Raw genomic sequence first — 519,129 nt, 5'->3', positions numbered from 1 at the left:
TTAAGAATATATGGGGCCATCTCTACCATTTTACTGGCTGTATTTTCTGTCTTTTCGGGCAAGGACTGGACTGTTTGTGTCTAGAGTTCCTCATCTGTAAGATGGGGATAAAAATAATATTTTCTCCTTGGGCTACTGTGAAAGTTAGATGATTAACACCATTTTTAAAAGGCCTGAGAGCAGTACTCAGCACCGACTCAAAACTTGTTGGCTGTTATTATTATGGGTAATTAAGGCCCAGGTTACACTATCCTTCTTTATTCAATATGTAGGTTTCTTTAAAAATGCTGTATGCTTTTATAAAATGAATCTTATTTGGATTTCACAAACGAATAAAGTATTTTTCAAAAAGCTGGGGAACCAACTTAGGGTTGGCAACTTTATTTTGGCAAGTTTAAGAGCATTAAAAAGGAATAATTAACTGGAAGTAGAGACTAGTTTCATTATCTTGTTGTTGTTGTTGTTGTTAAGTATTTTAACCACAGAAATGGAGGAAGGTCAATTTGTGAACAGAGGACAGTTCTTTAGAACAATACACTGAGCTGATTTTTCTCCTTTCAGCGTGAACCTGAGAAAACACCATGGGCCAGAATTTAGGAATACCCTGCATTAAGTCATATTCCCATGTAATTGTGAAGCATATAATCACCTTTTAATTAATTTGTTTTGTGAACCCAGATTTTCATATTTTGGTTTTGCTTAAGCAAAATTTAGCTGCATTTAAAAGAATCACTTTCAACGGTCTTCCTTTAGGCTTTTAACCACAAAGACCCAGAAAAATTCTTCAAAATGAATTTGTCTGCCACTGCCATAAAAAAAAATATCTACTGCTCATTTACTTTTTCATTTATTTAAGAAACATTTATTTAATGGTTGCTATATGTCATCTGTCTTATTCACCTTATTCACAGATTGCAGATGAGACCTGCAATCACAGAATATGTAGTTCTTCCTCCCCACCGCCCCCCCACAAAAAAAATTTGTAAACCACAGACCCAGGTTGAATTTGGCAATAACTTTTTATATACTGCAGTACAGAACTCAGAGCTTTTCCTTTCTAGGAAATCAGCATCCTCAAAATGTCTATGAAATACTCTCTAAAGCAGCAGTAGACCATTCTTCTAGTCCAGTAGTATTCCCTGACTTGCAAATAGCAAATGAACTTTCAGGATATTTCTTTTTCTGCCACCTGTCACCTGCCACCTGATCTAGCAGAGAAAGCAGCTCTGGACTAGGAACTCACTAGATGTTACATGCCTGCCAGTTGGTATTCCTACTTACGCTGACCTTGTCCTGACACAGGAGAACAGTGGCCCCATTTCCATTTATTCGCATGGTGCACGTGCAGTCAGAGAAGTCAGGAGGCTGAGTGGACCAGCCTCTTTTCTACATCCCAGTTTAGAAATGGGCAGTACAGACTGTGAGAAGCCAGTGAAAGGCAATAGCTTCTTCTTGGCCATGAATTTCTAGGTATCCAGGATACCAAGCCACATTAATTACTGTATCGTACCTGGTGATTTGATTGTGCAGATATTGGTTATTAAAACTGCTGACAGCCTCCCAATTCATTTAGAAAGATCTGGTCAATGGCTTTGAACAACAAAGACTGTTAGGGAAAGATGCATGTTTTTGAAATTGGAAGAGGAAGATTTATAGATATTATCACTTCCTTGAAAAGAAGGGTTAGATCTACTTTCTTCCTTGTCTCCACCAGGCAACTAGCAAGTATTGTAGGCCATTAAATTTGTACATATTTAGAGCAGTAGCATTCATATTTGCTTTATAAGATGACATATTATAGGAGTATTTGATTGAGAACATAACCACAGACAATTACATATATAAAAACTGTAGATCTTTTCTACTTTGTTCTTACTATTTTTTTAAATGTACGTCATCAAGACAAGAAGTTTATAAGACCTATGAGCATATGCGACAAGTTACACCTTGAATTAAAGAAAATCTTAAACGCCCATTGTATCATAAAAACCCATCTCAATTTTTTATCACATTGTCATGCTAAACAAAAGCATCTCACTGGCAGCTCTGGAAACCTTCTAGTTGGCCTGGACAGTGTTCTGTTTACTCCACATTTATCCAATAAATTAATATTTTGGAAATAAAAATATCTATATATACAACCAACAAACCTAATTTACCAGAATACATAGTCTCAATTAAAAATTATAGGCATTACATTCATGTAATTTTATTTTGTAGAAAAATAATTTCCCCTTACTGGTAACAGTAACTATATGAAGAAACCTCTGGGGGACAATTATGAATATGTATTGCTTTCATTCGTGACAAGTAAAGCATATGTTGAAATTTATAACTCATCAGCTCTGTCTTTGTGAAGTAAGTTAATTTTGGAGATGAGATAAAGCATGGTTCCAGAGAGCTATAAAAGTAAATAGTCTAAATTTTATGCTAGATTTAGTAATTGTGTGAATTATAAATACAACAGTCAACAAATATAATAAAATAGTATTATCTTTAAACTTCTTCAATAAGCTGTTTGTCTTTAGTTCACAGTAAACCTGTATTCTTTATTCTTACATCTTCAACTAGTAAAAATCAACATCTGAATAAAGCAAAGGGGTGATGGTAGAGATGAAGAATAACCTTTAAGAGACTAACAGATTAAAAAAAAAATGTTGGGGCCAGTTTCTAGCCCCAAGTTGATATAATCAATTAATTCCTAGCAATAAGTTGGTTTCAAGTTATTGGTATCTGAATATTCTAGTTCTTGAGTGTCTGGTTATTGGGCAGAAGACCCATTGAATGGGTGGTTCTAAGAAAGGGACAACATGGCATCTTGTTAAGATGAAACCAGCATCTTTATACCTAACCCAGTTTAAAACCTTATAAAGACTTTTCATTTATAAGACCTTTAGATATGGTACTTCTCTGCTACTGGAATCCTTGTTGAGAAGTGCCTGTCTTTGCATGAACCTTCGTCTTTTGGGAAAAGTTACTTCAGATGCTTGGATTGGATTGTTAAGGCAGACTCACATTATTTTATTAATTTTTACAGCTATGTTTGTCCTTGTTTGGGGAGTGGTGCTTCCTATTAGCATCCTGATTTCTTGTTTTAAAGAATTCACCCATTGGGTGTGGTCTTGGTGTGTAGTGGTGTCCATTCCTATCACAATAGCCAGAGGGACCTGATTCCCCCCATCTCCACTCCCCAGCTCAGCCTGGGGATGTATGATGTAGACTCAGGCAAGCGGACCTTCTCGACACTCTTGAGCAGGTGGCTGAAGGACACAGGGACAGTTGGTGGGCATGGGGACAGTGGCAGTGGGTGGCTCTCCTCCCACTGAATAACTTTAGCTGTCATTCCTGCTCTTCAGCTTTCCAGAGGTCCCTGGGCTCCTGCTTGTTCTCCAACCCTGGTCCTCCCATCTTCCTTCATTTCTGTGCTTCCTAAAATGCCTTCCCTAAATTCCATTTTTGCTTAAAATGGTCAAAGTTTGTTTCCGCTGTGTATCAGAGAGGGTCCTGGCAGGAAACAGTTGGCTCACTCAAACAGGGAAATTGAGGGGACTTTAATTCAGGGACTATTTACAGAAGTGTGAGTAGAGTTAGGGAGTGACCAAGGGATGATGAAGCACCTCAAGACTAGCAACAGCAGGAAGCCTTATACCACTTCTAGGCTAGAAGGGCTATGAGGTGAAGTGCCACCGGAACCTGGAGAGAGAATTCTCTCTGTAGCTGTGGAACAGGGCTGCCTGACAACCTGAGACCTTAGGAGAGGACCCAAGCTCCTGGCTCAATAGGGAGGCAGCCAGGGGACAAAATACCCCAGCCTCACTCTTCTCCTTCCCTCGGACTTCTGGCTCGTGCCTCCCATTGGATGAAACTACCTGGAAGCCAGAAGGCAAGGAAGCCCATTGGTGGAGCCCATAAGGGTCAGCCTTTCAGAACACAGAGCAGAATGGAGAAGGGTAGAGAATAGATCTGGAGAGGGAACAGGGAATATCTGTGTAGAGTGCTTGCGAATGAGACTTGACTGATAAAACTAAAATATACATATACATTCTTTTTTTAAAGCCCCCTCGTATAGTTGTAAAGTCTGTGCACTGTAAGGAGGTGCCTTGCTGAGAAGGTCAATAGAGGCTGATATCCAAGGCAGGTACCCTTGCAAGGGCTGTACTTACCTGAAGGATGGAGCACGTGGTTCCTTGATCAGAGATGCCAACTGCCCTCTAAACTGTGCAGCTAGGGGGCTGGACTTCACTGGGTGGTGGGCAGGGCCCTTTGGTCTTTTCTAATTTGCATTAAAACTATCATATAGACCAGCAGTGGCTGTACGTCATCCATGCACTAATATTTTAAACTATGAAATAATATAGCATCTGGTTAAGCATGCCAGCTCTGGAATCAGACTACCTGGATTCTCATCTGAGTTCTGCAGTGTATCGAAAAATGTGCCATTTACTCTCATCAGTGAAATTAGGTTAACAATAATGACGACTTCACAAGGCTAGTGTGAGGATTAGATGAAACAGTAGAGATAAAGCATTTAGCACAACACCTGGCATGCAGTTTGAACTCCAAGAACATGAACAATTGTTTTATGGTCAATTTCCAATACCGTTTTTTGACTTCCATTCCTGCAGCCACCACAACATCCTGTGTGCTTAATCTCTTCCCCAATGCCCAGTCCCACCACCCCTTACACAGTGGCCTCCCTGTCATCAGTATCTGATACCTATACTTCCATCATCCTCTCGATCACATCACTTTCCAGTCAGCATTCATTTTCCCTGCAACATTCGCTTCTCTAGGCTTACATCCTAGCCATCTGTTATCTGTGGAGGATGCTCCCAAGTTATCTATCCTTCCAGGGAGACTCAGGAGCAGCAAGCCTCCTAAAAAAGACTGAAAAAGAAGAAACAGTGATGGGAACTCTGCTTTGATATTCAAGTCGCATCAAAATCTTCAACAGTCTTTAAATTGTCAGGATATCCTCTCTGTAGTTTAAGATTGGGTTGTACCACAATTCTAGGATTAAAACTTTAAATCTATGATGCTTGCTTTAAGGTTCCACAATGGACTTTAGAAAATAAGAATGCAAAGCAATGTAACCCGAATGTCCCTTCTCATGATCTGTCTTAGGCTGTGTTCTTTCTTTCCAAAACATACAAAGTATAAACTTTGGATATGTAAATTACATGTGGTGCAATTCATTATCATTTGCACTTCTGCTTTCCTCTCCCCACTGCCATGTCACCTTTGTCATGCACAAGAAGGCAGCAAGGCTGGACCTTACATCATTACAACAACTGAAAAATTAGGAGTCTCATGTCAGTGTTAAGTACATGGCAAATTAAATTCATCCTTAAGATTTTGATTGAAAGCATGACGCTATATCATCTAAAGTATTTTTTGTATCTATTGATTAAGGAGGCAGGTCTTTCCATAATTGTGTCCAGACTTTTAGGAGTAAAAGAAATGGTCCACGTGGCTCTAGTTTGATCAACTCATTCACCATCAGTTTTTGGTGAATTTACACATCTACCATCTAATGTTATACTAACCAGTGTGGTAACAAGTGACCATGGGTAGGGATGGAGAAGGATTACAAATGAACTGATTATAAGCAATATCACTTTTAAAAACAAGCCAGCAGACTCTCCTTTACATAAATACCTGGCATATGGTCTGAACTCAAAGAATATTAGCAGTTATCAAATGGTTATATCAAAGCAATAGAACAATTAAGGTTGTCCATAAAAATAGTATTTTTTATGAATCAGCTAAATTAAGTTTTGTTGCAAGTAACAGAAAACCCAACTCAAACTGGCATATGCAACAATCAAATCTATTATCTTACCTAATAAGAAGTCCAAAGTTAGTGTGGTTTCCAGACATGGTACATCAAGGCTCCAGCCCAGCTTTGTGACAGTCTTCCTGGCCCTGGCCTTGGGCTGATGGCAGGGTGGCTGCAGATACTATAGGTATCACTTGCAGACACAACAAAGTCCAGACTAAAGGAAGGAGAGAGACTGCCTCTTTCTTATGGCTCTGTGTAATGAGCTAGGAAGCTGTTCCCAGAAGCAGGAGACTCTTGTGGCTTATTGGCCAAGACTAGGCTATGTGTCTATTTTAACCCACTCAGTAGTAAGGAGAGTGACCATAGGTTATGCTATCATTGGGGTAGAATAGATTTGGGGAGTCAATAGTTAGTACAGAGCACATTTATTTATCTCTGAAGAGATTTTACGTGGAGATTAAGTTTGAGGGAAAGGGAAGTGTGTGTGTGTGTGTGTGTGTGTGTGTGTATGTGTGTGAAAAATAGGTTTTTTGGCTAATGAAGGGGCATGATCTCAGGCCCCAAGCTACAATGAAAGGATAGCTCTCAAACACAGGTAAGGAGATCAAAGAGAAGTGCATCACAGCCAGGGACCCACAGAAAGGTGCAGCTTGTTTCAAAAAGATACTGTGGGGCTTCCCTGGTGGCGCAGTGGTTGAGAGCCTGCCTGCCAATGCAGGGGACACGGGTTCGTGTCCCGGTCCGGGAAGATCCCACATGCCGCGGAGAGGCTGGGCCCGTGAGCCATGGCTGCTGAGCCTGCGCGTCAGGAGCCTGTGCTCCACAATGGGAGAGGCCACAACAGTGAGAGGCCCACGTACCGCAAAAAAAAAAAGATACTGTGGGCATGCATAGACAGCTGCACACTTCTCTCAGGGGTCACAGTCTTCTGTCTCAGAGGTGCTGGAGAAATCTTATTCTCTGCTCCCTGCTTTTGTGGGCTCTATAGACCAGGACCTCCACAGGCAAATGAGGACACGGTGGGTGCCCACACAGAGCAACTTGACAGGTGATGAAGAGGCCTCTTTACCCTCCAAAATGCTCCCCTTTAAAAACAAAACAAAGCAAACCGAATGCACAAAAACACAGAGAGACCTAGCTAGCCATCTGCTTAGGTAGACAAGATAGTTACCTATGGGATACAGGGTGGAAGGTTCTGTGCTGTCTCTCCAAACCCCATAGCACCCCACTCTGAGCTCCAAGTCATCAAGTTCCACTATTGGATAAAGCATGTCTAACGTTTTTTCAAAAGTAAGTGCTTATGGGAAGAAGGCTACATTAAGCCACCAACAGCTTAGCGTTAATTGCTACATCATAGAAACTAAGTGTACCTGGAAACAAGCGAATTCCCAAGATGGGCAGGATCTTTAAAAAGGGAGAAGCAACTTCTTTATCCATTTGCTTAGATTTCCAATAGACAAACATATCTGTGTAAAACACATAGGAAAATAATGTGATAATGAGATTCAAACATGTGCCCTACTTGAGCCAATGTATGAGGAAGAAACTGGGGACTAAGAGTCTCAGGAGAGGGGCCTGTGGCCCTCTGGGAGCTCCCCTTTTCCTGCCTTGGCTCCTGAGGGGAATCCTGGAATTGTGTTCTTCACTCCACTTCCTGTTTGTTGTTGAGCGATTGGCTCCTTTCCACATTACAATGGAAATTAATCAAGACATCTCCCAAGAATGAAGTATGACCTTGGGTTCATTTTAAACCTTTCTAAGGGAGTGAGTAGGTATGTGAAAATTTTGTATTGGGATGTTTAGTTCAGAAATATTTATACTTGATTGATGCCAAAACGTTTTTAATCGTTCTGGAACCCTTCGGCTTTTGATCCTGTCTTTGCTGTTTGGTAGCAAAGGTGTCTCCCAAAGATGTAAAGAACTGGTATAACAAAGAAATTTTCCTTTGGGAATAGAAGTTAGTATCTTTTTTATCTACATCAGATCGATTCTTAATTTATTGTTGTTTTGTTTGTTTTACATTCACTAACTTCCTAAAAATAAGAAAATATCTAACCTTTAAAAATTATGAATCACTGTATTGTACAACTGTAACATATAATATTGTATGTCAATTATACTTCAATAAAAAATAAAGGGACTTCCTTGTTGGTCCAGTGGGTAAGACTCCTCAGTCCCAATGCAGGGGGCCCAGGTTCCATCCCGGGTCAGGGAACTAGATCCTACATGCATGCCACAACTAAGAGTCCATATGACGCAACTAAGGAGTCCACATGCTTCAGCTAAAGATCCCACATGCTGCCATGAAGGTCCCATGTGCTGCAGCTAAGACCCAGAGCAGTCAAAATAAATATATAAAATAAATAATAAATAAAACCTCAACAAATAACATTTCTTTAAAATAAATAAATAAATAAATGCATAAATAAATAAAAAAAGGAAATATCTGAAGTGTAGGTTCTGGGTGTTCTTAGTTAGGTACACTATTGCTAAGGAGAGGAGGTTAGCATTGATTGAACATCTACTACATGTCTTTCATGCCTCAACTTTGCTCACTTCTCTTGAAACCAATCCTGTGCAGTTCAGTATCACTAGCATCATGATGAAGAGCTCTGGGTTCAAGTTCAGGCACTGTACTCATGAGCTGAACGACCTGGGTGCTCCCATATAAGAAGGAGATAATAACAGTACCTACCTCATGAGATTGTTATGAGATTAAATGAGTTAAGGAATCTTCAGTGCTCTTAGTCCAGCACCTTACAAATAATAAGCACTTAATAAATATCTGCTCTTTTATTATTTTTCTTAATTTATAGATCAGAAAATTGTATATCAAAGAGATTAAGTAACTTGTCATATCTGAGAGAGCTTATTTGCCTAAGGTCACTACATTAATAAATCATGAGAGAGGGATTTAAAGGCTTTTATCTAGTTTCAGGTCTATCCAATTCTACAGACTGCCTGTTTAACAAGTATGTCATATTTCTGCTGAATGTCTATTTCAAATACTCTATTCCACACAGAATAATAGGACAAAGTTCCCCAAAAGTTGGAGATCAAAAATAATTTTTTGGTATCCTCCTGAGAGCTCTGCACTTAAAGGGCACTAAGTGGATGTTGCTGAATGACCAATAGACGGATAGTCTATGCCTAAGACCCTGACAAACTACAGTTGGTCCTGTGTATCCATGAGTTCTGCATCTGGGGATTCAACCAACTGAGGGTTGAAAATATTTGGCTAAAAAAATTCCAGGGCTTCCCTGGTGGCGCAGTGGCTGAGAATCTGCCTGCTAATGCAGGGGACACGGGTTCGAGCCCTGGTCTGGGAAGATCCCGCATGCCACGGAGCAACTAGGCCCGTGAGCCACAACTACTGAGCCTGCGCGTCTGGAACCTGTGCTCCGCAACAAGAGAGACTGCGATAGGGAGAGACCCGCGAACCACGATGAAGATTGGCCCCCGCTTGCCACAACTAGAGAAAGCCCTCGCACAGAAATGAAGACCCAACACAGCAAAAATAAATAAATTAATTAAAAAAAATTTTTTTCCAGAAAGTTCCAAAAAGCAAAACTTGAATTTGCCACACATTGCAAATATTTTTACATTGTATTAGGTATCATAAATAATCTAGAGATAATTTGAAGTATGCAGGAGGATGTGCATAGGTTATATGCAAATACTTCACCATTTTACATAAGGGACTTGAGCACCTACGGAGTTTGGTATCCATGGGGGTCCTGGAGCCAATACCCTTTGGATACTGAGGGATGACTGTATTTTGTTGCCATTTTGAGTGATGGCCTGACAATGTGATAATATTCTATCCATGTTACTGTGATCTTTACTCATGAAGACCATCTCTATATACTTTAAGACATAAATTAGCTAGGAAAAAATGAGTTTTGCTGAGTTTGTTCTTCTCACACAGTAGAGAAAGGAACTAAAGTTTCCACAGAGGTTTTGGAGCTAAATGAATTTCTTTAGTTCACCAGAACATGCAGATATATCTGAGGGTCCCAGCTATGATTAATTGTTGCTTTTTTTTCAGTAACTGCAGTGGAATTTATTTTTCTGTCCAGGGTTTACTTTGTACATCAGATACATTATGAGAAGTGGGAAGGGAGTAGGTGTGAATTATAAAACAAGATGAACAGGTATACTTTAGGGGATAATTTTGTTGAAATCCTTTTTCTTGGAGTATCTCCAATAATACTAAAATTGCCAAAGCCCTTCCTAAGGTAGGGGATCTCTTCAGGCATCTTCCCCTTAGGGTTACATGTGGGAACTATTGAGTTTAAGTGCTTCAACATGGTAGAATCAAACAAAAGCTGGAAAACCAGAATGTGAATTAGAATGTCATTCTAATTTTATTGACTTGCAGTATTCATTTTCTTTTTATTTTTTGAAGTCTTATTACATACTTATAGATTTATTTACTTTTCCTCTTTTTTAAAAATTGAGATATAATTGACATATAACATTCTATTTGTTTCTGGTGTCTGACATGATGATTCAATATATGTATATATTATGAAATGATCACCACAATAAGTCTAGTTAACACCCATTACCACACATAGTTACAAATTTTTTTTCTGCCGTGGAACATCTTTTTATATAGTTTACAAATGGATATCCAAATGGATTTGGATATATGACACCAAGGTCAAATTGAATGTGCCCAAATAAAACAACCACCAAAGAGAAACTTGATATGGTTTAGCTGACCTATAAGGTAAGATTGCTCTTTGACACCAGGATTTTAAAGGCATTTCAATGCATTACGTTACAGGTTATAGCAAACATAATTGGTGATTTAATTTTGAGTATTTAAGTCACTACAAAAGAATCAATTTGAAATATTTAAATCACCCCAGAATATAAAAATAAATGCATGGTTTTCTTGTATGTAAAGTTTTACCTCAAATGGGAAAAAAAAGGCTTCCAAACAAATTCTGGCTTCTATTTAACAATAAGCAGGCTGATATGTTTAGGAAAGGTGTGCTGACATTTTCCATTAAATTTGAAATACATCAAGAAAGAAGGCTTGGGCTTCCCTGGTGGCGCAGTCGTTGAGAGTCTGCCTGCTGATGCAGGGGACACAGGTTCGTGCCCCGGTCTGGGAAGATCCCACATGCCCCGGAGCAGCTGGGCCTGTGAGCCATGACCGCTGAGTCTGCGCGTCTGGAGCCTGTGCTCCGCAATGGGAATGGCCACAGCAGTGAGAGGCCCGCGTACCGCAAAAAAAAAAAAAAAAAAAAAGAAAGAAGGCTTGCTGAATGGATATCGGAGTGAGTAGACAGACATATGTTAACACAAATCTAGGGAAATGTTAATTGTAGGATCTAGGTGGTAGGTAGATGGGTATTCATTGAATAGTTCTTTCAACTTTATACCAGGTTTGAAATTTTTCAATAAAATGTTAGAAAAAAAGCATGAATGTATGGATTAAATTACTTACAGTCATATTTAATTGAAGAGTCCAGAATGTGCATGTATTATAGGAAGTCTCACAGTAAGTGAACTTGATACATGAAAATGTAGAATTAATGATATGGACTGCAACTTATTTAGTACTTAGTATGTGCCAGTCTTTGTACAAACTGCTTAATAAGTGTTATCTAATTTAATGTAATACTCACAAGTATTGTTTGAAGTATATATTATTATCCTTACTTCACAAGTTAGGAAAAGTTATGAAAAGCTTACATAACTTGCAGGAAAGTGTGTATCCAGTAAGCGGCACAGCTGAGAGTCAAACCACGTCAGTCACTACACTCCAGGAAAGGGAAATTTAAATTAGAGGCATTTAGAGATTATCGAGTTTCCCCCTCCTTTGGTACAAATGACACAAAGGAGCAGTAGCACTGGAATCCCAGAATTTTTACTCTTTGGTCAAGGCTTTTGCCACTAGTCATAATATCTCTCTAACTACAGTTGTTTTCTACAAAATGGATTCACTATAGGATTCCTCTAAGTAACATTTCCATAATGTACTTCAACCATAATGTGATATAGCAGACTTTGATCTATATACTTTTTTCAGGTATCGTATATCATAAACAATGGCACCCTGATGCTATAAACAGTATGTCCAAAAGTGTAACATTAGCTTGAGTTTTTGAATGCACTGAAATTGTGCATATTTCCCTGGTGGGAAAAACACACGAAATTCTGAAATAAATATGTATTGCATCCATTTGAGTGAAAATGCTGTAATTCTGCTTATTGTGGAGTTTTTTTCACAGCTCAGTTCCAAACCCATGACTTTCTGGGATTTTTTTTTTAAGCAGTGACTGATTTACACAGTGCAAACCACCTAAAACAAAAATGAACATAGAAGTTGAACATCAAAAAACAAAGAGGGCATATTTATGCCCTTTCCCCCTTTTGCACCCTCCAGCTTATGTCTTCAGTTCTGCTCCCAAAATTCTGACCTGGGAGTGTGGCAGCATCGAAGAAATGAAGAAACCCACTAAAGCTTTTAGGTTTTAAGTTCTGAGCAGTTGTCCATCTTCTCTAGTGCTATTGGTCAAATGTTTGGTGGCTTTGGGCTAAGAAGTCCTGGATTTAACTTTTGGGTCCACCACTCACTAGATGAGTATAGTGAAGCTCCTTATCTTCTGAGTCATTTTTCCATCAGCCATAAAATACTTGCCTGACAGGATTACTGTGGGCATCAAAGGAAAATGTGTTTATGCTTTGAAAACAAAACAACAAAAACATAAAAACTAAGAACAACACAATAAACAATGATTAAATTTTGCCATTTGTTCGTTTTTGCCATTTTCTGTAAGGCATAATTATGTTTCCGCAGTGTGATGAAACTATGAACATATTTCTTGATTTCAGAACATAGAAGACAATTCTCCATGGGTGTCTTGCATAGCTGCACACCTTTCAGGTGAGGCACTGATTGCCTTTATTATGGACTATCTTTTCAAAAATTTTGGTATAGCTAACAGCCTTGAAAGACAGAGATAGTGTCTCTCTCTGGAGCAAAGAGCAGGCATGTTTATTGTCCTGTATGAAAGTTTTGGGTTCCCTAACCTCAGGGTTTCTTTCCCATAACACAATCCACTGCATGTGTAGTTATTCATCTGGGCTTGTCTGTGTCATCCTAGAAATGGGCCTTGGGCAGCTGGTACAAATGCAGGTTCTTTAGCTACTGCTACTGCTGTGTGTAAGAGAGTCTCTCGTCTCTGACCCAGGAGTCTCATGTCTTCTACCAGCCTTCAAATCAAGCTAATTTCTTTGTTGGCAAGAAGAGTAAAATCTCAGACCCTTCACAGTTCTTGACAAGAAGGTGGGATGTAAAATAGAGACAAAAATTCTTCCTCCTATCATCTCTTGAGACCATTTTTACAAAATATATGTCCTCTTTTGGGGAGAATGGACAGCATATTGTAGGAATTAAATACTTAGACTCTGTGGCCAGACTGTCTGGGTTCTAATCATGTCTAGGTCTCTTTCTGGTTTGGGTTTCTCGAGAAACAAACTCTAAGATAAGGATATGAGAGAAAACAGTTTATTTTGGGAGGTAATCTCAGAAATCATTGGTAAAGACTAAGGAAATAAGAAAGGCAAGGGAAGGCAACCAATAAATGACGAATTCTTAAGTAAGTTATAACTGTGAGTAACAAAAGTTTAATCCCAATTGGGAACTCTTAGTAGGCAATATAGAACATGTGCCTCTAAGCTACCCTACCTGAGGGGTGAGGGACCTGAGATATTTTATACCAAAGCCCATCTGTCATTGATTGAGGGCTCCTGGGAGGAGGTTGGGGCAGATTCTAACTCTGGCTTTTCTGGTCTGTCTTGCATACAGCAAAACATACACAAAGTGGCCTGCAGCAGGCCCTGGCAGTTAGAAGTAAGGCCTGGGTGTGCACTACATTGATAAGGCCAAGGGAATATAGTTGGCACACCCACAGCCTTTGCTACAGACATCCTCTATCAGTATATTCCTAGGAAGTCACTCATCTTGTTTAAGATCTAGTTTCCTCCTCTATAAGATGGAAATAATAATAGCTTCAACCACATAGGGCTGAGAGAAGGAGTAAAGATTCAATCCATGTAAAATACTTAAAGTAGGCCATAACATTTCATAAGCACTTAGTAAATGTTGGCTATTGTTATAGAAAAAGATGAATTTATTGATTGATTAATATTTCATCTATATCATTCTCTGGTATTCTGGAGGTCGGCTTCTAATTCCTGAACATCAAGAAGTCTTATTTTAGTAAATGCCTGTGATGGACTTTTATAGATTCAAGGTATTTTTATATTTGCCATTTGTCAAGGGCCAACACTGGTTGCTTCATGGGAAGCATCAAGAAAGATGTGTTTAAAATTTATTATTCCTATTTAAATTTCCTTAGAGAATTTATGGGGCTAAGCACTCCTGAACTCTTTAATTTAAAGATTTACTGCTTTGTCAGAGAAACTAATTAAATCTTATTTGAAGTGTCAGTAACACAGCAGCTTTAAACTTAGTTTTCTCTTCTTCTATTATGGGAATGAGAATATAAAAGAGAAGTGTATTTTAAACTCAATTTTCTAGCATTATGTATCATTTATGTTAGACTCCTGTGAATCAGTGTCACAGTAACTATGGAATTCATGAAAACAAAACACTCAAGCATTTTAGTAAGCCTACTTAACTTATGATTAAGGTAAAATTCTGCTATTAAGCTAAACACACGAGTAGAAATTACAGTTTACCAAGGAAGTGACATATTTATGGAAACCAGCTCTTCAAAGGTCTATAGATTTGCCTATTTCCTACTCTAATAAAATCTCCGACCTCCATTCCCTTTTAGTCTTCCCAGGCAGTCCTCTTGGCTTGCTCTGATTTGACTTTTAATCTCTTACTTAGAGAACTCACTCACCTTTATATGTGTATTTATACATCTTTATATTAAGACATATGTTTTTATATTAAATCTCTATATTAAGGAAATTGTCTCAAGAGTTTTCCCCAAAATCCTTTTTTCATTTTTGCAGTTGCTAATTTAGGTATTATTTTCTTTGTGTAAATCTGAGGATATCTTAATGCAACATATATGTGCATATATGTGAATATGAAAAAGGTTAAAATTATAATCTTTCTATAAATATCTTATTAGTGTTTAGACTGAAAGAAAATTAACCATAATTTTTCACACTAAAATTTTGACAGTTTTAATAAGACATGTTTTATTTTTAGGTACTGTTTTTCTCCACATTTAAATGTCTTACATTTGAATTCTATTGAATGGTGCTTATTTTCATTATAGACCAGGAAAAGTTAGAAAAACCTGTAAACTTTCTTTTCTTCCATTAGTAAACTTTTCTTTTTTTAAACTTTTTGATGTCTTACTGCCCTATAAAACTTTTCTAAATAGGAGGTAAGATAAAGTTTCCTATAAATTTAATTCATACATACTACGACATTATTTTTGTTTCTTGACATTTTCTAGCCATTTTCTTCCTCACTAAGCATCATTTTAATAAAATATATTGTTATAGGTAATATGAATCAAATGTTTTTATCTTAAAAACAGACCATTAAGGAGGAAAAATGAGCAAAATTAATGATTTAAGCTATGGTCTTATAAAGAAAGCATAAAATAGGTCAGGTTAAAAAATCAGTTCAAATTGTATTACAGATTTATGGATGTTTAGAAGTTATTTTGAATGATTTAAATAGTCCTAGTGCATATACATAATTATAAAAATAATGTATCTTAGTAATAACTGATTGAAATATCTCTTTGCTATTACATTTATTTAAATTTTCAAAATTATTCTGAATTCTTCTGAAATGTAAACATCAATTCAAATCCTCTGAAAGTGAATTTCAATTCTTACTTTCTCTTTGAATTCCTCCTAGGACTTTAAACTCCATTTAAAAAAGTCAACATTCATTTGTTCCTTTACTTATTTTTTTTCTTTCTTTTTTCCCTTAAATTGAAGTATAGTTGATTTATAATGTCATGTTAGTGTCAGGTGTATAACAGAATATAAATATTCTTTTTCATATTCTTTTCCCTTATAGGTTATTACAAAATATTGAGTATAGATCCCTGTGCTATACAGTAGGTCCTTGTTCCTTTACTTATTAATGCTATGGTATTTACTGAATGCTTACTGTGTGCTAAGCTCCAGGAATACCATGGTAAAACAGCATGCTTCCTGGTTAAGGAGAAAATATAGTAATCAAATAAAGCCACCAAAACAGCCAATAACAGACAAGTATGATAAGTACATGTACAGAAGTTACCAGGCACTATGAGAGCATTTCTAGGGAGACCAGACCCAGCCTGGGGAATACAGAGAGGACTTTCTTGAGGAAGAGAAATGAATCTCAATTCATCCCTTTGAATTGAGATCTGAGGGATGTGTAAGAGTCAGACATAAAATAACGATTTTAACCTAAGAGTCAATATACAGAATTCTGTGTCCAGATTTCAAAGTTAAAATAAACCACGTGTTATAATTATTGACCCCAACTCTTCTAGTTTTTTTGGAGCTACACACTACAACTATCTGGATCTTAATTACTCTTTTATTAATAAAACAGATTATACTGTCAGTTCTATTTCTGAGAAGATTGCTCTAAGAATAAAATGAAACAGAATATGTGAAAGTGGGGTTTTTTTCCACGTGATAGAGTTTGGGGCAGATACTATTTATTATCTCTCTGTGGCCTCCATTATTTTTTATTTTCACATAGGAAGTGGAAAAAAGAAGTCCATGCTTTAAAGAAAAGGATTACTTGTTCTCTATGGATAAAATTTTTTAAATGTTCTTGTCCAGTTGTTTATTAGCAAATAATTTTTAGTAGGTGGTTTCCTGATAAAGCTGTCTCCAAGACACAGAATAAACTAAAACATCTTTTTCTTCCCTAAAAGAATGACTATAACAAAGATGCACAATCAACAAATAACATAACACCAAGAGTATAAGTAAATTCATTGTTGATTCATTCATTCCTTCATTAAATCAGTGTTTAGCTCTAAGGACACTAGGAAAAACAAGACAATAAAGACAGAAGTGGTCCCTGCCTTCATAGAACTAATAATCTAACTCTAGTAGTCAAATGTTATGAACATTCTTAAGATGTGTGTTTAATTTCAGGAACATGTACTAGAAAGAACACGAGCTAAGAACTATTATCCATTATATAAATTACAAGACCAGTGATTCCATCAAGATTTATGGGTAGCCCTCAAAGCCATCCACAAGTTGTGGAAGATACCTAAGCTCTTTGCATTACTACTTCCCACTTCCTGGAAAATTACCCCTCTAGAATCTGTCTAGTTTCCAAGCTGAGAGAGGAGTACAGCTGGCAACTGTACCCCATCTCCTCTTAGTGAAAGGGTAAGAGAATCCCCCTTAGGAATATGCTAGGCTTCTTGGGAGGTAGGTCATTATGTCAGTGGGAAACGGTAGATTCAGCTCAGTACACTGGTAGAGTAGAAGCCATCTCCTGGCAGACCTACACCCCCAATGGACTCTGAATAAGCTTTGCAGGAGAGAAAAAGGCAAAGCATGTATCCTCAACAGCTCAGCTTACAGCCAGTCCCACTCAGAATCCTAAAAATGCCACAGGAAATGTCAGCTCATTTCTGGAAGTTCATCTACTAACTAAGACAAGTCCAAAAGAACCTCAGAGGATTAGGAGATTCCTACCAACTTTGAAGGTCATAGCCTCAAAACAGGGCTGTGAAATTGCACCTGCAAAAGGACTACCATTGTCAAAGCTCTAGTTTCATCAGGAAAATAAAGAAGGTAAAATGTGTGCTTGGTGACATTTGTGTCCCCTCTTTCATCACCATCCCCTACCTCCTTTTCCCTCCCTGATGGCTAAGATCCTAGTGCACATACTGGCCATCCAACTTCTGTAGGACCCCTGGACATATTTTGAAGCTAACCAAATCCCGTTTTAACAAAAGTTAATTCCATTCCTTGTGGGCCCCCTTTTTTCTAGGTGGAAGATAATAATCTGAAAAACCCATTTCTGATAAATTGTTAGTGGATTTAGGATGGTCTCTGACATATAAATTCTTCCTGAGAATATAAACACATCTGGTAATCTCTCTAGGTCATATATACATATTCTAACAGGGGCTGGTGATATTTCTTAAACTCCAGAGAATGGCATTAAAATATAAAGGTTCCAGCCCTACAGGAGAGTTTTATTTGGGGGTATATCACCCATATATTAACTTTGTACTCTCACATAATTTCTGCATATGGTTTAATGAGCCTGGTCCTATGGGCTAAATTGACATTCTATGAATATATATTGGGCCCAATGTACACTGCTGGAAATTCAAGCCTTGTCAATGAGGTTGACTATTTCTGGGCACTGGTACAACCCCAAGAAATAAAGATTAGTTACATGTTTTCATTAGTGATGACATGAGTTAAATAGTATACTCTCAGATTAAATTTAATCATCTATTCAACACAGAGTTCTTACAAAAGGCCTCAGAGTAAATATAGTCTTTTAAGTGTAAAAACTGGGGAATGTTGACAGCTGCCAAGTCCATGTAGCCTTTACATATTTGCATACTGAGCAAACACATCAGTCAATTTGTCTGACCTACTTGTGCCCTTTCCCTGAGAACCTGTTTCCATTGCTTCTAGTGAATGGGCGGCAAGCCATTTGACCCCAGCCTCCTGACCCCAGCTGATTGCAACATGAATGAAAGAGACAGAGGGAGAAAGAGAAAGACAGAGAGAGAAGAGTCAAGTCAGTAGGTATAGACAGAGAGACCAGTGACCATGTGGCTCCAGTGAGAGGAAAAGAAAGAAAGAGAGAGAGCACACACCTTGATTCCAGAGAGCTTTCCAATTCCTCTTCTTCTGATTCTGTGAATGGCCCAGATATACTCCCTATCTCAATCCTATGAGATAATCTGTGTAACAGAGAAGGGTAGTTTCCATTGCAAGGCTATCCAATAGAAATAGAACGCAAGTATGCAAGTCACATACGTACTTTAAAATTTTCTAGTAGCCTTGGTAAAAAAGTAAAAAGAAACAAGTGAAATTAATTTTAATAATATATTTTATTTAACCCAGTTATCCACAATCTTGCCATTTCAACCTGTAATCACTCTAAAAATTACCAATCAGATATCTACATCCTTATTTTCATGCTAAGTCATCAAAGTCTGGTGTGCTCTTTATGCTTACGGCACATCTCAATTTGTATGAACCACATCCCCAGTGCCCAATAGCCACGTGTGGCTGCTGGCCACCATATTGGATTGCAAAGATAGAGCAATCACTGGAAAGTAGCTATGCTCTCAGGGACTTCATCTCCTAGTTACCTTGCATCTAGGAAGGGCCAAGTAACTAGGTATTGCCAAAAGCTTGGGAATAGAAGTTATGTATGTCACTTCTAAACCAAGGTGGTTAAGAAGCAGACGTGGTTTCTTCACTCTCTGTCCACTTTCACCACCTTGATGCAAATGGACATGCAGCCTGTCAAAGATGGCACAAGAAGGAAGAAGGAAGGAGCACGGGTCTTTGAATGATGACTTTGAGGAAAGACTGCCATCAATCAAAAATATTTGCTTTGGATGTTACATAAACAAAAAATAAACTTTTTGTTTGAACAGTTATAAATTTTTGGCTTATTTGTTTAGCCATTAGCCTACCCTATCTAATATGCCCGTATTTTCCTGTACTAGTGTTAAATGTTTTTGTTATTTCTTGCAGCAAGTGATACCCTAACACACATGTGCAAGTACTTGAGTACACTCGTGCACACAAATGCAGGCACAATAGCTAATTACCTTTGGGTTCTGTAGATGAGTAACACATCTGTGTATATTTTACCCAGGGCATATTTAGGCTGCAGATTTTATCTGGAAAAGTAAAGCTGAAAATGCAAATCAAAACTACAATGAGGTATCACCTCACACTGGTCAGAATGGCCATTATCAAAAAATCTAGAAACAATAAATACTGGAAAGGGTGTGTTGAAAAGGGAACCCTCCTGCACTGTTGGTGGGAATGTAAATTGATACAACCACTATGGAAAACAGTATGGAGTTTCCTTAAAAAACTAAAAATAGGACTACCCTATGACTCAGCAATCCCATTACTGGACATATACCCTGAGAAAACCATAATTCAGAAAGAGATGTGTACTACAATGTTCATTGTAGCACTATTTACAATAGCGAAGACATGGAACCAACCTAAATGTCCACCGACAGATGAATGGATAAAGAAGATGTGGCACTTATATACGATGGAATATTACTCAGCCATAAAAAGAAACAAAATTGAGTTATCTGTAGTAAGGTGGATGGACCTAGAGTCTGTCATACAGAGTGAAGTAAGTCAGAAAGGGAAAAAAAACACCGTATGCTAATGCATATATATGGAATCTAAAAAAAAAAAAATGGTACTGATGAACCTAGTTGCAGGGCAGGAATAAAGATGTAGACATAGAGAATGGACTTGAGGACACGGGGTGGGAGGGGGAAGCTGGGGCAAAGTGAGAGTAGCATCAACATAGATACATTACCGAATGTAAAATAATTAGCTAGTGAGAAGCAGCAGCATAGAACAGGGAGATCGGCTTGGTGTTTTGTGATGACCCAGAGGGGTGGGATAGGGAGGATGGGAGGGAGGCTAAAGAGGGAGGGGATATGGGGACATATGTGTGCATATGGGAGATTCACTTTGGTGTACAACAGAAACTAACACAGTATTGTGAAGCAATTATACTCCAATAAAGATCTATTAAAAAAAAAGAAATGCTCATCTACACTTATAATAAAATATGTACAAAATAAAAAAATAATAAATCAAGAGGAAAATATGAACAAACTACAAAATTCTTGGAAGAAAACATGGGACAAATCTTCATGACATTAGAGTTGGCAATGATTTCTTTCCTTAATTAATTAATTTATTTAATTTTTGGCTGCATTGGGTCTCCGTTGCTGCATGCAGGGTTTCTCTAGTTGCAGTGAGCAGGGGCTACTCTTGGTTGCAATGCGCAGGCTTCTCATTGCAGTGGCTTCTCTTTTTGCAGAGCACAGGCTCTAGATATGTGGGCTTCAGTAGCTGTGGCACACAGGCTTAGTTGCTCCGTGGCATGTGGGATCTTCCTGGGCCAGGGCTCGAACCCATGTCCCCCGCAATGGCAGGCAGATTCTTAACCACTGCGCCACCAGGGAAGTCCAGCAATGATTCCTTGAGTATGACACTAAAGGTGCAGGCAATAAAAGAAGAAAATAGGCAAATTGGACTTTATGAAAATAAAACTTTTGTGCATCAAAAGATGTTATTAACAGATTAAAAGGCAATCCACAGAAAGGGAGAAAATATTTGCAAATTATATGTATGATAAGCGATTAATATACAGATTATATAGAGAATTCCTAAAACACAAAAAGAAAAATACTAAACAATTCAACTCAAAAGTAGACAAAGGGGGACTTCCATGGTGGTCCAGTGGTTAAGACTTCACTTCGCAAAGCAGTGGGTTCAGGTTCGATCCCTGGTCAGGGAGCTAAGATCCCACATGATTTGCATCCAAAAAACAAAAACATAAAACTGAAGCAGTATTGTAACAAATTCAATGAAGACTTTAAAAATGGTCCACATCAAAAAAACTCTTAAAAAAGAAAAGTAGACAAAGGGACTTAAATAGACATTTTCCCAAGGAAGATATACAAATAACCAGTCAGTTCACAGAAAGATGCTCAACATCACTAATAGTTATGTAAATGCAAATTAAAGCTACATGAGACACCACCTCATACCCATTAAGATGGCTACTATGAAAAAAAAAAGAAAAAATAACAAGTGTTGGTGAGAATATGGAAAAATTGGAATACTTGTGCACTGTTGGTGGGAATGTAATATGGTATACAACTGTGGAAAACAATATGGCAGTACCTTATAAAATTAAAAATAGAATTACCAGGGGGCGTCTTCAAGATGGCAGAGGAGTAAGACATGGAGATTACCTTCCTCCCCACAAATACATCATAACTACATCTACATGTGGAACAACTCCTATAGAACACCTACTGAACGCTGGCAGAAGACCTCAGACTTCCCAAAAGGCAAGAAACTCCCCATGTACCTGGGTAGGGCAAAAGAAAAAGGGAAAAACATAGACAAAAGAATAGGGATGGGACCTGTACCAGTGGAAGGGAGCTGTGAAGGAGGAAATGTTTCCACACACTAGGAAGTCCCTTTGCCAGAGGAGATGGAGGGTGGGCCGGTGGGAAGCTTCAGAGCCACGGAGAACAATGCAGCAACAGGGGTGCAGAGGGCAAAGTGGAGAGATTCCTGCAAAGAGGATTGGAACTGACCAGCACTAACCAGCCCGAGAGGTTTGTCTGCTCACCCGCCGGGGCGGGTGGGCGCTGGGAGCTGAGGCTCCGGCTTTGGAAGTCAGACCCCAGGGAGAGGACTTGGGTTGGCTGCATGAACACAGCCTGAAGGGGGTTAGTGTGCCACAGCTAGCTAAGAGGGAGTCCAGGAAAGAGAATGGACCTACCTAAGAGGCAAGAGAACATTGTTTTGGGGTGCGTGAGGAGAGGGGATTCAGAGCACTGCCTAAACCAGCTCCAGAGATGGGCACAAGCTGTGGCTATCAGTGGGGACACCAGAGACGGGCATGAAATGCTAAGGCTGCTACTGCAACCACCAAGAAACCTGTGTGCAAGCACAGGTCACTATGCACACCTCTCCTCCTGGGAGCCTGTGCAGCCCACCACTGCCAGGGTCCTGTGATCCAGGGACAACTTCCCTGGGGGGAACACATTGTGCGCCTCAGGGTGGTGCAACATCATGCTGGCCTCTGCCTCCTCAGGCTCACCCTGCATTCTGTACCCCTCCCTCCCCCTGGCCTGAGTGAGCCAGAGCCCCTGAATCAGCTGCTACTTTAACCCCGTCCTCTCTGGGCAGGGAACAGACACCCTCAGGCGACCTACACGCAGAGGCGGGTCCAAATCCAAAGCTGAACCTCAGGAGCTGTGCAAACAAAAAAGAGAAAGGGAAATCTCCCCCAGAAGCCTCAAGAGCAGCAGATTAAATCTCCACAGTCAACTTGATGTACCGTGCAACTGTGGAATACCGGAATAGACAACAAATCATCCCAAAATTGAGGTGGTAGACTTTGGGAGCAACTGTAGACATAGGGTTTGCTTTCTGCATCTAATTTGTTTCTGGTTTTATGTTTATCTTAGTTTAGTATTTAGAGCTTATTATCATTGGTAGATTTGTTTATTGATTTGGTTGCTCTCTTCCTTTTTTTCACATATATTTTTCCTTTTTTGCTTTTTGTGAGTGTGTATGTTGATGCTTCTTTGTGTGATTTTGTCTGTGTAGCTTTGCTTTTGCTATTTGTCCTAGGGTTCTGACTGTCCATTTTTGTTTTTTGGGGTTTTTTATAGTTTAGTTTTTAGTGCTTGTTATCATTGGTGGATTTGATTTTTGGTTTGGCTGCTCTCTTCTTTTATATTCCTTTTTAATTTTTAATAATTTTTTTCTATTTTAATAATTTTTATTTATTTATTTATTTATTTCATTTTTTTCTTTCTTCTTTTCTCCCTTTTCTTCTCAGCCAAGTGGCTGGCAGAGTCTTGGTGCTCTGGCCAGGTGTCAGGGCTGAGCCTCTGAGGAGGCAGAGCCAAGTTCAGGACATTGGTCCACTAGAGACTTCCCGGCCCCATGTAATATCAAGTGGCAAAAGCTCTCCCAGACATCTCCATCTCAATGCTACGACCCAGCTCCACTCAACAACCAGCAAGCTACAATGCTGGACACCCTATGGCAAACAACTAGCACGACAGGAACACAACTCCACCCATTAGCAGAGAGGCTGCCTAAAATCATAATAAGGCCACAGACACCCCAAAACACACCACCAGATGTGGACCTGCCCACCAGAAAGACAAGATCCAGCCTTATCCAACAGAACACAGGCACTAGTCCCCTCCACCAGGAAGCCTACACAACCCACTGAACCAACCTTACCCACTGGGGACAGACACCAAAAACAACGGGAACTATGAACCTGCAGCCTGTGAAAAGGAGACTCCAAACACAGTTAGTTAAGCAAAATGAAAAGACAGAAAAACACACAGCAGATGAAGGAGCAAGGTAAAAACCCACCAGACCTAACAAATGAAGAGGAAATAGGCAGTCTACCTGAAAAAGAATTCAGAGTAATGATAGTAAAGATGATCCAAAATCCTGGAAATGGAATGGAGAAAATACATAAACATTTAACAAGGACCAAGAACTAAAGAGCAAACAAACAATGATGAACAACACAATACGTGAAGTTAAAAATTCTCTAGAAGGAACTAATAGCAGAATCACTAGTCAGAAGAAAGAGTAAGTGACGTGGACGATAAAATAGTGGAAGTAACTACCAAGAGCAGAAAAAGGAAAAAGAGTTGGGGACAATCACAGAGACCTCTGGGACAACATTAAATGCACCAACATTCAAATTACAGGGGTCCCAGAAGAGGAAGAGAAAAAAAAGGGACTGAGAAAATATTTGAAGAGATTATACTTGAAAACTTCCCTAATATGGGAGAGGAAATAGGTAATCAAGTCCAGGAAGTGCAGAGAGTTGCATACAGGATAAATCCAAGGAGAAACAAGACAAAGACACATATTAATCAAACTATCAAAAATTAAATACAAAGAAAAAATATTAAAAGCAGCAAGGGAAAAGCAACAGTTAACATACAAGGGAATCCCCATAGGGTTAACAGCTGATCTTTCAGCAGAGCACTGAAAGCCAGAAGGGAGTGGCAGGACATATTTAAAGTGATGAAAGGGAAAAAACTACAACCAAGATTACTCTACCCAGCAAGGATCTCATTCAGAGTAAATGGAGAAATTAAAACCTTTACAGACAGCAAAACCTAAGAGAATTCAGCACCACCAAACCAGCTTTACAACAAATGCTAAAGGAATTTCTCTAGGCAGGAAACACAAGAGAAGGAAAAGACTTGCAGTAACAAACCCAGAACTATTAAGAAAATGGTAATAGGAACATATATATCAATGACTACCTTAAATGTAAATGGATTAAATGCTCCCACCAAAAGACATAGACTGGCTGAATGGATACAAAAACAGGACCCATATATATGCTGTCTACACGAGACCTACTTAAGATGTAGGGACACAAACAGACTGAAAGTGAGGGGATAAAAAAAGATATTCCATGCAAATGGAAATCAAAAGAAAGCTGGAGTAGCAATTCTTATATCAGACAAAATAGACTTTAAAATAAAGACTATTACAAGAGACAAAGAAGGACACTACATAATGATCAAGGGATCAATCTAAGAACAAGATACAACAATTGTAAATATTTATGCACCCAACATAGGAGCACCTCAATGCTGTTAGCAAATGCTAACAGCCATAAAAGGGGAAATCGACAGTAACACAATAATAGTAGGGGACTTTAACACCCCACTTTCACCAATGGACAGATCATCCAAAATGAAAATAAACAAGGAAACACAAGCTTTAAATGATACATTAAACAAGATGGACTTAACTGATGTTTATAGGACATTCCATCCAAAAACAGCAGATTACACTTTCTTCTCAAGTGCTCATGGAACATTCTCCAGGATAGACCATATCTTGGGTCAAAAATCAAGCCTTGGTAAATTTAAGATAATTGAAATTGTAGCAATTTTCTTTTCCTACCACAACACTAAGAGACTAGATACCAATTACAGGAAAAAAAATGGTAAAAAATACAAACACATGGAGGCTAACAATACACTACTAAATAACCAAGAGATCACTGCAGAAACCAAAGAGGAAATCAAAAAATACCTAGAAACAAAAGACAGTGAAAACACGATCACCCAAAACCTATGGGATGCAGCAAAACAGTTATAAGAGGGAAGTTTATAGCAATACAATCGTACCTCAAGAAACAAGAAACATCTCAAATAAAAAACCTAAATTTACATGAAAGCAATTAGGGAAAGAAGAACAAAAAAATACAAAAATTAGCAGAAGGAAAGAAATCATGAAGATCAGGTCAGAAATAAATGAAAAAGAAATGAAGGAAATGATAGTAAAGATCAATAAAGCCAAAAGCTGGTTCTTTGAGAAGATAAACAAAATTGATAAACCACTAGCCAGACTCATCAAGAAAAAAAGGGAGAACACTCAAATCAATAGAATTTGAAATGGAAAAGGAGAAGTAACAACTGATACTGCATAAATAAAAAGGATGAGGAGAGATTACTACTAGCAACTATATGCCAACAAAGTGGACAAACTGGAAGAAATGGAAAAATTCTTAGAAAAGCACAACCTTCCGAGACTGAAGCAGGAAGAAATAGAAAATATAAACAGACCAATCACAAGCACTGAAATTGAAACTGTGATTAAAAATTTTCCAACAAACAAAAGCCCAGGACCAGTTGGCTTCACAGGCGAATTCTATCAAACATTTAGAGAAGAGCTGACACCTATCCTTCTCATACTCTTCCAAAAAATTGCGGAGGAAGGAACACTCCCAAACTCAATCTATGAGGCCACCATCACCCTGATACCAAAACCAGACAAAGATGCCACAAAGAAAGAAATCTACAGGCCTATATCACTGATGAACATAGATGCAAAATTACTCAACAGAACACTAGCAAACAGAATCCAACAGCACATTAAAAGGATCATACATCATGATAAGGTGGGGTTTATCCCAGGGATGCAAGAATTCTTCAATATATGCAAATCAATCAATGTGATAAAGCATATTAACAGATTGAAGGAGAAAAACCATATGATCACCTCAATAGATGCAGAAAAAGCTTTCAAAAAAATTCAGCACCCATTTATGATAAAAAACCTCCAGAGAGTAGGCATGGAGGGAACTTACCTCAAAGCATAATAAAGGCCATATATGACAAACCCACAGCCAAAGTCGTTCTCAATGGTGAAAAACTGAAACCATTTCCACTAAGATCAGGAGCAAGACAAGGTTGTCCACTCTCACCACTATTATTCAACATAGTTTTGGAAGTATTAGCCACAGCAATCAGAGAAGAAAAAGAAATAAAAGGATTCCAAATCAGAAAAGAAGAAGTAAAATTGTCACTGTTTGCAGATGACATGACATATACACAGAGAATCCTAAAGATGCTACCAGAAAACTACTAGAGCTATTCAATGAATTTGGTAAAGTAGCAGGATACAAAACTAATGCACAGAAATCTCTTGCATTCCTATACACTAATGATGAAAAATCTGAAAGAGAAATTAAGGAAACACTCCCATTTACCATTGCAACAAAAAGTGTAAAATACCTAGGAATAAACTTACCTAAGGAGACAAAAGACCTGTACTCAGAAAACTTTGAGACACTGATGAAGGAAATTAAAGATGGTAACAACAGATGGAGAGATATACCATGTTCTTGGATTGGAAGAATCAACATTGTGAAAATGACTATACTACTCAAAGCAATCTACAGATTCAATGCAATCCCTATCAAAGCACCAATGGCATTTTTCACAGAACTAGAACAAAAAAATTTCACAATTTGTATGGAAACACAAAAGACCTCGAATAGCCCAAGCAATCTTGAGAACAAAAAACGGAGCTGGAAGAATCAGGCTCCCAGACTTCAGACTATACTACAAAGCCACAGTAATCAAGACACTATGGTATTGGCACAGAAACAGAAATATAGATCAATGGTACAGGACAGAATGCCCAGAGATAAACCCACGCACCTATGGGCACCTAATTTACAACAAAGGAGGCAAGAACATACAATGGAGAAAAGACAGCCTCTTCAATAAGTGGTGCTGGGAAAACAGGACAGCTACATGTAAAAGAATGAAATTAGAACACTCCTTAACACCATATACAAAAATAAACTCAAAATTGATTAAAGACCTAAATGTAAGGCCAGACACTATAAAACTGTTAGAGGAAAACATAGGCAGAACACTCTATGACACAAATCATAGCAAGATCCTTTCTGACCCACCTCCTAGAGAAATGGAAATAAAAACAAAAATAAACAAATGGGACCTAATGAAACTTAAAAACTTCTGCACAGCAAAGGAAACCATAATCAAGACCAAAAGACAACCCTCAGAATAGGAGAAAATATTTGAAAAATGAAGCAACTGCCAAACGATTAATCTCCAAAATATATAAGCAGCTCATGCAGCTCAATATCAAAACAACAAACAACCCAATCCAAAAATGGGCAGAAGACATAAATAGACATTTCTCCAAAGAAGATATACAGATTGCCCACAAACACATGAAAGGATGCTCAACATCACTAATCATTAGAGAAATGCAAATCAAATCTACAGTGAGGTATCACCTCACACCAGTCAGAAAGGCCATCATCAAAAAATCTACAAACAATAAATGCTGTAGAGGGTGTGGAGAAAAGGGAACCCTCTTGCACTGTTGGCGGGAATGTAAATTGATACAACCACTATGGAGAACAGTATGGAGGTTCCTTAAAAAACTAAAAATAGAACTACCATAGGACCCAGCAATCCCACTACCGGGCATATACCCTGAGAAAACCATAATTCAAAAAGAGTCATGGGATTCCTGGGGGAAGATGGCGGAAGAGTAAGACGCGGAGATCACCTTCCTCCCCACAGATACATCAGAAATTCATCTACACGTGGAACAACTCCTACAGAACACCTACTGAACGCTGACAGAAGACCTCAGACCCCCCAAAAGGCAAGAAACTCCCTACATACCTGGGTAGGGCAAAAGAAAAAAGAATAAACAGAGACAAAAGGATAGGGACAGGACCTGCACCAGTGGGAGGGAGCCGTGAAGGAGGAATGGTTTCCACACACTAAGAGCCCCTTCGCGGGCGGAGACTGCGGGTGGCGGAGGGGGGAAGCTTCGGAGTAGCGGAGGAGAGCGCAGCAACAGGGGTGCGGAGGGCAAAGCGGAGAGATTCCCGCACAGAGGATCGGTGTCCTCAGGCACTCACCAGCCTGAGAGGCTTGTCTGCTCTGCCGCCGGGGCGGGTGGGGCTGGGAGCTAAGGCTCGGGTATCGGGTTTCAGTCGGAGCGCAGGGAAAGGACTGAGGCTGGCGGTGGGAACACAGCCTGCAGGGGGTTAGTGCACCACGGCTAGCCCGGAGGGAGTCCGGGAAAAAGTCTGGAGCTGCCAAAGAGGCAAGAGACTTTTTCTTCCCTCTTTGTTTCCTGGTGCGCGAGGAGAGGGGATTAAGAGTGCTGCTTAAAGGAGCTCCAGAGACGGGCGCGAACCGCGGCTAAAGGCGCGGACCCCGGAGACGGGCGTGGGACGCTGGGGCTGCTGCTGCTGCCGCCACGAGGCCTCTGTGCGAGCGCAAGTCACTGTCTACGCCCCCCTTCCGGGGAGCCTGTGCAGCCCGCCACTGCCGGAGTCCCGGGATCCAGGGACAGCTTCCCCGGGAAAGCGCACGGAACGCCTCGGGCTGGTGCAACGTCACGCTGGCCTCTGCCGCCGCAGGCTCGCCCCGCATTCCGTGCCCCTCCCCACCCCCCCCGGCCTGAGTGAGCCAGAGCCCCCGAGTCAGCAGCTCCTTTATACCCGTCCTGTCTGAGCGAAGAACAGACGCCCTCCAGCGACCTACACGCAGAGGCGGGGCCAAATCCAAAGCTGAGACGCAGGAACTGTGAGAACAAGGAAGAGACAGGGAAACCTCTCTGTGCAGCCTCAGAAGCAGCGGATTAAAGCTCCACAATCAACGTGATGTACCCTGCATCTGTGGAATACATGAATAGACAACGAATCATCCCAAACTGAGGAGGTGGACTTTGAGGACAAGATTTAAGATTTTTTCCCCTTTTCCCCTTTTTACAATGAATTATCCCAAATTGAGGAGGTGGACTTTGAGAGCAAGATTTACGATTTTTCCCCCCTGTTCTCTTTTTGTGAATGTGTATGTGTATGCTTCTGTGTGAGATTTTCTCTGTATACCTTTGCTTCCACCATTTGTCCCAGGGTTCTATCCGTCTGTTTTTTTTTTTTTTAATAATTACTTTTTTATTTTAATAACGCTACTATATTTTATCATACTTTATTCTATTTTACTTTATCTTCTCTATTTCTCTTTTTCCTACCTTTCCTTCCTCCCTCCCTCCTGTCTTTCTTTCTTCCTTCCTTTCTTTCTTTCTTTCTTTCTCTCTTTCTTTCTTCTACTAATTCTTTCTTTCTACTTTTTCTCCCTTTTATTCTGAGCTGGGTAGATGAAAGGCTCTTGGTGCTGCAGCCAGGAGTCAGTGCTGTGCCTCTGAAGTGGGAGAGCCAACTTCAGGACACGGGTCCACAAGAGACCTCCCAACTCCACATAATATCAAACGGTGAAAATCTCCCAGAGATCTCCATTTCAAAACCAGCCCCCAGCTTCAGTCAACGACCAGCAAGCTACAGTGCTGGTCACCCTATGCCAAGCAACTAGCAAGACAGGAACACAACCCCACCCATTAGCAGAGAGGCTGCCTAAAAACATAATAAGGCCACAGGCACCCCAAAACACACCACCAGATGTGGACCTGTCCACCAGAAAGACAAGATCGAGCCTCAACCACCAGAACACAGGCACTAGTCCCCCCACCAGGAAGCTTACACAACCTACTGAAACAAACTTAGCCACTGGGGACAGACACCAAAAACAACGGGAACTACGAATCTGCAGCCTGCAAAAAGGAGACCCCAAACACAGTAAGATAAGCAAAATGAGAAGACAGAAAAACACACAGCAGGTGAAGGAGCAAGATAAAAATCTACCAGACCTAACAAATGAAGAGGTAATAGGCAGTCTACCTGAAAAAGAATTCAGAATAATGATAGTAAAGATGATCCAAGATTCTACTTCCAAGATCCAAAATCTTGGAAATAGAATAGACAAAATGCAAGAAACAGTTAACAAAGACCTAGAAGAACTAAAGATGAATCAAGCATCGATTAAAAACACAATAAATGAAATAAAAAATACTCTAGATGGGATCAATAGCTGAATAACTGAGGCAGAAGAACGGATAAGTGAGGTGGAAGATAAAATAGTGGAAATAACTGCTTCAGAGCAGAATAAAGAAAAAACAATGAAAAGAACAGAGGACAGTCTCAGAGACCTCTGGAACAACATTAAACACACCAACATTCGAATTATAGGGGTTCCAGGAGAAGAAGACAAAAAGAAAGGGACTGAGAAAATATTTGAAGAGATTATAGTTGAAAACATCACTAATATGGGAAAGGAAATAGTAAATCAAGTCCAGGAGGCACAGAGAGTCCCATACAGAATAAATCCAAGGAGAAATACACCAAGACACATATTAATCAAACTGTCAAAAATTAAACACAAAGAAATCATATTAAAAGCAGCAAGGCAAAAACAACAAATAACACACAAGGGAATCCCCATCAGATTAACAGCTGATCTCTCAGCAGAAACTCTACAAGCCAGAAGGGAGTGGCAGGACATAATTAAAGTGATGAAGGACAGAAACCTGCAACCAAGATTACTCTAGCCAGCAAGGATCTCATTCAGATTTGATGGAGAAATTAAAACCTTTACAGACAAGCAAAAGCTGAGAGAGTTCAGCACCACCAAACCAGCTTTACAACAAATGCTAAAGGAACTTCTCTAGGCAAGAAACACAACAGAAGGAAAATACCTACAATAACGAACCCAAAACAATTAAGGAAATGGGAATAGGAACATACATATCAATAATTACCTTAAATGTAAATGGACTAAATGCTCCCACCAAAAGACACAGATTGGCTGAATGGATACAAAAACAAGACCCATATATATGCTGTCTACAAGAGGCCCATTTCTGACCTAGAGACACATACAGATTGAAAGTAAGGGGATGGAAAAAGATATTCCATGCAAATGGAAATCAAAAGAAAGCTGGAGTAGCAATTCTTATATCAGACAAAATAGACTTTAAAATAAAGACTATTACAAGAGACAAAGAAGGACACTACATAATGATCAAGGGATCGATCCAAGAAGAAGATATAACAATTGTAAATATTTATGCACCCAACATAGGAGCACCTCAATACATAAGGCAAATACTAACAGCCATAAAAGGGGAAATCGACAGTAACACACTCATAGTAGGGGACTTTAACACCCCACTTTCACCAATGGACAGATCATCCAAAATGAAAATAAATAAGGAAACACAAGCTTTAAATTATACATTAAACAAGATGGACTTCATTGATATTTATAGGACATTCCATCCAAAAACAACAGAATACACATTTTTCTCAACTGCTCATGGAACATTCTCCAGGATAGATCACATGTTGGGTCACAAATCAAGCCTTGGTAAATTTAAAAAAATTGAAATTGTATCAAGTATCTTTTCCGACCACAATGCTATGAGACTAGACATCAATTACAGGAAAAGATCTGTAAAAAATACAAACACATGGAGGCTAAACAATACACTACTTAATAACGAAGTGATCACTGAAGAAATCAAAGAGGAAATTAAAAAATACCTAGAAACAAATGACAATGGAGACACGACGACCCAAAACCTATGGGACGCAGCAAAAGCAGTTCTAAGGGGGAAGTTTATAGCAATACAATCCCACCTTAAGAAACAGGAAACATCTCGAGTAAACAACCTGACCCTGCACCTAAAGCAATTAGAGAAAGAAGAACAAAAAAACCCCAAAGTTAGCAGAAGGAAAGAAATCATAAAGATCAGATCAGAAATAAATGAAAAAGAAATGAAGGAAACGATAGCAAAGATCAATAAAACTAAAAGCTGGTTCTTTGAGAAGATAAACAAAATTGATAAAACATTAGCCAGACTCATAAAGAAAAAAAGGAAGAAGACTCAAATCAATAGAATTAGAAATGAAAAAGGAGAAGTAACAACTGACACTGCAGAAATGCAAAAGATCATGAGAGATTACTATAAGCAACTCTATGCCAATAAAATGGACAACCTGGAAGAAATGGACAAATTCTTAGAAATGCACAAACAGCCAAGACTGAATCAGGAAGAAATAGAAAATATGAATAGACCAATCACAAGCACTGAAATTGAAACTGTGATTAAAAATCTTCCAACAAACAAAAGCCCAGGACCAGATGGCTTCACAGGCGAATTCTAACAAACATTTAGAGAAGAGCTAACACCTATCTTTCTCAAACTCTTCCAAAATATAGCAGAGGGAGGAGCACTCCCAAACTCATTCTACGAGGCCACCATCACCTTGATACCAAAACCAGACAAGGATGTCACAAAGAAAGAAAACTACAGGCCAATATCACTGATGAGCATAGATGCAAAAATCCTCAACAAAATACTAGCAAACGGAGTCCAACAGCACATTAAAACGATCATACATCATGATAAGGTGTGGTTTATCCCAGGGATGCAAGGATTCTTCAATATATGCAAATCAATCAATGTGATACACCATATTAACAAATTGAAGGAAAAAAACCATATGATCATCTCAATAGATGCAGAGAAAGCTTTCGACAAAATTCAACACCCATTTATGATAAAAACCCTGCAGAAAGTAGGCATAGAGGGAACTTTCCTCAACATAATAAAGGCCATATATGACAAACCCACAGCCAACATCGTCCTCAATGGTGAAAAACTGAAACCATTTCCACTAAGATCAGGAACAAGACAAGGTTGCCCACTCTCACCACTCTTATTCCACTTAGTTTTGGAAGTTTTAGCCACAGCAATCAGAGAAGAAAAGAAAATAAAAGGAATCCAAATTGGAAAAGAAGAAGTAAAGCTGTCACTATTTGCAGATGACGTGATACTATACATAGAGAATCCTAAAGATGCTACCAGAAAACTACTAGAGCTAATCAATGAATTTGGTAAAGTAGCAGGATACCAAATTAATGCACAGAAATCTCTGGCATTCCTGTACACTAATGATGAAAAATCTGAAAGTGAAATCAAGAAAACACTCCCATTTACCATTGCAACAAAAACAATAAAATATCTAGGAATAAACCTACCTAAGGAGACAAAAGACCTGTATGCAGAAAATTATAAGACACTGATGAAAGAAATTAAAGATGATACAAATAGATGGAGAGATGTACCATGTTGTTGGATTGGAAGAATCAATATTGTGAAAATGACTGTACTACCCAAAGCAATCTACAGATTCAATGCAATCCCTATCAAACTACCACTGGCATTTTTCACAGAACTAGAACAAAAAATTTCAAAATTTGTATGGAAAAACAAAAGACCCCGAATAGCCAAAGCATTCTTGAGAACGAAAAACGGAGCTGGAGGAATCAGGCTCCCTGACTTCAGACTATACTACAAAGCTACAGTAATCAAGACAGTGTGGTACTGGCACAAAAACAGAAAGATAGATCAATGGAACAGGATAGAAAGCCCAGAGATAAACCCACGCACATATGGTCAACTTATCTTTGATAAAGGAGGCAGGAATGTACAGTGGAGAAAGGACAGCCTCTTCAATAAGTGGTGCTGGGAAAACTGGACAGGGACATGTAAAAGTATGAGATTAGATCATTCCCTAACACCATACACAAAAATAAGCTCAAAATGGATTAAAGATCTAAATGTAAGGCCAGAAATTATCAAACTCTTAGAGGAAAACATAGGCAGAACACTCTATGACATAAATCACAGCAAGATCCTTTTGGACCCACCTCCTAGAGAAATGGAAATAAAAACAAGGATAAACAAATGGGACCTAATGAAACTTCAAAGCTTTTGCACAGCAAAGGAGACCATAAAGAAGACGAAAAGACAACCCTCAGAATGGGAGAAAATATTTGCAAATGAAGCAACTGACAAAGGATTAATCTCCAAAATTTATAAGCAGCTCATGCAGCTCAATAGCAAAAAAACAAACAACCCAATCGAAAAATGGGCAGAAGACTTAAATAGGCATTTCTCCAAAGAAGATATACAGACTGCCAACAAACACATGAAAGAATGCTCAACATCACTAATCATTAGAGAAATGCAAATCAAAATTACCATGAGATATCATCTCACACCAGTCAGAATGGCCATCATCAAGAAATCTAGAAACAATAAATGCTGGAGAGGGTGTGGAGAAAAGGGAACACTCTTGCACTGCTGGTGGGAATGTGAATTGGTACAGCCACTATGGAGAACAGTATGGAGGTTCCTTAAAAATCTACAAATAGAACTACCATATGACCCAGCAATCCCACTACTAGGCATATACCCTGAGAAAACCATAATTCAAAAAGAGACATGTACCAAAATGTTCATAGCAGCCCTATTCACAATAGCCCGGAGATGGAAACAACCTAAGTGTCCATCATCGGATGAATGGATAAAGGAGATGTGGCACATATATACAATGGAATATTACTCAGCCATAAAAAGAAACAAAATTGAGCTATTTGTAATGAGGTGGATAGACCTAGAGTTTGTCATACAGAGTGAAGTAAGTCAGAAAGAGAAAGACAAATACTGTATGCTAACACATATATATGGAATTTAAGAAAAAAAAATGTCATGAAGAACCTAGGGGTAAAACAGGAATAAAGACACAGACCTACTTGAGAATGGACTTGAGGATATGGGGAGGGGGAAGGGTAAGCTGTGACAAAGCGGGAGAGAGGCATGGACATATATACAGTACCAAACGTAAGGTAGATAGATAGTGGGAAGCAGCCCCATAGCACAGGGAGATGAGCTCGGTGCTTTTTGACCGCCTGGAGGGATTGGGATAGGGAGGGTGGGAGGGAGGGAGACGCAAGAGGGAAAGGATATGGGAACAGATGTATATGTATGACTCATTCACTTTGTTATAAAGCAGAAACTAATAAAAAAAAAGTGTCATGTACCATAATGTTCATTGTAGCTCTATTTACAATAGCCAGGACATGGAAGCAACCTAAGTGTCCATCAGCAGATGAATGGATAAAGAAGATGTGGCACATATATACAAAGGAATATTACTCAGCCATAAAAAGACTAAAGTGAGTTATTTGTAGTGAGTTGGATGGACTTAGAGAGTGTCATACGGAGTGAAGTTAGTCAGAAAGAGAAAAACAAATACCGTATGCTAACACATATACATGGAATCTAAAAAAAAAAAAAGGTTCTGAAGAACCTAGGGGCAGGACAGATATAAAGACGCAGATGTAGAGAATGGACTTGAGGACACGGGAGGGGGAAGGGTAAGCTGGGACGAAGTGAGAGAGTGGCATGGACATATATACACTACCAAATGTAAAATAGAAAGCTAGTGTGAAGCAGCTGCTAGTATAGGTAGATCAGCTTGGTGCTTTGTGTCCACCTAGAGGGGTGGGATAGGGAGGGTGGGAGGGAGATGGAAGAAGGAGGAGATATGGTGATATATGTATATGTATAGGTGATACACTTTGTTATAAAGCAGAAACTAACACACCATTGTAAAGAAATTATACTCCAATAAAGATGTTAAAATAAATAAATAAATAAATAAATAAAAATAGCATTACCAATGATCCAGCAATTCTGCTTCTGGGTATGTACCCAAAAGAGCCGAAAGAAGGGTGTTGAAGATATATTTGTACAACCATATTCATAGAAGCATTATTCACAATAAGCTAAAATGTGGAAGCAACCCAAGTGTCCACTGACGGATGAATTGGATAAGAAAAATAGGTATACATAAATAGAATATTTTTCAGCCTTAAAAAAGAATGTATTTCTAAAAAAAAAAAAAAGGAATGTATTTCTAACACATGCTACAACATGGCTGAACCTTGAGAGTATTATGCTAAGTGCAATAAACCAGTCACCAGAAGACAAATGCTGTATGATCCCACTTATATGAGTGCCTATAGTAGTCTAATATAGAGAGACAGAAAGAATAGTGATTGCCAGGGGTTTTTGGGAAGAGGAGATGAGGAGTTTCTGTTTAATGGGTACAGAGTTTCAGTTTTGCTAAATGAAGAGAGTTCTGAAGATGTACCATGGTGGTGATGGTGGCACAAAAATATGAATGCACTTAATACTGCAAAACTGTACAGTTAAAAAATGGTTAAATTTAAATTTTATCTTTTGTGTATTTTACCACTATAAAAAAGTTTCATTAAAAAATCTTATTAAAAAAATCGAGACAAATATGATCAAGCCTTTAGAGGCCTGAGAGGTTTTCCGAGTAAACACGGAATTCATCACTGCCAAGAATTTTTCCAAACCCAAAGTATAGACAGAATAAAGAAGGAATAGTTAGATAATGGCATAATTATTTAACAAGATTTTTTTGTATTGTACAAACATAATTATAAGAAACTACTAAAGGCTTCAAAGGCACTGTGTTCGGTACTGTGATAATCCTACAAGAAATATATCTGTATTTTTATGAAGGGAAATTCTGAAGCATACAGTTGTTAAATAACTGGCTCAAGGTCATTTGCCCAGTACTCCAAAGTAGAGCTTCTCAACTTCAGCATTATTCACATTTTAGGCTGGGTGATTCTTTGCTGTGGAGGGCTGTCCGGTGCATTGTAGGATGTTTATCAGCATCTCTGGTATCTACCCTCTAGATGGAAGCAGCTCCTCTTCCCTATCAGGTTGTGATAAGAGATATTGCCATATGCCAAAGTCACTCCCCCTTCTTGAGAACCACTGCCAGTACCAAGAAGTTACTAAGATTAGGGGGGTCTGGCAGAGCCCCTGCCTTAGACCTGGACTTCCAGAAAACAACTGGTAAGGGCAAGGTAGGATCAATTTAGGAAGCTCTCACATACCAAATTATCAAACCAAGGACAAAGATAGGAGTTTGGTCATAGAAACCAGCTGAACTCTGACTGCACTAACTCCCATCAGAGTAGTGCTGGGAGATTGAACTAGGGCTTCTCCTGTTTCCCCAGATAATTAAACATGATCTATCCTAGGGCTTAGAATGGGAGTGAAGCCTTGAGGGGTGTGTGTGAAGTGACTAGAAGACAGTGAGAATAGAGAAGCAGGCCGCTCGTGACAAGGTAGCGTAGCAAGGCAAGAATCATTTCAGTTGGGACAGTTCAAAAAAGTACCATAGAAGAGTTGTCATCTGAGCAGAGGTTTTTTTTTTTTTTTTTTTTTTTTTTTTTTTTCAGTACGCGGGCCTCTCCCCTTGCGGAGCACAGGCTCCGGACGTGCAGAGCTCAGCGGCCATGGCTCACGGGCCCAGCCGCTCCGCGGCATGTGGGATCTTCCCGGACCGGGGCACGAACCCATGTCCCCTTCATCGGCAGGTGGACTCTCAACTACTGTGGCACCAGGGAAGCCCTAAGCAGAGGTATTTTTTAAAGGCAAAACTCAATGGTTGTAAGGGATGGAAGCGCACTCAGATTAATTCCCATTCAGAGGAAGGTTTATTTTTAGGAAAAGGAGGTCTCACATAAATGAGATACAGCTGGGAATGGAGCTGCACCCTGGGGAGCTGCCAAGGACCATAGTTGCTTTTACTTTCAGTGGCTGCATAATTCTTCTCCTGTACATAATTTTGCAAGCATGATCTCTTCTGTTTGGCCAACCAACTTTCTTTGCTTACGCTTGGTCTCTGATCCTCCATAACTTTGTCTTGCGCATGACTTTGGGTTGACATGGGATTGACTCAAGAATAGACCCTAGATGAGTTTTGCATAGCTTTTTATGATGAACTGACTCTGTGTTAATGCTAGATTCCCAGGAGAAGAATCTGACTGGTCCAGTTTGGGTCAGCTATGCACCCAGCATGATTCACTCAGCTGAGAGTCAAGTAGCAGGTTAATTTAGTTTTACAGTGTGTCGAGAGGGAAATCAAGCCATGAAATGACAACCTAGACATGTGGCAACTGGAATCCAAGTCTGCTTTGTAAGCCCTTGAGAAAGATAGACTATTTCATACCTCACCTCTTGTAAAATAAAGTTAGTAGATCACTAGAAACAATTAAAAAATCAGCCAAGAAACCAAGAGTCATTCTACTGCAACTACAAACAACAACTAACATTTTTCAAGCTTCATCTATGGGTCCCACTTTGTGTTAACTGTTTGTATAAATGGAGCAGGGTAAGTGGATGAGGGTTTTATTTACCATCCAGTAAACTTACATAACCTTTCTCTCTCAGGGCCTAGAAACACTGAATTTTGAGGCCTTTGGCATCCATGCCTGGGGCATTCTCCTCTAGCACTTACCTGGTGTCCTCCAACCATTATCAGACTCTCCCTTGTAACTGGCTAACCAGCTAGATCCTAACTGGGTCAGAACCTAACTGAGCCCAGATTAAAAGACTCCGAGTCTGAGGACCAAACAGGCAGTTCCATGCACAAAAGTGAGGTTGGCTTGGATCCTATATTTTTGAAGTCAGAGTCCACATTAGAATATCAACAGTGTTTTGTAAACTACATGTCTCTTTAGGGAATAAAAATCTACTCTAGGATTTAATAAGTCTGCTTCTTGCTTCACATTTAATGCTAATGGTAAACTGAAAAAGATTTCGAGTGACAGATAATTAGTGATAATGGTGATTACCGGCCTTTATACGGTCTTTTACCCAAACAGATGGTAAAGAGCATGAAAAAATGAATGCTCTAAGGCATAATTTCTTCCCCTTCTTAAATACAAGTGCCTCTAGGGTCAACAATAGGTTGTATTTAACACGCTGTATTATGCTACCCATACTAAATAACAATTTTTAGGCAATTCAGTTAGTCTGTTAATTTGCTTAGCAATTAGCTTTGAAAGGATTTCTACCCTGAGTACATTACCGATGTAGGAATGCATGTATGCCTTATTTATTTTCTTATTCATTTATTTAACTTTTATAAAAAGCCTCTGTGATTACCATCACGTGGATGGACTTCCAGGTGACAGGAGGCTTGGGTCATTTAACAGGCCTCTTTGGGTGGCCCACACAGCCCAGCCTCCCTGAAAGAAGCCAGCCTCTTGTGATGCACAGGAACAGAGCCAGGTTTGAGATGTGTAGGTGTTTCTGGATACCTAGGACCCAATATCAGGCTGCATTTTCTCAGTGTCTTTTCCCCCCTTTTGTGTAGAGTTTTAAAGACATCATGTTAAAAAGGCATCAATGTTTAATCAAAATTCATCATATATTAAACTGTTAAAGGAACACTGAGACTCTTCCCTACTTCTTTCTTCCCTTCCCCCATCTCCTCTCTTGGGAAAGGTGATGTGGTCCTTGTATTATTCACTGTCTTGTTCACATGGATGCTTCATGATGTGATGGGAAGAAAAGTGAGGGCGATTTCTTTCTAGATCTAAAAAGATTAGGATATTAATTTGCATAAATAAAGTCAAAGTTATGCTAATGGAGAGAATATGAATTTCTACTCTAGATCCCCCCAGACCAAGTTTCAGAAGGAAATGAGTCTTTGTCTTGGTGGATACGTCTGGTTTTGCTTCCCCACAGAGGAGTGTCGGAGAGGGTAGGTGTGGGATTGAGGACCAGAAGAAAGACTCCCACCTACCCTCTCTTCTGCTCACCCCCCTCCCTTGCCTTCCCTTCTCTGGGGCAGACTTTCACAGCATGAGTCAAAGCCCAGCTCTCTCCTCTTTAGAGCAGAAGGTACTGGATGGCTGGGTGAGGAAGCAGAAGAGGTATTGTGGTGGAGAGCTCAGTACAGGCAATTTAGATTGGAATCCCATAACCTGTGGCACCGAGAATGTCATTCTGTGCCTGGAGCCTCAGCGTCTTCATAGGTAAAATATGGTTAATAATAATAATAATAATAATGTATAGCATTATACACAATACACATAGTATAAATTCTATTCATGTTAACTATCATTATTGTCATTGACACTCAGTGCCTGAGGATATGGGATTTACCTGGTTATTTCTTTAGGGAGGGGTGAAAAGTACCCTGAAAAGACAGGGAAATGGGATGTTAGAGGGGAAGACAGGGTTGAAGGGAGAGACTGAAGATGGGGAACAGGGGAGATCCAGGTGGGGCACCCTCTGAAAGCTTTAGATGCTTCCTCATGGCGTGAATGCCCTCACCGAGGAAAGTGAGACATGAATACTTAGCCATAGTGAAGTTTCAAAGAACTGGGCATCTAGGCAAGGGCTACAGTATTTCATCCCCTCTCTCTTCCTACCTTCCCTATTCATTGTAGCTTTGGAATAAACCTGGAGGGAAAGACCTGCTTCAGGGGCCTTCAGGGGCCACAGAGGTATCACAGAAGTCAGAGGCAGCCAAGTGCAAGATAGCTGGGGGCTATGGTGAGTTGGTGTCTCACCTAAAGGCTTTTAGATTCAAATTAAAAAAAAAAATTGGCCTTCTGCACCAAATGGTTCTGGGGTTTTTGGTTTTGTTTGCAAGCTTTGGCTTAACTCTTCAAGGAGTCAGCTTCAAGGTCGCTTCAGCCAAAGGCACTTTAGGCAGAGTCCATGATTGGGAGGGGCATGGCTCTCTTTCCTGTCTCTAGTTACTCCCTCATCACACAGAGCCCTCATCATGGGCTTCTCAGGTCCAGAAGAATCATCCTGCAGGTAGCGAATGCCTCCCAGAGAAAGAAAAAAAGTCTACCCCATGGGTTACATAATAATGCGCTTTCACTGGGAAGTACAGAGTTAGTGCTGTCTTGGAACTACAGAGAAAATAATGAACGCAGTGAAATAAATAGCCAGCAAAAGCAGAACATTAATGAGAGATGGATGAAGGGTGGTGTGTTGCCCTGATTTGGAGTCTAGGATTCTAAAATAACCAAATCCTCCAAGCCATACGTTTCTTATTTGTAAAACAGGATCATTACTATTCTGTCATGGAGATGTAAGTGTCAAAGAAAGCCATGTATAGAGGAAAGTATCGCTATGTTAAAATCCCCACTGTCCATTTATTTGCATATGTACTCACTGTCTGCATGTTTTCATTAGACTCTATTACCAAATTGTTCCTTTACTGAAAGTGTAAGTTCAGCTCTTAATCTCCCTCTCCAAAAATTGCCTATTTCCCAGATATTTTCATATGTCTTTGGCTTCCCTCATGAGTGATAAGATAAACTCCTTTTGATAATATCCTTATGTTCCTCTAGTCCAATACCAAGAGTGTCTCTACATTCAGAGATTTTATTAAAAACCTTCTTTTGTCAATTGCAACTGAATTGAGCAAAGACAATTCCCAGTCCTGGCACATCTATCCCAAAGGCTGCTTGCCTGGTATTTTTATCTTCAACTCACCTGCAAAAAGGCATGTATCGTTTTTTGTGGTTGCAGTTATATGTCACGGCTGGAAGGATATGTGTTATAAATCAGCCTCTTCCCATGGTCTAGCAAATTGGTTTACTATCGGCAAAGCTTTATGCACAATTCATACTATGCGCATATATACCAGATGGAAGGAAAGAGTAAACTCTGGCTGCTATGTTATATGACAAAATTCAGCTTCATTTAAGAATATGTAAAACAAATAAGAAAAAAAAAAGGGCCAGCACAAACAGATTTCTCAGTACTGTTTCTAGTGAAAGTGTTAGAGTGCGTGTCTAAACCACTTTTTTTGGCCCTGCTACACTAGTCTTTATCAGGTAGATTTCTTTCTTTCTTTCTTTCTTTTAAATGAAAGTTATTTTATTTCTATATCATCTTAATGAATAATTGTCTATGGCTAGGCAAAGTTGAATTCTTTATTTTTTAAAATTTTTATTGGAGTATAGTTGATTCACAATGTTGTGTTAGTTTCAGGTGTACAGCAAAGTGAATCAGTTATACATATCCATATATCCACTCTTTTTTTAAAAAATTTATTTATTTTATTTATTCATTTTTTAAAAATTTTGGCTGCATTGGGTCTTTGTTGCTGCGCACGGGCTTTCTCTAGTTGCAGCAAGCGGGCGCTACTCTTTGTTGCGGTGCGTGGGCTTCTTCCTGCAGTGGCCGCTCTTGTTGCAGAGCACGGGCTCCAGGCGCGCAGGCTTCAGTAGTTGTAGCACATGGGCTCAATAGTTGTGGCTCGTGGGCTCTAGAGCACAGGCTCAGTAGTTGTGGCCCACGGGCTTAGTTTCTCCACGGCATGTGGGATCTTCCCGGACCAGGGCTCAAACCCGTGTCCCCAGCATTGGCAGGTGGATTCTTAACCACTGTGCCACCAGGGAAGCCCTTCACTCTTTTTAGATTCTTTTCCTCTATAGGCCATTACAGAGTATTGAGTAGCGTTCCCTGTGCCATGCAGCAGATTCTTATATCTATTTTATATATAGCAGTGTGTATACATCAATCCCAATCTCCCAATCTATCCCATATCAGGTAGATTTCTCATGTCCTCTTCATTTAGTCCTTTTTCTGAGGTTTTTGTCTTGTTCCTTCATTAGGGACATATTCTGTCATCTCATTTTGCCCAGTTGTCTGTGTTTATATCTGTGTGTTAGGTAAGTTTGTTACATTTCCCTATCTTGGAGAACTGGCCTTAGGTAGGAGTCATCCTATGGGGTCCAGCACACTCCCTTCTGGTCACCCGAGCTCTATGCTCTAGGGGTGCCCTCTATGTAGGCTGGATGTACTCTTCTGTTGTGCTAGGGCTGACTACTGTGGGCGGCTGGTGGGCGGGGCTAGACCCCTGGGCCTAGGCGGTTGTCAGGCCGTGTACCTCTTCTGCAAGGTGGGATAGGCCTCCTGAGCAGTTGGCTGTGAGGGCTTGGGGGCTTGGGCCTACTGCTAGCCTGCTGGTGGGTGGGCCCAGGCCTCTGGGTGCCCATCTGTGTGAGCTGGGGGTCTGATGCCAGCTGGCTGGAGGCCAGGGCTGGGTCCCCAGTGCTAATAAGCTACAGAGAGTGCTCCAAAATGGGGTTTGCCCGTGCTGGTATAGTTGTGCTAGAACAAGCTCCCCAAACAGCTGCCTCAAGGGTCTCCTTCTCCAGGGAGATCCCAGTTGCCTTCTGTCTCTCCAGGAGGCTCTCCAAGCTCAGCAAGTGGGTCTGACTCAGGCTCCTCTCAAATTACTACCTCTGTGTTTCGACTGTGAGGTTTTGTGTGCTCATTTAAGAGTAGAGTCCCTGATTCCTGTAGCCCTCAGCTCTCCCATACACAAGCCCTGCTGGTTTTCAAAGCCAGACATCTGGGGACTCATCTTCCCAGTATAGGACCTACGGGCTGCGGAGCCCGATGTGGAGCTTGGACCCCCCGTGCCTTGGGGAGGACTCCTACAATTGTGATATTCCTCCTGCTCGTAAGTCATTGGCCCGGGGGTGTGGGTCCTGACTATATCATGTCTGCTTCTCCTACCTATCTTGTTGTGATTCCTTCTTTCTGTCTTTAGTTGTGGAAATTCTTTTCTGCTAGTCTTCGGGGTTTTCTCAAACATAGTTGCTCTGTAAATAGTGGTAATGTTGGTGTGTCTTTGGGAGGAGGTGAGTTCAGGGTCTTTCTACTCTGCCATTTTGGCCACATCCTCTTTATGACATGTTTATTACAGAAAAGCCAGATGAGCACAAAGAGGTTAAAACCACCCAGCATCCACCTACTCAGAGACAGCTACCATTACAGCTCTTCACTTCCTCTTCTCTTCATGTTTATACACTAAAAACAATGAAACTGACAGCCTTTTTTGTATGTCGCTTTTTAGCTTGTTTTCACTTCTGCATCCCTACTTACAGTCTTAAAGAAAGTATTTTTAAAGATTCTCTTTGCATTTATTGCTCCATGCTATCCCTCTGGGTGGTAAAAAGTAATTAGTATAACAACAAATTAATTCTCTATGAAATTCATGTTGTGAATTTACTGAATACATTTTTTGGTGGGATGTAAATTCCCTAGTTGTTCATAAGAAAAATGACCAAATTAAATCAAATTATACTCCCTTTGCTTTGAAAATAGTTTATGAGTAGGAGATTAATATTATGCCACATTTGGATAATGATTTTTTAATATTATATTTTTGATCATACATCTCCTACTGACAGATTTTTTAAAAAAACTGGTTATTCAGAATTTCTAGAAATTAAGAAAAAAGTCTTCAAACATATGGTAAATTGTAAGAATTTGGTAAATTTTAGTGGCTGAAAGACAAGAGCCCTGGTCAAATTGTGTTGTACCCTCACATGTTTTCCTTACACACACAGACATACCCATTTTTACCCAAGTGAAATTATTGGCTCAAAATAAGCACTAAGTGCAACTTTGAGTAAAAAGTGATGTCACAACACATCTAGGCTCTGGGGGTACTTCACACATGTGGTCATGCTTATGAACTCCAACCCTTTCCCCCAGTCCTGCTTTCTTTTAAATATCAAGTACTTTCTCTATTATTTTCCAGGAGCCTGGGAAGGCAGCTCTAAGTACTTGAGAGAGAGATTTTGAGGGGGGACAAATGGAACTATAGCATATTCTCAGGGAAGGACCCTTAATGGAAATAGACTCTTAAATAATGACATTAATAATTAAATATTTATATATTGTATGTGCACTATGTAATTTCTAAAATTGAGATATAATGCATTTTCCATAAATTCACCCTTTTAAGGTGTACAATTCAGTGGTTTCTAGTCTATTCATAGAGTTGGGCAGCCATCACCACCACTTAATGTCAAAACATTCTCCTTCCCCCCCACCCCCATTCCCATTTGCAGTGACTCCCTAGTCCTCTTTCTCCCCAACCCTGCAACCACTAATCTACATTCTGTCTTTGTGGATTTGCCTACTTTAGAAATTTCATATAAATGGAATCATATAAATATGGCGTTTTGTATCTGGCTTCTGTCACTTAGTATAATATTTTCAAGGTCCATCCATGTTGTAACATGTATCTGTACAGGTGGTCCCTGACTTATGATGGTTCCACTGATGATTTTTTTCAACTTTTTGGTGGTGCAAAAGTGATACACTTTCAGTAGAAACCATATTTTGATTTTTGAATTTTGATCTTTTCCTGGTCTAGTGATACGTTGACATACTCTTCTTTTGCTGGGTTGTGGCAGTGACCACAGCCCCTAGTCAGCCACACAATTGTGAGGGTAAACAACTGGTACACTTACGGCCGTTCTGTTTTTCACTTTCAGTATGGTGTTCAATAAATTACACGAGATATTCAACAGTTTATTTATAAAATAGGCTTTGTGTTAAGTGACTTTGCCCAACTGTAGGTTAATGTAAATTTTCCGAGCATGTTTAAAGTGGGCTAGGCTAAGCTATAATGTTCGGTAGATTAAGTGTATTAAATGCATATTTTCAATTCACGGTGGGTTTATCGGGACGTAACCTCATCAGAAGTCGAGGAAAATCTGTACTTCATTCCTTTTTATAGCTGAATAATATTCCATTGTATGGCTATGCTACATTTTGTTTATCCATTCATCAATGTTGGACATTTGAGCTGTTTCCACTTTTTGACTATTACGTATAATGCTGCTATGAACATTCATATATGTTTTTGTTTGTATATGATGTTTTAGCATTTATGATATACTTTCAGATCTGATTTGGGCCTTACAAACACTATGTGAGATACGGTAAGTTTTGCTATTTCCATTTTCCAGGTAGGGAAACAGAGGCTCTCAGAGATAACTGCCTAGTATGTGCTGATGTTAGCCCTCAAATCCAGTTCTATTTTTAAGAATAGCTTAAGGAATGTCACAAGAAGCACACTGTTTTCAAAGAAAGATGAAATTTATTGTTTATTTTTAGTTTTGTGAAGCTGTGAATGTATTTACCCATACTTATTGGAAAAGCAATGACTTAATTTACAGATTCCAGAAGAAAATGTTTCCACAGCAAGTGGTCAACATTTCTTAAAATGGAATTAAAGAAGAATTATACTCAGACTGTTGTACAGGTACATGCAGTTTTGTTCTTTGCTGTTTCTCGATTTTACTTTCAAGGAAAATGCAAAGACAGATTGTAGCTGTTTACAGTTCTGATGGTTCACAGAAAGAAACAGCTCCAGATTATTCTTTTCTCCTAATTATCATGCATCTTATCTTGGAGACATGTTTATAACTAGATTTAAATCTTAACACAGTCAATGTTTCAGTTTTGGCATCAGACACATAAAATACTATTATTCATGCAAACCTTGCCAAAAGCATTCTATGAGTCAAAACTTGAATAAATTAATATAGCCCTTTTTTGATCATTTGAGTCATTATATACAAAGGTTTTACAAGGGACTTTATAAGGAAACAGTTTAATTCAAACTCCTTACCTAATGCATGTGTTCTCTTCCATGAATTGAATCCACCTTCCACATCTGGCCTGTTATGGCCAAAAGCAGCATCCCTAATAATAAAAAACAGAAGCTTTACAACAAACAAAAAAGTTCTGTTCAATTTTTCCTTGCTTGGAATTTTTTTCCCACACTGTATTTCTGATAAATTCTGACATGCCTTTGCCTCTCCCTGGTTTTCCAGGGTTAATTCCTCTCACCTTGTACCAATGCTCATATTTCATTTATCACATTGATTTGAAATTATTTGTTTAAATGACTGTGTTCTCTATCAGGCGATGTGTATCTTGAGAGTTATGTATTTTGATCTTTTCAGCATCCAGTAGAAATCCTAGTATAGTCATGCAGTGAAGATTTGTTGAATTGGATTGATTTTTAATAGGATCTCGAAAACTCCATGTATTACTTTGCAGATTGTGAAATTACTATTTGCTTTACCATCAAGTAATGCTTACTGGGATTTCATAGCTAGAAGGACTAAACTGGACCTAGAAGGTTTATAAAGTATCTTGCACATGGTTCCTGCACTTAGGCAGTTAATGAAGTCTATATAAGGTAGATGTCAAGCCAGACAAAATTAGATTAAAAAATAATATTTAGAAGGACCACCCATACATATGCATGTAATTAGTAGAATGTTAATGTGTGGGATATGTAAAAGGATTAGATATATTTGGATTAGGTCATGGTATTCTATTGGGATTGGGTCATATTATTAGCCAATTTCACAGGATAAATCAATCCTTCTTTCAACATGAAATTATCAAGCAATTATTTTGAACGTGGAGCACAAAAGACTTCCTGACTGATCGGATGTTGGTGTAAGAGATAAAAGAGTCAAGGATGCCCTCGATATTTTTGACCTGGAAAGATGGAGTTGCCATTAACTGAGATGGGGGTGTGTATGTCCTTTGTGAAGCAGGTTTGTGGGAGATGATCAGGAGTCAGTCCTATGCTCTAAGTAGGCACTTGGGACACCTCAGTGAACAAAACAAGCAAAGGTTCTAACTCTCGCCATTGCATTCTCATGGGGCCGGTGGGAGAGGGGCGGATAGAAATGTGATACGTAAGAAAATTACATAGATATTGGAAGGGATGAGAGCTAGAAGAAAGCACAGGGCAGGGTATGGGGATTAGGAATGCTGGGGTGGGGATGGGGCATATCTGGAGAAAGAGTGTTTCAAGCAGAGGAAACAAGGTCCTAAGAGAGCCAGTACGTGTTAGTTCCTCCTGGGAGCATTGGGGAGTGAAGAATGTGTAGAACAGAGTAATTTAGGGAAAGTAGAAGAGATCTGATGGTCCAAGGGGCCAGATCCTGTAAGGCCTAGTAGGCCACTGTAAGGCCTTTGGTTTGTACTACTCCAGTTTAAACAGGGAACCTTTGGTAGGTTTACAGCCGAGTGGTGGCATGATCTGACATGTATTTAAGGGATTGCTCTGTCTGCTGGCTTGAGAATAGACTCTAGGAATGTGGAATAGTCTCAGGTGGAAGCAGGGAGACTTTCAAAGATGCTATTTTAGTAATCTAGGTGAGGGATGGTAATGCATCACCAGGGGTAGGGAGAAGAGTTTGGATTCTGGATGTAGTATTTTGAAAGTAGAGCCAACAGATTTTCCTACACTTTGAATGTGGAGTGTGACAGAAAAGGGAATCAAGGATGTCTCCAAGGCTTTTGACCAGAATAACTGGAAGGGTGGAGATGCCATCAATCCAATAGAGAAGTCTGTAGTGGAGTTTTGTGGAGGAAGATCAGGAGTTGTTTTGTGCATCTTAGCCTTGAAATGCCTATTCGACTTCCAGGTAATACAAGGACTGTGGGAGAAAAGAGGTCCATCAGCTGAGAGGCTGCTGGGGAAATGGTATCCTCAAGGGAGAGACAGGTTATAGTTGGAGCAAGAAAAAGAAGGGAACATTTAGAGACAGTTTGTTGTTATAGGTATTACAAAGGATGGAATGGGATTTGAAGAGGGCAGTGTGGGAAGGGTTCCACGAGTTCTGGGGGGTTGAAGCGGGGACTCAACAAGGGCCATACAGATCTTTGTGGGGGTTAGAGTGAGGAAGATTCCAGACGACCTGAGAATTGGCCTTATTAGGGTGATTGACGTGTATATATGGGGCATAATGAGATTTATCCTGGGGCATTCAAGGCAGGGGTGGTTAGGCTTTGAATGTTAGGGACTGGGCAAAGTAGAATATCTGAGGCTCTCTTTTGACCCTGTTAGAGGTGAGGCAGTCAGAGAAAGATGCTTCCCTTTGACCTCTGTTGATGTTGAAGAACCTCTGGGGTTGATGGAATTTGCTCCAAGCTACTGCCCTCTATTGACTGCTGAGTTACTTCCAACCCTATTACACTAGGCTAAGGAATGCAGGGCAGGGAGAAGTCATGTGGGTGTTGCCCTTAAACTATTTTTGATTATTGTGTTAAAATTGAAATAATAGTTTCATCATAGTCTAAAATAATGATAACCTAAGTTATCAATAACAGAGTGTCACTTTGATATTTCTCAGGGGAATCCCTCGTAGAAGGCCCTTTGTCATTGATGTTCTTTAGGATGGCCAGTGTTTTTACAAGGACATTATTTTTATTTATTTATTTATTTTATTTATTTATTTTTAGAATATGTTGGGGGTAGGAGTTTTTATTAATTAATTAATTTATTTTTGCTGTGTTGCGTCTTCGTTTCTGTGCGAGGGCTTTCTCTAGTTGTGGCAAGTGGGGGCCACTCTTCATCACGGTGTGCGGGCCTCTCACTATCGCGGCCTCTCTTGTTGCGGAGCACAGGCTCCAGACGTGCAGGCTCAGTGGTTGTGCTCACGGGCCTTGTTGCTCCGCGGCATGTGGGATGCTCCCAGACCAGGGCTCGAACCTGTGTCCCCTGCATTAGCAGGCAGATTCTCAACCACTGTGCCACCAGGGAAGCCCCAAGAACATTATTTTTAAAGGCACTAAACTGGCAGTCAGAAAACTTGAGTTCAAATTCCACTTTTTAATTTACTATTTGTGAGTTTTTGTGCTCTTTGTATATTCACTTTTCATATATTTTAATTGGGATAATGAAACCTACCTCACAGACAAGTGAAAAATGAAATGTGATAAGGCATGCTAACAAGTATTAAAAACAAACAAAAATTATCATAGAAAAACAAAGTGGCATGATTTTCATGAGAAATGTTGAATATTTTTCTGTATGTTTCACCTGTAAACCCTATGGGAGCCTCAAAAGCACACTTTGAAATACTCAGTAAACCATCTAGCAGTAGCTAGAGGAAACAGCCATGGTACTTTGAAAATGACAATCTCTTCTTGGATTTAGAAATAAATAGAGAAAAAGAAAAAAAATAATATTCTAATTAGAATTGTCATCATTTGCTTTATTTAGCAACATAGAGTACAAAAAATGAGTAAAATTTTAATATTTTTACCTGCATTGAAGTTGATATTGAAGTATTTTCATCTCAGATGAAAATCTTAAACATTACAGGACTTTATCCTTAATGCATTTTAATTAAACACTTCAGAAAAATTTTTTAAAGTTTTAAAAACGTTGACATTTTGTTGCTCCCTTTTATACACTGGTTCAACTCTCCTAATGTTACATGATAGAATTTGGTCATTAAATAAAAGATCAATTGCAGTCACTATTCCAAAAGGTTGGTAGGTGTGGTATTGAGAATCCCAGGGCTTCTATGTTTTTCTTCAGTATAGGAACTTATTTGGCTGCAAGGCAAAGCAAGGTTAGAGATGGTGGGTAGGAAGGAATCATACACTATTATCCCCATTAAATCCCTGTGTGGGCCAGGAATCAAACATAATCTTTCTAAAGTTAGTTCCAGAGTATTCTCCCTGTTACATCCCCATCGCCCAAATTTTGAATTTATGAGGTCTATGCACAGAATGACATCCTTTATAGTTGAGATATAAATACTGATGGGTAAAAAGCCAAAGCCACAGCTAGTTCAAGTCTAGCACATACTCAGAGTTAGATTTAGCCATATAGGTGATGGATTCCCATCCCTCAATGGAGCTACCCTAAATGCCCATTTTTTTTCACCTTCAGACCTTTTCTACTGAGGATAGCAATGAGTAGAGTTCAGCTAACCTTTCTGCTATCTTTGCTACACATAGAGCCATGATTCACAGGCTCCCAGGGCTGGAACAACTCTTGAGAGACTGTCTACTCTGTCGGCATCTCTGGCCTTATTTCAACCAAATGATCCTTAAGACATGTCAGGTGAATGCAACTGAGCTCCGATTTTAAATATATTTTCACTGAAAATTATTTTTATAACAAAAAATATACCTACAAAAGCAATTGTAGTTTGAGAAACTTTTCTCTGCCTACTTTGCATTTCTCATGTTGTAGTTTAGGTTAAATTAGCTTGGAATAAGTGAAGGAACACTGTAATTACAAGGGCAAAGAGACAGGAGAAAGTGTCCAGTAACCTCAAGTGTCTTAACTGAGAAGTAGAAGCACAGTTAGAAGAAGCACATGCCACGGTACTTCATAACATTACATGTCGCTATCATTGTTGAGAAAAAAATGGTGTAAACTGTGAGTCTCCTCATGGGAAGAGATCTTGGTAAAAACATATCAAACAATTTTGTTTGCAAGTATAAGGAAACCCAACTCAAACTGGCTTAAATGACAAAGAAATTCATTGGCTCCCATAAGTGGAAGCCCAGACATAGGACACGTTTTAAATTATCTTAATCTATCTACTGGCTTCCATTTCCCTGAGTGACTGTCTCAGCTCGGTACCTCTCCATGGATCAGCTCCATCCTCAGGCTGTTACTGAATTGGGTGCAGCAGTTCCAGACACATAACTGATGAACAATAACATCAGAGGAAGACAAAAAAAAAGCTTCCAAAATTTCCTTCTGAAGAGCATGGGGGAAGCCCCCAGCACACGTCTTCCGGTAACTCATTGGTAAGAGTTTTCACCTGCCTAATCACTGACGAGAGAAATGGATTTACCCTTCAACCAGGGTTCTATTTGGAAGGTCTAAGAGGGGAAAGCATGCTAGATAGATAATTATCAATGTCCACCTACTCTATTTCTTTCTGCAAGATTTTGCTGAGGATAAGTATCATATTTTACTCATTCTTTTATTTCTGGCATCTATCATGGTGGCTAGTACATTGTAACTGCTCAATAAACACCACTGAATAAATAAATTAATAAAGGAGTACCCAGAAAGGTGGCAAATCTGATCTGTATTTGTTCAGTAGTTAAAAAAGTCCAAATAATCCCTGATCTCCTGAAATTAAAAAGGAAGGCATTTGTAAGAGCATCCTATCCAAAGGGGAGAGAGGAAGATACAATAACATAATCAGGACTCAAATTACATAGGATTTTATTACAGACCAGATGTCAACAATTTGAATAACATTTAGCAGTAAACAGACATCAGTGCTACATTTATTTTTTTTCATGAACAATTTGGATCCTGAATCAAATGAGCTTCTGAATTTCACACAATGGCAGCTTCCAGATTTCCAGCCTGCACCTATGGATTTAGAATGATTTTGCTTGAAGGTGGGGGAATGGGCTTGTGGGATGGGTATTTGCAGGTATGTCTAACAGATTTTGGGATTATTGGGACTTAGAACTACAGTGCTCTTCAGAAACTCGACAGAAAGCAATTGGCACCAGTTTTTAGGAACTACTCCCTGTTGATTCAAGTTTTTTTTCTACTTTCCTCACCATTTATCCAGAACAATATAAATGTTACAAATAACTGGCTTTGGATTACTATGAGTGGGAGGGAACAGAATATTCATGAATGCTTTGTAGCAGCCTTTTGCACTCTGATGTGCCCAACCTACTACTGCTGGTTTTTAGAGTTGTAGCCTAATTCATTGCATCAGTGATAGCTTGACTGATCTCTTTATAAAGTAAACAATTTCAACAGGTGGGTGTCTTTGGGAGGCACCCTCAGTATTTCGTGGCAACAAATTCAGCACTTCCTCATTATGGCTGCCTCCTCATCCTGATTCAAAAGGAAACAAACAAGCCTGGCCTCCATTGCAGTGACTACACCTGGAGGATTGATTATTGAGGGCAGCGGTAACTGTTGCTCTGGGCCCTGATGGTCTAACCAGAGGTTGCAAATTTGTTGGGCTGGCACAATGGGTGTGGTTTTTCTTTCTTTTTATAATATTTGGATTTGAATGACTTGAGGTGAGGCATGCTCTTTTGTTCACTGTAAGTCTCACTATGTCTTATGTGACTCATACATTTATATTACCTGCTGGGCCCCTTGCCATGGCAGACAAAACCACAGAAGCAAATAGACATTGAGGCTGAACTTATTTCATTTAAGTAGGGAAAATACAGAGGAAAACACCATCCTAGAACAAGTGTATTTTCAATCATTGGTTGCAGAACTGTTGAAACCAGTACTGAAGGTATTGGAAGAAGTTGAGAGCATGTGACCACTGCTTGAACTGCAAGTTGGACCCGGGCAAGTAGAGGTTCTTCACCTCCTCCCTTGTCCTTGGAATGTACACTTTGCCCACTGTTCCTGCAGAAGGAGCCATTTTCAAGGTCACAGCCTTGAGAGAATAAGGTGCTGGGACCATCTGGACTGAATACATGACTGAGCCCAGGTAAGGTATCTATATAAACTCAAGATCCTGGTGGGCAGGTGAGGAGATCTACTCATCTTGCAGCCACCCAAGACAAGTCTTGTATACAATTTCCTTGCTTATTTCACTGCCACCTACCAGCCTGAAGTACTGGGCCTCTTTCTTTTGTTTCTCCTTGCTCTCCTTTTCTGGGGTCCAGTTTCAGATTTCACCAGGGAAGCTCCTGAGGTTTCAAACTAAGAGAAGAATCCTCAAAACTTGGTTATCTTTACATCTATCTATACAAAACTGTGATTTGGATTGACTCGGAACTCAAAAGAATTTCTTGGGACTATCCTAAGAACATTGTTTATCTCATTCGTTTCTATTAGAATGTCTGATTTTGGAGAGACGTGTTTTCTGTATGTGCACAAAGCACTATGGCATCAAGTGAGAAATACCCTCTAGGAAACAGACATGAGTACAATGTGTGTGCATAGTTCCATGTGATTTGGTTGAAGACATGTAGATTTGTGTAACCGCCACCTCAATCCAGATACAGAACTATTCCAACACCCCAGAGATTTTCCTCTTGCTACCTGACCCTCCCCTACCAAAAACCAAACCCTTGCAACCCTGATCTGTTTTCCATTTCTATAATTTTGTAATTTTTGAGGTGGTTATATAAGTGGAGTCTTATAGTCTGTGACCTTTTGAGATTGGCTTTCTGCGTTCAACATAATACCCTTGAGATCCATCCAAGTTGTGTGTATCAGCAGTTCATTCCTTTATATTACTAAGCACTATTCCCTGGCATGAATGTACCACAGTCTGCTGGCTATTTCCATTACAGTTGCTACGAACAATTGTGTACTGGTTTGTGTGCACATATATTTTCACTTCTCTGGGATAAATGCAATTGCTGAGTCATACATGAAGTATATATTTCATTTTTTAAAGAAAGTGTGCAACTGTTTTCCAGGGTGGCTGTACCATTTTCCATTCCCAGCATACTATTTTTATTAAAAAAGAGTTGAGCATAAAATCCTTAGGAAACTGATATTAATAAAGGTTCTTCAAAGGGGAAAAGTCAGTTTATGAATAGGTTTATAATCATTCTGTCTGACCACATTACGTTCCTTTTGCAAGGTAAGACATCATAATTGATGGGGAAAACTCGGATCCTAGTATATCCTTACTAGAGACCACAGACACAGAGGCTAAGCTGGGTGGATAGGAGCAGAAATGGATACATCAGACTTGCGATTGTTGCCCTCACTTTATCAATGTGGACCCAATTTGTTCTGGCATTACAGATAATTAAGAGGCCCTTTGCCATCAAAGGGTGCTGCACTTCTTCCAAGATGTTGAAACAATTTTTGAGTATTATCTTCTTGCCTTGGCCATATTCAGGATTTAGGATTTAGGAGGCAAGTTCTTTTCAGCCCATTTTTTAAAGGAGAAAGTGTAAGGACGTAAGGTCATAACAGTAAGTCTCAGAGACAGCGGTCAAAGTCATAGAGTGGTGGGAGGGAAATGATCTCTGGCACTTTCCAGCTGTTTTGACTCGCCCGTGTTACTTAACACCTCTCAGCCTCAGCTTCCTTTTCTGTAAAATGGGGACACTAATGTCTGCCTCATAGGATCCATGAAAGCCTGAAGCTCAATTGAGTGTGTAAAGCAATATTGGATCAACAAACACAGCTACCATTTGTTGGGGACTCAGTACATTTGAGGCACTGTGCTCAGCCCCTTGTAGGCATTTGAAAACATGACTATGTTCCCTTTCCTTTTTCTAATTTCTCTTTGTCTTCTTACTCTCTTTTTATTTCTCCAAAGCTAGAAATATGAAGGTGAGTTTATAACTTTGTTCTTTCATTCAACAAATATTTACTGAGCGACTCCTGTGTGCCAGGCATGGTTCTTTGTTCTGAAGACACAGCCCCAAACAAGATAAACCAGATCTATGGGCTCAGAGATTATATTTTAGTGAAAAGAGACTGAAAAGAAACAGGGAAACAAATACATATATTAGATAATTTCGGATAGTGTTAAGTACTAAACAACAACAACAACATCAACAGCAAAGCTAGGTACCATGGGGAGACAGAGACAGCTGGGATGGGTGGGGAGACAATGAATGAAGGCTACTTTGGAAATGGTGGTCAAGAAAGCAATCTCTAAGGGTGAGACATCAGAAGATAAACTTGAAGGAAATGAGGCAATGGCAACGGGAAAATGGAGGCAAAGTGAGCTGTGGCAAAGTGTACCCAAGTGAAATGAACTCGATGTGTTTGAGGAGCAAAGAAGGTCAGGATTCCCCGTGGTGAGCAAATGAGAGGATGTAGGAGGTGACGTTGGAGAGACTGGGTTTTCTAGGACGCAGGAAGCTTGACTTTATTCTAAACATGACGGAGGGTTTTGCACGTTGGAATGATGTGATCTGATTTATGTTTTATAGGGAGTAACTATTCTGTTTGGAAGATGGAGGGTGAAAATGACAAGGGAGCCTGAAAAGGAAAGAGTGAGGAAGCCTAGGCAGTAACCCAGGTGAGAGGTGACTGGGGTTTGGCCAAGGGTTTTAACAGTGGAGATGGAGAGAAGATGGGTTTGGGATAAGTTTCGGAGAAGAGCTGATTGGACCTACATGGATAGAACATGGGAAGTGAAAGAAAGGGAGGGATCAAGGATGATTCCTAGGCTTTGGTTGAGTACTTGTTTGCTGGGAAATCTAGGACTGTCTCCACTGCTCCACTGTGTCTTTTGAAAGGGAACAATTTCTTGTGTTGTGTGAGATGAGCTCATTTAAGTCTGTATGTGCGATATTCAACAAGAACTGAGACTGGGGTAAAGAAGACATGTTGTTACTTCCTGAATCCTTTAAGTTTCGCTCTTTCTGTACAGTGGTGGTGGATTACTTTGTAACTTTTACTTCAATTTTCCTCCAACTGTCCCAGTCTCCACCCCTACTCTTCGCTCCCACTTCTGCAGCTTCCTTTTCATCTCAACGGAACAGGAACCGCTCTGCAGGGCACGGCAAGTTCAACAGACTTGGTGTGGACCCTGGTGGATGAGTCCTGCCCTTTATTAGGTGGTGTGGGCTCCCGGCTTGGCAAATCTGCACCAGTTTCCTGTGCCTGTGCTGATCCCACGCAGGGCTTGGGGGCTGGAGCAGAGCAGACCCCTACTCACACCTCCTTTGGTTAGGGTCTGAGGGGGAAGGGCCTGCAGCCTGGGTGCTTCACAGTACTGAGACCCCAGCAATGCTGCATGGGGCTGACTCTGGAAGCTGGTGTAGACAGTAGACAGTCTCTTCTCTGAAGTGCTTTGACAATGCTTTTCAGGAGAGTTCTTTAGCTTCTCTGAACTGCAATTCCATCCTCTGTAAAGCCTGGATAGTAATAACCATTGCTTCTGAGTTATTGTGAGAATTGACAATTTGAGAGGCAGTAAATTGTCAAGGCAAACTTGACTTGGAGTCTAGAGTCAGACCATCCAGGTCGTTCCCATGTGGATCCTGTTGGAACACCTTTTATTTTTCAACTTTTTATTTTATATTGGAGAATAGTTGATTAACAACGTTGTAATAGTTTCAGGTGTACAGCAAAGTGATCCAGTTACATGTATACATGTATCTATTCTTTTTCAAATTTTTTTCCCAATTATTTCGTTACATAATATTGAGCTGAATTCCCTATGCAATATAGTAGATCCTTGTTGGTTATCTATTTTATTTTATTTTTTATAAATCTATTTTTGTCTGTGTTGGATCTTCATTGCTGTGTGTGGGCTTTCTCTAGGTGTGGCGAGCGGGGGCTACTCTTCGTTGCAGTGTGCGGGCTTCTTATTGTGGTGGCTTCTCTTGTTGTGGAGCATGGGGTCTAGGTGCGCGGGCTTCAGTAGTTGTGGCCCACAGGCTTAGTTGCTCCACGGCATGTGGGATCTTCCCAGGCCAGGGCTCAAACCCATGTCCCTGCATTGGCAGGTGGATTCTTAACCACTGTGCCACCAGGGAAGTCCCTGGTTATCTATTTTAAATATAGCAGTGTGTACATGTCAATACCAAACTCCCTAACTATCCCTCTCCCCAACCCTTCCCCTCTGGTAACTGTAAGTTAGTTTTCTAACTTTGTGAGTCTGCTTCTGTTTTGTAAGTTCATTTGTATCATTTCTTTTTAGATTCCACTTATAAGTGATAACATACAATATTTCTCTTTCTCTGTCTGACTTACTTCACTCAGCATGACAATATCTAGGTTCATCCATGTTGCTGCAAATGGCATTATTTCATTCTTTTTAATGACTGAGTAATATCCCATTGTATATATGTCCCACATCTTCTTTATCCATTCATTTTAGATTCCATATATATGTGTTAGCATATGGTATTTGTTTTTCTCTTTCTGACTTACTTCATTCTGTATGACAGACTCTAGGTCCATCCACCTCACTACAAATAACTCAATTTTGTTTCTTTTTATGGCTGAGTAATATTCCATTGTATATATGTGCCACATCTTCTTTATCCATTCATCTGTAGATGGACACTTAGGTTGCTTCTATGTCTTGGCTATTGTAAATAGAGCTGCAATGAACATTGTGGTACATGACTCTTTTTGAATTATGGTTTTCTCAGGGTATATGCCCAGTAGTGCGATTGCTGGGTCATATGGTAGTTCTATTTTTAGTTTTTTAAGGAACCTCCATACTGTTCTCCATAGTGGCTGTATCAATTTACATTCCCACTAACAGTGTAGGAGGGTTCCCTTCTCTCCACACCCTCTTCAACATTTACTGTTTGTGGATTTTTTTGATGATAGCCATTCTGACTGGTGTGAAGTGACATCTCGTAGTTTTGATCTGCATTTCTCTAATACTTAGTGATGTTGAACATCTTTTCATGTGCCTCTTGGCCATACGTATGTCTTCTTTGGAGAAATGTCTATTTTAGGTCTTCTGCCTGCAACACATTTCTTAACTAATCCGTGCCTCAGTTTCCTTATCTCCCCTAAGAGGATGATAATGGTATCTCCTTCAATGGCTGTTATGAGAATTAGATGAACTATTTCTTGTAAAGTGCTTCAAACTGTGACTGGCATTTGACTACAGCACCTAAAAAATAGTGCTTGATAAGAGGCACATGATGCTTGTCTGTTAGGAAAAAATGATGTCCAGGAAAAGTGCATGAAGAGCATTGAAGTTATTGTTTTAAATTTTATTACATCTTCCATTCATCTTGCTGATTCTGTTTTCCAGAAATAATTACAATTTCAGCATGTGAATCTCTGGGATTCAAATGAGAGAATGACATACTCAGATGCTGTTGGGGGTAAGGCAGGTAACAAATAAATAAGCGGAGCAGGCTCGGGGTGGACCAGGGAGCACATGATCTGACCTGTCTAAGCAGGTTGTATGGCTCAGCTACAGCTGACTGTTTCAGTGCCAGTGGTATCACATGCAAGTCCTTTAAGAGAAGCTGGAAATCTGGAATTTTGAGGGAAAATTTCTGGGTTTATAAATGTTGGGAGTTAGATCAAAGAACTGAAAAGAAAAAAAAGAAAAAGAAAAGGAAAACACCTCGCTGACTAAAGAGATACATGTTCCATGTGGTTGACCTGGCTCATGGGCCATCAGTTTAGTACCTTGGATCTATATAACTGCAGATCAGTTTGGGAGGTCAGCTGCAAGTGGGATCAAGGAAAGTACTTTTAAATGAGAGGATGTTTTCGTACAGGAAGTTCAGGTGGGGGCTGCCACAGAAGCTCCTCTGGGTTAGGAGACAGGTTGGACTTGTGATGAGGGAGGATGCTGGAAGATGAAACATGTGACTCAGGTGACCTGGGCATACCTCAGATCCTGATGTAGGGCTGGCCCCAATGCAACAGATGTCTAGGCTTTGAATATACAGGTGGATTTTACCTCCTTGGCAGTCCAGTGATACAGAGGCAGTATTGTTCAATTCACTGCTTCCTGGGACCCGGATTGCACCTGCTGTGCACAGTTATGGTATCATTCATAGTTAGGCAACTGCTTGCCTTTGTCTTGAGGCTCCTGTGGGCCCTACCTGATGCAGGTATTTTGGAGGGAGCACACACAGGAGGACTGCTGGGATTGGATCATATAAGCCAGTACACTAAACTGAACTGTAGAGCAGGTGCCTAGACATGCTAGAGTTTACTTTCACTTTCAATGGCCTGGAATGTCACATAGCTATTTGGTTATGGTTTTCATAACTCAACAATGCCCACTGAAGGCTTTATGATATTTATATAATGCTCTTGCATCCACTGGGAGAGAAAAGTTCAAAACTGAGGTAAAAATAAAGCCTTAATAATTACTATTAATATTCAAAATGAAATTCAAACACCTAACGCTATTTAAAAGTTATAGGATAATACTAGTTGATCAATGGTTCTTAATGGGGACAATTTTGCCCCCAGGGGATGTTTAGAAATGTCTGGAGGCATTTCTGGTTGTCAGAACTGAAAGAGAAGTTTGCTGCTGGCATCTAGCAAGTAGAGGCCAGGGATACTTCAAAACATCCTGCAGTAGGATTCTTCAATATATGCAAATCAATCATTGGGATACACCATATTAACAAACTGAAGGAGAAAAACCATATGATCATCTCAATAGATGCAAAGAAAGCTTTTGACAAAATTCAACACTCATTTATGATAAAAACCCTCCGGAAGGTAGGCATAGAGGGAACTTTCCTCAACATAATAAAGGCCATATATGACAAACCCAAAGCCAACATCGTCTTCAATGGTGAAAAACTGAAACCATTTCCACTAAGATCAGGAACAAGACAAGGTTGCCCACTCTCACTACTATTATTCAACATAGTTTTGGAAGTATTAGCCACAGTCATCAGGGAATAAAAAGAAATAAAAGGAATCCAAATTGGAAAAGAAGAAGTAAAGCTGTCACTGTTTGCAGATGACATGATACTATACATAGAGAATCCTAAAGATGCTACCAGAAAACTACTAGAACTAATCAATGAATTTGGTAAAGTAGCAGGATACAAAATTAATGCACAGAAATCTCTTGCATTCCTATACACTAATGATGAAAAATCTGAAAGAGAAATTAAGGAAACACTCCAATTTACCATTGCAAGGAAAAGAATAAAATATATAGGAATAAACCTACCTCAGGAGAAAAAAGACCTGTATGCAGAAAATTATAAGACACTGATGAAAGAAATTAAAGTTGATACAAATAGATGGAGAGATATACCATGTTCTTGGACTGGAAGAACTAACACTGTGAAAATGACTATACTACCCAAAGCAATCTACAGATTCAATGCAATCCCTATCAAACTACCACTGGCATTTTTCACAGAACTATAACAAAAAATTTCACAATTTGTATGGAAACACAAAAGACCCTGAATAGCCAAATAAATCTTGAGAAAGAAAAACAGAGCTGGAGGAATCAGGCTCCCTGACTTCATACTATACTACAAAGCTACAGTAATCAAGACAGTATGGTACTGGCACAAAACCAGAAATATAAATCAATGGAACAGGATAGAAAGCCCAGACATAAACCCATGCATATATGGTCACCTTATCTTTGATAAAGGAGGCAAGAATATACAGTGGAGAAGAGACAGCCTCTTCAATAAGTGGTGCTGGGAAAACTGGACAGCTACATGTAAAAGTATTAAATTAGAACACTCCCTAACACCATACATAAAAATAAACTCAAAATGGATTAAAGACCTAAATATAAGGCCAGACACTATAAAACTCTTAGAGGAAAACATAGGCAGAATACTCTATCACATAAATTACAGCAAGATCCTTTTTGACCCACCTCCTAGAGAAATGGAAATAAAAACAAAAATAAACAAATGGGACCTAATGAAACTTAAAAGCTTCTGTACAGCAAAGGAAACCATAAACAAGACCAAAAGACAACCCTCAGAATGGGAGAAGATATTTGCAAATGAAGCAACTGACAAAGGATTAATCTCCAAAATTTATAAGCAGCTCATGTAGCTCAATATCAAAAAAACAAACAACCCAATCCAAAAATGGGCAGAAGACCTAAATAGACATTTCTCCAAAGAAGATATACAGATTGCCAACAAACACATGAAAGAATGCTCAACATCATTAATCATTAGAGAAATGCAAATCAAAACTACAATGAGATATCATCTCACACCGGTCAGAATGGCCACCACCAAAAAATCTACAAACAATAAATGCTGGAGAGGGTGTGGAGAAAAGGGAGCCCTCTTGCACTGTTGGTGGGAATGTAAATTGATACAGCCACTATGGAGAACAGTATGGAGGTTCCTTAAAAAACTAAAAATAGAACTACCATACGACCCAGCAATCCCACTACTGGGCATATACCCTGAGAAAACCATAATTCAAAAAGAGTTACGTACCAAAATGTTCATTGCAGCTCTATTTACAATAGCCAGGATATGGAAGCAACCTAAGTGTCCATCAACAGATGAATGGATAAAGAAGATATGGCACATATATACAATGGAATATTACTCAGCCATAAAAAGAAATGAAATTGAGTTATTTATAGTGAGGTGGGTGCACCTAGAGTCTGTCATACAGAATGAAGTAAGTCAGAAAGAGAAAAACAAATACTGTATGCTAACACACATATATGGAATCTAAGAAAAAAAAAAGGGTCATGAAGAACCTAGGGGCAAGATGGGAATAAAGATGCAGACCTACTAGAGAATGGACTTGAGGATACGGGGAGGGGAAAGGGTAAGCTGTGACAAAGTGAGAGAGTGGCATGGACATATATACACTATCAAACATAAAATAGATAGCTAGTGGGAAGCAGCTGCATAGCACAGGGAGATCAGGTCAGTGCTTTGTGACCACCTAGACGGGTGGGATAGGGAGGGAGATGCAAGAGGGAAGAGATATGGGAACATATGTATATGTATAACTGATTCACTTTGTTATACAGCAGAAACTAACACACCATTGTAAAGCAGTTATACTCCAATAAAGATGTTAAAAAAGAATAAAAAATAAAAACATCCTGCAGCGCTCAGGATAGTTCCCCACAACAAAGAATTATTGGCACCAACATGTCAATAGTGACAAGGCTGAGAAACCTGTAATAAGTTGAAAAAAATTCGTTTGAGTATTAATGCAAGAAGTAACTTTAGAAATAAAATTAGGGGCATAAATTAAAGGCTGCCATGCACTGGGTTAAAGGTGTGTAGATGTGTGATTATAGCAAATTGGTCTCTTCATGGACTCATAGATGGATTGATCAAACCAATTATATATAAAGCAACCTACCTCCTCCTATCATAAGAAACTATTTTCACTATAAAGGAGATTAAAGTTGCACATAGAAGCCCCCACCCAAAAGAGGAATGTGCTGATATCCAGAGCAATAATCATACAAGCAGGTAGAACCCATAGAGCAAAACCTAGGGTCCTTGATTCTTCCAAGTGGACCAACCAATTGTGTCTTCGCCACCAAGGGCTTGCGGTAGATGGTAGAGTTTATCACCTTTGACATCTTGCTTTGCTGACAGATGCTTTCAATATAAAGGAAATTCAAAGACAAGTAAATAGAGGCTGAGGATTTCATGCAATAGATGTGCTGTGGATTCATCACCCAAGTCCAGTACAATATTTACTAAGGGGTACCCCTGAACTGAAGATGCAGGTCATTATTTCCAAATGACAGGCTCTCCCCTGAAGTTCAGACTGAGTTGTTGACAGAGGGCAACATAAAGTGGCTGTCAGGGTTGGGAAACTGAGATGGAATACTGAATTTTGTGAAACATTTAATAGAAGGGAAGTGAGATTTGTGTAGTCAATTTCTTACTTTTTATGCACAGACAGCTTTGGCATCTGAAGCATTCTTAAAGAAATAAGGCATTTCAATTTTGCTGCAAAGGGACAGGGGTGGGGTTTGGCATTTAGTGTGAAATATGCACACAATCTCTTAAACTTGGTAGACATTTTTCCTTGTCTAGAAAAACCTCCTTATGCACCCAAGGAAGCCATATCACCCAAACGAACCAAACAAAAACCAAAACCAAAGCCAAACTGGCATATTTACATGGGACTTTAAAAATATCTACTGTTAGGGGGGACTTTTAAAAAATCTATTGTTAGGCTTAAATGATGTACCTATCCTTTTACTTATTTTTTACAGGTTGGTGAGCCTCTCTCATAGTTCCCACTGTTAAATCTTTCTCTCCTTTGACCTCAAACAAAAATAATTAGAATTGGCACTTACTGACTATTGACTAGATATAGTTGTGAGCCCGTCACGTAGAGCTATTTATTTTTAAGCCTCACTTGTGCAGTATATATTATTATCCAGTTTCCAAATGAGGAAACTGAGGCCCAGGGAGGTTAAATCATTTGTTAAAAGTAATTCAGCTAGTAGGTGAAGAGTTGAAATTTCAATCCAATCTGTCTGGCTAGATTAAATGCAAACACTACCCAGTATCATACGAAATCAGGATTTAGAATTTTTCTAAGCCATATGAGTCAGTTTTTCCAGGGGGAATATTGAGGAAATTGATTCCTTGTTTTTCCGAGACTTCTTTGAGTTCTCTTTACTGTCCTTGAAAGAAAGGAGCCCTTAAAAGTTTACGGATTTGGGGGCTTCCCTGGTGGCGCAGTGGTTAAGAATCTGCCTGCCAATGCAGGGGACATGGGTTCGATCCCTGATCCGGGAAAGTACCACATGCCGTGGAGCAACTAAGCCCGTGCGCCACAACTACTGAGCCCGCGTGCTGCAACTACTGAAGCCCGTGCACCTAGAGCCCGCGTTCCGCAACAAGAGAAGCCACCACACCGCAAGGAAGAGTAGCCCCCTCTCACCATAACTAAAGAAAGCCCGTGCAGCAACGAAGACCAAACATAGCCAAAAAAAAAAGGATTTATAAAAAAAGTTTACAGATTTGGAGATAGTCTTCCCAGCTTGAAAAGTTAGCAGGAGATGAGAAAATAGACCCTGTGGTAGACAGCAGTGTTTTGAATTCTAGTGAAACCTACTAAGTGAGTGATATTGGGAAAGTTACTTATTGTCTCTGAGCTTTGGGTTTCTCATTTGTAAAGTGGGTAATAACACATCATTGAGTTGTTCTAAGGATTAAATGATAAAATTCAGGTAAAGTGATTAATGCAGTGCCTGGCATTTAGAAAGTACTCAATAAAAATCTTAGTTCTTGTTTTTGCAGGGAGCCTAGTGGTGGAATGACAGAATGCAGGTGGATTAGCAAGCGAATCTCAGGTAAACATTTTAAAACTGTGAGAATAAATTCTGGCTCTGCCACTGAGAATTAAGATGACCCTTGGATAATTATTTGACTTTTTGGAAACTTTACTTTAAGGACAAGTATTATGTGTTGTGTGAATCCACAATCTAAGGCTGTCTTTATCACTTACTAGGTGTCATGCTTCTGTTCTTAAAAACAGTACCAACCAAAAGAAATAAAGCCCAGGAAGAGGAAACAAGAGATAGGATACCTAATGTGTCAATATTTTGACCTACAGAAAACAGTTTTTTATTATTTAAGTGCAAAGAAACAAAACTATACAATAAAGATTTATATAGGTGAAAGGGGTTTAGGGGATTACATATTTTTTTCTTTACACCAAGATAGTTACAGTGGTTCAGCATTTCATGGATGAGGGAATGAAAAAAGAAGGCATCATGTGAAAAATGGAGACTCGGGTGGTTGGTGTGTCACAGGGAACGTGAACGCAGTGAGTTTTCTTCCATCACAGTCTTGTTTTTTTAATTAATTTTTATTGGAGTATAGTTGATTTACAATGTTGTGTTAGTTTCTGCTGTACAGCAAAGTGAATCGGTTATACATATAAATATATCCACTCTTTTTTAGATTCTACTCCCATATAGGTCATTACAGAGTACTGAGTAGAGTTCCCTGTGCTCTACAGTAGGTCCTTATTAGTTATCTACTTTATATATAGTAGTGTGTATATGTCATTCCTGATCTCCCAATTTATCCCACCTCTCCCCCTTTTCCCCCTTGGTAACTATACGTTTTTTTCTACATCTGTGACTCTATTTCTGTTTTATAAATAGGTTCATTTGGACCATGTTTTTAGATTCCACATATAAGTGATATCGTATGGTATATGTCTTTCTCCGTCTGATTTACTTCACTCAGTATTCCCATCATAGTCTTTACAAGAGATTTCTTTCCAGTTCCGGATTTGGTTAGCATCTCAGCTCTTTCCCCGTGGAATCAGGTGCTTTTAAAATTAGGAAGGATCGCCCTCTAGAGGTCAAGCTGGAGAGAGAATAACTGCAAAATGGACTGGTTTCCTGCAGATGAGATTCCCTTTCACCAGGATTGGGAGTGGGAAGAAACTCCTATTTGAGAGGAGGTAACTTTCAGTTTTGCCAAGGGGAAGGAACTTTACCACGTGGGGCTAATTAGTATAATTCAAGTAATTGGGCAATTCAGGTTAAGTCCCTTCTGAGGCTTCCCCATTACACTAATTAAATAAAGCAACAGATTATAATGACAAATCACTTTCAAAAGCAGGAAGTTCAAAACAGTAAATAAAAGACAGGACGGTTAGTAAGAAACTGATGGCCCATTTCTATTTACTTGCTGCCATCATTGCCGCAAGAGTGATTGCTTTAACTTTTTATTCATAATTTGGTTAATTTGTCGAGACTGGACAGAATGTATTAAAATGCCAGGTCCACGACATTTAACTTGTGATCCTCTTACATTGTCTGTTTATGAATGTGCTGAACTCAGTTGAGGAAGTGCATGGACTTACGGGTGAGAAAGGCATGGTCCCAGTGGTGGGTGCCTGGATGGAGTGTAGGAGAAATCCTTTTGAAAGTACAATCATGGTGGTAATTAATAAAACATATTTATGAAAGCTTGAACAGAGTTAGAGCTGGCATCTGAATTTAAGCAGAGTACTTTTTTTTTTTAATTTAAAATTTACTTCACTATGAAAATGGCAATCACTGAAGATATTTGTATTGGTCCACTTTGATCACTGAAGATTCAGTGTATTTGTTTCAATATTAATTACTTTTCAGCACTGGGGAGTCATTTTCAGAACAATATAATTTATGTCTAATAGCAAGTTGGTAATCAAATGTCAAAGTCATTTAATCTTTTAATGTATGTGGACCCTTAATAAATTGGTAATAGAAAAATAATGGGGCTTTGTAGTCAATGTCACTTTGTTCTATGTGATTTGCCATCAGCATGTTTAGAAAATTACATTCAAGGAAAGGAAAAAAATTACCTTTCTTTTACGGTGTTATATTTCTGAATGGTTTTTTGGTTCCTCATAGAAAGTGAGCCGAAAGCTGATTGGATCTTAAGTGGCCGCTCTTTCAAGACCATAAATTCCAGGAGTCAGACATAAAATCAGTAAACAAGAGTTACAGTGTCAGTGAAATACAACTCTGAGAGCCTAAAGGCAGGATGTGAAAATGGCTTGAAAGATACAGCACGTAAAACTCAAGATACAGAGGTAGATAACCAGGAAGAAAAGAAAGTCTAAGCTAAGCACAGAAATATTGGACCACTGACTTATATTTAACAAGACACACAAAGAAGTACTTTTTTTTTTCTTTGCGGTACACGGGCCTCTCACTGTTGTGGCCTCTCCTGTTGTGGAGCACAGGCTCTGGACGTGCAGGCTCAGCGGCCATGGCTCACGGGCCCAGCCGCTCTGCGGCATGTGGGATCTTCCCAGACCGGGGCACGAACCCGTGTCCCCTGCATCGGCAGGCGGACTCCCAACCACTGCACCACCAGGGAAGCCCAAAGAAGTACTTTTTGTATCAAGGATCTGACTTGCTTAGTTTTAGGGGACTAAATATTATTCCAACTTAAATAGCATATTAACAAATATTTTTCCCCATTACATTCCTTATAAGACCATGGAAATAAAGGAAAGTATTACTCAAGAAGAACCTGCAATTATCTCTATTGATCTTAAAGAATGTTGGATGGAATGATTATTAACCTGAAATTTGTATTCACTGACTTTTGGTGATGAAATCACTTAGCATTTGTTAAGCATTTGAAATTACAAGAAGTATAATGGGTTGAGTTTTGATGTGGTTGCTTTTAGAAAAGAACAGATAATAGTTATAGATTTAGTATTTAGTACTTGTAAAAGGACTGGGACACGTGATAAATTGAGCCCAAGAAGCAAATAAACACACACACACACACACACACACACACACGTGATACCTTTCATGTAACATACTGGACATTATTTTTTCTCTAAAACTAACTCAACTAACCTAGGTAGCATATGTGATATTCATTGGCCAATCAAACAATGATTTAAGGTAAAAATGCAGGTGGTCATAAATGTGCATCCTCCAAATTTTAAAATTCCTTTAATTTTATCATATATGCTTTACTCTTGGAAGAATCGTTAAGGTTCTGAGCTCAATAACAGCAATTAAGTATATTCTTATGAGTAAAGTACTACTCTATTACAATGGAGAGCAGCATCTGCATCAATTCAGACAATGTACGTCACAAAGACATTTATCTCATAGGACAGACTAGGGTCTGACCCTGAAGTCTGATAGAGCTTGAGTTCCCTGCTTCTGGCCTTAAACCCAGGAGTCAACTAAATGTGTTTTTTCCTGAGGCTTTCATTCTGTCCCAGTTTGCTTGGCAAATTTTTCCTCGTGGATGTGGCTTTAGAGGATGCTCACAGAGCAATCTGACAGTTTGGGGCTGAGGAGCAGGTTGTAATGCCCCTCGAATCTGAGGGATGAACGCCGACCCCTCCGTGATGGGTTAATCATTTCAGCACCGTGCTCAGAACAGCTCCCCAGATCCTACCCTGCAATCGCGAACCGCCAGTCACCGTGTGGGTCGCACCAATAAAGCATATGTAAATCCAGTGACATCTGTCTCTGGTCGGCAAGCAGGGAGATATATGGCTGTATAAGTATATATACTTTTATTTTATTTTATTTATTTTTGGAAAAAACAGAGAAAAGATCAAAATATTTAAAATTTCTCCTGAGTGCTTAAGAGCCTGTTGGTGGGGCTTCCCTGGTGGCGCGGTGGTTGAGAGTCCGCTTGCCGATGCAGGGGACACGGGTTCGTGCCCCGGTCCGGGAAGATCCCACGTGCCACCGAGCGGCTGGGTCCGTGAGCCATGGCTGCTGAGCCTGCGCGTCTGGAGCCTGTGCCCCGCAACGGGAGAGGCCACAACAGTGAGAGGCCCGCATACAGCAAAAAAAAAAAAAAAAGAGCCTGTTGGTGTTTGCGCCATGGTACTGGGCTGGGGTAGGGGGCTAAGAAGGAGCAGTTAGTGAGGATTAAAGGAACCAAGAAGTCTGGGAAACTGTGACTTTTGCGTGGAAGTGAGGAGAACTGGCATGAATGTTTCCTGGAGTACCAACTTTTTTTATTAAAACTTTTTTTTTGGTCTCAGTAAAGGAGGAATGCCCACTGATTAATCTGAAGATGAAGTGTTGTGACAGCAGATTTGTATTTTAATAATACCATGACACTGACTTAAAGAATGGTGAGCGTGTATGTAAGAGGGAAATTAAGGAAGAGAAAAATGGTGTTAGTATTTGGGGAATAACAGGATTTTCTTTTTTCTGGAAGGGGATCCCCTCAAAAATCCTGTGTAAGTTTTGCAACAGATGGCGAGCTGACTATGAGTTGTTTTCGAATAAAGAGTTTATTCCTTTTGCAACGTGAGGCTCCTCAGACCTTAACTTCAGTATTCCATGAGTACCAATGCTTAACCACTCAGCAAAAGAATAATAAATGATAAATGAGACTAATTTGAAACCTACTCCCCACCCCTGCAAATGTTTTTCTTTCTCCACTTTCAGGAATCAGAGATCAACAATGTCTACTTGCCCCCTTTCATTCAAGCAAGATTTACCAAGAGAAAAGCTTTTCAAAAGAAGACTTATGAATTTCTCTCTTTTCTCTCTCCTTATTCCAACCCCCATGGTTGTACCCAGCTCTTTCTGCAGTAGAGTATAATGATCGAAACCTGACTCAACTAAAGTGCAAAGAATGTGTTCTTGGGCAAAAGAGAAGAAAACAGTCACTTATATGGTCAGAGACGCTCTGAGGAATCTTAGCATTTTCATCAGCTCCCTCATATTTTTAGAGTTTTATAACTTGGTAGTAAAATGATTCATAGATTCTGTAACATATTTAAAGAAGGTGGAAAATCTCAGGCATTCAGTGGCTGGAATATATGTTGATATTAGAACAATTTTGGTAAATCAAGATACAGCCAATCTTTAACATTTTATGCTTTGAGAGAGCAGAGAAAAAAGTGAGAAAAATAACAGAGTAAATAAAAACTTATTGAATGTGGATTTTTTAAAGCACTGATAAATAGACATTATGGGCAATACATACAGACAGATGTAACATGGTAATTACATGACTTTAGTTTTTATCTGATGTTCCTAGAAAATGAGTTTGTGTGTGTATAAATATACATACATATATATTTTATGTATTCTACCTGTATTATCAGGCATGGACTATAGATTTAAAATATGCTCATTGTTTTTGAAACATGATGACTGCACAATGTACTATGATCTAAAATAGGTGCTTTTTCAAATCTACAAAAGGATTGAAGGCTGAGGGAGAATAGAGGGTAAAAGGATTCTTTGTTCATAAATTAGGTGTGAATCTTCTAAGGCCACCAGAGCATTTGTGAATTGAACACAAGGAATCTGAAGGACTTCAAACTTTTCAAATTTCCCGACTTAAATAGCCAGAGGAGCTAGGAATGGAAGAATCTGCCTTTACGCTGTAATAATTCTACTGAAGTTTGAAGCCCGACCAAGAGTTGTAATTTTAGTAAGTTTGGAATATAGTCTTTTTAGTAGTGATGAAGATTAGATTTTAAACCGATTGCAGAAAAGTAAGAACAGTGATTGAAAGCCTGGGTAATATTCTTTCTCTATAGTCTTTCAAGAATGAATTTATTAAAAAACCTGCCTAAAAAAAAAGAAAAAAAAAGAGTCTATTGAAAAAACCTGCCTGAGGTCACTAGCAGTGGAAAAGTGGGTTGAATGTAGTAGATTATACTGGGGCTCTGCCCAGACATTTCTGTATCCTTTTTACCAGTCTTGAATCTGCTCCTCTGTCATTGTGCTTTTTTCTCAACCGTCCATGGCTCTTTCAGAGCTCTGCCCTTGGATTATTGGATGCCTTTGCCTGTGCGTAGAATTTATACTACTTGAGGGCTGTACCAGCAAATGACAGGTGCAGGAGTAGGAAAGCCCCAATTGCTTGCCTCAAATGGGGACCACTCTGAGCTGTGACTCACCCTTTAGAGCTCTCCAGCAGGATCAGGCTGATGCCACCCTCTCTGGACTCTGACGGATTGCTCCTGGCTGGGCTTCCTCCTCTTCCCTGTCTGGTTCCTCCTTTCTCTTACCAGGTTGCCCACATCCTAAATCAACCCTTTGCACATGAATCCTCATCTCTACGTGAGCTTCTGGAAACCAGACCTGAGACTGTGAAGGAACAAAGGGAAAGACATGAACTGATTTACAAGGTCACACGATGTCTTTGAGCATATTTGTTTTGCACTTTCACCTACATTAAATCATCATGTGCCCACAAGAGTGGAGATCATTTCAAAAGGAAATCACAATTCAGTGGCTCTGCTTCCTATCCATGGATGTCCCCAGGAATGTTACATCTCGTTGTTAATCAAAATAGTGGAGACTTTGGACTATTTTAGTAACAAAACCCAGAAATATTGCTTAAAAACAGAATACTTACATATATCTGCCCACGTATCTGAAAACTCAAGCAGTAGTGTTTCAGGCACAGTGAAATCCAGGTACAAAACATCATTAATAAAGTCTTCCTCAATTCCTGGTTCTGTTTTTCTTCATGTTGGCTTAATTCTTAGGAAGGTTCTCCCTTATAGTGACAAGGATGGCATCATGCAAGCTTATCACCTTCTGAAAAAACAGCTCATCTTTGCCAACAGTTCTAACAAAGGGACCAGAGCCAATTCTCTTTGAAACTTATGTCACTGGTCCATTCCTGAGTCAGTAATTGTGACCTGGAAAATGGAATGCTCCAATTGGTTAATGTGAATCAAATGCTCATTTCTAGAGCCTGGAGGTTGGTAGGGAATGAGGTCAGCTCATCCAATCACATGGCAGAGGAGCTGGGAAAGGGATAGTTCCCTGAAAGAAGGCCAGGGGCTGACTTACAGGGGGGCGCTGGATGTTGGCCTGGCTAAAACAAATAGATGTCTCCTACAAGACTGCAGGATATGATGGGCTTTAGAGTCTGTTTTTAAAAGAGACGTCAATGAAATGTGCCTTACCTTACATCACAGGATCAAATTCAATCCCTTGAACGCACTTTAAAAACTATAAATGATCTTACAAAGGTGAGGTAAGATTATAAGTTATTATCAGGTCTATGACTGAGGGACTATGTAAGGAGACATTATAAAGAGCAAATCATACCCAATTTTCTTTATTTTACTAGATATTGACTCCAATATACTTTTTTTTTTTTTTTTCCTGTTACGCGGGCCTCTCACTGTTGTGGCCTCTCCCGTTGCGGAGCACAGGCTCCGGATGCGCAGGCTCAGCGGCCATGGCTCACGGGCCCAGCCGCTCCGCGGCATGTGGGATCCTCCCGGACCGGGGCACGAACCTGTGTCCCCTGCATCGGCAGGTGGACTCTCAACCACTGCACCACCAGGGAAGCCCCCAATATACTTTTGAAGGAGTTTGGTGAATATTTCTTTGAGGCTTGCAAAAGGTTGGACTTTGACCATATGCTGATCACCTTAGCTGGGAATTTTTATAACTTCATGGAAACTTGGGTGTATTACATAGTTACCTGTCCCTGCCATCCCAGCCAAGAAATGACATATTTTGAGGACTTTCAGACTTTCACAAAAAGTCACTAAAGGGTTAATGGCAGAGCCAGTACCTTAACTCTCACCTACTCTCTTTGATAAGAGTTTAACTTTTCAGCAGATTATCTACAAAGTGAATAATTTCCTGGGAGATAATGAGAGTAGACACAGTTACTCTGAGAATTGCTCTTACCCAAGTCTACTCACACTTTAATGGTGGATCTTCTCTTTGTAAGGAGCACCACATTACCAGAGAACATGGGGGATTTAATTATCAGGTTAAACAATAAACTCTTTAGATTACTTTAATTTCCAAGGGATTTAACAATTCTATTAGTCGAGGTATAAGTAAGAAAATAAAACCTCTAAATGACTGGAAAACCCTTATAGAAAAGGAAGAAGATTAGAAAAGACTCAGTATCCTGGGGCCTAAGTAATATAATTAAAAGCAGCATTAAAAAAATAAGTTTTTCTTTTAAGCAGAAGAAAGCACCAAGGCAGTTTCCCCATTTCCCAGAAGCTTTCAGATCCTGAGTGCATTAATAGGGTTTGCATAATTGTTATACTTTTTTATATTTTCTAGAATCTAGAAAAAGTACAAGATCATTTATTCTTCTAGTATATAAAAAGCACTTTGAAAGGGCCAATGCTCTTGTTTACATTATATTTATATGTCAATCTGTAGTAAAGGTAGAAAGGATACACACTCTCAGTGTTGTGGAAGACAGTGGAGTATAATAATAGTTAACAGCTCTCATTTATTGAGGCTTATAAATGCTAGACACTGTGCTAAATGTGCTATGCACATTTATCTCAGTGCAACTTTGAGAGGTGGATACTTTATGGGTTGAATCATGTCACTCAAAAATTCAAATGTTGAAGTCCTAACCTGTAGGACCTCAGAATGTGACCTTATTTGGAAATAGGGTCTTTGCAGATATAATTAGTTAATATGAGGTCACACTGGATTAGGGAAGGCCCTTAATCCAATATGACTGGTATCCTTATGAAAGGGGGAATTTGGGCACAGACATGCACATAGGGAGAGCACCATGTGAAGATGAAGGCAGAGATCTATAAGCCAAGGAATGCCAAAGATTATCAGCAAACCAGCAGAAACTAGGAGAGAGGCCTGGAACTGATTCTCCCTCACAACCCGCAGAAGGAACCAACCCTGCCAACACCTGGATTTCAAATTTGTAGCCTGAATTGTGAGACAATAAATTTCTGTTGTTAAGCCATCTAGTTTGTGGTATGTTGTTATAGTAGTCCTAGCAAACTAATACAGTACTATTATGGTCCCCATTTTATAGATGATGATTCTGAGATAAGTTATCAGAGAGAAAAACTTGTCCAACGTCAAATAGCCAGTGATGGGGGAGGGCTGGAGCTGGATACATGTCACTCCAACACTGCGTTTTCAAACTCCTGCAGTGTTTTCCAAAAACTGACCACTTGCATAAGAATCACTTGGGATACTTGCTAAAAGTGCAGATTCAGGTCTTACCTCAGACCCACTGAATATGAAACTGGGGAAATGGGACAAGAGACTGAGCTATAAATGACTTAATACTCATTTTCCTTCTGAAATCAGAGGCCCTCAACCTCACTATGATCTATAGGACTTGGAGTGATTCAAGTACTAAATAACTAAAGGATATTCATTTGTTTATCAAATAGATGTTGGGAAAATTTTAATCTGGACTTAAGATTCAACTTTTTTTTTTTTTTAAATAAGGACTATACGATGTTTCCTGTCTTACTTACCAGGTTCAAGTAAATCCCTTGAAAATGAAAGTTAAAAAATTATAAAGGGTTGTAGAAAGGCAAGGTAGTATTATAAGGTATTCAGGGCTTTTGATTGAGAGACTAGGGAGAAAGATATTACTTCAAGGTAAATCCTACCCATTTCCCTTGAAAAAGTAAATGCTATGTTATGAGTGGTTATACTCTGGAAAGATTTGCTTCTTTTCTACCACAACCAGTGTTTTGCCTCACAGTGCGGTGGGGAATTCCCCTTCTCTGTTGCGCACGATCAGGTACTGTGCTTCTAAGCAAGCTTTGCTCATACCTTCTAAGCTTAAGGTGAAACTGGAAAAGCAGAGGGTCTTTTTCTTTACTATGTTTTTGTTTTTTACTCCCTCAGACACAGAATAATTAATAATGACTTTTTATTTTTTTGGAGATAAGTGCACCTTCTCTTTGGGCAGAGAAGAATGAGTATGACTAATGCATTGCATCACTACTCCTTGATGTGGACTCTGCCTTTAAAAGTTTTTTTTTTTAATTTTTATACAAGTTTTAAAGGTTACTTGCCATTTACAGTTATTACAAAATGTTGGCTGTATTCCCCCTGTTGTATAATGTGTCCATGAGCCTACCTTACACCCAGTAGTTTGTACCTCCCACTCCCCACCCCCATGTTGCTCCTCCCCGCTTCCCACTGGCAACAACTAGTCTGTTCTCTGTATCTGAGGGAGTCTGCCTTATCACTGCAGGCATTGCCGACTGTCAGGTGCAGTTACATTATTATTTTTGTTCTAGTTATAGAGTCTCGGGATCTTTTCTTACCCAGATTCACTGAAATATGCGGGATAGCTGTACCAGTCACTTACAGCTTAACAAAATATCCCAAAATTTAGTGACTTAAAGCAATGATTTGTTATTTCTCACGTTTCTAAGGGTTGACTGGGCAGGTCCTCCACTGGTCTGATGTGGGCTCATTCATGCAAGAGCATTCAGCTGGAGGTCTATGGGGCTCAAAGTCCAGGATGGCCTCTTTTACACAGCCGGCAGCTGCTGGCTGTTGACTGGGGTACCTCGGTTCTCCTCCATGGGCTCTCATTCTCCACTAGGCTTGCTTCCTCATTTGGCAATTTCAAGACAGTTTTCCAAAAAGGCAAATGCAGAAACTTCAAGGCTTTTTGAGTTTTAGGGGTTTGTGCAATGTCTTTCAGCACATTCTATTGGTTAAAGCAAGTCACGAGGCCAGTTCAAGTTCAGGAGGTTGAAAAAAGAGTGCAATTTTGGATGGGAGAATCAGCAAAGTCACACTGCAGAGGATGCAATGTAAGATGGGAGGAATTTCTGACCTTTAAACAATCTACCTCAATGGCAATCTGATACATTGTCATTATTCTTTAGGTATTTTGGGTTTTTTTAACACCAAAGGCCATTCTAGGACTGTGTGAAAAGTTTACTTGTAACAACAACAACAAAAATAACAAAATCCAAATCTCAAAAGAATCTACTTTTATCAATAACTAGTGAAGTTCCTTCATAGCAAGTAAAAAGGATTCACAGGTTATTGTATTGGAGGGATATGTTGCATAGTGCTTGAGTAGCATCTTTGAGCAAAGGTGAAAAATAAGTGTACTGTCTTTTGTGACTCTTTTCACACCTGGTGTAGATTAGGACAGTCTTATTCAAGGTGTGGTCCATGGACCAGAGCATCAGCATCATCTGAAAGCTTGTTAGAAATGCAAATCTTCAGGCTCCACCGAGACCTACTGAATTAGAATCTCTAGGGTGGTGCCTGGGAATCTGTGTTTTAACAAGGTTCCCAGGTTATTCTTATGCAGGCTAAAATTTGAGAAATACTGATTTAAAATAAGACTCCTCTTAGATAAAAGCCCTAGCTTAGAGATACTTTTCTCAAATCTCCCTGCTTCTATGTATATTTAGGGTTAATTCCATGATCTATAAGGTTGGAGTCATTCAACAAAGTCATCTAGTTGGTTTCTCAAGAGGTTTGAATCAAGTAACTTATTGGGAATTATTAGTATTTTCCTGTTTTTACTATATTTAAGAAATCAATAATCAGAGATGTTATATTGTCTGTTCTGATTTGGGATTAGAGGCATCGCACAGGATTGTTCCAAGAGGGCACCATATAAACAACTGGGTGTACTGAATTTTGTGAGCATGTGTAGAGCTTATCTTGCTCAAAGGCAAAACAAATATAACCTGGCAAAACCCCACGAAACAGCATTATGCTTTTGAAGGGAACTTCACAGCAGACAGCTGTGTGTATCCATTTTCTAAAGAGAGGGATTTAGGCTTACTCATAAAAATAAACATGGTATTATTATCCAGAGTCTGTGTTTTTTTCTCTTAAGTAATGAAGAATTCGCTTATTAAAGTAAGAGAGACTCATCACAGCCAATAATGTAAAAAGAGATAATTATAAAAAGCATTAATGGTAATAACTAATTTTATCAGAAAGTTCTTGAAAGGATTTTTGTTCATCAGTGATGAGTGTTCCCATTTTAGACAAAGCAATTTTCTAAGATTTATACTTAGTTTCCCAGAAATCATTGCAAGTTCCTGTGATGTTCATTATAAATTTCAGCCCCAACCCTACCATGAGCTCATTATTTTTCACTGATCATCCAACCATTGCAGGCTGCCTCTACTCAAACTTGGAATCATTGAGAATTCCATCAGGTAGCTCTCATTCAGCAACCTAGTAGAGTGTAAAGATAATTTCTGATTGTGACAAAGCAGAGGGCTGAAATGATAGATTCTGTGGTAAACTGAAAAATCTTGCCTCAAGATTCTGCAGCTTCTTTCATCAAGAGGTGAAGTGGATTTCCCCTCCCCTTTATCCTGGGCTGGCTTTGTGACTTGCTTTGACCAATAGAACATGACAGAGGTGACACTGTGAGAGTTCTGAGGCCTAAATCTCAAGGGATCTTGCAGCTGCCTCCTTGTTCCCTCAGAATATGGCCCTGAGACCACCAGATAGGGAAGCAGTTCTATCTGGTTAGAGGATGAGGGACCACAGGGAGGAGAAGTAACACACCCTAGCGGACAGCCACACTAACTGCCAGACATCTGAATGAGTCATCTTGAACCTTCTAACACAGCCAGCCTTTAAGCTGAGTACAGATCATGAAAGAGGCAAAACATCAGAAGAACCTTCAGCATGAAATTACTGTGAGACGCACTGTGAAAAACAATACATTATTACTATTTTAAGCCATACAGTTTTGGGATGGTTTGTTATGCAGGAGTAGGTGACTGAGACATAATCTTTGCTGCTCCTATCACCTTTCTACCCAAACATATCTAGGAGCAGGCAAAAATATTTGCTTTTTCTTCTCTGTTAGATACCTTGGAAACTGACATTTCTTCACCTTTCACAGAGTTCTGATTTTCTTTTCATTTCTCACCCACTTTTCCCAGGAGCATTGCCCCAGTCTTTCCTGAATGGTTTATCCCGGAGACTCTTCTCAAGTCCCACTGCCACTGTATGTCTTACCATTAGATTCTCTTTGGATTTCAGTTTCAACAGGAACCTGGACAAGAATTGCAATGGCCCTGGTTGAACTGATTTATGGTGAATTGTTCTCTCTATGGACAACGATTTCCCCCTCATCCAGTTCTGTTGAGTTTTTCCCTTATCACTCTATGCTGATGCTGGTGAGATCTAGCCCCCTTCCTGGAAGCTAATGGAGGAAAGACTGACTGTAAAATTTTCAAATACCTTTGTCCCTGAATGATTTCATTTCAAATGACCAAATGGTAAAGAAGACTCATGCTATTAAGAAAATGTATGTTATACAGCCCAGGGGACAGACACTGACCCAGTGTAGACATCAATGCATTTTTCAAACCTGCTTGTAAAAATTTGTTTTAAATGTGGAAAATTTCACTTTTTTACTCACATTCTTCTCTCTCGCCAGGCATTAGAACACTGATCTTGTGTTTACGTTTTCAACACTAAAATTTCTGTGGAAATTACAAACAGGCAAAAAAGAAGAAAGAACAGGACAAAAGGAACATGTTTTATTTATTGAGGCCCTAAAGCTCGTCTCGTCTTTCAAAAGAAAAACAGAAATACCATCGATATCACAGTAGCTCATTGGAGGTAATTTGGGTTATTTCATCTCATCACTCCACTTTCCCATGATGAAACCAACATATTCTTTATGTTTCACTTAAGTTTTAAACATATGAAATGTTAGAAAGTTGGAATTAAGAGAGAGGCTAGAGATCACCTCTCTTGGAAGCCAATTTTTGTGGATCAGAAAGCAGGAACCCTGAGCGGTTAGCTAGCTTGCTTGGGCAGTAGGATTTCTGCCACCAGAGTTTGGGATTCTGGTTCACCTCTGTGGTCTGACTGCAACTAAATTCAACTGGGATCTTGGCTGGGGCTTCAACGTCCAAGATGGCCTCTTCTTCTCCAGGATCCCCACCAATGTGGCATCTCTGATTCAGTAGTCTAGTCCAAGGTTCTTTGCACCATAGTGGCTGGCTTCCAAGAAAAAAACATTCTAAGAGGTCAACCCCCAATATGAAAGCATTTATTGAATCTCTCCTTGCATCATCCTTGCTAATTTCCCATTGACCAAAGCAAGTCATATGGCTAAAGCTTGAGGTGATATGGAAACGACTTACTACACAAGCACATGAATACCAGTGGGTAAAGATCCTTGGGGGCCACCAGTGTAACAGTCTACTGCACATACTCTGTTTCTTCTTTTTCCATAGAACCTATCACCATTGAATGTGCTCCATACTTTACTCCTTTATTTTGTCTGATGTCCATTGTCTGACCTTCTTTATTAGAATGTAAGTTTCATGAGTACATGGAACTTTGTTTTGTTGAGTGTTTTGAATGAAGGCATGTTTGAAAAGGTAAGATTGATGTAAAATAAGGAAGAAAAAATTTTACTCACAATGTAATAGAACTTTTTCTATATTTAATACCTGAAAAAATATTAAAAAAGCAGTGGGCTAAGTACTGGGATAATCCTCCCTCTTGTTAGATGATAATTATCATCTAGTGTGGAAATCATATACCCTTCATCCATCTAGTGTTTCTCTGTCCCAGAAACCAGAGAAACGGTGGAAAATAAGATGGACACAGTGCCTGCCCTCAAGGGGCTTTTTGTACTAAGGACAAAGGCAGAGGAAAACAAGTGAATGGACCAAGTTAGTATGCATTAACATAAATGTTACAAAGTAAACAAAGAAAAGGCTGAGAATAATGCAGGGAGGTGCCTACTTTACATAACGTGGTCAGGGCAAACTTGTCTGACAGAATGACACTTAAACTGAGATCTAAAGAGTAGGAATAAATCCGATACACAAAGAGTGGAGGAGAAGAGTTCTCAGCAGAGGGAAAAGCCTGAGTGAAGGCCATGGGGCAGGAAAAAACGTGGGATTGTTAGCGTGGTGATCAAGTGTGCTGGCTTTAGAGTCAGAGCTCATATCCTGCCTCTGTCACTCACTAGCAGTGTAACCCTGGTGGTGAATTTCTTAACCTCTTTGTGCCTGGGCTTGCTTATCTGTAAAATAGGGTACTCCATGAAGTTGAGAACAGGAAGAGGTTATATCCCACATGGGACTTTGTAGGCAACAGGACGTGATGTGGGGAATCTCCCCATCCCCAAAGCATAATGGGAAGCCATGCAAGGGCTTTTAGAAGGAGAATAATATCATTTGCTTTCTATTTTAGAAGATTATTTTTTTTGTGGCTGCATACAAAGGAATAGGGGGAGGCAAGTATGGAGCAGGCAGACCAGGTGGGAAGGAGTCCAGGTAAGGGAAGCTGACATACGACTGACAGCATTTGGCCAATAGCTGAATGGGTAAAAGTGGGAAAGAAATGCATCCAAAATAACCCTTAGGTTTTGGGCTTTAACTACTGGATGAGTTACGGTGACATTTACTGAGGTGACATTGACCTGGCTTGAGGATCATGGGACCAGGTAGGCTGGGTCTGGGCCCTCCAGGATATCTCAGGCTTAGACCCTACACCTAAGGTTTCACTCTTAAAGTCTAGTAAAGCCTCCAGCCATCTTTTGTAGACATGAGAAATGGTATTTAAATACTGCCCTTAATGGCACTGTCATTGTTTAAGGGTTCTATAGATGATAACTCTTCCAAAGGTCAGAACAGTCCTCTGAGGTAGGTACTACAATCATTACCATTTTACAGACAAGGAAAGAATGTAGCAATAAAATAGGGGAACACAAATTAAAAGCCAGCGAGTCTAGCTCCAAGTCTGTTCCCCATAACTGATAAGTTACCAATGTAGGTTTTGATACTATGTAAAGTATGGGGAGAAGTTTTGGCTTTTTTATTAGTGAACTTTAAATATAACATATATACAAGAAAGTATAAAAATCATAAGTGTGTAGCTGGGTGAGTTATCAAAGTGGACATGCCCATGAACACCACTCCGGTCAAGCAGGGGAATAGTATTGGCCCCCAGAAGCCCATCTCATGCTCCTTCCCAATCACTACCCTCCTCCCCAAAGGAATCACTCTCCTGACTTCTAACACTATAGCTAAATTATGCCTGTTTTTGAGTTAATATAAATGGAATTATAAGATTTGCCTTTTTAAGGACAAAAATATGTCATTTTGGAACACTATGGTCATCCACTGGGAATTGGAACACCTTAGTGGAAATTGCCTCCAAATGCCAAGGAGAAAGCCCTCTGTCTGTGCAGTGTACTGTAGGGCCTGGTTTGGGATAAACTTCCCTGGAGTCTACCAGTGACAGGTGGTGCAGTCTGTCTGGAGAGAAAGGAAAATTATGTAAAAAGGAAATTCAAAGGAGACACCTCATGCATGTGTGAATAAAATTGGAGAAGAAAATGCAAAATGGAATTAATAATGTGGGAAAATGGGAGGTCAACTCACTGTTAAGGGCAAATCATAATGGGCAAATGCAAGGTAGGACATTTATGGAAAAATCATTTGTTGAGTTGGGATGTTTGGGGCGAGGGACCATTTGAAGTGGTCCCCATTTTATTCATTTTGTAAAACCACAAAGGTAAGCTCTTAAAAGCCAATAATCTGGACTAGAAACTATATCATATAGTATGGTTTATGTGATGCAGTAAAAAAAGATTAAGGGCTGGTACAAGCTTGCAACTGTCAGTTAATCACAAGTTGCATGAGTGATGAAAGGGACTTTATATCCAATGCCTGCAGTTTATAGAAGCCCAGACTAGTTACAGGGATGGAGGCACAGTTAACTGGCCCACACCCTGGAAGGGGCAAGCTAGGGCCAGAGCCTGGGTTTTGTGGACGTTCAGGTCTTCACACTGTATTGGACTGCTCTCTTCATGAGGTCAAGGTGTGTAAGGGAAGGTTGTGGTCTGAGGTCTTAAAAAGCAGAGCTAGAATCATATTCAAGGGCCATTTTGCAAACTACTTATTCTCCCTTCATGAAAGACCAAGGGGTACTCATAGTGGAACATGTTTTCTGTGGGTTTGGGGGTGGGGTGCACCAGGAACATAAATTATTCTTTCCTCTCCCTGGATGCTCTTCCCCCATTGCTTCGAAAGCTGGCTTCATCTCATCCTTCAGCCTCAGTTCCTAAGAGCTGTATCTAATTAGTTTCTATTTAGCACTCAAAGGATTTTCATCTCAGCACTTACTACTACAATAATTAATTAAATATTTAATTAAAATTTTATTTTTTAAATTAAATTAAATTTTAAATTTTATATGGGAGTATAGTTGATTTACAATGTTGTGTTAGTTTCAGGTGTACAGCAAAGTGATTCAGTTATACATATAAAAATTTTTTTTACCTTTTGAGCTCCACCCACTTCTCCTATTTATTTATTTATTTAACTGGTTGCTTTGTTGATAAATCTCTTTGTCTACTTCTCCAACTGTAATATAAACTCCAGCTCATCAGGAGCTGGTCTGTCTAGTTCACAGCAGTAATCCCAGCACTGGCACAGTGCTTCATCCATAGTGGGTGCTAAATTAATATTCCCTGAATAAATGAAGGGCTGAGTGATAACAACATGTCCCTGAATGGCAGGTTCCCGTAGAGCCAATCACTGGTGATATAAGTTATCCCATATCTTTGGGCTTTTGGAAGCCATGTTTTTGTGGGCAGGCTTGAGTATTCTTGGATGTTTAACTCTCTGCCCATGGCCCCTAAGCTTGGAAAATGAGAGAAGCTGCAGGATGTGAATCTTCTCGACTTGAAGTCTGTCTAGTACAAGAGGTGTTGGTTCTACCCATGTGCTTAACATCTTGGGTGGGCTCACACTGGGGAAATTAGGCGTGTTTTTAGTAGGATTTTGTTTCTATTTCCTGAATTATCCCAGTGGATCTGGGATACTTCTGGAGCTGCCACACTTACCTAAGTGTGTCCTGGAAATTCTGGGGATGTATGCAACTCTTTGGGACCCTTCAAGCTGGAGTCAGTCTGTGACTGGACCCTCTATGGCATATCAGGATATCATCAAGCCCAGGGAACACTGTGTTTCTCCCCACCTCCAGCCTAATGCGTGGAGAGTGGACGCAGACTCATATTAAGGTAGCTACACACATGACCATGATGACCGTGATTTCTGAGACTTGGGAGGCCACAGAATCATGTGACAAATGATACAAACAGCAATTAATCCCACGGGAGTCAGACCGCCTGGGTCAAACTCTATCTCACTTAGTGGCAGTGTGACTCTGGAAGAGTGACTTGTCCTATCCGAGTAATTGCCTACTAATGTTGGTGCCTGAATTTTTACCTTGGGGGCTAAATTTCATGCCCATAAAAGTCCCTTTCTCCTCGAAATTCTGAGACCAAGAGGATTTCCCCTGACCAGACACCAGGGGAATTGTATACATGGATAGTCTCCTTACCTGGAAAATCCCATGTTCAGGTTCAGTATTGTTTATAACCAGTGGGGAAGCAATACTGCTTCCTAGTGGAAGATATCTGGCGTAAGAGCCACTCTTAGGGGACATGCTTAAATCAAGATGACCCAGATCTCTAGCAGGGCAGAAGGTGCACAGGAAAGCAGGATTAAGCTGGCATAGGGCCAAAGATATGGCTTTTCATTTTTTGTTATTTTCTTAGCTTAATCCACTGAGTTCTTTTTCCTCAAGTGAATATGACAATACATATTGCCAGAATAGTGCAAATGTAACTGAGACCATACGGTGGAGTATTTATTTTCTTATTAGGCAAATACTTTAAATTTAAGTAGCAAGTATCTGTCATGAATATATTTGAATGTGAAAAAGCAGTAACTAAAATACCTTTAAAGTAAGGATGATGCCACTCTTTTACATCTATTTTCATTATTTTACTTCCATCTAATATTTGTGCCTTTAAAAAACATTTGTTTCACAAGCTTTTCAATCAACTGTATAGTTAAGGAGGAAGTTCAAAATTAAAACCTTTAAAATTGGGATCATGATTTATCTCTTGGCTTGTTTATCCAGTTAAAAGTCAAAGTTAACTGCAAATTGAATGATCCATATCATCAAATACCAGTTAATTGTCTCTTGGGTGACGTAGCATAAGGGGCATGAGATAGACACAGATGAATTTGTTCTTAGGCTGCCTAACGTTTTTGCATACTTCATTATACCTTATGTGGATTTTGCACATGTCCTTCAGCTAAGTCTAAACATAAGCTTGGTATTTGATTTATTCCTACATTGGACGGATTATTTATGTTAGACTACCTAGCGAGCTATGAATCAACTTTTAGTAGTTTGGATGCTGTTGGCTTCTGTTGTAAATCTTGATGAAGTGCTTCATAAGCCTGACATTCTCAGTTTTTTTTTTTAATTTATTTATTTTATTTTATTTTATTTTATTTTTGGCTGCATTGGGTCTTCGTTGCTGCATGTGGGATTTTCTCTGGTTGCAGCGAGCAGGGGTTACTCTTCGTTGTGGTGTGCAGGCTTCTCATTGCGGTGGCTTCTCTTGTTGGGAGCATGGGCTCTAGGTGCACGGGCTTCAGTAGTTGTGGCACACAGGCTCAGTAGTTGTGGCTCGTGGGCTCTAGAGTGCAGGCTCAGTAGTTGTGGCACGCGGGCCCAGTTGCTCCGCGGCATGTGGGATCTTCCCGGACCAGGGCTCGAACCTGTGTCTCCTGCTTTGGCAGGTGGATTCTTAACCACTGCACCACCAGGGAAGCCCCCCATTCTCAGGTTTTTATCAAGATTTCTGCCCAACGTTTTTTTTTTCCTGGAAAAACTATTTTTAAATTGAGGTATAATTTATACACAACTATATGCACACATCTTAAGTACTATAGTAGGCAGAATAATGGACTGCCAGAGATGTCCACATTGTCATCCCTGAAAACTGAATATGTTACCATACATGACAAAAGGGACCTTGCCGAGGTCCTTAAATTCAGGTCCTTGAGATGGAAAGATTACTCTGGATTATCCATGTGAGCACAGTGAAATCACACGAATTCTTAAAAGTGGGAGGGGGGACAGAGTTGGAGGTCAGAGTCATGAGATGCAAGGAAGATTCCACCCACTTCCATTGCTGGCCTTGAAGATGGAGGGAGGGAGGGGACCATGAACCTAGGGATAAGGGTGGCACCTAGAAGCAGGAATAGGCAAAAAACATGGTTAGCCCCAAAGCCTTAGGAAAGGAACACAACCCTGCCAATACTTTGATTTTGGCCTAGTGAGACCTTTGTTGGACTACCGGGCTATAAAACTGTAAGCGGTAAAGTTGTGTTGTGTTAAGCCACTGTGTTTGTGATAATTTGTTATGGCAACAATAGGAAACTAGTACCACAGTTAAATGAATTTTTATGTATGTATAAATCTGTGTAACCACTACCTAGAACAAGATATAGAACATTTTTACCATGCTACAAATTTCCCTTTCCCAGTCAAAATCAGCCATTATTCTTGACTTCCAACTTCATAGGTTAGATTTGCCTGTTTCTGAGCTTCTTATTAATGGAACCGCCATATGCTCTTTTATGTCTGGCTTCTTTCTTTTAACATAGTATTTGTGAGGTTCCACTATGAATATCATTTGTTTTTATTGTTATGTAGTATTCCATTGTATGGATATGTCACCATTTATTCTTTACTCTTTTTCTTTGTTTCAAGTTTTTATCTATTAATAATAATGCTCTCTGAACATTCTTGTGCAAGGCTTTTAATGGATATATATACTTATTTCTCTTGGAGATATATTTGGAGCAGAACTGCCGGGCCTTAGATAGGTGTATATTGAACTCTAATCAAAACTGCCAACAGTTCTTCCAAGTGGTTGGCCTATTGCAGAATAATTTGGCAAAGATCTGAACCAGCTGTGTAACCTGTCTCGGGAGGGACATGAAAAACATTCTGTACTGGGCTGCCTTTTCTTGTGGTTATTGATGAAAAAGGTGTGTTTTGTGGCCCTGTGCTGCACAGGGCTTGTTACCAGGTTGCTTGGAGAAGAACAAAGAGCTGGGTGAGACCGTGGCTGGAACTCTGTGCTTTCGACTTTCACCTGCCATTTCAAATACTTAACTCTGTTCAGGGTGCTTGTCAGAATTCAAAGTTGATGTTATGAAACCTAATGTAGCACTAATAATGTGTTAATCATTATTTGGAAAAAGATTGGACTGCAGATGTTAAAAAGACCAAAGGAAGAGGAGAAAAAAGATGGAAAACATTGGGGGTGGGAGATGCCACGCTGTTACACGACATAGAATAAAATGGTCTGGTGACGCCCAAGTTACGAGATGCAGGGGTCCTAACAGAAATTATAAGCACCAGATTCTGGAGACACTGAGGAGACGTGTATCTGATGGTCATTATGCATCGACTTTCAAAAATCTTAAAGATGGGGCTTCCCTTGTGGCGCAGTGGTTGAGAGTCTGCCTGCCGATGCAGGGGACACGGGTTCTTGCCCCGGTCCGGGAAGATCCCACATGCCGCGGAGCGGCTGGGCCCGTGAGCCAAGACCACTGAGCCTGCGCGTCTGGAGCCTGTGCTCCACACGGGGAGAGGCCGCAGCGGTGGGAGGCCCACGTACCGCAAAGAAAAAAAAAATCTTAAAGTTCATAAATGCTCTTCCCCGAGACTTCCATAATCCTCATCTTTTGTTTTAATTGGTGATGAGATGACAAATACAGTCGATCCTGATTATTCACAGATTCTGTGTTTGTGAGTTCACCTCTCGCTACAGTTTATCTATGACCCCAGATCAATACTCACTGCGCTTTCATGCACGTTTGCGGATATGTGCAGAGCAACAAAAAAATTTGAGTCCGTGGAGATGCAAGCTACCAGCTGACATTGAACCAGCTGATGCCTTACCTTCTGCTCTTGGGCTGTAAACAAGTGTTCTTTCTACAGTCTCTTAGGGCCATGATTTTCACATTTTTGTGCTTTTTGTAGGTGATTTTGATGTTTAAAATGGTCCCCAAGCAAGTAGTGCTGAAGTGCTATCTAGTGCTACACAGTGCAAGAAAACTGCCATCGATGTGTCTTAAACCAAGTGTTAGATAAGCTTCCTTTGGCTATGAGTCATGGTGTTGTTGGCTGTGAGTTTGTTATTGAATCCCAATATATATTAAATAAGGTGTCAAACAGAAATACACATAAAACAAGCTTATGTATGAATTGTTTGCTGAAAATTTTGTGATCATAGGCTCACAGGAAGCTAACCCTGTATTTCCTCTGGGGGCAATTGTTTAGTATTTGCTAATTCAGTATTCATGGTGACTTTATAGTGAATAATGAGAATCCGCTGTGTATAGAACACAGACCCTCAATTCCATGGATATGCCCTAGAAATACCCAATGATGAAACATACCAAACAAACTTAGAAACAAAAGGAAACCTAGGGCTTCCCTGGTGGCGCAGTGGTTGAGAATCTGCCTGCCAATGCAGGGGACACAGTTTCGAGCACTGGTCTGGAAAGACCCCACATACTGCGGAGCAGCTAGGCCCGTGAGCCACAACTACTGAGCCTGCACATCTGGAGCCTGTGCTCCGCAACAAGAGAGGACGCGATAGTGAGAGGCCTCCACGATGAAGCGTGGCCCCTGCTTGCTGCAACTAGAGAAAGCCCTCGCACAGAAACGAAGAGCCAACACAGCCAAAAATAATAAATAAATAAATAAATAAATAAATATATAAATAAATAAAGAGGAAACCTAGAGTTCTCATTGACCTACTGAAGGGATTTCTTTAAGTTTGTAGCCAAATTTCATACAAGCTCATTCTGATCTCTTTTAGTTTCTGGGCATATGGCTTTATATTTGCTCATATCTGTTTTCCTACTTAAAATAAGCTTGTGGCAATGGCCATAAGTTATAGAACGTCAGTGGTGTCAAGACCCTCAAATCTATCAATACAACTTCCTCTTTTACAGATGAGGAATTTGAGGCCCAGTTAGGTGAAGAGATTGCCAAGACCCGGAATTCCATTTACTTAGCTGCCTTCTATTTAATAAATATGAATCAAGCTGAGGAGAGATGATCATAATAGCAATATATGAAATTCATGTTAAAAATATCAGTATAGTAAGAATAAATTCTGTATTATCAGCATCATGTAGACTTGGGTGATAAAGTGTTTCTCAGATAATTTAGCACTCTATCTTTGGAAGTCCTGGTTTTAAATGATTGATAGCAACATACTACAGAGAAATTTTTTGACTAGAAGATTGCCAGATCACTTTGTCTCACTGTGAAGGAATGCTCTGAATTTTTGAGGCATTATTTGATACAGCTTAGCTAAAGTAACATTTGGGGGAAGCTCAGTTTACCAATTTCATGAACATGGAAATGAATTCTTTTTTCACCTGTTCAGAGTGAAGCAGACTGGTATGAGCATCTAAAAAGTTGTTTCTATTCCTGAAACTAACACTGCATTGTGAATCAACTATACTTCAACTTAAAAAAAGAAAAGGTTGTTCCTGATCTTCAGAAGACAGATATTTGATTTGAGCAAAACTTTAGATTGTACAGTGTGAAGTAATTTTCAATATCTCAGTTATTCAGATGTTTATAAATAGCCAATATTTTAATTTTTATCATATGTGTGTATATGTATATATGATGTTACAGTCTGGAGAGAAGCAACCATGCCAGAAATGTGAGGTTCTGGAATGTTTGAACTCTGCCATTATTCATGCATGAAGGTGAAGTTACCAGCTCACCCTGGCAGCATGACATAAACTCTGAGTTATTTTTCTGTGTAATCAATAACAATTCCCCCGATAATAAAACTTCACGATAAAAAATTGGGAAAATAAAAGGGTGAAGAAGAAAATAATTTACTCATAATTCTACCCCTCAGAGATGAGCACTTTGGGGTTTGGACATGTTTTACCCTCTGTGCGTATGTACTCACGCATTCGTTGTGCTTTTTGTAACAAGGTGATATTGTATGCTTTATTTTTGTACCATTTAAACTTAATATATCATGTGCATATTCCCATGTCATAAAATGTTCTCCCAAAACTTTAAACTCCATCGTGACCCAAATTTACTAAAGCAATACCCAATTTTTGGAAATGGAAGCTATTTTTTGCTCTTGTAAAATAACATCGCAATGAATATCTTTGAATATTTTTTGTAAAGCTCTGATTGCTTCCTTGTGATAAATTCCCAGACCTGTAATTAGTGGGTTAAGGAGTATGGGGAGTTTTTCTAGTCCTGGCATAGAATTCTCTGGACCCCTTCTAGTGGTAGGGCCTTTTGATGCAGGATGGCTAGAGGGGAAGGAGGCTGCCTTCCTTGAGGTGGTAGCTACCCAATAATCTCCAAATCTACCCCTGGGGTAGAGCCTAACACCCTGTTCTGATAGACTAGCTTTTCCTTCTAATCGTTTTCATGGAGCGGGGTATTTGTGGTTAAAAGTCTTGCTTTTTAAATTGAATCTGAAAATCATGAGTTTTTCTGACTAAAGCAGCTATGTTAATGAAAAAAATGATAACACTGTATACAAAAACTGTTTGAATATTTGAAAGGAGAAAACACATTTTGAGGCTGTTCCCCTTTTGACATTTTCTCGAAGCCAGAAAATCCAAGCTCACAGAGGAACTGATAGTTTCCTTTTGGGATAATCTTAACAGCACTTACAAGGAGACCAGGCACACTGGCCTTAGAAGATCTTTATGAGCCCTAACTCCTTTCATCTTTAACCCGGAATATAAATAAATATTATGTAGAGAAGAGATCTGGATTTTCTTTCTTTGTGTGTGTATGTTCCAAATAAAACGCTCACACATTTCTGACAATGGTCTTGGGCTTTAAAAACACACAAATTGCCTAAAGAATAACATTGACTAACAGTTGTGGGAATTTGGCTTTAATCTGGGTTGCACTCTAGGTTCTTTATATATCGATTTTATTCATCAAGACATTCTCCCCCCTCCCTCAGTGTTTATTTGACAGATGAGAAGACTGATCCTCAGAGAAAAGACTTTCCTAAAATCTGAGATTATGTGAAGAGCTAGATCTGTCCAGTTCCAAGTCTATATTCACTATTGTATGCTACCTTCTCAGGGTTCTGATATGGTTTCCTGTTCCAAACCAAGTGATTTCTCTGCTTCCCTGCCACCGTTTCAATTCTTAATTCACTCATTTATTTAGTGCATAACTGAGCAAATGCCCTAAGTTAAGATGCTAGGAATAGAAAAATGACCAGAAAGCCCTTATCTTTGAGAGGAAGACCTGGAAATGAGCAATGTCCCGATTGGGATGGGTATTAGAAAGGGTTGTGAAATGTTATAGAGTATCTGTACTTGACCCTGGGGCCAATGGCCTTGCAGCCTACTCCTGTTGATTTTTAGTCATTTTTCTAACGTTCTCTTATAGTCCAGTTCACTCTCACACCTGTACACACTCTTGTATATCCTCAAACACGCCCTCATGCAACTCACTCAGGTTTGAATGTTCTCAAAAAGGTGAGTTGCAATCTAAATATAGCCAAATGGTTTTTGTTTATGCTAGAAGCAAAACTATACCTGTTGTCTTATTATAAATATTGTCAGTCAGTAAGTCACTTGAAGGACTCACAGATTGTAAAATATCCTTAGATTACATAATGTGAACTCACCAATCAGGAACATTCTACTGAACATCAGATATGTGAAAACACTGTTCTAGTTGGGGTAGAAGCTTCAAGGTGATAATAATTATGTAAGAATGATTTCTGCCACCAGGCAGTACACAAGTTCCAAACAGACAGCATGTGCTGAAGGAGACTGGAGGAGATGGAGATGTCTTCCAGAAACGGTGATCAAGGGGCAGGTGTGGGTGTGCTGCTTGTTCCTCCCTCTCCTGTGACTGTGGATAAGTGAGTATGGGCATCATGGACTGAGCAGGGTATGGTTGCCAGGGCCACAGACCCATCAGGATTGAGCAGCTGAGTCACACCATCAGGTAAGCCACCAAGACTGGCACAGGTAATATCTGAGAGCAAGGGATTTAGAATGGAGAATGGAGGAAGGAGAAGGTGACTGGGACTGCAGTTCATCTCACTAAGCTCCCTCTTCTGTCTCCCCCAGCAAGAGAGGCTCACATGGAGGAGCTGCTCCCTGAACCTGAGTCTCCAGAGAACCGCATCCCTGCGGCACAAGCAGTGGACCGCGGCAGACAGGGAGCCAATGAGCCAGGGTGATGCACGACTGGGCGCTTTGCATCCCTGCACCACTGGACTCTGTAAGGTTAGAGGAACTGATTTCCAAAGTGGGTGCTCTCTTTCCAGGAGACTTAGCGAGGGTTCCACTGGGCTACAAGCCATTGATCTTGCCCGGCAGTTGGAGCTCCTTGTGCCCAGGGATCAGCAGCTGAGAAGAGCCCCCGTCTTAGCAGGGTAACTGACTTTGATCTGCAGGGACAGCAGGACTGCTGTTACAAACTGGGGACACAGAGGAACACCTGTGGGACTCAGGTCATCACTTGGGTACCGCCAGGTACTCCCTTGTTTTCAGCATCCTCTCAGGAATATATTTTCTAAAAGCTTTTCCCATGATTCTGTGACCAGATAGGGTTGAAAATTTCTCAGTGAATCTCTTTTCTCATTCTATTTACTTTCTAAGATAACTCTCATTGTATACGTAGGAGAGAGATAATAAGTGTGGTCATTCATAGACAGGAGAGATTGAAGATACACCTTAGACAATAAAATCTCCAATCCTTTATTTAACCTGGAGAATAACAGAGAACACATAAAAAACATGGTAAGTAAAAGTACAGGGAAGGTCATGTAATCTTTCATCTTCTTATACCCTCAGGCTTGTATTTTTTCCATTTTTCTTCTCATACTTACTTTTAACAAAGTAGCCATTGTTTTCTTTGTTATGATAAACTTGCCTCAACATTTTTCTTTTGAAAATTATTTATGTTCCAAATTTTTAGGCATCAACTGTCTTCTAGGATTACAAAAATGTAGCCCTATTGAAATTTTTTTCTCTTGAGAGATTTCTGTGTATTATGTGAATGGTCATTCTCACGAAGGTTTGATATTTTGCTTTCCTCTGTTAAAGAAGGCTAGAATCATCCATATATTCCTCTCTTCTTCCTTTCACTGTACCCACACATTGGGTCTTTGGCTTGTGGAATAAGATCTGCCTAGAGAGGAGAAATTCAAGTAGAACCCTGTGAAAATACCTCTCAATCCCTGGACAAGATAGATAGAACATAAAAAATGATATCACATCAAAGAGGCATGGAGAGATTAGTGCCACCTTTAAAAATATAAGGGATGCAGGGTTGGTGATCTCCATCATATTTCCATTTAATCCACTAATATAGGCCCCAAAGAAAGTTGATGGATCCTGGAGGATGGCTGTAGATAACAGCAAGCAAGATAAGGAATCTATGATAGAACAGATTGAAATTGAGCAGGACCCTGTGGGGCCCTCCCAGGGAACAGACTTCCTGCATCCCCTGCCTCTTGTTTGTAGAAAAGCTTTAGCCTCCTAGACCTTTCCTGAGTTCCAAAGCAAATTTAATCAGATAAGTGAGAAAATGCAGAAACAAAAGAAAACAGTCAAGTAAGACAAAATAGTAATAGTTTAGCCATAAAACAAAGTCAAGGACCTTTAATTCCTCCTCAAGGGCTATAGATAATATCCTGAGCCATATCCTTGAGTTGTTCTGCAGATGCTAAAACCCCACCAGGTGGAAAAAAATTAACTGCATGATGACCACAAGGGTGTAGACTCCAGACCAGTTGGAGCCAGAACATTTATACCTGAGATTCTTGAAATACCACCTGGTTACCTCACCCCCAACCAATCAGGATGTACATGAGCTGGTCACGCACCCTGCAACCGTCTGCCTCACCTTGCCTTAGAATATGTGGTACATATATACAATGAAATATTACTTAGTCATAGAAAAGAACAAAATAATGCATTTGCAGCAACATGGATGGACCTAGAGATTGTCATACTGAGTGAAGTGTCAGACAGAGAAAGACAAACATCATATGATATCACTTATATGTGGAATCTAAAAAAACATGGTACAAATGAACTTATTTACAAAACAGAAATAGAGTCACAGATGTAGAAAACAAATTTATGATTAACGGGGGGAAAATGGGGAGAGAGATAAATTGGGAGATTGGGATTGACATGTAAAATAGATAACCAACAAGGACCTACTGTATAGCACAGGGAACTCTACTCAGTACTCTGTAATGACCTATATGGGAAAAGAATCTTAAAAAGGGTGTATATATGCATATGTATAACTGATTCACTTTGCTGTACACCTGAAACTAACACAACACTGTAAATCAACTATACCCCAATAAAAAAAAATTGTTAAGTAAATGTATAAAAACTCTTCCTTGAAAGCCATTGGGGAATTTGGGCCTTTTGAGCATGAGCTGCTCATTCTTCTTGCTTGGCCTTGCAATAAACTTTGTACTTTCCTTCATCACAACCCAGTGTCAGTAGATTGACTTTGATGCATGTTGGGTGAGCAGATCCAAGTTTGCTTTGGTAACAAGATTAATAAGACCTCAGCATTGGCAAACACATTGTTTTAAAGCCCAGTTGGAAAAGATCAGAAACAATTTTCATCCAAATGGAAGAGACAAGAACACATCGTTATAGTTTAGTCCCAAGGCAATGTCAACCTTCTTGCTCTCTGTCATAATATAGTCAGAAGAAATATTCCCTACTTTGAGGTCTGTGGTTGGCTGAATAATGTCCCTCTTCCCCCAGATATCCATGTCCTAATCCTCGAACCTGTGAATATATTACATTACGTAGCAAAAGGGACTTTGTAGGTGTGATTAAGTTAAAGATTTGAGATGGGAAGATTAGACCGGATTATCTGAAGAGGTCCTATGAAATCACCAGGGTCTTGGAAGGAGGGAGGCAGGAAAGTCAGAGTCAGAGAAGGCAGTGTAATGATGGGAGGAGAGAAAGAGAGGAGGGAAAGATTGGCAGATGCTGCTCCACTCGCCATCAAGAGAGTTAAGGCCCATGAGCTAAGGAATGCAGCAGAAGCTGAAAAAGGCAAGGGAATGGATTCTTTCCTAGAGCCTCCAGAAACAACATAGTTCTGCTGGCTCTTGATTTTTGGCCATATGACCTCCAGAACTGTAGGATAATGAATATGTGTAGTTTTAAGTTTATGGTAATTTGCTATGGCATCAATAGGAAACAACAATTTCCCAGAGAACATCAGAGTGATGGTAGGAGGTAAGGTGGTTTCAAGAACTGGTGAATTCAACAGCTTAATGACATACTCATGGTCCTAAATTATTTATAAATTTTCTCTTTGACACCCTCAGTGTGCTTTTTGCTTTTGTTTTCAGGCCAGTCTTTTTTTTTACAGTGACAAGATTGCTGCTTTGGTTCCAAGCATCACATCTCACACCTCACTATTCAGTCAGGAAAGGAGAATGATCTTTGTTTTTATTTTTCAGGTATAAAGCACACTTTCTCATAATAGCAGAATACTTTTTGACCTGTATATGCACCACTTTTTGTACTCACTTTCAAGTCAAGACCGCTAAAGGAAACATTGCAAAGAGTTGTGTGGAGGTCAAGATTTGATGCTGAATAGGTAAGTGACATTTGATTTTCTGGATGTTCTTGCCATGTTTGATAAGGATGAGAACTGGCATTCAGAGCAGTCTGCCTTAACTGGAGAGTTTGTTGAGAAGATGTGCATTTACTGAATACACAGTTAATAAAGCATTTTGCATATAGCATCATAGGATTCCAACCAAAAGTTAATTCAGGCCAAATACTTATGAGTGAGTAACTGTGGAATTGCGCATTACCTTAAAGGCTTGTAATCTTCTTTTGAAAGCTCTGAATGCAGACTTCCTTCTAAAATGATGGAAATGGACTTGTTTGCTTGTAACAATACCCTTTTGAAGTCATTTTTGCTCCCCAAATAGATTTCATTGACCTGTTCCATTTATTAACTTATTCAGTTAATTATACCCAGTTTGTTTGGAGGCTGAGCAGGAGAATGATATCAGGTTCATCAGCATAATGTAGTCTGTGTAGAGACTGGCTTGGAAGTCTTCACGAGGGTGGTTACCACTTCACCAAGGTTTCCACAGGAGCTCAGAGGCTCTGGAATTGACAGTCCCTATGGGAATGAGGTCCTTTGTGGTGGGAAGGCAGCTGATGAGAAATGGCTCCGAGTTCATTGAAACCTTTTGAAGTTACTCTAGTCTTCAAACAAGAAATGAACTCTTGAAGTGTATTTTCAAGAAGTAGATTTAAAACATAATATTTCTTATGGGAAAGAGCTTTGGGGCCATGTCCAGTCTTATTTACTGCATAAATCCTCTGCAGCCACCAAACTCAGTGACAGGAGGGCTGAGGTCATCAGGGCAGAAGTGTTGTGCCATGGAAAGTCTACTGGACCACGAATCAGGAGACAAGGTTTCTCGGCGTGGCCTGCCACTAACTCCCTGGGCAGGGCTGGGAGGGGGCAAACCTCTGCTTACCTTTTCCTTGAAGGCAAAGACTATGTCCTGTACATACTACTCCTGCCACCACTACCACTACTACTATTATTTCTTGAGTGCTTACTGGGTGCTAGGTATTGGAGTAAGTGTTTTACATATTTTAGCTCATTAAATCTCCACATGCCAGAGAATGTCAGCGTATCTCCATTTTACAGATGAGGGAACTGAGGCTTTAAGAGGCTCAGTGATGTTGCTTAAGATCACATGGGTGTGGGCTTCCCTGGTGGCGCAGTGGTTGAGAGTCCGCCTGCCGATGCAGGGGACGCGGGTTCGTGCCCCGGTCTGGGAGGATCCCACATGCCGCGGAGCGGCTGGGCCCGTGAGCCGTGGCCGCTGAGCCTGTGCTCCGGAGCCTGTGCTCCGCAAGGGGAGAGGCCACAACAGTGAGAGGCCCGCCTACCGCAAAAAAAAAAAAAAAAAAAAAGATCACATGGGTGTGAGAGAGTGAGAGCCCAGGGCTGTCCTTGTCTGTGCTGTCAAGGCACATCCTTCTTCAGGATCTGTGACAATCAGGGCTGGTATTGGCAGCCCCTCGACTTTAAAACAGTGATTCTCAGCATTGCTTGCACATTGGAATTACGGGGGGAGCGCTAAGGAATACTGATGGCAAGGTCCATCCCCAGGGCTGCTGACATAACTCATCTAGGGTGGAGCCTGGGAAATGGGATTTTTAATGCTCTCTGGTTTATCTGATGCTGCAGTCAGGATTGAGAACTGCCACTATACGCTTAGTTTCAGGGACTGGGGAGAGAAGGCCGGGAGGGCTGAAGCACTTTCCGATTTTGGAGTTCCAGTTTTCTGAGAGCTGGCTTTTCTTGGAATGGCTTCTTGAGGAGATCGTTTAAATGCTAGATTTCTGGGACCGGGAATGAGCTTCAGTGCAGCTCTACAAATGTAGAGCGCTTGAAGAGAGGAAAAAGTAAATATTTGGGAGGAACACTTGAATGAGTTGGTTTAGAAAAGATTTGACGACAAAGGGAGTTTCTGTTTTAAGAGAGGAAGCATCTGTGTGTGATGATGTGATGTAAGTTTTCCACAGTCAGTCTGGATAGAACCAAAGCCAATGCCCGGGATGAAAAAGGCCACATCTTTGACGGGCAATATAAAATCAGCCTCATATTTGATGAAATAATACAGTTAGGAAGGAAGTAATTGGCTCACTTCTTGGATGCCCATTTAACTGTTACACGTGACCAGAGGCCATTTAGCAAGTTATTTTTTTTCTAGTGCACTAAATGGTGTAGCAATTGGGCCAAAGGGTTATTTGCTTCTGAGCTATCCATTCAGTTACCTGCTCTTCAATGCTGAAAGCTTTTCTTATATTAAACAATGGGGTTTGTTGGACAAAATGTTATTTCAAAGACCAAGAACCTTCTAGGTGTTTCATAGAGTGAATTTTTTCCTACGTAGATAGCCTTGCTTGTTCCCCTTATCTTTCCAACAGAAATGAGTTTCTGGTCTGAGGTAACTGTGTGAATTAAAAATCCTCAAGACTAAGGAGGAAAGAAAGGAGGAAGGGTGTGTATTTGGGAATTAATGGAAGGAATTAGGGACAATTTTCATGAATGAGTAAAATTAAGACTGATAACTGTGTTCCCTAAAGAAGAGGGGTGCTGTATCTTTTGGAACACTCTTAACGAAAATGTATACGGTCTTCATAAAATGGTATTGAGCAGATGGCAGAATGAATTTGTTATCATTATTAAGAATAGACTTTTAATTGGTCCTCACATTCAGACATCTCAAGCGTAAGAATTTTGAGTTGACCTGCAGGAGGAGAAATTCTAATTAAAGGAAAAGGTAAAATGAGGAGATATTTCCTGAATGTAAGCCTGAATGCCACAGATAATTATCTTTTAGCAAGACCTGGACAGGAACAAGTTTAATCTCTCTCTGAGTTCATGGAGAATTGTGTTTAAAGATCAACTTTCAAAGTAGTTTTAATAATGTCAAAGTACTAAGTATGTATGAGACTGGATAAATTCAGTCTTCCTTTTCTCACGTTTCAGAAAACTAATTGTGAGTAGATTATTGTAGTCATGAGATATTTTGACTGTCTTACAGCACTAATGATAACAGCAGGAATCAAAGAAGAATTAAAGCTACAACAGGTCTTTTATTCATTCCTGTATGAGAAAGAGTATTTTTCAACTATGTGATTTTTCAAACACAGCTTGAATAAATGAACATTTCTCTGCATTAATATTTAAAAATTAAGTACTACTGCAGGTGGTAGAACTGTCTCTTAAAATAGGACTATAGTTGAACATTATATGTGGCTTACAATAACCACATAGTTCTCTCTTAGACTGCTTTATCATATTTTTTAAGTTCTATGGGTGGTGTTTTCCATAACCAGAAGGTACTACTGTACTTTCCTTTTATTTTGGTGGTAAAAACATCAGGCTCAATGATTTTGCCTGCCTGGATACTTAGAGGTTCCTAAGATCTGTTTTCTAGAGGGTAAACTGAATTTGGACTTAGGAATAAAATGAACTCCATAATGTTTCCCATTGTCCCTGTACACAGCTATTTTCTGGTTAAGTTTATTCTAGACTCACAGCTTAGGGAGTAGAAATAGCTCAAGGAAATCAGAGCAGACAGAATTGGGGTGCTGGAAAAGTTGCCAGGGCCAACCATTTGATTTTGAACACATTGTTTATGTTTTCTTTTGTTTCAATATCTTTATTTGTTAAAGGACATTTGCAGGAGACCAATTTATGAAAGCAAAGAGCTCTGGCAGATGTTGGTGTACTTTGATAATAGATTGATGTATTTGTTAACTTTTGGCTTTCATCACCCACAGAGTTATGAATTCCTGCCACTATTGGCAGTGATGGTGACCATTAAGAATTCATTATGGGGAGGTTTCTCTTCCTTCTTCCTCTTTCTCTTTTTCCTCTTCTTTCCAGGTAACATACACAGCTCTGAATGCTAGGGAAGTGTCTTGCTGTTCATGTTTTAGCTGATGACTCATCAACTTAACCAAGAGAAAATCAAAAGCTAGAAAACACAAAAGGTAGAAATCTCACATATAAGTTTTTACCTGGTATCTTAAATCTGGTCTTTAGACAAGTTGTATTTGGTTTTCACAATGTTTTAAAAATTGAAAATAAGGCCAGTATTTATGAATCAGGAGATTTTGCATAAAAATCCAGATTTTAACATCCATTGGACGATAGACCATGTGACAATGGAGTGTCCTCTTCCCCACACAGCCTCACAAGCATGAGTAGTTCAGCCCCATGTGGATGGGGTGTGCATATGCCTGTTCTCCAGAGCACGCCCCTCGTTTCTATCACTTGTCTGTCCCTGCTGGACATTTCAGTTCCCCTCTTTCCTATCTCTCCCCTCTGGTTGTAACCTTGCCCTATTGTACACCTGTTATAATGTTGAGAACATTGTTAATCTTAAATGAATATCATAAATAAAGGAGGCATCTGACCCATTATGTGACTTTTACCTCAGGGTATTCGTTGATTCATCCATTTCCCTTCCAGGAGTCTGTCTTGTGATTATTAAAAACCTCTCTTAGAAATAGACTGGACCATTCATACCCTTTCCTTGCTCCCTGCTGCTTCAGCTTGGCCTCAGATCTGGGGCACCCCATGATTCTTAGTATTTACAATAGAGGATAGTAATCACAGCTGTTTAAGACATCACCTGGGAAGGCTTGTTTAAAATGTGAATTTCTTGTCTTGTTCCTGTCTGGAACCCCCAGATCTGCATTTTAACACTCTGGAGATTTTAACATAAGATATTTGTTTAAAAGGCATACTGGTATTAGAACATGATTGCTGTAAACTTGGAGGAGGAGATGGTCTCTTGACTAGAAGTTCAGGATTTGAGGGAGTTCTGAGGTTTTCAACCCCTAAGTAATAATCATTTGAACCTTCTTCTCTCTCCTTCCAACCAGGATGAGTGTCTTTGCTGTTAGCCAGCCCACAGTTACTCTGAGCCCACAATATACGCTGTGGGAGTTTGCTGTGTTTGTGTCTACATGCCAGTAACACGGGATATTAAAAGACCAAGTGAGCTTGTGTCAGTGAAATATCAACACACAAATTAACTATAAGGATAATCACTGTGGCTTCTATGTTATAATCAGAAATAGAACTTTTTTTTTCTAGATTTATTATAGTTTCAACTGGAGAATGACACATAATGGGAACAGCAGCATTTCCTGATAGCATAGCACAGATACGAAACATTTAGCATGCAATTTAATTTAATTACGTTTAATTGCTCATGCTGCATAGAGAGACCTCCACAGCCACTGTGCACCCATCAACAACAACATAAAGTAATGGCTTCCATTTCTTGGCCAAGTTCACTGACAACACTATTGACCCAACACCAAATATTTGTATATCTTACTGAGCACCTTGCCAGAGGTCTTTGCAGGGGAGGACATTGACCCAGCCAGGCCTCGGTGTTCCCACATGTTGGAAATCAACTGTTTCTTAAATTTCACCACCTTATGTATACTATTCTGTAATGGTACTTAGCTGGTTTGTGGTCTTATTTGGAGAGTATTTCAAAGAACTTGAGTTTTTGGAATATGAAGACATGTTCATGGGTAACAGGAAACTGACTGTCTTTATCTTGTCCCTAAAGAACGCAGAATAGGGAAAGAGAAGTAAAACATTTTAGTGAGCCTTTATGCAAAAACACTTACTATTTCTACAAAACATTTACTATTTTTGCAAGTCACCAAATATTGCTTAAAGTGTTAAAGGTTCACCTTAAGTATATCATACTTTTTTTAGTTTAGTTGTTCAATAATAATGCATGAAAAAATATTGGAATTGGCCTTTTGATTAAACCCAGTGAATAGCGCTGATAAAACAAAAATTTAAAAATTTTGAGGCAAGGTCTGTACGTCTGAGGATTATTAGCTTGGAGTTTAAAGTTGGAGGATATCATGTTCTCTCAGGCAAACGGTCCTGCACATCAAAACTCTTCAGTTGAAATGAAGCAGAAATTTGAGGGAATTATTTTATATTCCCAATCAATCTGCAGTATGGAGTTTGAATTAATGGAATATCCATTACACCTGAACAATAAGGGGAGAGAGAAGTGACAGCAGTGACCCAGTGTTATCTGAGAGATTAAATCTTTTCATTTTGCCCACTTCTCCTTTCCCCTTGAACAGTGTTATATATAATTTTGACATCAACCAGGATAAAGTTCTCCCAGGAATAAGTCTAAAGAACAGTGTTTAAAATTATTGCCTTTTCTCTAGTTTTGATCTCTCTCTCTCTTTAATTAGATAAGATCATAATTTCACTGAATGGCATTTAGTGGCCTGTATCTAGGGGAACACATCTGCTCCCTCCCTTGGGAGGAAGGCCAGTAGCTCTATATGGGATCAATAAAATAATAACTGCTCTGCCAACTTAGCAAGGATTCACTTGACTATCCCATTTATTCTTCACAAAAACTATGAGGTAACTGTTATTATGATTATCTTTTTACAAAAGAATTAACTACAGCACAGCTCAGACTAATAACTTCTCCAAGACCATGCTGTGTGCAAATGATGGAGTTGGGACTTTAGCTATCTTATTCCGGAGGCTGTCTTCTTAACCACTTTGCTTAGGAAAAGAAGACAATGTATTTATTTTAATGTGTCTGCTTTACCCTATCAGTAAAATATCATTTCTAAGTTTAGTTGTCCATATGGACCCTTTTCCCTAATCTTTTCAACAGCCTGAGGTTATTTTTTCTTTTTTTCTTGAAGGCAGGAGGAAAAGATTGGGTTTCTATGTCAAAATTAGGGAAAAAATTAAAATCCAGTCTCTAGTTTCTGGAGATCATTGGTTCTTAGAAATATTGACATTGGCATTATTCCGTAAAATACTTTCTTGGTACAATAATAGAAAAGTTCATGAGCAAATTAGGTACAATGCTTCACTGATTTGAAAGCTAGTTCAAACAAATTGGTTCTTGATAAATCTTTGTAAGAGTCTTTGAAAGCTATTAGAAAGGAAATGAATTTACCCCAAAATTAGAGGAATAATGTAATGAGTTGTTACTTTACTAGTTAATCCCTGAGAAAGTAAAAGACAAAATAAAAAAGTACTACAAAAAAAAGAGCTTAATTCCTATTCAATAATTCTCTGTATCTACTGGGTTTTATGCCAACCCAGAACCCAGCTGTTGATTTTAAGCCGTTACTGACTTTCTTGCTTTAACACAATTCTACAATTGGCTCAATCTTTCAAATTAAAGTAGATTCCAAATTAGAAATGGATTGTGTTCTAATAGTTTATTCATTGGCAGCTTGGAAGTTGGAAAACATTTTGCTTCAGAAAAATAATACATTATAAACATTGGCTAGGTCCCCAAACTACCATAGAAAATAATATAAATTGAAATGGGAAAATTAATACTGCTATATTTCCCAGTTTAGCACTGTAGGTCTGTAAGCCTGTAATGGTATAAGTACAAATACTAAAGCATTATAATACAGGCACTGTACAATTATAAACTATGTAAACACAAGCCTGGAAAGATATCCATTAAAATCTCAGTGGTGGTTTTTCAGGTAGTGGGATTATGGAAGATTTTCCTTTTTATACTTTTTACTTTGCATATCACATTAATATTTTATAATTAGCAATTTAAAAATAATGAACATTTAGTGCTTTTATATAACTGTATATTATATATACATAATTTTATTTAGACAAAGGGTATATCTCTGCCTTTCTTCCCTCCTCCCTCTCTGAAAACTCATGACCATTGGAACACAATGGTTGGATGTACACTTCCTGTTTCCATATCCCACATCTGCTCTGTTAACAAATCTTGTTGGCTCCATCTTCAAATGTTTAGAAACCACATCCAGCTATTGCCGTTGGCCAGGAAATAATCATTTCTTGTCTAAATTATTTTTTTAGCCTTAAACATGGTCCCCTTGCTTTCTATATTGTTTTTCTATAGTCTTTTCAAAACAGAGCTCGCTCTCTCTCTCTCTCTCTCTCTCTCTCTCTCTCTCTCTATATATATATATATATATATATATATATAAATGAAAAGAGTATATTATGCATCCTAATTCACTTAGAGAAAATCCAGAATCATTGGAAAGGAGTGAAAGACCACCCTTAGCTCTCTGCCTTCTCTCTCTGTCTCGTTTCTTTCCTTCACTGCACTCAGTACCAGCCACCTTGCCCTTCTTCAAACACCAGTCATGGGCCCACCCAGGCCTCTGGCATTTGCTGTTCTCAATGCCTGGAGAGTGCCCCTGCCTACCCACTCCAATCCCCTGCTCATATCCCCAGAACTCTCTCTCTCCCTTCTTTATTCAAATAGTGAGGTATCTTCTGGCTACGATATAAAAAATTTCAACAATGCTTGCTCTTCCAGCCCTTCATTTTTCCTTTGATTGGTTTACTTTTCTCACCATCTAACATAATATACACTTCCTGTATTTTCATGTTTATTGATCATTATGTTACAAAGGAAAAAGCTGCACATTGGCAGAGATTTTTGACAATTTTTTTCCTGCTGTATCTTCAGTGCCTAGAATCCAGCACATAGTACACCCTTAAGATGTATTTGCTGAATGAATGAATGTGGGTAATGAAAGCATAAAAAACAGACTGAAAAGATAGAAAAAAAACTCCTGGTTAACACTTGCCCCTCAGGAGTACAGGGGAAGAGAGATATAGGGCTTTTCTCTTTATTAGTAACGTTTTTTCTTTTATATATAAAAATATCTGGATAAAATATGATAAAACTCTTGCAGATGAATACACTGATATTTGTAATATTAGTTTCTGAATGTTTATGTATTTTGAAAATTTTCATAAAGACATATTTTACTAGTTTTCCAATAATTAATGGTAAGGCACATATTCCCAGCATTCCATGGAAGGGCTTTTATGATGGATCCTGCTAACTTCTCCATCCTCACTGATTTCCTTACTTTTAGTTTTCTCTGTAGTCATGATTTCTTCTATCTTCTTGTCTTTTTTGCTCTACTGGGATGACCTTTCCATTTTTCTTTGCCTGTCCTTCCTGACCCAGGTTCCTCTCTCTGCTCCTATAATAGAATTGTCTACAAATGAAGCACAGTGTTCATCCTGCCTTGTAAAATTCAAATAAAACTGGCTCAACCTTTGTATCCCACATCCAGTGGGAAGTCCAGTGCTCTTTCCAATATTTATGAGAATTCTTGCAGGCCTATTAATTATGGTTACCCTTTGATTTGATTTCCTGCCACTGATGAATTAGATAACTCATTCTCTCAACAACTATATTTGTTCCATTTTCTCTTCCCCAGATAAATTAATCATGAAACCAGGTCCCTATTTCTTGATTTTCCTCCTTCTCCTCAGAGGAGACAAATGTGTATACACTTTTTTTTTTTAACATCTTTATGGAGTATAAGTGCTTTACAATAGTGTGTTAGTTTCCACTGTATAACAAAGTGAATCAGCTATACATATACATATATCTCCATATCTCCTCCCTCTTGCGTCTCCCTCCCACCCTCCCTATCCCACACCTCTAGGTGGACACAAAGCACTGAACTGATCTCCCTGTGCTATGCAGCTGCTTCCCACTAGCTATATTTCTTTTTTTTTAAACTTTATATTGGAGTATAGCCAATTAACAATGTTGTGATAGTTTCAGGTGCACAACAAAGCAACTCTAGCTATCTATTTTACATTTGATAGTGTATATATGTCCATTCCACTGTTTCACTTCGTCCCAGCTTATCCTTCCCCTCCTCAGTGTCCTCAAGTCTATTTGCTACATCTGAGTCATTACTCCATTCTTGCCCCTAAGTTCTTCAGAACTTTTTTTTTTTTTTTTAGATTCCATATATATGTGTTAGCATACGGTATTTGTTTTTCTCTTTCTGACTTACTTTATTCTGTATGACAGTCTCTAGGTCCATCCACCTTACTACAATTAACTCAATTTCATTTCTTTTTATGGTGGAATAATATTCCATTGTATATATGTGCCACATCTTCTTTATCCATTCATCTGTTGATGGACACTTAGGTTGCTTCCATGTCCTGGCTATTGTAAATAAAGCTGCAATAAACATTGTGGTACATGATTCTTTTTGAATTATGGTTTTCTCAGGGTATATGCCCAGTAGTGAGATTGCTGGGTCATATGATAGTTCTATTTTTAGTTTTATAAGGAAACTCCATACTGTTCTCCGTAGCGGCTGTATCAGTTTACATTCCCACCAACAGTGCAAGAGAGTTCCCTTTTCTCCACACCCTCTCCAGCATTTATTGTTTGTAGATTTTTTGGTGGTGGCCATTCTGAATGGTGTGAGGTGATACCTCATTGTAGTTTTGATTTGCATTTCTCTAATAATTAGTGATGTTGAGCATCCTTTCATGTGTTTGTTGGCAATCTGTATATCTTCTTTGGAGAAATGTCTATTTAGGTCTTCTGCCCATTTTTGGATTAGGTTGTTTGTTTTTTTTTTGATATTGAGCTGCAAGAGCCGCTTGTAAATTTTGGAGATTAATCCTTTGTCAGTTGCTTCGTTTGCAAATATTTTCTCCCATTCTGAGAGTTGTCTTTTCATCTTGTTTATGGTTTCCTTTGCTGTGCAGAAGCTTTTCAGTTTCATTAGGTCCCATTTGTTTATTTTTGTTTTTATTTCTATTTCTCTAGGAAGTGGGTCAAAAAGGATATTGCTGTGATTTATATCATGGAGTGTTCTGCCTATGTTTCCCTCTAAAGTTTTATAGTTTCTGGCCTTACATTTAGGTCTTTAATCTATTTTGAATTTATTTTTGTGTATGGTATTAGGGAGTGTTCTAATTTCATTCTTTTACATGTAACTGTCCAGTTTTCTCAGTACCACTTATTGAAGAGGCTGTCTTTTCTCCATTGAATGTTCTTGCCTCCTTTATCAAAAATAAGGTGACCATATGTGTGTGGGTTTATCTCTGGGTTTTCTATCCTGTTCCATTGATCTATATTTCTATTTTTGTGCCAGTACCATACTGTCTTGATTACTGTAGTTTTGTAGTATAGTCTGAAGTCCAGGGGCCTGATTCCTCCAGCTCCGTTTTTCTTTCTCAAGATTGCTTTGGCTATTTGGGGTCTTTTGTGTTTCCATACAAATTGTGAAACTTTTTGTTCTACTTCTGTGAAAAATGCCATTGGCAGTTTGATAAGAATTGCATTGAATATGTAGATTGCTTTGTGTAATATAGTCATTTTAACAATGTTGATTCTTCCAATCCAAGAACATGGTATATCTCTCCATCTGTTTGTATCATCTTTAATTTCTTTCATCAGTGTCTTATAGTTTTCTAGTACAGGTCTTTTGTCTCCTTAGGTAGGTTTATTCCTAGATATTTTATTCTTTTTGTTGCAATGGTAAATGGGAGTGTTTCCTTAATTTCTCTTTCAGATTTTTCACCATTAGTGTATAGGAATGCAAGAGATTTCTGTGCATTAATTTTGTATCCTCATACTTTACCAAATTCATTGATTAGCTCTAGTAGTTTTCTGGTAGCATCTTTAGGATTATCTATGTACAGTATCTTGTCATCTGCAAACAGTGACAGCTTTACTTCTTCTTTTCCGATTTGGATTCCTTTTATTTCTTTTTCTTCTCTGATGGTTGTGGCTAAAACTTTCCAAACTATGTTGAATAGTAGTGGTGAGAGTGGGCAACCTTGTCTTGATTCTGATCTTAGTGGAAATGGTTTCAGTTTTTCAGCATTGAGAATGATGTTGGCTGTGGTTTGTCATATATGGTCTTTATTATGTTGAGGAAAGTTCCCTCTATGCCTACTTTCTGGAGGGTTTTTATCATAAATGGGTGTTGAATTTTTTTGAAAGCTTTCTCTGCATCTATTGAGATGATCATATGGTTTTTCTCCTTCAATTTGTTAATATGGTGTTATCACATTGATTGATTTGCATATATTGAAGAATCCTTGCATTCCTGGGATAAACTCTGGTTGATCATGGTGTATGAGCCTTTTGATTTGCTGTTTCATTCTGTTTGCTAGTATTTTGTTGAGGATTTTTGCATCTATGTTCATCAGTGATATTGGCCTCTATTTTTCTTTCTTTGTGGCATCTTTGTCTGGTTTTGGTATCAGGGTGTTCGTGGCCTCATAAAATGAGTTTGGGAGTGTTCCTCCCTCTGCTATATTTTTGAAGAGTTTGAGAAGGATAGGTGTTAGCTCTTCTCTAAATGTATGATAGAATTCGCCTGTGAAGCCATCTGGTCCTGGGCTTTTGTTTGTTGGAAAATTTTTAATCACAGTTTCAATTTCAGTGCTTGTGATTGGTCTGTTTATATTTTCTATTTCTTCCTGGAAGGTTGTGCATTTCTAAGAATTTGTCCATTTCTTCCAGGTTGTCCATTTTATTGGCATAGAGGTGCTTGTAGTAATCTCTCATGATCCTTTGTATTTCTGCAGTGTCAGTTGTGACTTCTCCTTTTTCATTTCTAATTCTATTGATTTGAGTGATCTCCCTAGTTTTCTTGATGAGTCTGGCTAATGGTTTATCAAATTTGTTTATCTTCTCAAAGAATCAGCTTTTAGGTTTATTGATCTTTGTTATTGTTTCCTTCATTTGTTTTTCATTTATTTCTGCTCTGATCTTTATGATTTCTTTCCTTCTGCTAATTTTGTGTGTTTTTTTGTTCTTCTTTCTCTAATTGCTGTAGCTGTAAAGTTAGGTTGTTTATTTGAGATGTTTCTTGTTTCTTGAGGTAGGATTGTATTGCTATAAACTTCCATCTTAGAACTGGTTTTTTTTTTTTTTTTTTTTTTTTTTTTTACTGTACGTGGGCCTCCCAGTGTTGTGGCCTCTCCCGTTGTGGAGCACAGGCTCCAGATGCACAGGCTCAGTGGCCATGGCTCACGGACCCAGTCGCTCCATGGCACGTGGGATCTTCCTGGACTGGGGCATGAACCCGTGTCCCCTGCATCAGCAGGTGGACTGTCAACCACTGTGCCACCAGGGAAGCCCTTAGAACTGCTTTTGCTGCATCCCATAGGTTTTGGGTCGTCATGTTTTCATTGTCATTTGTTTCTAGGTATTTTTTATTTCCTCTTTGATTTCTTCAGTGATCTCTTGGTTATTAAGTAGTGTATTGTTTAGCCTCCATGTGTTTGTAATTTTTACATATTTTTTCCTGTAATTGATACCTAGTCTCATAGCATTGTGGTCAGTAAAGATATGTGATCTGATTTCAATTTTGTTAAATTTAACAAGGCTTGATTTTTGACCCAAGATATGATCTATTCTGTAGAATGTTTCATGAGCACTTTAAAAGAAAGTGTTCTGTTGTTTTTGGATGGAATGTCCTATAAATATCAATTAAGTCCATCTTGTTTAATGTATCATTTAAAGGTTGTGTTTCCTTGTGGATTTTCATTTTTGATGATCTGTCCATTGGTGAAAGTGGGGCGTTAAAATCCTCTACTATGATTGTGTTACTGTCAATTTTCCCTTTTATGTCTGTTCGCATTTGCCTTATATATAGATTTGCTCCTATGTTGGGTGCATAACGTAAAAGCTTTTCCACAGCAAAGGAAAACATAAACAAGATGTGTATATACTTTTGATAGTCAGGGCGTAACTGGTTATTGGGAGGTAGAAATGCAGATTGTGGGGGAGGGGAAGTGATGCTCTAACACAGTAGTGCTTGACAGTGACAATCTTGTTCTGAAAGAGCCCTTGGCTTTACCCACTACAAGGGCCACTAGCCAACTATCCTCTTAAAGATTCCCAGCCTACTTCTCAAAGATTTTCACAGTCCCTCCCATTTGTAGCCTGCTCATAACTCCTTAAATACCAATTCATATTTTGCAGGACAGATCAGTTTCCTCTTTGTCTCTTGGCCTGTTTGGCTTATGCCTAAAGAGTCCTGTCTTATACTCACATAAGCCCATGAAGGCACCTTCCTCCACAAGAACAGTTCTTTCTCAGAGAGGAATTCTCTGTTTAGCTCCTAATGTAACTGTGCCTTCTCCCTGAGACGCTCTTTATTGCAGTGTTCAGTTTACTTGTGTGTCTTTGTCACTAAATGAAAGTTTTGAACATAATGTTTTGCTTTTGCAGGATCTTGGATCCCCAGCGACCAGCTCAGGGTATGATAATTAATGCTTGATTAGTAAGTGAAGCCTGATGGTTCTCCACTTATTACAGGCATCTATTAGTGGGTACCATTTGATCTCACATAAATTTGTTTCTTTTGGTTCTCAAAACAGACATAAGTATGATGGAAGTTATCTTGGCCTAATAGCCTACTTGGTTTTATTACTTCCAATAGATAAGACCTGGCTTATCCAGGAGAATGTCTCAGTAACCATCACAGCATTCAACTATAAACTATCTTGAGGCAGATTGTACATTACCTGCAACCAAAACCATGCTTGGGAAAGGCTCTTTGGCTGGAACCATTGCTGGTAAAAGAATCTGGGGCAAACATCTTTTCTTCGTTGTCTTGCTTCTTAATTGAAGAACATGCCAGTGATTTGACTGTTCCTTGAGCTTCTAGAATTCCACTATTTGGATGTTTTTCCCCAGCTTTCCAAGGATCTTTTGCAGCTAACAAATGAGTTGGTGAGGAAATGGAATAGCGTCTAACAATCATAACATTGCCTGTACAGGAGACACAAAATTCAAGTTTAAAAATTCTACTTTTAATGACCTCCACAAATGGAAGATTGTGTTGGTAGTAGATACTTCATTGAAACTAACTAACCAAAGCTGTTGTTTTTAGATTAATTTTTTCTGCATAAAAGACATTCATTCATTGATTAATTTGGAAATTATTGAGTGCCAACCATGAGCCAGGTGTTTTTTTAAGAGATGGGGAGTAGGAGTGAACAACACAGAATTCTTGCCTGCATAAAATTCTCATGTGGCTGACAGATGATAAACAAACAATATATGATAAAATTCAGATAGTGGTAGGTTCTAGGAAGACAAATCAAGCTAATGAGGGCTAGGGGATAGAGGCAGATGAGGGAGGGGGTCTGGAGGCTATTTAAATAGTGTGGTCAGGGAAGACCTTCCTGAGAACATAGAATATGGACAGAGAGCTGGACATATAGAGATAATAAAACACGATTTTAAAATGCAAAGAACATGAATTTCTAGACATGCAGTTCTGGAAGTTCTCCTCATTCTAGAAGAACGTGCTCATCCACAGTTCCTCATCACTTGAATAGCCACAAATAATTGAACTGGCTGCTCCCAACTGTCCTGAAATGTGTGTGTTGGCTTTAGTAAGGACAGTTGTTATGAGGATGACTGTCGAATGAGAGATGAAAGCAAAGCAGACACATGGAAAGAAGTAAAGATGCCTTGGGACTTCCCTGGTAGTCCAGTGGTTAAGACTCCACCCTTCCACTGCAGGGGGCATGGGTTCCATTCCTAGTCGAGGAATTAAGATCCTTCATGCAGCAAGGCACAGCCAAAAAATTAAAAAAAAAAAAAAAGAAGAAGTAGTAAAGATGTCTTCTGTGGGAAACAGGAGTTCTCCTGAGAGAGATGGAGAGATTTATGGCTTTAGTTTCTGAGGGCTTCCAACCCAATTTCTGTCCATAAGTCTGCTAATAAACTCTTTTCTTGAGGTAAATCCTATCTCCATTCCTTGTAATGAAAGCACCTTGAATAAAAGAGCTTTATTTTAGGGAGTCTTGGTTTGTCTGCGTCTCTCTTCTAACACTGTGCTAACTGACCTGGGGCCTGTCATTCAACCTCTACTTAGACATCTAGCTATTACCCCTGGGGTTAATGACACTGACCTCAAGGGTTGGTTTCCATTTTCTGGAGCACTTAATGAATGTTTTTTGAATCTTTATTCTTTCTCATCATAGCTTTGTCACTAACAAGCATGAAAGTATAAGCAAGTGCAGCATCGTGTTTAGGTTTTCAGAGAGCTGGAAGCACAATTTTCTCTTTTTTAAATTTGTGGCCCATGTCTGCAGAACACAGACAGCAAATTATATAGCCATTACAGAAAGTGGAGGCTGCCCTGGCTTTTCATAGCTTGGAAGAGCAGGAGGTCATATTTTAAGCAAGAGTTTGTGGGAGAGTTTAAGTTCAAATCTATCTGAAGTAATTAACTGCAAATACTATTCATAAATTATCTTTGAACACTTCCTTTGGCCATGATATATCACTTTTATAATTATCTAAAAACAGGTTTATGACTATTGACAAACATAAAAGTTTCTGTTTAAGAGGATTATAAAACAATATCTTGGGGGCTTCCCTGGTGGCGCAGTGGTTGAGAGTCCGCCTGCCAGTGCGCGGGACACGGGTTTGTGCCCCGGTCCGGGAAGATCCCACATGCCGTGGAGCAGCTGGGCCCGTGAGCCATGGCCGCTGAGCCTGCACGTCCGGAGCCTGTGCTCCGCAACAGTGAGAGGCCCGTGTACTGAAAACAAAAAAACAAAAAAACAAAAAACAAAAAACAAAACCCCAAAACAAAAAAACAATATCTTTATACCAAATGGTAGGAAAGTACAAGAGAGGAAATTATATTTATAATAGCAAAGTTTATTGTTTGGGGCCTATACTCCAGCTTGACAGATCAGCATATAGGCTTTTGGTTTATGTCCCTGGATCACAAGTAATATGTATCCTTTAGTTTCTTATCAATAAAAGGGAAAGAATATTCCACAGAGCATCACAGGGTCATTAGCACCAATTCAAAGATTGCTTTCAAATGCACTTTATTTGCCAGCAAAAGGTATGAGCAGATTGAAGGGAATGCTGGAGTTTCCCTGTAAAGAATTGCTTCTTGCATTTTCTTTGTAGCAGATTATCTCTTCCCTAAAAGAGCCTAGGTGAGATTGCAAAGGGCAGGCGGGGTGAGGGCAACATCCCTGGAATGGACAGGTTGGATTTCATACCTACCAAATGCTGGCACACTCTTACATATGTTTCCAGGAGAATTTAGTCTCAAGTGATTGCTTCCAGACCCACCTTAATGGTTCCTTCTTAAAGTGAGACGCACTTCTGATTTCATATCGTTCCTTCTCAAAGAATAGGTTTATATTAGTTTGTTTTCAAGAGGATCAGACAAGCTGCTTAATCTCTCTGGGTCTTGTAGCCTCAACGGTAAAAAAAGGGGGATGAGCTCTAAATCTCCTCCCTAGCAGCACATTTCTATCATTCAGTTGCAAGTAAGAATTTTGATTGATATCAGCAATATCTTACTGACTGCTAATAAAAAACTTAAACTCAAGTCAAATAATATTTTTCCGACCTATCCAATGATATGACGACAACTGCTACCAAGTAACTCATGCTGAGTCTTACCTGTGCTACCTCATTTAATCATCTCAGCAGCCCTATGAAATAGATTCTATCACTTTCTCCATTTTATAGATGAGGAGAGTGATCATAAAACATGTCACATTCATAGAATCATAGAATTTTACATTTGGAATAGGCCTTGGAAGGCATCTAACCCATTCATTTTTACCTGATAAAGCTAAGATCAGGAATTTTATGTGAGCTACCAGCACTGACCATCTATTACAAAACTGGGACTACCACCCAGGTGTCTTCATGCTCAGGCCAATGTTCCTTCTACTTATATCACTTTCATAATAGAACATCACATGTAAGACACACATAAATATCACTTAAATTAACTCAACCGGGCTTCTAAGCACAAATTTAAATCGTATTTCCTTCTTTGCTTTATTGGTGCAACTGGCAAGACTTCCCCAAATGTCACCAAATGTTTTTCACTAGTCCTTTTCCAACTTAATGCTTATATTCTTATTGGAGGTCACCATTCAGTTGCTGAAAATGTATATTATCAGTTGTGTATTTAGCTCTTAATAATATTCAAACCTCCTTTAAATTTGAAGACATTCAGGCCCTGAATTCAGGGTTTAAAGGGTAATACTCTTTGTTCTTTAACCAGTTTAATGCTTGTTTTAGAATAGCACTAGGTATACTGAGGCCCAAATTACCTTTGCATTAGGAAAAGCGTCATGAAAAATAGATTTGAAGGAGTTGTTTACCTTTGGAGTAAGGCAGTTGTTTTCAGTTGGGAGAAATGTTGTCTTCCAGGTGACATTTGGAATGTCTGCAGACATTTTTGATGGTCATGACTGAAGGGGGAGAGGCAGGTACTACTAGTGTTTAGAAGCCAGGAAAAACTGCTAAACAACCTACAATGTCCAAGACAAACTGCTATAATACAGAGGTATTCAGTCCAAATGTCAAGAATTCAGAGGTGGAGGAAGCCTGGGGAAGGATATACTACACATGTCCATATCTTTTTTTTTTCACCAGGAGAAAGTCTAACTTCCTTATAGTTTACTCTTTCAGTTTTACTAAATAACCAACAGACAGAATAACTCAGATCCAGAGTTGTTCTTGACAACAAGGGAAAAGACCGTGATTGGAATCTGTTCCCAGCTTTGAAATACAGGAATCCATACTAGAAAGAGACCTCTTTAACAGAAAAAATCAGCTGGAAATAGAACATGTCCAATTGCCAAGCTGTTCAGCACCTCTAATTGGCATTGCCTGAATCTTTTGACAGAGGATATTAAGCGCTTTGAGTATTGAATTATGTATATCAATTTTATTTGAATATATTTTATGTAGGTAAGCACTCATTTAAATGTAGAATGTATTTTTTCACTCTCCTGATTTCTGACTTAATGTATAGTCCTCACAGTCAAAATTCTTTCCCATAAAGGGTGAGAGATTTGATTCTTTTAGAATATATCATTGTCTTTTATTCTTGAATTCTTCAACCTGTATAGTAATTTGAATTATGTGCAACATATGTTCATAAAGGACAGTAAAAATTTTGTAAAATACGGATAAGAAATAATACCTACCATTTGTTGTGTGTTTGCCAGGTGCTATACTAAGCACTTAGTTTATCATTAAAGTCAATCCTCATAACCATGTGAGGTAGGTACTATAACACTTCCAAATGAACAAAATGAGGGTTAAAGATTTCTCAGAGCCAGCTCTAAATCAAGTGGCTAACTGATGTCAGATCACTGACAACCGTTATTTGTCTGATTCTAATATCCATATACTTAACTCTTATGCACTACTGTTCTAGGTTAATAAGTGAGCACACCATTTGACACGTACCCATTTGGTGTTCCGTTATGTAGCATTTAAATGCTTGAAGTCAAGAAAGGAAAAAAAGCATTACTTTTAATATGACTGATTTCCACAAATCTGTCATCCTTATCTTTCCAGGACTATCTGGAGATAGTTTCAATGTTAAAATATGTTTCTTGAAGATGCTAAAGAAATTTTTTCCCTAGGGATTCAAAGCTAATCTACCAGGAGAAAAAAGATGGAACTCACCACTGTAATACCAAATTACACAGTTATGTGAGAGGCACAATAAACCTATTATTCAGGAGATATTTGCAAAGGTGGGCACAGCCCAGAAGAGCTATGGACGTACAGTACCTTGGTGTTCCCTCACAGCTGGGGCCGTACCAGTGGAAACACCACCATGAAGGGCTGCTGGAGATTGTCCAGGCACTTCTGCAAATTTACCGAGGTCTGAGACTTCCTCCTCCTTCTCATCTCCTGATTTTCCCCCTGAGCCTGGGGTTCTCTGACTAGTTGAAGTCAGTTTCATCCGGAGGGCTTGATTCTCTTTCTCCAGCTTATTGATCTCTGCCCGCATTTCCTGGATAACCCTTATGAGCTGGATATTTGCTTCCATTGCCTCTTTTCAGGTCCCTCTGGTTTGTTCCTTTAGGGAGACAGATCATTTGCTCATGAACCAAATGCACAATCTACTCAGTGGAACAAGTTGCTCCCGCCCATAAACCTTCCTGGACAATAGGTGTCATTCTCCTCTATGCCATCTTTCAGCATCTGGGGAGTTAGGCTGTCTACGGAGGTAAAGGATCTCCATGACTTATTCATTCTGGGTTTTGTTTTTCAGAACAGAGCTTTTCTTTGTATCTTTCATTTCATATCAATCCACAGTTCTAGAATATTGCTTTGTGTCTGCAGAGGACACTCCAGAAATTTCCAGTGAGGACCAGAGTTTTTTGCTTCTGTCATGAACTCACCATCCTACCAGCCACTCAAGTTTTTTCTCTGTTGCTATTTCTGGGATCAGACGTTTCATAGAATCACCAACTGGCATGAGCACATCAAAACTGGCACATAAGAATTATTGTCTTCTCTGTAAAATATATCATAGTTCTGTACTTTTTGGGTAAATTATTAATTTTGACACCTCTTGATTAAGGGTAACTAGCAGAGGAAGTCATATGAATTGCAGTGAGATTATTTAAATGAGATGTTGATAATTATACCTAAATCCCTTAAGGTAATTTCAAGGACCATATAACTACTTCTCAGTAGGTTTCTATCGTATAAGCATTTTTGCTGTTATTTGGTTTCAGAGTGTTTGCTTGGGCAAATACTGCCCAGAGCTCTTTTGGGAATGTAAGAAGATACAGGTTAAACATTAATCTTGCATGAGAAGAACATGCAACAGTTAACAGCTTTCATTACCTATTTCCTGAGGAGGTTTCTTTGTTGGGAATGAAAAGTACGAATCTTAGATAACATATTCTCTATAACCACTTGGAAATTCAATTAATGTTTAAACATGAATGGCTTTTTGCAATAGGGTAGAAATGATCAGATAATTTTTCATGGTGATAGTTTTCCCTGCACATTTGTTCCCTTATGTTTTTATGTATACTGATGTGGGTTTTTTTGCTTATCCTAATAAATAGAATAGGCAGGTTGATTGATCCAAGGCCGCAGGTGAGAGAGATTGGAGAAAGTATTACTCCTTTTTTATTCATACTGAATTATTATATGTATTTAAATTTTATGAAGTGTTTACTAAAAAGTCAGTCTAAAAAAACAATGTGGCTGTTTTGATATACTACTTCTATTTGTATTTAAATGAATTTCAGTAAACTTTTGTGTGCCGAACTGGCTAGAGGCTATGGAAGTGGCTGTGGAAATATGGAATATGGAGTAAGATGAATCTTAAAGGTCATGCAGTCCAACCACCTACCAGAAATTCAAATCTGTTCCACAACATCTCTGTAATGGATTATTGACCCTATATTTAAGTATTTCCCCTGTAGGAAAGTCCTCTTCCTACAAAGGTATACTACTTACTTTTTAATTAAAATTATTTACTTGACCAAAAGTTGGCCTCCATGTAGATTGTTCCTAGTTCTTCTCTTTAGAGAGGTTATGTGACAAGCCTAATCCTTGTTTTAATGAAAATTCTTATTCCATCATGTTCTAATGAGTCTATATTCACCAGAAGGAACATCCTAATTCTTTCAACTGTTTATCAGCTAATGTGGGTTCATGGACCTTGGCCACTCTCTTTTGAACATGTTTCCATTTGTAGAAAGGTCTCTTGAACTAGGATGTCCAGGTTTAAATGCATTCTCCTGAAGGCATCTGACTAGCCTGGAGTATACTGGCATAGCTTCTGTAAAGTCTTCTGTAGAAAATATTCCATAAAATTGGGCAGTAAAGACCATTCTTGAAATTGTATTCACTGCAACAAAGCAGGAATTGTATAATTGTTGAAACTGACAAAATAGTTATTATTTATAGACAATTTGATTGATATCTAGAAAGTCCAAGGAATTGAATAAAAAAATTTATTTTGTAATCTACTCCTATGTTACAAAATAAATATTTAAAAATCAGTAGTTTTCTAAAGTACTATTAATAACTATATAGAATAAAATAATTGAAAAGTATTCCACTAACAATAGGCTCCCCACCTATAAAATCACTCAGGAATTGTCTTTAAAAAGTTTGTAGAAGAAAATCTAGTACTTTACTGAGATAGAAAATGGAGAATATGCTCTTGGTGAGAGGACTGTATATTTTAAGGAAATCGTAATTGAATTTCTAATTTATAGGTTTAGTGGAAGCACAAATTCTTTTTTTAAAAAAGAAATTGATGAAATCATTCTAAAGATCGCCTGGAGACAATAGGCTTGAATTATGTGAAAATGAAGCGTATTTGTTGGGTCTTTGCCTTATTAAATTATTCAATAGAGTATGAAGCTATAAAGATGAAAACAGCAAATACTGGTGAATTTGCAGGTAGGACAAAGTTACAGATAATTCCTAGAAGAAATAGAAATGGCCAAAAAATGTGAAAGAATCTCAACATCACTAGTAATTTTGCAAATTAAAACAATGAAATACCTTTTTTGGAAGGACCTAACAAGCTAGCACAGATTTTGAAAAATGAATAAAATGAATGCAAATACTACTAATAAATGGCATGTCTTTTTGATAAGCAGTTTTACAATAAGTATCAAGGATATTTAAAAAAATTCTTCACTGTAGATCTTTAAATTCTACCTTCTAGACTCTACCTAAGAAAGTAATTATATTTAAAGATTTTTATAAAAGGATGCTCATTGTGCATTACTTTAATAGCAAAACATTGGAAATAACCTAAGTGTACAAAAGAGGAGAATAAATATATAAAATATGATAGAGCCTTAAAACATAATAGTATTCTGAAACTGAAAATGTTGAGTGAAAAAGTAGTATATATTATAGAGTAAAATCAAAACCATGTAAAAAGCATTAGAAAGAAATGCACTGAAAGGAAAACAATTCCTATCTCTTTGTGGTAAGATTTTGGATGATTTTTATTTACCCTTATATGCTATATGAATTTTTAAAAATCCTATAGTTACATGAAAGATATCCATAATGAAAAACTTAGGTAATAAAAAATGTGAAAGAAATTTATTTAAATGATCTGACATTACGTTTTCTTGGGACTTTGTTGATGTTTGATTAAGTCAAATGGCAATTAAGTCAAATGACTAGTGAGAACTGGAATTTTTTTCTTACCAAATTAGCTTTAGTCTTTAATAGTTGTCATAGCAGTTTTAAAATTGGATATATGAGTGAAAGTTGTTCAGAATTAGTAAATTTTTATATAAATGCTAGGATTGATGGTTTTATAATTACTCATGATTCATTTCTAAGGGTGTGGATGGATGTCTTGTGTAATGGGACAGGCTGGGCTCAGAGAGTTCTGCTTTAGGAACTCACTTGTATAGTGGGGTAGATGGGGTATTGGGTCCTGTAAGAAGGGCGGAGAAGTGGTGAGTGGGGTTGAAGGAAAATTCCAACAGCATGCTCTGGGAAGTCCAAATGGCAAGAGGAAAAAAGTGTCTGAAGACCACGGCAGTAACTGACAGGTAATAATCCAATCAAGAAACTTGCTTGGGGATCCAGGCTGAAGGATGGCATAGCAGGGCGTTGTTGGCATGTAGAAGAGCTACAGCCACTGCCACTGTGACTCCTTGATGGCACTTTAGGCCTTTTTCTTGAACTACCAAAATCAGGACTGTAAGCCCTTTTTCTAGAGCAGGGACCCTCAGACCCCTCAGCATCACCTGGGAGTGCTTGCTTAAAATGCAGGTCTATAGGCCCAACCCTAGACCCGTTGGGACTCTCTTGTGGTAGATTTGGTAAATCACATTGTAAGAAGCTCCCTAGATTATTCTTATGCATACTAAAGTTTTACGACAATTGTTCTAGAACAGTAGCAGAAATTTAAAAAACCAATAGAAATAAAATGGAAGCCGCATACACCATTACAAATTTTCTAGTAGCCACATTAAAAAAGTAAAGAAAACAAATTAATTTTCATGTTTTCTTTAACACAGTAGCCCCAGGATATTATCATTTCAACATGCAAATAAATATAAAAATTACAACTGAGATATTTTACATAGTTTTTCTCACACTGTCTTTAAAATTCAGTGTGCATTTTACACTGAGAGCCTGTCACAATTCAGACACTAATTTTTTATTGGAAATACCTGATCTGTATTCAGATTTCATCAAGCTGACAGTTGAAAAGGTCGATTTGCATGCCCAGGTGGTTCCAAACAAACATACTGAGACACACTTGGGTATCAGTCAGTCATCTGTAGAGCAGGCTCCAGTGATCCTCCAGCTCAATGGGAGTAGAAGGCAAGTCCCCACATGGGTCACCCATGAGGTCTGATGTGACCCTGTCTTTGGCTCCACTCTGATTTCATCTGCTACCACTCCCTTGCTCCACCACTCTGCCCTGCCCCAATCACACTGGCCTTTTTGGTTCCATAAACACTCCAGGCACATTCTTGCCTTACGACCCTGGTCCCAGCTGTCCCTGTGATTGAAAGGGCTTCCCCTTAGATATCCACACAGCTAATTCCCTCATCTTGTACACCAGCTAGTAAACCACATGCCTCCAGCCTCCAGCATGAGTTGACACTGTGGGAATGGAGTCAATCTTTGGCTTTTCCCACATTTGTGGGCAAAGGTTTAAAAAAGGAGATGAACTGCATTAGCACATCTGCTTTCCAGAGAACGGAGAGTTGGCACCAAGTGCCTTCCTTCCATCCTCCTCGAATAGATGATGACACATCATGTCCTTTTTCTGGACATAAAATTGTGCCTTGTTAGAATATGGTGTGTAGGGTTGACATGTGGCTTCTTTATCTGTCAGAAACTTCAGTTTAATTCAGTGACAGAGGATGGGCAAGGTCAGATTAGAACTCAGGGATTTTGACTGCATTATCATCACTCGACCATGTGTGGAGGTACCCAAATGCCTTACCCTCTAAGACATAGTAGAAAAATGTCACTTACATGAAATCTTATGTCTCGCCTTTCAAGCAGGCATAAACTCTGCTGTTATAAATTATTTAAGCAGCTGCTCAGAAATTCTACTTTTGCAGCATTTGCTGAGAATTCACTTTGACCTTGAACTTGATATGTAGCTATTGTCAGAGTGATTTCCCAGGTGACCGGAAGCATCTGGTGCTGCCATGAGCCCAGACTCAGGACTGGATTTGACAGTCTGCCTTCTCGTCATCTTTTTGACATCTGAGTACCACACAGTGGCAGAGCAGTCATGTGGAAAGGAAGGAGGAGATGAGAAGTTTTTGACGGGCACAGTGTCCGTGAAATACTGATAAGCTTATGAGAGGGATGTTTAAGAATGCCCTGGGTCAACTCAATGCCCTGGGAAGTGATGAGCCACCTCCCTGTTCAGCCAGATGTGAGATGAGCTTGGCTTAGCCAGCTTTGTGTGCATGAAGATATTTTCATGGAGACAGATATGAGAAAGAACATCCGTCATCTGACAGACTGCCACTGGCCTGTGGTGAGTTTCCAATGAGAATAAGAATTTCAAGGCTTCCCTGAAACTGGCATATGTGCAAGAAATTTGAACTGATATAATGGACAGGGTAGAGATCCTGGGTCCTAAGGACCTAACTCCTACTCTGCCACTATCTCATTATTAAATCTTATAAAATAAAGGCAGGTAAAATAAATGAATGATATGAGTTGAACAACTAGTCAGCTCCAGCCATCAATTGCCATGAAGAAATGCACCTCTACTCCTTCTAGTTCTTTAGAATTTCCAAAAGAAGTTGGAATCCAGATATCATGAGAGATCTTTACACTTTTAAAGATGGGCAGCTAATCCAACCTTTCAAATATATTGTACAGACCCAACAAAACATGTTCGAGGGAATGGATACATTCTCTTGGTTTCCAATGTGTGTGGCTTCCAGGAGACAGAGTCCTTCTTCCCGTGAGAAAATAAGGACCAGAAAAGTAATATAGCTTTCCAAGATCAACTTGCTCTAGTCAACATTACTGAGGGCCAAGTTTAAGCCTCCAGCAGGATATCCTGTAAGGATCTAGCTTTATGTACTTTCAGCTGCAAGAACAAGTTGTTCCTCTTTTCTGAGCCTATATCTTTATCTGTAAAGGGAACATAAGGTCAGTTATCTCCATGGGTCATTGTGAAGATTGAATGAATTTATAATGATAAATACTCAAGTGCTTTGAAGTTAGTAAGTTTTCAATACATGTTAGTTGAGTAACATCAGGTTTTAAAATTAAAGATTGCTGGTTGAATATTCTATCCGCTATCTAGCATTAGACAAGTAGGGAGGGGGCTTCATAGGGGAGGAGAGAGGGAGGATGGAGAGGCATATGACTGCAGGAGAATGAAACTATCTGCGGGGTTTGAGTCTAACCTTGCCCTGGGTACCTGTATATCTGCAGACAGTTCCTCTCTGCTGAGCCCCAGTATTTTTAGGTTCATTAAAATCCCTTTTGGAATTTATGGATCAATTGGGAACAGTTAGCATCTTTACTATATTGAGTCTTTATTATGCCATTTATTCTGATCTACTTCTAAGTACTTCAAGAATGTTTTGTAGTTATGTCCATGAAAGTCTTCCACTTATTTTATTACATTATTGTTTCACTATCATTTAGCTCTAAATATTTTGTAATTCCTATTGTTATCACCTCATTCATTTATTCAATGAATAGTTATTTACTTCTTACCACGTGCCAAGCCCCGTTCAAAGCACTGGACAATAGCTAGTGAATAAAAGAGATAGAAATCCTTACCTTTATGGAATGTATATTCTAGTTGGGAAGACAGCAAAGAAACACAATATGTAAGCGAAATGTAAAGCATGTGAGAAGAGATAAGGGCTTTGGAGAAAAATAAAGGGGCACAGAATGCCACGTGAGGGCAGTGAGAGTTCAGTTTAAATTCATTTAAAAACAGAGCAGGTAGGAAAGAAGTCACTGTAAAGGTGACCCGAGGAAAAGGAGGGAGAAAACCTTTGGGAAAAGTTTCAGTCATGTGAATGGAAAGAACAAAGGCGCTGATGGAACTGTATTCTTGTTATGTTTGAGGGCATCATGTGATTTGGATGGTATGCGAAATAGATGCAACATAAAGAGTCAGGAAGGTAGCGGGGAGCTAGATCATGAGGGCTCTGTAGGCTACTGGGTGGACTTTGGCTTATATTTCCAAATAATAAACTTTTAAGATCCATTCACATTGATTGTTATTGTTTATATATTTGGGTTTGTTTCTATTTTTATTCTCTATTTGCAATTCTTTTTTCTTAGCTGCTACTTTCCCCTCTACCACTGTCATCAGATTGTTTAATAAACTTGCCTTAAGGTAACACAGATGCTGAAGAGCACGGCCTCTGAAAGCACACTCCCTGGGTTTGAGTTCTGGCTCTACCACTCCCTAGCAATGTGACCTTGGGTCAGTTACCTAACTTCTCTGTGCCCTAGACTCAGATCTGTTGGAAATTCAGCTGTCAGCTGTTCTCTCATAGTGTGGTTGTGAGGATAGCTTCAAGCACTTCGAACAGTGGCAGCATATAGGAAATACTCAAAATGTGTTTGTTACTCTTTTTGCTAGTTTGGAATCAAGCTTTTGACTGTATTTCTATTCTTCTAACATTTAGCATTAATTTTTCAACATATTTTTTAACAACGTGAAAAGTTATGTAATATTTTTCTCCCCCTCTTGACCACTACAAAAACTGAAAGTCTTTAACTTTAACATTTCTTATTTGTTATAGTTATTTTGAATTTGGTTTGAAAAAACATTCTTTGTTTTTTGCAATCATAAGATTATTAAATTTAACAATATGCTTTAACTTTTTCTGTAATTAACCTGTCTTTTTATGGGGGGGTTAATCTTCTTTCTTACTTGCATTTTTTAAACCAATTCTTTTTTTTTTTTTTTTTTTTTTTGCAGTACGTGGGCCTCTCACTGCTGTGGCATCTCCCGTTGCGGAGCACAGGCTCCGGACACGCAGGCTCAGCGGCCATGGCTCACGGGCCCAGCCACTCCGCGGAATGTGGGATCCTCCCGGACTGGGGCACGAACCCGTGTCCCCTGCATCGGCAGGTGGACTCTCAACAACTGCGCCACCAGAGAAGCTGTAAACCAATTCTTTTAATGCAGGTCTATGAATATATAAACTATGTTTGTTTAAATGTCAATAGATATGCTTTTATTTTATCCTCACTTGTGAATGAGGGTTTAGCTGGGTACAAAATTCTATAATATGTATAAGTCTTCTTGAAAATTCCCAGCCATAATTGTATGTCACTGAATTTTTTTTTCAAAACACCACCTATCAACTACAAGATCATGGAACAGTTCTGAACGCTACAGCAGAGAGATGCAGGTGTAATGATTTCAACACCCTGGATATTTTCTTTCTTCTATTTGCTTCCATTTTCTCTCTATGTAGGTTGTTGTAAAGGGAACCAGACAGTGTAAACATCATGGCTTGAATAACAACCATCAGCTATGAAGAAGTGTGGCCAGTATTTGTTCTCTGTTTTGATTCAACTTTTATGTCTCCAGTAAAATTGTCCCTATGAAGCATTTGTATGGACTCTCTGAATAAAGAGAAATTCATTTGTTCAGCAAAAAGTTAGCATTTTGAATACTTAGTTTGGTTGCCTTTTGGCCTCTATTGCTAATAAGTATGCTGTAAATTTAATTCTCATTTCTCTACAAGTAATTTTTCTATTTCCTCTGGTAATTTTTAGATGGTCTTTATAATCTTTGATTTTTGTATATTTCATTAGGATATGGATTTATCACTATTTACCCTGCTCATTATTCATAGTGAAGCTATGATCTGTTCACAAACCTGTTGTGAAGATTGGATAAAATGGCCTGGGCCCTGATTACCACTTCACTTTCATCTTCATGTCACTTTTTCCTCACTCACCATGTTTTCCCCATACAGACTGTTCTCAGATGTATGAAGGTCCTTCTCATCTCAGGGTCTTTACACATCTTGCTGCTTTTGGCCTGAAAACTCCATCCACATCTTCATCTGCAAATTCCTACCTATCTTCCTGGTACCAGGTTAAGTACCGTTCCCCAGAGATGCCTCTTCCCATCCTCCTGCCCAGCTTAGGAGACCACAGCACGTTCCCTCATAAAACGCCGTACGTTTCCTTTGGAACGCTTATCAAAATGGTGATAAAAATTATTTCTTCTATCTGCCTCTCCCCTTCTATTTTAAGCTCCATGAAGGCAGGGGCTGGGCTTGTCTCATTCATCATTGCATTCCCAGTATTTGGCTGTGCCAGTCCTGACTTTTCAAGAAGTAAACGCCAAGGCAGGATGAGATGTATGACAGATTTATTAGGGGAAATTCTTGTGAAGAATAAAGGGGAGAGGGGTGCAGAAATCTGCAGGGGAATTCAAGGAGAGAGGAAAGGAAGTGTGGGCTAGGAAGAGCATTAGACTGAAGCACAATTTTGAGAAAATTTTGGTCAGGCCAATGGAAGTCCCAGGCAAAAGTTTCTCCTTAGAGAAATTCTGTGTTGAGCAGAAGAATCCAGCACAAATTACCCTGCCGGGCTCAGCACAGATTGGGGCTACCCAGGGAAGCAGGGCTTGGGCAGGTTTGCTGCAGCACCTCCAAGGGTGTGGAGGCTCAGCTGGGCAGCAGGATGACAATGCCTCCCACAATAGGTTCTCATACGGGAGGTCTGTGCGTATCCTTCCGTGGCCACCAGGCCAATGAGGTACTTGGAGTGAATTGAATGGTGGCCCCCAAAGCTACATCTGTATCTCAATTCCTGGACCCTGTAAATGTGTCGTTATTTGGAAAAAGGGTTCTTGCTCATATAATTAAATTAGGAATCTTGAGATGAGATTAGTAGATGCATGAGGCTAGTGGCTGCTGTACTGGACGGTGGACAGTGCAGATATAACTTATCCATCATCCTGGAAGGGTCTTTGAACAATGCTGTTCTAGAGTAGTTTATTTATGTTAGGCAATATGGTATGTGTGTACGTGTGTGTGTGTGTGTGTGTGTGTGTGTGTGTGTACGTACTCACAGACAGATCAATAAAACCATATGGAAAGACTGCTTGAAAAATGCAACATGATCTCTCTTAGCAACAGCCCTCAGTGCTGGTCAGGCTGGCCTCTACAGCAGGCAGTTCTTTTTTCCTGACCTGTACAACTTTCTTCCTCTCCTTCCCCCGTCCTTTCTCAGCTTAGGCTGTATGTGTGTGTTTGCATGCTTGTGTTTTTAAACTCCCTCTCCTCTCTAAAAATTATTGTCACAAAGAGCCACTGTGACTAATGGAGACCATCTCATTTGATCTCCTAGGTGGGTCGGGCTGGAAAAAACCTGAAAATAATCTGTGAGCATCGATAATCTTCCTTATGATCATGTGATGATGATCTCAGGATCATCCACCCTTATGTTCAGCTCTGTGAAGATTACAGAGTCAGCGGAATGCTATGTCTTTCCAGGAGGCCATTCCCATAAGTTCTATTCTTAAGATGAAAACCGTTCTAGAAATAGCAAAAAAGTGTGACCTGTTTAGCCACTCTTCTGCTTTATGAAGGTAATTTGCCAGAAATAAGTCTGTTTTTTTAATGTTTCTCCTATTTTGTAGATGAAGAGAAATCTGTGGTTTTGCTGAACTTTGTTTGCCATGAATTATTAACGAAATGGGACTTAAAAAATGTCCAGTTTCACTTAAAGTCTTTCGTAGCACGATGCCTGTACTTTGGCCTCATTAATTCTAATAGCATTAAACAGACTACAATGTCTGCATCAGGGCCCCTTACTTTGGAAAAGATGATTCTTCTTCCCCCAAGAGGTTCCATTCCATTGACTCATGTTGCACAGTATTACAAAGTTTTTCTCCAGGACCGGCTTCTGCCATTAGAAGCACTGGAAGGTAGTGTCACCTGGACAGTTTACTTCTGCTACCAGTTCCTGGAGGAGATTGCTTCCCTAGCCTTTGTGATGCCAATCTTTTGCTTATTAGCACTTTCTTTAATGAAGGATGGAAGCAGTATCAGTTATCTATAAATGTGCAGATGTGGGAAGGTTAAAACAAGGAGAATTGATTGAAACAGATTCCTAGAGGCACTCCTCACTTCACAGACCCAGCTGATTAACTCAGGTGCTAATATAAAACTGGAGAGTTATTATCTGGAGAGGATGAACCAAAGGGGCTCTGAACTGGGCACACCAAGTTGAGAGTATGAATGCCACCCTGAAAACAGAGGATTAAATGAGCATCTACTCACAGAATGGTGATGACACCAGAACTTTCTTTTTTTTTGAAAAACAGGTTTATAACCTTTAGCTAAATTTTCTCTGGTTTCTGGGACACTGACCAGCCCAACCAGAAAGATCTATAGATATTGTCAGTTGATGGTTCCTCTAAATAGAAAGGCAATTTCTCTCTCTTTTAGTCTCTGTCTCTGTCTCTCTCTCTCTCTCTCTCTCTCTCACACACACACACACACACACACACACTGAGTTTAATGCCAGCTTGTGTAGTACCCCACTTTGAATATGAATGGATAGTAAATAGTTAACAATCAAGAAAATTATCTACCTTGAAAGACAAAGGCCACAACAAGCAAATAGAATAAAAGTGCTCATAGGAAACAGAGGCAACACAGGGAGAAGAAGAAAATTTAGGTAAATAACTATAATTAATATTCCTGGAAAAGTATGTGAAGAATAGTATTCATGACACAAAAAGAGAATGTATATAAAAAGAGAACATTTAGAACAATAAAGAACCTTTGAGAGAAAGGAATTACAGACTTCCGGGTAAGATGGCGGAAGAGTAAGACGCGGAGATCACCTTCCTCCCCACGGATACACCAGAAATACAGCTACACGTGGAACAACTCCTACAGAACACCTACTGAATGCTGGCAGAAAACCCCAGACCTCCCAAAAGGCAAGAAACTCCCCACATACCTGGGTAGGGCAAAGCGGAGAGATTCCCGCACAGAGGATAGGTGCCGAGCGGCACTCACCAGCCCGAGAGGCTTGTCTGCTCGCCCGCCGGGGCGGGCGGTGCTGGAAGCTGAGGCTTGGGCTTCGGTCAGAGCGCAGGGAGAGGACTGGGGCTGGCGGCGAGAACTCAGCCTGAAGGGGGCTAATGTGCCACAGCTAGCCGGAAGGGAGTCCGGGGAAAACTCTGGAGCTGCCGAAGAGGCAAGAGACTTTTTCTTCCCTCTTGGTTTCCTGGTGCGCGAGGAGAGGGGATTAAGAGCGCTGCTTAAAGGGGCTCCACAGACGGGCGCGAGTCGCGACTGAAAGCGCGGAGCCCAGTGACGGGCTTGGGACGCTGGGGCTGCTGCTGCCGCCACCAAGAAGCCTGTGTGCGAGCGCAGGTCACTGTCCACACGGCCCTTCCGGGAGCCTGTGCAGCCCGCCACTGCCGGGGTCCCGGGATCCAGGGGCGGCTTCCCTGGGAGAACGCACGGCGCGCCTCGGGCTGGTGCAACGTCACTCCGACCTCTGCCGCTGCAGGCTTGCCCCGCACTCCGTGCCCCTCCCTCCCGCCCAGCCTGAGTGAGCCAGAGTCCCCGAACAGGCTGCTCCTTTAACCCTGTCCTGTCTGAGCGAAGAACAGACGCCCTCCGGCGACCTACACGCAGAGGCGGGGCCAAATCCAAAGCTGAGACCCAGGAGCTGTGAGAACAAAGAAGAGAAAGGGAAACTTCTCCCAGCAGCCTCAGAAGCAGCGGATTAAAGCTCCACAATCAACTTGATGTACCCTGCATCTGTGGAATACATGAATAGACAACAAATCATCCCAAATTGAGGAGCCAGGAGTCAGTGTTGTGCCTATAAGGTGGGAGAGCCAACTTCAGGACGCTGGTCCACAAGAGACCTCCCAGCTCCACATAATATCAAACGGCGAAAATCTTCCAGAGATCTCCATCTCAACACCAGCACCCAGCTTCACTCAACGACCAGCAAGCTACAGTGCTGGACACCCTATGCCAAACAACTAGCAAGACAGGAACACAATGCCACCCATTAGCAGAGAGGTGGCCTAAAATCATAAAAAGTCCGCAGACACCCCAAAACACACCACCAGACGTGGACCTGCCCACCAGAAAGACAAGATCCAGCCTCATCCACCAGAACAGAGGCACTAGTCCCCTCCACCAGGAAGCCTACACAACCCACTAAACCAACCTTAGCCACTGGGGACAGACACCAAAAACAATGGGAACTACAAACCTGCAGCCTGCAAAAAGGAGACCCCAAACACAGTAACATAAGCAAAATGAGAAGACAGAAAAACACACAGCAGGAGAAGGAGCAAGATAAAAACCTACCAGACCTAACAAATGAAGAGGTAATAGGCAGTCTACCTGAAAAAGAATTCAGAGTAATGATGGTAAAGATGGTCCAAGATTCTATTTCCAAGATTCAAAATCTTGGAAATAGAATAGACAAAATGCAAGAAACAGTTAACAAGGACCTAGAAGAACTAAAGATGAATCAAGCATCGATTAAAAACACAATAAATGAAATAAAAAATACTCTAGATGGGATCAATAGCTGAAGAACTGAGGCAGAAGAACGGATAAGTGAGGTGGAAGATAAAATAGTGGAAATAACTGCTGCAGAGCAAAATAAAGAAAAAAGAATGAAAAGAACAGAGGACAGTCTCAGAGACCTCTGGGACAACATTAAACGCACCAACATTCAAATTATAGGGGTTCCAGAAGAAGAAGAGAAAAAGAAAGGGACTGAGAAAATATTTGAAGAGATTATAGTTGAAAACTTCCCTAATATGGGAAAGGAAATAGTTAATCAAGTCCAGGAGGCACAGAGAGTCCCATACAGAATAAATCCAAGGAGAAATACACCAAGACACATATTAATCAAACTGTCAAAATTTAAACACAAAGAAATCATATTAAAAGCAGCAAGGCAAAAACAACAAATAACACACAAGGGAATCCCCATCAGGATAACAGCTGATCTCTCAGCAGAAACTCTACAAGCCAGAAGGGAGTGGCAGGACATAATTAAAGTGATGAAGGAGAAAAACCTGCAACCAAGATTACTCTACCCAGCAAGGATCTCATTCAGATTTGATGGAGAAATTAAAACATTTACAGACAAGCAAAAGCTGAGAGAGTTCAGCACCACCAAACCAGCTTTACAACAAATGCTAAAGGAACTTCTCTAGGCAAGAAACACAACAGAAGGAAAAGACCTACAATAACGAACCCAAAACAATTAAGAAAATGGGAATAAGAACATACATATCGATAATTACCTTAAATGTAAATGGACTAAATGCTCCCACCAAAAGACACAGATTGGCTAAATGGATACAAAAACAAGACCCATATATATGCTGTCTACAAGAGACCCACTTCAGACCTAGAGACACATACAGACTGAAAGTGAGGGGATGGAAAAAGATATTCCATGCAAATGGAAACCAAAAGAAAGCTGGAGTAGCAATTCTCATATCAGACAAAATAGACTTTAAAATAAAGACTACTAGAAGAGACAAAGAAGGACACTACATAAAGATCAACGGATCGATCCAAGAAGAAGATATAACAATTGTAAATATTTATGCACCAAACATAGGAGCACCTCAATACATAAGGCAAATACTAACAGCCATAAAAGGAGAAATCGACAGTAACACAATCATAGTAGGGGACTTTAACACCCCACTTTCACCAATGGACAGATCATCCAAAATGAAAATAAATAAGGAAACACAAGCTTTAAATTACACATTAAACAAGATGGACTTCATTGATATTTATAGGACATTCCATCCAAAAACAACAGAATACACATTTTTCTCAAGTGCTCATGGAACATTCTCCAGGATAGATCATATCTTGGGTCACAAATCAAGCCTTGGTAAATTTAAGAAAATTGAAATTGTATCAAGTATCTCTCCCGACCACAATGCTATGAGACTAGATATCAATTACAGGAAAAGAGTTGTAAAAAATACAAACACATGGAGGCTAAACAATACACTACTTAATAACGAAGTGATCACTGAAGAAATCAAAGAGGAAATTAAAAAATACCTAGAAGCAAATGACAATGGAGACACGATGACCCAAAACCTATGGGATTCAGCAAAAGCAGTTCTAAGAGGGAAGTTTATTGCAATACAATCCCACCTTAAGAAACAGGAAACATCTCGAATAAACAACCTAACCTTGCACCTAAAGCAATTAGGGAAAGAAGAACAAAAACATCCCAAAGTTAGCAGAAGGAAAGAAATCATAAAAATCAGATCAGAAATAAATGAAAAAGAAATGAAGGAAATGATAACAAAGATCAATAAAACTAAAAGCTGGTTCTTTGAGAAGATAAACAAAATTGATAAACCATTAGCCAGACTCATCAAGAAAAAAAGGGAGAAGACTCAAATCAATAGAATTAGAAATGAAAAAGGAGAAGTAACAACTGACACTGCAGAAATACAAAAGATCATGAGAGATTACTACAAGCACCTCTATGCCAATAAAATGGACAACCTTGAAGAAATGGACAAATTCTTAGAAATGCACAACCTGCCAAGACTGAATCAGGAAGAAATAGAAAATATGAACAGACCAATCACAAGCACTGAAATTGAAACTGTGATAAAATATCTTCCAACAAACAAAAGCCCAGGACCAGATGGCTTCACAGGCGAATTCTATCAAGCATTTAGAGAAGAGCTAACACCTATCCTTCTCAAACTCTTCCAAAATATAGCAGAGGGAGGAACACTCCCAAACTCATTGTACGAGGCCACCATCACCTTGATACCAAAACCAAACAAGGATGTCACAAAGAAAGAAAACTACAGGCCAATATCACTGATGAATATAGATGCAAAAATCCTCAACAAAATACTAGCGAACAGAATTCAACAGCACATTAAAAGGATCATACACCATGATCAAGTGGGGTTTATTCCAGGAATGCAAGGATTCTTCAATATACGCAAATCAATCAACGTGATACACCATATTAACAAATTGAAGGAGAAAAACCATATGATCATCTCAATAGATGCAGAGAAAGCTTTCGACAAAATTCAACACCCATTTATGATAAAAACCCTGCAGAAAGTAGGCATAGAGGGAACTTTCCTCAACATAATAAAGGCCATATATGACAAACCCACAGCCAGCATCGTCCTCAATGGTGAAAAACTGAAACCATTTCCACTAAGATCAGGAACAAGACAAGGTTGCCCACTCTCACCACTCTTATTCAACATAGTTTTGGAAGTTTTAGCCACAGCAGTCAGAGAAGAAAAGGAAATAAAAGGAATCCAAATCAGAAAAGAAGAAGTAAAGCTGTCACTGTTTGCGGATGACATGATACTATACATAGAGAATCCTAAAGATGCTACCAGAAAACTATTAGAGCTAATCAATGAATTTGGTAAAGTTGCAGGATACAAAATTAATGCACAGAAATCTCTGGCATTCCTATATACTAATGATGAAAAATCTGAAAGTGAAATCAAGGAAACACTCCCATTTACCATTGCAGAAAAAAGAATAAAATATCTAGGAATAAACCTACCTAAGGAGACAAAAGACCTGTATGCAGAAAATTATAAGACACTGATGAAAGAAATTAAAGATGATACAAATAGATGGAGAGATGTACCATGTTGTTGGATTGGAAGAATCAACATTGTGAAAATGACTCTACTACCCAAAGCAGTCTACAGATTCAATGCAATCCCTATCAAACTACTACTGGCATTTTTCACAGAAGTAGAACAAAATATTTCACAATTTGTATGGAAACACAAAAGACCCCGAATAGCCAAAGCAATCTTGAGAACGAAAAATGGAGCTGGAGGAATCAGGCTCCCTGACTTCAGACTATACTACAAAGCTACAGTAATCAAGACAGTATGGTAGTGGCACAAAAACAGAAAGATAGATCAATGGAACAGAATAGATAGCCCAGATATAAACCCATGGACATATGGTCACCTTATGTTTGCTAAAGGTGGCAGGAATGTACAGTGGAGAAAGGACAGTCTCTTCAATAAGTGGTGCTGGGAAAACTGGATAGGGACATGTAAAAGTATGAGATTAGATCACTCCCTAACACCATACACAAAAATAAGCTCAAAATGGATTAAAGACCTAAATGTAAGGCCAGACACTATCAAACTCTTAGAGGAAAACATAGGCAGAACACTCTATGACATAAATCACAGCAAGTTCCTTTTTGACCCACCTCCTAGAGAAATGGAAATAAAGACAAAAATAAACACATGGGACCTAATGAAACTTAAAAGCTTTTGCACAGCAAAGGAAACCATAAACAAGACCAAAAGACAACCCTCAGAATGGGAGAAAATATTTGCAAATGAAGCAACTGACAAAGGATTAACCTCCAAAATTTATAAGCAGCTCATGCAGCTCAATAACAGAAAAACAACCCAATCCAAAAATGGGCAGAAGACCTAAATAGACATTTCTCCACAGAAGATATACAGACTGCCAACAAACACATGAAAGGATGCTCAACATCTTTACTCATTAGAGAAATGCAAATCAAAACTACAATGAGATATCATCTCACACCAGTCAGAATGGCCATCATCAAAAAATCTAGAAACAATAAATGCTGGAGAAGGTGTTGAAAAAAGGGAACACTGTTGCACTGCTGGTGGGAATGTGAATTGGTACAGCCACTATGGAGAACGGTATGGAGGTTCCTTAAAAACTAAAAATAGAACTACCATATGACCCAGCAATCCCACTACTGGGCATGTACCCTGAGCAAACCATAATTCAAAAAGAGACATGTACCAAAATGTTCATAGCAGCCCTATTTACAATAGCCCGGAGATGGAAACAACCTAAGTGTCCATCATCGGATGAATGGGTAAAGAAGATGTGGCACATATATACAATGGAATATTACTCAGCCATAAAAAGAAATGAAATTGAGCTATTTGTAATGAGGTGGATGGACCTAGAGTCTGTCATACAGAGTGAAGTAAGTCAGAAAGAGAAAGACAAATACTGTATGCTGACACATATATATGGAATTTAAGAAAAAAAAAATGTCATGAAGAACATAGGGGTAAGACAGGCATAAAGACACAGACCTAGTAGAGAATGGACTTGAGGATATGGGGAGGGGGAAGGGTAAAAAAAAAAAAAAAGAACCTTTGAAAATTAAAAATAATATAGCAGAAACGTGTGGGTCATAGTCTCTGCAGATTAGTTAATAGTAACAAAAGGAAAGATTTCTAATCCTACCCTCAATAAATTGACCATATAGAATTAAAAGCTGTCGTCTTACAAAAGAAATGAAAATGAAATTAAAATTATTACAAATGAATGGTAAGTCTGTGGGATTGACTATAACAATCCTCAGAGGAAAACTTATATCTTAAATGCATAATGCATTTACCACATCTATTTGATTTTTCCCCCTCAGCTCACATATAAACTACATTTCCTAGCTTCCCCTGTAGTTAGGTGGGACCAAGTGACTGAGTTCTGGCCAATGGAATATGGGAAGAAGTAGATATGCTTCTTCCAAGCCTGGCCTCTGAAATGGCCTGTTCTCCAAACCCTCCACGCTCATTCTTTCAATCTCTTTTTCTTTTTTTTTCTCGTTGGCTGCCCAAATGGAGGGATTCAGTCAAGGTATATCACAGTGTCAGTAAATAAATATTAACTGTGCTTCTGCTACTGCTGACAGAGGGATGTCATTTATCCTTCATCATTTAGTGCTTTTAAATTCAGGCTGATGGGATACTGAGTAGTTTAGCAAAAAGTGAACAATGTATTTGAAATTCTTAACTTCGTGGTGCAAGCAAAGTTTTCTTTACTACAAGCTGAAACCCTCTGTGTGTTTCTTTTTGAGAGGCTGAATCAATTCATTCATGTATTCATTTTGCATTCATTTATATATTCAGCAAATTCTTTTTTTAATTATTTATTTATTTTTGGCTGCGTTGGGTCCTTGTTGCTGCGCGCAGGCTTTCTCTAGTTGCAGCAAGCGGTGGCTACTCTCTGAGGTGCGTGGGATTTTCATTGCAGTGGCTTCTCTTGTTGCGAAGCACGGGTTTTAGGCATGTGGGCTTCAGTAGTTGTGGCTTGAGAGTTCTAGAGCGAAGACTCAGTAGTTGTGGTGCGTGGGCTTAGATGCTCCGTGGCATGTGGGATCTTACTGGACCAGGGCTCGAACCCGCCTGTGTCCCCTGCATTGGCGGGTGGATTCTCAACCACTGCACCACCAGGGAAGTCCTCAGCAAGTTCTTATTAAGCATCTATCTATCTAATGTGCTATACTGGACTCAGGAGACAGGCAGGTTTTATGCCTTAAAAAGTGAGACAACCAAATAAATACATGAAATAATCAAAACATAAATTGTAAGTTGTATTATGATTAGTATTAGGAAGAAGTCACCCAGCAGAATTTTCTTTAAGGAAGATGGTCAGGGGAGGCTTCTTAGAGCATAAAGAATGAGAACACAGGAGCCCTGCAAAAAACTCAGCCAAATATTAAAATGCCTTACATACCACATGGAAGAGTTTGGCTTGCTTTTTTTTTTGACACCAGAAGAATGTGATTTTATTATTTTTAATTTTTAAAAAATTAAATGGAAGATTCTTTAAATTCTATAGTGCTTTACAATTTTTGAAAGTTTCACACACATGATTTCATATAATTCCATAATAATCCTCCCCCACCCCCTGCAACCCTTATATTTTGGCTTTTATTTTAAATCTTTAAATTTTAAAAAGATCTATTGGCTTTGGGTGAAGAATGGATTAGAGCAGTTATTAAGTAACTGGTATTAAATGTGAAAGAGAGGATGATTTATGAAAAAATACTTTTGTAATCTATTAATATGTAATGTCAAATAAGGAATTTCTCCTACCAGAGACATTTGAGTAGTTTTCAATCCCAAAGTTGACAGCAGTGATCTTGTTGTAACCTGCCTGAAGGGTCCTGCTTTCTGGGAGACTACTTTGCTCATGGTGGAAAAAATACTTTTATTTTCAAGAATATTATTTACTGTGTCTGATTATTTTAAGTGGAAAGACATCTTTGGATTTATCTGAGGATGAAATGTCTCACTGAAATTTGTGATTTGGGTGGTGATGGGAAAGTCTTACTCTATAGAGGGGAATAAATGGACTATTACATTTTGTTCTCTTATTAGTTTATACTAGAGACTGTTCAAAATAAACTGTGTTATTTTGACTAGTGTCACTGTATTAGAACAAAGAGTATTCTTTTTTCCTTATACTATTAGGGTGTGTTTGGTAAAAGAATGAATGAATAGTAATTTTCTCTGAATGTATTTTAAAAATAAATGGAAGGTAGTCTGCCAATAGGAATAGAACTATGAATGCCTGCTCATTTAGTTCTTCAAAAATTGGCTCGTTTCCTAAAAAGTGGGCCCTGTGTTTGGTTCTTCCACAGGCATGAATAATGCAAATGTTGAGACTATTTGACTCTGGATGAAATCTCTGTGAAGTCATTGGCATGTGGTTTTATGCAGTCTGGCCGGGTTGCAGGTCTTGAAATAGAGTTCCCACGAGCCCTTCCATTCCCCAACTCCACTGCCATTAAGGTAGACTGACGCAGACCTCCTATTCACAGCAACAGTTCACATGCCAGCCCAAGGAAACGGGTTCACAGGGCAGAAGAGTCATTTGACTATGGGGCTGTTACCTACAATGGTGTGAAGGGGCCCAGTGCTCTTTTTGAGTTTGCCAGGATTACAGCTCAATGAAAATGTTGTTCAATTTTGATTCACTTCTGGTCTAATTTTTATAAGAGATTTATATTAGATTTGGTTCAATGAATGTAGAAATGTATAGGTCAAAGTCAATAAGCAATCAAAATATAGTTATTGGTTGTATGTGTGATTTTGCTAAAAATTACTTTCCATCAAATATTTAACAGCTTACTCTTGTTTTTGTTCATTGCAAATTCTTGGTCTCTGGAGATGCTTATAGATGAAGTAAATAGCCATCTCTTTTTCTAGATAGCCATTCATCTGCTGAAGCAGCTTTGAGGTTTTGTCCAGCCCTAGGCTTTTGTGACTGAAGCAGGAAAACGGGTTACTCTTGTTCAGAGATGTGGCCCTCATCTGTGATTTTTTTCAGTGTTTTGCTATGTAGAGAATAGCAATGTATTGGAAGCTGGGCTTTCAAAAGTATCAGAAGAATTAAAGGATCCCAGTAATTTTTTTTTCCTCAAAGTCTCTGTGTTTATGTTACCATTACCATTTTTTTTCCTATTTATTTTGAACTAAATAGTCAATCAAATTATTTTTGTAGTTTTGTAGTTGACATTTTGGGTCCTCTGTTCTTCCTTTTTTAGTTATTTTTGGTCAGGAAAGTATTAGCCTGGGTTTTTAGTCTTGCCTCTTTTATGTAAGTCAGGTGAAATTAATTTAAAAGGCAATGGTTTGGAGATATTGGCTGGTGATGAAGTGACACAGAAATAGGAATCTTGCTGGGTTATTATTTATTTTTTCTTCAGGTTTTTTAAAAAAATAAATGCAGAGAGTAAGTACTGAAACACATTTAGCTATAATTGTAAATGCAAGTAGTTCATAGAGGGATTTTTTTTTTAAACATCTTTACTGGAGTATAACTGCTTCACAATGGTGTGTTACTTTCTGCTTTATAACTAAGTGAATCGGCTATACATATACATATATCCCCATATCTCCTCCCTCTTGCATCTCCCTCCCACCCTCCCTATCTTTTTTTTTGTTTGTTTTTTGGGTTCTTTTTTTAGTGTATTATTTTCTAACCATTGAGAATAGCTCTGCTATGCTTTGTTATTGGAAAGGCACTTTCATGTTTTTCTATCATTCCTTTACCTATATGTTTATAGGTTTTCCATGAAAGGATTAAGAAATTAAGGATAGTGCTCCCCCTCAAGAAAGAATGACCGATGACACTTTTGATACTATCTCAGATTTGTTTGAAATTTTGTCATTCACAAGGTTGTGCAACCATCCTTGTTATCTAATTCCAGAACATTTTCATCACTCTAAAAAGAAACCATTTACCCACTCCCCATGCCCGCCTCCCTCCCTGCCCTTGGCAATCATTAATCTACTTTTTGTTTCTATTTTTTTCATATTCTCGACATCTCATATAAATGGAATCATAAAACATGTGGCCTTTTGTGTCACTTAGCAGAGTATTTTCAAGATTCATTCATACTGTAGCATGTATGGTGAATTTTACGGCATGCAAATTCTATCTCAATAAAAAAAATGTACATAAAAGCCAATAGACAGTTAAATTTTAACTAAATTTTAAAAATCTTGCCATTCAGACAGGAGAGCAACAACTGCATGAAAACATTTACTTAAAATTAATTTATAAATTTACAGTGTTTGGTTTCTAGGTTACCTCTAACTTCATAATTTGCCTTTTCCCCTAAATATAACAACTGTATTTGAAGTAACTCTTTTTTAACCACATCAACCATGCAGTATCTTTTCTTCGATTACATGCTGTTTTTCTTTGCTCCAATGGAAAACTAGGTCATTAAAACCATCTGAGGCAGAATTAGTTGTAGACAAACATATCTATTCAGAGTTGAGTGCTGGGGTTTCTATCTTTCATACAAAGTGTGTGATGTTTACTTTCGTGGCTCAGTTTCTTCTTCTATAAAATGGGCACAAGAATAATTCCTACCAGAGGGGGGCTGTGAGGTGTAACTGAATGCTCAGAATAGTGCAGGGCATATGGTGAATTTTCAAATGAGGGAAATGATTATTACTCTTATTGGTCCTGATGTTTATATAATTCATAGTGTCCAGTTGTATGTGTTATTGTTTTTTGTTTTTTGTTTTTTTTTTTTGGCCACACTGCATGGCACGTGGGATCTTAGTTCCCCAACCAGTGATCGAACCCATGCCTCCTGCAGTGGAAGTACAGAGGACCCACTGGACCCCCCAGGGAATTCCCAGTTGTATGTGTTTCATACAAAATTCCCAGTTGTATGTGTTTATGGAACAAGAAGTATTGCACTAATGAGTGTAAATAGTCAACAAAAAGGGAAAGGTCTCTATTAATTCCTGGCCATATACATTAGAATTCTGTGTATATGGCTAATGAGGTTCATTTTGGGCTGTTTATTGTCAGTGAGCACTTTGACCATATGATCCATCAAGAGAGCAATGGAAACATGGACATTGAACAGGCTCAATGAAAAGAAACAAAATTTAATGCAGCTTTATTTTTCTCCTAAGTATTATTTGTGTTAAAGTGTCAGTAAAGAAGTTGGGAAGAATTTGACCTTCAGGTTAATGTCAATAAACAGAATTATTAAAATGCATAAAAGCAGGAGCAACTATAAAGAGAATTCTACATAGAGAAGCATAAAATTCTAAATTCTTCAGATTGGAAGATGGATTGCTTTTATATAATACTGAAATTATGAAAGCAATCACAAGAAAGTTTTAATTATTTGCAGATTTTTCCAGAATTTATTAACTGATAATTTAAACTACTGACTTTTAAAAGGAGTTTATTGCATGCAATAGTTGTGCAGTATTTCACTTATTTAATAAAGGTACTGAATGTTGAAGGACAAATTAATTAACTACTATTGACATCAAATATATTCTTTGTGAAAAAATAGTTAATATCTGTAGATGAAGTTATATATATTTTTATAGCAGTTTAATGGTAAAAAAATACCTGAACAGGGTGTTTTTCGTTTACAAAGTGATTTTATATGACACACATTGATCTCATCAAGATCATGAGTGCTGACATTAATTTACAAAAATTTTATTTAGGGCCTACTATGAATCAGATATTGTTTGAGGTTCTCAAGGTAGATTAAACAAAAGAGATGAATATTCCTGGCTGCTATGGTCTTAATGTTTATGTGCCCCCAAATTTTATATGTTGAAATCTTTAACCCCAAGATGATAATATTAGGAGGTGAGGCCATTGGAAGGTGATTAGCTCATTAGGGTGAAGCCCTCATGATTAGAGTTAGTGCCCTTGTAAAAAGACCCCAGAGTACCTTCCACAATGTAAGGACACAGCAAGAAGGCATTGTCTATGAGGAAGCAGGTTCTCACCAGACACCAAATCTGCTGGCGCCATGGTCTCTGACTTCCTGGACTCCGGAACTGGGAGAAAGAAATGTTTGTCATTTATAAGGCTTCAGTTTATTGTGTGTTTTTTGTAAATTTCTTTAAAAATAAATTTATTTATTTTATTTATTTTTGGCTGCTTTGGTTCTTCATTGCTGTGTGCTGCTTTCTCTAGTTGCGGCAAGCGGCGGCTACTCATTGTTGCGGTGTGCAGACTTCTCATTGCAGTGGCTTCTCTTGTTGCAGAGCACAGGCTCTAGGCATGCACGGGCTTCCGTAGCTGCAGCACACAGGCTCAGAAGTTGTGGCTCGCAGGCTCTAGAGCACAGGCTCGGTAGTTGTGGTGCAAGGCCTCAGTTGCTCCACGGCATGTGGGATCTTCCCAGACCAGGGCTTGAACCCGTGTCCCCTGCACTGGCAGGCGGATTCTTAACCACTGCCCCACCAGGCAAGCCCTATCGTGTTTCTGTTAGAGCAGCCTGAATGGACTAACAATACTGACCTTCATGGAGCATAACGCATAAACAAATTCACATATAAATAAATAAACTGGCAATAAATAACTGATGTATTGTGTAATTCCAGGTAGTGATAAATACTAGGGGAAACAAAAAGTAGGATAGGAAGTAGGGAATGATCAGAAGGAAGGGTAAAAATGCGGCTTTGGGTTTCAGCCATGGAGTTCGGAGAAGTCCCCTTTGGGGAAGTAATATGTGAACAGGGAACTGAATGAAGCAAGGGAGCAGGACATGCAACTGCCTAGGGGAAGACCTTTCCAGGCAAATGGAACAGTAAGTGCATAGCCTTGAGTTAGCAGTCAGTTTGCCATGTGTGAGGACCAGAAGGCTAGTGTGGCTACAGCAGAGTGAACCTGGGGGAAATGCCAGAAGGGGAGGACACAGGGTGAGTCAGGGGCCCCATCATGTTGGCCTTGCAGACAGTGTGATGGCAAGGCTTCCAGTTCTATTCTAAGGGTACATGCATCGATTGGAGGGTTGTGGCAGGAGTGGCAAGATCTAAGTACATTTCTAGGTACTAATGCTCTTTTTTTTTCTTTTTAACAAATAAGGGAATGAAACCCACAGGGGTACAATGGCCTGCTCATTCCAAGAGTGTAGGAGCCGAGGGAGGGCGAAATAGACTAGTGAAGTTCAGATGTGCTGTCTACAGTCTCTGGAGGGCTCTTTGCTGGCCTCATCTTCTCCTTACTGAAGCAGAATCTCCAGGGGAAACACCTGGGAATCAGTATTTTTAGTAACTGCGTCAGTTTTTCTCATCATAAAGCAAACTCAAGAAGTCCAAAACTACTAAGATGGGGTATCTAACTCTTCCTAGAATCTGAGTCACTATAAAATTAGATACATTATACTATAATTTGAAAAAAAAATCTAAGTTAAAAATTTTTTTAGAAAAATCACCAGTAAACATGACAAATGGATTTAATTCTTCTAGGTTACCCTGGTGTTATTAGGAAAATTCTTACCTGCAATTACTAGCATGAAAGAATTACTATTTACACAGAACATAATAATGATCATTGCATGTTCTCACTTTTTTTTAAATAGAAAGACAGAATGAAAAAATTAGTTAAGTTGCACGTTTCTACATTTTGGTGAATTTTAAAACTTTGAGAAGGATTGCATAAAATATGGACTAATATAAAAAGTAATGATCCCCAATGACTGAATTTCATTCTTTTTTTTCCCCACTACTCCCTGATAGGATGCAATTTTTGTAACAATTCTTTGCAAAGGTTTTTTTCTAGAAGCTTTTTGAAGCAAAGAAATACAAATTACGGGACTGAATATTTCTATAACATACCTCTCCCAGCATTCTCTCAGAAACAAATATAATTTTAATGGTTATCTATAGAGTTTTATAGAATAAAATTTAATTTAAAACCCATCATCCAGTTTTATTCTTAGTCTATCCTCTATTGTAAATGAGGTCCTGGTATAAGCTGTAAAGTTATTTTTATCTTCTTATTTTTGACCCAGCAATTCTATTCCTAGGTGCTTACATAAGGGAAATGAAAAGATCTGTACAGAAAGATTTAAAGCAGCTTTAATCATAACAGCCCCAAAATGTAAATAGCCCAGGTGATTACCAACAAAAAATGGATAAAAAAATTATGGTCGATTTACATAGTGGAATACTACTCAGCACTAAAAAGGAATGAAATACTCATTCATGCAAAAACTTAAATGACTCTCAAAAACATTATGCTGTAAAGAAGCCTTACCCAAAAGTTAGCTTATAATTCCATTTACCTGGTGTTCTACAATAAGCAAAAGTAATTTGTGGATAGAAAATTGGAACAGTGGCTGCCTCAAGGGAGTTAAAGGGGGGTGGGTATTGATAGGAAAAGGGCACCGAGGGAACTTTCTGGAGTGTTGGTAATGTTGTGTATCTTGAAAGAAGTGTTATATTACTCAGGAGCAAGCATTTGTCAAAACACATCCAAGAGTACACTTAAGATTTGTACATTTTATTTATGTAAATTTTACCCCTCCCAAATTATGAATAACTATTGAACTCTAATGCTATTCATGCTAAAGTTTTTAGGGGTGAGATATACTGATGTGAGCAACTTACCCTAAACAAGTATTTTAAAAATGAGATGGAATCATGGATGGTTATAGGAATGAATAATGGGTAGATGTGTGATAAAGCAAATATAGGAAATGTTTGTTGCAGAATTGAAGTGAGAACATACAAGTGGTCTGCTTTCTATTCTGCATACCATCTTTCTTTCAAGGTCCTCTTGGAATCCTATCAGGTTCATGAAACCCTTCTCAATACTCCATATCACCTTGGTCTTTTCCATTTCTGAATTCTTTTAATAAATGTAGCAGACATCACACATTTTTGACATGATGACATACTGTCATGCACTTTTCTGGAACCATGGACATAGCATTTATCTCCTTGACTAAGATCTAAACTTCTTGAGAGCAAAGACTAGTCTCACTGGGTTTTGTTTTTTCCCTCTCCCCAGTGTCATTTCTCTAACACTCACAGAATTTACAAGAGGACCATGATAATGTGTCAGTATTTGATAATGTTAGTTGGAGAGGATAAGTTTCAAGACACATATAACAGCTGTGACTCCATAATTTTCAGACAAAGCTGAAGTTTGTCTTTTAAAGGTGGTTTAGCCCTAGAGCACTAGAGTAATCTGTTTCCTGGATAAATTCCAGTTTCCATTTGAAATATCTCCAGTGAACCAAACTCAGTCTATTGAGATGCATTTGGAGCATTTGGCACAGTGGCTCTTTCCTTGGCAGTCTTTAGATACATTGAGACGGTGTGGAAAGCTGGTGAAACAAAATGATACTTACACTAGCAGTTTAAAGGTACCCAGATTCAGCAGATAAAAATAGACCAACAATTACAAAATTATCAGAGGGTGGTTTGCATTGGGACTGCCTTTTGGGACACTGACACTGATCTTACCTTTCTTCAGTGATTGATTGCCCTAGGGAGAGAGAACTATTACAATATGAGCAGCTAATACAGTCCTTGCTGTTAATTCCAGGAATAATGACCTCTAGGATTAGCAAATAGGAGTACATAATCTATACCGAGAGGAGTATTAAAAACCCAAAACAGATTATTAATTCCCAAGATAAAGATGAGTCAAATATCATAAAATATATTTTATACTCTCTTTATTTGAATTTTATTAGATTTAACAACCAAATTCCTCACTTTTTAACTCATTTTTAGAGTAAATCTGAAACATATTAAATGCAAAATTTTTTGTTGTAGTTTTCAGAATGAGATAAAATTGTCATCTAAAAATTTATCAGTTCCAGCTCTAGAGAGCATTTTTTTACTCATCGATTGAGAGGATCTTTTGAGAGCCTGACTTTGTCTTTGAACTTGCTTAACCATGCTGATGTGAATGGAAGTTCTCCTTCACAAGAGCCTCTGCAGGATAGGACACACATCGTCTTTCTAGTTCATCTTTGAATATCATCACTCTGGCCTTTGAAATAATTACACCAGATCCCCCCAAACCTAGCAGACTTGACTAAGAAATTTCTTTTTCAAAAAAATTATTTTTATTGTAGTAAAAAACCCATAACATGAAATTTACCATCCTAAACATTTTTTAACTGTTTACTTCAGTCGTGTTAAGTATATTCACATTGTTGGCCAGCCAAGCTCCAGAACTTTTCATCTTGAAAAACTGAAACTCTGGACCCGTTAAGCAAGCACTTCCCATTCCCCCCCTCCCCCAGTCCTTGGCACCCACCATTCTCCTTTTGGTTTCTATGATTTTGACTACTCTAAATACCTCATGGAGGTGGAATCATGTGATATTTGTCTTTTCCTGACTGGCTTATTTTACTTAGCCAAGTAACCTCAATGTTCAGCCATGTTGTAGCATGTGTCAGAATTTCCTTCTTTTTTGACTTTTTATTTTATATTACAGTACAGTTGATTAACAATGTTGTGTTAGTTTCAGGTGTACAGCAAAGTGATTTAGTTATACAAAAAAAATGATACAAATGAACTTATTCACAAAACAGAAAAAGACTCACAGACTTAGAGAAGTTCATTCCTTTTAAAGACTGAATAATATTCTATTGTACATATAGACAACATTAAAAAAAATATTTTCATCCGTGGATGAACACTTGGGTTGCTTCCACCTCTTGGGTATTTTGAATAGTGTTGCTATGAACACGGGTGTGCAAATATCTCACTGTAATTCCACTTTCAGTTCTTTCGGATACATCCCCAGAAGTGGAATGTCTGGACCATATGGTAATCCTACTTTTAATATTTTGAGGGACCTTCATACTGTTTTCTATGGTGGCAGCACCATTTTACCATCCTGCCAACAGCGTACAGGGATTTTTTTTTCCACATCTTTGCTAACACTTATTATTTTCTGTCTTTTTTTTTTTTTTAAATAATAGTCATCCAAATAAATGTGTTTAAAAATTGCTTTTTAACTGAAAAAAACCCCACTTTCTCACCAAAGGAGTTGAAAATATTGAGGGCACAAAGTCCACAAAATCTGAATAAGATTTATTTCACATTAAAAGTATTGTGGCTGATCATTTCTTGCACTGATCATGGATTTTTTTACTCTTTAGCTTTCTGAAATTAGCCATATACTGAAATGAGCCACCTGCCTCAGTATTAACTGGGCAGAATTTGAATGGTGAACTTTTGCAACCCCATTTTCCATGGTGAATAAGTGTCTGTAAGAGAAACTACTTTCTGAAATAGTGAAAAACTGACAGTGCAAACTTGTCTGCTGCTAAAGAGATAATGTGAATGAAAGTTGGTCATCACCATGAACTTCAGTGTTCTAGTTACTAAAACAAAGGAGTTTGTCTAGACTAGAGATGGCAAATCTACATGCCTACAGGACACAGGCAGGCCCTGAAAATGAGTGAGGCCGGCTGGTTGTAAAACAACAGAGTGGAATGTCTTTGTCAGACTGGGGAGTAGAGTATATGCTTCTTCAAAAGTAGGAAACCAGCCCTCAGCTCCAATGTACTGTGCCATGAGGAGACTAGACTTTTGTCCATATTATGTGTTGCTGGATCTTTAAACTTGCCAAGAAAAGTTGAAAAATTTTAAATATGGTGATAATTTTAATTAAAAGAAAAATGCTTTTGTGCAGGACTAATAAACACATTTCTGGGTGGAATGTGGCCTGTTGTCTGGGCTTGCAATATGTGGGCTGGATGATCTCTAAGGTTCTTTGAGTTCTAAAATTCTTTAATTTGCACATATCAGGAACAGATTAAAAATAGCAGCAATAACCAGGGTCTGTGATCCTATTTTGTATTTTGTATTGCTCAAAATTATAGGCTGTTGTCTTGGTTTCATGAGAATGGATGAAAATGACTCAGTTGTTTGACATATAGACATCTCCTTAAGCACTATATTTATCTTCAGTGAATTGTACTAAGAAAGATTTGTGTGACAACTCAGATCACATTTGGGATGATACATGGCTCTCTGTAGCAAAAACTGCTGTCTTTTATTTGATTCCTCAGATCTGTGTTGAATTTCAGCAAAATTGAGGAGAAGAAAAAATCAGTTCATGTCTCAATCAATTTCATGAACTAAAAGACAGATGAGATTTCTCTTTTGGCTCAGATTTGCCTGTGCCTGCAGAATTGTTGGAGAATATTGGTGGTTGTCTGATCTCTTCCATGAGAACTTTTTCCTTTTAATAAGAATGCAGCTGTGATTGACATTTGCTCTCCAGCCAGTAGCCTTCCTCTTTTGTTTCTTTCTTTTGTTAAGAGAATGTTGATTTCCCAATTAGCCACTCCTGTTGCAGTCTTAGTCTAGTGATTCTCAAAGAGTGCGCCTCAGACCAGCAGCATCAGCATCCAGAAACTTGTTAGAAATGCACATCTTCAGGTCTTGTCCCACGGGATTAAATAATTCTGGTGCTGCTGGCCCACCCCACAGCTCCAGGCTTGATGATTTATGCACTGTGTTGGTTTAAGAGTGAGCATATGCTCCAAGTCAGTGGTTTTCATACATTATGGTAGATCTGAATCACTTGGAGGGCTTGTTAAAACAAAAATTGTTGGTCCTTTCCCTCAGAGATTATGATTCTGTCGGTTTGGTTTGAGACCTAAGCATTTTTAACAAGTTTTCAGGTTGATGCTGGTGCTGCTCCTAAGTGATGCTGATGATGAGACTTTGAGAACCACTGCTCTGAGTTCGTGAGATTAAAGTCTGAGAATTTTGTTGAAACGCCACATGCATCAGTTAGCTGATGCTTCATAAAAGCTGTGTGAAAAGTACCCCAAATCTTAGTTGCATACAGCAATAAGTACTTATTTCTCTTTTATGCGTGTGATCACTGGCTGGTATTTGACTGTTTGAATCTGGGTTTGGCTGGATTTGGCTCCAAGCTTCAGGTTTAGCCAAGCTCTTCACGTGTCTTTTATCCTCCCTGGTTCAATGGCTCAAAGCCTCAACTCAAAGCCTGGTCCTCTAAGAATAAAAGTCGAACTGCAAGTGACCAGGTCCCACTGTGCAAGCTTATTATACATCTAACTCAGGTCAGTTACATCTACTAATATTCTATTGGCCAAAGCATATCACATGATCAATACCAACATCAAAATCTCTCACGAAAGTTGAAGGTGAGGTAATGAATGTTTACTGAATGATAATCTATTGTATCTGGGAAAAAGTGCTTTTTTTTCCCACAGTTTTTTTTTTTTCTCTACTATTTTATTTTATTTTATTTATTTATTTTTTAACACCTTTATTAGAGTATAATTGCTTTACAGTGGTGTGTCAGTTTCTGCTTTATAACAAAGTAAATCAGTTATACATATACATATGTCCCCATATCTCTTTCCTCTTGCATCTCCCTCCCTCCCACCCTCTCTATCCTACCCCTCTAGGTGGTCACAAAGCACTGAGCTGATCTCCCTGTGCTATGCGCCTGCTTCCCACTAGCTATCTATTTTACGTTTGGTAGTGTGTATATGTCCATGCCACTCTCTCACTTTGTCCCAGCTTACCTTTCCCCCTCCCCATATCCTCAAGTCCATTCTCTATTAGGTCTGTGTCTTTATTCCCATCTTACCCCTAGGTTCTTCATGACCTCTTTTTTTTTTTCTTAGATTCCATATATATGTGTTAGCATATGGTATTTGTTTTTCTCTTTCTGACTTACTTCACTATGTATGACAGTCTCTAGGTCCAGCCCCCTCACTACAAATAACTCAGTTTCATTCCTTTTTATGGCTGAGTAATATTCCATTGTATGTATGTTTCCACTGGTTTTTTAAGCTAGTAAGCTAGAGCCTTGGATCTGTTAGTGGCTAACTTTGCAGCCGTATAGGAAAAGATTACCTCAGAATAAAGTCAATAAAAGGAAAGTCAGAGCTGAAAGCTGAAGAGAGATAGAATCCTGAAGATTCAGCCATGTTAGAAACCACTTCTATCACTGAACTTTTTGTTAGGTAAACCAATACTTCTGTTTCTTCTTAAGCTGTTTCTTGTAACCTGACATCCTTAAGTCCACAGCCATGTATGGAATATTTAATGATTACCTTTCACTTTGTAAATCTTCATCAATCCTTGAGACAATGGACATTTCAATAAATATGATGCTTAAGTTGTGTATTGAAATGTTTGTTTGCCAAATTTCTCTTAGTACTGTGGTATTGTAGAAGTTTGATTCAAAGTTAAATTTAGTGTAGTAGAATTTGTCTTTAACCAAATACTTTCAATACCCTATAACATTTTATTTGGTCATACATCAAAGGATTAGATAAAAGTTAAGTAGTTAAGTGCCATAGGTGACCAAAAGAGGACTTTATATCTTCTGGGGAGTACATTTGTTAGAAATAACATGATGATGCTACTAAGAGCAATGTTGGGCTAATGAGATGAATTTTTAACTTTTCTCTCCAGAAATAGGTATTCTAAGACTGGCATGGCACTCCACCATCATCTTGGACCCAGTATCTTTCTATATTTCTTCTATGCCATTCTTAATGTGTGGCTACCAATCTTTCCCCAGGGTCCAAGATTGCTGCCAGAACTCAGGCTCACATACCAGGCACGAGGGAGGAAGTGAGGAAGAGAAAAAAGGGTCCACGCCAGCTACATGCTACCCTTTTAAGGTACTTTCTAGATGTGTCCCCCAACAAATTCTACTTGTACTTCATTGGCTAGACCTTAATCAGATAGACACAAGGTTGGCTGAGAAGTATAGTCTTTTTGGCTCAGTACTTTTATCTCCTGCATAAAATCATGGTTGTTTTATAGAGAAAGATGGGTAGAACTTAGTGAGCAGCTGGCCATCTCTGCTGCAAATATGAATTTCAGAAGTAAACAGTGAAGCATCTCTGATGGAAGTCAACATAAAATCAAAAACCGACAGGAGGCAAACTGAAATGACTATAGAAATTGAATACAAACATATCTCAAAAGAGAATTGGAAAATGAAGTGCAAGCACTAATGGGTTAGGGACGGAAATCAGAATGGTCACTAGAACTCCAGGCAAAGGGAAGATGGTGAAAAATACATTTTCTCAGGGTTTAATGGACACAGTTTTTGGAAGAGAAGTAAATGTGAATAGTTCAGTTTATAGAAAGGTGCACAATTGAGAGCGAAAGAACTTTTCAAATAAAACAAGTCAAAGTGTTTTTCAGCAGGCTTTATTAGACTCAGCTTGAATGAAGTATCTTTAAAAATATCCATTTCTGGTATACCTGATGCCACATTCCCTATGCAGCCTGCTGGTGATAAATCTGCCCTTCAGAACAAAATTCCTCGCCTAGCAAGGTTATGTAATAAAGGCAATGCTAACATTTGAGTTTACTCAGAAGATATTTCTTATTGTAAAAACCTGCAGCATTTCGGTTGAAAAACATCATTATGTGAATTCCCTAGAGTGAGAGAGGGTCAACAACAGCATCTCTCTAACCTCACAAGGTATCAAGGACTATCGTCCTCCAGGTGATTGGGAACATTCTCAGAAAGGACATCTGATGACATGGGGGCAATGGCTCGGTATGGCCAGTGTGGGCAGGATTTTGGTTTAGGTTCAAGCAAATTCAAACAAGTGGTAAGGTGGAAGAACAGCAGTGGACAGGCAGACAGATCTGACCACAATCTAGTTCTGCTTTTTATTATATTCCATCATGATATTGAACCAATTTCTTCATTTCCCTGGACTTGCATTTCTTCATCTCTGAAATGATGATAAGGATACCTATTCACAGTGGTGCTGAGAACATTAACAGGACCATGTAGGTAAAGTTGCTTAGCCTCGTGCTGATGGTGGACATTCAATTAATTTAAACCCCACTTCTATCCTTGGCCCTACCCTTCTCTCTTTCTCCTTTTTCTTTCTCTCTCTATTCTTCTTTTCCCACAGACTTCAAAATCTCCTAAAGCACCACAAGGAGGCACAGCATAAACATCAGCTTATGTAACAGTAGGTTCCATGTAGCTCGCTGAGTTACGCCAGGGTAGAGTAGAAAGCCTCCTGGCTGGAAGTTCTGCCATTATTCTGAGTAGACTGTGCATGTGCAGAACTATATGCCATCAATCTATTTACTCCAATTTGTAGAATATGAGCTGCTTTTTTTTTTTTTTAGTATTTTTTTTTTTTTTTTTAGATGTTGGGAGTAGGAGTTTATTAATTAATTAATTTATTTTTGCTGTGTTGGGTCTTCATTTCTGTGCGAGGGCTTCCCCTAGTTGTGGCAAGCGGGGACCACTCTTCATCGCGGTGCGCGGGCCTCTCACTATCGTGGCCTCTCTTGTTGCAGAGCACAGGCTCCAGACGCGCAGGCTCAGTAGTTGTGGCTCACGGGCCTAGTTGCTCCACGGCATGTGGGATCTTCCCAGACCAGGGCTCGAACCCGTGTCCCCTGCATTGGCAGGCAGATTCTCAACCACTGCGCCACCAGGGAAGCCCGAATATGAGTTGCTTTGCGAAGTTCATTTTTCTATTCATTTCTTTCTTATATTTTCCACTTGTGATTTGCATAAGTTCTTGCTCTCTAGTCAAAATAATTATAGTATTCCCTATGTGTTTGTGTGCACACATGTTAACTTTCAGAATAAACCAGAAAATGAATAGTTTACTTTAGGTCTTCCCTGTTCTCACTTCCCCATGTCTTCATGATTTCCACTTGAACTTTGTTTTACATTTTTCACAATAATATGTGTATACTTTATTTCACAGCATTGCTCTGAAAAGCTATCAGTTCCATTTATTGCCATAGTTAGAGCCAGTTTTTTGATGTAATTACAGTAAATTATTCCTGTGAACATTAATCAGTTCAATAGGTCTCCAATCTCAGGTTCTGAAACACACAGCAGGTCAGCGTTATACATGTCTAGTTTTTACATAGCTTCTAGGCATTTTTAATACTACCAAACCTCACATCTTCCTAATGTTTTTCTGTCACTAAGGATGACCAAGTTGATCCTCTAACAGAGGAGGAAAATTTGATGCTAAATTATTTTCGATATCACTAATTGAAAAAAAAACGTTCTTCAGCAAATAACTATTTCATCCAGCTGGACTTTAGAAAGCATGCCTTTTCTGTATTCATATCCTTTGTCAGTGATTATGCTAATTTCACTTTTGTCTTTTATGGGCAATTTCAGAGGGTTTATCCAAAGCAGAACCAATAGGTGGCATCTTTCCTTAAGGATACAAGCAGATAATAAGTAGTATTTGTGCACTTCGACAACACTTTCTGAGTACCTACAATACGGCGTGCACTATGCCAGCAGTCTCTGAAAAGAGATGTTTCCCTGTCCTCAGCCATCTCACATAAAGGGAAACCACCTGGGACTTCCAGCTGGTATTACGTGTTCATTAGTGACTATGTATGGAGACAACATGAATTACTCATTTTCTAATTTATGCATTCATTAATTATTCACTTATTTCAATCATTCTTTTAATAAATATTATTTTAAAATAATTTAAAGTCATAACCCCTAACTTCCCACTTGGGTTGCTTGTTTTGTGTGATATTAATAATTATAATTCACAGATATTGAGTGCTTATTGTTGCCAGGCTGTGTGCTAAGTATTTTCTGTTCTTTCATTTAATCCTCTTAATAACCTTGCAAAATCAGTGTATTTATTATTGCCATTTTACGGATGATGAAACTGAGATTTGGTGAGGATACTTACTCAACACCACTTAGGCAATTAGCAGTCGAGCTGGGGTTCTCATATTGCTCTGGAGCCCATGCTAAAAACCACTATGCCATTCGGATTTAATATGGTATTAGAGGGAAACTAAAGAGTCATTAGTCAGTGTGAAATTGCTCAGGGAAGTCTAACCTTAGAGCTTTTTTGATTCATTTGCTTATTCATTCACCCCTGTATCTAGCCGGTGTTGACTGAGACCCTTCCCTATGCTGGGCGCTTTGCTGAGCCTCTGGAATACAAAGGCACACAAGATTCAATCTTTGCCTTCAAGGAGTTACATCCTTGGATTCAACTATTTGTTTTCTGTCTCCCTCTAAGGATTTCTCTCTCTTTTTTTTTTTTTTTGTGGTACACGGGCCTCTCACTGTTGTGGCCTCTCCCGTTGCGGAGCACAGGCTCCGGACGCGCAGGCTCAGTGACCATGGCTCATGGGCCCAGCTGCTCCGCAGCATGTGGGATCCTCCCGGACCGGGGCCTGAACCCGTGTCCCCTGCATCGGCAGGTGGACTCTCAACCACTGTGCCACCAGGGAAGTCCTAAGGATTTCTCTTCTGATTACTCTTGAATCATGCAACATCTTAGCTCTATGAGTCCAGGAGGAGGTGTTTGCTGCTGACCCTTGGCAATGGACTGCTATAAGAGGTCTTTCTGCTCTGATTTTAATTACATATTCAAATGTCAAGATATCACAGCACAGAAAATATAAGTGGGGAATTCTGACAAGGAAAACATTATTTTCTAATTCTTAAAAAGAGACTGTGCTAACATTTAGACTTCAAAGGGCATATCACCTGATATGTTAAACAGACAACCCAAGAAGTTGCTAATTCCAAGAGGGACAAAATTGATTAGAAGATAAAGCATTATTTTTACCCAAGATGAACACTGCACTCAAGGCCATTTCTGAGGTGAAAGAATGGGGCAATTATCTGTAATTCCAGTCATGAGCTATTTCTATGGCTTCCAGAAGAGAGAACTGAATTGCAGCTACACAGCCCTCCAGGGGTCCTGCATTTTTGCCAGAGACATTCTTTCTCAGATTCTATTGAAAGGGGTAGAAAAGTGCATATTTGATGAGAGTGTAAACATCGATAGTGACCAGAAGATTAAAACCTATTATTCAAATTTAAGGCATCCTGTTATCAACAACTTGATAAAAAAAAATTCCAACTTTTAATGAAGTGCATATGACTAAAGCCAAATGGAAGCTATTTAGAGGTGTAAAACAACGTTGCCATGATATCTCCCAGAAACAAGCAGATGCCTCATGGTATGGGAGCAAATTGGAAACCTCAGACTCCCCAGGGCTGGTGATCTGTCTGAGAGTCAGGGAAGTGTTGGCTTACTCTGCTGGGCTAGATTCATTTCCATTTCATGCATTTTAAAAACTTCCCATTTCATTCTTGCCAAATGTATGATGTTAGGAAATCCACATTTCTGGGGTGTGGCACCTACCCACCACCTCTTGGGACTCTGACTCACTCTGCGCAGGACCAGCAGTAGATAGGAAAGCAAGATGGAAAAATACGTTTTGCTTCTTTGAAGAGAGTCTCTGACTCAGCACAGTTACACACTCAAGTTACACTACAGAAGACAGTGAATATCAGTTTATAAAAGGCTGTTATTGTTCATTCTCAACTTTTCCCAGTAGTGACTATAAAAATCCATAGTATCAGAACCAAGCTCTCTCAAAAAAAGAGTATAGATTGTGTTGAATCATCATTAGCATCTTGGGCTTAAAATCCTAATGGAAACAGTTTCTTTCTGGGAAGGACTCTTATTTTCAGCCCTTCTAAATGTTAAAGGCAAAGTAAGGGACAATGCATTTTGCAAATCCTTTAGCTTAAAAATAACCAATTCAATAAACCTCAGGCAGCAATGTCTTTTGCTCAGCTGTTCAAAAGGGAGAGGCTGAAAACTGGAAACCACTTGATAGACTGAGATGGGTCAATTTGATTTTCGGAATCCAAAGGGGTGTTTTTGAGCTGAGGTGGTGAAAGACCTCTGCCCTGGCTTGGGTCACTGGCTGGAAATATTTCTGTAGAACACTCCAGAGTCTTTTCAAGCTAGATTTCCATTGTACTTCACTTTTGTTAAAAAGCAAAAATTCTTTTTTGTTGCCGTCATTAAATTGATTTAACTTGATTTCTAGAACTTTACTTTTATTCTTTATTTCTTAAAAAGATAATTGCTCATCCAAAGGGAAAAATAACATTGCAGAAGATAAGTCCCATAGAAATCCAAAGGAACTCATTAATTTTCATGCAAGTATTATGAAATGGACTTTCTCACTCATGGGCCATTCTGTTCAATAAAATATCCTGCAGATGCCACTGTCTTATTTGTAACTTTAAAATGTCAACCTATCCTGGATTTAGTAGTTACAGTTGTGTGGCTTTTGATGAAATACAAGGAAAGTCATGAGCTTCAAAAGTAAATATTCTTTATAAATTAGGAATATATCCAAGAAACAATGGCTTTATAGTTGGGTATTAATATTAATGATATAAAAGAAAATTACAAGCAGATGCCTCTGGAGAATCCTTGACATTAGTGTTATTTAAAGCTATTCTTTGTAAATCTTTGCTCAATTACTCAGGCTCAATCACCATCACCTTCTCCAAATGACCTTCATGAACCCCGTTTGGGCATGTTTTGATTTATCTCTCACTCCTTATCCCTCTCAGATCAACTTTATGTGCTTGCTGTAGCGTCTCGCTTGAGACTCGTGGTTTATGATCTCTCCATCAAATTATTCTTCTCTTACCTCCCATGCCCAACCACACGCGTTCCCTACAGGAACATCAAGGGTCAAGGGGAAGGCAAAGGAGTTTAGAGCTTTTATGGGAATTTCTTTATTTTGCTGATGTCTCCCCATCTCCATTATTCACCTGGAGCACTTTAATCAGCCGTGTTCTGAACCCAAACATATTTATCTGCTTATCTGTCCTCTCTTCATAGCACTTCCTCTCATGTGCCCATAAGGACATTGACACTTATCCTGTTCCATCTCAGGCAAATGAACTTCTGGTCAGGATGGGACTCTGTTCTCTAAGTAGACCATGGATCTTCTTGTTAAATCTTGGGACATAACCAGGTGGAGCTGCAGAGGACATGCCAAGGGTGCTCTTAGATGCCAACTGTTAGCACTTGTTAAACTTATTTTCACCCTCTTAGAAAATTCAAGATCCCATATAAACTTTCTCATATTTTCAAACTTCTCCTGTTGACACTATACACATGTGGCTCTCTCAGTAGCCAGCAGAACTTGAATGTTGTCTGAGGATCATGAGAATCAGATGCTGATTGCTTTGGAATGATGTGGGAAAATAGAGTGACCTGCTAGGATGGCTAATTGAAAATTTTCAATGAACATATGCCGTCTATGTACACCATTCTACAAAGCACCCACACATCTGTTTTTTGCATTTAATTTTCAGAACCACTTGTTCGGTAGCACTCATGACCCTCCCTTAGAGAGTTAAAGTGATTGGCCCAAGGACATACTTGTTTGAGCCTTCAGACTGTAACCAGGTATGGTTCCTTGTAACTCATTTACTACTTCACTTAGATATGATTTAACCAAATGTGTTCAGAGATGACTTCAGGCCTAGATAGAGATGATGGTTTATTTAGTATGATGGTGGACAAGGATGTGGCTTGTGGAAGAACTTCAGTGGCAGACTATCTGAAGACCTAAAATTCCAACAATTAAAAATTCATTCCTTTAGATGTGGTACATACATACAATGGAATACTACTCAGCCATAAAAAAGAATGAAATAATGCCATTTGCAGCAGCGTGGATGAAACTAGAGATTATCCTACTAAGTGAAATAAGTCAGAAAGAGAAAGACAAATACCATATGACATCACTTATATATGCAATCTAAAATATGGCACAAATGAACCCATTTACAAAACAGAAACAGACTCATAGACATAGAGAACAGACTTGTGACTTGCAAGGGAGGGGATGGAGAGAGAGGGATGGACTGGGAGTTTGGGGTTGATAGATGCAAACTATTACATTTAGAATGGATAAGCAACAAGGTCCTACTGTCTAGCACAGGGAACTATATTCAATATCCTGTGATAAACCATAGTGGAAAAGAATTAAAAAAAAGAATGTCTATATGTGTAAAACTGAGTCACTTTGCTGTACAGCAGAGATTAGCAAAACATTGTAAATCAACTATACTTCAATTTAAAAAATCATTCTTTTGAGTTAAAGATTGTCCTTTGAAGATACTAATTTTCCCAGGAAACCATAGCACTCTTTCCTATAATCAGTCATTGGATCAAAAGTTTGAGGCAACTTGATGTTAGCCTTTCAGCAGGTTTCATGCAAGGATGGGAAATGCACAGGAACTGGGCAGCCACTCCTACCCTAACTCCAGTGCCCAGCACATCACCAGTTGCCCGTACTGCAGGAGCAGAGGTGGTCTCACATAATCCTTCTCAACCCAGTATCCCAGGCAACAGCTTCCTTTTTCTTAAAAAAAAATTTTTTTTGGCTGGTGGCTTGTGGGATCTTAGTTCCCTGGCCAGGGATCAAACCCACACCCTTGGCATTGAAAGTGCAGAGTCCCAACCACTGGATCGCCAGGGAATTCCCAACAGCTTCATATTGATTGGAGTTGGTATTTGAATTAGAATCCACTTGGAAGCAAGACAAACACAGATGGAGAGAGGTGGAGGGGATTCTGCTTGAGGAAGACAGGACTGGGTGGAGGGCTCGAGCAGGGACTGCAGCGAGGTGACATTAGGTCACTGAGTGGTGGGCAGGGCACCAGAATACAAAGGAGCTAGGAGCAGAGAGGAGTGGGGAAGCTTCCAAATGAAAAGATCGTGTTGTTAATAATTCTGCCCGAGTTTGCTCCTACAGATGTACATATCCAGTGCCAAGTACTTCAGTGGCAAACCCTGCTGAGGCTGAGAACTGAAAAGAAACCCAAAGCAGTCAACACTGATATTAAAAAAAAAAAATCCCCTTATAAAAGAGATTCAAGGACACTCATTCCTACAATGACTTCTGGCTCCAAATCCATCTTCCCACAATCTACTCTTTCTCCCTTTGCTCTCCGTTCCCTGCCCTAGCATTTTCTCTGGAACTTCTCCATTCCAACAGAACTTGAAGAAATGACTCCAGAACTCTGAAGTGCAGGTCAAGAGTTTGAACTGCCAACATCGCAAAGAAGATTAAGACACAATCTGCCTTCAAGCCAGCCATGGAACGATTGGAAAGAAAATGCAGACACGTGAAATGATAACTGACAACATAATTAAGGAGAGAAAAATGGGTGACACAGGCGTATGTGCCAATGAAGGGCAGAGAATGAGATATCCAGATGAGCTGGGGTCAAAAGCAAAGCTTCTGGAAAATCTATGGACGTGATCTATTCCCCCGAGAAATAGACTCTGATGTGGAGATTTACATGCAGGAAATGTACTGGGAATCCACGTCTCTTTGGAATCCTCTTCAAAGGCAGAAGGAGCTGAACTGTGATGTAGTTACAAGTTGCTCTCAGTCAGAGCTGGGGAGCCCTGATGGCCCTTCGGAGTCGTCTTGAACTGGGGCAATGAGGCCAGGCCTTTGTACATTCCATCATCAACGAGTCATTAAATGTGAGCTTCGTCTGGGCTCACACTGGACAAGAGGAACTCAGTTGAGAGCCATCAGCTACCAGGAGAGTGAGCAGCTGGGGGAATGGGGGTCTCAGTCCTGAAGGGTGGCTCTGGGTGTCCTATCACAGTGGTCACCACGGGTGTGAATTCAGCTGAGTCCTCATGTATATGGGTTGGGTTTATACGGTTGGAGAAAAGCAAACTTTCAGGTGGAGGCGCAAGGTTTTTTTTGGTTTTTTAAGTGAGCCGAACAATGTGGCCCCAGTGAAGGGTGTGCGTAGGCAAGCAGGCAAGACGTGAACCTGAGAGGAGGGGAAGGGGCTTCCAGCAGAGAATCTTGAATGCTACTCATGCCTGCGTTTCATCATTTTCAGAACAAAATATCACATTATCGGCATATAATATGATACATATTTGCATATATATATATGATTTTTCACTGATACAAACATGGGGGGAGGATATGGGGGCCACTTGTAATACGAGCAAATTTAAAATTTAAATTAGGGTCATTTTGTCACGTTCACTTTCAAATTGGTTTCATTTCCTAACTGCTCATAAGAGTACTGAAATTTTACATATATATATATATATATAAATATTTTTTCTTTCTTTCTGGAGTTTGACTAATCCTATAAGATGAAAAGCCATCAGTCTGCAAATATGGTAAATTTCTTCTGCAGAGCAATGTTCAGGTTATGAAATCTGATACTTCCCATACGTACTCTCCATCTCTTCAGAAGGAAACAAGTTTATTGGTCCATTTGTATTGTTTTCTAAACGGACGAGAGCACAGAATAGGGACATATTATGGGAGGTTTGGATATTGGGCACTTGTTTATAAGGTAGTTGTTGCCAAAAATGAAGGGATACATTAATTTTTTTTGCAGTCCGGGCATTGTGCACTTTGAAATGAGAATGGAGAGGTGGCTACTGAGTGGGTTGATGGTTGGGTGGCTGGACAGAGCCAAGACTGAAATCCCAAGTACTAGATCTACTTATTCTGCGTTGGATACCTTCCAGGGTAAATCACAGGAAAATAATGTCCCTTGTCTTCTTAGTTTCAGTCTTTCCATTTGAAGAACTGGGAGATTTGCTACCATTTTTTTTATAGAGCTTATTTTGATGAGTTACTAATTAAAGTAAAATGTTGTAGATTGTTTTGAGAAAAAGGTAATATAAAGATGCAAAAGAACATAAAAGAAGAATTCAGTCTTGGTAATTCGAACTCAGGTCACTGGTTTACAAGGCATTGTCCTCTGCAAAGTAAATATTTAGGGGTGGTTAATTAGCACAGGATGCAGTAGAATGCTTATACCCTTGTACGTCTAAGAATTATGTGGTGCTGGGTACCACTTCTTGGGGTTTCTATTTCAGAAGGCTTGATAGAGCTCAGAACTCTGCATTTTAACATGGGACATGCCTGATGCTGAAGCAGATGATTTGCTGTCCACATCTAGGAATCACTACACTTTGATAGACATAAAATGTTTGAACTGCAGTCTGCACATGCCTATGGGATCTAGGCAGGAAACATACATAAAAGTGGCTGACCTGGCGTAAGTCAGTCAGGGCCTGCTGCAGACTGTGGCAAAGAGGAGAGCACCTGTAAAGCGATCAGTGGGGTCTCAGTTTTAACTGATTGTTGTCAGGTGGGCATGTGAATCCAGAATTACCAGAGAGCTTCATTTTTTCACAGATGCTAGAAAGCTGGAATTTTATATAAGTCTCTGAATATTTAAGTGTTGGTGTGTGCCTGAAAAAAATTAAAGACACTCTGTGTGACAGATAAAATGCATCTGTTGAATTCAGTCTCTGAGCAGCCAATTTGATGCATCTGTTCTAAAGAAGGAGGAATAGAAGGCACTGGGATTTGCAGGGTGAGTTCAGTGTTGTTAAAGCACAGTGGTCTTAGCTGATTCTCTCTAGAGCAGCTGACCTTAAACTTCTTGTACTATGAACCATTTCAGGGGCAAAACACAGTGAAGCCATCTAACATATGGCTGTTTGTGATGCAAAAAATAGAATATTTGGCATTTAACATGAGTAAAAAGATCTATTATTTTCGAGTACTTCCTTAGAGGTTTTATTTTCAGATTTGGACAGGCAATCTAATGCTGACGGTGTCCTTAGGGCAGGGGGGATGGGTGGGTTGAGATGGGCATGGGGAAATGAGCCTAAAGGTGGGAACTGGGTGGGAGACAATAGCAGAGGCAGAGTCTTCCTGGGTTCCTGGGGCAGTAGTCCTCTCGAGGGCAGCTTAAAAATCCAAAAGGGGAAACGAGAGGGGAGAAGCCAAGATGCTGACCAGGCAGTCAGAAACCCTAAGCGGGAGCCAGAACGAAGCTGGGAGGGTGCTTTGAGCCAGAGGGCAGCTCACACCATGTTTTTTTTCCTTTCTCCTTCCTTCCTCCCTCCCTCTCTTTTTCTTTCTTTCTTTTTCTTTCTTTCTTTCTTTCTTTCTTTCTTTCTTTCTTTCTTTCTTTCTTTCTTTCTTTCTTTCTTTCTTCCTTCCTTCCTTTTTCTTTCTCTTCCTTCCTTCCTTCCCTCCTTCCTTTCTTCTTTCTTTCTTTCTCTCTCTCTCTTTTCTTCCTTCCTTCCTTCCTTCCTTTTTCTTTCTCTTCTTTCCCTCCTTCCTTTCTTTCTTCCTTCCTTCCTTCCTTTCTTTCTTTCTTTTTCTTTCTTTCTTTCTCTTTCCTTCCCTCCCTCCCTCTCTTCCTTCCTTCCTCTTTCTAATGAAACAGTGGACTTTATTTGAAAAAAGCACAGTTATATGAGTCTCAAGGGATCAGAGTTCTCATCTAAAATGTTCTTTTATCACTTCTGTGTATATAATATTTCCATGTGTCTTCCAAGCCCTATCTTCCCTTCTGGCCCTCATGTGCTAATACTGACCGATGAGCTTACAGGGCAGAAAGATGAGCTCAGGTAAAGTCTCCTAACTGGAGTCTGGGCCTTTAGAATGACTGGTGAGGGTCAATATAAAATGATATTCTGGAGCTTGCCTTCTGCATATGGAGACAGCTCAGCTGAACTGCTGCTGGTGTTGGCGGGGGAGGGAGTGGGATGTGTCAGTGGTTCCCACACATGGAGGAATATCAGTCACAGCTCTGATGAAAACACAGATCAGCCAAGATAAGCTCAGGATGCTGCAGTGACAAACAATCCTTGAATATCAGGACTCTTAATACAACAAAATGTTTTTCTCACTCAGACTCCATGTCCAACAATGTTGGGGGAGTGGTGTGAGTGTGTGTCTGCTCCTGTGGCTATTCGGGGACTCAGACTGATGGAGTCTCCATCTCCTGTCCTTCAATGATGTCTGCTGGGGCAGACATCTTACTGGCTTTTAAATATCTGTCTGAAAGTGACACATGTCACTTGGGCTCACAGTTCAATGGCTAAAGTATGGTCAAGTCTAACTTGAAAAGAGGCAGGAAAGTGCAATACCACTACAAATTTATAAAATATACAGATGGAATGTTTGTGAAAAGTCCTAATAATTACCACAACCCTCAAGATTCTGATTCATTAAATCTTCTCCAAATCAGTCAAGTTATCTCCTGGGATTTGAAATCCCTGGCCTGTCTAGTTGACCTTAGGAGGAACTGTCCAGATGAGGTTCAAGTCCTTTTCCTGACTTCTTGCTAAGGCATCATAGGTGGTGAGTAGTATGGTCTGAAAGGATACATGCACCCCAATATTCTGCAGCACTGTTTACAACATCCAAGACATGGAAGCAACCTAAATGTCCATCGACAAAAGAATGGATAAAGAAGATGTGGTACATATATACAATGGAATATTACTCAGCCATTAAAAAGAATGAAATAATGCCATTCACAGCAACATGGATGGACCTAGAGATTATCATACTGAGTGAAGTAAGTCAGAGAAAAAGAAATATCATATGATAGTGCTTATAGTGGAATCTAAAAAACATGATACAAATGAACTTATTTATAAAACAGAAATAGGCTTAGAGAACGAACTATGGTTACTGCAGGGAGAAGGTTGGGGAGGAGGGATAGTTAGGGAGTTTGGGCTTGACATGTACACACTGCTATATTTAAAATGGATAACCAACGAGGACCTACTGTATACCACAGGGAACTCTGTTTAATATTCTCTAATAACCTAATTGGGAAAAGAATTTGAAAAAGAATAAAACAAAAACAAAAACACCCCAAAATGAAATAAACAAAAAAAGTTGTGAGTAGGATTGCATTCAGCAGAGGCCCATCCCATGAACCACTTTTAGTAGCAACTTGCCCACTCTTCAAGAGGAAACCAAATGCAAAGTAACTGTATTTTTTATTTCTATTAACAACAAAAGGCTTCCATAATTTCACATCTCATTGCTTTTAAGAGCACATATATTACAAATAAAGAAACTCCACAAACTTTAAAGATTAGTATTTATCAACATTTTTGTACACATACACAAATATTTTAATATAATGGTATCTGAAATGTTATTCATATAATTTTAGCACTGTCATAAGTATTAACTAAAAAGTTTTTTAAATTTGGTAAAAACCATATATTTTACAATCTTCTATTTACATCTGAAATATGCTCAAATGTTAAAAAACATTCACTTTGACCTTTAAAATATGTGTACGAGGACTGGGTATTGAACATAATGTAACCGAAAGCAAACTTACAGTCGGCTTTTCAGCTACACATTCATTGGAATTTCATAGCAAATATTCAGCTTGGCTTGATCGACGCTGCTCAAAGAAAAAAGATATAAGAAATGTGCAAATCTGGAGGCTGGCAAAATTCTCAAGCTAGCGAGGTAAAAACAAAAAATATGAACACCATAAAAACTTCAAATAAATTAAATGTATCTTTCTCTTCCCCGAGATTAGCTGCAAATTCAGAGTTCTCTTGGAGGCGTGTCTGACGTTGCAGACTCTCCCTCAAACTTCTGCACTGGATGAGACAGAGAGGGTGGGCAGAGAAGGAGCCGCCTTGTTAATTACTCGAGTGCAAGTTTGCTCCACTCCTCGCTTTGATGGGTCGTCCTGGTACGTAATCTTGGGACAGGACAAAACATATGTGACAAAACAAAATGATGACAGAGAAGTCTGTGTTAATATCTCCAAACACAAAATTAAACCCAGAACAGTGATTTTTAAAAATTCCCTATAGGATCTGCAAATGTTGAAAAATACACTTATCAAAGCAGATCTGAAGAATTTTTTCCCCAACCCATGTCTCAGTCATGTTGACCAGATTTAAAGTAGCTTTCCGATACTCTTCAACTATCAGATATACATTTTTAAATGTCTGAATGAACCTTATGAATGTGTTTGAGTAATTCTGGAATTTTATTTTATTTACAAAGTTTGTAAACTGTATGGTCAAAATCTGCCTCCAAAGGGAAACAGCTGAAGCCTCATTTAAATGTTTGCATTAATGGAACTATAATACAGGGAAAAAATATACCTTGACCTGATTTTACTTTTGAAAATAATGTTAATACGCCTAAATCATACTTTTCCGTCAGATCTGTTCAAATAATGATATGTGAACACAATAACAATCACAGAAACCCCAGGCACCTCTAAAACCTCTGTGCAGAAGAGACTTTATGAATATTTAAAATTCTTGGTTATGACAATTTTCCCACTAACTTCCTGAATTACCATGCTTTAGCTCTACTACTCTTCTGGGATGGAATGGTCACTCTCTCCCTGCCAAGCACCTGGCATCCATGTATCCTATACTACCAATAAGTTCTCCTTTTGATCAATGTCTCAAGTTCTGCTTAAATAAATTGGCAATGTATCAAAGAAATTCTAAAATCAACATGCCTTTGGATCTCGCCTGCTTGGCACTGTAACAGAGTAGATGTGTTCCTTTCCCTGTATTTTATATTTGATATCCATTACCAGCGTTGACTTTACTATGCTGTCATCCTTCTAAATGTTGAAACAGACTCTGAATCAGCATCTTACGCTTCATCCAATAGTTACATGTATGACTTTGGCCTCCATCAAAGGAGGCTTTTATGGATTTTGGCTGTTTATAAAATAGTGTGGCATTCTGACTGCCTGTAAAGATAATTACAGCCTGCCTGTCACTCTAGCAGCTGAAGCTGTTCCATCGCCACATCTCCATTTTACACACTAGCATCCACTTAATCCGGCTCCATCTCTCTCCTTATACTGAAGGTTCTTTCACTAAGTAGTGGCTTCAGTCTTAGCCTTTTAGCTAAGACTTTTCTGGACACTCTTGGAGTGAATTGCATAATCAATTATATTCCTGTTTTTCTATTTCTATGTTTGTCTATCCATTCTAACTCTGTTTCTGTGTTTTAAAAGTTTCATGGTAAAATTTCTGTCTTCTACTGTTATTATATATGTACCTGTTTCCAGAATATGTGGATGAGTATCTAGGTATGTAAAGGTATTCATACATTAAAGATTATGGTTCATTCATGCATTACAGGGTTATGCTAAAATTTGAATACCCTTCCCTCTGCTAGAGTTCAAACCCAAACATTATGGTCAAATGCTTTATTAAAAAATTGAGAAAAGAAGCAAACAATTTTTTTGTTATAAATCTGAACTGAGATAAATACCCAGTTTTTAAAAATACTTTGGACTTTAAGGACCCCTATCCTTTGCTAGCTATTTCTGACATTACAACCAACTCAAAAAACTTATCAATGGTTGTCATGAAAATAGCTTATTTTATTGTAGATGACTTAGAGTTTTGCTACGGTTAATTTAAATTTATGATTGATAATCATCAATTAAGTAGTTAATTTAGAATATCCTCTACAGAGTTAGAAGTTAATATTTTGCCCTCATTTTAATCTAAGGTGGAAATGTGGAATGGCCACATAATAGAGTAAATCGTTTTTAAGGAAAACTTTTTTTTTTAGGATATCATGAATGTTGTAGTCATTGTCCCATACATAAAAACCTATGTGACAAATCCCCATAGAAGCTCAGGACCAGAAGAAAATTTGTCTTTCTTGCCAACAGATCTATTTCTTTTACTAAATAACAGGACCTGTGTAATGCATAAGTTTCTTTTCTTTGCATCAGTTTCTAGAAAGCACAGAGTCAAATTTTGCTTCTCTTAGGAAAGGTTTTCTGGAAAAGAAATTATTTTTCTCTCCTCTTAATCACCTGGTCCTTGTCTTTGTACTGTTGTTTTAGCACTTGGAGGTAAAATGAATCTTTGTTTTGGATACAAATGAGCTCAAATGTATTTCAGAAGTTGACAGAATATACATTTTCCTTTTAAAAGCTAAGTTGTTAACTTTAGCTTTTTCATTTTAGTAGGCTTTTTAATTTTCATATCGACCTACCTTGAAATAGAAATAAAGTTGTTCTAATTAAGTAAACATCTAGAGAACACTAGTCACTATGGAGGCATCTGGGAAAAATGCAGAGGTAGACCAGAAGGCCACAAAGGACAGAGTAGACATAAGGAAAGAAAAACATACCGCTTTTGCTTACAGTACTGAGGGAAATACTAGACACAGAGGAACAGAAGCTGTATAAACATGGACCACGACAGAGCTGCCAGGAAAAAAAGAGAAAAGCATTTTTGCCCAAAGTTTCAAGGTCAGATGCAATTTACAGTTGGAAACAAGCATTTCTTTGCCACCTATTCCACCTTTCAGATCCACTGTTTGTTCTTTTTGTTTCATTCTCCAATTTATGATTTCCCCATGCTGTTAAGGCGTTGTTCCTGAGTATTTAATTCCCATTACCCCTGAAAAATTCCATACCAATACTTCCACTAGGAATCCTACCCAGGGAGATTGTTTTCTTTGCAACATAAGTCAATTAACCATTTCTTTCTCTAACTGCTATGGAGAATTTAAAATGCGGGTAGGAGGAGATGGAAAAGAAGAAAAAGGAACATCTGGGAAATGCAATTAGAATATAAGATGCATATGACACATTTCATGTTTTGTTATAGTGCTAGGCCATTTAAGGAAAGGAAAGGGAACTGATATTTAGTGAATTGCTACTGTGCATGAAGCACAATTGGGAAGTTAACTCAAGTTCTCCCCCTCAATTGTTCTGGAAAGAACACATCTAACTCCTTGAGGGGACCATGGGTGATGAGATGTCCAGGTAGAGTGTGAGGGTTGATGGATGCTGGGAAGTGGGCCAAAAAAAAGCAGAACTTGTCTTTCGGTCGCTTGATTCTCAGTATCCCCCAAAGTACTGTGATTATTGAATGTCCACATTTTGTGCACAGTCTTACAGAACATACTGAATACATGTCAGAAATCATGGATGACTTGCTTGTGGGGTGGGGGGTTGACTTTTATCCCACTTCTGCCTATTTTCCAGAGGCAGTCTTGACCATTAAAAGCCCAGGACCCATCTGGAGGGGTGGGATAGGGAGGGTGGGAGGGAGGGAGATGCAAGAGGGAAGGGATATGGGGACAGATGTATATGTATAACTGATTCACTTTGTTATAAAGCAGAAACTTAAATAATAATAATAATAATAATCCCCCCCCCAAAAAATAAATAAATAAAAGCCCAGGACCCTGGTTTTCTTCTTGAGTATGATGCAGAGACCCCTAGTGGCAGAACTGTGGAACTCCACATCCCAGCCTGGGGATTGTGAGATCCTGAATCAGGGGTGTTGAGTATGGCAGCAAACTCTAGCTGGAATGCCACCAATGTTCTTGGTGTGTAACAGGCATCATCTGTTCTAGAAAACCAACACACATTGTTTGGATAAACATCTCTGAAAACTGTGGACAGCAACTGGGTTCTCATCTTCTTTTCCTACAGATTTTTCTCTAACCTGATCCCTCTCCTTTGAGACAGGGGATGTTGTGCATGGGGGAGAGAACAGCTCAGCAACATGGTGTTCATGAAAGTACAGGGATTTCAGCAGCAGGAAAACAAAGAGACTCTTTCCGGTCCTTCTGGCATTGGTGATAAAATGGGCACTTTCTATGAATGGACCGCTCGGGCTGCCCCAGGGAAAGCCTCACCTGCTCATTCATGATTGCTGAGAGTTCGTTGAGCATGTCCTTGTAATGGGATCTCAGTTCCTCCTGGTACTCCAGCTGGTCCTCCTTGATGAGGCGCTCATTCACATCCAGGGCTTGCCCACACGCATCTGCAAACTGCCTTTAGTGACAGCAATAAGCAAATTAACAGCCAGAGAAAGTGGCAACTCAAAGTCAGGCTGCTGATACACTCAGCCACCGAGAAGAGGATCGGTCAGATGGCTTCCTGGGGCATTCATTCATGACTCCCTGTCTGAAGGGATTCAAGGAAGAACAGCCCAACAAAGAAAATCTTACCTGAAGATTGCCTTCAAAAGCTTTACTTGGTTGTCAGGGTATTTCTTTGCCTTGGTTTCTTCAAGAAAAGCCCGTGCATAGGCCATTGGCCCAGCATTAACCTATTGGGGAGAAGAGAATTGGCTGAGGATGGTCCCACCTCCTCCATGGAGCCTTCTCCAAGCCTGGAAGGAGTAGCGCCCATCATGTGGCCCCTCTATTCTCTGACATTGCCTTGTAGTGTACTAATTTGTTATCTGTCTTATCTGCTGTCTCTCAGCTGGTTAATGACTTACTAAGAGGAGGCATCTGAATTCCACACTTCATTGCCATCCTTCCCCAACTTCAGTCATGTGTGCACCATGTCACATTTTGCCACATCCTCATTCTGTTAGCACTGTTATTTTCTTAATAACCTTGAAAACTAGACTCACCTTGATTTACTTAAATAAATTTCACATCTGTGAAATCAAATGTTTGCTGTGCTAGTTTTTCCCCTACAAACATTCAAGCAAACACATAGCTATTAATAAGAGACATTCCACAGTGGTCGTGATCTAGGCATCACCCTGGGAATCACTGCTTTATTGCATCTCCCTCAAAAGTCTGGCTGAGATTGTGGTCCAAAAGGGACTTTTTAGATTTGCTGAATGAAGGCACAGTGCCAAGTCCTATTCACACTCACAGGCATGCGTAGGCTCTCATTAGTGAAGGAGTCTATATTCTTCAGGGCTTAACAGTCTTTGCATGTGACTGTGGGGCTTGGAAGGAATAAGGTAAAAGAAGAAGGAAGCCAGTGCTGTACCTGAGGCATCTTCAGATGGCTTTGCCTACCAGGTATTGCCAGTGTGGCAGAGTGAGTACAGAATGCTTTCCTTTGTTTCTCCAGATGCAACTCCACCTTCCTCTGCTCAGCTGTGTGCTGGGGGAAGCTGTCCCGTTTGGAGTATAACAATGGTTCTTTTACCTTCTGGCTTTTCAAAATATATTATTATTATTTTGAGTCAGCCATGGGATACAGACAAGAGGTGGGCATGGAAGAGGAGAGCCAGGTCAGTACCAGGATCAACAGTACTGAGTTTTCTTTTTGCCTCAGGCTCCCGCATAGCTCTGGGTGGCACTGTTACTGGCTTGCCTTTATTTAATTTTTTTTTTTTTTTTTTTTGTTTTTTGCGGTACACGGGCCTCTCACTGTTGTGGCCTCTCCCATTGCAGAGCACAGGGTCCGGACGTGCAGGCTCAGCGGCCGTGGCTCACGGGCCCAGCCGCTCCGCGGCATGTGGGATCTTCCCGGACTGGGGCACGAACCCGTGTCCCCTACATCGGCAGGCGGACTCTCAACCACTGCGCCACCAGGGAAGCCCTATTTAAAATTTTAATACTTTGTTCAATATGGATTTTTGAAGTTATTTTTGATTTTTAAAAATATTGCATTAAAATATAATTTTATCTTGGTTACTGAGTGTTTTGATGCTCCCTTAATTTTGTGCCCACGGAAAATGCCTCACTCACCTCACCCTAGTCTCAGTCCTGTCAGGGTTTATTTAGGTCCAGGGCTTCTTCCTTGCAATCCCCCAGCACAGACCATGTCTATCTGTCTGTCTGTCTATCATCAGCTGGTTCTCCCCACTCTCTCTCTGCTTCCACTAACTCTTCTCTCCCCTGAGTCTTCAGGTCTGGGGAGGGTGACAGCCCCTCACTCTTACGCCCCGGTGTCTGCCCACTTTGGTTTTCCTAAATGCTTTTTTCAGAGAGTCATGTGTTACGTTTTCTTCAGTCACCCACTGTGAACAGGCCCTCTGCTTCCTCTCAAGACCCTGACAGTCAGATAAATACTGATGCACATTTTATGAACTAATAAACATTTTAAAAAGTTTTGTTTTTGAACAGTTTTATAAGGCTTTTCATGACAGAGACTTACAAGAGAGCCATGCTTACTCATTCACTAATTCTTTGTTAGAATTTAGAACACAGTTTATGCAGAGCAGATGGGAAAGGACGGTTGAGGAAGAAGAAATTTTATTTCAGCGAAACCTAAGAAAGGCTTCTCTTTAGTTGTTTGGCACCATGAACGTGCATTCACAAGGAAACAAAATTTTAAAGACTCAGATAAAGGTGTTGAATGGTACCACAAACAGAAAAATGTCTCTTATACCCTTTGTCAAAAAATGTCAAGGGGCATTTTGTACCAGGTTTCACTGGCCATGAGTATCTCAGCTCTGGGCGATGCTTACCTTCACGCTGACGCTTCCTTGGAGTTTGAGCTGCAGTCTTATCATGTCCACTTCTTCCATCATGCAAAGCTGATTAAGCTCGGAAACTTTCTTGGACATCTCATCAATCGCCACTTCAATGGGATTCAGTTCTGTGCTCGATTGGCTGATGACCTGTATCCTCTTCTTCACGTAGGGGAACAAGTGACTCGCTGCACAAAAGCAATACAAGAGCATTTCAAGGTTGAGGTTTAGTGAAGAGTCAAGGGTTCTCTTGAAAGGACGATCCTGTGTCTTTTCTTTGCACACAGACCATTCCATCCTGCATGTTTTCTGTGTATGTGAGTTTTTTTTTCTCCTATGTTCCACGCTCTCATATACCTCTTAGGAGCCCAACTACTTTCCCCTGGCACGTTCTTCCATGCTTCACTAGCCAACATGTCTTCATTGCCAAGGCTGGACTAGAGCTATAGAGTCTCTAAACACTGAAAAATGATAGCTTCCACCACAACTTAAAATTCAAATGAAAACTACACTAAATCACAATCAAGAATGCTTCAATAGATATTGAATAGCGTATATTATAATAGCTTTGTTCTAGTTTTTTTTTTAAATTATGAAATTTCTGGAAAAGTTTACTGAAGGTGAATGTTTTCCCATAGTTTGGATGTGGCTGCTACCCACGTATCTACTGTAGAATCTAGGACTGCTCACCACTGAAGATGGCTTGGGTTTCCTTCATTCAGATGCCTGTGCTCATTTTCCCCCTCAGCCTGCCCTAAGTCCCCCTCTGCTGGGTTCCCATTTCATTTCTCGTGCTGGGCTCACCTGAAATTCTTGCTTTCCTTGGCTCTTTCTCCTACCAGATGGTAAGCGCCTTGAAGGCAAGAATTGTGTTTTATTTATTTGATTTGTCAGAACAATGCCCGACACCTACAGGCACTTATCGAATGTTTGTGGAATGAGAGGAAGACCAACTCATAGGATAGATCTAGATAGTACTGGAAGGGATGCTGGAGGAAACCCCTCTGCATCCATTTCACAGATGAGGAACCTGAATTCCACGGTGGTTTAGAATCTTGCCCCAAAGCACATAATTCCGAGAGTGGCTAACTCTGCAGTAACTGGGGGGGTAGTTTCAGGGAGAGAGGAGAGGAAAGTTCAGAGTGCATTTCCCAAGACACCGGGACCTACAACACTGTACGGTCTAAAGGGAAGAGGTGGGTAAAGTGACCCTGTGATAGTTTCTGTTTTGGTTGACTTGTCAAGGGTCTCTGTCTTGAAAGAAAATAAAGAAATGTTCCTGGCAAACATTTCCAAGTCAGCACATTTTGGGTACTTGTCTGCGAGATCGAAATGTCTTGATTTACGCGAATCCGGCCTAAGCGAGGGCCCTGCGTGGAAGCACGTGCTTGGGGGCCAGCACCTACTTGTCAGGACCGTCCTCCGCTTGCACTGCTCCTCCACGCCACCGTGCTTCTTGCCTGACGGCGTGAATGGCGTCTCAAAGACAAAGCGGTTGATGTTGTGGTGCGTTTCGAAGTCTGTCTTCCGGTCCTCTATTTCCTTTTCCTCAAAGAACGGCGTGACATAGGTCACCTGGATGTAGGCGTATTTGGGGTCCAAATCCTTGGGGTTTACCTGTTTCAACACATTATGGGCAGAGAAAGAGGGGTGAGCCGTGAAGTGCTCCTGAAAGAAAGGTGGGGAACCCTGAATCCCCCCAGCTTGGCATCCGGAGCTGCCCCTCTCAGAGGAGAAAGGTCCATCACATCATGTGAGAGCTGGGTGAACGGAAAGCCCAGAAAGAGTAGCTGGCTGGACTGTGGTCAAGCAGCCAGATGGTGGCAGAGGCAGGAGGGAGCCAGCTTGCCAAGTAGCTGGAGCTCTTTGAAACATACGTACTTGGCTATGACGTACTATTTAACCTTTTATTTTATTTCTCTTCTGTACTGAATATCTTCACCTTTGTCTTGAATCAAGCTTGTTGAGAGTGGAAATATATCTCTCTGTTCCTCTATGATTCAGTTGTGTACCTAGACTGGGACCATCGGCTGCAGGCTTATAATGTGAAAGGAGGTTCCTGGTCTGTTTAGCAGATTAACTGATTACCTATCGCATGACTGCAAATATTTTTATTTTCGATTTCTCGAATTCCTTCTCTAATCTGCAATAAGTCATTCTATATAATTTTTAAAACTAACTCGGCTTTGGTGAATAGGCTTGACAAATAGCAAGGAAGACAGGATTGGGGTCCCCCCCCAAAAGCCAGGCAATGGCTCTTGCTTTCCTTCAGGGTGGAAGAGATGAGCCTCAGCCTCTTTCCTAATGATTCCTTGAAGAATTTTCAGACTTTTTCCAACTTTCTCCATCCATTCACCCATCCACTGTTTATCCAATTTCAGAGATTGGAGGAGGCTCATGAATTTATTTGTAATGCTGCAAGTAATGGCACTGTAAAATGGGTATATCTGTAACCATTTCACAGATTAAAAAATGGAGACTCAGAGTGACCACCCAACTTCTCCAAGATGGATCGCCAGCTGATAAGTGGTAGCATGGTGGAATGAAGACAACAGTTGTTCTGACACCAACATTGGCACTTCTCTCACTGCTGGGAACTGTTTCTACCTTCCATGTAGGAGGGCCACCATGACCGCGGGTCTAGCTCTGTCCCTCTTTATGGGGAAGGGGTTTGTACATTCCAAGCTAAGAATGATGAACACATTTTAACAATTTCTGTCCAGATCCAGCAAATCTAATCTCATGCCCAGACCCCTCCAAACACTAGCTTTGCAAAAGAGGAAAAGGAAAAAAAGACCTTTTTTTGGGCCTAATAGAGGTCAATACAGTTGGGTGCAAACCAGCTTTTCTAGCTCCACCTCTGACACACTCTTCTATACAATCTATGTTTCAAAGACCTGCCGTTCTCTAAACACACCTCTCCCTTGAATTCCTCCTGTCACTGCATGTGCTGGCTTTTAGAACGCTTCCAGCAAACACCTTCTCACCCTACAATCCCCAGCTCAAACATCACGCCCTCTGTGAAGCATCACCCAACCAAGAACGAGCTGTTCAGGGAGCCCCCAGCCCTAAGCTTTCCCTGTATGACTCGGAGGAAAGCTCCTTCAGGAAGACCTTCATGACTGAATAAATACTTTTTTTGCTCCTTCATCCCAGCCCACAACTGGGCCCAATTACTTTAACCCTTTGTTTGCTACACAAATGCGAACAACCTATGGGGGCGATGGAGGGTTTAGTAAGTTGTTTCTAAGATTACCTAAAAGTTACTCAAATAAACATGTACAAGGTTTTTGACACTCCCCTCCCTAATCACCAATCCATCAACCAATAAACAACTGAAACGCCCAAAATAGTTTAGGTAGTTTACTTTGCATAGTCAGGCAGAAATTTAAAACATTAATAAATGTAGTTAAGAGAGAAAAAAAATGAAGTTAGTTCTTTGCATTTGCCTGAATATTGATATTCCCCTACCTTATTGGAGTCCTGTATTATCTTCACATTGTCTGCTCCGAATTTATCTGCGTAAAGCTTGAGCAGTCTTTGGGAAATCTCGGAGAGACCTGTCAGCTTAGGCTCTTTATAAATATACTCTTTACCTTCTTCTTCTTCAAAAAAACCCTATGAAAGACATACAGTGAACCGCCAAGTTTATTAGAGAACTCCAACTGCAAATAAGGGGCAAAACAAAAAACATTTACTTAAATATTATAGCCAGTATTTTGGTTGTCATCCAAGCCATAGATTAGCACCCTATAAAATTCAAATTCAGAGAAAAATCAAGTGAAGGAAACAAAATATCATGTTAGAATCAGTCATTAATGTAAATAGTGCTTAGTCAGGCCAAAGAGCCTCATGAAGCAACTTACACATATTTTTCTCTATTAGAAGAAATCATTGGTAATACCTGCTTGCATATATTTTAGGGGAAGAATGCCCTCATGTGGTAGCCTGGTGTAGAACACAAAGCCTGGAGTACTTTTTGGTATTTTTCAACAGTATTTTTCAAAGAGCAGTAACATTTTTAAGAAAGTCTTGGAAATCAGGATAGGAAATATTAATGCTATAGAGCAGGTAAAAGTATCTAAATGGGTTGATATGCCTCCCACATCATCTTAGATGAAAAGCCATAACAGAAATTACATGTGCTATGCTCGCAAGTACTGTTATTTTTAATATTTCATCAGGGGTCTGATGCAACTTGGCTATATGCAATTTTGTCCTTCAATTTACTTTATTAATAGATCCCTTACGTTCTTGCAAAGCTAGACCTTATAAGAGTGAAAGTAGTAAAGTAACCATGTTATCATTTTTATGTCATAGGAGCAAGTAGGTTTTAACCTCTGTTAATTTATTTATCTGGTTTGAAACAGGGGGAAGGGAAGATTCCATTGCGGATAATTGAGGCAATCTTTATAATTCCTTCTCACTGAAGAGACACAGAGGCATTTTTCCTTTGGAATAAATGTGACCTCAGAATATTGGAGTAAGTCTGCAGTTTAAGGACCCAAATGTCTCTGGTATCTTCTGACTGCAGTTTACCTTAAGGAAATGACTTCTGAGGGCTGAGTGAAGATACTGAAGGTCATAAAAAAATCTTACCTATATATATTTTTAAAATCATTTTTGGCTATTTAAAAACTACTCATTATGTGTAAAAAAAATGGGTAAAATGTTCCAATGCTTTTTTTTTTTCATGGCTAATGTGAGGCAATCTAAGAATAATGATTACAGCTCACATCTGTATGGTTCTTTATACTTGTAAAGCACTTTCATCCATGTAAGTATGCCTATCATGAACAGTATACTTTGTATCATAATTGGGCTATAACTGAAGGCAAGGAAAAAGGCACATTCACCAGCACAGTTCTTGTTCAGCAGGTAATTTCTTGTTTCCTTGTGTTTCCCTAATTGACTTTGGGCTTTTTAAAGGCAGGAAAGTATCTTGTTCAGCACTGCATGTCCAGTGTTTAACATTGCCTGGTCTCTAGAGAGACATCACTGTACATTAGTTGAATGAATAAACAGATGAATAAGATAGCTCTCAGAGGGCTACATCTTAAAAGGATACATTTGTATCAAGTATAACTGGAAAAGATTCCATTGCTTTTAATACAGATGTTTTTATTGAACAAATTTCTTTGAGAAATGTTCAAGACCAACGCAGTTAATGACGAGTACCTTGACTCCAAACTGCTAAAACAGTGATGTCTGATGCTAAAAGCATGAAAAGTCTCTCCTTATCATTCTTCTAGACTTCGTAGGGGTGGTGAGGTCTGGCCCTATCCCCACATGACTTCCAGCCTGCTAGGTTTTTTCTGTTGCTGTCTTTATGGAGTTTTGTCTGATTCAAGGTGAGAGGTTAGTGGCTCAAATTGACAGATTGACACAAAAGAGAACTAAGACTTCTGAGGCCATCAACCAGAATCCCCACAGGGCAATAGCTGAAGCAACATTTACAACTTCCATTTCAACCAGAAAAATGTCTCCAAGTTCCAGGAAAAGATTTTCTCATCATGGTGTGAAAACTAGCACAAAGATACTTTAACTGTGAATTTTTTCCCCTAACAAATTTCTGAATCCAGAATTAGCAGAAAAGGAGGGGTGAGAGCAGTATTTTATTGTCGTTACTATGACCCTTGTGGCCTTGGTCATGCCCTGTGACTCCTTTCATCCTTACTCCTTGGTCTGGAGGATGGGAAGTAGTACAGACTTAGGAGACCCTAAGGACAGTGTCCGGGACACAAAAGGCCATTGGTAAGTGTTAGCTATAATGAGGAGAATGGTAGTGATGACAATAATAAAGGAAAAAACTGTCAGTAAAGCAATCTGAGTTCTGGCTAATATGCTGGGAAACAGCTTAACTGAGTTTTTTTTGTTTTGTTTTGTTTTTTTGCGGTACGCGGCCCTCTTACTGTTGTGCCCTCTCCTGTTGCGGAGCACAGGCTCTGGACGCGCAGGCTCAGCGGCCATGGCTCCACGGCATGTGGGATCTTCCCGGACCAGGGCACGAACCCATGTCCCCTGCATCAGCAGGCGGACTCTCAACCACTGCGCCACCAGGGAAGCCCATTAACTGAGTTTTGAGTGCTTAAAAATACATACCTTTGGGTTCTCTTACTTGGGCACTACACTTTTCCTTATTGTAAAAGGACTATTGATGATTATTTTCATATTTTGGTAAGTGATTGATCAGAAGGAATCGTGATTAGAATTAATCAATTTATTTACAGAACATGGAGCTATAAACCCATTGAGACTATTTTATAAAATGAATAGAAAGGAGCTGGTGTAGCAGAATATAGTACTTAATCCCTTACAGGGATCGTGTAAGAGTTTTTGGAACCAGAGAAATGGATGGAGGCTCTGAAAATGGCTGGGATGAGAGCTTATCTTTTACCCAGGGAAATCAAAGCAAAGCCCAGTGAGGCACAGGACACTATCTTAAGGAAGCTTAATGCTTTGTCCGTGAAATAATTAATTTATAAATAGGGACACAAGGTGATGAAAACCTAGGGGCAGTTTCCCTTTTGCTTTTGCCCCAAAGTGATGAGAAGACTGCATTTCAAGGCAACAGGAAATGTGACTTGTGCATTTTCCATAGTTCGATTTTTTAAAATGTCATTTTACAAGGCAACAAACGCCCTGATGTGCCATGGTTACGAAACAGCACGTATCCTAGTTAAGCAAGGACTTTGAGTCAGTAGTTAACATGCATGGATTATGAAACTTTTAGGCGACAGATATGATAAAAATGTACTTCAATAAACTGACAACGGAAATTATTGACTCTTTCTTAGATGTTTTTGCAGGTACTTCAGAATCTTGAAATAGCTCTGGATCATTATTGGGATGTCAAATATAATTGCCCCTGCTATTATATTCCACCAATTCAACGTTCACAAAGGAATGCATCCAAAGAGGAATCTAGTGTATAAAAGATGGGTCAGAAAATCACAATAAGCCAAATGTTAGGAAAAGGAAAACTTCACAGATGCAGAGAAATGGTTTCATACAAACATGAACCCAAATATGAACCCAATTATTAGTGTGTGTATATATATATATATATATATATATATATATATATATATATATATCTCAGTGACTTTCATATGGGGGGGAGCCAGAAGGGTGTATCACACCCCAATATGGAGATGATGGCTGTACACAATACACAGGCACCTTCCCTCCTACCCCCAATCCCTTTTCTATCAAGATTCTGAGGTGCATCTATACCCATGTAGGCATGATTGAGAATCATGGAGTTTACATCCTTTGATGAACAGAATAAAACCTCCCAAGCTTTTCACTCAATTCATTCCAGGGCCGTCTGATGTTTCAAGTTATTCAATGAGCATTCACTTGCTTGCTTTAATGCTAAATACCAGAGCCTAAGGATTTCATTGATTACAGTTGACGTTTGATCACTACTGGCGGTTCATTACTCTGGAAATGAATACTTCAGGGACACTTGAGGGGGTGTTTTATATAGGCTGCTCCGTGTAAAATTTCCATAGTCAATGATGCCAGGTGTTGCATTAGAAAATTCATGCTATGCAAGACTTGCGTTTTTATTAAAGCTCTCGCCACAAAAGAACAGTTTTCAACTTGTTTTCCAGGGTCTGGTTCATTGCAGACATAATATTAACTACTCTAGTCAGTACTACAAAGTGAAAGTACTAGTCCACGGGGGACACTAAAATATTTACACAAAGGCCTTTGTGGAGGCAAAGAGCTGACTGCATGTTATATTCCCATAATCTTTGGAATATGATTGTGAGACATCAATTTGGATTAAAAGGTGAATTTTACAAGTACATAAGATACCATCATGAAAAAAAATTTTCTGACCATGGAGATTATGCTAATGAAATAGTCAAGATTTTCTCAGATCTTTAGAACCTTCATTCTGCACACATCTGGGGGGATGTGCAAATCTATTTGCTATTTCTTTATCATCAAATATAAAGTGATGTGTGCTGTCTGCTCCCATTTGAATACAACAGTTCACCCTCTCCATTTGGTGTCTTGGGATAGGTAGTTGAATATCATTTGAACAATGAAGACAGGCTCTAAATGACTGTTTATCAGAATGACCTCCATTAGTTCTCCTTGTTCAAAGGCAGCTGGGATTTGAGTTTACAGAGTACCATGCTTAGGCATGTCCTCAGGTCTGCAGATTTAACAAGACACTTTGCCTTTTAAGCTCAGGTTGTACTTTTAAATAAAAGGCAATTGAGAATACTGGCAACATTAAAAACAAAAGTCAGGTGCACAGTCAGCACACTTTACTGAGGAATCTGCAAAAAGAACAAAGTTAGGTCATTTGAAAGTAGCTCTCCCCCATCCTTCCCCATTGCCCACCTCCCCCATTCTAGAGGGGTTTCCAAGTATTCTTTTAGTAGGTGAGTTAAGGACACAGGACCCCAAATTTACAGATGAAGGTAGAAAATCCTGATATAGTATGGATGGGGGAAAGGGATTTTAAAGAATTACAAAAAAGTATGTATTGGTCAGAGAAGCAGAGCTGACTGTGGACAATGTGGATATTGAAAGAATTTGCTTTTCCAGCTTACTCAGCAATAATTACATTGAACCACATGAAGTTGCCATCTTTGTAAGGAAAAAAAAGGTTGATTATGGGCAATTTCATATGGTTCAAAATAACACAGAGAAAATTCTGTGTCACAGAGCTCTAGGTCTTGGCATGTTATTGCCCCTCAGCTCATCCTCTAAAATTCTTACACAGCTTCTTTTTGCATCTCAGGAGACTTAACCTGATTCACAGGGTAAAGGTTTAATTCACTGTTCATCATTTATGTTGGGAATTAATACCATCACTTTCGAGAATGCTCAGAGCTCACAACTAAAGAGAGAGAGCCCTGTTTCTCCAGGATACTCATTTGGAAAAGGGCAGGGTCCTTTCAGGACCCCGGGAAGGTGCCCACCAAGGGCCACCAATATAACTTTTGAGATTCTGCCCACCATGCGCTTCTTAATCAGCTGCAACTCTGGTGGCCTGAACTGAGCAGGCAAATTCCAATACTGAGCCTGCTATCCATATATTTCAAATATGTGGTGCCCATATTTATCTGTGTGTGTGTGTCTGTGTGTTTGTGTGTGTGTATGCAGGTTTTCAGACTACACCGACCTTTGTGCAGAAAGATATTATATATGAAAAATAAAGGATACATTTTTGTAATTCGGATAAATGGAATAAACACAATTTAGTCCCAGAAATGCAGGATGACTCCAAAATGAATGGAAGCAGGATTATCTCACCTATCTCAAATGTTCATTTGCACAAAAAAGTTAAGGTTCAGTAAAACCATAGGGAGGGAAGTGTGAGGCTTATTAGAGCATGCAAGTGGAGAGAGAGAGAACTTACCACAGCCTGGAACAATCAAGACCAAAAGAAGAAAAGAGTAAACATCTGCATTAAAATCTCATTGGAAAGGAGCATGATCGTTTCGTTTCCACCTGCTTAGTAACCAGTATCTTAGATGTTGGTTGGAGAAACCATCAGGTAGGCAATCTGCTTTCCATGACCAGACTCTTAATGGCAATTCATCACTTTTTCATTAGAAAGATCGCCTGAAGCGTTGTAAACTCAAACCTAGGTTTGCTGAACGTACGTCCTGTGAGCTACATCCATGCTGCTCAGTTAGCCTGTGGCCATTCCCAGGAAACCTTTGCCTTTCCCTTACAATCCCTCAGCTCCCACATTCCCTTCCTGATGAGGTGTTCTGCCATTTTTCTTGCTAATGTTTCACTGAGGTCAAGGGTTATTTATTTTCTGTTTATCGCTGACTTGCAAGATACCATTTCCTTTTCTCTCTCCTCCTCTCCTGCAGATTCTCACATTTCTACCTCCCCAATATACACTATCACTTCAGATAGGTCAGATTCTTTTCCAGGGAACCCCCAAAAGTGTAAATGTAGCTTCTTTTTGTAGACTGTCTCCACAGTCCTGATGCTCCCCCAGTGCAGTGGGGGAAATCTCGGTTGAATTAATTTGTTTATGGTAAGTGGCTGCCCAGTGACATTTTCCTTTCCAGGGAGAGAGCAGCTGCCTTTATTAATTCAGACATTAGTTTTTAAGCTGCCTTTGGTGATTAGAGGACAATATATATTTTCCAAAAGACTTCAATATATATTTTCTAAAAGACTTCAGTGGGAAGTGATCTAGAATGACCATGCTGGATTTGACACGTTTGTTTGCAGCCTTAAAAGATTCTGAGGAGAACAAGAAGCCATGTGAAACTGTGCCTTACATGAGGGGAGAAAAAAAAGGAAATGAGAGGGCTGAGAGTCATTACCACTGCGAAAATAAAAGAATGGAATGATTCTCCATGAAAACAATAGTCTGAAATATGGCTGCTGAAATATACTAGTGTTATAAGCCTGCCTGGATGGTGACTGGGTATATCCTACTTAAAGCACTACTCAGAGACATTCCGAATTAATATATAAGTTCACTTTGCTTTTAAGACAATGCTATGGCTCGCTAATATTTTCAGTCTTGTTCATTGTTCGTGCAGTAAGCTGAGAAAGATCACTTTGAAATTATATTGACCTGCAATATAAGAAACAAAACAACCAGATTATGCTCTGCTTAGAAGCAGTGATGGTTTGAAAGTAGGAGAAAAGAAAATGCATGATTTTAAAGTTAAAAGTTCATGGCTTTGATATGGTAGAGCCCCTAGGAATTCTTTATTTCCTGGAATGTTATGGATTTCATTGCAAAAAATATATTCATTTAAATTTCATTTTCAAATATGATGCAAACCTATAATTAGACATTTTGGGAGACACTGGAGGAGGAGGGCGTTGAAGAAGTGCCCTATTTCTTCAAGAAGTTTGAAATCACTGTTTTACCTCAATGTGTATTAAGACCCATGGAGGTCTCCGCTCATTTTTTTCTTAATTTAGTATGTTCCTTTGGCCAAACATATAGACCCTCACACTCAGAGAAACACTCAAATATACCTAGACACATCCCCACCTCCACCTCCACCCCCTCAATCCTTTGGCACATGTAGTTAGATGTCTTGTAAAGAATGAAGAACAGCAATCAACCACTTAATAGAACTTAGAGGCCATGCTGGTTGTAGGAAACTTACCTGCCCATAAAATGCCACACGATAGTAGCGACCGAAGAGCCGCTTCTCTGAATTCACCACCTCTGCAACTTTCAGATACGACCGATGAATGTCATAGTAGAGATCTGATAATTTCTGAAACCAGAAGTGAAGGGTTTCGTGAAGATGATACTGATATCAAAAATAGGGAGTTTCTACTTTTGGAAATTGTAAGTAATTCTCCAATGTAATGAAGGATATTTGAACTAACTAAAGGATATTTAGAACACCTACTTTGAAGTCTCTCTGCTTCTCAAAGACCGCAATGATGGGTTTGTTGACATCAGCGATGAGCTCATATCTCTCAGACTTCCACAGGAACTCCACACACAGGTACAGCTGCTCCACCAGGATATTCTGCAATTCCGAAAACAGAAATGAGATTTTACACTGTGAAGATTGTGGCTCATCCCTGAAACTTGCTTTCAAAACTGTTGAACGGTCCATTTTTTTCATAGTGCGATTTCTGCATTCCCTATCTGTGCAATTGGCAGTTACATCCATCCTGGGAGGGATGGTGGTGTCTTCTTGCAGTCTTCTCTTTCCTTATTAGTGCCTCAAACTTGCTAATTTAAATCTATAACAAGTATTCAGATCTGTCTGTTTTTTTTTTCCATTCCTACAGTCACTGGCTTAGATCAAATCCCCGTTTCTTCATTCCCAGATCCCTGGAGTAGTCTTCAAGCTAATGTTTTCCCTCGCCAATTGGTCCTGTTGGTCCTATGTGTTACTCCCTGGTAATCTTTGTTTCTAAAACATAAACCTGACCATGAGCTTGCCACTACCCTAAACCTTTGGAGGCACTCCAGTGGCTATGAACTGCTGTCCAAACTCTCTAGCATGACATTGAAGGAGCTCCAGAATCAGGCACCAACCTCATTTTCAGTGCCACTCTCTTTCAACACTTTTGCACTGACTTTACACTTTGGCTATACCAGACTGTACCACACCATTCTCAGAATACTTTACAATTCTCACACTTTTGCCTGTGAAGTTGCTGTTGCTCCTATAAGAAGCTTATTTTCTTATTTGACACCTTCAGGTCCCATCAAATGTCAAGACAGTGCAAAAGTCTGCAGAGTTTTTATTTATGCCCCATTCATCTGCATTCCAATCACTTTCATGTAAAAAATTATTCCCCTTTTAATTGCTGCTATATATGATACCTAGATTTATAGTTACTGGGTCTTAGACTGGTTACGCCCCACCCTGAAGGAAGTTTGTCTTTCACAAGATTCTGAACTCTTTAAGAGCTGGGATTATGCCTTATTATCTTTGTCTTCCCAAATACATTTGCTTTACTTATCTTTGTCTCAATGCCTCTCATATACTAGTAGTTTAATAAATGTTCAACTGAATCAAATTATATACTCTCTAAAGCAAGTGGATAATATTGCTGGAATGTTTTCAGTGTCTTTTAAGAAAAGATTTTAAACATTATTTGAAATAGTTCATATAAATACATAATTGCATTTACTATTTATTTTCAATGTACATTAAATTAATGTACAGCCATATATAAAATTTCATTAAAATCTACCCCAGATTTTTTTCTGTATCCTTTTTTAAGTCTATGTAATATTATGAATAAAAAATTAGCTTATGAAATATTTTATTTACTTGAGGAGGGGAGCTCTATTTTCTTCACCTGAGTTATTGCTAAGTAATTCCAGGTAGAGAGCTTCTTTTGAAAAATAACCGTGGTTTGCATACCAGAAGGTTTTCTGCAGAAACTAGTGTTATTTTCTGCTCAAGTCTATTTGTTAATAAATTTTCTAATGCATTAAATAAAGTTGTGACCAGCTCAACAAATTTTCAGCATCCCTTACCACATTTACTGAAGGACTAAAGATTTTATATTTTGTAGAAGAGCTGATCGTATATATTTGGCTCCATCTTAGAGAAGTAAAATTTAGTTTAAATTTTCATTGAAAATTATGCTTTATCAATGGAATCTGATATCTATTAATCTTAGTTTAATTTTAGCCTGCATTTTATTTTGCCTAAGTCATGTTATAGGATAACTTTATTTGATTTCTGAGTAAGATTTTCTCCCCCCTATTTAGCTTAATGTTACAATTCAATGCATCTTTTTACTCAATTACTGTACACTCAATCATTTTGGTCTAACCTCATTGTATGGTGTGTCTTGCATTCCTGAATCTTCTTTCATTGCCCCTTCTTCTTTAATATTTGGTGTAATGCTCAGAAAAGCTGGCCAGCCCATAGAGAACATGCCTTGAGAGGACAAAGCAAAATGTATCATTATTTGAGACAAATCCTGCTTGGATTAGACAGTGCCTTTCTTCATGATGTGACATGTGGTGGTTATAAAGCTCACACACTCAATGAGATGGTTAGATTATGATTGTTGATAAATATTCTCTTCTAGGCAACCAATCTTCCCCTTTTTTATAATTATTTTTTATCATTTTCATGTGACCTGTTTTCTATAACGAGCTGGCATGGGATTATGGACAGAGCACAGGCTTGCAGATTGATGTAACTCCAATGTTCTGGTTTAATTAACCTCTTGGAGTCTATAACCCTCATTTGTTAAACCATAGACATTGATATCTATCTCAAAAGATGTTGAAAGGATTCAAAGTGTTAGTATTTGAGAAAACACCTGGTATCATCAGTGCATTGTAAAGACAATACTCAGTACTTACTAACTTTCACTCTTTTGCATTATCTAGAAAACATCTCAAATTTTCTTAGCCTCTTGGCCACCAAGCTTAAAAAAGATCTGGCTCTGCGGATGCATATGAAAACAGTTGATAATGGGTAATGTGCTAATCAAGGGATCAGATCAGAACGTCGGGGAGTATCAGAGGTTAAGAGCACAGTCTGAAGTGACAGACCAGCCCTTGAACTTCAGCCCCATCACAAGCTAACAAGGGAGTCTGCGGCAGGTTGCTTAACTTCTTTAGGTTTTCTCACCTGTAAACATGAGGTGATAACAGCACCTAACTCAGACTCCTTATTGGCAACTAATGGAGATATGGCCAGTACAGAGCTTAGTGCAGTGGCTGCCCTGGAGCAAGTGCTTTTTAAGTTATAGTTAATACTTGTATAGATATTTCCATTTTTAATAATCAGATCATTGGCTATATGACTAACATCACACCCAAACATGCTAGAAATGATGATAATAATGATTGCAATTGAATCCTTGCATTAAAAATTCTACTTTCCTACTTTTTATTAATATTTTTCTTTGGTAATTAAACACATTAACTATATGAGCATTGACTGGAGCAGGAAAAGTCATGACATACTTCTGTGGGATGATGATGATTGTTAGTACAACTGAGGAAGCCATGTTTTCTGGAGTCACCTCAATTCACCTATACAGTCATCCCTCAGTATTTGCAGGGGATTGATTCCAGGACCTCCACAGATATCAGATATCAAATTCTACAAATGCTCAAGTTCTTTATATAAAATGGCATAGTACAATTGGTCCTCCATATCCATGGGTTCTCACTGATGGAGTGGCTGGTTGAATCTGCAGATCTGGAACCCCCGGATATGGAGGTTTGACTGCATTCTTATCATGTGTGCATTGTAGTGAAGGGACAGTTTAATTCTTTGACTTAGAAACATCATAACCTACAACTTCTCAAACTGACACCTAGCTTTATCTGGTTTCTCCAATTTTGTTTCAGTTAGAATATAAAATAGCTTTTATAAAACTGTATGGTATCTGATTATGAAAATAATTAGATGGGGAGGAAGGGCATGTTAAATACAACAATGATGGTTTTGATGACTTGCCTATAAAAATAGGGCTAAGTAGGAAGTGTGAAACTGAGCAAGAAGATCCCTGACTTTTACTGTGGACATGAGTCATAAAGCCAGGTCTGGTCCCTTCTCCAAGGCCCTCAAACAAGTGAGCTCACCATCTCAGAATTCAGTCTGGTCATTTGGTTCAAATATCTTATTTGAAAAATCCACTGAAACTCTTTAGGAAATAAATACATATTTAAAAGAATAAGGGACCAATTATGTTTCCAAAATATTGTAACCAAAGTCCTTTTCCCTTTTGTTTAGGTATTTTAATCTTAACATCTAAAGATCTGTTTCTGTTGTTCATACAGTGAGTTTTCCACTGAATTTTGAAAGTTAAGATAGTGATGTGAAAGAGACCGCGGTTCATAAACTCTGGGTTTGAACAAACTTTTGCAAGGTTACATTGACAAATTTTTTTAAACAAAGAGTAATTCTTTAGTTATTGTTAGAAAATCTCTATCAAATGTTAAAGATGGAATATCTTTAACTGAAGGAAAACCATACTGTAAATTATTATATGTTATAAATTGTGAGAATCAGTGTATGCTTTACAAAAAGAAAATGGAGCCTGTTGATTATAAGTGTAGTCCTGTATATACACTATATTTATATGTCTCTCTTTCTGCACCCCTTATTTTGAATAAGCAGTTGTATTACATTTCAACAGTTGAATGGATTTCTCCTGCAATTTTAAACAATTCATCCATTTCAGAATAAAATCCCGAAGACAGACTACCATGATAATTGGTAGTAAAACATGGCCATAATATTGGATAAAATGCAGTTCTGTTTGCTGAGAGCTCTTTAGGTCTCTAAACTTCATAAAAGTTTGGATGGATGGAATTTCTGAATGGTAGAAACTCTAGGTTTTTACGGAGTAAGTTATGTAGGTCTGAGATAGTTTTTGCTTCTAGGAATACATTTAAGGTTTCGCTGAAAAATAATTGAAGCAGTGACTTGGTTTTCTCAGCACCATTCCCTGGGGATAAAGGAACCCAGTTAGATCACTCACTTCCTCCACTGGGAGTTGTTAGTAATAGGTTGCTATCACGGGGGTGGATATCCTCCGGGAGAAAGGATGGTGTGCAAATCTTTTCCATTTTCCAGTAACCTATGGTAGTGCAAGATGAGGTTAGGACATTGTCACATGTTTATGTTAATTCAAGCTTATGTTAACCAATGAAGCTTTCTCATTTGGAACTAAGAAGCGGACCAGTTAGCCTGGTTGTACATAAAATAAACATGATAATGGCATGGAAGAGAGAGTTAAAACTTAAAAGTACAGCATAATTAGAAATATCTGTGAAAATTAACATTGCTTAAAAAATCAAGATTAATAAAACTTAAAATTAATAAATACATTTTAAGTTAGGTTTCAACATGTTGATTTATGGACTTTCTCCCCTCACAAGGTTGTCTTACCCCTTCTTTTTAGGTATTCCGCGATGAGGGCAGCTATATGAATATAACACATAGCAGCCTGTAAGAAAAAAGAAAACAGTTTGAGAGGAAGATTTTACTACTTATCTAATACTGTAGATTTTACTATCTATCTTATTAGGACTAATCCAAGGTGAGTCAGTATTCCAAGTCAGAATATGTAGTGAAATCCTTTTCATGGTAGAACCGGAAATAAGAATCAATTAGATTTCCAAAAAGTTCACCATCAAGAATAAAATGTCTATTTGGGATTTTTTTTTGGTTTGTTTTTCTTGATGAAGTTTTCAGGTGGGTGAATGAGCTGGTCTGAAGAATTTTCCCATAGAATTATCTTCTTTCCATAATATCTATGTCTCCCCTCTCTCTCTAAATAGCACCTGGATATAAACTAGAAGTAAAAATAAGCCGTCTTCTTACTTTTTTCTACTTCCAGTAATGTCCCCCTTAGAATTTCTAATGCCTTTAAAATGGTAGCCGCACAAGGCGGCACTTGATAAAATAGTGTGAACTAATGTATCACGTGTGCTTTCCTCAACCAGATTATTTGAGTGACATTTTTTGGTTCTGTAAAATCTCCTGCAAAGCCCTCAAACACTGCTGAACACAGAGTAGACCCTGACCTGTTGAAGAGTTCAAATGACTTCAACTTTGCCTTTTGAAGTTTTATGGAGAAACTCCTCCATTTTCAGGGTGGTCCAAGGGAACTGGAGCTGCTATTTTTGTCCTCACCAAACTGCTACCAAGTGAGGCTTCTGGTCAGATCTACTTCCATCCCAGAGTCCTTCACATGTATTTAGAAGGACTTCAGTTTTCCTAAGCAAATTCATCTCTTCCCAAAAAGCGCACTATCCTGGGAATACAGTAAAGCAGAACTTCCCCACTTGGTGTCTGGAAGCCACTTGGGTGCTGTGAATTGCTGCACATAAATCCTCCCAGTGTTTAAACAGACATTAAAAAGTTACCTATTGTGATATACCATATTAACAAATTGAAGGAGAAAAACCATATTATCATCTCAATAGATGCAGAAAAAGCTTTTGACAAAAATCAACACTGATTTATGATAAAAACCCTCCAGAAAGTAGGCATAGAGGGAACTTACATCAACATAATAAAGGCCATATATGACAAACCCACAGCCAACATCGTACTCAATGGTGAAAAACTGAAACCATTTCCACTAAGATCAGAAACAAGACAAGGTTGCCCACTCTTACCACTATTATACAACATAGTTTTGGAAGTTTTAGCCACAGCTATCAGAGAAGAAAAAGAAATAAAATGAATCCAAATCAGAAAAGAAGAAGTAAAGCTTTCACTGTTTGCAGATGACATGATACTATACATAGAGAATCCTAAAGGTGCTACCAGAAAACTACTAGAGCTAATCAATGAATTTGGTAAAGTAGCAGGATACAAAATTAATGCACAGAAATCTCTGGCATTCCTATACACTAATGATGAAAAACCTGAAAGTGAAATTAAGAAAACACTCCCATTTACCATTGCAAACAAAATAATAAAATATCTCAGAATAAACCTACCTAAGGAGACAAAAGACCTGTATGCAGAAAATTATAAGACACTGATGAAAGAAATTAAAGAGGATACAAACAGATGGAGTGATATACCATGTTCTTGGTTTGGAAGAATCAACATTGTGAAAATGAGTACACTACCCAAAGCAATCTACAGACTCACTGCAATCCCTATCAAACTACCACTGTCATTTTTCACAGAACTAGACAAAAAATTTCACAGTTTGTATGGAAACACAAAAGACCCCGAATAGCCAAAGCAATCTTGAGAAAGAAAAACGGAGTTGGAAGAATCAGATTCCTGGACTTCAGACTATACTACAAAGCTACAGTCATCAAGACAATATGGTAATGGCACAAAAACAGAAAGATAGATCAATAGAACAAGATACAAAGCCCAGAGATAAACCCACACACATATGGTTACCTTATCTTTGATAAAGGAGGCAACAATATACAATGGAGAAAAGACAGCCTCTTCAATAAGTGGTGCTGGGAAAACTGGACAGGTACATGTAAAAGAATGAAATTAGAACACTCCCTAACACCATACACACAAAAAAACTCAAAATGGATTAAAGACCTAAATGTAAGGCCAGACACTATCAAACTCTTAGAGGAAAACATAGGCAAGATCCTTTTTGACCCACTTACTAGAGAAATGGAAATAAAAACAAAAATAAACAAATGGGACCTAAGGAAATTTAAAAGCTTTTGCACAGAAAAGGAAACCATGAACAAGATGAAAAGACAACCCTCAGAATGGGAGAAAATATTTGCAAATGAAGCAACTGACAGAGGATTAATCTCCAAAATTTATAAGAATCTCATGCAGCTCAATATCCAAAAAACAAACAACCCAATCCAGAATGGGTAGAAGATCTAAATAGACATTTCTCCAAAGAAGATATACAGACTGCCAACAAACACATGAAAGAATGCGCAACATCACTAATCATTAAAGAAATGCAAATCAAAACTACAATGAGGTATCACCTCACACCAGTCAGAATGGCCATCATCAAAATGTCTACAAACAGTAAATGCTGGAGAGGGTGTGGAGGAAAGGGAACCCTCTTGCACTGTTGGTGGGAATATAAATTGATACAGCCACTATGGAGAACAGTATGGAGGTTCCTTAAAAAACTAAATATAGAACTACCGTACGACCCAGCAATCCCACTACTGGGCATATACCCTGAGAAAACCGTAATTCAAAAAGAGACATGTACCACAATGTTCATTGCAGCTCTATTTACGATAGCCAGGACATGGAAGCAACCTAAGTGTCCATCAACAGATGAATGGATAAAGAAGAAGTGGCACATATATACAATGGAATATTACTCAGCCATAAAAAGAAATGAAATTGAGTTATTTGTAGTGGGGTGGAGGGACCTAGAGTCTGTCATACAGAGTGAAGTAAGTCAAAAAGAGAAAAACAAATACCATATGCTAACACATATATATGGAATCTAAAAAACAAACAAAAGAATGGTCATGAAGAACCTAGGGACAAGATGGGAATAAAGACGCAGACCTACTAGAGAATGGACTTGAGGATACGGGGAGGGGGAAGGATAAGATGGGACAATGTGAGAGAGCAGCAGTGACATACATACACTACCAAATGTAAAATAGATAGTAGGAAGCAGCCGCATAGCACAGGGAGATCAGCTCAGGGCTTTGTGACCACCTAGAGGGGTGGGATAAGGAGGGTGGAGGGAGGGAGATGCAAGAGGGAAGAGATATGGGAACATATGTATATGTATAACTGATTCACTTCGTTATAAAGCAGAAACTAACACAACATTATAAAGCAGTTATACTCCCATAAAGATGTTTAAAAAGATAAAAAGTTACCTATTGATTTATAACCATCACACAGTGGCCTCTTCTCATGTGGCTTTTAGGGGTGTTAACCTTTCCAATGCTAGTTCAGGCTAGCTGCACAGGAGGACAGATTAACCTAACCTAAGTTGACTCACTTCAACGGTGAGTTTCCCCATTCAACCCCAATTCCAGGGAAGAAGTTTTAACACACAGAACACCAACTTATATAACTCAATTTCCAGACACCCTTACAACCATCCTCCTTAGCCTCAGGCTTTTAGCATTTGGTCTCCATTACACATCCTACAACTGCAGCTGGCCCCCAAGACACTAGCTTTTATTTGATATTATTTACATGGAGTTAGGCAGCCTCGAATCCTACATGCAAATGTAATGCACATAACATATAATTAGGTCATATCAACTTTAGTGGGGAAATATGGTAACTTTCTATATTCCTGCTGTAAATGATAACCCAATTATCCTGATCAAGAGGGCACCTAATGAAGAATGACTGAGTCTTTGCTAATCACCTCAGATAAGTCTCCGTTTCTCGCATGAATTTTGGCCATGCTTTCCAGCCAGGTCCTCCGTAGCTCGGGGGTGCTTGCGTAGGAGTTTGCCAGGCTGTACTGGAGATCCACCAGCATCTCGGGATCCTTCTCATGCTCCTTCATCTGAGCCGTGGCCATTAAAACAGTCCTTATACGTTTAGTCAGATCTTTCACCTCTGCTGGGAAATTGCTGTTCTTTGGAAAACAGAGATGCTGGGTCATTATCTGTTTAGAACTCACAAATTAACTCACTTCAAGTTATGTTTTTAGCTATGGCTTGGCATCACAGTCTAGTGCATTCTAAATATTGTTCACAAATAATGTATATTCTTTATGGACAAATTCTGTGTATTGTGATTGCGGCTGTACCCATTTGAAGATGAATTGTAGTAGATTCCATTTCGTCTCTTAGCCTACCTTCTTCTAGTAATAGCATCCCAGCATCCTCTAGCATCCTCTCTGGCTCTAGTTCACATGATTTGAATGGGTCTACTTCATACCCAGGCACCAGGGGTGACACATGATATGGGCCTGGCCAATCAATCATATTCTTTTATACTCCAGGTCACTGTGATTGGCTTAGGGATGCGCATATGAAACAAGGTTGGATCAAAGAGACTCAGTCCTGGGACTTTAATTGGCGATATAGAACAAGGTGCTTTTCCCACCCATAGAATATACCATTGTCCTCAGAATTTCTGAGAGAGTAAGCTCATGGGGAGAGCCTACCTGTAAATGAAGTAAAGGAAGAAGAAAACTGAACTGAGAGGCAAAGAGAGAAGTAAAAATAGAGGCAGTAGGGGAAGGGGATCTGAAAACATTTTTAATCCCTGGGTTCAGCCATGCCTGACACCAGGCTCTATCCCTGAACTTTTCAATATTATAACTGAAGGACAAGTCTCCAGAAAGGTTTTTTTTTTTTTAATTAATTTGTTTTATTTATTTATTTTTGGCTGCGTTGTGTCTTTGTTGCTGTGTGTGGGCTTTCTCTGGTTGCAGTGAGCGGGGGCCGCTCTTTGTTGCGGTGCATGGGCTTCTCATTGCGGTGGCTTCTCTTGTTGAGGAGCATGGGCTCTAGGTGCATGGGTTTCAGTAGTTGTGCCTTGCAGGCTCTAGAGTGGATGCTCAGTAGTTGTGGCACACGGGCTTAGTTGCTCCGCGGCATGTGGGATCTTCCTGGACCAGGGCTCGAACCCGTGTCCCCTGCATTGGCAGGTGGATTCCCAACCACTGTGCCACCAGGGAAGCCTCTCCAGAAAGTTTTAAAAGAGATAAAATGAATTTGACCAAGAATGGGATTATGAGAGAAACACTGTGTTTCTTGGTATCTGATATTTGTGGTTAGTTTTCTTGTTAAGTATCATTCAACCCCATATCTTGGACATTCCACTTAACTGAGTATATGCTGAAAGTGTAAGAGCTGATTATCCATTCAAGCAAGCGGACTCACTATAAGTACTCAAAGGGTAAATAAACAAAATACAGAATTTGTATTTTTTATGATTTTGGTATCTCGCGAAAAGAATCCAGTTTAGTTTATTCCCAATTCTTTAAAAAAGTCCACAAAGCATTTCTTACTTTCATTTGCTTGTCTCCATTAGCAAAATTATTGGTAATTGCAAGGGAATGTTGAAACCGAGAGCCTCCAATTCCAGCATCAGCTATTAACTGGCTTACGGCCTTGATAAGCTGAAAGAGAAAAGGAAAACGAAACCTCAAAAGCAAGTAACTCCGAAATACTAGTTGTAAAGAAATCCATTGAGTTGGATGAATGTATCATTAATTTCTCTCTATAGGCCCAATGAATGTGCACAGAATCTGGTGGGATTTGGCATCCTAGAAACAATCATGGTCCCTGAGTTATGTATTCTATGATTCTATTCCCTGGCAGAAGAAAGGAAAAGTACAGGTGGAGTTATGGGTTTTGCTGATTTCTGCCCAGCTGCACTCTTTCTATGAATCAGAACACAGTGTGTTGGGCATCTTTAAGGAGGAATCTGATGGAAGAGTTGGGAACTGGTTGCCCTGGAAACAGTAGGCTTTTATCAACGCTGAAACAAATGAGTGGTTTTAACAAAAACATTAATGGAAATTGGCAGCACTTACTTGTAAGTGGGACCGGACAATTGACTTTTGCTTGTTAAATTCAAAATTCTTCCTCATAAAAAAGTATAGAAGTGCTGACGCTTCCGTCTGAGTTGACCGTGACCTGTGGTTGCAGCATTTTAGGACTTCATAGCAGAATGATCCACACAAGTCGGCAGGCCCTTGGAAGAACGCTGAAGGAAACTACAAAACAGAAGTGCTGGTGAAGTGAGCAAATTCCTTCATTTTGCTCTGTTTATTCTCAAATTTTAAAATCCCTTAGAATAAAATCTTTCTTTCTTTTTTCATAACCTAGACTTTTTCTCAACCTAGACTTTTTCTCCCATTTGCAGGTGGAAGAGGATATAATCTTATTTACTGAAGTCTATGTTAGTATTTCTTTTTTTTTTTCCTAGAAATAATCATTCTCTACGTTGTAAGTATCCCTTGCATCAGTAATGGATGACTACCCAAAGCAATGGAGTGAGAGCTCTGAAAGAGTTTCTATTCACCCAACACTGTAAAACCACCAGGGTCCTCAAAGGTGGACTCTCCTGTATCTAATGCAGAACCTTTGACTTGGCAGGAACGGACATCACAGTTGATGGTGTATATTTTACCTAACTCTCTGCCACAAACACTGAGAACCCAAAGAATTGATGGCGAGGTGCTAATTTTACTCCCTTGTGATATCCAGCAGCTAGGGTGCCAAGGCTGTGAACTTATTTTGAGACCATGAATCAAATAGTTTAATAAAACCAAATAAATGAAATAGAAGAATACAAACTTTCTTCCCTCAATACTGAGAAATGAAAGGATTAATATGTGTTTATTGTCAGCAATAAACACTTCACTGAGCTTTTCTTGGAACTTGGAGGACCCTTACCTTGCATACAAATAGCCTCAAAGAGGCAAATACGTGGTTCAGTGCTGTGGCTGATTGGTTGACTTGAAAAAAGAGCATGTAGGTATCAAAGACCCTTTTCATCATTGAATTTTGACATTCAGATTGTTGGAGTTGTCTCTGGAAATTTAACACAGCAGTTATTTAGGATGAGTGAAAGGACACCTGTATTCTCTCAAAAAATATTTACTCTGGTCCTACTATGTGATAGGCACAATTCTGGGTGTGGAAATAAAGTGCTGAATAAGCTCTATGTTCCCAATGAAACTTACATATAGCAGTGATTGAAAAAAGTTACTAAATAAGAAAATAGAGTAGAATAATATATGATGGAAAGTAATTGCTTTGGGGGATAAGATTACTTTATATAGGGTGGTTAAGACCTCTCTAATGGATGAATTGACATGTGAGCTGAAAAAGTCATGCATGGGCAGATCTGGGAGGATTGTCCAAGGAAGGAAGAACAGTTGGTACCAGGGACTTGAGATGGAATGGAGCTTATGAGTTCAAGCAGAGAAAAAAGAGAAAAAAGAAAAAAAAGAGAAAAAAGAGCAGTGTAGCCTAAGCATGGTTAGTGGGGCAGGGTCAGGAGAGAGGTAGCAGATGTGCTCACAGACAGGCAGGTCCTCAAAGGCACTGATAGAGCCTGTAAGATGTATGAGATTTGATTGACATTTCCATCAAGCAATAAAGAATTAAAATGTGGATTTTTTTTTCGACTGCCGTGCTGACATTTTACTTGAAAATAAAGACTTTATTGCTATAATCATTCTGTTTGGTGCAGACTATTCAACCGACCCAACTTTTTCTAATTTAACCCTTAACATTTGAAAGCTCATTAGGTTGAGCTAATATTTTTAATAACTTCATTGAGGTGTAATTGACATAATTTCTATAGTTCATATTTTATAAAATTTTATATTTTATATTCTATTGTATGGATATGTTTTAATACCACTATTTTAAAAAATCCAGTCACCTGTGATGTACTTTTGGGTTGTTTCCAGTGTTTAATTATTAAAAAACAAAGCTATGAATATTGATGTACAAAGCTTTGTGTGAACAAATGCTTTTATTTTTCCTGGGTAAATTCCTAGTATTGGAATGGCTGGTCACATGATAGATTATGTTGAACCTTCATTCCAGCATACTTTTTTTCAAGGTGTTTGTATCATTTTGTATTCCCACCATCAATGAATGAGAGTTCCAGTTTCTCCATATACTCGCCAAAACTTGGTATGGTCAGTCTTTTTAACTGCAGCCATTCTAATGGTAGGTAGTGGAATCACTTCACCAAAGATACAGAGATGGTAAGTAAGCACACAAAAAGATGCTCAACATTGTCACTCTGTTTTCTCTAGCTGTTGTATCTGTTTATCTGTTGTATCTAGCTGTCACTTGTCTCTCCTTTTTTTTTTTTTTTTGCGGTATGCGGGCCTCTCACTGTTGTGGCCTCTCCTGTTGCAGAGCACAGGCTCCGGATGCGCAGGCTCAGAGGCCATGGCTCACGGGCCCAGCCGCTCCACGGCATGTGGGATCTTCCCGGACCGGGGCACGAACGCATGTCCCCTGCATCGGCAGGCGGACTCTCAACCACTGCGCCACCAGGGAAGCCCTTGTCTCTCCCTTTGATACTGAAAAAGTAGAGTCACCTTCTCGCTCAGCCCAACTTGCCTGACAGTAAAGCAAGAGAAACAAGGAAGAAAGATTGTCTATTATTGGACAATAAGGAAATATGGCTCTGTGTATATCAACTGAGCATTCGCCAACTTTTGATAAATTCTGAATCTCTTCTTTAACGTGTTTTCCACTCACACTTAGGTTGATTTATGTAAGGTTAATACATTTCATTAAATGTCATAAAAACCTTAAAAACATATTCTTGACTTCACATGACTTTTCCACCTTTCATTTTATCATATTACAGAAGAAGTTACAGTCACACTCACCTGGTGGACCTGAGTGAAGAGGGCTAGTAGGTCTAGAATAGTCAGGCAAACCTCTGTAGCAATATTGGCCTCTGTGTCCACATGGTGCACGATGTCTATTTCATTGGAGTTGCCTACAAAATAAAGTAGAAAATGCATAAATATCTGAGACAAATTTTTGTACCCTATAAAGAACTTTTTTCTATTACAACATAGTCAATGTTTACTGGTGTTTTGATGAGTAATTTTATTAAATCAAAGTGCTTTCATTTGCTCAATTTCTTTATCGGCTGAAGCCAAAACAGAGACAGAGTTTTTAGTGGGTGCTATAGACTGAATGTTTGTGTCCCCGCAAATTCATATGTCAAAGCCCTAATCCACAATATGATGGTATTTGGAGGTGGAGACTTTGAGAGGTAATTAGGTTATGAGAATGGAGCCCTCATGAATGGGATTAGTGCCCTTATAAAAAGAGACACCAGAGAGATCATCTCTCTCTCTCTGTCATGTGAGGACACAGCAAGAAGTTGGCCATCTGCAAACGTGGTTCTTACCAGACATCAAATCTGCTGGCGTCTTGATCTTGGATCTCTCATCCTCTAAAACTATGAGAAATAAATGTTTGTTGTTTAAGCTACATTGTCTGTGGTATTGTGTTGTAGCAGCTCGAACTGATTAAGACAGTGTGTGTGCCCTTTTATTTTGTCAGCTATAGAGTTTCCAAAGGACCAGAGTAGTCTGTTCTCCATTATTTCTCACTACTTTTCCACTGATTCAGCCATTGGTAGAGTCATATTTCCTCCATAACCAGTCTGGGTCAAGTTTTATGGTCCCAGATTAATAGACCAAACGTAGAGTCTCAGTGGATGATCTGCATTAATGGCCTCGTCAGAAAGGGATTAAATGTGTTTATAGGTTAAGGCAAATACCTTCAAACAGCTAACTGTGGTCACGTGTCCATAATCAAGAACACTTACATGATACAAAAACACTGGATCCCATTTTCTCCTCATTCACACCTGGAGTGTGTGCAACACTGGATTTGAGATGGCACACTTGCTGCTTCTAGGACATGGACAACTTTCTCCCCTTCCCAAAGAGTGGACAATAATCCGGTTGAGAGAGGCCACCCTAACCCCTCACAATGCCAAGTCATTTGGTTCCAGAGGAGCTACAGTGAGCACACTATATTGAGAGTTTTACTTTTCCCCTTTCTCCTCATAAGGACACTACATTTTTTTAGATGCTTCCGGCTGATTCTCTCCTCCCAGAAATGTTTCTCAGGCTACAGCAAGCCTGAAAACCAGTGGTCTCAGGGGCACAGCAACATTCCTTACATTTCTGAAACATAATGCATTTTATGTCCTGCACACATCTAGAGAAAAATGATAACCATCTTGTTGCTATTATTTCTGGTATACTTACTCGTCATGGTATTGTCTAACATCTGTAGGAGTTTAGGGTTAGAAAGTGCATTTTTGCCTCGAATTATCGGTAAAGTTTGTGATCTGTGCTGCTTCTGTCCTTCATGACTGGAAGTGGTGTGCATCCTGAAAATGAAATGACAAAAATGCTTAAAGTCATAGGGATATGATAACCAAATTTTCATTCAAATTCTCCTGATTGAGTCAAATGTTAAAAAATTTTTGAATAGAGACTTTTTATTAAAAATATTAATTATAGCTGACATGATGAGAAGAACTTTTAAAAGTACTTTTGGACGAATTTTATTTAAGCCAAAGAAGGATTCAGAATGATAATGGATACTAAAGGGTAACAGACAAATAATAGATGCTGAATTAAATTCTGCACAAACATATTCATTATTATTTAATGAAATCATGGGATTCCATGCATGTTAAGGTGGTTATTGGTTGATCAGAAAGGCATAGTGGTAGACATTAAAAAAGTATAATATTATATAGTTCAATTGTATCAATTATTTTTAGGAGGTAAAATGTAAAAAAGTAAAATCTAGTCTAAAACAACCCTTTGTCTCCTACTTCTTTGCATTTGGAAATTCTTACAGGATTTGTCTTTGCATTTGTGTCATGCCCACAGCAGGGCTGACATATGATCCTTGTTGGGGAGAGAGCTGAGGGCGCTTCTGGGCTGCTGCTTTCCCAGAGCAGGGACAATGGCCAGGGCTCTTATTCAATGCCCCTTGGCACTTCTAACTGGGGGAATGAGGAAGTAGAAATATTTCCTGTTTCCGACTTTCATTTAAGCTATCATTTCATTTAAGCTTTCATTTAAGCTATCTGATGGCCAAGGTCATAGAAAATTTCTTTGAGGAAAGCAGGCAAAAGGAGATAGTGAAGAGTCAAGCCTGAAAAAGAAACAACGTTTTCTCTTTGTCTTACTTCTCAAGGCTTATTCGATTCTGGCTAAATCAAATGCTCTGGATGGATTGGGACCCTAGAGATCTAACTTTGGCTTTCAGTAGCCAGGAGAGTCTGGGTCATTTCTGTAGCTACAAGGAATAATGGGTTTGGGGCTGTATGGTTTGGGGCTGTATGGCTTGGACCTTTGGGACTGGATTATTTCCAGGTTTTGAGTCTCCTTCAATCTGTAACTCCTGGAGGAAGAGCCATGGCTTCTGGGAGGGGAGTCGTGGGAACGATCAGGACCTGTCCAGATGGCTTAGGGAGGAGCCTAAAGTCTAACCCACCAGACGTCTCCAAAACTGCAGTGACCTCAGGTGAGCTACGACTGTCATTAAAGTAATTGTTTATAGTCCTCTACTCAACTGCCATTTATTTTCTCATAAGGGGGCCATTTCAAGGGGTCCCCATGGATAAACAGGCAAAATTTATTTTATGGTTTATTAGCTATATACTACAGTCATATTTCTTTCTAAAGCTCTTTCTAAAATATAGCCATTTTCATATTATACATTATTATGATACTCCTGGGGAGAATAAATCAAACTGGAGAAAATTTTAGCAAAGAATTCTGATTTACTAGACCCAGAGGAGCTTTAAGGTAGGATTTTAGGGCAAATGTTTCCTGTAGAGTAGGTTAATGAAGGGTGACCCTAGGCTTTATATACTATTCTAATGACTAAAAAATCTAAAATGAACTTATGGGGCCAGCTATGCTTCTTATTGCTTTTGACCCTTTAAAAGCACATTAAGCTCTAAGAATACTGATAAATTATTACAATTACTAAGAGGAAAGGGGAGATATGACCTCACATTTTACTTTGTCACTAGATTAGCAAACATTACAATAGGCATTTATTGGAATTATGTCTTTTCAGGTTCAATTAAATTAAGATACTCATTGACCCTATACAAGGCATTGTACGCTAGGTGCACATAAATAAGGCATAATCCTTGCTTCTTAGGTTTTCACAAGCTAGTGGGGCAGATAGGGATGTACTGACAAAGTTTATTCAGAGAAACATACAGAGTTACTTGAGATCTGTTTTTGGTTTGGGGTATATATACACACACACACACACACACACACACACACATGTACACTCATAATATAATTTTAAATATCAAGCAAATGTGACAGTACCATTGTGGCAAGAGGCCAGAAGTCTGGCAGGATGGATTAGATCCTTTGAGAGTTCCATTGTTTTGGGTGGACTGCACGAATTTAAACGCAGCAGCAATTTTTCTGCAAGGAAAACTGAAGTTTTAATACTAGCTCAGTGTTTGTAATTGATATATGAATTAAAAAAAGGCAACTGACAAAGCGATTACTGAACAATGAAATATTCCACATGCTATGAAAAATAAAATCACATTTTCTTCTAGAAATGCGAAATTGCGGGTTTAGGGAAGATGCCAGGGGCATTGCTGTCTCTCATGAGAAAAGGATGACAGCACAGTTTTCCAGATTAATTGTTTTTTTTGTTTATTGGAAGTATTTTCTTAAATAGGTATCTTTCAAGTTATATTCATATAAAGATGGATAAATTAGTTGAGAAGTTACATGAAATGTGGTTTCCTTTCAGAAATGTGTTTTGTGCTTTTTCCCTGGACAGATTTAACTGTTCCTAGATCTACTATGGCTATAGGGTAATCATCAAACTTCTATGTCTAATGTGAGGTCAAACTTAAAATCCTTATTTGCATTTTAAGATTTCTAACATAAATCTCTAAGTCTAACCTGATCCATTAATAATATGTCATAATTTTTTTTCAAAATATCAGACTAACTTTTGGAATTTAAAATTATTACCTTATTATGTTACGTTTTCCTAGGTATCTGAAATTTTGAAGACAAACACTAGAAAGGAAAAAAAAGTCACATTCTAATTATTCATGCCTTTTTATTTATACAAAGTGTTCATCCAAGTATATTAAAAGAAAAATATTAAGTTTTCTTTAAATAGTTTACGCATTATTACTGATAGATCATTCACCATGTGGTACCTAGAATGAAAAATGGTATACTAAAGTATTTTGAAGATTCTAGAAAAAGTGTTATGTAATCAACTCTAAAACTTACTCCAAGATGCTGAAGAAGTCGGACACCTCTGGGCTGGGTGCTCTTTGCCAGTAGGCAATCAGAGTCTCTGAAAGGAAACATTGAATAGCATGAGACTCTTTGAAATTCAAAGTTTTTTTCTTTTTCTTTTAATTTAAATTTAAAGAACTCTCTTTACCCTCTGAAATTGTTTTCATAATGTGAAGAAAGCACATAAGAAGACTTCTGGTTTCTGCTTGATCTAACTTGTCAAATCGAAGAGTTGAGCCTATCAAAGACAAGGGTCTTGGGATCTAGGAATGAAGAACCAATCAGAATTGAGTAAGAATAGGAGATTGCTGACTGGTAATATGCTCGGTAAGTTTGGGAGGGAAGCCGTACCTTTTCACAGTTGTCAGTCTTCTCACTGCTCTTCTCATTGGTACTTGGGTTGGAGTCAAGACTTGCTAACGAAGCTCTGGAATCAGCATGGTTTACTGTAGAAATAGCTATTGATGAAAATGCTGTAAACATAAGCCACAGCACACAGACGGTAATGAGATGCATGGGCACACAACACAAAAAGCTAAAATGATGAACCAAAAAGATGTTGATCATTCAGGTGGTAGCAGTATTGTGAAAAGTTGACATAATAGAGTCTGGGATTGGCATGAAAGATACGCAACTTTTAAAATATTATTATAACAGCCATGCCAGAATTAAGGATTTAGGAAAATTTAGACCATTTTAACTGGAAATAAATCTTTTTCCTTTGATTTCTTAAAAAGCTTTTTAAGAATGTTTCTGTTTTAAAATGCATAATAAAAGCTCCTAATGATGCTTTGGAGGAAGAAGCTTTTAATTTTTGACAGTTTATAAGAAATTAAGATGACATTTCTAAAATAGTTCTTAAAAGTAATCTTTGAAGTTGAAGGGCTATTATACTTTAAAAGGCCATATGCAATGAAAACTTCAAGATTGTCTCCAGAATAAAACAATTTGATAACATCGGAGAAGACTGCTCCTCGATCCAAGTAAAAATGAACACTAAGTAGAAGAGGAAGTTGCTGGACGGCATGCAAAGAAATATGTAACAAGTCTCTTCAGCTATGTAAATGCAGTATACTTTGTCACATAGATTAGGTGTAATGAATTATGGAGTGGGTAAAAAGCACAGTGATATACAGGGTAAATACGGATGATAGTTAAACACAACTGTCTGGAAGGTTTGAAGTACCTGCTATGGAATTTAAAACATCTTTAGAAAATGATGTGTCCACAGAGTTTGCATATTTCATAGCTGACTGGGTGTGGAATCCTCCATTGGTGCTGAGGTCATCTCTAGACCCCTGTATTCAAAGCACAGAAGAAATTAGTGGGAATCATCATATTTCAGCATTGTAAACCCACATATGCCTTCTTTGTTACACTTCCAATTAGATGATACACAATTTGATCTTTTATATTTCAGCAAAATCTTCTGCCAAACTAGGCAATGAAAATTAATATAGTTAAACTAAACTCTTAGTCACAGTTTAATTTCTTACGTGATTTAAAAATTTTTTAACAATGTAGTAGAAACTATCTTTTAGATATAGACTAAATGAGTGGAATGTTTATTGGTAAATTCACTGATTTTAAAAAAATTTAATTGAGGTATAGTTGATGTAAAATATTATATAAGTTATAGGTGTACAATATAGGGATTCACAATTTGTAAAGGTTATACTCTATTTACAGTTATTATAAAATATTGGCTATATTCCCCATGTTGTATAATATATTCTTACAGCTTATTTTATACATAATAGTTTGTACCTCTTAATCCCGTGCCCCTATTGCCCCTCACCCCCCTTCCCTCTCCTCACTGGTAATCACTAGTTTGTTCTATATATCTGTGGGTCTGCTTCTTTTTTTTTGGTCATATTCACTAGTTTGTTGTATTTTTTAGATTCTACCTATAAGTGATATCATAAATTCATTGATTATATTGTAGATTATATATCATTATTATCATTGATTATTTTATGTATATTACTATTATTAAAAACTAGATTTTAGGTACTTATTATAGGCCAGTATCTATGATGAATGTTCTCTATTCCACAATTTAATCCTCCTAAGAACCTTGTGATACAGGTATTCTCTTCCATTTTATAAATGAGGAAACAGAGGCTTAAAGAAGTTGGATAACTTATCTAAGATCACATAGATAGTAACTGACACTATTGGGATTTGAACAAGGTCTAAAAAAAAATTCCAAAGACATAGCTCCTAACTTCTAGATGGTAATATCTTGTCTAGTACTGGAATCAGCAGTGCGTCAACTCATCTGGGAGTTGAACACAGTCAAAGGATCTCAAGAGGGTCGTTGTGAAGTCACTAGGCTGGCTCAGTGGAGGAGGGGTGACAAAACAGGCCACTCCCTGGGCTGTGACTACAAATAAGGCACGTAGCTCTACTGACACCAGATGGGCTTAAACCCGATGCAGAAAGCTGGTGGGGAAAGGTGTACACTGAGGATGGGGACATGAATGCAACCGAGGAACCTGTTACAAACTGGAGAGAATTGGAAGGTGATGCAGAGAACAGAGGACAATGAAAACAAAATGCTGAAAAGATGGACAAGTGGAAGGCGTCAGTGACCAATCTGGAACAAATGACACTATGTAAACGTCTCAAAACACCTAGCAAGAAGTGCTGCTTAATCCTTAGTTTGCTCACAGTTGGGGGAAAATTGTTATCTCTGGCAAAAATATAAAAAAGGCAAATTCTTTATTAAGATAGACACTTGGAATATTCTGCAGACTTACCTGGTTCGATGTATTGATGGTAAAAGGATACAGGTCCTTCAGGTAAATCCTTGGCATATTGTCCAGAAGCATGCCATAGAGGGGCATGTATAAACTTGCTATCTGGGCCTGCTTCTCCTAGGTGAAAAAGTAGTCAAAAGAAATGATTCACATAAAAATCAATAGACTTGTAGGTTTGATATGCATTTAATGCAGTGAACCATTAAATGGTGTTTAGGGAAGGGAGAGAGGAAGACCACTTACTGGTTCTCTGTATCGATCATCAAATGAATGCTTAGCCATTAGATTTTTTAGGACAGCTAAAGCCAAGTGCCTGATATCTTGGTCTTCTTGCAGAGCAAAGCCAACTTCTCGGAGCAGAATTCCGATTAAGAAGTGTTTGCGGCAAAACTCATTCGTGACTGAATATTCAGGCATATCTTTGCGACGAAGGTAAAGAGATCATGTTATTGAAAATCAACTGATCACTTGATAATTGAGAGAGATTTAGCAAACAACTATCAACCCCTCTCACTACTAGAAGTGATTCAGTAATACAGTCTTGCTACAGAGACGAAAAATGTGAAGAGAGGCATTCAGCAAGTATTCTGTTTATACTAATCCAAATAGTACTCAGTGTCAAATGTCAAATTCCATAAAAGTGGCACGTCTACAGTACTACTGGAGTTGAAAGGAGAAAAGCTTATTTTCTGCCTGGAGGAATCAGGAGATGTGACCGGAGGGAATATGTTGAGATGGACCTTTGAGGGTGCTCAAGGTTGAAGATGCAGAGTCCGGGGGCAGGGGTGCGGCAGTTGGAGGCAGTGGGTGGAGAAGAGGAGGTTGGGAGAAGGGATAGGGTTTCAGTGGCACAGACTTCTGAAAGCACAGTTATGTGGGGAGTACATGTATGGAGGAGACCAGTAAGCACAGCAGCCAAAAGAGGAGTGGGGAGAATTAAGACTTAAGAGATATACTGGGACTGGATGATGGACATAATCAAATACAAATTCCTAAGCTGGTGTCTAGGTCCCTGAACCATTTGCACGTAATTCTATAGGAAATGTTAAGTGACTGACAGCTTTGAGATCAGTGGCCCAATCGGACCTATGCTTTATTGATCCATTCATATGATAGGTTATAAATGGGAATTAGACTGTAGGGAGATGTGGGGTGAGGGCTACCATCCAGGAGGCTGGAGGAACAGGGAAGTGGGGATGGTGAGAAGGCATCTGGACCTGGGGTAGCAGGACCCAAGGAGTAGCAGTAAAATCACCAGAACAAGTGAGCTGCAGGACGTAAAAGAGCAAAGAGAGAGGAAAACCAAAGGGGGCTGCACCATTGTGAGTCTGAACTATAGAGAAAAGAATGGTAAAATCTCAAGTAATAGTGTATTTATTGAGAATGGTCCAATGTGCTTCTAAACATAACTGTTAATAGCAGGACTAGCGTCCAACCTATAGAACAGGTATTGTGTGCCAACACTCAGCTAAGCACTTCACAAGCGTTATCTCCATTACTCCTCATAACTACCCGTTAAGAAGAATGAACTATTAGAATACTCCAGGTCATAACTGACCAGGAGCAAAGTAAACACACTGATTTTTAAAAAATACTGCTGGGGGCAAAAGTACGGGGAATGTGGAAGTTCAGGAAACTAAGATCAAAGGGCTTAGGTTAAACAAATCTTTCCATGAAATACTGAGTAATAGTGAGGGGCCAGAAAGAGAACAAAGCTTTCCGATTCCCAATCTATGGCTAGAAAAAAAATTGCCAGGACTATTTGAAGTTATAAACTTGTCTGGGGTAAAAATAAACTTATATGATTCTAATAATCTCAAATCCTGAGAGAATGGTTTGAACTGGGGTGTGGTTTATTGATAGAAATATCATATAGTTTCACTGAGCAAGCATGTTATTACATATAATTGGGAATTTTATTTATGATGCGCTCTAAGGAAATTTCAGATGCTTTGGGAAATTAAAAAAATTCCAATTCTGGAGAATAAAGTATGAAATAATTCAAGTTGGGGAAGCATTTAATTATCTGTGACAAGAGAAAAGCTCAATCAACTTTTGGACTATTTTGATTAGATGATATTAAACATATGGCTATTTATTAGCATCTGGAATTTCCAGTTGGAAATCTGAAGTATCTATACTCATCAATATTATCAAATTATGATGTGGTTATTGATGCTGAGATAGTGTAATATAAAATATCATTATTTACCTGATGCATGTAACTCTTGTATTGATTCTGAAGGTGTCAAAGGATCTGGATTTAATATAAATAAACAAAAAGTTCAGATATATACATACTCAGATATGCACTATATTCATTAACTATGTGTAATTTATACTGAAAAATTAAAATACACTGTCCTAAAGTATGAGTCAGTCCCTTCAATAAAGCTTTGTTTTTCAAGACAAGTACCTTAGGTTGTTTACTTCTTTCCTTAAAAATGAATGCCATGAACAGAATTATTTTAATTCTTAGCCTTCTTCTTGGACACCTTTTTGTTCTATCAGAAATCTGCTTGCAACAAAACATATTTTTATGTTCACTGTTGATAATATCATATCTGCACAGAGACTGTCAGGCCTTTTTCTGAGCTACTGATAAGTAGTAAACAACCAGAATCCAAATGACAAAAACAGGTTTGATCCTCTTGAGTGTCGTAACCAGCCTGCCTAATGCAGTAATATCTTGGCACTAGTTCATAAACATAAAACAAAACAAAAAGCAAAAAATGTTACAGTCCAAAATAACTTTTCCACCTTTATTCTATGAAGGCATTTAGATAAATGTATTTCATAAATTGGAAAAAGAATGGAATAATGTATACAGCTTCTATTTAAGATTGACATGACAAAATTTTATGGGCTTGATAATGTACATTACTTTCTCTTTCCTTCCAAAATATTATTGTGAGCTGTAATACATATGAAGAGGCTCTTTACCATCTTAGTTTCTGCTTTCTATGAAAATCAAAACTGTGCCTTGTAATTTACTCATGCTTAGAAGTATTTAATTAATCAATTTACTTATTTTGTTGAGGTATAATTGACATATAACATTATATTAGTTTCAAGTGCACCACATGATTTGATATATGTACACCTTACAAAGTAGAGGTAAAGTATTTTAAGGTCATAAATCATTTAAGTATTTTCTATGTAGCTTGACGTTTGATTAGTTTCTGATGTCTAGATGGGTGATGCTTATTCTCTACCATGATCATGCTGATACTTGTGTGTATATACCTATTTTAACAGAGTAATAAATGAAAATATTGTCTATAGACCATTTATACTATAGTAAGTATAGTAAATAATATGTGAGGTCCCATTTTTACCTGTGTACCCATCTCTGCCTCTTTCTGACCCAGAGGTATTGAGTATTTACAATGTTGCCCATTTGCCTGCCTTCTTTTCTCCCTTTCAAGGTAACAGTTTTCTTTGTATAAAACTCATTTTGAGGAATTGCATTTTAATGTACACACATTGATAATCTTAAATGAATTTATACTCACAAAGTATAACTTTTCCTCCCTGTAATTTTATGTCTCTCAAAAATCAAAGGACAGTTGTCTTTTGGAGCCAGTATGGTGAAAGACAGTATGGGTCTAGGTTAAAATTCTTTGATTTACAAGCATCAATTTTATGGTTTTCTTGGCCTTCTCATTAATGAAAAAGGAAACATAGACAAAAATTGAGATATACAGAGCTATATTCTTTACCACATGTCACCAACTTCTGCATTTTAACCTGATTACCTGGGTCTAATCCCATGTGACAACTTCAGACAAAACCAACATTGAAGAAACAGGAAAACAACAACAAACAAACAAAGGCAAAATAAACAAAAAAATATATTTGTTTCCATTGTAGGAACAGACAAAATTCTGGGAATTATTACCTGGAATGTTTGCTGATCTTATGGGGAGACACAAAGGAATAAAGTGTTCATGCTGACATACTTCTTGAAGGAAATCAAATTTATACTGGCATAAGGTCTGAAAAAGAGGCAAAGAAATGACTATTATTCACACACTAAGAAAGTTAATGGAAAATCTACACTTGAATCTTATATCTAAAAAGGAGGTGGAGTTACTTTTGTGTGACCACTGGGTCACTGTTAAGTTTAAAGGATTTTGTCCTCTCTGAAGTGGTAAATGTAGTCAGGCCCCCTATTTTGGAGATTGGACAAGGCCTGTTCAGGAAATGATCCCGTCTGCAACCTACATTGAGCTTCTATGAGATACAGTCTTACTCAGATCTATTTTTGCTTCTTTTGGCATGTATGTAACATGTTTATTCTGGGAAAAATAGGTCCTCACCACATGTACAGAGGTCTTCAACTACACTCAGCTCAAAGAACGTATCACTCCAATCAACTCCTAAGATCCAGTGCTAAGGAAGACAATGGTGCAGATAATCTAAAATTAGAGTGAATCTCTCTCCACCTGTCATTTATTTTTGGAGTACATTATCTAATTCCACCTCTTCTCTGCCCTAGCAAACCGGTCTGTCATTTCAATAATGTTTTGAGTAGGACAGAGATAAACGAAGTGCAGACATGGTCTAAGACAACTTAACACAATCACATAAATAGGAACAATTAGCATGTTCATAACCATTCTATTTTCATTGTCATGTAAACTAAGTAATCAATTTTTAAGACTCAGATTGTGTTCACTGTATTCACTAACATCAGCTAACAAAATAAAATATATTCCATTTGCTCAGATATTTTAGAATCATACTTTGTGGCAACTTTAGTCAATAATTTAAAATACTGCCATCTCAAACAAGGGTAGTATCTTAATCCTTTGCACATCCAAGTGAAACAAAGCATAATTAAATTACATGGTAGTCATTCTTCACTGAGTATATTCTGTTTGGTTTTTGATAAAAGATATAGTTTAAGTTCACTGGAATTATACCTAAAATGATATTCTGCAAATGTCATGCATAATTGGAGCACTAATGAAGGATATTCTTCCAAAAAATGTTTACAGAGAGAATTGGATTCTCAAAATCAACTGACATATAACCATGTAACTCTCCTAGCCTAAAGTAAATCTCCACTGCCAAAAAATAATGTTCAGGCTCCTAAGCATAACATGAAAGGCTCCAAGAAGATCATTATTTATTTTTGGTTTTTCTATATTCATTACTCTTTCCCAATACCTAGATAATTTCCCACTGGGGACTTATCTTCCTCCCAATGGGTAAAGGTTAATGGGGAACTATTAATTCAGGTGCCCTGTCTTGCCTCCTTAAGAGGCAGGCATGTGACCCAAAGCAGGTTGGTCACATGCTTCCTCTCTGGAATGTAAATCTTAAGCCGAGTATTAAGAAGGAGAAAATGGTCCCATTTGATTATTTAGACAGCAGCAGACCCTGGCTACTGGTTCATCCTTTGTGATTACTCTTGTGCCTGGAAGTGCCTTGGTCACTGCTCTTTTCCAAACTTAGTTCTCCAGCTCTTTCATCAATGCTGTTTACCCCAATATCTTTCCAAAAATTTCCCTTTTGCTCAAACTGGAGTAAGCTTCTGTTGTTGCAAGACAAAGAACCTTAACTGATAAAACTTTTATGGTCTGGCCCACTTCCAGTCTTATTTCCCTCTAGCATATGCCATACTACGTAGCTCAGTGATTCTCAAACTTGAGAATGCATAGGAATTACCTGAAAGTCTTGTTGCAATCCAGATTTCTGGGCTCCACCCGTGGTAGCTCTGTTCCGAGATCACTGGTCTAGGAACCACACATTGAGAATCGTTGCTCTCTAGACAGTACTGTTCCCTATCTCCCAAAACATAACCCCTATTTAGGTAGGGTGATCAACTGTCCCATTTTGCCCAAGACTGAAGGTTTCCAGGGAAGTGGGACTTTCAGTGCTAAAACCAAGACAGTTCCGAGTAAACCTGAGGCAGAAGAATTGCAAGTGGAAAGAATCACTCCTTTCACCGCCCACAGGAAATAAAAGTGAAATGTAAACACTTTCATTCCACACTCCTTTTTTGTCCCCCGTGAAGGAAGGACTGGGTAGACTTACTGAGCACATGAACTGTTTTAAAAGGCTGCCTCTCATTGGTATAGAAATTATTTTTTGATATGGATAATGGATAGGTTATTGTTTTAGACAGATATACACAGAGACCAGTTTATTTATTTATAATGCAGCAGTTTAGAAAGCAAGCACTCCTGTACGTGGTTCTTACCTTGGGATCACCAGAGGAGAACATGCTGACGTAACTGTTAACCGTCTTAAACACAAAACCCCGGTCCATAAACGTAAAGCAGCGCTAAAAAAGTAAAATTCTAAATTCAGATGTTTTTACTTTAAGGATCATTAAAGATGATTAAATATATTGAAGTAAAATAACATTTAACTAAATGTGCTGTATAATAAATGTCTTAAAAACCTCTGCAATATGTTTAAGCATTCATCCACATATGGCAACTAATTAAAATACTAGATACAGTACACACACCAGAAAGTTACAAACCCATATTTATCAATTTTATAAAACATCTCTTGGAGCTTTGCAATGAGCCCTTTCCTTTTAATATAGAAAGTTTTAGCTTTTATTTGTCTATTTTTTAAAACTACTTAGTTACATATTATTATTATTTTCTTTTAGTAATTCGATTCCATAATTCCTCAGGTGAAGAACCTTGCTGTGCAACATTGGGTAGGAACAGGGCAGAGACATGTCAGGAAAACCTTTTAAAATCTCACTGGCCAAAAGATTAATTAAAAAAATAAAATAAAATCTCACTGGCCTCCTTCAACAGAATAGCTTTTTTTTTCAGCCAAGGCAGCTTGAATTTGAAGAGTGAAGGTAAGAGATCCTGGGACTTCTATCAGTGGGCTGCTCACTGCCTCTTTATTATGTTGTCAATCCCTCTTAACTGGAAAAACGAGAGCCTTAAACAGTAGGTAGGTTTGGAGGAGTCAGGCAAGCATTCCAACTTGGTACAGCACCTTCCATCTCTCCCAAAGGCCCATGGCCATGTCACCAGTAACCAAGCTACAGTGGCCAATTACTGCACTGGAAAAGTGTGAAGTGGGCATGGACCATATTTACTGATGCAGTATCTTGGGGAGGCACTATAGCAGATTGGCATATGGGGTCATCACTGCGTGTGTGGGGGTTGCATTCTACCCAGCCACATGTGTGTGAGCATGCGTACTACATGAGAAAAATTTCTCAGCTGCTACATCACTCAGCATAGAAGCCTTCTTTCTCATCCAAAGAGCCCTGTATGGTCCATTGTACTGGTTTTGCATCCCTTAATCCCTCCTCAATTTTACAAACAAATCTCTTTTCTCAGAAAGGACTGAACATAAAATCTTGTTATAGGTAGCCTACCAAGTGGAAAGTCTCCCACTGAAATACGGCTGTGTGTAAACATGAGCTTTTTTCTCTAATAACATTTTTCCAGTTGTTTGGTCATTTATATGTTTGTTTTGTTTCCTTTTCCATTTTTCTTGGTCTTCTTCTGAGTTTTTTTTTTCATTACCTATTCATTACTGTGTTAGCATACTGCTTCATTTATATTTTCATTTTCAATATGGATTTAAGTTCTTTCAATAACTCTCCCCTTAGAAAAAAGTAAATGGCTCCCATGTCCTCCCACCTCCCAAAAGAACAGTGAGGAAAGGTAGACAGCAGAGCATAATCATAAGTGCAGAACATGTAGAGCACCTATAAGGGGAGGATGGGAGGAAAAGAGGGCTTTCGTGTCTCCTGCACTATGCAGGCTCCCAGCTAGTGTGTCAAATCCTCCCAGGCTCTCCATCTGCAGAAGGAAGTCCTGACTGGTGACCCTTGGACTCTCCCCAATATGGAGCTCCCTCCCCAGAAGACCTCTGCTGCCTCTTTCCTGCTGGGAAGAAGCTTGTGTCTCACCTTGCAGAGAGAGGAAGACCATCCAGTATAACTGTGGGTTCTAGAAACTTCTCAAGAAACAGCAAGAGAAAAGAAGCCCTTTGGTGAAGACACAGGGCCCTTTGATTAGATAGAGAAGGGGTTGGTGAGTCCTGTCATTGAACAAGGGTAGTGGCAATTGCCACCTCCCAGGGACTACTGTAGCCAATCTGTGAGCTTCTGAAGGAGGCCTAACTCCATCAGCCATGAATGGGGAAAGTGAGAAGAAGGCTGCTTACCCTGGGGATCTAGGAAAACTCACTTAAGAGTTTCTTGAGATTTAAGAAGACTTTCTATGTGGTAAACTTGTCATTCGCTTTCTAAGGGACAGTGAGGGAAAAGGAGGGGTCATTCCTAAGATACAAAGTCAGCAGAATCAGCCTTCTTCCTGCAGAGAGCCCTCCTGCAGATCAAGCTTCATCAAATGTGTCTCTCCTGTCACCAGTCCCCTGTGTCTGGTCCATCCCAGCATCTTCTTAACCCCAGGTGAAGAGGCTCTTCTGCTCATTGCTGAGGGGTGGAGGGACCTCTCTGCTTTTATTTTAAAATAATTTATGTTAACCTTCTATATGAGTAGAAAATAATTTATAACAGGCTCTGGTAAACTATGGCCCATGAGCCAAAACTGGCACACTGTCTGTTTTTCTAAAGAAAGTTTTACTGACACAGCTACAACCATTTGTTTATATATTGTCTATGGTGAATGGTCTATGGTTGTTTCTGTGTTACAGTTGCAGAGTTGGGTAGTTGTCACAGAGACTATATGTCCTGCAGAACTAAAAAATATTTAATATTTGGCTCTTTATAGAAAACAATTTTGCAGATTCTTGATATAAAGGATAACATACTCTATCAGACTTTTTCTCAGTTTGGCTTAGTAAACTAAAAGCCAAATATTCTAAATTACATGCAAACATATATTTTTGTATATATGGCTGTTGTAATGAAAAAGTGTTTATTTTGTCTAATCAACTGTGAAAGTCACAGTTTTACTCTATAGATGGTTCAGTGATGAGTTATGAAATTCTAAATTGCAAAACACACTACCTGAGTGACTTTTCCTGTATATTTTACAAAACCTCTGGGCCCATCATTTCCTTTCCTTTGCCCCTGTGCTAGGTATTAGCTTATGTACCACCCACAGCAACTTTTGCATAGATGAAGTTTCTAGAAAACATTTATTTATTCCACAAATACAGAACATTTAAGTAAAATAGAGTAGATATGAAGACTTTCCCTTTTCACTGACTTGCTTATCCATCTTTTTTTTCATAATTGAACTATCATAGATGTTTCTTTAAACATAATTTGCTACCAAAGTCTGTTTTTTATATTAGATGATTTCCAAATGATTTCCAAGTGCTAATTGAAATAAGGTCGAGATTAGTCAGATGAGCATCGTACAATGCTTGTACGATGGACTTTTATAATGTACAATATATTAAACAAATGTTTTCATTTATAAACTTCACATATAAGTATTGCTTTCAGTTTGCAGTTCATGGATCCACATATCTTATAGACTATATTTGTTTTATCTATTGTCAATCCATGCTTTTTCCCACAGATTTCACAACCACTGGTATCACCATTAGCTTTATACTTTGTGTCTTTTTTCATCTTGGACATTCATGTTAGACATTAGTTTATGTACCATCAGAAGCAATTTTGCATAAATGAGCTCCAAGGAAAACATATATTTATTCTAATAAGTACAGAGCATTTAAGCCAAAAAGGGTGGATAAGAGGTCTTTTCCCTTTTTAAGAGACTTGCTTATGCAACATTTTTTTTTTTTGGAATTTTGGGAAGAATATTGAAGATATTTCTTGAATGTAATTTGCTTACAAATCGGACAATGTGCCATTTATTTTCCAAATTTTCTTTTCCATCAAGCACTTCAAATAAACTGCTAGCAGAGTAATAAATTTTATTCTCATAGGTCTTAAAAACATGTAGAAAACTAGAGTAATTTTTTCTCCTTTACTCTTTTCCTCCTCAACTCTGACCATCCCTTACTCTTTCTGAAGCAAGAAAAAAAGCAAAAATAAGAGGCAAAACAGTGAAGAAAAAGAAATACAAGATGAGAACAAATATAGTATGCAATTTGAAACTGCATTTAACACATTAAAAAAGAAATTAGACTGAATTAAAACTCACCAAAGACAACTTAAGCAAATTTTCCATCTACCTCAATAGCCTCTTAACTTTATGTTAGTAGTATTTATTTATAAATTCCCACACCTATCCAGTATGTTCTGGTGTCTACCACAAAGAAACAAGTGAAGTGGCTTCATCAATAGTCAATAGTTGGGCAAAAGAAGGAATAGAAGAAAAACATTATCTTTCTGGTTGAATGTATTATCTGTTAAATGATACACCATCATTCTACATTAGCTTTTCTTGGATTAAGCACATTTTTCCTCTCAATTAAATAGAAATGCTTGTAATTCAAAGAAATGATGCTAAATATATGTATGTATATATATATATGTATATATATATTCACTTTATGTTGCTCAATACTTTGATAATTTTCCTTTTATACGATTAATGCACAATATTTTCATCATGTAAAAAGAGCCTAGAGGTAATATAACAAAAATGCTAAATTCCCCCAAATTTTCCCAAAGTGGCTATTTGGCATCACTGTTAGAGCTGTATCCAATCCAAAACATCACTTCAAGGGCAGAAAAGCCCAAGAGAATAATATTGTCACAGTGCAGCTTCTTTAAAAATCTCATTTTTCTCTTTAAAAATATTTAGAAGTACTACATTTGGTAACACTCAAGTAGATACTTTTCTTTAACCTTAGTTTTTGTTCTGTATGACTCCAAATTAGAAAAAATATCAAAAAGTATTTCAAGCAAGAAAGATGTATAGATGAAAGTATTCATCTAATCCTGGTAGTCTTGACTTTTCATCATACATGAAACTGTGACTTAAATTGACATTTAGAGTATCTCACACCCACTATCACGGAGGCTTGAATAGAACGGTGATCTTGTATAATTGTACCTTAAGAAATCTGGCAACGCTGTGGTTTGCCCTTCTTGTTTCTTCAAGTGAATCTTTGTTTTTCCAAATCATGTGGTCGGCTAGGCTCATGACAAGATTGTCCAATTCATTTTGGTAAGATTCAGGAAATCTTTGAGGCCGAGAAAGCTAAGGAAAGAATGGATCATTTCTTTATAATGTGACTTGTGAAATACTAAGCCTGGGAAACATAAACTGTAAGCCTTACGACAAACAAAAAGTCTTTCTGAAAACTTGAAAGCAATAATAAAATAGAAGCCCTTTTAATTTCAAGGTCATGATTTTCATCATTTTCATTTAATGTTTCCTTCTATTTTGGCCAATAAATTTTTCACTTTTTCATTATAAATTATAACATATATGAATTGCAGACTATTCAGACAATGTAGAAATGTAACTTTTTTTATAACCTCTTAATTCCCCTCCTTTCCCTCTCCTGAAATAACTACTGTCAATGGTTTAATGACTATTATTCTAGATTTTCTTTGACTCACAGTTCTCTAATTTAAAAATCAATTTTTTTGATTTTTTTAAAACTAGGAATCCTCCAATAAACAGCTATAAGAAATCAGTGAATGAATAACTGAATGAGTACAGATATCGGTTTGTAATGTTCTCTAATAAGTAGTGAGTCCCAGCTAGTCTTTTAAAAACATTTATTTCAGCTTTATTGAGTTATAGTTGACATATAAAATTATAAGATATTTAAAGCATACACTGTGGTGCTTTCATACACATATACATTGTGAAAGAATTCCACCCTCCACCCCTCATCTAGTTAATTAAGCCATCCATCAGCTCACATACGTATTTTTGGGGAGAGAACATTTAAGTTCTACTCTCAGCAAATTTCAATTACACAATACAGTGTTATCAACTATAATCACCATGTTTTCCATTAGATGCTCAAACATCATTTATCTTATAGATGAAGGTTTGCACAAGCTAGTCTTAACTCAATGGTCCCAGCATATGCCACTGCAGGTGCCTGTGGGAATTCACAGTCAAGTAGCTTTTGCCACAAGATAAAAAGTGATTTGGCTGTGAGATTACATAACATACATTGAATAAGACTCTATAGGCCCTGAAAGACTGCCCTCAGTCCAGGAGTCCAACACCCCCCCCCCCCCATTTGAACTCCTGCACATAAAAGGAAAGTTTCAGGCAGCTGAGTTTTCCCATTTCAGTCTCTACTTGATGAATTTACACAGCTTCTTTGCATGAGATAGGTAAGATTCATTCATCTTTACAAGTTGGCTTTAAAATTAGACTCGCATTTTCACTATAGACAGAAACAGACAATTGAGAGGTAGACAGTGCCATATTCTCTCAAATTCTGAGCACCCAGCATTCCATGAGGCAAGAATAAAAACCATGGAAGCTAAAATTACAGGAACTGCATAGAACAAACAGTGATTAATTGTTGGACGCTGGAGCTGACTTGGACTGGCTTTTTTTTACGCCATTGTACTAGGACATGACTGTATAGGCATTTTGAGGATTTCATGGTTACCCCCCGTATATATTCAAAGCTTATTGTTGAAATCAAATTAAGTTAACAACAAATAAACCTAATGGATTTAATTGCAGACATCATTTTTCATCCTGCTCTGTGTACCTTGGGGAAATAAGGGTAAACAATTCATCTATGAAAGTAACAATCACTTTTTAGATAATCAAAGCACATTTGTAGTTTTCCTTTTTTCATTGTGTTAGTACTCTAAGATACATTAAACATATCAATGTCAGCATTTTCATCACAGGGACATACAGTAATATCTTGGACTTTGATAATCCCTCTGTTCCTCCGTCTTTTCTGCCTTCCTTTCAAACTCCCCTTGTAGCCTACTCCCACTCTTAACCCAAAGACATGCCAATCGGTAAACACATGAGTAATATTTTTAATTGTTCTCTGGAAGTCTATCCCAAGGGCTTGAGGCGGGAGAATTCCTGAGCTGGGGACAGTGGATTTTTTGTCTCAGGACAGGGGAGGAAGGGGGGTAAGATGACAGCATGGTTGAATCCCAAGTTGCAGAGCTGGAACGCGTTGGAGAACCTGGGCTATGGTATGCTGGAGGTCACAAGGATCAGGTGCAGAATGCAGGGGCTGAATTTCAGGCATTTGGGAATTTCGTTAAGAACAAGAGGCTGATGGGAAACAAAAGGTGTAGCCAGTACAAGAAAACTTTAGCTACCAGAGCTCAGTGTTGAGAAGATATTCAGCACTTCCTAGTAAATAGGAGTTCGCCTTGGACAAGAAAGCAGGAGTCACAGGGAGGTGTTATCTGTCCTTCAAAAGACCGGATTAGAGGATCTGACTTCCTCACATCTCCTTGATGATGGAAGCTTTTTTTAATAGCAAAGAAAGCTATTCACTTCACAATTAAAAAATAAGAAAAGAAAATGCAAATAGCTTGGGAGATGTTTATTGTGAATGCTTTCAAGTCAAATGATGGTATCTGGTCTTCTACTATCTGGTCTTCTACTGTGATAAATAGAGATGGTTAGAAAATTGGAAGGCCATGCACCTCTGGAAGAAAACCGGGTATGGTGATTGCTATGGAAGAGGGTAATGAAAAGGGAACTTGAATCAGTGAAGATAAACTCTTGTTTACGATGAGTTCCTTTATTCTTAGGCTGTTCATAAGGGTGTTTTGTGACCTATATATTTTAGCAGATACATACTGGTGGGAACTAAAGGATTTTAGTCCAATTTGTTCTTTTTACAGATGGGAGGACAGACTCTGAGATGTTTAGTGTCTCTTTTTTAAATCATCTAACATGTTAGTGACAGAGCAAGGATCACAGTGGTGAGGTTTCCTGATATAGCTTAAGAACAGAGAGATAGGAATCATTCTTAGCTTCATGTTAGATTTGCTCTTCCTCCCGGACAGGAGGCTCTTATCTTTGGAAGTAGAAGAGCAGACACAGCTGAAAAGCAAACATAGGACTTAATAACTAAGAGTTATAGAATAGCAGAGATGATTAGATGTGCAGCCAAGGCAGGTCTGTTATGTTTATGTCAAGGCCATGTTTGGAAAGGCCTGAGGTCTGGAGGCATGGATGGGGCATGTGGATGGATGACCCGAGGATGGTGGCTTGGCAGACTCCCCTGAATCCTCAGTGCCCCATCCCTCTCTATTAAGAGTCAGCACTTCTCCTGGTTGGGAATACACTGCAAAGGTATCTCCCTGCAAGAGGCCAGGCAAACCCCTCAGGAGCTGTCCTTCCTCCTCTCCTGGAGCTCAGATCATGAACTGGAATTAAACACCAGCTTAACTCAGCTGTGAACCTGCTGGGCCTAATAAGGTAAGGAAGAGCGTATACCCCAGGGAGTTATAAGAATTAGTTAGCATGTACCAGCCGAAGCCACAGTGGGAGTACCACTGAGATTGGATGTTGAGTGTGTTTGACCAAGATGGCCAGAACATAAGAATGGATAAATTCAAATTCATTGACATAAGGGCACTTTGTCAGGACATGGGCTTAAATAAGACCTCAGGGGATGGACCACTCACTGTTAGTTGGCTCTTAGAATCCTGGAGATGGCTCATTTTAAGCAGAATGGAAATGCCTAGGTTGCCTGGAAGATGAATGAGGAAGGAATAAAGAAGCAGACGAAGGTGGACATGTAGGAATGGAAATATGAGCCCAGAAGACCCACTATCCACCAAGGCCATCAGGAAGGTACTGGGGACCGACATCCCTAAGACCGTTCAGTGGTGTCTCCCATCTGCAGGTGAGAGAGGCAGTCACAGTGCTGGCTCACTAATAGTCATGAGGATGAAGGTCATCAATATAACAGAGGCCATGTGATTGCACCTAATCTCCAGGGGCCAGGGGGTTGCGATTACCAAAACAAATGGCAAATCTGGAGAGCAGTCAAGGGGGCTTGACTCTCAGGGAGCTACAGAGCTGATTAATGACATGTTGGAAGCCCTAGGGACGAGACAATCAGCAGCCAACAATGGCGATGCTTAATGTCCACCAAGAAGGCAAGGCTGGACAATCAGGAGATGAGGATGTTTGTTCCAGTAAATAGACATGAATCCTCTCTCTGTTCTTGGATCTCAGTCAATTTTCAGATCTGGTACATACTGACTGAAGAGGAGGCAGGGTCCCTAAAGAAAGCCCCCTACAGACCTTTGATAAGTACATACTGTAATGATTCTACCAGTCCTTCTCCAAAGGCTTTCCTCAGGTGACAATACTAGGTGGAAGGGAATATTCATATATTTCAAGAACTATTGGCCAGAAGATCTGAGTTGATACTGCCATCTGGAGACCAAAGCACCACCATGTCCACCCATTTAGAGTGGAAACTCACAGGATTAATAAAGTTTCACTGCCTAAAGTTCTGTTAGCAGAGAGTCCACTGGGTTCAAAAATCCACCAAACAGTCATTTACCTGGTCCAAATGTATAATTTGTATTGACATAATTAGCATCTAGAGTAACCACAAACTGGATGCTTGACCTGTGGAGCTATCCTGGTGGAGAAGGCCAAGTGTAAGCCTCTGACACTGCCCCTCCCCAGCCAAGAGTGTAAATGGAGACAATATTGCTATTCACCACCATTCCCACCCCATGCAATATTGTTCTGATTTAGTCTCCCAGTGAGGGAGGGGTAAGAGTCAGAGGTTTCCCCTCAGTCTTACCCACAGTGAGGACAAGAGAAATACGTGTGAAACTCAGGCAATCCACTTGGGTGCTTCTTGATACTCCCTACCCAATTGTAACTATAAATGGTCTGAGTAGAGTATGACTCCCAGAGGCTGAGACCACCTTGGACCACTCTGGAATGAGGGTCTGGGTCACAACACAGTAAGTCACCAAGATCTTCAGAGCTGCTGGCTGAGGGTGAGGGCAATCTAGAATGGATGGTAGAGGAGGGAGGTGATGAGAACTGCACGGGGTTCCGAGACCAACTATAGTAACAGGGGCTACAGTTAATCCCACTAGCCTCCCTCTTGTACGTTTCCTTTCAGGAAGGAGAGGCCCATGGGAACTGTGGAGGAGAAGATTCATAATCATATGTGAAAGGTAGTGTAAGCTGTGGACTGTGGACCACGGGTGGCAGTCAAGGATGTGCATAGCTCAGATACTCCCTTGAGAAAAAGTCTACTGGGATGAATGAAATAACTACGAAGCCTTTGGGACCCACTCAAGAGTTCATGCCAAGGCCACATTCTCTCCGGCTGCTCTGAGTAATTACTGAGCTTGCAGTGGTAATGGAGCCAGGCCATCTGCCTGATGCAGGACTTTTCTCATGAACATTCTTTGCTCTCAGACAGCCCATTGGCCCACCTACAACTTTCTCACTGCAAGCCTCTTTCTAGCCGATCCTCCTTCCTTTGGCATCTCCTTTCACAGGTGTCAGAACTTCCTAGTCCTTTTGCCTGTCCCTTTATCCTTTGTAGTCATTTTTGTACTTCTAATCTTGTCCTGGCATCTGCTTCTGAAGGACCTGTACTGATACGCACAATCATGTCTCACATTTGTTGGATGCTATTCCATTACCTATGAACGTACCTGAATTTTATTTGTGTCAATCAAGTGCTGTGCCATGGATTTTAAGATAATTGCAAAGAAGAACCAGGAATGCTGTTAGGAAAAGAAAAGACAACCAGAAATTTATCATCTTATAGCAAAATAATGATAATTCCATTCTTCACAACACGCAATTTTATAAAACCTTTATCTTAAAATGTATTCTTTGAAATTAAGTGCATCAGAACGATAGTATATTCTCCATTATGATCATCCTTAGCAAAGTTCTAATGGTAAAAGTAAATACCAGATATTTCTGTTCCTCAGTCATCTCAAAGACTGTTTAAACTAAAACAAGATACTGGTTTGCTAGACATGGCTGAGTAGACAGTAGTCTTATGAAATACGTATTCATTGGGCATTCTATCTGTTATACTTAGTTAAAAAAAACTAAGTAAAACTTTTTTACCTTAAAATATGGTGTAGCAGACCCACCCCTAACATTGCCAGGGATAGAGGCAAGAGTGAAAATGGAAGCCACGTGTGAAAATATCTAAAAGTTCAAAGTCAAGTTAACAGAGTCTTAAATAACATATATTGGATCCTCCTATCTTGACAAATATAACTTCATGACAACTTGGAATGCTGTCCCAGAACGTGGGGCCCAACCCCTCTTCTCACCTGAGGCTCTGCCCTACACTGAGGGGCCTGGGGCACTTGGGTGACTGTCCAGCCTGCAAATCCAGGTGTTGCCCACAAACTGGTCCCTCTCTCCCACCAAACACTGCTCCCCCCTTGGGTCTTGGGTTACACTCCAGATTTTCCCTCTGAAGAATGGACTTAGGAAAGAGATCTAAGCATGCCCAGGAATAAACCTATAAACCCTTTAGGTAGGGGCTCCTGGGGATTCTTATAGGTCCTGAAGAGGCAGTAGGGGCTCCCAGGAGCATTGCTCTTGGCTATTCTCATACTTTTTCTTATGAGAAGGGGTGCATTTGGAGAAGATCAAAGCATATTCAAGAGTGGAGGCCCCTCTTTCTTGGGTCTAAGGGTCTTGCTTAACCCAGATACAAAAAAATATATCACATACTGTGTACACTTACAAAGAATACACTTCCCTGAGCCTCTTCCCTTCCCAGCCTCTCCAGCACAGATAACAATTTTGAATTTTGTGCTCATCACTCCCTTGCTTTCCTTCATAATTTTGCTACCAATATCATACATCGAAGTAATATTCAGTTTTGCCTGCCACTGAACTTTAAATAAATGGAATCATCCTGTATGTATTCTCTTGTGATTGCCTTTTCATTCAACAAATTCTGTTCTGAGGTTTATTTATGTGGAGCTAGGTAGCTGGGGGTCCTCTATTGTCACCGCATCACATATATAATCCCAATTTACCTATCTGCTCTACTGTGGATGGGCATCTGAACTATATCCAATTTTAGGCTGATACCAACCACGCTGTTAAGAACTTTTGAGTTCCGGGTTCTAACGCTGGAAGATTGACTGAGATGAGGAAGAAAGGGCGTTTAAGCTCTAAAGGGGCAGCTCTGGCTTAAAAAGGGTGTCATTCCTTAGTAAACTTGATATTGGAAGTGAAATTCATGCTGTTGGGAATATTTAATTAACACAAGGCACCCCACCTTGTCCTAAATAATATTTTTAACCACCATGCCAAATGTTCTAACATTTGGCTCTTGAGTTAACTGACACCTGTCACTCTCTACCCCTCAGCACTCAGCCCCACCTACACTATTTACCTTGAATCCACCAGGACTAATCCCATTGAGCCTCTTGCCTCTGTTCACGTCTGATGACAGAAGAAGCCTCACTCGTCTCCTGCCTTCTGGTCTCTGGAGGTGTTGCACATCCCCTTGTGTATCTCACTGCTTCCCATCTCCTGAAACCCACCCACCATACCTTTGGTCTGGAACACATGGTCCATCACCAATAAAATCTCCTGAAGATGGAACTTCTCCTCCAAACATTCCCTTTGCCTTGTCTTTTAACTGAACACTGACTCTCCCCAGAGGACCCTGCTGGAGAGGGTGTGGAGAGAAGGGAACCCTCCTACACTGTTGGTGGGACTGTAAATTGGTACAGTCACTATGGAGAACAGTATGGAGGTTCCTTAAAAAACTACAAATAGAACTACCATCTGATCCAGCAATCCCACTCCTTGGCATATATCTGGAGAAGAACATGGTTCAAAAGGATACATACACCCCAATGTTCATTGCAGCACTGTCTACTATAGCCAAGACATGGAAGCAACCTAAATGCCCATTGACAGGCGAATGGATGAAGAAGATGTGGTACATGTATACAATGGGATATTATGCAGCCATTAAAAAGATGAAATAATGCCATTTGTGGCAACATGGATGCTAGGCAGGCAGCCTTCTTCAGCAGCCTCATCTCCTCTTTCACCCCACTACAGTCTATTGTCTAAGCAGCCATCAGAGCGATCCTTTTGAACCGAGAACAGCTCAAGTCACTCCTCCACTCAAAGTCTTCTGACCAGTTTCTCTCTGAGTGGAAACCAAAACCCTTGCAATGGCCCACACGCCTTACATTACCTGCCAAACCTCCCGCTGCCTCTCTGACTTCAACTTGCCTCTGCTTTTCTTTTTTTTTTTGCCTCCGCTTTTCTTTGCTCACGTGGCTTCAGCCACATTGGCCTCCCTGCCCTCTTTCAGACATATCCACTAGGTACGCTGCTGCCTTACAGGGTTATACAGGTCTTCCCCTCTACCTTTTTTTCCCGAAATATAGCTGACTTAACAATGTTATATTAGTTTCAGGTGCATAACATAATGGTGCAATATTTTTATAGATTGTACTCCATATAAGGTTATTATAAAAATATTGGCGATATACCCTGCGCTCTACATTACATCCTTGTAACTTATTTTATACCTAACAGTTTGTACCTGTTAATCCCCTTCACTTATTTTTCCCCTCCCCCAACTCCTCTCCCATCTCAGAACCACTAGTTCGTTCTCTGTATCGGTGAGTCTGTTTCTGTTTTGTTATATTCACTTGTTTGTTTTACCTTTTAGATTCCACATATAAGTGAATGAAATTTTGCTATTTGTGACATCATGGATGAACTCGGAGGGTATTATGCTTAGTGAAATAAGTCAGACAAAGATAAATACGGTATGTTTTCCCCTCTACCTTTAATGTTCTACCCTAAACATCTCCAGCTCCCTCACTTTCTTCACATTTTTTGCTGAGGTATTACCTTCTCCATGAGCTCTACCTTGACCATTCTATTTAAAACTGCAAACCTCACCCTGCATACTCAGGACTCCCCATTCCATTTACCTGCTCGACATTTTCTTTTCCTAGGCTACTTCTCACCTCCAAACGTACAATTCAATTAACTTTGCTATTACGTGTGTCATTTACTGTTTTTATCCCGCAGTAGAATGTAAGCTTCCCAAGGGCAGAGATCTTTATTATATTCTCTAAATGCATTCCAAATGCCTAGGATGGTGAGGATGGTGCTTGTCACAAGGAAGGCACTTGGAACATACTTGTTGGATAAACTGAATGAATATACTCATACGGCTAATTTAAATTTAAACAAACAAACTGCTTGGCCTAGGAAAATTTGATTTTAGTGAACTCCTGCTGATGCTTATTGATCCAGCCTTCAGCCTCCCCTTCTAGCTACTTACTAATCAATCATCTATCTGTCAAGTCATGATAGATAATTAATTTAGCAGCGGACTGAATTCACAGGTCTATAAGTTACATCTTTATCAGCTTCTCACCATCTCTTCTTATATTACTACAAATGCATGTGTTTCAACTTTTGGGGGTCAAAGAGTGGCTGTTTCTCTGCCTCTTCTCTGCTGTCAGTATATTCATTACTACATCATTAATCCTTTTGTTGGTAGTTTTCCTCTTACTGTGCCTGAAAACCCAATAAACTTTATTTTGGGTACACTTAGCATTTTTGAATGTTTTGGGTCATTCTTAATAGTCATTCATTCTGCCTTTAGGCCAAAGGACTGAACTTGAGTCCATTCTACTTGTTAAAATGATCTGTTCTCTTGACATGGATCTCTTTTTCTTAATAGGTTCATATGTTACCGTTTCAACATGAAGCTTATACCAGAAACTATTAGAGAAATGATCTATAAAAATCAATGAATCCAGGGCTTCCCTGGTGGCACAGTGGTTGAGAGTCCGCCTGCCGATGCAGGGGACACGGGTTCGTGCCCCGGTCTGGGAAGATACCACATGCCGCAGAGTGGCTAGGCCCGTGAGCCATGGCTGCTGAGCCTCCGCGTCCGGAGCCTGTGCTCCGCAGTGGGAGAGGCCACAACAGTGAGAGGCCCGTGTACCGCAAAAAAAAAAAAAAAAAAAAAAAAAAAAATCAATGAATCCTATCACCTTTAGGGTTGAGTGTAAGCCATCTCAATGAAAGGACCGTCTTTAAATTCTTTACCTTTAGGACATGCTTGACTGTTGTGGAGTCATTTGATTGCAAAAGACCAGTCACATTTTTGACCAGTTCCTCATGTATAGTTCTCTCCTTGCATGCTGTGGTCTTGAACACAAACTGAAGAAAATCCAAAAAGTGAAAAAAGTTAAATACTTAAAAACAAAGCATCAAAAATTACATTCCAAGAATAACTCATGTCTCAAAATTATCTGCTCATGCCAGATTTTGTCATGAAATAAATGAAGGCCCAATGATAAGTGTAATACACACCTGCTCCTATTGAGGGCTTTGCACTGGTAGAGCCTTGCTCACCTAAGTTCTCCTTGAAACGTTCTTTGTAGAAATCACAAAGAAGATCAGAGAGCAATTTAGAGGGTTCAAGGAAACATGGAGGGCTTTGACCCACCTACTTAGGATACATTTCCCCTTCTCCTTCCTTCCACTGGCAACAGGTGGGTGGCATGGTAGCATTTCTTCATCCTGAAAGGGTAGAGCACCCACTCAAATAGCCAAGTGGGGAAGCAGGCACCTTCCAGAGGCCAGCAGGTGAGCTGCCCACAAGCCCAGGGTCCACTACCATCTCATGCTGAGACATGGCAACCAACAGGTTCATAATAACTGGCCATCAGTAAGATAACTAATGCTTCTCGCTTTTTTTTCTTAAAAGATTGGTGTTGGCATTCACCACTGAGTGCATGTCATGGTTTAGTTTTCCATATTTCTTCATATATTTTAAGTATCAATTCATGCACGTATATTTAAAATACAAAATGCTTATTACTGAATTATAATATTTTACTTATGAGTTGGGTTTGCCTCAAGGAAGGTCATTTCTTCATAATATTTAAAATTTGGACTTCACTACAGTCAAGGATGAAGGCAGACAAGAAACAAAGCAGAGGCACTTTGCATTTGGGTCTATAATTATTTCTTTGAACTTCATAGGCCATTGACATCTAAATCATTCTGATGGGGCCTAACTTCTCCACGCTCATCCCAAAGGAGAAAAACAAGGCTAAGAAATGCATGAAACTAGCTAAAATCAAGAGTAGTATGATTTTCCCCCTCATGGATTATGACTCATATGAGGGAAATGTCATCAACTGTCTAATCCCATGCCCAGTAATTTAGCCCCAAGGGCATTTTGACTAGCTCTGAAATTTAAAAAATTTTGGCTAGACCATATCAGTCCTACGAATTGCTGTAAACCATGGCATTTAATTAGATTGACTTTAGGTATACATTTTTGAAAAAGACATGGTGTATGTGTGCATTTTGGATATCGTAGATGGAGTGAGTTAGCAGCATTTAGCACCACTGAACTTGAAATGGTGTTTAGATTACTTCTGAATAGGTTTGAATTATATCAGCTATCCCATCTTTCAAGGACATCAAAGCACGTATTGGTACCAGTTTTCATTATAGTCTTAGGTGTGGGGCTTAATGTACTACAAAATAATTTTTTCCACCACTGGTAAAAAAAAAAAAATCATACTCCTTGGTCAAGGTCAGGTTGTCAGCCATGTACTGCAGCAGGAGTCAAATCACAGAATCATAGCCCTAGATATTCATATGGTCTCCCCCATCTCACTTCACAGAGGAGAAAAATGAGGCTCAGAGAGGCTGATTGCTCCAAGTTAACTCTTTAACTTTAACTAGAATCTAGTTTTCCATTTGCTACTTTAATGCTCTTTCCAGGGTAAAATTCCAGTTGGTTATATTTATTCAGCTGTATTTGTTTTAGATATATGAAATTATGTTATATCTTTAGGAATTTTTATCAGCTTGAAATTCCACATAGGTGTATTTCTAGATTTGAACCACTTCAAAGCAAACTAAATACACAGCTTCTTACATTACAAAATCAAAAGGTCTCATCAGGATATTTCAAACATCCTGCTTAAAAATAAAGACCTTTCCAGGGTGCATTTCCAGGACAATGCTCCAAGAACATCACAGATAACATCTGAGAGCTGATTTAAGGCTCTCATCAGGAACTAGCCTTGGCTGTCACAAAAATAACCACAACATCAGTGGGTTCTCAATGCAATTTTCAGTGATTCCATTGGAACAAGGTAAATAATATGTGTGTGGAAAAGGAGATGACTTTGTGTAATAAGGATTGGGGAATTTTTTTTCTTCTCAGCCTCTTTGGCAATTGAAATGGAAAACTGGGGTAAGTGTCGAGAGAATGAAAATTCTATAGATTTCTGTTGAACAGTAAAGTCTTCAATATGCTATAAAAGTAAGCTATGACTCTGTCTTAGAGAGCAAACTAAAAAGGCATTTGTAGGTGGAACTGACCTTCTGCAGTTGAATTGTAGATCTTATTGGGTAAAATTTTACCGTAGGGAAATTATTATGAAGAAACTATTTTTGGCATATGGGCTATTTTAAGGAATGGCACACACTCATACTTAGATATTTGGGAAGGCATCTAACATTTCTGACAAGTAGAAAACATGTAAATATAAAACTGTAATGAGAAAAATTCCTCACTGATGGTATCTCAGAAGGGTTCACTCCAGAATAAAATTTCTAATTATTTCCTTTTACAGGAGCATTTCTGTCACAGAAGATGCCAAATTCTTTTCTAGTCATCTTTCTAGACACCTAAAACATATGGATAAATGTCTATCTATATATTAATGGATATATCTTTTAATAAAAAGGTCTATGTCTCTTAAAGATACAATCTGTGCATAAATATTGAAAGTTAGGTCCTCTATGCATCATAAAGGAATATAAGGTACTTTCATTTTTCTCTGGATGGATTTTTTCTCTTCACTCAAGATGACTTTTAGGTTGGAACTAGAATGTGCAAACATCATCACAAGTTCACTGGCATTAAGTCACAGGCCAACTGAAAATGAGAATATAAACATATCCAAGTGAACATCTGACGAAGGCCACTGGAGGAAGCAGTGCACACTGATGGGATGGGCTAGTGGTTCATGCCAGAGGATAAAGGACTTAACATACCAGAAGCAGGTACAAATATACAGTAACTGGCAAAATGAAATAATGCCTGAGAAAACAATAAAAAGAGCTAAGAAAACATTACAGAAGAAACATAGCACATTGAACAAACCAACAGGAAACATCTTCCTTAAATTTATAGAGGAATTTCATTTATTTGTAATGTTGACTTCAAAGGACAATACTTTAGTTTTCTCCTCTCTTTCTTTGCTCTCTCTCCCCATATAAATAATCATTTGCACATGTACACATTATTTATACATTTATACATTGAAACAATACATTGAGCCCATCAATGCAAAAAGAAGGGATTCTAAGTAGCTACGGGGAATGTCTGATACGACTGTGGTAGGCACCGTCTAGCTAAAGGGGGAAACTTCCCACTTGTTGCAGACAGGAAATGAGAAAAGCCACACAGCACAAGGGGATATGACCAATGCCCAGGTGGCAATTTTGTACCTTAATATAGGACTGGATGCAGTGGTCCAGCTGCTCCTCATGGCACTTGGTCACGATGTCAGTCAGAACCCTGGAAAAGCAATGCTGTTCAGTGGACTTTCTGGAGAAGGCAGGAAAATACCACTTGGTTTGTCACTGGAGTGTTTGGTAAACTGGGTGCTTAATCGTTGTTGAGTGAATGAATGAACCAATTTCAGACTCTCCCCGCCCCCCTTATCCCCCAATACTGGATGTTTAACATCTACAATACCCGTTAGCCGTTTCCAACCATGAAATCTCTAAACACTATGATATAAGTAATGTATTATGGCTGCAATACCATACTGGAGACATTTTTGCCCAAGTTGTATGTGCTATTATGTTCTATGTGTTTGCTGACATTGTTTTCTTGGAAAAGGGATCATTTTTAGTACCTTATTAAAACTTCTTTAACCTCCAACTGTCATGTTCCACTTTAAAAGGGCTTGTCTTCCAACCTAGAGGTGTTATATACATGCTTTTGGAAAAACTAATGAGTTTAAAATGCAGGTTTTTGGGTTTTCCCTCTTAGCTGGGTCAGGGTTTCCAGTAGCAGTTGTGGTATGGGTTGATTTCTTCACATTAATACTTCCAGTTACTCCACGGCTGTAGGGCTTAGGAACAGCCCAGAATTTCAACAGATCTATCTGCTGAAATACTTAGGAGTTTTGCCAACACAGATGCATATACTCATGTTGAAAAAGGCATAACTTGAAGGCACAGTTGGGGACTTCTAATCTGTGTACAGAACTGCCTGATTGTAGAACTGTTAGAGATACTTTATTCTAGAGCTTCAGAGCTTTACTTTAAAAATGACGCTAAAGGGGACTTCCCTGGTGGCGCAGTGGTTAAGAATCTGCTTGCCAGTGCAGGGGACACAGGTTCGAGCCTTGGTCCGGGAAGATCCTGCATGTCATTGAGCAGCTAAGCCTGTGCAGTACGACTACTGAGCCTGCACTCTAGAGCCCGCGAGCCACAACTACTGAGCCCACGTGCCCTACTGAAGCCGGCGCACCTAGAGCCCATGCTCTGCAAAAAGAGAAGCCATAGCAATGAGAAGCCTGTGCACTGCAACAAAGAGTAGACCCCATTCGCTGCAACTAGAGAAAGTCTGCATGCAGCAATGAAGACCCAACGCAGCCAAACAAACAAACAAAAAACTGACGCTAAAGACTCTCATTCTGAAAGAGGCTAATAATATGCCTGTGAGTTATGAATGTACTGGAAACATTTCAATGTGAAGAGTAATTTTTTTCCAGAATGCTGTGACTAATATTTAAAAAAAAGTGAACTTTAGGAATATTTGATTCAATAATTAAGAATTCTACCTCTAGAAAGAGGAAACTGTAACTGCCAAAGTCACAAGACAGATTAGTAATGTTGAAAGAATATAGTACAGGCAAATTTAAAGTGAGAACAGTTGAAGAAAAATTTAGCATAAAAAAATAAGATCTAGTGGGAGAGAAACGGTACAGCTATTCTGGAAAACAATTCAGCATGTTATTTTTAATTAAAATTAAAAAAAAATTTAACATCTTTATTGGAGTATAATTGCTTTACAATGGTGTGTCAGTTTCTACTTTATAACAAAGTGAATCAGCTATACATATACATATATCCCCATATCTCCTCCCTCTTGCATCTCCCTCCCACCCTCCCTATCCCAGCCTTCTAGGTGATCACAAAGCACTGAGCCGATCTCCCTCGGCTATGCAGCTGATTCCCACTAGCTATCTATTTTACATTTGGTATTGTATAAATGTCCATGCCACTCTCTCACTTCATCCTAGCTTACCCTTCCCCTCCCCGTGTCCTCAAGTCCATTCTCTACATCTGCATCATTATTCCTGTCCTGCCCTTAGGTTCTTCATAACCACTTTTTTTTTTTTAGATTCCATATATATGTGTTAGCATATGGTATTTGTTTTTCTCTTCCTGACTTACTTCACTCTGTATGACAGACTCTAGGTCCATCTACCTCACTACAAATAAATCAATTTCGTTTCTTTTAATGGCTGAGTAATATTCCATTGTATATATGTGCCACATCTTCTTTATCCATTCGTCTGTCAATGGACACTTAGGTTGCTTCCATGTCCTGGCTATTGTAAATAGAGCTACAATGAACATTGTGTTGCATGACTCTTTTTGAATTATGGTTTTCTCAGGGTATATGTCCAGTAGTGGGATTGCTGGGTCATATGGTAGTTCTATTTTTAGTCTTTTAAGGAACCTCCATACTGTTCTCCATAATGATTGTATCAATTTACATTCCCACCAACAATGCAGGAGGGTTCCCTTTTCTCCACACCCTCTCCAGCATTTATTGTTTGTAGATTTTTTGATGATGGCCAACCTGACTGGTGTGAGGTAATACCTCATTGTAGTTTTTATTTGCATTTCTCTAATGATTAGTGATGTTGAGCATTCTTTCATGTGTTTGTTGGCAATCTATTTAGGTCTTCTGCTCATGTTTGGATTGGTTTGTTTGTTTTTTTGATATTGAGTTGCATGAGCTGCTTATAAATTTTGGAGGTTAATCCTTTGTCAGTTTCTTCATTTGCAAATATTTTCTCCCATTCTGAGGGTTGTCTTCTTGTCTTGTTTATGGTTTCCTTTGCTGTGCAAAGGCTTTGAAGTTTCATTAGGTCTTATTTCTTTATTTTTCTTTTTATTTCTATTTCTCTAAGAGGTGGGTCAAAAAGGATCTTGTGATTTATTTCATAGAGTATTCTGCCTATGTTTTCCTCTGAGAGTTTGATAGTGTCTGGCCTTACATTTAGGTCTTTAATCCATTTTGAGTTTATTTTTGTGTGTGCTGTTAGGGAGTGTTCTAATTTCATTCTTTTACATGTAGCTGTCCAGTTTTCCCAGCACCACTTATTGAAGAGGCTGTATTTTCTCCAGTGTATATTCTTGCCTCCTTTATCAAAGATAAGGTGACCCTATGTGCATGCATTTGTCTCTGGGCTTTCTATCCTGTTGCATTCATCTATATTTCTGTTTTTGTGCCAGTACCATACTCTCTTGATGACTGTAGCTTTGTAGTACAGTCGGAAGTCTGGGAGCCTGATTCCTCCAGCTCCATTTTTCTTTCTCAAGATTGTTTTGGCTATTCCGGGTCTTTTGTGTTTCCATACAAATTGTGAAATTTTTTGTTCTAGTTCTGTGAAAAATGACAGTGGTAGTTTGATAGGGATTGCATTGAGTCTGTAGATTGCTTTGGGTAATATAGTCATTTTCACAATGTTGATTCTTCCAATCCAAGAACATGGTATATCTCTCCATCTGTTTGTATCCTCTTTAATTTCTTTCATCAGTGTCTTATAGTTTTCTGTATACAGGTCTTTTGTCTCCTTAGGTAGGTTTATTCCTAGGTATTTTATTCTTTTTGTTGCAATGGTAAATAGGAGTGTTTCCTTAATTCCTCTTTCAGATTTTTCATCATCAGTGTATAGGAATGCAAGAGATTCGTCATGTTCTTAAAATCAACACATACAACTACCATATGACCCAACAACCGCTCATTTCAAAGAAATGAAAACTTATGTTTACGCTATATGTACCCAAAACTGGAAACAACCCAGCTAGCCTTCAACAGGTGAATTTTTAAACATTTTTTGATGTGGAATACTACTCAGAAATAAAAAGGAGAGAACTATTGATTGATTGGTGCAACAACCAGGATGAATCTCCAGAGAATTATGCTGAGTGAAAAAAGCCAATCCCCAAAGGTTACATACTGTGACACTATATAATTCCATATCCATATATATATATATATATATATATATATATATATATATATAAATATATAATTTATATATGAATTTAAAATAGTATAATAAACTCATCAATTTATTATATAAATATGTGGTGCATAGAGTACATTTTAACATATTATATATAAAATTTTATATATTCATATTATATATAAAATTTCAATATAATATATATAAAATTCTTAAAGTAACAAAATTTTAGAGATGGAGAACTGATTAGTAGTTGCCCGGGGTAAGGAGTGGGGTTTGAGATGAGAAAGAAGTAGGTGTGTCATTAAAAGGGCAACATGAGGGATCCTTGTGGGGATGGGAATGTTCTGTCTCCTGATTCTATCAATGTTAATATTCTTGGAGTGATATTGTCCTATAGATTTGCACGATGCCACCATTGGGAACATCTAAAGAGAACATGGACTCTCTCTGCATTATTTCTTACAACTGCATGTGCCTCTATCTCAAAATAAAATATTTAATTAAAAACACAAAGTTAAAAAAGAGGTCTAAAACTTTACTTGAATGATAGTAATGGATGATTAGAAGGTAAGAACTCAAGAGTGAGACATACTTAACTTTGAGATACGTATTCAAACAAAATGCAAGCATACACAATCAGGTGGCCATTCGGTTATAATCAAAGTTGTGTGTAACCACAGCTTATAAAATCTCTTCCCCTAAGGCTGTGCTATGGATACCTGGTCACAGTTGTGCTTATTTCATCTTCTTCATTCTGCACCAGAACCCTGAAGAGCTGATTCAAGATTACAGGAAGAAAACTCATGATTGCATGAATCTTTTCCACATTCAGTAAGTTCTGTTAAATTGGCAGGACAAAAAAAAAAAAAAAGGCCATTGATTAAATTTAAAGCACATTATTTTACTGACATTCTTCAGAACTTGAATATGTCTACTGTACCTCACTTTTGTTTGACTTTATTTTTCATGGCATTTAGCATGACATACAGGCATGGGGGTAATGTTGCAAGGACCCTACATGTAATTAACTAATTTAGAGTCAATTGATTCTGATTTTCAATCATTTTTATTTTGGAGAAACTGATCTTTGCTTATTTTTTAATGAACACACAGACATCTTTTAGGAATTGTGAAATAAAATCATTTAGTCTCTGAATTGATAAGGTGTTTAAAAATCTTCGATAATAATTACCCCTTAGTTTGCTGCTCAATGCAAAATGTAAAGGTCTGTTTTGCCCATTTCTACCCTGGAGACTATTGCAGCTATTTGCATGTCATGTTACCTTACAAGAACGGACGAAATTCGAGGTAGGTGACTGAGACATATCTTTCTCCCTTTTTTGGCATTGTCGGAAAAATGCGTTCACATGTGGATCCTGAAACAGCAAAAGAAAGTCTTGATTTTTGATGACATGTAAGCTGTGGAACAATCATGGTGATGGGAGGTGAGCTCTTCTGTAGGACAAGATGCCTTTATGTGAGGTGCTTTGTCCAGGAGGCATAATGACAGACCTCTCATTTTCATAGGCATTCCAGCACACAGAGGGCTTGACCTGAACTACAAAGTACCCCCTCTCCTATTTCACTCTCAGAGATTTGTTTTCTTTCCGGGCCACATGATAATGGCTAGAGAATTACTTCCCTTGTCTCTGTTCTTTCCTTTCTTTCTTTTTAAATTGTCTTCTGTCATCTTCCTTCCACAGACTTCTACCAATTTTTCTTACATATTCTTTAACACACATGAGAATGGGTACAGTTTAATATGCATAGGGATAGTTTCAGACTTAAAATGTCAGAGTTAATAAAAAAATTATGAAGTCCACCTGACATCATGAGATAAAACTTGACTCCCCAGACCGATATGTTGAAGTCCTAATTCCCAGTACCTCTGGATGTAATGATATTTGAAGATAAGGTCTTTAAAGAGGTAATTAGTTAGGGTGGCCCTAGTCCAATATGACTGATGTCCTCATGAAAGAGTAAACTTGGATGTGCACAAACAGAGGAAAGCCAAGGAGAGAGGTCTTGGAAGAAGCCAACTCTGCTGACGCCTTGATCTCAGACTTCCAGCCTCTAGACCTGTGAGAAAATACATTTCTGTTGTTTAAGCCACCCAGTCTGGTATTGTGTTATGGCAGCCTAAGCAAACTAATCTGCCCTTTAATGCTCTTTCCTGAAAAGGGTGTCACCTTGGAAATGCCTAAGTTCTGTGTTGAGGGTCAGAGTTATGAAGTCAGGAAGTGGAATACAGACTTTTAGTGTAGGTGCACTCTCTGGGGGTTTCTCCGGTCTTTGTCAGTTCTAGAGGGCATCTGTGGTTGGGGTTCCCCTCAAGTCGGGGCATTTGTGTGTGTGTGTGTGTGTGTGCGTGTGTGCATGCACGTGTGCATGTGTGTGTAATATTTTCAGTTTCACTTCATTTATTTGACAGTTATTTATTGAAAGCTGACTATGTGTCAGGTCCTTGTCAGGCACAGAGGACAGAGCCAGGGGCAAGGAAAAGCCCCTCTGTGGTCCTTCCATTATGCCTGGGAATCAGGTACCATGCCATGATTTTCACACATACCTATTTGCTCATAATTAGACAAGTGCTTCAAAGGAAAGCAGGGTGCTGTATGGGTGTATGACAAGATGATACAGCATATCTGAGGGGTTATGGGACAGGGAAGGCTTCTTTGAGGAAGCGACATTTGAGCCAAGATCTGAAGGTTGGGTAGGAGCTGCCCAGACCAATCAGGGGAGGGTAGGCAGAGAGGGAGAGATCACCCTCCTGGCTGACGAAAGGCTGAGTGTCACAAAATCCCTGGATCTTGGAGGTATGAAGCAGACAGAGGGCACAGTGCAGGATAGGGCCTGGCGTGTTTGAAAATTGAGGTAAATACCGCTATGGAGGAAGGAAGAAGGTGTCCCCCAGGGTGACGAGTGTGTGGGCGGTGGAAGCTGATGTGCAGAAAGGAGAGTAGTGGTGAGGCACAGAGAGACCTGGGTAGTTTGGAGAAAAGCAGCTGGAGGTGTGGGAAAGAGAAACTTGGGGCATTCTGCGAGATATAAAAGCAGGATTTGGTGGAGAATGACCATTTTGTGGGACTTGACCAGGGCTGATGGAATCAGAGAAAAGATGGGTTTAAGGAATCATGGGCATAGGACTTGGGAAGAGGACTAAGTTTGGCTTGAGGCACCAGCGGTTACGGAAAGACATTTTGATCCAGTATATGGTGCTACCTGGATTATTTCATTTTTCTTAGTAACCAAGTATGTGCTAGGGATAAAGCAAAAAAATAAACAAAAAAGCACACATAAAAAAACCCCCAGGTACACATAGAATTTAAGAAAGAAGCAATACATAGTCTATGTATTTGTAATAGTTTGTTTGTAATTAGTACCACAAAAGTCCTCACAGTGTGGTAAAGTAAGCTGCCTTGCAATGGAAGGGGTGAGTTTGTGGTAATTTGACAGTGATAATAATTACATTTGTACAGCGTTTTGCAGTTCATGAGATATTTTCACATGCAGTTTCTCATTTTGAGCCTCACTACCACCTTAGGTTGAGATTTTTTATTGTTATCATTTTCCTGCTGAGGACACAGGACTGCAGGGGTGAGGTGACTTGTCCAGGGTCACTGGGCCAGAAATTGGCCGAGGTGACTCTCAAATACAGTTCTGCCAACCTCGTGGCCTTTCCATGAGAGGAGCCTTGGGTAGGGATTGTGAATTAGACTGAGTTTTAAGGTAAAGGTCCAAAGTCTTTATTTTAAACGTTTCATATTTTTAACACTTGGGGGTTGTAATGGGAAGCAAACCATCTTCCAAGGAAAGTGCCCTGAGCACTTTCATAGTGCCTGAGCTTTTATGGGTTAGGGCATTCGATCTCTTCTGGAAGAGGGATACAGTTTTGCCACAAACATTCTTCCTTTTTGATCACCTGCTCTTCTGACACCTTGTGGAATGGTGAGTCTCCTCCTATAAATCTAGGAGACACTTTATGATTCTAAGTGTTAGAGAAGATTTTGATATTTCAGGACAACATGCTCACCTGAGTATTCACTGTTGATACAACAAATGTCGATACTTTGAAAAGTGGTTTGCCACCATCGACCCATTTAATGTCACTCCCACCATGCTGCAAAAAAGAGTGTGTTACTATCACTGTGGCAATTTGAGAGAGAGGAAATAAACAGGTTATTTAGTTTACGTTAATTTGTCATCCTGATCCATTAACCTCACAGTCCTATAGAGATGGAAAATAAGAGATGCAAATACATTTAGTAATATTGGTAAATGATACCAATGTGATTCCAGGGGATCATTTTGAACAGATCATTTCTACTGGCCACAAACTAAACAAGATATTTGACATATCATAGGTACACCTGATTCCTTATTACAATGGATGCATACACCAAGGTTGGGTTAATTTAAACAACAGAAAGAAGATAACCTCATGCCATTTAGCCCATGTATTTTTTCTCTTAAGTTATACATCACTCAATACCTTTCCACTTGCAGAATCTTGAAAGCTTAAATAATTCGGAGGCAGGCTTGTTGCTACTGGGATATTGTACTCTTGAGAAGCTATCTGATCATCTCTCATGAGAGGAAGCCAAGCATATCCAACTGTGCAAAGGAACAACAAAGGGAAAACTTTTCAGTACAAACCTTCATGGCGAGGAGTAAAAATAAAGCTATTTATCATTTATGAATACAAAACTTCACTTTAAAAAACTCAATAAATCAGAGCTTTTCAAAGACTCTCCAATTTAAGTTCCAGTGATAACATGCACAGCTATCTCAGATTGCTTCCTGCCAATACCTGGTGTTTCCAGAGCCTCCTTCTTTTTGGCGTTAGCTTTTGCATTTATGTCACAAGTGACATGATAAAAAGAAAAAAAAATATGGTGTTTCTCATGAAGTTGTGTTGGTAGCTCAATTTTCACCTGCAATGAAAGAGATAATAGCTGGGCTAAGATTGAAATCATTTTCCCAGTGTCAGGACAAGACAAAGCATAGGCATGTTAGCATTTTTTAAAGTCTTTCACTGAAATCTAGGTCCACAATTTAATAGTCAGCACTAGAAGTACGATTTAACTCTCAATAAATATCCATCCCACTAGCAGTAATGTGTTAAGATGTTATTTTTACTTCTTTATTGTGGTGATAACTTAGAATAGCTAGAGTTTCTCATTAGATAATTTATACCACCATGAATTACACACACACACACACAGACATGACAGTAGAATGTAAATAAGGCACAGATTAAGGACCTATCATCAAGGGACATGAGTTGAGTGAATAGTAGGTCCTTGCCTCCCAGAGTGTGTGCATGGACCAGTTGCATAAGCATCACTTGGGAGCTGATTAGAGATGCAGACTCTCAGATACTACCCCAGACATATGGAATCAAAATCTGTATTTAGCAAGATCCCCAGATGATCCACAGGCACATTGTTGAGAAACATGGTAGTTGCAAATGATGTAACTGGAGTATGGAATCTATCCATTATAAAAACCACAAAAAGATATGTGGTATGGGGCTTCCCTGGTGGCGCAGTGGTTGAGAGTCCGCCTGCCGATGCAGGGGACACGGGTTCGTGCCCCGGTCTGGGAGGATCCCACATGCCGCGGAGCGGCTGGGCCCGTGAGCCATGGCCGCTGAGCCTGCGTGTCCGGAGCCTGTGCTCTGCAACGGGAGAGGCCACAACAGTGAGAGGCCCACGTACCACAAAAAAAAAAAAAAAAAAAAAGATATGTGGTATGTATTGTGTAAAAAATTACATTGTGGTAACTAAGTAATGAGCCATTTTGTAAAGAGGTCATGTTCTCTTCTGTAAATAACACCTACGAAAAAAACATAAAACATAAAACTGATATAGGTGAAGAATCTACTTAATGAGGAGCATCCTCCATGTTCCTGGAAAGAAAGGTTTTGGAACCCTCTACATGTGATAGTGCTTTTCAGTTTCCACACCTCTGTCACATAGGTTGTCATTTAATTCCCTCCACGGTCTTGCTAAGTAGGATGATACAGAGGTAACAACCAAGGTGAAAGATGTTAGGGGGCTTTGAGTCACTAGGAGGATGGACTAGTCAGTAATTAATAGGATCTTCCAGGACAAGAACACATGTCACACTGGAATCCCAGGATCCCATGCAGGTAAGTGACATTCAATTCAATATTAGCAACTAAGTAATTTCTTGAACAGTCAAATCAAGCAATAAGGTGATAAAGAGCCAAGCAAATTATCTACTAGTTTTTATGAGACTCTCTGTGCATCTATATATATATATAGTTACTTTATTTTCACATTGTTCAGGAGAGAATTTATTACACAGATTTTCAGTGTCATTCCTGGAACAGCGGTATCAGCATCTCTGAGAAAGTTGTTTAGAAATGCAATTTCTCAGGCCCCATCCCAGACATATGGAATCCAAAAATTTGGGGTGGGTTCCAGTCATCTGTGTTTTAACAAGCCTTCCAGGTGATTCTCTGCCTGGTAAGGTTTGAGAACTCCTGAATTAGAATGGTTTACAGCTTACATATATTCATTACATACCAGCATGCTAACCTGGTAACAAAAGCCAATATACAGTTCAAAACATACAATAACTAACAATACAGTAGAATGAAATTTTCTTTTTTTAGTTGGAATACATGGGACCAAAGCAAGTGTTCAAGAATTCCAGTAAACTACACATTAATGCTAACACTCCTTGGTAACAAATACTGCAAATACTCACATTATATTTTAGCAGTGCCTTAGAAGAATTTATATTCATGTTTATAATTAATGCAATCATCTTTTGCAATAAAAAAGAAGAAAATGGTTTTGAATCTGCACTGAAGAGTTCACCAGGCAGTTCATTATATACATGTTCTCTTGTGGAAAAGCTCATGGCTTTTACAAGGATTCCGGGAAGCACATGAGCGTGAGAGAGATTAAAAGCCAGACTTAACCGTAAGAACATTTTTTTTCATTAAATCTTATATGTCGACAGAGGTTGCACCTTTCAGATGGGCTTTGTCAAGCGGTCAACCAATGTAGTAAATATTCTGTAATGTAGTAATAGCCCTTTCCCTTATTATTATTATTTTTTTACCTCTGTCCTGAATTTATAGGGAAAAAATTTAAGAGCATTAAATGGATGTGGAGGAAGGAGATGAGGTTAGTGAGGTCTGTGGTTTCATTGGTGTTCTTTTAAGAAGTTTATAAATGGTTGACGTATAACAAGGTGTGATAGGAAGAATAATGGCCCTCCAGGATGTCCCCCAAGTCCTAATCCTCAGAATATATGAATATGTCTCCTTACACAGTAAAAGGGATTTTGCAGCTGTGATTAAATTAAGGGTCTTGAGATGGGGAGATTAAACTGGATTAGCCCAGTGGGTCCAATGTAATAGCAAAGGTCCTTATCAGAGGGAGGCAGGAGAGTCAGGGTCATAAGAAATGTGAGGAGAGAAACAGAGGTCAGAGTAATGACATTGCTGGAAGGGGTCACAAGCCAAGGAGTATGGGAAGTCTCCAGAAACTGGAAAAGGCAAGGCAAGGATTCGTCCCAGAACCTCCAGAAGGAATGGAGGCCTGCTGACACCTGATTTCAGCCCTGTGGGACCCATTTCAGAGTTCTGACCCACCGAACCATAAGGTAATCAATGTGGGTTATTTAATCCACGAAACTGTGATAATTTGTTAAAGTAGCAATAGGAAACTAATACAAAATATGTGATATTTTAAATCCCAGAAATCACATTGGCAGGTTGCATTAGTTCAGACCTTAGCTTCACGGTTAGAAATTAAATTTAATCACTGAAACTTGTTTGTCTAAAGCTGTTTATAATACAAGCTGACTTATGTATAGTCATTTACTACTAATCCAATAAGTTTTTTTTTTTATATGGGTTATAGCAGAGCAGTGAAGCTTCAGGCTCTGGAGTCACATGGGCTGGCTTAAATTTTGACTGTGACTTCATAGTTATGTGCCCTTGTCAAAGTTGCTTCTCTGATCGCTGGCTTCCTTATCCATAAATTAGGAAGGTGTGAGGGTTAATTTTATGTGTCAACTTGACTGGGCCACGGGATGCCTAGAGAGCTGGCTAAACATGATTTCTCAGTGTGTCTGTGAGGGCGTTTCTGGAAGAGACCAGTATTTGAATTGGTGGACTGAGCAAAGTAGATGGCCCTCCCCATGTGGGTGGGCACACCTCATCCACTGAGGTCCAGAATAGAACAAGAAGGCAGAGTAAGGTTGAATTTCCTCTCTGCCTGACTGCTTGACTTAGAACACCGATCTTCTCCAGTTCTTGGCACTATTAGTTCTCGGGCCTTCAGACCTCGACTGGACTCTACAATAGACACTCTGGTTCTCAGGCCTTTGAACTACACCAATGGCTTTCCTGGGTGAAGACGGTAGATTGTGGGACTTTTCAGCCTCCTTAATGATGTGAGCTGATACCTTATATTGAATTGTACCTATCTATCTGTCTATCTATCTACCTATCTATCTATCTATCTATCTACCTATGTATCTCTCTATCTATCATCTTCCTATTGGCTCTGTTTCTCTGGAGAAAGCCATGTGGATCAAGTGAGATAGTATATATTTAGAGTATAGCGTGCTTCCTGGCACATAATAAGAGAGTCTTGAGAGTTGGCAGGGCAGGTCTTGAGGTGAGGCAGTCCAAGTTCCTTCAAGTTCATGAGGGTTATAAGCAATAATGTTGGTTCATACTCTAGCCCTTTTTGTTTTTTCCCTTAGGATATGAAATGCCGCTATTGATTGGTAAAAACTATCTAACACGATGTTTGTTACCTTAATCAATGAAAAATAAAAGAAAAAAATTAGTCTAATTTGAAAGAAATGATATAACAAAAACATCACATTTTTAAAATCTTGTGCTGAAATACATGAATTTGCAGCATAGTCCTGGAGCAACTGTCAATTAACGTGGTTTTTAAAACTGGGTTATGTAAACACCTACTAAGGTATGTCCTTAGTCTGAGGAGTAGTCTAGAGAGAGTGTTTGTCATCATGTATTATCGTACCCACTCACCCATCTTTTAAGGAGCTGCTGGGGGCAGTGGGGGCTTGGCTTACCTCGTCGGAGAAATCTGGGTTCTGGGAATGATGCAGAACTGCAGTGTAGGCGGCTGAGGTGAAGAGGGGCCCTCCAGGTTTTCCGTAAATACACTGTTTAAAAAGTTATGAGTGTCTGAAATTAACCCTGAGCACAAAAAGGCCACAACTCTTCAGTTACCCCTTCTGGGACAAAGATGCATTTTGTGGTAACTTGCCAGACTTAGCTGACATCTAATTAACCTTGAACTTCTTTGATCTGTTGTCCTGTACTTATTATACAACAGGGCACTGTTGAAGAAAATTTGAAGGCTTTAATTCATTATGTAGATACTATATCAATACTGAATACCTGAATCAATTAACTACTACCTAACTTTTGATTACTAGAAGATAAGAGATACTTTGTTCAATTCTGATTCCTGTGGCCCACGGTACCCAGCTCTGGTCTAGAGTTTAAGGCGATCAGTCCTTAGTGATACAAGGCTTGGTTTGACCCCAGCTCCTGACATGCCAGTCCCCAACCAAGAATGAGAGCTGGAAGCGTAGGGCTGGTTCCAGGTTCCACTGTATTGTGTTATTCTTCCGTCCCAGCCCCTAATCAGGCCAGGGGATGGGATACGGCACTTGTCATAAAAGCCGCTTTAGCCCAAGGCTCAGAGTCCCTCTACTGAAGTCAGCTGTATCTCTTGAGTAATGCTTTAGAATGCAATGGAACCGAGGTCACATGTACCTGCGAGTACTCCTCTTTTTTAGATTTTTCCCCATAAGCGATTCTCTAGCAGGCCTGGTGTGTTTGCCGTCTGGTCATTGCCTTTGTTTGCTTGACAATTGCATTTCATTTTATTTTTTCTCTCCTGCTGCTAATGCTATTGTGGAACTTGGAACCTGGGGATGCTGAGAGTGCCTCAGGACAATTGTAAAGAACTCTTTCTCTCTATTGTGCACGATTCATTCAATCACTCAGATTGATTACTGTTATTCTAAATAATGCTACAACCCTTCTGAGCACAGAGAACACAATTGGTACCTGACAGAGTGCTTTAAGAGATGACCTCAGATAATTGTGGGGATTAGTTAGAAATTAGTTTTGTCCTTTACTATATCTCCTTCCTCTGATTCACCAAAACTGGGAAGATCTGGCCACAGGCCCACTGAAAAGAATTTTCCTCTCTATTCTAATAAGTTTCTTTACGTTGTTTGAAGTCCCTAAAATAAAAACAGTATATATCAAATACAAACTCTGAAAAATGCCATCCAGTTGCAGTTTTATAGGATCAAACAGCCACTTCCTACAAAACTCATAGTTTTATTGATCTTATTAAGTCGCGTGATCAACAGCAGGGACCAGCTTCCCAGAGCCATTTCCGAGGTCTTCGGGCAAGTGGCCACACGCACCTTCCATAAATGTGAGCGCCCCATTGGCCCCCTGCGTTAGCCATCAGGCCAGTAGGCAGCAGCCCTTCTGCAGAGGCCACATGAAGCCCAGCTGGGATGCTGCATTTGAAATCAAGCATGCTGAATTCATGAGATGCGGGCTAATCTTTGAAAATGGCAAAGTCTTCCAGAGGGGAATCGTTGCCTTGATTTCACACTAAAACGGCTTCCTTTTTTCCAAATCATGAAAAGCTAAGCAGAGCCATGAGACTGGCATTTCTAATAGATCTAGTTAATGGTAGCTGCTCAATCAGGTACATGTTAGGAAATCTAAATCAAATGGACTGAATTGCTCCTCTTTCCAGCACACTAAACTAAAAAGCCCCTCGGTGGTGGGGAGAACCGGGGTACCTGCCTGCCCCTATGTGCTGTATTCCCTCATGGGCTTGGCTCACCTTCATGGGCTTGGCATCTTCTTCATCGGAATTTTTGAATTCAATGCACACAGTTATATTTCGTGCCTGAAATTACAGAGAGGGAAAATGGACATTGTAATTTCCTGTTAGATAACATCAGAAAACAATCCAAGTGCCTAAAATAAGTAGCTTCTAATTAAATCTGAAAAATGTAGAATAGCCAAAATTCTCTTGTGACATTACTCATAGCACTCAGAAATAGCAGAAAGATTTGGAGAGATTATTTAAAGGGGCAGAAAAGACTCATATTGAAAGAGTGCAGGTAGGCTATTTTCAGAGTCTCTTAATAAACCAAAAATAAAGTTTGGAACAAAATTATTTAGGGCTGATTTCAGAAAGTTTTATTCATATGTTATAAAACGTGCATCCTCAAACACTTTTAAGGTGAAACTCATCACTGTCTCTCATTAAACATTTTCTTCAAATGGTTTTCTATTCTAAAGTGTTAGTCTATAGTAATTTGTATTTGAACTTTCAAGAAACTGTCTTAATATGGTCTAAATAGGGTGGAGAGAGAGGATGATATCTCAGAAACATATCATACCTTGTTGAAACATTTCTGGCTATCATACTTGAGGTGCTTGGGGTAAATGTAAATTTGATTTTTGTATACTCTGTAAGGACGGCAATACTTTGTTGAGTCGTAAACGAATTCTTCCACTTCCACTGTGGGCTCTAGTTGAGCTATCACATTGAAAGGCTTGACAGGGATAAAGGACGATGTTACACAGTCTTTAAAAATCAGAAAAGAAAAGTTTGTCACTTGATATGATTGTAAGTGAACAATACTTAACCTATTTTAAAATGAATCTACTCAAAATAGAAACTGTATGCTTATATACTAATTTATGTTAAATTATGCTGGCCTGAAAACTTTGTAGGAGGTAAGCATGATAGATACTCAGTGATATATTTAACATTAAAACTGATATCTCAAAAAACTGGTAAATCTTTTGGATTTATAACTATTTTCTTTTTGTATTAAGTTTCATATAAAATGTAAATTTTAGCTAGAGATCCTCTGAACATACTAACCAGGTATGCTAAGATAAAGACGAGCTCACTGACTTTAGCCATCATACTATAAATATTGATCTATGATGGAAGAAAACTCTGTCCAATGGGTTTATTACTGATAGTACCACTTGGCTTAACAGTAATTTCCCTTATGGAACGATTTTACAACATAGGCCCTAATCCCCCTCTGCATTAATAGTTACAATTTTATTTTTCTCTTCAGTTTTCACAATCTTTTAAAATCTAACCTTGTAAAAACAGCCTAAGGGGGGAAAAGACCATTAGAATTTATAAATCAAAACTTGACACTAAGCAGTTTGGAGGCTGAAGTTGTGGCACTGAAAGACAGCAAGGCCTTCTACCTTCCTTTACCCCATTTGGAATCTTCCTGTGTTCAAACAAGCAACATGGTTAGCTACATGCTTAGCTATACCTTTAGCTATATGCTTGGGAATCAGATTACAGGCTTTTTGTTTTTTTCTTCAAAAATCAATTAGAATATTTTTATTATATGTTCAAATTTCTCTGATATCCTATGATATCAGAGAATATCATAGGATATTCAAAGAGAATATTTTAGCTTTCTCTTTTGTTATTTTTCTTTTCCCTAGGTAATAAAAGTAACCTTCCACAAATCAGGTAGAGGAAATGGCTTACTTTGTCATCTGGTTTTTCACACCAATCAATACAAAAGTGATTTGGAGCCATGATTTAAGTTAGAATGCTCATTTTATTTCATATTAAAGTGATTTGTGGAAAAGTCATAAGAATGGAAAACTTAATAGTGCTAATGGTAATTCAAATATCTGTGGTAATAATCCTCTCCGTTTGTAGTTCTTTTTAGAATGCCTTTATTCATTCTTTGCATCACTGAGAAAGTCACTAAAAGGTGTAATTCGAAGAAAAATAAAACCAAATAAACTAATCTCACCACTTAATAAATAAATTCTGAAAAATCTTATTTATAAGTTAATAAAACTGCTTCTGAAATTTAAATTTTCACTAAAATAAATAGAACTTTTGACCATATTCTGGAAATGATATATGCTCTCTGTGTAATAACAGAGTCTAAAAACTTTCTGGCTATAATTACTGCATGGCCACTTGGGTGGCAATGCACAGTGTTCAGAGTAGCCCTTTGACAGCTCAGTGTGGCATTGTTCATTAGGGGTTATTGGTTTATCAATTTATCTGAACTGGACTTCCTCATTTGCAACCCTTCAGGGTTCTGAGGATTAAATGATACAATTTAACACCCTGCTCGGTGCATGGTGTATACCAGATGAATATTAGGTCACCCTGAATATAGTTCCTGTCCTACAACACTTACAGTCTGTCTTAATGGAGAAATAAGACATCCCAAATTTCTATAGGATAATGAATTACAGTTATCCTAAACCTTGAGAAAAAAATCCCCAAACAAACCTTTGTAACGAACCAACTATCCAACCAACCAACCAACCAACCAACCAAAAAGCCACTAAACATTCAAAACTCTACAAGCAAGCCATGACATCATCATCATACTTGGATGCTCCAAAGGAATGTTGTCAACAGCGATATCCAGGCTTCCAGGAATGGTCTGCGTTTTGCTTATTCTGTCAGCTCTGTGAAAGTATACCAGCATAGAAACACACACACACACACACACACACACAGTGAATTATTCTAGTTGTCAAGGAAAAAAACCAGACAATGGTAGTTCTGAGCTTTGATAAGGATAAACAGTGGGACCCTAAACAATCTTGTGAATAATTTCATTTAGTTAGATTTATTTTGAAAACTAAAATTTATGTGATTTTACAAATAAAAATTAAAAATCAGGGAGGGGTCAAGTTACAGATATTCTGAAGAATGTTTTAAATTTATTTGCACCACTTCAGATAACATTTATATGGCCAAACGAGTGCAATGTAAATCATTAGTTTTGGTAAATGGTAAATATTTAATTTTGTTAACAAAAAGTACTAGTATTTGAACCGATTTAAATAATTCACTTTCATGAGGAATTTTAAGAAGTTTTGAGAGCAAGGATGGTCTTTGCCACAACTGCTAAGTGGACAGTTTGCTTTTTCCCTTTTCACCAACAATCCAGGAGGACAAGGGCCCTTTCCCTGATCCCTCGTAAGTGTATGTAGACCCTTCTTCACCACCTATCCCTGTGCCCACAGTCACTCTAATTCATGAATCCTTGACTTTCTTTTCCTCCCTCTTTACTAAAACCTTCTCCCGTATCTTCTTTTATAGTAAGGTGAAAGTTGCTAAGAACAGTTTCAAGTGTCACCCCTCTCAGGAAATCTACTTCGAGAGGCAGCTCTTCCCAGCCTGTGACAGCTAATTGTTATATTTTCAGTTATTTTGCCTGCCATCTGTAAAACACAGTCATTATTAAAAAATGAAATTATATTAAACAAATTACATTAAATACCAAGGTAAAAATTACTGAAAATTCATCACTTAGTAATTGTTTTACTACATGGTGAGAGGATCCATGCTCTTGAGGTTATTTACATCTATCTGTGTGGTGGAAATGTTATATGATGGTGTGCACATTTCTTTCCAGCTCCATTATTGGCAAAACCCCACTGGTAGCTTGAAATCAGCAATGGTAGGATAATTTACACCAGAGAAATTTGCCATCAATACAAATCAGTGTTTTTCCTCCTAGAGGGTCAGCGGTAGACATTTATCAGCACACTACTGAGAATAAATGTCATTACGTGTGAGGCATCCATGAAATAATTTAATGTCTCACCAGTATGGTATTGGGTATTCTAGATGCCCTCTAAATGCCATAGTGATAACTTTCTTGGCTAAACACCAATAACATGGGTTTTGTGACAGTATGGTCTTCTCCTGTTTTGCCTATTCCCTTCTGCTCAGTGTTACAACTTTTCAGGCTTTAGTAAATTTGGAAAAAGTAAAGAGGAAAATCATTCTTAATTTCCACTTAGTGGATATAGGGGTTTTGACCATGATGTTTGATAAGGGGAAGGAAGGTCTCCCCATGTAAGGAGTGGTCCTGTAGAATCACAAAAAAATAATATTGGTTCAATTCCACTTTTATTTTGCTTCCTATGGTTTATTTTTTTCCAGAACAAAAAAAACACTGGGCAAACTTCCCTTCTAGTTAAATAGAAATATATCCTCTATTGAAGATACAGAAAATATTAATCATGCTTGTTTCATAGTAATAAATAATTTTTGTTTTGGATAAACAAACTTAATTGATAAGGAATTGTTGATTCTTAGATGGGAGAGGCAGAGAGTTAATATTTGGGAAAGGGACAAAGGGAACAAGAATCCTGACTGTGTCAGGGGACTAACTGTTTAAGATAAGCCACTTGTCATGAAAGATCTTACCATCATCAGATGCTGAATATATGGTGACTCATTTTAAAAATGTTGTGACTTTTATGTTTTTTCTTCTTTTAGCTCTAACTTCCATTGTCTCTTCCAAAAGCATTTGAATGACAGAACTATTATGAATTATTGTACTCACAGCAATTAATTGCTCTGTGGTGTTTCATACATATTCTAAAATCCGCTAACACTCCTCCCATTTAGAGGTGTCTATATACCCTTCATTTGAATCTGGGATCTGTGACAGTTTGACAGTATGTTATAGCAGAAATGGCACTGTGACAGTTTCCCATCTTAAGAAACTGGCAGTGAACATTTTCTGTCTGTCCCATGGGACACTTACTCTTAGAACCCAAGCCATAGCATCTCATGCAGAGAAGAACCAAGGTCTCCAACCCACAGCTCCAGTTGAGCTTCCAGCTAACAGCCAGCACCAACTTGCCAGTCATCAAATGCGCTATCCCAAAAATGGATCCTCTGACTCCACTGGACCTCTTCCAGCTGATGCCATGTATAGAAGAGACAAACTGTCTTCACTTAGCCATGCTCAAATTATGGACTCAAGAGAAAAATAAGTGATGTTGTTGTTTTAAGTCACTCATTTTTGGGGTGATTTGTTACATAGCTGTAGGTAACTGACATAGTTTAATGTCTCACACTCCTTCCACATCATTCTGGCAAATTTACTCTTAGGGTGTCATTTGGGCATATGAGAGGTCATCTGCAAAGCATCTGCTTTCTGGGGGAGTATGGATATTTGGGAATCTGGTTATGGAGTATTGTTTATGCAGAGATAACAAATCAACAGCAGCAATGTAGTTGATTCATGTTAATTTCAAGAGTATCCAAAACATCCTACCTTCTATAATCTGACACTAGTTTAAGTAGGTCCTCAGTTGAAATCTTGTTGCTTTCTTGTCTATACAATGGTGAAAATCTTGAGTCTCTGTCCACATTTCCCTGGTTGTCTTTAAATACTGATCTGAAAGAAAACAATATTTATTCAGTTTGGCATTTGGCATGGGAGGGAGGGGAGAATTCTACCACTGAACCACCAATGCTCCCCTCTTGGTATTTGGATATTACTTACGAAGATGTATTTTTAAGCTGACTAAAATGATTCAACTTCCCATTTATAATGGAAGAAAGTCCAGGAACTTACAAAATAAAAAGACATGAAAACTTCTTAGAAAAAATGTCATTTATACACTGTATTTATTATCTTCAATTTCTTATTTTCAACCTGGTATCTAAAGTGACAGCAGCCCATATTACAACTACATTTATTTATGATTTGGTAACATGTCAAAGCCATAGAGTATTAGGGGGTTGGAGAGGAATAGGAACACATGTTATCACTTTTTCATTATTTCCTGGGCAAGCCTGGGTCATGTCAGTTTGGGTGGTGCCGTTAGAATTTATGAATAGTGAAAGGGTATGAGGTTGTATATGTGGGTGTAGAGAGCCAGACTCTTGAAACATTTTCATGGAGATAAATGTGCCGTAGTCCTAAATTTTAGGGCAGAGACAAAGATAAAATGGAGAACACCTGAATGAGCATTTTGTATTAAATAAAGAGAACACTGTGAACCTGAACCATTTATTTTCTTCCTTGATTCATTTCAATGGGACTATATAGATTCAGTTAAAATGCATAAGTTGTTTTCATCCAAATAATATAGTAACGCCGGGCAACACTTCCTGAAAGGCAAGTATACCTAGCATGCTTAATGTCGTTTTTCTTCCCCATGATTCATCATACTCTGTGCCTATCAAAGGAAAATTAGACCCATGTGTAACTGATTTTTCTTCAGTGTTAGAGAAATGCTGAATCTTTATTTCTTCTAACTTAAGGACCTTAACGAGACTCTTTTACTACTCTTCACATTAGCCAAAGATTTCAGTACACAGGCTGAAAAGGCCATTTAAATGGCTATCTGATCATAGAGCTTTAGTGTCAAATAATTTAGAAAATGGGCCAGGAATTTACCAGAATGATATTTTTAGACTCCTTCAACCTTTCTCCTCAGTTTTTTTTTCTGTGAAGTAGTAACTGAGGGGAAAAAGGTCCCCTATCAAATAACACTGGGGGAGGAAGAATGAAAATATTTAACTTGAAGATAATTTTTATTTAAATATTATTTAGGGATGGTGTTTGAGTGTGTGACATTTTTCCCAACATGGGAAAAAGTTAAATTGAGTAGTATTTTAAAAAAATTTTGCCAGTCACTTCAAATATATCAGTAGACTTGAGTTGTATCACTGGCTTTTGCTCTTATCCGCAGCAGCTCTGTCCTGGAAACACCTCACTTACATGGGACACGCTGTGAAGAACACAGCAGCACAGAGAAGTGCTGGTCACAGCACTCACACTCTGTCCCTACTCCATAAATATGGTAACTGGCAGGAGAGCAGAGAACTGATTCATTTACACAGATGGTTTCAGGATGGCTGGGACACCATGACCTGTTCCAACTGCCAGAGTTGAGCAATGATCCATGTGCAATGAAGGTCTCAGAGCCATGACGTTTGGAGTGTGATTGAAAAAAAAATGTGGTGTTTAGCCTAAAGGAAAAGAAGCTTAGGTATCCCTGAGAGCTTCATTCATAAGCAGCATGAGGGACTTCCTTGGCGGTCCAGTGGTTAAGACTTTGCCTTCCGATGCGGGGGGTGCGGGTTTGATCCCTGGTCGGGGAGCTAAGATCCCACATGCCTCGCAGCCAAAATAACAAAACGTAGAACAGAAGCAATATTGTAACAAATTCAATAAAGACTTTACAAAAATATTAACAAAAATAAGCAACATGAATAGCTGTGATATATAGAAAGAATTGGGCCCATTTTTTGTGGCTTTGGAAGACAAAACATAAAAGTGTCAAGCAGTTAAAAAAATGTGTGTGTGTGTGTGTGTATATATATATATATGTATATATATATGTGTATATATATATATATATATATATATATATATATATATATATGAAGAATTATCTAATCATTGGAGCTATAAAAGACAGAAAGAATCACGGTGGGACGCACTTGAGTTTTCGTCACTGGAAGGATTTGAACAGAGGTTGGACAACCATTTGTTGAGTGTTGTTGTTGTGCTGTGTGCCTTCTATAAATGTATAGATATAAGAATGAAATTTTTATTTTAGTCTCGTTTAATTTTAAAGAAAATCCAGTTTTTTACTCGGTTCCATTTGGAATGTTGCATGGGACAGAGAAAAAGGAATCAAAAAGCATCCTGTCCTGGATTTAGGCACACATAATCCTGGGGGTGATACATGAGGAAAGAGTTTAACAACATGGCACACTTGTAAAGGTTGACTTTCTCCTGAATCAATGAGTGTACAATGCCCTCTGTAGCCATCTGAGTGCATTCTGTTTACCTACCCCAAATATAACCTCTTTTGCTATAAAATGGTGCTACAGCTGGTGCCCAAAATAAGAACATGCACCAAATTAGTGCATGTTCTAGATAAAATGTTCACAGTGATGAGTATCTGTGTGTTTTGCAGCTGGTGGGATGACTGGATCGGGTAAAAATATGATTGTAAGCTAATTGTCAATTCTATGCTTTTTAGTGGCAGTTGATTTTAAGGGCCAAAGGGTTTTAGAGTCCCCTCAAAGCTACGTCAAGAAATAAGCTGCAATCGAGAAAATATAATAGAAAGGAAAAGGAGCCAGAGAACCAGCAGTATCAATAGAGTATTGGAATATGTCAGCAGGCTAGCTTATGTCAAAACGACATGAGTAGCAAGAGCCCTTCTCTAATTTGGTCAACATTTATTTGAAGAAGTTTCCACACTGTGGAGGGAAAATTAAAATCGTCTTTGGTTGGATCTTGTACTTGTTTTTGTGGTTATACATTCCAAGGGGTCTAACAGGAAATCTTGAGAACTGTACTGCTAATTATTTTTCTCAGTTATTAGAGATGTTTATGTAAATGTAAATCATATATTTATGGGCACAAATTGGTGGTGTATACTGTTTCCTGGTCTATAACCAAACCAGTGATCAGGCATTCATGTAGCATGAACTTGTGGTTTTGTTGGCTTTCCTGCCTTAGACATAATTACTTCAATAGTTGGTAATATTATCAGCCTCCCTAGAAACTTCATCTATCTTTCCTCCAGCACATTTGACTAAGACAACTTCAAAGTAGGGATGTTACTGCTTTTCCTAACTGCTCAGGTTCTTTCAATAATGGTTAATTTTTTTACTTCTTTCTCCCACATTATTCTTCACTGCCCCAAATTTACCTGAAAAGGAGGCTTGTTTGGGTGGATATGATCTCCACAGGGACTTTTAATAATCATATTAGACTAATGGCTTCTAATAATGGCTATCTTTTATTGAATAAATATCAGTACTTGTTAATCCCTGAAATAGTAAATTAGGTATTAGAATTCCTCTTTATACATTCAAAAAAATTGAGACTATAAGTTCTTGCTAAATTCACTGGTAAACAGAGTTGAGATAGGGAACCCAGCTCTGGCTCTAAAATGTCTGCTTATAACAATACTCAGAATAATCCTCAATCCTTACAGAGAATATGTGTTCACTATTATAATTTTGCTATACTGGAATATTTCACTTTGCAAAAGGACATCCTGCCTCTACCCTCTACTGCCCCAACTGATTATCTTGTGGGAACTGAGAATACTTATCAACATGAAAAGTTTGACCTGCGAATTATAATTAGTTATCCTTTTTCTTGAAGCTTACAAGGAATAAAATGAATTAAGTTCATCATAAAGGGTTCAGTATTTCTAAATAATATCTTTTATTCATGCAGAATATCCTAGCATTAGTTATCCCTGTAAGGAGAGATATTAAAGGGAGATAAAATGATATTTATGATCTACTTTATGACAGATGCCTTTGCACTTGTGATTGCACTGCTGTTCATAAGGCGGTCTTGTTAGTTTCATTCTGCAAATGGAGACCCTGAGACTCTGAAAGGAAACTTGACCAAAGCTACAATCTATAAGTGGTATCTGACCTGGACCACGTTTTCAGATTCCTGGGCCTGGTCTCTTCCTCCTCAACTTAGAGGGCTGCCTTGGGGCAAATTAATCCCTAGAGACAGCATGAGTTTACCTTGGTTTACCACTGCCCCTAATTCCACATTCCTCCTCCCTGTACCTGTCTCCAACTTTCAAAAACTACATCAAAATTATGAAAAATATTGGTGAGTTTACTCTGGCTATGCACCACAACTGGATACCGTGAGACCTGAAAATGACATAACTAACTAGTTCTCCCTTCCTTCTGGATTTTCAAGTTATTTGCATTGGGGTATAATCAACATTCAACTGGATACCTAATAGGCTGCTTTTTTTGTGGCACTAATTTATCTTTTTTAGTTCATTCAGATTTTCCATTGCTGACCTTTTCCCACATGTCTATACCAGGCACTTCCTCCTTTAAGAAATTCATGTACTGATAAAGACACAAAGAGACTGACAAGGACAATAGTAATTGATGTTTAAACAGATCTGAAAGGCATTTTTTGTTTTTTATGTAGAGGTTATATGTTCGGGTGGATGGTTCCACCATCAGTGCCCATGCAACTCAGCATTTCTATCAGAGAGTCAACTGGTACTGAGAAATGTGGCTATTCTAGTCAGTACCAAAATCAAAGAGAGTTCAAGTGATCAATTTGATGGTTTCATTTGAACATCCATATATAGACCCATGTTTTCTGCACAGATGAAAACGTGCAGCTGCATAAGAAATCACAGTGCTTCCATCTGAATTTTATGCGCACCAAACCCTTGGGACTCATAAAACATCAAGAGTTTGTTAGACCAAATATACATAATAAAGAAGTTATGACTTGGCTTTGATCCTACCAAGAACCCATTGCATACCTGGTCATGCATACACTGTACACATGTCATGGTCCCAGTCTATTATGAGCTGGCTTGCTAAATTATCTTGTAAAACACATGTTTCTGGGGAGCTCAAGGTATTTTTGAAGATGAACACACTAGCATTCTTCTAGGTGTTGGTACGTTAAAAATAACAGGTAACACAGATGTGTTCAAAAATGAAGCTTTCAATGCAGACAATAAATGCACTTCTATTCTGTTGGTTGCAATTGTCAACCTACCTCACCGCCCAAGCAAATGGCATGCGGTATTTCCCCAACTTGCTGCAGAACTGCCTGTTGGATTTTAGTATCTTTTGTGCATACTAAGAAAAAAAATAAATATAAATGTTGTTTAGAACATCACTGTACAGTCCATGTAAAATATTAATAAATATTGTTCCATGTTATATTGAAACTCAGTAAAATTCTGCTTTACTGGCTTACAGATTCTACCTTGTAAAGAGACAAATGATGTCCTCTGTGTTCAAACTATTGTATAACGTTTTCTTTCTTTTTAGTTTAGAAATTTCAAATGTAGAAAACACCCTTATTTTGGAATACCAACTTTTTTTCTGACTTTAAAGACCTTAAAATATTGAATGGAAAGAGTTATGAAATTTACATTCACAGGCTGTCCTGTATTTCTTTTTATTTGTTATGATAGAGGTCAGCAAACTTGTTCTGTAAAGAGTCACACAGTAAATATTGGATTGGCCTAAAAGTTCTTTCGAACAAACTTTTTCGCCAATCCAATATATAGGGCTTTGTGGGCCATGTGGTCTCTGTCTCAGCTTCTCAACTCTGTTGCTATAGCAGGAAAGACAATCTTAAATGAATGAGTGTAACGTGTTTCAATAAAACTTTATTTACAAAAATAGGTGACAGGCTGGACTTGGCCTGCACTCCATAATTTGCTAAACCCTGAATTAAAGGATTCTCATAAATATGTTAAACACTGCCCTAAACTGTCACACACCCTCAAATTCAATTATTATGCATTATTTTCCCAATATACTTCTTTGTGTGGATAATATAAATTTTTTGTATTTATTTTCTATTAAAATAACATTCAATTATTATAGAAAATATGGTAATTGAAAAAAGAAAGCAGAAAAATTGTCCTGCAGTCCCACCATTTAAAGAACTTATGGTATTTTCTTCCCTCTTTCTTTCTTCATTTAGGTGTTATTATAATTTGGTAAACAATTATTTTACTTTTTTACTTAGTTCAGAATAAGCATTGCTGATGTCTTAGTAAACTGTATTCCCTTGTTTTCAGTCAGATTAATCCTAACTTTTCATTATTGTTAACACTTTAGTCTTTGGGGGTTAAAGTTTTATCCACATTTAAATTTATTTCTACCAATAGAGTCTCAGCAGAAATTGCAGGATCAAAAAACATAAGCCGAGAATATACACTTTAAACATTTCCTGTTTGATACTCATTTCACTAACAAGGGAATATTTCAAGACTTACATTTATCAAACTTGATAATTCATCAAGGCAGTGTGATTTTATTTCTTGAAAGTAATTGAAATTATTTATAAAAAGATCATGTATTACCTTGTTGGAGTCTGGATTTTTAATATAAGGTTCAGCACCACTTGCAATGTTTCCCATCAGTACCTTTTCGATTTTGGCCACCAAAACAATTTCAGAATGTGGATTGCTTACAGAAAATATAGCCTATGTACAAAGAAAACAGCTAATAAGCATCTAGGAAACCACACTGAAGACATTTACAAAATTCTACTTTTTTTTTGCCATACGCGGTCCTCTCACTGTTGTGGCCTCTCCCGTTGCAGAGCACAGGCTCCGGACGGGCAGGATCAGCGGCCATGGCTCACGGGCCCAGCCGTTCCACGGCATGTGGGATCTTCCCGGACCTGGGCACGAACCCGTGTCCCCTGCAACGGCAGGCGAACTCTCAACCACTGCGCCACCAAGGAAGCCCCCCAAATTCTACTTTTTTAGAGCACAGCTTTAAGGGGGATTTTTATTTGGAAAACTGCTCATCTTATGTAATCTATTGGTAAGAAAAATGGAACAAGCATTTTCCCTCCCATGATAGATAAACAAAAGTTCAACCTGCTTTGGAAATTTTAGCCATTCCTCTGGAAATCCCTTGACATGAGGTTCTTCTGATGGTCTTGGAGTGACAGTGTCTATGTTTCCATTTTCCAAAGCCACGGAAGCCCCTGAGAGCATCTGCCTGACAGCAGTGTGGTTTAGATCCACATGGAAATCAGCAGAAATCTTCCTGCTGTTTCTGAGGTCATAAAGTGCCACACTCACAAAAAAAGGCTCAATCTTTGGAGAAAAAGAAAGAATTGATGGTTTTGACATAAAATCATTACACAGGGGATAGCCTCCTTAAGTACATTATTTAATAAGGCAGTAGATAAAATACTACTATTTATATATAGTAGAATATTTCTATATATAATATGCTATATTATAGAGATATAATAGATATAATACTATATATTATATTGCATATATTATATATTTTACATATAACATATAAAATACAATATTTGTAGGAAAGTTCCCAGAATCCCTTCCACTATCAGATTCCTCAGATCCCAGAGCTGTATTTCATTGGTTTCTTCATTCTACTTTTCCTGCCAAATATTCTTTTTCATACGTTGTAATACATGTATGATTCAACCTTACAAAACCTTCTAGTTATTTCCTTTACTCTCTCAGAAATATCTGCAATGTCAGTATCCCTGATGATGACTCATGATCTGACTCAGGTCATGCTTTTGGGGGCAGTAATACCCCAGTGTGACATTTGATTTTCATAGTTCATTATATCAAGGGTACAAAAAGTCAACTTTCCCACCACTTTAGGTAATATTAACCTAAATATTCTGGTCTTGTTGGTATCTTCCAGTTTTCTCCATTATAATGTCACCATTTTCCCTTTGGTAAGTGATTAGCCTTTTTGGAAATATTTTCTGAGATTACAGCAATGTCCTGCTACTCATCAAACCCAATCCACCATTCATAACTCCCACTGGAACCAACTACCACTATGATGGCTACCAATGGTGATCTTCTAGTTCCATTATTCTTTCTACATTTATTAGTGGGTATTTTACTGTAACAATGAGCTTTCCTTTATCCCTCATTTTTTATTCATATATATATATATTTATATACACATACACACACGTACATACATATATATATATGTATGTATAGACTCATGGATTGCTATTTTATTCAACAAATTTCCATCTCTTACTGTCGTTATTTATAGTGATACTCGATTTGTCTCAGATTTGGTTAGAGGTACACCCTTCAGTGTAGCTCCTGTGTCTTTATGGCAGATGAGCATCATTTTTGGAGCACCTCTTTCTTTACCCAACAAGATGTTCCAGGCTCATCTTATACTTTCCATGTCCCAGCCATTCCTCCAAAGAGACTTGGTTCCTGTTAGTGAGGGTGACACTTAGAAACCAAGATCTGGGTGCTTGTTATGCTCATTGTTTCTGGGACACACACATATATATATATACATATACACAATATTCACAGCTACAATGATGTCTCTATCTCTATCAGTACATGAATATTTATTAAAAATTTACGGGTTCATGTCATACCTCCATTTCCAATCCAAATCCTCAAAGATTCTTTCTAGCCTTTCCCTTTTCATATTTGCAAGTATTTCATCCAATAGTGAAAACCTGACTCATTATCATTAATTTATTTACTTATTTGTTCAATTAGTTTACTTATTGTTCAAAGTAACCAGTCTCCCAACCATAGTAGTCATCTTCTCTAGCTATCTCCTCTGCACCAGCCTGCACAGTGCCCCAGATCCTGACAAATCCAAGGGCATGGCACCTCTGCACCTCCACGTGGCTTTCTCCCCCGCATCATCTGGAATTCTTATGCTCACTCAATTTCCAAGCCTCTGTGCAATTACTCTCTTAACCTCTTACTACCATGCTAGGAAGGAAGAGGAAGATGTGAAGTAAAGGGAAAATGCGAAGGTAAAGAAGATGGAAAGGGAAGGGAAAGTTTCTTGCTTGAGTTTTAAAGAAGTAGAAATTTGGTAAAGGGGAAGTTATAAAGGGCTTCTAGTAGGTTGAGTGACATGGGCAAAGTCACAAAGACATGAAAAAACACAGATTTAGAGTGAGATCAGAGTGGAAACAAAATATTAGGATGTGTTTGCAGAAGATACGTTTGAGAAACGTTAGGAAGGTACAACCAAAAGCCTTGGAAATCTATTGCATGTGTGTGTGTGTTGGTTGATTGGAGAGAGGGTTCACAGGGGCATGAATAAAAGAAAATCCCCAGGTTTGGGGCTATAGGAAACTGAGAGAATGACAATGCCATTCACTAATATATAGGATGAGGATACAAAGATGAATTCTTTGGTACAGAGAATCATCTGTAGGACATTCCAGGAGCAGTTGGATATATGAGTTTTGAGTCCAGTCAAGGAAATTGGGCTGGAGATATGAACCCAAAAGATTTGGGGATGTGGGTGCCTATTCAAGGCATTAAATAAAAAGAAGAGAATCAGAATGGCATCCTAGGAAATATGAACATGCACAGGATAGAGACTGGAGTAGGGAAAACAGCTTACAAAGGAGATGGGGGAGTGGAGAGAGATTTTTAAAAACAAGATGATAAAATTTTTTTTAATGCTGCCAGAGTTATCACAGACACAGAAGAAGAAAGATTTCAGAAAGAAATAATTTTCAACTAGAAAAATGTCAAATGCAAGAGAAATTAAATAAAACAAGGACTGAAATAAATATTGGTTGGCCAAAAAGTTCACTCAGATTTTTCTGTAACATGGAAAAAACGAAAGAACTTTTTGGCCAATCCAATATATGTATATGTTATTATATACACAGACATATGTACATAAATACACATATGAATAATTATATACATACACATATATGTAAATACATACATATGTAAATAACTATAGGCTTCTTAGAATGAATATACTTATAAAGAGTTTTTTAACTTTTGTTTATGTTACTTAATTTTGAATTGATGCCTCTCACCCACCAGGATTCTGTGGCTAAGCAGGTTATATACAAAAAATACATTGTGACCAAGTTCATCACTGTACAGACTCACTCATGCTGTGGATTTTGCTGAATGTTTAATAAGTATCTTGTGTTCTTTGAAATGCAGGATTATGGCTAGTTTATAACAGGGGTATTAGTTTAATTTCTTAATATTAGCAATAACTGCCAGCTACCTTACTGTTACAATTACACATAAAATAAAATTCAACACGTTATTTTTTAAAAATAAGACAAAATGGAAAAGTTTCATATTTTACCAATTTAATTTAGCTTAAGAAAAACTCTTGGTTTGTGGCAGTGGTAGTCTGCTAAGAGTTGAAAAATACAAAATTATGTGAAAATAACTCAGGTAGGAACCCCAAACACATTGAAGGTCAAAGGAAAAAAAATCCTTATTAAGTTTTTGTGAATTGCTGCCTTTTGATTTTCATTTCTGCTTCGTGAATGGAAATAAATTACCTACTCTGATAATCCATCAGCAATTAAAGCTCATATGGTGCTTCACTTATTTCTTCCAATCCACCTTTTCAACTTAAATGTCACATCTTACCATTTTTTAATTGGAGTAAAATTGCTTTACAATGTTGTGTTAGTTTCTGCTGTACAATGAAGTGAATCAGCTATATGTATACATATATCCCCCCCTCTTGGACCTCCCTCCCCCCCATCCCACCCATCTAGGTAATCACAGAGCACCAAGCTGAGGTCCCCGTGCTCTACAGCAGGTTCCCACTAGCTATCTATTTTACACATGGTAGTGTGTATATGCCAATCCCAATCTCCCAATTCATCCCACTTCCTTTCTCCCCCACCATGTCCACATGTCCGTTCTCTACTTCTGTGTCTCTATCCTGCCTTGCAAATAGTTTCATCTGTACCATTTTTCTAGATTCCACATGTAGGCATTAATGTACGATATTTGTTTTTCTCTTTCTGACTTACTTCACTCTGTATGACAGACTCTAGGTCCATCTACATCTCTACAAATGACCCAGTTTTGTTCCTTTTTATTGCTGAGTAATATTCCATTGTATATATGTACCACATCTTCTTTATCCATCCATCTCATTGGACATTTAGGTTGTTTCCATGTCCTGGCTATTGTAAATAGAGCTGCAATGAACATTGCAGTACATGTGGCTTTTTGAATTATGGTTTTCTTAGGGTATATGCCCAGTAGTGGGATTGCTGGGTCATATGGTAGTTCTATTTTTAGTTTTTTAAGGAACCTCCATACTGTTCTTGATAGTGGCTATATCAGTTTGCATTCCCACCAACAGTGCAAAATTGTTCCCTTTTCTCCACACCCTCTCCAGCATTTATTGTTTGTAGACTTTTTTAAAATTAGTTTCTGCTTTATAACAAAGTGAATCAGTCATACATATACATCTGTTCCCACATCCCTTCCCTCTTGTGTCTCCCTCCCTCCCACCCTCCCTATCCCACCCCTCCAGGCGGTCACAAAGCACCGAGCTGATCTCCCTGTGCTATGCGGCTGCTTCCCACTATCTATCTTGTTTGTAGACTTTTTGATGATGGCCATTCACATCTTACTTTTGAATCACCAGCTTTTCAATAAAGGGTTGTTTAGTAAAGAACCTTCAAAGCCTAACAAATTAAGTCATAGGTTTCTGAAGTTTAGAATACTGTACTTCTCTTTAAAAAAATTCAAAAACATGGCATTTTAAATGTAGCTCAGCTGTGAAGCAGTTTTATTAGTTCAGATTTTTGGAATCAATTTTTATTTTCAAAGAAATATTTTATACTCTAAAACCATCAACTTGAATTTGGTTTTCAACTGACTGACTAAAAAATTACATGCTGTCAAGTATTGTTTCCCCATCATGAAAAAGTTCTTTTAGGGTGTCTTTTTAGAAGCTCATTCATTAAATGCTACTGAATTGCTGGCTCTTCAGCAACTTGGAGAAATATCTCAATTAATTTAAAAGCATGCTCACTGAGTTAAAAATAATGAATTTAAAAATAGCATCATTAATGAGTGTCACTGAATAATCACACAAAGATTTTTTAAAACAATGCCATTACATATAAAATTGCAGTTGAGTTCAGGTGAGGTTGTTTTCTCAGTTTTTCTACATTATTGTTTATAAGCACTATGAAATTATTCTTAAAACTATTTTCTTAGTTTTTAAACATTTGTATCAACTGTAAAATAAATTAAAAAGGATACAGACACACAGAGCACTGGGAACTGACTTATTCCTATGGCCTGACACATAAGAAAGGGCTCACAAAAGCTGCTCTTTGAATTGCACGTGTTCTCTTGCCTGGCGAGATTGGCCCAAATACACACATTGAGCTTCTGAATATGGGCTTTAGTATAAAGATACGAAGCCATGTGGAAGGAGCCATATGCCCCTGGCACTGGAAAGAAAAGCCCATTATCTTTGAGTTTCTGTTTCTAAATTTGAGTTTTTAATCACACTTAAGGATGTACCCAGTCAAAAAAAGCATTTATTTTTATTTAATAAAATTTAGATTAAGTGACATTATAATTTAGGTTAAATTTTCCTGATATTTCCAAATATAGTTTCAAGAACTAAGTTTCTAGTTTTTTTTTTTTACTCCCAAATGAAAGTATGTTCTGATTACTGCTCCTAACATTTTCACTTCAAGGAAGTTTTTTCTGCTATAGTCATCCTCCATGTGGCCACATCTACCATGCTGCTCTCTGGCTTCATGTTATTCAGCTTCTCAGCACCATTCCACATAGCTGACCCTTTCTCTCTTGGCATCATGACCCACTCTTTCCTGGTTTATCTCTACATCCATGACCATTCCTTCTGATTCTTCTTTGGTCACTTCTCTATTCATCCATTAAATGTTTCCTACACACATAGAAATTCCTACATGATTCCCTCTAGGTCACTGCCTGTACCAGACTTCCAAACTTGTATCTCTGTTCATGCCATTCCTTTGAGTTCCAAACTTATATTTGAATCTGCCCACTGGCCGTCTCTATTTGGATATCTAATAGGCTGATTAAGCTTCACATATCCATAATGTACTTTTTGGCCTGTATCCCCCAAATCTGCTCTTCCTCTAGTCTTGTCCTCTTAGTAATGGCACCACCATGTGTCTAAGTGTTTAAAGCAAAAACTAGGGACTCATCCTTCAGATCTCCCTTCCCCTTATCCTGTATATGCAATGTATCTGAAAAAACTGTCAGTTCAATATACAAAACAGCAGTCAAATCCCTCCTCCTTGCCAGCCCTAGTGCAAGCCATGATGTGAACTATAGTAATAGACTTCTAACTGCTTTCCCTGTTCAACTCTTGTTTCCTCCAATCCATTCTTCCAATGGGATTTTTTAAAAACACAAATTAGATCACACCATTTTAATGTGCTTTAAACTCTTGAATAGCCTCCACTCACACCTAGGATAAATCCAAACTCTTTGCTACAGTTTATAAGACCCTACCTAATCTTAGCCTAATCCACTGCATCTTGGTATGCCCTTCCCCTCACTATCTCCTTTCAGTTCCCAGAACTTGCCAAGACTTACCTGTCTCAGGGCATTCACGCTTGTTCTTTCTTCTGCTTGGAATCTTTTGCCCTGACCTGACGTTTTATCCTTCTCAACCTTTGATCTCTGTTCAAATGTCACCCGCTCAGAGAGGCCTCCCATGGCCCCCCATCTACAGCAGCCTTCTTCCCAGTTCCTCTGTATCACATCGCTTTATATTGATTTATTTTAAAGAACTTTGCACAATGTGCAATTATCTTGTTAATTTATTTGTTTCCTTATTTACTTCGGTCCTTTTCCAAAAGAATCTAATCTTCAAGAGGCTTGAATCTTCAAGGGACCTTGTTGATCTCGTTCCCTGCTGTTTCTCCAGTACTTAGAGCAAGTCTGGGTCTAGTAGGTGCACTGAATAAATATTTGTTGGAGAATGAATAAACTCAACTTCAACTCCTTTCAGTCTCACATAACCTAGTGCACAGTTACAGTTATAAAATATGAGGAAGCTTCATTTTGGAGGAAGATTCTTACTGGCAACAAATTTCAATTACTTGTCAACAAGAATCTCACAGGTAACATTGAAAACATCAATACATTGCATGCATTGTACTTACAAATTTCAAAGCAATTTCCCATATATTAGAATAACAGTTAATATTTAATGAATGCTTATTATGCGCCGGGCACCATATTTAATCTTCACAATGGCTATTTGAAATTGTATTATTATTTTTCCCATTTTCAGAAGAGGAGACTGAGGTTAAGCCACTTGCCCAGCATGGAACAACTTGTAAGTGGGAAAGTCAGGCATTTGTTACTTGATTCTCCTTATTCTCCTGAGGTCCATAGCATGTACCGTTGTCCTGCTATTACACCAGGAAGAAGGAGGCTCAGACAACCAGTGAGGTGCCTGAAGACCCAAGAGCAGTAGGTTACAGTCTTTTGAAAGAGTTCACCCATTTTGCCAGCTACTCACTGTCAAACTAACAAGGCTCGTTTTACTACATCATAAATAAAGGCATGTAGGGGATTGTGTGTGCAATCTGCAGAGAAAACTTAATGCTGTTTCTACCTTCTAAAAGCAAATGTGGCTTGTATCATGGATCTGGAAATAAGTTTTCTTCTTTAAGGTGAAAGATGACAATTGAGGGATGCTTTATTAGAAATGAGGAAAGAATGAATTAACAGAGAATGAAAGGGAACACTTCAATATATTAACAACGATTTTTGATGTTAGGATTATGAGTGCTTTTTATTTCCTTTTTTATAGTTCAACCTTTAATAATATTTATGCTCACAAAATGTCTCCTTCCCACACATACATTTACAATTAGTATAGAATTGTCCACTAGAATACTAAGAGCGAACTCTCAAGAGAGCCCACTTGGTAAGAAGAGGAATCTTGTATGGATTTAATGAGCACAGTGATGTTTCCCAAATATCAGTGAAGCACCTTTTTTCCCCTACCATTTACATGTATTATTTATTTAATATTTATATAATATTATTTTACTTGATTCACTATTTAGCCTTGTCATAAGCAGTAGTAGCTGTGAAAACACAGGGTTGATTTGCTCATTATAAATATTCTCTAATATACATGAAAATTAACATATAAATATTAAAATAAAAATATCAATTAAAAGCCATCTCAAGTTCCAAGAAGATACAAACAATATCTTTGGAAACTCTGAACCACTGTGCTGATTTAATGGAAAGAACCTTAGAGCATAATCCCTTCGATACTACTTTAAGTTAAAAGGGATATTCTATGGCAGTATATTGACAATTCCACTTCATAACATGCATTTTTTCATGTGGAAAAATGCTGTCAATCATACCCTTGGTACAATTGAGGGTGTGAACTCAGTGCCTGGAAAGATCAAGAAGCGAATAAAAGATTTTAACGAGGGTGGTGTGAAGTTGGCCAATCTATAGGATGTAACAGAAGAGAAACTTACATTTGTTACCGGATCGTTTTCATTCTCTGTAACACATCCCTGAAGATTTAAGTTGAGAGCTTTACAAATGATCATGATTCTCTTGGCAGCTTTTTCTTCAAATGGTTTGATCACAAGCTCAGGTTCTAAAAGATCCTTCTTCTGAAGTTTCAAGCTCTAAAAAAGTTTGGAAAGTTTTACTCAACAAACACTCATCATAAGAAAATAGATTCTAAATTATAAACCACAACTGTACAAATCAAGTTCATGTCTGCTTAGAGAGAATTCCGACTTACATCTATATCTGGATCCAGCAAGAACAGATTTAACCTCTCCGTGTTTCGAGTTGCTTTGACAATCTCTTCAGTTTCTGTGAGGTACTACAGAGAAAATTGTGTTAGTTCTTAGTATCTAAATAGCCAGAAACTTACAGCCCAGCTCCATCCACATGGCCAAGAAATAGCCCCTCAGTAGCAGCACTGCTTTAATATCATCCATTAACACTCCACAATCTTATAGAAACATGCTTTTGTTTTTTGACTGTTGTCTTTCTTAGTCTAAATCTTAAAAGAAAGCATTGATATCTTTTCCATGAAAGCAATAAACAATAAGTAATTCGAATTTATTTTCATAGAAAAATGTCAGCTTTATTACTTTTGTGAAGTCTGGGTGTAGGTTGTTCTCTGAAGAATCTGTTTCCTCCGGTGCGCATTCACAAGTTATAGAATTATCCAGGGAATCTTGAAAAGATAGAAGAAGACTGGGTTATTAACTAGTCCTCATGAATCATTCATTTCTCTAGCCTGTGACATATAACAACTGGGTTAGACTCAAGAGCGATGGGGGATGGATATTGGTGGGGAGATGCCTTCACTGTGTCCTGGCTCTAGTATTCCATATTATTAGATGAACTGGGCCTGGAAATCAGATGTCCTGGTGATCAATTTGGGACACTCTCCATGACACCATCCTGTGCCCATAAGAACTCTGGACCCTTACAATACTACATTTATACTTGAGGTTGTTTTGTCTCAGTTCCTTAATGCATATTAAAGTTTTCTTATATATGAATATATTTTGGATAATTCTGACTCTTAGGCCATGAATGTAAAACCCACATTCTAGCTTCAGTTAAACTCTCTAAGACTCTGTAAACATTAATATTCTAGTTGATTATTATTAAGCAAATCATGAATGTAAAACACTTACTATGATATATAGCAGTTGTATTAAAATCAACCATAATTTTCTTCCTTATTATCTCATGACTCTCTCATATGATACATAGACTATCAGAACTTAAAGACTTAAAATAACATATCATGTGTTATGAAAAAATGTCTTAAAGTAATTTTCCTTTAGGAGTGACTGACTCTGAAGGTGAACTTGTCTTCGATGTGGCTATAGACCTGTTTTCTCCCCTACTTTTCATCTTTTCTTTCCTCTCTGTTGTTCTCTTTTTGCCTAGCCTGGATTAGAATTATATGAAAGAATTAGGATGGGCAGAAAAAAAATTTGTCTTATAAAAATCTCTAACACCATGCAAAATTTATGGAACTTCCACAACTAGGCTGATCTCAGTGGGGTCAAAAGCACACGTGAAAGATGCCTTTCAACTAAAAGGAAAGAATGCATATTTGCCATTACAGAGTATTATGTTCATTAATTAAATTTAATGAAAGGCTATAAAACACAGAATCTCCCTTCTAACACCCCATCAGACATGGGTGTATATATATATATATATATATATTTGTGTGTGTGTGTGTGTGTGGTACACGGGCCTCTCACTGCTGTGGCCTCTCCCGTTGCAGAGCACAGGCTCCGGACGCGCAGGCTCAACGGCCAAGGCTCCGTGGCATGTGGGATCTTCCCAGAGCGGGGCACGAACCCGCGTCCCCTGAATTGGCAGGCGGACTCTCAACCACTGCACCACCAGGGAAGCCCCATGGGTATATTTTTAATACCGCTGACCAATGGTTCTTAACATCATTTGCCGGATGTCAGCCTCAAAGCATTGCCAGGCAACTCAAAATCATACCTCTGTGTGGTGACTCTCACTATTGAGTAAAAGTAAAGGTTTATGGATGATTTCCTGGAGCGAATAGCTCAGGGTTGGAAGAGCTAGACCTGACAGCTACCAGGGTTAGTAGCAGCTGAAATGAACCAAATGCGCAGGTCGCACTTCGCGAGGGAAGGGCAGCGGGTCTGCAAGCGCTCACCCAGCCCCAGCTCCGTGAGTTCGGCGCTCCTCCTTCCCTGAAGGGGCCCCTCAGGACTGATCTGCAGGATGCGGCTGAGGGTGTGGATCCATTCATCCATATCTGACTCCGTTTCAGCCGCCAGCACAAAATAGGTCAGGTCATTCATTTTCAATTCAAAGGCATATTTTCTTAGTCTGTTATTCTGTGGCATGAAAAGAAAGAAAAACACCAGATACCAAGTCTTAGAGAGTGGGAGACGTTTTTTATGGGGTCTTTCCTCATGAGTAGGTGACATCAAGGAGATCTTCCAAAACAGGACAAAAATTTAGCTGGATAAGAATCATTTCGTTTGGTTTCTTTCAAGCCTTTTTGTACGTTTTTCTTGATTGGCTTATTTATGTTTTTCTTGATTGGATGAGCATGTTGGCTCAAAAATTTCATCTTCAGGCAGGTGGAGGAGTATGTTCTAAGCTTCTTCAAATAGTTGCTTTGAGTTGCTACCTTCACTTCCTCACCTTGTGTTCTGTCTACAACTCACTCCAGTTGGGTTTTTGACCTCATCATATCCCAGAGGCAGCCAAGATCACCAACAAACTCTATGCTGTTGTACTACCCAAGGACATCTCTTTCTTCATATCTTCCTTGACCTCTCATCAGAATTAACACAGTGGCTTCTTGAAACCCATCTCTCTCTGGGTTTCTCCATGACTACACTCTATGTTAGTTTCCTTTCCTCCTGAATGGCCACCACCTTTCAGTCACCTCTACTGGCTCTTCCTTATCTTGGTGACTTGTCATGCTGACCTCAGCTCTGCCTTAGACTCCTTTCTTTCTCCTCTGGGCCAATGGCTTTAAATGACATCCATATGCCAGGGACCCCCAATTCCTTTCTCTGTCTCTGGCTTCTCCACCAACCTCCAGACTTTTCTCTAACTTGACATCTCTACTTTGCATTTTGTGACCAACCCACGAGGCTTTGTTCTAGGTTCCCTGGATGTGCTCCCATCATAGGCTTTGTTGCTGCCACAAAGGCCTGAAACAACCCTCCCATCCCAAATCACCATGCATGGGTTCATGCACACAGCACGATGTTTGCCCTTCAAGTACTTACGTGACTTGTATTCACTCTTCAGATCTCAAGTGAAGTTATCCTTGCTCAGTGAACCTTCCCCAGTTCCCCAGTTAGGACAAGGTTCTTGTCCTCCAGGGCACTCACAACAATTTGGGATTACATGCTTATTCACTTTCATTTGTTTGTTTGAACAGTATATTCCTCCCTTACATCTGCCTCCATGAGAGCTGGGTCACCACTCTGTCCTGTACCAGTGCTCTCACACAGAAGGATTCAACAACAGTGTGTTCAAAACAGTCATATCTTATAAATGGGACAGAAGAGGTTCTTATCCTTGGGAATGAATGAATGATTGAAGAAATGAACAAACAAATGAAAAAAAAAAGATTATCTGTTGTGCAGAGAATTAAAATGGTCTGATGCGATGAGTAGCTACTTTAGATTGAACTTTCACAGAAGGTGAAATCTGTAAAAGGAAGTGAGCTGTTTAACGATCAAAGAAGCATATTTAAAGTAGAGGGAATGACGGCCGGAGGAAGATGGCGGAAGAGTAAGACGCGGAGATCACCTTCCTCCCCACAGATACATCAGAAATTCATCTACACGTGGAACAACTCCAACAGAACACCTACTGAACGCTGACAGAAGACCTCAGACCCCCCAAAAGGCAAGAAACTCCCCACATACCTGGGTAGGTCAAAAGAAAAAAAGAATAAACAGAGACAATAGGATATGGACGGGACCTGCACCAGTGGGAGGGAGTCGTGAAGGAGGGAAGGTATCTACACACTACAAGCCCCTTCGAGGGCGGAGACTGCAGGTGGCGGAGGGGGAAAGCTTCGGAGTAGCGGAGGAGAGCACAGCGACAGGGGTGCGGAGGGCAAGGCGGAGAGATTTTGGCACAGAGGATCGGTGCCCTCAGGCACACACCAGCCCGAGAGACTTGTCTGCTCGGCCGCCAGAGAGGGCGGGGCTGGGAGCTGAGGCTCGGGTATCGGCTTTCAGTCGGAGCGCAGGGAGAGGTCTGGGGCTGGCGGCAGGAAGAGACCCTGAAGGGGTTAGTGCTAGCCCGGAGGGAGTCCGGGGAAAGGGTCTGGAGCTACCGGAGAGGCAAGAGACTTTTTTCCCTTTTGTTGCCTGGTGCACGAGGAGAGGGCATTCCCCTCTCTCCCCTCTGCCTGAGTGAGCCAGAGCCCCCGAATCAGCGGCTCCTTTAAACCCGTCCTGTCTGAGCGAAGAACGGACGCCCTCCGGCGACCTACGCGCAGAGGCGGGGCCAGGTCCAAGGCTGAGACCCGGGAGCTGTGAGAGCAGAGACAGGGAAATCTCTCTGTGCAGCCTCCGAGGCAGCGGATTAAAGCTCCACGGTCCATTTGATGTGCCCTGCGTCTGTGGAGTGCATGAATGGACAGCGAATCATCCCAAATTGAGGAAGTGGACCTTGAGGACAAGATTTAAGACTTTCCCCCCCTTTTTTTTTCCTCTTTTTACAACGAATTATCTCAAATTAAGGAGGTGGACTTAGCAAGATTTCAGACTTTTCGCCCTTTTCCTCTTTTTACAACGAATTATCCCAAATCGAGGAGGTGGACTTGGAGAGCAAGATTTTTGATTTTTCCCCCTGCTCTCTTTTTGTGAATGTGTATGTGTAATCTTTTGTGTAAGATTCTCTCTGTATAGCTTTGCTTCCACCATATGTCCCAGGGTTCTATCGGTCCGTGTTTTTTTTCAATAATTACTTTTTAATTTTAATAACGCTACTATATTTCATACTTTATTCTATTTTACTTTACCTGCTCTTTCTTTTTTTCCTCCCTTCCCTTCCTCCCTCCCTCCCTCCGCTCCTCCTTTTCTTCTTTTTTTCTTTCCTCCATCCCTCCCTCCCTCCCACCCTTCTTCTTTCCACTTTCTTTTTCTTTCCTTCCTCCCTCCCTCCCTCCTGTCTTTCTTTCTTTCTTTCCTTCCTCCCTCCCTCCCTCTCTTCTTCCATTCACTCTTCCTTTTGCTTTCATTCCTCCCTCCCTCCCTCCTTTCTTTCCTTTCTTTCCATCCTTCCTCTCTCCCTCCTTTCTTTCTTCCTTCCTTCCTTCCTTCCTTACTTCCCTTCTTCCTTTCTTTCTATCTCTCGTTCTTTCTTCTACTAATTATTTCTTTCTACTTTTTCTCACTGTTATTCTGAGCCGGGTGGATGAAAGGCTCTTGGTGCTGCAGCCAGGAGTTAGTGCTGTGCCTCTGAAGTGGGAGAGCCAACTTCAGGACACGGGTCCACAAGAGACCTCCCAGCTCCACATAATATCAAGCAGCGAAAATCTCCCAGGGATCTCCATCTCAACACCAGCACCCAGCTTCAGTCAACGACCAGCAAGCTACAGTGCTGGTCACCCTATGCCAAGCAACTAGCAAGGCAGGAACACAACCCCACCCATTAGCAGAGAGGATACCTAAAAACATAATAAGGCCACAGGCACCCCAAAACACACCACCAGACGTGGACCTGTCCACCAGAAAGACAAGATCGAGTTTCAACCACCAGAACACAGGCATTAGTCCCCTCCACCAGGAAGCCTACACAACCTACTGAAACAACCTTAGCCACGGGGGACAGACACCAAAAACAACGGGAACTACGAATCTGCAGCCTGCAAAAAGGAGACCCCAAACACAGTAACATAAGCAAAATGAGAAAGCAGAAAAACACACAGCAGGTGAAGGAGCAAGATAAAAACCTACCAGACCTAACAAATGAAGAGGTAATAGGCAGTCTACCTGAAAAAGAATTCAGAATAATGATAGTAAAGCTGATCCAAGATTCTATTTCCCAGATCCAAAATCTTGGAAATAGAATAGACAATATGCAAGAAACAGTTAACAAGGACCTAGAAGAACTAAAGATGAATCAAGCATCGATTAAAAACACAATAAATGAAATGAAAAATACTCTAGATGGGATCAATAGCAGAATAACTGAGGCAGAAGAACGGATAAGTGAGGTGGAAGATAAAATAGTGGAAATAACTGATGCAGAGAAAAATAAAGAAAAAAGAATGAAAAGAACAGAGGACAGTCTCAGAGACCTCTGGGACAACATTAAACGCACCAACATTCGAATTATAGGGGTTCCAGAAGAAGAAGAGAAAAAGAAAGGGACTGAGAAAATATTTGAAGAGATTATAGTTGAAAACTTCCCTAATATGGGAAAGGAAATAGTTAATCAAGTCCAGGAGGCACAGAGAGTCCCATACAGAATAAATCCAAGAAGAAATACGCCAAGACACATATTAATCAAACTGTCAAAAATTAAACACAAAGAAATCATATTAAAAGCAGCAAGGCAAAAACAACAAATAACACACAAGGGAATCCCCATCAGGTTAACAGCTGATCTCTCAGCAGAAACTCTACAAGCCAGAAGGGAGTGGCAGGACATAATTAAAGTGATGAAGGAGAGAAACCTGCAACCAAGATTACTCTACCCAGCAAGGATCTCATTCAGATTTGATGGAGAAATTAAAACCTTTACAGACAAGCAAAAGCTGAGAGAGTTCAGCACCACCAAACCAGCTTTACAACAAATGCTAAAGGAACTTCTCTAGGCAAGAAACACAACAGAAGGACTATACCTACAATAACGAACCCAAAGCCATTAAGGAAATGGGAATAGGAACATACATATCAATAATTACCTTAAATGTAAATGGACTAAATGCTCCCACCAAAAGACAAAGATTGGCTGAATGGATACAAAAACAAGACCCATATATATGCTATCTACAAGAGACCCACTTCAGACCTAGAGACACATACAGACTGAAAGTAAGGGGATGGAAAAAGATATTCCATGCAAATGGAAACCAAAAGAAAGCTGGAGTAGCAATTCTCATATCAGACAAAATAGATTTTAAAATAAAGACTACTAGAAGAGACAAAGAAGGACACTACATAATGATCAAGGGATCGATCCAAGAAGAAGATAGAACAATTGTAAATATTTATGCACCCAACATAGGAGCACCTCAATACATAAGGCAAATACTAACAGCCATAAAAGGAGAAATCGACAGTAACACACTCATAGTAGGGGACTTTAACACCCCACTTTCACCAATGGACAGATCATCCAAAATGAAAATAAATAAGGGAACACAAGCTTTAAATGATACATTAGACAAGAGGGACTTAATTGATATTTATAGGACATTCCACCCAAAAACAACAGAATACACATTTTTCTCAAGTGCTCATGGAACATTCTCCAGGATAGATCATATCTTGGGTCACAAATCAAGCCTTGGTAAATTTAAGAAAATTGAAATTATATCAAGTATCTTTTCCGACCACAATGCTATGAGACTAGACATCAATTACAGGAAAAGATCTGTAAAAAATACAAACACATGGAGGCTAAACAATACACTACTCAATAATGAAGTGATCACTGAAGAAATCAAAGAGGAAATTAAGAAATACTTAGAAACAAATGACAATGGAGACACGACGACCCAAAACCTATGGGACGCAGCAAAAGCAGTTCTAAGGGGGAAGTTTATAGCAATACAATCCCACCTTAAGAAACAGGAAACATTTCGAGTAAACAACCTGACCCTGCACCTAAAGCAATTAGAGAAAGAAGAACAAAAAAACCCCAAAGTTAGCAGAAGGAAAGAAATCATAAAGATCAGATCAGAAATAAATGAAAAAGAAATGAAGGAAACGATAGCAAAGATCAACCAAACTAAAAGCTGGTTCTTTGAGAAGATAAACAAAATTGACAAACCATTAGCCAGACTCATCAAGAAAAGAAGGGAGAAGACTCAAATCAGTAGAATTAGAAATGAAAAAGGAGAAGTAACAACTGACACTGCAGAAATACAAAAGATCATGAGAGATTACTATAAGCAACTCTATGCCAATAAAATGGACAACCTGGAAGAAATGGACAAATTCTTAGAAATGCACAACCTACCAAGACTGACTCAGGAAGAAATAGAAAATATGAATAGACCAATCACAAGCACTGAAATTGAAACTGTGATTAAAAATCTTCCATCAAACAAAAGCCCAGGACCAGATGGCTTCACAGGCGAATTCTATCAAACATTTAGAGAAGAGCTAACACCCATCCTTCTCAAACTCTTCCAAACAATATCAGAGGAAGGAACACTCCCAAACTCATTCTACGAGGCCACCATCACCTTGATACCAAAACCAGGCAAGGATGTCACAAAGAAAGAAAACTACAGGCCAATATCACTGATGAATATAGATGCAAAAATCCTCAACAAAATAGTAGCAAACAGAATCCAACAGCACATTAAAAGGATCATACACCATGATCAAGTGGGGTTTATTCCAGGAATGCAAGGATTCTTCAATATACGCAAATCAATCAATGTGATACACCATATTAACAAGTTGTAGGAGAAAAACCATATGATCATCTCAATAGATGCAGAGAAAGCTTTCGACAAAATTCAACACCCATTTATGATAAAAACCCTGCAGAAAGTAGGCATAGAGGGAACTTTCCTCAACATAATAAAGGCCATATATGACAAACCCACAGCCAACATTGTCCTCAACGGTGAAAAACTGAAACCATTTCCACTAAGATCAGGAACAAGACAAGGCTGCCCACTCTCACCACTCTTATTCAACCTAGTTTTGGAAGTTTTAGCCACAGCAATCAGAGAAGAAAAGGAAATAAAAGGAATCCAAATTGGAAAAGAAGAAGTAAAGCTGTCACTGTTTGCAGATGACATGATACTATACATAGAGAATCCTAAAGATGCTACCGAAAAACTACTAGAGCTAATCAATGAATTTGGTAAAGTAGCAGGATACAAAATTAATGCACAGAAATCTCTGGCATTCCTGTACACTAATGATGAAAAATCTGAAAATGAAATCAAGAAAACACTCCCTTTTACCATTGCAACAAAAAGAATAAAATATCTAGGAATAAACCTACCTAAGGAGACAAAAGACCTGTATGCAGAAAATTATAAGACACTGATGAAAGAAATTAAAGATGATATAAATAGATGGAGAGATATACCATGCTCCTGGATTGGAAGAATCAATATTGTGAAAATGACTCTACTACCCAAAGCAATCTACAGATTCAATGCAATCCCTATCAAACTACCACTGGCATTTTTCACAGAAGTAGAACAAAAAATTTCAAAATTTGTTTGGAAAAACAAAAGACCCCGAATAGCCAAAGCAATCTTGAGAACGAAAAACGGAGCTGGAGGAATCAGGCTGCCTGACTTCAGACTATACTACAAAGCTACAGTAATTAAGACAGTGTGGTACTGGCATAAAAACAGAAAGATAGATCAGTGGATCAGGATAGAAAGCCCAGAGATAAACCCACGCACATATGGCCAACTTATCTTTGATAAAGGAGGCAGGAATGTACAGTGGAGAAAGGACAGCCTCTTCAATAAGTGGTTCTGGGAAAACTGGACAGGGACATGTAAAAGTATGAGATTAGATCATTCCCTAACACCATACACAAAAATAAGCTCAAAATGGATTAAAGACCTAAATGTAAGGCCAGAAACTATCAAACTCTTAGAGGAAAACATAGGTAGAACACTCTATGACATAAATCACAGCAAGATCCTTTTGGACCCACCTCCTAGAGAAATGGAAATAAAAACAAAGATAAACAAATGGGACCTAATGAAACTTCAAAGCTTTTGCACAGCAAAGGAAACCATAAACAAGACCAAAAGACAACCCTCAGAATGGGAGAAAATATTTGCAAATGAAGCAACTGACAAAGGATTAATCTCCAAAATTTATAAACAGCTCATGCAGCTCAATAACAAAAAAACAAACAACCCAATCCAAAAATGGGCAGAAGACTTAAATAGGCATTTCTCCAAAGAAGATATACAGACTGCCAACAAACACATGAAAGAATGCTCAACATCATTAATCATTAGAGAAATGCAAATCAAAACTACAATGAGATATCATCTCACACCAGTCAGAATGGCCATCATCAAGAAATCTAGAAACAATAAATGCTGGAGAGGGTGTGGAGGAAAGGGAACACTCTTGCACTGCTGGTGGGAATGTGAATTGGTACAGCCACTATGGAGAACAGTATGGAGGTTCCTTAAAAAACTACAAATAGAACTACCATATGACCCAGCAATCCCACTACTAGGCATATACCCTGAGAAAACCATAATTCAAAAAGAGACATGTACCAAAATGTTCATTGCAGCTCTATTCACAATAGCCCGGAGCTGGAAACAACCTAAGTGTCCATCATCGGATGAATGGATAAAGAAGATGTGGCACATATATACAATGGAATATTACTCAGCCATAAAAAGAAACGAAACTGAGCTATTTGTAATGAGGTGGATAGACCTAGAGTCTGTCATACAGAGTGAAGTAAGTCAGGAAGAGAAAGACAAATACCGTATGCTAACACATATATATGGAATTAAAAAAAAATATATATGTCATGAAGAACCTAGGGGTAAAACGGGAATAAAGACACAGACCTACTTGAGAATGGACTTGAGGATATGGGGAAGGGGAAGGGTAAGCTGTGACAAAGGGAAAGAGAGGCATGGACATATATACACTACCAAACGTAAGGTAGATAGATAGTGGGAAGCAGCCGCAGAGCACAGGGAGATCAGCTCGGTGCTTTGTGACAGCCTGGAGGGGTGGGATGGGGAGGGTGGGAGGGAGGGAGATGCATGAGGGAGGGGATGTGGGAACAGATGTATATGTATGACTGATTCACTTTGTTATAAAGCAGAAACTAATAAAAAAAAATAAAGTAGAGGGAATACAAAAGCAGATTATTACAGCAGTTTTATATATTCCTGCCATGAGATCAGAAATATAAATGCAAAGTAGAAACTTCCCCTGATGATATAAACTAGTGTTATATAACCTGCGGTGGCTGTAAGAATTTCTGAAGATGTTCCACATTTAATTCACTCCTAGGTACCTCCGATACAAGTATTCAACTCTTACCCACACTGTTCTAAAGCCTTTAGAGAACCCACAACTGTAATAAAGCAAGTTACACAATTAAGATAAGTAAAATACAAATAATAGTAGAACACTAAGATGAGAGCGACACTATAGTGCGGGGTTGCGGCTAAACATGAAGGTATAAATTCTTTCTGAGAACAGGACTGCTATTTCTTGGTGGCAAGAAAGAATAATTTTTAATATACTGCTGGTAGTGTTCTCTTTCTTTGGGAGGCTCTTAAAAACTTCCCCAAATAGCGTTCTCCTTTCAACTTCCACAACAGTACGGCTACTACTACAAACATGACACTTACTAAACACTTGCCATCTATATACCTGGCACTGTGCTGACCATTTCACAGTCACCATTTTATTTAAATATCATAATAACTCTATGAGAGAAACTGTATCATTCCATTTAACATATGGTAACATTGAGGCTTGGGGAGGCAAATGAAAATATGCTTGGGATACAAGGACAGCAAGTGGTGGAGACAGGAAATAATCCCTTTATCCTTTAACATCCCCTGAGATGACCAGGCACAAAGAAGATGCTCATCAGATGCCATTCTCCTTCTTTGCCACCTGCCTGGAACAATCACACACCAAATGGGTAACCATGGCCTGGGATGTTCTGGTTTCTGAAAGTAGACAGTGGGGCATCGTACAAGACTCAAAAAAAAGTAAAATTTGGGAATTGAAGGAGAAAGAAGAATTAGCTAAAAAGCTAACTGCGATCCTCACTGTGGAATCTCACAGCTCAAATGGCACTTTCTAGACTCTGCCAAGGACAAGCTCTTTGCTCATGTCCATACTTTCGTATTATTGTCAATTTTTATTATTTCTTTGCCCTGTAATGACTCACTTGCAGGCTGCCATTTTCAATAGCCCATGAGCCTGATAAGGGCAGACGCTCACTAGTTATCCTCACTGCAGTGACAGTATTCATTCTTAAAGAGGTTCTCTCGTGTTTACATTTTGTGTTGGGCAAAAACAGACAACGTATTGGAACAGGGCAGATGGGTGTTAACCAATTAATCACCCCAATGTGAAATTGGAAGATAATTGTACTTAACTTTTGTATGCATGTATTGAAGAAAAGGTATGAAATCAAGGTATAAAAATTCTTTTTGAGAACAGGATTGTTACTGCAAACATGAGAATACTACTATTCTTTTTTTTTAAACATCTTTATTGGAGTATAATTGCTTTACAATGGTGTGTTGAGAATACTATTCTTGCAGCACCCTCTGTGTCTGTGAGAGTACAGAAAGGAAGACTTGACTAGTAAAAGACCACAGTTGCATTTTGAGATCATTTTGGCTGCAGTGTAAACAGAGGCGGGGTGGTCCTGTGCAAAGCAAACCTCCAGGTAGCTTCTTTAAGAATGCAAATTCTTAAAAGCTATGCTTGCCGTATGAGGAGTGGGGCAGACTCCCTCCACTCACCCTCCCACACATTTCCTGGGGTGCTGAAGAAGGAGGTCCATAAAACCGCCTGTGACCTGCACTGACACAGAGGTCTGAGGGCAAAGACAGATGGCCGAGAGCAGGTATAAAAGAGACACGTTTTTATGATAGTATTGTATCCTTCAAAAAGCAACAGGAACAGAAATAGACGCTCAGGGAAGAACTAGAAGTGTCCAGAGTTCAGAGCAGATCTAAAGCATCTGAGCATAGCAGAATGCAAACAAATCTCAGTGTTGTCTTGAAAATAAAAGAAAGAATCTGCTTGACTAATTTGATGCTGTAAACAATGGGGACAGGCAGATGCAAAGCTATGTACAATGCTTATACTGGGTCCAAATTAAAAGTGGATTGAGCTGCAACCTGCTTGCAAATGCAGCTGTCAAGGAACTAATAACAAACGTGACAAAATAAGAACAAAACTTGATTTTCTAAATTGCCTTCTGTACTTTAAATGAATTAGATATGATTGTTAACTTCAACAGTATTACATATTAAATTTTTTTAAAAATTTGAGCAAAGTATAACAAGCCCTTGTTTCTCAAAAAGGAATACTTGTAAATGAAATAAATATTCTATTCACAACTTCTCAAAAGCCAAATTATCTTTTTCTCCTTGGAGTGAAACAGAACTACTTGCAGTGTAGAGGACCTTATGTTGGGGAAGATTACGATGCCTAAGTGGTTTTCCATCTCACTCTCCGTAATCTCCAAGATAATGGCGCATAAAACAGCAAAAAAGAAAAACCCAAAGCAGAAAACCAATGGGACATTTTTATAATCTTGAAATGCAATTTTAAGTCATTAAAATGATAATCAAGAAGTAATCATTTTCTTGTTACTCCTCAAATTTCCTTTATTTCCCTGAAATCAGTATCCTTTGCGACCAATGAAACTACTTTGTTCATTCAAGCTCACCACAGTCTATCTATGTGACTTCATTAAAAAAAGGAAACTGGAAATATGTCCTAATGCCACATGATGTGCTTAATGAGTTGTGGCAAACTGGTCTCTTTCCACAATATTCATCTGGAAAAGTTTTGAAATAGATACCCCAATAAAAACACCAAAGCCAATGGAGGACTGAATATTGAAGGAAGTTATTCAAGAAAAATATGGCATTGTACCTATTATGTGCCTAGCATCTTTTACAGAATTTTGCCGAAACAAAAGAAGAGTTTTAAGAGGAAACACACAACATCAAACAGGTTACTGGTATTGATGGCTACCATCCATGCAGTCCTTTCCATTCTCTGTATGCTTATTTGTTCATTCATTCAACAAAGATATATTGGCTACCTTCTATGGGCCAAGTACAGAGCATTAAAAATGTTCAAATGAACTGCCTGCCCTCATTGAACTTACATTCTAGCGTTATGTAATGTCAGGAAAAAATAAGCAATATATATATTACATATGTATAATATAAGGTAGCATCATGCAGTGATAAATGTAATATCCTTCTTACATATGTTATCAGAACCTATTGTTTGAGATGTGTCACTCATGTTTAATTACTCAGGCATGTGCTATATCTGTTCTGTGTTTTTCGGTGCATCCTCCCACAGGCCGGAAGTTCTTTGAAGACACAAACCACATCTAATTCATGTTTGGCTTTCCCACAGTGCTTTGCATAAAGCAAAAGTTTCCATACATATTTGCTGAAATAAATCTTACATCTAAAACTCACTGCCTAAATGACACACCGGCATCTATCTTTGTAGTGTTTCTTCTGCCTATGTGGCTTATGTAGGATGAATGTATGTATCTATGCAAGCATGCCCACTGGATATATGATCACCAAAGCATTTCCTTGGGCATCTTTCTGTAACTTTGGACATTCTTCTGCCTCAAATGTAATTTTTCCATTTATTAGCTCTGTGACTTGAGCAAGCCACATTATCTCACTGAGTTTTATTTTAATAAATTGGGACAATAATAATGCATGTTCCATCAACTGTTGTCAAATAATGTATTAGATGAAGAAGATTACAAGTGTCATCCTGGTTTTTATTGTTATCATGGGAAGTGAGATTCTTTACAGCCAAGGTTTGCTAATGGGGGGTTTATAGGTCATAGTTGGCTTCTACATTTATTTTCCTTGGGAGGTACACATTTTTTTCCCTCCCAGTTTGACTGCCTTTATATGGGCACACACAGTCTGAGCTGCTCCTGTTATCTCACAGCTGACCCTACTTCCTTCCTGTAGTGGCCTGAGCTGCAGAACGCATCTGAATTTCTAGACTCTGGTTAAGTCCCTAAGGCCGTTGTCTTAGAACTCACATCCACAAGGTGGAAGATCAGCACCTAGGAGGAAATCAACAGCATTCAGCACCACACCACCCCCAATGAAGCCTTTATGTATCACGTGACATCAGCCATTGTCACTGTTGAGGTAGGGACCCTAGATAACTGGAATTCCTGGGCTATTCACTCCCTTCGCAGTGGCAGGATCTGGAATGGATGGATGGATGGATGGACCAATGAATGAATGAATGAATGAGAAGACTCTTACGGAACAAGATAGGATAGCTTAAGTCCAAATAGCCCTTAGTCTCAAATCAAAACTGAAGTAGCAAAAATTGGAAGTTCTGCTTCAGATTGAGAATGAGGGGTGTAAAACAGATCTAGTACTGTTTGATGACATTACAAAAAAGTGGAAAACTACTGTTAGGTCTCTATTTTACCAAGATCCAGGAAATTTCCAATCATAAACGTCTCCTAAAGACTCTGGGTAGGAGTTTCTGTCTATTTGAAGTCGCTCTTGAAATATATTTCTAAGAATTCCAAGGATTATTCTTAGGAAAGCACAGTGATATAGAATGGGTCTGAATGAAGCAAAGTAAAAGGCTTGTTCACTCAAGACTGTTATGTGCATGAATGCCCTGAGAATGCTGGGTGGTAGGTAGCACTTCCTGAGGCAAACTCTTTGTTTCTCTTCTCTGTTTTATTCAAAGGAAAGTGAAAATGATTCTTGACAAAATAGGTCTGACTCATCCTATTATTCATTTGCTTTGTGCTTCTGTGTGTACGTGTTTCGTCTCCAGGCACATTTTGTTCCTGAGAACTTGCTGGAACAATGACTAAACTTGCACTATCTGATTCAGTATCTTTTTTTCCAGATGCAAAACTTACAAGTTAGAAAGAGCTGTAAGCAAATTCATAAGAACTGGCAGACATAAGGTGACAAGGGACCCAGATGTTTACCTTCCCAAAGTGATCTCAAGAAGATAAAGGTCCCTCCCTCTATAAAGGGTAACAAGCTCTTGATAAAGAGGAATACAAATATAGGGATACAGAGCCGAACCCTTTAAAAGATAAAATACATGTTCCCGGGTATTTGAATGGCTATCTATTGGAAAGTGAAGTAGGATTATTCAGTTGTGCTTGAAGGTGAAAAATCTACCTTGGAGATTCCTACCTATATGCCCATTGTTTCTATGCATCCTTCCTAGCCAACCCAGAAGAGTTTATCACTGTTCCGTGCTCCTAGAACATTCCATAGAAAGTGCCATTTACACCTCCATTATAGCTCTTGAGACACTGTGTAATAGTGAGTTATAGCCTATGTCCTTCTCTGGTCATGATTTCAGCAGGGAATTCCTAATGCCTAAGCACAGTTCCAGCATGTCATAAGCACTAAATAAGTTTGCTGGATGAATGAATGAATGAATGAATGAATGAAGAAAGGAATGGATAAATTAGCAAGTTTAGGTAGATATTTCAGGAAGGCGAATCAATATTTTCTAGAAGGGTTTTCCCACAATGGGGTGTTTATCTCTCAAAACTGTGACCTTTGTAATTAATGGAAAGACTAGGAAAGGATGGCTGAGGACACACTATCTCCCAGATCCTTATCACACGTTAGCACATTTATTTTAGTTTTACAGATGAGACACCAGAAATCAAAGAGCTTGAGTAACTTACTCAAGGCTCTCAGATAGTAAATGGTGAAACTAGGATTCGAACATCGACCAGTTAAAACCCCAAGCTTACGTTTTCCTTAGAAGACATTCTCTTTTCAATGTACTGCTTAAGCAAAGACTGAAACACAGTCTAAGATGTGATGGAGAAAAGGTACCTGTAGTGGAAGGTCAGATTAGAGCACTAACTAACTCTGTGTATTCAACAGAGTTACAAGGTTCTTGGAAGAAGAAATTACACAATAATTCATATCTCTGCAAACTTAATACCTAACAAGGGCTACAATGATACTTCTTAGAAGATGATGACTCATTTGCTAGAGCAAGTTTGGAAGTACAAATAGAAAAGAAAATAAGTTTTTCAGCTCAATATCTATAAAATGTAGTTACTGATCTTTAACCTATTGCTAATATATTATTTCATATTTCTAAAGCCAAAGAGTCTCCTTTGTGACCAAACAATAGAAAACTATCTCCACCCTCCATTAAGATCCTTATTGCCCTTTCCATAAGGAAAGTTGGCATCTGTGTTAAAAAGTAGTTATCTTTCATTTCTAGTGGAGGGCTCAGCAACACTTAATTAATTCTTTCCTTTTAAAGTGCAGCATTATTACTTTCTGGAGAAATTCCAGATTTTAATGGATAAACCATCCAGAAATAGACTAGGCTTGAGTGACTAAAGAGAACTCTATTTTGCATTCACACATCTGAGTGACCCTGGTATTAATCCGAAATGTAATCTCAGCCATGTAGCAAGTTATGTGAATGCCTGTGGTTTGGTGATAAGATAAAGAATTGTTCCTAGTGGCCTATGACCAAAAACAGAGTCCTCAACCTAAATGGGCCAGCGTCTTAATGTGAAATATGAGGGAAGACTGCTAAAACACGTGATTGCTTCAATTTTTACATGAGAGAGAATAAGGATAGCTATTTCATCAGAGTAGAAAGAATAAAATTTTTGAAAATAAGATGTCCAAGTGAGGCCTATGGAATTATTTTCCTTCCCTTTGCCACCGTGGTCCATGTCAAATTTAATACTAAGGACAATAATTTGAGGACCAAGGCTTTGCAGAACAGTATTGTCTGTTACAGGCACTGTGTCTGTTTCTGAGATTAACTCTTGAGAATCAATGTAATCCTTGCCTTTGAAGAAACCTGCTCTTCAAAGAAGGATGATGTATTTATACACTGTAAATTTATTATCTTATTATTTATTACCTAATAATAAAGATAACATTCATGAAGAGCCTTCTTTGAACTATGTGATTTACATATAGTCTTACTGAATTCTTTAGCTTGGTGGATCTCTACACTGCAGCCATGCAGGTGGTCATTTTCCTCTTTGCCTTGAGTATAGCAGACTTGCTCTTGCCTCAGGACCTTTGCACTTGCTGCCCCTGCTTATTCTTTAATCTCTATATCAAATACTTTCTCTTCATAAATGTTTTTCTCACTTCTGCAGCATAAAGATTCCTTTGCAACCTCACCATCGTCTCTCTACCTTCTGTAGCCCTGTTTATTTTCTTTATTCCAGATTTTACCAATCATTCCATTCTGTTTATTTCTTTCTTTATGTATTTTCTGTTTTCCTTTATTGAAATGAGTTTTGTGAAAGCAGGTATGTAGGCTGCCTTGCTCTCCACTGAATCCTTGGAGTTTGAAACAGTTCTCAGCTCATATCAGATACTCCATACATATTTCTGGAATGTATGAATAATGATTGGATGAACACACTTTTCGATTAAAAAAACTCGGGGGAAAAGAGATTTCTACTCACCTGTACCACACCTGTACAGGAATCCAAAAAGATGCAACCTTTGGGTTCTTTGGATATTTTTTCATCTTTGTAAAAATTCATGATGTAGGAATTATCTGGCAACTGAGTCAGCTGGAAGAAGCGCTTTTTGAATGACTAAATAAAGGGAAAAAATATAAGGAGGTAGTTCAAATTCACAGAAATTAGACTACTTCTAATTCCTTCAAGAGTGCTACATTTCTAGGGCACTGTTCTAGAGAAGAACATCCTCCTTTCTCATAAATAAAATATGAAATGAAACACAAACTCAATGCAAATGGCTCTCCTCTGTTCTGTGACCGAAGTGGAGGAGGGTGTGAAGAAAGGTGGCAGAAACAAAGATGAGTCTTGATGTCTCCTTACCCGAACAGTAACGGTATTATTCACGGTGCTGTTAAAATTCCCCTTGTAGAGCCAGCCAGACTTGAAAACTCCGGTTCCTCCCATTCCCCCTCCGCCCTTGGAGGATGAGTGAGAAGTGGTATCCTGTACAGAAGGCATCATTAGCATCACAGCCATCTTTTGTGGATCCCAGATCTTAGACACTGCACTTAAAAATGAGACTCCTTTTTCTCTCTTTGACTCATCTTAAGAAATCATGTTCAATTTCAAAACACACGTGATTCATTTTATCTAAAAGCTTTCACACCAACAGTTACTGCAGCTTTAGGAGAAACTGGTCTGAATTTGAAACACGCTAGTGAAAGACAGGAGCTAATTATCCTCATGTTTTAAACATTTCACTTTCAACCATTTACTTACTTCATCCTTATCAGCATCTTCATGGTCAATCTCAAAGGAATGTGAAGGAAGTTTCTCTGGTTTGTATTCTGCTCTGATATTAAAAAAAAAAAGATTCTGATTTGTCATTTGAGACATTGCTTTCAGCTGGGTAACAGCTATTGTGGTGGCTTTCTTACACATTTTTATAAAATAATATAATCTTGTGAGGGGCCCATTTCCTTTGGAAGTATTAACTTTCTCCTTACACCATTATATCTTATCTCCAGTAAATAAATCTCCATTTTAAACCACAGAGTTACTATTTGTACAGATTTGCACATGTCCTTTTTAATTAGATGAAGGTAAGTGGGACAATTTTAAGGGCTTGGTGATTTATATTTTCCTTCCTCCACATTTTGAAGTGGAATATAAAGTACTGATATTTTCATTATCTTTTTTTTTTCCCTTTGCTTTTATGTGACATGTCCAAGGCTACAGGACAGTCATTTGAAGAATCACCCAGTGCTCTAGCCACCAGGCTGCGCTGCTCCCCTAACCTTGGCCTCTCCCAGAAGCCTGCACCAACGTGACTTAGCAGCAATTGTGCTCACTTTGGGGATTTCCATGGTATCACAGAAAAGCCTCTTAGTCAGAGCATCACTGACCAGCCCAGAGGAGCAAGAGCGTACACTTGGCCCTATAAGTGGTAAAATAAGACAGAAAAAACTTTCCTTGGCTTGATTCTATCTCATAACACATGTTTGAATGGAAACCAGGCAGTATCATCCAAAATTCAGGCATTCCTTTATACCTAACTAGAAAATCCTACACGGAGTGTTGGCATGGGAGATTTGTTTTCTTTAAAATGATTTATATTATGTAGAAGCAATCTCAGAAGTTGACTATTGAAAAAAAAGCCCAGGGGCACATTCAGTATTCCTATTACAAATGGTTTCTTATGTTGATGGTGTTCCAGATAGCAAGGTGAGTGACCAAGGACTCTTTATATGTATTCATATATGTCTATACATACATGTGTATAAGTATATGCACACACACACATATATATATATTATATGTACTCATAAAATCACCAAGACGTGCATTCACATAGGGATTCAGTGGATTCAAACAGATTCAAAATATTCTGTACCATCCTTCTGAAAGACATAGAAATGCCCATCCCGGTTCACAGCAGAGAAAGAGCACAAAAAGAACACCTTCCTCACTATCAAGTTGTGGAAAAGCCTGAGATCAGAACCACATCCTCCATACCTGATCAATGTTTTTTCTATTGTGGTAAAATATACATAACAGAAGAATTACTATTTTAACCGTTTTTAAGTGCACAGTTCAGTAGCATTAAGTAGATTCACACTGTACAACCATCACCACTGTCCATCTCCAGACCATTTTTATTCCCAAACTGACTCTGTACCCATTAAACAATAATTCCCCATTTTCCCCTTTCCCCAGCCCCGGGTTATCATTCTACTTTCTATCTCTATGAAATGAACTATTCTTGGTACTTCATATGAGTGGAGTCATGCAATATTTGTCTTTTTTTGTGGCTGGCTTATTTCACTTAGCATAATGTCTTCAAGGTTCATTCATGTTGGGGAGTGTACCAGGATTTCATTCCTTTTTAAGGCTGAACAATATTCCATTGTAACCTGGTGAGAGTTTGTGCTCCCAAACTCATTTCCATGAAGGTATCCTGGATCTACAGAATTAGGACTATCTTCCTGTAGATGCTGAGCATACGTCTCTTATGATGCTTGCCTGGTTCTGTTATTTGGATGCCTGTCTTAGTCCTCCAGCAGATTATACATTTCTTAAAGCCAGTGACTCTAATGAAGTCCCATCTACATCTCACTCGGCTTTTTTCTTTCCTGTTGTAGACATGATCAATATGCATTTGCTGACTGAATTACTGAGAGGCAAGGTGAACAAGGATATCACAGAAGTGAGATAATATGAAAAGGTATAACTTAGACTTTCGTTTTTGGAAGGCATCTTGGCAATGTTCTTTTTAGCAGTAGGACACATTTTTGGTGATCAAAATCCTAAGAGGCACCTCCAACATGTTAAATACGTTTTTAAAAAGTATCTTATTATTGTGAATTTATCCTATAAATTCAAATTAATGAAAGTCCCTTGCTACTAAAATTCATAACTAATAAAAATAAATCTATTCTGGGGTACACAGTACTTGATATTGAGTGTTATAAATGATATCTAGAGTCTCACTTCAGTCCTAATTCCAATTTATTTCTCTATTTTGTTTCGGTTCCACAGTCTTGATAGGACATCCCAAGACCCACAGATAAGTAGTTGCAGATGGTAACAGTTTAATTTCAAAGCCAGAGGCTTGAAAGAAGAGTGGTAGGAAATGTGTATTTTGAGCTTATCATCACAACAGGTTCAGACACATGGTAAGGGTAAGTGATCAATAAATACTTGTTAATTAATGTGTATGAATTTACTTGCATGGGTATGTGTTAGTACAAACTTCAAAAACATATTAATATATAATACAACCTTCCTCATCCATGATTTATTTGCAAGCTCAAAAATATATACCAAGATAACAGAGATTTTGTACTGAAGTCTAAATATGTACTAAGTAGCATATTTTTATTCAAATGTATATGAGTATAATCGGAATTTTGGACACAAATACTAGGAATCCACATCTAGTCTAATCTTGCTGTTTTGCTGAGAAGAAAACAAAGTCCATAACAGTTACTCACATAAACACATAGTGAAAGAGATGGGGTCAGAAGCCTTATCTCTGAAACGATACTTCCTGTATTAAGGACGGATTAGTCCAAACCATCTTTAATAAGCATGTTAAGTATGATTGCAGCCATTTTTCTCTTGCAAAGGATCCTGGTGTACCTGTAGTTCTTTCTCTTTCTTGCAGAACCTTAGAGATACTAAGTTTGGGCCAACTGCCACTGATGTTAACTTGTTCTGCCTCTTTTGGTTAGGGTCAACCTTATATGAAGGCAGGACAGGTAACAGACCACACTGTTATTTTGGGACCACCGGGAAATTCTCCCCATCCCACCAAAAATACTCCTCTTCTCCTTAACAACATCTTGACACTCCTTGAACCAGAAGCAGTTCTTTTTGCCTTTTCATTTGATGGGCAAAATAAAGCACCTAAACACAACCCTTTCCTCAACCCTTGCTCCTTCGAGAGGTGACACACTGCCTGAGATTCAGAGGCAGGTTCAAAGGGCTTATTTCAGAGCAATTACTCAAAGTATTTTGTCTGCAGAAGAGGAGACATGAGTGTTCCAGGATTCTTAAAATGATGGCAGGGCAGTAAAGGCACTATTAAGGAAACATCCCAAGTGAAAGATAAAGGGATGAGTAGGGAAAACTGAGGATGAGGCAGCAAAGACAAACTTGAACTGGAAGGTCAATGTTTGGCTCCGGGGTGGCCCTAAATTATATTCTAGTCCTTTTCTGCCCGTCTCCCTTTGACCTTGAGACAGTTCTATTCGTTTCTGAATTCTTTACCCTGTCCTCTTTGCCAGCATGGTTTATCCTTTCTTTTCTTTCTTACCAAAGAATAATTTTATAGGCATTTGTTCTTGATAATTGTGGCTTGCAATAGAGGCCATGTTCCACAGTCCAACTCTTATTTCTGCAAAGATAATTATAAAAGTGTAAAGAAAGGAGAGAAGGAACATCCTTCCAAACTAGCAATGAGAAAACAAACAATTAAGGAAACAAAATAGGGTTTTCATGAATCTCAGTGTATAAGGTTAAATACTTGTGAGGGTTTTTCCACAAATTTCCCATCAGAGAATTGAAAATAACAACTGAGATAGCCTATAAATGATAGCCAAAGTTTCACAAAAGTCCATGATTTTAAAGTGGCTTATGCACAACTTAGCTGAAAATGCTGTATTGACAGGAGAATGGCTAAACAAATTATAGTAGATCCACACACAAAAGGAATGTTACTCAGAAGGGGAAAGGAGCTACTGATACATGCAACAACGTGGATATCACTCAAAACATCATGCTGAGTCAAAGAAGCATGTTTCCTGTCAGAAACACAGGAATACATATAGCATGATTCCAAAAATTAAAGTTCTAGAATATAAAGTTCTAGAATATGTAATAGCAATCTGTGGTGAAGAAAATCAGAACAGTGGTTGTCTCTGGGGAGAGAGAGAAGTAGGGGTGAGGACTGACAAGGAAGGGGTAGCAATGAACTCTTTGAAGGTGATGATAACATGCCTTATGTCAGTAGGGGTTTCAGGTGCACAGGTGTACACATAGTCAAAGTCATCCAGTGGTTCACTTACGACTTGTGTCTCACCTCCTGAAGTTTCCCTCAAAAGAAAAAAAAAGTAAACTGTAAACATATATGTTTCTAGTTAATGGTATGCATTCTAAAGTGTTTAGAAAGGCAGCAGACAGTGTGTTGGTACTTTAAACTCACTTTGAAATGGTCAAAATATAAGATGGGCTGGTGGATGGCAAGAGGGATGGGTGGATGGATGCATAATATCATAAAATACATACAGCAAAATGTACAAGATATATTCTAGATGGTGAGAATATGGGTGTTCATTGTATAAGTTTTCCAAGATTTTTTGTATGTTTGAAAATTTGCATAGTAAAATATAGGGGTGATTTTTTTTAAAGGTGTTGAAAAAAAATGACATTTCCTGAATTTTTTTTTAATACTAAGCAAATTTTTAAGAAATTGTGCAAAATATATATATAACTATTCTCAAAGAAAATAGTGAGTATGAATTTCTCAAGAACTTTCCCCTGGTATTTTTGAAGGACAGATGATTTTGAAAAGAGAGAAGGCAGCTTCATACAAATACTAAAAAAATTTTTTTTAATTTCCCAAATGTTACAGTATTACAATTTGTGAGGTCTCCAAACTCTTGCATAAAACCAAATTTTCTTTAAGTTTTCCTTTACACTTCACTTAAGTATTATGACTCAAAAATAAATCATAAGATATGATAGATAAGACCAATGAGGTCACTAGCAAAACTCAACCAACTACATTAATCCTTAGTCATATTCATGCAGACCTTATTGTTCATTAAAAAAAAATGTGCAGACCAGGGAGTGTCAATATAGGTCATATCTAGGGGTGTGGGATGGGTGAATGTGCATCCCATATTTCGTTGCTGGCTTTTCTTAAATCTGTTTGCTTGATCAAATTCACTGTGAGTTGAGAGCTGTGTTAATTCTTGGAGGCCATTCCTCCTCATCACTAAATGATCTGGTTTCCAGATAGTACCTGTCACATAGAAGACCTGCAATAATGACAACCATGTATTGGAAGATAAATCCCCAAGCTGAGTAAACTCGCCTTCTAACGGAGGAGAGAGTGGGTAATTAAGCATAAATAAACAAGGTAATTTCCCTGGATGAAAATGGTTGGGAAGAAAATTAAAGAGGAGAAGAGAAAAGAGTGATCCAGGTAGGGGCGGCAGAAGCCAGGTTTAGAAAGGGTGGTCACAGATGGCCATTTTGGTTGAGAATGAGAAGAAGCCGGCCATGTGATGATCTGGGGGAAGATCATTCTGGCACAGGGAATGGCGAGCAAAGGTCTTGAGGAAGAATCAGGCTTGCAGCATCCAAGAGTGGACCACTGGTGGGGCTGGAGCACAGTGAGGGAGGGAGAGAGACAAGAGGGGAGGTCAGCCTTGTAAGAAAATGCCCTGGAGCACACTTGGCGGAGGGTTTAGACATGGGTGCTACTGAGAACTCTTCTTTCCCGTCCCTCTTCCCACTGACCCACAGGGCACTGCCTCCTTGTCTTTAAGTAACCATCATCACTACGCAGTCTCATATCTGCAGGGCCATTAAGCATGACCTTTCTCTCTTCTGGATGTCATTAAAAATTTTTAATTTTACCTGTTGAAGGTAAAATTCTTCCCCCAAGACCACTGTGGGTCTCTAAGGGCCTTTGGGCTCCAGAGACAGAGGGCTCAGCAGGGGCCTCACCTTCCGGTGATTGGACCCAACATTAGTTTTCATTTCTGGTCAGTCTTATTTCTCATTTCTATACCCAAATTACCTCCTATACCTCATATAAGGAGTGTGGGGATGCTTGAGTGGAGTGAGGTTGGGGGCAAGTTACTAACCCTCTCGATGCTCTGCATTCCTTTATACAACAGGGAAAACAGTTTCTTCTCTGTGGGGTCATGAATGTTAAATGAGATAATGTACATATGGCACCCAGCACATTCTGGCTCACTGTCGACACTTAAGAAGTGTTCTTTTATTTAAAAAAAATTCTGTTCCAAATCAGCCCAAATATACAGGTTCCATTTTTTTTTTTTTTTTTTTTTTGCTGTATGTGGGCCTCTCACCATTGTGATCTCTCCGTTGCGGAGCACAGGCTCTGGACGTGCAGGCTCAGCGGCCATGGCTCACTGGCCCAGCCTCTCCGCGGCATGTGGGATCTTCCTGGACCAGGGCACGAACCCGTGTCCCCTGCATTGGCAGGCGGACTCTCAACCACTGCGCCACCAGGGAAGCCCTACAGGTTCCATTTTAATTGATCTTCTATCTATCACAAAATATACTTTATGAAATTTTCTTCTGTATATCCACCCAGCTGTGGTAAAACTTTTAGGTATGTCATTTATCTCTGTATTTTAGCCTGCAGATTAATGAAATCTGTGGCATCATATTTTTTTGTTTGTTTCACATGTTTTAAATTGAGATATAATTGACAGATGACATTATGCTGGTTTTAGGTGTACAAAATAACAATTCTGTATTTGTATATACTGTGAAATAATCACCACAGTAAGTCTAGTTAACATCGTTACCATGCATAGCTACTAAGAATTTTTTTGTGTGTGTGATGAGGACTTTTAAGATCTACTCTCTTGGCAACTTTCAAATATGTGATACAGTATTGTTAACTCTAGTCACCAAGCTGTACGTTCCATTCCCATGACTTATTTATTTTATAACTGGAAGTTTGTACCTTTTGGATCCCCTTCACCTCACCTCTGTCAACTATCAGTCTGTTCTCTGTATCTGTGAGCTTGCTATTTTTTTTTTCTGGTTTTGTTTTTTGTTTTTAAATTCCATATATGAGTGAGATCATATGGCTTTTGTCTTTCTCTGACTTATTTCACTCAGCATAGTGCCCTTCAGGTCCACGAATGTTGTCAAAAATGGCAAGATTTCATTCTTTTTTATCACCGAATAGTATTCCATTGTGTATATTTGCCACATTTTGATCCATCAGTGGACACTTAAGTTGTTTCTGTATCTTGGCTAGTGTAAATAATGCTGTAATGAACATGGGGGTGTATATATCTTTTTGAATTAGTGTTTTTGTTTTCTTCAAATAAATACCCAGAAGTGGAATTGCTGAATCATACAGTAGTTCCATTTTTAATTTTTTGAGGAATCTCCATACTGTTTTTCGTAGTGGCTACACCAGTTTACATTCCCACCAAGAGTGCACAAGGGTTCCCTTTTCTCCACGTCCTTACCAACACTTGTTATCTCTGGTTGTTTTGATAATAGCCATTCTAACAGGTGTGAGGAGATAATTCATTGTGGTTTTGATTTGCATTTCCCTGGTGATTACTGATATTGAGCATCTTTTCATGTACAAGTTGGCCATCTGTATGTCTTCCCTGGGAAAATGTCTATTCAGATCCTCTGCCTATTTTTTTAATAAGATCGTTGTTGGCTATTTTTTTTTTTTTTTGCCACTGAGTTGTATGAGTTCTTTGTATATTTTATGTATTAACCCCTTATCAGGTATATGATATGCAAATATTTCTCCCATTCAGTAGGTTGCTTTTCATTTTTTTTTGATGATTTCCTTTGTTGTGCAGAAGCTTTTTAATTTGATGTAGTCTCATTTGTTTATTTTTGCTTTTGTTGCCTTTGCTTTTGGAGTCAGATCCAAAAAAATCATTGCCAAAACCAATGTCAAGGAGCTTATTGCCTGTGTTTTTTCCAAGGAGTTTTATGGCTTCTGGTCTTATACTCAAGTAGTAAATCCATTTTTAGTTGATTTCATGTATGGTGTAAGATAGTAGTCTAGTTTCATCCTTTTACTTGTGGCTGTCAGCTTTCCCAATGTTTATTGAAGAGACTATCCTTTCCCCATTGTATATTCTTGGCTCCTTAGACATCATACTTTTTTATGACATTCATTCTTGTTTCTTAGGAACACCAATTTCAGTGCCAATTTTTATTTCTAATGTGTGAAGTCTTTACATTTTACATTCTAGCCTGAAATAAAGTCTCTCTCCAATATCTTCCTATGAACCGACACTAAAAAAATAAGGTTCTTAAGAGTGAATAATAGCACAATTTTAAATTTAAAGACTAAAAATGAGGGAGATAAACACATATCTTTTTTCACTTCCCCATAATTCCAAGTTTTTATTTTAAAGCCTCAGCAATCCATAAAAAGAAATGATCAGTTTAAATTGGTAGCAGACATAGGAGAATTCTTCTAATCCAGGAGGTATGAAAATGATTTACTTCTAATAGTCTCAGAAGGCCCAAGTAAATTATGTTCCCACTACTGACCTAAATATGTGTAGTCTTTAGTGGGGAGTGCCTAGCTTTGTAAAATCATTTAAAAAATAGTTTTACTATTCAATGTTACAGTCTTCATTCATTCAGGAGATACATGAGGATTATTCTAGAACTTCTGATTTTCACTTTGAACATATCATATAGAGTTCATTACAGTTTCTTACTTAGCGGCATTCTTATGCTTCCCTTTCTTGGTATCAACTTCCACATCCTTTAGTTAAAGTCAGGGAAATTTTCAGCAATATTTTGGTTACTTTTGCATTTCTTCTCATGAGAATTCTTCTCGTGCTCTACAAGAATTCCAATTCAACAATGATATCCAGACCCTGTTCTGACTGGAGGTGTCTTCTCTATTGTTTTCATAGAGGAAGAATATAGTGCATGTGAATTTTTTAATTAATTTATTTTTCTTTATGGCATCACGAATACAAGAAAAGATGAACAGTGTATGGGGATAAAGCCATTAAAGATTTCAATAGACCTAAGGACAGCAGGAAGGCATTTATACCAAATGGCAGCTGAACACCCCTTTCTACACTCTCTCCCTTTATATGCAGTCTTCCAAGTGCTTGGACATGGCTTACAAGTTGTAACCACTTCTCAGAACTGTTTTTAGAAAGAAGAAGTCTCGATGTTAAAAAATGCTTTGCTTTTCAATTGCAGCTACAAAAAGTGTGTGACTAAGGCCCAGACATTCTGAATGTAATAATTATTCATGAAGGCCTAGGTTGTGATGAGACCTTCCCAACATGAAGTTTATGGAAGTTATCTTTTAGGAGTGACCAGAATCTAAAGGAACGTTCAGAGATTTGGTGAAAGTTAACAGTCACTGTTTTGAATAAAGACTTGCTGTTTTAGAGGAACATTGCTTTGCTCTTCACAGTAACGCTACTCCAAAAGAAATGGCCTGCTTCTCTTTTTTTTTTTCTTCTTTTTTTTAATACTCACTGCTACAATCCCATTCTCCATAGAGTAGAGCAGGTAATTTCTTAAAGAGGTAAACCAGATCATGTCACACTCCAGGTTACAAATTTCTAGTCTTCTGTTGCAATGAGAATAAAATCCAGCCCCTTTTCAGGACCCATGAGGTCCCCTGCCTAGTTGCATGGTTTCACCAACCCTTAGGTCCGGCCCCACTGATTGTCATTCTGCTCGAATGACCACTCTGGTTCCCACCTCATGGCCTTTGCCCCTGCTGTTTCCTCTGGGAACCCTTTTCTGGAGATTGCAGTGCTGTTAGCCACGCTTCCTTCAGATCTGAGCCCAAATGTCACCTTCCCAGAGCTACTCCATAACACCGCCTCCACTTCAAATTCTGCATCCAGGAGTTGATAGCAGCACTTCCAAGTATCCCAGTCTGGAAAAGATGTTTCTGGGGGCACGGGAAATCTTAGAAAGTGGTGCCCAAGTCTAAACCATGTGTCCATTAAAACATTAGATGCAATGTGTATGACCTCAAAGTTTCACTTGAGGGAAGTGTTAATAAAAAATTAACTTTTGACTGTCTTAAGTGTTTTTTCTGTATGATGTGCATCATTTTAGTTTGATGAACCAGTGTGTTGGGAGACTCCAGTTCTTTGCAGTTCTTTGAATTTAAGCAACTCCAAGCCCATCCAGGATTATTATATTTTAAAATTTGTTACTCTCTCAGTTTACTTATCCAATAAGTAATTATTGCACACCTACTATGTGCCAGGCATTCTCCTAGGCCTGCAGGGGATTCTGCGAGGAAGAGTCCCTGCCCTTTGTGGGGTTTAACTTTAGTGGGAGACACAGACACAGAATAAATGACTACTCTAGGTCAGGTAGTTGGTCAGGTGAGCAAATTCTTTATAGAGGTGACATTTGGGCAGTTGCAGAACAATATCACCTTTTCCTAAAGACTTTATTTCCCCATAATCCGGGAAATATTAGGTGTTTGTTTTTCCTTTTTGTTGTTCTTAGACATTTATCATTCCTGTGGAGGTTATTTATTTTCGTGCCCTTTGATATCCCAGAGTGAAAATACATGAAACCAATGGCAAATCTGAATGCCATATACAGAATATTGTCAGAAAAAATTTCTGGTCCCAATTTTACTTTTTAAATTCTTTTGTATCTGCTATTGAAAAGACAGCTCACAAAAGAATGACATGGTACTTAAAACTTTGTTCAAAACCTAAATGAGTATATGTATCTCTCACCCCAATTCTGTGAGGTTACAAGCAATACACTGTTGAAGAAAATGTTCCATCGTGACTTTTATTTAAAATTTTGTAAAACATACCTTGATACTAGATTAACGTACATGTATTCATGAACAGTGGCAGAATTTAGGGAACATAGCTTATATATGGAAAAACCCAAGAAGTAATCATAATAGGTTCTTACCGAGGTAACTGTCGAATGTCTCCAGAATACTGTTCATATTTGTAGTTTACCACATACCACTGGGAACTGTAAAATTTACAAGCCTGAAAGGAAAACAATGGCAATTAAAAATTATCATTCAAAAAGCAGCTGTCTTGATAAAGAAGCACAGTGAATTCAGTGCTCATAATCTCCGGGTTAATGTTAGGTAGCTATGCTAGCAATTTTAAGGTAGATAAGGGGCTTGAGCATTATAATCATTTCATTTTCCAGTGAAAGGAAAATCTAACCTTTCCAGACTCTTAGAGGAGGAACTGTTTAACATATTTATTCTATTTTTCTCCATTAAGGAAAGCCTAATTTAATCATCCTCTGAATCATAACCGGATATGTCACTAACCTCAAGTATCATCATTTTTCAGCTTTCCTTGGAAACCCTTCCTTTATTTAACAGTTCTTAGCAGTGAAATATGTTATTATTTATATGCCACCCTTTCATCATAATTTTAGCCCATTTTTTCTTATTCTTGCATCAGTAACCTATCCTTTTCCTCTTTATATCAACCCTGCTGTCAGCTTGAAATGAGTTTTTCAGTTTTACCTCATTGCCTTCTGAGCCCAACCTTCTCCCTGATTATTCATCAACTTTATAAATATATGTGAATAAAAGATGACCAAAAAACTTTTAAAAAACAGTGTTAATAGCACAAAAGAATTATCTTAGAGTGGTTCATGATGGCTGAGCTTACAGTATTTACTCATGGCAAATATTTCCCAAACACCGACCCTGTGCCTGGCACAGTACTGACCACAGAGGTAATAGAGATTTCACTAGCTGGCTTTTAAGATTCCTTTAGATTCTAAAATTACATAAATCTGGGGATTAAACAGCAACACCAGGATTATAAGGAGACTCTGTCCTCTAGCATTAGTGGGAAAAAATGAGGAGTAATAAACTTACTGCAATGTGAGAGATAAGACCTCTGATCGTCTTTGTAACCAAGAAGGGGACTGCAAATGAGAGCTCTTCATGAGAGTCATTACTCAAGGTGTGGAAAGGTTAGGGCAAAGAAAGCACGGGCACTGTCTTTGCAGAAACAGAAAGTGGGAGGGAGTGGCTCACAGGGGGGTGTAGAAAGGTGGGTGGAGAACATAGGGTGTGGGCACCTGGCTCAAGATGCACAGGAAAGGCAGGGAGAAGGGTTAGGGGTCCTTAGCCACACTGGATTTCTCTAGCCTTGAACTTCCTCAGCACCATAGCTTTGTCTGTTCAGGGAAACACCCCAACGCAAATGGAGACTGAGGGCAAACAATGCATGAGACTAGGACAAAGTTAGGAGTGGGGGGATGGCGGCAGGGGGACAGGAGAAAAGAAGAGATTAAAAACAGAACGGCAACAAGACAAATGGATGTGGATAACAGTCAAAGAGGATTCGGGGGATGTGTACCGACTTTGGATGGAGAAGAGGAATACGAACAAAACTTAATGTTTAGCTAAAATTAAATTTCTTAACTTGTCAATTCCTGAGCCAACTGTGCAAACCACATGTTTCTGGAAATAAAAGGAAAACTGGACCTTGATATGCTCCCTGGCTAAAAAGTTCCATCTTCATTTTCGATAAAGATGCCAGGAATTCAGGCAAGGAGCACAAAGATCCACAGCATCCCAACCCAAGAGGGCAAAACATTCATGATCACGGCTCTTTCCCACCCTCTCTCACTTACTTTCCTTTCTTTACACTTTCCTGTAGTTCTCAAATGATACAAAATGGAAAACAAAAAGCATAAAACCCACCCCTTTTTTGCATTCCCTTTCAATCTTTTTTTTTCTGGTGCATAGGTTTACCTAGTTCTCCTCTAAGTATATATTTGAATTGGAATATTGTTTTTATTCACTTAAAGGCATATTCTAAAGATTTTTTAACTTTTGCTTTCTAAATTTTATGACCACTTTAAATAAGTAGAATAAAGTCTCATACCCTAATTTACCAACCTGGTCTCTTAGTTTTGGAAACCATCCATTCATTAATTTGGTCAATAAACATTATTGAACCCATATTGTGTGCCCGGTGTTTTTCCAGGGGATGCAAATACATCAGTGAACAAGGGACAAAAATTCATGCCCTCTTGAAAAGTGTGCCCCTGTGAAGAGCTGGTCAACAAACACAAAAATAAGTAAATTGTGTAATGTATCAGGAAATGCTAAGTGTCATGTGAAAAATAAAGCAGAAGAAGGGGGATGGATAGAGCTGGGGAAGGAGGGACAATTTAAATAGAATGGTTAGGGTAAGTCTTACAAAGAAGGTGACATTTGAGCAAAGACTTATAGGAGATGACAGAGTGAGCAGTTACTATGGCTACTTCAGATTTTGTGCCATTGTAGAAACAAATGCTTCAGAGTGTTTCTTCATGAATTTGGTCCTCCCATTTTCCCCCAAGTTTGACCCATTTTGGATTATTTTCTTAGGATAGAGTACTCAAAGTAATTTAAAGATTCTTGATAAAAACTGCCAAACCAATGTATATTCTTTATCAAAAAAATGCGAACAGAGGGTACCACACTGAACCAGGAGCTACAGGGCTTTATTCTTGGTCTGGAACTAGTACTGAATTCCAACATGATTTTTGTCAAATCACTTTGTTTATTAGGATCTCTGATTTAGCAACTGAACACTCAGTATATTAGACTGGATTAGAAATTTCTCTCTCATAATATCTATTGCTACACTTCCTAATCTGGGGGTTTTGATGGGACAAATGTGCATTGTCTTATTGCCCTGTCTTGCTATGGATAGTACCTATGTGTAACCATGATAAACGTCACGCATATTACACACACTGTTCATGAGATGCCACAGGCTTAACCAAATCTGAGATATGTTAATCCTGAATTCCACTGACCAAAAATGAAGGTGGTTATTTCTTATACTAGTACAGCCTAGTAAAGAACTACCTCTTTTTTGTTTTGGCAGTGGCAAGTGCCTGTCAGATACTGTTCTACTGGGTGCTTTACATATAATCTTAATAAGCACTCCATGAGATTTTATATTCCCATTTTATAGATCACAGAGGCAAGGAGAGGCTCAGATTTTTGCCCAAGATCCCACATGTGATAGAAGTAGGATTTCAAACTGGATTTGTCTGACTCAAAAAGTCTATTCAACTAATTTATGAGTTGTTTGATATTTGCAGACTTTGAAGCCTTTAAAAAAAAATCACATCTGGACCACTATTCCAGAGGTTTTCTATGGTGTTTCTGTTTCTGTCTTGGAGTCAAACAAACCTGGTTTTGAATTTTGGTATTAACTGTGAGGTCTCAATTAAGTGATTTAATATCTATTTCTTTATCTGTCTAAATAATACCACCTTCATTAGGATCGATTCCTATAAAGCACCTAACAGAGGGTAAGTAATTAACAAATACTTGTTTTTAAAAAATCAGTTTTCTCAGCAAGTTTGACTCAATCTATAAATCACATTCATGACAGTTGATAATAACAACTTGTTTTTCTTGATTTATTCAAGTATAGTTTTGGAGAGCTATCTTAGCTCTGATGATCACAGAGCTCTGTTTTAATCAAATTCCTTCTGAATTTATTTGCTAGGTTTCTTGTATCTGGTGGTAAGTAGATGAGGATTAGGGTTGGACTAGAGGACCCTTAAATATCCCTGTAAATCTGTGATTTCTCTGATTCTGAGAAAGCCAGTGCATTTTACAAACACATAAACATTTCTCCTACATAGTTAGGCATTTTGGAAATGTTACGCATAGAAAATTATTCGCCATTCTTTGTTCCAACCCACACACTCACTCTAAGAAGATCATTAAGATCTATTATAATTATGACTACAATTCCTCTTTGTCCAAAAACTAAGCTGAAATGACCTTTTGCAAATTCAAAGTCACAGGCTACAACTCTGCTTGTTTTAGTAAGTCTCCATTTCCCCCCTAAAAACTACCTATCTCAGAACACTGATTTCAAATTACCCACTTCTTATCCCCTTGAGAAAGGGAGACTGCCACAGTCTGCTTCAAAGATGAAGGCTGAATATCCAGCAAACATTTGCTGAGCTGGTTAATTTTTCCAAACAGCAATGTCCTGGTTCTTATTTTATTCATTTATTATGTTTGCTTGTTCAGCCTTTATCTTGCCATCTCTGCCTGTTATATGTTTAGACACAAAAAAAATTGAGCCCAGTCAACTTAGTCAAAGGCTATTAAATCATTAGGATAGTGTTGCCCAAATTGTATTGTGTCCATGGGGCTTGCTAATTAAAATGCAGGTTCCTGGGTCCCACAGGGGGTTCACTGAATCAGAATCTCTAAAGGGGGCCTTGAAATGCATCATTCCACTGGAGTGACAGTGTGACTCTGTCCTTGTCATGCTGTCTGCCTATGAACTGAAAGCATTAGGGTCCCAGCTTCACACAGGGAACTCTAGTAACTGAGGTGACCCTCCAGCTTTCCCCTAAGTAGGCACATCCTTTTAAAAGAGCAGGGAGCATATCAACTCAAGCGTGGGGTTTTACTGATAGTGGAAACTCAATATATATGTGTTGAATGAATGAATCTTCTATATTCTTTCTTTTCCTTTAGAAATAACTAAACAGGACACCTTAAAAGTTCTAAAAATCTAAATACTTTTGAAAAGATTGGGCAACTATAAAGAGTACCCTAAAATACTCTAAACAAAACATATCATTTTTCCCCTTTTCCCTTCCTCTTTAGAAGATCATCAGAATCAATTCAAATCATGTTACCTACCTCAAATAGCAATTTAGGTTTGGCAATGTAATTTGTCCATCTCTTAAAAGGCTGATTATTAGATTCTGGCTACAGAGTAATAAGCAGGTAATAGATTGTTTTTTAGATGCAAAATTATTTTTTTTTCTGGCTATAGAGGTTATTTAATTACATGACTACTTTCTTGCCAGAAATATTTATGCAACCACAAAAGGTGTTCTTTTTGGCCCTTAGTCACCAATGGGATTAATTCTGTATTTGTAAAACGATGGTGGTGGTTTTCATATTAATGCCATTCTTTACAAAGTTTAGAAGTAATTGTGGCTATTTTATAAATGTTAAAAAATGCAGCATCACAAAGTTAAGTGAATTCAGATAAATTATGTATTGAAAGAGTGGCTGAATAATTTATTGTCCACATTGAGGCACTTCAAAGTGAAAGGAGATGCTATTAGCCAGGCCAACAGGTAGAATATGAAACTTCCTGCAAATCAGGACATTGGTCATCCAATAAATACATTGATATTTTAGAAGAAAGGAAAAGGCACTGAAAACATTTTTTAATTTAACTTGACCACATTATATATTCCTTTAAAATGCAATCATTAATTTCTGTACTATAAAAATAAGCTGAACAGTTACTGATCTTTTAAAACTTATACTACACTCTTGGGAGAGAAATGAAAATGAGATTGACAAAATAGATGATGTAACTATAGATCTGATTCAGTTTCAGAAATCATGGTACAATCTTATTTAATAGATTTTTGAGTCTGTTTTTTTAAAATATTACTTGATATTAGATAGTGTTACTATGTTTATAAATATGCATGTATCATGTAAAACAGAATGTCACATCAAATGCCAACCGTAAGTGTAAATCATTTTTAAACTATTTTGTCTGAATTATAGAGTAGACTAAATTGCTACCTTTGTTGATTTTAAATTGAAAGTGAATCAGGGTATTTGGTTTGTCTTTTCAAAATGCATTGCACTAAGGCAACTGAACAAACTTTAAAATTAGACTTTCATAAATCACACCTGTGCCCAATCTGGGGACCTACACTCTAATTTCCCAGCTAGATGTCACAAGTATTTTGTCAGGACATAAATAATGGATGGTACTAAAAAAAACCTTGATAATATTATGATCTACTTGTTATTTTCATGTAAGTCATAAAATCTGGGCTTTAATTCAATGAAACTGAAATTTTATGTTCAAACTTATGATTTTTTAAAAAATTTTTATACTCCAGGGTCCCCGACTTATATTTCTGTCTTTATTCACTTACCACCAAACATTGTAGGATGACTTTTATTGTGGAGAAGATTAGAGGAAGCCAATTTAGATGGGAACCATTTTACATGTTTGGAAACAAGACTATTATTCTAGGGATTTGAGAGAAGAGAAAATAAATTTCTTCAAGGTGACTAATGTGAAACACAAAAATATTTTGTTTTCATTGTTTTCAACAGTGTTTTCCATACACATTTTATTCTAATGCCACTAAAGAGTAAATGCATTTGAATTTAGCTTAATCAACATTTGTACGTTTATTATCTTTACTGTCATACATTTAGTGTTAAAAAAAATAGGGTGATCCATTTTGTTCTGACTATAATAGAAAAAAATCATTACATCTAAGACTAAACTATATAAAGGACAACAGATTTTGATATCATTTTTCCATTAAATTCTTGAAGTTGCAAAATAAATATGGCTCTTCTTATAAATTTACTTTTAAAAAGTACACACAAAATGAAAAGTCCCTTAACTTCCAGCAAGACCTTCACTAGTGAATTAGGAGTCTCCTTCTTCAAAACAAAAACAAAAATCTTTTATTTGGATTAATTTTATTAAGAAAGGATTAAGATCTTTTTTTAATTTGGAGAAATTTTTATAGTTGTATTTTCCCTAATATCTTCCAGTAACTGAAATTGTGCATGTACCCTTGATGTCACAGCAGAGGGGTTACTTCTAGATTGAAGGAAACTATGTTTACCGTGCTCTGGTCTAAAGTTAACAAATGCATTAGAATCACTCACTTGCTGTCCAATGAATCAGAATCAGAAAACTGTATCCATTTTTACTTAATTTATTTATACATGCAAAAAAAAAACAAACAAACACCTCCGAATCATTTACTGAAAGACTCATTCTTATTTCTGGGTAAGATGAACTGCACCTTATTCTACATATGAGATTCAAACAATTTGTATAAAGTACAAAGGCATTTTGGCTAAAAGAATGGTTTCTTTATCAATGTACACAACATGCAGTCCAAAATTAAACATAAAGCGTATAAAATTATTTCAACCATAGAACAAATGAAATTCCATGTGTTTTCTTCAGAAAAGATACATTTCATTCTTTTTAGATATGTTTCATTCAGTTAACAAAATAGGGCAGCATGAAATACATTTGAAATCATGGCCAGCCTTCCTCTCCTCATCATTTTCTTTGAAATGCCTAGGACCCACGTTGCTTAAAATCACTTTTACTTCTCGACATGATGCAGCTTCTACCTTGACTATTTATAATTTTCTCTCGAATTAATTGAATGCCACTTGTCTGGGTCCAAATGGTAGATGAGGAAGAAGAAATTCATTTTCAATATTATACTCACTTGGTCATATGTTGTTTTTCATAGTTACAAAATTTTGCTTCTTAAGAAATTAAGCAATATTTCGGTACATTATTTAACAGTCTCCTGAGCTATTTTTAACTTCAGAATGCATAGCTTATTCTGCCTGAAGAGTTCCAATAGTTTTACTGGTTTTACCCTTAAAGCATTTTCTAGGGATGGGCTTCCCTGGTGGCGCAGTGGTTGAGAGTCTGCCTGCCAATGCAGGAGACATGGGTTCGTACCCCGGTCCGGGAAAATCCCACATGCTGCGGAGCGGCTGGGCCTGTGAGCCATGGCTGCTGAGCCCGCTGAACACTTTCTAGGGAAAAGGGACAACAATATACTAGCACCTTCTTTGATAAGATAACACATCTTGCATCTCTTCAGTGTTCAACCCACTGTAATCGGGTTGTGATCAAAGCATCTGAAACTGCTTTGTTAAAGAACCACCAATGGCTGTGAATTACCCAATCCAGTGAATTACCCAATCTTGACACATTTTGGCATTTTACGCCATTGGCTCACTCTGGCTATTGACAGTTTTTTGTTTCTGAGAAATCAATCTCTCCTTGATTTCTTCCTACCTCCCGGTCCACTCCATCTCCACCTCCTGTGTTGGGCCCTCTTTGCCAGCCCCTTATGTGGGAGCGTCACTCAGTGACCTGCCTCGTGGCATTCCTGGGCAAGCTCTTCCAGGCTCAAAGCTTCAACTTTCAAATCCAGAGCCAGTGCCTACTCCTTCCTTCTACGTTGAGACCTATATATGTATCTTCTTCTTGGATATCTCTCTCTGCATGTCAGCCGGAGAGATTACCTTACTTGCTTCATCCATCCCTGCTTGAGCAATCTGTACTTTCTTCTGGATACCTTATTTAAATTACTGGCACAACTATCTGGCTGATAGCCCAAGACAGAAACGTGGGAGTCATTGCCAATATAGTCCTCTCCTTTACTTTCTTTTCCGTCCCCAACTCCTGTCAATTCTGTCTCCTTAACAGCTCTTTACTGTCACCACAACCATGCTGCCATACGGTAGCACAGATCTTTAACCCAGCTGGGCTATTAAAATAAATAGTCTCCTATCTGTCCAACTTCCCTTCAGTGTTACTCATCCCCACAAGCCAACCAATCCATTCTCTGTCTGCCTTTAGTTGTTTTTTCTAACATGTGAACCTGACCTTGTTTCTCTATTTTACAGTAACACTCCAAGGGTTCTTGTTAGTTGTTTTGCAAAAATCTGATCATAGGCCTGTCATTTCCCGCCTGGTGCTGAGCTCTTGACTATGTTACATCCAGGTGGTATTAGTAGCTTAGTAAGTGATAAATGTTGGTGAATAATAAACCCAGTCCAATCTTTCATGCAGTGGACAAGGCCCTTTATTTCATACACTTTGTATGTGATCCACAGTAACAATATAAATCAGCAAGTGAGGAACTTTCTATATAAAGAATTCAGCCATTTGGAAAGATAATCAACTCCACCCAGCTAGACTGGGAGTAGCAGTTTCTGTGTATATCTAAAGGGGCAGCTTGTTTAAGTCACTGAATTTGCATTTACCTCTAGGACACGAGAAAACATAATCTGGTAATTGGATAGGGGATTGAGAGGAGAAATTTAGGGCTGAAAAATGTGTTACTCTGAGCTTTATGATTATTATTATTTACTTCCAACTTTGAAATTAACCTTGTTAATACTTACAATTTGCTGCATGAAGATAAATCTATAGAATTCCCATCACTGGGTGTATCTGGGATTGTGTTTTAATATCGTAAGAGGTTTACTCCGGAAAAAGGTAGACATTTTTGACACTAATGATAAGAATTAAGAATGGATGTGCCCATAAAAAGAAAGAAACAATTAATTTGCTCTTTCAGAGGCTTTAATATTCCCTTTCTCTTCCTCACCATCTGCCTTAATGAAATGCATGTCAAAGTTCACCCAAGAGCTGATTCTGTTTGACTTGAGCTGTATTGTGCCCCTAGTTCCTGATGATTTCCTTCCATCAGATTTACAATACATCATTTCTGAAATATATTTCTCAAGATACTTGGGGGGAAATAGAATTTCTCCATGGTAAAATAAACTTGGGAAATAATTCATTCCATATTCCCTTCAAGAATCTGTGTGTGTGTGTGTGTGTGTGTGTGCATGTATGTGAGACCTGTGAACATCCTGCAGCTTTCTGCAAAACACTCTGTGCCTCTATGAAATTGGTGTCCTGCTCTGATCTCAACCATTTTTTCCCCTGGATTTTAGTGTGCACTTTCTATGGAAGCCTAGAGATTTCAACAACATTTATCCTGTCTTCTTTGAACCTAGTTTGTTTTCCCTATTCAGTCTTGGGTCCTGTTTTCATTATTGTTTTAAAATTTGTATTGGGGTATAATTGATGTACAATGATGTATTACTTTCAGGTGTACAACAAAGTGAATCAGTTGTACATATACATATATCCACTCTTTTTTAGATTATTTTCCCATATAAGCTATTACAAAGTATTGACTAGAGTTCCCTGTGCTATACAATAGGTCCTTATTAGTTATCTATTTTATATTTTTCCTGGAGAATTCAACTATTTCTGGTCTGGAAACGCTGCTTAAAATCCAAACTTGTCTTTGCTTCAGTAACTTAGTACTTTTGGGATGAGGACAGTACCTCATCATTCTGTGCATGTGTGTGTATACAGACATATTTGGATACAGAAGTATATATAGATATTTTGCTTCCATTCTTTTAACGTTTCCACAAATCTAAGTCCTCAAGTGTCTTGTGCCTTGACCAAAGTGAGACTTGGATTCTTGAATTCGTGACTTACTCCTCACTTCTTCATTATTCTACTCCTGCTGCAGCTTGGTTTCTAGAAATTACAGGGGGCTTTGTTGGCAGAGTAACTTGCTACCTTAGTACTTAGTATCTCTCTCAGCCATTCAGGTGAAGCTGTCCCTGGACCCTTGCTCTCTGTTGGGCCACTGTATTATTCTCAGTTCTCTGCTCTCTCATCTTCTTTGTTAAGAGAGACCAAACCGAGAGCTTAGTGTTAATTAGTATTTTGTGTATATTAAAATGAAAACTTTGCTACAGAAGTTTTGCTTAAGAAGTCTGCACCCTATTCATAGATCCCTTTAATTGCTCCCCTGACTCCCAGTGGGAGGAAGTGGTGCTTGTTTTATCACAGAAGTGTTTCATATTTTTTATGGTTATAGATGTTGATTTTAAGTCATTTATGAGGATCAGATAAAGACATGGCTCACCAGTTGTTATTTTCCAAGAGTTTTCATACAATTGCTATATTTATTTTTAGAAACACAGCATTGGCACTATTAATATCCTCACTTAAAGATGGAGAAATTGAGGCAAAAAGGTTAAATGCTTGTCAAAATGAAGGACATATTCCCTTATGAACAGTGGAAGTATCCCCATTAGGTCAGGCTATAAAGTGCGTGGTTTAAAGGCATTTTTCAAAGGGTCAGAGGTAGCAAAGTTGGTAAGAGCATGGACCATGGGGTTAGAGAGATCCGGGCTTAATTCTGGTTCTGTATGTATTGGAGCAAATATTTAATTGTTCAGGACCTGCTTCATAGGCTGTAAAATGAGGTAGTAATACTTATAACACAGGATGTTCAAAATATATATATAGAATGTTGCTGAACTCTGACTTGTGTTAGTTTAACCTAAGTGTGAAGTGCTTTAGTGGATATTAAATACACCTATACTCTTATTTTAAAAAGGAAAGAATGCCTACTGCCTTTCCGAAGAGGCTCAGAACTGTCAAAGTAGAGTGTAGAGGGAGAATTCAAAACTAGTATTGAACTCCATGTGTTTAAATGAGATTCATGCCAGTTTGTTGCCTAGCAACCAGGGTATTTGTCCTTGCTGCCCTGTGGGGAGCCGCAGGGCAATTTAGCACAGGGTAGACTAAAAAGATTGCTTACTGCAATGCAGCAGCCACTGTAAGGGAAACATGGGTTTCTACGAAACCCTACAAATATCAATGAATTCATTTCAGTGCCGGCTTACTCTGGTTTCAAAACTCCAGCCAATGTTTCTCAAAGTGTGGTCCACTAACTACATGCATCAGGGTTACAAAGCTACAGTGGGGTGGTTAGGAAGAAGACTGAGACAAGTGTTCCTTGCAGAGGGCAGCTATAGCAAAGCACACATGGGCAGTCGGCATCATGGTTAAGAGGCCAGGGGCCAGATGGCAGGGGTTGCAATGCCGGACCTGTCTATTCCCAGCTGTATGAGGCTGGACACGTTCCTTAATTTTTCTATGAAAGTTTCATCATCATTAAAAGGTGATGATGATGATAATGACGAAACATATATTTGTAACTACTGCAAGCAAAGGGCTGAGAAGCATATCTGGCACAGAGTTAAGTAGTCAATAAACATCAGCGGCTATTAGCTATTGAGGTCAAGACTTTTTGCCAGCATAATTCTCTGGGGTCATTTCTCAGTCTTAATCCAGCTCTCTGGTGACCCCTTTCTTTCTATCTACTGTCTCCAGGCTCAACTATTCATGTTCCACTATCATCATGTAATGTTTGTCTTCTTTCTATCCTGAGGCACAAGTTTCACTTTATCTCCATCCTTAAAAACAAGTACAACTATGGGAATTTCCACAGGGTTTTCATGGCTAGTGATCCAGAAAAATTAGCAGGGAATAAAAGAGTTTCTTCCCAGGCTTTCTCCACTTTCTTTTTTTTTTTCTACTTTAGATCCACACAGTTGGGAAAAACATGGTAAGAAGATTCATTCATGTTGCCAAGTCTGAGGCTCTGCCCTGAGATTTGGAATCTAGAAGTTTGGCAGTTGCCTGGTATCTGAGGTAAAAGACATTCCACCTGACTTCTCCTTAGAGAAGTTCTTAAGAGAATCGAGAAGCAGAGGGTGGAAGTGAGTAAAGGAGGAATAATCCCAGCTGCAAGTGGTTGGAAGGAAATTAATATAGCAATAAAGGTGAAGGTGAAAATTCCTCCTCAGGAGAAATAGCAAGACAAAGGCATATTTTGTGGCCAACCTGTTCTCAGCTGAAGTGGACATTCTTAGAGAACTACAGAAATAAAGGGATCTATTTGGCCATTTAAAGTCGTGGTGCAGAAGCTCATGAAAATACAAACAAAACTAAAGGCCTCTAAGAACCCTAGAATATCCTTAGAAGTCTCCAGTGTTGTACTGATCTAGTTTTCAGGTCATCCTTTCCCCCGGGAAAGGAGCTAAACTTGACACCTTGGTTGGATCCAGAGATTGGGGTGTGGTTTCTGATTAGGTTCTGGGATTTCGTCTTTGAGCTGATTGGCCCTACCCCAAAGGCTTACCAGGCAATAAAATAAGCAGTGTTAAGAGGCAAAAAAGCTGAAGTAGGCTGGCAACCAAATCCAAGGCCTTGAAAGCCTCAGGTACTAGAGACCCACAGGGGAGAGCTAAGAAACCCTGGTTCATGTGAGAGCAATTTTCCACAGCCTAAAGGAGAGAGACTGCAGAAAATCTGGAACACAGTAATACTCTATATACCCCAAAAGAGGTGCAAGGACCAAGAAAGGAAAGTCCCGAAAATCATGGAAATGTTTATAAGTCTATTCAAATTATACTATATTACAAATGATTAAGAATGGATTATGTCAGAGGAACCTAATTGGCTTCTATCATGGACAGAGAAGCCCAGCAGATAGAATCATAAAGCAAAACACATATGGAATTTTGATCACTCCATATGATATTTTCATTATCAAACTAAAATAATAATAATAATAATAAAAGAATCTGATGAAGTCTCTAAGGTGACTACCTAATAACTTGAAGAATAAAGTTGGATTTTAACTTTTGGAGACATTTTTAAGAAATAGACTTGAGTTGCTTCCAATTCTGGCAGCATTTTTAGATATATTCTAAGTAATTTTTTTTCAAAATACTTTTTAGTTACAGAAATTTGTTTGTAACATCACAGCGATACAGAATATATACACTGAAAATCAATTTCTACCTCCTTCCTACAATCCCAAACTTGTGAGGTAACCAATGTTATGAGTTTAATGTGCATTTTTTAATACTTTTTCTAGGCTTACATAACATATTTACATATTCACATTTTTTTTTAACTCTCCAATGATGTACTGTGTATTCTGCAATTTTCTTCTCTTAACAGCGTCTCATGGGCATTCCAGTTAATACACTTAAATGTATGTAATTTTTTTCAGTTAGTTATTATTATAAAATATAGATGTGCCAAAATATATTCAACCCCACCCTTATCAACTGATATTACAAATTGTCTGGTGCTTCAATACTCATGCTTGTAATTGTATTTTTATGCTCTAGTGTTTGGTTTTCTAATATTCATTTTGCATACTTATATGTATGACTTAAAAAGATACATTTGAATATCTCAAAAGGCTATAGACGTGTGAGAATTACAAACACTGTGTTATAGTGTTTATTTCCCTATAGTCTTACTATCACTAAATGATATTCAACTTAAATTTTTCTTCCTTCAGATATTATACATCATTTTTGTTTTAATTTGTATTTTTATGATTACAAGTGTAGCTGGGCAATTTTTTTTTGAGTTTTTAAAAATTAATTAATTTATTTTTGGCTGCGTTGGGTCTTCGTTGCTGTGTGTGGGCTTCCTCTAGTTGCAGACAGTGGGGTTTACTCTGCTTTGCAGTGCGCGGGCTTCTCATTGCGGTGGCTTCTCTTGTTGTGGAGCATGGGCTCTAGGCATGAGAGCTTCAGTAGCTGTGGCACGCGGGCTTCAGTAGTTGCAGCACGTGGGCTCAGTAGTTGTGGCTCGCGGGCTCTAGAGTGCAGGCTCAGTAGTTGCGGCACACGGGCTTAGTTGCTCCAAGGCATGTGGGATCTTCCCGGACCAGCACTCGACCCCTGTCCCCTGTATTGGCAGGCGGATTCTTAACCACTTCACCACCAGGGAAGCCCCGTAGCTGGGCAACTTTGTACACCTCTTGACCAACTTAGTCTGGAACTCCTGCTCTTTTTGAACTTCCTGCTTCTATTTTTTGCTTGTATTTTCTTGGGTTATTTACCTTTTTCTTATTAACTTGTAGAATTTTGTGTATTAGAAATGTGTGTGGGGTGGTGTGGCAAAAGAACATGAGTTGCAAATGAGTTCACTAACTATTTTCTTTTGGCTTGATTTATGTTCCATTCATCATAAAAATTTAAGACATTTGTTAAATGTGTTCATTTTTCCATAAGTTTCCACTAAAAAACTGTTTTCCTACATTTTTATAAATTTCGTTTCTAAAATTAAGATTTTAAAAATTCATCTGGAATTAATTTTTACATGTACTGTGAGATACAACTCTAACTTTATTTTTGTCCAAAATGGATAGCCAAGTGGTATTTGTTGAATTGTCTACCCTTCCCCAGAGAATTTGAAGTGCCATATTTACCATTTACTAAGTAACCATATGCACTTGGAACTGTTTCTAGATACTCTGTTTCATTTCACTGGCTTATTTTTTTTAATTTCAGAAGACAGGAAAAGATGGAGTATGTCTCTATTTTTTAAAGCTAACTTTTCTCTAATAACAAAGGAAAAAAGAAAACTAGAGCCAAAATTTCACTTATGAATATAAATGCAAAAATTTGAAAAAAATTAGCAATTCTGATGTAGTAAAATATTAAGGTAATAGTATAACTTGAACAAGAAAGTTTATACCAGAAACACAAGTATGAATTCATAGGAGAGCAGCCTATTAATTTTATTACAGTGATGAATTCAAGAAAAAAGCTATTATGTCAATAGGCAGAATATGAATTTCACAACATAGGGTAGCCTGTCTTTATAAGCACTGTGGAGACCAAGAAAGGCCCTTCTTAAACATGATAAAGACCAAGAAAGACCCTTCTTAGACAGTTCTTTTGTACTTGAAACTGTCATAAAACACCAAATCAAGAATAAGACAATACGCCTGATGTTAGCATTATTATTCAATATTGTTTTAGAGTTATTAGATAATAAAATAAGATAAAAATCAAAGAAACAATATACTTATTAGAAAAAAAGAAATTTAAACATTTTTTGCAGATGATGTGACTACACACCTAAAAATTAAAGAAAAAACTATGAGGATCAGAGAGTTTAGTAAGCTAGTTATCCATATTTGAAAATCAATAGCTTTTAAAAAATATCAGCAATGAACAGTAAGAAAAGGAAATGGGTTTTAAAAACTCTACTCATGTTTGCAACAAAACTATAAAATACATAGACATAAACTTAACAACAAAGTTAAAGGTCTTTATGAAGAAAGTGAAATATTTTAGTAAAGAACACATAAAAAGACCTAGTTAAATATTCCCTGTTAGGAATTCAATATCATAAACATTTCAAATCTTACCTAAGTCAACACATATTTCCTGCAGGACTTTTGCAGACCTGGTCTCAATGATTCTGATTTGCTTGTGTATAAAATGATTTATCAACTCTTTTTTTTTCTTTTCTTTTTTTAAACAGTGATGCCCTACTAGATATTAAGACTTCCTCTAAGGCAACTGTAAACAAAATATTATGGTACTGACGTAACATTTTTATCAGTAAATGTGAAAACAGTATACTCAGATATCCTAATGTTATCTGAATTTGCACTTTTTTCTTTTTTTTAACCTTCTTAGGAGGTGGGGTAATTCAATGTGAACTTTGAGAAAATAAATATGAAATGATAGAATTGGGAAAAAATGGCAAATCTATGGCAAAGATGATCTGGATTGAATAGTCCAAAATAAAATATGTATGATTAATCAGATTAGGATCAGTATGTACGTTAATAAAGCTAGCTTCTATTTGCACAAATATGTTTAAGAGCTGAGAAAGGGTTTTGCTATTTTATGTAGCTTCATTTAAATCCTAATTGGGATACACTACTTTCTCAGGATTAAAGACTGCATTTAGATCCCACTACTTTCAGTCTGACCTGTGCTGGGCTAAATGGTATCATTGCATATTCTGTAAAGGAAGGACTGACTTCGTTTATTCATTCAATATACATCTACTAAGTAGCTGTTAAGTGTGGGCCCAATCCCTGCCCCAAAGCCACCTGCAGCTTGGTTAGAAGAAGTAGCAGTTTTATAGGCCCCTCCTACACCAACTAAATGCAAGTAGATGCTATACCAACAGACTTTTATCAGTCCCTTTAAGCTGTCCACATGGTTTTCCCATTAACTATTTCTATAGTTAATACTTGAAAGAAATATCTCTCTTAAAATAGAAACTCTGTTATCCAAAATTCTCACATACTATGGCCTTTCCTACAACTCAATCTAAACAAGGAAAATAAAATTAAATCCTTTTGTTAAGAATACTCAAATAAGGATTAATCTCCAAAATATACAAGCAGCTCATGCAGTTCAATATCAAAAAAACAAACAACCCTATTCAAAAATGGGCAGAAGACCTAAATAGACATTTCTCCAAAGAAGATATACAGATTGCCAACAAACACATGAAAGGATGCTCAACATCACTAATCATTAGAGAAATGCAAATCAAAACTACAATGAGGTATCACTTCACACCGGTCAGAATGGGCATCATCAAAAAATCTACAAATAACAAATGCTGAAGAGGTTGTGGAGAAAAAGGAACCCTCTTGCACTGTTGGTGGGACTGTAAATTTATATAGCCACTATGGAGAACAGTATGGAGGTTCCTTAAAATCTAAAACTAGAATTACCATATGACTCAGCAATCCCACTACTGGGCATATACCCTGAGAAAACTATAATTCAAAAAGAGACATGTACCACAATATTCACTGCAGCACTATTTACAATAGCCAGGACATGGAAGCAAACTAAGTGTCCATCGACAGATGAATGGATAAAGAAGATGTGGCACATATATATGATAGAATATTACTCAGCCATAGAAAGAAATGAAATTGAGTTATCTGTAGTGAGGCGGATGGACCTAGATTCTGTCATACAGAGTGAAGTAAGTCAGAAAGAGAAAAACAAATACCGTATGCTAACACATATATACGGAACCTAAAAAAAAATAGTTCTGAAGAACCTAGGGCCAGGACAGGAATAAAGATGCAGACGTAGAGAATGGACTTGAGGACACGGGGAGGGTGAAGGGTAAGCTGGGACGAAGTGAGAGAGTAGCATTGACATATATACACTATCAAATATAAAATAAATAGTTAGTGGGAAGCAGCTGCATAGCACAGGGAGATCAGCTCGGTGCTCTGTGACCACCTAGAGGGGTGGGATAGGGAGGATGGGAGGGAGACGCAAGATGGAGGGGATATGGGGATATATGTATACATATAGCTGATTCACTTTGGTATAAAACAGAAACTAACAACATAGTAAAGCAATTATACTCCAAAAAAGATGTTAAAAAAAAAAAGAACTAAATGGGAGGAAGCAAAGCTTTATAAAATAAAGGATTGGAAGCATTGCATTTACCTCTCTCACCAGTAAATTTTCTGCTTTGTGTTCTGCATCTTCGGGTACTGTTGAGTACAATGTTCGTACGTCCCAAGAAACTGTGGCAGTCTGAGAGGAACAAGGAAAGGAAATTAAGCCTTCCATATTAAAGCACTGAGCAGACCACTATACCAAAGTCACAATAAAGAATTGTATGAGATCTTAGCATTTAAGGATAAGAAAAGACAGAGAAACTTCCATAGTTCTTACCAATTTAATCTCTAGGAAGGAAGATTCAAACCTCTTTGGATTACCACCACTGGCATTACACTTAGTCCCCCCTGCTCCATGGTTTCAGTTACACATGGTTAACCAGGGTCGAAAAATATTAAGTGGAAACTTCCAGAAATAAACAATTCGTAAGTTTGAAGTTGTGTGCTGTTCTGAATAGCATGATGATATCTCAAGTCGTCACACTCTGTCTGTCCCCACCATCCCATCTCATCGACATCTTCAGGGCTCCATGATCCAGGATGACCCTCCTTCTGATGTATTGTCAGAAAGTTAATAAATAGTAGCCTAATACTATGTCACTACATTGTTCAACCCACTTCATCTCATCACCTAGGCATTTATCATCACACATCATCACAGGAAGAAAGGTGAGTACATTATAATAAGATATTGTGATAGAGAAAGAGACCACATTCACATCACTTTTATTACAGTATATTGTTATAATTGTTCTATTTTATTATTAGTTATCATTGTTAATCTTTTACTCTGCCTAATTTATAAATTAAACTTTATCATAGGTATGTGCGTATAAAAAAAACAGTATGTATAGATAGAGTTTGGTACTGTCTGAAGTTTCAGACATCCACTGGGGATCTTAGAATGTATCCCCAGTGTATAAGGGAGGATTACAACACTGTATTGCAATTACTGTTTTATCTGTGAAGCTCATAATTTTAAGCTGTTTCCTTCCCTGCAGAACACAAAAATTTGGGCATCTGTATATTTTGACTAGTTTATTTATATTGGTATCTTTTTTGTTTTAATGCTATTGATAAAATACATTTGAAATGAAAAAGAAAACCTACAAGATCTGCATTATTTAATCCTACTGTAAACAATCTCTTGAATATCCGCAGGGTAAATTTATCCCCTTTCAGAAGCCCTGTGTGTGTGTGTGGGTGTGTGTGTGTGTGTGTAGCCATAATTACAGTGGGAGAGAAGAAAGGGTATTCAGTAAATCTGCACCTTGAAGAAAATAAGTCATGTTTTTAGTGTCTTTATTTTCACTGAAATAAATAAAACATTTTCAACTTCAATGCTAAACAAACAACTTTTTAATTAAATGAATATACATTAACTAAAAATATAAAGAATCTCTTAATATAAGACATTTAAAACAGAATTCATAGATTGTTTCCCCTGTATATATCTTATGGGATGCCATAAAATGGTAACTTTCCATTAACAGCCACCAGCTTCCTTTAGTCTGTACTCCTTGGCGATTACAAGGATGCTGGGATGATGAGTCTGTTAACATACATGGTACCAACAGTTGAGATCTTTTATTTTGTACATCCCCAAACCCACAAATGATTCATCAGCATTTCTAAAGCACAAAATAAGGTTCACTTGAACTGTTCTAGATGAAGGGCATTTTTTTCTAGACCAATTATTAAAACAGATGAGAGTCTTAAAACCCATACTTTTGGGAAGGAGAGGGGTCCAGGGAATTTAGTCTTCTGAGGTCACAGCTGCAGCTGCAAGCTCTGCCACCAAGGGCAGCATCATTCTTTTTCTTCCAATCCTAGCCTCATATTTTCTTCAAATCCCCTTTTTTCTTCACTCTTGATATAAGCTCCTTGTGGGAAAGAAATTTGGTCTGTCTTGTTCATCGCTATAACCTCAGTGCCTGGTTGGGTGCTCAGTACTTACTTGTTGAGTGTGTTGAATGTGTGTGAGTATGTAAATGTGCATTCTGTGTATGCATGTGGTGTGTGGGCGGTGTGCGTCTGTGTGAGCTTGTGTGGTTGCATGTAGCATGTAAGTATGTCTGTGTGAATGTGTGTGTGTGATGTGTGCCTGGTGTGATTATGCAGGAAGGTATGCTGTACTTGATAGCGTGTGTCTGTATGCATGGCGAGTGTGTCTGTCATGTGTGAGCATGTATATGTGCATGTGTGAGTGGGTGTAGTGTGTGGGTGTATCTGTGTGTGGGGGCGTGCACGCATGTACGTGCATACTGGGTAGATGGGATTTGGACACTGAAACAGGAAGAATGTCATATGACTCTAACAGGATCAGAGGACAAAAGTAATGATCAGAGGACAAAATATAATAAGAAAACTGTAATCAAGATACATTATATAGCAAAAATAAATGCTCATCTTGAAACAAAGATATAGAGCCCCTCGGTCAGTGCATCTGCCCCAAGATTTGACTGCAGTTTGTGTGAAGAGAGTTTGGAAGTGCTCACAGGACATGGCTGTTGATTTAAGCCAAGTATAGATACACGCACAGGGAACCATTACCTCCCACGTGAAGTGTGTTGGAGCCAATTTAGGATTTATTATTATCTAGATTTTACATTTTTGATTCCTTTTGAATTTCCTTTTGCTAGTTGCATCTTTTATGTTATTCATTCTGTTAGAAGATAAACAGTAAATAAACTCTATTGAAAAGTTGGAGTAGAAGATGAAAATCCATGCCTAAATTGAGCTTTGGGGATTATTGCTGGATTTCAATTATCTGGGGATAACTTATTTCCTGTTTGGACAGATAATTTGCAGATACACAGTGTAACGATGCGTTTTCAGGGAACATTACATATTGTGATCTACTGGCAAGATGAAGGATTTTTTTCCTCCAATTGAAAAAATTTTCTATATTTCAGTCATTATTTTATAATAAAATTTTTATATAAAAAAGCAAAAGATTCCTCTTTTTCATTATCCACCACAGTTTATTGATTTCTTGCCTTTAAAAAAAATAATAGCTGCTTTAAAATACTCTAAGTCTGATGGAGAGTAAAGGGGCCCAAAGTTTAGTTTCCTGTTTAGTTATACCATAACCTATCGTCCCACTAAGATCAGTACTCTGTGGTATAGTTCAATAGAGTGAATACTGAGCTGGTTTAAGAAGCTTTTTTTTCTTAATAGTAGGTTTCTGGAAGGTGGGCTTAGGTTTCCAGTAATAATAATTACATGACTACTTGATTTGTGATGCCATGATTAGGGTCCCAAATACACAGGCTAATGCTCATATTCAATGTATGAGATTGGAAGTTCCTTCAATTTGGGGTAATAAAAATTAATCATAGGTACAATGGTTATGTGTGATCCCTGATGACCTCTAGTTATGAGATGATGTTGATTCTTTGCTAAATAAGGCATCTGGGGCTGAATCACCCTCATGTAACCACGTGATAAATCTGAAACAATATTTTACAACATGCACATCTAATACCTTGCACAGAGTACACAAATACAAGAAAAGGAATACATGTATAATAACACGCTATTAACCTCAGTTATAGTTTGTCATACTGCTGGAGAACTTGAGTGAAAAAGCCGAAGACCTCCATACAATTTCAACTTTAAGAACTGTATTGCTTCTACTCATTTTTGATTCCTTTTGTTTTCATTTCTTAATTGAAGTATAGTTGACGTATAATATTACATAAGTTACAGGTGTACAGCATAGTGATTCACAATTTTTAAAGGTTCTATTCCATTCACAGTTACTACAAAATACTGGCTATATTCCTTGTGTTGTACTATATACATCCTTGTAGCTTATTTATTTCATACATAACAGTCTGTACCTCTTAACCCCCTAACCCCATCTTGCTCATTTTAAATTTCTTTCATGTATCTCTGCTGAAGCAAAAATAAATCGATCAAATAGGAAAAAAGTATACAGAGTCATATTTGTTAAGTAAGGGAATTAGCATGGTTACAAATAATTGCTTTTCTGAGAATTAGATGCTTTCAGACCACTACAAATTGCCTTGGCCACAACAGACTTCCTGTTCTCTTTACTAAACCCTCTGGTCGACGATCACTAGAGCTCAATAGCATGAGACAGATCCGAGACTGCACTGGAACTCAGCCGAGCTCCTCATCGGGTGGGAGAGTCTTATAAGGGCCTATTGTCCAGAGATGAGGCATTTGGAAATAAAAACTGTCCTTTTATATATGAAATGAGGCATGCAGGCCTGTGTTTGTAGTTTCAGGTCCATGACATTCAGGCATCCTCCACGGCAGCCCTGACACTTTCTGATTCTTTCTACTCTGCAGTGGGTAGTTTTTGGGGCTTTGTCACAGCTACCATTCTGGTGGCTAAAATGACTACAGAAGACTTCATTCCAAGCACATAGGGGCCATTTCTCAATTGGCCAAAGGCCACTGTCAAATTCTAAAAAAGAAGTTGCTTTTCCTATGTTGGAGCTGAGCAAAGCTCCCTCTGACAGTATTATAGATCCCAGCTGCTCAAAAAGAGGACAAAAATGATGGTGTTTAGAGTAACCCATCAATCTGAGCTTGAGAAGCCAGCAAGCCTCACAATAAGGGCTATTAACTAACCCTTTGTGGTCAATTCCAACATAAGCCTGTGTTTAAAAGTAATCTTCACCTAAATTTCTCAAATTAAAACACTGATATTGGTTTTTATCCGAGTAGAGCAGACACTTACACTACATTTGTTGCTTGAAAAACATTTTTTACCCCATTCAGAAGAGTATTGTGATTTTATTTTTTTTTACATACATGAGAATTCACATGAATACTTTCATTGTGCTTTAAGGGAAAGGTCCTTCTTGTTTTGCTGAGGTTAAACTGTATGGGAAGTGCACCAATAGTGGGCAATTGCCCATAACTGGACCCTAGTCATCATCCAGCCAAGTCAAGCACAGTGATTCATCCATCATAGTATTTAAGTATATAATTAGGGAACTTTGGAGACCTGCTTCAAGACATTTTAGTCTTGGACAGGCAAACCACTGAGCAAGTCACTTCCTTTCTTTTTTCTGTGCTTCATTTTCCAGGCTCCAAAATGTGTCTCACCTCCTCCATGGCGGTAAGGATGAAACGTTTTACATATGGAAAAATGTGAGTATTAATAGAACACACTGTTCCAACAACAGGAATATATTTATTGCACCAGGGTCTCCCCTTGGCAAGGACTCAGAGGTTATGATCTAAGCTCACTCTCCTAGGAGGTACGGTGAAGAAGCCTGCTCTGTGTGAGGCCTGCAGATATGGCCCCATGAGGAGCAACAGGCCTAAGACGTGAGCCAACCCACCGCAGCCAAGCCGCCAGGGCACCTTTTCCTGTGGCTGTGGGCATTCTTTCTTCCACACTGGGCTCACGCCTGCACATACCTTGCCCATTCTCCTCCTCTCAGAAAACCCTTTTCTTTCCTTATTCTTTCCTAATCTCATCTCAGGTTTGACAAAGATGCCACCTTCTTTAGAAAATCTCCTCTAATTCATCCAACATACATCTTCTCTTCTCAGAACTATATGATTTACTGTCTGTATTACCCATGAAGTCTGCAGCTTAACTGTAGAATATTGTGGACCCCAAAGCTCTGCAAGTGATTAATTCAGCCAGTCATTTTACGTGTGTGTACTTTTGTATGTAAGCAAGCCACATTAAATCTGCTTTGGTGATAAAATATAACTATACATGAAATGTTTTGCCATGTTTTTTATTGTGTCTCTGGTATACTTTGTTATCCCTTTTAAAGAATGAAGTACTTGAATGCAGACATGTGTCTTTATGATTTTTTTTGGTATCCTGTCTCTGACCACCTGCATGATCCCTACCTTAATGCTTAGAACAATCCTTTTTTAAAAAAATAACACTGCTATTGAAATATAATTGACATGCCATAACATTCACCCTTTTAAAGCGAGTTCAGTGGTTTTAAGTCTATCCACAGGATTATGCAATCACCATCACTATTTAATTTTAGAATATCTTCATCACCCCCAAAAGAAACCCCATATCCACTAGAAGTTACTTTCCTTTCTCCCTTCTCCCCAGCCCTAGGCAACCTTAATCAGCTTTCTGTCTCTATGGATTTGCCTACTGTGAACATTTCATGTAAACGGAATCATACCGTGGGTACACTTTTGGGACTGGCCTCTTTCACTTAGCATAATGTTTTCAAGGTTCACCCATATTGTCAGTACTTCATTCTTTTTATGGCTGAATAATATTCCACTGAATGGATATACCATATTTTTTTATCCACTCTTCAGTTAATGGACATTTGGGTTGTTTCCACTTTGGATTATGAATAATGAGGCTATGAATATTCACATAGAAGTCTTAATGTGGACATATCTTCCTAGCACAATCAAGTCCAGAGCAGTCTCCACATATCCTTACTGAATTAAAGTAAGCTCTCTAGAATCCCTTCTCTGCAATATTGTAATGGTACCACTCACTGTGGGATTCAGGGAGTTAATATTTTCCCCAAGTCATGCACCTTATTTTTCTAAGAAGCAGTAGGCTCAGAGCACGCTGTTTAGACAGAAACTCCAATAGCAAAAGTCAAGGTGCTTATGTTTGATTTCTGTCATCACAGTTACTCTACATCCTTGAATATGAGCCTTTCCAAATCTCAGCTTCATTAGCTTGTAAACGAGAGCAATATTATAACTAAGAATAACCTAGTTTGAGAAAGACTCTTACTTAGCTTTTAAATTGCAATCACAGTGTTCTTGCATGAACACTGAGAGCCATTTAAAGTCTGCTTTTCAGGCTGAGAAGCCAAGGATTAAAAAGAGGTTGACATTCTTATAAAATGTTAGGCTGTGTCTCAGTAAGAGATGCAAGAAGAAAAAAATAAATGATCACGGCCTTTCTGCTTTTCCATTTAAAAGATATTAAAGTCTTTCTGCTTCCTCTCACAAAATGACCCATGTGGTTGAGCCTGGAAGTCCCCACATACCAGTTGCTTTTTATAGCTAAAAACATGCTATGAAAGAATAAATGTTAAGAAAGCACAGTTCACGAAGTCTTGTTAATAAGCCATGAAAATTTCAGGATGCGTTGGAGAGCCCTGAGACTCTACTTCTGAACTACTGATATGAAGAAAGGATTTGCGAAGATTATGTTAACTCTCTCGACAGGCTATTTCTCGACAGGCTATTTCAGATGTTCAATGTAGACCTTTGACTTTGAAGATGCCACTGACCAGTGTTGAAAGTCTAACCTTTCAAGCGGAAGTACTGTTTCCTGTTCATGTCGGTGTCCTTGCTGTCTACAGCAAGTAGCTCACAGAAGGTGGGCCAGGAAACTGAGTGGAAATAGAGCAGTTTGACAGGGGTGGGCGGTATGGAAATACAGGTGATCAGGTGGCCTTTCCACAGCGTCAGTATTGCTTTTGGACCTCTGAACTTTCTTCTTTAAGGTTTTTACATCTTCCAGAAATGATGCCACTTGAGGCTTTCTGTATCTTTCTCTCACCAAGAAACTTATTTCTGCCTTTCTCAATTTTTGTTCTGCTATTTTGTATCATTTTCTCCTTCGACTGAAACACTCCCCGATATGATTCACTATGTCCTTGAAACTTTTTTTTAAAATAGATATTTATTGGAGTATAATTGCTTCACAATACTGTGTTAGTTTCTGTTGCACAGCAAAGCGAATCAGCCATATGCATACACGTCCCCATATCCCCTCCCTCGTGAGCATCCCTCCCACCCTCCCTATCCCACCCCTCTAGGTCATTGCAAAGCACCGAGCTGATATCCCTGTGCAAACTGTTCTTTAGCTCTTGTTTTCCTTTCTTACTCTCCTTTCTTACTTCGTGAAGCCACAATCTGGTGACTAAGTTCTTTATTTTTTGGTCTTAAGTTTCTATTACTACCAGCTTCAAAAAGAAAGATGAGAAAAACAAGAGTAGCAAATACAATTACTGAAGGAGTGCATGGTTTTGAAATGAATGAGTTAATAAATGCATCTAGACCGCTTATTCCAAGTAATTATTACGATGCAAGCAGTACAGAAGATCACACTGCTTTTTCCCAGAACCCACGCACCAGAGGAAGGGTTTCTACCTCGTGGGCCAAGAAAGAGGAAAATGCTTCTACTTTGTTTTCTTAATCTGGAAGAAGATGATTTCAATTCAATGTTCAACAATCTTTATTGAATGCCCATGAGCCAGACGTCGTGTTGGGTACTTAAAATACAGATAAGAATTGACTTCTCCCTTGCCTAGTAACAGAAAGCAAGTGAATAAGTACATGGTGCTACAGGGAGGAAATAAGCCTTTGTTGATAGCAGCTAAGTGCCAGTCACTGTATCGGATGGAATGAGCCTCTGGGGAAAGGGATCCGGATTTAGCGCTGTTTTTTTAAGGTGATGTGTTAAGTTGTGTCAAAGAGGAAAGTATCATATTAATGATCTCAAGAAAAACCAATTACTTCATTCTCTTTATTCTCAAATTTCATTTCAGAATAGGATTTTTGGTTCCTAAAGGTACTCAAAGTTATATTCTAAAATAATAACATACATGTGTCTGAAAGACAACTCGTGAAATAGATATTCATTTTCCACCTGCTTGGTGCCAAGTGCCATTCTAGTTGCTGGGGGGTCTTACCATGATCAAGGCAGGTACATCCTTGTCCTGCTTGAGGTTACTCACTGATGGTGAGAGAGTGAAAAAGCAAACCAAGATCTTCCTTGGTAGTGGTAAGTATTATAAAGAGAAGCAAACAGGGGGATGTGATAGAGTAACACAGGGTGGAGGTGGGGTAATGCAGGTTGGAAATCAGAGATGGTTCTTTGAAGAGGTAGCATTTGAACTGAATCATGAATGGAAAACACGAACCAGCTGTGCGAGGGGTGTAAAGGCCCCACAGAGGGGGCGGGCTGGGCAAATGCAGGGAACACAAAGAACGCTAGGTATCTGTGTAGTGACCAAGGGAAACAGGCCTCGGAGAAAACGGCTCAGAGATTATCAGGAGCCAGGTGAGAAGCTGGATTGACTCTAAAGGCAATGGAAAACCACTGGAAAGTTTTAACTAGAGGCGTGGCATTATCTGACTTGTATTTCCATTGAATAAATCAATCAAGGCAAAGAAGGATGCAGGAAGACCAGTTAAAGACCACTTCTGGGGATCCAGGCAAAAAAGGATGTTGATGGCTTGGGCCAGCAGTGTGAATGGAATCCTGTCTTAAAAAATAATCTCCTTTAAGGGGTATAGAGGCCCAGGTGAAGACTTTGTTTCTTGCTCTTTCTTTTTTTTTTTCTTTGCAGTATGCAGGCCTCTCACTGTTGTGGTCTCTCCCGTTGTGGAGCACAGGCTCCGGATGCCCAGGCTCAGTGGCCATGGCTCACGGGCCCAGCCGCTCCGCGGCATGTGGGATCTTCCCAGACTGGGGCACGAACCTGTGTCCCCTGCATCGGCAGGCAGACTCCCAACCACTGTGCCACCAGGGAAGCCCTCTCGTTATTTCTTAACCATAAGCATTCGTAATCAATTTTAGTTTTTATCCATATTAGGGCACATACTCCTTAAACACAGGGCTTTTGTTTTTCTTGTCAGTCTCTCTTGTCTAGAAAGTGCTGCTCTATATTCAGCGCCTTGTGGGTGCTGAATAAATATTGATTAAACAAACCAAATAATGAATCATGTCTCCTGCAAGCGTGGGTGCTTGGTAACACGGAAACACAGAAGTGAGCTAGATTCTTCCATCTGTGGGGCACAACTGGGAAGAACATTGGAGGGAGGGTGGGGAGTTTGGGGCCACTCTCCTCCTTCCATCCTGAGATGCTTTGGGATTGGAGTGGCCACTCAATTACTACCTCCCATTGGGTGCCTGGGGGCTGTGCACACATATCCCAGAGCATCCTTATCCATTGCTTAAGGATGGGCCTGGGAAATGATACCCTAGCCAGGTGAACAGAAGCCTTGCTGTTGGCGAGCAACACCCCTGAAATGTGATGCAGGCTGTGGATGGAGCAGACTGTGTCAGAGAGCATTTAAAGAAGGGTTTTACTCCACATGGAGGGAGAGGAAACCCCCCCAAAATGAGCATGGTTGTACTGTATAGCGGGGATCCCCAAACTTCTTCTGTAAAGGGTCAGATAGTAAATCTTTTAGGGCCCTCTCTCTCTGCTGCAATTACTGCACCTCTGTTGTAACTCTGCAGCTGTATCATGAAAGCAGCCATGGACAACAGGTGAATGAATGGGTGTCATTGGGTTCAAATAAAACTTTATTTGTGGATACCAAAATCTGAATTTCATATAATTTTCATGGGTTATAAAATATTCTTTTTTTCCCTTCAACTATTTAATCAATTCTATGAAGAAAATAAAACAGGGTAGTGTTTAAAAAACATAAAAACCATTCTTAGTTCACGGGACATACGAAATTAGGTAACAGGCCACCCATGAGCCATTGTTTGTCAACCCTTACTCTGTAGAGTAGGAAAGCAGGAAACCAATCCATCTGAATGTTGTTCAAAAACTGGCAACTTTACGTGGTAATAATATTTAATACTATCCTTTTGTTTGTCAAAATATCATTTCGTGGAAATGAAAATTTAGCTGTTTGTCTAATACAATATTTTCTGATGATACGGTGGCATCAAATGTCTCTTGAGCACCTGCCAATTGGGAGCTATGCTCCCAGCTGGTTCCCAGCTTCTTCTACACCCTGTTATGTGTTCTCCGTGCAGAGGTCAGATGAGCTTTTAATAATATGCACCAGGTCACTTGTTCCCCTTCTTGAAACACTCCAGTGACTCGCCACTTGCCTTTCAAATAAGATGCAAATGTCTTATCTTGTCCTTGCCTGACCTCAACTCTGACCACTATGGCTGTCCACCCATACCGCTCTTCAATCTCAGACCTCTCCTGGGCTTTCAGAGCAGCTTCCTGCAGCCCCAAACCCTCCTTCCTTCCCCAGGCTTTAGCAGGGTTGGTCTTCTTTGGGAATTCAGAGCTCAGCTCAAACGTCGGCTTGTCAGAGGTGCCCTTGAGCATCCAGTCCAGCTCAGTTCTTCCCCTCATTACTTCTATTACTTGGCCCGGTTCATTCTTCATAGAACTGGTCTTTATCTGAATTATCTTGCTAATTTATTAATTAATTAATTTTTTTTTGCCTGATTCCTCCCACCAGAAGGTAAGCTTCATTAAAACAAGGAAATTTCTGTCTCATCACTGCTGTCTTCCCATTCTGAGATATTTTAATACCTAACATTCGGTATTATACCTTATATATTTGTTGAATGAATAAAGGAAGGACATCGTGTGAGGGGTGATAGAATGTTACGTTCAGAATTGTGCTAGTATTTTACACCAGTTGGGAATGAGGGTGACTGTGTATGACAGGGTGGGGGGTTGGGTTGGGGAGGAAGACCATGACCTTGAGAAATGGGCAAGGACCAGATCATGGAGAAACCCTCGGGAAATACTACAGTGTTTGCCCTTTGTTTTGAAGGCAATGGGGGTGGCCACAGATGGGTCTTAAGCAAGGCCAAGATAAAAGGATTCAGTGTATTTATTGGCATGTTTACATTGGGAAAATAACAAAGCACATTATTATATGCTCTGTTTACACCATTAAGGATAACAAAGGACACAGAGTAATCAGACCAGTCTTAACTTAAATGAGTGTGGAAAGATGCCAAAAAATGAATTCAAATTCAGTACAAATGCTACATCGCATCTACATGCCTCCATTCTCTTCTTGAGCTGGGGGAACTTGGAGGAGCTTTTGATGTATTTCTGAGTAACAGAGCTAGAAGAAAAGGGGCTCCAAGTGTCAAGTTGTTTGTGTGTGTGCTGTTTGACAGAAAGAGACTGTTTCAAGGTTTACCCTCGGTCTGAAAGAAAATGAGGATGCGGAATTAAAAACTAAAACGTGGTTCAACTTTGTGCTTGCAGCTCAGGCTCCGTGGCCTGGTCCGACCACGGAAACGAGATTTCTGTCCGAGATAAGCCTCTTTTAAAGTGTGTCAAACACTCAAGCGAGAGACATTTAAAAGTCTGAAAAACAGATGGGAAGAGTTTCTTTTTTTTTTTTTTTTTTTTTTGCGGTACGCGGGCCTGTCACTGTTGTGGCCTCTCCCGTTGCAGAGCACAGGTTCCGGACGCACAGGTTCAGCAGCCATGGCTCACGGGCCTAGCCACTCCGCGGCATGTGGGATCTTCCCAGACCCGGGCACGAACCCGTGTCTCCTGCATCGGCAGGTGGACTCTCAACCACTGCGCCACCAGGGAAGCCCAGAAGAGTTTCTTTTTTCCTGTCTACAAATCGTCTCCTTTCTTTCCATCATTCTTGCTACTTGGAACAGAAAATTGTTGACTTCCACACACCTTGTTTTTTATTCATTCATGGAGAATGGTGAAGAAAATGAACCTTTAGAAGCCAGAAGCTAGATAGGCCCCCAAGATAAGAGAAGGAATGGACGTTTGAGGCTGCTTGAGGAAGTGGAAGCCCTGGAGCCCCAGCAACTCGTCAGAGGTTTCCGCAGACAGTGGCTGTGCCACAGGTTACCTCAGAGCCGCTTTTTCATCTGCTTTAAGAAGAACTGAGGGGCAGGACAGGAATAAAGATGCAGATGTAGAGAATGGACTTGAGGACATGGGGAGGGGGAAGGGGAAGCTGGGACGAAGGGAGAGAGTGGCATGGACATATACACACTACCAAATGTAAAATAGCTAGCTAGTGGGAAGAAGCTGCATAACACAGGGAGATCAGCTCGGTGCTTTGTAACCACCTAGAGGGGTGGGATAGGGAGGGTGGGAGGGAGACACAAGAGGGAGAGGATATGGGGATATGTGTATACATATAGCTGATGCACTTTGTTATACAGCAGAAACTAACACAACATTGTAAAGCAATTATACTCCAATAAAGATGTTAAAAAAAAAGAAAGAAATTATATCCAACCACACACACACACACAAAAAGATGTTCATGTTTGTGATGTCTGAGACTACCTTTCTCCTACAAAAAAAGGAAAGGTTACTATCTGCTTGTGGTAATATCTGTTTATACAGATATTCACTAACAAATTAAACATGCTTCAGATGACCACGGATGGAATGCTTGGGACACATGGGTGCTCATCATCCATAACTTTACTGTGCTTGTCTCCAAAATGAATTTCTTTTTTATTCATTCCCTGCACTACCCTCTGGAGAGTTCTGTGTGCCAGTGAGCATTGTCCTAAAGGGGACACATCTCAGATCACAAATCCTTCCATGAAGATGCGCTTGCCTACCTTTCCTTGCCCACAAGGCTAAACAAGGGACAACCATGATTAAGGGTGATTTTTAAGACCTACACCTTTTGTGCCAAGAGAGTCCCGCCTCTGCCTTTGGTTGGTTCCAGTTGCTTGGAAGCTTTCAGTTGCAAATGGCCTAAGGGAGGAAGTGTTCTGTGAGGCTAGGTAAGTGGTTAGAAACCAAGATCCTGGCAGGGACACAAGTACCACCTGGAGCCAGACAGCCCCCCATGCCCCTTCCATCCCAAGTGGCCACAGTATCACTGAGCCTCCAATCTTCCAACTCTAGAAGGCCCTGGGCACTTTCTATTGCTGGATATGCATTCCATCTGTGATGCTGGTGATGTAGGGTGCCCACAGGAAGAGGGCTGAGCTCCCCAAATCTATAAGGAAAGACAGCGACACAGTGTGGGAGGATGTACTATCACCTTGTGGGGTCATTCTGAACTTAGATGGCTTGAAAAGACAACACTTACTGAAAAGTCGTCACTGGGGAAGAATAGGAGATCTCGAAGGGGATCATTCTGGTAGGTCTTTTCAAGTTCTTCAATGACAGTTTCATAATCCAAAGGCTGGAGAAGCCTGGGCTTTTCTTGCTGTAGACAAAGAAAATATTGTATTAACCACTGAAACAGAGAATCTTGCTTTTTCTCAACATCTGGTTGGATTTCATTTCTTAGAATCACCAAAGCTTTGATATCGTGCAACCCTTCTAAGAGAGTCATGGAGACTCCAGGCATTTGGGGCAAAGCCACATAACTATTATTTCCAGATCTGAAATAATATGAGAAGATCTTGAAATACCTGACATCTCACTCAGTAATTTAAGCACCAAGCCTCCAGGGCACATGGTATTCAGCCTTGTCACATCCATAGAGTAGATGTTTATGTAAACCTGATCTTTGTTAATGTGGAGAAAGACCTTCTCCCTACTTGCTATATTATTATGATGATCATCATTTTTCATGAATTAGATACTTCCTTTGAGGTCTACTTGGGTCTATTTTAAACCATTGGCTCCCTGCTAGCAATCGAAGTAAGACAGACTGTCTTAGTCATCACTGAAACATGGATCCTGTGTCAGGATTAATTGCTTGGCTCTGAGCTTCTTTGCCGATATAGAGAGAAGTTGGGTAATTCTTTAGTAGAATTGAAAAACACAATTAATATGGAAACAGTATGGTGAAAATGGAGAAGAGTCTGAAAAAATGGCTCAATAATCTCACCACATTAAATTCCTAAAGCCAAGGGTAAAGGCACCTCCCTCAAAGAAGCTGCCCCAAGAGATAAATGCCAGTGGGAGAAAGGTGGTTGTTTCAGTCTACGGTTGATATGTTTACGACAAACTGTATAGAACTCTTAAAGTGAGAAAGATGGAGCCCAAAATAAATAATAAAATATTACAGAAGACCAAGGACACAGTCTAAGTTCCCTTAGCCCTTGGATGAAGCATTCATGCAACCTAAATAAAAAGGGATCATTGTTTGGATTATTTTGGGGCTCCTGGAAGCTGGAGTGGTCAACATGAAATCTGCATGCTAAAGTGATCTCATAAATGAAAAAAAAATTGTTTTATTTTTCATGTCAATGACATCAGCAGACACTTTCCCACCAACCCCACCCCTCCCCGCTCTGCAAAGCCCACAGATTTAGCTTCAACTTCTAAAGCCTTCTTTGGAAGATCTCTGCTGGTAAAGCTCCAGAAACTGTTACCAACATTTTAATAATTGCTAATGAGCTCCTCAAAGCAGCAGTCAATGTTTTTTTCCAACTATAAAAAACAAAACAAAACAAAAGGTAACATGGTTGGCCAACAACAAGGGTTTCCATGTACTTTCTGCACCAAAACAGAACAAAAACAAACCCATTTTACAAATGCTTAAGTAAACTGAGGATGATGAAAGGTGAATATTCTCTCTGGAAGGGCCGTTCAATGAAGATTGCTGATTTAGTAAATAAAAACACAGGACTTCACGCTTGGAGAAAAGAAGAAATTTAGTTGCCCAACATAATCCATTTAGTGAAAGCTGTGAGACATTCAATATTTTCAAGTAGAAGATACAGAGACACTATGGCATGATGGGTAATTGAAAAAAAAGTCCTTCTTGTATCCTTTCCCTGCCTTTTTTTTTTTCTTGCGGTTCGCGGGCCTCCCACCGCTGCGGCCCCTCCCGTTGCTGAGCAGAGGCTCCGGACGGGCAGGCTCAGCGGCCATGGCTCACGGGCCCAGCCGCTCCGCGGCACCTGGGATCCTCCCGGACTGGGGCACGAACCCGTGTGCCCTGCATCAGCAGGCGGACTCCCAACCACTGCGCCACTAGGAAAGCCCTTTCTCTGCCTTCTGATATAATTATTCTATTTTAGACTTCTTTTAGGTTCCAATTCCCTATTTTCCCAGGCAAAAATTAATTCCAAGAAGCACAGATTGATAGCTCAAGAGGCAAATGCAGGCTCCAGACGTTTGTTTTGGCTCACTTATCTTAATGAATTTAGTTGGCTTTGAATGTCTTTGAGTAGCGGTATTTCACTCCAGGTCAGCAACAGACCTCAGTAGCCTATCACCTCTTACCCTGCAATGTCACATTTAAAAAAATTTTTTTTTAACTTTTTATTTTATATCGGAGTCTAGTTGATTAACAATGTTGTGATAGTTTCAGGTGTACAACAAAGTGATTCAGTTATACATATAAATGAATTTATTCTTTTTCAACTTCTTTTCCCATTTAGGTTGTTACATAATACTGAACAGAGTTCCCTGTGCTATACAGTAGGTCCTTGCTGGTTATCCATTTTAAATTTAGCAGTGTGTACATGTCAATCCCAAACTCCCTAACTATCCCTTCCCCCCACCCTTCCTCCCCTGGTACCCGTAAGTTCATTCTCTAAGTCTGTGAGCCTGTTTCTGTTTTGTAAATAAGTTCACTTGTATCACGATGTCACATTTATAATATATTACCAGCTGCCCCAATAAGCCTGCAAGTCTGAAACACCTGGCTTATTCTGGAATCTCTTTTCTCCCCCTTATATTGTGTTTGTGTATGAAACGTAGCAAATAAAACAGAATGCATTGTAAAACGGTCAGGAAGCTCTTATCTCTGCCATCGAGTTGGTTTCCTCACTGTTTCTTCAGCTCAAGTGTCTGATGTCCTTCTACCAACAGCTCATGATGTGATTACTAACACTTTCCCTTTTCTCTCCCTTCTTTACATCAACATGCATAGCAGTGTGGCTTGGTGTGCATTGGGATTTGTAGGTCTAAATACTGTCGGCAATCCCCCGACCCCTGACCAGCCTCCTCCCATGACTGGTGACTGTTTAATGAGGGGTGCATCCGCCACAAAAACAGGAGTGCCCCTGTGGCCTCTGTCCTTCTGCACAGCCCCTTCCGGTGCCCCTCACCAGATCTCTGAGCTGGGTGGAGGGCTGTCTTGGCAATCATGCCCATTCCACTCACCCTTCACAGCACCTGCCCCAGAACCTGGGCCTGGGCCAGAGAGGCAGGGGGAAGAGGAGGCATTAGTAGGAAAAAACAACAGAAAAAAATATGAACAGACTCAGCTTTGGGATTTCCAAACACAAAAGAAATTATATATAAATATATATCTCTACCACATGCAAAGGAAAGACGTCGTTTTCTTTTCCCAAAGAAATAAAATGGAGAAAGCCTCAAAAAAAAAAAAAGGCAAATGACATAAGGATGTTTTAGAAGGCCTTCTACAGTCTTGTTCTCACTATCATTTTAATTTTATCTCCCACTAGTTGAAACCTTGAGCATTAATGAACAACTGCAGGTCAAGAAGACCTTCAAAGATCTTTGTATTTTTTTATTTATTTACTTACTTACTTGTTTATTTATTTACTTTTACTAGGGCCCAAACGCCACCTAAAATGAACCCCACCTAAATTAGTACAATAGGAAAATCAGAGTCCACAAGTCACTGGTTATTAATAAAACCACAGGAAAACTAAATCCTAAACTCTCCTTGATACACACAATAAATGGCATAGCCTGTAAGCATCTGTTGGAAGGTATATTTTTAGTTATTCACTTCAGGCTATGACTTGCCAGCCAATTAACAAAGGAGATTTACTAAGCCTTTCCTGTTTAAAATATTGCACTGAGGTTATCTTGAATTGGGGCTGCAAAGCCTAGCAGATCTGCTTCATATAATTTATTAAGTTTTGACCTCTGGGGGATAAGTAAAATTCTATCTTTCCAGGGAATTTGTTAAATAGTGTGCAACATTCAAGATATTCAATGTTTCATAATTAGGGGAATATGAGGTTCATAAATAAAAATAACAGTGATATCTTCCACAGTACCTAGAGCTTAGAATTTGGCAATGCTTGCCAAGGGTGCTTTATGCATCTGTGATGGTGAGAATCCAGGCTATGCAACCAGTAGTCTTCTCTGGAGCAAGATAGCTGTGAGTTCCATGTTTTGGTCAAAGAGACAGATGTATACAAAGATGATGGGATCGGTTAATTTCTCACTACTCCTCCTTACAGAGATTTTGAGTGAAACTGGGAACTGAGAAGCATTGATTTACAGCTTTACAACAGTTGGGTTGTCCCTCCTGAATTTAATGTGCCTCTTTCCTTTGGAAATGCACCAATTGGGATAAGGTATGTGCCAAAATTACCCTGAATTGGATTGGACTTTTATAGTGCTTTTTACTCTTACTCTTTTTCTCTCAAATGAGTAATGAATTTTATTAGCTGTTCTAAAATCACTCCAGGCATGGGAAAAGGCAACCACCAGTGCCTGTCATTATGTGGCAGGGCTGGTGCTGCACTGATGTGGGAATAGGGCTATTCTTTTGATACAGTATTAAGACATTTGTTTGATCTACTCCCCCAGATCCACAGCTCTCTTCCAATTCGACTTCACAGCAGAAGAATGGGCTCCTGTCACAAAAACAAATGCTTTCTTCCCCTCTCCTTATTCCACAACTTCTCATGGAACGCCAATGCAAGTCTAAGCCTCGGAATTGGTGAACCTGCCATCTTGGTAACAACCTGAGCTGCCAGGAGCTGTTTACTGGTCCAAAACAAGCAGACTGTCCATGCTTTAGCTAAAGACTCTAATTTCAAGAACATGGTGTGCTACCACAAAGATCTGAATTATTTTCATAATTATAATTCAAAAGCAAATGGGTGTAGAAATGACACTGAAGATCTAAGCATTTGAAGTATGTAACACTGAAAAAAGTCAAATGACTAAATGATCAACCTAGACATCTCTCCAGAATCTAAGAAATAACCTAGACCACACAGCCTCATTTTAGGGAAGTGTGATTATAGGTTTTCTATGTTGAGATGCAACAGAGAGTGTAACATGCACTCTAGAACCAGACTTCCTGGGCTCCTAGTCCTGGCATTGCCACTTACGGGCTATGGAACTTTGGGCATGTTAGAATCTCTGTGCCTTAGTTTCCCAATCTGTAAAATGGACATTTTAGTAGGAGTTAGATCATAGGACTGAATGAGGTAATATCTGTTATGCTCTTAGAACAACACTATACCCATAGTACTCATTACATAAGTGTTAAGTAGATAAAGGCTATGAGTTTTAAATTTTCACTAGTCATGGATTTAAGGCACCTGTATTGTAAATTTAATGTGTACAGAAAGCAAATAATAGGTGCTCAATAAATATCTGTTGAGTAAATAAGTTTATATCCTTTCATCCAGGAATTCCTTTTCTGGGACTCTATTTTAAAGAAATAATCACACATATAATCCAAGAAATATACAAGGATATTGTTGCAATATTACCTTTGTAAAAAGATGGAGAAAATACATTCACTTTAATGCAAGAGGGCTAAGAAAGGCAGGTGGGCTGGTGGAGGCTATATCTAAAAGGTGAAGACACCAGAGTTGTTGTTCATGAAAAGTGATTTATATTTTCCAAGAATCGTATATAGTGGAAAAAGGCTTAGTGCTATAATGGGCTTTGGGAAGGATACTGAAAATAGGATAGGAGTTGGAAAAAAATCAATGAAAAATTGTGTGGTACATGCTGTAATTCTCCTTGTAACTCTTCAAATATTCAGTAAAGCTAGTTAGCTCACAACATTTTGCATGTGATTGGCTTTTGTGGGGAAACGTGAGGAGGCTGGGGTCCATGATCAAGATGGCAAGTATTGCTGCAAAAGGAAAGAAGACAATGAAAGGAGGAAGGAAAGGAAGTCAAATTCATCCTGACAATGGTTCTAGATTAACAAATATTATGACATTAGAATTGAGTCCAGAATAGCTAGATCTCTGAGGGGTAATAAAGCCTGAAGGACAAGGAGAGCTAAAAATGGGAAACAATAAATTATTAAAGGTAAAGAATGATTAGGAAATTATGGCACATACATTCTAAGAAACAATACATGCTTATTAAAACTGAGTTTTTAAAGTTTGCAATGACAAGCAAAGCTGCTTATGTATTGTTAAGTAAAAGTGGGAATAAATACTGCACACTGAATAACTGCACAAAATTTTAAAAATTTAAAGAAAAGAATTAGAAATCTGTATCCACATATTATCAATTATATTTAGATGGGACTATGATGTTTAGGATTTTGTTATTTTGAATTTTTGCATTTTCCAAATTTTCTGTAATGAACATATATTTCTTTCATCATGGTGAAAAATGAACATGGACTTTCAAAACTCTCATGTCTCTGAAAACACTGGGGAGTTCCTTGGTTTTTTTTTTTTTTTTTTTTTTTCAGTACGTGGGCCTCTCATTGTTGTGACCTCTCCCATTGCGGAGCACAGGCTCCAGACACGCAGGCGCAGCGGCCATGGCTCACGGGCCCAGCCGCTCCGCGGCATGTGGGATCCTCCCAGACCGGGGCACGAACCTGTGTCCCCTGCATTGGCAGGCGGACTCTCAACTACTGCACCACCAAGGAAGCCCGAGTTGCTTGGTTTTAAAATTGTTTACCCTTTGAAAATCCACCGAAGAGGGAAAGTAGAAAAGCACATGAAAGTTCAACCACTAACAACTTCAACTAATTTAAAAAAGAGAAATAAAACACTGGTGAAAAGAGACCAGGGAAAATAACTACAGATTATGTATGTGATTCTAGAAGCTAATGTCAGCAAGAAAGGGAAGAACAATTAGCAATTTATTAACGAAAGTATTTTGAGCTCTGTAGGGAACCATAAACATTTGGTAAGTTACTTAAGCAGCTCTATGCATTGGCCACTCTTGCAAAGGATTAGAAGTCAGAATTTCTAGTTCGAAGTCCGGGGTCTTTTACCTCCCAGCTAAGTAACTTGGACAGTCATTTAAACTGAGACTTAGTGAGACTGACTCAAATGAATCGAAGGGCAACTTCCTGCTTACAGCAGTGTTGTCATAAGGATCAAAGAGATGAAGTATGTGAGGGCGTTAAGCGAACCACCAAAAGCGAGGCAAATATAGATTCTTCTTTATTCAAAAATGATAGAAAATTACCACATATGTTTAACCCCAAATATATCCCAACACCAAGTCAAACCAACCAACTAATCAAACTGGTGATACTAAATTCTTCATGTACCAGAAACTATCCTACATGCTTTTATGTTTGTTATTTAAATTTCCTTAAAAAGAAAGCAAACAAACAAATAAACCTTGATAATTAGTGATTCTACTGGAAGCAAAAGAGGTAAAAGCATAAGGAAAAGCACTGAAATTTAGAAAAGGGAAGCATCAACTCTGTGTATCTCCTGAATCAAGTCAGGCCGCTCTATGACCCGTAGGAAGAAGGAAGGCAATCTAATTATGTATATCAGCAAATGAAAGTGACTTTGAAATTCTGCCTTTTATTTTCCTTGGGAAACCAACCTAGAAAATATTTTCTTGTACTTATGTTTTCAGATCAAAAGAAAAGGATTAAATTTAGGATTAGTTTAGTATTAAACTCATTAGCTTTGCCAAGATAAATACCTAGACAACAATCAAAGTTTTATCAAAAGATATTTAGAATTTCTTTCTGTAGCTCTAACCTACACACATGCAAGTCAATTTTGTGAGCAATAGGGAGTTAATAGGATCACTAAGGATTAAAATCAGGAAAAGGGTTTGATGGGATGAGAAATGGAGAACAATCTCTATAGCAAACCCCTTGTGTTTGGGGCCACATGTTTGTGCTGTAAATGTTAAGTGTAATTGGGGAGCCAAGCACTGGTTACTCACCGTTAGGGTTACTCTAGTTAGTCTGATCTGAACTACTTGCTTGGTTCTGCTTTTCAAAAAAATCTGATCTTTTCAAGAAACAGTATTATGCAAAGAGTTTTTCCCCCTACCTTCAAGATGTTTCGTACTTTTTCTGTGACATGCAGTGTCTACTGTGATGCTAGTCTAGACTTCCTCTATTTTCCTCAACCACCCCTGTCGCTTTCAGATATCTGAATCTTTATTCTAATTTTAGTACTTATAACAGAATTAAGTTTATATCTGAATGCCTTCGTCAGCTGACAATACTATTCATCTGGGCTAATGACCCAGAAAAACAAATAAAAATAGGTATGTACTTCAGGACCAGTACAGAAGGCTCTAGTAGGGCATGACATGCCAATTACTTAAACATTCTCTTCACATCTTGACCTACAGACAAACAAATAGGGAACAGTGAGGGTCCAAACGGTCTTTAGACAGACCCTAAAAGAAAAATACCAAGCTCGACATCTCCAAACAAATTAGAAACAACACAGCTGTTAATTAATTTCAATGTTACCAAGATGACTGATTACATTTCTTAAAGAAAATAAGAGATCTAAATGACACATGGATTCTTTAGATCTTAAGTTCATCCAGGGCCCTTTGGCATTTGTGCAACTGGAATGGAACCAACTTCCACACTACCTGTGTTTAAAACAAACAAGAAATTTGCAAAGACCCCACACAGCTGGATCCATAGCCACAGCTGTCAGCCTGTGGTCGTGTGACAGATTTAATTCAGCCTTTCATCAAAGGGAGTTCCACTGGACAACTTCTCAAATGTTTGAGCTTCAGAAAGCAAGACAAACTTTTCTTACCAAAAAGGAAATGATTAAGTAAGGAATAAGCCATCTTATGCTGACCCTTTAACCTTCTCTCTGTCTTCAACTACACAGTTTCATGAGAATGGATAAACACCAGCTAAGTCAAAGTTAAGAGCTGTACAGCTGGGCAAACTCAGATTAAGCTGAATTTGGAAACAGTTCCCTTGGTAACAAAAAGGGACATAGATCTCAGAAGAAATCAGCCAAAAGTAACTCTTTAAATGTCTTAGTCCATTTCAGTGATATAAATCAGGTTAAACTTGGTAAATTACAAAGTTGTTTGCAAATATGAAGGATGATTAGTCATCATATTCAAAACAAACATTATAGTTAGAAAAATCAGGATATTCTATTTTATTAACCCTTAATTTCATTAGGAAAATTAAGGACCCGAAGAGATTTATAGGATGTAATAAGGTATAGTTTCAAACTGAATTTAAATCTTTCAGTCTTCTTTTTTTTTAATTTGTTTTTTTTTAATTTTTATTTTTTTTATTAGTTTCTGCTTTATAACAAAGTGAATCAGTTCTACATATACATATGTTCCCATATACCTTCCCTCTTGCGTCTCCCTCCCTCCCACCCTCCCTATCCCACCCCTCCAGGTGGTCACAAAGCACGGAGCTGATCTCCCTGTACTATGCGGCTGCTTCCCACTAGCTATCTACCTTACGTTTGGTACTGTATATATGTCAATGCCTCTCTCTTGCTTTGTCACAGCTTACCCTTCCCCCTCCCCATATCCTCAAGTCCATTCTCAAGAAGGTCTGTGTCATTATTCCTGTTTTACCCCTAGGCTCTTCATGACATTTTTTTTTCTTAAATTCCATATATATGTGTTAGTATATGGTATTTGTCTTTCTCTTTCTTATTTTCTTTTTTAAGGCAACTTAACAACATATATCTCTTAGGAGCATGTCAAAATCCACTCATTTTTGCTCAGCAAATGAAAAAAGAAAAGTGCATGCTTCTTTGCCTAACACTGGTACTTGTAAAGAAGTGGGAAAGAAGATCTAAATCAAATTAAATTACATGTTTCATTTAGTTTTCTAGAAACATTTGAAAGATAATAAATATCATTAAAAATACATCACAACCCAAGTACAAGTCCGCCTGACACCAGGGAAATTAACACCTTTGAGCCAGCTGCCAGGATTTTTAGATTAATTTATATAAAGTCTGTGATGAAAGCTGCCACCAGCTTAAACTCTGATACTATTTTAGTACTTTAACAGGCACACAAATGAGTCAAATGTGAGAGGTATGTGTGTATGTGTACATAAACACATACATGTCACGAATACATGAATGTAAATAGTCCTGTCAACAACATGAATTATATATGTTCAATAAGTCTTCCCATAATGATTGGTCAGCTCATTCTTTTATTTCCTTTCTTAATCTTTGGTTACTTGAAACTGAATATGCATAGTGGACATTTGTTATTTTTTGACCTAAGTAACATCCATCCTGCTTTCTTTTAGTATTAGCATGTTAATTTCCTTCTGAGGGCTTACTTCTTTCTCCTTCCCTGTAAAGAGCAGTGTTGGTGGGTCTGATAATTTAAAAAGACCTGTTTTTCTGTGATCAAGGCCACGTGACCCCAGCCCATTCAACACTTCCCTCCAGGACTCTGAATCTTGAAGGAGAGATGCCAAAATCCCACATGACCGTCCATTAGTTCCAAATACCAAGACCATCCCTGTTTCCCACTGCCCCGAGCTGCTCTAAGTCCATTCTTGTTCTTTGCCCAGTCTGTCTCTCCATTCTTCCCTCTGTTCCTTTCTCTGGATATGTTTGTTTACCAGGGAAGGTTTCTTCTGCTTGCATCTAAAAGAATCTAAAATGATATAATACAAGGAGCAGCACCTACAATAAGGGACTATTATTTCCTCAACTTACCTTTGTTTGGATTTGAATCATCTTAAAGGAGAACCTCTCCTGTAGCCAATGACTCCTTGAAGTACAGGATGTAGGTTTAGTAAACTCATGTGTTACTAATGAATTCCAACGTCATCCTACTCTATAAAAAATACATCAGGTATCATGCATCCTGAGAATGGGGGACAAATACCTTCTTGGTTTTCCAAGGTGATAAACTCAGTGCAGCCTTCATCTCTAATTTTCCACTAAGCATAATCCATTCTAATCATCGCTCTCTGATGTCACAAGAGCAACTGGGGCCAAAAAATAAGTTTATGTCCACATTTTCTTTCAGTGCTGATGTTGTCACAAACTATAACTTTGTCTCTATAGGAGGTGCCAGGTTGCATTGGAAGTTGTGTTAAAGATGACCGACCAGGTGTCTCTAAGCCATTGTTGGCCCTGTATCACCTTCCTTCATTCTGTCATTTTCATCTTAAGAGAAAACATTTGCTATATTTGTTGTATTAAAACCAATTCATATATTTTTACTTGTAGAAATAACATAGTCACACCAAACAATTTAATACTAATAGTAACTTTAGACACTACCATTTTTTATCATTTACCCCATATATGCTAATGATAGCTTTTATTTTCCTACTACTATTATCATGATCAAATGGCAAGGCCTATAATAAGTATTTAACACTTTCTCTCATTGAATATTCATACCAAGCCTAGAAGAGGTCATCATTGCTTTATTTTACAAATGCGGAAACTTGGAATCTGAGGACCTGCTCAAGCAATTTGATGGAAGAACTGATATTTCAATCCAGCTTAGCATAAAGTCTTTGGTCCCCTCCACTACACTCTACCAGCAAAGGTCATAGCTTTGCAGGAATAAGAATCAGAAACACTTTTTTTTTTTTTTTTCCTATTGGGAAGATTCTACAATAGAGCTGTAGCTTGGGTACTGTTCCTGCTCCCTTTGTTAGTTTCCACAATGAGGGAAATTAGAAGGCTGGGGGCTGGTGGGAGGTCACTGGGCACCTCAGGGGAGGAAGTGGTAGGGATAGAGGACTAAGAAACATTTACAAAATGGTAAGGTAGATGAAGAAAAGGAGATGAAAAGGTATATTAAGGAATCATATAATGAATGTGTGATTTTATGATTTATAATAAGACATATAAAGTTGGTCTTCATCCTCCTTTATGGCGCTGAGCTCCTAAAACCCTTGGAATTTCCTAAGAGCATGATGAAGGTGTTTTTTGTTAAGTTAAAGAATGACTTTTGGACAGGGTTGGGGTGGGAGGTTGGTTTCCATGAGAACCAACCACGCGATTAGAGAGCTGGACCTTTCTGTCCCACCTCCCTGACCTCTGGGGAGATCAAGTGGGGTTTGAGGTTAAATCAGTGTTTGAGAGCCAATGACTTAATCAACGATGTCTGTGTAATGAAGCCTTTATAAAAACCCAAAAGGATGGTGTTTGGAGAGCTTCTGGGTTGGTGAACACCTGGAGACTGGGGGAGACTGGTGCCTTTCCCCATACCTTGCCCTATGCATCTCTTCCATCTGGCTGCTCCTGAGTTATACCCTTTTATAGTAAACCAGTGATCTAGTAAGTAAAATGTTTCTCTGAGTTCTGTGAGCTGCTCTAGAAAATTATTCAAACCGGAGAGGGGATCATGGGAACCTGTGATTTATAGCCAGTGGATCAGAAGTACAGATAACTTGGACTTGCACCTGGCGTCTGAAGTCAAAGGAGGGGGTGGCTGGAACCTCCAATCTATAGTCAGTTGGTCAGAAGCACAGGTGATAACCTAGACTTGTGGTTGGCATCTGACGTGGGATTGGGGGTAGCCTCGTAGGACTGAGCTTAACCTGTGAGATCTGACATGATCTCCAGGTAGGCGGTGTTAGAACTGAGTTAAATTTAGGACACCCAGCTGGTGTCACACAGAATTTCTTGGTGTGGGGAAAAACCTCCACACATTTGGTGACCAGAGGCGTCAGAAATGAAGTGTTTTGTATGAGGAGTAAAGGAGACACATAAGAAAGAGAAGACAGGTGGAAAACTGACGTTTTCCAACTGAGAATGCTAGATAACAAGTGTGTCAAAAACCACAGTGGAAACTGCCACCAGTTGAGGGACTCTCTGCATTAAGAAAGTTTTGTACTGCTGTTAGCTGGGAAATAAAAGATGGGGGGATCATGGTGTTACTTTCTGTCCACTGTGCCCCTCCCCACCCGCCTCTGACAAATGGTCCACCTCCTGCTCAGATAGTTGTAAAGAATATCATCATGGAGCTAAGCTCTGCCCAGTTTGGCTTGGCAGTTCTCCTCCACCTTGTCTCTCTCTGGATTTAACTCTGCTTCCTCACCTAGCACTCAGTCTCGAGGAAAGTAAGATCATTCTTGGTTCAATTGCAGGTACTAATCCGAAGTCCATTTTGAAAGCGTCTTCTCTGCAGCTACGCAGCGTCTGAGCTAGCTGTTCCCTATTTCTTCAGCCACAGGCAGAGTCCTCAGATCCAGTTTCAACTTACACTTCTCCATTTCTGTGGTCTGGACTGAATTCAGATCCCCTGTTTACTCCTGTTTCTTTGCTTCCTTCCACCTTGTCCATTTATAGCATTCATCCCTGCTTTACGTTGTATTCCAACCCTGATTCCATCTCATTTCATCGTTTCCTGGAACCATCATCCTGGTTTCTGGGACTTCATCCTGTGCTTCCTTTCAGCTAACTGGTTCATTGTAAAGTAGTCTAAGTAGGTAACTGTGAATGTTTGTATAAAACAGTATCAGTAAGTAAGGAAGCACAGATGACCAGGGAGAAGCTGTCCACATTAACGTGGAAGAGTAAAGATAAAAAAGCAGACTTGAAAGACAAGAGCACAAGACATTTAATAAAATGACATATGTAGGAGATATAAATATTTCAGATTACATCCTCCATCTATAGTTTTCTACAATTTTCAATTTTCTATTAAAGTGCTAACAGTCTATGACTAAAGAGGAGGAGGGATTTTCATTTGTAGCCAAAGTCTTCTAAACACTTTGAAATCCTGCAGATTAATTATCCACAAGCCAGTAACAACTTAAAAATAACAACTCACATTTACTTAAATAAATTTTGCATTTTTTCTGATGGTACAGATGACTGATATCATAACTCAATTCAATAGTATATTTAATCTTTCTAAATTAGGATATGCAACTTAGGAAGGAAACTGTCTTTTTATTAACCTCTGCCCTATGCACCAGAGATCATACTGAATGATTGGATAAAAAAATAAAAATAAACATAGAAAGACAGTTAAAGAGAAAACCTTCAACTACAGAACACCATACACACTTCAAAAATTAAGGGAAGTAGTTCTACTTGATGATCTAACAAGTAAGTTCCATTTTCCTCAAACTTTTCTTATAATGCAGTTGCACTGTCTGGTATTGTATGTTGTCTGTGATAAGTGGATTAAAACATGGAAAGGGATTTCTTAGACAAGACACCATAAAACTGGATGAATAAGGGCAGCTTCCAAAACAATAAAAAATTCCAACAGAGTTAAATAAACAACATTTGAAGAAAGTCAAATAAACAAAATTGTCAGTCTGGGTCATGAGAGTATAAAGTTTGGGCTGTATACCACTAAGGAAGTCACAGACTTCCGGTTAAGTATTCTAGACTACTATGATACTAAACCATTTCTAAATTTGTCTTAGAGCAAGAAATGGTTTGTTGAATTCAAAATCCACAAAATCATTATAAAAACACAATCTGTGATAATTATTTCCAGCGATCATTATTTCTCCTTTCACCACAATATATAACTATATCCAAAAATTCAAAAGAAATCATTGTTTTATTCTCTGACCTAACTGTAAGCCTTATCTTCATTTGTTGGGCATTTTGACACTTGAATTGCTTCTTCCTTATTACCTATCCAGTCATCTCAGAAGCAGGTCTAGAGATGTTGGTTTAGCTTTTAAAAAGCTTAGATGAATGGTCTGTGGAAAGTCCAATCTGGTTCTGGATGGGCTTCAGCTAAGCTGGGCTTTGGTGGGAGCCAGGGTGGGAAATGGCATTTCTAAGGCAAACCTCACTGACACACAGAGTGATCTGGGACCCCCGTGAGCACTCAGCTTGATGCAATTCAGAATTTTGTCTACTGAGTGGCTCTGTCATTGAAAAAGGGTCCCAGGAGGAAGGAGTCACCTATAGCCCAGTGGCTTCAATGTTGCAGTCACTGAAAAGACAATCTCACTCCACAATTATACCCCACTTCATCTGCCCTTGGAAATGGAGACATTTTACTTGGTTTTATTAATACTCCATAACACTTGCAACTCATAACTTTTTACAACGTTCAAATCATGCTCAGAATCCACATGATCAAAATTAATTCCAGTAAACAATCTTAAGACAGGGCAGGTATTGTTAGGAACATTTTACGGAAGTGGCAGCTGAGGCTCAGAGCGATTTAAGTAACCTGCCCAAGGTCACATGGACCATGGGCGAGAGAGTCAGAATTACCCCTTAGCCCTCTAATTACATGCTTCACTTTCTTGGAGTCTCTCTCTCTTTTTTTTTTTTTCTAAAATGAAAGCCCGGGATAATACCTAAGGATGGACTGAGCAATCCCCTACTCAACAGAAGAGACAACCTGTGAAAGAAGATATGCCTATCTTAGGAGGACCAAAAGCAGGCAAAAGCAGCAGCGAGTCCCAGGGCCTTCTACAGAAGAAAGCGAATCACTGTATGAATGATCTTAATTAAATGTGAATGCACAGCTACTGAATGCTGTGGGAAATCACTCCATCCTTACTGGCTGCTTTCCCCATAGTTCTCAGCAGCAATACCTTCAAATGCAATTAAGATAATTCATGGAGTGATTAGCTTCATTATATGGAGACACACCAGAGACTGTCCTAACGCCAAATCCTGTGTGTGGTCTCTGTGAGATAGACATATTCTTCTCCTGTGTGCTATCTCTTTTAGTGGACACAAAAAGAAGTAAACCTTATGGTGACATAACCCTTGGAACTTCTAAATTCCACTGAGAGAAAGGCAGCTAGGAAATTAACGTTACTTGGACTGGTCTGAAGGTTAACATAATCTCAAACCAAACAAGTTTTCAAACACTTATCCTCTTTCACAGGCTGATGGTAAACAACCTATGAGGCTTTTATGGGGCTGGTAGAGAAGTCGCAACTGAGCATCCTTTGGGGCCAGTGGGGACCAAGAGGTTGGGTTCCAAGCTCTGCAGATTCCCATTATGAAACACTGAGTGGAAAGACCCAGGCACATCCCATGAGAACAAGGTTAAGGGGGTCAATTACCCATGTTTCCCAGTAGGAGACATGTACTACTAAGATCCTCTGGTAGAAATAGCAAGGCATCAATCCTATGAACCAGACCTCCAGTAAATTCTACTCCCATTAAATTACCACCAGACAGATTGTAAGTATAAAGACAACCACTATTACTTGAGATGGAGTATTCTGTACCTGATTTTGGCCTATCAAACACTGAGTGACTATTCATTAATTTGATTATTCATATTTATTCAATGACTATTCATATACAATCACTATATTACCAAAGGTATATATATATTTTAAGCTGTTCTATTTCTAGATTAAAGGTGTTTATATAAACAAGAAGATTATTTACCCCTAGAGCAGTGGTTCTCCACCTGGAAGATCACCCTCCCTGCCCAAGGTGACATTTGGCAATGTTTTGAGGCATTTTTGCTTGTCAAAATGGGGCAGAGCTTTCCACCAGCATCTAGTGGTTAAGGCCTAGGATGTCACTAAATATTGTACAATGCACAGGACAGCCCCAAACAACAAAGAACTCTCCAACCCAAAATGACAGTATGCTGAGCTGAAGAACCCCTGCCTTGAAGAAAAGCAAGCAAAACTTGAACCACCTGGTAAACTAAACATTCCTGTAAAAAGAGCTACCCAGTCATGTTGTTGTAGCCATTTAACATATAAAGTGGGCCACATTACATGTGAATCACTGAAGCTCTAGCCATCCACCCTGATACTCAGCTACCCATAGTTCTTACAGATAGAAATCTAGAATTCTGTAATAAATACACTTTTCCAGATTTCTCATTTTGTTTAAGAATACTAAAGCAGAAACATTTTTTAACAATAGAGAAAACCAAATCTTTTTACCTTTAAAACTTACCAATTTTTCCTCTCTTCCTTGGCTCATTTAATTAAATACTTATTTACATTTCCTTTCCTATTTTGGGTTGCTCTTTCTAAGAACTTTAAAACAAATCATGAGTGGTACATGATAAAAATAGAGCAGTAAGACTTTTTAAAAAACACAACTGTAGGGACTTTCCTGGTGGCCCAGGGGTTAAGAATCCACCTGCCAATGCAGGGACACGGGTTCGAGCCCTAGTCTGGGAAGATCACACATGCCGTGGAGCAATTAAGCCCGTGTGCCACAACTACTGAGTCTGTGCTCTAGAGCCCACGAGCCACAACTACTGAGCCTGCATGCCACAACTACTGAAGCCCACGTGCCTAGAGCCTGTTCTCCGCAACAAGAGAAGCCACTGCAATGAGAAGCCCGTGCACCACAATGAAGATCCAATACAGCCAAAAATAAATAAATAAAATAAATTAAAAAAAAAAAACACAACTGTATACAAGTCATCAATTGGGGTCTTAATTGAGGCAATGGTAGGCTTTTCTTTAAAAAAGAGAATATTCTAGTAGTATTTTAAGTATTTAAATCCTGTATCAACATTTTTTAAAATAATGATGGAAGTAATTCCAATATTCCAAATAAGTCAGTAATGTTTTAGCTACTTCCAACCTCTTCCAATATGTTTTAAACTAATGATGGAAGTAATTAAAAATAATGATGTAAGTAAAAAAGGATATTTATGAACTAGGTTGAATATTATGTTCCATCTAAGACTTTGCCCATAGCCTAGGTTAGCATACCACTCCAGAGCTAATCTTTTTTTTTTTTTTTTAAGTATTAAGAAAAGATGGAAAGCAAACAACATTCAGATACCTACAGAACTAAATCTGTGGATTTCTTCTTGATTTTTTCTCCTCATTGTTCGTCTCTTCTTCCAAAATTCACTGGGATCCCGTTTAAAAACCTTTCCTCGGAAGCTCATTGTATTGTTATTTGAGTGGCAAGATATTTAAAAATATCAATTTCTTTAAGCCTCTTCCTTCTGAAGCTTCACCAGGCCGAACAAATTTTTCTTCTCTGGTAAAAAGGGAAATGCTCATGCTACATTAACATAACTGAACAGAAAGGAAAAGAAAACCAACAAGTTACTGCTTCCTGTGAGTGAGTAACTACCAGCTGTTCAGAAGCGCTTTTGTGCATGTATTCTCCCTAATCACCTGCTTTAAAGCAAGATGAAAAACACAAAATGACTTTGGATGTTTAAGAGAATTGCTCACAGCTAAATAAACCATAGGATGTAAACTCACCCTTGGAACCAAGTCAAGACTGAATCAAAGAGTTAATTTATGGTAGGCTGCCATGTCTGTCAGTGTAACAGCCATCCAAATTTTATCACTGTGGCTAGATCTCAAAGGTGAATGGTAATAATCAGTTGGTCATGTATGCGTAGATTACATTAACGGTCTTTCCAGGGAGGTGCCCAAGAGGATCACTTAGGCACAATGGGAAAATATTAGAATTCTATTTATATTAGTTATCTCGATAGAGAAACTGTGCTTTACTAATATTTAACATAACACATTGACATGGACACCTTCATTCTCTACGTCAAATGATTACAAATAGTGAAACAGTTAATTCCCTAATCTTTAGATCTTTATGCCCTTTCTCTGGGGCAATTTAAAATGCACCTCTCCCCTCAAACCCACCCCAGTGCTCCTTTCTGTTTTATTTTTCCCCATGGCACTTACTAGCATGTGACACTACTATACATTTTCCATATTTTACTTATGGACTGTCATCCTCCACTAGATCCTATGCCACAAGAGTGTGGGAATATTTTTGTTTCATTCACTGTGTCTTCAGTGATCAAAACCATGCCTGGTTTCCAGAAGATTCTCAGTATATATATAATTGTTTAATAAAATAATAAATGAAGGACATATATATTGTGCTTAACAATGAAACTTGTCCCCTATGTATATTGTGTTTTGAAATATTAGCTATTGGCAGGGGCTATATAATTTATAAATACACACAGAAGATGGGAGTGCAGCCAACTTTTTTCTACGAAGTGCATGAGATAAGAAATATTTGGAGGCCACAGGACTAGGAAATAATTGATTAGATTAAATATTAGAAAGCTGCGTTCTAAAAAACGATTGTTGTGGGAGACGTTCATTCAGTTTCTTCAAGAGTTTGTTTCTTCATCTGCAGGGTGGACCCCCTCAACGGAGGTGTCCATCGGTGTGATGTAGGTGCTAAAGGAACCATTGCTTGTCTAGGAAGCACTCTGGGGTTTAAAAGATGATTGAAGGAATATTTCCATTGAGGACTGATCTTCACAACCACCGAGACACAAGCTCCTACCAGCTCTCCCAGGAGATGAGTCCTGAGCAAGGGGCATCTTGAAGGGAGTAACTGTCAGGGAGTCACTTCCACAGACACTTGTTGGGGCATCTTTGCACAGTGTGATGTGCAGTGTGGACGCAAGCAAGAAGCTTAACCAGGAGAGTAATTTCTGCAAAAGGCTCTCAGTATTCTGGGAGTTTTGAACTTTAAGAAAGAAAAATAACAAGGCTGCTATTGCATTCGTGTCTTAGCTGGAAGCAGGATTCAGGGTACAGATGGGAATGGGGAGAGCGACCAGAGGAGGGGAACAATGAGTAGACACAATGAGTCGGGGGTTTTGTGGGGGTCTTTGGCTCCAGAGCCTTGCCTTCTCTTTCTAGAGCTCAACACGGTTAAAGATGCAGGCCCCGATGTCTCCCATGGATGATGCCAACTTGCCACCTAGAAGCGTATGGTCCCACGTATCCATGTGGCTTTTCCTCAGCTTCCTTCAGTCTTTACTTGAAATGTCTCTTCCTCAGAAAGCCTCCTCTGATGCCTTTGGATGCTCCTCCCTTGCCTTTTTGTGGGGGGGGGTGGTGGTGAGGGGGCCCTAGACAAGGCTTCTCACCCTGAGAAGCCACTTCTGCAAACATAGTTCTGATTCTGTAATGAAGGTGGCTATCCTCAGGGAAGCTCTTATTTAACCAGCTAGTTCCAAAGACAAGGCACTAATAGATGCCATTTGTTTATTTAATAAGCCTCATTATTGATTATTATTTAATCTGTAATAAGCCTTCCCCTTTATCATGGTTGCTTTATCCTGACATAGGCCATTTCCCAATAGTATTTCCCCAATAAAGACCAGATTTAGTTGATGCACATATGTATCCCCCAGACTCTAGCCTCTTGTGTACCTCTACCTTCTCATGCAGAGATTTGTGCAAGACAGGCAAAAAGAGATACTGCTCATTCCTTGCCAAAGTATGGAGACCAAGGAAGCTTCTTTCAAAAACTGAGAAAAATAGCAAGATGCTACAAAAATAACAACTGAGGAGGTAAACTATATTGTTATTCTGTAATTGGTTTAAGTAGGCATCCAAAGATACCACAGAGCAGAAGCCCTTTTGATCCATGGTCATGTGATATATAGAAATTCCACTGTCTGTCTTTCGCTCTTATCAACGTTCACGCTCTGAGTAACTCTTTGGCATCTGATGGATGAGCAGGTACATTATAGCACATGCCGAATTTTCAGATTTAACTTTCTTCCTTATATGATGAGAGTCTGCCTTTTGGGGTCACCTGATTTCCCGAGTATGTAAGATTATGTTTCTATTTTAATAGCTGAAAGTCGTATTTCACAACTCTTTTGGATTATGGACCTATTTGAGAATCTAACAAGACTGGACTCACTCACCAGGAAAATGTAAGGACTCAGAAAATGTGTGTGCATGGTAGGGGGTCACCAATCTCTGAGGTCCATCTGGGGACCCGCTTATTCATGTTACCCTAAATCCCTAGCTCATAGTTTTAGAAGATAGGAACGTTGTCTTATAACGAAGCATTTAATAATCTTGAGCAACTCGTAAGTGACTTCCTCTTCTTCTAACAGTTGCATCTCGTCTCTGCTCTATTCCTCTTTAGGCGCCACAGTTCTTTATCCTGGAGTCCCTCCCACTTTCCGACGTCTGTAATGTGAGAATGACTTATTTCTCTCCTTGCTAAGCTGTTGAGTGCAGCTACCTTTAATATTGGCAAAAGGAGGCATTGCCGGGCAGTATGTGGGGATGTCAGAAAGACATAACCTGTGGTGACTGCAAAGGAGGAGAAAATCCAGTAGCATGGAGTTCAGTGCTCCATGGGATGGCACAGCTGAGCTTCTACTGAGCTTCGCCCTCCTTGATTTCAGACCAAGTCTGTTTCCCCAGCATTCTGTGATACCCCATGCCATTCCAAAAAACTCCTTTTCTGCTTAAGTTCGGACACTTGTTGACAATCAAAGAACCTAACTAGGGCACTGGGCAAGAATGGGCAATAAAGAGAAACCAGAGATTAGCTGGCTCAACCACAAGGAATCACTGTCAAGTTCATTACTAAAGAAATCTCATACCAGTCAATGATCAGAATGAATTACTATACTCAAGGCATTGCTGTGCTTTATCAGAAATATGTAATACTCTTCCTAGCATTGAGAAGCTTGTACCTGACAGAGGAGTTCACTAAAGTGTAAAGGAGACTGAGAAAGCTTTATAATAAAGACAGGACCTAAGGGAGACTTTGAATAGGTTTGAGTCATATAGATGGGAGAAGGGTAAATGTTACTCTAGGAAAGAGGAATGTAGCATAGAGAAGGCATAAGATACAATGGTTAAAACCATGGGATCTGGAATCTGCTTAGAGGCAGCTCCTGGGTCCATGCTTCCTAACTGTATATTCTCAGCCAATGCTTACCCTCTCCAGGCCTCCGTTTTCGCATCTGTAAAATAGGGAGAGCATAGTACATACCTCACAGAATTTTTGTGAGTATAAATGAGATGACACTTTAAAATTTCAACACATTGCCTGGTATAGTTACCATAACTGTTCGTTATCACAGAAACTAAGAGGCAGACCAAGAAAGAATATTTAAGAAAAAGTAGGAAGTCCAGCTTGTCTATAGTCAAGGGCTGAGTAGTAGAGTAGAGGCAGAAACAATTGAAAATAGAAGCCAGGACCAGCTCATGGAAGGCTTTAAATGCCAAGATGATGAAAGTTTCCATCGTATCCCGAAAGCCATGGAAAGCCACTGAAGGATTTTGTTTTGTTTTTTAAACATCTTTATTGGAGTATAATTGCTTTACAATGGTGTGTTAGTTTCTGCTTTATAACAAAGTGAATCAGTTATACATATACATCTGTTCCCATATCTCCTCTCTCTTGCATCTCCCTCCCTCCCACCCTCCCTATCCCACCCCTCTAGGTGGTCACAAAGCACCGAGCTGATCTCCCTGTGCTATGCGGCTGCTTCCCACTAGCTATCTATTTTACGTTTGGTAGTGTATGTATGTCCATGCCACTCTCTCACTTTGTCCCATGGATTTTTGAACTATGATTAAAATAGTGCCTTTGGAAGATTCATCTGATAATTACACGTAGGCTAGATTTTGGGGAATATGATCCCGAGTAGTAGTCTGCATTAACCCAGATATTAACATAGAGTAGTGGAGGGCAGAAAACTTGGCATCAGAATCATAACCATAGACTTCACAGATGCATATCTGGCAATTAAATGGAAAATGAATGATAGTTGAAATTTATCAAGCAACTACTAGGTGCTGGGTGCTGATCTAAATATTTATAGTGCCTTATTTAAACCATGCAACAACCCTGTGAGGTAGGTATTACTATTACTGTTATCACCACTTAGTTTTACAGAGGAAGATACTTGAGTCTTGGGAAGTTAAGCAATTGATCCAAGGTTCCAAAACAAGTAAGTAGCACAGCTGGGATTTAAACCCAGGCAGTCCAGCTCCAGAGCTCATGCTCTAACCAGAAGAGAGGTCCAAAGATGCCAGCAGGTTTCTGAGTCTGGCCATCAAGGAGATGGATAATATGTCTGAGGGAAAAAGGGTGGCAAGAAGAGAGGACTTCTTTTCCACTGATGCTTATTTAGACATGTCAAGAAGATAGAAAATGGGCATTTTCAGCACCACTGTTATACGTGTGCCTGGCACTCAGAAAAGAGTCAGGACTGGAGATATCCAGGTGAAAGTCATCGAAAGAGTTAAAATTGAAAATCTAAAAGTAAACTGAATTTTTGGAGAACAGAGTAGCATAAAATTGAGAACATAATCCTGAAACTCTTTTATATATGATAAATAGAAGGCAACTTAGGAAACTGAGAAGGCATAGAGATACTGGGGGGAAACTAGCAGGGCAGTGTGGTGTCCAGATGCACTGAGGAGGGGAGTTTAAGGAGGGTGACACACGGCATCTGGGCAGAGATGGAGGTAAGACCCGAGGATGCCCAAAAAGATCCAGCATGAGGAGATAAGTAAGATGAAAACTAAGGACTTTGCAGTCTTGGATCCAGACAGATCTATATTTGAATCCTCTTCAGCCATCTACTAGATAACCTCCAGCAAGTTACTTGACATCTGTCTTCCTATTTCTTATATTTACAATGGAGCAATTAGTATACAGCTTACAAGACTGTCATGAAATAATATATGTTATTACTCAGCATTGAGGAAAAAAATACACATGTGTATATATAATTGCTAAGATTCCTGTATATGCATATATGTAAAGTATTACTTATTGACTATGATTGGTATTTACCAGGTCTAGCTAGGTACGTATTCATGTATAGACACACCTATATATGCATATGCATGTATATAACAAAATACACAGATGCACAAATTCTTATATGTGTATTCAAAGTCTGGCTCCATGGTGTCCAGAAAGATAAACTAAGTTTGCAATTTTCAGTAGATAAGAGTCTGGGTATTTGGAATTTAATTAAGATGGTAAGTCTTCACCATGTTTTAGAAGAAATAGGAATTTGAATGCTAAGATATCAGAAATTTGGGGGAAAGTTCTAGTAGTCTGTATTAGTTTTCTATTGCTACTGTAAGAGATTACCACACATTTATTGGCTTAAATCAACACCCACTTGTTGTCTCATAGTTTTTGTGGGTCAGAAATCTGGGTATGATACAGCTCAGCTGATTCTCCACTTGGAGCCTCCCAAGGCTGAAATCCAAGTGTCAGCAGGGTGGTGTCCCTTTCTAGAGGCTCCAGAGGAGACTTTGGTTCCAGGTTTATTCAGGTTGTTGGCAGAATTCAGTTCCTTGCAGTTGCAGGACTGAGGTCCCAGTTTCCTGCTGTCTGTCAGCCAGGGGTCATTGTCAGCTTCTAGAGGCCGCCTGCATTCTCTGGCCCATGGCCCCTTTCTAAGCCAGCAACAATGGGTTGAACCCTTCTGAAATCTCTCTGACTTTTCCTTTTCTCCTAAATATCTCTTCTCTGCATCTTTCTACTCTAGCTAGAGAAAAGTGTTGGCTCTTAAGGCCTCACATGATTCGATTGGTTCCACCCAGACGATCTAGGATAATTTGTATATTTTAAGGCCAGCTGATAAGTAACCTTAATTTACATCCACAAAGTGCCTTCACAGCAGTACTAAGATGAGTGTTTCATTGAAGCACCAGAGAGCCTTGTTGAGGGGGAGAGGTATCTTTAGAAAACTGTCTCTCACACAGTCTTATTCTGGACCACAGCTTGCTTTTTACACCTATCTTTTGAAGACAATGTTAACATTAAAGAATGCACTGAGAAGAAGGTGTAGGCAGGACAGTACTTGGCCTTTGGTTTTCTCTTGAAGAGTGAGGTGGGATGCAGGTTTCAGTGGAGGCAAGAAATGAGTGAGAGGAGATAGACATTTGGCTTATAGGTCACTTCCTGGAAAAAGTTGGCAGTGAAATAAGGTGAGAAAGAAAATCATAGCTGTGGGGAGGGAGGGAAGAACCAAAGAGACATATTTAGATGATGGGTATTGGTGAAGTAATCAAATACATAAACACAGAAAACAAAGGCAATAAGCTAAAGGCAACAAGCTCTGAGGTCATCTCTAAAATGTTTATGTTTGCACTGTATTTGAATAGGCTGTACAAACAGCAAATGATGTCCTCGTGGAATCTAAGAAACCAGAGGACAGAGATTTTTGTTTCATTGAAAACGCATCTGAACCTACTTAATAAACATCACTGAGAAAGTACCGTTAGGGTATAGGCAGAGTAACTGAAACCCTGGTGGTTAAGACTTACACAGCCACACACGACATCATACTTGAACCCACAAAACCTAATTTGAGAAGCTGGTAAAGTACTTTCTGTTCATTTCCACTTGCTTTCTTTACTTGCTTCTCAACCCATCTTATCTTTATTCCAATTTACTTTACCTGTGGAGCTTTTCAGCATTTATACTTCCTTGTAGAGAACGTTTAGATAACTCATTTCATTTCATTTTTCTCTTCCATTTCCAGTAGATTTTCCCTTTGCCTGAGGGTTTGTGTGCTTTACAGCCTTTCTCTCATAGGATGAAACAAGGCTGGTCCACAGGGCTTCTCTAGGTTCTGCTCACCACTGTCTACTTTGTTTAAAGGAAGTAAAGCACCAGTAGCTACTTCCTCCCTCACTGTGGTCTCTCCTGAGCCTGGCCCCAGGCAGAAGTGCTTCTGCAACTCGTACCACTGAGGCTTACTACTTCTAGCTACAAAGGTCAAGGCTGAATGGCTCTGAGTTACCTATGAGAGAGGCTTAGATAGCTCAGGGGTGTTTCACTGAATATGACAAAACCTCGTATTTCTAAGTGCAGAGCTTTCAGTGGGCAATGTCTGTGGAATTCAGCAGTTTTTTTATGTGTCTGCTAAACTCTAATGCAAATCACATTAGTCTTAGTATGAAATATTTAGAAATTTCACAGAAAATAAAGAGAGCCCTGCAACATGAATTGCACTGAGGGAGAATGTAGACATGCCAAAAATAGAAACAGACTGCAGTTGTGTGCGTGCATGGTGTGTGCTGAGTGTATGACATGTTTGTTGTGTGTGTGTACATGTGCATAGCATAAACGATCTTTATTGCATTAAAATAATTTAGAGTATTCCTTTCATGGCCCTTCAAACATGTATTAAGTTGTAATAATATTTGTTTATATTAGTGAACTTATGTAGGTCTCAGGAGGTAAGAATTCCCACTTAATTAGGATTTCATGGGGACAAGGGGGGTAAAGAACTCATTGCTTACAGTTTAGTGAGCCCATCTTAGAATCTAATAGCAATCAGTGAAGGGGTTTTAATTTTTCCTTTTTAATCATGGACTTTAACATTGGTCACAGCCTTCCACTAGGAAAAATATTATAACCTGTATATACTCATATATCTTACCAGTAAGCATCTTGATACAATATTTAGGAAATGAGGAAAACTGATTTTAATTTTACCCTTTTTCTCAGTTTCCTGATGGGTATATAGGTACTTATCATCCATGTTGAAGTTTTTTCTGCTTTATTGTAAAGGCACCCAACCACCCTCAAGAAGTCAGCTTTAGCTTGGTCTGGTGCAAAATGGGAAATCCCTAAGAAGCAAGAATTCATGCTTCTGGAGACCACATTTTAACTCACTCCCCCATGCCCCCAAACTCAGAGCCAGAGCATAACAACATGACAATAACAACAACAAACATACAAAAGCTAACATATGATTTTTAAGCTTATGTCTCACACGAATAATACAGCCTGGATTGTTAATGTTCTTTAAAATGTTGTTTAAAAAGTCATGCAGCTAATTCTACACCTAGAATATAGTGTTCTTTTTTCATTAAAAACATAATCAACCACCAAGCAACTTCTTTTCCCTGGACTATGTTTCCCCTGTCTTTTAACGAAGACTGAAAGGCATTCTGGGTCGAGGCAGATGATTGCTCTCACAAATGATCAAGTGAAAGCACACAAATGGGAGTTGAGGGTCCAAATCAATGCTATTATCATTGATCTGCTAAGGACTACTGCCCGATAGTAATTTCTCCCTGGAGACACATGCATCTCTCTGCTGGCTGGCTGGATCCCATGCGAGCCTCCCACTGCTGGCAAAGTTACCTACAGACCTGAGTTATTTCTTTTAAAATAAAAGAAGCACCCCAAATTGCCCTCCTCTAGTCTTTCCAATTGCTGATTACCTTGCTTTCAATATGAATGTCACCCAATGTTTAATAATTACCTTGAAAATCACGTGTTTTATGGAAGAGCCAAGGTCTTTCAAATCTGTGAAGCTCCAATGGAAAAATTGGTTAATTTATATAACATCAGTATTACGTATGTTTTAGTCTTGTGTTAGTCTTTTTGGTTTTGTTTAGTTTGGTTTGAACTGCAGATGGATGTGTCTTTACAAAGGGAGGGCGATGAGGCATTCTTACCTAAGTAATTTTGACGAGGAAATAGATTGCCACGTACATGTCAAACGCTGAACATGCAAGCGATCAACCATTCAGACCAAGGACTGCTTGCTAGTGGAGCTGACTGATAGTCTAGCTGCAATTTCTGCAACCGGTATGCCCCACAAACCATTTGTTTAGTAGTGTCATAATGCATTTATCTTTTTTAAGGCCTCTGTAAGGAGGCCTTAAAAAAGCTAATGCAATACTTTGATTTAAGTGTTTAATGCCCTGCATTGTAGAAATTGGAGAGTAATGGATGGGTCTTGGCTTTTCAATCAAGAGCTTCTTTGTGTTTTACAGAGGATTAATTGCTGGATTTTCTTTATTTAGCTGTGCACACTAGAGTACATTCTTGACCTTTGGATGTGCGGTAGCTCATCAAGGTCCCCAATTCAAGGACAAATTTACTTCTTTTTTTTCTTTTTTTTTTTTTTTTGTGTGTGTGTGTTACACGGGCCTCTCACTGTTGTGGCCTCTCCCGTTGTGGAGCACAGGCTCTGGACGTGCAGGCTCAACGGCCATGGCTCACGGGCCCAGCCACTCTGCGGCATGTGGGATCCTCCTGGACCGGGGCATGAACCCGTGTCCCCTGCATCGGCAGGCGGACTCTCAACCACTGCGCCACCAGGGAAGCCCTAATTGACTTCTTGCTCTTTGTTCTGCACCTCTCCAGGTGGACAAAGGAAAAACAACAGGAAAATGAAGATTGGATGGCTCTGAAAAGGGCACTAGTTATCTATTGAATCTGGTTTATGAGAATGGGTACAAATGCTGAGAGGCTCTGAGGACATATCCTAGTCCTGGCCCAGTGCCAGATATCAGTGACAGAGGGGATTAAGTCAGAGTGCCCAGGCACAGTCCAGGCGGGAGATCACCGTACACACAAAACAACTACAGAAATTTAAGAACGCAGACATGAAGTGTCAAGTGAAGACTATGAGTGAAGAGCACGAGGTTAAGGTCAAGGGGGACTTTATACAGGCATGGAGACTTGAGTCTGGGCCTGGACAATGGTAGTGAGACAGGAGATAGATGGGCCCCAGGCCGAGGAGCTGGAGCTTGTCCCTTGTGGAGAGATGCTCCAAGAGGAAGATAATAGCAGGAGGATAATGAGAGGAGCTGAGCCCTCCCCAGATAACAGATAAAAGCCCACGTATTCATCATTCTCGAAGCCAAGGAGACCTTCCCGACTACACAAGCACAGAAAGGTGCTTGAAGGTCAAAAAGGGAGGGGCGGCACCCCATAGTAGGTGATGTCAACCTAGGTATAGGTCTCTTCACTAGAATCCATCTTGGCTAAGAGATGCGCCCACACACATGTGAGGACCCTGAGATGTACAAAATACAGACTCAGAACAAGGCAAAGCAAGATGACTGGCCAACGGAAACTTGGAAGAAATGCCCCATATAAGTGATTCAAACTACCATGAGGGCGCGACTCTCCCTCTCTCTCTGCGTCCACCCATGTGTGCCTATTCACACGGACTCTTTTTTCCTCCTAATAAACACTTTACTTGTTTCACTAGTTTCTGTCTTTGTGGGAATTCATTTCTACAAAGCCAAAGGGCCAGGGCCTTGTCACTGGCCACTGGTCTAGTGGCTAGGATTCAGCACTCTCACTATTGCGGCCTGACTTCAATCTCTGGCCGGGAACCAAAATCCTCCTTCCATTCCCTGCAGGCCAAGGCCACCTGAGATCAGTAGGACTTTGAAAGTCACCTTCATAAGAACCCCCAAAGGAGGCATTCTCCAGTAGATGCAAGAATCACACGGGAAGATTGTTAAAATTGCGGATTCCTGGGCTTATCCAGGACCTCAGTAGGTCTGACAGGAGGTCCAGGAATCTGGCTTTGCTAACAAACATCCACGTGATTCATTTGAAGATGCTACACAGACCACATCTTGAGAAACTATGATTCAGAAGCTGGTCCACCTGATTGTTTTCTTAGTCAGAGAATCATATAATAGGATCCAATGGGGCATCACTCCCAGTGCTAACTGTTCTTCATTTTCTTTACTAGACTCAAGTCTTATTTGTAAAATCAAATATTTCCTTTTCTCTTAGGTATACTCAAAAAGAGGCAGAATTAACTGATCAGCTACATTGCCCTAAACATTTAGGACACTGAGGAGAAAACCCTGGCGTGTAACTAGTTGTCGAAAACTGGGCCTTAGACGTGCCCCCTCTGTCCTTAGATTTCACTTTGTTTCTTCTTCATTGGCCATTTCTCTGCTTGGACGTTTGTAACCCTGGTCATACTGGCCTCTCAATTATTGTCTAAACAGATTTTCTTAAACTTGGCGTTAGTGACATTTTGGGCCAGATCGTTCTTGTAGGGGGTTGTCCTCTGCATTGCAGGATGTTTAGCAACAACCCTGGCTGGCCTCTACCCACTCGATGCCAGTAACACCCCCCTGGTCCCCTGCTGTGGCAGCCAACAATGTCTTCAGACATCGTCACATGTCCTCTGGCGGGTGGGGGAAGGAGGGAAAAATCACTCCTGCTTGAAAATCTCTGGTCCAAATCCTAATGCAAATTACTCTGCCCAGTATTGCTTTGATGATGGCTTTCAGGCCCAGAGATCTCGGGGCAGATGATGGAAATTTCTCTTCAGATCAGGGTTAGCTCCTACGGAAAACCAAGTTGAGAATCACTTGGCATTTGGGTCTTTTGTTCCTCCTTGCTTGGAGGAACCCCGGGGCTACTGACTTTCAAGTCAGTCCCCTCTCTTATTCTCTATATGCCTCAAAATCCCACTATCGGAAGTAGTCTGTGAGTCTGGGTTTCTGGGGTGTCCCTAATCAAGTACAGCTATCACTTTTCTGGAAAAGAGCCGAAGCCATTAGAATCTTCAGTAACTTAGCATGATACATCATAAGAGGCAAGCTGGCCACCTAGGCAAAGCCCCAAGGACGTGGAGATGAAGATAGACATTTTAACGGTGTGAAGGATAAAGCTGAGAGTGTGGTGTTTGCCATGGTAGGTAAGATCACTGTGCTGGAGTCAGTCAGCCTGCGTTTGATTCCTGGCCTTCCTGCTTACTTGCTGAGGGTCTCCAGACAAGTGTCTCAACCTCTCTGAACCTGAGCTTTTCACCTGTAAAATGAAGGTAACCATAGTACCTGTTTCACTGAGCGCTGTGAAGCTTAATAAAAGAATATTTGCAAGAAAATGCTCAGAAGATGTTAGCTCTAAGTTTGGTTGGGGTGAGGAGGGGTCTTGAGCTGGGCTCTGTGTATTGGGCGGGGGGCGCAGATGTCCCAGCTGTTCACACACTGAGCTTGGAGAGGTGGGGTGGGAGCACAAGAAGGGCGCTAGCTGCTTTGAAAGCAGCAGTAAAAGGGAAAGGACCTTCCCAAAATGGAGGGAGTGGCTAGGAGACCCCGTTGGCTTGGATGTGGATAATTAGGTTAAAAAGCCCCTCCTCCCATGCACACTCCATCCTTCCACAAGTGACCCCTTTGTGCCGTGTCTTGCAATACTGGTGATTTCATTTTGAAATCCCCACTGTGCACAGCTACAAAAGCTTCCAATTATCCTATTTCTGTCATTTCCCTTCATCCCACACAAAAGACCCAAATGCCAAGGAAGTTAAAGAAAGTCAAGATTTAACCAATATCATATGATTTTTTTTTCAATCTTTTCATGGTTACTTTTCTGCCTAAGCGAGACTGTAAATTCCCAGAGCAATGAACAGTGTTGTCTTTATGTCTGAACCGTGCTGGGTCCCTTACTGGCATGTGGCAAATACCAACACTGCAATTACCAATTTGATGTTGTGAACAGAGAAAAGGGCATAGCACTTTCTTTTTCTCTTTCTTCTGCTTCTCTTTTCCCACAACTTTCTGAGGCCACAGCAAGGTATTAAAGTACACTGACAGGGAGACATGTAATCTGACTTTGCTCCCATTTGCAAGGATGTCACAGATTGGGAAGGAGATACATTACCTAGATTGTATCAAAAGATCTTTGGCAGCATTTAAAATTGGCCTCCCTCTTGCTTTGCTTGGCATTCAGGGTGATGGTTTCAGAAAACAGTTTTGAATTTGTGTTCCCTTCTTATCTCTCTGTGCCCATAACAGCTGAGTTGAGACTGCCGTTGAGAAGTCATTTCTTTTGTTCTTCTAGGCAGAGTGCATCTGTGCTCACAGTGAGAAGAGCATCGGATGACAGTCAGGACTCCTGCATTCAAGAATCAGTCCATTCACTGATGGTCTAAGCAACCTTGGGCAAAGCAGTAACCTCTCCGGACTTCTTTGACCTAAAGGCTTTTTCATCTCTAAAATTTTTATGTTTTTAAATAAAACTTGTATTATCCATTTTCAGATAGTCTGATGACCGGGCTGAGAAAATAAGCTTTTTGTCTGTTTTATTTTAACCTCAATGGCCAATTGGAAAGGAAAGCAACCTGCAGTCAGAGCACCTCTTTCTGCACGCCAAGTCCAGATGGTGTACCCCCAAACGCTACCTGTGCTTCATTCCCTGTTCCAGCCAAATTTCATTTCAGAAGTCAATAGCTGTGCCTTCTCACTAGATGACATTGTCCTTGACATGGCTCATAAACAGACCGTTTAAAAGAATTTGGGCACTGTTCTCATACCCACTTGTTGTACTGATAGTCTTTGACTTTCCTATGAGACATCTCCTCTACCCCTCATCTTCCAGAGCTCATCCAACAAGTGCTCTGACCACACCTGGATTAAAAAGACCGTTTTCTCTGAACTTGAGCCTTGAGAAGAAAGACACAAAGCTGTGGTAGGTACCAAAGCCTGCCCCAAACCCTGCACGTTACAGATCCAGGGGCCCTCCTCCTACTTCCTGTGTTACGAGGCCTTCTGGTGAGTTCTGCCTCAGTCTGATGGGCTTGCTCCACCTTCACTCTTTATTCCCCTTGATTTAGCTCAAGCCATTTTTTGTTGGTAACCATATATTTTTTGCAACCATTTGTTTATTTCCTCTGTGAATGGGGGCAGATATTGTGCTAAGTATTTAGGGAAACCAGAAAAGTAAAATAACTTCTTTGCCTTCACAGAGCTTAGAGGAGATAGTTGGGCACATGCTGTAATGAGACGTTTGTATTAGAAAGCCCTAAAAATCAAACAAAGAAAAATCTCAATATTCTTTCTCCAAATATTCTCTTAAGTGCTAAAACCAACAAAAAGCTCATTACCTTTCCTTCCAAATACTATTTCACATGACTTTATCATCACGCTAATAACACCATCATCCATGTAGGTGATAAAATTGGGGACCTGATTCTCCTTTTCTTTTTTTTAATTTAATTTTTATTTTATATTGGAGTCTAGTTGATTTACAATGTGGTGTTAGTTTCAGGTGTACAGCTAACTGATTCAGTTACACATATACATATATCCATTCCTTTCCAGATTCTTTTCCCACTGATTCTCCTTTTCAACTTCGCTTATCCCACATCTGCATAACCAGCTCATCACTAAACCTAATGATTATGTAGTTCTCTCTTTTTTTTTTTTTTTTTTTTTTGCGGTTCGCGGGCCTCTCACTGTTGTGGCCTCTTCCGTTGTGGAGCACAGGCTCCGGATCCGCAGGCTCAGCAGCCATGGCTCACGGGCCCAGCCGGTCCGCGGCATGTGGGATCCTCCCGGACTGGGGCACGAACCCTTGTGCCCTGCATCGGCAGGCGGACTCCTAACCACTGCGCCACCAGGGAAGCCCTATATATGCTCTCTTAATCATCCCTCCCACTGCAGCCATTTTCCTGTTTAAAGCCAGGTTTGACCACGTCATTCCCCAGGTCAGAAGCTTTAAATGGCATCCCCCTTGTCCATATTCGTGCTTCCCAAACTGTGCTCTAGAACTTCAAGATGTGTGGGCCAGTGTTCCAGATAAGAAATATTCAATGTCAAATAAACTTGAGAAACAACAGATTGAACAAAGCTAAACTTTTCACGGAAGAACTCTCAGAGCTTTAAATTTCCAATGTGCAACGTGAATCTCTCAAGGAGTGTGCACTATGCAATATTTCCCACACTGAGTTTTGCACAAAAGCATTTTCTTACAGAGCATTTATTATTCTGTGTCACATAGTCTGAGAAATGGTCTCTGCAACCTGCATTCATAGTGAGCCACCGGGTGAGACAGAATTTAAAATATTTGAGAAAAAGAAGATGACAGCGGCTTCTTTTCCAGAGTTGAGAGAAATTGCAGGGGTTTGCTTGACAAAGCAGGAAAGTCTGAATTAGGGCAGGTGCTGGGCTGCTTGGTGCTAAAACAGAAAGATGACAGCATGGTAGCTGGGTGACAGGGTGGCTGGTGGCTTCGGGGTAAGACTTCTGTACCTTTTCCAAATTTGGTTCTGTTCCTTCCCCAGAGTAAGCACCAGCCCAGACGTCCACTTCTCCCAGGAGTGACTGTTCTGAGCAGTATAACCAAGCTACTTGTGCACATCAGTTAGAGAAACACACAACTTAAATAAGTACTTAAAACAATTTGCTTAAATTGGACCAAAGGTAACATCTATTTAGGTATGTGGTTTTGGGTTTATTGAACCTCTGCGAAATCTCAGCTTAACAGGTTAAGGCTGGGACAGATTTTCATGGTTGTGTAGTAAGCACTGAATAAGCACTGTAGTCAGCATGGAAAATAATTCATGACCCAGTTAAGGTGAAAATATGGATGTCTGAATCCTCCCTCCATCCCTGCCCTCCACCTTTCCCCTTCAAGAGTTGGCAATATCTCTAGTCTGGCTTGTAAACAGATTTTTAAAAGGATTTGTTGCATTTGATGCATTAGTATCCACATCTTCCACCTGCATTATGTTGCTGAAAATTACATTAAGTGTCAGATATTTATTACCACATTCCCCTCTTATTGTTTTACAGTCAAGAAAGGATAGTCTGAATTGTTATTATTCAATTATATCTGTGGAAATCCTTCTGAATTAGGAGTTGGAGTGCACAATTTCTCGAAGTCAAAATATAATCTCTAGCCCTACATGGACATTAATATCAAAATCAATTTCCACTCAGACCAGCCAAACATACTGTAACATATTACAGGCAGTGTAGTTCTCACTGACTCCTTGAAGTTGGAACCTTGAATTAAAGTAAAACTGATGCAAATTTATAAGAGAATGACAATCAGGCAGCCTATGGCTCAACCTGGTCCCATAATTGTGTTTTCCTGCCAACATTGTTTTAAAATATTTGAATTAGTTGCCAGCATTTAAAAATGGGAAGATTTTACATAAAAAGCCCTGGTTATTAGCTTCTCTTGGAAAATTCAAGATATACTCATACTAATCCTCATTTCTTGTGTGTGTGTGTGTGTGTGTGTGCTCTTTTTTTTTTAAATTTTATTGGAGTCTAGTTGATTTACAATGTTGTGTTAGTTTCAGGGGTACAGCAAAGTGATTCAGTTATACATATACATATATTCATTCTTTTTCAGCTTCCTTTCTCATATAGGTTATCACAGAATATTGAGTAGATTTCCCTGTGCTATAACTAATCCTCCCTTCTGACATTGAAAACATTGCCCAAGTGGAGCAGTGGCCGTACCCCGTGGATGGGCCATAGTTTCTTTAGTTTGCTCTGCTTCCCACCACTCCCTTTTGTCTCCTTGTCTAGCCTGATTCACTTGTTCCCTGCAAGGCCTGTAGGCATTTGAGTTTGGAACCTTTGACTTAAAGTCACATTTCAGATCATGACTTTTAGAATGAAATAATGCTATTTGCAGCAACATGGATGCAACTAGAGATGATCATACTAAGTGAAGTAAGTCAGACAGAGAAAGACAAATACCACATGATATCACTTATAGGTGGAATCTAAAAGATGACACAAATGAACCTATCTATGAAGCAGAAATAGAATCAGGGACATAGAGAATAGACTGGTGGTTGCCAAGGGAGAGAAGGGTAGGAGAGGGTTGGATTGGGAGTTTGGAAATCGCAGATGCAAACTGGTATATACAGAATGGATAAACAACAAGGTCCTACTGTATAGCACAGGGAACTGTATTCAATATCCTGTGATAAACCATATGGAAATGAATATGAAAAAGAATGTATATATATATATAACTGAGTCACTTTGTTGTACAGCAGTAATTAACACAACACTGTAATTCAACTATACTTCAGTAAAAAATTAAAAAAAAAAACACCATGACTTTTAGTAAGACTATTGTAACTGGGAATCTGCAGGAAGCCTTGCTTGATCCCTCTACATTAAACAACAAGCCTAAAGATTTCTACTGCCAATATATTTGTAGTTAATCCAGGTCTATATTAGATGGCTAATTTACTCCTGAGAATTCCCCGTGTGTGAATAATGCACCAATATCTTGAATGAAGTAATAAAACTGTGTTTTGGTTCTAACAGTCCTGCCAGAACACCCTCTCCTTGCATGTATGGAACAAGAGAATATTTCTGGCATTGATTAAGCCATAGAAAGCACTAAATTTCTTTTTTAATTTTTCAAAATAAAAAACATTTTGAGGCAGAGTCAGCTCGTGGGAGAAATTGGTGTGGCAATTAATGGCATGGTTCAACACTTCTTCATATAAAAGATGGGAACATAATGCTAAGCAAAACTTCGAAGAAGTGATGAAATATTTGTTTTAAAGAGGAAGAAAAAATTTTTCAAGCAGTAATTTCATATTAACGATGAAGGAACGATTAGAGATTTAATATTAATGGTTATCGTGATACTACTAAGGTATTTATAAATTTAAAATTATTTCTACCGTACATTTTAAGGACTATATCACATATCTGGATAAGGAACTCAGTACTTGTGTTGATCATTTTCCTCATTCAATGAAATAAACACATGAGATTGTAAATAATCTTGAAAACACTAGCTAGATCTAAAGCTCTATTATGGTATGAGAGTATAGCTATGAAGCCTTAACAAATGTTCTTATTTATTCTCTACAATTATCCTTGGGAAACTAAGAGAATACTAGTCTCCTTTCTTCATATAGGGTCCCCGTGTTGGTAATCATGTAAGTCATGATGAGAGACCACAAGAGTCTTTCAAATAATTTGATGGTTTCATGGTACTCTTTCCAGATATGCTATGGTTGCATTTTTCTTGCACTTTGAAAGATCGTCAAGGGCTGATTCTGACATACCTCATAGTTTCTAGCAACTACACAGTCATATTGACATTTCTCCTGCCACAGGAGGAGAAATGTCATAATCCATGACTTAGTAACGGATTTATCCCAGAAATCCTCCCTCCAAAGCACCAATGCCATTTTCTTGGCTATTCCACCATTTCCACAGTCATGGCTTCCCGGCTGGGATGGCTGAGATCAGGTGTGAATCACTCCTCACTGCCCCTATCCAGGTTGCCAGTGGAGTAAGTACCCTTCCGGCCTCTCTGTTCTCAACACTAAACAACACAACTTTAAATTGTCCTGGGAGTATAATCCAAATATGATGCCAAGACTTTTCTTGCTGACGTCTTTTGTATTAAATGACAAATGCATATAGCTTAGCTTCACTGTTTCAACAGTCAATTGGACTGTAAACCAAATTCTGCCCTCTGCAAGAAAAAAAAGATGCATGAAAAAATTTAATAAATCATGAAGAAAATAAAGAATGTTAATAAGAATCTGGCATTGCTCCCAGCTTTTCTTAAACCATGAATGACAAGTAACTGAAAATATGGAATTAGTGTAATGTAGAATGGGAAATTTTTATTTCAAAAACAATAGCAGGGGCTTCCCTGGTGGCGCAGTGGTTGAGAGTCTGCTGGCCGATGCAGGGGACGTGGGTTCGTGCCCAGGTCCGGGAAGATCCCACATGCCGCGGAGGGACTGGGCCTGTGAGCCATGGCCGCTGAGCCTGCACGTCTGGAGCCTGTGATCCACAACGGGAGAGGCCACAACAGTGAGAGGCTCGCGTACCACAAAAAATCAAACAAACAAACAAACAAAAACAATAGCAATGATGATATGAGCAACTGAGAAGGGAGAGAGTCAAAATTAAAATGAAGTTCTGAAGTTCTCCAGTGCAGGTTCAAGCTAATTTCCCCCAACTTGTTTTGATATATCATTAACAATGGACAATTAGCAACTTCCCAGGCTTAAATTTAATCCTCCTACTATAAAATTTAATAAGGTTGGCCTTACATGTAGGGAGTACAGTTACTCCTATGTGGGTTAATTCAGGGAAGGACTGTTTGGCCCTGGAAGATATCTGGAGCTCCTTATTACAAAACCTACTTGTTTCTTACTGCCTGCAAAGCAAGGTTTAATATGCAAATAATTGCAGAGGGATAATATAATATTCACATCCACTGCAGAGCAAAGAGAAGTAGGACGGAAAAGTTCAAGGAGGCAAGGAGGCACTTGGAATGTGTGTGTGGTTGGTGTGAGATTCAACTAGATGTGTGTCAGGGACATAAAGACTATTCAGTCTGAAATCATCATGCTTTTACAATTTGGTCTGAAATTCAAAGAGCCATTTTCTCCACATTACTTTTCAAAATATTTAAAAATTTATATTTGAGGGGAGGACGACAATGCAGGATGCAGTTGGTTAGAACACATTAATAAGCCTCTTGTGGGAATTTTCCGTGGTGAAATTTACAAGACTCTCTGCATTTAGATGGATGTAATAAAAAATATGCCACAGAATTTAACATGAATCACAAAAACTCTTTAAATGGTAAGCTGCTGTAAAAATAAAAGCCATTTGATACTCATTCAAAATGTAATGTGTCATTCACTTTCTAAATGCAAATGATTCTTTAATACAGCTTAATATTTCAACCAAAGCTCTTTGAAATATATACCATTTGACTCACCAATAATTCCTTTTTGAGGGCTTAAAGAAGCATAGTAACCAAGAGACCAGGAATAAAACCATGATTTTTCATGATTATTCCATGGGTTTAAATATAGGTCTTTACATATTTCTAAGAAAGTACAATTGATGGTCTTGAATATCATCAACAAATGGAAGTTTACATTTTCCCTTCAGCAACATGTCCTCCAAAATGCAGAACTCCCTCCCCTTCATTATTTTGTTCTTCTTTTCTTCTCCCTTAGAAGGGATTAGTGCTGTTGTAAGAACTCATACTTCATGGACACAAGACTAGGAGAAAGAAGACTGCAGAATGGTTAAAGGTAGAGACATAGGGCCATCCTGCCCACTTACACTGCCAAGTCACACCTAGTGTGGATGTCAGAGCAAAAATGCTTCTTTTTGGTGGGTTATGCCAGTATCATTACATCAGATAAGAGATACTCATTTCATAGAAGAGAAGAACTCTTATTAATCAGCTTTTTAGTTGCTAGAAACAATATTAATAATTACTGGTTGATTTTAAGAAACAATTATGTCTAGTATCTGATGACATGCATTTTCTCCAAAACATAATCTTTAAACTTTTTTTTTTTTTATTAGTTTCTGCTTTATAACAAAGTGAATCAGTCATACATATACATCTGTTCCCACATCCCTTCCCTCATGCATCTCCCTCCCTCCCACCCTCCCCATCCCACCCCTCCAGGCTGTCACAAAGCACCGAGCTGATCTCCCTGTGCTCTGCGGCTGCTTCCCACTATCTATCTACCTTACGTTTGGTAGTGTATATATGTCCATGCCTCTCTTTCCCTTTGTCACAGCTTACCCTTCCCCTTCCCCATATCCTCAAGTCCATTCTCAAGTAGGTCTGTGTCTTTATTCCTGTTTTACCCCTAGGTTCTTCATGACATTTTTTTTTTTAAATTCCATATATATGTGTTAGCATACGGTATTTGTCTCTCTCTTTCTGACTTACTTCACTCTGTATGACAGACTCTAGGTCTATCCACCTCATTACAAATAGCTCAGTTTCGTTTCTTTTTATGGCTGAGTAATATTCCATTGTATATATGTGCCACATCTTCTTTATCCATTCTTTATCCACCCTTAGGTTGTTTCCAGCTCCGGGCTATTGTGAATAGAGCTGCAATGAACATTTTGGTACATGTCTCTTTTTGAATTATGGTTTTCTCAGGGTATATGCCTAGTAGTGGGATTGCTGGGTCATATGGTAGTTCTATTTTTAGTTTTTTAAGGAACCTCCATACTGTTCTCCATAGTGGCTGTACCAATTCACATTCCCACCAGCAGTGCAAGAGTGTTCCCTTTTCTCCACACCCTCTCCAGCATTTATTGTTTCTAGATTTCTTGATGATGGCCATTCTGACTGGTGTGAGATGATATCTCATTGTAGTTTTGATTTGCATTTCTCTAATGATTAATGATGTTGAGCATTCTTTCATGTGTTGGTTGGCAGTCTGTATATCTTCTTTGGAGAAATGCCTATTTAAGTCTTCTGCCCATTTTTCGATTGGGTTGTTTGTTTTTTTGCTATTGAGCTGCATGAGCTGTTTATAAATTTTGGAGATTAATCCTTTGTCAGTTGCTTCATTTGCAAATATTTTCTCCCATTCTGAGGGTTGTCTTTTGGTCTTGTTTATGGTTTCCTTTGCTGTGCAAAAGCTTTGAAGTTTCATTAGGTCCCATTTGTTTATCTTTGTTTTTATTTCCATTTCTCTAGGAGGTGGGTCCAAAAGGATCTTGCTGTGATTTATGTCATAGAGTGTTCTACCTATGTTTTCCTCTAAGAGTTTGATAGTTTCTGGCCTTACATTTAGGTCTTTAATCCATTTTGAGCTTATTTTTGTGTATGGTGTTAGGGAATGATCTAATCTCATACTTTTACATGTCCCTGTCCAGTTTTCCCAGAACCACTTATTGAAGAGGCTGTCCTTTCTCCACTGTACATTCCTGCCTCCTTTATCAAAGATAAGTTGGCCATATGTGCGTGGATTTATCTCTGGGCTTTCTATCCTGATCCACTGATCTATCTTTCTGTTTTCATGCCAGTACCACACTGTCTTAATTACTGTAACTTTGTAGTATAGTCTGAAGTCAGGCAGCCTGATTCCTCCAGCTCCGTTTTTCGTTCTCAAGATTGCTTTGGCTATTCGGGGTCTTTTGTTTTTCCAAACAAATTTTGAAATTTTTTGTTCTAGTTCTGTGAAAAATGCCAGTGGTAGTTTGATAGGGATTGCATTGAATCTGTAGATTGCTTTGGGTAGTAGAGTCATTTTCACAATATTGATTCTTCCAATCCAGGAGCATGGTATATCTCTCCATCTATTTATATCATCTTTAATTTCTTTCATCAGTGTCTTATAATTTTCTGCATACAGGTCTTTCGTCTCCTTAGGTAGGTTTATTCCTAGATATTTTCTTCTTTTTGTTGCAATGGTAAATGGGAGTGTTTTCTTGATTTCATTTTCAGATTTTTCGTCATTAGTGTACAGGAATGCCAGAGATTTCTGTGCATTAATTTTGTATCCTGCTACTTTACCAAATTCATTGATTAGCTCTAGTAGTTTTTCGGTAGCATCTTTAGGATTCTCTATGTATAGTATCATGTCATCTGCAAACAGTGACAGCTTTACTTCTTCTTTTCCAATTTGGATTCCTTTTATTTCCTTTTCTTCTCTGATTGCTGTGGCTAAAACTTCCAAAACTAGGTTGAATAAGAGTGGTGAGAGTGGGCAGCCTTGTCTTGTTCCTGATCTTAGTGGAAATGGTTTCAGTTTTTCACCATTGAGGACAATGTTGGCTGTGGGTTTGTCATATATGGCCTTTATTATGTTGAGGAAAGTTCCCTCTATGCCTACTTTCTGCAGGGTTTTTATCATAAATGGGTGTTGAATTTTGTCGAAAGCTTTCTCTGCATCTATTGAGATGATCATATGGTTTTTCTCCTTCAACTTGTTAATATGGTGTATCACATTGATTGATTTGCGTATATTGAAGAATCCTTGCATTCCTGGAATAAACCCCACTTGATCATGGTGTATGATCCTTTTAATGTGCTGTTGGATTCTGTTTGCTAGTATTTTGTTGAGGATTTTTGCATCTATGTTCATCAGTGATATTGGCCTGTAGTTTTCTTTCTTTGTGACATCCTTGCCTGGTTTTGGTATCAAGGTGATGGTGGCCTCGTAGAATGAGTTTGGGAGTGTTCCTTCCTCTGATATTGTTTGGAAGAGTTTGAGAAGGATGGGTGTTAGCTCTTCTCTAAATGTTTGATAGAATTCGCCTGTGAAGCCATCTGGTCCTGGGCTTTTGTTTGATGGAAGATTTTTAATCACAGTTTCAATTTCAGTGCTTGTGATTGGTCTATTCATATTTTCTATTTCTTCCTGAGTCAGTCTTGGTAGGTTGTGCATTTCTAAGAATTTGTCCATTTCTTCCAGGTTGTCCATTTTATTGGCATAGAGTTGCTTATAGTAATCTCTCATGATCTTTTGTATTTCTGCAGTGTCAGTTGTTACTTCTCCTTTTTCATTTCTAATTCTACTGATTTGAGTCTTCTCCCTTCTTTTCTTGATGAGTCTGGCTAATGGTTTGTCAATTTTGTTTATCTTCTCAAAGAACCAGCTTTTAGTTTGGTTGATCTTTGCTATCGTTTCCTTCATTTCTTTTTCATTTATTTCTGATCTGATCTTTATGATTTCTTTCCTTCTGCTAACTTTGGGGTTTTTTTGTTCTTCTTTCTCTAATTGCTTTAGGTGCAGGGTCAGGTTGTTTACTCGAGATGTTTCCTGTTTCTTAAGGTGGGATTGTATTGCTATAAACTTCCCCCTTAGAACTGCTTTTGCTGCGTCCCATAGGTTTTGGGTCGTCGTGTCTCCATTGTCATTTGTTTCTAAGTATTTCTTAATTTCCTCTTTGATTTCTTCAGTGATCACTTCATTATTGAGTAGTGTATTGTTTAGCCTCCATGTGTTTGTATTTTTTACAGATCTTTTCCTGTAATTGATATCTAGTCTCATAGCATTGTGGTCGGAAAAGATACTTGATACAATTTCAATTTTCTTAAATTTACCAAGGCTTGATTTGTGACCCAAGATATGATCTATCCTGGAGAATGTTCCATGAGCACTTGAGAAAAATGTGTATTCTGTTGTTTTTGGGTGGAATGTCCTATAAATATCAACTAAGTCCATCTTGTTTAATGTATCATTTAAAGCTTGTGTTTCCTTATTTATTTTCATTTTGGATGATCTGTCCATTGGTGAAAGTGGGGTGTTAAAGTCCCCTACTATGATTGTGTTACTGTCGATTTCCCCTTTTATGGCTGTTAGTATTTGCCTTATGTATTGAGGTGCTCCTATGTTGGGTGCATAAATATTTACAATTGTTATATCTTCTTCTTGGATCGATCCCTTTATCGTTATGTAGTGTCCTTCTTTGTCTCTTCTAATAGTCTTTATTTTAAAGTCTATTTTGTCTGATAAAAGAATTGCTACTCCAGCTTTCTTTTGATTTCCATTTGCATGGAATATCTTTTTCCATCCCCTCACTTTCAGTCTGTATGTGTCTCTAGGTCTGAAGTGGGTCTCTTGTAGACAGCATATATATGGGTCTTGTTTTTTTATCCATTCAGCCACTCTGTGTCTTTTGGTGGGAGCATTTAGTCTATTTACATTTAAGGTAATTATTGATATTATGTTCCTATTCCCATTTCCTTAATGGCTTTCGGTTCGTTATTGTAGGTATAGTCCTTCTGTTGTGTTTCTTGCCTAGAGAAGTTCCTTTAGCATTTGTTGTAAAGCTGGTTTGGTGGTGCTGAACTCTCTCAGCTTTTGCTTGTCTGTAAATGTTTTAATTTCTCCATCAAATCTGAATGAGATCCTTGCTGGGTAGAGTAATCTTGGTTGCAGGTTTCTCTCCTTCATCACTTTAATTATGTCCTGCCACTCCCTTCTGGCTTGTAGAGTTTCTGCTGAGAGATCAGCTGTTAACCTGATGGGGATTCCCTTGTGTGTTATTTGTTGTTTTTGCCTTGCTGCTTTTAATATGATTTCTTTGTGTTTAATTTTTGACAGTTTGATTAATATGTGTCTTGGCGTATTTCTTCTTGGATTTATTCTGTATGGGACTCTCTGTGCCTCCTGGACTTGATTAACTATTTCCTTTCCCATATTAGGGAAGTTTTCAACTATAATCTCTTCAAATATTTTCTCAGTCCCTTTCTTTTTCTCTTCTTCTTCTGGAACCCCTATAATTCGAATGTTGGTGCGTTTAATGTTGTCCCAGAGGTCTCTGAGACTGTCCTCTGTTCTTTTCATTCTTTTTTCTTTATTTTTCTCTGCATCAGTTATTTCCACTATTTTATCTTCCACCTCACTTATCCGTTCTTCTGCCTCAGTTATTCTGCTATTGATCCCATCTAGAGTATTTTTCATTTCATTTATTGTGTTTTTAATCGATGCTTGATTCATCTTTAGTTCTTCTAGGTCCTTGTTAACTGTTTCTTGCATATTGTCTATTCTATTTCCAAGATTTTGGATCTGGGAAATAGAATCTTGGATCAGCTTTACTATCATTATTCTGAATTCTTTTTCAGGTAGACTGCCTATTATCTCTTCATTTGTTAGGTCTGGTAGGTTTTTATCTTGCTCCTTCACCTGCTGTGTGTTTTTCTGCTTTCTCATTTTGCTTATGTTACTGTGTTTGGGGTCTCCTTTTTGCAGGCTGCAGATTTGTAGTTCCCGTTGTTTTTGGTGTCTGTCCCCCGTGGCTAAGGTTGTTTCAGTAGGTTGTGTAGGCTTCCTGGTGGGGGGGACTAATGCCTGTGTTCTGGTGGTTGAAGCTCGATCTTGTCTTTCTGGTGGACAGGTCCACGTCTGGTGGTGTGTTTTGGGGTGCCTGTGGCCTTATTATGTTTTTAGGTATCCTCTCTGCTAATGGGTGGGGTTGTGTTCCTGCCTTGCTAGTTGCTTGGCATAGGGTGACCAGCACTGTAGCTTGCTGGTCGTTGACTGAAGCTGGGTGCTGGTGTTGAGATGGAGATCCCTGGGAGATTTTCGCTGCTTGATATTATGTGGAGCTGGGAGGTCTCTTGTGGACCCGTGTCCTGAAGTTGGCTCTCCCACTTCAGAGGCACAGCACTAACTCCTGGCTGCAGCACCAAGAGCCTTTCATCCACCCGGCTCAGAATAACAGTGAGAAAAAGTAGAAAGAAATAATTAGTAGAAGAAAGAAAGAGAGATTGAAAGAAAGGAAGAAGGGAAGTAAGGAAGGAAGGAAGGAAGAAAGAAAGAAAGGAGGGAGGGAGGAAGGATGGAAAGAAAGGAAAGAAAGGAGGGAGGGAGGGAGGAATGAAAGCAAAAGGAAGAGTGAATGGAAGAAGAGAGGGAGGGAGGGAGGAAGGAAAGAAAGAAAGAAAGAAAGACCGGAGGGAGGGAGGGAGGAAGGAAAGAAAAAGAAAGTGGAAAGAAGAAGGGTGGGAGGGAGGCAGGGATGGAGGAAAGAAAAAGAAAGAAGGAAAGGAGGAGCGGAGGGAGGGAGGGAGGAAGGGAAGGGAGGAAAAAAAGAAAGGGCAGGTAAAGTAAAATAGAATAAAGTATGAAATATAGTAGCGTTATTAAAATTAAAAAGTAATTATTGAAAAAAATCACGGACCGAAAGAACCCTGGGACATATGGTGGAAGCAAAGCTATACAGAGAGAATCTTACACAGAAGATTACACATACACATTCACAAAAAGAGAGCAGGGGGAAAAATCAAAAATCTTGCTCTCCAAGTCCACCTCCTCGATTTGGGATAATTCGTTGTAAAAAGAGGAAAAGGGCGAAAAGTCTGAAATCTTGCTAAGTCCACCTCCTTAATTTGAGATAATTCGTTGTAGAAAGAGGAAAAAAAAAGGGGGGAAAGTCTTAAATCTTGTCCTCAAGGTCCACTTCCTCAATTTGGGATGATTCGCTGTCCATTCATGCACTCCACAGACGCAGGGCACATCAAATGGACTGTGGAGCTTTAATCCGCTGCCTCGGAGGCTGCACAGAGAGATTTCCCTGTCTCTGCTCTCACAGCTCCCGGGTCTCAGCCTTGGACCTGGCCCCGCCTCTGCGCGTAGGTCGCCGGAGGGCGTCCGTTCTTCGCTCAGACAGGACGGGTTTAAAGGAGCCGCTGATTCGGGGACTCTGGCTCACTCAGGCAGAGGGGAGGGAGGGGAATGCCCTCTCCTCGCGCACCAGGCAACAAAAGGGAAAAAAGTCTCTTGCCTCTCCGGTAGCTCCAGACCCTTTCCCCGGACTCCCTCCGGGCTAGCACTAACCCCTTCAGGGTCTCTTCCTGCCGCCAGCCCCAGACCTCTCCCTGCGCTCCGACTGAAAGCCGATACCCGAGCCTCAGCTCCCAGCCCCGCCCTCTCTGGCGGCCGAGCAGACAAGTCTCTCGGGCTGTTGTGTGCCTGAGGGCACCGATCCTCTGTGCCAAAATCTCTCTGCTTTGCCCTCCACACCCCTGTTGCTGTGCTCTCCTCCGCTACTCCGAAGCTTTCCCCCTCCGCCCCCTGCAGTCTCCGCCCTCGAAGGGGCTTGTAGTGTGTAGAAACCTTCCCTCCTTCACGGCTCCCTCCCACTGGTGCAGGTCCCGTCCATATCCTATTGTCTCTGTTTATTCTTTTTTTCTTTTGACCTACCCAGGTATGTGGGGAGTTTGTTGCCTTTTGGGGGGTCTGAGGTCTTCTGTCAGCGTTCAGTAGGTGTTCTGTTGGAGTTGTTCCACGTGTAGATGAATTTCTGATGTATCTGTGGGGAGGAAGGTGATCTTCGCGTCTTACTCTTCCGCCATCTTCCTCCGGCTCCTCTTTAAACTTTTAAAGTGCATATTTGATGCCAAGTGCTTTCACTTCACAGTGTGTGCAGAGGTTAAAGAGATCGGGTCAGAATCCTGAAAGTATCTAAATTTCATGTTGTGTAGGAGTGGGGGCAGAGCCTGGCATGTAGAAAATATTAAGTAAATGTTTGCTGACTGCATGCTCCACAACAGGCACTGTTAGGGGTCCTTCTACGGCAAGGTCAATGTTCACACTCAAGGCTGGTCTCAAATTTACTTTTCTGCCCTCGTCTCCCGTATGATGCTGTATATAGTCCACAGTCCAGCTCTTCTAGGGTAGATTCTTGCCTTCCTTATCCTTCTAATGAAACCTCATTGAACGTTGTGTTTCGCTCATGGTAATTACCTTACTTCTCTTTAGAATGTACTCACTTAGTACAGGCCAAATGCCCTCTTGCTGCAGTGTCTTCTTAGATACAGAGCCAGTGGCTTAATTACCTTTTTACCCTTGAGAGAGCTTAGTCTCAGAACTCTAATACAGCAGGTGCTCCATAATTATTAAGAATTTATGTGGCTTCCCTAAAACTCCCATATAGCACATTTAACTCTGAAGCCTACAGCACTATTTCTTAAGAATTTATTTGAAAATGCTTAAAGAAGCAACTTGAATTGTACTCATTTACACAGGAAGGGTCATAAGGCCTCAGAGAAAACTTTATAATATTTTCCTTTTAACAGGACTATTTTCAGAGAAATCAATTTCACTCCACCCATGTTTCTTGTATACAAAAAAATACTTTTCAAAGAGCCATGTTTAAATGCTGAGTGAAATGCTACTTTTGGAAATTAGAATGTATTATTAATCACTGCACTGTGGCTTCCAGGGAATGTAATATTTACTATCTATAGCAGAATTGAGCTAACTGATTAGCATTATCCTGTAATAAACGCAAGTGGGCACAACAGACTCCCTGACACCTTCAGATATTTGGCAAACAAAGTGCTCAGCCTATATACCGTCCACTCTCAGCCCTCTCTTTCCCTCCAAATTCTTTCAAAAGACATTTCTGAAGGGCCTGCCTATTCTTAATACCAAAAAATCAGGTGGGCTGCTAGGAAAAAGTAGATGGATGGTGCCCCAGTCATGGCTCTAGCTCTATACCTTATGCTCATTTTAGAAAGAGAACCCTATTTGATAAAAAGCATAGCTTCTTTGCATTAGGATATAACACAGGCTACTCTGAAAATCATGGCCTCTTTGTACTAGAATGATGTAACACATGCTATTTTTTTTCAGAGATTATTCTCCTGATTTATTTTTTAATTAATTTCTATTGGCGTATAGTTGATTTACAATGTTGTGTTAGTTTCTGCTGCACAGCAAAGTGAATCAGTTATACATATATCCACTCTTTTTTAGATTCTATTCCCATATAGGTCCTTACAGAGTAGAGTTCCCTGTGCTATACAGCAGGTCCTTATTAGTTACCTATTTTATATATAGTCGTGTGTATATGTCAATCCCAATCTCCCAATTTATCCCCCCCCTTTTCCGCCTTGGTAACCATAAGTTTGTTTTCTACATCTGTCACTCTATTTCTGTTTTGTAAATAGGTTAATTTGTACCATTTTTTTAGATTCCACACATAAGCAATGTCATATGATATTTGTCTTTCTTTGTCTGACTTACTTCACTCAGTATGACAATCTCTAGGTCCATCCAGTGGCTATTTTGAATACACAAAACTATCACACGGTCTGTTAAGATTTATATAAGACTGAATTTCTACTTTTCTGCAACTGTAAGTTCCCGGATGTAATTCCCAGGGCAACAAAAAGGAAATGTTTGATTTATTCCTCTTTTCTAGAAGTCTTAAGTATTTATTTCCTCCTTCTGGAAGTCACTAAGATTACCACTACCTCTGATAGGTGAATTGTGAAACTGATCACATGTGGTTGTCAAACAGCATTCCTGAGACAAAGCAGAAGGACCCTCATTCTAAAGATGCAGAAAAATTCTAAGTGTCGCAAAGAGTATAATGGGTTATAGAGCAAGCCTCTTTGGAAAGGGACCTTAATACTTGCTGGGTTTATGGCCAGTTATATTTTATTGAGACTGTGAACAAACATGGATTAAACTCTTCAATGCCAGCTAACTCATGGTTATAGAGTTAAATATTTCATCTTAAACAGATATTCAGGTAAAACAATAGAGACTCACATTTAACCACTGAAATTAAAGAGGAGGGAATTACACACACCTTTGGGAACCCCTTAGGTCTAAAATAGGGTAGGTGCTAAAAAAAGTAAGAGCTCTTGAAACGACCCCTTTCATTGGGCACAGAATATGCCAGGATCAAACAAATAAAGTTTCATCTATCTTTTAGTCTTATCCAATATGAAGAATGGCTTGATGATCTACATAATAAGTAAAAAATAAGGGTTTGCCCAGTGGCTTGGCAATGGGTAGGATATACATAAAGTATTATTTTATAATCAAGTAGCTAAAATTATCATTTTATTTGGTGACTATGACAGAAAGTAGGTTATATCAGTGACTATCATAAGTCACTTAAGTCACTTTACCAAATTACAGTAAGAAATTAAACCAAAAACTGGCTCCGTGTCCACATGTCCTGGGTTATGATCATGTTTACCTTTGTGATTAAATAGATCTCTTGGTGAGAGAGATCTCACCAAGTTATATTAAGGTTATGTTAAAAAGTTATATTAATATAAATAAAAGTTATATTAATTTTGTAAAAAAAGAAAACTACATATATGTAGGTGTTAATAATGATTAATTGTAGGGATGTGAGAGGAATGTGGGAATGTGTGTAAGAAGTTTGAATAAAATCTCTCAAATATTTTCACTCTTTCATTTTATACCGATATTCGTTATTTACATTGTTCACGTGGTATACACTTCTTTTACAATTTAAAAAAATATATAAGAGAAAAACTGATAGGCGTTATTCTGTCTTGGTTTTTACTCTTTTGCAACTGTAGTTTTCTCATCACGATCATTATATATTTTGGGGAAACATCTAAAGAGAAATCACTAGCTGAATTTGAATGGATTCATCTAATTCTGTACTTTGGCATGTGGAGACAGATAACCACCGGGAAAGTAAAACAATGTTAAATTATGACCCTGATCAGGCACATAAAAGGGAGCACTGACTGGGAAATTGAGCCTGTGAGAAACAAAAGTGGCAAGGACAAAGCTAACAGAAAATGATACGTCTAGTTTTACTGACTGAAATAATTCCCATGTGGTATTTAAAGAGGAGAGTCAGAAAATATCCTCTAAGAACTAAGAATAGTTTAAACTTTGGATTCATTAAACCACAAGTATTATGAGTCTAAGCACAAAATAATCTAGGGTGGGGCAGGTTCTGGGGCTCAGTAAGCCCTTCTCCGCGCCGTAGATGGTGTGAGTCAGGTCTCAACTACATCATCCTACAGCTGATTGGCCCCTGGCCTCAATTTTCCACTGCCTATGTGGCCTTCAGCACATTACTTCTTTTGATCTATTTGACATTGCATATTTAGCATTCTTTGTAAAGCAGTGATAAATCGACATTTATTGCTGAAAGGTAAGAGATGAAATGAGAATATCGGCTAAGATTTATGAATTGTAGCTCAAAAATTGTGTCCTCATTGGCTTTATCCTCACAAGGTTCTGAAATAACAGATTCAGTCCTAAGTGGCTAAATAAGGTAGTAGATTACATTTTCCACACACACCAGGCTCCATTTAAAACTCTGTGTATCAGGCTAATGGATGTACTATCATAGTTGAATCCATATCAGTCTGTATAGCTACATGGATGCAGACCTGTAAATTAACTGTGCATATATGGATATAATGAGGCTGAATGCTTAAAGACAACACAGGGTTGGAAAGTTTCTTTGACTGCAAAACAAACAGAGCCACAGACACACACAAGCACACAGATCTACCCATACAAACTTCAACCAAATAGGGGCAGAAGGTTGGGAGGGTAAAATGAAAGTAGGGTTTGCCAAGCCCAGGCAGTAACACCTTCAGAGAAGCACAGTGTCCACTGGAAAACATCAGGGAAAATCTGTTCAGCCATGATTTCTTTACTTCTCTGTGGTCTCAGCTTGAGATTGGGCTCTCTGCTTTTGCCAAGGGAGTTTTCACAACGTGCCTCTGTTTGTCGAAGTAGCAGTCCTCCCAAACTGAGGCAACAGGCTTCTTCCAATACTTTAAATTTTACTTAGTGACACTAGAACCCCACAATCCTGTCTTTTTTCAATCTCCATCTTTACGTAAGTAATCGAAAGTCTTGAAGATCCTTCATGACCTTAACCACATCTGTAGTGAAATACACTTGCTCTGATAACAGATCTAAAAAGCTTCCAAAGGAAAACTTAAGTGATTCCAATGGTGTTTACTGCTTTGTGGTAAACTCAGGTATGGTTCATAATTTCTTTTTGTTTTAGCTGTGCAAAAAGAGATGTATATGTGATCAGATTCTTTATTCCCCGTATCTTTGCAAATGAATACTACAGGGCTGTTCATGGAGACAACACTTCTGGAAATGTTCATTGGTTCATTTGCCTGTCAGTCAAAACGAAAGTCTCCAATGGCTATCGCATCAGACCCTGAAGATGTGATTCTACGCCAGTTCCATCAGTTACAGATCTGCCATACTCCACTCAACACTCAGAGCTAAAGGAACAGCATGGATACACACAATCTTTAACTGAAAACCCATCAGCATTCTTTTTCAACAGCATGGGCAAAACTGGGATGAAATATGGCAGCCTTATGAAAGAACAGATATCTTTAAGAGAAAAAAAAAAGAAAAAACCTAGGGTGGAGGAATGACACTGAAATGTTCCATTATTTTAGAGTGGTACAAAAGCAGACTGTTTTTTTTGTTTGTTTGTTTGTCTTGTTTTTTTCGGTACGCAGGCCTCTCACTGCTATGGCCTCTCCCGTTGTGGAGCACAGGCTCCAGACGCGCAGGCTCAGCGGCCATGGCTCAGGGGCCCAGCCGCTCCACGGCATGTGGGATCTTCCCGGACCGGGGCACGAACCCGTGTCTCCTGCATCGGCAGGCGGACTCTCAACCACTGCGCCACCAGGGAAGCCCAAGCAGACTGGTTTTAAGCAAACCTTACAAAAGGACCCTTTAACATCCTCACGGCCACTTTGATTTAAGAGAGGAAAAGGCATTTCACACTTCATTTCGCTCGCTGCTCAGTAAGCCTCTTCCCTGCCTACATCTCTTTGTCCTTGATCCTGATCTCTAGCTTTTGGTCCACTTATTTCTTCCAAAGGCTTTCATTTGGGGAATGTCATTTGGTTCACTGGCTTTTCCACTGAGTCCCCTTTTTGAATAACTCTTGTTTACTTGCTAAGTCTCTTAACATTCTAGTTGCCTTATCTGGTGGAAAAATGAACAGTCAGGCATACCAAAATGTCTCCTTTGGAATTAACACGAAATCGTAAACAGTGTATGTTTAACTTACAGAAGTCATTACTTCAATTATGACGCAGGTGGGCAGGAGATATTTTCCTCACTTCACAGATGAAAAAGAGGCACATTCTCTTCAGGAACAGGGGACAGAAGCACTGTGCTAAGTGTTTTTCCTCAATTTTCATTCAGACAGTCGACAGCACTCTGAAGAATCATCACTGAGCTGCAAGTCGGGATCCTGAGATTTAAAGAATGCGCAGAATCCTCCCATAGTCTGATACTTTTCAAAGGGCACAAGTCTGACATCGAATCCCATGTTTTGTCATTATATAATTCTTTCTGGTACAGCACAGCATTTTGGGATTCAGAGTTCGGCAAGGTAGGAGAGATACACTTCTCAAAGTGGAACTCTGTAAACTATCCACTCTGAAGAGATTACAAGAAAGGGATTTGCCTTTTGTTTTTCTTTGCTCTCCCTGCTGTGGGACCCCTGAGACCAAACACCATAAGACAAAAAGATGCTGTATCTCTGCAGCATCTGCTCATCTTACTGGTTTACTCTACACCGTAACCGGAACTCATTTTCTTTGTGTTTCATCCTTCAAGAAAAGTCAAGAGAAGAGTTTGGTGTAAGAGTCCCTTATCTACTGAATGACAAAATTGGTTTCCATCCCTACATCAATTTATTCTTCTAAAATAATCAGAGACTGGATATAATTTGCTATGCTACTGATGTTATTACTATTTTGCAGTTAGCATTTATGTGGTTGAACTAAAACTGTGCACCTACTCTGGCCCGTTATCTCTGGATTGAGAAAGGAAGAGTATGTAGTTTAAAAGAGTGAGGGTCTCATCGTTTTGAGACCTGGGCAAAGGTCACTGTTCTGTCACCAACTCTTATGAAAGCTACAGACATGTCGATTTGTCTTTCTGGCTCTGGGTTTCACCTTTCAAATGAGGCAGCTGAATTCTATGATCCCCAATTCATAACATGTTATTATTTTATATAATCTACATGGAAAATTCTGAATTTTTAAGAAAAGTACCAAACAGCTTGCCACGCTGGACACAGCAGAAGAATGCCATGGCAGAGACCTGAGTCCCTGAGTTAACAGAGACAGAAGGCAGGAGGGTGCAGTGCGGAAAGTGGGCCCGCTCAGGCTGCAGGAGTGGAGAGAAAGGGGGTGAATCGGCGGGGTGGGTGTGGCTGCATAAGAGCCAGAGAAGGGAGGAGGGTGGAGTGGAAGGGGGAAGTGGTGTTTCTGGGTCACAGGGAAGGTGGCAGTTACGGGTTTGATAAGGGCCACACTGGGGTTGTCCCTGACTTCATCTCTAGCCTGGGTAGCTTTTTCATGTTAAATTAATTAACTAGTTAATTAATTTCTAAATTTATTTTGACTCATTTGCCAATCTGATAACAATATTTACGCACCTTAGAAAAATTGTCTAGAGACAGGTGAAAAATGACAAATTTTTACTTCACCCCAAATCTTCCTATTAATAGATACTCTGGTCTCCCTTGCCCCCTCCCTATACACTTTAAAGAAATTAAATGACCTATTTTTTGTTATTTAGTTTTATTTAATTCAGAGAAACAAACGCCCATGGGAAAGCAATAGAGAAGGTGCTGGTGAAGGCGGGCCGAGCCTCGTGCTGCTCTCCACTTCCTGGTGTGTCAAGGGAGAGGCAGTGTGGCACCGTGGCTACAAGCAACCGCTCTGGGTTCAAATGCCAGTCCAAGTCCCTACCAGATGCGTGACCCTGGGCAAGTTCAGTAACCACTAGGTATACCTGCACTGTTTACTGCAGCAGCCACTAGCCATATGTGGCTATTGAAATGTGGCTAGTGTGAATGAGGAACTGAATTTTTAATTTGAGTTCATCTTAATTAATTTTGGTTTAACTTTAAAAACTGGTACTTTAGCCAGCTAGTGGAAAACTTTAACTAGTTTTAAAACAACTTGGCTATGTGAATTTACTCTTTCAAATGTAAATTTTACGAAATCTAAATACTGCACAAGTATTTGTGATAAATATTTAATATTCCAATTGGAATGTGTGTTAAGTATAAATACACACTGGATTTTGAAAACTTGCGATAAAAACAAGAAGGTAAACTATCTCATTAAAAATTATATATTGATTATATGCCAAAATAATAAGAGTTTGGGGCTTCCCTGGTGGCGCAGTGGTTGAGAGTCTGCCTGCCGATGCAGGGGACACGGGTTCGTGCACTGGTCTGGGAAGATCCCACATGCCGCGGAGCGGCTGGGCCCGTGAGCCATGGCCGCTGAGCCTGCGCATCCGGAGCCTGTGCTCTGCAACGGGAGAGGCCACAACAGTGAGAGGCCTGCGTACTGCAAAAAAAAAAAAAAAAAAAAAAGAGTTTGGATATACTGGGTTAAATAAAATATATTATTAATTTCATCTTTTTTTTTTACTTCTTCAAATATGGCTCCTAGAAAATTTAAAATTATGTGGCTTGCTGTATTTCAGTTGGGCAGAGCTGCTCTATATGCTTTGATTTCTTCCTTAATGATATGGGAATAAAAATAATTTCCTCCAGTAGTTGTTGTGGCAATAAGAAAAGATAACTGCAAAGTTCTTAGCAAAATGCTTGACAAATAGCTGGATGTGCTCACTAGAGTGCCACTCTTCTGTGGACGCGATTTCCATCCTTACTTCCTCTGACTCACGAAACAGAATTTGGAGATATTCTGTGGGATATTCAGTCTGTTCTCATAAAGTGCATGAGAGCCAAGAAGGCCACTGACAACACAGGGACCAATGGATGGCAGGGATGCTGATAATTTACCAAATGAACCCATATTTTGTTTTCACCTCACAGATTCCTACTTTTATAACTTTCATGACCTGTAAGATATGGCTTACATTCATGCATTCATTCATCAAACCTTTTACTGAGTACCAATTTGTTGAAGAACCTAGATTCCATAGTTTTGCATTCTTAAGTTTCTTTACGGTTATAGACCTGTAATAATAATAATAAAAAAATCTGCTCACATCAGGAAACACTGAAATAGCTTTAAAATGATAAGATGAAGTCTATTCTTCATCTCTAAGTTAATAACTTCAATTGTCCTTACTGAACTTAAAATGTATTATCTTTTTTCTTCTCTCTCTCACCTGATTTTCTATTTTATTATTGTGGAGGTTTTAAATTCTAAACATTTCTTTTTAAGATTTTGTATGTTTTTTCTTTGTTCCTTATTTCTATCTTTGGCATAATTTGGAGAACTGGAAAGATGAAGTATTCTTTTATAAATGATAAAGGGAAAACAAAAAGAAACAAAGTTAAATTTTAGAAAAGTGGCAATTGATGGATAACGTAGAAGAGCATCTCTAATAAACGTAGGTGTTCTTTGAATAATCTATTCAGTAAGTATTACAGTGCTCCTGTAAATACGCTAACCTTGAATTTCCATTTCTCCACATTCTATGAAGCACAAATTAAGTTTCCTTTTAGCAGTTCAATTCTTTTTCCTAAAATAACTCTTTAAAGTATATTAAATTTGTGAACCTCTCAGTTTCAACAAGACAATGGAAGCAATCATAATAGCTAAAACTTACTGAGGTCTTTCTAAGTTCCAGGTACATAATAGATCCTTTACTTATATTCACTAATTGAACTTTAAAATAACTCCATGAAATATCTCAGTAGACAGATAACAGCCCTCCAAAGTTGTCCATATCCTAAGGCCCAGAACCTGTGAATATGTTATTTACATGGCAAGGGGGAAGTAAGCTGCAGATGGAACTAAGGTTGCCAATCAGCCAACCTAGAAAAGGGGATAGTATCCTGGATTTTCCAAGTGGGACCAGTGTAATCCATAAGGGTCCTCTGTAAGTGAAACAGAGAGGTAGGAGAGTCAGGGGTCAGAGTCAGAGAGATGTTTGACGACACTATACTGCTGACTTTGAAGATGGAATAGGTCCATGAACCAAGGGTTCTTAACCCATGGCAACAAAATAAAAGTTAGGACTGGCACATGGCACTCCTCCCTCTACTCACTCTCCAGGTTTCAGCTACCTTGTCACTTCCTTAGAGGGAGCCTTCCTTGCTTGTGTGGATGAGGTTGGATGCTCAAAAGGTATAGTATTAAGGTAGAATGTAACCCTCATTTGAAACACTTATCACGATTACAATTTTACATTTTGAGTCCTTTCTGTCTCTGCCATCAAACTGTAAGCTCCATGAAAGCAGAGCAGTGGCTAGCCTTTGCTATCTGTGCCTGTCAAAGATAAGGTGTAGTTGTCCCCTGTTGTCTACTGAATTTCTGATGTTTAGATAATTAACAATCCAAATTCATTTGACACATGTTCAATTTGTTGGACATGGTCTTAGAGAATAAAATATATTCCAGAAGAATAAAGCAGATTATGGGAAATGAATTTCAAAACTCCTAGACTTTAGCCCCTGAGTAAATCAGCTCCATGAGAAGAAAATATGAGAGAATAAAAGAACTACCCAGAAGAAATTTGTTGAAGCATGACAAAAATACTCTATTTGTATTTGGTTTGCCAAAAGATGCCTTTTTATCCTCAACTGTATTACTCAGTTTGCACAAGATTTCACTGTATTGAAACCTGGAACTTGGGGATAAGTTTTAAATCTACTCTTCTAGAAGGCAAAGACACAAACAAAAACAAAACAAGCATAACCAGGCTTTTTCTATATTTGATTATTTTAAAAAGTTAAGGGACTTTTTGTTACCACTTATTTGTCGAATCTTGACTTTTTCTAGCCATATAACTATGTGTTTCTACTTGTAATAAATTGTTTTATAATCTTCACATTATGGTCTCCCCTCAAACAGTTATATCTACTAAAAGCATAATCTTCTACATGTTCTTATAATATATATTTTTATCGATAATATAAATATCTATTTATATCTATAGTTGAATTTGCTAATTGTTTTTGGTATAAGTTTCTACTCCTGTACACCTGATTTTCTGCTTTTCTTTATCACTGTGGTGGTTTTAAATTTTAAGCATTTTAGATTTTGAATATTTTGTCTTTGTTCCTTATCATTTCTAAATATGTGTTATTTGGAGAAGTAGAAGTTGACAGATTATTTGGACAAGATGATACCAGATGTAATTTGAATCTAGTATGGTTTTGCCTCAAAGATTTGTGTTGGGCTTCCCTGGTGGCGCAGTGGTTGAGAATCCGCCTGCCGATGCAGGGGACATGGGTTCGTGCCCTGGTCTGGAAAGATCCCGTATGCCGTGGAGCGGCTGGGCCCGTGAGCCATGGCCGCTGAGCCTGCGCGTCCGGAGCCTGTGCTCCAAAGCGGGAGACTGTGCTCCACAGCAGGAGAAGCCACAACGGTGAGAGGCCCGCATACCGCAAAAAAGATTTGTGTTGCTAATTACTAAGCCTCAATCACATTCAGTTAATTCTTATACCCATGGAGAAGCCATTCAATTCATTTATCCATTTTCTGTGGCTTTGAGATTCAGCTCAAATTCAGTGCCCAAGGAAAAATAACTGCCAAAGACTCCCTGTGCTTTTAAGTTCCACATTACACCCATCTATCTATGGCAAACCATTTCAAATCACTCTCCATTTCACAAGCTTCCTTTCTCTGGGGAATCTTACATTAGTATATCCAAAATTCAACCTCACTAAAATGAAATAAGAACATTTACTCAGGATTGAGAATGTTTGGAAGTCGTTTCCTCCACATGCATAAAGCAGAAACTGGGCAAAACATGTTAAAATCCCTTTGGTGATGATAAAGTTTTATTAAATTAGAATATTATTGTAGAGTAAGAAGAGAGATTATTTTATTTCCTTTGAAGTAGCTCCCATAGTATATTTCTCTCTGGTCTTGATTTTATTCATAGGACATAAATGTAAACAAATGTGTGTTTCAAAGAGATGGCATCATTAGTTTCATAAATAATTGATGTCCTTCATTTAACTTCCTTCCTTATCTTAGGTTCTCAAAGAACTTGACCAGGAAGGAAGGACTATTATGCCTATTCTACATGAGGGGACACAGATGTGGAGATTTATTGAAGATCAAAAAGCTAATCAAGGGCTTCCCTGGTGGTGCAGTGGTTGAGAGCCCGCCTGCCGATGCAGGGGACATGGGTTCGTGCCCCAGTCTGGGAAGATCCCACGTGCCATGGAGCGGCTGGGCCTGTGAGCCATGGCTGCTGAGCCTGTGCGTCCGGAGCCTGTGCTCCACAACAGGAGAGGCCACAACAATGAGAGGTCCCTGTACCAAAAAAAAAAAAAAATGCTAATCAAGTAGAAGCTTGAGAGTTCACTCATGGGCCCTCTCTTCTGGCCACACTCACTATACCACCCTTTTGGGGTAGACATGGAGCAAATACAGTAAAACCCTAGTGGAAACTGCCTCCCCACATCACTGATGAGTCACCCAATGGATAATGAACTCTCACTGGGAAGTGACCTACAGTGCATCTCTGGTATTGTAAAGTTAGCTCCCTACCTGCAAGATTTTGTCCTTGTATAATGCTCACTAATTTACAAAGTGATTCCATAAAAATAAACATTCTGATGCTTCCAACAGACAGAATAGAGAGTAGTCCCCATTTCACAAACCCAGACAAATGAATCAGCATGTCTGGGTCATATGGGCTTTTAAGTGATGGCTTGAGACTCAGACACTGGGCCTTCTGACTCCAAATCTAAGATTCATCATTGAATCACAACCGTTCTCAGACCCTCAGGTGAACAAAAGGTGCCCAGAAAAAACCCAAGTTCCTTTACACCTAGTTAGGCAGAGACCAAGTACACTGCAGAAATCAAATAAGTTAAAAAAAAAAAAAAAAAAAAGAGAGAAGTTTCCATTTTGGTTGAGCCCACATCATTCACCAGAGTGGGGTTGGAAAACTTTTCCTGTAAAAAGGCCAGATTGTAAATATTTTAGGTTTTGGGGCCATATATGGTCTCTGTTGCATAGTGGTCTTCTTTTTCTTCCTTTTTTGTTTTGTTTTACAAAACTTAAAAGTTGTGGAAACCATTCTGAGTTCACAGGGCATACAAAAACAGACTGTGGGTGGGATTGGACCCATATACCATAGTTCATCAGAGTCCTGGACCTGGCAACCACCAAAGGATGACTTGTAATGCAGATCTTCAGCAGTACCTGAAGTTCCCTGGCTGTGAAATGTTTATCCTATAAGTGCATATCCTTGACTCACAGAAGAGAGTTCACCTCTCCGACTCACCACAAGTTAGGCTATTTTTATTTTCCTCTGTTTTCAACCAAAATTAAAGACAAAGCCACGTTTCGCATGCTATCTGCACTAGATCCCTGGCATTCACAAATGTAAATATCATGGTTTCTACTATTTCAGAGACAGCCCCACATGCTCATGGATTTTTAAAAACATTTCACTTTTGAGTTAAGATCCTAAAATTGTGCTTGGGAGTTGGTCATATAGTGAGAGAGACCAGCAGCCTGCCTAGCACTTGCTTCTTGTCCTCCTTCTACTTTATCTCTACCCTGCATCATATAAATGGATAAATGCTCTTGGGGTGGGGGGCAGGGAGGGCAAGAGGAAATAGACCTTAAAATGGAAGCCAACTTCCAGGGTTGGTGATTAGTAAATTACATCAGAAATTATAGACATTCCCCAGAAAACAGCAGATCTCCATAAATTAAATTAGTGTCTGAGGCCTTCAACAAAATATGCTATAAAGGATGTAAGAAAAACTAATTCATGGAAAGGTTTCTGTTAATTCTTCCATCAGAGCAAAAATTTTTGAAGAGACAAACTAGAGCTTTGAAGGAATTTCCTCATTTTTTTCCAGTTAAATTTGGCTGAATTTTAATAGGCATTGTAATAGTCTCAGATGGTAGGATTCATGTGTCCCTTGCAAAGGCCAAGGGCCTACAGTGATTTATTTTGATGTGTACCAAGTGTCTCCACTTAGGACTATGCAGCCAAACTATAATCAGTGCCAGCCCAAAGCTGATCTCTATATGAAGACTCAGGACCTGGACTCAGCAATGAGATTCTTTGATATAATGATGACTTGAGTGCAAAAGCCTTTTGCAGAACAGTCAAACCCTTGTATTTATTGTAGTAGCTGTCTTCATTCTTAACTTATTCCTGGACATTTCAACGAAGAGTTAGGAAGGCAGCTTTAACAGTTGAACTTTTCAAGTTGGTGTCAATTGCTTAAAGATTTCAAATCATCGATGATACTCAACTTTTAGTCTATAAAAGGAATGGTGCTGGGCACCACTGGGGTATAAAGCCAACTTAGCTCCTGCCTACATGGGGTTTTCCACCTACCAGTGGGATAAAAAAATATGAATAATAAGGTAAATAAACAAGTTCAATGAAATAGCTAAAGATATGATTAACTACAAAGGGATTGACACACTATAAGTATTATAGGAAATTAGAGGAGAGATCATGTATTCATTCATCAATCATTAATTGGTGTTTATACAGTGGCAGCCTTTATATCTTCTCTTCTTTGGGACTCTTCTTTGGGACTCTGAGCTATATATCCAATTTCCTATTTGAAACCTCCATGTATAGACCTCACAGGCATTTCAAACTTAACATGTCTTACAGAGAACTTAGATTAGCTTGCCAAATCTTCCCCTGCAGGTTTCTCCTTCTGAATGGTAACTCAGTCCTCTGGTTGTGCAGGCCAAAAAACAAACAAACAAACAAAAAACAAAACCAAAATACCATACATTCATCCCTCATTCCTCCCTTTCTCTCACTCTTTGTGTTCAATTTGTAAGCAAACTCTACTGGTCCTACTTTTAAAATATATCCGAATCGAACCACTTCTCACAACCTCAGCAACTACCATCCGGGTCTTTAGCTGGGATCATTGCAATAGCTTCCTGACTCATGGTCTCCCTGCTTCCACCCTGGACCCCTGGCAGCCATAGATCCTGTTACCACCCTGCTCAAGGCCATCCAAATGAACAAACCTATAGTTAACACAGCAATTACTACCCACTAGGTACTGTTCTAAGCTCTTTACAAGTAGTAACTGAATTCTCACAATAGCCCTACATGGTAGGTCCTGTGACTCTCTGCATTTCATCAGTGAAGAAATGAAGCCACACTTAGGACAAGTCGAGATCACACAGCTAGGGAAGGGCAGACACAGGACTCAGACCTTGACATTCTGGCTCCACAGCCCAGGCTCCTGACTTCTGTGCCTGCTCCCTCCAATGGCGTCCCTTCTCACTCTCAGAACAAGCCCAAGTCTTCACGATGGCCTGCCAAGCCTCACATGACCTGTCCCCTGTCACCTCCACGACGTCTTTCTACTGCCTTCTCCTTGGCTCACTCAGCCACATTGGCTTCCTCACTGGTCCTCAAACACCCCAAGCTTCTTCCCGTATCAGGGACTTTCACCCTGGCTGGTCCTCCTGCCCGAGCCATTTCCCTACAGAAAGTGGTCTGACTCACTCTCCACCTCCTTCAGGTCTTTCCCTCAAATGTCACTTTTTCAGTTAGGATGTCCTCAATCCTTCTTATTGATAATCTTAATAATATATCTAGTCATGATTCCAAGCACTTAACATCCTTACCTCATTAAACCCTCACAACAGCTCTGGGCTGAGGGAACTATTATCTCCACCTTACAGAGGAGGAAAAGAGGCACAGAGTAGTGAAAAAGTATGCAGAAGGTCACACAGCCGATAAGGGATGAAGTCAGGATTGCAGCCTAGAGTCTCTGGCTCTAGAGTCTGTGTTCTTACACCACAACCCCCCCCCCCCCCCACATACACACAATTAATATACAAAATTTGGTGACTAGTGGTTGATGGGAAAGTAAGAGAATAAAAAATCAGTTTGTTCAGAAGCTTGTAGCCAGAGTGAGAAGACGATTAGCATATCAGGTTAAAGGAGGATGCAAGGTGGAGGGTTTAGATGATCAGTTTCCAGAGCGCCGTTTCTCAGAGCGTCATCCAACACGCTCCTCCATCAGAATCTCAGAATCTGAGATTCTCAGAAACACTCAGGGGGTGTTTGCTAACAGTGCAGATTCCTCGGCTGCACTCCAGACATTCTTATGTAGAGTCATTGGGGCCAGGAGCCCAAGGATTAGTGTAAATAAGAACTCCTGGATGGACCTAGAGATTGTCATACTGAGCGAAGTAAGTCAGACAAAGGCAAATGTCATGTGATATTGCTTATATGTGGAATCTAAAAAAAGGGTACAAAAGAACTTCTCTACAAAACAGAAATAGAGTTACAGATGTAGAAAACAAACTTGTGGTTACCAGTGGGTAACGGGGCAGGGAGGGATAAACTGGAAGATTGGGATTGACACTATTATATATAAAATAGATAACTAATAAGGACCTACTGTATAGCACAGAGAACTCTACTCAATACTCTGTAATGTCCGATATGGGAAAATAATCTTAAAAAGAGTGCAAATATGTATATGTATAACAGATTCACTTTGTTGTACACCTGAAACTAATACAACATTGTAAATCAACTATACTCCAATAAAAATTTTTTAAAAAAAGGACTCCTAGGTGATTTTGAAACACATTCAAGGTTTCAAACCACCATCTTGGAAAATAGGAAATTGTTTCATTGACTTAAATTAGGACATTAAGCATCACAACCCTAATATAGTAATTCCATAATGAGTCTGCAAAATATACTATCACAGTAAAATTTTGCAACTTAGGGCAGGGATCTTTGATGGGTTTGTTCATTGGTGGATTCCAAGTACCTAGAACAGTGGTTGGCCCATAGTGCATCAGCATCAAATAGTTGTGGAATGTGTGAAGCTTCAAGTGGCCCAGAGGAAACTTTCAAGATGCACAATAACTTTCTATGAGCATATTTTACTCTGAGTGGTCCAACATTTCCATCAGACTTCTCATAAAAATTCACTCTTCTCAGTTTTATCATTATTTCCTTAGAGATATGAACAGAGTGAAAAAGTATATTGGCTTTTGGAATTATTGATCTAAGTGTGACTTGAGGCTCTGGCATTTGGCAGCTGTGTGATATAAACAAGGTATTCAATCTTTCTGAACCTGTTTTGCTCATCAATAAATCCATCGTCACCTCATTTAATGTCAGTAAAGGTATCATATGAATTAAAAGGATCTTTGAAAGAAACAGGGCATTGTTATTAGGTGAATTTATTATTTTTTATTTCTCAATTACTTTGAAATACAGTTTTGGGGGCAAATTTCTAGCTGCAAAGTTTTATAGTCTAATTAGTAAAATTAGGAAAACTGACTGTTTTAATGACTGAGATGGCACGAGTAATACACATAGCTATAGAATGTGTTACTGCTATTAAGAGTTAAACTTGGAGCACAAATGTCTCAAATCCTTTGAACTTTAATTTGTGAAAACTTATGGGAAAATGAGTATGAAAATATTCCCACTAAGTGTTTCCTCTTAGAGATAATCATAGCCCAACAGTTGAAGAACAGTATTGCCCTTTTGAAAAACAGATATTGATTTGTTGGAGAAATTGGCATAGAATGTTCTAGCTTAGTATTCTGTCACTCAAAGGCACAGTCCAAGCCAAATGACTTTCATTTAAAAACTTTTAGTGTAACAGGTACTTATCATTCATTATTTACTGCATCCTTGATATCTGAACATTGAAATCTAAGAGAAAAAAGTCGATTGTGCTGAAATCACGTAGACTTCAACGCCTCTCCAATTTTGGAAACTTTAGTACACTACTTCCATCCCAACACTGAATTTCAGTGACTAAGCAAATCTCTTCCTGAAACTAAAATAAGGAAAGACTCTAACCTCTACTTTATTCTTGCTGATCAAACAGACACACAAAGAAGGAGTAACACTATTATAATTAAAGCACAGACAAAAATGTAATTTGACAAGTGGCAAGAAACAGCTTTCTAATTAAAACACCATGCATTCCACAAAATTCTCAGAAACTTCATTCTGATTTTATGCGTACGTTAAGCATTTTGGAAAGGCATTTCCATAGCAGCATCGGAAATAAAGGCCTCAAATACTTTGAAGTTAGAGATCTAACTACCAACATTTACACAACTTGATGGGTTACATGTGATATAAAAATATCTATCTGAGGTTCTACTTTCAAATTTGAGTTATAAAATAAAATCCACTTAATTAAATAAGACTTCAAAATTTTCTGTTTCTGCACAAAAGTTAATAACAGCATACAAAATGTTAGGCAGAAGACAGTTTCTCATAGACCAATAAACTGCACATTTTCATGACAGATCTAAGAGAAAGAAAACCAGTTCTCTGAATAATACATGAAACAATTTTGAAAGATTTTCCCCAAACAGGAAAGCACAGTAGTAAACTCTAGGTCACACATTTCTTTATCTAAAGCTGAAAACCCAAACCTCGAATGGCAACCTCATTTCTATAATAACAGTTTAATCAACAGAGGCTGCTTTGCCACAGATACCATACCATTATGATGAGGGTTCTGGGTCTACTCATTTCATCGTCACTTTCCAGAGGCAAAATTTCATGGGATGGTTCCTCCTGGCGTCGTCTACAAATGTGTGGACAGCTCCTCTGGACCACAGAACGAAAAGCCTGAAGCAGAACAATGCTGGCAGTGCAGCCCATCGCTGCATCCTGGAGCCCACAAAATAACTTCTATGTTGATGCTATGTTTGAAAACAGTGGCTCCTTGTCCCTGAAAAAAGCCTACATTGCAGCTGCAGCGAGCTCACTCTCCAATCACTTCCTTGAGCTCTGATCATCTGATCACTGCCAAATAGCTTGGATGCAGAGATGGGAAAGATTTGATCCACTGAAACTGAACACACTCAGGGATATTAGAGCATTTCGCTCAGAGAGCATTTCTCAGTTCATTTCAAGAGCATGTTTCCTGTTCATTACAGTGATTCTCTTCGATTCTAGTTTCAGAGGTCTGAATAAATATATCTTTCCCTCTCAGACCCTCAAACAAATCACTCTTTTTCACATTAAACAACTGAAAAATTGACTTCACAGTAACAGTTTTTTCTAAGGCAAATGAGTGTCATACAAAGAGTTACATGATTGTTTTAAAATGTTAAAACTTCCAGAAGTAAATTTTATTAGACACCTTACTAAGTGACTGGGGTTTTACTTATCAGAGCTCATAAGTTCCAGAAATGAAATGGGCTCATCTGAAACATGCAGTCTGCTGAATCAAAACGATTTATCAAAAGTATGCACGCATTAACCAAACCCATGTGAGTGACACCAGTGTTCCCCCTGTGATTTCCTCTCAATAGCATGCTTGTTCTGTTCCCACACATGCAGTTCTGCAGCCTAATACATTTTTATATTTACACAGGCGGCTTGCAGGGCTGAAAATATCTCTGTTACTGAGGTCAGGCAGGGAGCTCCACCGAGCTGACCTCTTAGAAAAAGCAGCTGTACAGCATTTTCTCATCCTATCAATAAGAATTCAAGGCTTCAGGAAGGACTTTGAGGTCTTTGGTAGTTAAGAGTCTAGTATTCCCTGACTCTTGTGAGACTAGTCACTTAGGAGGGAACCGGAGAGATGCTTAGAAGTCACGTGACCTGCTTGGAATGGCCTCAAGATCTAATGGTATACTCTAAGAGAATAGGACAGCAGGGGATGCTTGCACCAAAAATATCTCATGGAAAATAGATTTTGCTTACAAATGAAGAAACTATGAAATCCCCAGTAGGATTTTTCAATGTCGAGATCTTTCTGTTTAGTTAATCCTTTTGGTGTAACTCTGGGAGATTCAAAAATGTTTTCTTTGGTTTCTGGGCTCCGCAGAGCAGAGGGTGTTGCAGGAAGTTCGGAGGTTTGTTTTGCTCTAAGGTGTGACCCCAGTAAAGTGGCTTTCACAGAAGCATCTAGCAGAAGGCTCAATTACGCATTAATTGCTCCATAATCTGTCACAACACAGCCTCGTTTTAATTGGTATGTTTGCCAGAGAAGTAAAACATTTTTTTTTCTTTTAAGAGGTACTGGCTACCAGTAGTTTTTCATCTCCCTATGTTTTGAGCAAACATATTTTAGTGCGGCTGGAAAAAGAAGAAAAAAATGCTAATGATGCTGGCAAGTCCCTGAACTCCCTCCAGACCTTTGTCAGAGTGCCCGGGTGCTAATCTAAACCATTTTTTTACTCCAAACAACTAGGGCATTTACAGAAGAGAGGTTACAATTTAGCCTGTCTGGCTTGTGTATTGAATATCTATATAAATGATGTCCACCAGAGACAAAGCATGGAGTGGGTTTCCATGATTATGAATGTGTCTTTTCAAATAGGATTGCTCCTCGGGGCTTCCTGGATGTTGGTGCTCAGCCCTGTCCACCCACTCCCATACCCCATGACCTCTTGCTCTCCAATCATTCCCTCGGGTTCTGGTCATCTGCTCATGACCGAATAGCTCGAATGCAGCAAGGCACTGACTGGAGGTGCTTAAACACTCCAGCAGCTCCTGTGGGGAACAGGAAAGGGAAGGTGGATGCCTCAGTTGCACACCATGGGCTTGGCAGGGAAGAGGCAGTTTGATCCCAAATTCCTTTCTAGCCACCTCTCGCTAAGTCTGGCAAACCTCTGGGGTGGCTTGTGGAGTCAGTTGTTTTGGCAGATGCCAAAGTCTTTGGGGGAAACAAATGATGTGCTTTCTAGCTATTAGAGCCCTGCTGTATTCATCGATCCCTGTTCTGCCTCTGAGGAATTCATCCCTGTTATTGATGGACTGCTATTATGGACAGAGTCTCAAAATTCTCTCTCTCTCTCTCTCTCTCTCTCTCTTAACTTCCATCATCTAGGAAAGGGAACCTCCAAGAATTCGTTTCTTGCGAATTCATTACACACTACAGTTACCCAATGGACAAGAGACCGTAAGGATGAAAACCAGAGAATAATAGCTGGACACACAGTCCAACATTTTCTTATGAAAATTTTCAAGCATGCAGCAAAATTGCAAGAAAGGGATCGGATTCTGAGCTCTAAGTTTGAAATAGTAAATTAAGCTGGAGGTGTGGTAGGGTGGGGGAAGAGATAGAAATCAATCCACAGACATAAGGGACCTTTTTTCCCTCACATTTGGCATAGATGTTGACACACAGGAAATATTTAAAAAGGAAGAATCAACTCCCCACAGGTGTCTGCCATTTTCTTTGAAGTACTAATAAAATGAATCATTAATTTGGCCTTCAAGCATTAAATGTGCACCGAACACTATTGCTGACAGCAGTACGTTATCTTAGAAAACAAACCTGCACTCAGATGCAAATACTGTAATTGAGAAATGAAGTACATATGTTTCCTTCCCTTCCTCCCAAAGTCCAAGTGAAATGACAACAAAGCAGCATAAAAGGGAATATATTAATGACAGTGAGAAAGTTGGGGGCGGGATGGATCTTCGAGCGGATGAGAGTTTTCAGAGTTTCTCTGAAAGATGAAAAGTGAATATAGTCACATTGATCAATAACCAAAAATGAAGAATGAATAACAACTTCCAGGGCAGGAGAAGGCCGTGCAAAGAGGAGCCACAGTTTTCAACAGAGCCCTGGAGGGCGCCTCCAAGCTCGAGGAAAGTAGGCACTGGGTGTGAGAGAGTAGCTAATGGACCCTACCCCTCACCCCAGCAGACAGAACTTTAGAGCACAGTAGGTCTCTGCAGAAGGGCAAACGATTCCAGAATAAGTAGCCCAGGTGTCAGCTCCCCTTGGCCGGTGGAGGTGGGCATGTCTACAGCCTGCCCGCCTGGCTCACACACACTCTGAAGAAAAGGTGGCAATGAGCACACCTGTCAGCTTGAGAGCTGAGAGTCAGGTATCAGTCTGAACCTAGTGAAGAAGGGGGCCTCTAGGACTTTTCTTTTCTCCCTGTTCCCAGAGCTGGAGGGCAGAACACTCAGGCTGCCCAACCTAAGCAGAACCCTCCTTATATCTGGATTTATTCATAGAGGAACTAAGAGCATATGTACTGAGCAACACGGTCCAAGTCTAACTGATCCCAGTGGCAGCCTGGAGGAAGAGGCGGCAGCAGAAGACAGTAGAAAGGCTTCCTGTGAGCTGCAGAGTCAGACACACTCCTGCTCAGTTGAGGCTCTGCCACCCATAAGCTGTGTGATCTCGAGTAAGTCGTTTAACCTCTCTGAGCCTTGAGAGTATCCACTGTAACATGGAGATAATCCTTTACACCTGTCAGGATGTCGGCGGGAGGAGAGTATCTGAAAAGACCGGAAAAGAGGGACTTCCCCATAGTGCAGTGGTTAAGACTCCGTGCTCCCAATGCAGGGGGTTCGATCCCTGGTCAGGGAACTAGATCCCACATGCACGCTGCAAATAAGAGTTTGCATGCCACAACTAAGAGTTCACATGCCACAACTAAGGAGCCAGCGAGCTGCAACTAAGGAGCCTGCCTATCGCAATGAAGACCCGGTGCAACCAAATAAATAAATAAAAAGACCAATAGAGAGCCTGGCCCATAATCATCATTCACTGAGCAAGTGTGAGACTACCTCTGCTGATGGGGAGAGTGAAAGCTCAGTCTCCTCCCCAAAGCCTCCAGGTTCGGCTTAAACATGACACTGCCCCTGAGAAGCCTCCCCTGACAGACCTCGTCTCACAGCCTGAGGTAATCAGGAAGTGCAGTCCTTATTACTGCACCCTGTGGGTTTCTTTCCTAACACATAAGCTGAAATTACATTCCGATGGATTTCATTTTTAAGAGCTGTCATCCCCTCTCTGTAAGAGCTGGGATTGTGCTTCGTTCACTATAGGCCCTGGGTAACCATGCAGTAGGTGCTCAGTGAATAATAATAATAACAATAATCATACTTATAATAAAGCAAGCCCTTCCATAGCACTTCTTATGTGCCAGGCACTGTTCTATTTAATATTTACACATAGTGATTCATTTACAGCTCCATTATGAGGTTGTGCTCTGATCACCCCCATTTTACAGTTGAGGAAACTGAGGCACAGAGAAATTAAGTGACTTGCTCCTAGACTCACAGCTATTTAAGTGGCAGAGCCACAATTTGAATTGAGGTGATCTGGCCACAGGATCTGGGCTTTTTAAAACCAATTCTGAAAGTCAAATATATGCCAAGTAAACCTTGTATCTTCCAAAGGTGGATTTTTTTGTGTGTGTGTGGTACGCGGGCCTCTCACTGTTGTGGCCTCTCCCGTTGCGGAGCACAGGCTCCGGACGCGCAGGCTCAGCGGCCATGGCTCACGGGCCCAGCCGCTCCACGGCATGTGGGATCTTCCCGAACCGCGGCACGAACCCGTGTGCCCTGCATCAGCAGGCGGATTCTCAGCCCAAAGGTGGATTTATACCAGAAAAACATTTGGCACATGGCAAAGTGTAGGGATGCAACCCTGGAACATCCCCTGTGAGAGCTGGTTTGTCCTTCAGAGGAAAATTTGTGAGGTTTCCTTGGATCACAGTTTCAGAAGGCAGCTAGTAGTGTTAGCAAGGTGTTTGGGGTGATAATTTAAATTGCATTTTAAAACATCTGGAAATGTAATGTTTTTGATAAGATAATTTTTAAAAAGATGTGTTGTGTTTACTATGTGAAGCATTCATTGGCAGAAATGACTCACCTGTCGAAACTGGCTCTGAAAGCACATAGTTCGAATACGGAATCGTGATTGGCTTGCTTTGTAACTCCTTGATGGAACATCTGTCCTTACATACAAAGATGCTGGTTAACACCGAAATACCCCGAGAGGCTACTTTGGGTCCAACAAGAATGAAGCCATCACCCTAGGACACGCTTTGAGCCTGGACGTGGCTCCAGGAAGAAGCCTGCTGCCACTCCCCCTGGAATCCATTGGAAGCTGACAGCCTGAACACCTTGCTGTTCACAGGGAACCAGCCACCTGCTTTTCTGGGCCGGCATGAGAATTTGGTGGGGACTATGAAATTGGTGCAGTGGAACTGCCCCCAGTCTTTGTTGTCCCCTCCATCACCACCAGCACTATTCTATACGGAGTTGTGTGATGGAAAGACACTGGAGATCAAGGTAGAAACTTCCATCCACTTCTTTAAGTTAGAGCACAGCCCTTCCATGGGAACTCAGGGCTTTGTGGAGTGAATCAATCAATCACTATGTAATGAAAACAAACTCCCCCTCTTCTTCCTCATCATTATCACCCTCAGGGTCTGAATCCTGTTGGGCTGCTTTGTAAATTTTCCAGAGGCTCAGCAATTGTTCCCAAGTGAAAGTGACCCTAAAGGAGGAGAACCCTCATAGATTAAAAGAAACTGGGGTGGGCTTCCCTGGTGGCGCAGTGGTTGAGAGTCCACCTGCGATGCAGGGGACACGGGTTCGTGCCCTGGTCCGGGAAGATCCCACGTGCCGCGGAGCAGCTGGGCCCGTGAGCCATGGCCAATGAGCCTGCGCGTCCAGAGCCTGTGCTCCGCAACGGGAGAGGTCACAACGGTGAGAGGCCCGCGTACCGCAAAAGAAAAAAAAAATAATAAAAGCAACTGGAGCTTTAACCCCAAGCTGAATAAAACCAGGTCACGGACCTGGCCACTTTCCCAGGGCAGGCATTAGAATGAATCTTTTAACTTGTCTATTTCCAGATGGGTAAGTCCCCTCAGGTATATAAACTCAATTAAATGGATAGGAGGGAGTCGATCCGTGCTTTCTTAGCTAAAAAGTGGAAAACACAACTCAGCGAAGTGATTCTCCCTGAGGCACAGTTGCTCTTTATCAACTTGCATCTTTGCCTCTCCTGGTGCTACTTCTACTCAAGAGCTTGGGACTTAAGTCTATTTTGATAGTAACCATGACCTCTTTTTCCCCATCTGTGATTTGTAAAGTTCTCTTCTTTCAGCTTCTCTCTCTTCATTTTCACTTAATTATAGTGGCCTCCTCTTTACAGGCATCTTTCGCACTTGCTGACATTTATTGAGTTGTACAAATAATTAATCACTTTGGAAACAGGCACACTGTTCGTTCATTTAAGAAATCCAGATGCTGCTGCCAAGCTCTTCTTTGTCTTCATTTCCCTCCTTTTGGCACCAGTCCGGCTTAAAAGCAGAGTACTCTTTGGTTGGTACATTTAGATGCATCAGAAAATTATCCTTCGTCCCTCTTTAGGGTGGCTTCCTCATCAGCAGCTTCCTGCAGAATGTGTGGATAACGTCAATGTTCCATTAATATCATACCTTACATTTCTCAGGCTTCTATGTTTGACTGAACTCTTGTCAGGTCAGAATAAATCTTTCGTATTCTTAGCAGAAGACGGTATAATGTAGCAGTAAGACCAAGGCTTAGGAAGCAGATTGCCAAATTTACATCACAGTTGAGATACTGGCTACCTTTGTGACTTAAAGCAAAAATTTTAAACCTCAGTTTCCTCATCTGTTAAATGAATGAGTACTCATGAGGATCTAATTGCCATGTCAGTGCCTGGCACAGTGCCAGACTCATGGTAAGTAAGTATTCAATACATGCGACTTAGTTATTACTAGAAGAGAGAAGATCTAAGGATTTGAAACATTGCTTGCTTTTTCCCTGTCCCTTTTACAAGTGGTATTTAAAAAAAAAATCTCTGGGGCTTCCCTGGTGGTGCAGTGGTTGAGAGTCCGCCTGCCGATGCAGGGGACACGGGTTCGTGCCCTGGTCCGGGAGGATCCCACATGACGCGGAGCGGCTGGGCCCATAAGCCCAGCGTACCGTAAAAAAAAAAAAAAAAAATCTCTGGACTCTTCCTTGTTGAGTGACACATGATACTCCCTGTGTGATGGAGGAATGGGGGTATTGGGCATGCCTCCTCCGTGCTTTGAAGTTAGCTCCCATGGTAACAAGAGACAAGTTCCATAACCCCTTCCCTGTCCTTTTCCATGAATAAACACATTTGAAATAATATAATAATACCTCACTTACCCAGAGGGCACACATTTTGCAACCTCAACTATTCTGATCACAGCCAAGACCCGGGAAGCAAGAGAAACAACCTCTGCAGGGCCAGAAAGAGACAGCACCGGATTCATTAATCTGGGAAGATTACAGGAGTGGTTTAGAGGAGGGGTCTTCGTACATTTACCATTTGCAGCCACCTTAGACAGGATTCCAAAGAGGCTGCTGAACTAAGCTTGCAACAGCCTTTGACCAGAAGCACTATACTTCTGACCTGCCTTGGTCCAGTGGGAACAGGGCCCAGCCACTTAGAACTGGAAGGATGTCCCTGCTGAGGAATGGAGCGCTGACAGCCTCTAGCTTCTTCAGAGGGTCGCGGTGGTCCCAGCAATTAAACCAGCTGGCTACCGAGACCCACACCACTAGATGGGGTTGCGGACTGTGTATCTGGGGCAGAGATGAGGGTTCGTGGTTCTAGCTTGGTACCTGGGAAGTGATTCAAATTTGAATCCTCTGGACCTTATTTTCCTCAATTTTACAATGGAACGAAGATGACCTCTTTTGCAGAGTTATTATAACAAAAGACATGCTATGTAGGAAACACTGGCATAGCTGCATTATTAATAAAACTATTATGTTTATTATCACTATTATTCCAAGAAAGTGCCAAAGAGGGTAAGTAACAGTCCTGTAAGTCAAGATTCAACGCTAATACAGTCACATGTAAACACACAAACGAGAGAGAGCCTTGGCACTAGAATGAATTGGCAAGGTCAAGAGTGAGGTGAGGCAGGAAGCATCCTTGGCTCCTTTTCACCAGCTCGTGAGCCCAGGATACATGCCTGAGGCCAACTAACTTAAAGGTACAAGCACCCACAAAAGGAAGGGCTGACAAAATAGACTGACAAAAATCAAGGAAATCAGTACCCCTAGCATCTGGGACTAAAAACATCATAAAGGTCGTAAACTGTACAGTGTTCTAGTCCAGGACAATAATGAGAGCTCACAATAATGACACTGATGCATCAGGAAAAGTCAAATTATGTCCAGGGGCGACAGCTTCAGAAGGAAGAGAAACCTGTGAAACATTCGAGATTAACTTCCACCAGCGACTGCTTTTAGTTTTGAAAAGTTCATGATTAAATGGGGTCCGTTTTGTGATCTTCACAAGTTAGCTATACAAAACATGTTCTCAGCTGAGGCTGGATCAATGAGCTATTAACTGTACTTTCAGTACTTGTTCTATTTTATTTTCTGTGTTCATTTCTTACCCCTTTGAATTGTGGCAGGAATGAGCCACCCCCGTCCTAAACATTCCAAGTTAAACCTCATTTACAATAATCGTGAGTTGCTTTCCAAACATGAAAATGGCAGTCTTTTAAGTCATTTACAAACGTGCTTTCCAAACCAATTCAAGAGCTGAAAAGGATCGTGTCAACCTGCGCAAATCTCAACTCTGTATTCTTTGCCAGGACTCAGGGGAGCAGCCCAACATATAATTTTAGAATTGGTGCAAAGCACCCAGCTCGGGCTGTTGAAACGAAATGAGGACAAAACAACGTTTAAACCGAGCAGGAGAAGGAGGGGTGGAGTTATATTCAAAAGATTAACTTGATAAGATAATGTTCAGCTTCTTTTAAACCCTAAACTACAGGATGTGGATTCTTCAAGTCTGTGTTCCTATTATCTCCCGTCGCTGCAACTGACACATGAAGCTACTTCAGTTCTGCAGGGTGACTTGGGTACCCTGCATCCCAATGGGATGTGATGGCAACAGCAGTGGATGGGGTTTGGGCTCCGACACTAATGAAGACTTCAGACAGTCCTTGTTACTTTTCTCTCTCTGGATCTAAGTTTGCTTGTCCATAAAGTTAGAGAGTTAGAATAGATAATCTCAGGTTCCTTCTTGGTCTAGGGTCTAAAAGCTTTCTCCAACTGCAGATTCACAAAGACCAATAACACATGTCTGGACTTTGGGGTCAGTCACATGTAAACATACAAACAAAAGAGGGGGAGACAGAAGGAGTTGTTGCTGGTATCTCCCACATTCCCCCTGCCAATATTTTTTTAAAAGGCTACAGTGAATCACAAGCAATGTTGAAAAAGAGGTAGAAGCACTCTAAGAGTGAGGGGGAAGGGGAAAACATTGGAACTGATGTAGTGGATGGAGGTCCAACTAAACCCATTTCCTTTTTTTGGTGATCAAGTCGTTTGCCAAGTCAGAAGCCAGCAGGACTTTATCCTACCTTCTCCCTACCCTGATCCAGCCCAATAGCCAGAATCATCATCACAAGGAGCTCTAATAGGTACACAGCAACGCCCTATGGAGTGGAAGCAGGATGGTGGTATGGTAACAGTGAAGGCTCTGGTTGGCTTTTCTCCAGAGGTTGATCCTTTTGGTGTCCCACAGATCTGAGCTTGTCACTACCTGTATTTGTGACCCTGAGCAAACAACCTTTTGAACTTCGTTTCCATTTCAGTGAAATGGGGGTGATGACAGTGTATCCCTACCTTATATGATGAGAAGGAGTAACTGAGATAATCCAAATGAAGCACTTAACACGCTCAACACCATGCCCGGACCGGAGTAAGGACCCAATAAATAGAGAGCCTTTGCTATTTATGAACTCAACTCGGGGACTTGCCGAGTTGACAGCTACACACCCAGTGAGGCAGTGTGCCTCTCACTGCTGGGGGACATTAGGAGTCATGGAGAAACAGGAAACCTCCCCTAGTAGGAGAAATCTCTGGGCTTGCAGCATTTTAGAAGAGAAGAATGCGAGACAGAATACAGGATGTTCATGTTTACCCTTTAGGCAAAGTATTGTCATCCTGTTTTCGATTCAGGAGCAGAAAGGAACAGGAGGAAGACACATTTCAGGGAACTGAATTCTAACTACGGGAAAGTCTCTCCCTCCCTCCCCTTCGCCCACTATGACCCCTACCCAACGAGGACGCAGGAGTCCTGCCCTGCACTGAGGAGGGGGCTACAAAAGCCCTGCCCAGCCTGTGGCCAGCTTACCATCAGCCTAGACTACACAGTCCTTACTGGAACCGGAAGCAGCCCAGTAGGTGGCCGAGCTGCCAGAGAACAAAGCTGCTGTGCCAATGGCGATGTTCCTAAGGGCTGCTGGATTCCGTGAGGCTGAGTTCCCAGCCTCCACGCTGCTACGCTTCTACTCTGAAAAACCTTGAAACCTGGCCATACAAGAATTTCCCAAATTCAACTGCCTGTGCCCTTAGGTCTTTAGAAGTATATGTGTGATCAGGGTAGGATTCTCTTACATTCCTCAAAGGCAATGCCAGATATCTCAGTGCAAATCTTAAAAAAGATTTAATGTGCACCCAACCAAGGGATGAAGAGAAGGAATTTCCAATGAACATATTTTGGCGTTTAAAACAGTCTATCACTACACATCTATGAATAAGTACGTAGCGGTTCAGATCACTTTGTAATTCATTTAATATATCAAATTTATTTTGAAAGGAATAGCCTAACAATTTATTTTATGACCACCTTTGTAGGAGGTAATGGGGCTATAAGCTTAAGAAGCAAGTTTTTTTTTTTTTCTTTTGTTTTTCGGTATGCGGGCCTCTCACTGTTGTGACCTCTCCCATTGTGGAGCACAGGCTCCGGACGTGCAGGTTCAGCGGCCATGGCCCACGGGCCCAGCCACTCCACGGCATGTGGGATCTTTCCGGACCAGGGCACGAACCCATGTCCTCTGCATCGGCAGGCAGACTCTCAACCACTGAGCCACCAGGGAAGCCCCAAGAAGCAAGTTTAACCTTGTCATCAGAGGCAGTACTGTCTAGTATATGTGCAGGGTATGGAGGACTCTGCAGACCTTCAACCTGGTTTTGAAAGTCAGGTCTGTGTCTTCCTAGCTTGAAAATCTTCAGCAACTCACGTAACTCTTCTTCACTTTCAGACCCACCTCAGAGGACTGCTGTGAGAATTAATAGAGATAATGCATGTAAAAGTACATACGTGATATATTAACAGCTGTTTTGGAACGGTGCTACAAGGTCCCATCACCTGGTATTGATGTACAGTCATGGTTTCAGATTTCTACCTATTTCCGTGCAAAAGCAGACCTACCCACCTGTGACAAAGTCTGGATGAGATGGTGTGTGATCAGGAGGGCCCTAGAAATACAACTTTTAGTTATGACAGGAAGTGGACGTTGGTACACTGGTGACGAAAACATGGCTAACTGTGTGAATCTTAGTAAATTCATCATTTTCAGGATGTGGAAAGTGACCATGGCTGCATTTTTAACTTTTTGGGTGTTTTTTTTTTTTTTTTCAGGAAAAGGTATTGCATATGAGGGAAGGTTTTTAAGTATGCACTGCTCACACCTGTGGCCATCAACTCGCTTTAGGCTGAAAAGGACACTACTGATTTTCAAAATTCAAACTTGACAAAAACCAAGTCTGTTTAGATGAGGTGCACTTTTACGTGGCGTAGTTGTTCCTAGGCCTTTTCCCCAGTTTTGTAATTGATACTATTTGTTTCACTGGAATTGATTGTGGGATAATTTGAGTCAATGGGTAAGTTGTCCAAAATAAAAGGCTGGGCCATTACTTGTCTTAACCATTTCTCCTTCAATAAAATTCTTGCTCAAGTCTTTTGTACCAAACTGCTCACATCTTCCAGCCCTTAAAATAAATTTCTCTTAAGTCTTCCACCCACTCCAGCAAGCACCCCGTCTCTCTCCTCTCCATTCCAGCCCCATATGGTAAAAGCTCACGCTATGGCTGGGGGTCAGATGCAGTGGGACCTGGTGGTCACCAGGGGTGGGGATGGGGGTGAAAGAGGATAAGCTGCCTGGTGCGACACAGAATATCAGAACTAAATCAGCAGCAAATAAATCCTAAAGATGAGGCATCCATCAAAACTTAAGGGGACTGGTAAACATGAATCAGAACACAGTGGTTTACAGGCTGGCATGTGGGGTCTGATGCCAGAATCCGAGTCCTGGCTCAGCAACGGATCATCATTGTGACGATGGATAAGGGACTTCACGTCTCGGTGTCTCATCTGTAAACTGAGGAAAGTAAGTGTGGTAACAGTTACAGTGGCCATATAACTGACCATCCAAACCAGGACCCTTTTAAAGGGTGCTACTAATAATGATGCCAAGACTTTAGGCATAAATAGGGGCTATGCACAGACAAAATCGGATGCACGGTCACCTTGGTAATAATTTCTAACATGTATGATTGCTATGAAAATCAAATAAGGTAAAAAAAATCAGATAAGGTAATCCATGTGAAATCATTTAGGTGAGTGTTTGGTATAATACTGTCAATAAATGTTAGTAACATGAGCAGGACTTAAGGGTCGAGGGGTCCAGTTTGAACAACATGACAATAAGTGCTGAGCAGCTTTCAATGTTGGTTCTTCATGGAGGTGACTAGCTTGCAAGGAGAGTAAATTTCAGGTTGGCAGGGGATGTGGGCTCCAGATATGAGGCTGCAAGAGGGGTAGGAACAAGGTCTGAGGCTTCATTAGTCATGCTGACTGAGCTTAGGGGCAGGAGAAGGAGAGAAAAGAGTTCCAACTTAGCGTTCATGTGGCCTCCCAAGAACCAGATTTCCTCTATACCTGGGATCCCTAAATCCTCACTTCTACTTTCAAAATCTATTCCAACCCCCCAAAGGCCTATTTACACATTTCCATCTAGATATTCTGTGCCCTGCCAAGTTCAACATTGCCTTTGGGCTTTGTTTCTGAGTCACCTCTGCCTTGAAACTGTCCTGTTTTTTTTTTTTTTAATTTTATTTTTTTACTTTATATTGGAGTATAGTTGATTCACAATGTGCTGGTTTCAGGTGTACAGCAAAGCAAATCAGTTATACATATCCATATACCCATTCTATTTCAGATTGTTTTCCCATATAGGTTATTATAGAATGTTAAGTAGAGTTCCCCGCACTATACAGCAGGCCCTTGTTGATTATTTATTTTATATGTAGTAGTGGTCCTCTGGGTTTTAACGGCTGCACCATTGTTCCTCAGACTTTGGGGTAATCTTTGCTGCCTTCTTCTTCACAGTCATCCACATGCAATGCGCAACAAGTCCAGCTCACAGGCGCTGCTGACAGAGGACAGGAGGACAGGAATCAGACAGCAGCCTGTGCTGGGAATACATGCAAAACCCAGGCTTGATGATGCACGTGGCTAATCTCAAGAACAGTGAGTCCGAGAATTGAAGTCCAGGACTCCCAGCAAGCCAAGGAGGCCGAGAGTAGAATCCAGAGAGAGTCACTACCAGACATGCAATGTCATCCAAAGCCATGAGAGGATTTTAGATCTGGAGACAGATTCCCGGAGGCAAGACCGGGGTCCAAAAGAGAGTGGTGAACCCAACGGGGCTCCAGAAGAGCAAGTGGGATGTGGGTGTGTAGGCTCGGGTATATGAACAACATCCTGTGGAACAAACACGTGTCTCTCCAGCTATCTCTTGTCTGTGTTTCCCCCAATATAGGCTCCAAAATCTGTGAAGGTCTGTACCCTCAGATCTCCCAGGGACTTGTGAACACAGTTGCATGTTTCAATTCCTAGCGCCACCCAACCCCAGCTCTAGTTCTTATTACTTGCAATCTCATGGTATTCCAAGAGCCAGACATTGATGATTTAAAAATGGCAATCTAAAAATAAATGGCAATCTATTTCCAATTTCCAATTAGAGTTCAATGTTACATGAGTTATAAGTTTTCTCTGTATTTTCTTTATATTTTGCTTCTCTTACTGCTTGTCTGTGAGTCAGCACGAGCAGATGAATGAAAATGAATGAACAAGTGGCAAACGAAGTTACTAAAATCATTCGGAAGCATCTGGTTTTACTTGGCTCAGCACCTTGGTGTTATTTGTATTATTGTTGTTCTTTTAAAATGTCTACTCACATCCTGCCTACATTCTCCCTAGTGTCAGAAGCAAGGCCTATCTCTGTGCACTCATCTCTGTGCACTCTCCAGCATCTTGCTCCGTCCATCATTCCCCTCCCCCTCTACTGGCTCTTTCTCCTCAGCAGCATAAAAGCTTCTCCCACATATTACATAAACAAACTAAAGTAAAACCTCTTTCAACCCTGAAAATTCTATGGCTACCGCACTCTCTCGCCTTCCCTCACAGGCAAACAACTGGAAAGCACCATCTAAAGACCCTATTTCTTTCCTTCCTCTTTTCCCATTCTTTCTTAACCAACCCCCCGCCCCACCGGCACTCATTTCATCGAACTCTCTTCACCGAAGGGTCACCAGTCAGCCCAGCCATGTGATTTCTAGATGGAAAAAAGATTGCTGACATCCTTCAATGTACTTTTTCTCTTACAAAACTGTTCTTGAAATATCACTCATAGCATGAAATTTCACATGCAGACCTTCAAGGTTGATTCCACATGGCTATCCCAGGGAGCAGGATCAGCTTAATGAGGTGTTAATATGTCAACTTTCCTTCCTCCCTCCCTCCTTTCCTTCCTAATAAGCATGGAAAGAAGAAAGGAAGGGAGGGAGGGAGGGAAGAAAGGAAAGGAAGAAGTTTTCTGATTTTAATGAATATTTACTAAAGGTGAGTCTGTGCCAGGCACTCTCCCAGGCTCAGGGGATAGAGCAGTGAACACGGACATGAGAGCTTTTGCCCCTCGGGGCTCACATTCTGATGTCAGTCTCAAATAAAATATGATTTCCTCTTAGGAAAAGCTTACCTGTAAATGCCATGATGGTGTTTAGGATACTCTAGCCTAAAATGAGCACTGCCTGGTGTAATGTCCATAATTTCAGAGGAGAAAAATTAAGCCCAAAGAAGCAAGTTTTCCCAGGTCTCCAACCTGATAGTTACAATCTGACAATACTCAGCAGTAAATATTAGAATTTATTTTATTGTATGCCAAGTACTTGGAAAAACTCAGCGATGGATTGAAAGCTTTATTATGTGTGATGTAACAAGTTTCCTCTGATGGCTCTTCAGAACGCATCCTGTTTGGCGTCAAAAGGTGCTGATGCAGTCACTGTTAAATTGGCAAGTGACCTTAAATTAGAAAACTACGGTCTATCAAAAGGTAAGAAAATGTGGCTTTTCATATCATACAATTGATATGCAAAAATGCTGCTGGCCCCAAGGAACTGATGCATGGTGAGTCTTCTGAAGCTACAAAAATTATGTCCTATTATTTATCAAAAAGTCCTGGGATCACTCAAGCTATACACACACACATACACACATACACAATTACTAGCTTCACAGGTCATGCTTCAGTCTCATTGCTGCAGTTTCTAATGGTTCGTGGGTCTGGTTTCTAAAAACACAAGGAAAGAATCATGACCTCTGAGGAACTCTTAGTGTTGGGAAATATATATTCTGTTTATTACAGTCATTAATGGAATTATGCTTTCTGTGTATGGAAGACCAAAAGGTAAATGCTTTAACAGGGCAAGAAACAACCCACTTTATTCCTCCTCTCTCTTCTTTTTTCTTTATTTTGGTAAGAATGTTCAACATGAGATCTACCCTTCTAATTAATGTTTAAGTGTACAGTACAGTATTGTTACCTATGGGCACAATGTAGTACAGCAAATCTTGAGAACCTACTCATCTTACAGAACTGAACTTCATACCCATTGATTAGCAACCCCTCTTTCCCCCTCCCCACTTTAAAAAATAAATAGATGTATTTTTTAGAGTGACCAAGCCCACTTTTAAACTGTTTTGTTTTGAGCACTTCCTGTCCACAGCTCATGGAAAGTAATATCGCCAATTCTGCTAGGAGGCCAACAGAATTTCAACACAGTCACAACATCTGGAGGGTGTCTTTGCCAAAAGCAGGGCAGGAGGAAGGGACTGGAATGTGAGTCCATGTGCCAGCCGTGGCCTCTCTGCATTTCCTTTAGAGAAAGGGGCTTCGGAACAGTGCTCTAGCTGTTCCTAGAAAGAAAAGCAGCTACTAGAAAGTGATGTGTTAATTTGGCATTGAAGGAGTTAACCGACTGAACCGGTTTAGTGCTGTTTCCTGCCAACAGTGGGGAGGCAAAGATTATTATGAGAAGTGGCATCTTATCAGCATTTTTATTTAAAAATTTTTTTTCAACTTTTTATTTTATATTGGAGTCTAGTTGATTAAAAATGTTGTGTTAGTTTCAGGTGTACGGCAAAGTGATTCAATTATACATATACATGTATTTATTCTTTTTCAAATTCTTTTCCCATTTAGGTTGTTACATAATATTGAGCAGAGTCCCCTATGCTACACAACAGGACCTTGGTTGCCATCCATTTTAAATACGGCAGTGTGTACATGTCAATCCCAAACTCCCTAACTATGCCTTCCACCCACCCTTCCCGTCTGGTAACCATAAGTTCGTTCTCTAAGTCTGTGAGTCTTAACAGCATTTTTAAATGATTAGCTTTAAAGTTACTGGTTAGCTAATAATAGTAGAAGTAATAATAGTAGTAGTTTCGGCAATCTTTCAGGGTATATGTATTTAGCAATAGGTATACAGAAGGCAAGAGCAGGTGCTGGGGATGTTGGTAAGCCATAGGCAGGGCTTACCAGAGGTGTGCAACGGTATACAACAAAGTGCCTAAAATCGAGTTTTATTCAAAGTATTGGGTTGGCCGAAAAGTTCATTCGAGGTTTTCTGGAACCGATGAAAACCCCGAATGAACTTTTTGGCCAACCCAATACTATGGACGGTCAGAGAGGGGCAGTTAATTCGGCCAGGACAGTTAGATATGGTTTCTTTAGAGGCTAAAAGATTTGAGCGGCATTATGAAGGATGGTTAAATGACGCTTGGGAACTCAAATGCGGAAAAGGGTTTCAGTCATGAACTGCTGTGCCCCTCTTGAAGGCATCCCACTTACGCAGATGAGTGCACTTCTCTGCCTGAGGCTGAAATCTCTTACTGTAAGCACTGCCCCCTGGTGTCCACTGTGAGAAGAGGCCTCAAGTGCCAACATTCATCCTCTTTGCCATATTGCTCTGTAAGAATGACCAAAGTGTCATCCTCGGCATCATTTCTTCAAGTTTCATCCCTAAGTGGTACAGTGAATAAAGGTGAGCTCTGACCAGGAACTGCAATAATAACAATAACGATAACCACACGCAAAGCTTTCTCAATAAGCAGAAATAAATCTGTTTCTTCTTAGGGCCCTTTATTGACAGACGTGAAAGAGAATTACTTCCATTTATTTCTTCGGGTTTAGTGGCTGAGATTTGGTCAACTGTTCAGCTCTCTTTAACTGGCGAGTAGACTGAGACACAGAAAGTGTTTTAGTGACTGCTTATCACAGTGTGACAACAGCTGGGCCATGCCTCAAGGAGTTGGTCATTGGCTTAGGCAGACAGAAAGATGCATCCACACATGCAGAAGAAAAGGAATCAGTAGATAGCCTCTCATTATCCACAGCTCCCAGGGAGGGTTTTGAGTGTTGTTAGATGCTCAGAACACACTGAAGAGTCGGTAAGGACAATATCAATGCAGTACTGCCCTGGGGTGGACAGGTAAGAACCGACGAATGAGCAGGGAAAGTTTTAGAAGGTGACAAATGACATCTCTAATTAAGAATGGAAAAGCGGATGAATGGATGAAGAAGATGTGGCACATATATACAATGGAATATTACTCAGCCATAAAAAGAAACGAAATTGAGCTATTTGTAATGAGGTGGATAGGCCAAGAGTCTGTCATACAGAGTGAAGTAAGTCAGAAAGAGAAAGACAAATACCGTATGCTAACACATATATATGGAATTTAAGAAAAAAAATGTCATGAAGAACCTAGGGGTAAAACGGGAATAAAGACACAGACCTAGTTGAGAATGGACTTGAGGATATGGGGAGGGGGAAGGGTAAGCTGTGACAAAGCGAGAGAGAGGCATGGACATATATACACTACCAAACGTAAGGTAGATAGCTAGTGGGAAGCAGCCGCATAGCACAGGGAGATCAGCTCGGTGCTTTGTGACCACCTGGAGGGGTGGGATAGGAAGGTTGGGAGGGAGGGAGGCGCAAGAGGGAAGGGATATGGGAACATATGTATATGTATAACTGATTCACTTTGTTGTAAAGCAGAAACTAACACACCATTGTGAAGCAATTATACTCCAATAAAGTTGTAAAAAAAAAATGAATGGAAAGGAATTTCAGGAGGTTAGAGTGACAGTTTGGAGTTGGAATTTGGAGTAAATATCCTCAAGGACAGTTTGAGTTTTCTGAGGGTGGGAGGTGGGCCTTTGTTCCACCATTCCTCCAGAAGATGGATCTTAGCAGCAGAATTATCTCTGGCAGTGCAATGCTCTCAATTAGAATCAGAGTAGAGACACACAATCCTGAAGTCATGCTTTACTGATTTTGTCGACTTCACGTTAATCAAATGAAACTTTTGTTCAAAAAACACATATCCAAAGCACAGACACACTCTCCTCTCCATTGATTTTAGTTTCAAATAAAAGGTTTTATCTAAAAGCAGTCCTGTTTCAAATTTTATGGAGTGGAGTCAATGGTATTTCATTAGCATCCTTGGTCCCTAATGACCTTCCTTCTCTGCTAAAACTACAAGAAATATCGTCTTTAAAGTTCTATGATATGCATTTATCCTGATAATATAAGGTCAATGACTTCCAAGCCACTCTGGGGAGAAAAGCCACGTTTTTTCCTGTGAAATGTTCAAAGGCAACTAGAGACTTATATCTGCTCCTCAGGCCTGATCATAACAGAGTCCACTGTTAAGTTTGGTAAGTCTATGGAAAGTAAATATTAGAATGACAAAACCAATAACTTATTTGATAATCCTAAAACTGATGATGACTAACATTTCTTGAACATGTCTTATTCATTAGGCATTTTCTTATTTAATCTGTGATGTAAGCATATGATTATCTCTTGTAGTGGGTTTAATGTGGCGTTCAAAAAGATACATCCACATCCTAATCCTTGGAACTGGCAAATGTAACCTTATTCGGGAAAAGACTCTTCACAGATGTAATTAAGTTAAGGATTTTAAGAGGAGATCACCTTGGATTATCTGTGTGGGTCCTAAATCAACTGATAAATGTCCTTATTAAAGACAGAAGAGGGGAAGACACAAAAAGAAGAGAAGGCAATGTGAAGATGGATCAGGGATTGGAGTTTTGCAGCCACAAGCCAAGGAATGCCTGGAGCCACCAGAAACAAAGAAGCAAGGAAAGATCTGCCCTAAGAACCTTCAGAGGGAGGACAGACCTGCTGACTGCTAGATTTGCTGACTACTTCTGACCTGTGAGAAATTTCTGGTGTTGTAACCTGCCCATTTGTGGTAATTGGTTATGGTAGCCCTGGGACACTAATGCATCCCTATTTTAAAGTTGAGAAACCTGAAGCTCAGAGAGGTCAAATAACTTCCCAGGGTCACATGGTTAGCATTAATATACGGTAGAGCCATGTTTGAACTTATCTTTCTGACTCAAAAATGTGAGCCTTAAGCATAAAGCAACAGGCCTGGTTTAACAGTCTAGAGAGCATTTGTTTTCCTAAGAAAAAAACAAAAATGACGAGAGTGTTGATGCAGAGTTTCAGGGCAGCCTTTCCAGCAGCTTCCTACCTTCAGAATCAATTGCTTGCATTAAAAGAGCCATTACGGTCTGTTCATCAGCAATTCAGTCTACGTGTGTCCCTGCTTCCCGACTCAGGGATAAAGCCACTCTACACTTGGCCCCCAAAGTAGCAATCCTGGCCTTGCTTTATTTCTCTAATCATATATATAATCATTTTTAAGCATTCTGGGCAATAATACAATGGAGAATGAACATTAAATTCAATCTATAAAGAGCCTGAAATCAATCAAGCCCTTCATGAATCTAATTTTAGAAAAGAGGTCATTAGATATATTAGAATCAGTTCAGAAGTGAATTGAGAAATGGGATCTCTTGTTCTCTTTAGAAAAAACTTTTTTTCAAGAGATAGAATTATTACCTTACACCAGAGGAGGACAGCACCACAAAAAAAACTACAAGTCTCTACTAGTCAAAGCAATGATTTTATGCTCCAAGGAGAATAGGCCACCATAGCTGTTCCCCCACATGGAGAACATCTAAGAGTATTCCATTCTCCAAAGGCCACCAGGCCAGCTCTTAGTGACACAAGAACATGATTTCAATAACTGGTGAACTCAGTGGAGGAAAGTCTTTAAAACATGCAAAGTTGTGGCAATTCCAGCTGTACCTTTACTAGAGCAGTGCTGACTGAATACTAGTTACTCATGTACCACCATCTTTATTTTTGCCAAATGGTTGAATCACCTGCTTATATACCTAACAAAATCCTTTGAATCAATGACTTAATTTCTTTCCATAAACTTAAAAGAATAAAATATCTAGGAATAAACCTACCTAAGGAGACAAAAGACCTGTATGCAGAAAATTATAAGACACTGATGAAAGAAATTAAAGATGATACAAATAGATAGAGAGATATACCATGCTCCTGGATTGGAAGAATCAATATTGTCAAAATGACTCTACTACCTAAAGCAATCTACAGATTCAATGCAATCCCTATCAAACTACCACTGGCATTTTTCACAGAACTAGAACAAAAAATTTCAAAATTTGTTTGGAAAAACAAAAGACCCCGAATAGCCAAAGCAATCTTGAGAACGAAAAACAGAGCTGGAGGAATCAGGCTCCCTGACTTCAGACTATACTACAAAGCTAGAGTAATCAAGACAGTGTGGTACTGGCACAAAAACAGAAAGATAGATCAATGGAACAGGATAGAAAGCCCAGAGATAAACCCACGCACATATGGTCAACTTATCTTTGATAAAGGAGGCAGGAATGTACAGTGGAGAAAGGACAGCCTCTTCAATAAGTGGTGCTGGGAAAACTGGACAGGGACATGTAAAAGTATGAGATTAGATCATTCCCTAACACCATACACAAAAATAAGCTCAAAATGGATTAAAGACCTAAATGTAAGGCCAGAAACTATCAAACTTTTAGAAGAAAACATAGGCAGAACACTGTATGACATAAATCACAGCAAGATCCTTTTGGACCCACCTCCTAGAGAAATGGAAATAAAAACAAGGATAAACAAATGGGACCTAATGAAACTTCAAAGCTTTTGCACAGCAAAGAAAACCATAAACAGGACCAAAAGACAACCCTCAGAAAGGGAGAAAATATTTGCAAATGAAGCAACTGACAAAGGATTAACCTCCAAAATTTATAAGCAGCTCATGCAGCTCAATAGCAAAAAAACAAACAACCCAATCGAAAAATGGGCAGAAGACTTAAATAGGCATTTCTCCAAAGAAGATATACAGACTGCCAACCAACACATGAAAGAATGCTCAACATCATTAATCATTAGGGAAATGCAAATCAAAACTACAATGAGATATCATCTCACACCAGTCAGAATGGCCATCATCAAGAAATCTAGAAACAATAAATGCTGGAGAGGGTGTGGAGAAAAGGGAACACTCTTGCACTGCTGGTGGGAATGTGAATTGGTACAGCCACTATGGAGAACAGTATGGAGGTTCCTTAAAAAACTACAAATAGAACTACCATATGACCCAGCAATCCCACTACTAGGCATATACCCTGAGAAAACCATAATTCAAAAAGAGACATGTACCAAAATGTTCATTGCAGCTCTATTCACAATAGCCCGGAGCTGGAAACAACCTAAGTGTCCATCATCAGATGAATGGATAAAGAAGATGTGGCACATATATACAATGGAATATTACTCAGCCATAAAAAGAAACGAAACTGAGCTATTTGTAATGAGGTGGATAGACCTAGAGTCTGTCATACAGAGTGAAGTAAGTCAGATAGAGAAAGGCAAATACCGTATGCTAACACATATACATGGAATTTAAGAAAAAAAAATGTCATGAAGAACCTAGGGGTAAAACAGGGATAAAGACACAGACCTACTTGAGAATGGACTTGAGGATATGGGGAGGGGGAAGGGTAAGCTGTGACAAAGTGAGAGAGAGGCATGGACATATATACAGTACCAAACGTAAAACAGATAGCTAGTGGGAAGCAGCCGCATAGCACAGGGAGATCAGCTCGGTGCTTTGTGACCACCTGGAGGGGTGGGATAGGGAGGGTGGGAGGGAAGGAGACGCAAGAGGGAAGGGATGTGGGAACAGATGTATATGTATGACTGATTCACTTTGTTATAAAGCAGAAACTAATAAAAAAAATTGACCATTAACAGAATATTTGGCAATATCAGTTGCCAAAATCAGAATAAAGTAATTTTAAACTACAAGGGCAAAATTAAATAAATGTTCTGATTCAATTCTAATTCAATACTGTTGCCTCCTGAAGTTTAAGTCCAAACCCACTCCCTCTTTGTAAAAAGTGGTAGAACAGCAAATGCTAGGCAGGTGGTAAGGAAACCAACACTAAACTGAGACTTTTTATCCTTGGTGTAATCAGAAGTATTGAAAGAGAATTAAAAAGAAAATAGCGGGGAGAGAGCTTCAAGACGGTGGAGGAGTAAGATGTGGAGATGACCGTCCTCCCCACAAATACATCAAAAATACATCTACTTGAGGAACAGCTCCTTCAGAACACCTACTGAACGCTGGCAGAAGACCTCAGACTTCCCAAAGGGCAAGAAACTCCCCACGTACCTGGGTAGGGAAAAAGAAGAAAGAAAAAACAGAGACAAAAGGATAGGGATGGGACCTGCACCAGTGGGAGGGAGCTGTGAAGGAGGAAAAGTTTCTACACACTAGGAAAGCCCTTCACTGGCGGAGACAGGGGGTGAGCGTGGGGGGAAGCTTCGGAGCTGCGGAGGAGAGTGCAGCAACGGGGGCGCGGAGAGTAAAGCAGAGAGATTCCCACACAGAGGATCACTGCCGACCAGCAATCACCAGCCTGAGAGGCTTGACTGCTCACCCACTGGGGTAGACGGGGGCTGGGAGCTGAGGCTCGGGCTTCGGAGGTCAGATCCCAGGGTGAGGACTGGGGTTGGCGGCGTGAACACAGCCTGAAGGGGGCGAGTGCACCACGGCTAGCTGGGAGGGAGTCTGGAAAAAGCCTGGAGCTGCCGAAGAGGCAAGAGACAATTGTTTTGGGGTGTACGAGGAGAGGGGATTCAGAGCACCGCTTAAAGGAGCTCCAGAGACAAGCGCTAGCTGTGGCTATCAGCATGGACACCAGAGACAGCATGAAACTCTAAGGCTGCTGCTGCAGCCACCAAGAAGCCTGTGTGCAACACAGGTCACTCTCCACACCTCCCCTCCCGGGAGCCTGTGCAGCCCGCCACTGTCAGGGTCCCATGATCCAGGGACAACTTCCCAGGGAGACCACACGGTGTACCTCAGGCTGGTGCAACGTCATGCTGGCCTCTGCCGCCTCAGGTTTGCCCCACATTCCATACCCCTCGCTCCCCCTGGCCTGAGTGAGCCAGAGCCCCCTAATCAGCTGCTACTTTAACCTTGTCGTGTCTGGGCAGGGAACAGACACCCTCAGGTGAAGTACACACAGAGGCAGGTCCAAACCCAAAGCTGAACCCCAAGAACTGTGTGAACAAAGAAGAGAAAGGGAACTCTCTCCCAGCAGCATCAGGAGCACCAGATTAAATCTCCACAATCAAACTGATGTACCCTGCATCTGTGGAATACCTGAATACACAACGAATCATCCCAAAATTGAGGCAGTGGACTTTGGGAGTAACTTTAGAGTTGGGGTTTGCTTTCTGCATCTAATTTGTTTCTGGTTTTATGTTTATCTTAGTTTAGTATTTAGAGCTTATTATCACTGGTAGATTTGTTTATTGATTTGGTTGTTCTCTTCCTTTTTTTTAAATATACATATTTTTTCCTTTTTCTCCTTTTGTTAGTGTGTATGTGTATGCTTCTTTGTGTGATTTTACCTGTATAGCTTTGCTTTTACCATTTGTCCTAGGGTTCTGTCTGTCCGTTTTTTTTTTTTGTTTTTTTTTTAGTATAATTTTTAATGCTTGTTATCATTGGTGAATTTGTATTTTGGTTTGGTTGCTCTCTCCTTTCTTTCTTTCTTCTTTTTTACTTTTTTATTTTTTAATTTTTAATAAAATATTTTCACTTTTTATTTTAATAACTTTATTTTATTTTTCTATCTTTCTTTTTTTCTCTCCCTTTTCTTCTGAGCCATGTGGCTGACAAGGTCTCGGTGCTCCGGAGTGGTGTCAGGCCTGGGACTCTGAGGTGGGAAAGCAGAGTTCCGGACATTAGTCCACAAGAGACCTCCCGGCCCCATGTAATATCAAATGGCAACAGCTCTCTCAGAGATCTCCATCACAATGCAAAGACCCAGCTCCACTCAACGACCAGCAAGTTACAGTGCTGGACATGCTATGTCAAACAACTAGCAAGACAGGAACACAACCCCACCCATTAGTAGAGAGAATGCCTAAAATCATAAGTTCACAAACACCCCCAAACACACCACCATATGCAGTCCTGCCCACCAGAAAGACAAGATCCACCCTCATCCACCGGAACACAGGAACCAGTCCCCCCGACCAGGAAGCCTACACAACCCACTGAACCAACCTTACCCACTGGGGGCAGAAAACAAAAACAATGGCAACTACAAACCTCCAGCCTGTGAAAAGCAGACCCCAACACAGTAAGTTAAGCAAAATGAGAAGACAGAAAAATACACAGCAGATGAAGGATCAAGGTAAAAACCCACCAGACCAAACAAATGAAGAGGAAAGAGGCAGTCTACCTGAAAAAGAATTCAGAGTAATGATAGTAAAGATGACCCCAAATCTTGGAAATAGAATGGAGACAATACAAGAAACATTTAAAAAGGAACTAAAAGAACTAAAGAGCATACAAACAATGATGAACAACACAATAAGTGAAATTTAAAATTCTCTAGAAGGAATCAGTAGCAGAATAACTGAGGCAGAAGAATGGATAAGTGACCTGGAAGATAAAATAGTGGAAATAACTACAGAAGAGCAGAATAAAGACAAAAGAATAAGAAGAATTGTGGACAGTCTCAGAGACCTCTGGGACAACATTAAATGCAATAATATTTGAATTATAGGAGTCCGAGAAGAAGAAGAGAAAAAAAAAAAAGGGACTGAGAAAATTTTTGAAGAGATTATAGTTGAAAACTTCCCTAATATGGGAAAGGAAATAGTTAATCAAGTCCAGAAAGCACAGAGAGTCCCATACAGGATAAATCCAAGGAGAAACATGCCAAGACACATACTAATCAAACTATCAAAAATTAAATACAAAGAAAAAATATTGAAAGCAGTAAGGGAGAGGAACAAATAACATAAGAGAATTCCCATGAGGTTAACAGCTGATCTTTCAGCAGGAAGTCTGCAATCCAGAAGGAACTGGCAGGACATATTTAAAGTGATGAAAGAGTAGAACCTACAACCAAGATTATTCTACCCAGCAAGGATCTCATTCAGATTTAACAGAGAAATTAAAAGCTTTACAGACCAGCTTTACAACAAATGCTAAAGAAACTTCTCTAGCCAGGAAACACAAGAGAAGGAAAACACCGACAATAACAAACCCAAAACAATTAAGAAAATGGGAATAGGAACATACATATCAATAGCTACCTTAAATATAAATGGATTAAATGCTCCTACCAAAAGACATAGACTGGATGAATGGATAGAAAAACAAGACCCGCATATATGCTGTCTACAAGAGAACCACTTCAGACCAAGGGACACATACAGACTGAAAGTGAGGGGATGGAAAAAGATATTCCATGCAAACGGAAATAAAAAGAAAGCTGGAGTAGCAATTCTCATATCAGACAAAATAGACTTTAAAATAAAGACTATTACAAGAGACAAAGAAGGACGCTACACAGTGATCAAGGGATCAATCCAAGAAGAAGACATAACAATTGTAAATATTTATGCACCCAATGTAGAAGCACCACAATACATAAGGCAAATGCTAACAGCCATAAAAGGGGAAATCGACTGTAACACAATCATAGTAGGGGACTTTAATACCTCACTTTCACCAATGGACAGATCATCCAAAATGAAAATAAATAAGGAAACAAAAGCTTTAAATGATACATTAAACAAGATGGGCTTAATTGATATTTATAGGACATTCCATCCAAAAACAACAGAATACACTTTCTTCTCAAGTGCTCATGGAATATTCTCCAGGATAGATCATATCCTGAGTCACAAATCAGGCCTTGGTAAATTTAAGAAAATTGAAATAGTATCAAGTATCATTTCTGACCACAATGCCATGAGACTAGATATCAATTACAGGTAAAAATCTGTGAAAAATACAAATACATGGAAGTTAAACAATACACTACTAAATAGCCAAGAGATGACTGAAGAAATCAAAGAGGATAACAAAAAATGCCTAGAAACAAATGACAATGAAAACACGATGACCCAAAATCTATGGGATGCAGTAAAAGCAGTTCTAAGAGGGAAGTTTATAACAATACAATCCTACCTCAAGAAATAAGATACATCTCAAATAAACAGCCTAACCTTACACCTGAAGCAATTACAGAAAGAACACAACAACCCCAAAGTTAGCAGAAGAAAAGAAATCATAAAGATCAGATCAGAAATAAACGAAAAGAAATGAAGGAAACAATAGCTAAGATCAATAAAATTAAAAGCTGGTGCTTTGAGGGGATAAACAAAATTGATAAACCACTAACCAGACTCATCAAGAAAAAAAGGGAGAAGACTGAAATCAATAGAATTAGAAATGAAAAAAGAGAAGTAACAACTGCAGAAATATAAAGGATCATGAGAGATTACTGCAAGCAACTATATGCCAATAAAATGGACAACCTGGAAGAAATGGACAAATTCTTAGAAAAGCACCACCTCCTGAGACTGAAGGAAGAAATACATAATATAAACAGACCAATCACAAGCACTGAAATTGAGACTGTGATTTAAAATCTTCGTACAAACAAAAGCCCAGGACCAGATGGCTTCAGAGGCGAATTCTATCAAACATTCAGAGAAGAGCTAACACCTATCCTTCTCAAACTCTTCCAAAATATAGCAGAGGAAGGAACACCCCTAAACACATTCTACGTGACCACCATCACCCTGATTCCAAAACTAGACAAGGATGTCACAATAAAAGAAAACTACAGAACAATATCACTGATGAACATAGATGCAAAAATCCTGAACAAAATACTAGCAATCCAACAGGAATGCAAAGATTCTTCAATATATGCAAATCAATCAATGTGATACACCATATTAACAAATTGAAGGAGAAAAACCATATTATCATGTCAATGGATGCAAAAAAGACTTTTGACAAAATTCAATACCCATTTATGATAAAAACTCTCCAGAAAGTAGGCATACAGGGAACTTACCTCAACTGAATAAAGGCCATATATGACAAACCCACAGCCAACATCATCCTCAATGGTGAAAAACTGAAGCCATTTCCACTAAGATCAAGAGCAAGACAAGGTTGCCCACTCTCACTACTATTATCCAACATAGTTTTGGAAGTTTTATCCACAGCAATCAGAGAAGAAAAAGAAATAAACAGAATCCAAATCAGAAAAGAAGTAAAACTGTCACTGTTTCCAGATGACATGATACTATACATAGAGAATCCTAAAGATGCTACCAGAAAACTATGAGAGCTAATCAATGAATTTGGCAAAACAGCAGGATATAAAATTAATGCACAGAAATCTCTTACATTCCTATACACTAATGATGCAAAATCTGAAAGAGAAATTAAGGAAACACGCCCATTTACCACTGCAACAAAAAGAATAAAATACTTAGGAATAAACCTACCTAAGGAGACAGAAGACCTGTATGCAGAAAATTATAAGACACTGATGAAAGAAATTAAAGATGGTACAAACAGATGGAGAGATATACCACGTTCTTGGATCAGAAGAATCAACACTGTGAAAATGACTATACTACCCAAAGCAATCTACAGATTCAATGCAATCCCTATCAAACTACCACTGGCCTTTTTCACAGAACTAGAACAAAAAAATTCACAATTTGTATGGACCCACAAAAAACCCCAAATAGCCGAACCAATCTTAAGAAAGAAAAATGGAGATGGAGGAATCAGGTTCCCTGACTTCAGACTATACTACAAATCTAAAGTAATCAGACAGTATGGTACTGGCACAAAAACAGAAATATAGATCAAGGGAACAGGATAGAAAGCCCAGAGATAAACCCATGCACATATGATCACCTTATCTTTGATAAAGGAGGCAACAATATACAATGGAGAAAAGACAGCCTCTTCAATAAGTGGTGCTGGGAAAACTGGACAGCTACATGTAAAAGAATGAAATTAGAACATTCCCTAACACCATGCACAAAAATAAACTCAAAATGGATTAAAGACCTAAATGTAAGGCCAGACACTATCAAACTCTTAGAGGAAAACATAGGCAGAACACTCTATGACATACATCACAGCAAGATCCTTGTTGAACCATCTCCTAGAGAAATGGAAATAAAAACAAAAATAAACAAATGGGACCTAATGAAACTTGAAAGCTTTTGCACAGCAAAGGAAAACATAAACAAGACAAAAAGACAACCCTCAGAATGGGAGAAAATATTTGCAAATGAAGCAACTGACAAATGATCAATCTCCAAAATTTACAAGAAGCTCATGCAGCTCAACATCAAGAAAACAAACAACCCAATCCAAAAATGGGCAGAAAACCTAAAAAGACATTTTTCCTAAGAAGATATACAGATTGCCAACAAACACATGAAAGGATGCTCAACATCACTTATCATTAGAGAAATGCAAATGAAACTACAATGACGTATCACCTCACACCAGTCAGAATGGCCATCATCAAAAAATCTACAAACAATAAATGCTGGAGAGGGTGTGGAGAAACGGGAACCCTCTTGCACTGCTGGTGGGAATGTAAACTGATACAGCCACTATGGAGAACAGTATGGAGGTTCCTTAAAAAACTAAAAATAGAACTATCATATGACTCAGCAATCCCACTACTGGGCATATACCCTGAGAAAACTATAATGCAAAAAGTGTCACGTGTCACAATGTTCATTGCAGCTCTATTTACAATAACCAGGACATGGAAGCAACCTAAGTGTCCACCTACAGATGAATGGATAAAGAAGATGTGGCACATATATACAGTAGAATATTACTCAGCCATAAAAGGAAACAAAATTGAGTTATTTGTAGTGAGGTGGATGGACCTAGATTCTGTCATACAGAGTGAAGTAAGTCAGAACGAGAAAAACAAATACTGTATGCTAACACATATATATGGAATAAAAAAACAAAAAAAAAGGTTCTAAAGAACCTAGGGGCAGGAGAGGAATAAAGATGCAGACATAGAGAATGGACTTGAGGACACAGGGAAGGGGAAGGGGAAGGTGGGACGAAGTGAGAGAGTGGCATGGACATATATACACTACCAAATGTAAAATAGCTAGTGGGAAGCAGCCACACAGCACAGGGAGATCAACTTGGTGCTTTGTGTCCACCTAGAGGGGTGGGATAGGGAGTGTGGGAGTGAGATGCAAGAGGGAGGAGATATGGGGATATATGTATATGTATAGCTGATTCACTTTGTTATACAGCAGAAACTAACACCTCATTGTAAAGCAACTTCAATAAAGATGTCAAAAAAAAAAAGAAAATATCTTTTTCACAGTATGATTCAATGTTATTTAAAGCTGTGTGGGAAAGCACCTAAAATAATCTTGAGAATGATCACTGGTATGCATTTCACACCTTGGGATAGAGCACTAACATTTCGGGGTAGGGAGGATAGGTAAAGTGATTTTTCAAAACAGAACAAATACAATATATGTATACTTTAAATATTTGATTAATATGAAATGCATCTTCATTTTTCTCCCTATCTCTGTTTTATGGACTGTTTCTATCCTTTCCATTTACTGCAATCTTAGTTGGAGTGGCATGGGTTACTATAAAATTCCCTAGTAGTTTTTCTAACTGCAATTTTTCAGTCTTTCAGGTTAAATTTACTAATTCACTTATATTCCAGCTTTAGTTGAAACCTTTAAAATCTTCCTTACCTCCATTAGATGATTCAACTGAGTTGCAATCTACAAGGCCCTTGTTAATCCAGCTCTTATCTACTAGGTAAATTAACTGTTTCTTAGTTACTTCTTAAGTATTTAAGCCCTGTCCCATTTATGTTTTTGCTCCTATCACTTTTCCCACTTAGACTCCCTCTGAATCCTTTCAGTCAAAATCCCACTTATTTTTTCCTTGACCAGCTCAAAAAGTAGATTTCCTGAGGCCCTGTGACCAAAGTTATTTCCCTCTTCTGCATGCCTTTCTATTCCTCCTGTTACGCTCATCACACACCTTCCAAAATGAGTTATTTGAAGATATTTCCCAACTATTGATAGTTTTAATTTACATTTGGAAAGAGAAGTAACAAGAAGGGATAGACCTGCTGCTTAGAGCTGAAGAAAAAGACGATGGATATCAAAGTTCATCTTTCATATTGCCTCTATCTTCTGAACATCAGTGATCCGTGCTTAAAAATGGTAAATGAACCTTGATAAGGAGAAAATGAAGCCCTCAACAATAGCTCTGAAGACTCAAAGTTTAAGCTCATGAAATTACTTTGTGGTGTATTGAAAGAACTCACTCAACTTCCATCAGGGGCTCTGTGGATGTATGGACAGGCCAGAAGACTTGAGATGCACAAATGCATCACAAAATTCATAAAAGGAACGTGAGGTGCATTCTGCTGTCCAACATCTTGTTTTATGTTTATTTCCAGCAAATTTCTAAAGTGGATATTAACAGGATGGTTTGTAGGCTCTTGGGAAAGGAAAAGGTGGTCATGAAGAGTCAATATAGGTAGATCACTTACATCAAATCAGGTCACAATAATTTTGTTTCTTTTTACTTGGGCCTGAGATAGAATGATGGAATGAATCTTATAAAGGCATGTGACAAGACCTCAAAGATGTTTTTGTTGACATCCTGGAGTGTGGTTTCTAGCAGTGAGCATCACTGCTCTCTTAGCCCTGTTAAATTAGACACATGCACAAATGAAATATGTGACTAGGTCATGGGGCCAGTATTGTTGTAGATGACATGAAGTAGAAGCAGAAGAAATTAGTAAATGGACATACCCAGAATCCAAAATGTTCCCACATGCAGGCTAAGTCTAAGAAGATGTACTTCAAAGAAGAGTAAAAGATCTTGATTTAAATCTTTAAAAAATCACAGTGATATAGAGATGTGATTTAACAACACAATCACGAAAAAGACTTGGGTATTAGTATGAACCAACATGTGGTGAAAAATGTAATGTTAAGTTGTATCAGCAGAAAAACTGTATTTAGAATCAAGGTGAAGGTAATCCTGGTTTTCTTAGCATTGATGAAACATTGAAAACTGCTCAGTTCTTGGTGACATGTAGGAAGGATACAAACAAACCAGGACTCATTAGAAGAGAGTGATGAAGACATTGAAAAAAACACGTATAAGGAAGTTCTGAAGATGATGATTAGCTTTGAAAAGATGTAACTATACCAAGTAAGAGAATTATTACCTAAAACTTAAAAGTGGCCGTATAAAAAGAATTATGCCTAATTATGGGTATGGCCAGTGGTATGAATCCCATGCTTTCAGAAACTCTATTACCATCAAACTATTTTAATAGTGGGGTGGGAAAAAAATAAAAGTAACTCTCCATGTATAGCAAATACAATATGCTCAATACAACCCAAGGGAGTAGATTTAAAGCCACTGCTGGAAGTTCATAGAAATCAATTCTGACTCAATATAATAAAGAGGGCTTCCCTGGTGATGCAGTGGCTGGGAGTCCGCCTGCCGATGCAGGGGGTGCGGGTTCATGTCCCGGTCCGGGAGGATCCCATGTGCCGCGGAGCGGCTGGGCCCGTGAGCCATGGCTGCTGGGCCTGTGTGTCCGGAGCCTGTGCTCCGCGGCAGGAGAGGCCATGGCAGTGAGAGGCCCACATACCGAAAAAAAAAATATATATATATATATATATAATAAAGAATATTCTAGAAATAAAAGCTGTACCAAAAATGAAATTAGCCTTCTTGCCATTTATTCAACAACTATTTCTTGAGTGAAGACACTTAGTTACACATGGTGATAGATCTTGGCTAGTTGACACTTGTTCTTCCGAGACAGTTATTAAACCAATACCTTATGCTGACTTTATGAAAATATTCATGCTTCAAGAAGAGACATAAAAACATATTTATGAGCATTTATGGTTTTCAATAATCAAGCTATAATTTTTTTCTCAAAACTTTAGATATTTTCTGTAGGCTGACCAAAATTTCACCGGGTAACTACCTAAATTTCCTTAGAATTAGCAGTTATCGTATCACTTCCTCTACCAAACTGTACAGAACTATTGTTATGTACCAAAGTTCATATCACAAAGCTAGTGGGATTGTGAAGAAAAACAAGACCAGCTCTCTAATCTTACAAATGAGGAATCTGAAGTACAAATGTGGTAAGTACCTTCTGTAAGCGACATAGAGATTATGAGAGCGCAGGTCCACTCAGTCCATCCTCAGTATTCTAGCCAGTACTCCACCAGCTGTCTATAATATTCCATAGAGGTGGACTAGAACTCACCGACAACCACAAACACGCCAAATAAACACTATCGCTTCCTTCCATAGACTGTGTCTCATTCGCCATAATGCCTAAACAAAATGCATCAGTAAATTATGCATTTATCATGTTAAAATGAAGTCTCCACTGCTGGTAGATTTACTAAAAGATTCCAATGTTTTAACCTAAACGACTTCAACTTCACATGATATTACAGGCCGGCAGCCAACCTTTCCAGACCAAGTTGTGAAGTGAGCATATGGCGCCCTCTAGGGAGAACTACTTGAAAAACCAGGTTGACTCCTAAGTAAGGGATCACGGATGACTGAGTTTAAAGAGTCTAGTTAAAATTTCATGTCCCCATAAGAATTTTTCAACTAAAATAAGTATTAGATTTTTAGCTAAGATGTAATATTCTATCCACCAAAATAAAACACCAATCATTGACTCAAAATATTGAAAACAGATGATATTAAGTTCTCTAGGAGTGAACCCCAGGCAGGGAGGCTGTCGGAACAATAAAACACTCTCAGCTGGATTTCTAAGTTAATAAAAATACTTGGGGAATTTCCTTCTTTGAGATTTCAAAAACAAGAGTGTAAAATAGCCACAAAATACAAGTATTTGCTTCAACCAAATGGGAGATGACTTTTGCAATCATCCTTCTCGTGAAAGATGATTTACTCTGCTCCAGTGTATCCCTTCAAATCTCATTTCACTGGGTGGCCTTTGGTGAAGTTAGCAGAATGTTTGCAGAGAAGAAATATAGATGGAAGGGTGTGAAGGGAAAAAGGACAAAGGCAGGTCCTAGGAATTTAAAAAAAGGCTGAAAAACTATGTTCAGAATTTGCCTAAAAAGAAAAACTCTCTAACAGTAATGAATTCAAACTAGCTACTTAAAAAGACCTGCTACGAATTTTCATTTTGCTCAAGAGTTTGCTAGGGTTTTGCCCATACGTAATGATGCGGTCAATTCCTGCAAGCTGCTATGGACATGATTTCTGATAGGCTGAGAAGGGTCTTTGTGTTGCCCTCTCCCCTTAGCTGAAGCATTGCATTCCTTTAACAGTGCATTAGTTAGCTGTTGCTGAGTAACAAACTACCCCAAAACTCAGCAGCTTAGGAAAAAAAAAAGCAACCATTTTTTATTGCTAAGGAGCCTATCAGTTGACTGGGCAGTTCTTTTGGTATTGGCTGGGAATGCACCCATGGGTCTGCTCTCAGCCACAGGTCAGCCAGGAAGCTCTGAGAATCTCTGGGGTCTTGGCAGACTCCCCTATTCTCTACTAGGTATCATCCTCCAGCAGCTAACCCAGGCATTTTCTCATCATGAAGGCAGAGGAATAAAAGAGGAAGCAGAGGCACTCAAGAGCTTGTTAAGCTTCTGTATGTGTGTTGTTTATTACTGTCTCATTGGCCAAAGCGAATCATGACACCAAGCCCAGAGGCAATGTGGGAAGGCACCCCCAAAGCACCTAGATAGAGGGAAGTGTGAAGATCTGGGGAGGTTAATTCAATCCATCTCCCAGGATAGGGGACAGAGTCTTCTAGGGTCCAACAAGAAGGAAGGCACACAAAGCAAACAGACAAAGGTCTCAATCACTGGTACACACATCTGACAGCAGTTTCTTTTGAAGAGTGGAATTTGAGAAAGGGAAGGAGGATCAAGAAAGCAAAAGAAAGAGAGAAAGAAGAAAGGGGATAATCAACTTTACTGCTTTCAACTGTACTGCTCATCAAGACTGCCTGGAGGGCTTGCTGAGACACACATTGTTGGGCCTGGCCCCAGACTTTCTGAAGTAGGAGGTGATGGGTTGGGCCTGCTAACTTGCATTTCTAACAAGTTCCCAAGTGATGCTGATGTCACTGAGAGAAGAGGGATGAAGGGCACACACTGAGAACTACCACTATAGAAAGCCCAGGTGGGGCCAGGAAGGAGCTTCAGGTTCTTATTGGTTCCAAGATCAGTTCAGGCACTTCACCCTTTGGTTCAAGCCAGATAGTTCATACAATTTGGGATGGTCAACACTGTTTAAGGATGAAAGGGTGTCAATGAGAAGTATTGATTCAACCTTGAAAAAAGAATACAGGAAACAGATGTTTTTCTGTAGGAGAGACATCAACTAATCCAGGATTAGAAACAGAACTAAATCCAAAAAAAACTTTTCTTCCAAAGAAGTATTTAGCCTGTATGAAGCAGACCAGCTAATAAGTGATACAGCACAGCAAGCACATATGGACCCATCATTGTACTGGTCTAAATCAAACCAATGGTGAATAAAGGTCTGATATCCTCTCAGCTGACACGTCAAATATTTTGAAGGAAAACACAGTGAAATACTTTAAGTCTCTGAAGTGAGCCTGACTGTGACTCACTGTGCCTGACAGCAGGACATGTCTTTTCTGATAATGTTAAATAGTGATGGAAAATATTGCTATGATATCTATAATAGCATATGTGGATAGTCCAAGTTCTTTTCACAGCAAGCAAGTCTTGCGGAATGATCAGGTTCAAAGAAGATTTCACACCAGTGAAGATTACTACAAAAAACAAAAAAGACGATGTCACAGTAGTTGCCAGAAAGGACTTAGGGCTTTATATGGAAAGTGGAGAAGTCACAGGAAACATTTTCTTTCTTTGCTTCTGGGAAGAAAATTAAATAAAAGCATCATATCTGCCATACAAACAAACCTGCTGGAGGTATTCACACTACAAGTTCTAGATTCTTAAAGGGATTCTCTTTCATTAGAGGAAAGAGGTTGGATAATCAAGTTAGCTTAAAAAACAAGTGAAAAACAAACAGACTTAGCTCTTATTAGAAATACTGTGATCAGTGTCACCAACCAACAAGAGGGCAAACAGAGGTCTTTAGTTATGACTTCAGTATATGTATGACTTTCCTAATATAATAAAATATTTATGATATAGTTTTTAAAATGAAACGCATTTATGCAATTCTGATCCTTAAAGAGTAAACAAAACAGAAGAGTCTCTGTCTTTTAGGAAAGAAATTCAGCCAAGTCCAGAGCTGGGTGGAGTTGAGTAAAAGGAAGACTCTGGGGCTTGGAGGAACATCTGGCTACTGGCACAGAGGCCACATCAATATGCAAATTGCCACTGGCATTATAAACAGGCACCCAAAATGTTAGGCTCTGAAAGAAAGGTCTAGCTGCTCTCAGCTACAGCGTGAGTGGAAGTATCTAGAGTCAACGGGGCCTGAGCTGCTCTTTGAGATGAGCTCCACTGAGAACAGCCCGGTGGAGGAGCACGCTCAATGCAGGTATGATCTGAATGGAAACTAGCTCATGTGTACTCCCTGGGAGAAGAAAAACAAAGTGCCACCCAAATTCATTAAGGAGTGAGAACTTGAAAATCGCTTTACATGGTATTATTGCTATCAGTAACAATTCAATATTATATATGCCATGTCTCCAGATTTCTCAGAATGAGGTCCCACTCATTCAAAATGTGAAATCCACAGCAGGCAGGGGAATGAAGTTCCCCTCTCATTGCACGAAGGGAAACGTGAGAGCCAGACACTGACTTAACTGGCCACAGGCTATACTAAAGGCTGAAGGCTCTCCTCCTGGGTTAGACTCTACTCTGGACCAGACCATAATGGATAGTAATGAGATAGGATCCTTTCACACAAAGCAAAGGCTGGAAGTAACCTGAATCATCTCTGTGGTAAATAAGGAGCTCTGGAAAGTATTTGGAGGCATGCATGACAATTAGGGAGACTATATAAATCCTCCAAGATATACTTCTTAAGTTCATTTTATTTCATTAATAATTTCATACTCAACTCCATCTGCTTTCACTTTATTTTCAAAGTAAAAAAAAAGAAAGACAATCCCCAAATCCTTTAATCTACTTGTGTAGCAACATCTGTTTTCTAAGTTTTATACTCAGCTTTCAAAAAATTACAGTGCCCATATAAGTTAGCTTTTCCATCATATAATCAAAAAGAGATATTAAAAATAAAACTAGTATATACACCTTGTTAGAGTTGACAAGGCATTTACAGCTTACAAACCACATATCTCATTTGATGTCATAATAATAACAATAAAAACAGTAATAATGGTTAATAATTGTGAACATTGACTGTATAAAAAATGTTAAAAATAACTTGCTTTTTCTTTTCCTCTAAAATCAGGAACAAGACAGAAATGCCCACTGTTGCCACTTCATTTAATATAGTATTGGAAGTCCTAGCCATAGCAATCAGACAAGAAAAAGAAATAAAAGGCATCCAAATTGGGAGGGAAAAAGTAAAACTGTTACTATTTGCAGATGAAATTATACTATACATAGAAAACCCTAAAGTCTCCACCAAAAAACTATCAGAACTAATAAATGAATTCAGTAAATTTGCAGGATACAAGACTGATATACAGAAATCTGTTGTTTTGCTACACACTAATAATGAACTATCAGAAGGAGAATTAAAGAAAACTGTCCATTTATAATTTATAATAGCATAAAAAAGAATAAAAGACTTAGGAAAAAATTTAACAAAGGAGGTGAAAGACCCACACTCTGAAAATTTTAAGACACTGAGGAAGGAAATTGAAGATACAAATAAATGGAAACATATCCCATGTTCATGGATTGGAAGAATTAATATTGTTAAAATGTCCATACTACCCAAAGCAATCTACACATTTAATGCAATCCCTATCAAAATACCCATGCCATTTTTCCACAGAACTAAAACAAATAATCCTAGAATTTATATGGAACCACAAAATACCCTGAATAGTCAAAGCAATCTTGAGAAAAAAGAACAAAGCTGAAAGTATCGTGCTTCTTATTTCAGACTTGCTACAAAGCAGTGCTTTGTAATCAAAACAGCATGGTCCTGATACAAAACCAGACACATAGATCAATGGAACAGAATACAGAGCCCAGAAATAAACCCATGTGCTTATAAGTGATTAATCTATGACAAAGGCAAGAATAAACAATGGAAAAAAAACAATAAGGCATGCTAAGAAAACTGGACAGCCATGTAAAAGAATGAAATTAGAACATTTTCTCATACCATATACAGACATAAACTCAAAATGGATTAAAGACCTAAATGTAAGACCAGAAGCCATAAAATTCCTAGAAGAAAACACTGTTATAACACTCTTTGACATAAATCATAGCAATATTTTTTTTGAATCTGTCTTCTAATGCAAAAGAAACAAAATTAAAAATAAACAAATGGGGCCTAATTAAACTTTAAAACTTTTGCACAGCAAAGGAAACCATCAACAAAATGAAAAAAAAAACTACTTAATGGGAAAAATATTTGCAAAGAATATTTCTGATAAGGGGTTAATAATTAAAATATATAAACAGTTCATACAACTCAAAATAAAAAAAAAAGAAAACCCAAACAACCCTATTTAAAAATGGGCAGAAGGCCTGAATAGACATTTTTCCAAAGAAGACACACAGGTGGCTAACAGGCACATTAAAAGATGTTCAAAATCGCTAAACATCAGAGAAATGCAAATCAAAACCACAATGAGTTATCACTTCACACCTGTCAGAATGGCTACCATCAAAAACCAACAAATAATGAATGTTGGTAAGGATGTGGAGATAAGGGAACCCTAGTACACTGTTGGTGAGAATGTATGTTGGTTCAGCCAGCCACTGTGGAAAAGAGCATGGAGGGTTCTCAAAAAACTAAAAATAGAACTACCATATGACCCAGCAATTCCACACCTGAGTATATATTTGACAAAACCCAAAAACACCAATTGGAAAAGATATGTGCACCCCAATGTTCATAGTAGCACTATTTATGATAGCCAAGACATGGAACCAACACAAGTGCCCAACAGAAGACTGGACTAAGAAGATGTGGTATAGATATCACAACGGAATATTACTCAGTCATAAAAAGAATGTAATTCTGCCATCTGATATAACATGGATGGACCTAGAGGGTATTATGCTTAGTGAAAGACAAATAGCGTATGTTATCACTTATATGTAGAATCTAAAAAATAAAACAAATGAATGAAAATAGCAAAACAGAAAGAGAATTACAGATATAAAAAACAGATTAGAGTCCCTCCTATCAGGAAGCCTGCACAAGCCTCTTAGATAGCCTCATCCACCAGAGGGCAGACAGCAGAAGCAAAAAGAACTACAATCCTGCAGCCTGTGGAATGAAAACCACATTCACAGAAAGATAAACAAAATGAAAAGGCAGACGACTATGTACCAGATGAAGGAACAACATAAAACCCAAGAAAAACAACTAAATGAAGTGGAGATAGGCAACTTTTCAGAAAAAGAATTCAGAATAATGATAATGAAGATGATCCAGGACCTTGGGAAAAGAATGGAGTCAAAGATCAAGAAGATGCAAGAAATGTTTAATGAAGACCTAGAAGAATTAAAGAACAAATAAACAGAGATGAACAGTACAATAACTGAAATGAAAAATACACTAGAAGGAATCAATGACAGAATAACTGAGGCAGAAGAACAGATAAGTGACCTGGAAGACGGAATGGTGGAAATCACTGCTGCGGAACAGAATAAAGAAAAATGAATGAAAAGAAATGAAGACAGCCTAAGAGATCTCTGGGACAACATTAAATTCACCAACATTCACATTATAGGGGTCCCAGAAGGAGGAGAGAGAGAGAGAAAGGACCCGAGAAAATATTTGAAGAGATTATAGGTGAAAACTTCCCTAACATGGGAAAGGAAATAACCACGCAAGTCCAGGAAGAGCAGAGAGCCCCAGGCAGGATAAACCCAAGGAGAAACATGCCGAGACACATAGTAATCAAATTTATAAGAATTAAAGACAAAGAAAAATTATTAAAAGCATCAAAGGAAAAATGTCAAATAACATACAAGGGAACTCCCATAAGGTTAACAGCTGATTGTTCAGCAGAAACTCTACAAGCCAGAAAGGAGTGACATGATACACTCAAAGTGATGAAAGGGAAGAAGCTATAACAAAGATTACTCTAGCCAGCAAGGATCTCATTCAGATTTGACAGAGAAATCAAAAGCTTTACAGACAGGCAAAAGCTAAGAGAATTCAGCACCACCAAACCAGCTCTACAACAAATGCTAAAGGAACTTCTCTAAGTGGGAAACACAAGAGAAGAAAAGGACCAACAAAAACAAACCCAAAACAATTAAGAAAATGATAATAGGAACACACATATTGATAACTACCTTAAATGTGAATGGATAAAATGCTCCAACCAAAAGACACAGGCATGCTGAATGGATACAAAAACAAGACCCATATATATGCTGTCTACAAGACACCCACTTCAGACCTAGGGACACATACAGACTGAAAACGAGGGGATGGAAAAAGATATTCCATGAAAATGGAAATCAAAAGAAAGATGGAGTAGCAATATTCATACCAGTTAAAATAGACTTTAAAATAAAGAATGTTGCAAGAGACAAGGAAGAACACTACATAATGATCAAGGGATCAATCCAAGAAGAATATATAACAATTATAAATATATATGTACCCAACACAGGAGCACCTGAATATATAAGGCAGATGCTAACAGCTATAAAAGAGGAAATCGACAGTAACACAATAATAGCATGGGAATTTAGCACCTCATTTACACCAATGGAGAGATCATCCAGACAGAAAATTAATAAGGAAACACAAGCTTTAAATGACACAATATATCAGATAGATTTAATTGATATTTACAGGACATTCCATCCGAAAAGAGCAGATTACACTTTCTTCTCAAGTGCACACAGAGTATTCTCCAGGATAGATCACATCCTGGAGTCACAAATCAAGCCTCAGTAAACTTGGGTCACAAGTCAAGCCTCAGTAATTTTAAGAAAATTGAAATCATATCAAGCATCTTTTCCAACCACAATGTTATGAGAGTAGAAATAAATTACAGGGGAAAAATGTAAAAAACACAAATACATAGAGGCTAAACAATACATACTAAATAACCAAGAGATCACTGCAGAAATCAAAGAGGGAATCAAAAATACCTAGAGACAAATGACAATGAAAACGTGACGATCCAAAACCTATGGGATGAAGCAAAAGCAGTTCTAACAGGGAAATTTATAGCAATACAATCCTACTTCAAGAAACAAGAAAAATCGCAAATAAACAATTTAACCTTAAACCTAAAGGAACTAGAGAAAGAACAAACAAAACCCAAAGTTAGTAGAAAGAAAGAAATCATGCAGGTCAGAGCAGAAATAAATGAAATAGAAACAAAGAAAACAATAGCAAAGATCAATAAAACTAAAAGCTGGGGGTTTCCCTGGTGGCGCAGTGGTTGAGAGTCTGCCTGCTGATGCAGGGGACACTGGTTCATGCCCCAGTCCGGGAAGATCCCACATGCCATGGAGTGGCTAGGCCCGTGAGCCATGGCCACTGAGCCTGTGCGTCTGGAGCCTGTGCTCTGCAACGGGATAGGCTACAACAGTGACAGGCCCACGTACCACAAAAAACAAAACAAAACAAAAAAAACCTAAAAGCTGGTTTCTTGAGAAGATACACAAAGTTGATAAACCTTTAGTCAGACTCATCAAGAAAAAGAGGGAGAGGACTCAAATCAATAAAATTAGAAATGAAAAAGGAGAAGTTACAATGGACACTGCAGAAATACAAAACATCATAAGAAACTACTACAAGCAACTCTGCCGATAAAATGGGCAACCTAGGAGAAATGAACAAATTCTTGGAAAGGTATAACCTTCCAAGACTGAACCAGGAAGAACTAGAAAATATGAACAGACCAATCACAAGTAATGAAATTGAAACTGTGATTAAACTCTTCCAACAAACAAATGTCCAGGACTGGATGGCTTCACAGGTGAATTCTATCAAACATTTAGAGAACAGCAAACACCCAACCTTCTCAAACTCTTCCCAAAAATAGCAGAGGAAGGAACACTCCCAACTTTATTCTACGAAGCCACCATCACCCTGATACCAAAACTAGAAAAATATATCACAAAAAAAGAAAATTACAGACCAATATCACTGATGAATATAGATGCAAAAGTCCTCAACAAAATACTAGCAAACAGAATCCATCAACACATTAAAAGATCATACACCATAATCAAGTGGGATTTAACCAAAGGACACAAGAATTCTTCAATATATGCAAATCAATCAGTGTGTTACACCATATTAACAAACTGAAGAATAAAATCCATATGATCATCTCAATAGATGGAGAAAAAGCTTCTGACAAACTCAATACCCGTTTATAATAAAAACTCTACAGAAACTGGGCATAGAGGGAACCTACCTTGACATAATAAGAGCCATATGTGACAAACCCACAGCAAACATCATTCTCAATGGTGAAAAACTGAAAGCATTTCCCCTAAGATCAGAAACAAGACAAGGATGTCCACTCTTGCCACTATTATTCAACATAGTTTTGGAAGTTCTAGCCATGGCAATCAGAGAATACAAAGAAATAAAAGGAATACAAATTGGAAAAGAAAGAGTAAAACTGTCACTGTTTACAGATGACATGATACTACATGTAGATAATCCTAAAGATGCCACCAGAAAACTACTAGAGCTAATCAATGAATTTGGTAAAGTTGCAGGATACAAAATTAATGCACAGAAATCTCTTGCATTCCTATACACTAACAATGAAAGATAAGAAGGAGAAATTAGGGAAACAATCCCATTCACCATTGCAACAAAAAGAATAAAATACCTAGGAATAAACCTACCTAAGGAGGTAAAAGACCTGTACTCAGAAAACTAAAAGACACTGATGAAAGAAATCAAAGGTCACAGAAACAGATGGAGAGATATACCATGTTCTTGCATTGGAAGAATCAATATTGTGAAAATGACTATACTGCCCAAAGCAATCTATAGATTCAATGCAATCTCTATCAAATTACCAATGGCATTTTTTTACAGAACTAGAACAAAATATCTTAAAATTTGTATTGAGACAGAAAAGACTCCAAAAAGCCAAAGAAATCTTGAGGGGAAAAAATGGAGCTGATGGAACCAGACTCCCTGACTTCAGACTATACTACAAAGCTACAGTAATCAAGACAGTATGGTAATGGCACAAAAACAGAAATATAGATCAAGGGAATAGGATAGAAAGCCCAGAGATAAACCCATGTACCTATGGTCAACTAATCTATGACAAAGGAGGTAAGGATGGAAAGAACACAGTCTCTTCAATAAGTGGTGCTGGGAAAACTGGACAGCTACGTGTAAAAGAACGAAATTAGAACATTCCCTAACACCATGCACAAAAATAAACTCAAAATGGATTAAAGACCTAAATATAAGGCCAGAAACTATCAAACTCTTAGAGGAAAACATGGGAAGAACACTGACATAAATCACAGCAAGATCTTTCTTGACCCACCTCCTAGAGTAATGGAAATAAAAACAAAAATAAACAAATGGGACCTAATGAAAATTAAAAGCTTTTGCACAGCAAAGGAAACTATAAACATGATGAAAAGACAACCCTCAGAATGGGAGAAAATATTTGCAAGTGAATCAATGGACAAGGGATTAATCTCCAAAATATATAAACAGCTCATGCAGGTCAATATTTAAAAAAAACAAACAACCTAATCAAAAAATGGGCAGAAGAACTGAATAGATATTTCTCCAAAGAAGACAAGATGGCCAAGAGGCACACGAAAAGTGCTCAACATCCCTAATTATTAGAGAAATGCAAATCAAAACTACAATGAGGTATCACCTCACACTGGTTAGAATCATCAGAAGATCTACAAACAACAAATGCTGGAGAGGGTGTGGAGAAAAGGGAACCCTCTTGCACTGTTGCTGGGAATGTAAATTGATACAGCCACTATGGAGAACAGTATGGAGGTTCCTTAAAAAATGAAAAATAGAATTACCATATGACCCAGCAATCCCACTACTGGGCATATACCCAGAGAAACCATAATTCAAAAAGACACATGTACCCCAATGTTCACTGAAGCACTATTTACAATAACCAAGTCATGGAAGCAACCTAAATGCCCATCGACAGACGACTGGATAAAGAAGATGTGGTACATATATACAATGGAATATTACTCAACCATAAAAAGGAATGAAATTGGGTCATTTGTAGAGACGTGGATGGACCTAGAGACTGTCAAACAGAGTGAAGTAAGTCAGAAAGAGAAAAACAAATATCGTATATTAACACACATATGTGGAACCTAGAAAAATGGTACCAATGAACCGGTTTGTAAGGCAGAAATAGAGACACAGATGTAGAGAACAAACGTATGGACACCAAGGGGGGAAAGCTGGGGGTGGTGGTTCAGGTGGGGTGGGATGAATTGGGAGATTGGGATTGACATGTATACACTGATGTGTATAAAACAGATAACTAATAAAAAATAAAATAAAATAAAACATACATTCTAAAGTGATTAAAAAAAAAAAAAAAGAACAGACTAGTGGTTACCAGTGGGGATGGGGAGAAAGCAGGACAGGGAATGGGATTGAAGGGTACAAACTACTATGTATGAAGTGGATGGGCTGCAGGAGTGCACTGTACAGCACAGGGAAATATAGCCATTATTTTGTGGTGATTTTGAATGGAGTATAATCTATAAAAAATAAAAATGTTAAGTCGCTCTGTTGTACACCTGAAACTAACATGATGTTGTAAATCAACTATATTTCAATTTTAAATATTAGAAAAAATTTTCAATTATTTGCTTTTTAAAAAATTCAATCTTCACAAAATCTCTGTAAGGCAGGTGTGATTATTGTCCCCATTTTTACAGAAAAGAAAATTGAACCCCAGAAAGATTCTGTTAGTTGTCCCAAGTCATACAGACTCTAATATTCATAAGCCTTTGTTGCATATCAAAACATTTAGAAATTTATTTTCCTGACTAGCTACAGCAGAGTTAAATAATAATTCAGTCTCGATTAATACTCGAGTTAATTAACACCAAGGAAAGTACATAATTTCTTTGTTAAAATCAAACCACATTCCCTTTCAGTGCAAATATACTGAGTTTCTTGTACTCTAAAGGAAAACAAGAAAATAATCATTTACATATTGGATAACAAGCATCATCAAAACCCCGTGAATGGACTTCCCTGGTGGCGCAGTGGTTAAGAATCCACCTGTCAATGCAGGACACATGGGTTCCATCCCTGGTCTGGGAAGATTCCACATGCCGCAGAGGAACAAAGCCCGTGAGCCACAACTACTGAGCCTGTGCTCTAGAGCCCGCGAGCCGTAACTACTGAAGCCCACGCACCTAGAGCCGGTGCTCTGCAACAAGAGAAGCCACTGAAATGAGAAACCCACTCATTGCAACAAAGAGTAGCTCCCGCTCGCCACAATGAGAGAAAGCGTGTGCACAGCAACGAAGACCCAACGCAGCCAAAATAAATAAATACAATTAGTTTAAAAAATGAACAAACCCTGAATATAAAGGTCCCTGATCACTCAAAAGTACATTTTTTTAAACATCTTTATTGGAGTATAATTGCTTTACAATGGTGTGTTAGTTTCTGCTTTATAACAAAGTGAATCAGTTATACATATACATATATTCCCATATCTCTTCCTTCTTGTGTCTCCCTCCTTCCCACCCTCCCTATCCCACCCCTCTAGGTGGTCACAAAACACCCAGCTAATCTCCCTGTGCTATGCGGCTGCTTCCCACTAGCTAGCTATTTTACATTTGGTAGTGTTTATATGTCCATGCCACTCTCTCGCTTTGTCACAGCTTACCCTTCCCCCTCCCCATATCCTCAAGTCCATTCTCTAGTAGGTCTGTGTCTTTATTCCTGTCTTACCCCTAGGTTCTTCATGACATTTTTTTTCTTAAATTCCATATATATTTAATGGTGCTCAAAGATTTAAATGTGCTGCTGTGAAAGGTATGGTGAGGCTTATTCTAAAGTATTATCTCTCAGAAATGGTTCCAGGAGAAATATAACTAAACTCCATTCATTAATCTGTGTTTCTGTTAACCGGTAAAATCATGAAAAGAAAGTTCATGATTCTGACATGAAGGAAATTATGTAGGTCAGATTGCTGTGGCCAAAGTGGAGAGTTAGGACATGTGTGTCAATCAAGCTAGATTCTCAAATCATCTAGATAATAAGCACTTCAACACTTCACTCTGCTTGGTTTGGAGCAACCTAATCTCTCTGCAACTGACCTTACTTTATAACAGGCATCAGGGATAGCATCCTACATGTGTTCAATGCCAGTTTTCGAAAGAGGAATTTACAATTTCCTTTGGTTCTCTTCAGTTCAAACACTGACTCCCTAGAAACATTGACGTCATAAAATTAAGAGAGAAAAGTCAGCACAGGCTGTAGGTGTGTGTGTGTGCAGGGGGCTACTCTTCTTTGTGTGCGGGACAGGGCAGGGAGAGGGAGGGATAGAAAGGAGGTGGTAATAACAGGTGAGGAAAAGTAATTAAGTAGCTCAAGAAATATTGAGCTTTCCAAGCATTTAAGAAACTTACATATTTTTCTTCCTTCCTTTTTTTTGTGTATTTTAGCAAACTTCCCCTTAGGCAACAGTCATAATTTTAAAATCTTTAGGAAATATACTTGTCTAGTTCCTCTTATGAGGACATGGTGAATTAAAAAAAAAAATCAGACTCATCCCTGCTGGTTGAAGCTTCCCAAACTCATCTGCTGATTGTGCAAGCCCAAGATACGACGTGGTCTCCGAGACCAGGGATAGACGGATGCCCAGTAAGAGAACCATATCGACCCCTTCAGGGGAGTTTGCCTGAGCTCGGCCAGGGTAGGGGACCACTAGGCATGACAGGGCTCCCTGACAGAGTTTCATCAAAGTGCACAGAAATTAAACAACAGCTTGAGTTCTTCGTGGAAATGAATGTCCCCTTTTTCTTCTAGGACCTCACAGTTCCCAACATAAAAAGTTTTTCTTTTAGTGAGGAGGTTTGGTTGTAATAATGATGGGATTTTAAAGACATCTGCCACCAAGAATTTCAGAATTTTAGATATATATAGTACTTAGCATTATTTTCTCCTTGAATATAATTTATATTGTATTAAACTGTAGAATTAAACTGTGTTAGAGCATCATCTCCTTATCTTAATATATTATAGCATTTTTAGATAAAATCCAAAATTTCCTTTCACTCAATTAGAATTTTTTTTAGCCACTAAGCTGATCTCAACACAAGAACATCCAAAATGTCATTTCAGAAATTTCTCAATGTCTCCAAAAGATATATGAGAAAAGTGTTTTTGGCTACTATGACATTTTATAACTGTAAGAAGTAGGCAATATCATTAAAAAATTTCTGGCAGTCAGAATATAAAGGTTATTTTTAAAAAAGAAAAAAACTTAAAAACTCATTGGAAACAAACACTTATAGCATTTGGAATAAAAATTCTCAAATCAAAATGTGGATTTTAAGCCCACATTTTGCCTCTGGGAATTTTCAAATGATATTACCTACTTCCTAGGGTAACTAGATATCATGGTAGCCTAAATAATTTTCTCACATATGTTTTGGAGACAATGAATATTTTTGAAATGATATTTTGGGTGTTTCTGTGTTGAGAAAAACCTCAGTTATTGAAAAATTCCAATTAAGTGTTCGGACATTTCCTTATAAAAAATAGAAAAGATTTTTTTAAATAAAAGTTGCTATGCTATTATTATAGAATATTATATCATAGTATTAGTATAAATATGAAGTATATTGTTTTGTAATTGATGAGATTACTCAGCTTACATTTATTGTGATTAGTTATTGATGTAGTTAATGTCTAAAAGTTTATTTTGAGATGTCTACTAATCATGCCTTTTGTTTGTGTCTTTTTTCTTATTATGTGTTAGTTTGGAAAGATATGCTTTAAATTCTTTTTCTCCTCTGCTGGTTTAGAAGCTCGACATTTTATTTCTCCTCTGAATTTTAATGTAACTGAATTTATTATTTTTCTCTTTCATATCTTTGATCTAATTTCTCTGAATTTTATTTTGTGTGAATTCAGTACTGTCTTTTAATACATTAGTTGTCTCTTGAACTGGGTCTAGTCTGAAGTTTATTCCTTAATTTCAGGGGCTATATTTTCATTTCCATGATTTTAAAAATCTATATGTTCTTGTTTTGTTATTCTTTTTACAGCCACTTATTCTTCTTTACCTCTTGGATATTCTAAAGTAAACTCCATTGTAAGGGGACACAAAATACTTTTATGTGGTTATAATGTAATTGGTGACTGATCTCCTATCACCTGCCTGTTCTCATCTGAAGGTTGAATAAAAGTCTTACTGACTCTTGGAAACAGAGAGTCTGGGTCGGTGGGGGAAGGCATAGTTTGGAAGTGACCACTTTATGATCATTTGGGATTTTCTCAATTTAGTGTGTGATACAAAATTTGTAATAGTGAACTGTTTTTTTTTAAACTTACTAATATATTCAATAAATAAAAATATATAAATAAAACATTTTCCTTTTATTTTTTCCCACAGAAGCTGGAAGACAGCCAAAGTATATTTCATTATTGTTACAGTAATGCAACTTTGCACTTTGTGTGATTGAACTTTTATTAGATCACCACTTTTCAATGATGGCAGGGTTTTACTATAGTTTTAAAGAAGTATTTTCCAGATTACACTATTATTTCCTTGTAATCAGGACTAAATTCATCTTTTGATTGTTGATTTAAGGGGGCACTTTTGTTAGCATTCATTTTCCTCACATGTTCTGGCATTTTAGCATGCAGACTCGAGACAGAGTAGGGGGTCATGTCTTACTCTGTAGGGGGTGTCTTTCCACCCGGGCCTGGTAACTCCATCACATGCTGACTGGAGAGACCCAAGATCCAGGCCAGCTGGTAGACTGGCCAAGGCTGAGAAGGTGAGTTTAAGAAATATGGCTCTTAAGAATGGGACAGGGATGGTGTTTTTTTCCATGCTTATTCAAGGACACTGAAGCTCCATTCCAATTCCTGGTTTCCAGTTTTGAGTCTGATTTCAGATGCCCACCTTGAATGAGCACCCATTTCTCACAGCCAATACCCCTGTTCTATTTCCAGTTCTGCCATCTGTTTCTTGTTTCCAGTCCCCCTTACTGCTCTGTTTCTGTTTCATTTCTATTTTTATTTGAAAGACTTTTAAAAATCTTTACACCTGATAGGGATAGGAAAGGTGGAGTAGGGGCCTTGAAATGTCAACTAAATACAATAAAATATCACTAACTAAAAAGAAAACTAATCAGCCAGAATAAGAACATTTGGGCCAGAAATTTCACTCAGACTCTTTAAGCTTCAGTTTCCCCATCCTAGAGATTTTGCTGAGACTTAAATGAGATTATTTTAAGATAATCCCATGTTAAAATTATTTGCAAGCTATAAAACCATAAAACATTATGTACTATTTGTGTTTGTACTCAAGTCTATCGTGGATGCTTCATTAGAGCCAGATAGCGTTAATGGGTCTTGTTAACAGGTTTGTCACTAGCATATAATTTGCTTTCTAAATGTCTTACTATGGCCTTTATTATACAAAATATGCAAGTAAAATGAAAAATAAAATAGTTGGTCTACATGTCAAGACTTTCTGTTTTTATTTGGACTTACAATATATAGAAAACTTCTTAGATTTAATACTCAAAACATGGGTGACTTTTAATAATATGTCATAATTTGTATCTGTATAGAAGCTTTTGACTAAAAAAGAGAAAGTTTCATGTTGATTGATATGAGCAAGAAGGCAAATATGTTATTAAAAATCTAGGTGGTGGTATTATTTAAATGTACATTCTTTCCTAAATAGCAAATCCTCTTACTTATATTTTTAACTTTCCAAGCTAAAGCCCAAAGAAGACTAAAATTAAACCCAGAAAAACTTTTGAAAGGATTTCTTAACTAAATCTGTTATCCAATAATTTCACTTCTAGGAAATGGCAAGAGTGGTTGGATCATTCAGTCCAGCTTTGGGCCTTTGATATGCATTTGCAAAGGTTGTACATTATGAGTCCATCAAAATGATCAGTTTAGGATGGAATTAACCATCCAACTTTTATTTTTGAAGACAGCTTAGCCAAAGAAACAAATCTCACTGTTCATGCAAAGAGCCACAAGTTATACAGGAAGAAATAGAAATAAAATGATATTGTAGTGAGAGAAACAGGGCAACAGAGAGAGAGAGAGAGAGAGTCAAAGACTGATTGATTGATTCGGCAGTCTGGCCTGGTATGCCATTTCGGTAAAACATCTAAGGTAATTATTCAGCACGAATAGTTCTCCAGCTTGTCCATTTTCTTTTAGATTTCTAAACAGAGTCTCTTGGTGATTTTTTTTCTGCTTTGTCAAAAAAAAAAAAAATGTGAACAGCACTGTCTAGCCAAAGAAGCCAATATTTGGAGATATGCCTACCACTCAAAAAAAGCAAAAAGGAAATGCTGGCTGTGCTGAATATGTTTAAGCTGGCTCTCTTTTTAGATCTCTACTAACAAAGTTAGGTTAATCATTGATGAAATCATCTAGAAAATTGAATCAAACAAAACCTTGTGTTGACTGAGTTATCCAAGGAACCCTGGTTTGGTCTCTAATTCTATTTATAATTGCATCTCTTCTTCCTTATCTCTGCCAACAGAGAACAGAGGTCACTGTCTGGTTGCCAGCCCCCATTGCCTGCCTCTCTATGCCAGCTACTCTGCTGGAATAACATGCATTCACGGTCATAGTGAGGTGGCCCCTAGGTTAGAGCTGTGCCACATCTCAAGTTTGACTGGATTTTCTACAGAAAGAAAGCTTTAAGGAATACTTTACTGAGGTGACAACTTGCTTTCCAAGTGCTGAATTCATACATTTTCAAAGAAAAATACAGTGCTTGAGGAAGCCTTTTTTATAACCAATATTTTAAACAAAATGTTTAGTCTCCTCTATTCTCTTCTGCGTATCATCACAATCATGGGGACTAAATGGTTCATCTCTGTTTCTGAACAGCCGAAAGGGAGAAGTTCTGACCCAGGGATTGGTGTGGAAGGAATGGTGAGTTGCCATTCCTTGCAGGACTGAATCAGGGGGCTGTGAAATGAGCAGTGTGCATCCCATCTTAACCATCACTCTCTCCCTAGCACAGAGTATTCAGTTGGTTTCACGGAAGGGCACCAAATTGCAGCCAAAATTGGGGGGGAATTCTAGGCCTTTCCAAGCTATCATGTAAATGTATGTAAAGCTCTGTTACCCTGCATGACAAACTGTAGGTCCATCCACCTCCCTACAAATAACACAATTTCGTTTCTTTTTATGGCTGAGTAATATTCCATTGTATATATGCACCACATCTTTATCCATTCACCTGTAAATGGACACTTAGGTTGCTTCCATGTCCTGGCTATTGTAAATAGTGCTGCAATGAACATTGTGATACATGACCCTTTTTGAATTATGGTTTTCTCAGGGTATATGCCCAGTCTGTCATACAGAGTGAAGTAAGTCAGAAAGAGAAAAACAAATACCGTATGCTAACACATATATATGGAATCTAAAAAAAAAAAAAAAAGGTTCTGAAGAACCTAGGGGCAGGATAGGAATAAAGACACAGATGTAGAGAATAGAGTTGAGGACACAGGGAGGAGGAAGGGTAAGCTGGGACAAAGTGACAGAGTGGCATGGACATATATACACTACCAAATGTAAAATAGATAGCTAGTGGGAAGTAGCCGCGTAGCACAGGGAGATCAGCTCAGTGCTTTGTGACCACCTAGAGGGGTGGGATAGGGAGGGTGGGAGGGAGATGCAAGAGGGAGGGGATATTGGGATATATGTTTATGTATAGCTGATTCACTTTGTTATACAGCAGAAACTAACATACCATCATAAAGCAACTATACTCCAATAAAGATGTTAAAAAAAATAAAAAGCTCTGTTACCAATTAGCAACAATCTATTTTTGAGTGCCTGTCCATTTTCTAAACCTTTCCTTTTGAATTGTTAGGAACACTTGGTAATTATGTAAGAGAGAAAACAGCCTTATGGGTTGGGCCACAGTGGAGACCAATCATCTTACAGTTTGTTCATCAGGTTCTCTGCCTGTGCAGCCCTCCGTATGCTCAGGACCCCTGCTATGATGTGTGGGATTTTGAATGAGTAAAGGCTGTCACCCTGACCACATGATGTCGTAGTTTCCTGAATGGATATGGAGAAATACCACATTTCCCAACTAATACAGGCTCTAGGTTTCCAAGATCTGAAGCAGAGTCTCATGGTTAACAAAAAAGAAGACAACTGTGAATTTGGTGGTTGGCAACTTCAAAGCTCAAGAGGGTATGGTTTAATTTTGTTTTCCTGGCTGAGATACAAATCTCCAAGCCAACCCTACTTCAGCGTCCCATGCTCCTGCCTGGTTTTCTTCTTTAAACCCATTTTTGCTATTCCTGGCATCTACTCCCTCCTGGCTTCCATTTGTGTCCAGCTGTTCAATGCCTACTATTTGCTGTCAAACACAGTGGCCTGCTCCACATTTCTCTGCCTCCAGGTCTTCCATTCTGAAGTGGATGGTTTATCCTCTCATCGCTGGGAGCGCCTTAGCAAACACAGCCCTGAGCTCTGGCTTGGGTATCAGGCTGGAATGTGAGGGTGAATAAAAAGATTGAAAGTATTTAATGTTAGGTTCTCATTCTGCAAAGCATGGTCTACTGATTTCATGACCATTAAGATGAGAATCAGCAGCCAAAATCTGAGAATAATTTAGGTAAGTTCCCATGCTTTCAGTCAAGCGATGTGACCAACTGACAAAGCTAAACCAACAAGCTGAAGCCTGAAGACACGGGTGTCAATTACAGGCATATCTGCCATCCATATGTTGTTCTCGTGCCTAATTCCTTATGAATCTAGCTCAGTCACAGATACAGACCCAACATATATTTAGCTATTTGTCTACACAGACACTTACCTCTATGTCTTTTCATAATTTGAAACTGCCAACAATCTAATGTTATTTTGCTCTCCGATTTTATAACCCTCACGTTTGTAATGATTCATAAGTGAATAATCTTGAAATTGATATTAAAGTATGTCATATTTTTTAAAAAGGAGGCATAACACTTTGAACTATATGTCCTCAACATTTTGTTGAGAATAAGACATACATTTATATTCATCTGTGGTCAATATATTCTATAGAGCAGAACAGATGAGTCACAGCAAAGACCAAGATAAAAGATGGTGAACACATTGGCAAAGCAGCAGAGAAATCATGAGCTAATCACGAAACAAAGGATTTTTTTCTGCTGAACAATTTAACACAGCAACATATAATATTTTAGAAGCAACTTCCCCTATACTTTATTATTGTTCTCCAAAAATCATACTTTATTACATTATGTGGATGAATAAAAGTGACATTGATGGCTATGATGGATTTTGCAGGATTTCTCTCCTCTGAGGTAGCTATTTTAAGATCCTAAGGGACAATTTGTCAACTTGATGGCAATCATAAAATGATGTCATTTTCTAAAAATGTGTTGCAAGCAACTCAACATGAGATGAATGAAACAACATTTGCTATCACTTAGGACAATCTCCATCCTCAGCAATCTAATTTCTAAGATACACTAGAGCATTTCCTCCTATTAAAGAAAATAAAATTGGTTTAGATTCCCAAGAATCTTGTGTTTCAGACACATACACACCCCTCTTGCACTTGTATGAAGACAACTCCATAAATGTGATGGAATGCATATGTGACACAGAAATGTACTGTTTATATTCACTGGCTTTAAACACGTCTGTGAAGATAAAACAAGCAGCAATTTGTTTCAGGAACTCACTTGGGGGAGAGTTGAGCAAAAGTCAAGGGAGTTTGCTGAATGCGAGGGGAGTTGGAGAGCTGTGTCTTGTGCTGAACAGCTAATGTGGCAGGGACCAATAAATGGCAGACATCCTATACACTGTGTTCAGCAGTATATCCTATGTCCATCAGAGAACTTGACAAGAGTACTAGGCAGTTGGTTAAACAGTGAGTAAATCATCAGTTCATCAGTCTTTCATTTCCACTTAAGCTATGCAAATACTAATGCCTCCTCACCCCAATCTATGGCCCTATCTACCCACCCCAAGATGCCCATTTATGACTATTTCCCTATTCAAAACTGCCCTTACTGTTTATTTGAATGAATGTTATTTGTTTAAAACATGTTGTTAAGAAGGCGAGAGAAATGTGGGAAAAAGAGAAACTCCGGCGAGGATTTATCCCTGAAGACCTTGCACCCTCTGGGGTGGAGCTTCATTCTATTCTGTGGTGAGGTTCACACATCAAATACTTGCAGCAGATTGCTACTTCCTGTATATGATCATATATATTGGTAGACTTTAGCTTTTTTGAATCTGCAATTTGATTTCCTAATTCAGTTGGGATAGAGAGTAGAAGAGTCATAAAGGTTTGTTGTTGTTTGTTTGTTTTATTTCTCTCCCAGCTCTTCTCCAAGACATACAAATTTGAGTGCCTGTGCTCTTCAGGAATCTCAAGGCCACTCCTAGAGATAAATTGACATGTCAGCATAACAAAACTGTTATGGTTTTATATTCGTCTGTGGTCAATATAGTCTATAGAGCAGAACAGATGAGTCACAGCAAAGACCAAGATAAAAGATGGTGAACACATTGGCAAAGCAGCAGAGAAATCATGAGCTAACTTTGGGAACTTGATCAGTTGGAAGTTCACCACGTAACTCGAAGATTGGACCCAGACATTAAATAATTTACGATGGTCTACAAAGTTGTAAATATTTTCATTTCAATAAGTTATTTTTAATGAACTTTTGTAGAAACTGCTTTTCCAATTATTAAGTAACAAAAAGACACAAATCAGGTTGGATTCTACACTCAATAACGTTAAAAATGGCATTTTCCTAATTATGCATTTTTAATATTATGCTCCAAAATGCATAATGTTGTAATGTCCACACACACACACACACACACACACACACACACAGTATTTTACAAGAGAGTAGCTAAGATTGTGAGTTCTGGAGCTTGAGAGCTCTCTCTACCATTTAAAATTGTGTAATCTTGAGCAAGTTACTTAACCACTCAGTCCATTACTCTGGTTGGGTCAGACTGAGCTGCCAGCTCCATTTCTGAAGGTGCCCTTTCACTTTTTCCTTGAAGGCTTAATTTTGCCAGAACCCATACCATAAGGTCCAGACACCCAGCTCCACGTCACAATCCTGATGAACAGCAGCCCTGTGACAGTAAAAACGAGCCATTCTTTTATATCAAACTCACTTGCAAAACCACACATTTTCATACAAGTGTAGAATTTAACTGTTAACCTAAACTGAAAGTCTAAAAGAATCTTCTAATATAAAACTATATACTCTGACCAGAAGTTGTGCAAGAAAAAAATTGAGACTTCAGGCTGGGTATTTACTACAACTTCAAACTCAAACATTTTTATATTGTTCAGTTCAGTTTGATTTAAACAAAACATTTGCAAAAGAGATGCTTGGGGCCAGGAAAGTCTGTGGGCCAAATAGCCCTTCTGTCCCTAGATTTGAGCAAAAGTTCAAATAAATGGAATTTTCTTAAATGGAAACACCTGTTTGCATTTATTGTTGTGAATTTCATTATGAGGATTTTATACAGGACACTTATGTAGTGAATAATGAAGTCCATGAACTTGATGGTGGAAGAGGACTGATCCTAATTACCAACAGAGTTTTGAGAAAATGCTAACAAAACTTCAAAATGCAACTTAAATTCAGAAAATTTCCTCTACAAAAAACTTCTAATAATCATCCTACCTTTAATCTTTGGAATACTTATTGATACAAACTCAAATCTCCCAAATATATGCTAAATTGTCAGCTTGAAAAAGAAACAAGAATAGTGAGTAAACATATAAAAAGATGCTCTTGGCTTCCCTGGTGGCCCAGTGGTTGAGAGTCCGCCTGCCGATGCAGGGGACACGGGTTTGTGCCCCGGTCTGGGAAGATCCCACATGCCGCAGAGTGGCTGGGCCCGTAAACCATGGCCACTGAGCCTGCACATCCGGAGCCTGTGCTCCGCAACGGGAGAGGCCACAACAGTGAGAGGCCCTCGTACCGCAAAAAAAAAAAAAAAAAAAAAAAAAGATGCTCTACTTTGTGAACAGGGAAATGCAAATAAAATCAGCAATAGGATGCCATCTTACCCAGTAAACCAGCAAAAATCAAAAAGCCTTAATAGTAAGTTTAAGAAGTGTGTGTGAGAATAGAAAGCAATATGGTTTTTTTGGAGACGATCTGGCAGCATTGCTAAAGTTAAAGAAGGTGTGCCCTGGAGAAGTCCCTGCATTTGTGCACCAGGAGATTTAAAATAGCAAACAACAAAACAAAAAATGGAGATAACCTAAATGTCCATTCATAGCAATAACTACTTTAGGAAAGTATCATCTCCAGATGCTACAACAGTGGCTAAAGTATAAGGAGGAACAGAGGAGGGTCTCAGAGGTCTCCCTACAAGTTACTGGTTTATTACAGAGGGAACTGCTATGGGCTGAATGCTTGTGTCCCCCCACCCACGGGCCCAAATTTTTTGTTGAAACCCTAGTCTCCCAATGTGATGATATTTGGGGATGGGGCCTTTGGGAGGTAATTAGGTCATGGAGGTGAAGTCCTAGTGATGGAATTAATGACATTTTAAGAGACACCAGAGAGCTTGCTTCCGTCTCAGCTCTCCACCACATGAGGATGCACTGAGACAATGGCATTCTGTAAATGAGGAGGAGAACACACATCAGAACTTAGATCTGCCTGTGTCTTAATCTTGGACTTCCCAGCCTCCAGAACTGTGAGAAATAAATGTTTGTTGCTTAAACCCCCTGGTCCATGGTGTTTTGTTATAGCTGCTCAAGTTGACTAAGGCAGGAACCTAGTAGCTTTAGAGGATAAACATGGCAGACACCATTGCAACTAAGTGACCAGCAATGGGACAAATTGACATCATGTCCACCCCCCCCACTCCACAGGCTGCACTGAGGATACCCCATGGCTTCTGCTACATACCTGCCCCAAACAGTTTGGCTTGAATCTAATCGTGAGAATGCATCTGTATAAAACCAGACTGACGGCCATTCTACGAAGCAATGGACCTGTGTTGTTCAAAGTGTCAAGGTCAAGAAAGACATAAAAAGACCGAGAAACTGTTCCAATGAAAGAAAACTAAACAGATGTGACAGCTAAATGCAATGTCATCCTTGGATCCTGGACCAGAAAAAAAAAAAAAAGTAGATCAATTGGCAAAACCTTAAGAAGATCTATGGGCTAGATACTATTATTGTATCAATGTTAATTTCTTGATTTTGATCATTCTAGTATAGGTATGTAAGAGAACTGCTTTAAGAAATATTCCTGAAGCAGTATTTTGAGGTAAAAGGGTATCATGTATGCCATTTATTCTCAAGCATTTCAGGAAAACAATATTGTGTGTGTGTGTGCGCGTGTGTGCGTGTGTGTATGTGTGTGTGTGTTAAAGAGACAGAGAGAGAAACAGAGAGGCAAAAAGAGCTTGGAGGGAGAAAGAGAGAGAGAGAGAATGATTAATATTAAGTGTGGTAAAATGTTAAGATTTGGGGAATCTCAGTGAGAAGGGTATATGAGATTTTTCCACTAGCTTTTACTTTTTAATAAGTCTGCCAATGATAACAAGTGCTAATAACTATACTAAAAAACAAAAAAAAAAAGCGGACAGACAGAACCCTAGGACAAATGGTAAAAGCAAAGCTATACAGACAAAATCGCACAAAGAAGCATACACATACACACTCACAAAAAGAGAAAAAGGAAAAAATATATATATATATACATTAAAAAAGGAAGAGAGCAACCAAATCAATAAACAAATCTACCAATGATAATAAACTCTAAATACTAAACTAAGATAAACATAAAACCAGAAAAAAATTAGATCAATGGAACAGGATAGAAAGCCCAGAGATAAAAGCACACACATATGGTCACCTCATTTTTGAAAAAGGAGGCAACCGTATACAATGGAGAAAAGACAGCCTCTTCAATAAGTGGTGCTGGGAACACTGGACAGCTACATGTAAAAGAATGAAATTAGAACACTCCTTAACACCATACACAAAAATAAACTCAAAATGGATTAAAGACCTAAATGTAAGGCCAGACACTATCAAACTCTTAGAGGAAAACATAGGCAGAACACTCTATGACATACATCACAGCAAGATCCTTTTTGACCCACCTCCTAGAGAAATGGAAGTAAAAACAAAAATAAACAAATGGGACCTAATGAAATTTCAAAGCTTTTGCACAGCAAAGGAAACCATAAACAAGACAAAAAGACAACCCTCAGAATGGGAGAAAATATTTGCAAATGAAGCAACTGACAAAGGATTAATCTCCAAAATATACAGGCAGCTCATGCAGCTCAATATCAAAAAAACAAACAACCCAATCCAAAAATGCACAGAAGATCTAAATAGACATTTCTCCAAAGAAGATATACAGATTGCCAACAAACACATGAAAGGATGCTCAACATCACTAATCATTAGAGAAATGCAAATCAAAACTAGAATGAGGTGTCACCTCACACCAGTCAGAATGGCCATCATCAAAATATCTACAAACAATAAATGCTGGAGAGGGTGTGGAGGAAAGGGAACCCTCTTGCACTGCTGGTGAGAATGTAAATTGATACAGCCTCTGTGGAGAACAGTATGGAGGTTCATTAAAAAACTAAAAATAGAACTACCATACGACCCAGCAATCCCATCACTGAGCATATACCCTGAGAAAACCATAATTCAAAAAGAGTCATGTACCACAATGTTCATTGCAGCTCTATTTACTATAGCTAAGACATAGAAACAACCTAAGTGTCCGTCTACAGATGAATGGATAAAGAAGATGTGGCACATATATACAGTGGAATATTACTCAGCCATAAAAAGAAACAAAATTAAGTTATTTGTAGTGAGGTGGATGGACCTAGAGTCTGTCATACAGAATGAAGTAAGTCAGAAAGAGAAAAACAAATACCGTATGCTAACACATATATATGGAATCTAAGAAAAAAAATGGTTCTCATGAACCTAGGGGCAGGACAGGAATCAAGACACAGGCGTAGAGAATGGACTTGAGGACACAGGGAGGGGGAAGGGTAAGCTGGGGCGAAGTGAGAGAGTGGCATGGACATATATACACTACCAAATGTAAAATAGATAGCTAGTGGGAAGTAGCCGCATAGCACAGGGAGATTAGCTTGGTGATTTGTGACCACCTAGAGGGGTGGGATAGGGAAGGTAGGAGGGAGACACAAGAGGGAGGGGATATGGGGATATATGTGTAGGTATAGCTGATTCACTTTGCTATACAGCAGCAACTAACACACCATTGTAAAGCAATTATACTCCAATAAAGATGCTAAAAAAAAAATCTGAATGTTCCTCAAAATAAAAAAGGAAAAGGAAAAAACAAAGCAGGGGAATGAATACTGAGGACATTTTGTTTAGTGGCTACTTCCCAGGAAGGAGGAGCTTGGAATGAGGAGAGGCAAACGGAGGCCTGTGAAGGTGCTGCTCATAGCGTTTCATAAACAACACTTTCATCTGTAGTCTTTCAGGAATAAACATATGCTCTAGATATTATTTTTATACATGAAGCATTCATAGTTTATAACCAGGAAACCCATATTTCCCACAGAAGGCGGTACCCAGTGCAACTCAAGCTTCCAGGGTTTGGCTGGAGATGAGGGAAGGGTCCCTGGAGGAACTGATGTGTGAGAAGACAGGTGAGGGAGAAAAGAGCCTTCTGGGCTGGGAAAGACCCAGTCAGGGCCATGCCTCACAGGTGCATGTTGCACACCAGGTGCTCAGAGGTGGCCCCTGTGCCTTTGACAAGGGAGCAAAGGGAGGCTGGGGTCTGGAACTACCACATCAAAGATTTTCAATGTTAGCACTGGGGCAATTTAATGTGTCTGTATTTCCCCCAGCAAACTGGATAATTCATAAACATTTAATGTCCAGTTTATTGTAACTAACTGCAACTAGAAAAAAAAATTTAGAAATGTTAGAAATGTTCAATGAGAAATGATAGGGTGTGCGCTTTGAAAAATAAAGAAATCACAGACCTAAAATGCAATTTTTCCTCACAGCCACATCCAGTCTTGAAAGGCAATAATTAAAATGGGTCCTTTTAAAAAATCTCTGAACCGGTTTCATTTTTTTTTTTCGGAAGCATTGGACTGAATGCTGGGTTATTATTTGCAAAGCTAGGTAATATTTAAGCATCTAAGTAAGGAAGAGAAAGATAATGCCTTACTGCTTCTCTTGTATGACAATATTTGCAGTGCATTTCCCTTTCAAAAGAACATGGAGTGCTGAGAACATTTAAAAGAACTGTAAATATGCACAGACATCTCTCCAGTCATTAATTACATTATGATAAAACTAACTGTCTGATGAGGTGAGACAATAAGTAAACGATTACAATGAAAAGTAAATCACATATTCAAGAAGTGCTATGGAAACTCAGGAGAGGAAGAGATTGTTTGCCTATAGATTTAGGGAGGGCAACAGGTGAAGGGCTGGGTCTTGAAAGGCAAGTAGGAGCTGAACAAGAAGAGAAAAAAGAGCAGCCGGTGGCATAAAAGTGCACAGCATCCGTAGGAAACGCCCAGAACCTTAAGTGGCTATAGTGCATAGCGAGGAAAGAACCTAATGGAAAGTGAGGCTGGAAAGGTAGTTTGGAACCAGGTGAGATTGAATCCACTTGGGCAGTCATCAAGAGCATGAATGGCACTCAGGAAGAAACATATCATAATCAGAAGTCTGTGCTCATGAGATAAGGTAGATGAAGTGTGGAAGGTGGATGACTAGGTGGGGAGACCAGAGACGGGAGGTAGTTAGAACGGTGGAAAAAAAACTCAAGGACATTGCAAAAGACAATTGCATTGGGGAAGAAATCGCGAGCGACTTACCTGGATCACTGTGGTCAGGGCGATGCTTGAAATACTTAGGATGTAGAGCTGTCAACACTTGGAGCATGATCCCCTGCAGGGTGGCAGGGAATGGAAAGAATTCAGCACGGTTTCAGTTTGAGATTAAAGGATCAACTGAGATGTAAAACTCAGGTAAAAAGAAGAACAGATTTATGAGGCAAGAAAAAATGTATTAGATATGGATCCTGTTGAGTTTGAAGTAACTAGGGGATTCCAAAATACAAGCATCAATAGGCAGGGCTCAGAGGCAGAGCACGAAGTAGAGACAGAGTTGGAAACACCAGTGCATAAGCGAGTTGTTGAATCTGTGGGAGGATGAACCAAGGAGGGAGGTTTTTTGGGGAGAGAGAGAAAAGAAGGTCTAAGGCTAGATCCCTGGTGAATTCCAACATTAAGTGGTCCATTTCCCCTAGAGGTATTCCGTGATCTGAAAATATATTGAGGAATTCTTGATCCACTCTTCTGTGCCCCAAAATGTACTGAGTCTCTGCTTATTAATGAATCAAAGATGCCATTTTGAATAAGACTGCTTGTGTTAAATGGTTCTTTTAGCCATTAGGTAAAATGATAAAAGGTAGTTCCAGCCTCTGTTTCTGAGTAATGGTTATTGAGTCCATGTACACAAAGTTGTAGACAGCTTGTCTGGAACTACTGCACAGAATATTTGGTCCTGCCCATCAGGGTCCTCAGTATATGAAACTAAAGACAATATGGAGAAGGAAGTTCAGGGTCTGGTAGGTTTGAGATATACCACGGATCAGAGTTACTCTCACATAAAATAATGAGGCCTGGTCAGAGACTAGGCCCTAAACCGACCTCCAACAGAGGGAATTCAGGGGTACTTGGGGAAGAATTTGTCCTTTTAATAATCCTTCTAAATGAATTTGTGATAAGATCCCCAAAGATGTCCACCTCCTGATCCCCAGAACCTGGGAGTATGCTAACTTTCCTGGAAAGGGGGACTTTGCAAATGTGATTAAGGTTAAGGATATTGAAATGGGGAGAGTAGCCTGCGTTATCCAGAGGGCTCAACCTAATCACATGAGTCCTTAACAGCAAAAGAGGAAAACAGAAGAATGAGTCAGAGAGATGTGATACATACAGGACTTGATCCACCATTGCTGGCTTTGAAGATGGACGAAGAGGCCATGGCCAAGGAATCTGTTGGTGTCTAGAAGTTGGAAATGGCCTTCAGTTTTCATCCAGCAAGAAAACAGGTAACTTGACCCTACTGTCACAAGAAGTTCTGCCAACAACCCGCATGAGCAGGAAACACATTTTCCCCTCCAGCCTGCGGAAAAGTACTCAGCCCTTTTGACACCTTGGTTTTAGCCTGGGGAGACTGCTGTGGACTTCCTACCTATGTTATGGGAAGATAATATATCTGTGTTATTTAAGCCACAAATTTGTAGTAATTTTGTTATGGCAGCAATAGAAATCTAGTGACAGTGCTGGTGGCTCCACAAAGTCACAGAAGCCCAGACTCGGTCAAGTTCTGATCATTTCTTTGGGCCCTGAGAGATCACGTGTCACCATTCATATCACTCAAGGTGGCAGCAAAAGGCATCAGTGTCAGCTTACAGGAACGACACAAGCCCAAGGGCACAACCGCACCCTTCTGTGTGCTCACAAATCAGAGACCCACAACTTCAACTTGCTGCTAAACACAGGTCACAGAGTCTCAGCAGCAACAGGTAACACCCCCCTCACATGTTCAGGAAGTAAGCCATGTGTGCATGCACAGGTTAAGTGTGTGTTTACTGTTTAAACTCCTTTGAAAGCAGTGTTCTATTGGCTTTAAGGTTTACTCACTTTTACTGGAAAGCCCCATAGAAATCTGAGTAAAATTCTAGACTTTCATTTTATGACATTAAATTATACTTCTGGCTGCTGATGGTGCCCTGGGCTGAGGGAGAAAAGGCACTGGGTCTGAGATCATCAAGCTTGCTCTGTCACCCTGACCATATCCACTTCAACCTCCCAGTGACTCAACTTCCTGATCTATTTTAGACTTTTTCCTCTAGGTCTAAATGTTTATGATGGTAGGACACCAAGAAACGTAGCACAATTTCTCTTTTCTCATTCCCAACATACATTTCACGTGGAGTTGGTATACATAAACACCAGAAGGAAGCATTCTCAGGACAAACTTTAGCTTGAATCACTGAACACACATGAAAAATTTAAATATTCACTATTAGCTTAAACGTGTGTCAAAGGATATTTTTATGAACAGACAAATGTTTAAAATAAACACACCAAAAGCTGTTACCAGTGGGTGGTGAGATTATGGGTGATCATTGTTTTTATTTTTCCATTATTATCTATAGTTTGAGTTATCAATTTAATAAAGGTTTGCAAAGTACAGCTGTAAAAAGAGACTATTAGATGAAAATGGGAATTAAAAAGAGAACATAGAGCACAGTTATTACAACCCTCTGAAACAGTGTCAGGAAAGCTCCTTGACCTAAAGAAAAGCTGCAGAGTTCTTAAGAACTAAAATAGCACTCACATTCACTGATAACCTCATACAGCTCTGGTGATTTATGAAGTGTTTTCTTGAAACCATAAACCGCTCTCCATCATGGGACTGGGGACGGACTGCTGTCCAAACTGTCGCCCACACTTCCTGCATTTGAATCAATCGTTTTCTGCAGCCCGCCCAGCGTTTTATGCTGTCCCAGCCTTGTGACCGCTAACAGCATCTGAGGGAATAACAATGACACCCTTGGCCGAACAGTGAAGCCTGTATGTGCCACTGAGGCGCCCACAAGGGGAGGAGCGGGTGTGAGAACAAGGCTGACACCTGCTGGGCTGAGTTTTATTTATCCAAGAGGATCCGTTTAGGCCAATTAACATTTTAATTTATTATTTTTTTATCTTTAAATAGCCTTTGTTGGGAATCTTGAATTCATTTCCATTCAGGACACTTCAATTTGTGACGACTGAGCACATTCCATATGCTTGTACTTAATTATCATATTTCACTGAATAGTAAATTTTGTGAACTTTTTCTGTTCCCTTGTTTGCCGAGTCAGATGTTCACCAAAGTGTTTCTTCTACAACATACCTGAGAATTTCTTTACTGCCAACCAGGCACTTAGGTTCCCTTTCACACGCCTAACATGTACTTCCATCATCTCCAAGGGCGACCTTCTTCCTTACATTTAACAAGCATTTCGTAAATACTACTGTATGCCATCTTGCTGTCCTGGAAATATGGAAACAATAACCACAGTGCTTATCCAGAAGGTCTCTCAGGGTTTTGGAAATGTGAGGGCAAAAATCACACTTCATTCTCCATTTCCAGGGGAGGCAACAGGGACACGTGTCATGCATTTACATGCCAGAGATCGGACTAGTTATCAGTAAAAGATGAAACGTTATTTCTGGTACAAGCCTCCCATTCTTACGCCCATTTATCCTAAAGGTGATTTCCAAAGTACACCTGCTGGGGAATGGATTTACGCTTTGGTGTGAATTCAAGTCAATGTTCATCTTGTATCTTTAAGGTTGACTTCTAACTGCTGAATGAAATACGCCGGACCTTGTTAGGGAAGAGGTTGCTAGGAGAATGATCTGAGAAGGAAGATTTTGCTGTCTTTTCAACAGCTTGGAAATCACACCAGACAGGTCACAGGGAAAGATCATACTACCTTTCTCAGGTGTGAGAAGGAGGCAACGGAGACAGAACTTGAAAAAAAAAGAGGTTCTTACTGATTTTCGATGGCAGGGAAGAGGTGTGGAGCGTGGAGGATGGTTCAAACTCCCTCCACCCTGGTCTATACCCTAGTCATGGGGGCGCTAAGAGGAGCCTGGCACAGACGTTAAGCCAGAGAGCTGCAATTACAAAGACTGGGCATGAGAACCGGAGAGCTCGTGGTCTTAAAGCAGATGGAGCCTACAGTTCTCTGCAGGAATAGAAAGCGGGAAATGAAGTTACAAGCTTGCCTCTGAGCCTCCACCAAGTGGGAGGAACCTGTCTTGCCCACCTTTGTCACTGCTGGCTGTCCTTCTGCCAATTCTGATGCCACTAGCCCTGTTCTTTGGGTGTATAAATGCTATTCCCTTCATTACATCCTCAAATAACCACTTTGTGCTACCATTTTCATATCTGAAATACAAATTTGGTTGTAGATCATTTGGAGCCATTCTACCTATTGCTAAAATCAGCTATTTAATCAATAATGGTGTTATTAAAATGAAAAAAATTTGAACCATCTATGAAAACCTCTTAAAAAGAATAATAACTCCCTAGATTTTTAGAACTAAGGAACATTTAAAGGTTTTACTGTCCAACCTTATCATTTTAAAGACAAGGAAACTAAAACCTGAAGAAGCTTAAAGACATGGCCAAGGTTACAGAGCCTGGAAACCATTGCTTCCTAATGATAAAAAGATACATTTTTCAAATTGATTGAATAGCAACCTCATAATGGCTTTTACTTTGAAAAAATGGAAGTTAATAAATGAACCTTTCCTGTTAGCACTCAGAAAGGTCCTGAAAGAATCTTATCTGTGCATATTGGTATGCCAATAAATTTTATTACTGGCAGTTACACAGGGAACTTTTATAGCTATTGTAGATATACAGGCTTTAAAGTAAACTGGAACACTTTTCATTGGAAAATAAAATCCTCTTTTGAATAAATGTCTGATTTTAAAATAAATAATGTAAAAAAATGAAAGTAAATGACTTTCAATATTAGTTCTCCAGCTTTGAATTTTCTTCTCCAAAAAAGTTACTGAGCTCTGACATCACTTTCATTTTTGTGAAGGTTACTCAGCTGTAGTTAATTCCCATTTTCTCCTTCTGAAGAGTGTGACAAAGGGACTTTTAAGAGCTAATCAAATAAACAATCCGTGTTTGAAAATAACTTATTATCATATTTCATTGAATAGTGAATTTTGTTAAGTTTTTTTGTTTGCTTGTTTGCCAAGTCAGATGTTCAGGCCTGTGTTCTGTTTATAGAATGTGTGTTTTGAAAGCCCCAAAGTCACTGGTCATTTTGACAGCCTTAATTAGTCTTTTAGATTGGTAATTACCAAAATAATTGTATGAAGAAAAGCTCACTGTGGTCATCATAAATGGTGCCATCTTTTTCAATAGACCCTCCTCCACATCCTATCGTTAAACTCTGCCATTTTGGTGTTTAACGTAGAGAGCTGCCTCGCTTCCCCAATTCTACATGTCAGGGGAGGAGGTTGTGCTGAAATTGAATTAGGAAAACTGACTATTTTCACATTTAGCAACACAATTAAAGGAACTTTTGATGATTCGGGTCCATTAATTCTGCTATTCTCAGAGGCAGACACTTCCACTGCAATCCAGTTACAAATATTAACGTTTTCAAAGGCAAGTGTTTTGCTCTATAGCCACTAACTATGTCATATTCATTAAATTTTATTATTTCTACATCATTTAATGTACGTCAACATGTCAAGTCCAGCAAACACAAGCCTTCCTTTCCAGCCCACTGACGCTGCTGTGAATGATAAGAGGCGAACAAATCTCACTTCAGTGGGAAAAAAAAAAAACCCTCTCCTTTGTAAACATGAACATTCAAATCAAGACTACAAAAGACAATGAAACAGATGTAATGCTGCAACTGCAACTACGCCATGCATATCGTGCCAGAAATGTGTTTCTACAGAAGGAGAAGAATCAAATGATGCCCCTTTCAAGAGATGAAGGAGCCATTGTTTGCATAGTTTAACACACTCCATGCCAGTCCTGTCCTTGGGAAAGAACCACACTGACAAGAGTGTCCAAAGTTGGTGTCACTCCCAGTATCCCACTCTGCTGAGATGTCGTAAATGAAAAATTGTTCATCAGAGCAAAAGCAACCACAGCTCTTCTCTTGTTGAGAAACTCTTTTTAAAAACCTCTTCCTATGGCTAGTACTCTGAGATTTCCTTTTCTCTCTTTGTTCTCTCACATGGATGCTAACTGCATGTTTAATGAGATCTGCCTGTCTGCCTGGTGGACCTGGTCTTCAGAATAGACTAATCGTGGGGAACACAGACTCCAGAGTCAGACTGCCTGCATGTGACTCCTGGATGCATCAATTACCAGTCATTTGGTCTGGGGCAAGTTCCTGATCTCCAAGCATCTCTTTCCTCATCTATAAAATAGGAATAGAAATCCTTGCCCATACGGTTGTCATGAGGATTAAAAGAGACTGTACGAGTCAAGTACCTGACACATAGGATGGGCTCAATATCTCTCTATTTAATTGCATTTCTGCCACTTACCAACTAGACCATGAAGAAGATGGCTCAAGGAACAACATAAACAGATACTGACAACCCTGACATTTTGAAGTCATAACTCCACTACAGTCTCTCACTGATGTATACCCAGCCCACTCTCCCGACTTTCCTTAAGCACTCATTTGCAGTGGGAAGGGAGACCCCCACCCCTTATTTTCATATAGTCAATATAGCGTAAAAGTAGTGAAATTGACAAGTTCCCTTCCCTCAATGGCACTTATATTTGAAGGCAGAAAGCCTGGAAAAGAGAAATAAGACATTAAATAAGTAGAAAGATCTCTTTAGATAGTGGTAAGAGCTATGAGGAAAGTGAAGCACAGTAATGGGTCAGAGATGTCTGTAGCAGAGGGAGGCTGGGCAAAATGCTTGCATCTGGGAATCCAAGATGCCCTTCCTGAGCAGATGCCATCTGAGAATCTGAGGGGCAAGGAGAAGCCATGAGGACTCTGGGGCAGAGAGAGGGCAAATGTAAGGATCCAATCATCTAATGTCCTAATTTCACAGATCAAGAAACTGAGACTCCAGAAAGGGAAGTGACTCAGCAAAGAGTCACAGAGCCAGGGATGGAATTCTGGTCTCCAGTCTCACGGGATCTGATATTTACTACACCAACTCCCAAACTGGCCAAATGGTTCAAACTGCATGAGGGAACTTCAACTTGGACAGTCGTGGAGAGGAAAGAGTGTCCCAAGATGGTGGTAAAGGACAGCCAATCAAAGGGGTCCTGGACCACATTAATTACAACATGTGGAGAAATCAAGGTCTTTAACTCCATGGAATTCCATCCTTAGGACGTTCAAATGAGAACAAGAAAAACCATTTTTTTTTCTGAGAGTCAATGACTGAAAGAAAAAAGGTGCATCATTTTTCTGATTCTAGCAATCAGATATTCTGATATAACCAATTAGTTTCAAATAACTAAGGGTTTCAAGATGATGGCAACATAAATCTTCTAAAGCAATAAGTAATCATCATTGCATGTCCTACTTGAGTTGGAGCGATTCTGCTTTCAAATTCTCTGGTAAGTGGGGTGACACTGGCCTCATCCTGGAACCCATCTTTAGGGTTATAACCAAGGTGAGAACTTCTGAAGATTCACATTGCAACTGTGTCATGTATGTTATAGAATTTTTTCCTTAACCTAGAAGCTTAACTTAAGTTCACTCTGCAATTAAGGTGCTAGATGGAGGCGAAAATACAAAGCAAATTAGCAAGGGACTTCCCTAAAGTCACTTAGCAATGAACAAATCTCATTTTTATCCTTAGGTGGTCTGAACTTCATCTTTGTCTCAAGAGACTCTTTCAAAGAGTTGCAGAATAAACCACGGTGAACTAGACCCTCACACAATTGCCTTTACCTGACAATACACTGCAAAAATACGGCTAAAAGTGTAGCTTTGTGTGTGAGTGTGTATGTGTTTCTCACATTTCAATGTGCTTACAAGTCATCAGAGGATCTTATTAATATTCACATTCTGTGGCTTCCCTGGTGGCGCAGTGGTTGAGAGTCCGCCTGCTGATGCAGGGGACACGGGTTCGTGCCCCGGTCTGAGAAGATCCCACATGCCACGGAGTGGCTGGGCCCACAAGCCATGGCCACTGAGCCTGCGCGTCCAGAGCCTGTGCTTCGCAACGGGAGAGGCCACAACAGTGAGAGGCCCACGTACCGCAAAAAAAAAAAAAAAAAAAAAAAAAAAAAATCACATTCTGATCCGGGAGGTCAGGTATAGAGCCAGGGATTCTGCATTTCTAATGACCAGGTGATGCCAATGCTGGCCCATGGACCACATTCTAAGGAATAAGGGTCTATCACTGCATCATGCTGCCCATTGTGAAAAATTACAGAAAAAAGACTATCTTATCTCAGTACAAGTTAAAGCTGACCATGTCTAGAGCAAATGATCTTCTTTTATCTTATGGCTCTCTTAATCTCATGGCTGGTCATGTTTTCCTCTTTGACTTGGTTCTCTAGGATGCACCCTTAGCCAGACTACAGGACTTAATGGTTAGGCATTTTGTATACTGATCATACTCCACTGACCTATTCCTGACTACATCTACCTTTCCTAAAACTGCTTTTTGTTGTTGTTGCTAATATTGCTTTTTACCTCCTTACTATATTTTTCGTTGCTGCTATGTTACATGCATCTTTGTAAGACACTTGGAATCACTCCTTTGAATAAGATAGCATGAGAAAAGAATCTCAACACAACCCAGTCAAATGGAAATATGCATCGTCAAGGACACATGATGCACTGGAAAATTTCAGGCCCTTGCTTGGAGTGGGTGAAGTGATTGAGAATGGAGAAGCAACCAGTCCTGGGAGAGAAGTGGACTTGAGAAGAATTAACTCCACCCTCTTGCACAATTCGCTTATGGCTTTGCCAGATAGATGGCATGGGGATAGCTAAGTAAGTTCATGTTTTAAGGACTTAACCACTGAGCTCCAGTTGCCTTGGGAAGATCTATTATTAACACGGGTAACTGGAACAGCCTCTCCTGTGGCTTCTAACCTCAGAGGAAAACTGAAGCGACCCCTCACGGGTACTCTGAAATGCCAGTAGGAAGGACAGAGTTCTTCTTCCTTAGGTAGAGCTACCCATCAAAAGGCAACATTAACCAAAGTTAAAATCATTGTGTCTTCCAACTTAGAGATGCTATTGGAAGCAGCTACAAAACTGGTTGCTATTCAGGATGCAAAAGAGGTCCCATGTCAGTTACTTAACTCAGAGCAACGTATTAACCCTATGAGTCTCAATGGCCTCCTCTGTAATCTGTAACTATAATGACTTCCTCATAGGATTGCTCTGAGAATTAAATAAACAATGCTGTGTCAGGCACTTTGTAGGTTCTCAACAAATGGTTTATTATATAACAACTATTACTGCTCTCTTTTTTTATGCTAGGCCTTAGAGAAAAAGATTGTAAAGAAAGAGACAGACGAAAATGTTTATACAGTCTTTCATTTTTTGACCCATGTAAAAGTTCTCTAGAGCCCACCGTTGTTACCATATATTTTTAAAGTTACCTCTGCAATGCCCTTGAGAAGTCAGAAACATGAGTTGATACAGTCAATAATAACATTCAACCTTGATCTTGTAAACTAAGTTTGTGTTGACTTCTTCACCAGGCTAGGGACTTTCCTCATTTGAAAACATAAACGTGGGATTGGGATTTGTGCTAAAGCCTGTGATTTCTGCTAAAATGTAAACACCCTTGTTATGAAGAACCCTGTCAAAAAAAACTGAAACAGAACAAGAGGGTGCTAGGAATGCTAAACTAACAGGCCTCTGCTTTGCATACTGCTTTCATTCTAGACACTGACAGTAAAACAAGTGTTTCATTTTTCTTCAATATCACTTCCTACATCACTTCACTGACTCTTACTCCAGGCATAGGAGTTTTTGGAAATTCTAGTATCTCCCACTCAATTTCTTAAAACCCTTCTTACTCTCAACTATTAAATATCACAAAGTTCAGAGGGAAGGAAAGTCTTCCTTCTAAGAATTCCTCCTGCCCCTGTAAACATGTTTCCATATTCATAGTTTCTCAGCCAGAAATCTTTAGTCAGTCAAAGGTTCTGCTTCTTATTCAAAGCTGCCTAAAATATCAAAAGGAGTACTGCTGGGGAACAGAGGTAGTTAGGAAACACCAAATCAAAACGAGGATATGGAATTTGGGGGAATACTGAATCAATACTCTCCTCTCTTAGCCTTTCTGGGTGGGGAGGGAGAAAACACACTGATTAAGTACAGTTGCTTTTAGCAGGATGTTTCCTCTTTAAAAGAAATTAATAAATTTGGATACAATTCAAACATAAGTTGCAGAACAATTTTTGTGTAACAGCAGAGTAAATGTCCTAAAGAATACATGTAAATAAAGTGGTGTGTTCTCATCTAGGAAACACCTAAAAGGCATTAGGCAAAAATTGACCAAATCATTAGTTGGTGTTTGGTAAACCTCCACCTGCCTCTGTGTTTCCTTCCCATCATCTGACCCTAGATAGTTCTTACCCTCTCTGTTACTCAGTCTTCCATTCCTGTGACCCACCCAGTCATGTTCCAGAAATAAAAGTCCATATCTCTCAAACGAATATAATATATATGCAGAAAAGAGCACCAATCCTATGTTTATAGCTTAATCAACTGTAGAAAGCTATTTAGATGAACTAATTCATGTGAAAGTACAAATGCACTTCACACATTTTTAAAAGAAGAGCTTCTTAGCAAAAAAGAATCTCTAATTAGTGGCATTACAACTTTGTGGCCAACACAGTAGTATATTCAACCAAAAAAAATAAAACACTCAAGCCCTGACATGAGAGAAATGTTCCTAATCATTTCTGAACTGAGATTCTGCAATACACAAGTTTGCTTTGTGGGACTACTATGAAAGGGGGGCGGTCAGGAAATACTTAAGCTGTGCTTGATCCTGAGATTGGCCTTTGCATGAGTTGTGATTCATTTGTTTTCTATGAAAAAATTTTAGGATAACTAAGGAGGAAATATTTCTGTTTTCAAAATCTATGGCTTTTGCTCATAATTGTTCTTTATTGTTCTCACTCTTTTTATTTCTTGTTTTTTCCAACAACTATATTGAGAGACCTTTGACATACAAAAATTGTATATACTTAAGGAGTACAATTTGATGTTTTGATGTATCGTGGGAAGATCACCACGATCAAGTTAAATGACTTCTCCATCACCTCTACCTAGTTACCATTGTGTGTGTGTGTGTGTGTGTGTGTGTGTGTTGAGAAGATTTAAAGATCTATCCTCTTAGCAAATTTCAAGTGTACAATACAGTATTTTCAACTATTGTCACCACGCTGTACATTGGAGCTCCAAAACTCATTCATCGTGCAGAGGTGAGCAATCTGTACCCTTTGATGACCATCTCCTCATTTCCCCTTCTGCTCCCCTCCCCACTCCAGCAACCACTGTTCTACTCTCTGCATCTATGAGTTTTACCATTTTAGATTCCACACATATGTGAGTTCATGGAGTATTCGTCTTTCTGTGTCTGACCTATTTCACTTAATATAATGTACACAAATGGCAGGATTTCCTTCTATTTCCCTCTTTTTTAAGGTTAAATAATATGTGTGTGTGTATACACACACACACACACACACACACACAATGGAGTATTATATATCCATTGTAATGGGATATCTTGGCTATTGTGTAAAATGCTGCAATGAACTTGGGAGTGCAGATAATTTTTCATTATTATTCTTAAGAGGAATGCAGAATAAGGTGGGTTCGCACTAGGAGTCTGCCTGCATATGAGCTACTACAGTGCCTTGGGTTAAAACTAAAATCAAGATTGCTTTGAGGGGCTTCCCTGGTGGCGCAGTGGTTGAGAGTCTGCCTGCCAATGCAGAGGACACAGGTTCGTGCCCCGGTCCAGGAGGATCCCACATGCCGCGGAGCGGCTAGGCCCGTGAGCCATGGCCACTGAGCCTGCGCGTCCGGAGCCTGTGCTCCGCAACGGGAGAGGCCACAACAGTGAAAGGCCCGCGTACCGCAAAAAAAAAAAAAAAAAAAAAAAGATTGCTTTGGAATCCACCTCAACTTTCCTCAGCAACTGCCCTAAAAGTAGGCCCCCCGGTAAATGCCCTCACTCAGCATCTCTTCGTTCTCTGATCTCCATAATCCAAACACATTTTGAAGATTTCCTGTCCTATTATGTGTATATTTGTACGATATATATGTATTTTTATATATTTATATACTTTTTGTGTTTATATTTTCGGTCCCCAAAAGAGAGATTTCAGAAAGGTCATTGTATGAATCCAGCAGTGAGACAGGTTTTCTCAGCAAGACTTTCTAGTGTGTCTCAAATGTTTTTTCAGTAGACGACATCTTGCTCCAATACACACTATTCCACTTCCTGTATTGAAGTGGGCTACCCATAATCTTCTCCCCGCAGACTATTCATTTTCTCCCTTGACAACTAGGATTTGAGGACTTGAAGCAACCAACACAAAGAGTCTTAAGGAAGTGGATCAATGTAAGCTAAGCTTCATCTTCACTGCACAGTCCAATCACAAGGTTTTAGGTTCAAAGGGGATGCGCTGCCCCACAGAACCCCACTGCGTTTGGGTGCCAACTCGGAGAATGCATCACTTTCCAGTTTCCCTTTAAGAGTTAACTGATGGGATAGATGCCAGGCACATGACTCCGCGCTGCCAAAATCGCTGCCCAAGCTGCCTGACTAGATGGGTAAGATCCTTTGACATGTCTTGGCAAAAGCTGGTCCCAGAGTGTTGGCCACAGTGCTGAAGTGAGGGGAGGGGGGCAGGGACCCCTTTCCCAGCGAATCACCCCTTCCCCCAACTCTTCTTAAGACATTGGACTTATTCATTTTGACAAGGTACCCTAGGATTTCAAATCTGACATCAATTTGGAGAAAGTAATGTGTGTGTCTGCGTACAAAGGTATCTAGGATACATATTCTTTAGAGAAAAGTCGAGTGCTCCAAAAACTCTAGAAGAACCCCGTTAAAAATAAAGCAAAAATCAAAAACAACATTTAGGGCTGTTTATTCCAATTGAATGCTACTTATTTCTGTGCACTTGTTTACCAGATCATTACTGAGACTTGGTAAAATGAATCAACTGCAAAATAAAGTCATCTTAAAGCAAATGGCAGACAATGACAAAGCCACAATCCTGAATAATCATTCCACAGTAAAAATTATGTTCTATGCATGCTTGAAGATTTTACTATCTCTATTTTTACTCCAGCTGAACATTTTTTTTCAAATGTTCTTTTTGACCGATTATCCTTCCTGCCTTGAAAATGTGCATGCTGATATCAAGACCAGGGCAGCCCCTGGCACAGGGTCTGCTAACAGTTAAATCCCCTCTGGGTACCTGCAGACTGCAGCCAGTGGTAAGTGAAAGAGAAGGCACCCTGGCCACTGACTCCTGACTCATTTCACACTCCAGTCACCCTCACCCTCTTGGGCATCTGATGCCTCTTTCCTCTGCCAGGCAATTAGCTTCCGTTCTGTTCAACTTTCCAACCTCTGGCTTTAGAGAAAAGTCCTGGCTGTGGGAACTGGCTCTGGGCAGCTCTTGGCTCGCTCCTGATGGGTGACTTGCAAGAGTAACACTTTTTTTGACACTCTTAAAAGAAGCCGTTTAATTCCTAATGATATTTCCTGGCAAAAAGTAAAATGAAACCCACAACGTGGGATTCCGGTCCAGCAAAGGCAGGCCAAGAGTGTCACTGCTGAACCCAAGTCTTGCTTCAAGTCTGTTCCCACTCGCTTCCCTTTCCCACAAGAGTTCATTTTTCTTCCTCCTGACACTTGCAACCCGGAGTGTGACACCTACTGGAACTTACGAACATCTGGGGAGGTATGGATATGATTTGGGCATCAGATGAGAACGTCTGGCTGCTGCCCCAGGGATTTCCCGCGGAAATCACCCGGCTCTCTTAGAAGGCGTTTCAATAAGGAAGTAACCAGTAAAGTTGGCGGGAGAACCCTGCAAACATCTTAGAAAAATACCAGAAACCACTGGATACTTAACGACCCACGTCTCCTCCAGTCTAGTTCCCTCAGCCCTTTCTGGACTCCTATAAAGCGGTTTGTGGGTTTTTACCCCGTGGAGGGAGGGGGGTGAAGGGCATTTATTTCCGCGAGAGCGTTCAGATGAGGTTCCCAGCTTTAGCCCGGGCGAGGACCTCGTATCACACCCTCTCCTCCTGCTCCCTAGTCGCTAGGGGTGAAGGGGGCGCGGAGACCCAAGGACCGAGGGGTTCCGCTCCGTAGACTCCCCACCCCTCGGGTCTCTGGCACCCCACAACCTAACGCCCACGGGGCTCGCGATGCGTTCCCGTCACCTCCTCACACCCCCAAACCCAGGCACATCCTCCCCCACGCTGCGCTTCTGTTGCCCGCGCGGCTGATCCTCTGAGTATCCCTGGTCCTCAAACGTGCCCCCGGTCCTCACGCGTCGGTGCCGCTGCCTCGCGGAGGTGGCGCTGGCGGCCCCGGGCGAGGCGGCGGGGGAGGCCGTGCGGGGGCGGGGGAGCCGGGGTGCGGCAGGGAACGGGGCGCCGAGGGCTCCGGGAGGGCGGGCTCGGGCCCCCAGCAGCCCGGGGCGCACGGGGAGGCGCGGATGACGCGCTGCACTCACCCGCTGCTGCTGCCGGCTGCTGACGGCCACCGCGGCGGCGGACGCGGCGCTGTGTCGGAGTTCGGCCGCCTGCCCGGGTCGCAGCAGGCTCCGGGTGAACCTGCGGGTCCGCTCGCTGGCCATCGCCCGTCGCGGGCTGGAGGGCGCGTCCCGCCGCCCTCGCCGGCGCCGACCTCCTCTACCCACCGCCGTTCAGGAAGCGGAACTCGGAGCCTCCCCCCACCCCCCTTCCTCGTTCTACTCGCAAGAGGCGGGTTTTTCTCTCTGACACCCCCCACCCCCTGCGCTCCGCCGAAGCTTCGCGACGACTTTCCAAACTCTGCGCTCCTGCGGGCGCGCGCGGCCAACTCGGCAGGCGGCCCCGACCCGGCTGCTGCGCCTCTGGAGCGGGGGCCGCGGGACGCGCGTGGGGCGGCTCCAGCCCGCGCCAACCCCCGGGCTCAGCAGGCCACCCGCGGCTGTGCCCGCCGCCCCCGGGACCGGCGTGTGGCGGGGGAGGGGCGCGGGGCGGCGGCGGCCGCGGGGCTCCGGGCGGGGCCTGCCCACCGCCCTTGTGCCCATTTGGAGGCTCCATGCGGCGCTGGAGCTCTGGCCGCGTTCGCTGGTTTCGCCCCGACTTTCCGGGGCTGGCGAGTGGGCGCGGGCACAGCTCAGTTCGCCCTTCCAGCCTTAGAATCGGATCAGAGGCTTATAAACGCTCTGGTGGCTGGGATCTCCGCAGCATCTCCCGAGCCAGGCTTTCAAAGTCTCCTTGTCCCAAAGTCCTCACTCAGGGCCTTGGAATAAGCTTGCAAGTTCATAGATGCCTCAACCAGTACTCATGAAACGACTACTATGTGCCAGTGCACGTTGTTCTGGAAACTGGGCTAAGAGGGGGAACTTACCAGCCCCACCTTAAGGCTGTGAGAGGCTGATGAGGTTTTTGAGCTTGGGGTAGGAGGCAGCATATAACCAAATTAATAAAAGAATACAAGTACGTGAACAAGGGAGTTTCAGATAATACAAACTAGAAACCAGTAAATCAGGGTAATTAATGTGAGGTAAGAAGCTGGGGAGTATCACATAGGGTGAACTGGCTAGAGCTGACGGTGGCCTTCCCAGGTAGTGTGGGTCAGGTATGCGGGTGGACTGATATTTGTGTTGTTTTTCTTCTCCCACTCTTGCCACACATGCATCTGGCCTGCACATTGTCTCCAGCTCTCTGATTAAAGTCTTCTGAGAATTCTCATCCTGAGTCACACCCCAGGGTGGTTCTCCAGCTCCATGTGGGGCTGGGGGTCGGGAAGAGCAGCCCCCGCCCCTAGGATACCAGTCTGAAGAGATTCAGGGCAGCCACTCCAAGTATTCTAGGTTTTTCTTAACAGCTTTTTATAAATCTGTGACCCTGACGTTTTTCCCAAGCCAATATATAGTTTTAACACAAGGTTGCATTTGGGTATAAAGAACTCTTAAGTGGCTGATAGATGCACTTGAGTCAGCTCTCTGATATCTGGGATTCAGTTAGCCAGAGGTACTGGTGTGGCATCATTTCAGCACATTCTATTTAGAAATTGTGACGGGCAGAGACTCTGGAAGATTTGGGAAGTGCCATATGAAACACCGGTCGGCTCTACTATACCCTTCATAGCAAACTACTGTGTCTTGCATTATATGCTTTCACACTGGTACCCAGTATGTGACCAAGGTCACCTTTAAGGGTAAGCAAAGTAGGTGGTTGCCTTGTGGTGACACACAAGATCTCTATGGGAGTATCTCCCTCCAACCACAACCTCCTCTAACCGGTGTGCCTTGTGGTGATGCTTTCAAATGCATACTTTCTTGAGAGAGATAGTTCATTAAGCACTTTTGAAAGAACTTGAGCTTCCCAAGAAGAGGTATCTAGTCTTTGTCCATGGTTTCAGAACACAAGAGTTGCTCAGTAATATTGATTTGCAGATGACTTTCCCAAGGGTTAGATGGGCTGGTGCAGTCAGAGAGCTGAGTACCTGAGGTAGAGACAGACAGAAAGGTGTGCTGGAAGGGAAGGCTGGCGTACCTGAAAATTCCTCAGAATGTGTCCTTGGTATGGCAAGCAAGGCACTGAGCTGCTTCAAAACACTGAGATCCCATGCAACCCATTCTTTAACAGTATCAAGTAACAGAAAATCACTCGCCCTTCCTTTATTACTACAAACTTTGCTTTCTCCAGCTTCAGGGGGTTACCCAGAGGACTGGTGTGAGAGGATTTGATGAACAGATGCCTATTTGTCCTACCCTTACCCTGTATGATGTTCACTCCATGGGTCACACTGAGAAGGAGGGTAAATGTAAGTGACCTTTACACTCAGGACATTTTAATAACGGCCCTTGACAGTCATGTAGCTTTTAGTTAAGCTACCTTCTGGATTTCAAGGATAAAGTACTGAGTGTCTGCATAGACACACACATTCTTTGCTGCAGGGACATAACTTCAGGTCTGCTAATTTGGGATTCTCTGACTCTTTGCTGGTCACCCATCTCTCAGTTCCCTAGAGAGACATGGCTAAGATGCTTTGTAAAGACAAACCTATGAAAGTGCAGTGAAGATCCTAATTAATGTAAACTACGCACTTGGGTGATTATGCTGTGTCGATATAGGTTCATTAGTTGCAACAAATGTACCACTCTGGTGGGGGAATGTTGATAATGGCAGAGGTTTTACATGTGGGGAGGTAGGGGGAGATCTCTGTATTTTTTTTCTTTATTTTGCTGTGAATTTAACACTGCTCTAAAAACAAAAGTTAAAAAAAACAAAAACAAAAACAAAGAAAGCAATGTAACACAACAATGAAAAGACAAATAGCCCAATGGAAGAATGGGCAAAGGATTTGATCATACATTTCTCCGAAGAAGATATGTAAATAGACAATGCTCAATATCATTAGTCATCAGTGAAATGCAAATCAAAGTCACAGTGAGATGCCATAATGAGATACCACCCCACAAGAAGGGTCATAATGAAAATATGGAAAATAGCAAGTGTTGGGGAGATGTGGGAGATGTGGAGAAATTGGAACCCTTGTGCTTTGGTAGTAGGGATATAAAATGGCACAGCTGCTTTGGAAGCAATTTGGCTGTTCGATAAAATGGTAAACATGGAGTTACCATGTGACCTAGCAATTCCACTCCTAGAGAAATGAAGACATACATTCACATAAAAAGTATTATACAAGAATGTTCACAGCAGCCTTATTCATAATATCTAAGAAGTGGAAAAAACTTAGATATCCACCAATTGAATGGATAAATAAAATGTGGTATATCCATGCAATGGAGTACTTTTTGGCAATAAAATAATGAAGTATTGGTATGTGCTACAATGTGGATGAACCATGAAAACATTATGCTAAGTGAAAGAAGGTAGCCACAAAAGATCACATATTTATGATACATTTTTTAACGAAATGCCTGGGATTGGCAAATCTAGAAACAGAAAGTAGATTAGTGGTTGACTAGGGCTGGAGTGGGTTGGGGGAAGGTGGGGAGTGACAGCTAATGGGTACACAGTCTCTTTGAGGGATGGTGCAAATGTTCTAAAATTAATCGTGTGGGAGGTTGCACAAGAAACAGATTACAGTTATTGCTTTTGGGAAGGGGAACTTGACAGCTGGCAGACAGGAGTGTCGATATATATTAATATACATGTTAATATATACACCCCGTGTGCTTATTGGATTTTGTATCACATGTGTAATAACCTATTCACAAACTAATAAGTAAAGTAATATTTTACGAAAGAAATTACAATGAGATGACAAAAGGTGTTAACTACAGATTCCATAAAAATTTTAAAAGTTAAAAAAAGTCATGAAGTGACAAATGTTGCTCAATGACCTTAAATTCAATCTTTTACCCTTCCATATTTCCTAGTATTTAGAACACATAGCCTGCAATCAAGTTTTATCAAGTTCTAATTCTCCTCTTTATTTGAGTTGGCATAGACCAAGCCATTTAATCGGAAAGAAATGACCCCACTTTCAATAGCAGACATTTATGGACTCTCAACTCTGGACAGCATCTCAACCTAAGCCATGGGGGCAGGGATCAAAGCAAATGGTCTCTGCCTTCAGATAACTTAATTTCAAATAGAGAAAGTGATATAAAACACTAGTGATGGGTGGAGGGTAATATTCTGGAAATGGAGTCTCTCAGATAGGACCCATATTAACATTTTATATTTTATATTCTTAGAGCTCTAAGATTGAAAGCATTCGTCTCAATAATATGGGATTTTCTGGTGCTTCCTCCCTCCCTCCCCCTCTCCCTCCCTCCTTCCCCCCCTCCTTCCTTCCTTCCTTCTTTCTTTCCTTCCTTCCTGCCTTCCTTTCCTTCTTTAAAGCTCAGGCACTCTCCCTCCTTATTCAAAAGCATCAATGGCTTTCTTAAGATGCAGTAAGCACTGATTACCTGCCCTGGTACAGTTTGAAGCTCTGTACGACTAGAAAAATGAAATTGTCAATAGTCCTCTCCTATCATCCTTCTCCATGACTTTGCCCAGGGCTGATTACACTAGTCTTATGAGTAAGGAAAGCTCTCAGGAACTTTAGCAATAATAAGTATAAAAGTGAAAACTGTACTATCTTTACTGTATCTAGAGATACAATAGTGTGAAAATTCCGTTAGTTGTTAGTCCAGGAGTCTGAAGACCTGGGTGTGAGTCCAGGTTTTGGTACTCAGAGATTGTAGAAACTAGGACAATACCCCTTGCACTAATTCCATGGCATTAAGCCACCTTTCCTAAGTGATACCAAGTCTATTGCACCCTAGGTGTCAGCCTGGCCGTCAGCCTGTCTCAAGGTTTAACCATTTCAAGTTTGCCTAATGTTACACAGTTTACAAAATATAGTCACTATTTCATTTGATTCTAAAATAATCCATCCTAAAAGGCAGATGAAGCATGAAATATTGTCCCCATTGTCCATAGATAAAACTGAGAGATAATTTAATAACATTGAAATTAGAAGGAGGAGCATTTTGCTAATTAATAAGAAAAGGCTTAGGGTACAAATGTCTAAGCTAAAATTATTCTGTGATATTATCAAGACTTCCTTCCTAGTTCCCTATCTAAGGAAAAGTACATTTATCCTCTTTTTATAATAGGAAAAGAGGTCCATAGAAGTAGGTGACTTTCCATGACACTGTAGTGACTGTCATTGGGGTGGGTAAATTAAAACAATTGTATTTGGCTATTGAAAGTATAAAATTTGTCCTATTCAGCAATAAGTAAATAAAGTATCAGAATCGCAAACCAAAATATAAGAAAAATACGTTGCCATAAACATTTCTTTGTTCTCTAATATTAAGATAAAAATTAAACAATTGAATTTATTTCCAGTGGTTTTTTGGCTGAATCCTATTTCATAAGGTACATTTTTCTTCACCTCGCCAAGGGAATATTAAAAAGCAGCAAGGAAAATATGATTTGAGAGGTGTGATATTTATGGGCATCCATTAGTCTTTGCCAGAGCTAGAGCCATTTGACAAAGCTGAGTGCCTCCATGTTGTTTATGGGCAAAGGAATTAAATTTGATATGGATTTGTTGCTGTGTTTAGAAGACAGATCACTCTTTGGAAGAAAATTTCACTTAGCATAATGTGATTTGAATGTGAAACTCTCTGCTGGGCTGTATATTTTGCCCACATGCCACATGCAGAGCACAATAAGTCCACCAGAATCCTTGGGGCATATCTCAAAGAGAGGCACATACTTGAAAGGAAAGAACAGTTTGGACGGGAAACCAGTCTATGGGCTTTCTATCCTGCTTTGGATTTAATTTGTAGTCTGGCCTTAGGGAATTAATGTCCCAGGACCTTTATTTCTCCATCTGTAAAAATTACTGAGAGGCAGATTTTGGCTTGGTATGAGGAAGAAGGAAATGATTAGTAAACATAGAATGGGAACTTTTCAATTTCTTACATGCATAGTTAAACCCTGTATTTATTTTATTCTTCTAGGCATTTCAATGTCCTTCTCTTATTCTTCAATATGTTGATTACTCCAGGCATTCACAATTCTCACAGAAATACACCTTATATAACAAATTATAACATAATTATTTCTTTTACTTTTTAAAGAGAGCAACATAAAATTGAATCTGTCTTCTATTATTTCTTTGAGAATTTTGCAGCTCTATACATGAATGAGATTGGTCATCTTTTCTTTTGTGGAAGTGACTTTATTACATTTTGCCAGGAAGATTTCTTTAGCTTCCTGAAGTGGATTGGAGCAATTGCTGTCCCCTTCCATGACCTACAATACTTTTTAAAACATTGGGATCATTTGGTCTCCAAAGGTTGAATAGAATCCAGCTGTGGAGCCATCTGCTCCTGGTGCATTTTTTTTTAAGGGGCGATCTATAATCACTTTCAAATCTTTTCTATAGTAATTGGTCTAGGCAAGATTTACACATCTTCTTTTAATTCTTAATAATTTATGTTTTACAATGAATAGCACCCATTTTTCCAGGTTTCAAAAACATTTTGCTTTAGAATTGCACATAGCATTAACTTATATATTTTCCCCCATCCTGCATTCTTTTTAATTTTATTATAAAGATTTTAAACATGCCTAAAGAGTTTCAAAAGAATACAGTGAGCACCCATATAATCCCCAGCTATCATTAACCATTTTAAATTAGAGAAATCATAACCCTACATCTTTAAGCAATTCAGCATTTCTCTCCGAAGAGTAAAAACATTCTCCCACATAACTGCAATACCATTTAACACACTGAAATCAATCTCTTAATAACTTTTATCATCCAGTTCATATTCAAATTTCTCCAGTTGTTCCCCAAACACTTTATAGCTGATTTGCCGAATCCCGAATTTAATCATAGAAGATATTTGGTTGTCTTGTCTCTTAAGTCTTTAATTTAAAACCATTCTCCACCTCCTTTTTGATAATAACATTGACTTGTTGAAGAGACTAACTCAGTTGTGTCATTTCTTTTTACTGACATTTAATTTGTTCTTCTTTATCCAGTCTTTTCTCATTCTTAATCTTGAATTTCTTACTTTCTTCTTTTTTTCCTTAATTGTGTTCTCAAGGGGGATTAGCTATTATATTAGTCTCTTCAAGGAACTTGTCTTGAGTTTTATTAATTTGCCTATGTTTTACTGTTTATTTTTTCATTAATAGAGTGAAACTCTCTTAATCAAGACAGGAACCCCAGGTATTATAGAAGGACAAAATAGTAATATTTAAATACATAAAAACTTAAATTTTCATTATGGCAAAAGAAAAAATAAAAAAGCCACAGGCAAACATAATTGGGTTAATGTTTATAATAAAAATAAACAAGAAAGGCAAATATTTCTAATATACAAAGATCTCAACTGACAAGATAAATACTTCAAATAGGCAAATTCCTCAGAGAGAAACTCTGAATTAGAAAAGGAAAGAAAATCTATTCGAATTTTTTGCCCATTTTAAATTAGGTTGTCAGCCTATCTCATTCATTTTAAAGTCTAATTTATATATTCTAGATATAAGTCAAATACTTATGTATGTATATAATTTGTTGTTTTCACTACTGGATGTTGCTAACAGTAATCAGAAGTCATGGCATCATTTGCCATTTTCTTCATCTAGTTAAGAGAATGTTACACCAAATATACACCTAACAAATACCAAGTGATTATTTAAAAGAGATAAAGGAAGTGTTTTATTTCCTAATAGGCAGCCTCAGAAAGAAACATACTAATATTTAATCTATGCTTATAAAGTTTTTCAAAGCATTAATTCCATACCCTGATTAGGTGGGTTGAAGACAGTTGGAGGAAACATGCTTTTGGTGCATATAATTCATGTAAAGAAACTATTTTATTTCCAGTAAATTTTTCTTTTAAAAAAGTCTATCCAACATTGTCACTGTTTTTTCCCAGGCATGTGGTTTTGGTGTGTAGTTGCACTTGCAGTAACCCATTTCCTGTGTGTATGCTCTGCTTTACCCTTGCCCTTGATGTGTTAAAAAGAAGTGAAATAGAAATATAACACCATTGCCCAGAGCTCAGTTTTTGAGAACAGAGAAGGCAGATGGAGAAAAACAATGCAAACTGTGCACGCGTTTCCAAAGCCCGAAACAAAATTGGCAGTTTGACGAGTATTAAAGATGCCTATTCAAATGAAAGTCAGTGGGCTTTTGTTCTTCCCCACGTGATCATTAGAATTTATTAATATGACTAGATTAGGATTTTTTATAGCTTTATCTTCTAGCATTTTCTCATGTATAGACTTGAAAATGTATTTCTGTTCTGAGCTAATCGTGAATCTTCTCCCCTTTCTCCTTGTTTGTTTGTTTGCTAGAGGGGCAAAAAGAAGAAAATAGCTATTTTTATAAAGTTTTTAAAGCAATAGGAGAATTATTATGCAACTAGTCTAAAAAAATCCTAAAGTCAAAGTACTTTTTGTATATTTTAAAAGGGTACTATTAGCATCATCATGTACACAAAGCTCCAAGCTCACATTAACAAGAGCTTGTTCCCTAACACCTGCCAAGTACCCTATCTTCTGTTAAAGAGATTTTTGTATGGGAGCTACTTGAAAGCGTCTGAGTCTGACTCTTGAAGATCAATAACATATTTCATAAAGACGCCAGGTTTTTACTACCCTTTTTTTATTCATTGGCTCCAACATTTAGCCAACCAATGTTGATCCGTGTGATGAAGTATATCTATGAAGGCCCAACCCAGTGGTTAATATGTAAATATACTAAGTAAGCTTTCATCTCGTTGCTGGATACGTATTCTCTTGTTGGATTCCTATTTTGGATAGAGGTAGAGTGCCTGATATATGGATGGTGAGTCAACTGTTAAAAACCACTGGGCTATGCTTGGGGATAAGTGGATCAAGGTATTTCTGAGACTGTCAAAGTTGGAAGTGGTCACAGAAATTATCTAAGTCACGTTTGTTTGCTTTTGCTTTTTTAGTTGTAGGTTTTGTTTACAGAAAGGGAGGTGAAAACTCAGAAGCTAAGTGCTGTATCTCAGATCAGCTGCTGATAAAACTACTTGGTGGCAAAGGTAGGATTGCTACCCAGATATATTTCTAGTCCAAAGTTTGTTCCAATACTATACCATGAAACTGGAAACATGAAAGGGAAAACATCAGAGGCCAATGACATTAAACTAAATACCATTCTTATGAAATGTTCTGGAAATAAGCACAGAACCGCCAGAGTCATGGTCCCACCTAGAGAATTATGGAAGGGGCCAGAGAGAGACCTCAATATATTGAATTCCCTTTTGTGCCTTTTTTTGCCTGGCCCATCTCAAATTTCAAAATCACCTTCTTTAAGGTGTCTTTTCTCTCTCCCAATCTGTTAGATGTCTTTCCTACATGATCAAATAATACTTTCTGTATATTGTAGTTTTTTGTTCACTTGTCTTCTCCTCCATTAATAATAACCATTATCGATCAGTACCTACTATGTGCCAGGCACTTTGCCAGGAAATTTATGAAAGCCGTGTTGAGTTCTTGAAAAACCCTCCAAATCAGGGATGAGAGTTTCCTAATTGACCAAATTCAAACACTTAATAAACATCAGAACCAGAACGGGAAATCATATTTGCTGTGTTCCCATTCCTACAACATTTCTGTGTGTCATACTGACTAAATTCAGAGCCAGAGGACTGTGGTCATGAATACTAGACTTCTCTCATCATTCATTCCATGCACCTTCCAGTCTTTGAGGTTGGAAAGCTGAACCTACACTTTTCAAAGTCTCTGGAATCTAGGATTCTGGATATGATGGAAGGTGTGTCAATTAGAAACAGTTGTAAGAGATTCGGAAGGCAATAATGACGTGCGTGCCATCTTCCAGCTGCTGTGGTGGCTGGGATGCAAGGTGCGGTGTGTGTGTGTGGGGGCATGAGTAGGTAGAAGCAGACTCAAGCACTTAGTTTTCAGTCACTAGCTTTGAGGTTTGAGAGGTAGTTGTGACAACACCTGCGGTAGCAGCCGTGGAAGCTTCCTGACATCTGGATCACAGTTAGGAGGTGTATCCGTAACCTTGGACTCCATAGTCCAGGAGGGGTTCATCTTGCCTTTCCAATGATTTTGTAAAACTAAATTCCTTATTACATTTCTTTTTGCCTCAAATACCCAGAATGATATGGTGGTATTTCCCATATCTATTGCTGTATAACAAACCACTCCAAAACCTAAAATGATTTATTTTAGGACTAAAACAACAATGATTTATTATTATTTTTAATTTTTGAATTTTATTTTATTTATTTTTTTTATACAGCAGTCCTTATTAGTCATCAATTTTATACACATCAGTGTATACATGTCAATCCCAATTGCCCAATTAATCACACCACCATCCCCACCCCTCCGCCTCTTTACCTCATTGGTGTCCATACATTTGAATGATTTATTATTTATTATGATTCTGCGGTTGGTTGGAATCAGCCGGGCAGTTCTTCTGATGGGTTCACTCATGTGGCTGAATTCAGCTAGCAGCTCTGCTGAGGCTGGAACATCTGAGACAGCCTCACTTGTCTGCTGAGCTGCCTTCAGACTTTTCCTTGTGGCCTCTCTTTCTACATGGTCTTTCATCACTAATCTGAGCAGGAAGCAGGAGCAGGGACTGCTTAGCCAAGTTAGAAATGATATAATTCTGTATCTGAGCAGGAGAAACACAAGTGTCAAAACCTTAGAAAAATTGTAAGCCAACATGAATAGGAGAAAGGATTGAGGTTGGAGGGAGTTTGGCCAAATATCCCATTTTTCCCATTATAATTCTGCCAAATGAATTTTTATCATCCATTTATGCTGCCAACATTTGTTTAGTATACAGTATTTGAAGTAACCATTTTAGATGTTGGATATAGAAAAATTCTGCCCTTGAAGGAATAAATAACAGGTGACAAGAGTATGATGATAATCCATATAGAGTGACAAAGCATAAGTCACTAGCTGTGCTAGGCAGTCAGGAAACCAGTTTGGAAAAGTCACACTTAAGGAAGATCTTGAAGCCTGAGTAGGAGTTTGACAGGATGAATGTTTGTTTGAAGGAAATGGAGAATGGCATAGACTAGTAAAAAATTGCCATGACACAAACTTCTGCTTCCAATAATGGTGGGATGTGTAGTTGAGAGTGAGGATAACTGAAAAATTGAAGTTAAATATGTGTTTGTGAGTGTGTGTTGTTTTATAATAAGTAGACAAAAAGTCAGCAAGGATATAGATTTGAACAATGTAATTAACAAAAGAGATCTATATATCTCTACATATATGTAGAGATCACTGCATCAACAACAAAACATGTATTCTTTTTTTAATAAAAATTTTTTAGAGTAGTTTTAAGTTCAAAACAAAATTGAGTGAAAAATACAGAGTTCCCATTTACTTCCATCCCCACAAACTCACAGACTCCTCAACTATCAATATCCTGCATGACAATGGCACATTAATTACAACTGATGTGTCTACATTATAATGTCAAACAGAATAGACCTAGTCAGATTGTCTATTTCTTTTCTGTGTTTCTGAAAATTGTGTCTTACGAGGAATTGGTCAACTTCATCTAGGTTATCAAATTTGTGGACATAGAGTTGTGATCTGTAGTGATGTCTCTTCTTCCATTTCTGATATTAGTACTTTGTGTCTTCTCTTTTTTTTTCTTGTCTAGCCTGGTTAGAGGCACATCAATTTTATTGATTATTTCAAAGAACCAGCTTTTGATTTTAATGATTTTGTCTATTGATTTCCTGTTTTTAATTTCATGATTTTTATTCTTCTAGTTCTTATTATCTTTTCTTCTGTTTGCTTTGTATTTAATTTACTCTTCTTTTTCTAGTTTCCCAAGAGAGAAGCTTAGATTATTGATTTTAGATCTTCCTTTTTTTCCTAATATAAGCAGCCAATGCTATAAATTTCCTTTTAAGCATGGCTTTTGCTGCATCCCATGAATTTTGGTAAGTTGTATTTTATTCAATGCATGTTAAAAAATACATATGGAACAGATATAAAAATTAACAGATACTTGGACAAAGAGGAATACACAAATTATATCGAAGGATTGGAATTGTACAACATTTATTTCATTTCAAAATATGAAGAAAATATGAATCAATGGTGAAGCTTTAAAATTTCCATATGTTTCAAATTACAAAATATGTATTTAAATACTCAAAAAATCACAATGGAAATTAGAAAATATGTTGAACTGATCTATAACACATATACTAAATATAAAATCTTGTGAGTTTGGGTTAGATCAGCACTCTGAGGAACATATATGTTCTTAGATACTTATATTGATTTTAAAAAATCAAAAAATTAACAAGCTAAATAGCCTTTACAAGAAATTTTTTAAAACAATAGCAAAATTAACCCAAAGAAAGTAGAAGATAGGCAATAATAGAAGTGACAGCACAAATTAATGAAAGAGAATAAAAACACATGATGAAGAGGCTTAATAAAGCCAAAAATAGTTCTTTAAAGAGAAAAAAAATAAAATTGATAAGCCTCTGGAGAGATTGATCAAGTAAATAGAAGGGACACATGTTAACATTAAGGTTAAAATAAAAGCCTGTGGTAGATTATTAGAAGATATAGCAAACAGAAAATCACTAATGACCAGAAGAAATTAAAAAGTTAATAAGAAAACTTGTGGCAGAAACTAGAAAATTTAGATGAAATGGAAAGATTTCTGGAAAAATATAGCTTATTGAAACTTAATAAACAATAGGAAATCATAATAGTCCTATGATCATTAGGGTAAGTTCATTGAATCAGTCTTTGACAGAACATTTGAGGTCCAGTTTACTTCACTGGCCAGTTCTAACATTCAAAGAAGAAATAATTACAAAATTATATAAGATCTTCCAAAGATGGTTTAGCCAGGATAAGAGTGAGAGAAGGGGAGAAGGCAGCCATGGTACAAAGCTGGTGCATACACTGTTGAGAAGGGGGTTGAGAAGGAGGTAAGAGTGATCAGACAGAGCTGAGGCCTGGGAATGGGCCACTGAGCTACCTCACATCATTCCTCCAGAAAGTCCATGTCGATTTTGCAGTCTCAGAGTGATCACTCCCTTTCTGGGTAAGACTTCTGTTTCTAGTCCAGGCATCAGCTTTTCAGTGTGGAGCAATTCCTGCCTCATCCTTCAATAGCATGAGTGGGGCTGTTCTTCAAGGCCAGCCTTGAAAGAGAAAAAAAAATATATACGCTTCTGGGGGCAGAAAGGGGAAAAAAGTTTTTCAGCACGTAGAAGAGGATAGAAGTTATTATCACAAAAGTGTCTGCTGCATGTCCCTTACTAAGACATATGGTCCAATAGGCCTATTCATTATCTTCAATACGCTTTATGTTTTTTTTATTTCTGCAACTTTGTTTCAAAGTGATTTCCTTGGCTTGGAATTTCCTCACTGCTTATCTCACTTATAACCATCATTCAAATCGCAGCTCAAGCCATCTTTTCCCTTGATTCCTTCCTTGACAAGACCAACTGACCCTGCTTATGTAGCAGTGAGGGAGGTTGGTTGGAGGTACAGGTGTGTGCAGGAGTTGGAAGGTGTTGGGGAGTGGGGAGGGGGGGATGGGTAGTACCCTTAGGGCTGATTTTCTGAACCATTCCCACATTGAGTAATTTTAGTCTCCTTGTGGCAGGAAGGATGTCATTTTTCTTTGTATCTTCCACAGTATCTTTACATATCATTTTCATCCAATGTACATGTATTGAGTAGTTATTAATATATATTGTCATGATCAGAACTTGATTACAATAATCTGTAAATATTTTACTTTGGGATCTTGGTTTATGTATCTCAAAGGCAGATAAAATAACTTTTTCTTAATATCAATATACATGAATAAAAAGCCATATCATTCTCATTTATTATGATGTAATAAGGTTGTAAATTATTTAAGTGAAAAATCCCTGTCTGGTACTTACATTGTTAATTTAATATTCACAGTGCTAGATACTGATGCTGTATTCTCTATGTCATGTAATGTTTTATCGATTGTGTTTAATACCTAGTCCCAATATTTCTGACTTTATCCTCCTTGTAATGTTCAAATAATATAAATAAAGTAGTTTTATAAATGTACTATTAAGACTGACATATTCTCAAGTGGGGATATGCCATATGACACAGATTTCCGATCCATTTATGCAATAATTAATATCAGAGTTAAGCATATAACTTGGGAAGCTCAGTAAGCAATGACAATATCATACATTTATTGTATCCATTCACTCAACAGATATTTATTATGAACCAAGCAATGTTAGGCATTGAAGATAAAAGGTAAATGAGGTATATATGAATCCTACTCTCCTGGGACATATGTTAGTAGAGAAAGAAAAACATCATATAAAGAATTACACAATTGTTTATTAGTTATAATTGTGGCAGGTGTTGTCAAGGAAAATTATTAAGTGTTAGGAGAGTGTGTCATGGTGGGACCTGCCTTGGTATCTTTCAGAGTTCAGAGAGACCCGTATTTTTTATTCTTTTCCTTGAGAATCAGAAATGAGAGTTTGGCATCAACTTTGGAATAAATAAATAAAGCTGTCATTCAACTGCAAAAATAGTGGTATGGAAGAACACACGCCTGAATTTCAGAATTCTATCATTTAAGAATGATAGCTCTATCACAACATTTGAAAATTAAATGAACAGTTTAGGGCATGATTTAGATGTTTATCAATGTGCTTTAAAAGTAAAAATTCACAACAGTCTAAAATTGATAGTTAATCAATATTGATAGTATCTCTTTGTCAAGTACCAAAAATCAAGGATGAATATATGGCAAGAGGGTTTGGGGGAAATCCTCTATTCTGACCCATTACTGTTTGAAATCCAACTGAAGCAGATATTACTATCACATGAAAAAATATTTTCAAGTATTTTGATGAATATATACCCAATATTTTATTACTTCTCCTCTACAATTGATTTTGCTTACTGATATTCTGATTTTACAACAGAAAAAAAAAATGACAAAGTCCAACATTTGTTTTTAAAGAATTATTTGCATCTCTGCCCAGCCAGGGGGATTTGTGATGTCTCTTGGTAAGGTACCAGTCAGTTGATAGGATACTGAAAAGTCACGTATTGTGTCTCCGGGTGTAGTAAAAGCATGCCTTCAGAAAAAGCTTATTTGGAAACTTTTTTTTTTTTAATGTCTATTAGCTTCCCGTGGCCGTTGTACCAGAGCCTTGATGTGATTTCTAGTTCTAGCTAAAAGCAACACAGATAGTAGCCATGGCGGCCATGAGTTTATTGCAGCAGGCTTCGGTCCCTGCAGTGGCTGCTCTGTCCGGCCCGCCGCCTTGGCACTTGACTTGGATTGGGGGTCTTCCTCACCCGTGACTTTCTGAAGACTGTCACTCCTATGCGACACAGTGGAGACCACTGGAAAAGACTGTTTATCATCAAGACTTCTGGATTCTATGACAGATATTTTTGAAATTAATGAGATTCTACATTTTGTTGACTGGGATTCCAGTAGCAATTGGAATAACTCTGGTGAACGTATTTATTGGTAAAGCTGAGGTTAGTAGAAATTCCAGAAAGCTATACCCCAGAACACTGGGAATATTTCAAGCATCCTATATCAAGATGGATTGCCCGAACTTTCTCTGATAGCCCCGAAACAAATTATGAAAGAACAATGGCTATCCTTCAAATTGAAGCTGAAAAAGCTGAATTACAGTTATGAATGCTTATTGCATTCATATAGCGCAAAGACGTTTACAAAGCATGCCAAATAACTATAAGATATAGAGACTGTGGTTAGCTTTCAGAGACAATTTCCCACTAGACCAAAAACTAGGACAAAGACTGTCATATTCTGTCATATTCACAAAATTTTATATTTTATTACTCCTTCCTTGCAAAAGTATATTTCTAATCTTTAATGGTAGAAGAAGTAGGAAAAAGCAGTGGTGAAGGTTTTATTGCAACTATGCCCAAGAGAGCTTGGTCATTTTTTCCCACGTCACCCTGGCAGCTGAAGAACAGATGGAAATCTAAACCACAGGAAGTGCTGTGTGGCAAGCCTTCTGAACTCTGCCCATCACACACTCACATCCTCAGTCTCTCCCGCTGTCTGGAGGAAGGCAGGTTTTATACACATTGGCACAATTTCTGAAATTATCCAAACCCAAGACTTTGGAAACATCTGCTCTTGGATTCCAAGCTTCTTGGTACCAGTCAATTTGTCCTAAAGGATTCTTGTAGAAAAATACAGTGAGGCAGTACTAATGCTTTGCCAAAACAGCTTTAAAGTATGTGCAGAAACCATCTCAGAGAGACACACAAACAAACAAAAGCATAAGCTTGTAATGGCAAGATCAACTGCTTTTTGAGAGAGAGAACTTTGATTTTATTCCTTACATATATTTACAGGCACTGAAAGGATCATTTAATAGGACTTCTAATTGTAGTATTTAATCAAGGACAAAGGGGCCTGGCAGGGTCCAAGATCTTCCTCCACCCACCCACTGCCACCCCCATGACAAAAACTCTACTCCTTATTACGTGTGACTTTGAACAAATGACTTCATGCCTCACAACTTCAAGCCCCCGCCCCACCTGGTCTACAAAATGATAATGCAAACTTTCACCATGGTTGTGTGGTTTAAGTGATTTTAAATCCTTGAATGCACATAATAAAGTGCTTTATCTCGAAATCCTGTTTCTCATCCCTGCTGGATATGTTGACATTCATGGAGGGATGCACTCCTTATGGAATTCTTCAATGTCCAGTTATTAGGTGAGCTTTGTTTCTCCATGCACTTCACTCACCCTGGGGAAGGGTGATGTTATCATGACATACTCACAGGAGACAAAAGTGTGAGCCAGGGCCTGGACGAGGCACCATAGCATGGACCCAGCTGGCTGGCTTACGTGGAAAGACTTGAACCAGCAAAGCTGTCAACAAAATATTTATATCGTAGGTAGGAAAGATTTTAGAGAAAGAAAAATAGTTTACTCTAGACTTGCAAGGAGGGGAGGAGAGATATAGAGACTCCCATTTGTCTGTTCTCCTTCCTCCGCAGTCTACCTTTCCCCAAGAAAACAAAATCAGGCTGGGGAAGTATCATAGGTCAAGGGATGGAAAGGATTTGAACACAGTGAGGTGTGTGAGCATGGTTGGGGTGTGGTCCATGTGGTGAACTTTGGGACTGCAGGTGCTTTTGGAAACTTTAGGTCTTGTGAACTGCTGGCACCTTCCTGGTTTCTGATTTCTACATTTGTGCCTCTTCATTTTGTGGGGTGGGATATTGATTTTGCCTGTGTGACAACAGTGCCTCTGGAAAGCTAAAGCTACAGGGGTTGGGTCCTAGAAAAACCCTGGGAGCTGGGTACTGGGGCTGCTTCTAGGCTTAGCAAACAGATCTTGGGGGACTTTGGGGGACTGCTTACCCCTGCAGGTTAGGAGAGTAGGAAGGGCTGTGCAGGGACTCTTGCTACAGGAAAAAGGAGCTTCCGTCTGAGTGGAGCTTCCCTTGTAAGGAATTAAGAGATCCCCCTGGCCATTGATTGAAGACCTTCCAAATTAACATGTTAAAATTCATTTACTAAGCTTTGTTTCTCCTTCATTCCTGAGCGATTTAGTGGTTTATTAGCTTTTTGAGTACAGTGTTTTTTAAAAGTATCAAGTCTTAGAAGCAGAGAACAAGAAAAACTACAATTCTGAAAGTGAAGCCTGCTGAGATTTTCCAACTTAAAGTAAATAATGCCGTCTAATTTGTAGGAAGCTCTTTTTTTTTTTTCCCTAATGGAGGTCTCTAGTGCCATATTTCCACCTAAGGTGCAATTAGACTCTGAGAATTATTAAGGAGGAGATTGCTTTGAGTACTTAGAACTCATCCTAATGAGTGATTTGTAGTCCAGTTATGTAATACCTTTCAAGCTTTAATGTAGCTCTTTCCAAATATGAAATTCTATTGGCAAAAACTATGAGGAATTGTTTTATTTCACACAGGTAAGGTAATAGTGCTCTGTCATCAAAATGAGAAGTGAAGAACACTAGCTTAAGAGGCAAGTTCTTCTCAGGGCTCTGATTCTGTTGGCTCTGCTCAAGTTTCCTTTTCTGTGTCATGAGATTAGACCAGCTGCCTCCAAATCAGATGGCTCCAGGGCAGAAATGGAAGATGAATGAGTGAGGTTAGGCTTGATGGAGACTGTGCAATGGGTGATTGACTACCTCTTCCATGGTAGGTTGGGTTACTGGTTCTAATTATTTAACCTTACCCCTGCTCCCATCCATGATATGCTTTGGAAGATTGCCCCATTAAAGAGGCAGTGCAGGTTTCCCTATTCCTTTGACTTTAGGTCAGCCATATGACTTGCTTTGCCCACTTGAAAGAGACAGATGTGAAGGCATGTTAGCTATGAACCTAGTTATTAAGAGAGCTCGTGTGTTCCCCTTGACCTTTTCCATTTCTGTCATTGCCTTGAGAAGAAGTTGCCCTGCTGGTGTGCCGGTACTAGAAGGAGAATAAGTGACAAGTGGAGAAAAGCCAAGTCACCCCAGACCAACCCAGCCTAGATTAGTTGAACACAGCTGACCCCCAGACACATGAGCAAAACAAATACTTACTGTTGTTTGTTGTTGAGCTTTTGAGGTTTTTTTATTATGTAACATTACCAGAGCCATAAAAGTAATTTGTTCTGTTTCCTCTGGATAAATTTCCTTCTTGGCAACATGAGGGTGTTAGGATAGGGCTGGTGATCCAAACTCAGATTGCCTTCAGGGCAGGAAAGAACAGTAAATGAGGGAAAGAAGATGGTGTTTGATGACACAACATTCACCCCTTCTAAAAAGGAAGCTTCTACTCAGCTCCAGCCAAAAATAATCATGCAGAAATGTGAGCCCTGTGTTGCCATACCTACCTATTTTTCAAGAGAAGCTAGAAATCTAGATTTTTTTAGGTGGACTCTCCAAAATTTAAGTTTCTGAACTAGTTAAAAAATTTGTAGAACTCCATATTGGCAGGATATATATATATATATATATATATATTTATATATATATATATATATATATATATATGTAGTTTATTAGCTTTTTTGTTTTTTAAAAAGTAAAAGTATATACATATATATATGTATATACATACATATACATATATCTCCCAGTATCAACCTTAGCAATCTCTGGGTTAGAGTCTGTAGGTCCCTACCTGCTCTAGTGTCCAGTAATCACTGGTCCTCAATGCATTGCTTGTCTATTGTGTGCTCCAGCTTATCCTAGCTGTATTTCTTTTATAATGAACTCAACAAAGTTTTGATTTAAAAATCACATATCATGCTTCGTTTGTCCCCAGTGGAATGTCTTACAAATATGGTCATAGTGTAAAAGCTAAAATCAGCAAATGAAAAACCAGACGAAAACAAAAATCTTAAACTACCTAAAATCTTCAGCTATTTCAAAAGCTTAAAAATAACGAATCAACTACTTAATTATCTGTAGAAACTGACTTTATTTTACTAAAGGGATTTTTTTTGCAACTTTAATATCTATTCTTGTTTTTCAGGATGGAAATTTTAAAGATGATCTATTGTTATTACATTAAGAAAGCTAAGGTCTACTTCTGAAATGTAATGTGTGTCTATCAGAGGAGAACAGAATTTTTAATTCCTTTTAATGATTTTTTCTTAATAAATTAACCATCAACTGGAAAAAGGGACTGGCATCTCCGTTAAAGGAAAGGAAACCAGGAAGCCTTCCTTTAAATCTTCATTAGCTACTGATTAGGCCGAGAAGAAGGTTTCAATCTCCGGATTTCCTTGACCATGGATTACAAACCAGGAATAATTAAATGGGAGGAATATAACCTCCTTATAGGGTTCTTAATTGGCTTAATGATTAGACATGGCTTGCAAAGTATGGACTATGAGTGTGTATGTCAATTTAATTTAAATAAAATTTACTTAGTCTCATCCAACAGCATATTGGATACAGGGCACAGCACTGCACAGAATATAGAGGAAGTAATTCTTGTTCTGAAATAAAGTACAATTAAATGAAGACCAAATGGAGAAGGCAGCTCCTGGGGAGATTTCACTTTATATTTAGAATGAAAGGTTAAGGTCCATAAGTTATTATTGCTTTATACCTCATTATACTTGGAGAAGCTTCTCTCTATGTTATGTTCTCTGTATTCTTTTTCATTGATTGTTTCTAGGATTCCTTAACGAAAAAAAGGCCAGGTGTGGGGGAGAGGTTATTTAATACTTGTTGAGTTCCAATAATGTGCTGGATTAACTTATTTAACCTGTACAACCACTCTGTGCAGTAAAGCGTTTATTCCCATTTACAGAATGAGGAAAATGAGGCTCCGGAAATCCAGTAAATCCTTTGAGATATCACTTCTTCACAGAAGTCTTCCTTGAGCTCCACAGTCTGAATAAGTTGTCTTGTAAGCACCCTAAACACATTGCATGCTTCATTCTGGCAATTATAACATTTTACAGTGGTAGTGGTTATTTTCTGCCTCTCCTACTGGACCATGAACTCTTGGAGGCTAGAGTTCAGCATAGAATGTTATCCAGTAAATGTGTGTGAAAGGTTTATGTCAAGGTCATACAACCTGTAAGTGGGAGAAACTAGAGCTTAGAATCAAGATTCTCATAAATATAAATCCCCTGCACTTTCTACTGCACTGCCACTTCAAAAGTTTAAGAATTGGGAAACCTTTTATAAAATTTTTCTTCAGTAGACAAATGGGATTGCATCAAACTAAAAAGTTTCTGCACAGTAAAACAAACAATCAACAGAATGATGAGATGGAATCAGAGAAAATATCTGCAGACCATATAACTGATAAGGGGTTCATATCCAAAATGTATAAGGAACTCAGACAACTGAATAGCAAGAAAACAAATAATCTGATTTAAAAACATGCAAGGGACCTGAATAGACATTTCTCAAAAGAATACATACAAATAGCCAACAGATATATGAAAAAATGCTCAACATCTCTAATCATCAGGGAAATGCAAATCAAAACCACAATGAGATATATCTCACACCTATAAGAATGACTATTATCAAAAAGACAAAAGTTAAGTGTTGGTTAGGATGTGGAAAAAAGGGAACCCTTGTATACCTGTTGGTGGGGGTATACATTGGTACAGCTATTATGGAAAACAGTATGGAAATTCCTTAAAAAATTACAAATAGAACTACCATAGGATCCAGCAGTCCCAATTCTGGGTATATATCCAAAGGAAATGAAACCAGTAACTTGAAGAGATATCTGAACTCTTAAATGTTTTATACTCGCATGCACTCCATATATACGTTCTCCATTTCTATCTTCATTAGGGGCTTTAAATCATGGGCTTTAAGTCCAGCACATGACTGCTTAAGGCAGTGTTTCCCAGTCTCACATGGTGATAATAATGACTTGGGGGCCTGTTGAAAAGTGTGGATTCTTTGGTCTCATGCTGATTTAATGAACCATATTCTAAATGGCGAAGGGAATGGAAATCTGTTTTAAAGGGGTCCAAGTTATTGTTATTGTTAAACTTGTTTAGAAATGTTAAGGCATCTTGGAAATTGTATTAGGGTGTATGGCGAGGTGGGATTTGAAGAAAAAACAACTATTTTATCCACTTCCATGTTTGGAGACCCAGAAGGCAATTCAACTTGGAGAAGATCTTTTGGAATAAAAATCTTTTGGGTGACTTCTCTTGTTATGGAAGGTTAAGGGAAGCTGTCATCCACCGCTTTAGGGACAAGCAAAGACTGGCTTTCTTAGTACAATACAGAGCTCTGGGGAAGGGTCAGATGAAACCACAGAAGGATCCAGAAGCCTAGAGTGAAGGGACTGACTCCCAAACTCTCAAATTGGAGACTTTAAAAGTTAGATAAACTTATTGAGATGAATCCATGGACCCTTCTTTCACAAGACCTGGTAGGCAGAGAGTAGCAATGAGGTCTCTACAATTAGTTATCATATGGGTCCCCACCCAACACACACAGACACACACTCACCCACCCACACACACACGAGTGCATGCATGCAGTGCTGATGACGTCTGAATGAGCTCTGTGGATCCTGCTGGTGTCAGTTCCCTGGTTTGGACATTGTACTCTGGTTGTGCAGGATATTGTCATTGTGGGAGGCTGGGATACGTGGGATCTTTCTGTACATTTTTCTTTTGCAGCTTCCTCTGAATCTATGATTATTTCAGAACAAAAATTATAAGAAATAATTTTCCCAATTGCGATAGTTAAAATTTCAGTGGAATTTAGGGAAGTGAAACTCAAGGCCTTACTGTATGTCATTTTGCCTTTGCTTTCTTTTTGCTTTAGGTTATTTTTAGAAGTTTTAGATGGGTTGAGAAGACTTACATTATAACTTGTGACATTGTTGGATTTTTATGCATATACAGTGTGGGAATTAATTGTTGAACTATTTATACCCCAAATTGAAAAACACAAAATCCCATGAACTGTAAAGATAATCATTATAGTCAGGGTTGATAACCTTAACAGCTCTCATGGTGCAGGGTGCTGGTGTATCCTAGGTACCATGTTGTATCTTCTTGTACTTTTGGTGCTCACCAAACTGCTGGCACGTTTCACCTGGCATTTACCCCTTGTTGGCTTGTGTTGTTATTTTTTATTCCATATGGCAAATACCCTTTCTCCAGATGGGCTGTGAGACCCCATGATCAAGAACCATGGCAGCATCTAATAGATAACATGTAAATGAGATGAGTGAGGATAATATCTGCTGGGTTTCTTCAATTGTATTGCATGCTGTATCAATTAAGATATTCTCTCATATTAGTAATAGAAAAACCAATCCAAACTGAATCAAGTGAAAAGGAAAATGCATTGACTCATGTAAATGAAGAGTCCAGGAGTATGTTTGGCTTTAGAACGTGTTTCTCTCCATCTCTCAGCTCTACTTTTTCCAAATTGGCTCCATGAGCAACAAGGTTCTGAACTTGTAGTCACAAGGAGGCTACAGCTGCCTTAACCTTACTCCTTTAGTTGGAAGTCCAGCTGAAGTCTTTTTGGATAGTTCCCATGGAAGCCAAAGTATTCACTCCTTCTCTGGCTATACTGAGTCACAGTCCCATCCCTGAGCCAATCACTAGGAAGAAATCTACTGACTGGTCTAAACTAAGGTCACCTGCTTTGCCCTTGCATCCCATAGTGAGGCCCCAGAAAAACCTTGCAGACTAAGAGTTGGAGGAGGTAGTTCCATCCAAGCAGGAGACATTTCCTAAGTTTGGCAGTGAAGCAACAATTATCACCTATAAAATCTTAGAGACTCCTACTCTCCTTTTGTGATAGGCTTATACTGGGGGCAGGGGAATCATTATGAAGCTTTGGAGTGGTCACTGGAGATCTGATTATTAGTGGTTTGTTTCTTTCAACAGAGCACGAATGTCAAGAAAAGATTTATTATTTGACATGCCATTAAATGATAAGATAGCTTGTTTGTCCTATGACTAACTTGTTGTAGTGTTAATAAATAAGTTTATAGTGTTTTTCATTTTGTTGGTTCAAACTGCATCAGTAGAATTTATAGTCCTGTGCAACAGTGCTGGAGAACTAATTGGTTTTGGTTTATCTTCAACATAGACTTCATTATCTGCATTCTCCTCAGGAGAAATCCTTAATTCAGCCTCCTAATTTCCTTGCTGCAATGCACTGATGGTTTGCAGCATCTAAAATATGTGATTATGAGTGTTAACAGTGTCCCTCTGCAGAGCCCTATTTTCACCTTGTTTCTGTTAATGACCCTGGAAAATCTGGTGATGTAGTGCTTGCTGTCAGGACCTCGCATGTGTGGCAGGTTGTCAGTGTACTTCTTGGGTTAATTGTGGTTCCTTTCTCCACTAGAATCATGTAAGAAACTCTTACCTGTGGTAAGCTCTATTGCCCAACATTATGGCATTCATATTACAGACATGCTCTGATTTCCCAAAGGTATTTTATCTTATACTTTGTCTTTTCCACCAGCTCAGATGCACTCCTCAGTTCTGTTTCTGGAGAAATGCCTTATGTCTTGAGCTTGAAATCACTCACCTCTCTTGTTTAGGTTCATGTCTGCATCCTGTTCTTTCTTGTTCTGCCATAAGCTTGGCTCTCCTCACCATGACTTATTACCGTCTTACCTACTTAATTATTTGTTAATCATATCCCATTAGGATGACTATTTTCATCATATCCCACCAGGATGGCTACTTCTTGGTACCTTAAACTCTTTCTGTAAAGCCTCACCACTTGAGATCAAGCTACCGGTATTTCAGCTCTCACTTTCCCTCTTGTCTATCCTAATCCATTATTTTTTCTCTATACTCTAGCTAAAGTGAAAATTCAAAAACACACACCCAATAAGGTCAATAACCTGTTCTCTTCCTTCCAGTCCACTAAAAAGATGCCTGTTACTTAGGTCTAGGAATGCTCCTGGTTGCTGATCAAGAGGACATGATTTTTCTTTGTGTCCTCAGAGCAGAGGAGAAGAACTAGTAAGGCTGCAAGGTAGAAACTTGGAAGAGGCATGCGAGGAATACATATGTTCACTGCAAGTCAAGTGGACACTGTACAGAGAGCTGAGCTTAAGCCTTTACTCAGGTACTCCACACAAGAGGTCACCCTCTGGGTAAGGAAAGTCCACCACTCAGAGGCACTAGGTGTAAGAGGTATTGATGGAAGATGGCTATCCAGAACTAGAACTGCCTCTTTTAAGGTAGAGGTCCCCACAGGGGCCCATCCACATAAAAGTGGTAACATTTGGGAACTAGCCACATGAAGGACCTTGAAGGAATAGAGTGTCAATTAACCAAGGAGAAGACTGCTCCCTGCTCAGCCAGGAGAGAGAGGCTTGCCTTTTCACCACTTCCTCCTCATCATCCCAACACAATGCACCAGCTCACACTAGAAGAGGGCAGAGTGAGAGGGGGTTCAAAAGCAGCCCCCTCCTTCTGACTTGGAGCACCCCCTCTCCTAGCTGTTCCCCAATCAGCCCTACCCACAAGCCACTAGAGTCTTGACTCTTTATTGCTGAAAATGAGACATTTCAAATAAGTGAAATTGAGTGGAAAATTACTGAATCTTGCCAAGGCGTCATTAAAGTACACAGTGGGAAAGGTAGGATGAATAGAGCACGATTAGGGAACAGTTACTGGAACAAAATGAAATCTTTTCATGTTTAGACCCCAAGTTGAAACTCCTCCATCCACTAGTTAGAGATACATAGACAGATATTTTAACACCAGAAGACAAGTTTTCCTAAAATGATCATTTAATCATGTTATTTCCAAGCTAAAAAATAAAAGCCAAAGTTTGCCTTTGCCAAAAGAATACAAATTGGAAATTTGGTCTGAAATATAATGCTTTCCAGAATCTATTTCATTTCAAATAAGCTTATTAGATATAAGTTTTTTTGTTGCAAGTCAACTCAGATATCCTTGAAAAGCTGATGAGGATATATATTATGCATTTTAAAAAGTCTAGAATATTATAAAATAATTTATATTTTGGATTTGCATTTGCATGTTAGTTTATAGAGTATTTTGAAAAAGAGAATTAATATACATTATATAGTCCATGAAAATATCAAGTTTCTGAAAATATTTGGGTTACTGAGAAAAGTTATACCAAGTAAAGTAAAATAAAATAAATTGAAGGAGAAGAAAACAATTACACAAAAATAGAGGGCACTGCATTTGCTTGGTGGATTGGCCAGACTGTGGCACAGCACAAGAATACAGATGTTAGGAATCTGGAGAGTCAATCATTAAAGTTTTAAACAAAAAGTAATATATTTTGGACCTATTATTTACCCAGTACTGTACTGGTCACCATGTGAGAGGGAAGCAAGGTTGAATATTTGATCCGTGACTTTGAGAAACTTAAAATCTGGAAAGATCTGGAACTTTGGTGGTGAGATCCAGCAGTGATCTGGAAGTGAGGGAAAGGAGTAAATCACTGTGGATGTGCCCTGTGAGTCGTTTTGTCCAAAGAGTTGAACCAGACTGTATGCCATAAGAGGAGAAGGATGAAGAAGTGGGGACTGGCCAGTTGTGTCCCATGCTGGCTGAGAGACACATGAATATAAGCAACCAAACAAGAATAGCTCATTGGAAACCTTGAGGATTGAGGAGCAATGAGGAGGGGTTATCTAGAAAACAAGTGAAGGCAGGGTAGACAGATTAGAGTTAGTTTTCAGGAAGTTGATAAATAGAAGGGACATCTAAGTGCTTTTTTTTTAAAGGTAAACATGTTATTTTGTAGCTTATGAATATTCTTATTTGTACCTACTCAAATATTAATTTTCCCATTTATAATAAGATGCAGATGAATAAGACTGAAAAAAGCAAGATAAAAATAACATAGAATCACTTCTCTGATCAAGCGCTATACGTTGTAATCAATTCAGCAAAATCTGTAAGTAATTTAAAAAATTCATATGGTTTTAAAGTTTGGATATTCTTGCATATATAGCAGCTAAGTTAGAACCTCAATTTTCCCCTGGTGATTTAATCATTTCATTCCAGGGTCTCAACCACTGAACGATTTATTCTTTACCCACAGAACTGCTTATTATTTTAATGATAGCATTGGGACAGAAAGTGGAAAACAGCCATTTAAAGATGCTTCCTCTAGATTAGAAAGAAAAGAATTATGGTGAAAAAGAAAAGAAATAAGACCCACACTTTGCCACCAAAAGTTTACAGTAAAGAGTCCATTTCTCTTTTATAACACTTGATATCAAATAATAGACACACAAAGAAAAAGAGCCAAAGAATATAGAGGAGCTAATGACAAAAAGCCAGTTTCTTACCCCACCGTGCCCCACCTCACCCTACTAACCAGAGGCAACTCCTTTTAAACATTCCTATTTTAGTTCTTTTGGGAGCCTACTTACTTTACATTAACATGTTTATACTATAACTTCTTGGTCTTTCAACTTCTCCAAGTGAAAGTTGAGGCTTCATGACCCATCACTCTACCTTTCCTTCTTCCTCCCAATTTCCAATAATTCTATTATTTGCAAACTTTCTATTGGTTACTTGTTTTTTTTTTTTTTTTTTAAATAAAGTATTTAACTCTACTGACATTTGACACCTTGCCAGAGAAGCTGAAGACATCAGCACTCCTGACTCTCCTCCCAACTTTGCTCCCACTGCTGTCTTCTAAATTCTGTCAGTCATACTTGGGAGAGTTGGTGATACTAAAAGTATTTCACAACTAGCAGAGTCATCTTATTAGTTGGAGGTTGGACCTTTCCATTAAAATCTTTTATGTGTTTTACCTGTTCTCTCATTATCCCCCCATACCCTTTGTCATTTTGTTTCTGTCCTGGAAAGTGCCATACATGTTACAGTAATAGGCCAGACTCATGTAGAGCTTAAGATGTGGAGGAATAGATGCATTCATAAAGGAACTCACTAATCCTTGCAACAACTGTATGAGGCTAGTATTTTAAATCATTCTATGCTTTTAAATATACCTAGTAAGTAATGGAGCTAAAATTCAAAACCAAGGTGGTCTGGTTAGAGAGTCATGTTCTTAAATTATTTATATATTTACTATTAAATATGGTGCAATGTATTAAATATGTGAATTAAGTATGGTTATATATGTATACACACACATGTATGTTTAATTTCACAATTCAGTAGCTGGAGTTTGTTTTTATAATTTTCTAAGTAATTTATTTCATTCCTCAATTCATCTATTTCCCTTAGGCTCAGTCTTTATTTACCTTGCTTTCATGTTCCTGCTTTTCTTCATATGTGTGTCATTGATCATTGTTTGTCCTTCTGTATTTAAGAATGAAGACCTGGTTGAGTGTCTAAGAGGCCAGTCTGGGCCACCTTTGCTTTAGTAGACCTAGATCTGTGTTCTGTAGGCTGATTTCCAGCTCTGTAAATGTGGATGGGGCTTCTTGACAACTAGAATTTGCTCTGTGTGGGCAAGAGAGGAGCTGGGTATTAAGCTGAGGGCTTTACTCTGGGGCCCCAAACCCACGGTGACCGCCTTGGTTTCCTGTCTCTGCAGTGGGTCACTAGGCTGAACTGGTCACAGGCAAACTTGGGTGAATAGCCAGCAAGGTGTTCAGACCCCTTCTCAGCTCCCTCTGCCTTCTGCTAAGTGTCATCTCCTTGTCCAGCACAGAGCAGCCACCACCTCCACAGCAGTACCCCACTCCCCACAGCGTATAGTCTCAGCTCTTTTTCAACCATCAACACTTTGATCTACTTTCTGACTTCCAAACGGTATTGATGGCCCTTGTTGATTGATACTCCTATCTCCTTCTTTATATTGTTTTATCTTTATTCTGAGAGGGGAGGGGCTGAGTACTTTCCTTTCTGTCCTCCATAATAGAGGATGGCAAAGGGGTTGGCATGGTTTCTAAATGAGCCAACCTGTGGTATTTGCCACTCCTGGATTGTTGGTAACACTTTAGGGAATTTTACTGTCAACTTTGTCTGAGATCTGTCTTATTTTGATACCTTCCTACATCCTAGTTTTTCCTGTACTGCATTAGTCAGTGATTTCCTGTATACACTGGTTTGGAGTTAGAGATGTTTCTAGTATCACTGTAGATGGAACTTGTCTCAGTGAGGTTAAAGAGCCCATCCTGTAATCACACAGCTAGCACCACAGCCAGGATTTGAATCCAAGTTATATGGGATCTTTGCTGCTTAAATTTTTATTATAACCTTCAAACTATTCTTTTTTTTTTCTCCTTTTTTACTTACATCAAATACATTGGTAAATCAGCAGTCTCATTCTGTTACCATGATTGTTATGTTGGGAGAGGAAGAAAGGGGAAAAAAGGCAAAAGCTTTCTTAGAAGCAAAAAAAAAAAAAAAAAAAAAAAAAAAAAAAAAATCAGGAGAAAAAAATGAAGAGCTGGGAAATAAAAACTAAGATTCCCTAAGCCCAACAGAGCTCAAAGGAAAGCAGAAGAGCTAATAGGAAGTAGAGGAAGGCAGCAGATAGGCCCAGAAGCTAAGGCCAATCCTGTTCCTAAGGGGGGCAGGGGAGGGGAGAGGAAGCCTGGAGAAATGGTTTCCCAGCCCCAAGGCAATGAAACATCTTCAGTACTGCTCCATGGGGAGAACTACACAGAGAAAGAACTTCATTTCTAAGAAACTTAAGAGAGCCATCGTAGTTCTTCCACTTGTAAGGATGCACTGGCTGCTTTGGGGGGCTAGTGGGTGCTGGGAAAAGGAGGGGAAAATGTGTATGTGTTTCAGGGTCACGGGAAATAAGGCTGCCCCTGGTAAAGGAAGGGAATTTAGGTGTAAGTGGAAGAACCTAAGCTGGGTCCTTCAGAATCTCAGCTTCATGGATTTCGCAGCTTCTCTGCGACAGAAGGCAGTCTGCAAGCCAAGAGAGCAGAAAGGTTCCAATCCTACATCATTATGGCCTCTCCTATCTTATTTCCCCCAAACTCCTCAAAACCCTGGGCTAGAACAAGAAGGGATTTAGAGTTCTCTCTTGCCTTGATGGCTTCCCAAAGACATCTTAAAATACCTGATGAGGAATGTGAAGAGAGACTAGAGATTTAGAAAGGACCAACGTCCTCTGGTGATGTGAGACAGTTGTGAGGGACCTTCAGTGCCAGTCATTCCCTGTCCACAGGAACAGGTGTTATGATATTAGGGGGCCACAAGTAGGCCTCTGTGGTACTACCCCCCTGTGGTACGTGGATTAAACCACTGGTTGCATGGGGGATGGGATTGGGGGGTAAGCATGGAGGGACCAAACTGAAGATACTAACAAAGGAGAAAAGAAATAGGGCCTGATGGGAGGTGGGGGGCAGAAAAGACTGTACAGTGGGAATAAAGATCATACCTATTTACAGGGAAGTAGAAAAGACATGGTAATGGGTGGATCAAATTGATTGGGAACCCCGGGAAAGGACAGAAAATTCCTCCCTCTTGCTGACTCCTCTTCACTCCCCTACAATGGCCTAGGCTTTCCTGAGACTGCTCTCCAGTTGCTCTGTTAATTCCTCAGGAAAGGTAAACCTATACCCAAAAGTTAGGCTGGCAAGAATATAGGTGAAGTAAGAATCAGAGTTGGAGGAAGCTAGCAATGGAGATTGGGCTTGAGTAGCTGCCAGCGGTGCTGTTCTCTACAGCCCATCCCCAAACCTCATATACACCTCGGTTCCACTTAATTAAAAAGTTAAGAGGGCAGGTAAATCAATCAAAACCCTCATAAAACAAGTATCACAACTGAACTACCATCAATTAAAGGGCAAACTGCAGGGGGATATAGTGGCTGGGGCTGAGGCCATCCGAAGGCCAGAGAGAAAAAAAATGCATATGTGTAAGACAGAGGATGGGTGTCAGAAACTGGTCCCTCCCCCATTTATATCACAGCAGAGCCAAAGATGCAGGCAACCAGTGAAGATTCTTTGGAGGACTCTGGGGTCCAGAATCTCCCCCACTATGGGGGAGAAGCTACCTAAGAGACTGGGTGAGGGGAAAGTAAGCCTTAGAAGAGTTCCTGAGCCACAGATGACACTGCATCTCCACCTCTGCCCAGTTAGCTAACAACAAGACTCCAACCTGGCGCCTGAGAGCTTGCCTTCCCATTCTCACCTCTACCTAGAAACACCCTCCACAATGCCAACTCAGTGTTTTCAAATATGAGAAACTCCAACCAAATAAAAACAAAAAGGAAATGTTTCCTTACTCTCCCCTGCTCTGAACCTTACTTTCCCCCCGGGTCCTTAATATGACTGAACTGGAAACCTCCTTCCGCACTTCCTGGGTTCACTACCTTCTCCATCCTGGGGAGAGGAAGAAAAAGGGGATCAAGAACAGAGACTGACCAAAAGCAGAAGGGGAAGGAGCAGGAGACCAAAAAGAGTTTTCTGAAAAAAATGGGGAGGAGGGAAAGGAGGAAAGATAAGTAGGTCACTGTCTTGCACCTATAATACAAAGTGAAGAAAGTTTGATTTGGAAGGTAAGTCCTGGGCGATCTGCCCCCCAAGCCCCAGAGTAGGGGTATGAGGTCAGTGGCAACAGCTGTCTGGTGTTGTTGCTGAAGCGTTACAAAGTGCCATGACGGAGCTGTGAAGAGGCAACCCTTGGGAGCCAGGGCTCAGTGTGCTGTTACCGTAGGGGCTGTGTGCTGAGCGGTGGGGATGGAGGTTATTTCTTAGCTCTCGTGCTAGCTCCATACTTGTTTGCTGCTAGCCACACCCTCAGTTGCTACAACACTGGCTCTTGTTCTGCTGGGACTGCTCATGGAGATCCACACCCCGGCTTCGGCCTGCTGCACACTCCAGATCCTGGGGTTCACTCTTTGGCAACTTTTTAGCTATTGCCAGGAAGAGATCGTTCACGTTCACAGCTGTCTTGGCTGAAGTCTCCATAAACAATAAGCTGTTGTCATCTGCATACGCCTGGACCTCTTCGTACTCTGCCAAGCGCTTGTTGGCCAGGTCAGCTTTGTTCCCCACTAGAGCAATAACGATGCAAGACAGGCCTGTTGCTGTAGGTCCTTTACCCATGTCTTTGCTCGGGCGAAGCTTTCCTGATTAGTACTGTCATAAACCACAGCTGCAGCTTGGGCACCTCTGTAGTACATGGGGGCCAAGCTATGGTATCGCTCCTGCCCAGCTGTGTCCCAGATCTCAAACTTGACTGTTGTGTCTTCTAGACAAACCGACTGGGTGAGAAAGGCCACTCCAATGGTGCTCTCCTGGTACTCGTGGAACTGCCCTTTGACAAAACGTAATTCCAGGCTAGACTTCCCGACTGCAGATTCACCCAGCAGGACCAATTTGAACTGGCATATTTTGCTGGCCTGGGGCTGCCCACTGGGCCTGGCTGTGCTTCTGCTAGTCATGGCTAGATTATCAGAGTGGGCAAAGGTAGAGGGAGGGGGAAGCCATAAGGCGGCAGAGGGGGGTGAGGGGAGGACAGGGGACATCCAGGCTTCAACAGTCCTGGGGCTTCGTCTCCCCCGTCGGGCCCAAGCCTGTGTCCCCTTCAAACTCTTCTGTACTTGGTTCATAATTAATATTAGTCATCAGGTTGAAAATATGCCATATAGGTTTTAGAGAGTTTTGATTCACCATTATTATATTGAAAAGGAAAATGCTATTTAATCATTTTTTTTCCTTTTTTTTTATTAGTTTCTGCTTTATAACAAAGTGAATCAGTCATACATATACATCTGTTCCCACATCCCTTCCCTCATGCATCTCCCTCCCTCCCACCCTCCCCATCCCACCCCTCCAGGTGGTCACAAAGCACCCAGCTGATCTCCCTGTGCTCTGCGGCTGCTTCCCACTACCTATCTACCTTACGTTTGGTAGTGTATATATTTCCATGCCTCTCTTTCGCTTTGTCACAGCTTACACTTCACCCTCCCCATATCCTCAAGTCAATTCTCAAGTAGGTCTGTGTCTTTATTCCCGTTTTACCCCTAGGTTCTTCATGACATTTTTTTTTAATTCCATATATATGTGTTAGCATACGGTATTTGTCTTTCTCTTTCTGACTTACTTCACTCTGTATGACAGACTCTAGGTCTATCCACCTCATTACAAATAGCTCAGTTTCGTTTCTTTTTATGGCTGAGTAATATTCCATTGTATATATGTGCCACATCTTCTTTATCCATTCATCCGATGATGGACACTTAGGTTGTTTCCAGCTCCGGGCTATTGTGAATAGAGCTGCAATGAACATTTTGGTACATGTCTCTTTTTGAATTATGGTTTTCTCAGGGTATATGCCTAGTAGTGGGATTGCTGGGTCATATGGTAGTTCTATTTGTAGTTTTTTAAGGAACCTCCATACTGTTCTCCATAGTGGCTGTACCAATTCACATTCCCACCAGCAGTGCAAGAGTGTTCCCTTTTCTCCACACCCTCTCCAGCATTTATTGTTTCTAGATTTCTTGATGATGGCCATTCTGACTGGTGTGAGATGATATCTCATTGTAGTTTTGATTTGCATTTCTCTAATGATTAATGATGTTGAGCATTCTTTCATGTATTTGTTGGCAGTCTGTATATCTTCTTTGGAGAAATGCCTATTTAAGTCTTCTGCCCATTTTTGGATTGGCTTGTTTGTTTGTTTGCTATTGAGCTGCATGAGCTGTTTATAAATTTTGGAGATTAATCCTTTGTCAGTTGCTTCATTTGCAAATATTATCTCCCCTTCTGAGGTTTGTCTTTTGGTCTTGTTTATGGTTTTCTTTGCTGTGCAAAAGCTTTGAAGTTTCATTAGGTCCCATTTGTTTATCTTTGTTTTTATTTCCGTTTCTCTAGGAGGTGGGTCCAAAAGGATCTTGCTGTGATTTATGTCATAGAGAGTTCTGCCTATGTTTTCCCCTAAGAGTTTGATAGTTTCTGGCCTTACATTTAGGTCTTTAATCCATTTTGAGCTTATTTTTGTGTATGGTGTTAGGCAATGATCTAATCTCATACTTTTACATGTCCCTGTCCAGTTTTCCCAGCACCACTTATTGAAGAGGCTGTCCTTTCTCCACTGTACATTCCTACCTCCTTTATCAAAGATAAGTTGACCATATGTGCGTGGGTTTATCTCTGGGCTTTCTATCCTGTTCCATTGATCTGTCTTTCTATTTTTGTGCCAGTACCACACTGTCTTGATTACTGTAGCTTTGTAGTATAGTCTGAAGTCAGGGAGCCTGATCCCTCCAGCTCCGTTTTTTCTCAAGATTGCTTTGGCTATTCAGGGTCTTTTGTTTTTCCAAACAAATTTTGATACATTTTGCTCTAGTTCTGTGAAAAATGCCAATGGTAGTTTGATAGGGATTGCATTGGATCTGTAGATTGCTTTGGGTAGTAGAGTCATTTTCACAATATTGATTCTTCCAATCCAGGAGCATGGTATATCTCTCCATCTATTTGTATCATCTTTAATTTCTTTCATCAGTGTCTTATAATTTTCTGCATACAGGTCTTTTGTCTCCTTAGGTAGGTTTATTCCTAGATATTTTCTTCTTTTTGTTGCAATGGTAAATGGGAGTGTTTTCTTGATTTCATTTTCAGATTTTTCATCATTAGTGTACAGGAATGCCAGAGATTTCTGTGCATTAATGTTGTATCCTGCTACTTTACCAAATTCATTGATTATCTCTAGTAGTTTTTCGGTAGCATCTTTAGGATTCTCTATGTATAGTATCATGTCATCTGCAAACAGTGACAGCTTTACTTCTTCTTTTCCAATTTCGATTCCTTTTATTTCCTTTTCTTCTCTGATTGCTGTGGCTAAAACTTCCAAAACTAGGTTGAATAAGAGTGGTGAGAGTGGGCAGCCTTGTCTTGTTCCTGGTCTTAGTGGAAATGGTTTCAGTTTTTCACCATTTAGGACAATGTTGGCTGTGGGTTTGTCATATATGGCCTTTATTATGTTGAGGAAAGTTCCCTCTATGCCTACTTTCTGCAGGGTTTTTATCATAAATGGGTGTTGAATTTTGTCGAAAGCTTTCTCTGCATCTATTGAGATGATCATATGGTTTTTCTCCTTCAATTTGTTAATATGGTGTATCACATTGATTGATTTGTGTATATTGAAGAATCCTTGCATTCCTGGGATAAACCCCACTTGATCATGGTGTATGATCCTTTTAATGTGCTGTTGGATTCTGTTTGCTAGTATTTTGTTGAGGATTTTTGCATCTATGTTCATCAGTGATATTGGCCTGTAGTTTTCTTTCTTTGTGACATCCTTGCCTGGTTTTGGTATCAAGGTGATGGTGGCCTCGTAGAATGAGTTTGGGAGTGTTCCTTCCTCTGAAATTGTTTGGAAGAGTTTGAGAAGGATGGGTGTTAACTCTTCTCTAAATGTTTGATAGAATTCGCCTGTGAAGCCATCTGGTCCTGGGCTTTTGTTTGTTGGAAGATTTTTAATCACAGTTTCAATTTCAGTGCTTGTGATTGGTCTATTCATATTTTCTATTTCTTCCTGATTCAGTCTTGGCAGGTTGTGCATTTCTAAGAATTTGTCCATTTCCTTCAGGTTGTCCAATTTATTGGCATAGAGTTGCTTGTAGTAATCTCTCATGATCTTTTGTATTTCTGCAGTGTCAGTTGTTCCTTCTCCTTTTTCATTTCTAATTCTATTGATTTGAGTCTTCTCCCTTTCTTTCTTGATGAGTCTGGCTAATGGTTTGTCAATTTTGTTTATCTTCTCAAAGAACCAGCTTTTAGTTTGGTTGATCTTTGCTATCGTTTCCTTCATTTCTTTTTCATTTATTTCTGATCTGATCTTTATGATTTCTTTCCTTCTGCTAACTTTGGGGTTTTTTTGTTCTTCTTTCTCTAATTGCTTTAGGTGCAGGGTCAGGTTGTTTACTCGAGATGTTTCCTGTTTCTTAAGGTGGGATTGTATTGCTATAAACTTCCCCCTTAGAACTGCTTTTGCTGCGTCCCATAGGTTTTGGGTCGTCGTGTCTCCATTGTCATTTGTTTCTAGGTACTTTTTAATTTCCTCTTTGATTTCTTCAGTGATCACTTCGTTATTGAGTAGTGTATTGTTTAGCCTCCATGTGTTTGTATTTTTTACAGATCTTTTCCTGTAATAGATGTCTAGTCTCATAGCATTGTGGTCGGAAAAGATACTTGATACAATTTCAATTTTCTTAAATTTACCAAGGCTTGATTTGTGACCCAAGATATGATCTATCCTGGAGAATGTTCCATGAGCACCTGAGAAAAATGTGTATTCTGTTGTTTTTGGATGGAATGTCCTATAAATATCAACTAAGTCCATCTTGTTTAATGTATCATTTAAAGCTTGTGTTTCCTTATTTATTTTCATTTTGGATGATCTGTCCATTGGTGAAAGTGGGGTGTTAAAGTCCCCTACTATGAGTGTGTTACTGTCGATTTCCCCTTTTATGTCTATTAGTATTTGCCTTATGTATTGAGGTGCTCCTATGTTGGGTGCATAAATAATTACAATTGTTATATCTTCTTCTTGGATCGATCCCTTTATCATTACGTAGTGTCCTTCTTTGTCTCTTGTAATAGTCTTTAATTTAAAGTCTACTTTGTCTGATATAAGAATTGCTACTCCAGCTTTCTTTTGATTTCCATTTGCATGGAATATCTTTTTCCATCCCCTTACTTTCAATCTGTATGTGTCTCTAGGTCTGAAGTGGGTCTCTTGTAGACAGCATATATATGGGTCTTGTTTTTGTATCCATTCAGCCAATCTGTGTCTTTTGGTGGGAGCATTTAGTCCATTTACATTTAAGGTAAGTATCGATATGTATGTTCCTATTCCCATTGTCTTAATTGTTTTGGGTTCGTTATTGTAGGTCTTTTCCTTCTGTTGTGTTTCTTGCCTAGAGAAGTTCCTTTAGCATTTGTTGTAAAGCTGGTTTGGTGGTGTTGAACTCTCTCAGCTTTTGCTTGTCTGTAAACGTTTTAATTTCTCCATCAAATCTGAATGAGATCCTTGCTGGGTAGAGTAATCTTGGTTGCAGGTTTTTCTCCTTCATCACTTTAACTATGTCCTGCCACTCCCTTCTGGCTTGTAGAGTTTCTTCTGAGAGATCACCTGTTATCCTGATGGGGATTCCCTTGTGTGTTATTTGTTGTTTTTGCCTTGCTGCTTTTAATATGATTTCTTTGTGTTTAATTTTTGACAGTTTGATTAATATGTGTCTTGGCGTATTTCTCCTTGGATTTATTCTGTATGGGACTCTCTGTGCCTCCTGGACTTGATTAACTATTTCCTTTCCCATATTAGGGAAGTTTTCAACTATAATCTCTTCAAATATTTTCTCAGTCCATTTCTTTTTCTCTTCTTCTTCTGGAACCCCTATAATTCGAATGTTGGTGCGTTTAATGTTGTCCCAGAGGTCTCTGAGACTGTCCTCTGTTCTTTTCATTCTTTTTTCTTTATTTTGCTCTGCAGCAGTTATTTCCACTATTTTATCTTCCACCTCACTTATCCGTTCTTCTGCCTCAGTTATTCTGCTATTGATCCCATCTAGAGTATTTTTCATTTCATTTATTGTGTTTATAATCGATGCTTCATTCATCTTTAGTTCTTCTAGGTCCTTGTTAACTGTTTCTTGCATTTTGTCTGTCTTATTTCCAAGATTTTGGATCATCTTTACTATCATTATTCTGAATTCTTTTTCAGGTAGACTGCCTATTACCTCTTCATTTGTTAGGTCTGGTAGGTTTTTATCTTGCTCCTTCACCTGCTGTGTGTTTTTCTGCTTTCTCATTTTGCTTATGTTACTGTGTTTGGGGTCTCCTTTTTGCAGCCTGCAGATTCGTAGTTCCCATTGTTTTTTGTATCTGTCCCCCGTGGCTAAGGTTGTTTCAGTAGGTTGTGTAGGCTTCCTGGGGGGGGGGGACTAATGCCTGTGTTCTGGTGGTTGAGGCTCGATCTTGTCTTTCTAGTGGACAGGTCCACGTCTGGTGGTGTGTTTTGGGGTGCCTGTGGCCTTATTATGTTTTTAGGCAGCCTCTCTGCTAATGGGTGGCATTGTGTTCCTGCCTTGCCAGTTGCTTGGCATAGGGTGACCAGCACTGTAGCTTGCTGGTCGTTGACTGAAGCTGGGTTCTGGTGTTGAGATGGAGATCTCTGGGAGATTTTCGCTGCTTGATATTATGTGGAGCTGGGAGGTCTCTTGTGGACCCGTGTCCTGAAGTTGGCTCTCCCACTTCAGAGGCACAGCACTGACTCCTGGCTGCAGCACCAAGAGCCTTTCATCTACCCGGCTCAGAATAAAAGGGAGAAAAAGTAGAAAGAGATAATTAGTAGAAGAAAGAAAGAGAGAGAGAAAGAAAGGAAGAAGGAAAGAAAGGAAGGAAGAAAGAAAGAAAGAAAGGAGGGAGGGAGGGAGGAAGGACGGAAAGAAAGAAAGAAATAAAGGAGGGAGGGAGGGAGGAAGGAAAGAAAAAGAAAGAGTGAAAGGAAGAAGGGAGGGAGGGAGGAAGGAAAGAAAGAGAGAAGGAAAGGAGGGGCAGAGGGGGGGAGGGAGGAAGGGAAGGTAGGAAAAAAAGAAAGAGCAGGTAAAGTAAAATAGAATAAAGTATGAAATATAGTGGCGTTATTAAAATTAAAAGTAATTATTGAAAAAAAAAACGGACAGATAGAACCCTGGGACATATGGTGGAAGCAAAGCTATACAGAGAGAATCTTACACAGAAGAATACACATACACATTCACAAAAAGAGAGCAGGGGGAAAAATCAAAAATCTTGCTCTCCAAGTCCACCTCCTCAATTTGGGATAGTTCGTTGTAAAAAGAGGAAAAGGGGGGAAAGTCTTAAATCTTGTCCTCAAAGTCCACTTCCTCAATTTGGGATGATTCGCTGTCCATTCATGCACTCCACAGACGCAGGGCACATCAAGTGGACCGTGGAGCTTTAATCCGCTGCCTCCGAGGCTGCACAGAGAGATTTCCCTGTCTCTGCTCTCACAACTCCCGGGTCTCAGCCTTGGACCTGGCCCCGCCTCTGCGTGTAGGTCGCCGGAGGGCGTCCGTTCTTCGCTCGGACAGGACGGGTTTAAAGGAGCCGCTGATGCGGGGGCTCTGGCTCACTCAGGCAGAGGGGAGGGAGGGGCGCGCAGTGTGGGGCGGGCCTGCGGCGGCAGAGGCCGGCGTGACGTTGCAGCAGCCCGAGGCGCTCCGTGCGCTTTCCCGGGAAAGCCGTCCCCGGGTCCCGGGACCCCGGCAGTGGCGGGCTGCACAGGCCCTCCGGAAGGCGGGGCGGACAGTGACCCGCGCTCGCACCCAGGCCCCGCGGCGGCGGCAGCAGCAGCCCCATCGTCCCACGCCCGTCTCCGGGGTCCGCGCCCGTCTCCGGCGCTTCCCCAAGTAGCCCTCTTAATGCCCTCTCCTCGCGCACCAGGAAACAAAAGGGAAGAAAAAGTCTCTTGCCTCTTTGGCAGCTCCAGACTTTTTTCCCGGACTCCCTCCGGGCTAGCCGTGGTGCACTAACCCCTTCAGGCTCTCTTCCTGCCGCCAGCCCCAGTCCTCTCCCTGCGCTCCGACTGAAACCCGATACCCGAGCCTCAGCTCCCAGCCCCGCCCGCCCCGGCGGCTGAGCAGACAAGCCTCTCGGGCTGGTGTGTGCCTGAGGGCACCGATCCTCTGTGCGGGAATCTCTCCGCTTTGCCCTCCACACCCCTGTTGCTGTGCTCTCCTCCGCTACTCCGAAGCTTTCCCCCTCCGCCACCTGCAGTCTCCGCCCGCGAAGGGGCTTCTAGTGTGTGGAAACCTTTCCTCCTTCACGGCTCCCTCCCACTGGTGCAGGTCCCGTCCCTATCCTTTTGTCTCTGTTTATTCTTTTTTCTTTTGTCCTACCCAGGTATGTGGGGAGTTTCTTGCCTTTTGGGGAGTCTGAGGTCTTCTGTCAGCGTTCAGTAGGTGTTCTGTAGGAGTTGTTCCACGTGTAGATGAATTTCTGATGTATCTGTGGGGAGGAAGGTGATCTCCGCGTCTTACTCTTCCGCCATCTTCCTCCGGGGCTCAACACTGAACAATTTAACAAGGAACTCTATTTTAGATAGAATGAATATGCACTATCTATATGAATCTCTATTTGCAAAAAACAATGGTTAACAGTGGTAATACATGTTTAGAAAGAGATTTGCTTATATCCATTCAGTGAGACAACTATTATTTTTGAGTGCACCCCTTGTACTAAATGTTGTACTGGAAGCTGCATGTATAATAGTGAAAGAAGCAAGATATGTTTCTGTCCTGTTGGAGCTTGTATTTTTGGAGGAGATGGTATTAAATAAATGCACAATTATTTATATAAGCACATATTTAGATAAATGGTATGGATGACATAAATATGGGGCTGTGATACTAAAGAGATACTCTGGAGAGTGTGGAGGGACATTTGGAAGAAAGGAGGGTTACTTACATACTCTGATGGTGACTAGCACTCTTATACCAAGAAAAGGGCCAGCATGTTCTAGTGGAAGGAGCTCTGCTCTGGATGGTTGGGATAGATCGTTTCCAGTTTGCACGGGTACAATTATTTGCTGTCGGTCTTTGGATAATTCAATTGACTAGAAGCTCTGTGAGGCAAAAACTTCATCTCTCTTGATCACCGCCATGTTCTCAGTGCCTAGAACATTAGGTGGCACATAAAAGCTGCACAATAATTACTTGTTGAAATAATGAACACAATTTAACTAATGGTTATGGAGATCCTACTCTTTGCTGCTCACAGTGCCAGGTTTTTATCCAATAATCATAAAATAAGAAACTTGGATTAGATGACCTTTCCATTGATGATTTGCTTCTTTGTCCTCAGATTCATCTCCTGTACTTGTCTTGTTTCGCTCTGTATTGCAGGAGGCTGATCTGTAAAACATTGCATTTCCCGAATTTCTTTACCAAATAACTTTGGGTTAGGTTTCATGGAGAAGGAAGGCTGGTGCAAAACAAGACCAGGAGGAGAAAGTGGTCAGCACATATTTCCCTCTTTCATTCTACTTAGTGTGGTTCTGTAGCAGTAGTTGATACTTCTCTGTTGTTTTCACCCCTACCAGGCAGACACCCACTCTTGGAGCTAGCTTCTGCTGGACAGATCCTGGGCTCAACACTATATCCTTTCTCTGTCCTCTAGCCTTGAGGGTAAAGCAGCTATCTGGAGCTGCTATCCTCAGGGATTTCTTACCTTCTCCTCTTTGCTTGTTCAGCTCATTTATGCACCTATAGAACTAATTACACATATTCATTTTATATTAGTCTACTAATGTGGGTGTCCAATTTTCCTGTTAGAACCTGACTCCTTCCTGACAAAACTCCTTCCATTTTCCAAATGCAGTGACTCCAACATTGACTTCTTATTTACAATGCTTTGAAAAAGAGAAATTTTGAGATTTCCAGTGCTCAATAAAAGTTGTCACCTCAAAGCAGTGAATTTTTTAAAAAAATCTCTTACTGTTATGAGAGTAATAAAACTTATACATAGATGTAACCTTTAAATATTTGAGGTCTGATTATTTAATTATTAAAGATAGGCTTTTGTGTAAAGTTCTTTTTAAATATATGTTAAAATGTGGGGACCAATACTTATTCACTGCTAGGATAATTGATCAATATATGGTTATACCTGTTTCTACTGAAGAGAAACAAAATAAAAACATGAGGTTTGCATTGCCTGAGGGCATGTTTAGAAAATTCACTCTGGGTTTTGAGATACTGAAGCTTACTCTTCTTGTTCAATTATAGTGAATAATGCAATTTTAATTACTGCTAAATAGTGACTATGTAACCTACGGAGATAACTGAAAGGAACAAATTTTTGGTACCTCTTAATTTCCTACCCCTATCTCATCCCTGCCTTCACCCCTCTCCTCATTGGTAACCACTAGTTTTTCCTCTATGTCTATCAATTTGTATCTTTTTTGGTATATTCACTGGTTTGTTTTATTTTTTATTCCATATGTAAGTGATAGCACAGTTTTTGTCATTCTCTCTCTGACTTAACATAATACCTCCAAGTTCAGCCATGTTGTTGTAAATGACAAAATTTCATTCTCTTTTATGTCTGAGTAGTATTCCTTTGTGTATGTGTGCATGTGTGTGTGTGTGTGTGTGTGTGTGTGTGTATTACATCTTCTTTATCCATTAATCTGTTGATGGATACTTAGGTTGTTTCCATATCTGGGCAATTGTACATAATGCTTCTATGAACATTGGGGTGCATGTATCTCTTCTAATTGGTGTTTTTGTTTTCTTTCAGATAAATACCCAGGAATGAAATTGCTGGGTCATATGGCAGTTCTATTTTTAGTATTTTGAGGAACCTCCATACTGTTCTCAGTGGCTGCACTAATTTACATTCCCACCAACAGTGCAGAAGTGTTCCCTTTTCTCTACATCCTCGCCAACATTTTGTTATTTGTGGTCTTTTGGATGATAGCCATTCTGATAGGTGTGAGGTGATAGCTCATTATAGTTTTAATTTGCAGAAATGAACAATTTACTTGAATTTTGTTTTAAACTAAAGCAGTGGGTGTGAATCTTTCACCTTCAGCTCTCTCTCCTCTGAAATCACTTATAAATAATTATCAAAAGGCAAATTACCGAATAGCTAGAAATATGTGGTATTGTATAGTAAAAACTTGCATGGTTGAACAGTCTTTGTTGTTGAACTGGGAGATTAAGATTATGGCTCAAAACTAGATGTCTGGTATAGTGAACATATTTTAAGGATTTTTTCTTTGCTCAGTATTATTTTCCACTTGCACATGCTTTTGTAAAGTCAGTGAGTAATGAAAAAAAAAACCCCTTCATTCAGTATTGCTATTTATAGTGGCATTTCTCAAGTTGGAATTCCCTCAAGCCATAAAACTTAATGCTATAGTTGCATGTAGAGGAACAGCCATACTAGCTATGTTTCTTTCCCAACTGTGATCCGACAGCTCCAAGTATGAGGTCACTGATGACATGAAACCTGAAAAGTGCTCTTGTGGGTCACAGATTTTTGCTGTGCCTTTGCCAGCCTCATTTTCTGTTGAAGATAGAATGAGGAAGGCTTGCATTAGCTAACCCAGAAAAGGGCTTGATCACAGAAGCCAGGATATGTACATCTTGATAGGATGAAATGATGGATGAGGATGGCAGTCAGGATTGTCTTATGTTCCTTGTGGGGGCTTACACAAGATTCTTGTGGAAGAGTTCTTTGTTGGAAGAGTTGGATTAACTGCACATTACTCTTGTATGTTGAGATTACGACACTATAGATTATAGAGACGTTCAGAGTTTGAAAAGACCATGCTATTTGTATTGGATTCTGAATTTGGCTGATTGCATTTTCCTCGTGTCATGTATCATGTTCCTTTATTCCCTATATTCCCTGTTAACTAGTGGTAAGCTCTAGAAGCTTCATTAGATTCAGGCAAAATTTTTAGAAGGCATAAATGTTTCCTGGGGGGTTCTGTGTACTTTATATTGCATCATATCAAGAGAAATAATGGCTACATTTGATGACGTTAATACTACTGCTGGGATGAGTGTTGGCAACTGTTCCCATCTATATGAAGTTTCCCATCAAACTTTCTCCTAAAAATTGTATTAGTAATTGTCTAGATCTAAATGCATTATTTCGTTATGGGTTACTAAATGGTCAATTTTCAAATTCTTTCATTTGTTCACCATTTTTATTTTCTGCATTAACAATTTGAAATTCAGTTTAAAACGTGAGGGCATGATAAATACTTGACTCCTTTCCCTTACTTACCAATCATCAGAATAGTTATTTCATGCTGGCTGTCTCCAAAGATCACCAATGAAGATCTTATTTTTAAAAATGTTCTGTGTATTACTGTTAACTCATGGATTTTAATTTTTTGGTATGTTTCAAACTATTTCAATCATTTTTCTTTTATATACACAAACTGTTCTATCTTTAACCAGAAGCTACCCCTTCAAGTCTTTTTATCTCCCTTTTAAGCAATAGCAATGATCTTCAAAATTTTTCTTGATTTCTGTTTCAACAAGCTGTCCTGGGCTTATCTTATACATTTCCTCTTTCACATCGGGAATCAACTATCTTTTCAAGGTACCATTATTCCTTTTCAGAAAAGATATTTAGAGATCAAATCTGGGGCATCAAGAGTGCTCATTGTCACTTGATTGCTATTGTTTTCAGGTCCTTTCAGCAGTCAGAGACCGGATATCAATACATTTTAGAAAGAGAAAATCAAGCCATAGCTAATACTGATATTTCTAATTCCAATCTGAGCCAGAAGGCTATACTCAGCATCTTTATACCAGTATCATTTTCTTCCTATGCTGAAAGCCCTAGTGCCCAATGACATCAATGTAATTTTTGTACCAGATTCAGTATAGATACCACCACACATCTGTGCACTTGCCTTGAGTTTTGTCTGGCGTGACCCTAGGAACCACTTACATTCTTCCCAAGTTCCTGGAGTTCAGTTCCTGCTGCCTTCACTGCCATTAAAGACCAAGGATCTCCTTGTGATGGTGTGCTTAAATCTCTCCTGTCACTTGAAGGTATGTCCCTGCCATGTTCTGTCTGTGCTCATGTTTGTTTCTGTAAAATTTGAGATGAATTTTTACATTCCTTGTGTAGTATATTCAGGATATATTCAGATATATTCAAAATATAGGCCAGGAGTAAGTCTCGTTGTCTTGATTGCTTTATTGATTAACAGTGGCGTGTACCTCTGTGTGTGTGTGTGTGAAAATTTTTGGAGAATGTCAGCTGTACAGTGGTCGTCTCCTTCCCTGCCCATCTGGTGGGAGAGACCTGGCAAGTGGGCAGGGACTCCTTTTGAGTCTGGGACTACCAGGTATTCTCAACTGCCCTACTAGCTTGTAGCCTTTAAGACTCCATTAAAATTTTACTTTTTTTTCTTTTTACCCATCTTGATACTCTGCTCTGTCCAAGATGAAATTTTTCTTGTGTCTCATTTCTCCTTGGAGGGTCTTGTATCTTTTGTCATTTAGTTCCTCTAGTTGACTTGAGACATCAGCTCTCAGCTGGGCTTGCTACATGGTTTAGGGTCTGTGAATTATCTAGCTTTTTCTTCTTTTAAACACTTTTTATTGGAGTATAGTTGATTTACAATGTTGTGTTAGTTTCATATATAGCTTTTTCTTGTGGTTAGGGTAGGAATGACATTCTCTCAGAAGTTTCTACTTTGTTAGTGGGCTGAAATAGAATTTTAATCAAAAATTGGTATCTATTTTGGGAGGCTGAGAAGTGAGGAAGGAGATGAGTCGGCTAAAATGCTCCTCTTATAAATAAATGGCTATGAATAATGGTAAATAATAGACAGAAATGGGGGTTAAAAACTAGAAGAATGTTAAAAAACTTGAAAGCGGTGGTCTCTGAGGAGTAAGGTGGAGGTAATGAACTGCTGGGGGAAGGAGCTAAAGAGGAGGAGAAGCAAGAAGCTTCACTTTTCAGTTATAAGCCTTTTGTCATTATTTGGCTTTTAAACTCTTCGCAGGTATTGTTTTGATCAGAATTGTGCTTTTAAATATTATTTTTTAATACCTGATGACCTTATGTTTTTAAAATAAGAAGGAATTTTGTTACTTTAGTGGAAAAAAAAAGACCATGGTCAGTGTAAAATATTCAAGTAGGTACAGAAACTTCCAGAAAAAGAAAAAAAAAAAAGAAATGAAAAAGAAGGAAATAAAATAAAAAATATTCATTACTCAGAAACAAATATGCTCAACATCTAGTAATAATATTTCTAGCAATCTCTCCACACAATTAAAATTAACAAAAAGTAGATTGAGAAATTACGGGGTATGTATCATGTTATAAAGTCTCCCCTTTCTTTAAAACAATATTATACATAATTTTCCTTTTTTAAAATTAAAAAAATAATGAATATATAATTTCATTATTTTTTCACTATTTTTTCATTATTTTTATTTTTTTATTTTTTATTTTTTTCATTATTCATCATTTAAAAAAATAATGAATACATAATTTACTTACACATCCCATAGTTTACTTCAATATTAGGTATACATAAAAAATGCAACTAAGAGGGGCTAAGAATTTTTCCCGAAAGCACACAGCTAATTTACGACAGTCAGGGCTGGGACTCATTTTCTGATCCTCAGTTCTGTGTTCTTTCCAACTTACTAGGTTGTTTATTGTCTGAATTTTAGACATTATTGGCTTCTTGCAAGGTACTCTAATGGATTTTCACTACAGTGTTACCAGAGAAATTTACTTGAATTATATGTGGCTTTGTCACCTAATTAATCTTGAACAATATTTGAAAATTTCAGGTGACAGAAAAATATTGTTAACGCAGACAAGGATCAAGAATGGTGGGACCACTGTCAGACCACTGTGAGTCTGGAATCTGTGAATGATTAGATTTTTAAAGTAATTGAGCTAATAATGATCCCAAACAAGGTAGATTCAAATGAATATTTACTCATTTTTTCAAACACTGACTTTGATAAGTGAGAGTGTCTACGAATTTTTCCAATTAGTGACTATCGGCTGGGAGGAAAAGGGTTTAAACATACATTAAAATTTTAAATATTATTTAAATATCTGCTAAAGGATCTATTTAATCATTCTGACCATGAAAGATTCTAATCATCTGTCACAATTAATAGAATCTTGTGTGTATTTTCCAAGAGAATGGAATTGAAAATGACTTTCTTTAAATTTGTCTTATTTTTAAACTTTATATCATAATATATTTATGGTCATTAATAGAACTTCCACTTCACCTTCAATTTGAAAGACTATTTCTATATTAGAAGTTGATGTTCATGGCTACAGCATGAGTGAAAGTGTGGACTACAAATTTATCATTCATTATCATGTCAAAACACTCTTATGGTATCATTCATTAATGAATTGAGGAAAGAAGAGGATTTTGAGAAAGAAATGTCATCTGTAATTTTTATTACACATACTGATATGTTTTATTCTATTAAAACGATCCCTCATTATTCCAAAGGAAAATTATAATATTACAGGAAATATTCTTGCTGCCCCTCCATATTTTACATCTTGACTAAGAGTCAAAAGAATGGGACCAAATTTTGGTGGTCCCATCCAGCCATCTGTAAATCAAACTAAAATAAATTCAAACTGCAAGTAATACAAAGAAGTCCAACAAACTATTATATTTTTCCATAGTGACTACTCCAATGATTTTTTTTATCCTAAAATAATTTCTTATAAAGTTTTACATTCTCTGGCTTCCAATTCATTTACTGGTACCCTATTGGATGGATATCAATACTCTCTCTTTTAGGGGTTTGGGGAGTTGGTCATTTTACATAGGTGTTCAACTCTAGGAAAGGTGACCAACTGGTCCTGTTTTGCCCAAGATTGTCTTGGTTTTCAAAATAAAAAGTCCAGCATTATGGGAACCCACTCAGTCCTTGGCAAATGTTTGGTCACCCTAGTTTGAGGTGACATGGACTCATTTTAACATAAATATCTAGCAAACTTAGAAAAATTAAAACAGAATTTTTTTAAGGTTATGTTTTCTGAAAACTCACTTTACTAATATACTCAGCCACTTTGTGAATGAATGGATCTTTCCCCAATATATCACCTTTCCTATCCTGGCCATAGATTATGGATCCTTACTTTATTACACAATGGTTTATTCCTTGTTGATATGTAAACATTTTACTTCAGCCTATTCATCTGGGATGAATGAAGTTCAGGTTTTCCTTAGGGATGCGTGGTAGAAAATACAGGGTTCCATAAAAATATAGCACCAGAATAAAACTTTATCTCCATTTCCATTTCATAAATTGTTCCATTCAAGCAAACAGCTACTTTAGAAGACTAAAATTTTGTATATCAATTCAAATGTCTTATTTTTAATGACTTTCTAAAACTTTAATATTAAAATCCAGCTTTTTTCTGTAGAACTATAGAGCTATTTTAAATTCTTACCCATAATTTCCAAAATACATTAAGGTAAAATGTATATTCTTGGCAAAATATCATTGTTTTATGATTAATATTACAGATATTTTTGTCTACTGTCTTCATTGCTTATTTTAGTTTATTCACTACTTTCTAATTTACTTAATGACACATCACCTAGTCATGGTTTTTTCTTAAATTAAACTTTCCTTTTAAATGCTGGCATAAATTATTGACGCATTTATAAAGACCTGAGCACAAGTAGAAAAGAGATAGAAAGTTTTACAATGACATATTAATGATTTTGATATTACTTGTACTGAGCTCTCCGAAATGACATCACAGCTCTCTGCAAACTCTCTCCTTCCTAGTCTGTCCTTTTCCTTTTTATTTTTTCTTTCTATTTTTATTTAGTAGGTAGTGTGACTCTCAAATCCCTGTTAAAATGCACATACATTTCCTTCTCAATGTATAAGAAACAGCCTTAAATCTTAGCAGAGTGGCTTAGTACAGGGCTATTGGTAATCAGGACATAATTTTATACATAATTACCTTTATGTATAAAAATCTTTCCTCCCTTCCTCCCTCCCTCTCGGCTTCCCTCCCTCTCTTTATTCCTTCTTTCCTTCCATTCAGCAAATATTTATTAAGTATATACTTGTTGGTGAACCCCTGTTACACAATGTGCTGTTCTCTCTTTTACCATAGAAAAGTTCCTTAGTCTTTCTCTATGACAAGCAATTTTCTCCAATTCTGTTATAGGAAACTACTGCTTTCTTTAGATTCTCACACTTCCTGCTCTGTCATAATCACACTATCCCCATGGTGGTTCTGAAGTTATAGAGGATTCAAGTTCACTTATCTATTTCTTTCTTTCTGGTTCACGTCCTTGTCTTTTCCCCAGGAGAATACCCCATACTTTCTCCTCTCTACTCAAACATCCAGGCACAGCCTGCCTTGTCTCCCACACATCCTTGCTGAGCCTTAGCCAAGGACATTGCTTCCCACTTTACAGAACAGGTAGACACTCTCAGGTAGATATTCTCTTGAATCTCAGTCTCTCTCCCCATAAAATGACTCATATTTGCATCACTGCTTCCTTCTCATTTCAGATAAAAAACAGCAACAACAAAAACACCACTTCACAAGTCCCATGTCTCACATCTGTCTGAACAGGACTTTTCTCATTTATTTTTGTAGCCTTGGGACCCATCATTGTACGCAGGACATTTTAGGTTGTCAGTAATTTTAGGGAATGAATGAATGAATAATGTTAGGCCGTGATAGAGAGTACTGGACATGACAAATCAATAGTAAATTGAAGATAGTAATTATTTTGACCCCTAAGCAGGTAAATTAAAGAAGCATTTCTTGAATGAGATGTTGCAGGTACTTAAATCAAGTTAGTGGATTATATTTGATATTGAGGTTATAATTCTACAAATACCTCCTGACCTCAAGTAAATGTGTGATTTCTGTGCTTTCAAACCAATTACAGAGAGACTGAGGGCATTGTTTTCTTTTTTACAGCCCAAGATTAACCCTAATTATGATTTAAGGAAATGTGAGTCAGATATACATACTTTCAAATGTGATTGATGATTTTGATTTACATTGGTATTGCTATGAAATCATACAGAATATAAACTGGTCACATTAAATTACTTAACAATTGTATACTCATGATAATTTTTTAAAAACTTGGGCTTCCCTGGTGGCGCAGTGGTTGAGAGTCCGCCTGCCGATTCAGGGGACATGGGTTCGTGCCCCGGTCCGGGAGGATCCCACATGCCGCGGAGCGGCTGGCCTGTGAGCCATGGCCTCTGGGCCTGAGCGTCTGAAGCCTATGCTCTGCAACGGGAAAGGCCTCAACAGTGAGAGGTCCGCGTACCGCAAAAAAAAAAAAAAAAAAAAAAAAACAACCTATAACATCTTTCTTATGTTGAGAAGGAAGGGGAGTTAGTGATAATAATTAGTTCTTCAGATGAAATTTATTTACATGGTATGAGTGAACTAGAAACATTTCTGCATTACATCCACTTTTTTAAGATGGAAATAGCTCTGCTAAATTATTATCATAAAATAATATGTTCATAAAAATACTCATTCATAAACAAGTCAGATAATTCAGAAAAGTATGAGAAACCAATGACCTTCAATATGACTAGAGATGACAACTATTACTATTTTTATATGTAGTCTTTCTGACATATTTCTACACACATTGTTGAATATATTTTATAAAAGTGGGCTCATACTATGTACAGTATTTTGTAAATTTTACTTTTTATTTAATAATATGCTGTGAATAGATTTCCATGTTAATAAGTGTAATTCTGTATCATCACTTTTAGTGATTCCAAAGCATTTCATTGATGGAAGCACAAAAAATTTATTTATTTAACCCATTTCTTATGATTGGACCATTGACTTTAAAAACTTATACACTAATATTAAAATGCCATGTAAAATATCGACATGCATTCCTCTTTTCACATGTTTGATAATTGCATTAGGATAAATATCTAGAAATAGAATTGCAAATTCAAAGGAAATATACATATCTCAAGATATTTATATGTATATTTGTGTGTGTGTGTGTATGTATGTGTGTGTATGTGTATGAAGCCCAAGTGTGGTGATTTCATCCAGCCAACTGATCAAAGAATAACACATTATTCATTTTTGGTCAGTAAGCATAAGGGAAGTCTGCTTAGGTGTCTTAAAATTGTTTCTTCACTATGAAAAGTGTTCATGAAATAAACTTTTCTTATGTCTCTGGTCTTGAGGGTTCAGGTCTGGAACTCTGGCAGTTTTAAAAGGACAAGGAAGCCAGACAAAGAGGAGAGGCACACCCTCTGAGAATGGCACAGTGGTAAAGATGGAAAGAACCTGAGTTCTTGATTATGTTAATGAACCAGTGAAATAAGCAACCCTGGACTCACTTTCCCTCCATAGTTTTGTTATTTATAGTATTTCATAAATATCCTTTAGCTTAAGGCAGCTGTCCTCAAAGTGTGAGAACCTGAGGGGTCCCTGAGACCCTTTCAGATATTCAGATATTCAAAACTATTTTCATAATAATACGAGGATGTTATTTGCCCTTTCACTCTCATTCTTTCAGAGTGTACAATGGAGTTTTCCAGAGGTTATGTAATGTGTAATAGGGCAACAAATTAAACATAGACACAGATGTGAGAATCCAGCTGTTTTCTATTAAGCCAGACCTTGAGATTTGTAAAAATGTAACATGATGCCACTCTTCTCATTAAATTTTTATTGTTTGGAAATTTTTTTTTCAAAAAACTATATTAATATGTGATGGGTTTATTTTAAAATGAATGAGTAAATATGTGTTCTAAAATTTCTCACATTTATTTCTGGTATAGTAAATATCGACAGATGTAATCCACAGAACCAAACTCTTCAGGATCCTCAATAATTTTTGAGTGTAATGGATCCTGAAATCAAAATTTTTGACAACCACTGGTCTAAGCCAGTGTCACTTCCCCGTCTTCTGTCTGTGATTAGGGTTTACTCATTGTTATTATTGTTATTCTTTCTGAAGGAAGTGGTGGTGGTAGGTATGACCTCTTGTTTTTGCCCAGATTAATTTCTGTTCATCCTTAAATGAAAGGCTAGTAGTTCAGAAATATTCCCAGAATGTAAAATGATTAAACATTTCTTTCCTCTTTCTAGTCTTCTTTTTCTATTTTTCCATGGATTTTGCCTGGAGTACAGAGATCCCTTTGTACGGACGCACATGTTTTATTTTTTTTTTCTCTTTTATTTTTACTTAAGGTCTATTCTCTTGGATTGTTCCTCACTCCTTTTCTATGTTTTCTCTTCTCTTGTTTTCATACCACTGTTTTCCCCTGGTCCTTTTCATCTTTATTCTGGGAGAATGGCTCACATTTTTTCTCCACAATATTGATTTAATTTAAAGCAGCATCCATTCTGTTTCAATTTATCATTCCTATATTGTGTCTTTTGTGTTCTTGAAATCTTTCTTTATCTAATCCATCTTCCCTATCATGTTACCTTGTTTTCTTTCCTATGCCTTGAATTTCCTTTCTTAGTGTATTTTATGAAAGATGCCACCTTCTTCTGGATCCTTCAGTACCATTGTTACTTCATTCTCTGTAGAGCTCCATTTTCCTGACCCCTATGCATTCCCCCCCCCTTATTTATCATTAAAGAGGCAAAATCTGTCCAGAGTGAGCATGTGAATAAAGAGGTCATGTGGGTTGGCTCTCAGGTCTCCTGTTAGTGTGCTTTTATCTACTTTTACTTTATAGATGGAATGGGGGCTGGTGGGTGCACTTGCCTCTGCTTCTACTGATAAAAGGAAACAGAATGGCATTTACTCATGCCTTGAGCATCCACAGTGTGGTCCTTTGGAACTCTGCGCAGGTGCGAAGCGACACACCCCAGAGCATGCCCAGTGTTCCATGCCAGCCCCACCCTCAACCTCTTCTGAGCACTTCTCCTCCAAAAGTGACCACCCCCAGAGTATAGAGAGACACTTATTTTTCTTCTGCTTTCTGCTTAGCTGTTCTCTGACATTTCTACTATTAGACTTAGAGAAGATGTAGGAGGAGTCAAGGAAAAGCTGAAAGGGGGTAGGAAAAGTGCCCCCCGACTAACAGAGCGATTCCTGAGGGATCAGATGTAAATCCAGGGCACTGTGTGGCACCACTCCAGGGAATAATGGAACCCTGTAGAGCACAACTCCACAGAGCCCTTGGAGCACCACCCTCCATGGCCTGCAGTGTGATGAGCATCAGTGGTGCCACATTTGTGCAATAGCATAGCACAACCCTGGAAAATGGCTGCTGGTCCAGCTTTCTCTATTTTTCTCTTGGAAACTTGAAAATTTTTTATTCCTTCTCAGTTAATTACAATTTTTCTTCTAGAATTAATCTTGGACTATCATCTGTTTAATTATATCTCAACATCGATGAACCTATATTTTATTTTACTTATTTTTTTAACATATTTATTGGAGTATAATTGCTTTACAATGTGTTAGTTTCTGCTGCATAGCAAGGTGAATCAACTATACGTATACATATATCCCCTCCCTCTTGCGTCTCCCTCCCACCCTCCCTATCCCACCCCTGTAGGTGGTCACAAAGCACCGAGCTGATCTCCCTGTGCTATGCAGCTGCTTCCCACTAGCTATCTATTTTACATTTGGTAGTGTAAATATGTCAATGTCACTCTCTCACTTTGTCCCATCTTATGCTTCCCTCTCCCTTTGTCCTCAAGTCCATTCTCTACGTCTGCATCTTTATTCCTGTCCTGCCCCAAGGTTCATCAGAACCATTTTTTTTAGATTCCATATATATGTGTTAGCATATGGTATTATTTCTCTTTCTGACTTACTTCACTCTGTATGACAGACTCTAGGTCCATCCACCTCACTACAAATAACACAATTTCTTTTTTATGGCTGACTAATATTCCATTGTATATATTTGTCACATCTTCTTTATCCATTCATCTGGCGATGGACATTTAGGTTGTATCCATGTCCTGGCTATTGTAAAAACTGCTGCAATAAATATTGTGGTACATGACTCTTATTGAATTATCATTTTCTCAGGGTATATGCCCAGTAGTGAGATTGCTGTGTGATATGGTAGCTCCATTTTTAGGTTTTTAAGGAACCTCCATATTGTTCTCCATAGTGGCTGTATCAATTTACATTCCCACCAATAGTGCAAGAGGCTTCCCTTTTCCCCACACCCTCTCCAGCATTTATTGTTTGTAGTTTTTTTGAGGATGGCTAATCTGACCAGTGTGAGGTGATACCTCATTGTAGTTTTGATTTGAGTTCTGCTAAGGATCAGTGACATTGAGCATCCTTTCATGTCTTTGTTGGCACTCTTATATCTTCTTTGGAGAAATGTCTATTTAGGTCTTCTGCCAATTTTTGGATTGGGTTGTTTGTTTTTTTGATATTGAGCTGCATGAGCTGCTTGTATATTTTGGAGATTAATCCTTTATCTCTTGCTTCATTTGCAAATATTTTCTCTCATTCTGAGGGTTGTCTTTTCGTCTTGTTTATGGATTCCTTTGCTGTGCAAAAGCTTTTACTTTTCATTAGGTCCCATTTGTATAATTTTGTTTTTAATCCCATTTCTCTAGGAGGTGGGTCAAAAAGGATCTTGTTGTGATTTATGTCAAAGAGTGTTCTTCTTCTTTTATAGTGTCTGCCTTTACATTTAGGTCTTTAATCCATTTTGAGCTTATTTTTCTGTATTGTGTTAGGAAGTGTTCTAATTTCATTCTTTTACATGTAGCTGTCCAGTTTTCCCAGCACCACTTATTGAAGAGGCTGTCTTTTCTCCATTGTATATTCTTGCCTCCTTTATCAAAGATAATGTGACCATATGTGCCTGGGTTTATCTCTGGGCTTTCTATCCTGTTCCACTGATCTATATTTCTGGTTTTGTGCCAGTACCATACTGTCTTGATTACTTTAGCTTTGTAGTATAGTCTGAAGTGAGGGAGCCTGATTCCTCCAGCTCCATTTTTCTTTCTTAAGATTGCTTTTACTATTTGGGGTCTTTTGTGTTTCCATACAAATTGTGAATTTTTTTGTTCTAATTCTGTGAAAAATGCCAGTGGTAGTTTGATAGGGATTGCATTGAATCTGTAGATTGCTTTGGGTAGTAGAGTCATTTTCACAATATTGATTCTTCCAATCCAAGAACATGGTATATCTCTCCATATGTCTGTATCACCTTTAATTTCTTTCATCAGTATCTTATAGTTTTCTGCATACTGGTCTTTTGTCTCCTTAGGTAGGTTTATTCCTAGGTATTTTATTCTTTTTGTTGCAATGGTAAATGGGAGTGTTTACTTACTTTCTCTTTCAGATATTTCATCATTAGTGTATAGGAATGCTAGAGATTTCTGTGCATTAATTTTGTATCCTGCTATTTTACCAAATTCATTGATTTGCTCTAGTAGTTTTCTGGTAGCATCTTTAGGATTCTCTATATATAGTACCATGTTATCTGTAAACAGTGACAGTTTTACTTTTTCTTTTCCAATTTGGATTCATTTTTTTTCTTTCTATTCTCTGATTGCTGTGGCTAAAACTTCCAAAACTATGTTGAATAATAGTGGTAAGAGTGGGCAACCTTGTCTTGTTCCTGACCTTAGAGGAAATGCTTTCAGTTTTTCACCATTGAGAATAATATTGTCTCTGGGTTTGTCACACATGACCTTTATTACGTTGAGGTAAGTTCCCTCTATGCCTACTTTCTGGAGAGTTTTTATCATAAATGGGTATTGAACATTGTCAAAAGCTTTTTCTGCATCTATTGAGATGACCATATGGTTTTTATCTTTCAGTTTGTTAATATGGTGTATTACATTGATTGATTTGCATATACTGAGGAATCCATGCATTCCTGGGATAAACCCCACCTGATCATGGTGTATGATGCTTTTAATGTGCTGTTGGATTCTGTTTGCTAATATTTTGTTGAGGATTTTTGCAACTATGTTCTTCAGGGATATTGGTCTGTTGTTTTCTTTCTTTGTGACATCTTTGTCTGGTTTTGGTATCAGGATGATGGTAGCCTCGTAGAATGAGTTTGGGGGTGTTCCTCCCCCTGCTATATTTTGGAAGAGTTTGAGAAGGATAGGTGTTAGGTCTTCTCTAAATGTTTGGTAGCATTCCCCTGTGAAGCCATCTGGTCCTGGGCTTTTGTTTGTTGGAAGATTTTTAATCACAGTCTCAATTTCATTTTCTGTTTCTTCCTGGTTCAGTCTCAGAAGGTTGTGCTTTTCTAAGAATTTGTCCATTTCTTCTACGTTGTCCATTTTATTGGCATATAGTTGCTCATAGTAATCTCCCATGATCCTTTGTAATTCTCTAGTGTCACTTGTTACTTCTTTTTCATTTTGAATTCTTTTGATTTGAGTCTTCTCCCTTTTTTTCTTGATGAGTCTGGCTAATGTTTTATCAATTTTACTTATCTTCTCAAATAACTAGCTTTTAGTTTTATGGATCTTTGCTATGGTTTCCTTCATTTCTTTTTCATTTATTTATGATCTGGGTTTTATTATTTCTTTCCTTTGGCTAACTTTGTTTTTTTTGTTGTTGTTGTTGTTCGTCTTTCTCTAATAGCTTTAGGTGTAAGTTTAGGTTGTAAATTTGAGTGTTTTCTTGTTTCTTGAGGTAGGATTGTGTTGCTATAAACTTCCCTCTTAGAACTGCTTTTGCTGCATCCGTTAGGTTTGTTTTTTTGTGTGTGTGTGGTGTGCGGCCCTCTCACTGTTGTGGCCTCACCCGTTGCAGAGCACAGACTCCGGACACGCAGGCTCAGCGGCCATGGCTCATGGGCCCAGCCGCTCTGCGGCATGTGGGATCTTCCCAGACCGGGGCACGAACCTATGTTCCCTGCATCGGCAGGCGGACTCTCAACCACTGCACCACCAGGGAAGCCCCATTAGGTATTTTTTAAATATTTTATTGGAGTATAATTGACTTACAATGGTGTGTTAGTTTCTTCTTTATAACAAAGTGAATCAGTGATACATACACATATGTTCCCATATCTCTTCCCTCTTGTGTCTCCCTCCCTCCTACCCTCCCTATCCCACCCCGCTAGGTGGTCACAAAGCACCAAACTGATCTCCCTGTGCTCTGCAGCTTCTTCCCACTAGCTATGTATTTTACGTTTGGTAGTGTATATATGTCCATGCCACTCTCTCACTTTGTCACAGCTTACCTTTTCCCCTCCCCATATCCTCAAGTCCATTCTCTAGTAGGTCTCTGTCTTTATTCCCGTCTTGCCACTAGATTCTTCATGACCTTTTTTTTTTTTTTACTTAGATTCCATACATATGTGTTAGCATACGGTATTTGTTTTTCCCTTTCTGACTTACTTCACTCTGTATTACAGACTCTAGGTCCATCCATCTCACTACAAATAACTCAATTTCCTTTCTATTTATAGCTGAGGAATATTCTACTCTATATACGTGCCACATCTTCTTTATCCATTCATCTGTTGATGGATACTTAGGTTTCTTCCATGTCCTGGCTCTTGTAAATAGAGCTACAATGAACATTGTGGTACATGACTCTTTCTGAATTAACATTTTCTCAGGGTATATGCCCAATAGTGTGATTGCTGGGTCGTATGGTAGTTCTATTTTTAGTTTTTTAAGGAACCTCCATACTATTCTCCATAGTGTCTGTATCAATCTACATTCCCACCAACACTGCAAGAGGGTTCCCTTTTCTCCACACCCACTCCAGCATTTATTTTTTGTAGATTTTTTGATTATGGCCATTCTGACGGGTGTGAGATGATATCTCATTGTAGTTTTGATTTGCATTTCTCTAATGATTAATGATGTTGAGCATTCTTTCATGTGTTTGTTGGAAATCTGTATATCTTCTTTGGAGAAATGTCTATATAGGTCTTCTGCCCATTTTTGGATTGGGTTGTTTGCTTTTTGATATTGAGCTGCATGAGCTGTTTGTAAATTTTGGAGATTAATCCTTTGTCAGTTGCTTCATTTGCAAATATTTTCTCCCATTCTGCGGGTTGTCTTTTGGTCTTGTTTATGGTGTCCTTTGCTGTGCAAAAGCTTTGAAGTTTCATTAGGTCTCATTTGTTTATTTTTGTTTTTATTTCCATTTCTCTAGGAGGTGGGTCCAAAAGGATCTTGCTGTGATTTATGTCATTGAGTGATCTGCCTATGTTTTCCTCTAAGAGTTTGATAGTGTCTGGCCTTACATTTAGGTCTTTAATCCATTTTGAGCTTATTTTTGTGTATGGTCTTAGGGAGTGTTCTAATTTCATACTTTTACATGTAGCTGTCCAGTTTTCCCAGCACGATTTATTGAAGAGGGTGTCTTTTCTCCACTGTATATTCTTGCCTCTTTTATCAAAGATAAGGTGACCATATGTGCGTGGGTTTCTCTCTGGGTTTTCTATCCTGTTCCATTGATTTATATTTCTGGCTTTGTGCCAGTACCATACTGTCTTGATTACTGTAGCTTTGTAGTATATTCTGAAGTCAGAGAGCCTGATTGCTCCAGCTCCATTTTTCTTTCTCAAGATTGCTTTACCTATTCAGGGTCTTTTGTGTATCCATACAAATTGTGAAATTTTTGGTTCTACTTCCGTGAAAAATGCCAATGGTAGTTTGATAGGGATTGCATTGGGTAGTAGATTGCTTTGGGTAGTAGAGTCATTTTCACAATGTTGATTCTTCCGATCCAAGAACATGGTATATATATCAATCTATTTGTATCATATTTAAATTCTTTAATCAGTGTCTTATAATTTTCTGCATACAGGTCTTTTGTCTCCTTAGGTAGGTTTATTCCTAGGTATTTTATTCTTTTTGTTGCAATGGTAAATGGGAGTGTTTTCTTGATTTCATTTTCAGATTTTTCATCATTAGTGTACAGGAATGCCAGAGATTTCTGTGCGTTAATTTTGTATCCTCCTACTTTACCAAATTCATTGATTAGTTCTAGTAGTTTTCTGGTAGCATCTTTAGGATTCTCTATGTATAGTATCATGTCATCTGCAAACAGTGACAGCTTTACTTCTTCTTTTCCAATTTTGATTCCTTTTATTTCTTTTTCTTCTCTGATTGCTGTGGTTAAAACTTACAAAACTATGTTGAATATTAGTGGTGAGAGTGGACAACCTTGTCTTGTTCCTGATCTTAGTGGATATGGTTTCAGTTTTTCACCATTGAGGATGATGTTGGCTGTGGGTTTGTCATATATGGCCTTTATTATGTTGAGGAAAGTTCCCTCTATGCCTACTTTCTGCAGGGTTTTTATCATAAATGGGTGTTAAATTTTGTCGAAAACTTTCTCTGTATCTATTGAGATGATCATATGGTTTTTCTCCTTCAATTTGTTAATATGGTGTATCACGTTGATTGATTTGCGTATATAGAAGAATCCTTGCATTCCTGGGATAAACCCCACTTGATCACGGTGTATGATCCTTTTAATGTGCTGTTGGATTCTGTTTGCTAACGTTTTGTTGAGCATTTTTGCATCTATGTTCATCAGGGATATTGGTCTGTTGTTTTCTTTCTTTGTGACATCTTTGTTTGGTTTTGGTATCAGGGTTATGGTGGCCTCATCATATGAGTTTGGGAGTGTTCCTCCCTCTGCTATATTTTGGAAGAGTTTGAGAAGGATGGGTGTTAGCTCTTCTCTAAATCTTTGGTAGAATTTGGCTCTGAAGCCTTCTGATCCTGAGCTTTTGTTTGATGGAAGATTTTTAATCACAGTTTCAATTTCAGTGCTTGTGATTGGTCTGTTCATATTTTCCATTTCTTCCTGGTTCAGTCTCGGAAGTTTGTGCATTTCTAAGAATTTGTCCATTTCTTCCAGGTTGTCCATTTTATTGGCATAGAGTTGCTTGTAGTAATCTCTCATGAGCCTTTGTATTTCTGCAGTGTCTGTTGTTACTTTTCCTTTTTCATTTCTAATTCTATTGATTTGAGTGATCTCCCATTTTTTCTTGATGAGTCTGGCTAATGGTTTATCAATTTTGTTTATCTTCTCAAAGGACCAGCTTTTAGTTTTATTGATCTTTGTTATCATTTCCTTCATTTCTTTTTCATTTATTTGTGATCTGATCTTTATGATTTCATTCCTCCTGCTAAGTTTGGGGTTTTTTTGTTCTTCTTTCTGTAATTGCTTTAGGTGTGAGGTTAGGTTGTTTATTTGAGATGTTTGTTATTTCTTAAGGTAGGATTGTATTGCTCTAAATTTCCCTCTTAGGACTATTTTTGCTGCATCCCATAGGTTTTGGGTCATCGTGTTTTCATTGTCATTTGTTTCTAGGTATTTTTTGATTTCCTCTTTGATTTCTTCAGTGATCTCTTGGTTATTAAGTAGTGTATTATTTAGCCTCCATGATCTTGTATATTTTACAGGTTTTTTCCTGTAATTGGTATCTAGTCTCTTAGCATTGTGGTTGGAAAAGTTACTTGATACGATTTCAGTTTTCTTAAAGTTGCCAAGGTTTGATTTGTGACCCAAGATATGATCTATCCTGGAGAATGTTCCATGTACACTTGAGAAGAATGTGTATTCTGTTGTTTTTGGGTGGAATGTCCTATAAAGATCAAATAAGTCCATCTTATTTATTATATCATTTAAAGCTTGTGTTTCCTTATTTATTTTCATTTTGGATGATCCATCCATTGTTGAAAGTGGGATGTTAAGTCCCCTACTATGCTTGTGTTACTGTCAATTTCCCCTTTTATGGCTGTTAGTATTTGCCT

The 519,129-nt window shown here is 39.1% G+C and overlaps 2 protein-coding genes and 1 pseudogene across 7 annotated transcripts; all 3 read right to left on the bottom strand.

Annotated features, from left to right (window-relative positions):
- Positions 1 to 99,597: 99,597 nt before the first annotated feature.
- Positions 99,598 to 113,810, bottom strand: CCDC195 (coiled-coil domain containing 195; the record flags this gene model as incomplete). Its single annotated transcript, XM_079710518.1, has 3 exons — positions 99,598 to 99,721; positions 108,487 to 108,733; positions 113,549 to 113,810. The coding sequence occupies 3 exons, from the start codon at positions 113,808 to 113,810 to the stop codon at positions 99,598 to 99,600; spliced, it is 633 nt and encodes a 210-aa protein (XP_079566644.1).
- A 46,318-nt stretch (positions 113,811 to 160,128) lies between these two features.
- DOCK10 (dedicator of cytokinesis 10) lies at positions 160,129 to 459,591 on the bottom strand (the record flags this gene model as incomplete). 5 transcript variants are annotated; one of them, XM_079710444.1, is made up of 57 exons in its annotated part: positions 160,184 to 160,245; positions 162,672 to 162,747; positions 164,193 to 164,331; positions 164,508 to 164,608; positions 166,721 to 166,911; positions 168,130 to 168,340; positions 170,195 to 170,341; positions 177,847 to 177,960; positions 178,099 to 178,221; positions 179,996 to 180,102; positions 182,672 to 182,770; positions 183,082 to 183,139; positions 187,004 to 187,219; positions 188,603 to 188,713; positions 189,131 to 189,313; positions 189,996 to 190,133; positions 191,963 to 192,075; positions 193,367 to 193,491; positions 195,470 to 195,571; positions 196,139 to 196,186; positions 196,409 to 196,475; positions 196,566 to 196,680; positions 196,769 to 196,890; positions 197,604 to 197,715; positions 199,180 to 199,296; positions 199,423 to 199,598; positions 201,392 to 201,436; positions 203,081 to 203,177; positions 205,391 to 205,474; positions 210,120 to 210,266; positions 215,669 to 215,740; positions 220,092 to 220,205; positions 223,527 to 223,596; positions 228,019 to 228,137; positions 228,583 to 228,675; positions 231,333 to 231,419; positions 231,792 to 231,913; positions 232,110 to 232,233; positions 236,393 to 236,485; positions 238,204 to 238,269; positions 238,769 to 238,956; positions 240,769 to 240,848; positions 243,464 to 243,586; positions 248,726 to 248,808; positions 250,050 to 250,172; positions 250,575 to 250,796; positions 259,001 to 259,156; positions 259,276 to 259,359; positions 259,634 to 259,719; positions 261,202 to 261,385; positions 277,431 to 277,565; positions 277,812 to 277,934; positions 278,211 to 278,283; positions 289,116 to 289,198; positions 306,898 to 306,987; positions 320,607 to 320,726; positions 459,469 to 459,591. In XM_079710444.1, the coding sequence occupies 57 exons, from the start codon at positions 459,589 to 459,591 to the stop codon at positions 160,184 to 160,186; spliced, it is 6,582 nt and encodes a 2,193-aa protein (XP_079566570.1). The 5 variants fall into 5 exon arrangements, with proteins under 5 accessions (XP_079566571.1, XP_079566568.1, XP_079566572.1 ...); XM_079710443.1 differs by lacking the exon at positions 459,469 to 459,591 and adding an exon at positions 384,044 to 384,205; XM_079710445.1 differs by lacking the exon at positions 162,672 to 162,747 and having other exon boundaries at positions 160,129 to 160,245.
- Positions 459,592 to 490,662: 31,071 nt separating this feature from the next.
- On the bottom strand, positions 490,663 to 491,309 carry LOC307056913 (ras-related protein Rab-5B-like; annotated as a pseudogene). Its single transcript has one exon. The product of its transcript is annotated as a ras-related protein Rab-5B-like (transcript).
- Between the last annotated feature and the right edge of the window lie 27,820 nt (positions 491,310 to 519,129).

This window comes from Hyperoodon ampullatus (assembly GCF_949752795.1).
Source record: "Hyperoodon ampullatus genome assembly, chromosome: 8".
NCBI classification, from domain to species: Eukaryota; Metazoa; Chordata; class Mammalia; order Artiodactyla; family Ziphiidae; genus Hyperoodon; species Hyperoodon ampullatus.
The sequence above is the reverse complement of the archived record's forward strand: the minus strand, read 5'-3'. Positions and strand labels throughout refer to the sequence as shown.